This window comes from Mustela erminea, chromosome 2, assembly GCF_009829155.1.
Source record: "Mustela erminea isolate mMusErm1 chromosome 2, mMusErm1.Pri, whole genome shotgun sequence".
Lineage (NCBI taxonomy): Eukaryota > Metazoa > Chordata > Mammalia > Carnivora > Mustelidae > Mustela > Mustela erminea.
This window is the reverse complement of record NC_045615.1, coordinates 32,258,194-32,834,909: the sequence shown is the minus strand read 5'-3', so window position 1 is coordinate 32,834,909 and position 576,716 is coordinate 32,258,194. Positions and strand designations below refer to the sequence as shown.

Here is a 576,716-nt window from a genome sequence, read left to right as displayed (position 1 = left end):
AAATTGATGTTCACAAATCTTTGTTGATGGATGAAAGTGTAACCGTGTCTTTGAGTCACGTATAGTGTAATTACTGACCATTTCCTCTAGCAATTATTATAGTGGGATAAAGAAATAGTTCCTAATCTATTCAGTGATGGAGAAATCCCTGATTTGCTAGGTTTTATAAATATTACCTGAAAACTGGTTTCTGAATAAAGGAACTGGCTGATTGCCATATGTGCCCAAGTCATTTAGTGGAGCAGCCCAGGCAACTGAGACTTTGTAGAATGGTCCAGTTTTAATTGTCACTGGGGAGACTCTCATAGCAGCAACTCATCCTCTCAGATCTGGGCGCCAAACTGGTCCTTAAAGTATTTCCACAGAAAGAAAGGGGAACAGAGACTTATATTAAGTAAACCTAATAATTATAAAATAAACATGTCTCTGGTGTCACATGAATATAGACTGTTTCCTTTTCTGTCTTAAAATGTATTTTATTTTATGAGCATACTTGGCCATTCCTTCATTTTTCTAAATATTCTAAATAAATAAATTTTTTAAATAGACTGTTGCTAGCTTCTCTTCCCTCTGAGAAGGGAACAAAAAAGTACTTTTTTGTACCAAGAGATCTTGTATACAAAAGAAATAAAATAATAAAGTAATAAAAATACAAAAAATACAAAAGTAATAAAATAACACTAGTACTGGCAGCACCTGTACCCCATTTCCCTTTTCTCTCATGTTTACTGATAGTCCCCTAGTTCCAAGATCTCTTGGTACCTGGGAAGTTCACAGGTGTTGCTGGGGTCACCAGGACTTTGAAACATAATTAGCACAGAGATGATTGTTTTCAAATTAGCCTGAACACATTTAATGAGATCTCTTATCTTTTGATCTAAATTGCAACCCTTAAACTTGCTTCCCAAACTTACATAAACATAGTCACATACCAGGAGTTATCCCAAGCCAGAAGATAGACATGACATATATTTTAGAAAATGACTGTCACTTTCAAAACAGTGACTGTCACTCTAAAGAAAATCCCCCAGTCTCCAGGAATGTGAATTACTTTCCTATGCAGCTGGTGACATTTGGGAATAAATCTGGAAAAGTACTTACTGCATTTATGTCAGTTGGGGATACACAGTAGAATAAGCAAATGAAGCAATGTGTGGGACTTGGGAGAAAAATATATATATTTACATATCTGTAAATATAAAGAAAACTAAGCTTTACTCTGCACTACTATGCAATGACTGGCACCAGCATCCTCAGTCTATTACACACATTCTGCAAGTTTCTTTGAGGGAAAAGTTTAATGTACTTAGTGAGGAGGAATGGGCAGTGCCTCCCTCACTCATTTATTTTCAGCATATTTCCCTTGGTTTAGACATACCTGTTCAATGAATTTTAAGATTATTTAATCTAGGCTAGTCAAGTAACCTTCATCATTGGAGAAAGTGGCGTATAGCTGCCTTAAATAAGAAACCAGAAAATTGAACATAACAAAGTAAAACTAGCCAAAAATTATTGCAAAAAGGGACACCAAACTTTTCATCAGTCACATTACAGATACGAAATACTGATGATTTAAGTGGATCCTAAATGGAGTCATGAATAAAAATAAAAGTTTTAAGATTACTATTTGAAAGATGTTTCATGTCCTCTATTATCAGGGGTGTGCTAGCTCTGTGATTTGGACTTTGCAATATTAGGTAAGTATTTATATAATACTTATCTTAATAGATAACACTTAAAAATATAATAAATCTTAAGATACATTTTTTTTCAGTTCTCATTTATTTAAATTTCTGTTTTTATGTGTATTTTATAGTCCTACACAATACAATGATCCAGGATATAGCTTATTGTATATAGCTTATTAATAAACATAGCAAAATAAAGTAAACTGAGGAATGTGCAGTAATATTTTTAAATAATACACTGTTTCCATAAAAAATGTTTTAGAGACTCCTGGTTTAAATTATTGTGGTCTAGTTTGTAAGGAAAATATACATGAAGGAGGCATTACAAAAGATCATCCAAATTCTGTAGTTAAGTAAGTTCAATGTAGTGAACAGAGAAGAGGATGTGGCTCAAGATTCTTTTGTTCATATAAGGAAAAAAATGCAGAAAATGTAAATATAATTGAAGGATAAAAGATCTTTTGTGATTGGAGGGAAACTACATAGGATTTCTCACTTCCAAAGTACAAGGATATCTCAATTTCCATGGTCAGAAATTAGGAAAGATGGGGCTTTGGGCAGGAAAAAAATCTAAAAGATCCTTGATGCTGACAAGTTCAAAGCCCAGAACATTGGATATGTGGTACAAGGAACCCTCCTTTAAGATTATGAGGAATTTTTTGAGAACTAGGATGAAAAAGTCAAGGGTTACCTAAACTTTTACCCTGAATCCTCTTCTCCCTGTGCCCTAAATTCTCATGCTTAGAAGACTTCCATTTTGACATCTTCAAATACTAAACTTTCCAACCCAGAGCTCTCCCTTGAGTTCTGGATCCCTATTTCCAATGGCCACCTGTGCATTTCTGCCTTGCTTCATTGTTTATTCAATATATATTTGTTAAAGATTCTTCTGTAGGTCTGTCTTTAGCAAGACAATATGCCGATTACTTACAGTTTGAGTATTCTGGTCTGCATGAGAGTCATTCCTCACTGCTAATTAATAAATTGTAGTCTACTTTTATATATCTGTTTAATTAGGTTAGAGTCTACTCCTAAAAGTGAATCACATGATGGTGTGCAGGCCAAGTCATTTACTAACTCTTAAGGCCAAAGATCAGACAAAAAATTGGAAAGTTATCAAGACAAAGCCGTCTGAAGTTTTCTTGGTAGACAGCCTAAGATCTTCTTCTTGGAAGTACAACATCCCTTCAATATCCTGGCTATGTTGTATGCAGCAAGCACTATTTTGTTGTTGCTCTTTAATTTTTGTTCCACAGGCCAGGTACTGTGCTAGATGCTGAGGGCACAAAATAGTACAATACAAACCCCAGTGAAACTAGAGGCACATATCTAAGTAAATCAACATATACAATAAATTACATCAATTATTATAGTATGGTATCAAATAAGTGCAATTTAACCTCTGAGTTGATACCTTTTCAATAACAAGTTAATGCTAAATGAGTAATTATGGGATGACATGTGTGAGATAATAGGAAAAAATATGTGTGTGTGTGTGTGTGTGTGTGTGTGTGTGTGTGTCTCCCCAGTTCTTGGCTCAAAGTCCTCAAACCCTTATAAATTCCTAAGTGATAAGAACACTAGGAGTATCTCTTGTTTAAATATTTGCTCTTTGACCCAGTCCCTACATAGGGTTCCTAAAACTCTTATAAATTCCTGACTGATAAAAACACTAGGGGCATTTTTTTTTTTTTTCTAATAAGGCATCTCAGGGTGGGTTCCTAGGTTGCTCCTGGATGATGGTTGGTTATTAGAAAGACCAAGCCATGCTTAGAAGCTTGGAATTTTCAGTCCCACTCCTCATCTTCCAGTGAGAGGAGAGGGCCTGGAAATGGAAAATGATTGATCATGCTTATATGAGAAAGATGGTACAGGTTCAAAGAGTTTCCAAGTTGATGAACACATACACATAATGGGAAGGTGTCAAACCCCAACTCCACAGGGATAGAAACTCCTGTGCATAAAATCCTCCTAGACCTTATCCAGTTCATCTCTTTATCCGGCTGGCTATCCATCTGTATCCCATATCATATCCATTTATAAACTGATAAAGGTAAGGGTTTCCCTGAGTTCTGTGTGCTACTCTAGCAAATTAACTAAACCCAAGGAGAGGGTTCATAAGAATCTCTGAATGATAGCCAAATTGGACAGATGCTACACAGAAAGGGGACTTACTACTTGTGATTGGCATCTGAAGTATGATGGGGGCAGTCCTGTGAGACTGAGTCCTTATCCTGTGGAATTTGACACCATTTTGATGTAAATGGTATTAGAATTGAATTAAATTATAAAATACCCAGCTGGTGTTGCAGAGAATTGCAGGGAAGACCTCTCACATATTGGGTGTCAGAAATGTGATGTCATAGTTGTGTGAGAATAAAAGAAAGACATAGACAGACTGTAGGTTTTTGAAATACAACATGTTAGGGAGAAGGAAAAGAATGCAGGAAACAGAGATCTGGAGTAAAATGCCGATTCTAGGGATACAAGTTGTCATGATAATATACAATACATTAAAATAATGAGTGGGGTGCTTGGGTGGCTCAGTTGGATAAGCATCTCACTCTTGATTTGGGCTCAGGTCATGACCTCAGGGTCCTGAGATTGAACCCTGCATTGGACTTCCTGCTCAGTGTGGAGTCCATTTGGGATTCTCTCTCTCCCACTCCCCTGGCCCCTCCCCGAACTCATACTCTTTCCCTTGCTAAAGTAAATAAATAAAGTCTTTAAAATTAATAATAATAATCATAATGAATAACATTAAAGAATCTTAACCATGTGCCAGACCCTGTTCTAAGTGCTTCATAAACATGAAACTGTTTAATCCTTTAACAAACCTATGAGGGCTCTTTCATGCTTAGTAGCCATAGAAGCCAGACCCCAAGTTGGCACCCAATGCTTTTGCCTCCTTACTGTCACTCTCCTGTCCTTGAGAATGGACTGGATTTAGTGAATACAGCAGAAGTGATGATACGTCACTTCTGAGGTTAAGTATTAACATTGTAAAAGACACTGAAGTTTCCATTTTCGTAGCACTCTCACTCGTTGTCTCCCTCTGTATGTCTGTCTGTCTCTCAGATTATTCACTTTGAGGGAGCCTGGTGTCCTGGAGACACCTATGTGGAGACTGGAGGTGCCCAGGAGGTAATTTGGAGGCCTTCAGGCATTAGCCAACGAGGGACTGAGGACTCCAGCCAATAACCATGTGCTCTGTACAGGGAAAAAATGAATTTCACATCTGCTAAGTGTACTTCTCACTGTTTCTGAAGTTCTTATGACTACTGCAGCTTCTTGAAGAGATAAGAAGGTAGAGTTTTGGAGCCAAAGCAGGTTCTTGACCAGCTATAAATCTCAAATTTTGGTTTTAGACCAAAGCCCTTTTGTGGGCACCTGTATCCAATCTGGCCAGTGGACGTCAAGCAAGGAAGAATAAGGCCCATAGAGGGCTTACCCAGAGCGTCCTGGGACTCCTGCCCATGGACGCTGAAGTCATCTTCACCCCTCTGCTAACAAACAGTGCTATGGTGAGCACCCTTGGATACACATCTTTTCCACAGGTGCAAACAGAGAGGAGGGTAGATCCACAGAGTTGAATGCCAGGTCAAAAAGGCTGCACATTCAAGGTGTAATGGGTGTGGCCAGCAGATTTTCTCTGGTGTGGGATCAGTTCACACTCTCACCAGAAACAAGAAGCCTTAGAATTTGGCCCTTCCCTCTGTATCATGATGCTCTCAAACTGTTTGTTCCCTACCAATCTAATAAATAAGAAATGGCATTCCCTATAGTGTTATTTTCCATTTGTCCTATTATCAGTGAAGTATCATCTTTTCATATGTTTAAGATCCATTTGTTAATAGCCCTCAACTAATTTCCTATTGGTTGTTAGTCTTTTTTAAATGATTTGTAGGCATTCTTAATTTATCTTAGCATTTATTCATTATGCCAATCTTTAAGTCAATTTTAAGCATTTTTTTTTGCTATAAATAATAAGAACTGTGTTCTTAGTTTAAAAAAAATCCTATGAGGGGTGCCTGGGTGGCTCAGTGGGTTAAAGCCTCTGTCTTTGGCTCAGGTCATGGTCCCAGGGTCCTGGGATTGAGCCCCGCATCAGGCTCTCTGCTCCGCAGGGAGCCTGTTTTCTCCTCTCTCTCTCTGCCTGCCTCTCTGCTTACTTGTGATCTCTGTCAAATAAATAAATAAAATCTTTTAAAAAAATCATAAGAATTAGATATTCTTTTCATCTCTTTTTAGGGATGAAGAAACTAAGATACAGAAAGATTAAATACATCGTTCAGATAGCATCTTGGAACCAGGACCTGAAACCAGGTAGTGGGAATCCAGAGGCTTCACCTCTAATAAAGAGGCTATAAAATATAGTAATTTCTTAAGTGTTCTTACTAAATTATAAATGTAATTAGGGAAGGAAGTGTGTCATATTCTCTGATATAGTCTCATCACCACGTAGTACAGTCAAACATTTTCCAACAAATATATGTCACATAGTAGAATAAAAAAGGTATGGATAATAGATAAAAGATTGACCAAAGGGATCCTGATCAAATTTCTCAAAATTTTGTCCCAAGTCGCCCGAGTATCTCCTAAGTGGCTTTGGTGATCACTCAGGTGCAATAAGAATTGTGTTCTGATCCTGATTCCCTTTCTAATATATTTTATAGATGAGAAAACATAACTTCTGAGACAGTGACTCTGACCACTGTATCACTCTCTTATTCTACCTTCTGCATATACCCTTATAACAAATCTTTCTGGTAGGTGATTATTGCCAAACCACTATCTACAGATCAAAAAACCTTTTTTCTCTATAGTAAATACCATACACTATTTTTGTTTTATTTCAAATGTAGGAATGCATGCAGCAATTTCTGATGCTTTTGTGCCAGAATTAATAATTAACAAGAATTTTCTAGGTTTATGCCACAAAATATTCAGAGTATTTTAACCTTTTAAAATGGGCTCTCCCTCCCTGATTTTATTATTTTTGTTTGGTGTTGAGAAGCAATAAAATGCTGAAAATAAAAGTATAGATTTTAGAGCCAGAATGACAAAGAACAAACCCTGACCCTCAATCTCCATTAACTGTGTGACTTTCGGTAAATGATTTGACCTACATATGCCTCAGTTTCCTCGCCTGCAAAATGGAGTGATTCTGATATCTACTTCATTGTGTCATTAAAGGGATTAAATTGGTTAATTTATATAAAGCCCTTACAACTGTGTCTGGCAAATAGCATGATTTAAGCATTAATATAATGTTCATTTTTAAAACCTAATTTATTCCTTTCTTCATTCCACAAATATGTACTGGGGATCTACTATATACTGGACATGCTTCTGGCAACGAGAATGTAGCAGTGAATGAAAAAGGAAGTATTCTTGGCCTTAAGAAGCCTACATTCTACTGGGAAGACCCAGACATTAAACAGTTAAGCAAGTCAATATAAGTATGTCATATAGTAGTAAGTATTGTGGGGGGTCAATCAGTGCCTATAAAATAGGAAAGGCAGCTAGGAAATGGGGGTATTATTTAATATAGGATAGGGAGTAGATATCTGTAGGAAACGAAAAAGGGTGAAATATAGCTTTAAGAGGAAGATTATTTTTCTGCAGCGTGTATATCAGGTTTCACTCAGGAAAACAGAAGGCATTCTTTATATTCTAAGCATGCAGTGTTTCCATACAGGACGTTAGAAACATATGTAAGCTTTGGAAGGGCTGGGGAGGGAAGATAAGGAGTATGTTGCCAGAGATCTCAGCCAGCAATACTGAACATCACCTTACAAGTTTAAGTTCTTAAGAGTTTAAGCCATTGTGAATTTCCAGAACCTCCAGAAGCTCTCTTGGTAGACTCTAATCCAGAGCTATCTAGGGTAAGACTAAATAAAATAAAATAAAATAAAAGTGATGCTGAGGTGTCCAAAGAACAAGACAGTAAAGATGTAGAGATAATAACAAACATCCCTGCACACAGAAGGAACAGCAAATGCAAAAGAGAACATGTCTGATAATGTTCGGGGAAGAGCGAGAAAATGTGGCTGGAGAGGAGGGAGAATCTGAGCATGGAAAGCAATAGGGCTTTAAAGGTAGCGGGGAATGAGCCAAGGAGTATAAATTTAACCTGATTTGAAAAGATTGCTCTAACTGTTGGCTGTGATGAGACTCCAGGCAAGGGCAAATTCATTAAGACCAATGAAGTGACTCTTCCAGTAATTTTGTAGAAAGTTTATGATGGTTAGGGGCAGGGGTGGTAACTATGAAGAAAAGTAGCTAGATTCAGGATTTGTTTTTAATGGCTTGGATGTGGTTTGGGGGAAGGAATAGGAAGAAGGGTGGGAAGTGAATGGAGGATGACCCTGAGGTTTTGGACTAGAACAACTGGGAAAGTAAAGTGGTCACTTAATGAGAGGGGGGCAATATAAAATGTTAGGTTTTGGGGAAGAGGAGATTAGAAACTTGGTTTTATTTAAATTTGCAATGTTTATTAAACATCAAGTACAGTGTCAAGTAGAGAGTTAGCTACTTCTCTCTGGGTATGGACTTCAGAGGAGAGATCTGGGATGCAGGTACAAATTTAGCATGTAGATGTGTTTTAAAGCCAAGAGATGAAGGAAATCATTTAAGGAGTAAGAGAAAATAGAAAAGAGGTTCAAGGATTCAGTCCCAGAGTAGTACAAAATTGATAAAAAAAAAAGGGGGGGGACAGTGCAGAATTAGTAAAGAAATCAGGAAAAAGAAGTGGCTAATAAAGTTAAATAGGAGGAAAACCATGGGAATGTGGGGTGTCCTGGAAGTCAACTGAAGGGAACATTAAAAAAGGAGGAGAAAGTAACCACCTGGGTCAAATGCTCTGTCAAAAGACAACTGACAACTGGCTATTAAATTAGGAAGGAGAAAGGGTGCCAGCCTGGCTCAGTCAGTAAAGCATATGACTCTTACTCTCATGGTTGTGGGTTCAAGCCCCACCTTGGACAAAGAAGTTACTTTAAAAACAAAACAAAAGAAAACAGCAAATCTACAAACTAAAGAAAACAGTTTACCTTTAAAAAATAATCAAGCCCACTTGTTTGAGTGGGCTCAATAGGGAAAGGGAAGGCATTAAGTGAAAATAGAAGGCATGGACAATTTCTTTGAGTATTTTTGCTGTAAATGGAAATAGAAAAATAGAGTATAGCTAAAATTTATGGTTATGAGATTTTCTGTTAAGACGGGTGTAATGATAGCATGCTTGCATGCTGATGGGAATGATGATTTCTGAAAGAATTTCTTCAGTGAGTTTGAGTAAGATGAAGGAAATTGGATCTAACGCACAGCTGCAGCATTGCCTTAGTTAAGAGTGTGACATTTAAACCTCAACAAAAGGAGAGAATTGTCAAGTATATAGGCACAGATCAATACATGGGCAGATGATAGTGGAAAGGCTTGTGGAGGTTGTCTTTTGATTGCTTCTATTCTGGTAAAATATGAAGCAAAGGCATCAGTTGAAAGGAAGAATAGGAGAGGCCTCAGGGTCTCAGGAAAGAGGCTGATCAGGTTAGTGAGAGAGTGAATGAGCTGGATAAATAGGACTTTCTAGGAGCTCTATGGGTCTACTTGTGGTTAAGTGGCCAGGAAGTTAAAGGGAGATGTGGGAGGCTTGCATGTTTTTCTCTAGCTACATTCAGGGCACAAGTAAGTGTCCAGTGCAGGCAAAGGATTAGATTTAAACAACTTGGAGGGCAAGCACAATGAATAGCATAAAGAACGGATTACAATGATGGATTATGGAACCGGAGTTGCGTAGAGAGGCTAATGAGAAGGTCACTGGGTTAAAGACAGTGAAATGTTGTAAGATCAATGGATTCAATCAAGGCCTAGGGGGCAGATACCTAACAATTGTTGGAGACAGGACTCTAAAGAACATGAGCTAGAAGTATAAGCAGAGTGGTGAGAGAGGGGTTACACACCAAAGTGAGATTAAGGATTGGGTAGAGTTATTATTAATGACAAGGTCTAATCTGCACTGTATAAGATGGTAACTATAGCCACATGTGGTTATTTAAATTATTCAAAATTCAATAAAATTAGAATTAACTTTCCTAGTCACACTAATGGCATTTCAGTGCTTAATAGCCACATGTGTCTACTGGCTTCTTGTCTTACTATGTTCAGGCTCCCAGAATAAGAGAATACCATAGACTGGGAGGCTTATAAACAACAGAAATTTATTTCTCACAGTCCTGAAGGCTGTGAAGTCCAAGATCAAGGCACCAACAGGTTCTGTGCAAGCCAGGACTTGCTTTCTGGTTCAGAGATGACCATCTCTTCTCTGTATCCTCACGCAGCAGAGGGCATAAGATAGTTCTCTAAAGTCACATTTATAAGGACACTGATGTCATTCATGAAGGCTCTACCCTCATGGTCTAATCACCTTCCAAAGACCCCACCTCCAAATACCATCACACTGGGGATTAGGTTTCAATATATGAATTCTGGGGGGACACAAACATTCAGTCTATAGCACTATTATACTGGACAGCATTAGTACAGAACATCTTCATCGCTGCAGAAAGTTCTATTAAACAGAACTCATCTAAGGTAGGCCATAGGAAAGGATGTCTTATTTAGGATGTAGAGAAGAATATTGGAGAAGACAAGGACAAAGAAATTATATAAAAGAATTGAAAGGGTCAATTATTACAGAAACAATTTTTAAGAAATATATCAATTTTGAACATAAGTGAGAGCAATCTGAAGATCATTATCTAGGAGCCAACATTTTCAAAGAATAAGGAGGCTTGATCAATGCCCCACAGACTGTAACAAAGAGAGGTATTAAACAGTACAGTCTGATAGAATGAGCTTTGACATTAGTGTTTTCTATAGGAGAAGGAAGTACAGTGAACTGAAAGGAATTAGGGATTATATCACATAAAATAAAGAGGAATGAAGAATGGTTTATCAACAATTCCATTACCTGTGAAACCAACTCCCTGCACTACACTCCCTCCATTTAAGTACTCAGAACTCCATTTAAATACTTACACTTTCCTGATGAGACAGATACACATTTTTATTTCTATATTTATTACTTATTTAATTTTTTTGCTGCACTTGTGGTTGACATGCTGTATGCTATAATAGGTTTTATTTTCAGAATAATTATGTATTTGGGGATTTATAATATTTAAATTCTGGAAACATCATTAACCCCAGATAAGCCAGCTCTCTGTTGTTACTAGCAAAATATCTGCTAGACTTCAAAATTGATTCTTTTTGCTTCCTAGTACAATATCAGTAATAAACTCATCTAATAAATGCATTTATGTTCAGAAAATTGTTTCAGGCAAGGTTGAAATAGATTACTGTTGTTTATACTCATTTTATTTTTCCGATTTCACACTACTTAGTATATTAACCTATATTTCAAACACCAGACACAATCTAAAGCAAGCTCCAAAGCTCAGGGGACACCATCTGAAGAGAGAAAATGTCACCAAATTTTTGTCAGGTCACAGTTTTGAGAGCTCTGTTATTTGTTTAACTAGTAATTATTTCTATGCTTTATCTTGGCAGCATACCAATAGTAATTAAATCTTCACTCTGAGAAGGTAAATGTCTTTCTCATTTCTTACTTAGGTCCTGTGGAGATAAATGACTTTACCCCTCATACGTTAAATAATTTTAATGCCTAAATTTTTAAGAAGAAAATCCAGATGAGAAGGTGTTAACTAAAGAACATGATACCAAGATTCCTATCTTAATTATTTGTATGTTCTATTTAAATTATTTGTACATTGTTCCTGCTTTGTGTTTTGTTTTCTCATTTTTAAAGATGAACATAGATTTCCAGTGGATATAGATTCACAGCATTTATTATCCAAAATACGTTGCACAAAGGAGTACTTTTGCTTACAGAAATTTATGAACTCTCAAAAAAAATTTATGAACTCTCTCAACTCACAAAAATAAAAGAAAAAAGGCTAAAAAAAGCTGTCATTATTGCACATGACAAGCAGGGGCTTTCTAGTGCATCCCTGTCATACACTGCACTGCTCCCTAAGGATCTGGATCTCTCTCCCCCTGACTTGTTCACTACCGTGAATTAGTGGAAAATTGATTCCTTTTATCATCTGAGGGCTAATCCAAACACAGCCAAAGCAGGTTACTGCAGAAAGCACAACAACAAATTGTCCTGCACCTTTGTTTTTCCTCTCCCAATATATATATTACTTGATAATCATCCTCCTAAAGATGATGAATAATATACATGATGGCCTCTTCTTTTATTAGCAAGTAATTTTGGTACCAGATTGTGTCCTGTTTTGTATTTCACAATCATCAAATGATACTATCTGGTATTAACCAGATATTTCTTTTCATATTTTTTTAAAAAGATTTGTTTATTTGAGAGAGAGAAAGAGAGAGAGAGAGAGAGAGAGAGAGAGAGAGAGAGAGAACATGAGGCAGGGGAAGAGGGAGAAGGAGAGAAAGTCTCAAGTAGATTCCACTCACAAAGCACAGAGCCCAATGTGGGACCCAATCTCAGGATCAGAGATTAGGACCTGAGATGAAACCAAGAGTCAGTCACTTAATGGACCACACCACCCAGGTGCCCCTAAATTTTCCCTTTTCAGTGAAGCATATAGTAAAAGCTCTCTACAGATCAAAACCAAAAAACCCTCAGCCCAATAATATTTTAACTATATAATCATGTAGAAAAATAAAAATGCCAAATGGCCATACCTACTCATTTTCACATTTTAAGTTAACAAATAGGGGGAAAAAAGGATGAACACTGTCTTAACGAGTTCTCTCCCAAACTAGAAACCTTTTAAATGAAAAATCTAGAGCAGTGATTTAAAATACATCCTCTTATATCTCATCTCCTTCACTCATTCTCTCATTCATTTGTACCTAAATCGTTAGAGGGACATGTAGTACACAGGACATACATGAGTGGAACTGCTATGTTGAAAATGGGAGCAGACCCTTCCAGCTTGCTCACAATCCAACCAGATGGTCCACTGATGCTCTATATAGCTTGGTTTAAAAAAATACTCTTTAAGAACATGGCCAAGTTTCCTTAGAACAAGACTTATATTTATTACATTTTTAATCTTACTATGCTTTGGGAGAGGGTGATGGGAAGGATGGCAGTTGGCTGCTTTCACTGGAAGAAACTATGGGATAAATGCATGTTGACTTTAACTGCTGAGAATAACAAAATCTAGTTTTATTGCTTTATAGTTATGATTATGTCCATGCAATAAACATGTTTGAACTCTCAAAAAAAATACCCCCTGAGAAATTTGCTGTTTGAGTTATGAAGATACAACCTGCTATAGTTGTCATGTCATTTGTCATGTAGAAAATATGTGTCATAAAGAATACAAGTATAAAGAAAAAAGCATTGTATTAAGTGAGTTTTTTTTTAAAGATTGTATTTATTTGAGAGAGAGAGAGAGAGAGTGAGCATGGGCAGAGGGGAGGGACAAATAGACTCCCCACTGAGCAGGGAGCCCAAGGTGGGGCTCTGTACCAGTCATGAGATCATGACCTGAGCCCAAGGCAGATGCTTAACTGACTGAGTCACCCAGGCACTTGTTAGTAATTAAAACAACAACAACAAAAAAAACTAATTAATTGTTGTATATTTATTTGTTTTGTTCATTTTAAGGAAAGAAAATGATGGTAGAAGAAAAGCAATTTAAGAGAACATTATGTCAGAAATGGTAAAGGGTCTTGAGATTTTACTCTACTTGCAAGATAATTAGTTGGCCACCGGAGTTTCATGGATGTTGGCATAAGACATGAGATTCCAGGGTCAGAGGCAGAGGCTTTTCTTCCTTACAGCAACAGCCATAGCCATAGGATTAAAATTTGTACCAATTCCTTGAAACCAAATTTCCCCAAGTTAATGCAAAGAGGGCCTTGTGATAATCTGCAAGCTCAATGGACTGCATTACAGGAGAGGAAATCTGAGTTTGAGAGCCTAGGTTTTTTATAAAGGATGGTGACCTTGCCTGAACTTTGTGCTAAAGGAGACATTATCTTCATTATACGGGATGGTAAACAACCTGCTTTTGCTCTCAATGGAGACACTATTTCTTCTTCCAAGGCCTTCTGATACACAAACATCTTTAAAAAGATAGTTTGGAACAAAATCAGGCAGTGCCTCTGTTTACAAGATATGCCGAAATACAAGACGCCCATGGAGAACTGTCTTCTAACACGTTAAGAATACAAATGGGAAGGGGAGCTGGGTAAATAATTATTAGAAATTTACATAATATTGTCTCCATCTTTTGAATAGGTAATTACTATTTCTAAAATTTATATGAGAAAACATTAAGGAACTGTAACTGAGCCTTTGACACATAGTTGAAGCTTAAGTATCTTTTGAATAAATGTATGAATTAATAGTAATGATTTTCTTTTAAGTCAAGATGAAGGTACATTTAGTAGCATCCCTAAAACATTCACTGAAGCCTCATTAGGGCATGTAGGAGTGAACCAGAAAGCTACCATATGTCAGGCATCCAGGAACCAACATCGTCAAAGTGCTCCCAGGCAACATGAATAATTCAGCCAGAAAAGGAATCGATTACCTACTCAAATTTTGATCTCTGGTCAGACAGCATAGGAACACTCATGACGTTCCTCAAAAACTTGTGTTAATGCTAACTTTTAAGACTTCAATTAAATTGTTTCATCCATTTCCATTTTTCTTGCATAATCCCAGAAAATAAAGCAGTACAAGATGGTCATCCAGAATTAGAAGGCCACTGAATCTCAGGTACAAAATAACATTATTTCCTCTTAGGGACAGTGGGCTAACATCTGTCATTCTTCAGGACTTGGCTAACTGTACAAAGAAACCTTCTTTCAAGGCTGGATTGGTTTGGCAGTTTTCCTTTATGTTTATTATAGCATCCTGATTGTAGCATTTGGCACTTTATATTACAGCTGTCTATATATTTTGTCTAAATCTCCACATAAATATTTAAGCAAAGCAAGAATTGAACCATAATCTTGGCCTTACACTAAACATGCTCAGTGCAAAGCTATATAGATTTATAGAATCAAAGATTAATTAATGAAGAGATATGTTTCATTTTCAACCTCTGTAAGAATGGAGATAGGCACACTTTGAAGTTACTTTCAAACCATCTTGCCAAAAGATAAGAAGTGCACTCATTCACACATATGCATATGTATATTTTACCTACAAACAACCATGTGGAACTATGCACTTGTAATGACCAGAAAATTTGCAGCACAAGAGTCCAGAGTAGTTGAAGTGATTAAGATGTCTACGTATGCAATTATGGTAACAATTGCTTGGAATCATGTAGCTTCATTATTACCCTTACCACTTTATCTCTTTCAAAATGCCAATTAAACCTTCCTCTAAATAGGAATAAATCATTTCAGGACAAGCTGCTCTCCTGAGATAGCTATACCTCCTGAGTGCTTGATGAACTGGCACAAAAGGCAATGCCTGGCAGATGATAAGTACCATGTTTGCTATGGAAAGGCAACCATCTCAACATAAACATAACAACTGTAATCTGAAACAAAAGTGAAGCTAAATATATTTTTCTGCAGGAAACTGTTCATGTAGTTAGCCACTGTCCTTCCAAAGTCCGAGGTGCACAGTGTAGGTGGGAGGCAGGAAGGGCAGATAACATATCTGAGGGTTTCCATCACTAAGCCTTCTATTCCCCACTGGGAAAGTCTCCTGTTTGATGCTATGAAAAAAAGTTCTTCTACCCTGAAGAAGGTTGCATATGAAGAGTTAGGGTAGTCAATTTTTGCTTTTGATCTTCTGAGTTAGCTGATTTATAAGTAGATGCTTTAACTGCATACATTGCCAGTGGGTATGCTTGGAGAATGACCAAGTTACCACTGAGATGCCCCTTGTTTCCCTTAGGACTGACCCTTGACTTTCTCATTTGCCCTCACTGCTCAGTCATGCAACAGGCATAACCCCCACTACCTAGGAATAAGCACATATGAAATCAGGCAATAAAAGTGCCGAGCAAAAGTGGTCCAACTTTGCTACGAGTAGCCACTGTTGGACACTGAAATTGCTATTTTGTGAAATAAAAATGATTTTCTAAAACCAAAAATATATTTCTATATATTTCTAAAAATATTTCTAAAACCATAAAATATAGTGTGTGAACACTTCCCTCTGATTGCACTTTTATATTTTTCTTTGATTGTGTCTTCTTGCTTTCTGTTAAATTTATGTTAAATATATATTGTGTTGAAAAAGAATCAAGAATAATCTCCTGTTCTATTCAAGTTACTGTTTATTAGCATGCAGGTAATTATAACAACAGTAATAGTGATGATAAAACCAAGAAGAACAGAAACTACAGGATTCAGTTGGGATCTGATTGTTTTGTTTGTTCTATAGCACAGTCTGGTAGTAGGGAAGGCTGAACTCTTCTTCCAGCACAGTAGTAATCAGTCAAGTAATTTGGATTAATCATTTTTCCCCCTGTGCTTCAGTTTTCTGGTCTGTAAATGATAACAAAGCATCCCATACTAACTGCCTTTAGGGATATCTGAGAATCTAAGAATGTTAGTTGCCTTCTTGGAATTCCTTCATCAAGCAATATTTTTCTTGGTTTTTCTCAAACTGTTCTTCTATGGCACTCCTTTCAAATGCTTGTATTCACCTGGATGTGTAAAATAGTCTTAATGTTGATCTCCTTCCTACCTTCTCCTCTGCTGCCATCTGTTTTAGCCACATTTGGCATATCAGTCTTCCTGACTCCTATCCTGGCACAACTCTGATTGAAAACAATGAATTTTTTCAAGTGCCTGAAAAAGATAACTGAACAGAAGGAGAGATTACTATCTTATATGTGCAATGATGACTCTTCTCCCCTTCAGCCCTTTGTACCACACAACTGGGGAGTGGGAGCCATCCATGCTCCTCATAGCTGTTTCAATATAATTATCCTACCCTTCTGCCTAACACTCCTCAGTTTTCAAATGCATGTCACCAAATCACACTATTCACATTAATTCAATTGCAGCCAGTTCACCCTTGGTCCAACCCCACACCCCACACCCCACACTTCATTTCTTGAATATTTGAGCTCTTATCTCATTGTTCACTCTCTCTACTATTCTTTTTTTTAATTTTTTCAATTTATTTATTTCAGAAAAACAGTATTCATTATTTTTTTACCACACCCAGTGCTCCATGCAATCCGTGCCCTCTATAATACCCACCACCTGGTACCCCAACCTCCCACCCCCCCCGCCACTTCAAACCCCTCAGATTGTTTTTCAGAGTCTATAGTCTCTCATGATTCACCTCCCCTTCCAATTTACCCCAACTCCCTTCTCCTCTCTAACACCCCTTGTCCTCCATGATATTTGTTATGCTCCACAAATAAGTGAAACCATATAATAATTGACTCTCTCTGCTTGACTTATTTCACTCAGCATAATCTCTTCCAGTCCCGTCCATGTTGCTACAAAAGTTGGGTATTCAGCCTTTCTGATGGAGGCATAATACTCCATAGTGTATATGGACCACATCTTCCTTATCCATTCGTCCGTTGAAGGGAATCTTGGTTCTTTCCATAGTTTGGCGACTGTGGCCATTGCTGCTATAAACATTGGGGTACAGATGGCCCTTCTTTTCATGACATCTGTATCTTTGGGGTAAATACCCAGTAGTGCAATTGCAGGGTCATAGGGAAGTTCTATTTTTAATTTCTTGAGGAATCTCCACACTGTTCTCCAAAGAGGCTGCACCAACCTGCATTCCCACCAACAGTGTAAGAGGGTTCCCCTTTCTCCACATCCTCTCCAACACATGTTGTTTCCTGTTTTGTTAATTTTGGCCATTCTAACTGGTGTAAGGTGATATCTCAATGTGGTTTTAATTTGAATCTCCCTGAGGGCGACAAAACAGGAAAAAATATACAGTGGAAAAAAGACAGTCTCTTCAATAAATGGTGCTGGGAAAACTGGACAGCTATATGTAGAAGAATGAAACTCGACCATTCTCTTACACCGTACACAAAGATAAACTCAAAATAGATAAAAGACCTCAACGTGAGACAGGAATCCATCAGAATCCTAGAGGAGAACATAGGCAGTAATCTCTTCGATATCAGCCACAGCCACTTCTTTCAAGATATGTCTCCAAAAGCCAAGGAAACAAAAGCGAAAATAAACTTTTGGGACTTCATCAAAATCAAAAGCTTCTGCACAGCAAAGGAAACAGTCAAAAAAACAAAGAGGCAACCCAAAGAATGGGAGAAGATATTTGCAAATGATAGTACAGACAAAAGGTTGATATCCAGGATCTATAATGAACTCCTCAAACTCAACACACATGAAACAGGCAAACATATCAAAAAATGGGCAGAAGATATGAACAGACACTTCTCCAATGAAGACATACAAATAGCTATCAGACACATGAAAAAATGTTCTCTCTAGTATTCTTAAATAAATCTTGCCAATTTAAATATCCACATACATAACCATTCAAACACAATAGCTTTTAAGTCCTTTAATCTCATCCCTTAACCCCATCATGATGAATCTCTGCTCAATACTATATGGTACGTACTATATGTACCTTGTCATTTCCAGAACCTACATTATATCCTTAATCTCAATGTCAGACATCTTACTCTTTAACTTCATATTTTTCTAGCTTGAAATCTCTGACTCCAATAATTTTCTAATCTCATTGAGATATATAATTTACTGAACCTACCCTCTTTTTCTGTCCCTTACCTAACTTATGCTCTTACCTCTATCCTTACAAAACTTCAATTCCAAAGTCCTTTGTTATACTCACTTGCACCCACTCATTCCTACATTTTTTGTATTCTCATGACTTTTCATACCTGGAAAAATTCCAACATTGGTTAATTCTATCTTGATGCCTACTTAGTACCTGACTATCTGAAGATGCTAGTAAAGACAAAACCAAAAGCAACTGTGCTAATTGGTCTCTACTTCAATTAAGACTACTTACTTCAAGTGGACCCCGCAATTACACTGCATCTGTAACAGGTCCTCCTTCCTCACACTTCTAGCACATCCTCCCCATCCTTGTGCTCAGATTATGACTTGTCTTTCTATGGCTCTAAGAAAATACAGAAACTTTGTGATATTCCCATCACCCCATCTATCCAACAAATTGCAGCTGTGCCCATATATCTATCTTCCTGCTTTTCCTATGGGTACATTTTCCCTGATCCTATGTAAGCCCATGCCCTCTGGTGCTCTGCTTAAGCACCACTCATCTGCCCATTTTTCTTAAGATTTTATCTATTTGAGAGAGAGAGAGAGAGAGAGAGAGAGAGCTGTGTGCACACACATGTGAGCCAGTGGAGGAGCAAAAGGAGAGGGAGAGTATCTGAAGCAGACTCCACAGTCAGCACAGAGCCTGATTCAGGGAGCAATCCCATGACCAGATCATGAGCTGAGCCAAAAACAAGTGTCTGACACTTAACTGACTGAGCTACCCAGCTGTCCCTACCCAACTTCTCTTATTCAAACATCATTCCAACAATTTTCTACTTCTTGCTACATCATCACTGTTTTTCTATCTACTTCACTCTTTCCATTAATGTACAAATGGATTTTAATTTCTTCATATTAAATAAACAAACTACTTTATCCTATAGCAGCTGCTCCATTCTTTTGATTCCTACACATCAAAAAGTTGTCCATATTTCCTTATATTACATCCTCTTCTCTGATTTCATTACACAATTGCAACTAGACCTTTACTTCTACCCTTTGGTTACTTCTCCTATCAAGGTCATAATACCTCCACATAGTTAAGTTTAGTGGTTGGTTGTCAGTTTTCACTTTCTAAGCAGCATTTTATATGATTGATTACTCTGTTTTTGAAACACTCTTTACTTGGCTTCAAAAATGTAGTACTCTCCCCATTTTCCTTCTACATCTTTGTCCCCTATGTCCATCCTCTTTGCCAATTCTAATTTATTTCCCTTTCTAAACATATGAATACTCCAAAGCTGTGTTCTCAGATCTCTGTTCTTTATCTGTGCTCAGTTTGGGGCTGATATCAACAGTCTCATTGCTTCAAACACTATTAAAACATGGATGACTCTTAAATGTCCATATCCTGACTCTCTCCTGACCTTCAGATTCATACGTGCCCCCTGAATTCTTGATATCTCAATTGGGATATCTAGTATATAGTGCAAACATAATATATTTGGAAATAAGACTTCCCATCTCACCCGCCACACACACACACACACACACACCTGCTTCTCCAAGTTTTCCCTTACTTACTAAATAGCAACATGGTACATTTTGCTATTCGAGGTATGCTATTTTTCAAAGACACCAGGCATGCTGCAAGTAAGGGCTTTTGCAATGATCTTCCTCAGCCTTGAAGTTGGTTTCTCCAGTATCAACATAGCTTATTCTTTTCATGTTCTTTGTCTTTTCTCAAATGCAACCTTTTCAGTGAGACCTCCATTGATCCCCTTCCCCAGAAATCCTTATCTTTCTGTTCTGATTTGTTTTTATCCAATAGATAAGTCTTTGATACTAATTTTTATTATCTTTTTACCCCACTAGAATATGAACTCCATGGAGTTTTGTTCTCTGCAAAACCTCATGCTCAGAATAATGACTGGTACATAGCAGACTCTGAAAATACATTTGTTGAATGAATGAATCCTGACTGCTACCTAATTAAGTTTAAGAATTTATTAATTTATTGTTTTTTTAACTTTTTATTTTTTATTATGTTATGTTAATCACCATACACTACATTATTAGTTTTTGATGTACTGTTCTATGATTCATTGTTTGCATATGCATGCAGTGCTCCATGCAATACATGCCCTCCTTAATAACCATCCAAAAAAAAAAAAAGATTTATTTAGGGAGAACTGGCAAGCAAACACATCATATTTCTATTACAGGATTTATTTATTTAAAAAAAAAAACTTCTTTTTTAATGTTTCCATATGGAGACCTTTCTGAATGAACAATTGCTCTTGCTTCTGTAACCTGTATCCCAGGATATGCAATGCCCACATACAGGCTCAGGATTAAAAACAACACTTAAGGAACTGCCCTGTAGTTTGCTCCTAGAAATAAGTTTAATAAGGTAAACAACAAAGAGAAGGTAAAAGATCTCTTTAATCTCATCTAATTACTATTGATCTAAAGTATTCCATAAACATCTTTTTGATATAGTGATTGCCATCTATTGTTATAAAAAGGTAACCAAAGAATGCTATGTTATAGAAAATCAACATTGCAGCCGATAGAATGGGTGAAAAGTCTCAGTTAAGATATTCTGTCTTTAGTTCAGTTTGGCTTAACATATGTTAGAATGCTTACTTGTGCTCAGTATTGTAGTAGGCACTAAGGGAATACAGAATTGCTGGTTCTCAGAGAACTTTCAATGGAAAGGTTAGGCATATCATAAACATGTGTATCAAGAGATCAACAATGAATTAAATATCAATGCACTGATTTAATCACTAACACTTATTTTTAAAATAGTTCCAAGATGATAAAAACAAAACTGTTTGAGCAATGCAGATATTTATGCAGGTTGGGGTCTGCCTACAATAATATAAACTAGACAGCATTTTGCTAACTATTCATTCACCGCACAATTTTATGCCAAATTTGTAAGAACCTCCCTATTCATACTTGTTGGTAGTAAGTGATGCACACTGTGGCATCAACATAGAGTAATAAATAGATGCCCTGCATTCAAATTGGCTTTGGCAATGATAAACTAGCTGGGTAAATTTTTTAAGTACATTTGCCACACAAAATCTTACTTTTCATAATCAACTGATCTTTGACACAAAAGCAAAGACAATACAATGGAGCAAAGGTAGTCTTTTCAACAAATGGCACTGGAACAACTGGACATCCACATGCAAAAAAATGAATCTAGACACAAACCTTAAATCCTTTACAAAAATTATCTCAAAATTGGTCACAGGCTTATGTGTAAAATGCAAAACTATAAAACTCCTAGACGATAACATAAGAGAAAGCCCATGAATGACCTTGGATATGGCAATGACATTTTAAATACAACACCAAAGACACTATCTACAAAGGAAAGAATTAATAAGCCAAAGTTCATTAAAATTAAAAACTTCTGTTCTCTGAAAGACAATGTCAAGAGAATGACAAGACAAGACAAAGACTGGGAGGAAATAGTTACAAAAGATATATGTGCTGAATGACTACTACCCAAATATACAAAGAACTCATAAAACTCAACAATATGAAAACAAACAACCTCATTAAAACATGGGTCAAAGACCTTACAGACATTTCACCAAAGAAGATACACATATGGTTTTAAAAAAAAAAAAAGCATACAGAAAAGACTGTTCCACATCATATGTCATCAAGGAAATGCAAATTAAAACAACAAGATATTGCTATATACTTACTAGAATGCCCAAATCTGAAACACTGACAACACCAAATGCTGGCAAGGATGCAGAGCAATAAGAACTCTCATTCATTATTTCTCAAAATGCAAAATGGTACAGCCACTTTGGACGACCAATTGGTGATTTTTTACAATATTAAGCATACTCTTACCATATAAAACAACTATCATGCTTTGTATTTACCCAAAGGAACTTAAAATTAGGTACACACAGGAACCTGCACACAGATGTTTTAAATGCTTTTATTCATAATTACCAAAACTTGAAAGCAACAAGATGTCCTTCAGTAGGTGAATGGATAAACTTTGGTGTATTCAGACAATGGGCTATTATTCAGTGCCAAACAGGAAGGAACTATCAAGTCATGAGATGACAGGGAAGAAACATAAGGGCATATTATTGAGTGCAAGAGGCCAGTTTGGAAAGTCTACATATCTTATGATTACAAGTGTATGACCTTCTAGTAGAGGTAAAACTATGATGACAGTAACAAGATGAACAGTTGGCAGGGACTGGAGATTGGAGGGAGAAATTAAAAGAAGGAGCACAGAGAGTTTTTTAGGGTAGTGAAAATACTCTACATAATACTGTAATGATGGATATATGTCATTACTCACCCCCATAGGATGTACGAAACCAAGAGCAAACCCTAATGTAAACTATGGAATCTAGGTGATAATGTGTTGATACAGGTTCATCAATGGTAACTAAGATGATCTCTCTGATGGGGAATTCTGGTAATGGGGGAGGCTATGCATGTGCTGGGCAGAGGGTATATGGAAAGTCTCTGTACCTTCCCCTCAACTTTGCTGTGAACCTTAAACCACTCTTAAAAAATAAAGTCTTAGCAAAAACAAAACAAAAAAACTTTTCTCTTCTGTAAACCGATGATTATACTATCTTACAAGGTTGTGGTAAAGATTTAACATAAGGGGGGCGCCTGGGTGGTTCAGTGGGTTGAGGCCTCTGCCTTCGGCTCCGGTCATGATCCCGGGGTCCTGGGATCGAGCCCCGCATCAGGCTGTCTGCTCCGCGGAGAGCCTGCTTCCTCCTCTCTCTCTCTCTCTGCCTACTTCTGATCTCTGTCTGTCAAATAAATAAAATCTTTAAAAAAAAAAAAAAAGATTTAACATAAGGTAAATACATTGCCTACAATACAGAGGATTTCAGTGATTGTTATAATTAGTAGAAGTAGAGCTAGTGTATGTCCTGTTCTTGGTGTAGTACAGCACACTAACCTGATGGCAAACTTTCCATTCAGCCTATTTTATGAATGTCGGTGTCTTTATTAATATTTGGTCACCTGTTTTGTACTGAGTCCTTTTTGTTTGCCTCTGGCTCTCATTAGATTTACTGCCCCCAGGGGTAGCACCAGCCTTCTCTCTTTTTTGCAGCTCCACAGAGCACCCAAGGCAGCATACTTACTCCACACAGAGAGTTTTAATAAGTTTTCAACCCTGGAGATATTTTTTCAGAGTTAAAATTGTTATAGAAAGGCACAGACTGACAAATGGTTGCAAAGGCATGGGCAGTAAAGATTTACAGCGGGAATGGTATTTTTCTTCCCTGTAGAGCAACTGCTGTATTCTACTTCAGATATTCAGAGGTTTTGCAAAATTTATGGGACTAACCAAAGCATCTATAATCTCTCCCTTTATCCCATGTACTGAAGGGCTCATTTCAGGAACTCCAGAATAAACAACAGTGTGAGTACAGCTCTGCGTCAAGTGCTTGACTGCTGTTGTCTTTATGTCTAAAAGCTCTAGTTCTTTAAAATTAATATAAAATAAATTCCATTTTTCCATGTGGAAAATGGAATTATATCATATCACTTAAGTGAGAAATTCTGCTGTAAAACTGCTGGATGAGCAGAAAAATACTGCCAGTAGGGAACAAACTCTGCACATTACTATTTTTCATATCCCCAAATACCTCCTCAAAGAAGGGTAATAAAAAGTCTGTGGGAATGGATGAGAACACATGTCAAAAGCACTGTTAGGTATACTGGACAATGCTCTAAAACAAGATCTTACTGATAAAAACATCAAAGCAGACCAACATGGCTAATACCATGCATACCTTTAGACCCCACGGGGATCTCTCAATTAGCTCTAGCAGCTGTAATATGTGAGCATTACCATCAGAGAGGGAGAATTTAAAAAAGAAAATCTACTTAAATATTAAGAAGGCAATACACATCCTTTCAAGTGATTTGATACCATAATTAGAGGCAGTTGATCACACGGATCAAGCGAATGTTATCGCTGGCTCACAGAGTACCTTAAGTGGTGCTGGAATGGTGAATATATCAAACTGCAGACATGAAGTATTTTGTACTTACTGATTGTTGGCCCTTCTCTTAATGAGAAAATCGTAGAGACACAATTTTCATCATAATGTAATTTGCATACATTTGTTGAAACCACCTATTGCATCTTTAATGCCTTTTTCATGACTAAACAATGAGCCTGAGGTAGGAAATTCTCTGTGTATACTGTCCTAGAAAAGCCCAAACTGTCAGATTCCAGATTTCTGGACTGGGAGGGTAACTGTAGTTTTCATTTTTCTATCAAAAGGAAATAATCATAATTGACTCTCTTTGTTTCTAGAATGGGTCCAATTGCCAATCACAATAAGCATATTATTAACCTCTGCAAATAGATGCTCTTTCCAGCCTTTGCACATCATTTGTGCTGATTCCCTGCTGTACGTAACAGTTACATTCTCCAAACTACTGTCAATTCCACCATCACTGCTACTTCAGGGCTCCAGCAAGGGCTATAGCATGGTGTGGGCTGTTGTTCCTCTTCTCCAATACTTGTCCCCTTGCCCTCTTCTAAGAGGTATGTCATCTTCTTAAACCCAATACTTTCAAAATTATACTTCCCAAAGCACCTCTCTCCCTCTCATATCCTACAGACCCTGCAGTTCAATAACCTCCATTTCTAAAATGATTCTTAATAACTAGTAGGTCTTCAAAAGGGAAGAACCAAAGACTCTGATTATTGGCATTCTAATTTCTGGAACTGCAACTGCCATATATTAAATAATAATATCTCAGATGATCTATATTTGTACTTTTTGAATAGAAGAGATTTAAGTGCAATCATTTCAATTACTACACATATTTTATTCAAAGTAATAAGATATATTTATATATCTTATATATAAGACATACAAAGTAAGAAGATATATTTAAAGTTTATATAGAATAAAAACTTTGTTATTCTACTATTTGAATATTCTCTATAAACTTTGTGTTTATTACTACTTGGAGATTTTAGTTTTAAAAATCCAATCCATTAATTTAAAATAATGATAAAACTTTCAACTACAACAGCAAACAAAATAATTGTATGTTTATCTCCTTTTATTTATATAAGTTAGATATGTCTGAAATTATCACCAACTAAATCATCTTTAATTCATATAATAAACAAATATCTTGAGATACGCTGCATCAGAGTTTTCAAAGCTAAACTAAAACTTTGAGAAGCAGGGCCAGAAATAAGTAAACCTCAATGTCTTAAGCTGAAAAGGTCTCAGAACTCATCTACTCACCAAGGCTCCCTTTGCTTTCTTCAATGCTGCTGACACTGAAACCAGAATGACTTGTACTGTCTGCAAAGAACTGACAACAGCTTACTTCATGAAAATCTCTGCTGTTGTGAACTAAACAGTCCTACCCTCCATTTCAGGTAGAGCAACAGTTAATACATATCCTAGATATTTTTAAATTTAAAAAAATGTGTGTGTGTATATGCACTTTTTAACTAATTTTGAATCTCCCAGTGCTGGTTCTTTTGCCATGTAACAAATACATAGTTATGCAGTGGATAAGTACATGATTCCTAAACTGTGTTTTGCATTGCTTAAGGAAAGCAAATAACTAAAACCTGCTTTGCTACAAAAGCAAAAATACCATTACTATTATGCCTCACAATAGTTTTTTTCTAGATTTTAAGAGGTATTATTTAATAAAAAAATTTATGTTTCACGTTTTAGAGCAAATATTTAAAATATGTTGGGATATGATCTCTAAGAGCCTTAGGATGATACTTAACAGAATTACAATCATCCATTAAAGGGGGTAGGTATCTCTAATACTTCAGATGAAGAAACTGGAGCATAAAGATCCATCATATACTATAATTTTGAGCCAAGAAAGTGAAGCAAATTAAAAAATAATTCTAAATGACAAGCCTATTATAATTTTCAATTTCATTCAACAAATATCTATTAAATGACCAATATGGACATTCACTAACATAACTAATGATTTATTTGAACAAACTACTAAATCTAAAACAAAAAATATGCTCTTTTAGTGACTCTTCTCTAAACCTTTTCTCTAAAGCTTAATGACTTAAACTTCTGAAGTAGAACAGGGCTATCCCAATAATGAGCTAACTTCAATCTCAAGTTTATTTTGCATATATTTTTAAGGATATAAATTAGAATTATATCACAGAAAAAAAAAGGAAAGTAACTATTTCAAGAAAAAAATGTCTGCTAAAAGTAGGGATAGAGAGAGTTCTCCTATGTAAATGATGTCCAACCCAAATCCCTGAAGACATTATCACAGATTTAGGCAACCTGATTTCTTTCTGAGCATCTTCTAATGCTAATTGTGATGTGTATAAAGGCTAAGATGATGATCAGACTCAAGATAATCCTTTAGGTCTGAATATCCCCACTTACCAATGTCTCCTCCTCAATCTCATTTCTGGAAATGCAACCTTAAAATAGCATGACTGAATGAATATCCTATAGATAGAATATCCTATTCCAGTCATATAGTCAGTTTAACTAGTTACCACCAGAAAACTCTATTACCGGATCTTCCACCTTATAAGGAAAGTTCAAAAATGTTTTTCACTCTTTCCCTGTTAACATATATAGCTTAATAATTCATATGCCTTTCAGACAGATAAAAATGCATGTTAAGATGCTAAATCTGTAAGTAAAGCTTAAAATTTAAATGATAGATATACAAAGCAATGCCACTATATTTTATTTCTGAACCACTACAACTATGGATAGCTTGTTTAGTCCAAAAGTGTTAATGGTTAAATAGTTACAGCTTCATTCCATCTCCCCAGGGAGGAATTTCTTGTTGACCACTGGCTTTTACTTATCTCTTCCCATCAACTTCTATTCACTGAGAATAGAGCATCTCCCCTGGGTCTTCATGTGCATCTGGGTAGAAAAACAGGGTATTAAGTGAGAATCTGAGAAGGATCCAGGCTCATTAGGATTTACCTGGGAGAGTCAGAACATTGCCCAAGTTGAAGGGAAACAAAAGACTAGAATGAAAATGAATGGATCTAAAAGATAGAATAGAAGTCTTGTTATATATCTGGCTAGAATCCAAATAATATGTTCCTTCCTTTATAAGCAATATAGCAGGTTTGTATCTTGTTTGTACCTGAGACTATGGACAGGAAGTTTAACTTTGAATTAATGACTCAATGTCCTAGTCAATGTCCTAGTCAGAAAAATCAGTATTTGACAAAAACTATTTAAGGAACACATTACCTCTTGTTCTTTAGAGATCAAGTGTCTAAAGCTTGACTCTGATATCAGATACAATGCATACATACCAAATTACCAACATACTCTCTGTCAGCATTAATGTAATTATTTGATTTTGTTTTTCTTTGAAAATTAATAAACAAAATATTTTTATGAAGAATATTCTCTGCACCTTTCACAAATTAATTCTTAAAATATTATCATGCCAGGTGGTGGGTATTATGGAGGGCACGTATTGCATGAAGCTCTGGGTGTGGTGCATAAACAATGAATTCTGTTATGCTGAAAAGAAATAATAAAAAAAAAGAAGATATTATCATGGGGTGCCTGAATGGCTCAGTTGGTTAAGCACCTGCTTTAACCTCAGGTCATGATCCTAGGGTCCTGGGATAAAAATTCAGGTTGGGCTCCCTGCTCAGCATGGAGTCTGCTTATCCTTCTCCCTCTGCCTCTCACCCCTGCTCATGCTCTCTCTCTCTCTCTCACCTGCTTTCTTGCTCCCTCAGATTCATAAATAAATAGTCACTCTTAAAAAAGTTATTACTTATGGTCTTTGACTCTTTTTTTGGATCCAACTGATAAATTTCTTTATAAAGTTTAATGCCAGAAATAGTACTATTCCAATAACTGATATACTGTATGTTATCAGATAATAAGAATTGCATAGCAGTCCTTTTCCATATTTGCCTTGGAAGCACAGAGCTAAATTGTGTGCTTAATCATATACACCATATATTTTACATACTTATATTTCCTATTCTGTATGATTTTTAAATTCTGTATTTGTACTGTAAGATCTTTATACCTTTCTCAAAAGAAAGTGCAAATAAATGTAATTTTTTTATGTGTCAGTAAAAGCTTGTTTTTGGGTGTGTTTTTGCATCATTCTATTTAGTTTCTTTTTAAGAAAAAATAAGGAGTATATAGGAGACAAATGAGTTGTGAGAGTAGTAATGGGTTACAGTATAAAATTTAGTAATGTTTTGAAAGAAAACATATAGGTTAGGAGATGTTGCCTACCTTATTTGTTTGTCAATGTTTCCATCTAAACAAAGTACCTAGATCATAAATAATAAAACATTTCATTCTAAATCAGTCAAATATATATTTGTATAGAGTTTTGAGATCCAAACATTCTGCAATAACCATAACTTCTAGATTGCATTTTCAATCAAATAAGATAATAATGGTATATGAGAGTTAAAATGTTTAGATGAATTGACAGGCTGGAATGAACTGAACTGTAATTTTGTATTTGATCTGGTCAGTCTGCCCTATCCTTTTTGATTCATTTCTCCTATTTAGACACTAAACCATGTCAGTTACTATGAAAGTCTGACTCCTAGGCAATTTCTCCAAGGTTTATTAATTCAGGATAATGCATGTGGAAACTCAAGCAAGAGTTCCTAGCACCGGGCGCCTGGGTGGCTCAGTGGGTTAAGCCGCTGCCTTCGGCTCAGGTCAAGATCTCAGGGTCCTGGGATCGAGGCCCGCATCGGGCTCTCTGCTCAGCAGGGAGCCTGTTTCCTCCTCTCTCTCTCTCTCTGCCTACTTGTGATCTCTCTCTGTCAAGTAAATAAATAAAATCTTAAAAAAAAAAAAAAAAAGAGTTCCTAGCACCTGGCTCACCTATTATATTCCAACACCAACAGCAGTAATAAAACAAGGAACTGGAGATGAGTGTTGCGATATATTTGGTGCATCCATTTAAAGCTTAACTGGCCACACATAACACACTTCATTCTCAAGACATTTATCCAAATGTTCCAACAAGCTGATCCCTATATATGGTAAGCATACAAGAGAACATGCAGTCCTGATGGTTCATCGCACAGGATTAATATAGCAATACAGCTTGGTAATCAAGATTAAGATCAAAATTCAGTCTGCATGCTACCCACACAAAGGATTTTAATCAGAAGCTAATATCAAAACATGTTATCATCTTCTGCATATATCTAAATGAAATTTTACCTTGCCATAGATAAAAGGTGCCAGTCAACAATATTAGTGCTGTATCTTACCATTCAAAATGTTTGTTGCATGCATTACTTGAAGGTACTCTTTGACACTATCAGAGAAAGAGAGAGAGAGAGATAAAAGATAGAAAAGATAGAAGAGAGAAAATATATTTAGATAGAAAATATATTACTAAACATAAATTTACTAAAAATATATTTACTAAAATATATTTCTATCTAAAAGATAGAAAATATATTTACTAATCCATATTTTCAGGCCTAGAAACTTGTAAGTTGGGAGTGACCTGTGTCAACATCGATCATTCTTGACTTCAGTCCCCTTATGAAAAGACCAGCTAGCAACTACAAGGCACGATTGTGAAATCCCCAGTATGCTTGATACTGAAGCATACCTCTGCACCACAGAGACTGAGAAGGACTACATTAGAAAGGTAAGAGAAGTAGTTACATTGAACTGCATAATCTCTTCCTCAGGCTGGCACAGTGCTACACCAAGAGGAAACACCTAGCCCTATGGTATCTTCAATAAGGAAAGAAGAGCCAAAGGCGGACATCTAACTTCCCCAGCATTGCAGATGTTCCCAGGAAGTACACCTGGGTCTTGCCTCATAGGGAACACTGAGGATATCTGGGGGGCTTGACCACTGAGGATCAGTTAGAAACAGAGAAGAGGATACAGGGGTGAGAGCAACCAATGATCAGATATTGATAATCTGCTTACTTCCTCAAAAGCTGCACCTAAGCAGAGATCACCAGCAGTGGTTCAGCCCATCTGCTTAGTGAATCCAATGGCACCATCTGGCCAAGGAGCTCAGTAGGCAGTTCTGTCTGAGTCTTTATTTTATACCTTTCATCTCACAGGATTAAGGGACTATACCGGCCATAGAGACTGCTCTATGGTCCCACCTGGGCAAGGAAGCAACTTCACAGCCCTGTATGCATCGAAACCCCTACACCTAAGCCTACAGTCCTACCTGATGAGGAAGCTTGTATGGAAAAACATGGGCAGCTATGTAGCCCATACCCCAGCCATGCTTGCAGCAACACTTAAGCAGAAATCACAGCAAGCGGCTCTGCCCATCTGGAGAGCTGAGCCAGTGTCCCTGACTAAAGCTTGATAGGCAGTTCTGCCTTATTTAGGTCTCCAATCCATAGGCTTACTGGTTGGCTATGGAGCCTGCTCTAACACTCTGCTGGCTATGGAAGCAAACTCACAGCCCTGTGCAATTACTGCCAGTCCCACGTGACCAGAGATCCAGGCAGCCTCAGAGTCCACCCTGCAGGTGTGCTATGGGCAAAGAATTGAGCCAGGAGCCCTGTCTACTTGTTAAGTATAGATTCTGGTCCCCTAAAAATATCAAATTTAAATAGTGACCTTGTGCACCCTCAATATCCAGTCTACATTACAACTCAGCCATGGAGCCTGGCCTACACCCCTGCCCTGCAGCAGAATCCAGCCAATAGTCTCATCTAATTGCTGAACACAACATGAAACCTTTCCCAGGCAGGTACCCAGCCAGTGACTGCATCCAACTGTGGAGCACAGTATGTGGCCTCAACTGACAAGGAGCTCTATATAGTGACCCTATCCAACTGCAAAGATATACCACAGATTACAATAAAGGAGTGAAAACATATAATAACAAAGAGGAATGAAGTCACAAAGATAGCTAGGGAGGAAGCAAGGAACCAAGAACCTAAAAAACAGAAAAATGAACAATATGACAATTTTAAGTCTCTACCTACAAATGATTACTTTAAATGTAAATGGACTAAGTTTTCTAATCAAAAGACACAGAATGGCTGAACGAGTAAAGAAAAGATCCTGTGATATGCTGCCTATAAGAGACTCACTTTAATTTTAAGAATTGAGGGAAACTGAGAGTAAGTAGATGGAAAAATATATTTCTAGGAAATGGAAACTAAAGAAAGCAGGGGTCAACCATACATATGTCAAAGAAAATAAACTTTAAACTTAAAATGATCCAAAGAGATTAAAAAAAAAAGTCATTATATAGTGATAAAGGGATCCACCAAGAAGATATAACAATTGTAAACATTTACATACCTAACATCAGAGCAACTAAATATATAAAACAAACACTGACAAAACTAAAAGGACAAATAAACAGTAATACAATAATAGTTGAGTACTTTAATATTCCACTTTGAACAAAGACTTGATAAGGAAACAACAGACTTAAACAACACTGGAGACCAAATGGATCTAACAGATAGAGAAAATACCATTCAATAGCAGCTGAATACATATTCCTCTCATGTGTACATAAAACATTTTTGGATATATCATAAGTCAGGCAACAAAACCAGTCTCAACAAATTCAAGTGGATAGAAATTATATCAAGTACCTTTCCTGATCACAATGGAATGAAACTAAAAGTCAGTAGCAGGAATAAGGGTGAAAAATTCACAAATAAATAGAAATTAAACAACACACTCCTGAACAACCACAGAGTCAAAGAAGAAATCAAAAGGGAAATTTAAATAATCTTGAAACAAATGGAAATGGAGATAAAACATACCAAAACTTAGGGGATAGCACGGAAGTATTTAGCATTGTAAGAGGCTACTATGACTGTATGCCAACAAATTAGACAACCTAGAATAGATGGAAAAAATTTCTAGAAGCATACAACCTACCAAGACTGAAACATGAAGAAACAAGAAATCTGAACCAACATATAACAAGCAAGTCAGCAAATTGAATCAGTAATCAAAAGCTTTCAACAAAGAAAATCCCAGGAACAAATTGTTTCACTAGTGAATTATACAAACACTTAAAGAATTAATACCAATCCTTCTCAAATTCTTCCAAAAACTAGAAAGGAGGGATCATTGTCCAACTCATTTTTATGCTAAAATTACCTTGATACAAAAGCTAAATAAGGACACTACAAGAAGAAAATTGTAGTCCAATATTCCTGATGAATAGAAATGCAAATAATCTCAACAAAATACTAGCAAACTGAATTCAACAAAATATTAAAATAATCAAATACAAGTGAAACATACAGTGATGTTTCAACACGTGATCAATAAGTGCAATACATCACAGTAATAGATTAAAAGATAAAATCACACGATCATCTTCAAGGGTGCCTGGATGGCTCAGTCATTTAAGCAGCTGGCCAGTTTTTGATTTTGGCTCAGGTCATGATCTCAGGGTCCTGAGATCAAGCCCCTTGTCGGGCTCTGCAGTGATGGGGGAGCCTGTTTCAGGATTCTCTCTCTTCCTCTGTCCCTATCCCTACTAACACTCTTTCTCTCTAAAATAAATAAATAAATAAATATATTTTTAAAGATCATATAATTATCTTGGAATTTTAAAAAACAAAACAAAGAAAAGATAAACAAACAAAAAATAGACTATTCAATATAGGAAACAAATTGTTGGTTACCAGAGGGGCAATGAGTGGGAGTTGGGTGAAAGAATGCAGGAGATTAAGAGTACATTTGTCATGATGAACATTGCAATGTAGAAAATTATTGAATCATTATGTTGTAAACCAGAAACTAATGGAATCCTGGAATTAAAATAAAATTTTAATAATATCACATGATCACCTCACTAGACGCAGAAAAAGCATTTGACAAAATTCAACATTTTATGTAAAATTCTCAAAAAATTGAGAATAGTAGCAATATACCTCAACATTGTAAAGTCCACATATAACAAACCCACAGCTAACATTGTACACAATGGTAAATGGAAAAAAGGCTTTCCCCTAAGGTCAAGAACAGGACAAGGGTGCCCACTCTCACTACTCCTATTCAACACAGTACTTTAAGTCCTAGATAGAGGAGCAAGGGAAAAGAAATAAATAAAAGGCATCCCAATCAGGAGAAAAGAAAAAAAAAAAGTAAAGTTGTCTCTTTTTGCTGATACCATGATATTACATATAGAGAATCTTAAGAATTCCAAAAAAAAGTTGTTAGAACTAATAAACAACAAAGTTGCATGATATAGAGGTACACAAGTTAGTTGTGATTCTACAGAATTATAAATTATCTGAAAAATAAACAATGAAAAATATCCCATTTATAATAACATCAAAAGTAAGTAAATACTTAGGAATAAATTTAACAAAGGAGGTGGAAGATCTGTACACTGATAACTATAAGGCACTGAAAAAGAAATTGAAGACCCAAAGAAAATGGAAAGATATCCTATGCTCATGGACTGAAGAACTGATATTATTAAAATGCCCATACTTCCCAGAGTAACCTATAGGCTCAATGGCATCCCTAATGAGATTTCAATGGAATGTTTTATAGAAATAGAAATAAAAGACCACCCCAAAATTCATATGGAACCTCAAAGAACCTGTAGTCAAATAATACAAATAATAGTCAAAATAATCCTGAGAGAGAACAGAGCTGGAGGCATAACCATTGCTGACTTCAAATTATATTCCAAAGTTAAAGTAATATAAAAAGTATGGTACTGGCATAAAAACAGAAACATAGGCCAAAATAACCGAATGGAGAGCCCAGAAGAAAACCCTTCCATATACAGTCAATTAATATTTGACAAGGGAGTCAAGAATACTCAGTGGAGAAAAGATGGCCTTCAATAAATGGTACTGGAAAAACCAGATATTTACATATAAAACAATGAAATTAGAACCCTATCTTACACCACTCACAAAAATTAACTCAAAATGGGTTAAAGACCTTAATGTAAGACATGATTCCATAAATCTCTCGCAAGAATCATAGGGGAAATTTCCTTAAAATTCATCTTGGCAATGATTTTATAAATATGACACCAAAAGCACAAGCAAGGAAACAAAAAAAAAATACTATATCAAATTTTAAAGCTTCTGCACAACAAAGGAGACCATCAACAAAATGAAAAGACAACCTACAAAAAGGAAGAACATATTTGCAAACCACATATCTGATAAGGGCTTAAATCCAAAAAATTCATACAACTCAATAACAAAAAACCCCCAAATAGTCTAATTACAAAAGTGGCAAAAGATCTGAATTGACATGTTTCCAAGAAAGACATACAAATGGCCAACAGGTACATTAAAAGAGTTCAAGAACACTAATTGCCAGGGAAATGCAAAAATCAAACCCACAGTGAGATCTCACCTCACACCTTTTAGAATGGCTATTATCAAAACACAAGATAGTAAGTTCTGGCAAAGATGTAGGTAAAAATGATTTCCTTGTGCACTGATGATAGAAATGCAAATTGGTGCAGTGACCATGGAAAACATTACGGAGGTTGCTCAAAATATTAAAAATAGAACTACCTCATGATCCAGCAGTTCTACTTGTAGGTATATATCCTTAGGAAATGAAATCACCATCTCAAAGAATCACGTGCACTCCCATATATATTCTTAGGAAATGAAATCACCATCTCAAAGAATCATGTGCAGCATTATTTACAATAACCAATACATAGAGACAACTTGTGCCTCCTCAAGTGGATGAATAAATACATAATGGAATATTATTCAGGCATAAAAAAGAAGTCAACCTTGCCATTTGTGACACCATGGATGAACCCTGAAGGCATATGGCTATGTGAAATACATCAAAAGGCATTAGGCTAAGTGAAATACATCAAAGACAAATAGTGTATGGAATCACTTATATGTGGAATGTAAAGAAAAACATACCAACAGGAATCGAGACCAAAAATCGAGATCGTTGGTTGTCAGGGTTGGAGGGTGGGAGTAGAGAAATGGATGAAGGTGGCCAAAGGGTACAAACTTCCAGTTATAAGTTTAATAATTTCTGGGGATGTAATGTACAGCATGACTATAGTCAATAATATGATACTGTGTATTTGAAAGTTGCTGAGAGCAGATTTTTGAAGTTCTCAACAACAAATAATGTAATTATGTGATGTGATGGCTGTATTGTCTAACCTTATTGTGCTAATCATTTTGCAATATATACATATATCAAAACATTATGTTGTGGATCATATACAATTGTATATGTCAGTTGTATCTCAAAGCTGAAAAAGAAGAAAAAAAGAAACTTACAAGCTGGTTATGAAGAATGTATTAGACACTAAAATATACTTTCATGGAAAACATACCAATAAAATTCCAAGTTCATTAAATGTCAAGTGGAGTAAAAGGAGCTGTGATAGGTAGAAAATTTTGTGCTGGATTTTGAAGGAGGTTAAACATGTAAATTAGATGATGGGAATTCTGGGAAGATGGTACTTCTAAATCACAAGGGTCAAAATTAAGAAGTGCTATAAAGGAGAAGTCAATGAATTTCATTTAGCCAGAATGGAGATCATAACCAAAAAGGGAGACTTATATGCATCTGATGAATTACAGGATTAATGGTGAGCCATAATGTCTGGGCCAAGGAACAAAAAAAGTGATCAAAGAGTAATCCTGTGTACATTTTACTACAATCACACTAAATACTAGAAATTAAGATTAGACCACTGATGTGAAATGTGTGGATTCCAGCCAAGTATATTTAACACAATGATTGTCTAGTGCAAGTATTCCTAGAATTCATAACTGATCAATACTTTTAAACTTTGAATGTACTTCCCAGTTGTCTTATTCAATAATATAATACATCATTAATGAAGAAAATTAGAAAAAATAAAAGAGAAGAAAAAAATTCAAACCTCACAACCCAGTGATAACTACTAAGCAAGATTCATATGCTTACAAATTTTACATATTATATATTTATATGTATCACATATTTTTATATTTATTTATATATCATATATGTGTTTATATATAATTGCATCTTATACATTTGCACTCACAATTTATGGGCATTTATTGATTTCATTAAAATTCATATTAAACCTCTTTTTAAATGGCTGTGCAATAGTTCATCATAGGACTGGATCACAACTGATGTAATATATTGCCAAAGGTTGACTTTTTTTATCAAAAGTAATCCATGCTGGGCATCTTCCTATCTCATATTTGCATTTACATCCTGTAAGTGGAACTAATGGATTTAAAGGCTATATATATATACATAGAAAAAAGATTTATTAACACAGGCTAAGTAAAGAATTATCAGTCTATAGGGACAATAGAGAACAAAACCGTGGATCAGTAAAGTTTATCTCATTCTGCCAGAATACAACATTAAGAAAAGAAAGTCAATATCATTATTTCTTTTTTAACATTTCTTTTTTTAATATTATAATTTCCCCCCAGTAATATAGTTTCTTGCAGCACTCCTAGACTTAAAAATTACTTTTAGTAAGAGTTAACTAATACACTGTAGTATTTTTCTTTAAAGAGCCCATTTTGGATTAACTTAATTTAAATTGCTAAATAATGTAATTAAACGTGTTCAGGTAGTTACGATGGAAAACTACCAGCAATAACAAGAACAGTAAGCGTTCGAGTTTGAGATAATAATAAACTCTTGCAGCACTTCAGGATTCTGATTTCAGAGGCTTAACATTATCTTTCATCTACACAAACATAAGTATTTCTGTCATTGCAAGCCCATAAGTTGTATCCTACTGTGGTAAATATAAATGACACTTATAATCATGTTTAATCCACACTCATACTATAATTACCATGAAACACTACAAAATATTTTCAAGGGAGAGAGAAAGAGCTTTATATCTGTAATTGAAAATGTTTGGCCTCTATAAGGGAATGAGCTCAACAGCATGGTGGGAGGGGCAAGCTTTATAACAATAATAAATTTCATTTTTCTTTTATTAAGCAACATTTAATCAGAAGCTGTATTCAGATTTGGAGCTAAAAATAAAGGCTTATCTTCCATAATCTAATATGTTATACTACTGATTAAACACTGAATAGATTTTGAAGAATTAAAGATCATTAATTTTATAAAAAAGTAAAATGGGGTAACCTGTATTAAATTACTTCAGAGATTTAAGTTGTTGCTTATCATGTACTGGAAAACAATAAAGTCATTTGGATACATATAGAGAGTTGGCTGGTATTTGAAATTAATAAAACTGAGAAATTTTAATGAATAAGTATCTTTACTTATCCAAACAATGAGAAAAAATTTCACCACTTACCCTGTTAAACTGATTTTAAAAATTATCAACATATTTTTCTCATTAGGGTGTACTGGAATAAAATGATCTGATTGCATCTTTTTAAAAAAAAATTTTTTTATTAACATACAGTGCATTATTTGCCCCAGGAGTACAGGTCTGTGAATCATAAGGCTTACACATTTCACAGCACTCACCATAGCACATACCCTCCCCAATGTCCATAACCAAGTCACTCTATCTCTACCCCCCACCCCCATCCCTCAGCAACCCTCAGTTTGTTTCATAAAATTAAGAGTCCCTTATGGTTTGTCCCCCTCCCAACCCCATCTTGTTTTATTTTTTCCTTCCCTACCCCACACAAGCCCCTGCTCTGCCTCTCAAATTCCTCATATCAGAAAGATCATATGATAATTGTCTTTCTCTGACTGACTTAATTCGCTCAGCACAATATCCTCTAGTTCTATCTACCTCATTGTTAATGGCAAGATTTTGTTTCTTTTGATGGCTGCATAGTATTCCATTGTAGATATATATCACATCTTCTTTACCCACTCATCTGTTAGTGGACATCTAGGTTCTTTCCATAGTTTGGCTGTTGTGGACACTGCTTCTATAAACATTTGGGTGCATGTGTCCCTTTGGATCACTACATTTGTTAACTGATTGTATCTTAACTAGAACATTGGTCCTTAGCATAGATTAAGAGACATTGTCATTTTCTAAGCATAGCAAAACATTTTACATATAAGGATGAAATCCTCAGCCTTAAAAAATGAATTCATTAGTTTATTTCTGAATTAATCCATCAAAATTTTCTATGAATAACTAAATTATATATAGCCAGTTATATAATTTAGCAATTAAAAAAGGCAAACTAATGGCAAAAACAAAAGTATTTCATATGATCCTATTCTAGGACCAGTTCAGTAAATATTTTTACGAAGGATCATATAGTAAATATTTTAGGTTTTGTGGGCATACAATCTCTTTTTAAAATTTTTATTATTTAAAGTCAATTAGCCAACATATGGTATATCATACAATCTCTTTTATAATAAACCAACTTTGTTGTTTTAGCAAAAAGCAGCCATAAATGTTACATAAACAATGGATTCCAATACAACTACTTGCAAAATTAGGCACAGGGCCAGATTTGGCACAAAGGCCACATTTTGCCAAAATCACGTCCATCCCAGCAAATGAACTAAATCCTGAGAGCACATCATTGTCAGTGGCTTCAACATTTTCTCAATGGTATGTTCTTTTCCCTCTGTGTTATGTTTTATTCCCATGATATACATATAATATCTCAAATATTACAAATTTCACAAAATTTCCCAAATAGTAATCTTTAAAATTGCCCCATGAAAAGTCTCCCCTACAAGCAATAGTTTGAGTAATTAACAATAAATATGGTAGGTTTTTATTTCACATGCTCAAGACTTCTGGTTTTGCAATAAGATACCAGTCTTTAATAGAAAATTAAATACAAAATAATATGAAAAAATACTAGTAGTAGCATATATTTAAAAGGTAGTTTATTCAGCATTAATATTGAGAGAAAAGTCATTTCTCCTTGTTTTATGTTTCTATGCAGAGAATTTTTTTTTAAGCAATCTCTACACACAGCATGGGACTCAAATTCATGTCACATGGTCTACTGACTGACCAAGCCAGGCAGCCTAAACAATCTTTTTTTTCTTTTTTTTAAAGTAATCTCCACACCCAAGGTGGGGCTTAAACTCAAGACCACAAGATCAAGAGTTGTTCATGCAAAGAATTTTTAGAGACATGAGATCTGTCCGTCTTCTCACCACTTATCTTTTTTTTTTTTTAAGATTTTATTTATTTATTTGACAGACAGAGATCACAAGTAGGCAGAGAGGCAAGCAGAGAGAGAGAGGAGGAAGCAGGCTCCCTGCCGAGCAGAGAGCCCAATGCGGGGCTCGATCCCAGGACCCTGGGATCATGACCTGAGCCGAAGGCAGAGGCTTTAACCCTCCCAGGTGCCCCTCACCACTTATCTTCAGAGGATGAAAATCAATGAGAATCTGGTGGTTTTGGGAGAAATAAGTGCACACATATGGTTTAGTACCTTCTGGGACTGATCTCTTCTTAGAACACAGAAGTACACTTTCTGATCTCTCTGCTCTGCAATAATAAGCTTAGTAGGACATGCTTCCCCATCAGGGGGAGATATGTGCCTGAGATGGGTGGGAAGTCAGTGTTCCTGAAGATAAAAGGTCCAGGAAGCCTACTTTGTCCACACATCTAAGCCACGTCATCTAATGATTCATCTCCCATCAGTAGTTATAGTGCTTGGACATCCCCTATATTGTATCAGTCATGAATGTGTTTGGCTACAAATAGGGGGAGGGGAAGAGTGTGTTATGGACTGAATTGTATTGTGCCAAAATTCATATATCGAAGTCCTAACGCCTAGTACTTCAGAATGTGACTGTATTAAGAGACAGGGCCTTTAAAAAGGTCACTAAGATGAAGTGAGGTCATGAGGGTGGGCCCTTATCCAATACGACTGACTTCCTTTTAATAGAGGAAATTTGGACACACATAAGCACAGTGGAAAGATGGTGTGAAAACAGACAGAAGATGGCCATCTACAAGCCAAAGGGAGAGTCCTCAGAAGAAATCATCCCTGCAAACACCTTAACATCAGACTTCTAGTCTCCAGAATTGTGAGAAAATAAATATTTGTTGTTAAAACCACTCAGTCTGTGGTACTTTGTGAAGCCAGTTCTAGCAAACTAGTAGAGTAGCCAAAGATAGATATTTTTTCTCTTAGGAAAAAAATTCTTAGTCTAGAGCTGGCAGACCAGCATTGTAAGTCTTCAGGAATGCAGATTCTTTCCATGTTTTAGATCCAGACATGACATCTGCACTCCAGCCAAGAGGAAGAAAAAAAATGGAAGAGAAACTTGGGCTTCCTTATTATGAAAACATTTCTGCTTACAAACCATTGGCAGAACCTAGATAGACTGTCATTCCTAGTTGCTAAGAGGAAAATGCACAAGGTAGTCAATACTCTAGGAAATCATGTGACTAGGTTAAAGACTTCAGGTTCTCTTACTTAAGGAGAAAAGAACAAATACTGACACACAAGGAACTGTCTTTCATTTGGGTCTGAACCAAGGAAAAGAAGAACAAAGTGTTACATCATTACACCCTAAAGAGCCAATAACTTTTTTTTAAAAGATTTTATTTATTTATTTGAGAGAGAAAAAGACACAAAGAGAGAGAGGACATGAGCAGGGTGAGGGGCACAGGAGGAAGCAGACTCCCCACTGAGCAGAGAGTCTGATGTGGGGCTCGATTCCAGGATCATGACTTGAGCTGAAGGCAGATGCATAACCGACTTAGCCACCCAGGTGCCCAAAGAGCCAGCAACTTCTAAATGTAGATTTACCCAGAGTACTATATGGAAGGAAGAGACATTTGGGATTGTCTTCAAAGACAGACATGAATAGAAAAAGACATTCACATATAAGAATTTTTAAAATCCACATAAATTGACTTCTGATTGGATTTAAGCATGGCTAATTTGATTGTTTTGACCATTTTCCCGGTTATTACCATTTTTTTTTAGTTTCAACTCAATTACGTGGTGATCCATATTGACTATTAAGATAGCTACATTTATTCTTTTTGTCTGCTTTAGTGGAATAAACAAAACAGAACAAAACAATCATATGGCCTGTCAGTATAACAATAGCATTTTCAAAATTGTCTAGTGGCCCTAACCCTGGTCTAACTTCATGAAAACCAAAATGTAATACTGCAGGAATAAGAAAAAATTATTTAGGAAGTTCTAAGGATATGTCATATGAAATAAAGCATGTAAAAGTGCTTGACAATTATAAAGAACTATGTAAATTAAAATATACATAATTATAAAACAAGTCACTCATAACTTAAGTCACAGAGATACTTTTTCTAGATAAATGATAATTCATCAAAGTTAAAATGTTCTATAATAATTTGCAATCAGATCTAAGTTTTCTTTGTGGAACACAGTTTGCTGATAACAGTATCTGAATATATTTTTGAGATAGTTAGAGATTAAAGCCTTGGGATTTTTTAAATTTCAAAGTTATAATAAAAGATGGAAGATATTTTATTTTCCTTAACTAGTCAAACATTTACAGTGTGAAAAGTAACTTCATGTTTTCTGTGTTTTGTATGAAAAACACACATGCATAATGATGTTTGATATTAGCTAGAGAGCTTGATGTTAACTTCTCTATTTTTGATGATTATAAGGGTTTTGATTAACTTTTTGTATCCCCAAAGAGGGATGTGTTGCTGCCTTAATTTGGGATAAAAATAAACTACACTAGCCTTTATTCAGAGTATACCTTTTTCTGGGACCCTATTGTATAAATGTTAAGTCTTTTTCAATGCTGTACTGTAATATTTGGAACTTTCTTCCTTTATCAAGGAAACCTCCTATTTTCCTTAAAAATTAGTCTCAAAATCCCACTCTGTCTATGGAATCTTTGTTTCTCATGGATAAGGTGCCCAAAGAGCCAGCAACTTTTAAATGTAGATTTATCCAGAGTACTATATGGACCCTAGTCCACAATATGCACTAAAATCTAGGGTATTTAACCTGTGAAACTTGATAGTCAATGTCTAATATGCTTTTGATAAAGATGAAAGTAATCAAGGAGGAATGAGCATTACTATATAATGGCCACACTTGTGACACATGAAGCTGTCACAACACCAATTCTACTGGTTTCTGGACCGTGGTGCTCCAGTGTCCTTCTTCTTGACATTTCTTACCATCACTTATTGTAACTGTCATCACAGTCTAACTGCACAAACCCAGCATATCCCAGGCATCAATAAATGTTAATTGATTGAACTCTTGCATTTAATTCCCCCAATTATATGTTTCTTTAACATTTGCACAGCTAATGATGGCAGGTTGTTAAAGCAGACAAGATTATTATCTGCAAGTGGCAGCACAGAGATCTCCCTTCTTTGATTTTTTTTCTTTGTGTAGTCATAGATATTAACAATATTTTATAACTATTATTCCAGTTTTACATAATTTACATAGCATGTAGAAGAATTTTCATTCACTTTCTATTTAGGAGAGAAAAAACATTAAAACTTATTAAAAAGCCAATTTAAAAGTGACTTTTGGGGAACTTGGGTTTGCTCAGTCAGTTAAGGCTCAGGTCATAATCTCAGGGTCCTAAGATTGAGTCCCACCTTGGGCTCCCTGCTCAGCATGGAGTCTGCTTGAGATTCTCTTTCTTTCCCTCTCCCCCTCCTGCTCATGCTCTCTATCTAAAATAACAAATAAATAAAAGTGACTTTTTATAGGATCCTTCAGCATCATCTAAAATGTTAACTACAGATTAGTGTTCCTTTGTTTTATAGACATTGTGATCAAATTCTTAGTAAAATATCATTTCATGAAAGTAACAATCTTTTTTTTTTCATTTTTTTGCCTATTATAAGCTAAGAGTTTATAAGCTCTCTGGGAAATAAACTGTTTGAAAAATGTTTTCAGTAAACATGTGAGAAAAAAGAATACCTGTACATAGTCATAAAACTTAAATCCTCTTCCTAAAGACTATTAAATACATACATATATAATAAAACTGTCAGTCATAAGAGAAAACATTTACAAAATTATATTTGTTAGGGTATAGAATATAAAACATGGCTACTTTCCCATTTTTTGGGGGGGGGGAATAACCAGAAAGTGAAAAGAACAGAGTATATGGTTTTAAGATGATTAAAATTAAATTCAGAAAAAAAAAAAGAGCTTTGTACCTAATTAGGAATACATTTCAAACACATGCCAAATATTTATTTTAAAAATCATCCATATATTGTCATTAAGAATGCCTGAAAATATTCCCCAAAAAAGAAATTATACAAATGTAATATCTTTAGCAACATAATAAAAATAGAAACTTCCATGGGGCATCTGGGTGGCTCAGTCAATTAAATGACCAACTCTTTATTTTGGCTCAGGTTATGATCTTGGGGTTGTGAAATCAAGCCCTTTATTGGGCTTCTTGCTCAGCGGGAGTCAGCTTGAGATTCTCTCTCTCTCTTTCCCTCTGTCCCTCTCCCTCACTCTCTCTCTCTCTCTCTCCCCACATCCCTAAAATAAGTAAATAAATCTTAGTGGGGGGGGGAAGAAACTTACAATGCATTTAGAAGATTTTTTTTAAAAAATATGTTTGGTTGAAGAGAAAGCAAAATTTTAAAATGCAGTTGTTGTTTTTTTAATTATGATATCCAAACAAATTAAAAGAAGTAAGGAAAGTGGTCAGATTGTATTTAGAGGCAAATTCATCTTTTTAAAAGTTTTTATTTTTAAACATGCAAGAATGAATATAAACAGTTTCAAAAACCAGGAACCAGTCTAAAGGAGCTATGGGAAAAGAAAGATTAAAGATAGAAAGCAAAATAGTAAGTTATAAAGAGAAATGATGCTTTATTTTTAGAAAAAACAATTAAAACAAATAAAACTGATAAATCAGAAAGCTGGGTTTGTTTTTTGTTTGTTGTTTTGTTTTGAATAAGGGAATTAAATATAAACCATTTGGCAAATACAGTAAAAACACCAAATATTCTTAATTACTTTATAAATACAATCAATCTAAATAGCATTGGTGTTTATTTTGGTGAGAGACTAAGTTTCTAAAGTTTATATGGAAAATCAGCAGGTAAGAATATCTAAGATTTTGGGGTAGAATCAAGAAACAATAAGCAAAGCTCCTAGATAACATAAATCAAACAGGTTGAGACAGGTTGTAGACCTGTCTCAGACTCCAGTTTGCCTTCACTGCTTCTGTCACTTTTGTCTCAAGTAAGCATTTATCATTGCTTAGGGACGAACTGTACACTAGGTATTATTAACAAGTCTTTCAGCCACTACTGCATAATGTCTGTGCTGAAAAGTTAGAGCTGGTGTGTTTTAGGAAGAGCATGGCTGGGGCAAAGTGGGTCAGAAAAGCAGCCAAAATAAGGCTGAAATGATAGGCAGGGGCATTACAAAACAAGATGAGGTCTTTGTCTATTTTATTCTCAGAGTAAAGGAATGTATTAAGGGAAGGAGGACGTTTAAACAGGTTCATGCTTGGTTTTATTTAAAGAACAGAAAGTAGACGCGCTTAGGTGGCTCCATTGGTTAAGTGTCAGAGCATTGATTTTGGCTGAGGTCGTGATCTCAGGGTATGAGACTGAGCCCCGAGGAGAATGTGCATTAGGGTCAGTCTCTGGGCTCAGCATTGTCTCCTTGGGATTCTCTCTCTTCCTCTGCCTCTGCCCCTCCCCCTGCTTGCATGTGATTGTGTGCTCCCTCTCAAAAAATAAATAATAAAATCTTAAAAAAAAAAACAACAACAGAGAGTACATTTTTCTCTTATGTTAAGATTAAAGTAAGAGAGGGCAAGACTGGTAGAGGGATAGAGAGGAAAAAAATGAAATTAAGAAAATTTGTAGTTTTAACAAAAAAAAGGGGGGGGGGAGTAAGAGGAGTAAGAGATGCTTCCTTGATATGATGTGAAGAAAATGGAACTTTATCACTGCATTCCAAAAACCTATACCCTCAATTTAACTATAAGAAAAATATCAGGAAATATTTCAAAAAAGGAGAATTCTACCTCAAAACTGTCAAGGTCATCTAAAACAAGGAAAGCCTGAAAACCGCAACAACTAAGAGAAGCCTAAGGAAATGACAACTAAATGTAATGTGGTAACTTGAATGAGATCCTGGAACAGAAAAAGGATATTAGATTAAAAAGTAACAAATAAACTATGGACTTCAGTTACTAACAAAGTATCAGTAAAGGTTCATTAATTATAATAAGTACACCATGTTAATGTATATGTAATGTAATGTAATGTATATGTATATTTTAATAATATGCATAACAATGTATATAATTTTAATAACGGGAAACTATTGTGGGGGTTATATGTACTATCTTCTCAATTTTTCTATAAATATAAAACTGTTTTAAAAGTTTATTAATAAAAAATGCAGAGGTTATTAAACCATAGTTGTTAAAACTAGGGATTGTTTCTAGAACAGTTATGGGACTGCTAAATAGTTAGCTGGTAGTTAGTGCTGCCTTAGCCCTGAGAGACCTTTACTTAATTTCCTACTGGTCAATGATTTGATCCAAAATCCTGCTTTAAAAACCTGGGCATAAAATATTTCATTCTAGTACCTCACTGGGTGGTTTATGAAGTATGTAAATTAGTTCTTCTACCACTGAATTCTGTAAGTAGCTGATTTGAATCTGTTGTAAATTGCCTCTCAGAAAGGCCATGGAGCTCAGAGCTCAGAGCTCAGCTTCTGACTGAAAGCCAGGGCCAGGCAAGATTATACACATCTCTGGAAAATATATATACAGGTACATGTAGCTATGAGCTAAACCACAGTCTTTCAAAAATGAACCCCCATAAAATTCTCCAGGCCCTACTGCATTTTGTCTCAGAGCCAGTGACCTACTTTACCATGCCAGAGATACCGAGTAAGGAAAACTGTCACCAGAATTGGGAGTTATCCTAATCTAGCACAATAGAAGTCATTTAAGAACCATAACAGGCCAGAATCTAAGATAATACAGGCAGCAGGTGCACAGGTGTGTGAAGTCATGAGAGCAGAGTACAGGTAACAGGAATGAAGAGAAAAGGCAGTTCTGAAGATATGGCTCCAAATGGCCAGAAGTATGCTGTTTCCGTGATAGTCCCACAAGTCACAGAAATTATTTTGTTAGGCCCAGATACTATGAAGTGTGTTAAATTCTCTACGGCACTATCAGACAAGTCATGCTACAGATAATTTCCAGCATTATTCCTTTTCATAGACTGTATTTTACAAAAATATCTTTGGTTCATAATAAAATGGATCAGAAAGTACAGATTCCCCTATCCTCCCTGCCCCCACATGCATACACTCTCTCTGCTACTGTCAAAGTCCCCCACCAGAATGGTACCTTCATTATGTCTGATGAACCTACATTGACACAAGATTGTCACCCAAAGTTCACACTGACATTAGTGCTCACTCTTGGTGTTTTACATTCTATATTTCAACAAATGGATAATGACATGTGCTCACCATTACAATATCATATAAAATAGTTTCACTGCCTTAAAAATTCTCTGTGCTTCACTAATTCCTCCATTCCATCCTTCCCTGATAATCCCTGCAACCAGCAATCCTTTTGTCTCCACAGTTTTGCCTTTTCCAGAATGTCCTTCTGTTGAAATGATACATATGTAGCCTTCTCAGATTGGCTTCTTTCACTTAGTCATATGCATTTGAAGTTTTTCCATGTCTTTTCATGGCTTGATAGTAATTTTTTTTTAATAGTAATTTTTTTTTAAGCACATAATACTATCCCATTGTCTGAATGCACAATAGTCTACTCATCTATTCACCTAGTTAAGGACATCCTGGTTGCTTCCAAGCTTTAGCAATTATGAATAAAGCTGCTATAAATAGACAATTTTGTGTGTACATGTTTTCATCTCCTTGGCATAAAGATCAAGGAGCACAATTGATGGGTCATAGGCTAAGAGTGTGTTTGGTTTTATAAGAAACTGATGAACTGTTTCCCAAAGTAGCTGCACCATTTTGACATAGGGTACCACCCCCACAGTGGTAAATGGGAGTCCCTGATGTTCTACATTCCCCTCAGTATTTGATATTGTCAGTGTTGTTACGGTCAGGATTTTAGCCACTTTTATAGGTGTGCAGTGATAATTCTGTTGTTTTAATTTGCAATTTATGATGTCAAAAATCTTTTCACATAATTACTTGCCCTCTATGTATCTTATTTGGTGAGGTATCTTTTCTTTGGCCCATTTTAAAACCAGGTCATTCATTTTCTTATTGTAGAGTTTTAAAGTTCTTTGTATATTTTAGATACAAGAGTTTTGTCAGGTATTCAGATATTCTAAAACAACACAAGGTTATGTGAAGAGATACATGAAGACTTGTAATGAACTAGAAGAGTGTCAGAAAACAGAGAAGGTGAGACAGTTGTAGAAATCTAGCATGTCTGATTTGGGGGAGGTGGTTTGACAGTAAATATTAAGTGCAGGGAAAACAGTATATCTTCAGAAACAGACAACTTTTCCTCATAATTATGATGATTTTGTCCATTAAAATGTTTATAACATTTCCCTCTTTCTGGCAATAAAAAAAGTTTATACCTAATTTTATTTTCTATTTGTTTGTTTGTTTGTTTATTGTATGTTTATTTTTTGTAATGTGTGGATTGAGAATTGATTATAAATCAGTAGTGAAGAACAAAAGATAAATGCATTGTCTATTCAAGATAAGCTCTGTGAGAAAAATAAAATACTTTCTGTCTCAATCTATATTTTTTTTCCATAAATGTGGAATTTATGTAATTCAGTCTTAATAAATATTATTTTTTCCTGCAGCATGAATCTGTGAGAAATTTTGTTTATGACATGTTTGTCTCTTGTTCTATTTTTCCCTATAGGTAGATACGCTGTTGCAAGTCCATAAGCATTTCTAAAGCAAAAGGCTGTTTCTTTTATATTTAAGAAATTATGTTGACACACGATCCATGAGATCATACTGATTTCTCAAAATCATTAGCAGGAATCTGGAGTGTTACCATTGACTCACACATGCTATTAAAATTTGGATTTCATTTGAACAGTAAATGTCAGAACATTTTTCATTTGCTTAAAATCTTTTGTGGAACTAATACAGGAAGATGTTAGAGCTGGCCAGAATTTGTGAGACAGGAGGAAAAGTCCTTCAAGAAAAGTGAGGGTGGGGCGCCTGGGGGGATCGAACCCCGCATCGGGCTCTCTGCTCAGCAAGGAGCCTGCTTTCTCCTCTCTCTCTGCCTGCCTCTCTGCCTACCTGTGATCTCTGTCAAACAAATAAATAAAATCTAAGAAAAAAAAAAAAAGAAAGGTGAGAGTAACAACACAATAGGAAAGTGGATGTGAAAAAATAATTCATAAACAGGAAGTAAAATATGAAATATCTAAAATATTTTACTAAAAATTACGAATTAACCAAAAGATCAATATTCTACCTACACAACTGGGAAGACTATAAAAATGACAACATCTTGAACTGGAAAGTTTATATGTATGTTTCTTTCACTATATTTTACTTTATCTTACCCACTTTTGTGCAATGAATAGAAATTATTTATAATAGAGATAAACAGGTTGATTTTTTTCAATCTTAAAGAGATACATTTTAAAGGACTTCCTTTTTTTCCAATCATTACCCCCAACTATATAGCTCAGTCTAATGATCTGTATATAATAGGAACATAAATTCTATTATATCAACATATTTATTTTCAAAAGAGCTTACTAAATTGTTTTAATAACTGAAAATATCCAGGGATATTTTAATAAGTCCCTTGAGCTAGAAAACTGATTTTGGCACTATGTCTTAAGGCCTTCTCCATTTTAATGGCATTTAATGGGAAGTATATGATATTAGATCTAGCAATATGCAGAAAAACGTATTTATCACTAAGAAAAAGGGAACAACCTGATTTTAATCCAATTAATTTTAATTTTAATACACTACTCAATAAAGTGTTATCTTGGTAAGTAATTAAATTTTCATAAGTGCATATCTGCCTTCAAAATGAGAATAATGACTAATAATCTCAAGCTTCTTAGATTCTTAGAAGGATTAAATTAAAATGAGATAATCACATATGTAGGATCTAGCACAGAGAAGGAATTCAAAGGTCAGAACTATATTGTTGTTCCCAGATCAGTTAGGAAATGATAGATGTTATAATTAGAAATGGTTTGAGGTCAAGATCTGTTTTCTTGCAACACCATTAACACCCTGGGCCAGCTAAAAACATGGACTTAAGGCTGTTTGTGTCCAAGTATTACCAGGATACATCTTTGTTCACCTTTTTGCAAAAATTATTTGTATCAAAACTGTCTGGGCTGGTCAGGGATGAACTCTCCTGGTTGGTCAAGGATATGCTAGGCTTGATATTGTTGAACATTGACACAGCTTCCTTAATATTCTTCCTATTGGTTTTACCCTTTACTTTCACTTCTAGTGACTCTTATGTCATTAGCCTTTTATAAGCCTACCATACTTTGCCTTACTCACTCTATATTTTGTAGATTCTGTAGGAATGGTAGTGTGGTCCTACAGAGCTTGTCAGTTCTCTGAAGGCCGATGCCAGTTTTGTTTTGTGGCTCCTATGTCCCACATTATGTTCTCAGTATGATCCACGACCTCAACTTCTGAGCTCACCAGCACTGCCTGGGGTCCTGGAGACAAAAGATGGGCTGACTGAGATAAAAGGGTCAGGAGCTTGGACACATTTTGCCATAGCTTCAAATTTGAAATATGTTGAGTGAAAAGAGTTACTGAACCTTCTTGCAAGAATAAATCTTAAGAATATGTATGCCTCTGTGTTTTAGGGTTAAATTTCCAGGACTAAACAGATTCTTAAGGAGTGCCATCTAAACAATGTAATACTTTATAAACAGAAGCTCATAAAAAGTAAAAAGGATTTAACCAAAAGATACCTAACTGGCTATAATTTAGAAAATAATTTAAAAGAGAAAAACTGTAAAGTTTTAATAATTTCCAAATTTTAAAAACATACAATTTGAACATTTATCATGTTCAAATCTTGGATTATATCAAAGCACTCTTCTCCAACAGAACTGATAGTAAATGTCTTTGTTTCTAAGGAAGTCAATATCTAGTTTCAAATAGTGAGTATGAAATACAAATGAGAAAAAAAAAAAACACAGCCTGATAAATATGTTCTTAAATGGCATCTGATACAATGAATTGTCACAGAATCTAGTTACCCTGTAGATGTTTGGAAATTAAGAAGACCTACATTCAGTTAGAGTAGCTTAAGTATAATCTTACCTAAAGAGAAAACTAAAGATCTGCTCAAGGCATCAGACTTAAGACATTTATGAGCCTATTTAGCTTGATTTAAATCATCAACTTAAAAGAAAGTATGTAGATCTGGAAATGTATAATCAGTTTGTATTTTTGTGTGGTGGAATCTAAGAAAAAGAAGAAACCATCATGGATGCTGGCGTTCTTAAATAATTTGACCGTTACTAGAACCATCACATAATGACGCAGAATTGTAAGAGCACAAAGCAAGAGAATGTAACTTCCTTTCATTAGATAAGAAATAGTAAGAACATACTTCAGGGATTCTCCCCAGTGGTTCTGTTTTGTTTGTTTGTTTGTTCGTTTTTAGAATATTATAGCTGTGTTGAATAAAAAAAGATACAAAGGTGATATAATGATAAAGAAAAAAATTTATGATTTATCAGAATTCCTTAATTCTCAGAAAAACTAAGATTAAATTTTTGGAAGAAAAAGTGACTTGTTTCTTTTATTCTTTAAAATACACTTTTTTTTTAAGATTTTATTTACTTATTTGACAGAGTGAGATCACAGTAGGCAGAGAGGTAGGCAGAGAGAGAGAGGGAAGCAGGCTCCCTGCTGAGCAGAACCCGATGCGGGACTCGATCCCAGGATCCCTGAGATCATGACCTGAGCCGAAGGCAGCAGCTTAACCCACTGAGCCACCCAGGTGCCCCTAAAATATACTTTTAATATACTTTTCTGTTGGTTAAAAGTTCTCAGGTATCTTGAGCACTTAGGTACTTTGGTATTTCCCACACCATTAAAATAGAACAAAACAAAAAAAAAAAACACAGGCTTGTTGTTTTGTGTTTTTTTCTTTTTTTTTTTTTTTCATTTTAGACCAACTTTATATATTTGACAAAAAATACATTTCCTTTGGCTATTATATATTGAATCACTGACCTGCTATACTATATCAAATCATCTCTGACAGTCAGGCTTCCCAAAACATGTTACAGAAAGACTATTGAACAAATTCAATTCATCCATCTGTTACTCACATAAAACTATGGCAATTTGCAATTCTGTGAGCAATTCATGACTTGGATGCTGAATTAGTGGTGTTTGATTTCATAACATTTGAATTTCAAATGTGTCTCTTTAACATATTTGCATAACTACATTTGATAGATATTTCAGCTAAATAAAGCAAGGTCACAAAGAGTAATTAACTCCTTCTTTTAATGCCAAAGGACACATGTCAATAGATATTCTTCATTGGGCAGCTCCTTTGTTTCCATTTTATTAGTGTAGAGTTGTTTCTTTTAATAGATGCATAATAAATGTATTTTCTTTCAACAATTTTTTCTGGGGCAGTTATTAAGAAAAAGCACTCACCAATAAAGTTAAGTTCAGCTCAATCAAGTAAATCATAAGAAAATTATATTCTAAGAAGAGCTATAGAAATAGAAGAACCTTTGCCAAAGATCAAAGAATTCCTTAGGTAAACAAAAGCTCTTACAGGGTTTGAAGACCTTCTGAGAAAAGGTGTAAATTATGTATTTGAAGAACACACTAATGGTAACCCAGGGCTGCTTAACTGAACCATTTGCTTTCTTGAACTGATATTTTTTTTTTTTCTCAAATCAACAACATATATATTCTTTATTCCTTTTTAAGTGCACCACTATGGAAACCATTTTTAAAATGAATCATTTAAAAAACATTCAAGATGGGATTGGGAGGGAGACAAACCATAAGTGACTCCTAATCTCACAAAACAAACTGAGGGTTGCTGGGGGGAGGGGGGTTGGGGAAGGGGGGTGGGGTTATGGACATTGGGGAGGATATGTGCTATGGTGAGTGCTGTGAAGTGTGTAAACCTGGTGATTCACAGACCTGTACCCCTGGGGATAAAAATATATTATATGTTTATAAAAAATAAAAAATTAAAAAATATTCTAAAGCTGTATCTCACCAACTTCCTTTTCAGTTCCCTATAGGTATTCTTAATTTCCCTCTACATGCTTTTTGCTTTCTCATGTTTACAGCAAGTTAAAACTACATTTTGCTTTCATAATTAATAATTCTATATGGAAAATACTTGGTAGTTTTTTTTTAAGAATTCAAATTTTTTATTTCTCCAAGCTGAACATTCCAGTTTTTATTACAAATTCATTATTGTACTTAGAATAAGAGAGAAGGACACTATCTTACAGACTGCCTCACCCCTAATGAATCTAGGATCAATATGCTAAAAGCCAGAAGATAAATTTGTTTAACTTAGTGTTAAACTATTCAAATATGATAGTATATGTCTTATATTTCTAACTAACATAATCTTATTTTTATATAGGCATTTACATTGTTGTAATATCAAGCTTTTATAACTATAAAGGTGATGTGTTGAAACTGTAGACATTTCTTCAAAAAATAAAATTTAAATTACCCACATACTATAATACAGCCATAAATACTATCAATATCTTGGAAGTCCCCCTCCAATCTTTTCACAATAGATTAGACAAGTTAAGAGATGGATAAATAGACTAGTTTGGAAGTGAATATATATTTCTTTTATTTTAGAAAATTGGATTCTGCTGCTCTCCTTGGTATTGAAACCGCACTCCTTGGGGTAGAAAATTGGAGTATATTGCTTATAGAGTTTTATATTTTTATATATATTATACTTCATCTTGTCAATAAATATTTTTAGAATATTTAATTTTTAAAAAATATGTTAGTGTCAAAATGTACGATTTTTTAAAATTTAAAGATAATTTTATTAAAATTAAAGAGAAGATAATTTTTTAAAAACATTTGATTTAAATCAAGCTTTTATTAATTCATTCAACAAATGTTTGTTGAACATCTATTATGAGCAAGGAATTGTACTCAATACACAGAGTATAGATTTACACAACATCTCCAGACCAACAGTCCAGGAGATTATGTGCCATATTAAAGAAGCTGCAAGACAGTACTTAAATGTTATAAAGGAACAGCATGTTTCATAATTTCAGAAGAGGAGGAAATTAACATTTTCTTTTAGAGAGTAATGGGAGAAGGTATCAATATATTTGAGTAAAACCTTCAAGGCTGGCTGGACTTTGGACATGTGAAGATGAGAACAAGCATTACAAGTGAAGAGACAGCAAGAGCTATGGAAAAGAAGCAGGATATGCATATAAAACATGAACAAAATAGTTAGAACAAAATACAAAATGTAGTATAATGCACTCATATTTGTGTGCATGTAAGTCTTATAAAACAAGGAACAATAACAGAAAAGAACATATTAACAAAGTTAAAGGCTTTGTCAGTGGTGGGACTATGAGTTATTTTCCCCCTTACTTTCTTTTGAGGTTCTATTATTTTGTTTTATTAAATAAAGCACATAGAGTGCCAAGAAGTTCACTTACAATTTTATAAACATAAATTCATTTGCTCATTTGGACACTGTGGGGTGGGTGTAACTATTTCACATGTAGAAACTGAAGCATAGAGAGGATAAGAAACCTGATCAAGGGGACATGATTGGCAGGTACCAGAGCTAGATGTCAAATTTGAATATTTTCACTCTGAAGTCCAAGCTCTTAAGCACTGTGCTCACGCTGCCTGTCTCCCCCCATTTATAATTAATTCATAATACAATAAACTTGAGGAAGGAATTGTACTCAACAAATGTTAGTACTCAAACAAATTTATTGAGGAAAAATAAATTTAATGGGAATATGATACATATTTACACAAAGTTTATTGCCAGAGATACCTCCTTACCTCCATGAGCCAATTTAGTTTTGGTTCAGCACTAAGAGTACAGGTATAAAATAATATGACAATGACTTGTAGTCATAAGCAAATCTCCATAGACTCCTAGGTCCCAAAGAGTTTTCTAAGGTCTTAAAGGTACAAACTACTAATCCTGTTCTTATTCTCCAATGGGTTTGAATTTGGTCTCCCCAAGCAGGACTGCTATCACTAATAAACTTCTTAAAGACCTCATCATGGGAAGTGACTGCTTTTGACCAATGACTGGCAGCTTTGAAATTTGTTTTTCTATTTACCTGATAATATTTTCTGTCAGACTAACTCCATTCAAAGAAGAGAAGGAAAAGAGTATTTCAAAGACAACATAAGGTTTTGTTCATACATGAAGTCATTCCAACCAAAAGTACAAATATGCAGCATTTGTTGGGGATGAAGGGGCCTATGGAATGACACATTCCTCAAACATCTCAGATAACTCAGTAACAATGTACCAGGTAGCTCCAAGTGGGAATAATTTTTAGTTAACACCTTTATCTTTAATAACTGTGAAGAGATAATTATTTGACATGGAAATAATTCTTCTAAATCAACCCATTACTACATCATTTTTTGTATTCAAAATATGTATTTAAAACAAATATAAGACGGTTAAAACTATAAAACTATAAAAACTATAAGATGCTTAAGAAATACAAGAAGTCAGGTGAGATAGATCCAGAATTTTATTCAAAAGAAGTACTTAACCATGAAAATATGCATCTGTTACCAATTTAAAGAAGCTTAGAGACTGAATTTTTAAAAAAGGAACATTTAATAATTTTCATATGAAAATAGAGGATAAATACTTGGGTAGAATATAAGAAAACAGACAAACTTGAATTTAAGTGTGACCTACATTTACTAAACTGAATCTCTCAGAATAACTACTTACTTTGGGGAATACAGTTTAATTATTCTTTAAAAACAATTTTTTTTTTTTTGCTAATTAACATGGGAACAGAAAATCTGACATTAATAAATGCATCCTAGCAAAGGGGAAAAATAAAATTTCCATCATAAAAAAGAAAGCTAATGATTAAAATTTACAAATACTTTCCCCAAGTTTCCACTACCCCAAGAAGCATTGGTTTTAGGGGCACCTGGTTGGCTCTGTCAGTTAAGCACCTGACTTTGGCTCAGATCATGATCTTGCAGTCCTGGGACTGATCCCTCCATGGGGCTCCACACTCAGTGGGGAATCTGTTTCCCCGCTCTCCCTTTGCACGTCTCTCTGCTCCTGTGTGGTCTCTCTCTCTTAATAAATAAATAAAATCTTTAAAACAAAGAAGTATGTAGTTTTAAAGTATTACATTTTTAAAGCTACTTTCAAGTTCAGTATGTAAATAACCAAGTCATATGTAGTATCATTTAAACTTTTTAATTGAAGTATCACATATATAAAGTAAAAAATTTTTAATTGTACACTTAATAAATTAGCATAACTATGTAATTATCCCTTAGATCAAGACATAGAACATCCAGTTAACATCCCTTATAGCGATGAACATTATTCTGACTTCAAATAACTCTAGGTTAGTTTTATCTGTTTTTGAACTACATATAAATGGAATCAAATCGTACATTATGCATGTTTTAGTGTCTGGCTTCCTTCATTTAATATTTTGGGAGATTCATCCACAATTTTGCAAATAGCTATAGTTTTGTTTTGCTTTGTTTTATTCTCTACATTGTATGAATATAACATATTTATCCATCAATTGTTAATGGATACTTTGGTTACTTCCAGTTAGGGACCTCACAAATAAAGTTGCTTAGAGTATTCCTGTACTTTCCTTCAGCTGACATATGTACACTTCTCTGTTGGGCACGTACATAGAAATGAAATTCCTGGGAAAGAAAGGATGCATATGTTCAGTTTTAGTAATTCTGTCTAACCATTTTTCAAAATGGTTTCATCAATTTATACCCTCAGCACACTGCATGGGAATCTCAGTTGCTCTGCATCCTCACAAATACATAGAATTGTCAGTATTTAACATTTCTTAAAGATTTTATGCAAACTGGCATATGTAGTAGTAGCAGAATCTCACTTGGGATTTATTTTGCATTTTTCTGATACTAAGACATTTATATTTTAAGGAGACTTAAAAGAGGAAAATTTTATTACTTACAAACTAAAATTTGGGAGGTATTGGGATAAAGAACTTTTTTTTTTTTTTTGAAGATTTACTTGTTTACCTATTTGAGAGAGAGTGCACATGCATGAGAGAGACAAAGCGAGACTGAACATGAGCAGGAGACAGGAAGTGGAAGAGAGAGAAGCAGCCTCCCTCCTGATCAGGGAGTCTGATGCAGGGCCTGATCCCAAGATGCCAGGGTCATGACCGGAGCCACCAGGATTACAACCTGAGGGGATAGCAGACCCTTAACTGACTGAGCCACCAAGGCAACCTAGGATAAACTTCTGATAATACATGCAAATATCTCCCAAGGGAGTAGACTAACTTTATTTTATCCAGAATGTTCTAGCAAATTAGAATGGACAAATTTCTAGAATAAAATGTATATTGCAGAGAACAGCTATATATTACTAAAAACAATTGATGAAAAATCCAGTTTGGAGTAATCAAAGGTAATTTTAAGCTATCCAATGTTATACTGTCAATAATCCTCAGGGTTTTCCAATATTATTTCCAATTTCTTTTACTAATATAAACTTAAATGTTGGTCTTTCTCTTCCTTTTTTATGAGACATCACACTTTGAATGTAAAATGAGACAACACAACTTGATGTGATTAGCGTTCCCTTCTTAGACTCTGTCAGTTCTAACTGCCAGTAGGATTTCATGTTTCACATGACTCCAGATAAGACAGGCCTAACAAGATTCATAATTCAGGCCTTGTAGTTAAGAGAAATTTCAGTTTTAAATAAATTGCTAGGACTCTCCTTGTAAAGAACTGGCCAAAGTAGTTACATGCACTGAAACTAAAGTTTAGTGTGGAAATCTGCATATCATATTCAGCAATTCTTTCATGTGAGAAAAATTTTTTTAAAAAGAGGGAAGAGGTTGTTCTATACTAATGAATCCATGCAAATTTTAGGTTGTAGAACTGCCTACTTTTTATCTTCAAAGTGAAATCTAAAAAATTTGTATATATTATTTCATGATTCTAATACTCATTTTAAATAATCCTAACAAGTTCAAACAATAGATTTTCCACTACTAAAACAAAACTGCTTTATTGATTAGTATGCAAAGTAATTTTAGAATAGACTATTTACAAAGATGAAACTAATAATAAACAAGTTATCTTCAAAAAAGAAAGATGGAGGAATTTCCATAGATTCCTGTTCAATTAAAAACGTTCCCTGGAGTTGATATGTATCCATTATATAAGAATTCAAAGACAGAATATTAGATCAAGCTGATTTTTTCAGATTAGCATTCTGTCTGAATATAGACTATGTGCACCCATGCAACCAAGGACTCATGAGCAAAGAGCTTTTGTACTAAGATTTAAAAATGTTTCTGCCAAGTGAAATATGAGGGGAAAAAGTACATTTTTTTCCCTCCCAAGTTCTCCTCCTTTTTAGGATTCTGAATTAAGCATTTGATGTTTGAATGGCATATGTACAGTTTACTCAAGCCCTTGAAAAGTCTCTAATGTGATTCTTTTACGTAATTCTCTACAATAGAGAAAGTTGAAGCAAATTGCCTTTATCCACTTCATCCATTCATTCTTTTTTCATTAATTTACTCTTCCCCTCTGTGAATATTTACTTTTATCTATATGCCAATCATTCTGCAGGGTTCAAAGTATAAAAAAAGACACCAGCACAGTGCCTTCGCCTCAAGCTAATATCCCAATAGCTAGGGCAGAAACAAAAACGTAAAATAAAGCAGCAGGACAAGTGCTGGAAGAGAGGCAGTGTGGAAATGAACAGGGAAGAAGAGCTAGTGGTAAGGTCAGAGGAATATTCTTACCATTTATGTGAACTCTGCAATTTTTATAATTCTAGGGTAGTTGGTATTATAACTCAGCTTTTACAGTGAGGAAAATAAGACAGAAATAATTTAATTGACTTTGGATAATATAAATTACATTATCATAACTCCGGAAAGGTAAGTTGCTATATTCTTTTCGACTGAAGACTCTGGATAGAAATGACATTTTAATTCTGTTTCTAGTAGTCTTTGAACAAACACATTAAATCTTGACTTAAGTTATATATTAATATTATAGAGGGGTTATAAAAAAGTACTATGAAAAGTAACAAAATCAAGAAAAACTGCATATAAGGAGAGTGATAAAATCTACTGTAAGCACCTCAACTTCTCATTTCCTTTCACTGGGCTTCTTCTAATTAATATATTCTATACCTTAAGAGTTGTCCTCTAGATATCAGTGGGGCAAAGTAAAAAAATAAGAGAGACTATGTCTTTATTTAAGTAACTTTGTAAACTTTAAGTAGGGAAATCACAAAATTTATGGTCTAAAATGAAACACTGGGGCGCCTTGGTGGCTCAATGGGTTAAGCCTCTGCCTTCGGCTCAGGTCATGATCTCAGGCTCCTGGGACCGAGGCCCACATTGGGCTCTCTGCTCAGTGGAGAGCCTGCTTCCCCCTCCGTCTCTGCCTGCCTACTGTGATCTCTCACTCTGTCAAATAAATAAATAAAATCTTAAAAAAAAATAAAATAACTAAAATAAAATAAATGAAACACTTCTGAAATTGAGAAAAGGCTCTCATAAACATTTGACCAGCACATCAAACATGAACTGGGATTATTCTGAACATGTTGGGATGTATGGTCAGCAAGTGTTATGAGCTGAATTATCTCTCTCAAAATGCATATATTGAAGTTCTGACCCATCAATAGCTCAGAATTTGATTGTATGTAGATATGGGGTCTTTAAAGGTATAATTAATTTGAAATGTTGAAATGTTATGGGTGGGCTGTAATCCAGTATGACTGTTGTCCATACAAAAAGAAAAATTAGGACACAGACACAAAGGAATGGCGATGTGAAGGTGCAGTGAGGTGGCTGCCTACAAACCAAATAGAGAGCTCTCTGCCTACTGAATCAGAATATCTGAGTTTAGGGTCCAGGAATCCTAGGATTCATTTTAGTCATATTGTCTATGATCACATAGTCCAAAACAAAAAAATCTCTCTGCTCCTTAACAGGAAGGCTGTCATAATTCTGAAAAAGAACAATCCAAATATTTTCTAAGAGTTTTGTAGATTTTCTTGAATCAAATTTGAATTATAAATTGTCTTTTGTATCTAGTTACATTGATCATTTTTCCCGACTTTATTGAGATTAATTGACATATAATACTGTGTATAATATACTGTGTAAAGTGCACAATATATTGATTTGATACACTTATATGGTCCAAAATGATTAGCATCATATCATTAGTTAACATCTCCATCATGTCACATAAACCCATACTCATCTTGACACTTAAAATTATGGCAAATAATTTATGAAGCTAGGATACTGGGTACAATTCTCTGTATCAGCACTTCCTTGCTATATGTATTCACAAAAGTTAGTTAACCCCTCTGAATCTTACAGCTATGAAATGGAGATAATAACAACGCCTATCTCACAATATGATTGTTAAAGTTAAATGAATTATAATATACAAAGTACTTAAAGTAGTGCCTGTACAGAGAAAAAATTCTGTGAATGTTAATCGTAGTTTTTATCTATAGTCACATATACATTTAAATTATCACATACATGTATCTTTCCTATTGCAATAATTTTGGGGTTAAAGTAGTCAAATCAAGTTAATAATTCTTTTTCAAGAAAGCTCTCCCTGTTGATCTTTGGCAACTGTATCTTTTTCTCTCCCTTAGAACCCTTCTCAAAATTCATGTCATTTCTGACACATTCTAAAACTACTCAGATTTACATCACTATTGTGGTGGTAAAACATTTAAGCAGATCTGGGCAAACTGTATGATAGAATCATAGATTATAAAATCAAAGATTTTTGGAGCTGTAATAAATGGTGGAAATAGTCATCTACTCCTCAGGTTAAGTGATTTGCTCATGGTTACATACATTTTTCATGGACCCAAGACTACATCCCAAGTGTTCTGATTCCCAGTACACTATTCTTTATTTTTGCTGTGATCATATAACCTATTGTTCAACTAGAACACTTTTTAGAGTCAAAGGAGGCACTATTAAAACACACTGGGAAAAAAAAAAAACACATAAATTGGGATTGTCCAGGGAAACTAGAATTATTGCAATGGATTGAATGTGCTTGCCTATAGTTTATATGTTGAAATCCTACTCTCCAGTGTGATGGTATTAGGATGTGGGGACTTTGGGAGGTGATTAGGTTGAGAAGATGAACATGAATGAATGGGATTAGTGCCTTTATAAAAAGACATGAGAGATCTCGTTTCCTCTCTCTGCTTTTTGTCATGTGAGGACACAACAATAGACAGTCAGCAGTGACCAAGGAAGAGGACCTCATCAGATCCCAAACCTGCTGGTCTCATTGATCTCAGACTTCCATCCTCCAGAAAGTGAGCAATAGACTCCTGTTGTTTATAAGGCAGTCTACAGTACTTTGTTACAACATCCTGAACTAGGGTAATTATGGTATATCACAAACAGTTTAATAGATAAAATAGAAATGGCAACAGGTATTTTAATATAAAAAATCTGACACAGGGAATTTGTTAAATGGTGTTGGAGAACTGTTAAAGCAAATGAGAACAAAAGCAAAAAGTTAGATAATTACTGAAAAAACCTTAGAAGTTCTGGGAAGTACTGGGATTTAAACCCTTTTGAATAAAGGTACTAGCTACATGATGCTAATGCCTCAAAAGTTCAAAGGAGGTTTGCAGCAGAGTTAGGACTCAGATTGTTGAGAAGGGTATGAGGTCCACATAATGATACTACCTCAGGAGTTTCAAAGAAGGCCCTGTGGCTTGCACCCTTAAGGACAGTGTGATATCTTACATGACAATTTTATATGTGAACTTGACTGGGCTATGGTACCCAGATATTAGGTAAAATATTATTCTGGATGTGTATGGGAAATACTTGTCTATCCTATGCCTGCCTCACCACTATATTTTGAAAGCACATAACTCATCTGGTCACAGGTTCATGGCTGGAGAATAATTTTGCCTCAAGGATGCAGCATGCCTCCAGCCTCATTCACATCTGATTTAGATGACATTTAAATGAGATATTGAGCTTTAGACTTCAGAATTGATACCAGAATGAGTTAAGACTGGGGGTTGATTCACTCAGGGAATTTTCGAGATGATGGTAGAGTAGGAGGACCTTAGGCTTATCTCATCTCACAAAAACAACTCAATAACTATCAGAGAGATCATCCTAAATACCAAGAAATTGACCTGAAGATTGACAGAACAATTTTCACAACTAAAGGGAAAGAAGAGGTCACATATAAGAAGATAGGAAGTGTGGCAACACAGTTTAGGGGAGAAACTAAGTAAAGGTGCTGCAAAGGGGAGGAAGCAATAGTTGCCAAGAAGGATGAGAAAAAGGAGAACACAGGGGAATGCACAAGGAACATGCTTCCTCAAAGCCATTAACGTGGAGAACAAGGGCCGAATTTTGTGAGTTCTTACAATCAGTGGGGCTTAATGCCTAGACTTTTAAAGGTTAACAGATTTGGAAGAGATAGAGTAGGGCAGTGTGCTGCTTCCAGAGAGAAGGCAGGCAAAAAACCTGGAGGCAGATAGCATAGAAATAGTGATCTAAAAAACATCTGGGGCTCAGAGTAGGGAGATTATTTATTCTTGGATTGCATCGCTGAGAGTTACCATTCACAGAGTTGCATCTCCAGAAACAAAGGAGCTGGCTGGTACCATTACACTCACCCCAGCATAAACACAAAGCCACTTGAGGGAAGCAGCACAGCATAGACAGTGGCTGTCTAACCTGCTTACACCAAGCTACCCACCGTGCTCTGGCATGACTGTCCTTTTACTCAAGATTTCCATAATCCCAGCATGGCAAGTCCTCTCCTGGAAGACCTGCACAAACCCCTGCCTACATCACATCTCCTAACCAGACAGTTATGCAGGACCTCAGTTCTGGTGGGGTTGGTGTCAGGTCTCATTTCATAAGCAGATCAGAGCACATCTAGCTAAAACTTACTACATTCAGGCCAGGGATCAAACACTGCCCAGAGCAGGCAAGGAGAGCACTTGCAGACAACTGGCTGAAGGACAAAGTAGCCAAAACACAACAGCGGAGCCCAAGCAGCACACACCAGAGATACTCCCTGGAGCAGCAGGCCCTGGGCATTACATGATTTACTCTTTATAAGGCCATTACTTTCAGGAACAGGACACATAATTGGCTTCTCTAACATACAGAAGAAAGCACAGACTTAGAAAAAATGTCAAAATGGAAGGAATTATTCCTAAATGAGAAAATAAGGCCACAGCCAGAGCTCTAAGCAAAAGAGATATACAAAACATGCCTGATGGAGAAAGCAATAATCAGAAGGATCCTCACTGGGCTTGAGAGAAAAAAGAAGACAGCAGTGATACCCTTACCACAGAGATAAAAAAGAATCAATCAAAGATCAAGAGTGCAATAAATGAGGTTGGAAAAAGGCTTGGTGCAGGCTGGAAGAAGCACAGGAATGAATTTGTGACCTAGAAGATGAAATAATTCAAAATAAGCTGAACAAAAGAGAGAAAAAAGAATTACAGAACATGAGAACAGACTTAGGGAACTCAGTGACTCCATCAAATTCAAATATAATATCATTTGTATTATAGGAGTCCCAGAAGAAGGGAGAGGAAAGGGCGGATAAAATGTATTTAAAGAATTGCTAGTAGAAAACTTCCATAATCTGAGGAAGTAAACAGACATCCAGATCCAGGAGGCACAGAGAATCCCCATCAAAAACAAAAAAATCAAGTCAACACCAGACATTATAATTAAATTTGTGAAATATAGGGATAAAGAGAATATTTTTTTAAAGCAGCAAAACAAAAGGAGGGCTTAACTTATAAGGGAAAACCCACAAGGCTAGCTGGAGATTTTTCGACAGAAATTTGGCAAGCCAGAAGAGAGAGGCATGATACAGTCAGAGGGCTTCATGGGAAAAATATGTAGCAAAGAATACTCTACCCAGAAAGGCTATCAGAATAGAAGGAGAAAGAAAGAGTATCCCACAGAAACAAAAACTAAAGGAGTTCATGACCACTAAACTAGCCCTGCAAGAAATATTAAAGGTGACTCTTTGAGGTCAAAGGAGAGACCAAAAGTAACAAAGACAAGAGAGTATCAGAGAAAATCTCCAGAATCAATGACAAAACAAGTAATAAATGGCAATAAATATATATCTATTAATAATTATTTGAATGTAAATGGATTAAATGTTCAAATCAAAAGACATAGGGTATCAGAATGGATAAAAAAATAAGATCCATCCACATGCTGCCTATAAGAGACTCATTTTAGATTTAAAGACAACTGTAGATTGAAAGTGAGGGAATGAAGAACCATTATCATGGTAATGGACATCAAAAGAAAGCTGGAGTAACCACATCTTACCAGACAAACCAGACTTTAAAACAAAGACTATAAAAGAAAACAAACAAGGACATTATGTAATCACATGTTATATCTTTGTAACCACAAACCAGACTTTAAACAAAGACTATAAAAGAAAACAAACAAGGACATTATGTAATCACATGTTATATCTTTGTAACCACAAAGATATAACAATTGTAAATATGTACCCACAGGGGAACACCCAAACATATAAAACAATTAATAACAAACAAAAAAGAGCCAATTGATAATAACATGATAATAACAGGGGACTTTAACACTCCACTTACATCAATGGATACATTATTTAAACAAAAGATAAACAAGGAAATAATGGCTGTGAATGACACTGGACCAGATGGACTTAAAACATATATTCAGAACATTCCATTCTAAAATAGAGTACATTCTTTTTAAATCCATATGGAACATTCTCCAGGATGGATCACATTTTAGGTCAGAACATAGGCCGCCACAAATACAAAAGGACTGAAATTATACCATGCATCTTTTGTGACCACAATGCTATGAAACTAGAAGCCTACCACAGAAAAAAATGAAAAAGACCCACAAATACATGGAGGTTACAACATGCAATGAATGGGTCAACCAAGAGATCAAAGGAGAAATAAAAAGTTATATGGAAACAAATGAAAATGAAAACACAAAGGTTGAAAACTTGGGGATGAAGCAATAGCAGTCCTAAGAGGGAAGTATGTAGTAATACACACCTACCTCAATAAGCAAGAAAAATATCAAATAAAAACCTAACCTTACACCTAAAGGAACATGAAAAAGAGCAACAAATGAAGGCTAAATCCAACAGGAGAAAGGAAATAATAATGATTAGAGCAGAAATACGTGATATAGAAACAAACAAAAATAAAACAGATCAAAACTAGAACCAGATCAATGAAACCAGGAGTGGTTCTCCATAAAAATTAATAAAATTGATAAACTTCCAGTCAGATTTATCACAAAAAAAGGGAAGGGATCCAAGTAAATAAAATCATAAATGAGAGATAGAAATAACCATAGAATACCATAGAAATACTAGCAAGCATGAAATAATATTATGAAAAATGTATGCCAACAAATTGGACAACCTAGAAGAACTAGAAAAATTTCTTGATACATAAAAACTACCAAAACTGAAACAGGAAGAAACAGAAAATTTGAGCAGATCCAAAACCAGCAAAGAAATTGAATCAGTAATCTAAAAACTCCCAACAAACAAAAGTCCAGTGCCACGTGGCTTCACAAGCCAATTCTACCAAACATTTAAAGAAGAGTTAATACCTATTCTTCTCAAACTATTCCAAAAAGTAGAAAAGGAAACTTCCAAATTCATTTTATGAGGCCAGCATTATACTTATGCCAAGACCAGATAAAGACTCTACTGAAAAAGACAACTACAGGCCAATATCCCTGATGAACATGGATACAAAAATTCTTGACAAGATACTAGCAAACGGAATCTAAGTCAATTATCATATGGTTTCACTTATTTGTGGAGCATAACAAATAGCATGGAGGACATGGGGACTTAGAGTGGAGAAGGGAGTTGGGGGAAATTGGAAGGGGAGGTGAACCATGAGAGACTATGGACTCTGAAAAACAATCTGAGGGTTTTGAAGGGACGGGGGGTGGGAGGTTGGGGTACCAAGTGGTGGGTATTATAGAGGGCACGGATTGCATGGAGCACGGGGTGTGGTGCAAAAATAATGAATACTGTTATGCTGGAAATAAAAAAAAAAATATCACTCGCACAATAAAATGAGATGGATTCCTTGGTTACAAGGGTGGTTTAACATTCTCAAATCAATCGACATGATATAACACATTAACAAAAGGAAAGGTAAGAACCCTATGATCCTTTCAATAATTGCAGGAAAAACATTTGACAATGTACAACATCCATTCATGATAAAAACTCTCAACAAAGTAGGTTTAGAGGGAACATACTTTGACATTATAAAGGCCATACATGAAAACCCACTACTAATAGCTTCTTCAATCAGGAAAAAGACAGAACGTCCACTCTAATCATTGTTATTTAACAAAGTACTAGAAGTCCTAGCCACAACAATCAGACAACAAAAAGAAATAAAAGCCATATGAATCATAAAGAAGTCAAATTTCACTATCTGCAGATGACATGATACTCTATATAGAAAACCAGAAAAACTCCATAAAAAAAAAACTGCTAGAACTAATAAATTCAGTAAAGTTGTAGGATACAAAATCAATGTGTGGATTTTTTTTTTGCATTTCTATACACCAATAATGAAGCACAAGAAATAGAAATTAAGGAATTGACCACTTTTACAATTGCACCAAAACCAATAAGATACCTAAGAATAAACCTAGCGAAAGGGGTGAAAGTCCTATACTCTGAAGAGTATAAAACACTAGTGAAGGAAACTGAAGATGACATAAAGAAATGGAATGATATTCCGTGCTCATGGATTGGAAGAGAAAATATAGTTAAACTGTCTATACTACCCAAAGCAATCCCTATAAAAATACCAACAGCATTTTTCACAGAGCTAGAACAAATAATCCTAAAATTTGAATGAACCACAAAAGACCACAAATAGCCAAAGCAATCTTGACAAAAAAAAAAAAAAAAAAAAAAAATCAAAGCTAGAGGCATCACAATTCTGGACTTAAAGTTATATTACAAAGCTATAGTGATTAAACAGTATGGTACTGGCAAAAAAAAAAAAAAAAATACATATACTGATCCATAGAACAGAACAGAAAACCCAGAAATGAACCTATAACTATATGGTCAATCTTTAACAAAGCAGGAAAGAATATCCAATAAGAAAAAGACAGTCTCTTTAACAAATGGTGTTGGGAACACTGGACAGCAACACGCAAAAGAATGAAGCTGGAGCACTTTTTTATGACAAACACAAAAATAAAGTTAAAACAGATGAAAGATCTACATGTGAGACCTGGAACCATAGAAACTAGTAAAGAGCACAGGTAGTAACCTGTTTGACATAGTCCACAGGAATTTCCTTCTAGATGTGTCTCCCAAGGTAAGGGAAACAAAGCAAAAATTAACTGCTGGGACTTCATCAAAATAAAAAGTTTGTGTACAGTGAAGGAAACAATCAATAAAACTAAAAGGTAACCTAAGGAATGGGAGATAATATTTGTAAATGATATATCTGATAAAGGGTTGGTATCCAAAATATATAAAGAACTTATAAAACTCAACACCCAAAACCCAAATAATCCAATTTAAACAATGGGGAGAAGATATGAATCGACATTTTTCTAAAGAAAACACACAGGTGGCCAATAGGCATATGAGAAGATGCTCAATATCACTGATCATCAGGGAAATCAATATAAATCAAAACTATAAGATGCTATCACCTCACACATTTCAGAATGGCTAAAATCAGCAACATAAGAAACAACAGGTATTGGTAAAGATGTGGAGAAAAAGGAGCCCACCTGCACTGTTGGTGGGAATGAAAACTGGTGCAGCCATTCTGGAAAACAGTATGGAGCTTCCCCAAAACATTAAAAATAGAACTACCCAATGATTCAGGAATTGCATCACTAGGTATTTACCCAAAGAATACAAAAATACTAATTAAAAGGGATACATGCACCCTAATGTTTGTAGAAACATTATCTATAACTGCCAAATTATGGAAACAGCCCAAGTGTCCATAAGTGGACAAAGATAAGGTGGGATATGATATGAGGAAGTTGAGATGCAACGTGGGGGTTTGAGGGTTGGAAAAGAATAAATGAAACAAGATGGGATTGGGAGGGAGAAAAACCATAACAGACTCTTAATCTTACAAAACAAACTGAGGGTTGCGGGGGTAGGGGATTAGGGAGAGGGTGGTGGGGTTATGGACATTGGGGAAGATATGTACTATGGTGAGTGCTGTGAAGTGTATAAACCTGGCGATTCATAGACCTGTACCTCTGGGGCTAATAATACATTCTATGTTAATAAAAAGAAAGAAAGAAGAAAGAAAGAAAGAAAGAAAGAAAGAAAGAAAGAAAGAAAGAAAGAAAGAAAGAAGAGGTTGGATATATATATATATATATATATATATATGTCATATTATATGAATATCAATCATAAAAAGAATGAAATCTTAACATTTGGAATGACATGGATGGAGCTAGACAGTATAATGCTAAGGGAAATAAGTCAATCAGAGAAAGACAAATGCCATATGATTTCACTCATATATGGAATTTAAGAAACAAAACAAATAAGCAAAGGGGGGATAAAGGGAGAGAGGTAAATCAAGAAACACTCTTAACTATTGAGAACAAACTTGTAGTTGCCAGACAGGAAGTGGGCGGGAGAGGGGGATGGGGAAAATAGGTGAAGGGGATTAAGGAATGCACTTGTGATGAGCACTGGGTGTTGTATGGAAGTGTCAAATCACTATATTGCACACCTGAAACTAATATCATAGTGTATGTTAATTAACTGGAATTTAAATAGAAACTTTTCTAAAAATTTAAAAAGACTGGAATTTGTTCATGTGGAATGAATGTATTTTGCATGAAATAAAAGACATGAATTTGGAGGGCACAGAGAATACTATGGACTAAGTTGTGTCCCCCCACCCTGGCAATTAATATGTTGAAGTTCTAACCCCCAATATAACTTTATCTGCAAATAGCATTTAGGAGGTACTTAAGGTTAAATGAGGTCATAAGGTTGGGATTAGTAGTCTTATAGGAAGAGGAACAGGAAGAGATCTTTCTCTGACATGTGAAGACACAGACAGAAGGTGGCTATTTGAAAGCCAGGAAGAGAGCTTTCACCACAAAATGAAACAGCCAAAATTTTGATCTTATACTTCTAGCCTTCTAAAACTGTAAGAAAATAAATTTCTGTTGTTTAAGCCACCAAGTGTAGGATTCTTTTGTCATAGCACCCAAGCTAAGACACTGTTTTTGGATGAGATTAACATTTAAAATGGTAGACTTTGAGTAAAGCAGATTTATAGGATGAACTGGCCTCATTCAATCAACTGAAGGTCTTCACAGAACGAAGACTAACCTCCTCTGAGAAGAAACAATTTGTCCAATGGACTTGCTTTTGGATTCAAACTGCAATTCTTCCTTGAGTCTCCATACTGTCAGCCTACTGTGTCAGGTTTTGAATTTGCCAAGCTTCCATACCTACATAAGCAACTCCTTAAAATAAATCTCTCTCTGAATAGATGCACATCCTATAGTTTCTATTCCTCTGTAGAAGCCTAATTAATACAGCTGCTAATGTTAGGACAGCAAGAACTCAGAGAGTGGTGTTAGGAACTTGGTCTAAATACTGACAGGAATAAGATTTTTCTTCCTATCTTTCCACTTTCCTCCGGTTTTTCTGACTGGATGAACTCACAGGAATTAGCCGACAAAGGAGGAAGGTAGTTTTCAGAATATCAGGCTCAGCATCTCCAGAGTATGTAAGAGTGAGTTTAGAGAACAATCCGTCCCATCAAAACACTACCAATTTTATGTTTCTATGTAACAAGTTGCAAATACATTTCTATAAATGAACGATCACCTTCTCCCTAGAGAGAGACGTACAAAACCCTTATGATAGTATACTATCATATACTCTGACAACACTTTATACCTCTGTAGCGAAGTTCATTACTCCTCCATTTCAGTCACAGTCCCCCTGAATATTCTGTAACCTGGGACTAAATTTTGAAGCAAGCCACTACCACCAAGCCTTAATTAAAATAATCAAGGACATTAGGTAGGAGAAAAAGGTAGAAATCAGTAAAGACATATAAACATGTATATATACTCAACTACACACATATATAATAAAATATGCACACTGATGAAGCTCTCATATTGTAACTGGTCACAAAGCTATAATTGTTGTTTTTCTTAACCTTCCTTATTCACCTATCAACTCCATACACCCTTTGTCTCTGGCAGCATCCGTGATAGCCCAAATTTTTATTTTTAAAAAATCTGAATCCTCAGTGGTCCTACATAAAGGTTGCTATAATTTTTCACTAACTTTTGCCACTGGGCCTAGAGGCATCACAGATAATCTTCTGGGCTCACTGATGTATTCTTCTAGCTTCCATTAGTAGTAGTGACCCAATTACTCCTCTGTATCAAGATTAATCATGCCAGTCAGTGCTATAATGTGCTTATTGGTTCACTAAAAGGAGAAGCACAAAACGGTCAGGTGGCAGTCTCAACTTCTACTTCATTGAAATCATTGTGTCCCTAGTGAAAGCATTTTTCTCTCAGGAAGTAAGAAATTCAAACCAGTAGAGTCCAAGCTATGGTAAGATATATAAAAATTCTCAAAAGGGTTAGTAAGTGAAATAGCGAGTGATGTCACTCCATCTTCCATCCTTGATTTCTGGATGCATATATTCTAACTATAGGGAAAAAATGACATGATATATAGGTCCCAGACTCATAATATATTCCCTACCCTATAAGATAAAATCTCACTTTTTAAAAGTATATAATCTCTAAACTGCACTGTGATTAAGTTTCTGATAGACCATTCTATCATTCTATCAGGCCACTTACTTTACGCTGTTGGAGTGCATAAATAAGACCAGGTAATTCCATGGGCACAAGCCCCTTAGCACACTTCTTTTGGTGTGAAATGAGTACTTTGGTCATAGGCATGTCCTAGGAATAAAACAAAAATAAGTAAGATCATAGATGTTGATACTAGTAAAAGTATTTGGGGCAGAGAAGGCAAATGTACATCCAGAATTTGAGTTCTGTTCCAGTGAGGGCAAGTTACTATCTCTTCCCTCTTGGAGGTGTCCAGTGCAGTCACTAAACAATAAGGAGGCTGGCTGGTTGCCCTTGAGAAAGGTGCCATGTTGGAGCCCTTGTATTACTTTTTGCTGTTAAAAGGGTTAGGTATTCAGCAGAGGCAGTAGTCAGATACAAACTCTTCTAGCTTCAACAGTGAAAAGAAGGACAAACTCAATCTTAGCTATGGTTCTCAAGAATGGCTTTATGAAGGCGCTAGGATTGAAATGGGCACTGATTGCAATTAAGTTAAGGGAAAGAAAGGATGTTTTCAAGAAACCATGATAGTGAAAGCACATGCACAACAACAATTAAACGGGGAGTAAACATGACGGATGCCACACCAAGTAGGAAACACAGCTATCTGTTTAGAATTGCTAAATAGCAGTAAAGAATATATATGATAAATAGCAGTAAAGAATAAATGCTTGGATTTTGGATGGCCCTCTCTGCTTTCAAATTATGGCCTGCTACTTAGTACCTGTGTGACCTTTATGGGTACTTCTCAATCTACACAAACCAACAAAGTATACTATTGCTACAAATTCTGCCCAACCACTGATTTTTGGAGACATTTCTCTGTTTTCTGGTTTGTTCCTAAGGAACGATATATCGATGCACCTCAGTTTTCTTATTTGTGAAAGAAGATATAATTGTATCTATGTCACAAAGCTGTTTCAGTGATTAAAAGGTCTGATGTATGTAAAGCACTTAGAATAGTTCTTGGCATTTGGAAAATGCTACAGAAATGTTTTTAAATTAAATTTATGTTTGGATTTTTAAAAGTGTTAACTTATGGCAGAAATAGTTCATATAAATAAGATAAAGTAAAGCCTGTTTATTTCATTCCATATTATGTTTCTTAAGCCAAAGAACTTTCTTCTGTGTTTACTTCTTGGCCAAAGTCAAATGTGCAACATATGAAATTTAGTGTGAATGGGTAGTTAAATTAGGAACTTTCTCTATAAAATCTCTTGTATTTCTTGTCATGAACAATAAAACAGCATGTTAAAATATTTATTTTCTATTGCTTTCTATTATATCTATCATAAATTTCAGCCTGATTTTTTGAAATATCTGTGAAGCTGCAATGTTCCATATCATCACTGCCCTGGAAAAGTGATCAAATCCACCATGGCCAATTTGGAAGTCATTCTTAAAATGCTGTAGTACAAAATAGTGAAGCAAAGAAATTAGTCATGGGTTTCAACAATCCCCTTCATATCCAGCTCTTCTAGAAACATGCCTTTCTGGATAAGACAGTGTTTCTCTAACCATAAAGACATACATCAAGATGATAAGGTGACTGTCCTATAAACCTCTTGGGGAGCTTCTTGACATTATGCTACCTCTGTTGACAAGCCAGTGTTCCTGAGAACATGAACTGAAAGAATAGGTGAATTATTATCTGAGCAGATAATATTATCGGAGCAGAGCGATTCATAAAGGTTCATTTCCCTCACAAGTAGCTACAATGATAGTGGAATATATTGTGATGGGAAAATTGAAGGGGAATCTATCCTCATCAACAGTCATACAAACAAGACATTTTTCTCCTTTATTTTTTCCTTTCCACAAGGATTAATAAGGATTCATTACCTCCCCAGATCTATTTTGGACAGCTCTTTTGATTGAAAATTCACACTTACAATGAATTAAAATTATTCCCTCAACTTAGCTTTCTCCTTTTTTTCCCTCATTTATATTCCTTTATATTCTACACCATCCACCATTATCATTACCCCTTTCCAATGTGGAACTGAATTTATTATTTCGTGGAGAGCTCTAAAAACAACAACAACAACAACAACAACAAAACCCAAGAGAATTAATGTACTGGTTCCTCCAGCATTCCATGTAGAAAATCAGCTTATAATACATTATAATTATCATAATAATATTAATTACTATTTTCTTAGAGTAGCTTCAGTATAATCGGTAAAGGGTTATTTTGTAAGCAATCCAAAGTAACTCTGGCTAACTCAAGGACAAAAATAAGGAACTTATTGGAATACTACTACATAGGTCACAGAATCAAAGCCAAACTATAATACTTCAGTCTCAAGCAGGGCAAGAGCCAAGGAAGCACTGAGCTTGAGGGCAATTCCTTCAGGCAGTTTCCACTTTTAATCAGCCTCAGCTATTTCTTTTCTATTTTTGTATTCAAAGTCTAGGGAAAATGCACCCAATTGTTTGAGCTGAGTTCACGTGCTTACTTCCAGGCCAAGTGACAGCAGAGGACCTGATCACAAAAGGAGAATAGTAGTTTTCCAAAGCAAAAAGAATGTTCTGTTCTCAAGAAGAAAGAGACTCAGATTCTAGACAAACAAAGTCAGAGGTCCATTAATGGAGGTACTGCCATTTGTGTTCTGCAAGTTAAGCACTTACAGTTACATGTGTTTGGTTTGGTTCTAGAGCCTTCTGAGAATTTGACCTTGGGCCACATATGGGCACAATCATAGCTTTTCACAATGTTAAATCTTGTATCATCTTATGAGTTTTTCTTTTTCTTTCTTTCTTTTTTCAATGCTCCAGAATTCATTGTTTATGCACCACACCCAGTGTTTTATGATTCATCCATTACCATCCACACAAAATGCCTACCCCAATCCTACACTACAATCTGCCACTTACTGGTTTCAGGGTGGTAGAAAAAATATGCTGTTCTTGAAGGAGGATTCACCTAGTTAGGGTGCATAGCATCCGTAGACTGTCTCCAGATGTCACCTCCTTTACAGAAGTTTCTGCTTCAGCTACAGAAAGCTGCCCTGCTGGATACCATGCTTCTTTGGGGCTTGACAGTCTATGTTCAGTGACTAAGTAGACAAGGTAGAGGAATAAAGGCACAAGGATTGTAGCCAGTCAAAGGGCATTCTGATTTGCAGTATTTTCTCCTGAGTTTCAGCCTTGTCAGCCAAAGCTGTGCTGGGTTTGCACTGTAGTTCAAGTTCTTCCTCAACTCAATTGTCCTTCCTCTTTCTTTTTCCTCAGGTGGTCATGTCTAGGAAATATCTCAAACCCCAAATTCATCTTAACACCTGCTCCAGAAAACCTAACTTGCAATACTTGGGAACTGAGGCAATACCCCTAATATAACTTGTTCATAGTCCTATTAACTAGAGGCATAGATATAATGAGGACACATTACCACTTGACTAGAAATGCAATGTTACTCCTAATTTTCCATTCTTCCTTATGTCCCCAGACATCCATGACAATTTGGCTGACTCCAGTCTTATAGGATTAGTGTCAATCTAAAGTGGTTAGATGCAGTTATAAGATGAGAAACATAAAGTTGCTTGCATCAACTATTAATATTCATGGGACTAGAATGCCTGAGTGGTTCAGTCAGTTGAGTGTGTAACTCTTGATTTCGACTCAGGTTGTGGCTCAGGGTTGTGAGATTGAATCTTACCTCTGGTGCGGAGCATGCATAAGATTCTCTTTCCCTCTTGCCCCTCTTGCCCCTCCCCCCTCACTCATGCTCTTTAAATCTCACTCTAAAAAAAAAAAAATCGATAGGACTCCAAACACAGGTTGCTAGCTCACCCTTCTATCTCCATCTCCATGAGCTAATTTATTTATGGTACAGCTCTAAATGAATAGGTAAAATACAAAATGATATTGTCTTACATGCATAAGCAACACTCACCAAAGCAGAGTCTCGGATATATGGCATGCCCCTCTGATGTCTACATTAGCTTTTATTCCTAAAGATCCAAGAAAATAAATATCTCATATGTTATCTCTACCTTTTCAAAAACCTTTGGTTTTCTCCTAATTTTCTCCAAACTCCTGGTTGTAGACCAAACTTTTTTCTTGAATTTTATGTCATGAAAACTTATGAATTATTTTAGATCACTGACTGGGGAGTAGTTGCTGCAAGCAAAAAAATAAGGTAACTAAAATTTTCTGCTATCATATAAAATAAGACATTTTATAATAAGCAAAACATTTATGATTGTCAATCTGTTTGGGTTCATAATGTTTGGTAGGTGCAAGTAGGATAATTTTCAAACAGTATCAAAAATCGCCACAAATATTATTTCTAAATTAGCTTGTCTAATAATTAAGTTACCAAAAAAAAAAAAAAAAATCCCCTACGTCTGGATTATTGAACTAAGTCCTGGCAACACCACAATGGCAGATCTTTACATCAGCTGCAAATTTCATTAGCTCTTTAAAGTAACTTATTATTAGCAACTCAATATTTTGCATATGAACTTAATTGAAAATTGCACTTCCCTGTGAAGAGCTAATTCATTTACTGAGTCATCTTGACATTCCAAAGGATAAAATAGAGAGAAAAAAGACTAAATTCACAGGTATATCATGAAAAATTATTCAAATATTCTGCTTCTTATTTTAAGGAACAGGCTTTTATCTAGAAAAGGTTTCTGTCTGCCTTAGAGAGTCTGGGGATCGTTTGGTCTTTATAAAAGAGTCTGAACAGAGTCATCTTTCTAATGCTGAGTGGACAGTTCAGTGTCTCACAGCTTCTCTACTCTTAGGTCTCTGTTACAGAAAACATGAAACCCAACTCCTTATCTGGTACTCTTAGTACACCTAGGGGAAAAGAAAACAACTAATTTCATATAGCATCAAATTAATGTTATATCCCTTATACTAAAACATTAATTTTAAAGTTTATTTTTTATAAAAATAAAAAATGAAAAATAGAAAATGAATTCAAGTAATTCATTCAATAAAATTCAATAACTGACTACCAGACATTGTTCTGAGTAGCTGGTATATCAGTGAAAAGAAAATAGACAGAGATCTCCCTCATTGCCCCTCAACACCCCAAGGCATATATGGGTGGGGAGACTGTATATAGTCATGGTGTCATTTGTCATGGTACATTGTCATGGCCAATAGTGTCATTTTTGCCTATCCAGTGCACCTGTATGGCTCAATTTAAAATATCCTCTAGAAGTTTCTTGACTCTTCTAACCCAAGACAATTGTGCTCATCTCCCAATTTCTACTTACATTTAGTTTACATGAGTATATGTAGATTGGTATATATTACATAGACTGGTATTAAATAGATTGATGTAACAGATCATGTTTACATTCATTTTGTGTTCCCCAAAAAGCTTTAGATTATGCTAAGCACAAGTGGACAATCAATGTCGATTAATTTATTTTTATGTAATCTTGCTAATGGTACCTGATTGTGGCCAGGTCACAGTAGCATCTTGATAGTTCCTCTCAGTAATTAAAAAATAATTAAATTTTTCATGGTATATTCCACAGGATAGATCTGCATTATTAATAAAAATGTCCACTGAATATCACTACAATGTTTTGTTATGTTACCTCTATATGTCATTAGAAAATCTATCAAATTCTACAAAGATAAAGAAATTCCAGATTTGCATTTAAATATGTGGCACACATTTATAGAATTTTTAAAATGTAGGCATTTGTCTTTTATACAAATTTGTGGGATATGAAGAAAAACAGCATATTCATTGAACAATGAATATTGAACATTTTTGCATCAGCATGTGCACAAAAAATGTGCACAAAAAATTCACAAATGAGGAACAATACATCAGAAAATTTTGCTTCATGAAAATGCTCAACCTAAGTTCACTTGGAGGAAAGTATTTCACTCTATATGGTAAGAACTTACTAACAATATGGTCTAAAATTTCCAGGTTTAAGAATTTTTTTGTGTGTGTCACTCTTTCCCATGTACTTAGAGTAGAAGATGTAGCAGATAATGAGATATGGTCGTAATACCCTCATAATCATGGTAGCCAGAATAATGTCCCCCTACCGATGTCTGAATCCCTGAAATCTATAAATGTGTTAATTTATATGGCAAAGGAAGTTCTGAAAATATGGTTATGTGAAAGATCTTGAGATGGAGGGATTATTTTAGATTATCCAGGAAGACCCAGTATAATCACAGGGCCCTCATAAGGAAGACACAAGAGGGTCAGTGTCAGAGAAGGAGATGGGACAACAGAGGCAAAGTTTAGGGTTATGTGCTTCTAAAAGCAGGTCCTAGAAACCATAAAAGCCAAGGAAATGGGTTCTCTCCTTCAGTCTCCTGAAGGAACACAGCCTTGTATACCAGTTTTAGATTTCTGACATCCAGTACCAGGAAAGTAATAAATAGTGATGTACTGAGCCACTAAATTTGCAACTTCGTATAGTACAAACAGGAAATTAGTAGAGTTGCTTATACTGTCTAGTATACCTGCCTTTTAGGTAACTTAGTTTCCTTTTGTGTATGTTGAATGACCTTTAGTTATAATTACTTATTTTATTTTTCCTATTTCATTTCCAGGGACTAAAAACTGCTTTGTAATTATTATATCTTCTTAGAAGACAGAGAAACATATGATTGACCTCTTTATATTTCTGTCGACTATTATCAAAATTCTAAAGGTATATAGCAATATTCCCCAATGTGGACTTCTCTGCTTTTATCCCCAGCTTCCATTACTCCCTCTTGATTATATACTTTGCCTTATCTTTCTACTTTCATTTCTTTGTCACGTTGTATCTTCCACTACAGCACATTACAAATCTACATAAAAAAACAATACCTAACCATAAAATTAAAGGCATAAAACATACAATAGCTTCCTAAACTAAATATTCAATGTCTTAAAATGGCATTAAATGGTACATCTTATGTTTTAATGGCTCATTAACAATTTTACTGTCAAATCAGACACTATCATTAGCTACATTTTTTTTCATATTAAGTAGCAAATTCTTAGCAGTTAAGCTAATTGTAGCTGTCCTAATATAGTACTAGAAAGTGCATTTATTTTCATTAGAAAGAACAGTCTTCTAAGAACTTAATAATGTCTAGTATTTTAGGAGTTCATAGAGCAAAAATTTAACTCCTTACCTGTAAGAAATTTACAACCAAGTTAGGAAAACAACCCAAGTTAGTGAAACAATCCAAGTAAGTTAAAAGTATATAATTGCCAATTATTTCAGTAAAAAGGATAGGCATAAAAAAATCAAAGACTGATCAAGTTGAACTTGCTCTTAAGAAAGGCTTTATGTAGACAGGACATGAGTTGGACTTAAAATTATGTACAGAGAATGCAGTTAAGGTGTAGAAGGGGAGAGAAGACATAAGAGATAGAATAAACAACAAAAGCAAAGACATAGGAGAAAACCTAAGTGCAGTGCTGTGATGGCTGTATAATATGGAGGAAGAGTGGAAAAAAGGAATAAATAAGAAGGGAAGCCCACATTTAATGGAGCAGTCAGCAGTACCTTGGAAATACCATGGAAACTTGAACAAGGAAGTGAGATTATGAAAGCATTACAAAATGATTAGCATAATGGATGGAGGAGTGTGAGAGTCAAAAATCAGAAGCATCAAGGCTACAGCAGAGTGAATGGGAGCAAGGTTTTAATCCTGGAACCATCTGACCAATTCAAGGGCTTCATATAATGTGATATATGAGGTTCCTATAGTCTATGATCTGATGCTTGACTATTATAAATGACTCCTTAGGATGACAAAAAAAATAATAATTTATAGGACTATTTGTATTATATGAATATGTTTATTAACAGTGCATTTTCAAGGAATTGATCAAAAGAAACCTATTTCTTCTTGATGTTAGAACCTTACCTTGATGTCAGCTCCACAGAACACTGTACAAGGGAGGCAAGGAGCCAAGTGACTTGTAATTAATTTAGAGACTACTACAGTTATTACAAAAGCACAAGATATCAAGTCTTGGACAGACTTAAATTTAAAAAAAAAATGAAAACACATAAAAATATTCACTGACTTTGAGGGAATTCTGAAAAATGAGTTAAACTCAACTGAAACATTTGATGAAATAGGTCAAATTGATCTTAACAGAGGCAAAAAAAAAAAAAGGAGATTAAAAAGATTAAAGGAGATTAACAAAAGATTATTACTGGGGCACCTGGGTGGCTCAGTGGGTTAAGCCTCTGCCTTCAGCTCAGGGCAGGGTCTCAGGGTCCTGGATCGAGCCCCATATCGGGCTCTCTGCTCAGCAGGGAGCCTGCTTCCCCCTCTCCCTCTGCTTGCCTCTCTGTCTACTTGTGATCTTTCTCTCTCTCTCAAATAAATAAATAAAATCTTCAAAAAAAAAAAAAAAAAAGATTATTACTTCTGGAAACAGTCAGTTGTATTTGCCCTTGTCCCTAAACCAGTCTGTAATTTTGTCGTTAAATATACCTATCACCATCCCTACTCTTCCTCTGCTGCCTTTAAATTAACCCTTGGCCTGAACTCTTACCTACAAGCAGACTGCTATCTAGATTCAAAGAACCATGAACACAGGTGTAAGCCCATACTAAGGTAAGGGATAGCAGAATTTGAAAAAAAAAAATGCCTGTTTAAGCAAACAGGATTCTTCCTTGTGGAGAATACATAGGCTGAAACTAAAACCAGAGCTAACACCAAGAAGAAAAGAAAAGTCTTGGCAAATGAGAGAGAAAAACTGTAGGGAATGAAGGTAGTCCTGAAATGAAAGCTTCAGGGAGCAAGGACTGAAATCCAGAAACTAAGGAAGAGAGTGCAAGAGAAAAAGCAGAAAGATAAAGCAGAAAGGGGCAAAGAAAATTGTCAAAAACATGTACTGCAGTTCAGAGCTTGCCTTGTGTGTCCTGCCTGGGCAGGTTATGTGGATAAATCATCAGTTCAAAGATGTAGGAACACCTTAGATCAGCCCAAAGTATCAGGAAAGAAGGGTTAGACTTAAGGCTCTACCTCTCCAAATATATGCTATTTCAACAAGCTATAGCTAAAGGTACCTTACAACAATAATTTCATAAACCGACAATCCCCAACTTACTATTTCAAAATTTGCTACTGTGAATTAAAGTCAACACTTCTATAAAGTATTTCCCACTTCCTCATTCTTCATTCCATCGCATAATTTAACATTTATAACAGAACATTTCCTAAATCTAGGAAAATAGTCATTAGTAGCAACAAAAACTCCATTGATCTCTTATCTCTTTAAGACTCCATGAAAATTGCTTACTTTTCACTAAATAAACATTAGGACATGAGAAGCATACATTTGAGTGTGCTCTTCCACATATAAAGCCATATTTTCCATCTCCAGAAGCATTGAACACCTTTTAATATGATAGATTTCATTTGTGAGAGATTCTTTCACATATTTTTATTCTTTCTTTATCCTATATAATCATGTACATTGCAGAAAATGTCAACCCAAAGACATATGAAATGTGTTACTGTATAACTTTCTCATATAATTTTTGTAACACTTACTCTAGACTCTAGTGTAAATGTTCTGTGCTAACTTTTTCATTGTCTTAACCTTAGCTCTTTTGGCTATGAGGGATTCCGGCACAAAGAAAATTAAAATGCTTAAAAACTAAACACACATTAAATATGAGACTGAGTTACTGAGAGGAAAATGTGAGTTATGTTTCCCAACATGTTCACTATACAACAAAAAGAGAGTCTGTGTAAGGTGCATAGCTGCATTAATAAAATGCACTCTCCGTGTAGTAATTATTATTTATCTCAAATACTATGACCAGTATAATTTACATATCATCTAAATAGCTATGGGCTGTGTCTACTTTGAGAAAGTTCAAAAGACAATGAGTGTGAAAGACACAATCTCTATCAGTTGCCTCCTTGTCTTTCATTATAGCACAATGCCAAGTACAACTGGTGGAAATTAGAAAATCCTTCTGAAATTTTTCTAGGGGACACAGAATTGCCAGAATAGCAGCAAAGTGTTTACCTTTTGAAAATCTGGACCAAGAACAGATAAGTTAGTAAAAAGAAGAATGTAAACCAGTCCATTTTCATCAGGCTATAAAGGCTAGAAATTACAAAGGGGAAGAGGAAGATAAATGAAGAAGAATGACATAAAAGACGTCATGTCCACTGGGAGTTTGAAAGTGGTCTTCCATTTGCCCATTTTTCAGCTTCTATGTTCTCATTATCTTTGCACCCCTACATTTGGACAGTCTTCCTCTTCTGACCATTTGTTGGAACTCCACCTCAAGGTTCTAAACAAACATTTCATTTTCTGACACTCTTCTTTATCTCTCTAAATATATATATATGGATACATATATATATATTTACATTTTTATATATATTTATATTTTAGTATATAGTATGCATTCCCATTGGGTGAGTCCTTGTGGCCAGTGTGGTTATTGTGCAAATATCTCTGGGTTTTGGGTCAGCCTTGGATTAATTCTGCCACTGACTTGTTGTATGGCCTCAAAATATTACTTAAGCCTCAGTTTTTCCTCATGTGTCAAGAGGTAATAATACTATGTATTTTATCAGGGTATGATGAAGCAGTAAGATGAAATATATAAAATGCTGAACACAGTGTTTAGTTCACAGTAAATTCACAATGGTTTTTAGTATTCTGTACTTCTCTATCTTTCAGTTTCTGGTTTTCTTTTCCAAATCAAGAAAAAATCATGGCATTGTTATGGTTTACTATGAGGAAGTCATCAGTTTCCTATTAAACCTATAGCCAACAGTGAGCTACTGTCAATATACATATATATATCCAATGTATATATGTATCAGAAGGCAGCAAACTCAGCCTAGAGATCAAATTCAACCCCCAGTTGTTTGTATACTCCATGAGCTAAAAATGGCTTTAACATTTTTAAGTGGTTTTAAAAAATCAAAAGAAGAATAAAATCATATGAAATTGAAATTTTGGTGTTCATGAATAAAATTTTATCGGAATATGTTCATGCTCACTTGATTATATATTAGTCATGGCTACATTTATGTCACCGTTGCAAAACTGAGTTTCTAAGACTGAGACGGTATGAGCCACAAAACCAAGAAATATTTACTATCTAGCCCTTTACAGGAAAAATTTGCTGACCCTTGTCTTAGATTAATAACAACAGAGAGCAGAATCAGAATTATTCATGAGCAAGCTAGTCCCATATTTTTTTTAAAGATTTTTTTTATTTATTTGAGAGAGAGACAGTGAGAGAGAGCATGAGCGAGGAGAAGATCAGAGGGAGAAGCAGACTCCCCATGGAGCTGGGAGCCCGATGCGGGACTCGATTCTGGGACTCCAGGATCATGACCTGAGCTGAAGGCAGTCATCCAACCAACTGAGCCACCCAGGTGCCCCGCTAGTCCCATATTTTGATGCTAATTTCTTAAAGGCAAAAGTCGATGTAGTTCTACCAATAATTTGTATATAATAAGCCATAAATAGACACTTTAACATATATACAGAAATAACTTAAAGACATAGGTCCTTTGAAAGGTAAATCATTCCTCACTTTCTTTAATTAAAATTTCACTTAAAATACAATAGGGAATTTTAGTTCTTGAGGAAATTGCATAAATTATTAAGATATAATTAAATTCTCAAGAAGTAAAGAATTTGTAAAAGAATTTTTGAAAAATCAAGTTTGAACTTAACACAAACCCAAATATTTAGGTAATAGATTAAAGAATTCAGCATTTACTTCTTCTGGAATCCCAATTATTCTAATGTTGTTTCGTCTTATGGTGTCACTTATCTCTCGAATTCTCCCCTCGTGGTCCAGTAGCTGTTTGTCCTTCTTTTGCATTTAAACTTCCATAACAAAAACTTTCTAGAAAGAGTGATACAATAAATCTCAATTCACTCATTAAAATTATATAACCAGAAGAGTGAAACATAATGAGGTGACATTTAGAGATGCTTAAAAACAATTTGCCCATTTGTCCCTTTCATGCTCTTCAGTAAAAATAAAATGCATATTTAAAAAGAGTGATGATTATGTGTAACATTCTTTCTTTTCAAGAAGAATTAAAGCATGCACATTGTCTTGTCAGGTTTTCTTTTAAAAATAAACTATAGCCAAGATTTTATTTATGACTATTACATACTACTTCATGTAAATTTAAAAATCTAATAAAATGCATATTAAAGTAGTGCTTCTAAAACTTGATTGTGCATGTAAATCACAGAGGAATCCTGTTACAAATGCAAGTATAGATTCAGTAGCTCGAAGGTGATGCTGATTATGCCTCAAAGAGCAAGGTCAAACTAACATTGCTTTCTAACACGCGGACAAAAAAAGAGCATGGTCTTGCTTGAACGTTGATAATTTGGCCCTGTACCTTGTATAAATCCAGAATAAAATTCCTTTCTTTGTTACTTGACTTGCAGATTTCAACAAACTATTAAACTATTTAGGATTTTAAAATGTTAATCCTTTTATTTTTTTCTTTTAAAATTTTATTTAAATTCTAGCTAGTTAACACACAGTGCAATATTAAATGTAAATCCTTTTATAAAAGCAACACCGTTTTCCACATTCAGAAAACCAGTTACAGATTTTAGCAATATTCTTTATGTTCCTCTATCGTCCTTAGTTTTATCCATATCCATTATAATTTTATTGAGATATAATAGACATATAACATTACTTTTAGATATATAAGATAATGATCTAATATTTGTATGTATATTGAAATGATCACCACAATAAATCTTGTCAACATCTATCACCACATATACTTACACATCTTTTCCTAGTGATGAGAATTTTTAAGTTTACTCTCTTAGCAACTTCCAAACACAGTGACTATAGTTAATAATACTGTACTGTGAAACACCGTTATGTTATTTATTTTTCAACTGGAAGTTTGTATCTTTTGTGTTTGTTTGTTTGTTTTAATTATGTTAGTCACCATACAGTACATCATTATTTTTTTTTTAAAGATTTTTTCTTTATTTATCTGACAGAGATCACAAGTAGGCAGAGAGGCAGGCAGAGAGAGAGGAGGAAGCAGGCTACCTGCAGAGCAGAAAGCCCGATGTGGGGCTCGATCCCAGGACCCTGGGATCATGACCTGAGCCGAAGGCAGAGGCTTAACCCACTGAGCCACCCAGGTGCCCCACATCATTAGTTTTTGATGTAGTGTCCCATGTTCATCATCATTAGCCACCAAGGAAATTCAAATCAAAAGCACATTGAGATTAAGAGAATAAGAGTCTTTTATGACTTAATCTCAGGAAACAAACTGAGGGTTGCTGGGCATGGGGAGGGAGGGATAGGGTGGCTGGATTATGGACACTGGGGTGGGTATGTGCTATGGTGAGTGGTGTGAGTTGTATAATACTAATGATTCACAGACCTGTACCCCTGAAGCAAATAACACATTATATGTTTATTAAAAAAAATAAAAATAGAACTGCTACACACACACACACACACACACACACATATATATATATACATTGAGATATCACTTTACACCAGTCAGAATGGCAAAAATTGACAAGGCAAGAAATAACAAGTGTTGGGAAGTTTTTGGAGAAAGGGGAATCCTCTCACACTGTTGTAAGTTTGTTATCTTTTGACCTCTGTTTCACCCACCCTTATCCCTTACCTCTGGCAACCACAAATCTGCTACCTCTGAGTTTCAGGCTTTGGTTGTTTTGGGTTTTTGGTTTGTTTTAGATTCTGCATATAAGTGAGATCAAATGGTATTTGTCTTTCTGTGTCTGACATTTTGCTTAGCATAATGCCTTCAAGATCTTTAAGATGTTGTCTCAAATGGCAGGATTTCCTTCTTTTTTATGGCTGAATAATACTCCTTTGTGTGTGTGTGTGTGTGTGTGTGTGTGTGTGTGTGTGTGTCCACTTTTTTTTTATTCATTTATTCATTGATGGTCACTTCGGTTGCTTCCGTATGTAGGCTATTGTAAATAATGCTGCAATGAATATGGGAATGCATATGTCTTTTTCAAGTTCATGTTTCATTTCCTTTAGATAAATACCCAGGCGTGGGACTGCTGGACTGTATGCTAGTTCTGTTTTTAATTTTTTGAGGAATCTTCACTGTTTTCCATAGTGACTGCACCAATTTACATTCCCACCAACAGTGCACAATTCCTGTTTCTCCACATTCATGCCAACACTTGTTATGATAGTAGCCATTCAAGAAGGGACCAGCTGAGAGTCCATTATAGTTTTTATCTGAATTTCTCTGATGTTTAGTGATAGTATGCACCTCTTCTTATACTTGTTAATCACCCATATGTGTTCTCTGGAAAATAGATCCTCTGCCCATCTTTTAATTGGGTTGTTTTTGGTTTGGTTTTGGTTTTTGCTATTGGATTATATGAGTTTTTGTAAATTTTGAATATTAACCCCCTATCAGATATATGAATTATAAATAATTTTCTCCTATTTGGTAGGATGCTTTTTCATTTTGTTGATAGCTTCCTTTTCCTGTTCTCAAGCTTTTTAATTCGATGGAGTCCCACTTGTTTATTTTTGGCTTTGTTTCCTTTGCTTTTGGTATCTCATTATGTTTCTTATTGGTAGGAAAATGTGGGAATTTAGACAATGAAGGTAAGACATAAGTATCTTTTCATTGTTTATTACTAAAATTTACTAATGGAGAGAGATAACTTCTAAAAATGTTTATGAATGATAGCATGAGTCCTAAAATCTTTCCTAATCCTTATTAAACATTAAGAAAAAAATGAGTCGTTGAGAAAAACACAGTGTTCTGACTAAAAATCTGGTAGATGGGAATAACTTCCCAGAATAATCTAATGATATTATGAGAATGTCTGTCACATAATATAAGGCCATGTTTTAGTAGCTCCTCTTTAAACAAACAAACAAACAGACAAAATCAGTGGCTGTCACTGTCTTTGAAATGCAGCCCCACTTTTCAGCAGAACATATAAGTCCTTCAGGATCTGACTTCCCCTGGCCATCACATTTTTTAATCACTCAATCACTCATTTCACATCCAAGTCTTGTCGGTAACTGTGCTGTCCTTTTCACTTCTGTGCCTTTGCATATGCTGTTCCCTGTCTCAGACACGTCTATTTACCTGTTAAGCCTCATTCTTTTTCAAGACCTAATGTTTCCAGTAGGAGTCAGGTATTTTCCATTGTATCCTCCCTATTTCTCTGTAAGGAATCATGAAACTCACTGCTGAATTAATCAATGAAGGAAGCTAGCACTGTTGTCAGAATGTTGCAGTTTGAATGAACAGATTAGACAGTAGGTCTTTTTAGCTCACTCATAAATTAGCACAAAGAATTTCATGTTAGTTCATTGTTCCTTTAAGAAAAAAATGAAGATGCTAACCAGGAGAACATTTCTATAAAGGCAACAAAACAAAAAAATATTTCAGTAAAATAGATCCTCATTTTAAATAAATAGTATAATTTGTGTGTTGAGATAACCGGTAAGTGATTTAGGTGAAAATGAACAATTAGATCTGGAGTGGCAAAATGACTTTCTATAGTACATATCTAAGTAAGCATTTAAATAATATGCTCATAATTCAATCTGAAATAATACCTATAGAGCTGTGTCTTCATGAAAGGACTTCAAAACTATACAAATGATGATGGTTATATATTTAGCCAAAAGAAGCTAAGTGCTCAGTTAAAAAAAAAAAAAAAGTCCCTGCTACTACCCATCTCATTTAACCTAGAATATTTACCTACATTACACCTATATTACTAGAAAACTCAGAAAATGATTCCTACTTTTCCTCCAAATGTATAAACTTCATGTAGCTTCTATTACTTAAATAACCATTTTCAACTGTTAAAGAATTGTATTAAGGTAAATAATAGAATTTCTGCATATTCTCACACATTTTAAAATTTGAATTTACCAACAGAAACATCAGTTACAGCTGAGAATACTTTTTCTTTGGAAAAAATTACAACTGTGTAATTAAACTATGGTACTAAATTCTGAAATAGTTATTAAACTCTACAATCATCAAGGTAATGTGACCAATTTCTGAAATTCAGTGTACACATGTAGTAACTAATGAGAAATTAGTCTCAGCAGTGGTTTTAGTTCTTATGGTTAAGCTCATGCAACCAAAACAAAACTAGCATAAAATTGAGTAGATGACAGTGTCTTTCCCAGGAAACCACCAATTTCAAACTTATGCTGATGAAAATTCCTAACCAAAATGCTTTATTTTGCTGTCAAGTCAAGAACTAGGCTCTTTTCTACCTTTTTTTGTTGGGATACATTATATTGTGTTATAGGAAAAAAGTTATGAAAGACGAAAAGAAGATACCAAATTGATTGAGAAACTACTTAAATATATGCCTAAAATAGTGCTAGGTACTTCTACATATAAACTAATCTCTTGCTTTCCTTTATACCAAAACTTGCTTTTTTTCAATTGTTCCCAATTAAATAGTTCTTACTTATCATTAAATAGCTCAGGTAACTTAAAAAATTAAGTTATTTTTAATTATTTATATCTTTACTCCCAAATTCCATCCTGTAGGTAGATCCACATTGGAAATGGTGAATCTGACCAGCTATCTGTACATCTGTAAGTGTCACATAGATACTTATCTGTATTATCTCTTTTCCCAGACTCCTGCAGTAGCTTCCTTACAGGTTCTCTGCTCAATTCATGTTTCTTTACAGTTTATTCTCCATGCTGCATTCAGAGAGCTTTTTTTTTTTTTAAGATTTTTATTTTTTTGAGAGAGAGCATGTATGCAAGAGAGATCAGGAGTAGGAAAAGAGGGAGAGGAAGAAGCATACTCCCTGATGAGCAGAGAGCCTGATGGGCGGCTCAATTCCAATAACCTGAGATCATGACCTGAGCTGAAGGCAGATGCTTAATGGACTGAGTCACCCAAGTGTCCCATCTGAGAACCTTTGAAAAAGCTAGATAATTTCTAATCAAATTATATACAAATCAGTCTTAAAATAGCTTGAAAGACTCTGCATGTCTTGACCCTGAATACTTCTTAACTCTATCTTATCCCCCATGTGCTTCAGTTGTGTTTGCTAGAACATTCCATAACATTACTGTCACAGGGCCTTTGCGTAGAAGGCTCTTCCAGATACCTACATGCCTAACTCCCTAATTTCTTTCAGGTGTTCAAATTTGACCTTTCCTGACAGATCTAACCTGAGTACTTTATTTAAAATAGCAACCTTACCTTTCCCAATTGCCTCCCAATCACTTTATTTCCTTTTCTGTTTTTGTTTTTGTTTTTTCAATTGTGCATACCACCTCTCTTACTACATAACTGTATGTCTGGTATTGGTTTCTCCACACCAAAAACTTTAAACTATGATTTTGTTAGGGACTCTTTTAGAGATACTAAAGTAAGGAACTTGTTATTTTACCACTGTATATCCAGTGTCCAGAAGCCTCTCATATAGTAGTCAGTAAGCATATAATAGATACTTGCTAGTTTTATAAATTAATGAATGAATATGTTCTATTTTTATCAAAGTATAATTTTTTTTAAGTTTTTTATTTTATTTTATTTATTTGACAGAGATCACAAGTAGGCAGAGAGGCAGGCAGAGAGAGAGAGAGAGAGAGAGAGAGAGAGAGAAGGAAGCAGGCTCCCTGCTGAGCAGAGAGCCCAATGTGGGGCTCGATGTGGGGCTCGATCCCAGGACCCTGGGATCACGACCTGAGCTGAAGGCAGAGGTTTTAACCCACTAAGACACCCAGGTGCCCCACTGAAGTATAATTAATATATGGTGTTAAATACTAGTTTCTGGTGTACAATATAATGAGTCACCATTTCTATACATTGCTCAGTGCTCATCACAATAAGTGTACTCTTACTCTCCTTCACCTTTTTCACCCATCCCCACCTCCCCTCTAGCAACCATTAGTTTGTTCTCTGTATTTAAAATCTATTTTTTTTAAATTTTTTGTCTCTGTTTTTTTCTTTAATTCCACATATAAGTGAAATCATATGGTATTTGTTTTCCTCTGTCTGAATTTTTCACTCAGAATTATACCCTCTAGATCCATCCACATTGTTGAAAATTGCAAGATCTTATTCTTTTTTGTGGCTGAGTAATATTCCATTTTGTATATGTGTGTATATATATATACATATATAGAGAGAGTGTATATATAAGTATGTATGCACAAATGAATAAAGATGTGACGTATATATAGATGTGATATAAATAGATGTGATATATATGCGTGTGTGTGCGTGCTTGTGTGTGTGTGTGTGTGTGTATACACATATATATCACAACATAAAAAAGATAAAGTTAAACTTTGTTAGGAAAAGAACAATATTTAGTCAATTTTAAGAATAATTTCTTCATTCTGTTTTCTTGCTTTTGTTATTTATATTGCCTTAGTGGACTAAACTGGTCATTTAAAGTCTACCATAATCTACAATCAGCTGAAATTATTATTAAATAATTTATATAATAATTAATAATTATTATTATTAAATGATTATTTTTAAAAAGAGAGCTCATTCTTGATAATGTTCTGTTTCATTTTACCAGGCACAAAATCTCCCAGTAGTGTCAAAGTATTTAGGATGACTTGTTTTAACCAATAGAAAATAGTGAAAGTAACATCCTGGGAGTTCTGTGTGTGAGCTTTAAAAGGATTTACACCTTCTATTTTCACAAAAAGGAACCCATCTGCCATGTAAAGAATTCTAGGCCATCTTATCACTGGAGAATTAGAAACATGTGAAAGAAAGGAGACATGGAAAAAAAAATAAAAAACAAAAACCGTGAGTTCCCTAGCCAATGCACCAAGTCCCCAGACATGTGAGTGAGGTCATCTTGAAATCTCCTCCCCTAGCTGATCTTCCCTACTTAATACCAGAGTGCAGGGAAGAGCTGTCCCTGCCAAACTATACACAAAAACCAGATCCTCAGAACTGTGAGCAAATAACATCATGATTATTTGAAGCCAGAAAAATTTGGAGTAGGTTCATTCAAACAGCTAAATTAGTCTTCTCAGTCTGCCAAATACCAATGACTGGGTGGCTTAAACAAGAGAAATTTATTTTCTTACAGGTCTGGAGGCTAGAAGTCCAAGATTATGGTGCTATTAGTGCTAACTTCTGATGAGACCTTTCTTTCTGGCTTGTGGATAGCTACCTTCTGCTATGTTCTCACAAGGCCCTCACTTTATGTGTGCAGAGAGAACTGTCTGGAGTTTCTTCCTCTTCTCATAAGGACATCAACCCTACTGGATTCAGACTCACCCTTATAACTTTATTTAATTTTAATTATCTCACTACAAGCCCAATCTCCAAATACAGTCACATTGGAGTTTAGGGTTACAACTTATTAATCTGCGGGGACACAATTCAGTCCATAAGCAGGAACAGAAAACTTACACACTAATCTGTAGAATTATTATTAAGTAGTTACCCAATCCTATATTGACTTTCTATATAATAAAGGTACCCTTGCTCTCTACTCAGCATTAACAATCTTAGGGAAGACTAACGTAAGTGATTCTGCTATTTCTTATATTTAAAATGAGCACTACTGTTTTCATTTAAGACATTAAAAGTCAAATGTTTCTACTATTGTTAATATGTGAGACTAGCTGAGTACCATTAATCTTTGAATCTCTCATTCATTTAAATGGATGCAGGAAAATAATAAAGAGGGGCACCTGGCTGGCTTAGTCAGTGAGGCATGAAACTCTTGATTTCAGGCTTGAGTTCAAGCCCCATGCTGGGAGTGGACATTACTTACAAAAAAGGGGAGAAAATTAGAAGAAAATAACTAAAGAAATTTATATGGTATCACTTGCATTCACTTAAAACTTACCATATAAAAAACCTTATCATATAGCCAATAATATTTTAATAGAAATGTATGGTGACAGATGGTTGCTACACTTGACATGAGTATAGCGTAATGTATGTACAGAGAAGTTGAACCACTATGTGTACACCTGAAACGAATGTAACATTGTGTGTCAAAAACACTAAAAAAAAAAAAAAAAAAGTCTTGTCATGTGCTATTTCCCACAATCATTCTCTTATACTTTCACTTTTACCATTAGCTGGAGCACCATCGTATGATCAAAGGGACAGTCAACTGCCATAGTTGAGAGACTTGCTTATTATCCTTTTTTAGGAAATACCTATTCTATTCTCTGATCTAAAAAATTGTGTAACTTTTCTTTAATTCCTTTTTCCTGAAGTTAAAAAATAAGATTAAAAATATTTTCTTTGATATAGCGAGGCTAAAGGTACTGATGCACTGAGAGTAATTGAAATAATTGTCATTAGCAGACTTGGAACTCTGTATGAAACGCTGTAAGTAGCAGAACATATTATCATTTTTAGAAGAGAATACTCATTGTTTCACTCTGCTCTAGTGATTTTCATTTGTTCCATTCATTTTACTGTCATGACCCCATTTTCTCAGGGCAAGGTGGAAAGTTCTAATTTTTCCTTTTTATTTTAAAATTAAGAAATATTTGCCAATTAAATGTTTAAAATGTAACATAGATATATGTGGAATTAGAGCATTTTTAAAATTTAACACTAAATATAACTTGTTAGTATCCATGTTGAGGTTTATTTCTAAAAATGATTCTCTAATATTTTTCTCAGAAAATCCATTGTCTTAGGATTTGGGGGAAAAACCTGTTGTCTTAGGATTTGGGGGATCTTAGAAACTCAAGGTCAGGCGGTGCCTGGGTGGCTGTTGGTTAAGAATCTGATTCTTGCATATTGATAAGAATACTTTTTTTTTTTTTCAGTGTTCCAAGATTCATTGTTTATGCACCACACTGAGTGCTCCAGGCAATACATGCCCTCCTTAATACCCATCACCAGACTCACCCACCCCTCCACCCACCTCCCCTCTGAAACCTTCAGCTTCTTTCTCAGAGTCCACAGTCTAAGAATACGTTAATTGTAGGGGATCTTAACACACCATTCTCAGCAACAGACAGATCATCTGCAGAAAATCAACAAAGAAATAAAAGCTTTGAATGCCGCATTGGATTTGATGGATGTAATAGATACATACAGAACATTCCACCTTAAAACAACAGAATACTCATTCTTCTCAAGTGCATATGGAACTCCCTCCTGAATAGACCATATACTGGGTCACAAATCAGGTCACAAAACCAATACCAAAAGACTGAGATTATTCTCAGACCACAATGCTTTGAAGCTGGAACTCAATCACAAGAATAAGTTTGGAAGGAATTCAAACACTTGGAAGCTAAAGACCATCCTGCTCAAAAATGTTTGGATCAATCAGGAAATCAAAGAAGAACTTAAACAATTCATGGAAACCAATGAGAATGAAGACACATCATCCAAAAACTATGGGATACGGCAAAGGTGATCCTAAGAGGGAAATACATAGCCATCCAAGCCTCACACAAAAAAATTGAAAAATCCCAAATACACAAACTCCCTTTACACCTTAGAGAACTGGAAAATCAACAACAAATTAAGTCAACCCCATGCACAAGAAGGGAAATAATTAAGATTAGAACAGAGATCTGTGAGTTAGAAATCGGAGATACAGTAGAACAAATCAACAAAACTAGAAGCTGGTTCTTAGAAAGAATTAAGAAGATCGATAAACCAAACTAATCCAAAAGAAAAGAGAAAGGACCCAAATTTTAAAAAATGTTATGAATGAAGGGGGGAAAATCACAACTAATAACAAGGAAATAGAAACAATCATCAGAAATTATTATCAATAGCTATATGTCAATAAATTAAGCAACCTAGAAGAAATGGATGTATTCCTGGAAACCTATAAGCTTTCAAGACAAAAACATGAAGAAATTGACAACGTGAATAGACCAATATCTAGAAACGAGATTGAAGAAGTGATCAAAAACCTCCTAAAAAACAGGAATCCAGGACCTAAGAGATTCCCTGAGGAATTTGACCAAACATTCAAAGAAGAAATAATACCTATACTCCTGAAGCTGTTTCAAAAAATAAAAACAGAAGGAAAACTTCCAGACTGTTTCTATGAAACCAGGCAAAGACCCCATAGAAAAGGAGAATTTCAGACCAATATCCTGATGAATATGGATGCCAAGATTGTCAACTAGATCCTAGCTAATAAGATCCAACAGCACATTAAAGAGATTATCTACTATGACCAGGTGGGATTTATACCTGGGATGCAAGGGTGATTCAGCATTCGCAAATCAATCAGTGTGATAGAATAAATCAATAAGAGAAGAGAGAAGAACCTCATGGTCCTTTCAATTGATACAGTAAAACATCTGACAAAATACAGCATCATTTCCTGATTAAACCTCTTCCAAGTATAGGGAGAGAAGGAACATTCCTCAACTTCATAAAATCCATCTATGAAAAACCCAAGCGAATATCATTCTCAATGTGGAAAAGCTGAGAGCCTTTCCACTGAGATCAGGAACATGACAAGGATGCCCACTCTTGCCACTGTTCAACATAGTACTAGAAGTCATACCAACAGCAATCAGACAGTAAAAAGAAATAAAAGGTATTCAAACTGGCAAAGAAGAAGTCAAACTTTCTTCACAGATGACATGATACTTCATGTGGAAAACCCAAAAGATTTCACCCCCAAATAACTAGAACTCATACAGCAATTCATTAATGTGGCAGGACATAAAATCAATGCACAGAAATCAGTTGCTTTCTTATACACAAACAATGAAACTGTAGACTGGGCAAGTAGAGAATTGATTCCATTTACAATAGCACCAAAATCTGTAAGATACCTTGGAAAAAAACTAAACAAAGAGGTAAATGATCTATATTCAAGAAACTACAGAACACTCATGAAAGAAATCAAAGAAGACACAAAAAGATGGAAAAACATTCCATGCTCACGGATTGGAAGAATAACCATTGTTAAAATATCTATGCTGCCCAGAGCAATCTATACTTTTAATGCCATGCCAATCAAAATACCAGCAGCATTTTTCAAAGTGTTGGAACAAACAATCCTAAAATTTGTATTGAACCAGAAAAGACCCCAAATCTCTAAGGAAATGTTAAAAAAGAAAAACAAAGCTGGGGCATCATGTTGCCTGATTTCAAGCTTTACTACAAAGTTGTGATCCCCGACAGCATGGTACTATCATAAAAGCAGACACATAGACCAATGGAACAGAGTAGAGGGCCCAGATATGGACCCTCAACTTATGGTCAAATACCTTCAACAAAGCAGCAAAAAATATCCAGTGGGAAAAAGACAGTCTCTCCAATAAATGGTGCTGGGAAAATTGGACACCTACGTATAGAAGAATGAAACTCGACCATTCTCTTACATCATACACAAAGATAAATTCAAAATCGATGAAAGACCTCAATATGAGACAGGAATCCATCAAAATCCTAAAGGAGAACATAGGCAGTAACCTCTTCTACATTGCCCACAGCAGCTTCTTTCAAGACATGTCTCCAAAAGCAAGGGAAACAAAAGCAAAAATGAACTTTTGGGACTTCATCAAGATAAAAAGCTTCTGCACAGCAAAGGAAACAGTCAGCAAAACAAAGAGGCAACCCACAGAATGGAGAAGATATTTACAAATGACACTGTAGACAAAGAGTTGATAGCCAGGATCTATAAAGAACTTCTCAAACTCAATACCCAAAAAACGGAGAGTCAGGTAAAAAAAAAAAAAAAAAAAACAGACACTTCTTCAATGAAGACATACAAATAGCTAACAGACACATGAAAAAATGTTCATCATCATTAGCCATCAGGGGAATTCAAATTAAAACCAGATTGAGATACCACCTTACTTACACCAGTTAGAATGGCAAAGATTAACAAGGCAAGAAACAACAAATGTTGGAGAGGATGAGGAGAAATGGGAACACTCTTACACTGTTGGTGGGAATGCAAGTTGGTGCAGCCACTTTGGAAAACAGTGTGGAGGTCCCTCAAAAAATTAAAAATAGAGCTTCCCTATAACCTGGCAATTGCCCTAGTGGGTATGTATCCCAAAGATACAGATGTACTGAAAGAAGGGCCATAGGTACCCCAATATTCATAGCAGCAATGTCCACAATAGCCAAACTGTGGAAAAAGCCAAGATGCCCTTCAACAGACAAATGGATAAAGAAGATGTGGACCATATATACAATGGAATATCACTCAACCATCAGAAAGGATGAATACCAAGTTTTGCATCAACGTGGATGAGACTGGAGGAGACTATGCTGAGTGAAATAAGTCAAGCAGAGAAAGTCAATTATCATATGGTTTCGCCTACTTGTGGAACATAAAGAATAACATGGAGGACATTGGGAGAAGGAAAGGAAAAGTGAATGGGGGGAAATTGGAGAGGGAGAGGAACCATGAGAGACTGTGGACTCCAAGAATCAAACTGAGGGTTTTAGAGGGGAGGGGGTAGAAAAATGAGTGAATCTGGTGGTGGATATTAAGGAGGGCACATATTACATGGAACACTGGGTATTGTACAAACAATGAATCTTGGAATACTGCATCAAAAACTAATGTTGTGTTGTGACTCACATAACAAACAAACAAAAATCCTGACTCTTGATTTTGGTTCAGGTCAGAATCTCCAGATCCAATACTGAGCCCCATGTTGGGCTCTGCTCTCAGTGAGGAGTTTGCTTCCCTCTCCCTATCACTTCGGCCCTCCCCCCACTTGTATACACTCTTTCTCTCTCTCTCAAAAAAAAATGCTTTTAAAAAAGAGAGCGAGAAACTCAAGGTGCAAGTTGAAGTAATTTGGGACCAGGAATACTTTCCATTCAGTTAAAGAGACAAAGATTTTCATTCAATTACCAAATAATTATTGCGCATTTTCATTATGCCAGGTCCTTGCTGGGTGCTGGCAAGCCATCAGTCAGGGGCGCCAGGAAGGGAGTTGTGGCTGACAACTTACATAGAGTGGTCTAGGAAAACTTCAAGGTGGAGGTTGCTAGAAGAGAAAGAAAAATGTCTTCTGTGGAAATGTACAAGTCCACATCCCCTAATAAACTGATAAAGAGTATAGTCAAAAACTATGTCATGATTGTGACCTAAGTTTGAATGGCAGGTACTTTTTTGTATACATATTATGTACTGTAAGTGCAGAGAAAAATGATTTGCTTAGGCATTCAAGTTTAAAAAGTGTAAAAGAAGAACTGCCTAAGCATAAAATATAAACAAGTATTTCCATTGTCCTTAACTTTAAAACTTTAGATACTCAGTGATATATTAAAGGAAAGATAATTTGGGCATTTTAGCAAAAAAAGTTTCATAAGGATTTTAGTATAAATTCAAAGCTTCTAAAAATCCTTTATTACTTTTTAGAGAATAAGCAATTTTAAAAGGTAATTTTTAATTCTTTAGAGATCAGAATTTGATTTTGCTTCTATGATAAAACTTCAATGACTTTCATACAAGGATATGACATCTGGTTTGACCTCATGAGATAAGTACTCTGAGCAATAGAGTCTGTATATTCAAAAAAATCTAAGAAATTGCACATTTATTCCCACTCAACAAGATTTCCTAAAGGGAACTACATTTTTCACAGAGTCTTGTATTTCAGATATCTGGGTCAGAATAGAACCATTAGGTTTTTAAGGAATAATAACTTTAATGGGACTAAAGTTCCCCCAAAAAACTATAATGAACTTATAAGGTATTATTAACTTTAAAAAAATTTAAATCCACAAATGCATTGGTTATATATGATCACTTTGAGATTGTGATATGGCCTGGGGTATTTGTGTGCTCTGATTTTGGAGATAAAATTAAAGCAAGGAAGTTTCACCAATATAAGAAATATATTTTTCTAGGAGGTTGCTCGTGTCTTGATAACCTGAAGAAAAATTTGTTTTTTGTCTTTTCTTTTTCAACAGCCTGACAGCCCATACTGGTAACCAATTGAAATCATAAAGCCACAGGGATAGAAAACTGACAATATTTACTCTAGACACATGTTACTTTTCTCCTTGGTTAATTATAATTTATGGAGGGAAGTTTTGTGGATCATAAAAGGTGAAGCTATGTGAAAAAAAATACCTCAGAGATCATCTAGGCCATACTCGCCTGGCATTTTCCAGAGATTGTCAGTGACTTGTGGTAGACTCCAAAACATGGCCCTCCAACAAACCATGCCTCCAAATAGTTATCCCTGTGGGTTTCTTCCCCTTGAATCAGGACTTGATCTGTGATTGCTTTGACCAATAGAACAGGGTAGAACTGATGGTATGACAATTCCAGCTCTTTTAGAGCACTTGGAATTCCACTCGATGTCTCAGAAGCCAGCTGCAAGGTAAGGGGAGCACCTCTCTGTGACCATGATGCTGTGAGAAACCCAGTTCATATGGAGACACCTGGAGACACCAGGGACAGAGAGAAAGCGGCCAAGACTAGTGAAGGAAGTGGTGTTCAGTGACATCCAGCTGAGTTGAACTTCTGGAGAACTCCACCACAGATGCACCAGACTGTAACCGCACAAGAGACCCCAGGTAAGAACCTCCCAGGTGAGGCCAGTAAACCTTCAAAATTCTAAGAGATAATAAATTATTGTTGTAGGCCACCAAGTTCTGGATGGTTGGTTCTCAGCAATAAACAAGCAGACGGCTTGCCTAGAAACCCAGAGCTGGAACAAAACATCCCACATCTCCTAAATTCCATTCCTGACTCCTTTCACAATCACCTGCATCTGTGATTATTGCTACTTTCTCTGAATACCTATAGTATTTATTATTACAAATATTCATTTGACATTAAGCAAATACTGCTTTGGATTTGTTAGCTATCTATTTATGCCTTCTTTATCACTAATGAAAGCAGAAAGTAACTGCCTCTAACTTCAGAACTAACAAACCCATGACTTCTATATGCAGCAATTTTTTAGAGATCATGATGATGTAAGTTTTATAAGTTTTAAGTTAAAAAACATTGAGTGTGAATAATTAGTAACATATGGAGAGGGTTAGGTTGTAACAGAGGTTCCACCAAGACAGCCTGTGAAAACAGATTACTGGACTCCATCCCCCAGACTTTTCTGATTCAGAAGGCCTGAAATATGGTGCAAGAATTTGCATTTCTAACTGGGTACTGTATGTAAGCCATGAACCGCTGAAATTTTACCCCTGAAGCATTTATAAAAGTTGAAGTATTGAGATTATTGATCTGAAAATATTGTTGAAAATAAGTAAACATCTTCAAAATACATTAAAAAAATTCTGCATTTCTAACAAGTTCCCAAATGACACTGATACTGCAGGCCTAGAACACATTTTGAGAACCTCCAAGTTAAGATAATCTCAAAACCCTCTTTTCTAGGACTGTTAGTACAGAAAACCATAAATCAGGTGAAAATAAGTCTATCTGCTATGTTTCTCACCCTTGGCTTCTGTCCTCCTCTCCTGTATAACTCTATGGGCCAAGCCATGAAATTCATCTCTGCCTTCCTAGAGCCACTCAATGTAAAGTCCCTCATAGCTGTGGCTTCCTCCAAACACAAAACATGCCAAAATTTTCCAGTGCCTCCTACTTTGGATTCAGAAGCTTTGCCTTAAATAAACAGCTCTTAGCTGACCCTGGGTTGACAATTATACTGGCATAACTCTTCTATCAGCAGTGCCCAACACACAGTGCTTCACATCTATAGTTAGTACCAAACTGTTTTTAGGTAAAATTAAATAAATATCCAATTTAAAATGTGAATTACTGATAGTTTCTCCATGGTGCTACATGGAAAGGATTCTATAAAAGTTTAAGGTTTGTCTCTGAACTGAAATGAACCACCAAACTGAATGAAACACAAAAGAAATGTTAGATTTTCAAGTGTTTTGAAAAGCACAGGGGATGACAGATATTTAATAAGCACTTCTGCTAACTGGAACTAGGAAAAATGATGACTAGGATGTAGTCAGAGCACCCAGCTACTTAAGAGACTGGTGAAAGGCAAATGGGAAAGATGAGATTTTGTTTTAAACTGTGGAGATTCCGAGCACTCCATTCAAACATGGGAAAGATTGCTCTTGTTAGAGTGAGAAATCTATGCATAGGCTCGCCACCGTGCAAGAACACTATCATATGTACTTTAACTATAACAACCCATTGAATCTTCGTGATTACCCTATGTTGCAGGGGCTATTTTTTAGAATCCACATTTCATAGATCAGGAAACTATGGCCACACTCCTTCTGACTAGGCTGCATGGCTCTTTAAGACAAGGAGATAATGAAATTCTAAAATAGTTCCAAATGTCTGCATTAAGAACCCAGACCCACCTCCTTCTTGGCTCCACTTCTACTGTGACATTTTTATCAGAATCGGTGACATGTCCACCTCTAAAATAGCACTGAATTTATATTATCTGCACTATTAGCCTGAAAAGACCTTAACACTTAAACCAAGTCAACCAATGTCAATTATCCCCAAATGGACAGACTCAGGCACCTGAAAAGCCAAATAATTAGAGCAATAACAATAAGTATGCTTTGTTACTACAGTTGCATAGATAAAACAGATTGTGGCAGCCTTACCTAATAGGTCCTATATTTAATATCTGAGACGGGGTGCAGTATCCCTTTGTGGGAAAGGACATTTTTATTTGTGTTTCTCATAATTTTGAGTGTACTCTCCATTATACTAAAGACTGAAAGATATAAGACATGGTAAACACAAAAATTATAAAATTTAAGCATTTGGCATTTGAGGCTGTGTGTTATTACTAAAAGCTAATGTTATATATGTAGCTCTTGCAAAGTCGTATTGATTTTGTTCCAAAGAGTTGAGATTATTAATATTTCAAAAGTTAAATTTATATATAATTATACTAAAATGCTATATTACACTAAGGCAAAAATATAGAATCATACCATTTATAAATTGATGCTTCCAATATAATTTCACAATGTGTTATATCTTTATAAACATAGTTATTTTGCATACAAGGAAGATATTATTTCATTTTAATTAGGTTATTTAAATTCTCAAACATTAAGGAAAACAACTTTAGGGTATACAGCTTGTTTTTCATAGCCATAAGCTGTTATCTTTTTACCTTAATAAATAGAACAAAAACTGAACATCCAATTTCCCAGTGTTTAAGCTAACGACCAAAGCAATTCTTACATCAATAAACATTTAATGAACATCTATGTGACATGCATTGGACTAGAAGTTCAGCATTTAAAAATGAATATGAGCTGGGCTCCTGGGGGGCTCAGTTAGTTAGGGTGTGCCTTCAGCTTGGGTCATGATCCCAGGGTCTTGGGATGGAGTCCCATGTGTCTGGTTCCCTGCTCAGTGGGGAGTCTATTTCTTTCTCTACCCTTCCCCTGCTCGTGTTCTCTATCTCACTCTCTCTCAAATAAATAAATTTTGAAAAATCTTAAAAAAAGTGAATATGAACTCAAAAACTGCAAGGGTGATAGTGACAAATAATGCCTGGCACATAATAGCTACTCAAACAACATTTCTTGAAGAACCAAGAGATAAATTAATGGAAGATAATATTTTAGAGCTCTTTCTACATTGTCAAGCACTATTCTAAATACTTCCATGTAGTAAAACAATTAATTTTCCTAATAGTTCTACTGTTTTCACAATTTTCCAGATAAGGAAACTGGACCTTAACAAGGAAGCATAGCTGAGTTTCTAAGCCAGGCTTGGTAAAGCCAGGCTCTACTTTAGAGCTTCAGTAAGAGAGTCAGACTTGCATGCTCTAGTCCACCAAAAACTAGTGTAACGAGACCGCTGACATACAAAAAAGTGCTTTAAGCAAAAAGGAGAGGATTTTTCTGATTCTATGGAATGGAAAATATTTTACAACTCAGTTCCCTTTTGACTTTGGTCTAACAATTCAACCACTAAAGAACAGGTAAAAACATCTGGTAGAGGGGGAAAATACTGGTGTAGTTGTATAATCAGGCAGTGATGAGTAAACCGGTAAGTCTACAGCAATAGGAGAGTGGAAAGACACTAACAAGACCTGGAAGGAGAAATGTTTTTTGGAATCAGGTCACTAGGGCACCTGGTGTACCATGTCAAGGAAATTGGACTTACTCATAAGGAAGTGGGGAGTAATCGAAGTCACTTAAGCCAAACAGTGATATTGTCAAATTATCTTTTATTTAGTTAACCTGTTGACAAAGTCAAGCACATTCCTTGATAGAGATCAGGCAAGAGCAATAAGCAGTGAGAGGGAAGGAAAGGGGAAATAAAAGATCAGTGGTCAATACTTGATCTCACTGTGCTACTGCATTCCTCACGATCTATTTATTTTCAACTTCGAAGATATGTTTTAAGAAAGGCACATCACTCTGGCCATCTGCATAACTAGCCCAATCTAAACATTACAAGAGCAGTGTTTCTATCCAAAGGCATCAGTGTCTTTTCTGCTCTATCTGCCTTATCACCCAGTGAGTTTCCCCACGTCCCCACTCCTTCCTTCAGCTAGCACAGCAAAAAACATCTGAAGGCTGATGGCAATTGTATTAGTCAGGGTTCTTCAGAGAAGCAGAACTGAAATAAGGTGTGTGTGTGTGAGAGAGAGAGAGAGAGAGAAAGAGAGAGAAATTCAAAGGCAGACTACTGGAGAATTTTGTCTTGCTCAGAGTCCAATCTTTTTGTTCTATTCAGGCCTTCAAATGATTGGCTAAGGCCTATCCACATTATGAATAGCAATCAGTTCACTGATTTAAATGTTAATCCCATTCAAAAACATCCTCTAATTCTTTGAAGGGGAACATGCACCCCAATGTTTATAGAAGCACTGTCAACAATAGCCAAACTATGGAAAGAACCCAAATGTCCACTGACTGGTGAATAAAGATGTGGCATCTATATATACAATGGGATGTAACTCAGCCATCAAAAAGAATGAAATCGGGATGCCTGGGTGGCTCAGTTGGTTAAGCAGCTGCCTTCAGCTCAGGTCATGATCCCAGCGTCCTGGGATCGAGTCCCATATCGGGCTCCTTGCTCGGCAGGGAGCCTGCTTCTCCCTCTGCTTCTGCCTGCCATTCTGTCTGCCTGTGCTTGCTCTCTCCCCTTCTCTCTCTCTGATAAATAAATAAAATCTTAAAAAAAAAAAAAGAATGAAATCTTGCCATTTGCAATAAGGCAGATGGAACTAGAGTATATTATGTTAAGCTAAATAAATCAGTCAGAGAAAAACAAATGCCATACGATTTCACTCATATGTGGAATTTAAGAAACAATACAGATGAACATAGGGGAAGGGAAGAAAAAAAATAAGATAAAAACAGAAATGGAGGTAAACCGTAAGAGACTCTTAACTACAGAGAACAAACTGAGAGTTGCTGGAGGGGATGTGGTTGGATGATGGGCGCTAAGAAGGGCACTTGTGATGAGCACTGGGTGTTATAGGTGAGTGATGAATCACTAAATTCTCCTGAAACTAATACTACATTATATGTTATTTAATATGAGTTTAAATAAAATCTTGGAATAAAAAAATCTCCAATTTGGCACATAAAAATTAACCATCACAGTGGTCATTCCTAGATAGGTCTTTGAGTAAGTTTCTACTTGATAGGATACCCATTAAACATTCATAAGGGCCTCCCCTGCATGGTTGGAAATGTCTTTCAGCCCTGGGGAAAGTATTTGCTGCTAGAAATATTCATTTGCTGCAAGTATTTCCCTAGTCATAGCAACAAGTTGAAAACTTATTGTATCCATCTCCATGACAATTCTCTATTTGCAAATAGTTTGCTCCTTGAACCCTATTCACTGTATCTTATGTACCTTGTATACTCAGAAAAATGAAAGTCTTATTTTGTTTTTGTTGTGTTTTTTTTGGGGGGGACTTTTAATTCAGCATTTGAAAACACATTTTACTACTTGTTACAAAGACAATGATTACAATTATGTACTATGTTTTAATCTAAAGTACAGAAAAATTTCAATCATTTGCATGTATTGCTGTTATTAAATAATATTTATAGCATTTAACACATACAAAGAACATTAATCAAAAACACCATTACACCTTGCCAGCATTTGCTTTCCTATGGTTTTGGGCTTCTCTCCCAGTTGGGCACACTATACTATTTGCACTTAAGAGAAGCACAGGATTATAGATGCAGACTACCCAAATCCTAATACTTGGCAATCATTTCCTCTCTTACTCAGCACCACTTCTCTTCCATCTGCCCCTCTTCAAACAAACAGCTCTGAATTAAAAGCACCCTTGGAGAATAAAATGCAACAAAAAAAGTCCACTCCCTGGCTCAGAAGCTGTTTACCCAATTCTCTGTGTCTAGCCACAGTGCATCAATTAGAAGGGCTAAGTTTAACTCTTTCCCTGACCTGTGTAAAGCAAGGAGAAAAGTGGTGATGTAGGAGTGTTTGATCTATAGGACTTAGAGGTTCTAGAAACAGCCTGGATTTCAGAGCTCACAGAGGGGAAGCAGCCCTCGTTAGGCACTGCAGCTAGCCACAGACAGATGGTTGAGATTTGTTTTTAGCAGAGACCCAATGGGGCCCTGGGGCCAGTACTCTCTGGATTGGCCATCTACTTCTCTGAGAACTTTGACAAAAAGAGGGTAGGAAGCTATTCCTCGGAGAAGAATATAGCTAATTCACTCCCACAGAAACAGATCACATTTGCTCTCTTCATGTGCACAGCTCTTAAACTATTTGCCTTTTCATATCTTGTGCTAAGCTCAATATTGAAGAGTATCATATCAAGTAAGAAAAATGTAAGAATAGCATCATGAAATTCAGTATGTTTCCTATAGCATTTTCTATGAGTTAAAGTAAATTTTGTGCTGGAGTGAGGATGCTTTAAAATGTGTTCAAAGAGATCTCTGTCAGTATGGCAATAGATTTCAGGGAAGAAATAATACTTCCCAGGGAATTGATTCTTGACAATGAAGTTGGTACATGACAAGGCAATAGGAATATTTATTTTAACAGTCTCCTGCCTTTATAGAAAAATAAATTAGATTTAATGTAAAAGTAAAAATGACTTTCCTCAGATTGTAAGTTTATCCTTTCATTATTTATCTTTAGTGTTCAAAGTGGCATATGCTCTAGTCCATCTGGATGGGCAACAGATCAAAACAAATGACATGAAATAGAAATATATGCTATATGCAACATGTTTCTGTGATCCAATTTTTCTTAAACTTGATAGAGTGTAGCTTATTAATCAATACATTTATCATTCAACAAAAATATGTAGATTAGAGTGCAAATATGGAATGGTAGAGGAAATGATGCTATTCAATACACTGAAATTATTCAGTTCATAACACATGTTTGGGTTTAGAATTAAAGAAAATGGCAACAAACAGTCTCAAAATTATCTGGAATATGCAACCACTATTTAAATAAACAGGACTTATATTCAGAGAAACATATGTTTCATTTATTAAATCCCTTCATCGAAGTGACACTTGGCAAGAAGATAGGATGATAATAATTAGGATGGACAAGAGCTAGGTAGACCTCACACATTTCAAGGGCCTGCAAGAGACAGAGTTCCAATACAGGCACAAGGACTTAATTACTCTGATGGCAAGCTACTTTTCCAGATTCTGTTTGTGACATCTTTTCAGAGTGTTAGGCACATGGTAGGTGTTTTAAAAATACTTGTTTGGGGATAAGCCTTCTAGTTTAAAATTTTATAGTATGCTTGAACCTTTATTTTTACTGTCTTGAAAATAATCAGATTGACAACAGGGACCCAGAAGTTCTCCAGGTCTAAACCATGAAATCTATGTGGAGAACCTCTCATTTGACTGTTTTCTCATGGGTCCAAGGACCACCCGAGTACTACACGGAACCATCCATTACCTCTTTTTTAAAAGATTAAACATGATCTGGCTAAGCTTCAAAACAGAGCAAAATAGACTCTAAAGGAAAAGGAACTTGACTTTCTCTCCATTTGGAAGTTTAATGTTTTCTAAGATTTCCTTCAAATCTTCTCCACATGTTGGAATAGTTCAGAGAACAGGGAGCTCTCCTCCTACTTCAAGAAGACTCCTTTTTATTTTCAGACCGAAAAATCCAATTCTTAATAGTAATACATTCTTATGTACACTGAAAAATCCTACCACCCTACAAGACTAACCTCAGTAATCTGAGCTCACTAATCACAGTTGGTTGAATGCCTCTTCCAACAAATGATGGAAAATAAACTCTGAGAGCACCAGGAATTCATCTCTGTGAATAATACTTTATCCCTAACTGCTGGAATGCTAGCAGATAGTTAATACTCAATAACTTTTAATTGAATAGATGAATGAATGAACAAGTGAATGAATGGAGCCTCAAGCTCTTTTAAGTGTTTGAGAAAACAATGATATTTAAGTGGAAGAGAACTGAATTATAGTGTAAAGAACAATGAACGAGAGTCATGGAAGGCTGGATTCGAGTTTTAGCTCTGCACCTCAAGATCTGTAACACCTTGGGGGCATACACTGATACAAATATTTGAGGGTCTATTTTTCTTTATCTGAAAAAGAGTTTGGTTACTTTTAATTTAAGTTCCTGTCAGACTCACATTCAGTGTCCTTTTCATTCTAGGCTACGCACTCCAGTGTTCCATAGAACATATTTAATCCCTTTCCCCTAGCCCAACTGTTCTAATATTTGCACAAATTGTGATTTTATACTCAATAGTTATTCTATAAGACACACCTCCATATGCTCTGAAGACATATTTTTTAATAGAGAAATTGCTTCAAGCCTCTTCACCTACCTGGGTTCTTCTTGGAATACTTTAGTTTTCAATAGTGCTCTTAAAACACAAAAATTGAAACTAAACACAACACCTCTGGCAAGTTATGAACACTACAGACTAGAGTGAGACTATAATCTCACTAGTTTTAAATATGATTTCTTCATCCTATGTCCCTTGTGAGGTTGCAAGGTGCCAACATGCTCTGGCACTGCGACTATAACCAGTGAGAAAAAAAAAAAAAACACTTCTCGCTTATGTGCCTTATTTTCAAGTAGAAGTAGAGGACTAGGTAATTTCAGACTGTGATCCATATTAATGAAGCAAATAAAACCAAGTAGTGGAATAGAAAGTGGATCAGGCAGCTGTGGTACTAGTTAAATTCAGACATATAGGTAGAGTCAGTCACATAAAGAACTATGGGGAAAGTGATACAGGTAAATGGAAACAGTAAATTCCAATCCTTAAGGCAGAAATGAGCTTGTGTGCCCAAAACAGAAGAAAATCCCATGGTCACTAGCCATAGGAAACTTAAAGAACAGTTAAATTACATATAACTTAATTGTAGTGTTTTACAGATGGTCTAGTCCAAGTTTATCATGTTAGATTTGCCTGTCAGGTTAGCCCTGTTAGTGAAGATCCATAGAAGCAAAGCTAGCAGAGAGAGTCCCTCTCCATAAGATACTATAATGGTAGTGAAACTAAGAACATTTGCAGAGGTCAGAAGAGAGCACGTATTTGAGGCTGGCACACTAGGGAAGCAAGACTAACAGTTCTTAAGTGTGGAGGTTAAACCAGGGTAGAGTTGAGAAACTAAGCCCAAAGAAAAGAAACAAAGCCAGGGAATGATTGAATGAGCCAAGACTTAAAACAGTCTTTGCCCACATATTTTTTTTTTAATATTTTATTTATTTATTTGTCAGAGAGAGAGGGAGAGAGAGCGAGCACAGGCGGACAGAATGGCAGACAGAGGCAGAGGGAGAAGCACGCTCCCTGCCAAGCAAGGAGCCCGATGTGGGACTCGATCCCAGGACGCTGGGATCATGACCTGAGCCGAAGGCAGCCGCTTAACCAACTGAGCCACCCAGGCGTCCCTTGCCCACATATTTTTAAAAAATGTGTTCTCTATTGTAAGATAAATTGGACAGCACCTATATTTAAAGGTCTAGGAGCCAAATGAGAAGACTCAGTCTCTTGAGACATCATCTAATATTGTTGAGCCTATAATATTATATTTCCAATACATTACATATTTAAATATGTATGCCTTTTATTATGTCATTTAAATATTATAAAAAGATTAAAATATGAGTCAAGGGAAAGAGTCTTGTTATAAACGATTTTGCAGTTTGCATTTGAAATTGTTCATTTTTAAAAATTAATGTATGTTCTATTTTAAGTATTAGATTTATTTAGAAGGTTTATTTGTATGAAAAAAGTCTTCAATCTATGTTTTAAGAGCTCCTATTAGGTATAAAAATCTAAATGGAAGAATCAGAATTAGTCACTATCAATGTAATTGTTATGGTTATAAAGTTAATTTAGCAGCTGAAATTAACCAATCTAGCAAAGATGATTTCTATATGTAAATGTGGTATTAAAATAGATTGTCATGTCCTTTAAAAAAAAAGTTTGGCAAGCATAAAAACTGCATTTAACCTCTTCAGAGACTATCAAAACAAGCTATACAAATTTATCAAGTGTAAAGTCAGGCTCTAGAACAAAAAACTTAACATACATTTTAAAGAAATAGGTAAGAGTTTCTGTGGCTGTGTAACAACTACCACAAAATTTAAAAGAACAACCATTTATTTAGCTCATGATTTGGCCATGGGTTAGGAGACTAGTTTTTGTTCTTACATCTCTAGTCAGGTAGGGCTACGATCTTTGACAACCTTACTCACATGTCTATTAACTGGCTATCTATTGCTGAGGGCAACAGAAGTAACTGATGTATGTATCTATAATCATTCAAAAGTGCTCTAGTTTTAACCACTTTGAAAGAAACGCCAGAGGGCAAGTGTTATTACACAAGTATTTTTCCAGGTTCAACTTTGTTTTTCCTACTCCCCTACTAACCAAAGGGAGTCACATAGTCAAGTACAGAAACAGCATAAAGAGGCACTACCAAAAAAAAAAAAAAAAGGCCTTGAATATAGGAAGACAAAAATAGAGGCCATTACTGTAATTAGTCTACCATAGCCACATAGAGTAACCTAGAGTAATAAATATTCACATTAACAAATGACAAGGGTCTAGTGCAAGAAATAACAAATAAGAGCACTGAGAAAGACAATGAGAACTAGATTTTATGCTGCAGTAAGACAGATTATGTCCCTTTTGTTCACTACTGTATCCTTAGCACCCTGGCCAGTGTTTGGCTCTTGTTGGCACTACTATATGTATATAGAATAAAGAACAATTTTAAGTGGCGCCTGGGTGGCTCAGGAGGTTAAAGCCTCTGCCTTCGGCCCAGGTCATGGTCCTGGGGTCCTGGTATCGAGCCCTGCATTGGGCTCTCTACTCAGTGCAGAGCCAGCTTCTCTCTCTCTCTCTCTCTCTGCCTGCCTCTCTCTGCCTGCTTGTGTTCTCTGTCAAATAAATAAATAAAATTAAAAAAAAAAAGAACAATTTTAAGTGGAAGTGAATTTTCCTCTTTAAGGTCTAGCATGCTAAAACACACCTTCTATACTGCACATTGGGAAAAAAACAAGGTAATAGAGTGGCTTTAATTATGGCCTCTGGAGTCACATTGCCTGGACTTACATCCTAGCTTTGTTTCTTATTAAGTGTGTGTTTTTGGAAAAATACTACATCTTTCTGCTCCCAAATTTCCTGAACTATAAAATGAAGATAATGACAGTAACCATTTGTGGTGGTTTATTCATTTTTTTTTTTTTAAGATTTATGTATTTATTGTGTGTGGGGGGCGGTGAGGGCCAGAGGCAGAGAATCTTCAAGTAGACTCCCCACTGAGTGCAGAGTACAGCTTGGGGCTCAAACCCAGGACCCATGAAATCATGACCTGAGCTGAAACCAAGAATCGGTGCCCAACCAGTCACCCCAGTTTGTGGTGGTTTAAAACATGATTCCTAAGTTATTTGACATGGTCACATGGTCTATGACATTCCTCTTGAATAGAACGGGCTTATAACTATTTCAAACCACAGACTCTAGTGAAAATAATGAATGTTGAATGACTTCTAAGACTTGACTATAAAAGGGGATGCACCTTCTGCCTTGACTGTTAGAATACTTGAAATGGAGGCTCTGAACCTCCATTTGAGAAATTTGACTATCTTGACAACACCATGATGTGAAGAAGGTAAGTGACAAAATATGTCCATGTGCAGATGCTCTAGTTGGCACTCTTAATCTTGGAGTCATCTTAATGCATGTATCAGAGATGCAAGTGAACAAACCATTAGATGATTCCAGCTTCCATGTGCTGTTATTCTATCAAACCATTGGATCTTTCCAGCAGAGGTCCCAGGCTCCATGTAGCAGGGAACCATACCATAATGCTATGCTTCATCCCTGCTATTATTGCCTGAATTTCCAACCCACAGAATTCATAAGGATAGCAGTGTTTGTTTTAAGCTACTAAGTTCTGGGGTAATTTGTTACAGAGCAATAGTAACCATAACAGAATCATGGTGCTTGAAAGATAGGTGCTGTCATAAAAACCCTAAATATGTGCCTTGGGTTTGGAAACAGGTATCCAGCAGAAGTTTAGAGGACCCTGAGATGGTTAATTTTATGTGTCAACTTGATTGGCCCATAGGTACACAAACATTTGGCCAAACATTATTCTGGGTCTGTGAAGATGTTTCCAAATGAAATTAATATTTAAATTATTAGATCCAGTAAAGCAGATGACCCTCCCTAAGATGGGCGTCCTTAATCCAATCTATTAGAGACCCAAATAGAACAAAAAGGCTGAGTAAGAACAAACTATTTCTGCCTGACTGGTTGAACTGGGACATACATATTTCCTCCAGACTTGAACAAAAATAACTGTTTTGGTGGGGGCAGGGGGAAGGTTCTCAAGCTTGTTGGCCTTCAGACAGAAATTTCCACCACAGGCTTTGTGGATTTCCACATTGCCAAATTGAGATCTTGGTAATTCATAACCTTTGTAATCATGTGAGTTAGTTCCTTATAATAATTATCTTTATATCTATAAATCTCTATACAACTCTATCTATCTATCTATCTATCTATCTATCTATCTATCTATCATTCATCTATCTATCTAATCTCCCACTGCTTCTGTTTCTCCAAAGAACCCTGATTAATACAGACCTTGAAAAGTTGATTTGTGAGAACTTGGAAAAGCTCAATGAGGCTGTTGATAAAGAATGAGGAATTTGGGAAGAAATTATTATTGGAGGTTGACAGAAAGGGGGACCATTGTTACTGGCATAAAGTTTGGCAACACTCTCCCTCATGATGGGAAAAGTAGCTAAGGAGATTTACAAGCTGCATATGAAAGATACAAGAGTAGGAAAAAAAACTGAAAGAAAACTTCTGATTTTAAGCAAAATTTAGAGGAAATATGAAGGAAATATGAAACTTTCTATTTAAAAATAGAACTATATCCCCATCCCTTCTCCCAGCAGAGGAATCTCAAATTAGAAAAATGCTTCAGGGAAAATACCAAATCCTGATTCCTCTCAAATAAACATCTTAGGGTTAAGATGAAGTCAAGGGAATGACTATAAAAACCATTTGGTAAGAACTTAGAAAGACTGTAAATGGTACCTTATAAGTCCTTTGAAGAGACAAAAGCCATCTAAGGATCTTAAGAGTATCCCTGATAGATTCCCTTTGTTAAATAATAGGTATTCTGAGAATTTTAAGATCTTGTCTCCATCAGCCTCATATGAAGCTAACAGAGTTAAGTTTATCTTAAAAAGAATTGTGGGTATGACTTCTATCTAATTAAATGGATTATAGATCAAAACACAGGAAACCCACAAAATGTTTAAGGAAATTTGTCAGTTTCAACTGAAAGAAACAGAGAGAGTCCAAAAAACAAACAAAAAGAAAAAAAAAAAAAAAAGGTTTCTGGACCTGCACCTTTCATGAGCAGGAAGCAAGCTTGAGAGGGCTTCTCATTTGAAGTACAGATCAAATTTTATGGAAAAAAAGAGAACAAAATAAAAGTAATAACCAAGAGCTACAGAGAACTAAGAGTCTCTAAAAACTGTTTTAAGTAAATGGGAATAAACATTAGTCAAAGAACCCACAACAAATATACTGCTGGATTTCAGAATTGTTATGGACCAGTGATTGCTGTGTGTCTCATATTTCCCTCCTTTTTAAATAGGATTGTCTATGGAGGTTACTCAGCCATTGTATGTTAAATGTGTATAGAGTATATTAAAAATATGTATGCAGATAACTTACCTGTTTAAATTCTTAAGATTGAAAACAACCATACTAGATGAACTGTATCCAAGAAGCCAACTGGAAAGTTTACATAGAAAGATCATTGACTTGCAATTGATAGTCAAACTTCAGAGGGCTTTGGGGAAAAAAAAAAACTATATTTTGCACCTTGCAATGCAGAGAAGGAATATGAGTAATCGTGGCTACAGGTGAACTGTGGTGATTTGAAAACATGAGCCCCAAATTGTCTGACACTACCTCCATCAAAATATGGGTCCTATGCATTATAACACAGAGATTATCTCAAACAAAGTCAAGGATATAACCTTAGCAAGAGAAAATCAACTTGTGACATGTAAGGGAACCCCCACAGGACTATCAGCAGAGTTTTCAGGAGAAATTTTGCAGACCAGAAGTGAGTGGTACAACATGCTGAAAGAAAAAAAAAAAAATTCAACCAAGACTATTCTACCCAGCTCACTTATCATTCTGAATTGAAGAAGCAATAAAGAAATTTCCAGAGAAGCAAGAACTAAAAGAGTTTACCACCACTAATACAGCCTCAAAAGAAATCTTAAAGGGACTTCCTTAAGCAGAAAAAAAGGGCACTAATTAGTAATGAGAAATCCTATGAAAGTATAAATTTCAGTAGTGAAGGCAAATATACAATAGAGGTAGTGGACTAATCACTTTGAAGTTAGTGGAAAGATTATAAAGTTAAAGTAGTAAAAATAACATTAACTACAACAATTAGTTAAGTGATACACAAGATAAAAATATGTAAAATTTGACATCAAAAACAAACTTGGAGCACCTGGGTGGCTCAGTGGATTAAAGCCCCTGCCTTTGGCTCAGGTGATGATCTCAGGGTTCTGGGATCAAGCCCTACATTGGGTTCTCTGCTCAGTGGGGAGCCTGCTTCCTCCTCTCTCTCTGCCTACTTGTTATCTCTGTCAAATAAATAAAATATTAAAAAAAACATAAACTTCAGGGGGGAGGGTTACAATTGTAGGATTTTAGACTGTGTTCAAACTTAAGTTGATATCAACTTAAAACAGGCTGTTATAAATACAAGTTGCTATATGTAAGCCTCATTGAAGCCACAAAGTGAAAACCTATAATAGATACACAAAAGATAATAACAAAGGAATCTAAGTATATGACTATAAATCACAAAGGAAGAGAGCAAGGGAAGAATGAAAATGAAACAGAGGAACTACTGAATAGCCAGAAAACAATTCACAAAATGGCAGTAAGTAAATATTTATCAATAATTACTTTAAATATAAATGGACTAAATTTTATAATAAAGTATATAGAGTGGCTGAATGAATTAAAAATAAGCGACTCACTTCAGACATAAGGCATATACAAACTGAAAGTGAAAGTATGGAAAAAGACATCCTACACAAATGAAAACAAAAGAAATGTGGTGCAGCTATACTTTGGTATCGGACAAAATAGACTTCAAAACAAAGACCAATAAAAGACAAAGAAGGTCATATGTAATGATAAAGGAGTTAATCCAACAAGAAAATGTAACATTTGTAAATATGTATGTGCCTAACCTAGACACACCATAATATAGAGAACAAATATCCAAAGAGGGAAATAGATAGCAATGCATTAAAAGTATGAGACCTTAATACCCTACTTACATCAATGGACAGATTATCCAGACAGAAAATAATCAAGAAAACATCAGCATTAATTAACATATTAGAACAGATGAACTTAACGACACATTCCATCCGAAAGCAACAGAGTACACATTTCACTCAAGTTCATATGGAACATTCAACAGGATAAACCAGATAATAAGCCACAAAACAAGTCCTACCAAATAATGAAAATGAGTATCAAGCATCTTTACCCACCACAGTGGTATAGAACTAGACATCAATTACAGGAGAGAAAACTAGAAATTTAACAAATATGTGGAAATGAAAAATATTTTACCTAACACCAAATGGTCCAAAGAAGAAATAAAAAATGAATTCAAAAAATATCTTGAGACAAGTGGAAATGGAACTACAACACACCAAAACATGGGAGGCAACAAAAGAGTTTTAAGAAAATAGTTCATAGCAAGAAATGCCTACCTCAAGAAACAAGAAAAATCTCAAATATACAACCTAACTTTACACCTTAAGGAATTAGAAAAAGAAGAAAGCTCAAATTTAGAAGAAAGGAAAAAACAAAGATTATAGCAGAAATAAATAGAGACTAAGATGACAATAGAAAAAAATCAGCAAAATCAAGAACTAGAAGAAAACTCACAGGTAAAGCTCCTTGACATGGATTTTTTGGAAATCACACCTTTGGAATGCACAAGCGACAAAATAAAAGATACATGAGTGGGTCTACGTCAAATTAAAAAGTTCTCACACAGGGGCATCCGGGTAGCTTAGTTGGTTAAGCAACTGAATTTGGTTCAGGTTATGAGCTCAGGGTCCTGGGATCCAGCCCCTCCCTGTTCTTCCTGCTCAACAGGAAGTCTTCTCCCTCTGCCTCAGCCCCTCCTCCTTGCTTTTGCTTTCTCTCTCTCTCTCTCTCACTCAAATAAATAAATAAATAAACTCTTTAAAAGAAATAAAAAATAAAAAGTTTCCTCACAGCAGAGGATACATCAACAAAATAAAAAGGCAACCTACCTAATAGAAGAAAATATTCACAATTCAAATACCTGATAAGGGGTTAATATCTAAAATAGATAAAGAATTCATGCAACACAATAGTAAAAATAAATAATAGTAATAATTGAATTTAAAAATGGGCAGAAAAAATAAAGAAAATTAAAAATAAATAAAAACGGGCAGAATATTTGAATAGACATTTTTCCAGAGAACAAATATAGAAGCCTAACAGGTATATGAAAAGATGCTCAACATTACTAATCATCAGGGAAATGCAAATCAAAACTATAATGAAGTATGACCTCACACAAGTCAAAATGGCTACTATCAAAAAAGAAGAAATAAGAAGTGTTCAATAGGCTACAGAGAAAAGGAAGTCACTGTGCTCTGCTGGAGGAAATGTAAACTGGTGCAGCCATAATGGAAAACAGTATGGATGTTTTCCATATCAAATTTTTTTTAAAGATTTTATTTATTTATTTGACAGACAGAGACCACAAGTAGGCAGAGAGGCAGGCAGGGGGTGGGGTGGGGAAGCAGGCTCCCTGTTGAGCAGAGAGCCTGATGTGGGGCTTAAACCCAGAACCCTGAGATCATGACCTAAGCTGAAAGCAGAGACTTTAACCCACTGAGCCACCCAGGCGCCCCATATCAAATTTTTTGATGTCAAAAAATTAGCAACATAACTACCATATGATCTGGGAATACCACTTCTGGGTATTTATCTGAAGAAACAAAAACACTACCTCAAAAAGATATATACACCCCACGTTCATTTCAGCCTTATTTACAATAGATAAGATATGGAAACAACTTAAGTGTCTATCAACAGACAAATGGATTAAAAAAATGCATACACACACACAATGGAATATTATTTAGCCATAGAAAAGAATGAAATCTTGCCATATACAATAAGGTGGCTGGGCTTTGTGGGCATTATATTAAGTGATATAAGTCAAATAGGGAAAGAAAAATATTGTATGGTTCCACTTATATATGATATGTGTGTGTGTGTGTGTGTGTGTGTGTGTGTGTACAAACACATAAAATAAGCACATAGATACAGAGAAGATTGGTGGTTTTTAGAGTCAGGTAGTGGGTATGGACAAATGGGTGAAGGGAGTCAAAAGGCACAAACTTGCAGTAAGTCAATCAATCCATCAATCATGGGGACGCAATGTATGGCATGACAACTATAGTTAATATTACTATATTATATGTTTAAAAGTTGCTAAGGCTTTAGCAGTAGATGTGCAAGCAGCAGCCATAGTGGTGGAGGTGGTCACAGCAGCTGCAGAAGAATTGGTGGATATGGCTATGGAAGCTTCCATCATAGTGATGGATATAGAGGAAATTATAATTCTCAGGGGGTTGACTGGTGGGACAACTGAATCTTCTTTGCAACAAAATCACTCTTTCAAACAAACTAATATGGAAACCACATGTAACTTGTAACCAGACTATATCTTATAGCTTCAAGACCTTGCAGTACATTACCAGCTATGATTCTCCTGGAAATTCAAGGGAGCTTTAAAGTTACAAGAAGAAAGAACAATCAACAGCCTTATTCAGAAATTGCAGTTGAAGACTTAATTGCTGTAGTTTGGATTAACTCCCCTCCTGCTTAGTCTCACCCCAAGCTGCATTTATAATTTTGTGACTAAGGATCATTTGCTTGTTAATGTACTGTGACTTTAGACAACTTATTATTCTGATGTCCTGTTGATTCAGTAACGCTTAAGATATCAACTGTTTTGAAAACCTAAATTTACTGAACTTGCGCTAAAATCAAACATCGGCATGTAGGTGTGATACAACTATAGGAATCATCCATTCATCTGTAGATATTAATTAAAAAAAAAAAACCTAGGCAGTACCTGTGTGAGGGCTTTTGGATACTTACAAACTGGGGAGAAAAACATTTTAAGGCAGAGTTAGAATTAGTTTCTAATACGGTAAACTGGAATAAGTTCAAGTCCTGACTTGCTCAAGGTACTTGGATAGGTACTTGGAATCTTGTGTTTTTTACATATAAGCCATTCCAATCATGATGAGGTGGCATGTGTGAATTCATTCACATATTTTTTCAAAGCATTCTTCAAAGTTAATGTAAATAAATACAGCAACTCCTCTTTTAATGTTTAGCTTATTAATTTTAAGCTAAGCAAATGTGGGCATACTGTTACAGGAAACATTTAAAGTTTTGAAAACAGAAGTGTTTGAAGGAGATATCATCTGATTTGATTCTTCTAATGCCTGCCATAAATAAAATTGAAATGGTAGGACAGCTGACCATGGAAGTGACCAGTTTTTTAGGGGCCTGGCTGGATTTTGGTCTTCAAAGCATGCTAATGTTAATCTTTTTGGTCAAGAGGATATAAGCGGGAAGGATATACAACAGGTTTTTTGTTTTTGTTTTTTTTAAGATTTTATTTATTTATTTGACAGACAGATATGACAAGTAGACAGAGAGGCAGGCAGAGAGAGAGGAGAAAGCAGGTTCCCTGCTGAGCAGAGAGCCCGAGACTCAGACGCGGGGCTCAATCCCAATACCCTGAGATCATGACCTGAGCCGAAGGCAGAGGCTTTAACCCACTGAGCCACCCAGGTGCCCCTATAGCAGGTTTTAATGCAATGCAGATTCACATTACTCTCTTGAAGCTGTGTTGAAATGTTAAAATGGCTTATACCCATAGACTTTGTAGATTTGAATAACAAGCTGAAATCCTTGAGCTCACACAGGTTGGAGATATGTACTAAAGTATATAAGATGATATTTCTAGATAGTGCAGTTTTAGTTTATTGTAGTTGCACAGGTTTCCACTATATTTATAGTCTCTTTAAGGTAAAATAAATTTGGCCAAAGATGACTGTCCACCACTAAAAATGCCTCTGCCATTTGAAACTCTGTGCTGTTTTATTGGCCAAAATGTAGTGATCTTTAAAAGCTAAGCAGACAAAAATTTTCCATAAAGTGCAATACATTTTCAAACATATTATGTGCTGTTCTAAAAACAATTAAGTATGTACACTTGACAGTATGGAGGTCATTTGTTACGGTGTTATTTTAATTCATTCAGAGAATTTCATATATATGGCTTGTGTAGGTGTCCTGAAACTTCCAATCTCTTCCAATCTCTTGGTGATTTTTGAACCAGCTTGTAGAGAACTAGATTCTAAAATCTTAGGACTACAGAATGACAGTTGATAAGAAAACTATTTGCCCACGACAGATTTTAGATACTTTTTACTGCTACTTTGTGTAAGATTTATTGAACATTTTGACAAATATTTATTTTTAGAAGTCTAAAAGTGAATTCTTTAAAAGTTTAAGGAAACTCAATGAAAAGAGAGTACAAAAATACTGGCACTTAAATGTTGAATGCCACCATATGTGAAATCTATTCCGGGGTACAGTGTGCTTTTTATATTAAATTCTATTAAACAATTGAGTCAAATTAGGCAGACCTGGTACTGGTGATGTGGCTAGCCATAATTTTCTGACAAAATTTAAAAGAAAATTAGCAACTTGAAATTATAGCATACCTAGGTTTTGGTACATTTGTCTTAAAATATTAATGAAACACTTCTGAACACTGTTTTGATGTTTCTCACATTCTGTGAGTTTTGTTTAGTTATGTGCTTTGTTTTGTTTGTTTTCAGTCACTATCTGGCCTATTTGTAATCCTCAAATATGTGGTTATCTTTAAGTATTGCCATAATTAGTGACTTTAACATTCAGTTTTATCAGCCAGCAATATTTTCAGTAAATAGAATGGATTTAAACTTGCTTAATGTAGAGACTGATCTTCAAGTCACTGTAAGTTAGTAATTGTTATTGTATTAGTTTTAGATGTTAGCACTGCATGTGCTGTGTTTATTAGGATTTTACGAAAATAAAAAGTTGAATGCACCTCAAAATAAATAAATAAATAGAAGTAAAAGTTCCTAAGAGAGCACATCTTAAAAGTTCCCATCACAATAATAAACAATATTTTGTAACTGTATATGGTGACCAATGGTAACTTATTATGGTGATCATTTCATAATATAAATAACTAGCAAATCATTATGTTGTACACCTGCAACTAACATAATGCTGTATGTCAATGAAACTGCATTTTTTAAGAAAAAGGTGGGATCTATATCCATTGCCCTTGCATCTGGGTAAAAGTGACTAAATGGCTGCCTAAAGTGATGCTGGATTGTTTCTATTGCTGGGTTACAAAAATCAATGCAGCTTCTGATTTGGTTGTTGGAAAAGTCACACTCAGAGCCTGTGTCTCCATGTAAGAAGTCTAACTACCCTGAAGTACTGTGCTGAGAGGATGCAATGACACATGAAGAGGTCATGTATAATTTATTTGGTAGGCAATCCTAGTCTTCTGATCCTCCCAATTCAGGTGCCTAACATCTGAATGAATGAGCTTTCAGAAAATCCCAGTCCCTAGTACTGAAGCCACCTCAGAGTCACACATTTAGAGTCACAGCCACAAACAATAAAGCATCTTACTTCATTCTGTCAGATTGCTGACCCACAGAATCCACAAACATTATAAAATGTTGCTTTAATCCATTAAGTTTGGGGCAGCTCATTATGCAGAATAAAGCAACTAAAATATGACCTCATAGAGAAACTGTGAGTTATCACGAAAAGTACATAAAATAATTCCTACTGAACATGTAGTATATGTTCATTAATTAGTAATAGATTAATGATGATGATTATAAACATATGATTTTGTGTGTGTGTGTGTGTGTGTGTGTGTGTGTGTGTGTATAGCACTGATATCTCCAAAGAGTACCACAAGAGTGGGGGGTACTTTTCACAGAACATTTTATATAAAATTAAACCAGACCAGTACCTTTAAGTTCAACAGCTATAACAAAGAGTCATCGTTGTATAGTTGAAGACCATTTAAAAGCTATTCAGCATGATGTTATTTTGTTAAGTGTTACTATGATTTAGAAAAAAAAAATACTATTTTTTTTTTTTATGTTTTTGAGGGTATTTTTTTTTTTATTTCCAGCATAACAGTATTCATTATTTTTGCACCACACCCCGTGCTCCATGCAATCCGTGCCCTCTATAATACCCACCACCTGGTACCCCAACCTCCCACCCCCCGTCCCTTCAAAACCTTTTTTCCACTGTAAACTTTCAAAAACTTTCCCATTCAGTATCATTGGTTATTTTAGTTCTTCCTAGCATGGCCTGTTCTTTATACCACCTAAAGAAGTGGTAAAACAAAAGGCAATTAAGAACATTACCACAAAAAAATGAAGTACAAAGAACTATCAAAATAACATTTATCTATAGTATTCAGATTTAAAACCCCATGAAATATTGAAAAATATTAGCATAAGTAAAGAACACTTGGCGATATGTATATGGAATAGAATTGAAATTGCTCTACAAATTCTTGACTATAGAGAATTCAGCAGCTATGAGACAGGTTAAGACAGCAACAAAAACCACAGGTTTCACTTATCTAAAGCAGACATGGTCTTGTACAAGCAGAGGTCAGAGTGTTGGCAAATTTCAAATAGCAATGAATTAGCTTTTTATTTTTTTAATCACTATCATTATAAAAGGCTCCTTCTATGATGCTATGTGACCTTAAATATTTCCTCATCACCTCATCATTAATGGAAAGTATTAATTAATGAGTCGTGTTTACTATAAGTAATAAAATATGTTGATGAGAAATATAGTGAACATAGGGAATTGATTTCCTTAGCACTTTTATTTATCAAGCACGTAATGGTGCTTATTTTGTTCAAATGAATCTTTTTTGCATTAGAAACGTTAACTCATTTTAATTCTCATAACTGTATAAGGAAGTCCTCATATTTGTTACTACTTTACACATAAGGAAACTCAAGCACAGATGTTAATTAATCTCACCCAAGACACCACAGCTATGTGGCAAAGCTCAGATTTGAACCCAACATGCTTTTAACCACCACACTCTGTTGCCTCTCAGCATAGGCAGAATCAGGGAACAAGTAAAAGATTCCTTCTAATTCTAAGGCACGAGTTTCCATTATACTCCCATTGGACACCAGACAAAATTCCTGAGTTAGCTGGTAACACCAACAATCAAAGGTGAATTCTTTGCCGTGTTAATTGGCTAACTGGATGCAGAAATCACTTCCTTCAAAACTTGAATGGGCTACAGTAGTAGTTTCATAGCAAATGGTCATATAGGAGTAGTTTCAGATTAAAATAAAACATATTGCTAGAATTTGAATTTCTAAGGCTTTGTAAAATTTCACAGATCTCTATATTTTATAATCTCATAAAAATTATCTTTGAAAAATATGGAAAGTAAAACTGTGTCATAGACCTAAGTATGTAACTTTCATACCCTAAGCATTCACAGCCATTATACTGCTATATGGGAATCTTGCATGATACCACTACACCAGCGGCGCTATACTGCTATATGGAACTTGTTTAGGAGTAAATCTGTTTAGGTTTACAGGTAGGAATAATTGCTATCCATAAAGAATTTGATAATTTGTGAAAACATACACTTCTTCCTCACCTAACAAATATCTTTTTGTTCTGTATCTCACACATGAGCTTCATTTTCTGTGCCCTGCAGCATCGCGTGTCCGATGGTTTACCGGTGCCAGTTATTTTTTTCCCTAAGAAACTCTCTTTCTGATACTGACATCAAAAGAACAAATCCTAAAGAATTCAAAGTGTTCCTTTGTATCAGAGAATGTGTACTGTATTCTTTGGCAGTGGTTGATCCTCTGCAATTGTTTTCTTCACCTTCCTTATCCAGATTTGCAAGGTTTGATGAATAGAATGATCAATGGGAAAAGTGAGAGGCTGAAAGCACAAGTCAGACACCCAGCAGTCAGAACACTGTCCTTTTCTTCAATCTCCTTGTCACTCTTTTAAGAGCAAAGTCTTATCACCAGTTCTATCGTCATGTCACACCTATTTCAATTATTTAACAGAGTTACAGAGACAGGAAAGAGATTGAGTACCGAATAGATGTCATTTCTCATCTTCACCTGGAGGTTATGAAGGCTGCTCCAAGTGGCCCTGGGTGGCATTCCCAGGCATGAGCTGGGGAAAAACAATACTCAGACTACTATCCCCTGACCCCACACCCTCTTCAGCAATACTTCAAATTAAGGGATTCTAAATCCACGCTGGCATTGTCAGTGCTGCAAAAAGTTGAGTTAAAGGTTGGCTAATCAGCACGCTCTAAAAATCCTGCCTAATTAAATACATGTGCCTTTACCTGCTCCTCCATTACCCCAAGACTTCCACATCAAGATTTTTGATCAACAATCTTTGAAACACAATGATCACACTGAGTCTTATTAAATAGCTGTGAATTCATGATACATTTTTTTAAATGTACACCAGGGAGGAGTTTTAAGTCCTTTAAGTCCTTGATTTAAGTTAAATCAAAGAAACAAAGAGCAGAATCAAATCTGTAAATATAGAGAACAAATTGATGGTTGCCAGAGGTGGGGGGATGGGCAATGGGGGGGGAGACATGGATATGCAAAGTGGGTGAAGGGGAGTGGGAGATAAGGGCTTCCAGGATGATGAGCATACCATAATGTATAAAGATGTTGAATCGCTATCATGTACACCTGAAACTACTGTAACATTGTGCATCAACTATACTCAAATTTAAAATTTTTTTAAATAACCAAAACATTTAAAAAATTAAAATACTGTCCAAGGTGTATCCACAATTACTGTTTTAATTGTCAATAAAAATGTGTTATTCAGTCTTACTTATTAATGCAATTACTCACAACACCTGTTTTAAACAAGAAAAACTAATGTGCATTATGGTAATTTCATTGCTGAAAGCAAATAATAATGTGGAAATTTCCTAGCTTCATTATATAAAACTATTTCAATACTATTAGTATACTCAGTGCAATTCACTATAAGCACATGGGACTCTAATATTCAATTGAGACTGAGAAGTTGGAAAGTACTCTTCTGAAGAAAAGAAAAGAGAACTAGACTTTCTACCCCCTGGCATTCTCTGTAAAGTGTTTCACATCTGCTAAATGTGTATTTCATTTGGTTAATACAGAGTATTCTGGATAAATGTGGACAGTTTACTCATAAACTAATGTTTCTGATTACTTTACTTGTATCTCAGCTATTTCCAAGCTCAGAAGTCAGTTGCTACTCAAGTCACAACACAGAAAACTAACTAGCTTCGGCAAAGAATCGTTTAGCATCCTGTTATTATGTTGTGATAAAACACTGAACAACAACAACAAAAATAGTTTAAACAATAAAGGAATTGAATCACTTCTTTGGAAGGTGGTTTGGTTTTAAATAGGGGTTGGTTTCAAGCAAAGACTCAACCAATAGCTCATCCATATATCACTCAGAACCTAGCTTTTCTTTCTTTCTATGCCCTATTTCCAGGTCACCTTCTCATCAGGACTATCTATGGTCAGACTTGAAGCTCCAACCTTTTCCCCTCACAACATCTAAATCTAGAACTCACACTCTCATACAAACCATCAAAAAGAAGAGAATAAGTCTATTCCAGAGGTTTTCAGTAACAATAAAGCTTCCTAAAAGAAGCTCTAAAGAATCTATGTGTGCCACTGATGACATAGTGACTGGTTTAAGGCAATCAAGACCCATCCTGAATCACGTGGCTGAGAAAGGACAGAGTTGGTTCTCTGAGCAGTTACCAGAAGGAATAATGAATGATGCATAGCAAGACAACAGGTACCCACTATGGGTGAGTCCTCACTTACTCAGTCCTATCCAGCCTGAGCCAAATACACCTTTGAATACAATCATGGCCTTTATGTGCCCAGAGGAGAGCATGACTAGATGATTATGTTAAAGGAATAACAGAAGAAAATAAAATAATCTTATTGTTTAAACAGGAACTAGTAAAAGTACTTTTTCTCCAGGGGACAAGCTCAAGAGGTTAAGTGACTCACTCAAATTGAAAAGGTTTTGGTGAAGTTGGACTCTATTTCACGTATGCTAAATCTCAGCCAAATGTCCTCTCTACTAAAGTATTCTTACCATTATTATTTAATTTTACCTTATTTTCTCAATTTTGAGAAAATGAACTCCAGTTTTATTCTATAAATAGGATCCATTTTATATCTCTATTCTGACCTTATGAGTCATGGACAGATAACTATAATAACAAAAAACCAAACTCCCCCATTCAGAGGTCAGCAGCTTTGGGGATTATATTAACTCTTTTAATCATTGGGATTGTAATTTTGTACCTCAGAAAGCAAATAATCAAATGCAGTAATATTAAAAAAGACACTAGACGAGTAGTCAGAAGGCCTGTATTTTTGTCCCAACTTTACCACTAACTAGTCGTCTGACATGGGCAAGCTATTTATTGTCAATGAATTTCCTTTTAGGATTAAGAATTTTTTAAGAAAATTTCTGATCCTAGGATACTTTGGTTCTAAAAATTTTGCTTAAGGAATGTGAAAGGGTATGGCACCTTAATTACAAAGAAACACATAAAGTGTGAATTTAGATTGGAGATATCAAATTAGTCTTTGGCTCTGAGATTAACTATACTATTTAACTTTTACTATTTTCTACTAAAAATAGAATTAACAAATCTATCCACTATGTAAATAATAATTTATCCACTCTGTTCAAAATGAAGAATATATATCAGAAAGCCATATTGTTTTCAATTCATTCAAATTGCCAGGTACCAGCTACTTTAAGTAAGGAAAGGTAGCCCAGTGGGCTGCTGCGGAATAGGCAAATAGGAGATCTTGAAAGTGACATCCTAGGAAAAGGAAAGATAGGTAAATATTCTTTAAGAAAGAAAATCGAAGTAGAACACTATCATAAAATCATGAAAGTAGTAAAGAAAAATGTACATATAATCAAAGGTGTTTTTGTTTTTGTGTTTTTCCTCTCAAACCTCCTAAGGCATGGTTGTCATGCATGGTCAATTTGTGAGTGAGAAAAGGTTAGAAGAAAAGCATGCATAGCCCTCTTTTCTCCTCTTATGAAACTCCTGTCATCTGAGATACAGACTCTGTGCTGATGGAGTGTATGGCAGCAAGTAGTGCAGGTGGTAGGAACACCCTTGGTATGATCTCTGGTTTATTTCTATATTGGAAATACAGTGGACCTTAGAGACATTTTCTTATAAATCCTAGAGAATTATTTTTTTTAAAAATACATGTTACTTGACTAAATATGGGAATTCACATAATCATCACAATTTCCAGTTACAGAGTATGAAATTAAGTTACCTCTAAAGGTCTGAGAATTTGATTACCCTTGTAAGAGACAGATGTCGTATAAGCCCAAATCCCTAAAGTGAATTAATTGCAGCCTAATAACTAGTGTTAATGTATCTAAAAAAGAAGCAAAAAGTGGATTAATAGAAGCAAAGTGGCCCTCTTACAAAAGTAAGCAAATGAGATTTAAAGAAGCTAAATTGGTCAGTCTCTCTACTCAACTAGAGAAGGAGAGAACTGGAGAGATCTGGAGTTATGAATCTCTTGAGAGAGGGACCTTCCTCCATGGCTTTCTCAGTCATGGTTGTGGCTTTCTAAAGATGTAGATGAACTAACCCCACTCCAAACCATTTAATTTCCCTCACTGACTCCATACTATGAAGATAAATCTGTTTGCTAATTTTTTTTCCAGAACTTTCTTGGATCTTGCATATATATATATATATATATATATACACACACACAAACACATACATACACATACACACACACATCATATGTATTTTTATATATGATGTGTGTGTGTGTGTATATATATACATATATATATGCATATATCTCAAATATTTGACCAACTGCATTATACATAAATCTCCTATTACTTTGATTCATCTATCACTTCATAAGAGATTGATCATCTCGGGTTGTGCTAATATTAAAATCTCATCTCCAGAATCCAAGGGAGAGGCATTGCCATTTAAATGTCCAAACAACCTCCAGAGCAGATATCTCTGGAAGATATATAAGTTTACATCCTTACCCTAAACATTAATACTGACTATATCCAAAATGGATGTAATACATTATTATGTATTTATACATAATACTGATTTAATCCCAATTTGTATTTCTAGGGTTATTGACCAAACAGGTAGTTATATTGACCAAACAGATAATTATAATGTTATGCCACATGAAATATGTCAAAATGTATGTTGATTATAAAGCTTAGAGTTAGATTTATTATTTTAAAAATCTTAATCTGTGAATTATTTCTTATAGTTTAAACTTTCTGTACTATAATAATAGCTAAGAAATAGCTTATACATTTTCCTTTTTTTCTTTATATGCCTTAAAACAACAATAACAAAAAAATGAGATGTTCAGTTAATAAATTTGTATATTCAAGGGACTCTAAATTTCTAATAGAACATATTAAATTGGTTCAAATTTGAACTAGCAAATTCTTAATTCTGAAATTAGATCATTTACCCTATATATGTATGTATTATTTTGATAACTTTAAGATAAACAAAATATATTAAGGAAACTTCAAAGGGGGATCTGTCTCATTTGTTGGACAGGAAATGTTCATTTTGTGTGCAGTATGTTTTCCCTTTCTTTAGAGAGAATCAACACTTGAATTGCAGAAAGCATTGTCCTGAATAGATTCTTCTTACTTTCCAACACACAGGGTATATTCTGTGTAATTTATCCACCTTAAATGCAATTTGCAATTTTTGAACTATTTATTTAGTTCATCAAAACAAGCAATGTAATGGCCTATAAGAGTTAACAGCATGTTTCAAAACAGTCATAAAGAGGAGAAACTCTTAATTCTATCCTATAGAAAACCAAGATATATTTGAAACCATAAAAGTGCTTCCCTTTCTGATACTCAGAATTGTCTCTTTTCAAAATAATACATAGGCTTGGAGTTTCCTCTTTTTCTCAGAACTTTATTTCCCTTTAAGAATACCCACTGACTGGGGAACCTGGGTGGCTCAGTGGGTTAAAGACTCTGCCTTTGGATCAGGTCATGAACCCAGGGTCCTGGGATCAAGCCCCGCATTGGGCTCTCAGCTCATCAGGGAGCCTGCTTCCTCCTCTCTCTCTCTCCCTGCATCTCTGCCTACTTGTGATCTCTGTCGGTCAAATAAATAAATAAATAAAATCTTTAAAAAAAAAAAAAGAATACCACTGACTCACACTGTGATTCCAATAAAATATGTTTGCCCCCAAAAGCAATGCAGCTGTTCATAAATGGGTACTTCTTTAAAAGATTTGTCAGGATGTCTGAATTGTGTCTGAACATCAATATCTGGATAGAGATTGCAGGTATTTTTGAGGTTGAAAAATTTCATTATAATTTCTAACATGTTAAAAATCAAATTTGTTTGTTTTGTTTTCTTTTCCATAAGTCATGTAAGTCATCCCACTTTTCTCTGATTTATAGCCAAGCAGACACGAGCAGCAGGAGATTTCTGGTGGTGACAGAATGTGATGGACAGGGCGGGGGGGGGGGGAGGAGTTGGGTCGAGGTGGGGTACGGGAAACATGTGGGATTAAATCAGTGTATTCATTGTCAAATATCATTCAGAGACTGATCATTCCAGATATGAATCAAAATTGCCACCTCAGATTTTCACATAAACTTTCCTTCAAAATTATCTTAAATTCTACCAAGAACCTAGATAATGGGTAATATGTAACTTCTCTTGCTTTTAGCATTTCTATGTCTATTTTCACCATGATCAGAGCCACTTACTCTGCACTCTACACCAATAAATTTAAAAAACAGCTTTCTGAGGTTCTAATAATCCCATAACCAGATCAAAGAAAAGAAACATTTCATAGAGAATATTTCCAATTAATACAAAGCTAATAAGCTTACTCACTTTACAAACATGTTTTCATTCTCAGAAACTCCAGAAATATCCAATGTGCCTATGACAGGAGAATTACTAAAGGAAGAGTACCTCTCATGCTGAATTAGACAAATCTCTTGAAGTGTGGTACAAATTCTAGCCACATCAAGATCTCACTGCTTTTCAGTGACATTTTCAAAATCAGTTCAAACAAAGCAGAAAAAGGGGATAAATGTCTTTTCTCATTGGAAGGAGTATTCGAGTTTATTAGTCTCTTCCTCTAAGGCACTTCTTGATAACTTCACTCCCATCTGCTTTGTTTGTTTTGCTTTGTTTGTTTTGGTTTCCTTCTGTCCCTAGCACCTATTCTTGAGAAAAAGAAAGATTAACATACAGAACTGGAGGTGGGGAAAGACTATTTTCTACAAAATGACTAAGACCGAGTTCTGGACAATAGTCATATTAAAGAAACCAGAGGATTACAGTTTCTGGCATCCTATCTCAAGGTCCCTTTTAGGGGAACACAACAACATTTATAATATTTTCACCCAAATCCTTGAGTCTGCTCAAAGTCTTTCTTAAAAAGCTCTGAAATAAGTTCTCTGCATGAGCTCTTTCAAGCAGTTTGTTAGAACAACAGCAGCTAAATTTCACTGCAAATAAGGCCCAAGTGTGAAAATTGGATAATCTATTTCTCTAGCCCATGTAAGTTTCAAATAATGCTTTTTTGTGAAGAAAAAAATACAAATGAAACAGATATCAAACAAAATAATATACACGTACACATTCAGAATGAATACAGAGAGCAATAGATCCTATGAGACAGAGACATGTCACCCTAATTCATGCTATGTGTTCAGTGACACAGCTGGCATATACATGACTCCTCCAACACTTTGTCAAGAAAGTTATTTTCAAACATTCTAGGTTCATGGTCAGCGAGCAAACTTAGCAAACATCAACAGCCCCAGGGTCTGCAAACGTACTACAGCAATACCCACATTGGGACAGCTAGGTTCTGTCCCGTGAGCCACCAAAGTTCAAAGTGACTCCCTAGATGTTTAGAAAAAGAGTCAGAAGTTTTTATCTGTCAAGCGGCAAGCGTCTGTATGGATCTGGTTCCTTTCTTCACTGAGAAAACAGTGGTTACATTTAATATGTTCCTGTGAGTTAGAAATGATTCTCCTCCAGTCTACTATTAGACATGAGAGCGCAAGCCAGCCTTCGCCACGCCTGTGGCGCCAAGAGCAGCACTGGCTACAGCTGCCTTGGCTGTCCTGTTTTATCAAAGCAAACCTCCTCTTACCTCGACTTCCTTGTTCTTCTCTTTGTTTCTGCCCACTGAACTTCTCCCATTGCTGGCAGTCTCCCGTGCTGGGATTACGGAAATCTGGTGGAGGGGCATACTGGCAGGGTTGCACGGTGCCAGTCCCTGATTGGATGCCTTATCTCTTCACTCGCCCTGAGTAGCCCACCTGCACAATTGTTCATATCCTTGCTTTTCCAAGCTCAGTTCTAAACAAAAAGGGGGAAAAATAGTGTTTGAGACACTGTGCAGCAGAAGCCAGGGTCTCTGGCCAAAATGTCAAACACACTGAAAAGGAGTTTAAAAGAAACGCAGGAGCAAATAATCTGGGGAGTGTTGTGTTCTCAAAAGGACGATTTACTGCAAGTCATAACTGCACTGCTTTGTCACCGAAGCACCCCCCCTCCCCTAAGAGCATTGTGGGAGACAATTCAATTTCTATGGTACCTAATAACTGTCATGGAAACCAAGGAAACCTAGGTCTCACAGGCCCTTATTAGCAACTGCTTCCTTTAATGGCACAGACTCCCACATTTGCAGCGGCTGCCACTTCTGCTTTTGTTTCTCCCCTGATTCCCCAGGAGTCCACTAAGCACCCAGAGACATTGCATCCTGCTGACTAGGTAAATAAGCAGAAGGCTGAAAAGCTTAGTGTCCTATTTGGAGTCAAATCTCTTCCTTGAAAAGCATGGCTAGCTGGCTATGTCCTTCATGCATCCCCCATAATCTACTTAGGTCAAGGGATCTGCCTTGAGGTGAAGAGCATTGAACAAGGTGTTTAAAAATAAGAAGGGAGAGAGAAAGAGAGAGACAGGGACTGGGAACAAGTGTAAATGTCTTTTTGTGCCTCGTTGTAAAAGATAGTTAACTGTTGCCTGCACCTTCCTTAGTAAGACACCAGCAACAGGAGTGAGAAGGCATGACCATTCTGAGGCATACATCATTATACCACCAACTGCAGCTTTACTCCAACTCCTGCGCCCCTGAAAAAGTCCTATATTTATTAGGATCAGTAGTTGCCTCCATTTGCTTCGCCAGGAAGGAAACAGACTCTGCTAAGGCTGTGACTATGCTCTTAACAGCTAATACAATTTAGAGAAAATGGTTGATCAAAATTTCTGCCCTTTCAATAAAAAAGAAAAAAAATTCAATCTTTCAGTAGAGTGAATTCTCAAATACATGAACTTATTAAAAATCACTCTCCTCTGTGATCATTTACTCTTTGTTAAGGTATTCAGTGATCTGTCTTTAAAAGAACAGAATTTTAGATACAGGCACTTCATATTTTCCAGATATGGCAAATAGATCAGATCTCTCTTTTGTGTTTTGTTTCTTTACCCCGATGGAAGCAAAATCCAAAAAAAATCTGTTGTTTTTATACACCCTTACACATCTAATTTGCCCCGAATCACACAGGAGATCTTCAAAGTTGTTTCCAGCTGCAATGCATCTCTAACTTTGTATTCAGAACAATAATGCCATTTCTATTTGATGTTTGTATTTCTTTAAACTCAGAATAAAGATAAAAAGTAAAAAAGGTAGGTACTCTCCTTGGCAAGTTAGCCAACAGTACTCACTATAAAGATTGCTAAAAACAAACAAACAAACAAAAAAACCATTTAATTTAAATATTTGCTGAAATAAATACTTCAATGTACTTCCAAGTTTGGGCTAACTGTGAGTCCCTCTCATGTGCTCTGCAAGTGGTATCCACCTCTACCACCCACCAGGCTCATCTGGGGTGACTTGGTAACACATAGAAACCTAAGACTCACTTTACTACAGATTTGGGTTTGGTAGGGCTATGGCAGAAAGCTGAGGTGGGCATCTCTTAAAAATATCAAAGATGGGGGTGCCTGGGTGGCTCAGTGGGTTAAAGCCTCTGCCTTCGGCTCAGGTCATGATTCCAGGGTTCTGGGATCGGGCCCCGCATCGGGCTCTCTGCTCAGCAGGGAGCCTGCTCCCCCCTCTCTCTGCCTGCCTCCTCTGCCTACTTGTGATCTCTGTTTGTCAAATAAATAAATAAAATCTTTAAAAAATATATATCAAAGATGATCCTGATACAAACTAATTTTAAGATCCACGGCACTATATCGATACAATAGCTTAAGAACAATAAGCTAATCAAAGTTTGCCTTGTGACAAATCTCTGCTTTAAAATAGTAAAAAACAAGAGAGTTAGATAGCCCTAACCTTGACATTTGCTCATCATCACTCTCAGTTTACAGAGCATATTTGTTAAATATCGAAGCTTTAATGAGGGGACTGAAAGCCAAACTCCTCCAAAAATGCCATGTCCAAAGTTAAATTGATAATGCTTGAAGACTGCTATAGCTTAAGGATCACATCTATGACCTATAATTATGAGGTGAGTATTTCCTTACTCTAAAAATAATCATTAATCCCTCTGTCTAGAAGGACTATCTTAATTAAGGGAAGGTTGTAAATAGAAGTCTGTAAATTTAATGGTGTGTGACAAATACTAAAATGTAAATTATGAATCTGTTTAGAAAAGTAATATTGTCAGTGTTTACATCCATGAAAAAGTCCATGAAAAGCTAAGGCATCTTTCCAGACAATTTAGACTCTAGTACTTTTGCTTAAAATATTCATTGAAGTTACAGGAAAGGAGATTTTTAGCTTGAATTAAATAAATGGCTGTCTTAATCCTTTACTTCATTATGCATGTCAGTTATCCTTTGTTTACTCTGAGATTGTTCAAAAATCAGATTTGAATTTCAAGTTAATTTGATTTATGTGGTTGAGTTATTTCAATTAGCTTTATCTTGAAATTTAAAATGTAAATCAAATTTCAGAAAAAGGATATTTACTTCCTAGAGGATTTTATACACTAAACAAGAAGTTTATTATGTTTTTGCAAGCAAGTGCTCCAGAAATAATGGGAAAATTAATAACCAGGATATTTAATAACATTTAGATGGTACTATATTAGGTATTCCCATAAACTGAACTTTCAAAATTTTCAAACCCTATTGGGGAAAAAAGGCTTCTAACACTCTGTGATACTTAGAACACTGGAACATAATATCAGCTAATATTAGTGGCTTGGATTTAGCTAACACCTTTCTTTTTTTTTTAATTTAATTTTATTTTTTCAGTGTTCCAAGAATCATTGTTCAAGTAGCTCGCAAAGTGTTCTGCCAACAGGAAGCATGGAGTTTCTCTGGGATTGACTCATCATGCAACAATCCAAACCTTAAAAAAAAAAAAAAAAGAAATGTTGTGGTATGTATTTCTCCCATGGGAGCACAGCCCATCTTGTGCAGTAATTACACCCTACGGAATATAACAAGAGCCATTTTGCCTTCAACAACTGAGCACTACCAGGTTCTGGCCATGCTACCAGAGAAGAGCTGTGGATTCTGGAATCATTCAGCTAATTTGTATCTGTGTACACAACCTCAATACATAATCCAGATTTCCAAACTTGATTTTTGTGGAAACTATTGACTCTAATTATTGTTGAAGCCATTCTGAAACATTCACTCTCCAACTGGACACTATTTCTTTCATACACATGCCTGAATCACATTTGTTTTGCTTCTACCCTGTGGCTTCCAACCCTCCCTCCGGCTCTGGGAACAGAACCTCAATTACTGCCTCTGGCTACAAAATTTGGCATTTGCAGTTGGTTATTCTAATGTTAGGACTGAAGATTTCCCTAAGAGATTCTAAATTTGGTACTTCTTCTTGTTCTTGATGGCCTAAGTCGTCTCTGGTTTAAAAGGAAAACAAAACAAAATACGCATCTGATTCTCCGCTCTAAGTAAGACCAACTTCAATCTCTGTCAGCTTAAAAAAAAAAAAAAAAAAAAAGGAAAAAAGCAAAGAGTGGGGCTCTCCCAGGGATTTATTTTTATCATAATTAAGCAAGAAAGAAACACAGTATCAGGCAAAGACAAGTAACCAAGTAAATATCCACTGATGTATTCACTGAACAGACTCGTAATTCAATAAGCATTTTTTGAGCATAGTCTGTGTTTTCTGAACCATGCTAGGAATCAAGGGGCAGAAGGTTATATACAAAATTATACAGGAAAATTTTAGTAGTCAAGGAGTTTTCTGTGTCACTAAGGAGATATGACTTACACAGGTTAGTCAGTTTGAAAAATTCATGGCACAATACAATCAATATTTGAAACTTATTATAGAATCTTTTTTTTTTTTTATTTCCAGCATAACAGTATTCATTATTTTTGCACCACACCCCGTGCTCCATGCAATCCGTGCCCTCTATAATACCCACCACCTGGTACCCCAACCTCCCACCCCCCGTCCCTTCAAAACCCTCAGATTGTTTTTCAGAGTCCATAGTCTCTCATGGTTCACCTCCGCTTCCAATTTCCCCCAACTCCCTTCTCCACTCTAAGTCCCCATGTCCTCCATGCTATTTGTTATGCTCCACAAATAAGTGAAACCATATGATAATTGACTCTCTCTGCTTGACTTATTTCACTCAGCATAATCTCTTCCAGTCCCGTCCATGTTGCTACAAAAGTTGGGTATTCATCCTTTCTGATGGAGGCATAATACTCTATCCCCAGGGGTACAGGTCTGTGAATCACCAGGTTTACACACTTCACAGCACTCACCAAAGCACATACCCTCCCCAATGTCCATAATCCCACCCCCTTCTCCCAAACCCCCTCCCCCCAGCAACCCTCAGTTTGTTTTGTGAGATTAAAAGTCACTTATGGTTTGTCTCCCTCCCAATCCCATCTTGTTTCATTTATTCTTCTCCTACCCACTTAAGCCCCCATGTTGCATCACCACTTCCTCATATCAGGGAGATCATATGATTATAGAATCTTAAATGTAATTGTGAAAAAGGTTTGAACACCCAAAAAATCATCACAGGTCTAAATGGATCATCTTAAGGAGGATCTGGGGTCTAAGCTGGGGCTTATTAGAGTTAAGGTATTCAGTCACTTCATCAGAGAGATGAGTGTGAGACTGACATGTGAGAGTTCAGCACATTCATTTAAATAACAGAGAAATTTTGTTTAAAGTTATCAGTTGGTTTAGGCCATGTACGGCCATTAGAATGTGCCACTGATTGAAACCTGGAAAAAGAGAGAGAAGAAACCAGGCCAACAGCTGGAAGAAAGAAGAAGTCTATGCAAAGCAATATTGAAATTATAAATGCATTGATAGGGGTCATATAAATAATAAAGATAAGAACATTAAATGAATTCTAAAAATGGAAAGAAGGCATTCTGAGTCGGGGAAAGGATATTTCATAGCACATCCCTACTGATCAAATGGATTTTCGGCCTGCCATTGCACAGTGCACCTGATGGTCACTGTCAGAGGTTATCGGGAAGAACATATGAGCAAGATATCACAGCATAAAGAGTTTGTAACTCATGGAAGAGAGGGGGAAAACCTTGGGTTAAAAACCCATTTTTACGAGGGAAGTGCTGAAGGATATACTTATGTCGAGTTCTGCAGAGTTAGGGAAAATATTAAACAAGCAAAACAAGATCAATGGGGAAAACGAGAGAAAGAAAATAAAAACAAAAATAATTAAAATGTCTCGTTCTGGGTTTACAAAAAATCTGCAAAGTAATGAAGCATTTCCAAGTGAGTGTGTTTTCCTGGGTTTTGCCTGATTGTTGAAATCCAATTGTGTTTATCTCTGGGATGTACAAGCACCTTTCTGAATAGAAGGATATCCATTTAATGCAGAAATTCTGTCCCTGAAGACCTTTCAGGAGCAATTGGATGAACAACCTTCAATACCAAATGTAGGATGATGGATTAGATGACCCCTCAAGATCTTTGATTTTACTCTCTGAAAAGTATTGGTCCTAATTTTGGACACATCTGTTTTCTGAAGTTGAAGAAGACTATAATGGAGCCAAGTAATTTACTTCAGTCTTTTGGAGAATCGATAGTAATCTTCACAGTTACATAAAATGTGTGATAATTATAAGCAGAAACTGAAATAGTCAGTTGTAACTAGTTTGTATTTTCATATTAAGCTCATGACAAAAGAGTGTCATCAGAAACAGTCCTAACCTCATAGGACTGATCTTTGTTCTATTCCAAAGTGCTGAGTAAAAGAAAAAAAAAAAATCATTTTGTTCAATTCTCTAAAAAAAAAAAAAAATTACATATTATAAGTAATCAAAAGTCTAAGGAAGGTAAGCATACAGTAGTACTTAATCAGCTTTGTGGACATAGTTTAGGATTAGATAAAGTAAAATGTTTATGTTGTATCTTACTTTCTTGATCAGGTAAATGAAATTAAAACTTTGTTTAAAAAGCAAGATTTATTTTGGCAGATACATGGCCTTGTCTCCAAGTATATAAACCTGTAGTTAATCTTGGTTAATGTTCTCTATGACTTTCAAAATATTACTATATATGACTGAACAAAAAGAAAATAAGAACAAACAAAGCTCTTGATGGGAAAACAACTATTTCTTCACACATCTTCAGAAAACACAAAGTAGTAATCCCAGAAGGATGGCATGACATCTGTGGAGAATTCTGAGGCATGAGGAGGGTATTCAAGTCACTTGCTTCAGAAGCTTCCCACCCTTATCTCTGAGGAATGGGGGCAACAGGGTGTTCTCACACAGGGCAGTGGCTCTCCCTCCCCTTCTATATTCTGGAACTTAACTGTCAGTGTTCCCAGGGGTCTCATAAATCACAGCCTTCTCAGAGCCTTGCAACACAGTTCCTCTCAGCCTTTCAATGACCTAAAGAAGAAAACACTGGTTTCTCCTCATTCATGTCAAAATTCTGACAGTGCATCAGAAAATTAAAAAGCAAATTGAATTAAGTGATTCTCATATGGTTTTAAGATATTAAGCCAAGGAGAATTGGTCCCAACAATCCTAATCAAGCAAACTCACACACTACATACACGCATGAATGCATGCACACAAGCACGTATGCAAAAAAAAAAAAAAACACAAAACAAATGATGGTTTTTTGGATTCCTAACTAAAATTCAAGTCCAGATACAAAGCTATATGTATCTGCTCAAATATAACTTATTTGTACTGTCTATACATAAATTTCTCTTTCTAGTCTATTGAGTTTAAGCATAAGACAGAATCATAGATTTTTATATTTAAAAGAAAAAAATCAGAAAGCACCCTACCATTTTACAGATGACCAAATTAAGTCCCGGTAGACAATGTTTTAACATAAGTGAAGACTAGTTGATGGCAGAGTCAATACAGAACAATTTCCTGATTCACAAAGACTCCTTGGCCTTTTGTATGATCAGAACCAACCTGCTAAATATAAAGCTTAGATCTGTTTTGAAGTAAAAACAGGCTATGTAAAAAATACATTTATTTAAGTATATTATGCATTTATTTTCTCACTCTTAGCTATTCTGAAAGAGATACAATTCATAGTATAATTGTGAAGCACATGTTATCTTCTCTTTGGAAATCATATTTTACTAAAGATTTTGTTCTTTTTTTTTAACTCCTGAAAGATCTGACTTTTTATTATTCTGAGAACTATCTAGCTTTCTTTCCCTTTTTTTTTTTCTCTCATGGCCCATTGTTTATGAAAAAAAATGTCAAGTATCATTAAGCCAATGTTATTAATGTTTTCAGAGTAAATTATATTTAGGACAAATGATTCTTTTGACAAAATAGTCGGTACTTCAGAAAGTCATGTAAGAAACAATGGGTCAAATTCTGAAAGTAAATCTATATATTCTTTCATATCTGGCAGTTTTTCATAATAACAAAATTATTACCACAAGATAATATTTTGTATTTTTTGTCATTAAATAAGCTGTATCTCTAAAGTTCCAAAATAATAAGCACACTTGGGCAATTTGATTAATTTTCCAGATAGCCATGTATGGTCACAGCCAAAACATCATTTCTAATATCACTGAGAGAATGAAGGTGTAATGGACTATAAAAATACTTATTTTCTATAAGTTATTTATGAATATACATTCATACATTTTTAGCCAACCTCTCTATAGAGGAAATACAACATTTCCTCTATAGAGAGTATCTTCGGTTCAGAGTCGTCCTATCAGATGCACATATATCTATTTTATTTTATCCAGAATTTTTTCATCCAAATGTAAAAATTATTATGGTATTTTTTAGCTGGACAATAAAACTTGGAAATCACCATCTTTTGACATAACTAATCCATAATATATATTCAACTTTTAAAATGAAAATTTTATTTACTCACTTTACTGAATAGTTTTAATACACTAAATAAAGATTTTATAAGACAGAAAACATGCTACCTTAAATAACAGAAGTCCACTAATTAGCCAGGTTTTGCAGCTTAAGAATTGGGGATTTTTGTCCAAAATAATAGAATCTAAATGTGTGTAACCCAAATTGAGCAATGTATTTTATGAGACCATTGAGTATACAAGCTATCTCTTGATCTTTTTGAGAACAAAATTGCTTATCCCTATTTTTTTTTAAACTAACATGTATATTTCTTGCAGACTTTTAGAAATAGGACATGGAATTCCACCCGGATTTAATACTTCTTTTCAATGAACCATACTACTCCCTATAATGGGTTGAATTATGTCTCCCCCAAATACATACATTACAGTCCTAGCCCTCAGTACCTTATTATATTTGGAGAAAGGTCTTTAAAGATCCCATCAGTTCACTATGAGATCATGAGCATGGGCCCTAATCCAGTACAACTTGTGTCTCCCCCATAAAAGAGGGGGCCGAAGTTTGACACAGAAACAGACATGCATATAGGGAGACTGCCATGTGAAATTTGACGTTATCCTACCATGAGCCAAGGCACTATCAAAAGCTAGGGCCTGCCACAGATGCTTCCTTCATGCCCTCAGAAAGAACAGGGCACTAGTGATACCTTGATCTTGAACTACTAACTTCCAGAACTGTGAGATAATTAATTTCTGTGGTTTAAGCCATCCAGTTTTTGGTACTTTGTTACAACAGCTCTAGGAAACTAATTTATTCCTATAAGCAGGTTCTTCAAACCATTTTTACTATTAACCATTTGCTAAAAGGGTTGCTACTAAGAAATAACAAAATAATTGGCTATAACCTCAACTGAACAATGTACTTTTAAGAGACCATAGAGTATAGAAAACTATCTCTTGATCCTTTTGAGAAGAAAATTGCTTTCTCCTATTCTTTAAACCAGCATTTATATCTGTGGAAGAGTTTTAGAAATCATTAAATGAAATAAGAAATTAGTTACTTATTAACTAATATAACTAATATAATGGTCCAGAGAAAAAAGTGTGTTAAATTCACTAAATATTCCCTTTGCATATATTGTTAATTTTTAAATTAATGTTATTCTCTAATTTATTTTCTGATATGAATGAAAATATACCAACTTCTTAATTTACCATTATAAAATTAATACACTAATGGAAAATAAGGAATAACTCAAACCTCAACTCCTTATTTCACTGTTTATACTTTACATTTTTTTGATACATTAAAGCAGTTGGTTAACCATTAACTACTCCATATTCAGATGGCCAAGACAAGTACAATCTCTTTCTAGTAGAGAGGAAAGTAATGTTCAAAAGGATAGATTTACAATTCTACCTTCCAAATGCTGAGTAAGAGAATTAGAAGAAGCACTCAACTATCCCTGTTTTTAACTCTGTGCAACTATTCCTCATCAAATCTGGTGATGTTTTTCTTCGGGTTAGAAATACTTTCTGGTGAGAAGCAAATGATGGGCATACAAAAGTTAGAAAGCAATTTACTGAAACCTAAGCATCAGGAAAGACATGTTACTCAGGTCGACCCACATGAGAGTCAAAACCAGCAAAACTTATGATATGTAATATGTGAGAGCATATAAAGGACCAGGGACCTGGTAGTATCTATTGGGTTCTAAGATGGCACATCTTTTTAGAAAATAAGAATGCCCATCAACAAGAGCCAGAGCATTAGTTAGTAATAGCAGTGGGCATCAAGTTCAAGGGAAACAGTTAAGTATAGAAAGAGAAGACCAAGGGTGATGTGATGAGAGCCAAGAGAAGAGAAAGCATTTTAGAAAGTAGCCTGAGAAGGAAGAGCATACATCAGAGTCTGCATTCTGTGAGTTCCTTTATGTGTGGTTATAGGGGCTTGAAGGAGCTAGATAAAACGGATGGGAGAAGTGGTAAATGATTGGACCCAAGTTGTAAGACAGGTGTATTTCAAAGTAATGGAACATGAACTCCAGGTCTTAAACAGATTTCAACAATTACAGGTCCATCTGAGTCATTATAAGAAAAAAATTTTGACAATTAGAGCACTGTGAAAATAAAAACCAGCTATTCTTTTAGTTTATACTTTAATGTTCAAATAAGGTATACACAACCACTTATTGGTACAATTAACAAATAAATGTAAAAATCTTTTTAAAGACTGAACTTGTGGTGAATACAGCATAATGTAGAAAGAAGTTGAATCATTACATTGTACACCTGAAACTAATGTAACATTGTGTGTCAAATAAAAAAAAAAAACTGGATTCAATAACTTCTGAGGTATCTTTTAATTTGGAGAATTTGTGACATTAGGTTTTGTGTTTATCTATTATGTAAGATTTCTCCTTTGTAAAGATATTAATATTATGATACCATATACTTTATTAAATAAGATTCAATATGAATAAGCAAAGAGCTGCTGTTGATTACTTACTATAAATGAGAGAAAAAATGAAAGAGAAAAGCACAGGGAATAAGAGGTTAGATCTTACCACAGAAGACTTAAATCATCAGCTTGTAGCAACAAATGTAAAGAATTTACCTGCTTAGACATTTACTATATTGTTTTTCAATTACATGCTCTTTATAATAAAGTAACTAGCTTAAACACGCACACATGAATTCTACATGTAAAAGCTCTAGAAGGAGGAATAAATGATGGGACAGTTTCCTAATATAATTAACTTTGAAGTGCTAAAGATTTTTCAAAGTTATTATTAGAAAAATTCACAGAAGAGACATTTATTTAAAAGATTAAATGGCATAAAATGAGGTATCAAATGCTATAAAATATTTGAAAATGGCTTATTGAATATTTAATAGTATTATTATAACTACTTCCTAAGGAGAATAAACCAAAAGATTTATCAGATGTATATTATATCATTTTTATAGATGCTATCTGTATTTATTATTAGATCTCCAAGATCTAATGAATTAGTACACTATAATAATCATTTGAATATTTTTTTGTTCTTTAAAATATTGTATTTATATATTTTTCAGAGAGAGAGAGAGAGCACATAAGCAGAGGGAGTGGCAGGCAGAGAGAGAAGGAGGTTCCCAGTAAGCAAAGAGTCTGATACAGGGCTCTATCCCAGGACCGTGGCATCATGACCTGAGCTGAAGGCAGATGCTTAACCAACTGAGCCATCCCGGCATCCCATATTTTTCTTTATTTTTAGCAGTATTAATAATTGCCTAGATTTTTCAATTTTCTAAACCAAAAAGATTCTGAGGGCTTTTTTTCCTTTTTCTTTTCTATAAACAGCATTAATTATCAATACAGGAGTACTATGTTAAATTAAATAAATGAGATAATGCCTATAAACTTCTTGGTACATGGGTTGTCATGGACTAAGCACTATGTAAGAGCTAACTGCTCATAACTAAAGTTCAAAATTACATAATAAATGTTTCAGTCATTAAAAAAAACTGTACTTATATTTAAAGAATAGGAAAGATTAAACATTTAAAAAATAATTGGGTAGGGGCGCCTGGGTGGCTCAGTGTGTTGGGCCTCTGCCTTCAGCTCGGGTCAAGATTCCAGGATCCTGGGATCGAGCCCCGCATCGGGCTTTCTGCTCAGCGGGGAGCCTGCTTCCCCCTCTCTCTCTGCCTGTTTCTCTGCCTGCTTGTGGTCTCTGTCTGTCAAATAAATAAATAAAATCTTTAAAAAATAATAATAATAATTGGGTACATTCCTTCATACTCTTAAGAAAGGAGCATCTAAACACATAGTAGAACCCAGCGTCTTATATGTAAATGGAATTATTTCCATTTGTTGAATAAACAGAAATATCCATGCATAATTTTTTTAAAAACTAAGATTTTAAGAAAATAGCATATAACTTACATCTAAACTGTAGTTTTATACAATGTAACTCTTCATGATCAGAGGGTTGCAGTAGCTCAGTATTGTTATAAAGCTGAGTCATTATATTGTAGAAAATAATGACAATGACAATAGTAATTATTATTTGGTGAGCCATTTACTATCTGCCAAATAATGTATCAGGCACTATATATCTGTATTACCCAATTTGGCTCACTTCATAATTTTTCTAGGCAGAATTATTATTTCTATTTAACAGAGAAAGGAACTAAGGCTCTGAGAGGTATGACTGGCTCAAGATTCCACATAGAGTCAATGACTGACTTAATTAAATTTAACTCTGCCTGACACAAGCACCTTTAAAACAACATGTTAATAGAAAGTACTGATTGATAGAATGCAGAAAAACTACAATATTGATTATGTGAAGAGCCGTTCAGATTCATCATGGTATTCTGATTATGCTGTCCTTGCAGTCCATGCCACAAAGTCAAACAGTCAATGATTGCTCTTAAAACTTCAGTAAGACACCCAGATCAATGCACTCTACAATAATGTCTTTGTTTTCATAGCAGTGAGCAAAATGAATATACCTATCACAAGTTCCCATGCTATTTGGACATTTCTCCAAGAATGTGGAGTCAATAGAGTATTAGTAGGTCAAAGTCTAGAAAATAAACTTCATACTGGTTGAAAAAATGATTGAAACACAGAGGTTATAAACTACTTTTATGCAAGATTATAAATCATTGAACTGAAAAGATAAGTGTTTGGCAAAGGATTATTTCCTGAAAATTTCCACAGATGGCAGTCACCATGGATGCCAAATAATCACAAGAAGTACCTAAATTTTAGGAAACAAACTTAATTTATTACCCTAAGAGCTCTTCAGGAATTGGCTAGAAAATTAAATAAACATTCAGTGAACATAAATCTATAAGGAAAAAGAAAGAGACAGGCACACAGAGAGAAACTGAACAACTCTATCTAAAATACATTAAAAGAATAATATTTGGGCTAGAATATTTGCTAATTCAATTTCTTAGTTGGATTGAATTTAATAATCAGTTTTAGTCCCTAAAGAAGTTACACTGAAGAAGAAACATTTGAACAGAATATTAAGAGGTACTTATTACCAGATCACATAATGGACAAATACCAATAGTTCATCTGGAAATAAAATGCAATCTGAACTATGATTTTATTATAAACATTTTACATAATTTTGAATTTGATATCTTTTCCTTCATAGAAGGACATCCACCTAATAAAATGTTTACCATTATACAAAGGATAGCATCAACATAATAAAGGAATAAAAACATAGATCTCTGTTTAAAATTTTAAAATTGATGATTTTTCATCTGTTGCAGAAGAGGAGGCAAATACCCAACATGTTTCTAAAAATAGCTACAATTAACAAATAAGTAAGCCATGAAAGAAAGTGATGACCACATAGGCCATATTAAAATTACCACATAAAATTTCCACTTAAAAAGAGTTTAAAGCTTATACAAATTGTCCAATAATCTATCTTTTCTTTTAAAGAAGAGGCTTATTTTAAAAAGAGGATAATATATATTTTATCCTTTAAGTTGCTTTTAAGTAAAAACAATCATTTACTGGTAGATAAGAGTTCATATGAGAATATAGAAAAACATCTAATAACTTCATTTGAGGTCGATACAAAAAGAATTAAGAACTATGTGGTTAGATTATATAAAATGTATAAAGCACAGAGATCATGAAACATTCTTGGCACTCAAGAAAGTTAAAGTATAAATACATAGAAAGAGAATGAAAAATAGAATCACGTAATAATACAAGAAACAAGGTAGATAGTACTAGGAAGGAAGTGGTATAAATGTTAAAAATTAAGGGAGGGAGATTTCTTCCTCCATTGCTCTGAGGCTTCCCCTCCCACTGTCTCTAAGTATAAACAACTATGAAGAAATAGGAAATTGGGGAAAATATATTACACAAATGTTTCCAGGCATTGGACATCCAGGCAGAACAGACCTATGATTCCTGAAAAAGGGGATCAATGAGAGGATTTCTATAACTTTCTAGTTTTCTGCCTGGAGGCAATTTCTGGACTCTGGTACATAAAAGGACAAATCCAAAACCTGGTTGGAGGAGGTAGAGATTGAAGTGGAGGGAAATAAAGATGGCTTGTATTTGTGAAGCAAAGAATCAAAAAGAACCTGTAGAAAAACAGCTCTAGAAATCTGTATAAAGGTCCCCTTGAGTCTTTAGCCACACAGTAACCTGCATGTTTGTGAGATGTTTGAGACTCCACAGGAAGAAGGAAGGAAAGAACAACTATCTCAGAGCTATAAACCAAACAATTCCCAGAATTTACATAGGGTTCAAGAATCTAGCAAGTGAGAGAGGACAGAACTTATGGAATCATGGTATATTTAACAAAGATCCCCAAACAATTATACCTCAGAGTAAATTCTCGTAAATAGAGCTTACATGTTAACCTCTACAGGAATAAACTAAACCTCAAGTAAATTAACTTTTTGCCAAAATAACTTTTTGCACTTCTTAAAGAAAGACAGCAAAATCCATATTTTCAAGAATGGAATATTCAGAATATCTAGCATTGAATAAAACACAACTAGATATAAAGAAGCAGCAAAATATGATTCATAGTCAGAATTAAAGTCAGCAGTGTTGCAGATCCAGAAATTTCAGAAATGAGGGAATTAACAGACAAGCCTTTATAATAGCCCCTATAAACTGCCTAAAAGGAAAACATAAAGATAGGAGATAAGACATTTGAATACAAAAAATAGAACTCCTAAAAATTAAAAATAAAATATCCGAAATGAAAATTCACTAAATAGATTTAAAATCAAAATAGACATTAAAGAAAAGATATAAGAAAACCTGAAGATAAAACAACAACAAAAAAAAACTACCAAAACTATAACATGGAGGGCAGAAGAGAGAGTGAAAAATAACAGATTAAGAAGTGAAATCTGGAAGAAAATCAAGCAGGTGAAACACTCATGCAATTGGAAGACCAAATGGGAAGGAAAGAAAAGAAGGGGACAGAAATTATATCAGAAAAATTAATGCTCAAAAATTTTACAAAATTTAGGACAATCAAATTGACAAATCCCAGAATCTTATCAAATTCCAAGTAGAAAAAATACAACGAAAATCAGACCCAGGCACACCAAATTCAAATTTCTGAAAACCTTTAATACAAAATCTTGAAGAATGCTGAAGAGAAAAAGACCTGTTTAATATAAGAGAAGAAAAACAAAGAATCATGCCAACTTCTCTTTTGTCCATCTGGGAGAAAAAAAACTGTCAAGTTCAAATTAAATACCAAAGAATTAAAATGAACGTAAGACATTTTTCACACAAATAGTAACTGACAAAGTTTTCTGCATATAAGAAATGTTAAAGGAAGTTCGTTAGGCAGAAGGAAAGTAGTACCACATGGAAAGTTATATCCATACAAAGGCATGATGAATGCCAGAAACAGTAAATATGTAAGTAACTACAAAAAACATATTTTTCTTATTTAAAAATTTTATTAAAAATTAACTATTAAAAATAATGCATTTTAGAGTTTATAGCATACAAATTAAGTCTATGCAAAAATAAGACAAAGAATGGAAGGAAGAATCAGGGAGGGTATCAATATATGGGTCTTATATATGTAAAGTAGTATGATTTAGGGCATATATGTAAGTGGTATGACAATAGATGGTAAGTTATATAAATATTTAAATACTGTAAAATCACTATAAAAATAACAAAGTTATATAGCTAATGAAACAAAGATGGTGATAAAATTAAATTCTTTTAAAAATACTCATTCCAAAATAAGACAAGGGAAAAGAAGAAAAAAGAATAAAAACATGGATAAAAAGATAAAACAAGGGACACCTGCATGATTCAGTGGGTTAAGCCTCTGCTTTCAGCCCAGGTCATGATCTCAGGGTCCTGGGATCTAGCCTGCATCAGGATGTCTGCTCAGCAGGAAGCTTGCTTCCCCCATCTCTTTGCCTGTTGCTCTGCCTACTTATGGTCTCTCTCCCTCTGTCAAATAAATAAGTAAAAATCTTAAAAAAAAAAAGATAAAACAATACAACATAAAGCAGGATAGATTATAATCCCAAAGTATTTTGTTATATTAAATATAATTGTCTAAACATTCCAATTAAAAGGCAGATAATGTAAGATTATGTTAATAAATCAAAAGCAAGTTACATGTAGTCTATAACAGAACACACTTTAAAAGTAAAGACATACATAGGTTAAATGAAAAAAAGTATTTGAAGAGATTTGTTACTCAAACACTATTCACAACAAACTGGAATTCAGGCAAACTAGAGTTCAGCAAAAGGAATATTTCTAGTAATAAAGAGACATATTTGATCACGTTAAAATGATTAATTCTTTAGTAAGATACAACAAAACATAAATGTCTTCACACTGTAACAGATTCTAAATAAATAAAGCAAAAATTGATAGAATTGAAGGAGTAGACAAATCTACTGTAGTCTATGTTATAGCCTGTGATTTTGGTACTCCTTTTTCTGTAATTAATAGTGCAGGTGGAAATAAAAATATTCAAAAATAATACTGTCAACCAACTCCAAAGAAGAACTACAGAACAGAAATTCTTTCCAAGTACAAAGAGAACATTTACAAAGATATTCTCTGGGCAGTGAAAAATACTCAATACATTTAAAAGAGTGAAATAATCAAATATTTGCTTTCTGGTTACAATGGAATAAAATTCAAAATCAATAACAAGGAAATCTAGAAAATCCCCAAATAACTGAAAATTAATCAGTATGTTTTTGAATAGAGCCCATGAGCCAAAAGAGAAATCTCAAGGGCAATTCAAAAACATTAAGAAATGAATGAAAATGAAGATACAGTATACAAAAAATTGTGGGATGCACTTATATCAGTGCATAAGTGGAAATTATTTGTACCTTTAAAGATTTATATTAGACCCTGGCCATTGCTGCTATAAACATTGGGGTACAGATGGCCCTTCTTTTCACGACATCTGTATCTTTCGGGTAAATACCCAGGAGTGTAATGGCAGGGTCATTGGGAAGTTCTATTTTTAATTTTTTGAGGAATCTCCACACTGTTCTCCAAAGAGGCTGCACCAACCTGCATTCCCACCAACAGTGTAGGAGGTTCCCCTTTCTCCACATCCTCTCCAACACATATTGTTTCCTGTTTTGCAGCAATGGCCATGGTCGCCAAACTATGGAAAGAACCAAGATGCCCTTCAATGGACGAATGGATAAGGAAGATGTAGTCCATATACTCTATGGAGTATTATGCCTCCATCAGAAAGGATGAATACCCAACTTTTGTAGCAACATGGACGGGACTGGAAGAGATTATGCTGAGTGAAATAAGTCAAGCAGAGAGAGTCAATTATCATATGGTTTCACTTATTTGTGGAGCATAACAAATATCATGGAGGACAAGGGGTGTTAGAGAGGAGAAGGGAGTTGGGGTAAATTGGAAGGGGAGGTGGATCAGAGACTATGGACTTTGAAAAACAATCTGAGGGGTTTGAAGTGGGGGGGGAGGTCGGGGTACCAGGTGGTGGGTATTATAGAGGGCACAGATTGCATGGAGCAGTGGGTGGGGTGAAAAAATAATGAATACTGTTTTTCTGAAATAAATAAATCAATTTAATTAAAAAAAGATTTATATTAGAGAAGAAAAAATGTTTAAAACACTAATGATTGAACTTTCCACTTTAGGAAATGATAAAACAAGATCACACTAAATAAAAAGTAAATAAAGAGAAATAATAACAAAACAGATTGTATTGGTAAATTAGGAAAAAATGCATAAAATTTAATGAAGCTACAAGTTTATTCTTTTCAAAATAAGTAAATTCTTCAAAGAATAAATAATAAACAGAATTGATATATTTCTAACAAGTCTGATCAAAAGCGGAAAAAAAGTCTACATTACCAGTAACAAGAAGACATCATTAAATAATGAACAGACATTAAAAAGATAATCAAGATTAATATGAACAATTACATGTCATTAAAATTGACAAATTAGATACAATACTTAAATTCCTTGTCATATACAAACTAATAAAACTGACAAGAAAAATACAAATCTTAGTAACCCTATTTATATTACTTTCTTTTAAAAAAATGAACATACTGTTTTCTGCCACTACTCTGATACAATCACTGATATCATGAGCAGTATTTTGTGACAGGTTTGCTCTCATATAATTGAGCAGACTGATAACCTGCTAAGACAATTTTCAATATTTTCACTAGAATGATGTGAAATGAATTAGTGATTGATCACAAATCACTGAGTGATCCACTGTCTTTGGCATTTCGTTTTTATGACAAAAAAAATGGTGATTATAAAATTATGGAATGGGATTACTACTTCTGACTACCTTGGAGAATTTACACAAAGATAAATATATGTCCAAAATAATGAACACTCAACTCATGTCACAGATGGATATGCAGAGTGTTAATAGCAGCCTTAAAAACTCCCTTATTTGTAGTAGCATAGGCCAGACAAGGCTAAGGATCAAACTCAAGTTCTAACTGTAGGAGATACAGAGTTGCACTGTTAGTAAAAGGGACAAATTGGGGAATCGGTCAAGATGGTGGAGAAGTAGCAGGCTGAGACTATTTCAGCTAGCAGGAGATCAGCTAGATAGCTTATCTAAAGATTGCAAACACCTACAAATCCATCGGCAGATCGAAGAGAAGAACAGCAATTCTAGAAACAGAAAAACAACCACTTTCTGAAAGGTAGGACTGGTGAAGAAGTGAATCCAAAGCGATGGGAAGATAGACCCCGGGGGAAGGGGCTGGCTGCCGGCAAGCGGCGGAGCAATGGAGCACAAAATCAGAACTTTTAAAAGACTGTTCCGCTGAGGGACATTGCTCCAGAGGCTAAACCAGAGCAAATCCCATGCGAGGTTAGTGTGGCCTCAAGTCCCACAGGGTCACAGAAGGATCGGGCATGTCTGAGTGTAGCAGAGCTTACAGGTATTAGAACAGGGTAGCTGGCTACAGAGATAGAGCCAACAGTGAGCTCCCAGCTCGGGGTTTCCTTGAACCGGTCGCAGGCTCGGTGAGCTCGGAGTGCAGCCAGAGGTCAGGCAGACGGGAGTTACTGGGCACTGTTCTCTGAGGGCAAACTGAGGAGTGGGGCCCCGGGCTCTCGGCTCCTCCGGGCCAGAGACCAGGAGGCCACCATTTTTATACTGTCCTCCAGAACTCTATGGAAAGGGCTCAGGGAACAAAAGCTCCTGAAAGCAAACCCCAGCGGATTACTCAGCCCTGCCCCTGGTAAGGGCGGTGCAATTCCGCCTGGGGCAAAGACACTTGAGAATCATTACAACGAGCCCCTCCCCCAGAAGATCAACAAGAAATCCAGCCAAGACCAAGTTCACCTACCAAGGAGTGCAGTTTCAATACCAAGGAGAGCAGCAGAATTCCAGAGGAGGAGAAAGCAAAGCACGGAACTTTCCCCCGTGGCTTTCTCCCCATGATTCTTTAGTCTTGCAGTTAACTTAATTTTTTTTTTTCTTTTTGAAATTTTTTTCTCTTCTTCTGCTAAAATTTTTTTTAACTTTTACCCTTTTCTTTTTTAATGTTTTTTTTTAAAGATTTCATTTATTTATTTGACAGAGAGAGAGATCACAAGTAGGCATAGAGGCAGGCAGAGAGAGAGAGGAGGAAGCAGGCTCCCTCCTGAGCAGAGAGTCGGATGCGGGGCTCGTTCCCAGGACCCGGAGATCATGACCTGAGCCGAAGACAGAGGCTTAACCCACTGAGCCACCCAGGCGCCCCTCTTTTTTAATGTTTTTTAACTAGTTTATCTAATATATATATTTTTTTCTTTTTTATACTTTTTCTTTATTCATTTTCTCTTTTTAATTGTTTCTTTTCTTTCTTTCTTTTTTTTTTTCTTTCTAAACCTCTTTTTATCCCCTTTCTCCCCCCTCATGATTTGGGATCTCTTCTGATTTGGTTAAAGCATATTTTCCTGGGGTTATTGCCACCCTTTTAGTATTTTACTTTCTCTTTCATATACTCTTAACTGGACAAAATGACAAGGCTGAAAAATTCACCACAAAAAAAAAGAAGAAGAGGCAGTACCGAAGGCTAGGGACCTAATCAATACAGACATTGGTAATATGTCAGATCTAAAGTTCAGAATGACAATTCTCAAGGTTCTAGTTGGGCTCGAAAAAGGCATGGAAGATAAACCCTCTCAGGAGATATAAAAGCCCTTTCTGGAGAAATAAAAGAACTAAAATCTAACCAAGTTGAAATCAAAAAAGCTATTGATGAGGTGCAATCAAAAATGGAGGCTCTCACTGCTAGGATAAATGAGGCAGAAGAAAGAATTAGCGATATAGAAGACCAAATGACAGAAAATAAAGAAGCTGAGCAAAAGAGGGACAAACTACTGGATAATGAGGGGAGAATTTGAGAGGTAAGTGACACCATAAGACGAAACAACATTAGAATAATTGGGATTCAGAAGAAGAAGAAAGAGAGAGGGGAGCAGAAAGTATACTGGAGAGAATTATTGGAGAGAATTTCCCCAATATAGCAAAGGGAACAAGCATCAAAATTCAGGAGGTGCAGAGAACGCCCTTCAAAATCAATAAGAATAGGCCCACTCCCCGTCACCTAATAGTAAAATTTACAAGTCTTAGTGACAAAGAGAAAATCCTGAAAGCAGCCCGGGAAAAGAAGTCTGTAACATACAATGGTAAAAAGATTAGATTGGCAGCAGACTTATCCACAGAGACCTGGCAGGCCAGAAAGAGCTGGCATGATATATTCAGAGCAATAAACAAGAAAAACATGCAGCCAAGAATACTATATCCAGCTAGGCTATCACTGAAAATAGAAGGAGAGATTAAAAGCTTCCAGGACAAACAAAAATTGAAAGAATTTGTAAACACCAAACCAGCTCTATAGGAAATATTGAAAGGGGTCCTCTAAGCAAAGAGAGAGCCTACAAGTGGTATATCAGAAAGGAACAGAGACAATATACAATAAAAGGCACCTTACAGGCAATACAATGGCACTAAATCCATATCTCTCAATAGTTACCCTGAAAGTTAAAGGGCTAAATGCCCCAATCAAAAGACACAGGGTATCAGAATGGATTAAAAAAAAAAAAAAACTATCTATATGTTGCCTCCAAGAAACTCATTTTAAGCCCGAAGACACCTCCAGATTTAAAGTGAGCGGGTGGAAAAGAATTTACCATGCTAATGGACATCAGAAGAAAGCAGGAGTGGCAATCAAACTATCACTCTTCGCAGATGATATGATACTATATGTGGAGAACCCAAAAGATTCAACTCCAAAACTGCTAGAACTTGTACAGGAATTCAGTAAAGTGTCAGGATATAAAATCAATGCACAGAAATCAGTTGCATTTCTCTCCACCAACAACAAGACAGAAGAAAGAGAAATTAGGGAGTCACTCCCATTTACAATTGCACCCAAAACCATAAGATACCTAGGAATAAACCTAACCAAAGAGGCAAAGAATCTATACTCAGAAAACTATAAAGTACTCAAGAAAGAAATCGAGGAAGACACAAAGAATTGGAAAAATGTTCCATGCTCATGGATTGGAAGAATAAACATTGTGAAAATGTCTATGCTACCTAAAGCAATCTACATATTTAATGCAATTCCTATCAACGTACCATCCATCTTTTTTAAAGAAATGGAACAAACAATTCTAAAATTTATATGGAACCAGAAAAGACCTCGAATAGCCAAAGGAATTTGAAAAAGAAAGCCAAAGTTGGCGGCATTGCAATTCTGGACTTCAAGCTCTATCACAAAGCTGTCATCATCAAGACAGCATGGTACTTCACAAAAACAGACACATAGATCAATGGAACAGAATAGAAAGCCCAGAAATAGACCCTCAACTCTATGCTCAACTAATCTTCAACAATGCAGGAAAGACTGTCCAATGGAAAAAAGACAGCCTCTTCAATAAATGGTGTTGGGAAAATTGGACAGCCACATGCAGAAAAATGAAATTGGAACATTTCTTTATACCACACATGAAAATAGACTCAAAATGGATGAAGGACCTCAATGTGAGAAAGGAATCCATCAAAATCCTTGAGGAAAACACAGGCAGCTACCTCTTTGACCTCAGCCGCAGCAACATCTTCCTAGGAACATCGCCAAAGGCAAGGGAAGCAAGGGCAAAAATGAACTATTGGGATTTTATCAAGATCAAAAGTTTTTGCACAGCAAAGGAAACAGTTAACAAAACCAAAAGACAACTGACAGAATGGGAGAAGATATTTGCAAGTGACATATCAGATAAAGGGTTAGTGTCCAAAATCTATAAAGAACTTAGCAAACTCAACACCCAAAGAACAAATAATCCAACCAAGAAATGGGCAGAGGACATGAACAGACATTTCTGCAAAGAAGACATCCAGATGCCCTACAGACACATGAAAAAGTCCTCCATATCACACGGCATCAGGGAAATACAAATCAAAACCACAATGAGATATCACCTCACACCAGTCAGAATGGCTAAAATCAACAAGTCACGAAATGATAGATGCTGGCGAGGATGCGGAGAAAGGGGAACCCTCCTACACTGTTGGGAATGCAAGCTGGTGCAACCACTCTGGAAAACAGCATGGAAGTACCTCAAAATGTTGAAAATAGAACTGCCCTATGACCCAGCAATTGTACTACTGGGTATTTACCCTAAAGATACAATCGTAGTGATCCGAAGGGGCACATGCACCCAAATGTTTATAGAAGCAATGTCCACAATAGCCAAACTATGGAAAGAACCTAGATGTCCATCAACTGATGAATGGATCAAGAAGATGTGGTATATATACACAGTGGAATACTATGTAGACATCAAAAGAAATGAAATCTTGCCATTTGTGACAATGTGGATGGAACTAGAACGTATCATGCTTAGCGAAATAAGTCAAGCAGAGAAAGTCAACTATCATATGATCTCCCTGATATGAGGAAGTGGTGATGCAACATGGGTGGTTAAGGGGGTAGGAGAAGAATAAATGAAACAAGATGGGATTGGGAGGGAGACAAACCATAAGTGACTCTTAATCTCACAAAACAATCTGTGGGTTGCTGGGGGGAGGGGGTTGGGAGAAGGGGGGTGGGGTTATGGACATTGGGGAGGGTATGTGCTATGGTGAGTGCTGTGAAGTGTGTAAACCTGGCGATTCACAGACCTGTACCCCTGGGGATAAAAATATATTGTATGTTTATAAAAAATTAAAAATTTAAAAAAAAAGGGACAACTTGCCATATCTTTCATGCTAATGGAAGAAAACATGTTGGGAAGGAGTGGCGCCACAATAAGGGTTTAGACACTGGACAAAAACAATCAAAGCTGAAATTTTGAATTTAAAAATCCTCCTGAAATGTTCTTGTCAATGGAAGCAGTTCTCAACTTCAGCTCACAGAACCTGTCTTCTTTTCAAAGAAATGTTTCAGTGACTTCACTTCGGGCTGCTGCCTCAAAACATTAGCTGATTATTCTCAGGCTCCAACATCACCATTACCCTTCATTGCCTCCGGTCTAATAATGAGACTTATACTTCAGTATCAACCAGAAACAAAAGTGTATAGTTCTTCCAGAAAGAGAAACTATATATACTGAAGGAGTTGCAGGATCTTCGATAGCTTCATTTGGCTTGTGCCGAGGGGGTGTTGGGAAATAATCTAAGGAGGGTATAGTAAGAACAAGAAATTATGACATTGGGCCAGGCTAATACTATCAGTGAGGAAGTATTAAGTGAGGATTATGGGTAAAATATGAAATAAAGCTCCTACATGTGGTGGGGATAAATCTGAATCAAGTCACCATTGGGGTTTCACCACCCCTTAATACAACCCTGGACTTAAATCAGCTTATAGACCTACAACATACTAACTTAGAAGGAGGTTTGGTTATTTTGAAAAACTGCGATATGACAATAAGTATACACTGTAGATCTTCACAAGCTTTCTCCAGAGGATGCTCTGGCCATCAATCGAAGTAAAAACAGCTCTGGAAAAAAAAATTTACCTAGACCTTCAGCATAATCTAAGATACAGATAAGATTATGACTGAGTTAACCTTAGTCTGTAAAGAGATGGTGACTACAGATTTTTGAATTTCTTCTACATTGGGAATGAATGTTCTTCCTTCCTCTTCCTCTTTCCCTCCTTCCTTCCTTCCTTCCTTCCTTCTATAGCCTCAGTGGTTTAAGCATTTATTATCTCAGTTTCCATGAGTCACAAGTCTGGGTACAGACTATCTGGGTTCTCTGCTCAGAATCTCACATCAAGTTTTCTGCCTGGAGTGGGCTCTTATTTGTGATACAGTTTCCTACTCTAAGATCACTGGTTGTTGGCAGTATTTTTTCCTTCCTTCCTTCCTTCCTTCCTTCCTTCCTTCCTTCCTTCCTTCCTTCCTAAATGAGATATATATAGAGAGAGACAGACAGACAGACCATGCATGAGCAGGGGAAGGGGCAGAGGGAGATGGAGAGAGAGAATCTCCAGCAGACTCCCTGTAAGTGTGGAGCCTGATTTGGGGCTCCATCTCAGGACCCTGAGATCATGACCTGAGCTGAAAAGAAGAGTCAGATGCTTAACTGACTCAGCCACCCAGGTGCCCCTAGAATGCATTTTTCTGAAGTTAATCAAAGGACAAAAATAGAAACTGGTAAAGAGAATAGTATCAGAGGAGGATTCTCCAATCCACTTGCTCTCCTCTTCCTTGTTGCATGCTGAGAAGATAACCTCTGTGGACTATAACATGCGGTCTCCTCCACACTAGAGTCTAACAGGGAAGTAAAAGGATAGTTGAGAGCAAATGTAAGAGGTAGATCACTTATTTCTTGGGGTACCTCCTGCTTCATTGTAGTTTTGCCAGTGGCTATTTCCCTCATCGAATGCAGCTTCTCTTGAACAGCCCCTCTCCCTGTAGCTCGTCCTGGATAGTACCATGTGATTTGCTTATCTCTGGGCTTTTTATTTCCTTCACCCCTGTACCTACTTTGCTGGATTCTTTCCTAGAGTCTTCTGTTAACCTTTATTTAAATAGCAAAATATTTAATTTTTAAAAAGTCCAGTTTATGTCTTTTTTCTTTTTTGGAGTACATATTTTGTATTATATCCAAGAACTCTGCCTAGCAAAAGGAAAAAAAAATCTGCTATGGTTTCTTATAGAAGTTTTATAGTTCTACATTATATACATAGGGATATGATCCACCTCAAGTTAATTTTATATGAGGTGTGAGGTATATATCAAGGTTAATTTATTGCCTATGGATATCTAATTGTACCAGTACAACTTGTTGAAAACTATCTTTTATACGGGATACTTTTTTTTTTTTGTAGTGTAAGAGACTCACAATGATTTCTAATTATTCATTCCCACCCTTTGAATTTTTGTGTCATGCATTCTACTTTTACGAATACCATAAAAACACAATATTTGTCACTATTTATCTTTACTTAAATCCTGTTGATTGTACAATGTGTTTCCTACCAGGAAACTGATACTGTATCCAAGTTCTCCTTTTCTCTAAGACTGCACTGTCCAATACATTAGCTACTAGCTACATGCAGTTAAACAAACGAAATTAAAATTCACTTTTTCAGTTGTACTAGCCACCTGTCAAGTGCTTAACAGCCACATGTGGCTAATGATCATCTCATCATACGTGGAAGGACAGCACTGCTGTCAAAAAATGTCTGTGGTGGGCATGTATTACTGGGTATATTAAACCTTGTTATATCCCATCTTCTTTATAATGATGTGTAGTGACATTATTAAGTGATAAATTTAGGGTTGCTTGAATATGATACTTGGGGTAATTTTTTTAGTTTACTTTAGGATTTGTAGGTAGCAGCCATTAAAGTCCTATGAGAAATGCATAAGGGATTTCATAGTTTCAAATGCTGTTTTTAAATCCACAGATATTCTTTAAATGCTCTATTTCTCACAGATGTAAAATTTTAAAAAGAAAACTATATCTCTCTTGACGTTGTATTCTTTTGAGAAAACAATTCTTGGGGACACCTGGGTGGATCAGTGGTTAAGCCTCTGCCTTTCGCTCAGGTTGTGATCTTAGGGTCCTGGGATTGAGCCCCGCATGAGACTCTCTGCTCAATGCATGAGTCTTTCTGCTCAATGGGGAGCCTGCTTCCCCCTCTCTCTCTCTGCCTGACTCTGCCTACTTGTGATCTCTGTCAAATAAATAAATAAAATCTTTAAAAAAAAGAGAAAGAAAACAATTTTTGAAACAGTGTCTTCTTTTCCTTTCTTATTTCTACATTTCATAGGGATTTTACAAATGACAACTGAAAACCCTTGGAAAAGCAAAACCAATTAGAGGACAATATGCAATATACAAAATGATATATAATAAGACATATGTTACTGTTTCCTCTATTTTCAAACAATAGTATTTCTGACTATTCTTAATAATCTTTTATTAAAAAAGTCCATTTTAAATTTAGAATTTTATTTTTACTGAAGTATTGTTGACCACGTTACATGAGTTTCAGGTGAAAAACATAATACATATTATGCTGTGCTCACCAGAAGTGTAGCTTCCATCTGCCACCACACAGTGCTATACAGTCCCCAAACAGAATATTATCTCACCGTAATAATAAATTAAAACATCTCTTAGGACACAAGCATTCCCCCCACCAAAGATGGCTTTTGGGGAGAAAAAATGAGAGTCCAGCTTATTGTTTAAGAAATTTAGAATAGAAGCTTATATATTTTTCCTACTGTTCTGTAACCTTCAAATGCAATAAAAGCATTTTTAATATTCTTCCTAAAACTAAAATTTATTCTTTTCATAAACTCTCTGTCAGTGAAGATGAAAAGCTGTTCTTCAATAACTTTGTATAATAATCTGCCATCTATGTTTTCATCCTTCTTCATGATCAAAATACCTGTTTACAGAAACATTTTCTGTGAAAGGTTCATTTTAATACAAAAGATTCACCCCAATCTTAAATGACATGCTTAAATGTGATGACTTTATTACAATTAAACAACTTTGAGGAATGCTTATTGAATGTCCAGAATAATAGTAGGCTCTGGGAAGTCTGCAAGAAAGCATGAGAAAATAGCATTGTGGAGGAGTTAAAGCTTATAAAAGCCTCTATTTAAGGATTAATATAGTATCACACATAATAAATTTGTGTGGGACTGATAATAACTGCAGCATAACTGATAATAACTGCAGCATAACTTGCAGCCTGAACTGGGCATTTCTAACTGACAAAGTGAGATTAGAGTGGTGAATTGAAAATGATCAGAAGATGTAGGTAAGTGGAGAGAAGGTGGTACGAGAAGATCATTTCGAGCCTGTATGCTATATTTTGATCTATTAAAAAAGCGGGGGGGAGGCAAACAACCCTCCATCACAGAAGTCTGTTCAGAATTTTATGGAAAATTGAAAGGAAATAAATGATGGAGGTTAAAGGTGGAGAATATAAAATTCTCATATCTTGTGGCAAAGAGACAAAAGTTAATGTCTGCTGTTTATGGAATAAGATATGGGAGATTCTATATGTATTTAAAGTTATGAAGTTCTTAATAGAATAGTTAATTATAACAATCTCACTTGAAACATTAGAGTATGGGGGGAGTAGCAATGGTTTGGGAAGTGGGTATGTAAATAAGCTAAATTTCATCTCTGTCTATGGGAATCAAAGAATATTTACAAGAATTAGAAGTGTAAGTAATGAAGATTAATGAATGTAGTTATTAAGAAAAGTAAAAGGAAGAATGGTTTCCAGTAACTGCTTCTGGAGCAAGAGCCTAAGGTGGGATACTGATGCTTTAGATAATGTGCACATATTATGTTAATTGAAATTCCATGTGTATCTACTCATTAGAAATGGGTTATTACATCTAAAAGGAAAAAAAAAAACAATGTTCAAATTTAGAGATAGTTTGTTAAAAGTATCTTTCTCAAAAATCTCACTGACTTTTAAAAAACAACTGAAATATGTATAGGAGGCACAGTGATTCCTCTGTGGCAAATATGCTGAGGAGTCAAAAATATGCCTTGTAATTTCACCTTAGTTTCCCACTTTTCCATATGTTCCATTGTTCATTTTTGCATCCAATTTTAACACATTAAAATGTGATTTGATATTCATCAGCTTCATGAAAAATGACTTCAGAATAAATTCAAAATACCAAGTAGAACAGAAAATCTTTTTCAAGTTAAGCACCCAAAACAATTATACAATAATTAAACAAGTCTGCATTGCTCAAATTATGTTTTGCTTTGAAACATGCTAATAATATCATAAAAATAGTTACCAATACCAACAAAGAATAATAATAGTAAACTTATATTGAGATCCTAGTACATACCAAACATCATGCTACGGTCCTGATTTGCAGTATTTAACCTTCACAAAAATTCTGTGCAATAGGCAATGATACTAACTCTATTTTCCAAAGCAATAAAGTTTCAGAGTGATCACATAATTAGCCTATGATTTTACAGCTAGGATGCCTTAAAACAGATATAAACTCTAGTTGTCTAACAGCTATGTGTTTAATTACTTTTTTTGATCCCTGCTCTTACAAACTCCAAATATCACTGATAGAAAAGCTGCCTTTTTATCTCTTTTGAGGCTTCGACTCTCTTTCCCCATTTCTGGTGACCAGACACTAGTTGTCATAACTGCTTTTGCTACTGTATAAATCATAGATAATTTAGCTTGATTTTTTAAGCCCATTTAGTCATGAAATTACATGAAATGAATTGTGAATCATGAAATTACAATAAATTTATTGTAATCATGAAATTATGAAATTACATATAATTTTATATGTGAATCATGAAATTACAACAAATTTATAAGTTTCATAGTCAAAAATTGCAAAGACTTTTATTTAAGTACTAATATCAAGTAGGGGCAAGAATTCAGGGAAGTGGGACCTTGGCTATCAATTCCTAGTAGTAATTAAAGTTGGTAAAACATCTCCAGAGGGAAATTTAATCTGAAATTTTTAAAAATAGTTTTTATCCTTTTATTCTTACAATTCTACATCTGGAAAATTTTCATTACAAGTAAGTTCACTGTGTTTGGGTTAGAATATGAAAACAAAAAACAAGCATACTAAATGTTTACCAACAAGAAGACTGGTTCAAAAACAATGCTATTTCAGTTCAATGATGTAATATGCAGTTATTACAGGTGAAGCTGTATAAGAATATTTTATAGCACAGTTAATGCCAAGATAAAAGTGAATTCCTCCAGGTGGACTATGGGAATGTTTCTTTTTCATTTTTGTGTGTTATAAATTGTAGCCAAATATCTAATTATTTGTTTTTTGAAATCAAAACTAACTATTCAAAAATTTTGTTCTCATGATAAGAACTTTTTTTTAATGAAAGGATCCTCAGCTTTGTTTCCATTAAATCAAATTAGATCAGATGACAAACAACACATCTTCAGATAACTCCCAAAAGTGTGAAAGCGACTGAAATGAATGAAATCTAGATATAGTAGTTCTGAATTTTTTTAAAAAAGTCTTGAAATCTTAGCATATAGTGTAATATCAGTTTCAGGTGTACAATACAGGAATTCAACACTTCCATGCAACATCCGGTGCTCATCCGGACATGGGAGAATCATCCAGGGGCTCTTGCTCAAAATTGGATTCTGATTTGGTGAGACTGGGATGGGCCTGGAGAGTCTACATTTCTTACAAACCCCCAGGGATTGCCGACCACATTCTGAGTATGAGGGCTTAAGACAGTTGTTGGCTAAGATAACCAATGACGACAATTTGTGTTTGTTTTTTTTTTAATTTAAAAGATTTTTATTTATTTATTTCATTTTTTTCACTGTTCCAAAATTCATTGTTTATGCACCACACTCAGTGCTCCATGCAATATGTGCCCTCCATAATACCCACCACCAGGCTAATCCTATCCCCCACGCCCCTCCCCAAAACCCTCAGTTTGTTTCTCAGCGTCCGCAGTTTCTCATGTTTTGTCTCCCCCTCCAATTTCCCCCACCCATGGTACTCCTTATGCTCCACAAGTAAGTGAAACCAATGATAAGTGACTCTCTCTGCTTGACTTATTTCACTTAGCATAATCTTCTAAGATCTCATTAAAAAATTATAACTATGTATGGGGAAGTATGTTAACAAAACTTACTGTGATGGCCATTTTGCAGTATATATACATATGAAATTATGATGTTGTACATCTCAAACTAACACATTATCTTAATTATACCTCAATTTAAAAAAAAAGAAAAATAATAATTACTCAAGCAAGATATACTAATATGGGTTCCATGGATCTGTGGACATCAACAGAGATCCTGGAATATTCTGAAACCTCACAAAAAGTATCCAGTGTCTGGGAATTTGCATATTCTTCTGTAGAGAATAATATCTTATATCAGTAGGGGTGGTGACAGTGGTTATGAAGCATCAGCCACAGGTGCAGCTGCGGCAGATGCAGATGGATCAGCCAAGAAGGCCCTGACCTTTACAGCAAGTGAGAAGATGTAATCAGTCTACATAGACAAAGCCAGGACCCGCCCGTACCCCTGATGTTAAAATGGGGTACTAAAGCAACAGCTGGGTAAGCAATCTACAGAAGATGCTGGCAACACTGTGGACACCTTCCAGGAAGCAAGAATGCAGTTTCCTCTCTGTTGATGTTCCACCATCAAATACCTGCCTGGATGATCAGCCCAAGGGAGAAGGGGCGGGATGCTCAGCAGTGTGGCTTCACTGGCTCCCAGTTTGGCCCTGGTCTTTTTTTTTTTTTTTCTTTGTTGTTGTTTTGTTTATTTATTTGACAGACAGATCACAAGTAGGCAGAGAGGCAGGCAGAGAAAGGAGGAAGCAGGACCCCACTGAGCAGAGAGCCTGATGCAGATCTCGATCCCAGGACCACGGGATCACGACCTGAGCAGAAGGTAGAGGCTTTAACCCACTTAGCCACCCAGGTGCCCCTGGCCCTGTTCTTAATCAGCTGTACATCACTCAGAATTTCAAGGGTGCCCCTAGAGATCCCTAAAGCCTGTATTCCGGGCTGGAACAGTGATTTCACATTGAGCCATGGCACTGGCACAGGTCCCTGTTTAAGCCATATTGGCCAACACCATGTCTCAGATCTCAGTGAGGTCCTTTGGGAACACAAAGCCCACATTCCCCCGAATATGAAGCAACAGTTTCTTCAGAGCTGGGTTGTCTTCCAGATGCTTTCAGATGGCCTTGTGCATCATGACATGTCATATTATTAACAAGATATCAAATAAAAAATGTCACTGATTTCCATTAATTTTATGCATGTTAATAAATGTTTATATTTTAGTTAAAATTCTTGACCAATAGAAGAGTACTTGTATAATTTTTTAAACATAAAGTATTACATGGCCATGTAACATTACTATCTCTGATCAAAGTTAATGATTTTAGTGAAACCAGATGTTTGAAAGGTTCACCAAGGATCTCTAAATGCATGCAAAAACATACACAGGGCATAAATAGCGAGTAGCAGTAGCATTACTCTGTGCTTATGGTAAATAAATGATTCATCAGCAACCTGACAAACATAACTTAAATCCACAGTTTCTCTGTAGATTTATGTTAAATATTCATTCTCTTTAACATAAATAAAATTTGGAGGTTCTCCATAGGTTTAGAAGAATAATGATCCTTACCTAAATCCTAACTATGAAATATAAAAGCAACTTCTTTGGACTATTTTAGGAAATTAACAACTTCATAACTTTTAGAAAGTAAATAAATAAACATACTTTTCTAAATAGAATATATAAAAATTCTTCTTTGTTTGCCTATTGATTAGAAACGTGTGCTTAAATCTCTCAAGGAAACAAAATATCTACATAACCCAGTATTTCTATGTAAATAAACAAGGAAATATTAAAAAAGAAAAAAAATTGACACTGGCCACAACAACAACAACAACAACAACAAAATGTTAAGCATTTTTTAAGGAGAATACTGACACCGCACATACTGGATTCTTTGGTTCTAGGCAAACTTTATGTGGATGAAAACCTTAATGAAATTGGATATAATTAATAGATTTTTATTAACAAAAACGTTTTTAAAAATGGGTTTGTGAAATGCTGTATGTTTTAATTTGAATTAATGGTAATAAGGTTCTGAGACCTTAGTTATTTAGCTCACCTGGAGATATCCCCCCTTAAATTATGGTTTCTAAGCAAATTTTTTTTTTTTTTTTTTTGGTTTCTCAGCAATTTGATAGATACCATTGGCTTGTTGCCACTATTTCTACACTACGGTTTGAGGTGGTGGACCGAAAGACCATAGCAAGCTGCCATGAAGATCTGTGTTTTGTGATTAAAAAGAGGTAAGGAACAGTGAATTTGTGATTGAACAGGGATGCTATAAAATTAACAGTAAAATTACTCTCTAGTGGTTCAACTTCTGCCTAAAAACATGTGAAGTATAAATAAATGGAATATATAAATTAATATTTAACTTAGAATATAAATCCAAAGTCTCCAAGAATGGAAATGAAAACAACTTGTTTTTTGTTATATTTTCAAATATTATTTAAAAAACAACACACACAGAATATTTATTTTTATTTCATTAGTCTCCAAAAGTGATATTATTGTAAGAAATTCATAAAAAGGCTAAACAAATGGCAAATAAAGAGACAAAAAATGCTCAACCTCAATGATTACAGAATATGAATTAAAATCACAAATTACACACCCACAGGGCTAAAATATAATAAGGCTCTAGGGGAAAATAGGAAGTAAGGGAAACACTCATATATTGTTTCCCTCCCTGGAGGAGGGGAGAAATGTAAAACTGGAAAACAGTCTGACATCACCTAATGGTGCATCTCTAGGTAAATGATGATATCTCAGATCAGAGTGACAACAATAGAATTAGTGATAAGTAATATTTAAAGATATATTTAAAGATATATTTAAATTTTAAAGATATATTTAAAGGTACAAACACAAGATTTCACAATTAATTTAATATGGGAAAAGAGAAAAGCACAAAATGCAACCCTAAGGTTTTGGCCTTGAGCAAATGGATAAATGGTGGTATGTTCAGCTGAGGTAGGGAAGGCTATGGGCTGAGAAGATCTGAGAGTGGAAAAGGCATGTTACATGTGAGATGTCTATTAGACATTCAAGCAAACTTATCCAGTAGGCAGTTGGATATGCAAGTTTGAAACTTAGGAAAGAGGACTGGAGTGGAGGCAGAAATTTTGGAGTTGTTGCAATATAGGTGATATGTGTGTGTGTGTGTGTATAATAATATAGGTGATATTTAAAACCATGCCACTGCTCAGCTCATCAAGAAAGAGAATGTACTTAGAGATGAGGAATGATGAAATCCATAGCCTGGTTAAACGTAGGGGATATGTTAGGAAGTACAGATATACTATAGAAATGCAAATATACATGGATAAGCAATAAATCTCAGTCACCTATCAACTACTGTTTAGGAAGCCTTCCCCAACCCCAGTATGTTGGCTTCTCCAGTCTTCCATTTGCTGAGTACCACCGCAATGGCCTTTGGCTATCTAAGTTCCTCCGTCCTTCACTTTTCACTCTTCTTTCATTCCCACCTTACCAGAAATGCTCTATTTTTTTTCTGTACAAATTATTCTCAATTCTCATAAAATCTCTAATTTCAAACAGATATCAATTAGTCTAGGGTATTAAAGTTGGGCCTCATCCATGTGTCTGTGAATGTCCATAAAAAAGAAGTCCTATGTAACTTGTGTGTTTCCATATACAAATAAACTCATACATAAGTCCATAAACATATAATGGAAAATAAATGAATATAAAATGTATGCTAATATTTTGTTACAGGAGGCTGTAGATATAAGGTCTATAGCTTTCATGTTTTAATGTTTAAAAATGATGACATTATTCTATCTAAATGAATACAATCACATAAAATGAGGAAATACAAGTAGAGCCACATTTTAAATGTATACTTGTATTAGTAAAAGAATCAAATATATAAATATTTTGTGTCACAGGGAGGGACTTTTCCATTTCTATCTTCTCTATTTGTTATTGTTCCATAGTACAGGCAGCACAGTTTTTTTCATTCTCTGGTCTAGTTTGAGAAGAAAAAGGCAGTGAGGTGAGTCGGAGCTAAAAGATAGTCTGGGTTTACTAACAAAGCCCGGCATCCAGGTGTGGGATTAGACAAAGGAAACAGATACCCTTTTATTAGTAACAAATGGCACCTTTTTTTCACCAAGCTGGGACTGGCAGGGCCATGCCTAACTAAGAAAAGTGTGTAGCCACAGTTTAAGAGTATCAGCAAGGGAAAAAAAAATGGTGTATTTATAGTTTGATTAAAGATAATTTATTGAAGAGATCATTTAAAGAAGTATGAGAAAAATCTCAGGGATGGAGGAGCACTCAGGGGGTAGATACCATGTAATTTATGACCCTAAGTATAAAGGGACAAGGGGGATGTTATCAGAGATTGGGAAAAGCCAAAGTGGTGACAAAAGTGCTGCCTTTAATATAAATATCCAGACCCATTCTTCTGCTCTCCCCCCCCCTTCTTTAGCAGTTGCTGAGTACAACTGCAATCCAGAAGGAAAGATGGGTGGAGTGATGTAACATATTAAGATCAGTCTCTCAGGACCCAGAGCAAAGGCAGGAGAAGGCAAAGAATGAGTCGGGGGAGCAAACCAGAATAAACAGCACAGGAGATATATCTTTCCAATTCATCGAATTAACCATGTGTCTAGCTTCTGCAAATTTATGCTTTAGCAGCTGCTCTACCTACATCTGCTGGATATGGACAGCCCAATAACGTGCCTCAGACACTTTGCTCTGACTTCTTACCTTCCTCATTTGACTTCTTCCCCCACTCTTCATTTTGGGAAGAGTCCTACTCCTGGGAGCACACTTTTCAAAACAAAACCAACCAGTTTAGAGCTCACAACTACAACCACCTCCTTTATAAGGCTCTTGTACTCTAGGCAAAATCACCTCAAGCCCAGATGCCAGAAAACTAGGGACAGTCCCTCTGCCACAGAGACCGTTGAAGTCATTCAAACTAGCCTATCTAAGCCTACCTACACTGATGCACTGGTTCCTTCCAGTGAACACCACAATGAAAACTTGCCCAATCACTGTGCTTTTCTGTATGGCCCCCCTCATTGTGTGGCATGCTCCTCTCCTCCTAGAAACTGTAATATACTTACTTTTTAATAGTAATTGTCTCATGATCCATTGTCCTTATTGTACCTCAAGTTTTCTATTAATATAGTATATTTCAAATATCTAACTTGATGGACCATTTTAATGAAATTTGTACAGGTGCTATATAGGCTGGAGGTGGCCTGGGTAATCACTTTTTCTGCTGAGATTGCCTTCTGGATTTAATAGTTTACTATATCTCTTCCCTGATATCAACCAGGAGGGGAGACCAACAAAGCAGAAACTGACATTTAGAAAATTACAGGATAGTATGATTATCTTTGGCAAACTCCCATCCCCACCCCCCCACTCTCTTCTTATATCCAGCGGTCTCAACTTCACTCTATCTAGATAACTGTTTGCTAATATATAAATGCTACATTTATACTTGATCTTAGCCAAAAGGCTGAGAAATGATTGGAGCTCATTTATAAATAATATAAATTTATAAATACATTTATAAATAATGTGACATTATTTTGTGTTAAAGATAATTTCTCATAAAATGAGATTATTAAGCCTTACTTACATTACCAAATTTATTATCTCCAGTTTCATGGTTTTAAGTGCTATAATTAATAATTTTTATAATTCAATAAGAATAAACTAATATAAAATAAAGTTAAAAAGAAAGGGTACTACTTAATAATAAAAATACATATGAGAGAATAAATCTCATTGGAAGGGTAAATAAAGTAAAGGGAAAGGTAGTGGGTTAATCCCTTATAAACCCAGTATGAAGATTAAGGGGTACCTGGGTGGCTCAGTTGGTTAAGCATCTGATTCTTGGTTTCTCAGGGTTGTGAGATCAAGCCCTGAGGCAGGCTCTGTGCTCAGTGCAGTGTTTGCTTGTCTCTCTCCCTCCCCCTCTGTTCCTACCCTGGCTTATACATGCATGCTTCCTCTCTTTCTCTCAAATAAATAAATAAAATCCTTAAAAATATATATTAATTTTTTAAAAATTATATGAAGATTAAAAACCAATAGTAAAAATGCTTATGATTATGAAATTGGTTAAAGGATACACAAAGATAAAATTATATAAAATATAACATAAAAAATATACAATGCAGGGACATAAGTAAAAATATTGTGCTTTAGAATGATATCAAACTTAAGTTGTTATCAACTTAAACTGTATAGATACAAACTGTTATATGCAAACTTTATGGTAACTACAAAGTAAAAAACTATAGTAAATATGCAAAGCATAAAAAAGAAAGGAATATAAGCATACTACCAAAGAAAGTAATCAAACCACAAAGGAAGAGAACAGAAAAAAGAAAGAAACAGAGAAGAAATGAAAAAAAAAAAAAAAAAAAAAAAAAAACAGAAAACAATTACCAAAATGATAATAATCACATACCCACCAATAATTAACTTAAATATAAATAGTCTAAATTCTCCTATCAAATACATAGAGTAGCTGAATGGATTAAAACCATAAGTGACTCTTAATCTCACAAAACAAACTGAGGGTTGCTGGGGAGAGGGAGGTTGGGAGAAGGGGGGTGGGGTTATGGACATTGGGGAGGGTATGTGCTATGGTGAGTGCTGTGAAGTGTGTAAACCTGGCGATTCAAAAACCTGTACCCCTGGGGAAAAAATACATTATATGTTTATAAAAAATAAAAAATAAATTTAAAAAACCCAAAAAACAAAAAAATAAAAAATAAATTTAAAAAAAATAAAAAACAAAAACAAAACAAATAAACAAAACAAGACCTACCTGTATGCTATCTACAAGAGACTCACTTCATATGGAAGGACACATAGACTGAAAGTGAAGGAATGGAAAAATATGTCTCAAGAAAATGGAAACCCAAAGAAAGCTGGAATAGCTATACTTATATCAAACAAAATGGAATTTAAACCAAATACTGTAATAAGAGACAAAGAAGGGTGTGGCATAGTAATAAAGGGGTTAATCCAACAAAAGAATATAACACTTGTAAATATTTATGCTCCCAACATTGGAAAACCTATATAACTTAAAACAAATATTAACTGGCCTAAAGAGAGAAATAGACAGCGATAGAATAAGGGTAGGAAATTGAATTAGGAAATTAAATACGCATTTACATTAATGAACAGATCATCCAGGAATTGAAATAATAAGAAAACATCAGCTTTAAGTAAAACATTAAAATGGATAGACTTAGCAGATATTTATAGAATATTCCATCCAAAGGAATAGAAAACACATTTTTTCTCAAGTGCACATGAACATTTTCCAAGATAAATAATATGTTAGGCCACAAGAGAAATCTTAGTAGATTCAAGAGGATTGAAATCCTATCAAGCATCTCTATGACCACAATGGTATGAAACTAGAAATTAGGCACATAAAGAAAAGTGGAAAATTCACAAATATGTGGACATTAAACAACATGCTACTAAACAACTAATGGGCCAAAAAAAAAAGAAATCATAATTATACCTTGATACAAACAAAAATAGAATGTAACATACCAAAGTTTATGAAATGCAACAAAAAGCAGCTTGAAGAGGGAAGGTTTGGTACAGCAAAAAAGACCTACCTCAAGAAACAAAAAAGTCTCAGGAAAAAAAAAAAAACCACAACAGAACAAACAAACAAACAAACAGAATCCTAACTTTATACCTCATGAAGTTAGAAAAAAATGAACAAATAATGTGGAAATTTAATAGAAGGAAATAACAAAGACTAGAGAATGAAATAGAGACTAAAAAAAGAAGGATTGATTAAACTAAGAGATGGCTCTTTTAAAAAAATAAACAAAATAGATAACCTTTTAGCTACACTCACCAAGGAAAAAAGAAGAGAGGACTCAAAGTAAGAAATGAAGAGGAAATACTGTAACTGATACCAAAGAAATAAAAATAATCATAATAATTATACACTAACAGACTGGGCAACCTAGAAGAAATGAATAAATTCTTAGCAATATGCAACCTACAAAGACTGAATCATGATGAAATAAAAAATCTGCACAGGTTATAAGTAAGAAGATTAAATGTGCGATCAACGTCCCCCCAAAAATGTCCCCAATAGCCAAACTGTGGAAGGAGCCGAGATGCCTTTCAACAGATAAATGTATAAAGAAGATGTGGTACATATATACACAAGGAAATATTATTCAGCCATCAGAAATGATGAATACACACCATTTGCATTGACATAGACAGAACTGGAGGGGATTATACTAGTGAAGTAAGTCAAGCAGAGAAAGACAATTATAATATGGTTTCATTCATATGTGGAACATAAATGATAGCACAGAGGACCATAGGGGAAGGAAGGGAAATTTGAAGGGGGAGAAATCAGAGAGGAGGATGAACTATGAAAGACTGTGAACCCCAGGAAGAAAACTGAGGGTCTCAGGGGGGAACGAGGTTGGGAAAGGGGTAGCAGGGTGATGGGTATTAAGGAGGGCACATGATATGATGAGCATTAGGTGTTATATGCAACTGAAAAACTATTGAACACTACATCTGAAACTAATGACATGCTCTACGTTGGTTAATTGGATTTAAATAAAAAAAGATAAATATACACATGTGTGTATTAGATAAGGGAGTTAAATAATCCATTCACCTCTCATCATTAATTTGAAATGGAAAAATTTCTATATATTTACTTTTTAAATTCAACACACTGATAGTTTGTTTGCCAATCCGGCCTTTTGAGATGCTTCAGAAAAAATAATCAGAGCCACAGGCTTGTTATAAAACCTGACTCTCCTTGTGGAATTTTTTGCCTTGGAGTAGCAACATGTATTGATTTTGACATGCAATAAAGTTACATGGAAAGAAATTGGGTTAAAATTACATTTACTGTGTAACAGTAAAAACCTATGCAACAAAATTAGGTGAACAGTGGTGATATTCTTAACAAAGAAGTCCTTTCTAAATGCTATTACCACCAAAGACACAAGGCATATGTAATCACAGTCCAAAAAAAAAAAAAAGGAAAAAAGAAAGAAATCTATCACACTTCGCAATTTCACATGGTGAAGCGCATCTACTCACTGGAAGCTTCATTAACAGAAAGAACTGTGAAGAGAAGGCACCCTGAAGTATGAACTTTCATCTATTATTTACCACCGCTCAAGTTAATTTTCTGTTTAAAACATTGTTTCTTTCCATACCTTCACACCACATAAATAAATAAAAGCAGAGTCATATTACTTTCCTATGTAGTATAGCGTTACTTCACAGTAGAGGTTCAGGGAATATTAAATGAGTATTTCAAGAATTCCTGACATCTGGTTTAAGAAAATGGAAGTGTTCTTCACTGCAAAGTATTTGAATAGGTGGATTTTTTTCCCCACACAAAGTACTGTAAACCTGAGTTCAACTTTATGATAGTTAAGGCTTCTAGAAATGACCAAATGAAAGAGGCTAAAAATATGCATATTCATTTTGGATAACATAAAGCCCATCTCATGAAATTTTCAGAATATATATTAATATATATTTGTATTTATATTTATATAACTAATGCATACAATCATAGATACAAAAATATTTGAAATATATATAGAATTTAAAAATATAAAATTATCTTTGAAATTATTTTTTAAGTAGGCTTCTGAATTGGGATGAGCATGTTGATGATTGATAAGTAGCTTTTTAAAAGATGAAAATGTTAAATATATTTTAAACATCTGCATGGTTTTGGATTTTGCACTAACTATACACAGGATGTTTTCCTTTTTCCTTTTTAATACTCAAAGTAAGAATTTGTTCAACACAAGAAAATGTGTTTGTTTTACTTATGCCTGTCCTGTATTTAAAGGAGCTGCTTTGGGCACCTGGGTGGTTCAGTTGGTTAAGCAACTGCCTTTGGCTCAGGTCATGATCCTGGAGTCCCAGGATCGTGTCCCACATCAGGCTCCCTGCTTAGTAGGGAGTCTGCTTCTCCCACTGACCTCTCTCCTCTCATGCTCTCTCTCTCTCTCATGCCCTCTCTCTCTCAAATAAATAAATAAAACCTTAAAAAAAGTAAAGGAGTTGCTTTATTTTGTGTTTGAAGAGCTTTCAGCATTGAAACCAAATTTAGAAACTAAGAGTGACCATTTTCTAAGTAAAGGATTACAGAATATACCAAAAATTCTGAATTTTTTTTTCTAATATCAGCCTGATGAGTTGGGCTGAAAGACTCTACCCTTCTAAAATTGTGTGCATATTTTTATCAAATATATGTTTGTTACCACCTTTTCTGAATCTCATAATTATTTATATAACAATGTTAATAGAATTGTAATGCAACATAACTATTGCCATTTATTATATTATGAAACCAGCTCCAGCTCTCAGTATGTGAAAAATATACTTGGACATTTGTCAAAGAAGTAAAGCTGTATGGCAACATCTAAATGTGCAAACGAAATATTTTTTATGAGGCAAGAAGAGAATTTAGCCATGGGTAGAGCTGTGAAGCCTTTCCTAGTTACTGGTACCTCCACACTCTCTACAGCCCTCTCAGAAATCTCTCCCTTCTTCACCCTCCACAGCACTATATTAACACTTTTTGTTATGGCACTTAGATTTTCTGTTAGAAATCATTGTCTTCTACATGCCTTATCTCTTCTTTTAACCTGGAAGTCTTTTGTGGATAAGATACATGACTACTTTATCAATTTATCAGCCACACTACTACCATGGTGATTCTCTGGTTTATGTGTCCTTCGCAATTATTTGTTGAGTGGATGAAGACATTAATTACAGAGGCAAATTGTACAAGCCTTACAACAAAGAGCACTATATTTTAGATTAGAATATTTTCTCTTCTATTCTGCCAATAACAGAGAACTATGGTTCTCAAAAGTATGGTCCCAGAAGCAGCCGCATCAGTATCACCTGGGGGTTTATTATAAATTCTAATTCTGATTTTGATACACTGAGTCAGAAACTCTGGAGGGGGAGCAGAGAAATCTATGTTTTTGTAAGTCTTCCTTATGATTCTGATGTAGGCTAAGGGTTGAGAAACACCAACCTAAAGATTCATGGCAGGCTAATAATCCTTCATTTGCTTTTGCATATCAGCTCCCACAGAACACTAAGTGATCTTGTTTCCTAGAATTAAAGTTGGTATTGTATAGGGAAAAAAATGATCCCATAACCAGATTTAAGTGTCCAAGCTGGGCTTAGAAGGAAAGAAACTCCTCCCTACTACAATAATTTATCATGTCATCTATTGCCCATGTCCTCTAGAGACACCAATATGATAGAACCAATAGTTCTCAATTTATTCCTCCTAATATTATTTTCTAAAAGAATGATAATTATTATAGCCTCATATCTTTTGTCCCAGGAAGCTGTTCATCCTGGGCCAGGGTCCAAGAATGAGACTCCTCTGTCCCTGCAGCTTGAGTGTCTCTAGGCCAAATGAGTAAGAATTCATATTCTAATTAAAATAAATCATTCTATGAGAGGTGAAGTTAGACTCAGGGAACAGATGGTGGATGCCTAGAATTAGGCCTCGGATTCTCTCTAATAGTCTTTCCCCTCTGTCTCCTCAAATCACCTTAGGGCATCCGTTTATTATTATTATTAAATAAAATTTTCTCCCTTAATCCTAAAATAACTACCACAAAGTCATCTTGAAGTACAAAGGGGATTGTACTGAGATTCTAATGGTCAGCAAATATAAGGAAAGATAACCTTTACAGTAATGCAGGAAAATGGAAATTTAAATAAGAACCCTCTAGTGGTTCTGAAGATTTTGGAACTGATGTGATTCTGTTTACAAATACCTAAGGTCACAGAAGTGCATACACACACACACACACACACACACACACACACAGATACACAAAGATCCAATATTACTATATGAAATTAAAAATAAAAACCAAAGTATTTCTATAAATCTCAAAAAGAACCCAGCCAACCAACTAAACAAACAACAACAACAACAAAATAAGGACCCTCTAAAAGATTTTAAACTTTCTAAATGAGTGTAATTTTAATTAATTTTAAATTAACATTCTCTTAGCAAAATTTAAAGGTTATGTGATTCAAGTTTAGTCAAGTCTTTTAATGCAGAAATAATGGAGTTACACTGATGAAAATATTGTGGCTTAGTTGTAAAAAACAGCAAGATTGTTCCTATAATAAACTATCTCCTCCTAGTTTTTTTTTCTATGTCATTATTGTCTCAAATATAAGCAGACCAAGATGAATTATTAGCTACATGAGAGAAAAATATAGATTATTCTACTTAATATATGCAGCAAAGTATCTGAAACATAATGTCAAGAACTAGAAAGGGTCTAGGATCTTACTTAATTCACAAGCTAACCAGCTAGACTGCCTCAATTTCACAGATGCTGCAGAAAACACAGAATTCCGGAGTCAGAGAGGAAGGCAGTTAATTACCCATAGCAATAGCACTGGCCAAAATATGATCATTTTCTTGCCCCAGTTCCCTACACCCCAATTATCACAGATTGACACGAGAGAGGGGACACTTGCATATGCAGTGGGCTTCTTTGCAGGAGAGGAAGCTCAGTCTTAACTCCAATGTTTTATAATGAGCCCTTGTCCCAGAACAAACATATTATCTTTCTATGGATAGCCAACAAATCTTCCTTCTTTCCCACAAGAAACAATATTTCTAATTTTCCAAGTCTGTTTGTCTTGGAAATATTCTTGCAAAGATCCTCCAGAACAAAAGCTGTCAGTGACTCCGTTCATAAGATGTGCGCACACACAAAAGACCCATGGAGAATTGTCTCCCAATACATAATAGGTTCTCATTTCCAGTTTTTGATTAATTGATGCAGACAGTGAAAATTTTTCCAATTATAAGCACTACTTCAGAGTATTATCTGACATTAATTATTGGTATATCTTAAATGACCAATATGAATATAATAGTTTTCATCTTCATCATTAAATGCTTAATATGTCTTTGCTTATACTAAAAATTACAGATTAGCAGAAACATCATCCTTATCCTGTAATGAGTTTATAATTCAAATAAGGCCTATTAATAAAAAAAAAAATTTAGATCCTGAAACACATGAGCCAACATGAAGAACATTATTTTCAAGGCACCACTGGAATCTATAAATGCAAAATAAACTGAATGACATAATTAGTATATGGATTAGTAAAAGTAACTATAGAAATACAATCATCTAGAACAGGGAGAAAGAGAGCAGCCAGTTACTCAGATGAGAGCTCACAGGAAAAGTTTACAGGAGAGAACATACTCTCAGATCTGTTTAAGAGAAAGGGATACCTTGATGAAGAATAGGTAAGTGCATATTAAATACAGATTAATATTTTTATAAAAAGGTTGAAAAAGTATGTTATATTAGAGTTTAAACCTCAGGACAAAATCACTGCCACAAACTTAATTATATTAAATAAATGAATATTCCTCAAGGAATGGTAAGTCTTCATAAGTGTTATTAAATATAAATACACATATTTGAAATAAAAGGAAATTTGCTTAAAGGCATAACCAAATGAATTTCCTAAAACAGTTTTTGGTCACTTTGCTCCTGATCCTAATGACATCCATATAAATAAAGCCCTGAGAGAGAATTCTCATAAAAGCTAAGAATGACCTTCAGCTGATGAGCAGCATGGAAACAGAGACCTCAGCCCTACAACCACAAGGAAATGAGATTCTGCCATGAATGACCTGGGAGCAGACTTTTCTCCATATATGAGCGTAGGTTGACCAATACCTTGATTTGAGTCTTGTGGGATGTAGAGCCGGAGTCCACATGGACTTCTGACCTACTGAACTATAAGTTAATAAATGAATGGTTTTAAGCCACTACATTTGTAGTAATTTGCTATAGCAATAGAAAACCAATACAGTGACATATCCCTACTTAATTCTGCAGGTTTTACTATTGTGTTCACTCTCCATTTGACCATATAAATATTGTAATTCTAATCTGTTCTTACTCTTTTTGTTTTATGAACATACATTATTTTCCAGAAAGACATTTGTGAGCTATTTCTGCTAAATAAAATCTTATCCATCTTTCATAGTTTAGCTTAAATCCTAATAAAAATGATTTCATCCTTGACCATCTAGGCCTAAAGAAATTTCTAATTCAATAAATTCCAGTGTTCATATTATAAAAATCCACTGTGGGCAAATGATTAGTGTCTTACTTTTGTAATTATATTTTCTCATTTACTTTATTTCCTAATTTAGATTTGTAACTCCTAAAAGGGAATATTATTTTATCTTTCTCTATGACCATCTTCTTTCCCAAGACAGTGCCTATTATATCCAAAATTCTCTAAAAAAGTTTTAATAGTAAAAAAATTTCTTTCTACTGAGAAAAGTAAAAGAAAAAGCAAAACAAAACAAAATCTCAACAGATATGAAATAGAACACCATGTTAATAAAAGTGAAATTGTTTTTAAAAAAAATGGCCCCTGGTCTTTGTCAGATGTCAAATTCCCAAAACACATGAAAAACATATTACTTCTTAGTTATGAGTTTATTAATAGAAATTTTTAAAACTCAGCTTAAACACATCTACATTTTTATTTCTGATTTACACTTCATTTTTTTTAAGAGAGAGACAGAGACAGAGAGAGAGAGAAGGGGGCAGGGAGGAGGGACAAAGGAAGAGCAAGAATCTTAAGCAGACTCTTGCTCAGCACAGGACTTGATCTCATAACCCTGAGCTCATGACCTGAGCTGAAATCAAGAGTTGGATACTTAACTGACAGAGTCACCCAGGTGCCCCTCTGATTTATGCTTTAAATCTACTAGGCACTTACATCAAATTCAGCTCTTAATCTCATAAGTGTTGATGCCAATTATTGTAAATTTTTCTAAAATAACCCATGAAGCACATCACTGCCCAGTAGCAAATTAAAATTCAAGAATATGAAATATAATTTATTCTACATTGGAGAAAAAGTAATTAGTTCAAATAAGTGGTAATTGATAACTTCAGAGAGAATTTAAACTAACAACAAAAACTTTAACCAAACCATCTAAAATACGCTTTTATATTACCTGCCAGCTCCTTTTTCTGAGCACTTCTAAAAAAAAATACAAGATCTCAAAGGAAAGCCAAAGGTCATGTGACCATCCTTTAGTTGCATAACTTTACTTGCTAAGCAAGTGGACAGATTGTCCTTAGCTTTTGTTACTTTTTAATAGTCTTTCAGAAAACATCATAGTAAACAACTAATTTGCAATTTTAAGAAATTTACTATGGCTCAAGTTTTCTCTTGCTATATATTATCATTTTCTTTATGGTCCATCAAAATTCCATCTCCTTTTTTATTTCAGTTTTGCTCATCTCATGCCTACCCAAGCTTAACATTGAAAGTGTTTGCCTTAAAGTTTTTTTGTTTGTTTGTTTTTGCTTTTGCTTTTTTGTGTGTGCTTTTTGGGTTGTTTGTTTGTTTTGTTTTGTTTTCCTTTGACGTTTTAAAATTTGTAGATCTCAATTTATCTTACTTAGCATGTTGGCCTCATGATGCAAAATCCTTTATAAAAAACTTTCAGTTATTGGGCAAAAATGAACTATTGGGACTTCATCAAGATCAAAAGCTTTTGCACAGCAAAGGAAACAGCCAACAAAACCAAAAGACAACTGACAGAATGGGAAAAGATATTTGCAAATGACATATCAGATAAAGGGCTAATATCCAAAATCTATAAAGAACTTATCAGACTCAACACCCAAAGAACAAATAATCCAATCAAGAAATGGTCAGAGGACATAAACAGACATTTCTGCAAAGAAGACATCCAGATGGCCAACAGACACATGAAAAAGTGTCTCTCCACATCACTCGGCATCAGGGAAATACAAATCAAAACCACAATGAGATATCACCTCACACCAGTCAGAATGGCTAAAATTAAGAAGTCAGGGAATGACAGATGCTGGTAAGGATGCAGAGATAGGGGAATCCTCCTACACTGTTGGTCGAAATGAAAGTTGGTGCAGCCACTCTGGAAAACAGCATGGAGGTTCCTCAAAAAGTTGAAAATAGAGCTACCCTATGACCCAGCAATCGCACTACAGGGTATTTACCCTAAAGATACAAATGTACTGATCCGAAGGAGCACAGGCACCCGAATAGCAATGTCCACAATAGCCAAACTATGGAAACAACCTAGATGTCCATCAACAGATGAATGGGTAAAGAAGATGTGGTATATATACACAATGGAATACTATGCAGCCATCAAAAGAAATGAAATCTTGCCATTTGCGACGACATGGGTGGAACTAGAGGGTATTACTCTTAGCGAAATAAGTCAATCTAAGAAAGACAATTATCATATGATCTGAGGAAGTTGAGAGGCAAAGTGTGGGGTTTGGGGGGGTAGGAAAGAAATAAATGAAACAAGATGGGATCAGGAGGGAGACAAACCATAAGAGACTTTTTTTTTTTTTAAGATTTTTATTTATTTATTTGATAGAGAGAGATCACAAGTAGGCAGAGAGGCAGGCAGAGAGAGAGGGGGAAGCAGGCTCCCCGCTGAGTGGAGAGCCTGATGTGGGGCTCGATCCAGGACCCTGAGATCATGACCTGAGCTGAAAGCAGAGGCTTAAACCACTGAGCCACCCAGGCGCCCCGACCATAAGAGACTCTTAATCTCACAAAACAAACTGAGGGTTGCCGGGGGTAGGAGGGTAGGGAAAGGGTGGTGGGGTTATGGACATTGGGGAGAGTATGTAGCTATGGTGAGTGCTGTGAAGTGTACACCTGGCGATTCACAAGACCTGTACCCCTGGGGCTAATAATACATTATATGTTAATAAAAAAATTAAAAATCAAACAAAAACAAAAAACAAAAACCTTTCAATTCTTTGGAATTTTTGTCTCAGTTATTTTCCCCACTACAATATTCCAATGAATACAAGTGAGCTACTGAAAATTCCTATCTAGAATTAACTGTCAGGGTAAAATTTTTCATCTTTTCCTTAAATAGGCTAAATATTATCTTTTAGCTACCTTTATAAAAGATTGTATATACCTTCACTTATCTCATCTACCCCTACCTACTGAAGAAAAAAAAGCATCAAAAAATAAATTCTATAAAATTCTCTTAATCAAAAATTTCTAGAGAATAAATACTCTAATAAATAGTTATTGCATATTAATTAATAGATGGCAAAAATATAATGTATTAATAGCATTACTAGTTCAAAAAACACTTTCTGATTTGTTCCAACTATCTTGGGTAATATGTATTGTAGTCTATTTTTCACAAATTATGATACTGTGAATCAGAGAAATTAATTAACTGGACTATATATACTGAACTATTAAAGACTAGATTTACTTTACCTTTAAAATACATCAAACATCCACATTTCCATTGTTATGTTCTCATCTAAGCCACCATAATCTCTCAACTGAATTACTGGAATTGTCCTCTAGCTTCTTGTTGTTCAAAACATGGTCCACACACCAGCAGGCAGCATCAGTATCACCTACGACATTGCTAGACATGTAGGGTCACAGGCCCACTATGGACTACTGAATTGGAATCTGCATTTTAATAGTATCCCATGTGATCATAGACACATTAAAGTTTGATATGTATTATTGTATCTTACACCCCTAATTCTTTTCTTGCCTTCCATTTCTACACAGCAATTAGTAATTCTTTAAAAATGACAGATTATATCACTATTTTGTTGAACTCTAGAGACTAGCTTGGTACCATGTTTCAAAAGATTTCAATATGCTCACTCGTTTAGCCTTCCAGTTCTACTCTTGGATTTTACCTTATGTATAATGGTGTTTACCTCAGTGGTATATTTATATAAATTTATATATGGAAACTGACTAAAGATCTGTTGGTTCAATTATAATATATCTACATGATATAATAATGTACAGCCAAAGATAAGCATGTCTTCTATAGACTACTTAGCCAACCTAAGAAATGTACCTGACATACTTACAAGAAGGAGGGGTAGTATAGAGCATAAATATGTATGATATACTCCATATGTGGGGGGGTGTGCATCTCTGTAGCAGATAAATCAGAATGTTAATAGTGTTTTTTCCTGGTGGAGAAAAAACTATGTTCTTATTCATGCTTTTCTATACTTCCTAAATTAGTATTCTTACAAAAGGTAGCATTTTGCATATTAACAATGTGCCAGATGTTTTACTAAGTCTCAACATTTGATGAGATAGGTATTGCTATTTTCTGCCTTACTAGGCATGACTTATAGAGGGCAGGTAACTTTCCCAAGAACACATAACTAGCAAGTAGCAGAGTAGCATATGTATTAGATCTGATTCCATAGCCCAGGCATTTAATGATCATGGTACTCTTAGTACCATAATCTATCATTTGTTGAGGGGAAAACAAAACAAACAATGCATTGGGACCACAAAAGTTTAGAGACAACATAGAACTTATAAACAATTAGACTGATTCCTTCAAAATAAAGAATAAATACTTTATTTTACAGGACACTTCTGCTTTTACCCACATAACCCTTTCATTTAAGAAAATTTTTGTTTGTATCCATGGAAAGTAAATATTGTAACAATATTTCAAATATTGAATACATCAAGATACATACATGAGACTGTGACCTCCAGACAATACCAGAAATTAAGTAAGTCAAATGACAATGCTTGCTTATTTCTACTAAACAAAAAACAAAACAAAACAAACAAAAAAACAAAAACAAAAAACACCACTACTACTAATGTTCTAAGACAATTCCTCTGAGATTTAATTCTATACATCTGTGACAGCTTTTTTGGTCTTGTATTATCTCTTCAAGGATGTCTGCACAGCAGATAGCCTTTGAAGTTAGAGGCTGTGTCTCTTTCAAATCAGGGTAACAAAGATAGTGCTCTCCTCCCGGGTAAAGATTGGATAGGTCTGCCAGCAGTACCTTATGAGATTAAAAGTTTCTGAAGTTCAGGGTTCCTTGGCTGTGAAACAGACCTACTATGTGCACAGCACTCAACTGAGCTGCTCCTCACCACTCCCATGAAACTTGTAAAGAAAGGGTAACTGAAGCATCTGAAGCTTATTCTGCCTGTTGTTCTAGACATGATGAAGTCTTTTTGTCTCTGACCCATCTCTGGGTCTTTGTCTCTGTCAGCATCTGTGCAACAAGCAGGCTAACTTGCTCTCTTTCAAGCAAGGTAAAATCGCAGACCCATGCCAGCTCCTGGCACCAAGATGGGAAATCAGAGTAGTCACTGAGAGGGGGTCAAAACTAAGCAGCAAAATTATAAAGAGGTAATTAAAATGATCCCAGAGTAGAACAACAAAAGGACTCCACTCATTGCAGAAGTCTCTTTCCAACGCCTGTCTTTTTTAACATCTGGAAGGCCTCTTTTCTTTCACCAACTGTCTCATATAGTCTTTTTATCTTTTCCACTTTTAAGGTTCTTCTAAAAGAGAATATAATTAAATCTGAGATGATTAAATCAAAATAAGATTATGAAATTCTTTAAAATATTTAGTAAATTATTGATGGAAAAAGTGTATTGATTTAAAGAAAATTTTGTGATCTATAATACACACAAGATATAGTGAAAAACCTTTTTAATTCTGTCTGAAGAAAGTCTATTGAATACATTAAAAAAGACAAGATGGACTTTGATGTTTCTTTCAGAGTCATCAATGACTATGTCTCATGGCTTTAGATTTGGCTATATGAAATACCTGATATCTGAAAATTTTTTACCTATAATGTCACTTCCTATGGGTCAACCCCATACATGCAATCTGAGAAATAAAAATTAAGAATCTAATGATATTTCTCATTTAATGGTGCTATGTTTGAATACAGTTAAAATCTCTTGCATAGTTTGTGATGTTGGCACATATGATGGTAACAGTGATGCTTGACAGGTCAACATTTGATGTGACATAGAAATGATTCAAACATAATCCATCTCCTGATTTTATAGTGTGCCCAAATTTTTGTTTGAACAGCAATACTTTTAACATAGGTTTTTAGATCCAGGGGCCATTTTCCTCTAAAAGAGATGTTTTCCTAACTGGGCCTATATATCCGGAGGCATTTAAAGTAGTCTTTCTTCCTTCCTTCCTTTTCCTTTCTTCCTTCCTTTCTTTCTTTCTCTCTCTTTTTTCCTAAGTTTATTTTTTAACGTTTTTTTAATTTAAATTCAACTAGCTAACATATCATTAATTTTTTTTTTAAAGATTTTATTTATTTATTTGACAGACAGAGATCACAAGTAGGCAGAGAGGCAGGCAGAAAGAGAGGAGGAAGCAGGCTCCCTGCAGAGCAGAGAGCCTGATGTGGGGCTCGATCCCAGGACCCTGAGATCATGACCTGAGCCGAAGGCAGAGGCTTTAACCCACTGAGCCACCCAGGCGCCCCCACATCATTAATTTTTGATGTAGTGTTCAGTCACTGTGTTTTCTAAATTTTTCTTCCATTAGCCTGATGAAATAGCCCTGTTTCAGACCATAAAGAAACAGTTCAAGTACGTGACCATTTTTCTTTATTTTCATATTTCCCCTTTTACTATTTTATTTAATTAATTAATTTATTTATTTTTTAGTTTTCACTCTCAAGGATTAAAAAGGATCTTTAAAGATATCCTATCCGGGGGTGGTGACTGGGTGGCTCAGGTAAGCAACTGCCTTTGGCCCAGGTCATGACCTCAGGGTCCTGTGATTAACCCTCACATTAGGCATCCTGCCTGCTCAGCAGAGAGTTTGCTTCTTCCTATCCCTCTGCCCCTCGCCCTGCTTGTGCTTTCTGTCTCTCTCTGTGAAATAAATAAAAAATCTTTAAAAAAATTAAAAAGATATCCCATTCAAACTCCTTTTTTAATGCAGGAATCATCTCTTCAACATCTTAAATAAACCAACATTCAGACTGTGTTGTAAAAAGTGCAATAATAACTCACTGTGTCATGAAGAAGCCCATCTTGATTTTAAATATCTCTAATTGTTAAAAAAAAAAATGTTCTTTATAGCATCATGCAATTTGAATGCCGCAAGCTACTTTGGTTATTCTAACTCAATCTTTTATTCAATCTGGTTATGTAAGTGGAAGGAATAAAGAAATAATTAAGTGAACAAATAAAGGCACAGTGAGTTAGTGAAAACTACAATTAAGAAAATAACCCTAGATAATGTGATAAGACATAAGAGATGGGAAAGTCACTTGGACTGGGTGGTCAAGAATATCTTCACTGAGGCCTTCTCTCCCAGAACACAGGCATTAGGCGCTAAATAAGTATTTATTAGATGGATAAATAAGTAAAAAGGATAGTAATAATAAATACATCTAAGTCAAAATTAAACTTTCAATCAACTTAAACATTCTTCTTCTGGGTTTTAATGTATGCTAAGTAAGTAGCATGGATTAGGGAAAAGAATACAGTCCCAGAGTAATGATCCTGTGGGGACCATTGCTTTGAAACTTGATTAAATTTATAGTTACTTATAGAAAAATTCACACATACATATGCATGCAACACTCTCCATCATCTTTATTTTATATCCCCATTATCAACTTTGCCAGATGTGGCTTATAACAAGAAGAACCCAATTTTTTGAAGACCTTTGAATGTTAGATGTGACTGCTAGCTTTTTGTTTAACTAAAAATCTGTCCTTTAGTCCAGTCTGCTTTGCTGATATTACTCATCTTTGTCACCAAGGAAAGGTGCAAACATCTATCTTCCAGAAATAACCTTCAAAGAAGGCAATGTTTCCAACTGCTTATGCCTATCTGTAACAATGGGGAGAAAAAAAAGTCCGGCTGTAGCCTGCCAAAGCAGTCCTTCAGTTTTGAACACTTACTATAGCACATGTTCTTGGTGCTTGGTGCATATCCGCTTGTCTCTTTGACCGTTCTGTAGGGCAACAGTGCTCAGACTCTGCTTGCTTTCTCCCCTACAAGTGGTACCTCCATTTCTTTATCAAAGGGCTCCCCTCAGACGGCCTCATCAACTTGGGCTGCCTACTGCTGGGAGAACAGGTAGTATATGGGAACTTATTCTTGGGGAGTATCCTTTAACTGAAGACTGGCAGGTGTGGAGCTATAAATAATTCAGCTCTCCTGCTATTATTGCAAGACAGCTCAGAGGTATGACATACACTGGCTGAAGAGATATCCTGAGCATTTGAATCTAAGTTTCCATGAGACATTTTAGAATCCCACTTGGGTTGCTTCACTTCCTGTCCCACTTCTCCACTCTCCTACCATGCTTTTCTGTAAAGACTTCCTAATGAATCACTTTCATAGGAACATTTTCATCAAGGTTTGTCCTAGAAAATCCAAACTAAAAATGTTAGTAGTGTTATCTATTTCTAATGTGTTCACTTAGAGTAACAGATTGGGTAGAAGAACTCACAACCAGGGCTGGCTTTACAGAATTATTATCAGTACAATTGCACAAGCACATGGGGGTTAAAACTTTGCGGATGCCATCTTAAAATTCTTAACAGTATTATTTTTAATGTGTGTTTTGTTACCGAGGTCTGATGGGACAGCAGGGCAAGTGGCAGGGGGCTTGGGGCTTCAGCTAACAAATGATCCTGCATTCTGCACTTCCCTATCTCCTTAGGTCAGGCAGATTCTCAACCTCTGTCTCTCACATTGATGAGCACCTGAAGCCACTCTGTCCCCAGCTGGGGCCGACATGTGGATGCTGGGAGGTTACGTGGAGTTACAGAGTGGTGACCCAAGCATTGTGAATTTGGTACTCACCCCAGGAGCACCTCTCTTTCTGAGGGAATATGACATTAAACATCAAATAAAAACACCATGACATTTCAAGAGAGAGACTGGGAAATAAAACAAAAAGCTGTTTCCTTGCTTTTGACCAGAAAGCCTATATTTTCATATTGTAGAGGCCTCCACAAGTTAAATAGCTGGCCCTGCTCATACCTTTGTCATTTTAATAATTACAACAAAAACTGCAGTGCTTTGATTGAAAAGTATTAACTTATTCACACCACTAGAATATACACCAACTAAGTCAAGCTTTAAAGGAACACATCCAACAAAATTATTCTAAGTCAATTGGTAGAAACTGCAATTGCCTATCCCAATTTCCATTTCCATATCTCATCGTCCATAACAGATCACTAGCTATTTCTCTAGTTACATTACCTTATATGATTCAGATTAGATTTTCCATTCTCCCTTATATCTGGATGTGGTCACCTGATTAAATTCTGGGCAGTGACATAAAAACATATGTGTTGTACAGGACTTCCAAAAAGTTGCCTAAAAGTAGCTGAAGAAAAATTTTTTGCCCATTTTTCCTTCATCCTTCTTAGACACTGAAAACTCAGACAGGAAGCAACCGCGCTGACTTATCAAGTAGGGCTAAGGATACAAACAATGGACTAAGGTAGGGAAGCGGAAAGACAAAAGCCTAGATCTGTAAGGGAAGCACCATAACTCTCTGGGCTATCTACATCGGGGCTCTCTTTATGTAAAAGGGGAGTAGAAACTTCTAGCTTTAAGCAACAGTGTATTTCTGCCCTTAAACATAAGCAAACTTCACATTAGCTGGCAAAAAGGGCAATTATTGGAGCGCCTGGGTGGCTCAGTGGATTAAAGCCTCTGCCTTCAGCTCAGGTCATGATCCCAGGGTCCTGGGATCGAGCCCCAGATCGGGCTTTCTGCTCCTCGGGGAGCCTGCTTCCTCCTCTCTTTCTCTGCCTGCCTCTCTGCCTACTTGTGATCTCTCTCTGTCAAATAAATAAATAAAATCTTTTTTTTTAAAAAAAGGCAATTATTTTCGCTCAAAGAAATGTCTAAAATATAATCATTTTTAAATTTCAGTTTAAAGATTTCTATTTATTTATTTGAGAGAGAGAGTGAGCACAGCAGGGGAGGGGCAGAGGGGGAGGGAGAAGCAGGCTCCCCACCAAGCAAGAAGGCTGACTCGGGACTTGATCCCAGAACCCTGAGATCATGACCTGAGCCAAAGACAGGCACCAGACACTTAATTGACTGAGCCACCCATTTATCCTTAAGTTGGAGTTTAAATTTTGTTTTTGAGTATAGTTGACACACAACATTAATTCATTTCAGGTGTACAGCACAGTGATTCTACATCTCTATACTTAATGGATGCTCACCCAAGTCTAATCAATGTTTTTGAGACATAACCACTGAAAGCCAATGTTCACTGAGGTAGTTAAAAGGAACTTCACATTTTATTCCATTTCTTGATTTTAAAATATACCTCTTGAAAAGCTGGTTGTGCAAACCCCTGTCTCTGATGAAACTGACAACAGGGCCATGCAAAAGATATGTTTGGGATGACTGTCAAAATCTCTGATGTAAATATTCACAATATAGAAACTAATGAGTTCCAATGATGTCTACTGAACTTCTTTCTTTCTTAAAGTTAAATTCAGGTGTGTTGCCAAAAACTGCAGGTACTCCATCAATGCAGAGTAACAAGAATTTCTTTCCAGTTGATATCTGGCTTGGCATAGATATTTCAGCATCTGAAGATAACAATGGCCTTCACAGTTTGCAAAAGGAATAGGATAGAATAGGATTCTTTTTTTTTTTTTAAAGATTTTATTGATTTATTTGACAGAGATCACAAGTAGGCAGAGAGCCAGACAGAGAGAGAGAGGAGGAAGCAGGCTCCCCACTGAGCAGAGAGCCAGATGTGGGACTTGATCCCAGGGCGCCAGGATCATGACCTGAGCCAAAGGCAGAGGCTTTAACCCACTGAGCCACCCAGGCGTCCCTAGAATAGGATTCTTTACTAATAGTTGATGCTTGAACATGAGAGCTGGTTGAACTGAAAGAACAACAGCAGCAGTTTCATCTAGTTGAATGTTGAAGGGAAATTAGAGCTGCCAATTCCTCCATCATTTTCTTTAAAATATTAAAAGAATATCAGTGACTCTGATATAAACGATGTCCTGTCACAGAGGCAGTGAGGCAATTTGCTTCCTCATAAACCAACCTGAATTTCCAAGGCCTATGGCTTCACCAAGAGCTTTCCAATGTGTATGGGTTCTCTCTAAGCAATGGGATAAGCAAGTCTGGATGCTTAAGGCTTTTGGGTTGAAACCAAGTCACGTTTTGTTTTAGCTTTTTCAAACTCATAATAAAATTCTACATGACTGATACACTTTTAGGATGGATAATTAAAACATGCTCCTTCAACTTTCTTGGCATTAAATAACTTAGTGGGAAAGAGTCCTGACCATGTGAGAGGCACTGCATCTTTTGTGTAGCATCAAGCTTAGCGATAAAAATAACATTAAACGACATGTAAGCTTTGTTATGCTATTTTTATGTTTTCCAATCAACATTGGCCTGATATAAACAAATACAGATGTCCATAATCATGATGGTTGACACATTTTTGTTAATTCCTATCAATTAAATCTATCCTAAATGCCATACTACATGAAACTTACAAAGTGGTATTATCTGATGATTTTCAATTATATACTTGTTTTAAAGTAACAAAAATTTGATAAAAAATGTGACCCTAGTATTTATCATAAGGATGGACAAAACAAAATAAAATATTTTTGCAACCAGTTTATAGATTAGAGGTATGTAAATAACCCTTTTAATTGATTCTCAGGCCTGCCACTTAGTATTGACGTGAACATTGTCAAGCTGTTTATTCTTTTTGTGTGTTAGTTTTCTTATGTGTAGAATGAAAAATCTGTCTAAATTAAATCAGATAATGTAGTATATAAATCATTTCAAAATGAAATGATTTTAGCGCCATTGCTGGGTCACATTGTATCAATATCATAGTTTTTATATAAACAAAATCAGGGATTTTTAATTCAGGTATGGTCTCTTTTTTCCCCCAAATATCCATATTTTTGATACTAGGTTAGCTAGTATAAGGTAAAATTATAAGAATTTAGCTAAGACTTGCACTTTAATCTTACTACAAATTAGGTAAACATTAGTTTAGAATAAGCATACACTAAAAAATATGTTAGAGAATTTAACAGATAGTGATGGCTCACTTTTTGGTATGCTTAACAGGCAATAAAACGTCCAAAAGGGAGATGACAATCATATGCTATTCTAATTGTATCAGATAATATTTCTTATTTTATTTGTAATCCTGGAATGAGATGTGATAAAGTGTATAAAAATATCCTCTGACCAATGGTAGTAACAAATACTGCATAAAAATGCAGAACCATGTCATTGCACAATTGAAAAAATTCAGGATTTTTACCAAGATAATCATGACAGCTTTCAAATAATTGAATAGCTTCATTTAGAAAAAAAAAAAAAAAAAGGCTCAACTTTCTTTAAAGTCCCCAAAGAATAAAACAACACAAAAACTAAAAGTTACAAGATGATAAATTTCCATTCAACATAAATAATAACTTTCTAATAGTTAAAATTTTCTGAAGATGAATTTTATAAGCACCACTGGTGATATTCTTCCCTGCATTTCTCCTAAACTATATATTTTATCTTTTTCATTTATGCATCACATTCTGACTTGATAAATGTGTTTTAATGATCTCCCCCCCCATATTATCACTAACAAAAATTTTGAAGATACAAGTTACATGCTGCTAAATGATGGTCCTAAAACTTACAACAATTTATGAATCAATACTCTTTGACAATGGTTGTTCGATGACTTACAAATTCAGATAGCTAACCTGTCATTGCACACTCTTTCCTCCATTTGGTCTGGAAAGTCATCATAAGAAATTACTGTGGTCTATGTTTATAACAGTCCAATAAATTACAAGTTGAATAATAACAGCAAAAGACAAAAAGGAACTAATTAATCATAAGACATTCACATCAGCATTTTGTTATTCCCACACACAATGCTCTTATATCTACTTGTTCACAAGCTATTCTTAAAAACAATTTCTTTTAAAAATTATCGTGTTTTTTGAGTACTTTGTTTCTGAATTCCAACCTTCCCCACTTGAGTCATCTTGATCTTTCATCAATTCTTCATCATGTTTCTCCAAATATGAATAGCTGGTTCATTTATTCAATTTATTCCAGTGCCTTAGCTAGAATTATTTATTCCTAGAAACTTCAATTTCTTTGGAATATGTCTATTAAATTATTTCAATGGAAAAAAAACAAAGTAAATTTGTACTCACGTATCTCAATTTTGTCATCTGTGATCATTATATCATCTAGCCCTACCTGGGGCTAGCCTAGCTCCTTTTTATTTCTCTTAATTTCAACAAAAGTTATAGTTTCTTTTTAACTGTGCTCAAAATTTCCTAGATTTTATCTTGAACTCTTATAATACAGATATTATTCTTGAAATTTCAAACTACACTCCATCTCTATAAGCATTACGGCCAGAGAAAGTAAGTTGTTGCAAACATTGCTCTAAACATGTAAAATAGCACTTTTTAAAAAAATCTGTGTCATGACAATGTTAAATACAATACATAAGTGATATATAGAGACCTTCAATAAAATCCAATGTTGGGGCGCCTCGGTGGCTCAGTGGGTTAAAGCCTCTGCCTTTGGCTCAGGTCCTGGGATTGAGCCCTGCACTGGGCTCTCTGCTCCGCAGGGAGCCTGCTTCCTCCTTTTTCTCTGCCTGTCTCTCTGCCTACTTGTGATCTCTGTCTGTCAAATAAATAAATAAAATCTTTAAAAAAATAAAAAAATAAAATCCAATGTTAAGGTACCCTACGAAAAGTATGCAAGGAAAAAAAAAAAAGTATGCCGGGTATTTTCCCCACAGAAATTTGAGATGGTACTCATGAAATTAAAAAGGTCTTGATCAAGGGGCACCTGAATGGCTCAGTGGGTGAGTATCTGACTCCTGATTTTGGCTTAGGTCATGATGTCATGGTTGTGAGATCAAGCTATGCATCAGGCTTAAGATTCTCTTTCCCGTTCTCTGTCTGCCCCTCCCCCCTCTATAAATAATAAAATAAATAAAAAGATATTTCTTCTAGATTACTAGAATGTATATGTGTATATAAAACCAAAAGGGGGGTTCATTTAAAAACCTGGTTAGTTAGGGATGTGGGTAAAGTGTTCAGTGTGCGTTCTTTGTAGTCTGACAATATATTCTGATTTGCCTAAGATAGCCCACGTTTACTCCAGTTGTCCCAACATCATTATTAGTCAGTGCTCTTTTTCCTCTTCAGAGTGTCCTGGTTTAAATAAACAATTACATGTTTATCCAAATTCTATACTATGTAACTCTTCATTTGGAAAGGTTTTTAAGAAGTGCAAAGTAAATTCTATCCCTGTATATTAATAAGTAATTAAATACCTATAATGCAGTCTGTCACAACACTATTTATGCCAGGCCACACATCCCAATCCATTGTTAAAATGTCCAAATATGTAATATAAGTATATTCTTTGACCATAATCTTTGAGTTATAAATTAATAGTCTTTAGAATTTAAAAATTAACCATTAAAAGGCAGCATTTTACCTCCCCATCAGAGTGAGACATCTTAGTTCTTTTGTATGATAATATTAGTTTTAAAAATAATAATTATCAATAAGTATCCCTCAACTTTGAAGTTTTTCAATTTAAAAAAAAATAGAAAAAAAAAGCCTAATTCTTCCCTAGCAATTGAGTTTTTTGGTATGGACTACGGAGTATTTACTAATAAATGCTGTAGGTCAAAAACTTGTATTTTCTCAATGATTCATTTCAAAATAAAAATTGTGATTTAAAATGTTTTAAATATTAAGAAAATAATAAATATTTTAAAAATACAAAATATCTTTGCCCATCAAAGAATAAAGCTGTATTTATTAATCTCACTTGCACTTAATGGAAGGTGGTTATTTTATTTAATATGTTTTTAAAAATTAATTTTAATAAAGCAAACATAGACAATGACATTTCCCCCAAATTAATCCAACCAGTTATAATGAATATTTGAAGTTTTATTTTGTTCCTTTATTTGAGATACTTTGTCGTACTTCTATCTTTCTATAAGAAATCTCCTCAGGTTGTTACTGACAGTCCACAGCTTCCTAGTGATAAATTTTGCTTTTAAAATTTCTCACCCTGCTGTGTGTTTCTGGCTCCTACTGCAAGTATACACTACATGAAATAAAACTTTATACCTTCTTCTTCCCAACTACTCCACTCTTATCTGAAAGAGAAATCTTTCATTTTGTCTTTTATGAATTTTTAGTGCTACAAGAAAGTGGAATTCATATCAAATAGATAATTCCATCGCCAACAATATGACCATCATCTGTAGATTTTCTTCAAAAGATACAGAAACCAGAAAGAGGAATAATAAAAGCATTTTTGCTGTATAGTTTGAGCTAGTCAAAATCTGGAAAGAAAAAGGCATTTTTGACAGACAAAAGGTATGACTTCTTCCTTATTTGGTACATTGTAATAGAGAGGCAGTGAGTAACATAGAAACTGCTTGTATTAGGTCATAATATTTTTCCTATAAGAAATACAAAAACTTTATTTTCCCAGTGTTTATTCCTGTTTTCCTGTCAGCATTATTTTCATTACCTAATGCCTTCTTTAGAAACAGATAAACTTCAAATGTTCTCATTTTAATTTCTCTGAAAGAAAACTTGAAGCATTATCTCCTTTATGAAAATGGGAGCACTAAAACCTTAAATTTAAATAATTTTCTCTGGTAAAGAACTGTATTAGCATTCTAGATCCATGGTTTCATAATAAAACATTAACTGATCAAGAAGTATGTGTTCAGTACCTATTAATAGAAATTATTACATTCAGCAATAAAAAGATATAAAACTATGTGAGAATGTTTGCCTCTGCGTATAAGTGAACTGGTCAGAAAAGGTAGGAATAAATTAGCATATGATATCAAAGTAGTAGTCACAACAGAAGTACAATAAAAAGAGGAGAGTCTGATGGTAACTAATCTTAATATAGAAGGTGGAAAATTAATGAGTTTTGAAGAACTAGAAAATTCAAATAAATATAAAAGTAGAAGGAATTTTGGAAAAGGAAAAAATATAACAGACTCTGAAACAAAGTTTCTGTGTAGACATAAATAAGTTATGGTTTATGAGTTAAGTTTATGAATAGGCACATGAGTCTTGGATATACACATTAGGGACAGAATATGAAAGTCTTGAGCATCTGCTGAAGATTTTCACATATCTTGCCATACTGAATATTGTGTCATCCCAAAACTCTTATTGAAACCTAATCCCCAATGTGATGGTATTGAGGGCTTGGGCCTTGGGGAGGTGATTAGGTCATGAGGCTGGATCCCTCATGAATGAGATTAGTGTTCTTTTTTAAAAAAAACTCCTGAAATATCCCTTGCCCTTTCTGCCATATGAGAACATAGCAAGAAAACTGGCTGTGAATCAGGAGGTGGGCTCTCACCAGAAAGTCAATTTGCAGACAGCTTGATCTTGGATTCCCCAGTCTGCAGAACTCTACAACACAAATGTCTCTTGTTTATAAGCCACCCAGTCTATTGTATTCTGTTAGAACAGCCCAAACTAAGACAATCCCGTAGGAAATTAAATGCCACTGAATTTTCATAGGAGGTAATGTGCTTAATACACTATTTTAGAAAGTTAAGTAAGTAGATAATAATAGCTGGTATTTGCTGAGACCTTGCTATGGATCAATTATTTTGCCAAAACCTTTCCATGAATATTTAATTTAAAAGTGATTTTTTAAATAAATAAAACCACAATGCAAATTAAGCATTTAGTTCATATATGGTTCTTTCAGTATTGAAAGACTAAACATACAAATGAGCAAGACCCAGACCATTTATGACAACAGAGCTCTGATCAATATAAGAAGTCTAGCAGGGACGCCTGGGTGCTCAGTTGGTTAAGCTTCTGCCTTTGGCTCAGGTCATGATCCCAGGGTCCTAGGATCCAGTTCTGCACTGGGTTCCATGCTCAGCAGGGAGCCTGCTTCTCCCTCTACCTGCCCCTTCCTGCTTGCGCTCATGCTATCTCTGAAAAATAAATAAATACAATCTTTAAGAAGTCTAGGAAGCCACACTATAACTTTTGCAAAAACAAAACAAAACAAAACAAAACCCCACACAGGTCAAAATACCAAACGTTTTCATCTACTGGCCCAGAGCAGTCAAGATTTGATCAACAACTCACAAATTGTTGTGAGTTTTTGTTTTGTTTTATTTTGCCCCTGCTTCCAACTCAGGACCAACCAGAGAACACTAAATATGCTCCCCAAACCCATCACATAATATGCACTGCTGCTAGTGAGCCTGTCTCCCAACTTTATCATGCCGATAAATTCCAGTCGGAGTATACCTGTCACCTTCCCTTGATTTCCCTATAAAGCTTTCCCTTTCACCTCAGACTACCTCTGAGTCTCTGCCAAATCCAAGTGATGGTGACTGAGTCCTTTGATACAGCAAGCTCTGAACAAATATTCCCCATTTGATCTCACTGGAGTGGGCTTCACTCATTTCTAGAGTTATGTAACAGGTAAACAACCTTTCTGGAGGCATATATAGAAATATGTATTACAGTCCTGTGGAGGAAAAGGAACCCTCATGTACTTTTGCAAATTCAAACTGGTGCAACCACTAGAAGACAATATGGAGGTTCCCCTCAAAATTAAAAATAGAACTATAATATTATGCAGTAATCGTACTACTGGGAATTTACTCAAAGAATACAGAAACACTAATTCAAAGGGATACATGCACCCCTATGTTTATTGCAGCATTACTTACAGCATTTATGATATGGAAGCAACCAAGTGTCCACTGATAAAGAAGAGATGATATAGAAGATGATACACAGATACACGGAATAAAATATTATTCATCTATAAAACAGAATGAAATCTTGTCATTTGCAACAACATGGATGAATCTAGAGAGTATAAGGCTAAGCAAAAGAAGCTAGTCAAAGATAAATACCATATGATTTCACTCATACATGGAATTTAAGAAACAAAACAAAAGAACTACAAAAAAAAAAAAAAAGAAATGAGAGACTATGGACTCTGAAAAACAATCTGAGGGGTTTGAAGTGGTGGGGGGGTGGGAGGTTGGGGTACCAGGTGGTGGGTATTATAGAGGGCATGGATTGCATGGAGACCTGGGTGTGGTGAAAAAATAATGAATACTGTTATGCTGAAAAGAAATAAATTTAATTAAAAAAAGAGAAATGAACCAAAAAACAGACTTTTTTCTTTTAAAAGGTCTTATTTATTTATTTGACAGAGAGAGAGACGGTGAGAAAGAGAATACAAGCAGGGGAAGCTGGAGAGGGAGAAGCAGGCTTCCTGCCAAGCAGGGAGCCCGATGTGGGGCTCCATCCCAGTACACTGGGACATGACCTAAGCCGAAGGCAGACATTAACTACTGAGCCACCCAGGTGCCCCCCAAAAACAGACTCTTAACTACAGAGAACAAACTGATGGTTACCAGGGGGAAGGAGGATTGGGGATAGGTGAAATAGGTGAAGGCGATTAAGAATACACTCATTATGAGGAGCACTGAGTAATATATAGAATTGCTGAATCACTGTATTGTATTCCTGAAACTAATATCACACTATGTTAACCACACTGGAATTTTTTTGAAGTTAAGTAAAAATAGAGCTTCCCTATGACCCTGCCATTGCACTACTGGGTATTTACTCCAAAGTATTTACTGGGTATTTACATACTACAGATGTAGTGAAAAGAAGGGCCATCTGTACCCCAATGTTCATAGCAGCAATGGCCACGGTCGCCAAACTATGGAAAGAACCAAGATGCCCTTCAATGGAGGAATGGATAAGGAATATGTGGACCATATACACTATGCCTCCATCAGAAAGGAAGAATACCCAACTTTTGTATCAACATGGACAGGACTGGAAGAGGTTATGCTGAGTGAAAAAAAAGTCAAGCAGAGAGAGTCAATTATCATATGGTTTCACTTATTTGTAAAGCATAACAAATAATATGGAGGACATGGGGAGATGAAGAAGAGATGGGAGTTGATGGAAATTGGAAGGGGAAATGAACCATGAAAGACTATGGACTCTGAAAAACAATCTGAGAGTTTTGAAGGGGTGAAGGGTGGGAGGTTGGGTGAGCCTGGTGGTGGGTATTATGGAGGGCACATATGGCATGGAGCACTGGGTGTGGAGCATAAACAATGAATTCTGTTATGCTGAAAAGAAATTAATATAAAAAAGGTGGAGCAAAAAAAAAAAAAAAAAAGAAGAAGTGGACAATTCCCATATTCCTGGAAAGCAGGAATTTAAGGGAATTATCCTTTTGCTTGTTTCTTCCTCGTCTTTGTGAGAATAATGATCGTATCAGTTGAACATTTCCCTAAGCAATAAACTATGTAATTCTCATGCCACAATTCCTTCAACATAAGCGCAGTTTCTACAATAAAATTGTACTTCAATAAAATTATAATAATATAATTATTTTTAATGTGTTAATCATCCCTTAAATAAAGATAGTGCTTTTATGTGGCCTTTAGTTCAGAAATGGGGCAGCTACTATGTATAATTTGGCAATTGGTAAGATGACCTTAATTAGGAAAACCCTCAACAGATTCATTCATTCATTCAACAATTCGTTTCTTCCAACAAAAAGTATTCCTTAATGTTGAAAAAGAAAAATGAAACTGGCAGCATCACGTTGCCTGATTTCAAGCTTTACTACAAAGCTGTGATCACCAAGACAGCATGGTATTGGCATAAAAACAGACACATAGACCAGTGGAACAGAGTAGAGAGCCCAGATATGGACCCTCAACTCTATGGTCAAATAATCTTTGACAAAACAGGAAAAAATATACAGTGGAAAAAAGACAGTTCTTCAATATATGGTGCTGGGAAAATTGGACAACTATGTGTAGAAGAATGAAACTCAGCCATTCTCTTACACCATACACAAAGATAAATTCGAAATTGATAAAAGACCTCAATGTGAGGCAGGAATCCATCAGAATCCTAGAGGAGAACATAGACAGCAACCTCTTTGACATCAGCTACAGCAACTTCTTTCAAGATATCTCTCCAAAGGCAAAGGAAACAAAAGCGAAAATGAATTTTTGGGACTTCATCAAGATCAAAAGCTTCTGCACAGCAAAGGAAACAGTCAGTAAAACAAAGAGGCCACCAACGGAATGGAAGAAGATATTCGCAAATGACAGTACAGACAAAAGGCTATTATCCAGGACCTATAAAGAACTCCTCAAACTCAGCACACACAAAACAGATAATTATGTCAAAAAATGGGCAGAAGACATGAACAGACACTTCTCCAATGAAGACATACAAATGGCTATCAGACACTTGAAAAAATGTTCATCATCACTAGCCATCAGGGAGATTCAAATCAAAACCACGTTGAGATACCATCTTACACCAGACAGTATGGCCAAAATTAACAAGACAGTAAACAACATGTGTTGGAGAGGCTATGGAGAAAGGGGAACCCTATTACATTGTTGGTGGGAATGCAAGTCGGTGCAGCCACTTTGGAAAACTGTGTGGAGATTCCTTAAGAAATAAAAAATAGAGCTTCCCTATGACCCTGCAATTGCACTCCTGGGTATTTACTCCAAAGATACAGATGTAATGAAAAGAAGAACCATCTGTACCCCAATGTTCATAGCAGCAATGGCCACGGTCACCAAACTGTGGAAAGAACCAAGATGCCCTTCAATGGATGAATGGATAAGGAATATGTGGTCCTTATACACAATGGAGTATTATGCCTCCATCAGACAGGATGATACCCAACTTTTGTATCAACATGGACGGGACTGGAAGAGGTTATGCTGAGTGAAATAAGTCAAGCAGAGAGAGTCAATTATCGTATGGTTTCACTTATTTGTGGAGCATAAGAAAGAACACGGAGGACATGGGGAGATGGAGAGAAGAAGGGAGTAGAGGGAAATTAGAGGGGGAGATGAATCATGAGAGACTATGGACTCTGAAAAACAATCTGAGGGTTTTGAAGGGGCAAAGGGTGGGAGGTTGGGTGAGCCTGGTGGTGGGTATTATGGAGGGCACATATGGCATGGAGCACTGGGTGTGGTGCATAAACAATGAATTCTGGTACATACACTGAAAAGAAATTTAAAAATAAAAAATTGTTAAAAAAGTAAAAAAAAGTTAAGTGAATGAGTAAGATAACATCTTGTTTATTCTTTAAAAAAAAAAAAGAAATATATACCACATCCTTGAAAATGGGCATAAACTTTAACCAATTCATTCTAATTCAGGTAACTTATGCTAATGAAACAAATAGAAAGAACATAAAAATCTGTGATTGTTCCTTTGCTGCATCATTTAAAATATTGGAAAAAATACAGACAACCTGTTTAAAATAACAGTTTGGCTGAATAAATTATGGGAAACCATAAAATAAAATAGCATGTAGCCATTAAAAGTATATAGTACAGGAGGATTTATTGACATGGAAATATTTTCCTCAGTACTTTCTGAAGTGAAATAAAATACTATATTTAGTACAAACAACACTAGTTATTTTGAAAAATCTAACTGCAGTGATTTCTTTTAGATACTCTAGGTGAAGTATGGGTCATATTTTCTTTATTTTATCAGTCTATATATTCAATTATTATAAGAAAACTTAATTTTTATCTAATTATGCAAACAAAACAAACACCACCCTAAATTACATTAATGCTTGATCCAACTAATTCACCCATTCATAATGATGACTATAATTATATGTACTTTTTATTTGATGACATCTGCCTCAAAATGTTAAAAGAGATCAATAATTATAGATTTTTTAAAAGATAAATCAATGTAAACAGCCTCTCTTCTCTAAGGCTAATCTATTTCAACCACATAAACCAACAAAAAAAGCAAAAATATTAGGTAGATAAGAACATCACAGAACCAACAAATAATAAGAAATAATAAGAAATCACTAAGATTCAATAAATTGACAAAAAAAAGTCCCCATTTTTCAATTCAACATATCCATACCCTTATTTATGCAGTGACATCCCACTCTGCCCCTGGTTTTACCATGTGACTTGCTTTGAGCTAGAGGAATATTGGTAAGCATGCTGCAAAAGCAGAAGCTTGAAGGATGCTTGAGTGTTTGGGTTTTCTCATTCATATCCTCTGAGATATCCCTAAGAAGAATATGGCCAGGGAGAGGATGAGAACCATCAAAAAGTGGTTCAAATCACCCATCATGCCAGCTGCAGCCATCTTCTGCTAACAAAAGCTAACTGCACAGCTAAACAAGCCCCTCGAATGTTCTCAGAGCTGCCTCACATACATCGGCAATATATCCTTATTTTTGTCTGTCACTGAAGTACAATGGTTATTTATTACATAGCATTATTGTAGTAATAGATAGTGGATATGTAAGTCAAAGTCTGAGAGATCATTGGAATGCAGATGGCAAATTGGAAGCTAGAACTCTGTTTTTTCCTGAGGGCATTTGCCAAATTGAATGATTTGTGCTTTTTAAAACATGTATATTTCACAAAACGATTACCACAAAAAAATGATTACCACAAAAATGATTACCACAAAATGATTAGATAATTACAATTTTCTCCTGTGTATGTGCTGAGAAATTTGAATATCTATTCTCTTAGCAACTTTCAAATATATAGAACAGTGTTATTAACTGTAGTCACCATGGTGTTTATGTCTTTGTTTTGATAATATTTATAGGGGTAGGAGAGAGTATTAAATGCCAGGATGTGGGCGCCTGGGTAGCTCAGTGGGTTGGGCCTCTGGCTTCAGCTCAGGTCATGATCTCAGGGTCCTGGGATCGAGTCCCACATCGGGCGCTCTGCTCAGCAGCGAGCCTGCTTCCTCCCTCTCTCTTTGCCTGCCTCTCTGCCTACTTGTGATCTCTGTGTGTCAAATAAATAAATAAAATCTTTAAAAAAAAAAAAAAAAGTTTAAATGCCAGGATGTGTCCCCACGGTGGAGGTGGGATCAAAGAGCCCATACTTCCATAGTGGTGAGTCAGGGGCTTGACAAAGGAAGAACAAATATCTCTTTGAAGAAAGACCTTTCATTTTAGGAGTCAAAGAATTCCAACAATTAGTTTTATTTTAAAAAATAATAATAAGCAGATCATCAGGAAAAATTACAAGAGTCCAGTGAGTACATTAGGAAATAGGAACTACAAACAAAAACTACAACAAAGCAGAAAAAGACCTGGAAACAGATGATATAGTAGAATTCAAAGAAACAGATTTAAAAACTATGGTTCCCTTGTTCAAAGAAATAAGACAAAATTTAAAATAGCATCAGTTAATAGGGAAACTATGAGAAGTAGTAGCATTTTTGAAAAAGAACTTCATGGAACTTCTAAAAATGAATACTAATGCTGAGGTTAAAAATTCAAGGACTGGCTTAAGAGATTAGACATGACGATTTTATCTTCTTTATTAAGAGATGATGTTGGTATATCATTTGATAAAAATTCTGTGTTGAATTAAATCACATTTACAATCATTCCACCCAAAATATGGGTCTATTTTCTCAAAACTGTTGCAAATTTGATGGATGAGAAATTGTATCCGCTATTACTTTATATTGCATTTCTTTTATTTTTAAGGATGTTGAGCATCTTTTTAGGGCTTTTTTCATTTCTTTCTCTGGAAAACTGTTTATAGATATTTTGTATATATCCCTAGCACATTATATATTTGCTTCCTATTCCACTAGAAAATGCAGTGTATATTATGATATTGATACTCTGTATGTTACATATGGCCAATGTTTTCTCTGTGCGTATTCTTTGTCAAAAAATTGTGGTTTTTATAGGCAACTAACGAATCACTGAACAGTACACCAAAAAATGATTATGTACTACATGTAGACTAATTGAATTCAATAAAATATAAATTAAAGATTTAAAAAAACTGTGGTTTCACAATTTCTGGAAGACAACTATTTTAAGAAAAAAAGGGGGAAAGTCACGAACAAAAGAGGAGTTTGTTTTCATCCAAACTGAAATCAGAAAATGGAAATCAGATGATCACAATGATTATAGTTATTTACCACAAAATAATCAACAGTTATAGTGACTGCCAATGTCATTACCATTGTAGAAACTCTATTATTCACAATGTTAAAAAATAGGTACAAGTTATTTTATTCTAGTTTATTTGTCTAGACAACATGTCTTCTTATTTTTAATAGAATTAATTAAGAGATAGATACTTCAGAAAATATTACCAGGACAGAAGAATAAACTGAAGGCCTAATAAAAAACTTCTATTTTAATAAAATAGTAAAAGTTGCAAACATGGCAGTTCAATGAACCTTTCCATCTAGAAACTTTCCTAATTATTTACACTCATTTATAAAAGGATTTCTGTGTCTTTTCCTTTTGGTTAAATTCATCTTTTTTTTGACTTCTATTTATCTAAACTTCATTAGTCATAATTTGACCATTATCAAAATAAAATAGAATTTCACAACATACATATTGTAAAGAGTGTCCATTTGCACTCTAAGTACCACATCTTTCCATAATATTAATAATACGAATTTACTATAGAAAGAATGAATGGTGTTCTAAATATAATCTATTAATATCAATGCAGTCGTCTATTATATAGCTCAAAATAAGCCATAGCTTAGTATTCATGCCACACTATTATCTAATTCACCTGATTTGGGGCTGTCCTTGTTGCTCACCTTGATTAATAGAATTCAGTTAAATTGACACTGTGTCACTTTGCAACCTAAGCCTTAAGAAGGCTTGGAAGTTTCTCTCCTGTATACTTTGTAAGTGCTTTGGCTATCTGGCTAAAGAGGCCATGTGGATATGTTACATGAAGTCCTGACACTACATAGAATAAGACAGATTCCCAGCCTTTCCAAGATCAAAATACATCTTTACTGTATTTCCATTACCAAAAAGATGAGAGTGGGCAGGATTGAGGAAGAAAATGGAGCACAGATTTTCACTAGAAGAAATTTTTGAGTCATAGATTGAATAAACATTTTCAAAGAATCTCTTCCTTCATTTTCCTTTAGTGAACCAGAAATTTCTACTAAGATTTTTTCTCCATTGTCTTCTATAGATTTCAAAAAATCTTGTTCAATAGTATTTTATTATATACACCTTCTATTTTGTTTTGATAATGAATAAATATATATTCTTGCAATATAAGCTAAAGCATCAAAAGTAAAAAATATAAATATTTTAAAAGCTTGAAAAGCTTAGAAGTTCCTAAATTCTTAGAGAATTTTATATGAAATTTTCAAGGGGAAAAAAAAAAACTTTTAAAACTTCTGGACAAAGACCAAAGCAGTTATTAACTATAAATTTTTCACATCACCATAATTTAAGAATGCCAAAGTAGGTAAATATCTTAAAGCTGAGAAATATTATTTATAGACTAAATTATCAAAATTAGTAATATTTCTGATTCAGAAGAGCATATACATAATTATGTTAGCAGATTTTGTTAACTGACTTTATTTAAATTTATGGGAAATAATACTCTTTTATAATATGTAAGCACTTTTTGGAATAACTTAGCAAAGAACAATTTTTCTAAAATAAGAACTTTTCTGACAAGTCCTTAAATAAAAAATAATACTGTTTTTCTTTGTCTAAAGAAACAAACTGAGTCTTCCAAAGAAGAAAACATTCCCAGAATCCAGGGATCTCCAAGGGAATGAGGGAAGCTAAACGTATTTTTGTGAATGTTCCTTTGCTCATCACTTAACAGTATAGCACAAGGTCCCTTCTTAGTTTTGTGGCAAAAAAAAAAAAAAAAAAAATGTCTTTCATATAGTCCAGATCTCCTAACTTGGTTTATGAGTACTGAAAGCATGCACACATACACATACACACACAGAGAGAATAATGCAGAAACTAGGTCTAGGGTCCTTCTCCATCCTTGTGAGCTATTAAGAAATTTGGTCAGTAGACCATTAGCTATGTATATGTTTAGCCTTTGTTTTTCCCCACTATGGGTACATTTTATCCATGGTTCCACAAGAGCCACACTAGACAAATAGTCATCTTGACTAAGAAGACGAATGAAGACATCATCTAAGAACACTTCTAATAAACTTTTTTTTTTTTTTTTTTTTTTTTTTTTTTTTTTTTTTTTACCATCTGGCTGGCAAATGTACATCGGTCTGCTCACTAAGCTCTGTGCATGTCATCTTGTCTACCTTGCCAACACAGCAAGGTAAGTTATTCATGTATTAGTGTTTTCCAAATTATGAAAACAGCCCCAGGAGGCTACTTTCCCCAAAGGGTTCCCCTCCCCATCCATGCATATGCATATTCTGTGTAAATGTCAAATTCTCCAAAGAACACAGAAGTTTATTTTTCTCCAGTGAAGCCTGTCTTCTTATTTCACCTTCAGCAGTCAAGAGATTTTCCCTTTTTCACAAGGCATGAAATTATGTATTAGTGAAGTAAATTATCCTCCAGAATATTAGCAACAGATGCTCCATTTCTTATTGTCACCCGCTTAAATATATCAATTTATAAACCCCATTGTACACTTTGCAAAAAAAAAAAAAAAAAGCATAATAAGTGAAGCAACATAGGAAAGACTCTTAAAATAATTATCTGCCCTTCTCCTGCCTTTGGTCTTCAATGTGGCTTTGAGTTAGCTTATAATCTAGAGAATGCCAATTTTATAAGAAATTTTAAAAGAAAAAGCAGAAAAGGAGTATAAAATTTTCACATCATTAAAAAAGATGTACACATTTCCTGGAAAGCATACATAACAACATTATTTGTACTTTAACTCGGCAAATTATTATGAGGCCACTCTACAAAAGACGTCAAGTGACTGGGCATTGTATTGCTTTCATTTGTTCAGAGTAATGGCAAAAAAATGCATGTGTTAAAAATAGACCAATTCATAAACTGTATCTCATTTTCAAACCCATGAAGCAAGCAATGTGATCATTCCTGAAATTAGCCAAATTTGGTGCCTTCATCTGACTTGCAATCCTCTTTATGCAGAGGAGAAACAGGATTGTAATGAAGCACATCTTCACAAATCACTGCTACAAATCAGCCCAGCCTTGTGGAATACTTAAATTAGAATTGACATTAAAAACTCGTGTTGCTGTTATTCTGCCCTGAATCTCCTATCTCAAAGCTCTTCACACATATGGAGATATTTTCTCCGGTATTTTACTAGAAAAGATATGCAAATGGTGGTTTTGACAGGGAAGGTCTCCATATTTACTACACCTCCTTCCTTTCCCTCTCTCAAAACACATGACATTTTTATAGCTATACATAAGGGTACAAGAAAAGTCACCAATGGATTGTCTCTACCACATCTTCTAAGAAAACTAAAGGAGGAACTGCGGTGGGTAAGAGATGAAAAAGTTTGCTATCATGTCTATGGGGTGGTAAAATAAAGTCAGATGAGGTTATTATAGAGAAATTTAAAAGTTGTTGCAACTTTCTATTTAAATAATCAGTTGGCTTTCACTTGGACCAAATGTCATACAAAATTAAATTGATATGCTGGTGATCCACCTTGCCATATGTTTTCTAACGGGGTATTTTAGAGGGCGCCTGGGTGGCTCAGTTGTTTAAGCATCTGCCTTAGGCTTAGGTCATGATCTCGGGGTCCTAGGATGGATCCCTGTGTCAGGCTCCTTGCTCAGCAGGGAGTCTGCTTCTCCCTCTTCCTCTGCCCCTCATCCTGCTCATGTTTACTCTCTTTCTCTCAAATAAATAAGTAAAATCTTTAAAAAAACAAATAAAGGGGCATTTTAGGGGTGACTCTTGATGTAGTGACTCTGTCCCTGGCTGATTAAGGGACAATAATGTCATGAGGGAAGAGACAACAGCCAGATGAAGAAAATGCTTTGCTTTTATGAAGAAAACAGCACTGATGCAATCAACAAAAAGATGACCAAAAGAGAATATATTGTTTTGTTTTGTTGAAGTCCAGTGATACATTTCAGAGCACTGCCTCAACTCTAAACTACATCCACTTCCAGCAATTGAAATGCTTTCCAGGTAGTGGATCTATTATTTGAGTCACAACAAAATTTGTATCTCGAGATTCTATTTATATAGGTTTTCATATCAAACTAAAATATGCTTTGACTTCTAATTTATTTTAAATCCGTAGATAAATAAAAATTATTAGTTTTATGAGATTTTTAGAGGCAATAAATTACAAAGATTTAATCCAACATAAATTTTTTCTTATATAAAAAGAGATTGTCAGCCCTTTCAAAACCAGAATCTCTTATTTCCCTCACACATGCAGTGCCATAACTGAGCTAAAGATAAAAAAATAAAATTCTGCATACTCAGATATAAGAGGATTATATTCCCCAACCCAACAGTAAAAAATAGTAATAATAACATGTCATATTATGCTCTCAACAGTAGCACTTTTCCTTTAAGCACTTTTCCTTTTCCTTTTTGTTATTTTATTTTATTTTTTTTTTTTTGCCAAATTCTCATTGACATCAAGGCACAGACTAAAGAAAAAACATTGTGATTTAAGAGGTTTTTTTTTGTATTAAAAATAATCCATAGGGGCACCTGGGTGGCTCAGTGGGTTAAGCCGCTGCCTTCGGCTCAGGTCATGATCCCAGGGTCCTGGGATGGAGTCCCGCATCGGGCTCTCTGCTGAGCAGAGAGCCTGCTTTCCTCTCTCTCTCTCTCTGCCTGCCTCTCTGCCTACTTGTGATCTCTCTCTGTCAAATAAATAAATAAAATCTTTAATAAATAAATAAATAAATAAATAAATAAATAAATAAATAAAAATAATCCATAGTTATCAAGATTAAAACTCTTGAGCACCTAAATAAAATTATGACTATAATAGATTTCTGAAAGACAAATGCCAACTGAGGTTTTTTTCAATATACCTGAAACAATTCCGGTACAAAGTAAACTTATAAAAAATACTCATAATTATGTATTCCTCACCACTTTTCTGGAAAGGAGTGAGATTAAATAGGATATAACTGAAGCCAGGTAAATACTGAATTATGAAAAACAAATTTTGTCAAACGTCTTGGCACTGAATTACATAAAAATTTATAAGGATGAGTAATTTAATTATTATTAGGATTCGATGACTTCTGTTAATAAAAATAACGAAAAAGAAGGAAAAGGCTATTAAAAGGAAATAAAATACAATCTTCCAAAATATTGTTTTGCTGACTCATTTTAAATACTGAGGTAAAGTTTTATCAAAAGCTAAGCCTTATTAGTTCTAAAGGATAAAAAAATATTCTTTCTAAATACGCTTCAATTTTCCAAGTGTTTGTTCAATTTAATACACTAGGGGGCACTTTTATTTACTGTCTCTAAGACAGCTATATGAACTTTAGGAACACTGACTAAAAATATACATTTGCCATGAAGATATACCATGGATCTTCTCAAATTATTAGAAAAACACAATGCACTATGACCTAAACTTTTTTCTGACCTAAACTTTTGCTTCAAAATATGAGGCCATTTCTTTAATGAACATATAAATGGCCAACAGTAATCTGAGACTCTTAATTAGCATATTTTTAATTTTTTGAGGAACTTCCATACTGTTTTCAACAGTGGCTACACAAGCTTGCATTCTCACCAATAGTGCACAAGGGTCCGCTTTTCTCTTTATCCTCATCAACAGTTGTTGTTTCTTATGGTTTTGATTTTAGCCATTCTGACAAGTGTGAGGTGATATCTCATTGGGGTTTTGATTTGTACTTCCCTGAAGATGGGCGATGTTCAGCATCTTTTCATGTATCTGTTGGTCACCTGTATGACTTTTTAGAGAAAATCTGTTCATGTCTTATACCCATTTTTTAATTGGATTATTTGGTTTTGGGGTGCTGAGTTGTGTAATTTCCATATATATTTTGGATTCTAACCCCTTATCATGTATGTCATTTGTAAATATCTTCTCCCATTCTGTCAGTTGCCTTCTAGTTTTGTTGACTGTTCCCCCTTCATTGTACAGAAGTTTTTTATTTTGATGTAGTCCCAATAGTTTATTTTAGCTTTTGTTTCCCTTGCCTTGAGAGACATAGCTAGAAAAATGTTTCTATGACAGATGTCAGAGACATTACTTCCTGTGCACTCTTCAGGGACTATTATGGTTTCAGGTATCACAGTTAGGCCTTTAATCCATTTTGAATTTATTTTTGAGTATGGTGTAGGAAAGTGGCCCAGTATCATTTTTTGCATGTATCTGTCCAGTTCTCCCAATACTATTTGTTAAAGAGACTGCCTTTTTCCCATTGTGTATTCATCCTTCCTTTGTCAAAGATTAACTGACCACATGATTGAGGGCTTACTTCTGGGTTTTCTATTCTAATCCACTTATCTATGTATCTATTTATGTGTCAGTACCATACTGTTTTAATTACTACCATTTTGTAATATAAATTGAAATCTGGAATTGTGATCTCTCCAGCTTATTTTTCTTTTTTCAAAATAACTTTGGATACTCAGGGTCTTTGTGGCTCCACAAAAATTTTAAGATTCTTTTGTTCTAGAATCTTTCTGTGAAAAATGCTATTGATATTTTGATAGGGATTGTATTATATACATAGATTGCTTTGGGTAGTAAAGAAATTTTAACAATAATTGTTCTTCCAACCTATGAGTGTGGAATGCCTTTCCATTTCATTGCATCATCTTGAATTTCTTTCATCAGTGTTTCAGATTTTTCAGTCTTTAACCTCTTTGTTAAGCTTATTCCTAAACATTTTATTGTTTTGAGTGTAAGTGTAATTGGTATTATTTTCTTAATTTCACTTTATGCTGCTTCATTATTAAGTATATAGGAATGCAACACATTTCTGTACACTGCTTTTTGTGACTTTATTAAATTCATTTATTAGTTCTAGTACTTTTTGGTGGAGTCTTTAGGGTTTCCTATATATAGTGTTATGTCATCCCCAAATAGAGTTTTCTTCTTTATTACCAATTTGAGTGCCTTTATTTCTTTATGTTGTCTAAATTCTGTGGCTAGGACTTCCAGTATTATGTTCATTAATGGTGATGGGAATGGATATCCTTGTCTTGTTCCTGACCTTAGGGGAAAAGCTCTCATTTTTTTTTACCATGAAATATAACGTTGGCTGTGGGTTATTCATATAATGCCTTTATTATGTAAAGGTATGTTTCCTTTTGACCAACTTTACAGAAGGTTTTTATCATGAATGGACGCTGGTGCAGCATTATTCAATGCTTTTCCCACATCTATTGAAATGATCATATGGTTTTTATCCTTTCTCTTATTGATGTGATATATTATGTTGTTTTGCAAATATTGAACCACCTTTGCATCCCAGAAATAAATTTCACTTGATTGTGGTGTATGGTTCTTTAATGTATTGTTGGGTTCTGTTGGCTAATATATTCAAAAAAAGAGGCCTGGGGATAAAAATATATTATATGTTTATAAAAAATAAAAAATTTTAAGAAAAATTCCAAAAAAAAAAGAGGGGATGCAAATAAACAAAATCATTAATGAAAGAGGAGAAATAACAGTCAATACCACAGAAATACAAACAACTGTAATAGAATATTATAAAAACCTATATGCCAACAAACTGAACAATTTAGAAGAAATGAATAAATTCTTAGAAACATACAACCTACCAAAACTAAAGTAGGAAGACATAGAAAATTTGAACAGACTGATTACCAACAATGAAACTGAATCAGTTAAAAAAAAAAAAAAAAAAAAAAAAAACACTGCATAAACAGAAGTCCATAACAAGACATCTTCATGGATGAATTCTATCAAATATCTAAAAAGTTAATACCTAGTCTTCTCAAACTATTCTAAAAAAATGGAAGATAAACAAAAACTTCAAAATTCATTATATAAAGCCACTATCATGCTGATACCAAGACCAGAAAAGACAGCACCAAAAAATTTAAAAAGAAGAGAGAGAGAGGGCGCCTGGGTGGCTCAGTGGGTTAAGCCGCTGCCTTCGGCTCAGGTCATGATCTCAGGGTCCTGGGATCGAGTCCCGCATCGGGCTCTCTGCTCAGCAGGGAGTCTGCTTCCTCCTCTCTCTCTCTCTGCCTGCCTCTCTGCCTACTTGTGATCTCTCTCTGTCAAATAAATAAATAAAATCTTAAAAAAAAAAAAAGAAGAGAGAGAGAGAACTAGGGGCCAATCTCTCTCATGAATATAGATGCAAAATTCTTCTGCCTACTTTTTATGAGAGAGAGACAAAGGGTGGTGGGCAGAGGGACAGGGAAAAAGAGAATCCCAAGGGTTGTAAGATCGAGCCCTGAGCTGAAATCAAGAGATGACACCTAACCAACTGAGCCACCCAGATGCACCCTCTTTTGCCTATCTTTGTCAGATTATTTGTTCTGTGGTTATTAAATTGTGCTTGTTGTTTATACATTTTAGATATTACATCCTTATCAGGTATATGCAACATTTAGTTTGCCAAAAGTGGTAGATACCACATGATGGAGTATTTTTCAACCACAAGAAAGGAGGATATCCTGCCATTTGCAACCACATGGATGGACCTTGAGCACGTTATGCTAAATAAGTCAGACAGAGAAAGATAAGTACTGTATGATATTACTTATATGTGGAACCTAAAATGTTAAACCTGGAGTATAAGGATCAGGATGGTGTAGAAAAAAGATCCTGAGCTCACTTCCTCCCATAAGAGCACCAAGACTACATGCATATATAGAACAACTCTCTCAGAGAACAACTTGAAGACTAGCAGAGCAGGTATTCCACAACTGAATATATAAACAAAAACTCACATCCACATAGGTAACACAGGCAGAGAAAATGTCTAATCAGGACCCAAAATCCAGCATGGTGACGCAAAAGTGAAAGGAGTATCACAAATGGGGAGGTCTTCCATAAGGAGTAAGAGGTTCAGACCCCTTATTGGGCACTACCGCCCTGAGGATCTGTACTGGGAATATAAGCCCCCCAATATCTAGATTTGAAGACAAGAAAGCCTCAACTCCAGGAGAGTCAGAGTGTTATAGAAAACAGCAATGCCATTCTTAAAAGGGCTGCAAACAAACTTACTCTAAGATCCAGTGTAGAGTCAGAGTCAGTAGTTTGAAAAGTGCCTGTGCTGTATATGAAGGAGATTTACTGATAATTTTATGGTATATATCAATGGAGCAGGGATCTATAGGAACTTCCTCTGGCAACAGAAGCACTAGCAGGTGCCATTTCTCTCTCTCTCTCTCTCTCTCTGTCTAGTTGGCTACGTGCTAATAGGCAGAATTTCTGACATTGTCTATCTACCTTGCTGGCACGACTATTCCACCTATCATCCCCCTGTATACTTACCCTACCCACCTAGCCAACCCCAGAAGGTGCCCCTCCAAAACAGCACCCACACTAACACACTCAAGAAGACACCTCAGCCAGAATCAAGGCCACCCCAAAGTATTTCCCACCAAATATGACCAATGAATGGACTCAGCCTGGACCAGAGCTCTGCAGAGCAGCACTCCTGGGATGGGAAACTAGCCCCACCCCCAAGCACATCCACAATAGTCATGGCAGGGCTTTACAGACAGTCAGGCCAGGGGTCAGCCCTGCCCTTTGGTATGGCCACAGGCATGGTGGCCCAATTATAATGGAAGGGCACATGTCAGCCCATAGAGCAGATATCTCTGGTGCACCTGGTTCCGATGACCAAGTGGGAATGGACTACCAGGTCCCACAGGATACCTGCTAAATAAAACCACTCTTTCAAGACCAGGATATGTAACATATCTACTAATACCCAGAAAAAAAACACAGGGTCAGGCAAAATAAGGCGACAGAGGAGTATCTTCCAGATGAAAGAATAAGACAAAATCTTAGAAAAAGAACTAAACAAAATAGAGATAAGCAATCTACATGACAAAGAGTTCAAAGTAATGGTAATAAATATGGTCACTGAACTCAGAAGAAAAATGGATGAACACAGGGAGAACTTCAACCAAGGGACAGAAAGTATAAAAGAACCAATCAGAGGTAAAGAATATTATAACTGAAATAAAAAATACACTAGAGTGGTTCAACAGAAGTTAGATGATGCATAAGAATGAATCAGCAATCTAGAAGACAGGGTAGTAGGAATCATCTAAACTGAACAAAAGCAAAAACAACAACAACACAGTTTTAAAAAGATGAAGATAATTGAAGGAATTTCTAGGCCAAATCAGGTATACTAACATTCACATTAAATGATCTCAGAAGGAAAAGAGAGAGAGAAGAAAGGGCAGAAAACTTATTAAAAGAAGTGAAGGATAAAAATTTCCCTAACTCGAAGATGGAAACATCCAGAGCCAGGAAACAAAAAAAACCACAAACAAGATGACCCTAAAAATTTCCACACCAAGGCACATTATAATCAAAATGTCAAAAATCAAACATAAAGAGAGAATTTAAAAAGCAGAGAAAAGCAACTAGTTATTACAAGGGAATCCCCATACTAAAGATGGTTTTTCAACAGAAACTTTGTAAGCCAGAAGGAAGTGACATGGCATATCCAAAGTACTGAAAGGAAAAAACCTGCAACTAAGAATATTCTAACGTGACAAGATTATCATTCAGAATTAAAGGAGAGCTAAAGGAGTCAAGATGGCGGAGCAGTAGAAGGCTGAGACTACATCAGGTAGCAAGAGATCACCTAGATAGCTTATCTAAACATTGCAAACACCTACAAATCCAATGGGAGATGGAAGAGAAGAAGAACAGGAATTCTAGAAACACAAAATCAACCACTTTCTGAAAGGTAGGACTGGCAGAGAAGTGAATCCAAAGTGACGGGAAGATAGACCCTGGGGGGAGGGGCCGGCTCCCGGCTGGTGGCGGAGCAACGGAGCACAAAATCAGGACTTTTGAAAGTCTGTTCCACTGAGGGACATCACTCCAGAGGCTAAACCGGGGTGAAGCCCATGCAGGGTCAGTGTGGCCCCAGGTCCCGCAGGGTCACAGAAGAATGGGGGTGTCTGAGTGTCGCAGAGCTTGCAGGTATTAGAACGGGGAAGCTGGCTATAGAGACAGAGCTGAGGAGTGAGCTCTCAGCTCAGGGTTACCTTGAACCGGTCGCAGCCTGGGTGAGCTCGGAGTGCAGCCGGAGGCCAGGGAGATGGGAGTTTTTGGGCATTATTCTCTGAGGGCACACTGAGGAGTGGGGACCCAAGCTCTCAGCTCCTCTGGGCCGGACTGGGAGGCCGCCATTTTCATTCCCATCCTTCGGAACTCTATGGAAAGCATTCAGGGGACAAAAGCTCCTGAAAGCAAACCCAAGCAGATTACTCAGCCTGGCCCCTGGTAAGGGCGGTGCAATTCCGCCTCCGGCAAAGACACTTGAGAGTCTCTACAACAGGCCCCTCCCACAGAAGATCAACAAGAAGTTCAGCCAGGACCAAGTTCACCTACCAAGGAGTTCAGGTTCAATACCAAGGAGAGCAGCGGAATTCTAGAGGAGGAGAAAGCAAAGCACTGAACTCATGGCTTTCTCCCCATGATTCATTAGTCTTGCAGTTAATTTAATTTTTTTCATTTTTTTTCTTCTTCTGATAATTTTTTTTAACTTTTACCCTTTTCTTTTTTAATGTTTTTTAACTAGTTTATCTGATATATATATTTTTTCTTTTTTATATTTTTGCTTCATTTGTTTTCTTTTTTTAGTTATTTCTTTTTTTTTTTTTTCCTGAGCCTCTTTTTATCCCCTTTCTCCCCTCCACGATTTGGGGTCTCTTATGATTTGGTTAAAGCATATTTTCCTGGGGTCTTTGCCACCCGTTTAGTATTATACTTGCTCCTTCATATACTCTTATCTAGACAAAATGACAAGGCAGAAAAAGTCACCACAAAAAAGAACAAGAAGCAGTATCGAAGGCTAGGGACCTAATCAATACAGACATTGGTAATATGTCAGATCTGGAGTTCAGAATAATAATTCTTAAGATTCTAGCCAGGCTCGAAAAAGGCATGGAAGCCCTCTCAGGAGATATAAAACCCTTTCTGGAGAAATAAAAGAACTAAAATCTAACCAAGTTGAAATCAAAAGAGCTATTAATGAGGTGCAATCAAAACTGGAGGCTCTCACTGCTAGGATAAATGAGGCAGAAGAAAGAATTAGTGATATAGAAGACCAAATGACAGAGAATAAAGCTGCTGAGCAAAAGAGGGACAAACAGCTACTGGACCATGAGGGGAGAATTCGAGAGATAAGTGACACCATAAGACGAAACAACATTAGAATAATTGGGATTCCAGAAGAAGAAGAAAGAGAGAGGGGATCAGAAGTTATATTGGAGAGAATTATTGGAGGAAATTTCCCTAATATGGCAAAGGGAACAAGCATCAAAATCCAGGAGGTGCAGAGAACCCCCCTCAAAATCAACAGTAATAGGTCCACACCCCATCACCTAATAGTAAAACTTACAAGTCTTAGTGACAAAGAGAAAATCCTAAAAGGAGCCCGGGAAAAGAAGTCTGTAACATACAATGGTAAAAATATTAGATTGGCAGCAGCCTTATCCACAGAGACCTGGCAGGCCAGAAAGAACTGGCATGATATATTCAGAGCACTAAATGCGAAAAACATGCAGCCAAGAATACCATATCCAACTAGGCTATCATTGAAAATAGAAGGAGAGATAAAAAGCTTCCACGACAAACAAAAACTGAAAGAATTTGCAAAAACCAAACAAGCTCTACAGGAAATATTGAAAGGAATCCCCTAAACAAAGAGAGACCCTACAAGTAGTAGATCAGAAAGGAACAGACAATATACAGGAACAGTCACCTTACAGGCAATAAAATGGCACTAAATTTGTATCTCTCAATAGTTACCCTGAATGTTAATGGGCTAAATGCCCCAATCAAAAGACACAGGGTATCAGAATGGATAAAAAAAAAAAAATCAATATGCAGCCTATAAGAAACTCATTTTAGACCTGAAGACACCTCCAGATTTAAAGTGAGGGGGTGGAAAACAATATACCATGCTAATGGACAACAGAAGAAAGCAGGGGGTGGCATTCCTTATATCAGATCAATTAGATTTTAAGCCAAAGACTATAATAAGAGATGAGGAAGGACACTATATCATACTCAAAGGGTCTGTCCAACAAGAAGATCTAACAATTTTAAATAACTATGCTCCCAACGTGGGAGCAGCCAACTATATAAATCAGTTAATAACAAAATCAAAGAAACACATCAACAATAATACAATAATAGTAGGGGATTTTAACACTCCCTTCCCTGAAATGGACAGATCATCCAAGCAAAAGATCAACAAGGAAATAAGGGCCTTAAATGACACATTGGACCAGATGGACATCACAGATATATTCAGAACATTTCATCCAAAGCAACAGAATACACATTCTTCTCTAGTGCACATGGAACATTCCCCAGAATAGATCACATCCTCGGTCCTAAATCAGGTATCAACCAATATCAAAAGATTGGGATCATTCCCTGAATATTTTTAGACCACAATGCTCTGAAGTTAGAACTCTATTGCAAGAGGAAATATGGAAGGAGTTTAAATAAATGGAGACTAAAGAGCATCCTTCTAAGGAATGAATGGGTCAACCAGGAAATTAAAGAAGAATTGAAAAAATTCACGGAAATAAATGATAATGAAAACACAATGTTTCAAAATCTGTGGGACACAGCAAAGACAGTCCTGAAAGGAAAATATACAGCGGTACAAGCCTTTCTCAAGAAACAAAAAGGTCTCAAGTATACAACCTAACCCTACACCTAAAGCAGCTGGAAAAGAACAAGAAAGAAACCCTAAACCCAACAGGAGAAGAGAAATAATAAAGATCAAAGCAAAAAAAACCCAAAAAAACAAAAAAAACAAAAAACAAAAAACAAAAAAAAACAAACAATAGGAGCAGAAATCAATGAAATAGAAACCAAAAAAAAAAAAAAAAAAAAACAACAGAAAAAATCAATGAAACTACGAGCTGGTTCCTTGAAAGAATTAATAAGATTGATAAACCCCTGGACAGACATATCAAAAAAAAAAAAAAAAAAGGGAAAGGACCCCAGTAAATAAAATCATAAACAAAAGAGGAGAGATCACAACCAACACCAAAGAAATACAGACAATTATAAGAACATACTATGCGCAAGTCTACACAAACAAATCTGACAATCTGGAAGAAATTGATGCATTCCTAGAGATATATAAACTACCACAACAGAACCAGGAAGAAATAGAAAGCCTGAACAGACCCATAACCAGTAAGGAGATTAAAACAGTCATTAAAAATATCCAAACAAATAAAAGCCCAGGGCCAGACGGCTTCCCAGGGGAATTCTACCAAACATTTAAAGAAGAAATAATTCCTATTCTCCTGAATCTGTTCCAAAAAACAGAAATGGAAGGAAAACTTCCAAACTCCTTTTATGAGGCCAGCATCACCTTGATCCCAAAACTAGACAAGGATCCCATCAAAAAAGAGAACTACAGACCAATATCCCCAATGAACACAGATGCGAAAATTCTCACCAAAATACTAGCCAATAGGATTCAACAGTACATTAAAAGAATCATTCACCACAACCAAGTGGAATTTATTCAAAGGCTACAATGTTGGTTCAACATCTTCAAATCAATCAGTGTGATACAATACATTAATAAAAAAAGAACAAGAGCCAAATGATACTCTCAATAGATGCTGGAAAAGCATTTGACAAAGTAAAGCATCCTTTTCTGATCAAAACTCTTCAAAGTGTAGGGATAGAGGGACAAAGAATCCTAAAATTGATATGGAACCAGAAAAGACCTGGAATAGTCAAAGAAATATTGAAAAAGAAAGCCATAGTTGGTGGCATCACAATTCTGGACTTCAAGCTCTATTACAAAGCTGTCATCATCAACAGCATGGTACTGGCACAAACACAGACAAATAGATCAATGGAACAAAATAGAGAGCCCAGAAATAGACCCTCAACTCTACAGTCAACTAATCTTCCACAAAGCAGGAAAGACTGTCCAGTGGAAAAATGACAGCCTCTTCAATAAATGGTGTTGGGAAAATTGGACGGCCACATGCAGAAAAATGAAATTGGACCATTTCCTTACACCACACACGAAAATAGACTCAAAATGGATGAAGGACCTCAATGTGAGAAAGGAATCCATCAAAATCCTTGAGGAGAACACAGGCAGCAACCTCTTCGACCTCAGCTGCAGCAACATCTTCCTAGGAACAACGCCAAAGGCAAGGGAAGTAAGGACAAAAATGAACTATTAGGATTTCATCAAGATCAAAAGCTTTTGCACAGCAAAAGGAAACAGTTAACAAAATCAAAGACAACTGACAGAATGGGAGAAGATATTTGCAAACGACATATCAGATAAAGGACTAGTGTCCAAAATCTATAAAGAACTTAGCAAACTCAACACCCAAAGAACAAATAATGCAATCAAGAAATGGGCAGAGGACATGAACAGACATTTCTGCAAAGAAGACATCCAGATGGCCAACAGACACATGAAAAAGTGCTCCACATCACTCAGCATCAGGGAAATACAAATCAAAACCACAATGAGATATTACCTCACACCAATCAGAATGGCTAAAATGAACAAGTCAGGAAATGACAGATGCTGGCGAGGATGCGGAGAAAGGGGGACCCTCCTACACTGTTGATGGGAATGCAAGCTGGTGCATCCACTCTGAAAACAGCTTGGAGGTTCCTCAAAATGTTGAAAATAGAACTATCCTATGACCCAGCAATTGCACTACTGGGTATTTACCCTAAAGACAAAAACGTAGTGATCTGAAGGGGCACGTGCACCCAAATGTTTATAGCAGCAAGGTCTACAATAGCCAAGCTATGGAAAGAACCTAGATGTCCATCCAGATGAATGGATAAAGAAGATGTGGTATATATACACAATGGAATACTATACAGCTATCAAAAGAAGTGAAATCTTGCTATTTGCGACGATGTGGATGGAACCACAGGGTATCATGCTTAGCTAAATAAGTCAATCGGAGAAAGACAACTGTCATATGATCTCCCTGATATGAGGAAATGGAGATGCAACATGGGGGGTTAAGGGGGTAGGAGAAGAATGAATGAAACAAGATTGGGAGGGAGACAAACCATAATTGACTCTTAATCTCACAAAACAAACTGAGGGTAGCTGGGGGGAGGGGTTTGGGAGAAGGGGGTGGGGTTATGGACATTGGGGAGGGTATATGCTATGGTGAGTGCTGTGAAGTGTGTAAACCTGACGATTCACAGACCTGTATCCCTGGGGATAAAAAATACATTATATGTTTATAGAAAATTTTTAAAAAATAAATTAATAAAAAAAAGGAGAGCTAAAGAGTCCCAGAAAACAAAATTATAGAGGTAATCACCAGTAACCCAGCCTTATACGATGTGTTAAAGGGCCTTCTTTAAGCAGAAAAGAAAAGGTTCTAACTAGAAGATAATTATTAAAATAAATCTCAATGATAAAAGCAAACCTATAATATGGTGAGTGCTGTGAAATGTGTAAACCTGATGATTCACAGACCTGTGCCCCTGGGGCATATAACATTATATGTTAATAAAAATAATTAATAAAACTTTTTTTAAAAAGCAAATATATAGTAAAAGTAGTATATAAACTACTTATAAAGCTAGAATGAAAGGGGCACCTGGGTGGCTCAATCGTTAAGCATCTGCCTTCAGCTCAGGTCATGATCCCAATGGGATCGAGCCCCGCAACAGGCTCCCTGCTCAGCGGGAAGCCTGCTTCTCCCTCTCCCACTCCCCCTGCTTGTGTTCCCTTTCTCGCTGAGTCTTTCTCTGTCAAATAATAAATAAAATCTTAAAAAAAAAAAAAGCTAGCATGAAAGTTAAAACACAAAGTAGTAAATCAAACATATCTACATTAATTACTGAAGAGATACACAAATAAAAAGGTGAATATATAATGTCAAATATATAACACCTGGGGTGAGAATAGAAATGTAGAGCTTTTTGAATTTGATCTTAAACAACCATCAATAAAAATAGAATACAACATAGATCAACTGTTATATATGAACATCATGGTAACAACAAACAAAAAACTTATAATAGATACACAAAAAATAAAGAGAAATTAACCCAATATTACATTAAAGAAAGTCTTAAAATAAGTGAAGAGAGCAAGAAAAGGAAGAAACAGAGAAAAAAACTACAAAAACATAAAAATACAAAAAAGAACAATAAATATAAACTTATCAATAATTATTTTAAATATAAATGGATGAAATGTTTCAATGAAAAGACAGAATGGCTGAATGGATGTAAAAAAAATACAGGACCCATCTATATGCTGCCTGCAAAAGACTCACTTCAGACCTCAAGACACACACAGTCAAGAGAAGGAAACAGATATTTCACGCAGATGGAAACAAAAAGAACGTGGGGTAACAGTATTTATATCAGACAAAACAGTCTTTCAAACAAAGATGGTAATCAGAGACAAAAAACAGTATTACATAATGATAAAAAATCAATCTAACAAGAAGATGTAACAATTGTAAATACCTATGCACCCAAAAGAGGAGCACCTAAATATATGAAGCAAACATTAACAGGAATAAAGAGAGACAAAGTGACAGTAATACAATAATAGTAGGGGACTTTATCATCCCACATACATCAATGGATAGATCTTACAGATAGAAAATAAATAAGAAAATATCAGACTTAAAAGACACTTTAGACCCAATAGACTTAATATATACCTAACATTCCATCCAAAAGCAGAATACATATTCCTCTCAAGTGCACATGGAATATTCTCCAGAATGAATCATATGTTGGGCCACAAAAAACCGCAAAAAATTTATACGACTGAAATCAAATCAAGCATCTTTTCTAAAAAGATATTGATTGTATAAAAAAAAGGAAAAATCATAAACAAGTGGAGATTAAAAAACATGTTACCGAACAACCAATGAGTTGACAAAGAAATGAAAGAATAAATCAAAAAATACCTGAAGAAAAAATGAAAACTGAAACACAATGCCACCTTAAAACCTATTGTATATAGCAAAAACAGCTGTTAAGAGGCAAGTTTATAGCCAGACAAGCCTACTTCAGAAAATTAAAAAAAAAAAAAATCTAGCATTACACCTAAGGGAAATAGAATAAAAACACATGAAGCCCAAGGTTAGTAGAAGAAAGAAAATAATAAAAATCGGAGCTAAAATAAATAAAATAGAGACTTTAAAAATATGTAAAGCATCAATGACATTAAAACTGGTTCCTTGAAAAGAGAAAAAAAAAAAACAAAACTTTAGACAAACTTATTTTAAAAAGAGAGAGAAAAGGCCAACTATAAAATCATAAATGAAAGAGAAGTTATAATTGACATCACAAAAACACAAAGGATTATAAGAGATTATAGAACAAGTATACACTTACCAATTGCACAACCTAGAAGAAATGGATGAACTCCTAGTAACAGACACTCTGCTAACACTGCATTAGGAAAAAAAATGGAGTATCTGAATAGACCTATTAGTATTAATAAACTTAGGTAAGTAATCAAAATAATCCCAACAAATAACACAGGACCAAAGAGCTTCACAGGTGAATTCTACAAACTTTTAAGGAAGAGTTAATATCTATTTTTCTCAAAATATTACCCAAAATTCAGGAAGAAATGCTTCCAAACTCATGCTTGAGGGCAGCATTACCCTGATACCAAAACCAGACAAAGACACCACATACACACACAAAAATTAGAGATCAATATCCCTGATGAGCATAGATGCAAAAATCCTCAAGAAAATATTAGCAAGCTGAATTCAAAAATACACTAAAAGTGTTATACACCATGATCAAGTGGGATTTATTTAAGGGATGAAAGGATGTTTCAATATCCACAAGCCAGTCAACATGATAACCATATTAAAGTGAGGGATAAGAATCATATAATCATCTCAATAAATTCAGAAAAAACATTTGACAAAATTTAACATCCATTTATGATAAAAACTGTCACCATGATGGGTAGGTATAGAGGGAACCTACCTCAAAATAATAAGTAACATATAAGACAAACCCAAAGCTAACATCATACTCAATGGTGAAAAGCTAAAATCTTTCCCTCTAAGGTCAAGAACAAGACAAGGATGCCTACTCTCACCATTTTTATCAACACAGTATTGGAAATCCAATTCACAGCAACAGATCAGAAAAATAAATGAAGACATCAAAATGATAAGGAAGAAGTAAAATTGTTACAATTTGCAGATGGCATGACAGTAAATACAGAAAACTCTAAAACTTCCACCAAAAAAAATTAATTAGTTTTCATTATTTTGGTTTCTCATTTATAAAACTAATGAATGAATGAATTCAGTAATATTGCAGTGTGCAAAATTAATATACAATAATCTATTGTGTTTCTATTCACTAATAAGAAACCATCAGAAAAATTTAGAAAACAATCTCACTTACAATTGCATGTAAAGAATAAAATACCTAGAAATAAATTCAACCAAATAGGTGAAACACATCTATACTCTGAAAATTATGACAACAATGAAAGAAATTAAAAATAATGTAAATAAATGGAAATATATTCTGTGCTCATATATCAGAAGAATTAGTATTCTTAAAATGTGCATATTATCCAAAGCAATATACAGATTGAATGCAATCTCTATCAAAATATCAAAGGGATTTTTCACAGTACTAGAACAAATAACCCTAAAATTTGTATGGAACCACAAAAACCCTAAATTGCCAAAGCAATCTTCAAAAAGAAGAACAAGTTGGAAGTAACATGTTCCCTGATTTTGAACTATACCATAAAGCTCTAGTGATCAAAACAGCATGATACTGGGGGGTAAAAAAAAAAAAAAAAAAAAAAAAAAAAAGACACAGAGATCAACAGATCAGAACAGAGAGCACAGAAATAACTCTATGATTATAAGGTCAATTAATCTACAAGGAAGGAAATAAGAATACACCATGGGGAAAAGACAGTCTCTTCCATAAATGCTATTGGAAAAACTGGACAACTACATGCCAAATAAAAGAAAAAGAAAGAAAAGAAAAAAGAGTCACTCTCACACCACATACAAAAATAAATTCAAAATGTATTAAAGACCAAAATCTAAGACCTGAATCCATAAAACTACTGAAGGAAAAAAATAGGCAGTAAACCCTTGAACACTGATCTTAGTAATATTCTTTTGATCTGTCTCCTCAGGCAAGAGAAACAAAAGCAAAAATAAACTATGGGGACTACATCAAACTAAAAACCTTTTGCACAGTGAAGGAAACCATCAACAAAACTAAAAGGCAACCTACTGAATAGGAAAAGATATTTTCAAATGATGTATCTGACAAGAGGTTTCTGCCCAAAATCTATAATGAACTCATCTAACTGAATACACACACACACACACACACACACACACACACACACACAAATAATAATCTGATTAAAAACGGTCAGAGGACCTCATAGACATTTTTCCAAAGAATACACACAGTTGGCCAACAGGCATATAAAAACATGCTCAACATCATTACTCATCAGGGAAAATGCAAATCAAAACCACAATGAAACATTACTTCATACTTGCCATAATGGCTAATATCAAAAACACAAGAAATAATAAGTGTTGGCAAGGATGTGGAAAAAAGGGAACCCTCATGCACTGTTGGAGGAAATGTGATTTAATGTAGCCACTATGAAAAACAATATGGAGATTCCTCAAAAAATTAAAAATAAATACCATATAATACAACAATTCCAAATACCATATAACCCAAGAATTCCAAATACTGTATAATCCAATAATCCATTCCATACACACACACACACACACACACACTCACACACACACACACACACACACACACACACTCTCATACACATAATGGAATATTACTCGGCCATTAAAAATATAATGAGGGGTGTCTGGGTGGCTCAGTGGGTTAAAGCCTCTGCCTTTGGCTCAGGTCATGATCCCAGGGTCCTGGGATCGAACCCCACATTGGGCTCTCTGCTCAGTGGGGAGTCTGCTTCCTCCTCTCTCTCTCTGCCTGCCTCTCTGCCTACTTGTAATCTCTGCCTGTCAAATAAATAAATAAAATCTTTAAAAAAATAATGAAATATTGTCATCTGCAACCACTTGGAGAGACAAGAGGGTATTATGCTAGGGGAAATAAGTCTGACAGAAAAAGACAAATACCATATGATCTCACTCTACATGTGAAATATGAAAAAAAACAAATGACCAACACAACAGAAGAGAAACAGACTCATGAATACAGGTAACAAACAGGTGGTTGCCAGAGGGAAAAAAATGTGGGGGAATGGGTGAAATAGAGTAAGGGGATTAAGAGATACAAACATCCAGTTATAAAATAAATTTAGTCATTGTGATGTAAAATAGAGTACAGGGAGTAGAGTTAATAATATTGTAATGACTTTATATGGAAAGAGATGATAACTAGACTTCTTGTGGTGATTTTTCATAATATATATAAATGTCAAATCATTATGATACAGACTTGAAACTGATGTAATATTGCATGTTAACTATACGTCAGTAAAAAAAAAAATAATTAATTAAAAAGTCAAACCTTTTAAAAACAGAGTAAGGTAGTAGTCATGGGGGGCAGGGGTGGTGATAAGATTGATTATATTTAAGGGTATAAACTTAAAATGTAAAACAACAGTAAATAAAATATATTTAATGTTGTATAATTACCAGATACAATAACATTGTATAATAATGATGCAATATGATAAATATTGCTTCAAGGGCAATCATATTACAATATATAAATGCATCAATATAACAGGCTTAATTTAAAAATTAAAATTTAATTTAATTTAATTCAATTTAATACTTTACATAATGTGAAAAAAAAGTTACTTACACAATGTAATGTCAAATTCATCAAAGGAAAAAAAAAAGAAACATAAAACTAAAACTGTGACTCGAGAGTCCTTCTTTTAAGGACTGTATGCAAGAACAAATAAGGTGGAAAACAGATTAACAAAGGGCCAAAGTTAGAGAAAACACAACTTAATAATATTATATGATAGAAATGTGATATTCTATACTCATATTGAATAAGTCCCTTTATATCCACATAGTGATATCCATTTAGTAAGCTGTGCAATCTTAATGCATGCAAAAAAAAATTTTTCCCTATAAGTAAAATACAAATTGAAAGAAATTTATTTGAAAATATTTAGCGACTACCATACTCATAAGCCCAAATGGTGCTATTCTAAACTATGAAGAAATTATTGAAGTCTTCATAGCAAGATGGAAAACCCCAGGAAGCCTACTAACAATTTAGCATGCCAATTCTTGTGGTAATGTTAATTTTACTTCTCACAGAGTCCTACTGAAATGCTTTTCATTATAATTAAGACTTTGTAAGTATAGACATGTAAGAAAAAAAAAAATGAGGCTTATTATACCAGAGACATCATTTAGAGTGTGTTACCTCACAGTAGGGCATTTAGATTTAAGAAATGTTTCTTTAAACGTATTACCTTAGAAAGTAAGTATTGGTAAAGATCTTTCACCGAAGGAGTTTTTGAGTCCATAAGGGTTCTATTATAGGACTTACAGAGCCTATCGATGGGGTCCATGAATAAAATTCAGATGATCGAAGCATGTGGATTAGGAAAAAAGAAGTAGTATATTTTCATTAACCTCTAACTGAAAATTTATCCATTTCTTCAAGTATGACTTTAGCCAACAAATTATAACAGCAATATTTATAAACCTTTCATCATAGAAACTATATTCCTATCTCATTTTGTTACAAATATCATAAAGTATGATTTATACTCACCCAACTTCAAAATTACTATTGTTATTAAACATTAAATATTTGCCTGAATCTTGTTACTTAGTATATTACAAAGCCTATCTATTACTATATCACAAATTTGGTTTCTCATGCTTTGATAACTATTTTAATATAACTGATTCTCTAGGTAATTTCTGTATTTCATTTCATGCATTTAAAATATTAAAAACATTATTCTGAAAGGGGATGTATAAACTTTATCAGTCTTCCAAAGGGGCCCATGGTACCATGATGGCTTTCTAGAGTATCAGCTGAGCTAGGATAAATAATATTTTTCAGAATCCCCTCTCCTGTATGAGTCTGGTTAGTGTGGGCCACAGACAATTTCATGAGACTTGTGGGCACAAGCGAAGCATTTTACTGGGAAGGGCAGGGTGGAGTCATCAGGTGCCTCTGCAGATCATGCCTACTGCAGCTTTTCACCTCAGTTTACTGGTATGGCACATGATCTGAGTCTGCAACCAGCCACGCCACCCCTTGCTGAATCCTCCTTCAGCTTCTCTTGGGCCAGATATGTCTTTAGCTCTGTGATGATGATGGGCACCTGTATCTCCTGTATGACAGTGGTATCATCAAAGTGGAAAGCAGCAAAATGTAAGAAGTGAAATGAGTTCCAATCCATTTTCTTTGGTTTCAGCAAGTGCTTGTGAGTTACAGCTTGCTCCTTTCCACCTAACATCCATCTTCTCTTCCCAACTGCTTGTCCTATTTTTCAGAATTTCATACTCTAGCATCACATGCAAAGATGGTAGCCTTGCAGACATCTTACCAGCTCCCACAAGTATATAAACCCTTATAAAAAGCTCTTATAACAAATTATATCTATATATAATATAGAAATATATAGATAGATAGATATCTTAATTTTTCAGTCTTTGAACACTGAAATGGCACAAAAATTATATTAAGAAACCCTACTGTAAAGCAGATTTTCGTATTATCTATGGACAATGATAATTATAAGGCCAGTAAGTTAGCTAACACTTCTAATTTAAAAATAAGTGCTGGCTGATGTTTTCCTGGTTAAGAGTTATGTAGGTTAAATCCATAATAAAGCAACTTAATCACATATTTTTTAGTTTAGTACATATTTAATTGTTCCTGACCAAGTATATTATGAAGACAACCTGAAATGAGAGCAGAAGAAAACAAAATGCAGAAAAGAATATATTACCAGGAAATGTTTCCTTCATAGCTGGGAGAAGGAATTACTAAAGAGCAGTCTTAAAATGTCATGACTCAATTCAAGGGGATAATTTAATTCTACTTCTAGTTGAGTCCATAACACACTTAGTCTTACCCCATGGTGTAATATTCAGTCTTATGTTTCAGTCTTACTCTAGAACTGGCAATTAAAGAATTTATGTGACTTACTGTGTCATAACATAAGTGACAGAATATCAACACCAATATATGGAGATATAACCCCAGTCATTTTAAGAATGGAGATTTCTCAGCCAGAGAAAAGAGATACACTTCAATTAAGACTTGAATATGTTGTAAAAATTCTTTTGACTACTTTTGTGCAATGGTTAAGGCTGAGTATCTATGTTGCTAACTCTCACCTGACTGCAAACATAATGAAATATGCATATAGATATATGACCATTTTGACTTTAGACTAATAACACCGAGGAACTGCTTTAACCATAGAAAAAGTCCATGTAAATGGCCCTAGTTTTCTCCTCTAATGTTACAAATATTGTAGAATTTTCTGTACCATTGTGAAGCAGAAATTATTCCCTTTTGTAGATTAGGCATTCAAAATATGACCAATGCTGGATTTGTGTGTAGAATCCTCAAAATACAGTCAAATTCCAGCATTTGTCATCAATGAAGACTCGACTCACAGTCTCTTCAAAATATAGTAGAAAGTTTGAAATCAGTATTCTCAATGGCACAAATAAAAGGTCTGACTTATACACACTGTTCATCCACAGAAGACTCAGAGAATGACAAAAGTGAAATAATAGTCTAGAAATCAGAACATCTCAGCAGACTGATATTTATGTATTAGTCTGCTACCACATATATTGCAAGATGCTCATTTCACAGAATGATAGAAATATTAGAAAGTTTATTAATAATACTTAACAATAATAATAAAGTTTATTAATACAACAAAGCTGGAATTTTAGAATGTTTAGTGTTAGGGATATCTGACGCTTCATGCAATGATACTATCTGTCTGGCAGTCTATTAAATACCTTTTTCAATTTCTATAATTTTTAGATTTGTCAAAACATCTTCCGTATTGATAATGGCCTCACTGAATCAAAATCGGTTTTAGATAAACTCTATTTCTTGGAAAAGTCTCTCCTTTTCTCCGATATGTATTATGTAAGTCACTGTAACAGGACCAATTATCTGAGGCACAGTAAGAATCAATGATGCATAAAACTTTTTCAATATCAAGTTCAGAGCAAAGCAAAAGGTGAATTTAATTAATATGAATATTAATACAAAGGAAATAGAAAGTCATAGCTGTTAATTATGCTGAGAAATCAAATCAGTTTGCCACACTTAAGGAAAATATTTTTTAATAAAGAAATAATTCAAAAGGAAATTTCATCTATCTTTTCTGAGATTGTAATACCAAGATTGTATATGTGTGTGTGTGTGTGTGTGTGTGTTGTAAACTCTTCAAAAGTGATAAAAATGGAGAACCAAGGCTCCTAAACTTTGTCATGGTTTGTCTCATGGATGCCCAAGGATGCAATTGTTAGTAATTATGAAGAAAGAAGAAATAAGCATCTCTCTGCTAACAGCAAGGACCACTGCTGCAGCTCATGTGAAAGAATAATGGGTAAAATTTTGTTATTTTTAGAACTGATGCTCACTATATTGATCTCTATTCTATACACAATCCTCTAACTGAAAAGAAACTGTGAATTTTCCTCTTAGCAACTTCTAATTTTTGCACTTACCCATTTGTATTTATGGTACAGAGTAATTTTTTCCCATTTAGAGGTGTTAAGAGCTTTACTCCAAATAACAAAAGTGCCATAACTCCCTAGTATAGAACATAGATGAGGAAAGAAAGAGCAGGGGAAAATGTGCACGTTTTCCATTGCTCAACTTGAAAACTGTGTTTACCTAACACTGTCACAATGAAGTTTTAGTCAGATTAAATTCACCAAGAGTAACTGAAGGTTTTACTGTATTGATGGTAAATAGCACATCTTCAAGATCTTCTTTCACATCTTTAAGACAAAGACATACATACAAAACTTCAAGATATCCTCTTAGCACTCTTTTAAGCATTTAGAATGTTTTCCTGACAAAAATTTTCATCCTGAGCACAAGTACCTCAACTTCTGATGATAAACAGAATGGCCAGCAATATATGCTAAATAAGTATATGTATTGCCTAGATGAATGAATTCATAATCTTGAACTTTCACAACAAAATATCTTTATTTTCAACACAAAAATAAATATTTTCAACATTTCAGAAATTAAAAATTCTTGCCCTTTCGACACTCCCTAAAATCTCATTTTGAGTTATCTGCCATAAAACTCCTACCTTAAACCTATGGAAGATAGTTCATACTCAATTGTCTAAGGAATAAGCTGCCAACTATTTATTCCTTCAAACTTTTTCAAGATTTTTCTGTATTTCCAGGTAATCAGAAAGCTGCCACATTCACTTTGCTTCATCATGTAACTGCATTATGTTTTGTTCAGAGAGTCTACCAAAGGCTGATCATATGTGGGAAGATCCTTCTCATATTTTACAAAGTTTCTACTGAGAATACAGGCACTTAGGCCCTTCAAATGGATACACATCCTCACAGCACATGAGTTCACTTGAAATTTTATCCTTTCTGTCATGACTCTAACAAACTCAAACATATACTAAGATGCTATGGCTTTCCCAAAACACTTGTTTATTCTGTTGTTTGGTTAGTTTTGATGTGCACAATCTCCCATTTAATTTTGTGCCCAGCTTAACTCATGCTCACATATTACTGGTTTTCTAGCTCAAAGACTACATTTTTCTTGCCAATCTCCATAAATTACTTGTAGATTAGATAGTATGTAGCAACAATAAAAAGTATATCATGCTATATGTTAAAAATAAAATGATAAAAGTAGATCTAAAAACAGGATATGAGGGACCCCTGGGTGGCTCAGCTTAAGCCTCTGCCTTCAGTCAGGTCATGATCTCAGGGTCCTGGGATCAAGCCCCGCTTCGGGCTCTCTGCTCAGCAAGGAACCTGCTTCTCCCTCTCTCTCTGCCTGCCTCTCTGCCTACTTGTGATCTCTCTCTCTCTCTCTGTCAATAAATAAATAAAATCTTTAAAAAATAAAATAAAATAAATAAAAACAGGATATGAAATACTAGTTTGCTTTGCTGAAATCATTGTTTTAATTCTAGTCTATCACAAATGATTGCTAGAGACCCAAACAAGTACTTGTGAACAAATCCCTCTGATCTTCATAATCCTCTCTTAAAAGTTACTAATAAACATTTTAATTCTACATTATTCTTCACTGGCACTTAGGGAAATATTAAGATTATTTTTTATTATTTTATGTCAACTTCCTTCAGTAGGTGTCTATGCCATCTGTACTACTCCTATATATCCTATGTATAGTTTTACAAATATTGCTTAAATAGCTCAATAATTTAAATTTCAGGGTAAGCATCATTTTATCTTTCTCAATAATAAGGACTCCTGAGCATATCATAAATAAATGCTTATTGTGTAACAAGCCAACCAACAAATGAAATGTCTGGGCTACAACTTCTAGTTTCCTCTTGCTTACCAAGTGTCTCTCTGTCTTTTAGGAAAGTAAAAAGCATATTTTTAAGTGAAACAAAGAATCAAATCCATTTTGTTCCTACAAAATGTCCATGAGTACAAAATAAACTGATGATTTTAATGTAGCAAATGATTACTACTAAATGTCAACTCTGGACTTTTATGTGTTTAAGAGGAACTACAAAAGAACAAACATTTTTTTCAACATTACAAGAACTCCTAAGTTTTTTCACTTAAAAATTCACTTTTGGATAAACCAGAGGTTCAGTGACAGTATAAAGTAAAAATAAATACAGATGACTAATTTGATTTACTATAAAAAAATACCCATGATTAAAAAAAAGAATGGGAGGATCTTTTATATACATTTGTAATAGATGAAAAATAAACCAGATTGCAAATATTTTTTTTTTTAAAGCTTAAACCATGTACCAAGTCTTTGGTCCAAATTGTGTAGGATAAGTTAAGCTTAAATGGCATTCTATTAACCAGTATGAGTGTATTTCTGTAAGCATAGTTATGTTGAAGTAAAGTTTTAAAAAGCCAAAAAAAATGGGTTTGAAGTAAAAATAAAAGTTAGAGATAAGAAACTTCTGGAAACAGGACAAACAACAACTGAAAGAATTTGCAAACACCAAACCAGCTCTACAGGAAATCTTGAAAGGGGTCCTCTAAGCAAAGAGAGAGCCTACAAGTGGTAGATCAGAAAGGAACAGAGACCATATACAGTAACAGTCACCTTACAGGCAATACAATGGCACTAAATTCATATCTCTCAATAGTTACCCTGAATGTTAATGGGCTAAATGCCCCTGTCAAAAGACACAGGGTATCAGAATGGATAAAAAAACAAAACCCATCTATATGTTGCCTCCAAGAAACTCATTTTAAGCCCGAAGACACCTCCAGATTTAAAGTGAGGGGGTGGAAAAGAATTTACCATGCTAATGGACAACAGAAGAAAGCAGGAGTGGCAATCCTTATATCAGATCAATTAGATTTTAAGCCAAAGACTATAATAAGAGATGAGGAAGGACACTATATCATACTCAAAGGGTCTGTCCAACAAGAAGATTTAACAATTTTAAATATCTATGCCCCCAACGTGGGAGCAGCCAACTATATAAACCAATTAATAACAAAATCAAAGAAACACATCAACAATAATACAATAATAGTAGGGGACTTTAACACTCCCCTCACTGAAATGGACAGATCATCCAAGCAAAAGATCAGCAAGGAATAAAGGCCTTAAACGACACACTGGACCAGATGGACATCACAGATATATTCAGAATATTTCATCCCAAAGCAACAGAATACACATTCTTCTCTAGTGCACATGGAACATTCTCCAGAATAGATCACATCCTCGGTCCTAAATCAGGACTCAACCGGTATCAAAAGATTGGGATCATTCCCTGCATATTTTCAGACCACAATGCTCTAAAGCTAGAACTCAACCACAAAAGGAAGTTTGGAAAGAACCCAAATACATGGAGACTAAACAGCATCCTTCTAAAGAATGAATGGGTCAACGGGAAATTAAAGAAGAATTGAAAAAAATCATGGAAACAAATGATAATGAAAATACAACGGTTCAAAATCTGTGGGACACAACAAAGGCAGTCCTGAGAGGAAAATATATAGCGGTACAAGCCTTTCTCAAGAAACAAGAAAGGTCTCAGGTACACAACCTAACCCTACACCTAAAGGAGCTGGAGAAAGAACAAGAAAGAAACCCTAAGCCCAGCAGGAGAAGAGAAATCATAAAGATCAGAGCAGAAATCAATGAAATAGAAACCAAAAAAAACAATAGAACAAATCAACGAAACTAGGAGCTGGTTCTTTGAAAGAATTAATAAAATTGATAAACCCCTGGCCCGACTTATCAAAAAGAAAAGAGAAAGGACCCAAATAAATAAAATCATGAATGAAAGAGGAGAGATCACAACTAACACCAAAGAAATACAAACTATTATAAGAACATACTATGAGCAACTCTACGCCAATAAATTTGACAATCTGGAAGAAATGGATGCATTCCTAGAAACATATAAACTACCACAACTGAACCAGGAAGAAATAGAAAGCCTGAAGAGACCCATAACCAGTAAGGAGATTGAAACAGTCATTAAAAATCTCCAAACGAACAAAAGCCCAGGGCCAGACGGCTTCCCGGGGGAATTCTACCAAACGTTTAAAGAAGAACTAATTCCTATTCTCCTGAAACTGTTCCAAAAAATAGAAATGGAAGGAAAACTTCCAAACTCATTTTATGAGGCCAGCATCACCTTGATCCTAAAACCAGATAAGGATCCCACCAAAAAAGAGAGCTATAGACCGATATCCTTGATGAACACAGATGCGAAAATACTCAACAAAATACTAGCCAATAGGATTCAACAGTACATTAAAAAGATTATTCACCACGACCAAGTGGGATTTATTCCAGGGCTGCAAGGTTGGTTCAACATCCGCAAATCAGTCAATGTGATACAACACATCAATAAAAGAAAGAACAAGAACCATATGATACTCTCAATAGATGCTGAAAAAGCATTTGACAAAGTACAGCATCCCTTCCTGATCAAAACTCTTCAAAGTGTAGGGATAGAGGGCACATACCTCAATATCATCAAAGCCATCTATGAAAAACCCACCGCAAATATCATTCTCAATGGAGAAAAACTGAAAGCTTTTCCGCTAAGGTCAGGAACACGGCAGGGATGTCCATTATCACCACTGCTATTCAACATAGTACTAGAGGTCCTAGCCTCAGCAATCAGACAACAAAAGGAAATTAAAGGCATCCAAATCGGCAAAGAAGAAGTCAAATTATCACTCTTCGCAGATGATATGATACTATATGTGGAAAACCCAAAAGACTCCACTCCAAAACTGCTAGAACTTATACAGGAATTCAGTAAAGTGTCAGGATATAAAATCAATGCACAAAAATCAGTTGCATTTCTCTACACCAACAGCAAGACAGAAGAAAGAGAAATTAAGGAGTCAATCCCATTTACAATTGCACCCAAAACCATAAGATACCTAGGAATAAACCTAACCAAAGAGACACAGAATCTATACTCAGAAAACTATAAAGTACTCATGAAAGAAATTGAGGAGGACACAAAGAAATGGAAAAATGTTCCATGCTCCTGGATTGGAAGAATAAATATTGTGAAAATGTCTATGCTACCTAAAGCAATCTACACATTTAATGCAATTCCTATCAAAGTACCATCCATCTTTTTCAAAGAAATGGAACAAATAATGCTAAAATTTATATGGAACCAGAGAAGACCTCGAATAGCCAAAGGGATATTGAAAAAGAAAGCCAACGTTGGTGGCATCACAATTCCGGACTTCAAGCTCTATTACAAAGCTGTCGTCATCAAGACAGCATGGTACTGGCACAAAAACAGACACATAGATCAATGGAACAGAATAGAGAGCCCAGAAATGGACCCTCAACTCTATGGTCAACTAATCTTCGACAAAGCAGGAAAGAATGTCCAATGGCAAAAAGACAGCCTCTTCAATAAATGGTGCTGGGAAAATTGGACAGCCACATGCAGAAAAATGAAATTGGACCATTTCCTTACACCACACACAAAAATAGACTCAAAATGGATGAAGGACCTCAATGTGCGAAAGGAATCCATCAAAATCCTTGAGGAGAACACAGGCAGCAACCTCTTTGACCTCTGCCGCAGCAACATCTTCCTAGGAACAACGCAAAAGGCAAGGGAAGCAAGGGCAAAAATGAACTATTGGGATTTCATCAAGATCAAAAGCTTTTGCACAGCAAAGGAAACAGTTAACAAAATCAAAAGACAACTGACAGAATGGGAGAAGATATTTGCAAACGACATATCAGATAAAGGACTAGTGTCCAGAATCTATAAAGAACTTAGCAAACTCAACACCCAAAGAACAAATAATCCAATCAAGAAATGGGCAGAGGACATGAACAGACATTTCTGCAAAGAAGACATCCAGATGGCCAACAGACACATGAAAAAGTGCTCCATATCACTCGGCATCAGGGAAATACAAATCAAAACCACGATGAGATATCACCTCACACCAGTCAGAATGGCTAAAATCAACAAGTCAGGAAGTGACAGATGCTGGCGAGGATGCGGAGAAGGGGGTACCCTCCTGCACTGTTGGTGGGAATGCAAGCTGGTGCAGCCACTCTGGAAAACAGCATGGAGGTTCCTCAAAATGTTGAAAATAGAACTGCCCTATGACCCAGCAATTGCACTATTGGGTATTTACCCTAAGGATACAAACGTAGTGATCCAAAGGGGCACATGCACCCGAATGTTTATAGCAGCAATGTCCACAATAGCCAAACTATGGAAAGAACCTAGATGTCCATCAACAGATGAATGGATCAAGAAGATGTGGTATATATACACAATGGAATACTATGCAGCCATCAAAAGAAATGAAATCTTGCCATTTGCGACAACATGGATGGAACTAGAGCGTATCATGCTTAGCGAAATAAGTCAAGCAGAGAAAGACAACTATCATATGATCTCCCTGATATGAGGAGGTGGTGATGCAACATGGGGGCTTGGGTGGGTAGGAGAAGAATAAATGAAACAAGATGGGATTGGGAGGGAGACAAACCATAAGTGACTTTTAGTCTCACAAAACAAACTGAGGGTTGCTGGGGGGAGGGGGTTTGGGAGAAGGGGGTGGGATTATGGACATTGGGGAGGGTATGTGCTTTGGTGAGTGCTGTGAAGTGTGTAAACCTGGTGATTCACAGACCTGTACCCCTGGGGATAGAGTATTATGCCTCCATCAGAAAGGATGAATACCCAACTTTTGTAGCAACATGGACGGGACTGGAAGAGATTATGCTGAGTGAAATAAGTCAAGCAGAGAGAGTCAATTATCATATGGTTTCACTTATTTGTGGAGCATAACAAATAGCATGGAGGACATGGGGACTTAGAGTGGAGAAGGGAGTTGGGGGAAATTGGAAGGGGAGGTGAACCATAAGAGACTATGGACTCTGAAAAACAATCTGAGGGTTTTGAAGGGACGGTGGGTGGGAGGTTGGGGTACCAGGTGGTGGGTATTATAGAGGGCACGGATTGCATGGAGCACGGGGTGTGGTGCAAAAATAATGTATACTGTTATGCTGGAAATAAAAAAATAAAATAAAATAAAATAAAATACTGGCATTAGAAAAAAAAAAAAAAGAAACTTCTGGAAAATAAGTTCAGAATATTTCAAAAATTGGAAGATCAAACTGCATGTATTATTCATACAAACTGTCCCCTCCACCCTAACTCTTTTAATTTTCATATTACCATTAATTGCACATTCTCCCACTTATTCAAAGTTAAAATTATGGCATCATCTTTGATTTTTTTCACCTCCCCCCACATCAATTGTTAAGAACTGAAAGAAAAGAATTTCACTGAAATGTTTCTCATCACTGTCCCCCAACTTAATAAAGTATGGGCTTCCCACCACAGAATTAAGACCTTTCATGATTTCAATGAATCTTATCTACTTAGCTTTGCTTCCTGCTGTCATGTCATAAAATTTTCTTTCCAATACCCTTAAGTCTGCTAACTATCAATACATCTTAAGTAAATTCTTAAGAATGTTCTTACTCTATACTCTGATCTCAGTTATTTATTATTCATCTAAGGTCTACCAATGTTTTATATCCCAATTTTAATTATACTAGTTCTCTGAATAACTGCAAAACTTCATTCATTCAGTGATTGCTTGTTTTCTACATCTTTTTTGAATAAGTAAGTAATAATACAAAGGATAACCTTAAGATGTTGTGGAAGGTAATAGAGTTATAATATAGTCTATACTTTTTAGTGACTTCAATTCTATATTTAATTTTTATAGAACTCTTCTACCTAATGAGATTACTTTAATTTAGAAGCAGTCTTCACATTTTGCATTTTTATTCCCCACAGCTCTTGGCACAAATACTCATTTTATTATATTCTTGAATTTAAAAAAAAAAACAACTCAAAAAAATATATAATGGTGATGTCATCTCTACTGAGTCTCTGGGTAAACAAAGTCTATAAAATAAGTAGTATTATAAGCCAGAAGATAGTTATTTCTAAGGTGAAATCATTCATTTACTAAAGTACTGGGGTTCTGGGGTAGCCTCTATTGATAGGTATCACCTGTTAAGTATAATCCTCTCTTAAGGGAAAAGCAATAATAGATAGCAGAAAGATAGCTGTAATTTTTTGTAATATCCTCATTAAAATACTTGTTTGGGGACACCTGGGTGGCTCAGCTAGTTAAGCATCTGCCTTTGGCTCAGGTCATGATCTCAGGGTCCTGGGATCAAGTCCCACATTGAGCTCCTTGCTCAGCAGTGAGTCCGGCCCTCTCTCTGCCTGCCCCTCCCCTTTGTGCTTTCTGTCTCTCTCTCTCTCTTTCTGGGAAATAAATAAATAAAATATTAAAAACAACAACAACAACAACAACAAAAACTTTTGTTTAGATGAATTCCAGCTAAATGAAATTACTGTAACTGCAGGAAAGATCTCATGCCAAAGGCAAAGGATCTACTTTGGTCATCTTTTAAACTCTTAGAGAAAACTTGTATTAATTCTCCATTTGGGACTAGAGCCTTATTCAACTGGGATCACTGCTGAGCAGAAGATATTGTATTAAACCAATTAACTTCCTCCTCCGTATGGTCACAGCAAGTCAAAGCCAATGTTGATTGAAGCTAATTACCTATTACAAAAGGTAAAACAGTAAGTAATTTAAGATCATTTAACCCTAGATTTAGAAGATTTTATGTTGAATTAGTTAACACTTTTTCTCTCAGGTATTCCCTGTAAGATGGGCTAGATTTTACTTTAAGAGATCTTTCAAAATATGGTATTTTCAAACATCTATCTGTAGATATTCTAGTGGTCAAAAATTCTCATAGCATGGAAATCTATACTGCTAACAGTCGAGGTTTATTATATATATATATTTTAATCACTACAAAATAATGAACTGTCCACATTTTCTATGAGATCTCTTCATATACATAAAAAATATTTCATTATTTTCTTTTTTTAAAAGAAATTATACTACTTCCTTAAAATTTTTATCATGGATATTATTACTGATAATTTGTGAGCATAATAGTTATTTCTCTCCTCAACTTTCTCCATATATTCCAAATTATTCATTAGATGAATTCACCATAAGCATTCAGAATAATAAAAAAGAGTATGACCAAAGGCAAAAATACATTTACTCCTGGCTCTTAGAAATCTTTTTTGAATATTACAAATCTAAGTTCTAATAATACCTCCATGGTTCCTAACTGGGATTTCTTAGATGTGTCGGAACTGATATAGTAATGGGAGAACAGGAGGCTCTTTTGAAACCCTAATAGAAAAGGTATATTCACCATTGATAAAACTGTACAGGTCATACTCAACACCAAAGTTCTTTGCCATTTTTCATTTATGTTGTAAATATTCAACAAATGCTTCCTATTAATATAAATTATATAGTCATTGAATGCTATTGCTATTCAATGATCAAAACATGGATTTTAAGAGATACACAGATAGACAAAACTTTAATAAAAAAATAGACAATCGGGGTGCCTGGGTGGCTCAGTGGGTTAAAACCTCTGCCTTTGGCTCAGGTCATGATCTCAGGGTCCTGGGATCAAGCCCCGAGTCAGGCTCTCTGCTCACCAGGGAGCCTGCTTTCCTTCCTCTCTCTCTGCCTGCCTCTCTGCCTACTTGTGATCTCTGTCTGTCAAATGAATAAATAAAATCTTTAAAAAAAATCAACAATTTTTATTAAATGCAGTGTTTTAGGGTAAAAGCTTCATAGTTTACATGGAGAAAAATAATAATACAAATAACTGAGCCCACAGAAATACCAAGGATCCATAATAATAATTATATGCCTACAAAATGGACAACCTGGAAGAAATGGAAAAATTTATAGAAACATACAACATGCCAAGACTGAATCAGGAAGAAATAGAAAATCTGAACAGATTAATTACTATTAAATAAATTGAGAGGTGCCTGGGTAGATCAGTGGGTTAAGCGCCTGACTCTTGATTTTGTCTTAGGTCTCAGGGATGTGAGATCAAGTTGTGATGGGTTCTGTGCTGGGTCTGGAGTCTGTTTAAGATCCTCTCTCTCCCAGGGTGCCTGGGTGGCTTAGTGGGTTAAACCTCTGCCTTCTGCTTGGGTCATGATCTCAGGGTCCTGGGATCGAGCCCCACATCGGGCTCTCTGCTCAGCAAGGAGCCTGCTCCCCCTCTCTCTCTGCCTGCCTTTCTGCCTACTTGTGATCTCTCTCTCTCTCTCTCGTCAAATAAATAAATAAAATCTTTAAAAAAAATAAAAGGACCATTCACCATTAACAAGTGGGATTTATCCCTGGTTTGCAAGAATAGTTAAACATATGCAAATTAATGTAATACATCACATTAGTAAAATAAAAAAAAAAGAATTATATAACCATCTCAACAGATACAGAAAAAAATTTGACAAAATTCAACATCCTTTCATTACAAAAACACTTAACAAATTAGACATATAAGAAACATATCTCAACATAATAAAAGCCATGTATAACAAGCCTGGAGCTAACATCATATTCAATAGTGAAAGGATGAAATTTTTTCTTTAATATTAGGAATAAGACAAGGGTGCCCACTATCACCAACTCCTAATTAACATAGTACTGTAAGTCCTAATTAGGGAAATCAGGCAAAAAAAAATAAATAAAAGCCATCAAAACTGGAAAGGAAGGGGGGACAAGATGACAGGGAAGTAGGAGGAGGCGCCTTTTCAACTTGTACCCCAAAATGAGCTGATTACCTACCAAAGAACTCTAATCACCCATGAAATCAGCCTGAGATCAGAATTATACACATCTGGATCTCTACAGGGGGAGAAGATATCTACCAGTGGGCAGGTAAAGCGGAGTGGGAACTGCGAACTGATATCAGAAGATAAACAAAAGGGGGAGGGAGCTACCAGAGGCGACCAGTTGGAAAGTAATACCCCAATACGAGCAAGAGTGCCCTGCGTCTGGGGTCCAGCATTAACTCGGAGACTGGTTGAAAGCACTCCAAAAGAGCAAAGGATCTCGGGGGAAATTGTGGGAATCGGGGCGGCTAGGGACAGGGGCTTAAGTCCCCAGTCCCAGGACAGCCTCCCGTGGCGCTGAGGCGAGAGAGTGCCAGCAGAGAAACCAGCTCTTGGTCCCTAAGCTGCCAGGCCACCCGAGAATGCATGGGGTCCAGTTTCCTGTGAGGGGATGGGAGCCACACCAGGTGGCAGAATGCGAGAGTCCTGCTATAGAGCCTGAGATACTCCCCTGAGAGAGGTATAAAGGCCCAGCCGGTGCCCTTTGATACACGCCCTTGTTTCAGAGCCTGCACCAAACTCTCCCCCCAGAGAGGTGCGCGAAGGCCCAGCCTGGTGCTCTCGGACCTGTGCCCCGTTCTCAGAGCCTGAGACCCGCGCGCGAACCTCTGCCTTCCCTGAAATTGGTGCGTGCAAGCCGGGCGCTCTTAGACCCAGAAAGACCAGGCACTCCCAGCCCGGGCCAGCGGGAAAATCTCAGTGTGCGATTGCTGCTTGGAACCTCTCTAGGGGTCTGGAGGTGCCCAAAGCTGCTGCTGCCATGGTTTTGGGTACATGCAAAAGATCCTCCATCCCCAGGGACAGCGACTTGGAACCTGCTCTGCCAGCGGCCAAGGGGGAACTTATTTGGGCTCTGCAGCCAGACTGAGGTTTCTCTCTGAGAGGGAGATCAGGGTGCGGTTTGTTTTCCTCTAAAACTACAAAACCATCAAAAGCGGTCAAAGTGAGAAAAAAAAAGTGAACAAACAAAAAAACCGCCAGAGAACAAAAGCCTGAAAAAAAAAAAAAAGTTTCCTCAGAGCCCACCCCCTTGAGGGGGGCGGGAGGACTTAAGTCAGGGAAAATCATTGACTGAAAACCCACATGGCAGGCCCCTTCCCCAGAAAACAAACCAAGAAAGAAAAAAAAAAGAGAGAGAGAGAGAAAAAAAGTACTACAAGAGAACTACCACTACTTCATAGGAAAGCTTTTATTTTTCATTCATTCCCACTATTCTGGTTCCTTTTTTTATATATATAGGTAATTTTTTTTACCTAATAACCATCACAGCGAGCTATCCAGTACATCAAATTCCATGATAACCTTCTAACCTGAACTTTTTGATACATACACCTATGTTTTTCTTTTGCATTTCTATTTTTTGAATTCCTTCTTTTTTTAAAATTTTAGTTTAGTTTAGTCTAATTTATTCCTTTTTATTTTTATTTTCTAATATTCATATAGAGTTAAACTTCAAAGTAATCCCCTTTCCCCAACCAATACTACTCCTATAGGTAAACTAATTTTTAATCCCCCTTTATCTTAGGAAAGTTGAGTCCTGTAACAAAGATATCAAGATACATCCAGGAAGAATCAAAACAACCTTTTTCGGGAGGAGTCAGATGGCGGAGAAGTAGCAGACTGAGACTACTTCAGCTAGCAGGAGATCAGCTAGATAGCTTATCTAAAGATTGCAAACACCTGCAAATCCATTGGCAGATCGAAGAGAAGGACAGCAATTCTAGAAACAGAAAATCAACCACTTTCTGAAAGGTAGGACTGGCAGAGAAGTGAATCCAAAGCGACGGGAAGAAAGACCCCAGGGGGAGGGGCCGGCTCCCGGCAAGTGGCGGAGCAACAGAGCACAAAATCGGGACTTTTAAAAGTCTGTTCTGCTGAGAGACATCACTCCAGAGGCTAAACCAGGGCAAAGCCCACGAGGGGTCAGCGTGTCCTCAGGCCCCGCAGGGTCACAGAAGGATCGGGGGTGTCTGAGTGTCACAGAGCTTGTGGGTATTGGAACGGGAAAGCCGGCTACAGAGACAGAGCCGACAGTAAGCTCACAGCTCAGGGTTACCTTGAACCGGTCGCAGGCTCGGTGAGCTCGGAGCGCGGCCAGAGGTCAGGCAGACGGGAGTTACTGGGCACTGTTCTCTGAGGGCGCACTGAGGAATGGGGCCCCGGGCTCTCAGCTCCTCTGGGCTGGAGAACAGGAGGCTGCCATTTGTTTTCCAGTCCTCAGAACTCTACAGAAAGCGCTCAGGGAACAAAAGCTCCTGAAAGCAAACCTGAGCGGATTACTCAGCCTGGCCCTTGGTAAGGGCGGTGCAATTCCGCCTGGGGCAAAAACACTTGAGAACCACTACACCAGGCCCCTCCCCCAGAAGATCAACAAGAAACCCAGCCAAGACCAAGTTCACCTACCAAGGAGTGCAGTTTCAATACCAAGGAGAGCAGCAGAATTCCAGAGGAGGAGAAAGCAAAGCACGGAACTCATGGCTTTCTACCTGTGATTTTTTCGTCTTGCAGTTAAAGTAATTTTTTTCTATTTCATTTTTTTTCTCTTCTTTTGCTAAAATTTTTTTTAACTTTTACCCTTTTCTTTTTTAACGTTTTTTAACTAGTTTATCTAATATATATATTTTTTCTTTGTTTTACTTTTCTTTATTCACTTTCATTTTTTAATTCTTTTCTTTTTTTGTTTTCCCTTTCTTTCTTTTTGAACCTCTTTTTATCCCCTTTCTCCCCCCTCACAATTTGGGATCTCTTGTGATTTAATTAAAGCATATTTTCCTGGGGTTGTTGACACCCTTTTAGTATTTTACTTGCTCCTTCATATACTCTTATCTGGACAAAATGACAAGAAGGAAAAATTCAACACACACACACACACAAAAAAAAGAACAAGAGGCAGTACCAAAGGCTAGGGACCTAATCAATACAGACATTGGTAATATGTCAGAACTAGAGTTCAGAATGACAATTCTCAAGGTTCTAGCCGGGCTCTAAAAAGGCATGGAAGATATTAGAGAAACCCTCTCGGGAGATATAAAAGCCTTTTCTGGAGAAATAAAAGAACTAAAATCTAACCAAGTTGAAATCAAAAAAGCTATTAATGAGGTGCAATAAAAAATGGAGGCTCTCACTGCTAGGATAAATGAGGCAGAAGAAAGGAGTAGCGATATAGAATACCAAATGACAGAGAATAAAGACGCTGAGCAAAAGAGGGACAAACAGCTACTGGACCACGAGGGGAGAATTCGAGAGAAAAGTGACACCATAAGACGAAACAACATTAGAATAATTGGGACTCCAGAAGAAGAAGAAAGAGAGAGGGGAGCAGAAGGTATACTGGAGAGAACTATTGGGGAGAATTTCCCCAATATGGCAAAGGGAATGAGCATCAAAATTCAGGAGGTTCAGAGAACGCCCCTCAAAATCAATAAGAATAGGCCCACACCCCGTCACCTAATAGTAAAATTTACAAGTCTTAGTGACAAAGAGAAAATCCTGAAAGCAGCCCGGGAAAAGAAGTCTGTAACATACAATGGTAAAAATATTAGATTGGCAGCTGACTTATCCACAGAGACCTGGCAGGCCAGAAAGAGCGGGCATGATATTTTCAGAGCACTAAATGAGAAAAACATGCAGCCAGGAATACTATATCCAGCTAGGCTATCATTGAAAATAGAAGGAGAGATTAAAAGCTTCCAGGACAAACAAAAACTGAAAGAATTTGCAAACACCAAACCAGCTCTACAGGAAATACTGAAAGGGGTCCTCCAAGCAAAGAGAGAGCCTACAAGTCGTAGATCAGAAAGGAACAGAGACAATATACAGAAAAAGTCACCTTACAGGCAATACAATGGAACTAAATTCATATCTCTCAATAGTTACCCTGAATGTTAATGGGCTAAATGCCCCAATCAAAAGACACAGGGTATCAGAATGGATAAAAAACCAAAATCCATCTATATGTTGCCTCCAAGAAACTCATTTTAAGCCCGAAGACACCTCCAGATTTAAAGTGAGCGGGTGGAAAAGAATTTACCATGCTAATGGACATCAGAAGAAAGCAGAAGTGGCAATCCTTATATCAGATCAATTAGATTTTAATCCAAATAAGAAATGAGGAAGGACACTATATCATACTCAAAGGGTCTGTCCAACAAGAAGATCTAACAATTTTAAATATCTATGCCCCCAACGTGGGAGCAGCCAACTATATAAACCAATTAATAACAAAATCAAAGAAACACATCAACAATAATACAATAATAGTAGGGGACTTTAACACTCCCCTCACTGAAATGGACAGATCATCCAAGCAAAAGATCAACAAGGAAATAAAGGCCTTAAATGATACACTGGACCAGATGGACATCACAGATATATTCAGAACATTTCATCCCAAAGCAACAGAATATACATTCTTCTCTAGTGCACATGGAACATTCTCCAGAATAGATCACATCCTCTGTCCTAAATCAGGACTCAACTGATATCAAAAGATTGGGATCATTCCCTGCATATTTTCAGACCACAATGCTCTGAAGCTAGAACTCAACCACAAGAGGAAGTTTGGAAAGAACCCAAATACATGGAGACTAAACAACATCCTTCTTAAGAATGAATGGGTCAACCGGGAAATTAAAGAAGAATTGAAAAAAATCATGGAAACAAATGATAATGAAAATACAACGGTTCAAAATCTGTGGGACACAACAAAGGCAGTCCTGAGAGGAAAATATATAGCGGTACAAGCCTTTCTCAAGAAACAAGAAAGGTCTCAGGTACACAACCTAACCTACACCTAAAGGAGCTGGAGAAAGAACAAGAAAGAAACCCTAAGCCCAGCAGGAGAAGAGAAATCATAAAGATCAGAGCAGAAATCAATGAAATAGAAACAACAACAACAAAAAAAAAAAAAGAAAAAATCAATGAAACAAGGAGCAGGTTCTTTGAAAGAATCAATAAAATTGATAAACCCCTGGCCAGACTTATCAAAATGAAAAGAGAAAGGACCCAAATAAATAAAATCATGAATGAAAGAGGAGAGATCACAACTAACACCAAAGAAATACAAACTATTATAAAAACATACAATGAGCAACTCTACACCAACAAATTTGACAATCTGGAAGAAAAGGATGCATTCCTAGAAACATATAAACTACCACAACTGAACCAGGAAGAAATAGAAAGCCCAAACAGACCCATAACCAGTAAGGAGATTGAAACAGTCATTAAAAATATTCAAACAAACAAAAGCCCAGGGCCAGACGGCTACCCGGGAGAATTCTACCAAACATTTAAAGAAGAACTAATTCCTATTCTGCTGAAACTGTTCCAAAAAATAGAAATGGAAGGAAATTTTCCAAACTCATTTTATGAGGCCAACATCACCTTGATCCCCAAACCAGACAAGGATCCCATCAAAAAAGAGAGGTATAGACCAATATCCTTGATGAACACAGATGCGAAAATTCTCACCAAAATACTAGCCAATAGGATTCAACAGTACATTAAAAGGATTATTCACCACGACCAAGTGGAATTTATTCCAGGGCTGCAAGGTTGGTTCAACATACGCAAATCAGCCAATGTGATACAACACATCAATAAAAGAAAGAACAAGAACCATATGATACTCTCAATAGATGCTAAAAAAGCATTTGAAAAAGTACAGCATCCCTTCCTTATCAAAACTCTTCAAAGTGTAGGGATAGAGGGCACATACCTCAATATCATCAAAGCCATCTATGAAAAACCCACCGCAAATATCATTCTCAATGGAGAAAAACTAAAAGCTTTTCCTCTAAGGTCCGGAACACGGCAGGGATGTCCATTATCACCACTGCTATTCAAAATAGTACTAGAAGTCCTAGCCTCAGCAATCATACAACAAAAGGAAATTAAAGGCATCCAAATCGGCAAAGAAGAAGTCAAATTATCGCTATTCGCAGATGATATGATACTATATGTGGAAAACCCAAAAGACTCCACTCCAAAACTGCTAGAACTTGTACAGGAATTCAGTAAAGTGTCAGGATATAAAATCAATGCACAGAAATCAGTTGCATTTCTCTACACCAACAACAAGCCAGAAGAAAGAGAAATTAAGGAGTCAATCCCATTTACAAGTGCACCCAAAACTATAAGATACCTAGGAATAAACCTAACCAAAGAGGCACAGAATCTATACTCAGAAAACTATAAAGTACTCATGAAGGAAACTGAGGAAGACACAAAAAAATGGAAAAATGTTCCATGCTCCTGGATTGGAAGAATAATTATTGTGAAAATGTCTATGCTACCTAAAGCAATCTACACGTTTAATGCAATTCCTAACAAAGTACCATCCATCTTTTTCAAAGAAATGGAACAAATAATTCTAAAATTTATATGGAACCAGAAAAGACCTCGAATAGCCAAAGGGATATTGAAAAAGAAAGCCAAAGTTGGTGGCATCACAATTCCAGACTTCAAGCTCTATTACAAAGCTGTCATCATCAAGACAGCATGGTACTGGCACAAAAACAGACACATAGATCAATGGAACAGAATAGAGAGCCCAGAAATGGACCCTCAACTCTATGGTCAACTAATCTTCGACAAAGCAGGAAAGAATGTCCAATGGAAAAATGACAGCCTCTTCAATAAATGGTGCTGGGAAAATTGGACAGCCACATGCAGAAAAATGAAATTGGACATTTCCTTACACCACACACGAAAATAGACTCAAAATGGATGAAGGACCTCAATGTGCGAAAGGAATCCATCAAAATCCTTGAGGAGAACACAGGCAGCAACCTCTTCGACCTCAGCCGCAGCAACATCTTCCTAGGAACATCGCCAAAGGCAAGGGAAGCAATGGCAAAAATGAACTATTGGGATTTTTATCAAGATCAAAAGCTTTTGCACAGCATAGGAAACAGTTAACAAAATCAAAAGACAACTGACAGAATGGGAGAAGATATTTGCAAACAACATATCAGATAAAGGACTAGTGTCCAAAATCTATAAAGAACTTAGCAAACTCAACACCCAAAGAGCAAATAATCCAATCAAGAAATGGGTAGAGGACATGAACAGACATTTCTGCAAAGAAGACATCCAGATGGCCAACAGACACATGAAAAATTGTTCCACATCACTCGGCATCAGGGAAATACAAATCAAAACCACAATGAGGTATCACCTCACACCAGTCAGAATGGCTAAAATTAACAAGTCAGGAAATGACAGATGCTGGCGAGGATGCGGAGAAAGGGGAACCCTCCTACACTGTTGGTGGGAATGCAAGCTGGTGCAGCCACTCTGGAAAACAGCATGGAGGTTCCTCAAAATGTTGAAAATAGAACTGCCCTATGACCCAGCAATTGCACTACTGGGTATTTACCCTAAAGATACAAAAGTAGTGATCCAGAGGGGCACGTGCACCCGAATGTTTATAGCATCAATGTCCACAATAGCCAAACTATGGAAAGAACCTAGATGTCCATCCACAGATGAATGGATAAAGAAGATGTGGTATATATACACAATGGAATACTATGCAGCCATCAAAAGAAATGAAATCTTGCCATTTGCGACAACATGGATGGAACTAGAGCGTATCATGCTTAGTGAAATAAGTCAAGCAGAGAAAGATAGCTATTATATGATCTCCCTGATATGAGGAAGTGGGGATGTAACATGGGGCTTAAGTGTGTAGGAGAAGAATCAATGAAACAAGATGGGATTGGGAGGGAGACAAACCATAATTGACTCTTAATCTCACAAAACAAACTGAGGGATGCTGGGGGGAGGGGGGTTGGGAAAAGGGGGTGGGTTATGGACATTGGGAAGGGTATGTGCTTTGGTGAGTGCTGTGAAGTGTGTAAACCTGGCGATTCGCAGACCTGTAACCCTGGGGATAAAATATATGTTTATAAAAAATTAAAAAATTTTTTTAAAAATCTAAAAAAAAATAATGAGAAAAGATTTTTTTGGTCAAATAAATAAATAAATAAGTGGTGGGGGGAGGGAATTGTGGAAAAAAAGAAAAACAACAACCTTTTTCGCACACACTGAGAATTTATAACCACTCTCCCATCTTATTCTTCCACAAGTGTTTCTGTGTTTTTGTGTTTGTCCTGATAGTATATAAATCTTACACTTGGGGTTCTTTTTGACGAGGTTCTTCCTTTATTTGCATATATATATTTTTTTCTCTTGTCATATACTTTTATCAGTCTTTTTGTTTGTCGGTTTTTGTTTGTTTACTTCATAAATCTTACCTTGGGACCCATTTGGGCTGAAACTTCTCTTTCATCTTCCTTTTCTTTCCTGTCTCTCTCTATCTCTTTTTTTTTTCTTTTTCTTTTTCATTTCTTTTGTCTCTCGTTTGGGTGGGAAATCCTGATTGCTCAGAAGTGTTCCAGGGTGCACCTTGACTGTACCACGGTTAATACATCCAGCTACATCTGTTCAGTCATCTCCCACCAAAATGACTAGGAGGAGAAATGCCCAAAATAAGAAAAATACAGAGGATGGACTCTCTGCAACAGAGCTAATGGATATCAACATAGACAATATGTCAGAAAGAGAATTCAGGCTAACAATTATCCAGGCAATAGCTAGGCTGGAGAAAGCCATGGATGACCAAAAACAGAATGACTAGGGCCGAGCTGAAAGCGACCAGACAGGATGTGGACAATGTTAGGGTGGAGCTTAAAGCTACCAGGGAGGAGGTTCACAATGCTCTCAATGAGTTCCAACCTAATCTAAACTGTCTCAAAGCTAGGGTAACTGAGACAGAAGATAGAATTAGTGATCTGGAGGGCAAACAGATAGAAAGGATCAGGAGGAAGCCTGGAACAACAGCTTATAAGCCACAAAAACAGAATCAGGGAAATAAATGATGCCATGAAACGTTTCCAACTTCAAAATTATTGGAATCTTGAAGGGAAGGAGAAAGAAGAAGTCTAGAAGATATAGTGGAACAAGTCCTTCATGAAAATTTTCCCAATCTCACGAATGGAACCAATGTTCATGTACTAAAGGCTGAACGGTCTCCACCCAAGATTATACATTCCAAAAAAACATCATGACACCTGATAGTCAAATTGAGGATTTATAATTGTAGGTATAATCTCTTGAAAGCTGCTAGGGCAAAGAGGCCTCTTACTTACAGAGGAAAGCCCGTCAGAATAACATCAGACCTGTCCACAGAGACCTGGCAAGCCAGAAAAGGCTGGCAAAATATATTCAGGGCACTAAAGGAGAAGAACATGCAGCCAAGAATACTTTATCCAGCTAGACTGACATTCAAAATGGATGGAGAAATAAAGAGTTTCCAAGACCGGCAAGGCTTAAAGACTATGCAACCACCAAGCAACACTGCAGGAAATATTAAGGGGGGTTCTATAAAAGAGGAAAATCCTAAGAATAGCACTGAACAGAAATATAGAGACAATCTACAGAAAAGAAAGACTTCAAAGGTAACTTGATGTTCAATAAAAACGTATCCATCAATAATCATTCTCAATGTGAATGGCCTGAATGTGCCCATAAAATGGCACAGGGTTTGCAGATTGGATAAAACGACAGGACCCATCCATATGTTGTCTAACAAGAGACCCATTTTGAACCTAAAGATACACCCAGACTGAAAGTAAAGGGATGGAGAAGCATTTTTCATGCCAATGGGCCTCAAAAGAAGGCTGGGGTAGCGATTCTCATATCAGATAAATTAGATTTTAAACTAAAGACTGTATTCAGAGATACAGAAGGACACTACATAATCCTTAAAGGGACTATCCACCAAGATGATCTAACAATTGTAAATATCTATGCCCCCAATATGGAAGCAGCCAATTACTTAAGAAAACTGCTAATCAAGATAAAGAGTCATATTCATATGAATACACTAATCGCAGGAGATCTTAACACGCCTCTCTCAGAAATAGATCATCAAAGCAGAATATCAATAAAGAAACAAGAGCATTGAATGATACATTGGACCAGATGGACCTCATAGATATATACAGAACATTCCACCCTAAAACAACAGAATACTCATTCTTCTCAAGTGCACATGGAACTTTCTCAAGAATAGACCACATACTGGGTCACAAATCAGGACTCAACCAATACCAAAAGACTGAGATTATTCCCTGTATATTCTCAGATCACAATGCTTTGAAACTGGACTTTAATCACAAGGAAAAGTTCAGAAGGAACTCAAACACCTGGAAGCTAAAGGCCACCTTGCTTAAGAATGCTTGGATAACCCAGGAGATCAAAGAGGAACTGAAACAATTCATGGAAGCCAATGAGAATGAAGACACTTCAGTCCAAAACCAATGGGACACAGCAAAGGCGGTCCTAAGGGGGAAATACATAGCCATCCATGCCTCCCCCCAAAAAACTGAAAAATCCAGGAACACAGCAGTGGTCTCTACACCTTAAAGAACTGGAGAATCAACAATAAATCAAACCAACTCCACACATAAGAAGGGAAATCATCAAGATTAGAGCTGTGACCAATGAGGTAGAAACCAAAGATACAGTAGAACGTATCAATGAAACTAGAAGTTGGACTTTTGAAAGAATCAATAAGATCAATAAACCACTGGCCACACTAATACAAAAGAAAAGAGAGAAAGCCCAAATTCATAAAATTATGAATGAAAAGGGAGAGATCACAACTAACACCAAGGAAGTAGAAACAATCATCAGAAGTTATTATCAACAGTTATATGCCAATAAGCTTAGCAACCTTGATGAAATGGATGCATTCTTGGAAAACTATAAACTCCCAAAATTGAATCAGGAAGAAATGGACAACATGAATGGACCAATATCTAGTAACGAGATTGAAGCGATGATCAAAAACCTCCCAAAAAACAAGAGCCCAGGACCTGACGGATTCCCTGGGGAATTCTACCAAACTTTCAAAGAAGAAATAACACCTATTCTCCTGAAGCTGTTTCAAAAAACTGAAGCAGAAGGAAAACTTCCAGACTCTTTCTATGAAGCCAGCATTACCCTGATCCCCAAACCAGGGAAAGACCCTACCAAAAAGGAGAATTTCAGACCAATATCACTGATGAATATGGATGCTAAGATTCTCAACAAGATCCTAACCAACAGGATCCAACAGCACATTAAAAAGATTATCCACCATGACCAGGTGGGATTCATCCCTGGGCTACAAGGATGGTTCAACATTTGCAAATCAATCAATGTGATACAACAAATTAATATGAGAGGAGAGAAGAACCACGTGGTCCTCTCAATTGATGCAGAAAAAGCATTTGACAAAATCCAGCATCCATTCCTGATTAAAATGTTTCAAAGTACAGGGATAGAGGGAACATTCCTGAACTTCATCAAATCTATCTATGAAAGACCCACAGCAAATATCATCCTCAATGGGAAAAAGCTTGCAGCCTTCCTGTTGAGATCAGGAACAAGACAAGGATGCCCACTTTCACCACTCTTGTTCAACATAGTATTAGAAGGCCTAGCAACAGCAATCAGACAACAAAGAGAAATAAAAGGTATCCAAATTAGCAATGAAGAAGTCAAACTCTCTCTCTTCGCAGATGACATCATTCTTTATATGGAAAACCCAAAAGACTCCACCCCCAAACTACTAGAACTCATACAGCAATTCAGCAACATGGCAGGATACAAAGTACACTGTGCAGAAATCCGTGGCTTTCTTATACACTAACAATGAAATAGAGAAAGGGAAAATTAGAGAATCGATTCCATTTACTATAACAACAAGAACCATAAGATACCTGGTAATAAACCTAACCAAAGAGGTAAAGGAATCTGTACTTGAGGAAGCTACAGAACACTCATGAAGGAAATTGAAGAAGACACAAAAAAGATGGAAGACCATTCCATGCTCTTGGATCAGAAGAATAAACATTGTTAAAATGTCTATACTGCCTAGAGCAATCTATACTTTTAATGCCATTCCGATCAAAATTCCACCAGAATTCTTCAAAGAGCTGGAGCAAATAATCCAGAAATTTGTATGGAATCAGTAGAGACCCCGATTCACTAAGGAAATGTTGAAAAACAAAAATAAAACTGGGGGCAATCACGTTACCTGATTTCAAGCTTTATTACAAAGCTGTGGTCACCAAGACAGCATGGTACTGGCATAAAAACAGACACATAGACCAGTGGAACAGAGTAGAGAGCCCAGATATGGACCCTCAACTCTATGGTCAATTAATCTTCGACAAAACAGGAAAAAATATACAGTGGAAAAAAGACAGTCTCTTCAATAAATGGTGCTGGGAAAACTGGGACAGCTATATGTAGAAGAATGAAACTCGACCATTCTCTTACACCGTACACAAAGATAAACTCAAATGGATAAAAGACCTCAACGTGAGACAGGAATCCATCAGAATCCTAGAGGAGAACATAGGCAGTAATCTCTTCGATATCAGCCACAGCAACTTCTTTCAAGATATGTCTCCAAAGGCAAAGGAAACAAAAGAGAAATAACTTTGGGACTTCATCAAAATCAAAAGCTTCTGCACAGCAAAGGAAACAGTCAAAGAAAACAAAGAGGCACCCACGGAATGGAGAAGATATTTGCAAATGACAGTACAGACAAAAGGTTGATATCCAGGATCTATAATGAACTCCTCAAACTCAACACACACGAAAACAGGCAATCATATCAAAAAATGGGCAGAGATATGAACAGACACTTCTCCAATCAAGACATACAAATGGCTATCAGACACATGAAAAAATGTTCATCATCACTAGCCCTCAGGGAGATTCAAATTAAACCACATTGAGATATCACCTTACACCAGTTAGAATGGCCAAAATTAGCAAGACAGGAAACAACATGTGTTGGAGGGGATGTGGAGAAAGGGGAACCCTCTTACACTGTTGGTGGGAATGCAAGTTGGTGCAGCCTCTTTGGAGAACAGTGTGGAGATTCCTCAAGAAATTAAAAATAGAACTTCCCTATGACCTGACCCTGCAATTGCACTCCTGGGTTTTTACCCCAAAGATACAGATGTAGTGAAAGAAGGGCCATCTGTACCCCAATGTTTACAGCAGCAATCGTCACGGACCCTAAACTGTGGAAAGAACCAGGATGCCGTTCAGTGGACGAATGGATAAGGAAGATGTGGTCCATATACACTATGGAGTATTATGCCTCCTTCAGAAAGACGAATACCCAACTTTTGTAGCAACATGGACTGGGACTGGAAGAGATTATGCTGAGTGAAATAAGTCAAGCAGAGAGAGTCAATTATCATATGATTTCACTTATTTGTGGAGCATAACAAATAGCATGGAGGACATGGGGAGTTGGAGAGAGGGAGTTGGGGGAAATTGGAAAGGGAGGTGAATCAATGAGAGACTATGGACTCTGAAAACTAATCTGAGGGTTTTGAAGTGGCAGGGGGTGGGAGGTTGGGGGGTGTACCGAGGTGGTGGGTAATTATAGAGGGCACGGATTGCATGGAAGCACTGGGTGTGGTGAAAAAAATAATGGTACTGTTATGCTGAAAAATAAATAAATGAAAAAAAATACCCTATAAATTTATATAGAGCCACAAAAGACCATGAATAGCCAACTCAATCTAAGAAAGAAAAGCAAAATAGGATCCTACTTCCCAATTTCAAACTATACTATAAAGCTATAGTGACTAGAACAGTATGATAGTGGCAAAAAAACAAACACATATAGACTAATGGAATAGAATCCAAACCACAGAAATAAAGCAAATTATATATGGCCAACTAATATTTGACAGGGGAGCCAAGAACATTCAATGGAGAAAAGACAATCTCTTCAATAAACAGTCCTGGAATAATTGGATATTCACATTTAAAAAAATGAAACTGGACCCAAACCTTACACCACTCATAAAAATTATCTTGAAATGGATTAAACACTTATATGTAAGACCTGAAATTATGAAACACTCTAGAAGAAAACAGGAATAAAGTTCCTTTACATGGGTCTTGATAATGATTTTCTGGAAATCTCAGCCAAAGCACAAGCAACAAAATAAAAAATTATCAAGGGGGACCACATCAAACTTAAAAGCTTCTGCACAGCCAAAGAAACTATATACAAAGTGAAAAGACAACCTACAGAATGAGGGAAGAATCTGCAAACCATATAACTGATAAAGGGTAAATATCGAAAAAATAAAGAACTCTTACAATTTAATAGCAAAACAACAATAACAACAACAAAACCAAACAAATAATCCAATTTAAAATTTGGCAAAGGACTTGAATAATTTTTCCAAAGAAGATATATGAATGGTCAATGGATACATAAAAAGATGCTCAAAATCACTAGTCATTAGAGAAATGCAAATTAAAACCACAATGAGATATCATCTCATGCCTGTTAGAGTGGCCATCATCAAGAAGACAAAAGATGATAAATGTAGGCATAGATGTGTAGAAACGAAAACACTGTGTTCTGATGGTGGACTATAATATATGTATTTGGTACAGCAACTATGGAAAACAGCTTGAAGTTTCTTCAAAAAGTTAAAAGTAGAACTACCATTTGATCCAGCAATGCTACTTCTGGGAATATATATCCAAAGGAAACAAAAACTCTAACTTGAAAAGTTATCTGCCCCCCATGTTCATAGCTGCACTGTTTGCCATAACCAAGAAGATATGGAAACACCTGAGTGGCTATCAATGGATTAATGGATAAAGAAGTCATAATATATATTATCTATCATCTATCGATCTATCATCATGTATCTATTATACACAGACACACACACACACTAGAATATTATTCAGCCATAAAAAGAAAAACAAGGAAATTCTATAATTTCAGACAGCGTGGATGGAACGTGGAAGCATAAGACTAAGTTAAATTTGTCAGACAGAAGAAGGCAAATACTGTGTGATCTCAATTAAATGTGGAATCCTAAAAAACAAAACAAAACACCAAGTTCATGTAAGAAGACATGTGATTACCTGAGGCAGGGGGTAAGGGAAGATGGAATTAAAAGAAAACAGTCTAAAGGTACAAACTCCCAATTACTGGATAAATAAATAGAGATGTAATGCACAACATGATGCTCATAGTTAACAGTGCTGCATGATATACAGGAAAATTGTTAGTAGAGTAGATCCCAAAAATTTTCATCACAAGAATTATCTTCTTTTCTTTATATGTATATGTGAGATAATGGATGTTAACCTATCCTCTTATGGTAATCATTTCATAATATATGTTAATAAAACCATCATACTGTAGACCTTAAACTTATGCAGTGACCTGTATTAATTCTCTCTCAATAAAATTCAAAAAACTAATAAAAATGGGTAGGGTCTCCACTCCCATTGTTGGCAGTGGGATAGGTGTTGGGGGGATATAACTCCATTCCTAACAATGGGTACCTGTTAATGATTCCTCTTTCCTGTTCTACTCTGTTCAAATACAGTTTCTTTAATTTTTGCACAAAAAAAAATGGGTAGGGTCTGAAAAAAGTTGGAATTGCTATGCTATAATTTAAATTTAAGATGATTTTTGTATTAATCCTCTTCATATGTATTTTTTCTTCATGACATGTTAATATTTGTCTTTACAAATTTCCCTTTATTGTATGTGATTCTCCAACAATTTCTAGATCTTTCTGAGGCAATTTATGCCCTCCAAATTACTATAGAAGCTTCTAAAATCTGCCCTAAAGTGTGGTCTTCATGTTATTATAATCAACACTAATTAAGTTATTCAAAAATACTGGTTAACGAAAATATCCCCAATGAAAAGCACTTAGAATGGCTACTCTGCCACAGATCCCAAATACTTAGGTATATCTTTTCATTTATTTGAACTCTCTTGCATTTATTGTAAAGATATACATAGTAATGTTTTTTATTTTGTTTGGTGGAAATAGTCTTCCTAAAAGAAAAGCAAAAGAAAAGAAAGGAAAAGAAAAGCTTTCAAAAGTTAAAATAAATGACAAATATTATATTCTGTCAGTCTACTGGGTCTTTCATAACAAACTAATTAGATGCAAGGAGACTACCTTATCACAATAGCTGAAAATAACTTATAAAAAAGGAGGGGAAACTATTTGATCTATCCTGTTTAGAAACTGAAATAACAAAATATTTCAACTTTGAATAACCAGATGGGTTGTAAATTTGAAGGTTCAGAAATCACTCAATTTAATGCCATTCATGACTCTTCACACAGAAGCCTTTGCTTGTTTTCTTTAAGCCATGTGAAATTCATGAATATTAGACAGATTCTAGTGCATCGAAGTTACGTAGTACACATCTCATCATGATGAATATTGTAATCCTTGAATGTTAAAGCTATATTAGTAACAAAATAAAGTCAATATTTTCCCCAAAAGTAGTCAGCATTCAGTTATCTTCACGAGGCCACCTAAGGCAGTTATACAGATAAAATTAAATATATTTGTTTGCTGAGATGGAGGACATTATAATTACCAATATATCTGCCCAGGCAAGTCAGTGTTATTGACAGCACTGCTCCTTTCATCTAGCTCTTCAACTGATAAAGTTCTTATCACAAGTCATTAAAATATTGGCTAATAGATACAAGGAAACAGAGTTCACTAAAAAAAAAAAATGCTATTCACTGAAATTGAATAAAATCTAAGTAAAGAAAGTAAAAAAAAAAAATCAATTAAAACCCTTCCATTAAAGAAAATTTGATTCTAATTCCAAACAAAAAATGTGGTTCTCTGAAAAAAAGTCTACTCTATCTAGGATAAAAATAGATGAACTTACAAAATACAGCAGCGTCTCGTTTAATCACAGAAGGACAACTGAGTATATTCTCTCAGAACTCTTCTTGAGTACATTTCCTGAAAAAGAAAATTTAAACAAACTTAAAGGCTAGACTTAAAAAAAAGTAACTATAACAAACTAAGTTTCTGAAATGGAAAGACCACACATATATCGTACAAACTGTAGGCCTATCTAAATAATTCTTAAACTATATAATATAATAAGGAGAGTTCCTAATGCTATCTGTGCCAATACTCAGGTCATGCAAAAGAATTTCTATCATTTTCAATTTCTATACATTATATAGTATATATACATATATATGACATATATAAATGTATATTTTATAAATAATATACATACAGCATATAGAGTTCCAAAATATCAAACTACTTCAGTACATTAAGAATGAGTCAATTGAAAGTTTATATTCTAATAAAAAAGTTCAAAAAATTATTTTTTCTGGTAGAAGACAAAAAAAGTTGTTTATACCATATATATACACTGAGCCGCTAAGACAGAGCTGTGACTCCAAAGTTAGAGGACAAACTCAAAATCAAACTAGAATACCTGGTTCCAGATTATACAGTTGTTTCATGAAGATAGGCTGAAATTGACAGAATGTTTTAAACATAATGAGGATGAATAAAAAGATGAACCACTTGAAAGATATACAAAAGTGTGAAGCTAAGCAACAGGTTTGCTTTTGGATCCTTATACATTCTAAGCAGCGTATCATGAATACAGGCCAGGTGGTCTGTCTTTCACACCCCTAAGTATAAAACAGCACCAGGGTACCTGGGCACTCAGTGGATTAAGCATCCGCCTTAAACTGTCATGATCTCAGGGTCCTGAATCTGGGCCCATGTCAAGCTCCCTGCTCAGCAGGGAGTCTGCCTCTCCCTCTGAACCTCCCTATGCTCCCACTCGTGCTGGCTCTCTCTCTCTCTCTCTCTCTCTCTCTCTTTTTCACACGCACTAATAAATAAAAAATCTCAAAAAAATAAAAAAGCACCAACTATTCCATCCTTTATTCATTTTGGGATTCACTGAGAAGACAAACATGACTACAATATTAAATTGTCTACATCTGGTTGAAAGGAATAAGAATGGCTAATTGTCCATAGAGTATCAATCTCTTAAAATCTCTCCTTACTCTTTTTAATGTGAAGAAGGACCACAAGATGGTATTTTAACAAACTAGTAGAGAATATTATTGATCATTTTTCAAAGAATATACAATGTAACATTGTAGTTATAGGTGAAATATGACATTTTCATTTCAAAAATTATCTACTTATAGAATCAATGTACAGGAAGCTAAAGTGGAGGTTGTAAGTTATTTGAAATAAGCTTGCCTATAGAATTAACAAACTGATTTATGAAAGTCAACTGCTGCCATTAGGAATACACTGTAACCACATATGTAGAAAAATGAAAGTCAAATGTATACAACATATTGAAAATCAGATAAATCTGAGAAATAATAATAACAACAAAAAATGTTTCAATAAGAGAATAATACAGTGTATAGAACTAGAACTATGAGAATTGTATTGTAATTAATTTATAAGTTATTACCAATGCAGTTTTTAAAATTTTTATTTATTTACTTGAGAGAATGAGTAGAGGCAGGGGCAGAGGGAGACAGAGAAACTCCCTGCTGAGCGGGGAGCCTGATATAGGACTCGATCCCAGGAAACCAGGATCATGACCTGAGTCAAAGGCTTAATTGACTGAGCCACCCAGACACCCCACCAATGCAGTTTTAAAAACAAGTAAGTCTTCAAATTTATTTCTATTTTTACTAAATATTTTTTAAATAAGTTGTACATTTTCAAATACCCAAAATAAATAGCAGTTGACAAATCAAATACCCATCAACAATTGCAGGAGGCTTCTTTTACACATTAAAGAAGAGTATCCTTCTTTGGTTCAGAATAGTCCAACTACTGTCATCCCGTTTTAACTATGGCTACCTTGTTTTGCTTAAATTAAACTAGAGAAGTTGGAAATTCTCCATGTTTCAGGACCTCATTTTTACAGACTACAGGATGTGAATGGAATGCAGTTATTAAAGTCTGAGTTCCAAATACAAAGTGCTGTGAAGTATCTATAAATCTATTAGCATAAAGGAAACAAACAGAAAACCTAAAAAATTGTGCAAAAGTTATATTGACATTAATTGCATAAGATCACTATTAAGTACTGTTGCTTCATCATTTTAGGCTCTCCAAGCTGGTCTTCCAAAAGTTTAATAAACCAGATGTTTTTCTTCTTCATGTGTACTTATCCAACATTTACTTCCTTTTGTATAATAAGGCACGAGAGTCAACAAAGAAGGAAGGGAGGGAAGGAGCAGGGGAAGAAGAAAGTTAGGAGAGTGGAAGTAAGGGAAGAAGGGAGAAAGGAAAAAGCAAAGCTTACATAAGGAGACATGTATTTGTTGAAAGGAGGGTGTTTGAGACTAAACTGTGGTGACCAATAGTGTTCTTATATCCTTTGGGCATGTGGTGAGGGTGGGTGTCAAAATCACAAGTTAACTGGGGAGAATTCCTGAGAGAAAATTAAGTGAATAAAAAACTATATGGACAAACTTATCCCACAAATAAATTATTCAAATAGAAGTGGGAGAATATCATAATTTAATCAACAGATGGTACATAACAATTAGATATGCAATTTATCCTTCCAACCACTCTGCCATGATGACTACTGCAGATTCTTTTAGAAAGAGGGGAATGTGAGTTAAAGGTGAAATTGTTTCACTAAAATTGCTGGATAGGTTTGGTTACTCAGACTGAGCATAGCATAACTAATGGTGTCCCACTCTCTTCAAACATTTATGTTTTTATATTTTATTATAAATGTTTAACCCAAAATAGTTTATTTGCATATTTATTATGCCAAATTTCCAGTAAATGGGAAAAACTGTCCTATTGTAATAGAATAGGGTCTATGCACATCATTCCACCTGAGTTTAAAAGGGGAAACAACTTAGAAAAACTAAAATATAATAATCAAAAAATAGTGTTGATATAATATCATCTATGATAATCTGTACTTCTAACCAACTAGCTAGGCTTCAAACTGATATATCCATCAATCTTTATATCTATTTATCTATCTTATCTACTTCAATATGTATGTAATATATATACATATTCATAAAATTAAAAAATATATCATGGCATTAATGCAGTGGCTGTATTTAACACATTTTATAGAAGTTCATATCAACTATATTTTATTTACTGCAACATTGCTATAAATGTACTGCATTGCAGAGTGCCTAGAAGTTGCCTTCATTATGATACAAATCATTATGTAACTGTTATCAATTGATCAGTAGTAATCCAAAAATAAATACTGACATAGGCTTAACTGAAAGATTACTATATAATGATCCACTCATTATGAAAGAATCAAAATATTTAGTGTGGATATTTGGTCACTAGAAAAATTAAATGTTGTATTATAATTTGCTGTCATTGGGCGCCTGGGTGCTCAGTGAGTTGGGTCTCTGCATTCAGCTCAGGTCATGATCTCAGGGTCCTGGGATCGAGCCCTGCATCGGGATCTCTGCTCAGCAGGGAGCCTGCTTCCCCCCTTCTCTCTCTGCCTGCCTCTCTGCCTACTTGTGATCTCTCTCTCTTTCTTGAATAAATAAATTTTTTTTTTTAAAATTTCTGTTTTTTTTTCCAAAGCAAGCTATATATTATACGATGTTATATTATGCTTTATTATTTTCCCTAAGTAGTGGAAACACAATAAAATTTACAATAAAGTTATTATAACACAATTGTTTTAAGTTTATTAAAATAAAAAATATTGATACAGGAAAACAAAAAATTGAAACCCTGTACAAACACACACACACACACACACACACACACACACACACACACAGGAGAAAAAGAAAAAGAAGGGCGCCCCTCTGGGGTCCCCTCTTCTTTGGGAGATTTGTACTCTCAATAGACTTTACTATGATGGTGCCTGGGTGGCTATTTGTTAAGCGTTCTGCCGTTAACTCAGGTCACGATCCTAGAATCCTGGAATGGAACCCCACATCCGCCCCCCCACCTTGGTGGAAAACGTGCTTCTCACTCTCCCACTCATCCTACCTGTGTTCCCTCTCTTGCTGTCTCTCTCTCTGTGTCAAATAAATAAATAAAATCTTTTAAAAAATAAAATGAACTTTCCTTTGCTGCTCTTAAAAAAAAAAGAAAAGAAAAGAAAGAAAGAAAGAAAAAAGAAAAGAAAAATTATTTAGAACACTGAAAAAATTTGGAGAGTGAGGCCTGAATAAAAAAAAAAAAAGGTAGAGGAAAAATACTCAGAACTATTAATTTTAGCAGAACATAGGAAGAATTATCACTAATGGAAGAGGATGTGAAATTATCTTCCACTTCTACGTCTACAATGACTAGTGACTTTATTTTTTTTTAAGGGAGAGAGAATCTTTTTTTTTTTTTAAGATTTTATTTATTTGACACAGAGAGAGAGAGAGATATCACAAGTAGGCAGAGAGACAGGCAGAGAGGGAGGGGAAGCAGGCTCCCCATCAAGCAGAGAGCCCAAGGTAGGGCTCGATCCCAGGACCCTGAGATCTTGACCCAAGCCGAAGACAGAGGCTTAACCACTGAGCCACCCAGGCGCCCGGACTAGTGACTTTCAAGAAAATTTAGCAGAAAAACAAAAATCCTGAAAAATTCATCAAACTAAATATGTTCCCCTAAAATCCCCAAAAGTGGACAGATTTTTTTAATATTCATCAATGAGGTATTCTTGCTAAAAATCATTATCTTATAAAAGAAAGTTGACTTTACGAAAGTCAGCTCAGGTAGGAAGTTTTGGGATGTTTGCCATATTCCAATCTTTCAAATGAGAAAATGACTATATGCTGCTTACTTTATTCAAAGGATCTTGTAGTTAGTCTGAATTTCTGCAAGTATAAAAAATATCTATCATACTTGAGGATGAGCAATGATCAATTACAGGAAGTGAGTATGAATAAAGTAGACTGAAGAGCAATCACAGTGTCAGGTATTTAACTTGAAAAAATCAATACCAATTTTTGCTGAAGAACAGGCACTAAATGAAAATAAGAGATGGCATGTTTTTGAACATATAATATATATAATTTTGGTTTTGGCAAAGCAAATGTGTTCAGAAGATCATCCAAGAAAGTTTGAGAGTGATAATTGAAATTTTCTGCATTTGGCAAAGATCATAGTAAAACTTGATAATATTATGAAAGGATATTTATTCAGACTACAAACATTGGCATTGAGTAATATGACACATATTTAAGAAATGATATATAAAGTTGAATAATTAGACGTATTGCAGAAGTAATAAATCACTCTTTAAAGGAAATACTAAATGTTACTCAAACTATTTTTAGATACAGCTCATGATGTAATAAGCTTTGTATAACAAATTATAATTTCTGAGAATTTGATAATTTTAAATTTTCAACATTTTTATGCAAACATTTTTGAGATTTTATTTTCAGGAGTTACAACAAAACATAATTTTTGCAGATTCCTAAAATTCAGAATCCAAAGGGAAAAACTGATGACTTAAGTGGATGTCATAGCTGCCACAAAATATATTAAAAAATAATAGATTTCAGTAAAATTTTGATTTGAGGAAGTGATGCCCAAAAGAAAATTCTAAGGAATTGTGAATTTATTATTTTTCTGTCTAGTATGTAAGCATGAATACTTAATGATACAGCAAGATTTCTTTAACCAGCACTGATACTGTCTTATGAGGTTGAAGATTTCTACAAATTTCTTGGCTTCAATTAAATTTTGGATGTTATTGAATATTTGTTCACCATAAACATGAAAACATTATGACTATTCAACCTATAAGTTAAATTGATGCTTCATAATGGCAAAACTCAAAACTATCAAGCAATTCTTTTTATAAATCTCTTGATGACAATGCTAGACAAAATATCTGCTTTTAAATTTATTTCTTAGTTCTGCATGCTGCCCTGCGTAAAAGTAACACTTCAGAACAGGAGTCTGTTAACATTTTCTGTGAATGACCAGATTCTAAATATTTTAGACTTTGCAAGCTGAATATAGTCTAGGTTGTACTTCATATTCATGTATGGTGTGTGTGTGTGTGTGTGTGTGTGTGTGTGTGTGTGTTTACAATCCTTTAAAAACATAAAAAAAAAATTCTTAGTTTATGAACCATACAGAAGCAGGCCATAGTTTGCCGTTTCTGTTTTAGTTTCCTCACATAGGAGCTACTAGTGACTTATAAATTTAATTTTAAATAATCAAAATGTTTTAAAAGGTTTTTCAGTTACAGTAGCCACATTCAACTTCTCAAAAGCCATGTGTAAATTTAAATTTAAGCAATTAAAATTAAATAAAGTTAAAAATTATCAAGTTCTCAATAATTCCCAAGACTCAATTGGCACATGTACCTATTGGATACTGTATAGAACATTGTGGACTGTAGATTGGCTACTGTATGGAACACTGTAGACAGAAAGCAATTTTAAAAAGTTCTATTGGATAGTACTGCTTTAGAAAAAGTATATGCAAGAACCCAAAATGTGTGCATCAGTGTGTGTGTGTGTATCTCTTATAAGCACTAGGAAAATTCAAAGCAATAATGGCTGAATCTCTTGACACTGATACTAACCTCTGCCATGTAGAAAAGACTGGAATTAAAAAGATGACTAAATATGACTATGAAATCCATTGATAGTCCATCTTTAATCCAAAATTAAAAGCCATATCAATATGTCAAATCAATGTCGCCTTTAAATAATAGAATCATTTCTATTTAAAAGAACATTTTATAATACTAAAAAAACCCTTTTTCATTATTTTAGATCAATGCTTATCCCATTTTAATAGGCATACATATCGTCTAGGGACCTTTTTAAAATGCATATTCTGATGCAGTAGTTCTGAATTGGGCTATAAATAGTACATTCTTAACAAGTTCCTAAGTGATACTGAAACTGCAGACCCAAGGACATAGTTTCAGGGTAATGTATACAATTTAATGGGTTATGATAAATATAAGTGGAAACTATTTAATACTTTAATATTGACCTAACCTACTAATAATATGTATTCATGAGCAATCATTATATCAGTAACTAAAAACCTTAAGAAATTCTTTATAAAGTCTATCATGACATTCACTGAAGTACTGTAAAATATTTACAGTGGTAATTTACCAAATAGTTTTAAATACTTTTTCTAGAATATCCCATATCCTTTATCAAATGTAAATGTAACTTTTCAAAATTAAAATTATTAGAAAGTATTTTTCCCCAAAAAGACAATCAAACCAAACTTAAAGTAAAAAATTCAATGTTGGAACATATAAATATTGACACTGTCTAAATAATTGAACTATGAATATCTGATTTCCATGATAAAATTTCAGTTGCCTCTATCTGAATCTCTTTATGCCTCCTCCAAAAATTAGAGATGAAAAAAGTTATAAAACAAAATCACCCATATTTTAGAGAATAATTAAGAGACAGTTATAAAACTTTCAATAACAGGTGAATATTTTGGAATCAATATTGACAGTTCACACCCATCCCTAAGCATGGGTAGACTAGAAGTATAGAACTGGGGTGAGAAGAGTCTCAGTGCTGACAGAACACAGATAATATCAATTAGAGTGCATAGTTTAGTACAGAAAAATATGATTTAGGCAAAAAGATAAATAGAAGCAAACAATCCATAACATATATAATTAGGATCACTAAAGAAGAAACATCAAATAATGAGAGAGAAATAATTTTTTAAAATGTAATTCAAGGGGGGACGCCTGGGTGGCTCAGTTGGTTAAGCAGCTGCCTTCGGCTCAGGTCATAATCCCAGCGTCCTGGGATCGAGTCCCACCCACATCGGGCTCCTTGCTTGGCAGGGAGCCTGCTTCTCCCTCTGCCTCTGTCTGCCATTCTGTCTGCCTATGATCGCTCTCTCCCTCTCTCTCTCTCTGATAAATAAATAAAATCTTTAAAAAAATGTAATTCAAGAAAACATTTCAAAAAGAAATGTTACTTTTATGTATTGAAGTGTCAATCTGTACTTGAAAAAAATAGTCAAATACAAGACATATGCTAATAAGTATTCTAACAGCATTATTAAATTATGAGATATAGAAAAAAATCCTCTGGTCATACAGCAAAGAAGAAACGTTTCACAGAGAAACAAAAGAAAATTTGGTTGACCATAGATTTCTTCACAGAAATATTCAAAATAAGGAAACACTGAAGAAACATTATCATTGAAGTAATGAAAGGTGAGAGATGATTTTATATACAGCTACATTATGTATAAGCATCAAGCTTTAGGAAAACAATATTAAGTTTTCAAGTACTCAGGGGATGCTATGCTTGTGAACCCTCCCTTAGACAGAGCTCTAGCTAATCAAGATATGATTAGGGAAATTATGACAAATCAAGTAGTGATGAACACTTGTATGTATTTATTTGTGAACCAAAGAGGAAAAGTAGGTTGGGATGTTTGTGCAAGAATAGTAAGTAAAGGTTATGAACTTAGACAATATGGAAATAATTCAACTATGAAATGAGAAGAAGAGGACTGGAATGACTGGCACATAGAAAGTATGTAAAAAAATGGATATTACTTAACACTAAAGCTAACAAAGCAAATAACAGAAAGATAAGTAAGGGAAGTAGTGAGAGAATTGTAACAAGTATTAAGAAAAATATAATTGTTAGAACAAAGACGCAAATCTTGCTAAATAAAAAAAACAAACAAACCATAAAATAGTATGCAGAAAACCTAATGAGTGAAACAGTAATATAAAATGTAATACACACACAATAACTTGATTTTGTAAGACAGAGCTGAAAACAAATATATTAATGACTTCAGTAAATGTAAACATTCTTAACTCATCTTTAATTTTTAAGAGCAAAATTCATTTCTATCCTGAATATAGGATACACAGATAAACAAAATGTATTCAAAAAAGTAAACTATAAAAAGTATGCAAAGTTATTTTAGCCAATGCAAATAAAATGAAATGCCAGTGAAATGTAGTACTTTTCAATTCTAACATAAGGAAGTAAAATTCTGATCCAAAAATGCTAGAACAAGCAATGAATAGATATTTTTTAGTGCTATTTGTCAAAAATAACAATGAAGATATAAGAGTTATAAATTCATGAATGAACTCACACCACAACCACCTTCAAAATAAACAAATTCAAGTAGAGAGAGGAAGAAATTGGTAGAAAAACACGAATAATAAAAGATCCTCAGACAAAAACACAAGTGGGAAAATAAATACACAAAGATATATATAACCTTAAAAAGCTAATTAATTAAGAGTTTTATACACACCAAAAATAGAAGGCACATTTCTTCATATCAATACAAATTAACCAAATAGGAGGTCCTTAAAAAATCTTAGCAAGTCTCATATTAGAAATAATACAAACAGTATTTCCTAGTCACAATGCAATAAAACTAATACATAGTAACACAAATTGTTAAAATCTGACACTCAAAACTTTTAAAAACTTATTTACTCAATTCCAGACTTGAAGGGATAACTTGTGCCAAAATCGAAATATTTTTAAAAATAATAGTGACAATAGTGATGAGGGGTGCCTGTGTTAAAGCCTCTGCCTTCAGCTCAGGTCATGATCCCGGGGTCCAGGGATCGAGCCCCACATTGGGCTCTCTGCTCAGTGGGGAGCTTGTTTCCTCCTCTCTCTCTGCCTGTCTCTTTGCCTACTTGTGATCTCTGTCTGTCAAATAATAAATAAAATCTTAAAAAAAATAGTGACATCTTAGGATGTCAAATTTATAATAAAAACATTAATCAAAGGAAATTCATATTTTTATTACATAGGCCAGTACAAATAAAAAATGTTTAAATGAGTCAAATATGAAATTCAACAACTTGGAAAAAAGTAAACCGAAAGGAAGGAAAAAAATAAAAACAATGTAAACACCAAGGTTAAATATTTTGTAAAGAAATAATAATAAATTATCCTTTGAGAAAAAATAAATAAAACATCAAAACCATAAACCTAACTTATGACTAGGAGATAGAAATCATTGGAACACCAACTGATAAATAAGAACAATGTAATAACCTTTGAAACTGATCATATTCAAAAATCCTAAGACATTTTGCACCGGTATATGCAAATAGATTGGACAATCTAACTGAAATGTATAATTTCATAAGAAAATATATTTTACAGAAATTGACAGCAGCAGAGAAAAAAGCTTCCACTTCAAAGAAGGAATAAAATTATAAAACAAATACCACAAACAAGAACCAGGCCCAGAGATTTTCACAGATGAAGTCAATCAATTCAAAGTCAAAATAATTCTAATGATATTATACTGTTTCTGAGAATAAACAAGAGAACATTTCCAATTTTTTTTGAAGTTAACATAATACCAATGCTTGATAAAACTGTACTACATAAGAAAATTATAAATCAATCTATAGTAGGTCTATTCATAAAAAATCATAAATAAAATATTAGCAAACAGAATCTAATTACACATTAAAAAGCTAAATGTATTACTACAAAGTGAGATTTATTCCTGAAATGAAAGGATGGTTCGATATTAGGAAATCCACTAAAATAATTCATCATATAAATAAATTTATGGAGAAAATATTATGATCATCTTAAGTGCTGAAAATATTTTTGTCATTCAACATTCATTTTTTTATAGGCTTATTTATCCATTATTTGATAGAGAGAGAAGGAGCTGGCAGCAGAGGGAAAGGGAAAGAAAGTCTCAAGCAGACTTCATGCAGAGCTTGACACGGAGCTTGATCTCCTGTCCCTGAAGTCATGACCCGAGTTGAAACAAAGTCAAATGCTCAAAAGACCGTGCCACCGAGGGGCCCCATTCCTTCTTTTAATTTAAATTCTAGTTAGTTAACATGTATTGTAATATTGGTTTCATGAGAAGAATTTAGTGGTACACCATTTACATATAACACCAAGTGCTCATCATAAAAAGTGACCCCTTAATACTCATCACCCAGTTACCCTATCCCATGCCCACCTCCCCTCCAGCAACCTCAGTTTGTTCTCTATACTTTGGTGTCTCCCCATGTTCATCTGCTTTGCTTCTTAAATTCCACATAGGAGTGAAATCATATTTGTCCTTCCTTGACTAACTTATTTTGCTTAGCATAATACACTCTAGCTCCATCAACATCATCACAGATGACAAGATTTCATCCAGTTTGATGGCTGAGTAATATTTCATTGTGTGTGTGTGTGTGTACAATATCTTCTTTATCCATTCATCAGTTGATGAACATTTGGGCTCTTTTCACAGTTTCTTTATGTTGGTAAATACTGCTGTAAACATCAGGATGCATGTGCCCTTTCAAATCAGTATTTTTGTATCCTTCAAGCAAATACCTAATAGTGCTATTGCTGGGTCATAGAGTAGTGTTATTTTAACATTTTGAATGTTGAAATTTTCTGTTTTCCAGAGCAGCTGCACCTGTTTGCATTCCTACCTACGGTGTGAGAGGGTTCCCCCTTTTTGGCATCCTTGCCAACATCTGTTGTTTCCTGTGTTGTTAATTCCACTTCCAAAGAAGGAATAAAATTATAAAACAAAATCCACACACAGGTGTGAAGTGGTATCTCATCACAATTATGATTTATATTTCTCTGATGATGAGTGATGTTGAGCATCTTTTCATGTGCCTATTGGCCATTTGTACATCTTCTTTGGAGAAATGTCTATTCATGTCTTGGGCCCATTTCTTAACTGGATCATTTGTTCTTTGGGGTATTGAGTTGATAAGTTCTTTACAGATTTTTGATACTAAATCTTTATTAGCTATGTCATTTGCAAGTATCGTCTCCCATTCTGTAGGCTGCTTTTTAGTTTTGCTGATTGTTTTCTTCACTGTGCAGGAGATTTTTATCTTGATGAAGTCCCAATAGTTCATTTTTGCTTTTGTTTCCTTTGCCTCTGGAGACAGGTCTAGTAAGAAGTTGCTGTGCCCAATGTCAAAGAGGTCGCTGCCTATATTCTCCTCTAGAATTTTGTTTCCTGACTCACATTTAAATCTTTCATCCATTTTGAATTTATTTTTGTGTATCGTGTAAGAAAGTGGTCCAGTTTCATTCTTTTGCATGTAGCTGCCCGGTTTCCAACACTGTATGTTGAAGAGACTCTTTCTTCCACTGGATATGCTTTCTCTGCTTTGTTCAAGATTAAGTGGCCATCTAATTCTGGGTCCATTTCTGGGTTTCCTACTCTGTTCCACTGACCTATATGTCTGTTTTTGTGCCAGTATCATACTGTCTTGATGAATACAGCTTTGTAATATAGTTTGAAATCCAGAATTGTAATGTCTCCAGGTTGCTTTTCCTTTTAAAGATTGGAATCAGTTCTTTGGTTTCTCTTTCTACTGCTTCATTATTGGTGTAGAGAAATGTAACAGATTTCTGTGTGTTGATTTTGTAGTCTGCAACTTCGCTGAATTTATGTATCAGTTCTAGTGATATTTTTGATGGAGTCTTTCAGTTTTCTACATAGAGTATCATGTCATCTGCAAAGAGTAAAAGTTTGACTTCTTCCTTGCTGATTCAGATGCCTTTTATTTCTTTTTATTGTCTGATTGCTGAGGCTAGGATTTCCAGTACCATGTTAAATAACAATAGTGAGAGTGGACATTCCTGTCTTGTTCCTGACCTTAAAGGAAAAGTTCTCAACTTTCCCCATTGAGAGTTATATTATCTGTGAGTCTTTCATATATGGCTTGAATGTTCTCACCAAATAAAACAAACAGCAACAACAAAAATCCAAAAAAGGTAAATATATAAGTAATAGATGTATTAATTAACTTCGTGGGAGGAATTTACAATGTATATGTATATCAAATCATCCTATTATACATTTTAAATATCTTACAATTTTATTTGTCTCAATAAAGCTGGAGGACAAAAAGCACAGAATAGACATAGAAAACAGAGCACACATACCAAGAGTCTTATAAATCCTAGGCACAATATCTAATATCAACAATCATTCCTGGAATATACCTGTCTCTGAAAAATGGGGTTATGTAGATATGGATGGGTTAAAGAAGTATAAACCATATCAGCTCAGGGAAGCCAGGGGCTTCAGTTTTTATGCTATAATCTCAATCTCTTATGCTGCTACTCATCATTAATTTATATTTATAGAAAGAAAATCCCAACTATCTGGTATAGAGTTCTCACCTCAAAAAACAATAACCTTAGGGGCGCCTGGGTGGCTCAGTGGGTTAAGCCGCTGCCTTCAGCTCAGGTCATGATCTCAGGGTCCTGGGATCGAGGCCCGCATCGGGCTCTCTGCTCAGCAGGGAACCTGCTTCCTCCTCTCTCTCTGCCTGCCTCTCTGCCTGCTTGTGATCTGTCTTTGTCAAATAAATAGATTAAAAAAAAAAAAAAAAACCAATAACCTTAAAAAAAATTCTCTTTTATGTTGGATCTGGTATAAACCTATATATTTCCTGGGTTTATGAGTTAATATTATAAAAAGTTTGAATAAAGTAATTTCTCAGCCAGTAGGGTCAAATGATGAATTTCAGTTCTGTTCTTTGCTCCTTCATTTGAAGCAGCATTTTAATAAGGGAATTATTAAGCTTTCTCACTAAAATTAAGACACAAGAAAATGGTGCTCAATACCAGCGGAATTTATAACAAAAGCAATCAGATAAGGGAAAACAATTAGAAACATAAGCATTAAAAAGAAAGAGGCTCATCAATATATGTTTGCAGGTGATAAGAATCCAAGGGCTGAAACAATGCTAAACCTAACAATGTAAAAACAACAAATTTACTAGGACAGAAAAACAGAAAAATCAACATTCAAAATTAATAACTTTTCATATATATTTCCAGATATAATGCAAGGAACTATCTCAAATTTAAAAAAAAAAATCAAATGATTTGGAATAAATTTATCAGGAAAAGAATGCAATCTATATGAAAAAAACTTTAAATTACTTATGAAGTTGCAATATAAGCATAAAGCAATAATTTTTATCCAAATTAATATATACATTTTTAAGTATCCCCCCAAAATGCTGAAAACTCTTTTTTCTTTCAAAAGCTGGACAAATCAAAGCGGTGGTTTTTCATTCTAAAATACAAATGAAAAACTAATAAAGAAGATTAGCAAGTAAACTCTACATCCCCCCAAAAAAGAGAGGATCCTGCACTTATCAAATACTAAAACATGTCATAAATGTTTTATAATTGAAACATATTAAACCAGCCCATAAATACACACAGAGTAGACATTCAAGAATTAGACTCATCAATGTAATTCTGGGAGAAAATAAATTTTAAATAATAATGTATAAACAAATGTGTAGCCTCTTGAATAAAATTGGATCTTTATGTAACATCACCTAGTAGATGTGCCTTAACTAGGCAAGACATCTAAATCTTTAAAAAAAAAAAATTTAATAAATGCAAAAAAGGTCAAAAACCAAAAACCCTAAAAACTATAGATTAGTTCCTTACACTATGGAGGCTAAATAATTTAATAATGATGTAAACCTGGGAACAATAAAAGAAAATCCAGATGTATTCACCAATATGTTTAAAATACAAATGTATTCACATATATCTTTTAAAATGACAAAATGTACCATAAGCAAATTCAATAGGCAAATTATAAACTCTTAGACACCAGCCATGAATAGTGACCATACTCATTTAAATTAAAGAGAAACAAATTTAAAACCCTAGAGAAATGGCCAAAAGTAGGAGGATTAGAATCCCAGATTTCAAGATATATTACAAAGCTATAGTGATCAAAACAGTATAGTACAGGCACAAAATAGATACACAGATCCAAAGAACAGAACAGAGTCCAGAAATAAACCCACATTTTTATGGTCAATTAGTCTATGACCAAGGAAGCAAGAATACACAATGGATAAAAGACAGCCTCTTCAAATGGTATTGAGAAAATTGGACAGCTACATGCAAAAAGTGAAATTAGTCCACTCTCTTATACCATAAACAAATATAAACTCAAAATGGATTAAAAATCTAAACATGAGACCTGGAAAACAATAAAATTTCTAGAAGAAAACATAGACAGTAATTTACTTGACAATTACTATGTTTCCTCTGGCAAGAGAAACAAAAGCAAAATTAAACAGCTGAGGCTACACTAAAAAAGTTCTTTTAGTAAAAAGATTTGCACAACAAATTTTTTTGCACTGATAAAACAAAAAGGCAACGTGCTGAAAGGGAGAAGATATCTGAATATGATATATCTTATAAGGAATTGATAGCCAAAATATATATATATAAAAAAACCTTCTACAACTCAATACCAATTTAAAAATAGACAGAAGACAAGAACAGTTATTTTTCCAAAGAAGACTTAGAGATGGCCAATACCGTACATGAAAAGATATTCAAGGTCATTCATTATCAGAGAAATGCAAATCAAAACTACAATGAGATATTACCTCACACCCTGTCAGAATGGCTTAATTGAAAAACACAAGAAACAACAAGAGTTGGTGAGGATATGGGGAAAAAGGAACTCTTCCACTCTTGGTGGGAGTGCAAGATCATGCAACCACTGTGGGAAAAAGTATGGAGATTCCTCAAAAAGTTAAAAATAGAACTGCTTTACAATCCAGTAATCACACTACTGGATATTTACCCAAACAAAATGAAAACACTAATTCAAAAAGATACATGCACCCCTAATGTTTATTACATTATTTATAAGAGTCAAGATATAGAAGCAATCCAAGTGTCCATTAATAGATGAATAGAGAAGTCCCATTTATATATACATAAATGTGTGTGTATACACATATATATGTATCTATATATGTACGTATATATATATACACACACACACACACACATACATATTCATATGATGGAATATTACTCACTCATTAAAAAAAGAATGAAATCTTGCCATTTGCAACAACAGGGATGGACCTGGAGAGTATAATGCTATGTAAAATAAGTCAGTCAGAGAAAGAAAAACACCATATGATTTCATTCATATGTGGAATTTAAGAAACAACACAAATGAACAGAGAAAAAAAGACAAACAAAAAAAACCAGACTCTGAAATGCAAATAGCCAGTGGCTGCCAAGGAGGAAGTGGGTGGGGGGATGTGTGAAAAGTAGATAAAAGAGATTAAGAGTAAACTTATCTTGATGAGCAATGAGAAGTGTGTAGAATTATTGAATCATTATATTGTATACCTGAAAACTAAAATAAAAGTGCATATTAATTATGCTTAAATTTAAAAAAACAATGGCCAAGAAGTCCAAACAGAGAATTCACATGAAAAGATATGGGAATACCTCATTTTATTGTGCTTCACTTTAGTACGCTTTGCAGATACTGAGTTTTTTATAAACTGAAGATTAGTGGTAACCCTTCATTGAGCTATACTATTGGTCCCATTTTGCCAATGGCATTTGTTCACTTCATTGTCTCTTTGTCACATTTTGGTAATTTTTCAATATTTAAACTTTTTCATTATTATTATATTTGTGTGGTGAACTGTGATCCGTGCTCTTTAGTGATACTATTGTGACTGCTCTGGGACCATGAACCATGCACAAGCATGCAAAACAGAGAACTTACTTGATAAATACTGTGTTCTGACTGTTCAGATGATCTGCTGACAAACAATTCCCTAGTCTCTCTTTCCCTTCTCAGGCTTCTCTATTCCCTGAGACACAATATTGAAAGTAGGCCAATTAAGTACCCTATAACAGTCTCTCGGTGTCCAAGTGAAAAAAATATTTCATGCCGCTCACTTTAAAATCAAATGCTAGACATGATTAAGCTTAGTGAGGAAAGCATGTTGAAAGCTAAGATAGGACAAAAGCTAGATCTCCTGTGCCAAACAGTTAGCCAAGTTGTGGATGCAAAGAAAAAGTCCTTGAAGGTCTGGAGAGAAAATCAAGTCAGCCACATTCCCTGAAGCCCAAGCCTAAACCAGAGCAAAGACCCAACTCTCTTCAATTCCATGAAGGCTGAAAAGAGGTAAGGAGTCTGTAAAGAAAAGTCTGAAGCTAGCAGAGACTGGTTCATGAAGTTAAGAAAAGAAGCCATCTCCATAACATAAAATTGAAAGGTGAAGCAGTAACTACTGAGGAACCTGCACCAAGTTATCCACCCAGAAGATGTAGCTCAGATAATTAATGAAGGTGGGCACCTAAACAACAGCTTTTCAATGTAGACAAACAGTTGTATATTGGAAGAACATGCCGTCTAGGACTTTCATAGTTAGAGAGGGGTCAATGCTTGATTTCAAAACTTCAAATGATGGGCTAACTTTCTTGTCAGGGGCTAATGCAGCCAGTGACTTTAAGTTGCAACTAATGCTCATTTACCATTCTGGAAATCCTAGAGCCCTTAAGAATCATGGGAAATCTACTCTGCCTGTGCTCTATAAATGGAACCACAACCACAAAGCCTGAATGACAGCACATCTGTTTACAACAAGGTTTACGGAATGTTTTAATCCCAGTGTTAAAACAGTGCAAAAAAAAATTACTTTAAAATATTACTATTCATTGATAATCTACCAGGTTACCCAAGAGCTCTGATGGGAAGGACATCAAGATTAATGTTGTTTTCATGCCTGCTAACACTGCATCAATTCTTCGGCCCATGGATGAAGGAATAATTTTAACCTTCAAGTCTTCTTATTTAAGATATACATTTTGAAAGTTACAGCTGCCACGAATAACTTATTAGATGGATCTGAGCAAAGTAAATTGAAAGCCTTCTGGGAGTAATTCACCATTCTAGATGCCATTAAAAACATTCATGATTCATAGGAAAAGGCCAAAATACCAACATGAATTTCGTAAGTTGACCCTCATGGATGGTTTTGAGAGGTGGTGGAAATTGTAAGAACATAAGCATCATTTCATTATTAGAAGTGAAGCGTGAAGAGGCACTAAGTTTCTGGAATCTCATGATAAACTGGAAAGAATGAGGATTTGATTCTTATGGCTGAGCAAAGAAAGGAGATTCTTGAGATGGAATCTACTGCTGATGAAGATTCTGTGAAGACTGTGGAAATGACAACAAAGGATTTAGAATATTATAGGAGCTTAGTTGATAAAGAAGTGGTAGGTTTTAAAAGGATTGATTCCTATTCTGAAAGAAGTTCTACTATAAATAAAATGCTATCGAATAGCATCACACACTACAGAGAAATCATTCATGAAAAAAAGAGTCAGTGGATGTGGCAAACTTCACTGTTGTCTTAGTTTTTTTTTAAATTGCCACAGTCACCCCAACCTTCAACAACCACCACGCTAATCATATGGCAGCCATCAACGTCAGGGCAAGACCTTCTACCAGCAAAGAGATTATGACTCACTCAAAGCTCAGATGATAGTGAGCATTTTTTAACAGTAAATTACTTTTTAATTAGGATATGTACATTGGGGTTTTTTTAGACATAATGCTATTGGACGCTTAATAGACTATAGTATAATGTAAACAACTTTTATATGCACCAGGAAACCAAAAAATTCCTTTGGCTCACTTTACTGAGATACTTGTTTTGTGGCAGTGGTCTGGAACCAAACCCTGCAGTTATCTCCAAGGTATGCCTGTATACAAATGACCTTTAAACACATGAAATGATGCTCATGTACTTATAATAAAAAAATACAATTTAAAAATATCCCAATGTACTATTTCTCATCTGTCAGGTTGGAAAACAAAAAAACAAACAAAATAAAACAAATGTGAGAACACACTTTGGCAGAGCTTTTAGGAACCAATGTATGCATGCAATACATTGCTGGCAAGAACTCATAATAGTAAAATTTCTGCAATCCCCCACAAAATTGTGCATGGATTTAGCCCTTGACCCAACACTCCCACTGTACACTAATGAAATTCTTCTGCAAACACTAAATAAGATTCACAATGTCCTGTAATCCACTTCTTCTTGTGCATCTCCACTGGGCTTCAAAACCCAGAATGGGATTACTTTCTTCATTTAGCTGCTCTGTTCACCACAGAGTCCAATATCTTTTATGAGGCCAGCAAACCCATCCCCAACCATGTTCATTCTCTCTTTCCCCTACTTGAACTCCAAAACCCTGCTCTATTGCCTCACAGCTCAACCCCCCCTCTGTATAAATGCCTACCTTGTTTGGTACCACCTGTTAGCTTTAAAATTGAATTGTTTAAAATGTGAAAGAAAGTGAAATAAGGGGAAGATACAGAGTGCAGGGTTTGAGATTTTTTTTTTTTTAAAGATTTTATTTATTCATTTGACACAGAGAGATCACAAGTAGGCAGAGAGGCAGGCAGAGAGAGAGAGAGGAGGAAGCAGGCTCCCCGCAGAGCAGAGAACCCGATGCGGGACTCGATCCCAGGACCCTGAGATCATGACCTGAGCTGAAGGCAGCAGCTTAACCCACTGAGCCACCCAGGCGCCCCAGGGTTTGAGATTTTTAAATACTTCACTTAACTAAAAGGCTCTAAGGCCCCTAGCAGAAAAGGTTGACACAGAGAAGCCTAAAGTGTTATTTTAGCAAAATATTAGCCTGTTCAGAATATACATTTTTGTGTTCTACAACAGAATAGTAGTGATTAAGATGAAGGAAGAGGAGCTCTTGTCACAATAAATATAATTTGTCATTTAAAAATACAAATTCAGGGGATTCTGGGTGATTCCATTGGTTGAACACCTGACTTTTGATCTCAGCTTAGGTCTTGATCTCAGGGTAGTGAATTCAAACTCCAAACTGGGCTCCAAACTAGGCATGGAGCCAAAAAAAATAAATAAGTGAAGTTTAAAATAACTAAATACATGAAAATGTATAAAAATATAAATCTGTAATTATAAATCTAACTCATTTTAAAACTTGATAAATCAGTTTATAATAGTTTGATAACACCTTTAAAAAACATATACTTCAAAATATATTAATAAGAAATTAATTAATGTATTTTAGCAGCATAAATTTATACCTTCCTATTTTCTATAGTTGTAGGTAAGGAAAAATAGAATTCTATTTGAGACTTCTAATTTTGTAGCTGTAATAAATTATCTGACAATAAATTATCCAAAGGGATGGCAAAGTCACAGAGAGGTGGTCACTGAAAGTACAGTGATATGTGTTTCCACTTGCTTATTTTAACTCTTCTTTGAATTAGTTGATTATCTGATTTTATTGTGTAATGATTTTTTTCATTATATCATTTTTATTATACATAAATATTGGCTCAATGTAGACTTTTCCCCATGGTTTCTTCATTATCAGTAAATACAATCAAACGTTAAATGTATTTTTAAAGAAATTCCTGTTCTATATGAATTTCTAGTTTTAACATTTTTCTAAAACCATCACATTTTTTTTAATTTAATTTAATTTTTTTTAATTTTTTATTTTTTTTTATAAACATATATTTTTAACCCCAGGGGTACAGGTCTGTGAATCGCCAGGTTTACACACTTCACAGCACTCACCAAAGCACATACCCTCCCCAATGTCCATAACCCCACCCCCTTTCTCCCAACCCTCCTCCCCCCAGCAACCCTCAGTTTGTTTTGTGAGATTAAGAGTCACTTATGGTTTGTCTCCCTCCCAATCCCATCTTGTTAAAACCATCACATTTATTTTAGAAAGTAAATCCTATGTTACCAAATTTTGACCAAGTGTATTTGTAATGTACAATCAATCCAGAGGGTAAAAGCATTTGTAATGAATTAGAAAAAATATTTTGAATAAGATTCATTAGAATTCAAAAGTCATGCATTACTTTTATAAACACTATCATTTTAAATTTAAGCACCAATGATAACTGGATGAAGAAATAGAAAAAGGTATTTTTGAAATAAATATATTTTTAAGCATATACAAATTTTAGTTTCTTCATAGCAGTTTATCACAATAGAATGTTAAAGCATTTTTCAAATTAATTATGTTTTGAAAACAGTTATTAAAATATGGATGTATATGTAAAGGTACAGAGCAATTTTAAATTCAAATAGTGAATATAATGGAGTGTTTTGACTTCATAAGAAAGATAGATAATGCAGGAAGCAGTTTATTATTCCTGTTCACTCAAGATTTTAAATACTAACAATAATTTCATTTAGAATTTCACTTCATTTTATTGTTTTAAATAAGTGTACTTAAAGCTATAACATCATTGTTTTAACTATGTATAGATAATATTCACAATAATAAAATAAGGTGATATAATAAACCCTGCATAATGCTTTGTCATTAATGAAGAATTCTTGTATGAATCTCTTATTATTTCACAATACCCTGTGAAGTTTAACCCATTCTTGAAATTGGAAAATTGAGTCTTAGAGAGATAAATGACTTCCAAACACTTTGGCTGTAAGTGGCCCCCTGGGAAGAGATCCCAAGTTGGCTGATTTTGGCTTACTGTTCTTGTTCTTTTCAGTATGCCACAATTCTCTCAGCAAAAATTAGCAAGTTAATTAATGCAGTTATGTACTATAAATATGAAATAAATGGACTTGATCTTGTTGTTCCCACTAAAATTCAAAACTTATAAACTTTTATCTCATTAAACTTTCTAGGATAGACATCCTTCACATTGATTAAAAAAAAAAAAAAAGCAATTGTCTGTCATTTCTTTGTCTACAGCCAAATCACTACAGAGAGTAGTTATTCTGTAAAATAATGTGACTCATTCTCTTCTTTGGATTTTAAATATGATTCAAATACCATGTGAAAATCAAGTATCTTCTTATAAGCATAAAGGAATGTATATGCAGTATCTATACTCCATAATGGAAATTGTGGGAGGATTCTCAAAAACCAGTCCCCTTCCAAATTACTGAAAATGCTGTCCTTGAAGTGCTAAGGTGGTTTCCCTGGGAGAGATGAGCTCACTTGGGAGACTAGGAGCTAAAATGCCATTGGGGGTTGCCATGGGATACAGTTTTACAAGAGCATTTGCAGAGCAGATGGAAGGAAGCTAAATAAAGTATATTCAGGTACAAAAAGAGAAATTTTCTATTTATTTTGCCATTAAACAATGGAAGAACTTGAACATTTGTCTATGGTAGAAAATTCTTCCTGTCAGAGCAAATTATATTTGGCATTTGGAAATACAATCACATAATTATAAACCTAATTTGTTTTAAATCTTGAGAGAGCAGTTTTTATAATGGCATCATAATGTTCATCAAGGAAAAAGATAGTTTCTAAGAACTGAGAAAAACAAATTAATATTATATTTTACTAATATAAATTTTTACTTTCTTCTTTTGAATGATTATAGGTAAACAGAAAGTAAACTATTTTTGGCTGTCCTTCTAGTATCTGGACCTGGAAATTCTAAGAATTAATTATCAAAGAAAATAGCAAAGCCTTTAAAATTCTACTGATGATGGCCCTATTTACAAACTAGTTTCCTGTAACTGTTAGTCTGGGTAGCTACGGATGCATCATTTTGCTCTATAAAACAGCACCATTTTAATTAGCATAGTTCTTAAATGGCCTTCAGTGAATTAACTAGCTTTTTATAAAAATGTAATTTCTTAAGTGAAGTGTGTGTATTGAATACATATGATACATACCATGTAAATTTCTATTTAAAAAGCAAATGAATTTATTAGGAATGTGTTAATTGATTTGTCCTCACCAGAAAAATTACAAGAGAACAGTTACTTATAAATCCTATTAATACCAGTATTATTACTAGTATTAATACTAACTTTTGAATTACTATTTGAAATGTACTAGCTTCTAAAAGAAATCCTACACAGAATAGCCAACAACATAAATTAAAACAAAATAAACAAAAACTTGCAGCTGCCTGTGTGCTAGTAGTATACATGATTGAAGAGAGACAAATTATTGTGGGACAGAAATAGAATGATAAAATAACCCTTCCTTCTTTCCCTCCTTCTTTCTACTCTTCCTTTATTCATTAGTTCTCATTCCCTCCTTCTTTCCTTTAACTTCCTTCCTCTTTCTTCCTTTTGCTAGGATTTAGAATGTTCAGGTTAACATTATTAGTTAGAAGGCATTACAGGGTATTTTCTTCATGTTGCATCATATCAGGAAGTAAAAAAAATAATAATAATCACATTGCCCTATTAGTGATAATCAACTATAGATATACTCATTTGGCTAAGATAATGACTGGCAGTTCTGTCCACTGCAAATGTTCATTTTTCTTTTGTAATCTATGCTGTAGTCTTCTGCCAACATTTGAATATCCTATTCCCCAACAATCACTGATATAATGGTTTTAGCATTAATTGATGACCTTTCCCCAACTCAGTTATAAATGTTGAATTTCCAGTTCTACCATTCCACATACATTTATATCTAGAACACCTTTCACAAAAAAAGTTTGTGTTCTTTCTCCCTTTCTCATTTATGTATGCACATACCTGCATATGTATGTATGTATGTATGCATATTTGCATTTATTATCATTAGGGTTCATGAATTTTTATAGCAAATATTATAATCAACTGTAGATACTATCATTTGGGGATATTCATATCATAAATGTATCCAGTAGGAACATTTTCAAACTGGGTTATCATTTCTCTGAATGAGATCCCATTAGTCCTTAAACTTCCTTAATTTTTAGTAGAATACAATATACAAGGCACTACTTGTACTGTAGTTGTATAGATCTGAAATCAACTGCCTAGAAAGTAAGAAAAATAAATTATCTGATGGGGGTATTTAAAAGAAGGAACCAGGAAAATGCAGCTCAGTTCCTTCGGGGTTCACTTTTTAAGTAGGTGTCAGGATGATGTATGCATTCCAGAACGCTCTCATCCACTGCAGTCAAGGGTCTGCTCCTGTAGAGGAAGACTGTAGTTGCTGAACTGAGCCAATGACCTGGTGGAAAAATTTACCTAGTTTAAGGTGGGAGCATACGTCTATTAATCTGTGGATTCAAGCTATTTTGACATAGGTTTTATCAAGAATAAAACTTTGATCTCCAGTCATTTTGTTCCCTATCTCATAATTGGTTGTAAGCTTGGACAAAAAAGATAAATAACCTCTTACTGGATTCAAAATCGTCATAGTCTTTTTTTAAACAAAAATTTCATCACATTAAAATACAAAAGAAATGCACGCACATGCATGCAACAAAGAAATTTTACCTTAAAGAAGGTGATATACTTGTGATATACTCTAAAGTCCAAAGACTACTCAATTATGGATAACTTTATCAAAACTTATTTATGTAGGCTGTTGGAAAGGGTTAGTAGAAGTACAGTCCAAAACAACTAAAATTCTTGAAATTTGGTAAGTACTAAAGGAGCATCTGGCTAATCCAAGCAGTGAACACTACCCAACTATCCGCAGCTAGTGATTCTCTCAATAACCTAAAAGAGCTACTGCACTTTGCAAAAGGGACAAATGATAACTTTATTTTTTTTTAATTTTTTATTATGTTGTGTTAGTCACCATATAGTACATTATTAGTTTTTAATTTAGTGTTCCAAGATTCATTGTTTATCTATAACACCCAGTGCCCCATGCAATATGTACCCTCCCCATCTCCCCATCTCCCTCCCCTGTAAAATCCTCAGCTTGTTTCTCAGAGTCACAGTCTCTCATGGTTCATCTCCCCCTCCAATTTCCCCCCATTCACTTTTCCCTTCCTTCTCCTAATGTCCTCCATGTTATTTCTTATGTTCCACAAGTAAGTGAAACCATATGATAATGAACTTTCTCTGGTTGACTTATTTCACTTAGCATAATCTCCTCCAGTCCCGTCCATGTTGATATAAAAGTTGGGTATTCATCTTTTCTGATGGCTGAGTAATATTCCATTGTATATACGGACCACATCTTCTTTATCCATCTGTCTGTTGAAGGGCATCTTGGCTCATGCTGGGATAATTGGACAGCTATGTACAGATGAATGAAACCTGACCATCTTCTTACACCATACACAAACATAAACTCAAAATGGATGAAACACCTCAATGTGAGACAAGAATCCACCAAAATCCTAGAGGAGAACATAGGCAGTAACCTCTTCGACATTGACCACAGCAACTTCTTTCAAAATATGTCTCCAAAGGCAAGGGAAACAAAAGTGAAAATGAACTTTTGGGACTTCATCAAGATAAAAATCTTCTGTACAGCAAAGGATACAGTCAACAAAACAAAGATGAAACGCACAGAATGGGAGAAGATATTCACAAATGACTCTACAGATAAAGAGCTGATATCCAAGATCTATAAAGAGTAGCTTTAGTCTAAAAAGAATGGGATTCACAGATTCCAGTTAGGATGGCATCACTTTCTAAACAGATATAGACAAAGTTTATTTTTTCACATATGTGTCTTTCCTAACTATAATGAAAATTCCTCCAGTGTTTTATAATCCTAGCATAGTACCTTATAAATAGGTATTCAATTAAAATTTTATTTTCAAAGTCATTCTTATTCAATAATCAGTTATGAACTTTGCCCCATTTAGGCCATTATTATTTTTTATCTTTCTAAAGTCTTTTTAGATATTACAGAGAAATTTCATGAATGGTCAGTGGAAGCAATTTCTCCTTTTACTTCCAAATTACTTTCCAAACATATTACTACAATACAGTATTCACTGATTTTACTCTGCCAGAACAAGTGATTGGGTACCAGTGTTCCTACAGTCCCAAGGGATATCTTAAAACTCTAGTAATTTTCATTATGCTAAAATGCATTCTCATTTAAATTTCTGTTGTCTGAAAGCAGACATTTTTTCCCCTGAGAGAATGCATGCTTACTTGAATAATATATTATATATCTTCTGGTATTTAAGTGATTCTCTGGTGGTAAATATGCTGCTCAGTGACATTAACTCAGGCCACTAAGCCACTCTTTAATGCATGTCTCCTGCTAATTTAAAATCAAGGGAATTTCCTGACCTGCATTTATTTATATCCTTCCTCCCCTCCATTAGACACACACACACACCACAATACTCAACAGACTCTGAAAATATACATATGAAATGCCTAATTGCAGTTAACTCTAAGGAGGATAACTAAAGGTCTGAGTACAGAGACAAAACAGAAAATTACTTTCATCTGTATTTTTTTTAACTCCTTGAATTTATATTAGCATATTGAATGTTTTATCAATTGGAAAAAAAAATAGAGGATTCAAGGCACAAATCCAAACATTATGAAGTCTGCCAAAGTATTGGTCCTGAGAAAAACTCATTTTCCAAGTTTAATTGAGCAATTATTTCCCCCACACAACTATGGTATGAAGTAAGTATCCTGCACCTGGAAAACACTTTGTCAGGCTTAGGCAGGATAATGGGTACTTTTGCTGTTACCTCTCCATTTTTTTTTTTTTTAAGATTTTATTTATTTATTTGTCAGAGAGAGAGCGAGCAAGAGCGAGCACAGGCAGACAGAGTGGAAGGCAGAGTCAGAGGAAGAAGCAGGTTCCCTGCGGAGCAAGGAGCCCGGTGCGGAACTCGATCCAAGGACGCCGGGACCATGACCCGAGCTGAAGGCAGCCGCCCAACCAACTGAGCCACACAGGCTCAGCTTTTATGTCTTTTGAAGGAGTTCCATTCAGAACTTGATTCAATCATTGTCTTTGAGATCTTATTCAAATAAAAGGACAGGGCCTCCTGGTTGATGATTAAGACAGTTCACGTCTTCTTTCTTTCACGCAGAGTCTCCTCAGCTACAAATAAATTAGAAATACTGGAGAGGAACTATCTGTGAGTTACAACTGGAGTTCCATTTGGAAACACAACCCACATCAATGAAGTTAATTATAGAAATATAGAACACTGCAAGTTTTTAAATTTTGTTTCATTTTGTCTTTAATTCTGTCATTCTTCTTAGAGTAAGAACCACTCAACAATTTACTGAAGGATCTGCTAATATTTACTAAAGTCATTAACAGAGATAAGTTATTTAATGCCTAAATTACATTTGATACTGATCTAGGTGATCACTGTCCAGTACAGAATACTCAAAAATGTGGTCCAAGAAATATCTGCCATCAGAATCATGAAAATTATTTATTAAAAATACAGATGCTTCAACCTTTCCTCAATCCCAGCAAATCAGAATGTTTAGGGGCCCACTCTAGGCATCTAGATGTTTTTAAACCCATAGCTAGAATCTTTTTTTTTATAGTTAAGCCCTATAGTTATCTTTTTTTTTATAGTTAAGGTAATGACACTATAATCTAAAAAAGAGAAAGAGAGAGAGACTGCATTTGTTTGCAAGTACATAGAAAGAAGATACAGTTGATATAAACTGATAAGTTTATAATACATTTTTATATGGTGCCAAAATTAAAAGAAATTGAGAAAAAAATGTTCTCTATATGTAAAATGATTGTATTGGTTGCTAATACATTTACAAACATCTACTGAATATGCATATATGACTACAAATTTTATATATATATATATATATATATAAAGTGTTAGTATAACATAAATGTAAACACAGGAAATGTCAGTAATGATAGCCTATATTGTACCTATAGACACAATCACCTACATGTACACATGCATTAGGACACATATATAATTTTATATAAAATAATACAGTACCAAGTGAGTAAAGATTCAGTGGAAACTTAAGAAATAAATCAAGTTAATTTCTAAAGGAGAACCAGAAAAAAGCATTGTAATGTAGGAAATATTAGCTCTTTGGAGGAAGATTCATTTTGGCATTTATTTGCTTCAATAAATACTGGTAGCCACTCAGCTAAGTTTATTTTCAAAAGGTGTGGTGGCAGGTGGCAGTAGTTATAATGAGGGCACAGGGGAAGAAGAAGGCACTAAAAAGATATTTTGAACTAGATAAGACATATAAGAAACATATTTATAACATAGAAACAATGATGAAATATAAGTATGCAACTTTAACCAAATTCTATGGTTTCATTATAAGGTCTTAATGACTTATCATAAATAAATATAAACCTATAGCACTTTTTCAAGTACTATGGAATCAAGGTCATGAAAATATAAAATGGTCTTGTTATATTTGCAGTAAAACAAGGTTATTATCACTCAGCAATCTCTAGAAAACAAAGCAATTCAAGTTGAGTGCAATTTTTCTCAGATCTTTCTTCAAAATGTTGAAGACTAAAAATATAAATATATTAATTATACCTATAATAATTAAATATATTAGAATTGATATATCTGCCTAGGGAAAAAAGTTAGACTATGAGAAACAAAGTACATCATATACATCTTTATGTATATACATATACATAAAACTATTTTATCTCATTATAAATTAAAATATTTTCTACTTTTTCAATGCTTCACTTTAACCCCTTTCTTTTTCCCTTTGCTCTTTTGGTTTTAAATTGTATTTTCTACTAATAAATCCAATTGAAACTGTTTCTGAACACGAAATTGAAGGAAATAAAATCATCCATTTTTCCCTAAAACATTTCTTTTCAATTTTTAAATTAAACTAATAAAATACAGTCACAGATGACTAATGTTTCTTAGGCTGATTCTTTCTCTGGCTTTCACAGTCTCTTGCTTTGTGTATAGAATCCTTAAATTTGTGTTACAGTTTTCTTCAAGTTGTTATCTATTTTTCCTTGCTACCATCAACAGAACACTATTCCCAAGCCTATGAGAGTCTATTATGTCTTTGGAAATTTCTAGAGGTGTTTCTAGCCTCCTTAACAACAGAGTGAATGCCTTAAGGGCCTTACTTTCATTTCAGAAAATTTCTCTTTTGTTGAACTGAATCTCTCAGAGAGTTGTCTAAGAATATTTCTTTTCATTCTCAGTAGAGAAATTATCAACCTGACATTTCCCATCTAGAATCTTTAATTTCAGTGATCAAATTTCCATTTCTTTTTCCTTTGCAGATGAGTATCAGTTTCAGTATATCGTGACTAAGAGTGATGCTCTGTGATGAATAGATACATAATAGATAAATAAAGTTGAAATATATAAGATAACATGAGCTACTGCTGAATAATGGAGGATGAAGAGGAAGAGAAGGGGGAAGGAGAAAAGAAAAAACAAGAAGACCAAGAACAAAAAGAAACAGGAGTTAGTTCAAAATGGCAGTGTAGGAAAATCCTAAACTCACCACCTCCCACAGACACACCACTAAAAAGGAACAAAGGAAAAATTCCCACTGGAAAAGACCTAAAAACTAGCTGAATGGTTCCTCCACAATGAAGGATAAAAGAGCCACATTTAGACCTGGAGGAGAGGCAGAGATGTGGTCCTGCCAAAATCCCCAACCCCAGTACAGTAATCTACAATTAAGAAAGATCTAACTAATACAGACCTTCTGCCTGAGAAGCAAAAGCCTTGTGTCATGTATTAGATACCCCAACCTTTGAAACCTGCATCAGAGAGACAAGCTCCCAAAGCTCTGCCTTTGAAACCCAATAGACCTTATGTTCAGGAGACCCAACACCTGTAGGAAACACAGATTTCATTCTTAAAGGGCTAAAAGACAAACAGTCACCATAGGACCTAGTGAAAAACCAGCAGTTTGGGAAGATGACCCACAGTATATGGGAAGGAAATATGCTAATCTTAAAGCATCTGTCAGAGAGACACAAGACTTTGGGAGCTCTCTCCAGGGGCAGGGGCTCTCTCTACTTTGCTGGCAGCAGTGCTGGTGGACACAATTTTCATACTCTCTACCTTGCCAGGACTAGGAACCCCATGAAGTCATAGCACTCTCCCACTGCCCCACTAAAGTCAATGGGTGTGACCCACCCCTATACTCTCCCAGTGCTTCTTAAAATCAGCAGGCGTGCTCTGGCCCTGTACTGTCCCAGTTCTTTGATAAAGCCAGTGGACATACCCCACTCTATTCTCTCATACTTGCTAAAAAGCTGCAGGGCACTCCTAGATCTTGTGCATTCCTATAGCATCTTCAAAGCTATATGCAGTCCACATACAGAACTCTGATTGCCTGAGTCTAGTGGCCAAGGGGGTTTATATTACAGGGCCCAATGGGACTGAAAATATTGGAGAAAAAGTTCTTGGCAGGCTATCAACCCAGAGTGAAAAACAGCAGACTGGAACATGCCCCAATCTTTCTGTTAAAAAAAAAAAAAAAAAAAAAAAAGCTTAATTCCTTGCTCTAGAACTTCAGGCTGAGGGGCAGACTTCAGGTTTGTTACACATCTAGAAAATGAAGGTCTGTTCTCAGAGAATGCAGACTAGGGAATGCTATCATTGCACTCTCCCTTGAAATCACTGAGCTCATCAGTACCTCCCAGAAAGGACCTTTTACACTCATCTGGAGTCCTAATTTTTATGACTGTCATGTAGGGGACACATCCAGATCACTGGGTCTGGAAACAAATGGCATGTACAGCTGTGGTCCCATAGTACTATAAATATGTGTATTTTAAAAGCTGTGGCCTGAGGGTCTGAGTTCCAATCAGCCTGAAACCAGATGCTGACCAAGTTTGGAACACTGACAAATTTGGGTACACCATCAAAAACTATAACCTATCAAGAATAAGTCAGGCTGCCTAGACAATCACAAAAGTTTGAGAAACAACAAAGCAAGGTTAAACAGTAAGGTTTGTCTCCTACACAAAGCCACTCCTTCAAGGTGGCTGTTGCACCTAGTATATAAAAACACAGAGAGTCAAGCAAAATAAGGAAAATGAAATATGTTCCAAAAAATAAAGAAGATATAGTCTCAAAACCAAAACAAAACAAAATATTAATGAAACATAAATGAGTACTTAACTAGATTGAGTTCAAAATAATGGTCATAAAAGTGCTCACCAAAAGGGAAAAGAATGAATAATCAAAGCAAAAATTTCAACAGAGATATAAAAAATATAAGAAAATACCACACAGAAGTTATAGAGCTGAAGAATACAATAGCTAATCTGGAAAAGAAATTAGATGAAGGGAAAAAAAAAAAAAATCAGTGCCCTGAAAGGCAGGGCACTGGAATTGGAACCCACTAAACAGAGCAGCAAAAAGAAAAAAAATAATAATTAAAAAGTGAAGATAGCTTCAGGAACCTATGAGACAACATCAAGTGGAACAACATTTGTATGATAGGAATCCCAAAAGAAGAAGAAGAGATGGAAAAGAAACAGAAAACTTATTTGAAAAAGTAATGGCTGAAAGATCCCTAATCTGGGAAAGAAAACAGATATCGAGATCCAGGAAGCTAAGGGAGTTCCAAATAAGATGAACCTAGAAAGAAAAACACCAAGACAAATTATAATTAAAATATTATAGTTAAAAAAAAAGTTAAAGAGAGAAAATGTATAAACCAGAAAGAGAAAAACAATTTATTACACACAAGGGACTTCTCCATAAGACTATCAGCAGATGTGGGAAGGAGGAGTCAAGATGGAGGAGAAGTAGCAGGCTGAGATGACATGAGGTAGCAGGAGATCAGCTTGATAGCTTATCTAAACATTGCAAACACCTATAAATCCAATGGGAGATCGAAGAGAAGAAGAGCAGCATTCTAGAAACAGAAAATCAATCACTTTCTGAAAGGTAGGACCTGTGGAGAAGTGAATCCAAAATGACGGGAAGTAGACCGTGTGGGGAGGAGCCGGTTCCCGGCAATCGGCGGAGCAAGGGAACAAAATCAGGACATTTAAAAGTCTGCTCCACGGAGGGACATCACTCCAGAGGCTAAATCACGGGGAAGCCCACGCGGGGTCACCGTAACCACAGGTCCCGCGGGGTCGCAGAAGGACCGGGGATGTCTGAGTGTCGCAGAGCTCACAAGTATTAGAACGGGGAATCTGGCTACAGTGACAAAGCTGAGGAGTGAGCTCTCAGCTCGGGGTTACCTTGAACTGGTCACAGGCTGGGTGAGCTCGGAGCGTGGCCAGAGGTCGCGGATGGAAGGGACCCGTCACTTTTCTCCAAGTGTGAGCAATTGAGCACTTTACCAGAGGCTAGGGAGATGGAGGCAGGTGGGCACTTTTCTCTGAAGGCACACTGAGGAGTGGGACCCTGAGCTCTTGGCTCCTCTGGCCAGAGATTGGGAGGCCGCCATCTTCATTCCTGTCCTCTGGAACTCTACAGAAAGCTCTCAGGGAACAAAAGCTCCCGAAAGCAAACCTGAGCGGATTACTTAGCCCAGCCCCTGGTAAGGCGGTGCAATTCCACCTGTGTCAAAGGCACTTCAGAATCACAACAACAGGCCCCTCCCCAAGAAGATCAACAAGATACCCAGCCAAGACCAACTTAACTCACCAAGGAGAACAGTGGAATTCCAGAGGAGGAGAAAGCAAATCCTATCAGGACAAAATGACAAGGCAGAAAAACTCACCACAAAATAAAGAACAAGAGGCAGTACTGAAGTTTGGAGACCTAATCAATCAAGACATTGGTAATACGACAGATCTAGAGTTCAGATGACGACTCTCAAGGTTCTAGCCAGGCTCGAAAAAGGCATAGAAGATATTAGAGAAACCCTCTTCGGAGAGATAAAACCCCTTTCTGGAGAAATAAAAGAACTAAAATCTAACCAAGTTGAAATCAAAAGAGCTATTAATGAGGTGCAATTAAAAATGGAAGCTCTTACTGCTAGGATAAAGGAGGCAGAAGAAAGAATTAGTGACACAGAAGACCAAATGAAAGAGAATAAAGAAGCTGAGCAAAAGAGGGACAAACAAACACTGGATCAAGAGGAGAGAATTCGAGAGAAAAGTGACACTATTAGACGACACAACATTAGAATAATTGGGATTCCAGAAGAAGAAAGAGAGAGGGGAGCAGAAGGTGTATTGGAGAGAATTATTGGAGAGAATTCCCCTAATATGGTAAAGGGAACAAACATCAAAATCCAGGAGATGCTAAGAACGCACCTCAAAATCAAAAATACGTCCACACCTCACCACGTGATAGTAAAATTTACAAGTCTTAGTGACAAAGAGAAAATCTGGAAAGCAGTCCAGGAAAAGAAGTCTGTAAAATACAAGGGTGAAAACGTTAGATTGGCAGCGACCTACCCACAGAGACCTGGCAGACCAGAAAGAACTGGCATGATACATTCAGAGCACTAAACGAGAAAAACATGCAGCCAAGAACACTATATCCAGCTAGGCTATCATTGAAAATAGAAGGAGAGATTAAAAGATTCCAGGACAAACAAAAACCTAAAGAATTTGCAAACACAAAAACAGCTCTATAGGAAATATTGAGAGGGGTCCTCTAAGCAAAAAGAGACCCTAAAAGTAGTAGATCAGAAAGAAACAGAGATAATATACAGTAACAGTCACCTTACAAGCAATACAATGGCACTAAATTCATATCTCTCAATAGTTACCCTGAATGTTAGTGGGCTAAATGCCCCAATCAAAAGACTCAGGGTATCAGAATGGATAAAAAATGAAACCCATCAATATGCTGCCTACAAGAAACTCATTTTAGACCCAAAGACACCTCCAGATTTAAAGTGAGGAGGTAGAAAACAACGTACCATACTAATGGACATCAGAAGAAAGCTGAGGAGGCAATCCTTATATCAGATCAATTAGATTTTAAGCCAAAGACTATAATAAGAGATGAGGAAGAACACTATATCATACTCACAGGGTCTGGCCAACAAGACCTAACAATTTTAAATATCTGTGCCCCTAACATGGGAGCAGATAACTATATAAACTAATTGATAACAAAATCAAAGAAATACATCGACAATAATACAATAATAGTAGGGGACTTTAACACTCCCCTACTGAAATAGACAAATCATCTAAGCAAAAGATCAACAAGGAAATAAGGGCCTTAAATGACACACTAGACAAGACAGACATCACAGATATATTCAGAACATTCCATTCCAAAGCAAGAGTATACATTCTTCTCTAATGCACATGGAACATTCTCCAGAATAGATCACATCCTCGGTCCTAAATCAGGTCTCAAACGGTATCAAAAGATTGGGATCATTCCCTGCATATTTTCAGACCACAATGCTCTGAAGCTAGAACTCAACCACAAGAGGAAATTTGGAAAGAACCCAAATACATGGAGCCTAAAGAGCATCCTTCTGAAGAATGAATGGGTCAACCAGGAAATTAAAGAAGAATTGAAAAAATTCATGGAAACAAATGATAATGAAATCACAATGGTTCAAAATCTGTAGGACACAACAAAAGCAGTCCTTAGTGGAAAATAAATAGTGGTACAAGCCTTTCTCAAGAAACAAGAAAGGTCTCAAATACACAACCTAACCCTACACCTAAAGGAGCTGGAGAAAGAACAGCAAAGAAAGCCTAAACCCAGCAGAAGAGAAATCATAAAGATCAGAGCAGAAATCAATGAAATAGAAACTATAAAAAACAATAGAACAAATCAACAAAACTAGGAGCTTGTTCTTTGAAAGAATTAATAAGATTGACAAACCCCTGGCCAGACTTATCAAAAAGAAAAGAGAAAAGACCCAAGTAAATAAAATCATGAATGAAAGAGGAAAGATTACAATTAACACCAAAGAAATACAAACAATTATAAGAACATATTATGAGCAACTCTATGCCAACAAATTTGACAATCTGGAAGAAATGGGTACATTTCTAGAGACATACAAACTACCACAACTGAACCAGAAAGAAATAAAAAACCTGAACAGACCCATAACCAGTAAGGAGATTGAAACAAGTCATCAAAAATCTCCAAACAAACAAAAGTCAAGGGCCAGATGTCTTCCCAGGGGAATTCTACCAAACATTTAAAGAAGAACTAATTCATATTCTCCTGAATCTGTTCCAAAAAACAGAAATGGAAGGAAAACTTCCAAACTCTTTTTATGAGGCCAGCATCACCTCGGTCCCCAAATCAGACAAGGATCCCATCAAAAAAGAGAACTACAGACCAATATCCCCAGTGAACACAGATGCGAAAATTCTCACCAAAATACTAGGGACGCCTGGGTGGCTCAGTTGGTTAAGCAGCTGCCTTCGGCTCAGGTCATGATCCCACCGTTCTGGGATCGAGTCCCCATCGGGCTCCTTGCTCGGCAGGGAGCCTGCTTCTCCCTCTGCCTCTAGCCTGCCACTCTGTCTGCCTGTGCTTGCGCTCTGTATCTCTCTCTCTAACAAATAAATAAAATCTTAAAAAAAAAAAAATACTAGCCATACTAGCCAATAGGATTCAACAGTACATTAAAAGGATCATTCACCATGACCAAGTGGGATTTATTCCAGGGCTGCAAGGTTGGTTCAACATCCGCAAATCAGTCAATGTGATACAACACATCAATAAAAGAAAGAACAAGAACCATATGATACTCTCAATAGATGCTAAAAAAGCATTTGAAAAAGTACAGCATCCCTTCCTTATCAAAACTCTTCAAAGTGTAGGGATAGAAGGCACATATCTCAATTTCATCAAAGCCATCTATGAAAAACCCACTGCAAATATCATTCTCAATGGAGAAAAACTAAAAGCTTTTCCGCTAAGGTCAGGAACACGGCAGGGATGTCCATTATCACCACTGCTATTCAACATAGTACTAGAATTCCTAGCCTCAGCAATCAGACAACAAAAGGAAATTAACGGCATCCAAATTGGCAAAGAAGTAGTCAAATTATCACTCTTCGCAGATGATATGATACTATATGTGGAAAACCAAAAGACTCCACTCCAAAACTGCTAGAACTTGTACAGGAATTCAGTAAAGTGTCAGGATATAAAATCAATGCACAGAAATCAGTAGCATTTCTCTCCACCAACAACAAGACAGAAGAAAGAGAAATTAAGGAGTCAATCCCATTTACAATTGCACCCAAAACCATAAGATACCTAGGAATAAACCTAACCAAAGAGGCACAGAATCTATATTCAGAAAACTATAAAGTACTCATGCAAGAAATTGAGGAAGACACAAAAAAATGGAAAAATGTTCCATGCTCCTGGATTGGAAGAATAAATATTGTGAAAATGTCTATGCTACCTAAAGCAATCTACACATTTAATGCAATTTCTATCAAAGTACCATCCATCTTTTTCAAAGAAATGGAACAAACAATCCTAAAATTTATATGGAACCAGAAAAGACCTCGAATAGCCAAAGGGATATTGAAAAAGAAAGCCAAAGTTGGTGGCATCACAATTCCGGACTTCAAGCTCTATTACAAAGCTGTCATCATCAAGACAGCATGGTACTGACACAAAAACAGACACATAGATCAATGGAACAGAATAGAGAGCCCAGAAATAGACCCTCAACTCTATGGTCAACTAATCTTCGACAAAGCAGGAAAGAATGTCCAGTGGAAAAAACAGCCTCTTCAATAAATGGTGTTGGGAAACTTGGATAGCCACATGCAGAAAAATGAAGTTGGACCATTTCCTTACACCACACACAAAAATAGATTCAAAATGGATTAAGGACCTCAATGTGAGAAAGGAATCCATCAAAATACTTGAGGAGAACACAGGCAGCAACCTCTTCGACCTCAGCCACAGCAACATCTTCCTAGGAACATCGCCAAAGGCAAGGGAAACAAGGGCAAAAATGAATATTGGGATTTCATCAAGATCAAAAGCTTTTGCACAGCAAAGGAAACAGTTAACAAAATCAAAAGACAACTGACAGAATGGGAGAAGATATTTGCAAACAACATATCAGATAAAGGACTAGTGTCCAAAATCTATAAAGAACTTAGCAAACTCAACACCCAAAGAACAAATAATCCAATCAAGAAATGGGCAGAGGACATGAACAGACATTTCTGCAAAGAAGACATCCAGATGGCCAACAGACACATGAAAAAGTGCTCCATATCACTCGGCATCAGGGAAATACAAATCAAAACCACAATGAGATATCACTTCACACCAGTCAGAATGGCTAAAATCAACAAGTCAGGAAATGACAGATGCTGGCGAGGATGCGGAGAAAGGGGAACCCTCCTACACTGTTGGTGGGAATGCAAGCTGATGCAGCCACTCTGGAAAACAACATGGAGGTTCCTCAAAATGTTGAAAATAGAACTGCCCTATGACCCAGCAATTGCACTATTGGGTATTTACCCTAAGGATACAAACGTAGTGATCCAAAGGTGCACGTGCACCCGAATGTTTATAGCATCAATGTCCACAATAGCCAAACTATGGAAAGAACCTAGATGTCCATCCACAGATGAATGGATAAAGAAGATGTGGTATATATACACAACGGAATACTATTCACCCATCAAAAGAAATGAAATCTTGCCATTTGCAACAACATGGATGGAACTAGAGCATATCATGCTTAGCGAAATAAGTCAAGCAGAGAAAGACAACTATCATATGATCTCCCTGATATGAGGAAGTGGTGATGCAACATGGGGGCTTAATTGGGTAGGAGAAGAATAAATGAAACAAGATGGGATTGGGAGGGAGACAAACCATAAGTGACTCTTAATCTCACAAAACAAACTGAGGGTTGCTGGGGGGAGGGGGGTTGGAAGAGGGGTGGTGGGGTTATGGACATTGGGGAGGGTATGTGCTTTGGTGAGTGCTGTGAAGTGTGTAAACCTGGCGATTCACAGACCTGTACCCCTGGGGATAAAAATATATGTTTATAAAAAATAAAAAATTAAAAAAAAAGAGTATTTAATACCTACCCTTCTCAAACTCCTCTGAAAAACTAGAAGAAGGAATGCTTTCAAATTCATTTTATGAGTCCATCATTACTCTGATACCAAAACCAGACAAGGACATTGCAAAAAAAGTAAACTATAGCCCAATATCCTTGATGAACATAGATGCAAAAATCCTCAAGAAAATAGCAAAACAAATTGAGCAATACATTAAAATGATCATACATCACAATCAACTGGGATTTATTCCAAGGATGCAAGGATGGTTCAGCATCTGTAAATCAATCAATATGATACACCACAGTAAAAATGAAAGCTAAGGGGCACCTGGGTAACTCAGTGGGTTAAGTCACCGCTTTTGGATTAGGTCATGATCTCAGGGTCCTGGGATTGAGCCCTGCATCAGGCTCTCTGGTCTGCAGGGAGCCTGCTTCCCCCTCTCTCTACCTGTCTCTCTGCCTCCTGTGATTTCTCTCTATCCAATAAATAAATGAAAGCTTTAAAAACAAAGTGAAACAAAACAAAACAAAACAAAACAAAAAACCCACATGGAAAAAATAATGAGAGCTAAAAGTCATATGACACCTCAATAGATGAAAAAAAATGCATCTATCAAAATTCAACCCCAATTTATTGTAAAAACTCTACAAAGTGTGTATATAGGGAACATATCTCAACATAATTAAGAACATATATGACAAACCCACATTTAACATTATTTTCAACAGTAGTAAGTTGAAAGCTTTTCCTCTTAAGATGAGAACTAGAAGGTCCACTCTTACCACTTGTATTCAACACAGGGTTGGAAGTCCTAACCACAACTATTAGGCAGGAAAAATAAATAAAAGGCATACAAAGTGGAAAAACAAAAGAAGTCAAACTGTCATTATTTGTGGACAAGATGAATTTATATATCAAAATCCCTAAGACCACCAAAAAACTGTTAGGATACAGAAATTCAATTAAGTTTCAGTTTACAAAATCAATACAGAAAAATCAGAACATTTCTATACTCTAACAAGGAACTATAAGAAAGAGAAATTAAGAAAACACTATTTACAACTGCACCTGAAAAAAAATAAAATACACAGAAATAAAGGTAACGAAGGAGCTGAAAGACCTGTATGCTGAAATCTGTAAGGCACTGATGAAAAAAACTAAAGAAAGATAAATGAAAGATATCCCATGATCACATACTGGAAGACTTAATATTGTTACAAATTCAATGTGATCTCTAGCAAATTTCCAATGACATTTTTCACAGAAACAAATAAATGTCTGTGGAACCACAAAAGATCCCAAATAGCCAAAGTAATGATAAGAAAGAAGAACGAAGCTGGAAGCACCATGCTGCCTGATTTCAAACTGTATTACAAAGCTATAGTAATCAAAACAGTATGGTATTAGGATAGAAACAAGCTGCTGAATGGAACAGAATAGAGAGACCAAAAATAAAACCCGCTATTTTATGGCCAATTAATTTATAACTAAAAGGACAAAAAATACAATGGGGAAAAGACAATCTCTTCAGTAAATGGTGTTGAAAAAACTGAAAACCACATGCAAAAGAAACTACAGCACACACAAACATTAACTCAAAATAGATCAGAGAGTTGAATATAAGACTTGAAGCCGCAAAACTAGAAGAAAACATAGGTGATAATAAGCTCCTTGACATAGTTCTTGGTGATGATTTTTTTGGATCTGCCTTCAAAAGCAAAGGTAACAAAATAAAAACAAACAAACAAACAAAAACCTTCTACACATCAAAGAAAATCATCAGCAAAATGAAAAGGCAACCTAATAAAGGGAAGAATATATTTGCAAATGTTATATCCACTGAATGGTTAATAACTAATATATGCAAAGAACTTCTGCAACTCAAAGGCAAATAAACAAACTACTCAATTAAAAAATGTGCAGAGGATCTGCAAAGACATTTTTCCAATGGCCAACAGGTTGGAAAGATGCTCAATGTCACTAATTATCAGGGAAATGCATATATAAGTAACTGAACTATCACTTCTCACCTGTTAGAATGGCTATTATTTTGAAAAGACAATACTCCTCAACTATAAAAATGAATGAAATCTTGGCACATAATTTCACTTATATTTGTAATCCATAAATCAAAACAGGGACTGCTGAGTGGCTCAGGTGGTTAAGCAAACTTTTGGTTTCAGCTCAGATCATGATCTCAGAGTCAGGAAATCAAGCTTGAGATTCTCTTTCTTCCTCTCCTTTGCCCCTCCCCTGACTCACACATGCTCTCTCACTCTAAAATAAATTATCTTTAAAAATAAAAATTAAAAAAATCAAAATCAAAACAAACACAACAACAACAGAAATCTCATAGATACAGAGAATGGATTGGTGGTTGCCAGATGGGAGAGGAGGTTGAGGGGTATATAGGATTTTTGAGGGAGGTCAAGAGACATAAATTTCTAGTTATGAAATAAGTCATGGGGATATAATGTACAGCATGGTGACTACAGTCAATGATAATATATAAAAGTTCCTAAAGGAGTACTTCTTAAATGTTTTCATCACAAGAAAAATAAATCTACTTCTGTGTACTGAAAGATGGTAATTAGATTTATTGTGGTGATTATTTTGTAAGTATACAAATATCAAATCATTATGTTTTACACTTGAAACTAATATGTAGACTGTGCCTTAATATTTAAAAGAACAAAAGAAGAAGACAGCAAAATTTTTTTTAAAAAAACCTTTATTTTTATCTTATTACAAGGGTTTACTTGGGGGATAGTGCTCTCTTTATGTCTAATTTATACATATAATAAATTAGTATACTCAACACAATAAATTTAGTATATAACTTTTCATTTTTTTTCAGATGGACTGGGTCAAATTTTATGAAAGGATATTTTTTAGACACTGATCTCTTTTAAAACATCAGAAACCTATAATCAGTATCATACTGGGAAGTAATCAAAGTGACAGATTTCAGGCAAAATATTTTCTGAAATTTTGGCTCCAACTTTAATCCCCTATAAATTCAATGCACAGACTATACTTTCAAATGTATTAATCTTGGAAAATTAATTAAATCTAACTAATAGATCTAACTCATCTAATGATCACCTGATCATTGACAATGACTATACTAGTAATTCCCTGGATAGAATGTATGCAGAATGTCTGTTCTTTCAACTATCAACAAAATTATCGAGTTATCTTTCAAGTTATCAAAACAGTTAAAAAGCAAAAATGTTTGTTTCATTAATTTCACTCAAATTAAGGCCTTATATTCAAGTCTTGTATTATGTGTTGACATGACATCTGATAAAATCAGGGCTTCCTGAAAAGCTTAACTACAAGTTAGTAAAATCCCCTAGACAAATATAGGGATTCAGCATACTCTCTGCTCATCCCTGAGTAGTACGTTTCTGTTCCCTGACAGCACACAGAATTATTCAAACAAGCCAAGCAAACAGATCCTCCAGCAGGAACTAGACATACCCCCCATCTTCTTGATATTATAAAGCCTGCCTCCACAGCCCCTATTTTTTCCAGTCTGTTCCTGAGTGCAATTTCCATGTGACCTTCTATGGAATGCAGTGTCTTCTCCACCTGGGCTGTGAGTATATGTGACAAATAAATTGCTGTCAATCTCGTCTTATTATTTTTTGAATGTTGTGTGTTCAAACATCCTCACAAACATAAGGTAGAAAACCCTCCCTCACCAACAGGATGAAGAGAAATTGGATAAAACATAAATCAAATCCGGGTGCCTGGGTGGTTCATTCAGTTAAGTGTCTGACTCCTGATTTCAGTTCAGCTCATGATATCGAGGTCTGCATCAGGCTCCACACTGGGCATGCAACTTGCTTAAGATTCTCTCTCTCCTGTTCCTTCTGCCCCTCCCCCTCTGCTCATGTACTCACTCTCTCAAAAAAAAAGTCAAATCTAAGTCTCAAAAATTCCAATTTTTATTAATAGAAAATATTAATTTAAATACTTAAATAATATTTTAAATAATATAAAATCTATACTAATATTACTTTTATAGTAATACAAAATAAAGATTTTATATTAATAGAAGAAAGTCATCCTGGATTTCCTTGGAAATCCTTGTAAAGTAGATAAAGATATTCTGGAATTAGATCATGGTGATGGTTGCACAACTTTGTGAATATACTGGAAATACCAGTTAAATGTACGTTTTTAAAAAGGTAAATTTTATGATATGTGAATTACACTTTAATAAAAAATAGCTAATAATATAGTACTTCCCATTGTCAAGTAAAAATGCTGAATTTTCTCATACTAAATGGAGGCATAATATGTGGCACTGGAATATACAGGGAGGGCTATAAAGAATTACATAACACTTACTTGAAGATACTCATAGCAAATGCTGAAATAAAGGTACCATCCAAGCTCTATTCTAAGGAGTATTACTGAACACCTAACAAGTGAGTGTATTTACACTCACAAATTTTAAAGAAAATGAAAGAATTTATAAGGAGAATATAGTGCCTATTTTTTGCTTATAATGATAGATTCATTAGCAGTTTGAATCAAAATAGATTCATTAGCAGTTTGAATCAAAATGAGCCATATGTTGAAATTTGTTTAATATAACCAATAGTTATTAAGCATTTAAGATAAAAAGCAAACTATATATTTAATATAATATTTAAAAACCTACATCCATAGAATATTAAGAGATAGAAAAAATCTACACTTGATCTTAGCCAAAAGGCCGAGAAGCGATCTAAATGCAGCTCTAGCTTCTTTGTTTGAAGCAAATGAAATCCAAAGAAATTATGTGACTGGCCCAAGGTCTTGTATTTAGTCAGCCAGGACCAGACCCAAGCTTTTTTCCACTCCTAGTCTGTGTTTGTTTTCCACTACCCTCTTCTCAATCACTGACATTAAACAATAGGTAGCATTTATCCTGATGTCAGACTTGGATATTTGTAGCCATGTTGACCCTGCATGTTCTGAGTTGTTAGGCATATACTGTCTCTACTAAAGGTTTTTAAAAGGAGCATCTTGTCGATCAAGAGAGATGCACTTGGTAAAGAAAATATAAATAGTCATAATCAGGTAATTCTGAGTTGCTATTTATGTATCAGAACCACTTAGGAAAAACACTATTTGGGCACCATTTTGTAAGAACTATTTTTGTTTTTTTTTTAACAACATCTACTCTTTTGGCTGTGTGTTTTAATCCACTTGAGTCAAGGTTTTGAAGTTCAGCTTTTTCTTTAAAGAGTTCAACACTTTAACACAAAGAGAAGGATTTTTTTGGTCCTGGTTGACCATACATGGTTCATAAAATTCAGTAAACAGTTAATATATACAAATTTATAGTACAGCAGGAAAAAGAAAAGAAAAGAAAGAAAGAAAGAAAGAAAGAAAGAAAGAAAGAAAGAAAGAAAGAAAGAAAGAAACCATCCTTGAGACAGAAAGTGGCTGGAAAAAGCCATTTACCTACTTTTCCCAAATCTGGCTATCATATTACTAATTCTAAGAGTTACATGGAATTTCTCCCATTCAATGTGATCAGTGGCTCATGATAGTGCTCTTAAATGCCTTTATTCTTTGTGGAATAAGCGTTCTTCTTCATAGTAAGTGTTTCAATTCCTCAATCCTTAAAGGTAGAGAGAGTGGAAAACTTGTTTAAAATATTGATCTGGTACAGTATCAAAAAGTATTTTTAGAAAATAACTATAATTTCAAAGTTTTGCTTGGTCTTTGTGTAGCTAAAGATGATGATTTCAAATACATGGTTCTTCGGGAAGGGATTATAATTGGTTTTTTCTTTCAATCATATTGATCCTTAGGCATAGTTTTTAAGGCAAGGCTAATAATAAAAAGTAAAGTTCTCTGCTTAGGAAAGTTATAAGAATTTGATGAGTCTTCTTCAAAACAGGAATAAATGTTTCTGTGAGAGGACTCTTCAAAATTTAAAGCATTTTTTTCTTTTTCTCCATATACTTAGAATTTAGCATCAAATCTAGTTTTCATAATTTCTTTTCCTTAGGTTGAAATTCACTCCACCATCCTGAGCATAAAGTTATCAGCATCCTAGACTGTAGTAGGAGTTCCTTAGGAGGTGAGAGACAGGGGTGGTATTCAATCTGAAATGGCATGGTGATTCAAAAAGAACCTATTAGCCATGGAAGGTCAGAGTATAGGGCAGAGATCAAGTGACCAAGAAGATATAAGTTGCAATAGTTTGCCTTCAAGCAAAAATCAGATAAATCTCTTCTCACTTTCAGAAGTCATTTGTTTGCCATGTATAAATAACATCTAGTGCTTTACCCGCTCCATATAAATACCCCACAGGAAATGTTAATTGAGACTGTTAAAGCTACATATTTCCCTATGTACAATCATTACCAAAGAAGTTAATCTATGTGGGATGGAAGAGGAAAGAGTATGGAAAATATAGTGCTGAAACTTGGGCCAGCTATATCTAAAAACATGTAATTATACAACTTGAGAACAGGAAAGCAGAATTTTGATACATAACTCTCCTGATTACTAAGATCTCTGGAAAAGAGAATTAATGGTAAGACTTATGTTAGAGCCTTGTTGGGCCCCCAAAGGAATAAAAGGAGCTAAATGTCTAAACAACTTGTTCGTATCTTAAAAAAAAAAAAAAATTTAATATTGAGATTGAAAGTATATGACAAATTTTACTTTAGTTAAATATATTGCTACCTTAATGCTATCTTTCCATTCAATTCAAATTTCACAGCCCTCATTATTTATGTAAGTATTATTGTAATTTTTACCACTGGCATTTACTTTATATTATAATTCTGATGCATTTTCTAACTTTAAAGTTGTCAGGACTTCCTTCAAGAATTTTCTTCTTAATAGACAAACTTGTTACTTATTAGACTGAAACTCCAGTATATGTCAAAAAGAGAACTATTCTGAAAAAAATAATTATGTTAATATATTTCTATCATATGACAATAGAACATGACAGACAAAACTTGATGATAAAATACATGGTAATATCTTCCATGCAACATCAACAGAGAGATTATTTTTTAATAACAGCAAGGAAAATCAACATGTTTTCACAATATTAATGGATTTTAAGTTTCAGATTTCCCAGCCAAATGCTATGGATTGGGTTACTGGGCCAATATCTAATAATAATAGCTCTTTTTCCTTTCAGACTATGTCAAAATGTATTCCTGGTAAAATATATTGGAAAATAAAAGAAAATTCAATATCTTCAATTTGAGAACAATGAACAAAGTATATCATTAATGATACAGGGTAAATTCCAGGCTTGTATCTAATCATCTGTACTATTTCCATATCTCTGGGGAAGTATTTCCTCTTGCTATGACTGAACTAAAATCTTTAGGATACAAATTAAAATTTATAAAATTAAGCTATTCTAAAAGCTTTTCATGAAATAATTTCAAAAATCCTCACAATGTGCTACTCAGAAGGTACCATTAGCATGCTCATTTCATAAATGAGAAAACTGTAGTAGATGGGGTGAAGTCACCTGCTTCTCATCTGACTTAACCTCTTACACACATGACAACCTTGCCTCAGTACCTGTATTAGTAAACATGAGCATTAAAGGGAACACCCCCATAGTGTTAGAAGTCTATTACTACTTGCTTTAAATCAGTCATACAAATTAATTTAAATTAGAGTCTATGATGTAAGGCTCTTACTCTTAAGAAAGAGTTACACACAGACATCTATTTACAAAAAATGGAGGTGCACTTAACCAAAAGTAGGATACAGCACTGTGGAGGGAGTCACAGAGATAAAAATTACTTATCTCTGTCTTCACAGAGTTTATAATATAGGAAAAAGTCACCGTACCCAAATGATTAAAAAGCCCATGACAAAGAGAGGGTCAAAGTGCTTATGAAATATCTCAGGAAATGATATTTATAGCTCAAGAGGTCCGGAAGGCCTATCTATTAACAACTAAGTTAATAACAACAAAAACAAACATCAAAGGATGTTTTAATTTTGTTTGTTTGGTGGGTGGGCTGGTTGGTTGTATGCTAACTTTGCAGGGCAAAACCTATAGAGGAGCTATCATTTAAAAATTGCAACTAATTTGGGCTGTTACTTTTCATGGGATCTGCGGCATGAGTCTTGTCTTTAGCTCTGGAAAAATAACTTGAAATGGCTCTTTATAATCTAAATATAGAAAGAGTCATCTTCCATCGTTTCTGGAAAAAGTCCTTAACCTGAATGTTTCTCTGGAAGAAGTCCTTCTTCTATATTAATTTAATATTTGACTACTATTTGTTCAATATGCATGTATATGTCTGTTGAGAAGTTACTCTCTGAATAACTTAAGACCCCTAAGACTTCAGCCTAGATCTTCATGAACACATTTCATGAAAGACATTAATAAGAAAATGGTGGGCTTGGGTGAGTCCAATATGCACTGTAAAATTAATGTCCTATATGGGATGTTATTTAAGACTGGCCAAACTATATTTTGGGAAATGATGTGACTGTCCTGGGAGAGATACAATATAAGAAGACATTCTTTTTTTTTTTTTAATTTTTATTTTTTATAAACATATAATATATTTTTATCCCCAGGGGTACAGGTCTGTGAATTGCCAGGTTTACACACTTCACAGCACTCACCATAGCACATACCCTCCCCAATGTCCATAACCCCACCCACCTTCTCCCAACCCCCTTCCCCCCAGCAACCCTCAGTTTGTTTTGTGAGATTAAGAGTCACTTATGGTTTGTCTCCCTCCCAATCCCATCTTGTTTCATTTATTCTTCTCCTACCCCCTTAACCGCCCATGTTGCATCTCCACTCCCTCATATCAGGGAGATCATATGATAGTTGTCTTTCTCTGATTGACTTATTTCGCTAAGCCTGATACCCTCTAGTTCCATCCATGTCATTGCAAATGGCAAGAGAAGACATTCTTATATATGAGAAAAGGTTTTCAAGTATCAGTGAGCCAAAAAGAGTTAGATACTGTGGCCAAAAGTGGGAGTCAGAGAACTATTGGGTTTAAGGTAGAACATGAAATCAGTCAATATACCTGACTTGCTAAAATAAAACATGGAGGCCACTAGGGGCCATGGAAAGTTTCAGAGAACGGTGTAGGCCCTTGGAATGCTGAGGCCTGCAGGACCACGCTGCCATTGGACTGCCACAGGGAGTTGTCTTCCCCGAAGCTTTCTTAGCCCAAACAGCCACCTGTGATCTAAGAGATGTGTTCATCGTCCCTCAGGCTACATTTGGCAGAACTCATAGAACACAGATTAGCATATCATACCTTTCCCATAAACAGATCCTCCTAGTTCCAGTTAAGATCCCTTGTTACACAGTACAAGCTTGAGAAACAGTGATAAGGATTTGTGATTATCCTGAAAGACCAACAGAAGTGGGAACAAAGAAGGGTAAGGGTCTTCATCTCTGAATATTGACCCCCTTCCCTTCTCCTCTCTTTCACAGCAAAGTCTGGAGTTAATATTTCACCCACAGATACAGTGATTGCTGACCATTCCCGGCAGAGAACAAGGCCTGACCCTGGAGACTGGAATCACTCCTAAAAAGTAGCCCCTGGATTGGAGGGTATAGGCATTCTTAGAGGAGTAGTAGTAGTGGGTTTCGGGCATTTGCATAATGGAGGAAAGCCAGTAGCTGCACAAAAAGAACCTCTGAAACAGACCCTGTAGAAGGAAGATCTATGTTTTCTATGGAAAACAACTCTGTATAGCTACATGTTAGCACTACATTCTACTTCTTATTTTAGTTGTCCGTAAACTTTTATTTTTTTAAAGATTTATTTATTAATTTTAGAGGTGGGGAAGGAGCAGAGGGAGAGAGAGAGAGAGAATCCTCAATCGGACTCCCTCCTGAGCATAGAGCCCAATGTGGGGCTTGATCTCAGGACCTGAGATCACTACTGATCACCCAGGTGTCCCTCCCTAAACTTTTAGAATAGACTTACCAAAAATGTGAAGTTTTATTTTTCTTGTTTTTGGGTAAATTAAGGAAAGTCTATACTTCAGATGAAGTAGCATGAGCAGAACAGAGTGTTGGTGATGGTAAAGAGTAACAGCAAGAGATAGTCATTCATTACTACCCAGCTAGTCTTGGTGATCTCATGAGTGGTAGGGACTGAAAAGGCATTGGTGTCATGCCTTCAGTTGAAGGTTCTTCCTGAGCACATGAGTGACAACTTCCTCCTTGAGAGGCACTCAGGAGTAAATAAGACCATTGGAAGGGAATAAATTCAATGCAAAGACTATCATGGATGGGAAACCTGATTTCTTTTTAAATGTATTCTGAAATCCTAGGTCATTAAGGCATAGACTTAGCCATCACATAAATCAAAACAAAAAAAGTCAGAATTTTATTCTTAGTTATCTCATTGGAACTCCTCACTCACCTTCTCTTGAAATTAAATTATCTGTGAAATGGATATTAAAGCAATGATTTCTCTCTCTGGCCTGGTGAATGAAAATATAAATCTAATAATTCTGCAGAATTATGAAGCTCTATACTAAGATAAACATGGCAGTTTACAAAACTAGGAATCTTAGCTAATTGATAACACATAGAAAGTCTTACAGAATCTGATAATGTGCAACAATAAACACATATGAATGTCATGTGCCACAGGACATGCTATTTTTTGACTTACCTGGAAGAGAACTGAGAAAGTGATCTCAAAAAGTGACATCCAATTTTTCTGTGCCCAAGCTTAAGTAGGAAGCACTGATCTTTAAAAATGTCCCCAAATCTCACATTTGTTAACCCAGTCTTTTTTGTGTAAGTCATGTTCACATTCTGACAGGCAGCGACTTCCCCAATATAAAACCTCAAATACTGGTTAGCTGCAGCTGAGCCATCTCAAGCGAGAAAAATGAAGAGGAATGTATAACATGTCTACCTTCTGTCAGTAAGGGGAAAGGAAAATAAAGTCAAAGTGCTGGAGTTACATGAGCTACATGTAGTATTTATATAAGGAAAAAACAGACCTGAACGGAGGAGCTGTTCATTCTTGCTGCAAGGCTTGCTTCTTCAGAGCAAGAGAAGAGAATTTGAATGTCTTTGTTTGAAATTTCAAAGATGCTTTAAGCAGAATGGAAAACCAACCCTAGAGAATTAAAATTTAAAGAACACTACAGACAAGCGTGTGTATATAATGGCTACTCTAAATGCTAAAATATAATGTATAAAATTTATCATGAATTATATTAACCTTTAGGAATATAAGAAGATACCAAATTAGATTTAGACCCACTCAAATTTCTAGACAAAAGATGACATATCTCACTTCATTTTTATAACAAATGTTGGTAATTACCCTATTTTATCAGGTATAACCTACATCATTAATCCAAAGACAAGTTAACAAATCAAGGTTTCCATTTCTGAATTGAGCCTTTATCTTTTGACTTCTAATAGCACCAACATTTCTCCAACCATATCAACAGAAAATATGCCCCTAAGCATTAAGGGTATAGATACATTTCTTAGTTGAACTCTAGTTAACTTACTCATATTATACCTATATATCCACAAAAGGTATATATCTCTATATCTCTAACTAATCACAACATTCTTATTCAACAAACCTGAACATGACTTCCCAATCTTCATCAAGACAGTGCTCCAAGACCATTCTAACAATTCGTTAGGATTAGCGTAAGGATTAAAACCTATTTGCTACCCTAGTGGCAAGAGGTCCTGTGAGTAACAGGCCCCTATAACCTGACACTATTATTTTCAGTGGAAGCTTCTGGAATTGGCTTGATGTAGTGGTTTGTTTGGTGAACTTAATATTTAAGTAGACAGGGAAGGGCGGTTAGCAGCAAGCAACACTGGCTTCCTGATCCTCCCTTTGGCTAATATACCTCTTTACTAACATTTTCCTAAGATGATGACTTCTAGAATCTATTCCTGTCCAATACTATTTTAAGATCTGTTAAGATCAATTCATTTCTGATACAGCTATTGGCTCCTTCTCTATGTAATCAACTACAGTTAACTTTTATGTGCTTCATCTAGAAAACAACTATAGAAAGTTCCTTTTTTCAGTGATTAGGGGCAACTACTTACAAAAAATAAAGCCCTATGAAGAAACTTATCTAAAGAACCCCTCATCTCCATTAATGTTAGCAACTCTGTAAAATACCAGACCAAATCATACTCCCAGCTGTTCCTTCATGTAGCTTTTGTCCTATCTTCAGGCAGTACACTTCACAGCAATGTTGGCTCTTCAAATTTAAAAAAAGGAAACAAAAATAGCATTCCTACTAGCTGCAACACAGAGATAGGTTATCATTCTAAATGCCAATGTGTGCACTTTAGGTAAATAAAAGGACAACTTGGTAAAAGTACAAATTCTTCACATAATCTCCCAAAGGTATAGAAATAACTGCTTAAAGTGACCTTTAGGAATAACATTGGTAGTGCCATATAATTACTCAAATCAATGCAAACTAAGTTTAAAAAGTCTTTGTGGATCTTACTTAAGTACAAAAAACAAAAACCTATATAATATTCAAATGTGATAAAAATTTAATAAAACAAAATTAATGCAATCATATTTAGTTTTTTTTAATAACAAAATTCAACTGAGATATTAGAAAACTGTCATATTCTGAGAATTAGTACACAGTTTCTTTCACTTCTTATGACCAAAAATGCCTTATGGTTAACAGTTGTAATGATTATCCTGAACCTAAGTTAAACACACACACACACACACACACACACACGAACTTAACCAGGGAAATCTGTTTAACAGAGGACTAAGAGATACTGACAATAAAACTGTGGGTAGGGGACAATGACATGATGTCAATTTGCTAGATTTCTCTCAATTCTTATAGTTCCAAAAAGATCTGTAAAATAAACAGTATTTGACTAGTAAAAGCAGATAATTCAGATTCTTCAGGGAAACTCCATTCTCCATAGATCCAATCCTGCTAAAGTCATCTCATCTATTACTGCTAACTATGGACAACCATTTTCTCCTCAATTAATCACTACCCCAGTATACCACTGCTTTCCCTCTCCTAGCTTCATTGTTCATACTTAGTTTTCCAATAAGTCTGAAAATCAATGGGTGAATAGGAACATTTCAGTATTGATTCTGTGTAAGCCACTCCCTGAAGCTAGGGTTCCCACAGCATTCCATGAAGGTCCTCAAATAGGAGAAAAAATTGCCATTTTAGGGAGGAGTCAAGATGGCGGAGAAGTAGCAGGCTGAGACTACATGAGGTAACAGGAGACCAGCTAGGTAGTTTATCAAACCATTCCAAACACCTACAAATCCAACAGGAGATGAAGAGAAGAAGAGCAGCAATTCTGGAAAGAGAAAATTGACCACTTTCTGAAAGGAAGGACCAGTGGAAAAGTGAATATAAGCAATTGGAAGATAGACCATGGGGAGAGGGGACAGCTCCTGACAAGCAAGGGCACAAAATCAAAACTTTTTAAAAGTCTGCTCCACTGAGGGACATCACTCCAGAGGCTAAACCGGGGTGAAGCCCACGCGGGGACAGCATGATCTCAGGTCCTGCAGGGTCACAGAAGGATCGGGGGTGTCTGAGTGTTGCAGAGCTTGCAGGTATTAGAGCAGGGAAGACCGCTACAGAGACAGAACCAAGGAGTGAGCTCTTAGCTAGGGGTTACCTTAAATTGTGATCCATGGCACAGACCACTGCTCTGTGAGCAGGAATCCCGCAAGACCTGGGGAGACTCCCCTGGAAGAGTGCAGGGATCTGCGGGGCTCAGAGACTCCAGGTGGGGCTGTGTGCCAGAGACAGAATGCTTGGTCACAGGCTGGGTGAGCTCAGAGTGCAGTTAGAGGCCAGGGAGATGGGAGTGATTGAGCGTTTTTCTCCAAGGGAGCACTGAGGAGTGGGGCCCTGAGCTCTCGGCTCCTCTGGGCTGGAGATTGGGAAGCTGCCATTTTCATTCCTGTCCTTGGGAACTGTACAGAAAGCGTTCAGGGAACAAAAGCTCCCAAAAGTGAACCCAAGGGAGTACTTAGCCTGGCCCCTGGTAAGGGAGGTGCAATTCCGCCTCGGGCAAACACACTTGAGAATCACTACAACAGGCCCCTCCCCCAGAAGATAAACAAGAAATCTAGCCATGACCAAGTTCACTTACCAAGAGAACAGCAGAATTCCAGAAGAGGAGAAAGCAAAGCATGGAATTCATGGCTTTCTCCCCATGATTCTTTAGTCTTGCAAAGTTAATTAATTTGTTTTAATTTTATTTTTTTCTTATGATAATTTTTTTAACTTTTACTCTTCCTTTTTTTAATGTTTAACTAGTTTACCTTAACAATATCTTTCATTAAAAAAATCTTTTATGAACCTTCATTTTTATACTCATATTTTATCCTTCATTGTATCTAACTTTATTTTTTGTATACACATAGGGTTTTTTCTTCTAATTAAATTTGGGATACAACTTCTTCTAATAGGTCAAATTATACCCTAAATCTAGCACAGGGCTTTGTTCTGGTCTCCAGCCTGAAAAAAATCTCTCCACTTTCTTTTTCTTTATTCTCCCAACCAACTTATCTTATCAACTCCTTTTTTAGAAATTTAAGAAAAAAAAATTGCATCTTTATCATCATATTCCATCCATTCATCGTGTTTACCTTTATATATGTTTTTCATTCTTTAAAATTTTGGGAGGTAGTTTCTTCTAAGAGACCAAAATATTCCCAAAATTAAGTGGGTGACCCTGTTCTATTCACCAGTCTAATATATATATATTTTTTCTTTTTTATATTTTTTTCCTTTTTTTTCTTTTTTTAATCTTAATTTTTCTGAACTTCTTTTTACCCTTTCATTCCCCCATAATTCGGGGTCTCTTCTGATTTGGTTAAAGCGTATTTTCCTGGGGTCTTTGCCACCCTTTTAGTATTTTATATGCTCCGTCATATATTCTTATCTTGATAAAATGACAAGGCAGAGAAACTCACAACAACAACAAAAAAAGAACAAGAGGCAGTACCAAAGGCCAGGGACCTAATCAGTATGGACAGTGGTAATATGTCAGATCTAGAGTTCAAAATGACGATTCTCAAGGTACTAGCTGGGCTTGAAAAAGGCATGGAAGATATTAGAGAAACCCTGTCTGGAGAAATAAAAGTCCTTTCTGAAGAAATAAAATAACTAAAATATAACCAAGTTGAAATTTTAAAAAAGCTATTAATGAGGTGCAATCAAAAATGGGGACTCTTACTGCTAGGATAAATGAGGTAGAAGAGAGAACGAGATGACAGAGAATAAATGACAGAGAATAAAGAAGCTGAGCAAAAGGGAGACAAACAACTACTGCACCATGAGGGGAGAATTTGAGAGAGAAGTGATACCATAAGACGAAACAACATTAGAGTATTTGGGATTCCAAAAGAAGAAGAAAGAGAGAGGGCAGCAGAAGGTATGTTGGAGAGAATTATTGTAGAGAATTTCCTTAATATGGCAAAGGGAACAAGCATCAAAACCCCTCAAAATCAATAAGAACAGGTCCACACCCCACCATCTAATATTAAATTTACAAGTCTTAGTGACAAAGAGAAAATCCTGAAAGCAGCCTGGGACAAGAAGTCTGTAACATATGATGGTAAAAATATTAGATTGGCAACATACTTATCCAAAGAAACCTGGCAGGCCAGAAAGAACTGGCATGATATATTCAGAGCACTAAACGAGAAAAACATGCATCCAAAGAATCCTATATCCAGCTAGGTTATCATTGAAAATAGGAGAGATAAAAAGCTTCCAGGACAAACAAAAACTGAAAGAATTTGTAAACACCAAACCAGCTCTACAGGAAATATTGAAAGGAGTCCTTTAAGCAAAGAGACAGCCTAAAAGTAGTAGATAAGAAAGGAACAGAGACAATATACAGTAACAGTCACCTTACAGGCAATACAATGGCACTAAATTCACATCTCTCAATAGTTACCCTGTATGTAAATGAGCTAAATGCCCCAATCAAAAGATACAGGGAATCAGAATGGATAAAAAATCAAAAAGAACAACAGCAACAAAAACCAACAATATGCTGTCTACAAGAAACTCATTTTAGACTCAAAGACACCTCCACATTTAAAGTGAGAGGTGGAAAACAATTCACCATGCTAATGGACATCAAAAGAAAGCTGGGGTGGCAATCCTTTTATAAGATCAATTAGATTTTAAGACAAAGACTATAATAAGAAGTGAGGAAGGACATATGTCACACTCAAAGGGTCTGTCCAACAAGAAGATCTAACAATTCTAACTATCTATGCCCCTAACATGGGAGGAGCCAACTACATAAACCAATTAATAACAAAATCAAAGAAACACATCAACAATAATATAATAATAGTAGGGGACTTTTAACACTCCCCTCACTGAAATGGACAGATCACCCAAGCAAAAGATCAATAAGAAAATAAAGGCCTTAAATGACACACTGGACCAGATAGACATCACAGATATATTCAGAACATTTCATCCCAAAGCAACAGAATACATATTCTTCTCTAGTGCACATGGAACATTCTCCAAAATAGCCTACATCCTGCGTCATAAATCAGGTCTCAACCAGTATCAAAAGTTTGGGATCATTCCTTGCATATTTTCAGACCACAATGCTCTGAAGCTAGAACTCAATCACAAGAGGAGATTTGGAAAGAGCCCAAATACATGGAGACTAAAGAGCATCCTTCTAAAGAATGAATGGGTCAACCAGGAAATTAAAGAAGAATTGAAAAAATTCATGGAAACAAATGATAATGAAAACACAACAGATCAAAATCTGAGGGACACAACAAAGGCAGATCTGAGAGGAAAATATATAGCAGTACAAGCCTTTCTCAAGAAACAAGAAGGTCTCAAATACACAACCTAACCCTACACTTAAAGGAGCTAGAGAAAGAACAACAAAGAAAGCCTAAACCCAGCAGGAGAAGAGAAAAAAATAAAGATCAGAGCATAAATCAATGAAATAGAAATAAAAAAAAATAGAACAAATCAACAAAACTAGGAACGGGTTCTTTGAAAGAATTAATTCAATTGACAAACCCCTGGCCAGACTTTTCAAAAAGAAAAGAGAAAGGACCTAAATAAATAAAATCATGAAAGAGGAGAGATCACAACCAACAACAAAGAAATACAAACAATTATAAGAACATATTATGAGCAACTCTATGCCAACAAATTTGACAATCTGGAAGATTGTCAAATGGAAAGATTGTCAAATGGATACATTTCTAGAGACATATAAACTACCACAACTGAACCAGAAAGAAATAGAAAACCTGAACAGACCCATAACCAGTAAGGAGATTAAAGCAGTCATCAAAAATCTCCCAATGAACAAGAGCCCAGAGCCAGATGTCTTCCCAGGGGAATTCTACCAAACATTTAAAGAAGAACTAATTCTTATTCTCCTGAAACTGTTCCAAAAAATAGAAATGGAAGGTAAACTTCCAAACTCATGTTATGAGTCCAGCATTACCATGATCCCAAAACCAGACAAGGATCCCATCAAAAAAGAGAATTATAGACCAATATCCTTGATGAACACAGATGTGAAAATTCTCACCAAAATATTAGCCAATAGGCTCCAACAGTACATTATAAGGATTAAACACCATGACCAAATGGGATTTATTCCAGGGCTGCAAGGTTGGTTCAACATCTGCAAATCAATCACTATGATACAATACATTAATAAAAGAAAGAACAAGAACCGTATGATACTCTCAATAGATGCTAAAAAAGCATTTGACAAAGTACAGAGACCTTTCCTGATCAAACCTCTGCAAAGTGTAGGGATAGAGGGTACATACCTCAATATCATCAAAGCCATCTATGAAAAACCCACCGCAAATATCATTCTCAATGGAGAAATACTGAGAGCTTTTCTGCTAAGGTCAGGAACAGCAGGGGTGTCCATTATCACCACTGCTATTCAACATAGTACTAGAAGTCCAAGCCTCAGCAATCAGACAACAAAAGGAAATTAAAGGCATCCAAATCGGCAAAGAAGAAGTCAAACTCTCACTCTTTGCACATGATATGATACTATATGTGGAAAACCCAAAGACTCCACTCCAAATCTGCTAGAACTTGTACAGGAATTCAGTAAAGTGTCAGGATATAAAATCAATACACAGAAATCAGGTGCACTTCTTTACTCAACAACAAGACAGAAGAAAGAGAAATTAAGGAGTCAATCCCTCTTACAATTGCACCCAAAACCATAAGATACCTAAGAATAAACCTAACCAAAGAGGCAAAGAATCTGTACTCACAAAACTATAAAGTACTCATGAAAGAAATTGAAGAAGACACAAAGAAATAGAAAAACGTTCCATGCTCATGGATTGGAAGAACAAACATTTTGAAAATGTCTATGCTACCTAAAACAATCTACACATTTAATGCAATCCTATCAAAATCCCATCCAGTTTTTTCAAAGAAATGGAACAAATAATTCTAAAACTTATATGGAATCAGAAAAGCCATCGAATAGCCAGAGAAATATTGAAAAAGAAAGCCAAAGTTGGTAGCATCACAATTCCAGACTTCAAGCTCTATTACAAAGCTGTCATCATCAAGACAGTATGGTTCTGGCCCACGAATAGACACATAGATCAATGGAACAGAATAGAAAGCCCAGAAATAGACCCTCACCTATATGGTCAACTCATCTTCGACAAAGCAGGAAAGAATGTCCAGTGAAAAAAAGACAGTCTCTTCAATAAATGGTGTTGGGAAAATTGGACACCACATGCAGAAAAATGAAACTGGACCATTTCCTTATACCACATACGAAATAGACTTAAAATGGGTGAAGGACCTCAATGTCAGAAAGGAATCCATCAAAATACTTGAGAAGAATACAGGCAGCAATCTCTTCAACCTCAGCCGCAACAACTTCTTCTCGATAGGAACATCACCAAAGGCAAGGGAAGCAAGGGCAAAAATGAACTATTGGGATTTCATCAAGATTAAAAGCTTTTGCACAGCAAAGGAAACAGTTAACAAAACCAAAAGACAATGACAGAATGGGAGAAGATATTTGCAAACAACATATCAGATAAAGGGCTAGTATCCAAAATCTGTAAAGAGCTTAGCAAACTCAACACCCACAGAACAAATAATCCAGTCAAGAAATGGGCAGAGGATATGAACAGACATTTTTGCAAGAAGACATCCAGATGGCCAACAGACACATGAAAAAGTGCTCCACATCACTTGGCATCAGGGAAATACAAATCAAAACCACAATGAGATACCACCTCACACCAGTCAGAATGGCTAAAATTAACAATTCAGGAAATGACAGATACTGGTGAGGATGCGGAGAAAGGGGAAACCTCCTACACTGTTGGTGGGAATGCAAGCTGGTGCAGCCATCTGTACAGAGGTTCCTCAAAAAGTTGAAAATAGAGCTACCCTATGACCCAGCAATCGCACTACTGGGTATTTACCCTAAAGATACAAATGTAGTGATCCAAAGGGACATGTGCACCTGAATATTTATAGCAGCAATGTCCACAATAGCCTAGATGTCCATCAACAGATGAATGGATAAAGAAGAGGTGGTATATATATACAATGGAATACTATGCAGCCATCAAAAGAAATGAAATCTTGCCATTTGAGATGACATGGATGGAACTAGAGGGGTATTATATTGAGTGAAATAAGTCAATCAGAGAAAGACAATTATCATATGCTCTCCCTGATATGAGGAAGTGGAGATGCAACATGGGGGGTTTGGGTGTAGGGAAAGAATAAGTGAAACAAGATGGGATCAGGAGGGAGAAAAACCATAATAGACTCTTAATCTCACAAAACAAACTGAGGGTTGCCAGGGGAAGGGGTAGGGAGAGGGTAGTGGGGTATGGACATTGGGGAGGGTATGTGCTATGATGAGTGCCGTGAAGTGTATAAACCTGGTGATTCACAGACCTGTATCCTTGGGGTAATAATACTTTGTGTGTTAATAAAAAAAATTGTCATTTTAACAAAAATGCAATTAATGAAGCTATTGTTAAATATGTCTCAAGTCCTTTAGAAAATTCTGGCTAACTGACCACTGTACCACTGTAAATAATTCTTTAATAAAAAATAAAAGATTGGGCGCCTGGGTGGCTCAGTGGGTTAAGCCTCTGCCTTCAGCTCAGGTCATGGTCTCAGGGTCCTGGGATCGAGGCCCACATCGGGCTCTCTGCTCAGGAGGGAGCTTGCTTCCTCCTCTCTCTCTGCCTGCTTCTCTGCCTACTTGTGATCTCTCTCTCTCTCTCTCTCTCTGTGTCAAATAAATAAATAAAACTTAAAAAAAAAAGTTTAATTCCTATAAGTAATTTTAGGGATTTAAGCAAATGGTGCCTTTTCTTTCTTCTGACCATTCATAATAATCAAAATGGACAAAGACAATAATGAATTGTCACATAAATATAATTGTTATTATATTCATGTTAATATAGATATATATGTGTGTGTATGTGTGTGTATGTGTATATGTATGTATGTGTATATATATATGTATATATATACATATATATATAATGTAATTGTCTCTCTTGCTTACACACACACACACACACACAAACACATTTAATTTCCAGTAGGCAAGGATCACACATGTTTAGTGTACCTATGGATTACAGATCGTTTCTGAGATCCTCACATTTGAAAAAGTGAATTTTTATTAAATCCAACAGGTAACATCTCAGGAAGTATCAGAACATGGAATACATGGTTCAGAAAGTATAATAAGAAGGTATTTTTATGGCATGACAAGTGGGGGATGGAAAAGTTTATCATTCATGTCACCTCTTCTGAGACATGGCTACTTTTAAGAGGTTTTCTCCTTTTTAACCAAGATGTTTTGATAATAGTTTGTCTTTGTCTTCCAAAGTTAGTTCCCTGGCAGTTGCTTCAAGGACTACATCAATAAAAAAAAATAACTAGTTTTAGATTATAATCAGTAATAAAATTCATGCTTTTGGTATGGAATTCCATGAAGTCATATAGTTTGGGACATACTTAAAAGTCAGATAAATCAGAAGCTTCCCAAGTTCAGTGGGTGTTGGATGAGTGATGAAAAGAAATTAGATTGCTCGTTTAAGGTGTGAATTATCTTACGGATTTCTGGATACTTAATAAATTTATGTCAAATTTTCAAACTTCTGACATTCAAACATCATTAATCATGGATTTTGCTATAGTTATAAGTGTCTCACTTGGGCCTGGCCCACATGAAAAATAATCTGATTTCCTAATTTATTGATGGAAATCTCTTTGTTATTCAACAGGATAAATTATCTGCACCCAGAGTTTTTCTATTTAGACACTGTATTATTGCCTCATTAAACAATGTGATAGAACAGTTACAGCTAAAATCAGTAAAAAATAAGCAATTGTTGATTTTTACCTGCACATAATTAGAAAGTGAAATGTCACAGCAAGTTAATTATAGAGATTAATTCTTATTTAGAATCTATCACAGAGGCTAAATATATGAAACTTATTATTAAATTTCACCTGGGCAGATAATAATGATTTAAATGATTTTTTATTAACTTTATTTTCTAAAAACTTTGGGAGTGCTCCCAGTGTTGTGTTCTTTGCAGATGCAAAGCACTGGTATCAAGTCTTTCCCATGGTTCGCGTGTTCCCATTAAATGCAGGGAATGTATGAAAATCACTGCATTTATAAAGTGTTATTTGAGACCCGTGTGTCTGAAAATAAGTAGTTATGTATAACAAGAACGTGATTTTTTTCTTTCACACAGAGAACCGGCATTTCTTCTAAAGAGCGGGTAAGTCTAATTGGAAAAAATAAATTTGACATTTCTGACCTTGCCCTGCTCCATGAGCCTTGAGATTCATCCTCTTTGAGTAATGAACTGACCAGAAATAAACAAGGCTTTAGATTCTTTTCTCTCTTAGACTGAGGCCATTCCAACCAGACAGAAAGTAGAATTTTCCCCTTTCTAGAGATGTTTTCATTTTCGGAAAAGCCCACATCTTCATAAAGAAAATACACAATCTGGCAGGCATAATAATTGTTTCCCAAAGATGTTTATTTCCTGATCCTCAGAATCTACGAATATGCTATGTGACACGGCAAAAGAGACTTAAGGTGGTAGATGGCATTATAGTTGTTAGTCAGCTAAGCTTTCTCTGGATCATCAGAGTGGACCCAATGTATCACAGAAGTCCTTACATGGCAAGAGGGAGGCACAAGTGTCAGTTATCAGAATGATGTGATGTGAGAAATACTTGATCAGCCATTGCTGAAATTGTAGGGGGCCTCAAGGCAAGGAATATAGGTTGCCTATAAAAGCTGGAAAAGGCAAGGAAACAGAGACTCCCTCACAGACCCCAGAAGGAATGAACTGTTGACATCTGATTTTACCCCAGCGAGACCCATTTTGGATCTCTGGCTTTCAAAACTGGTATGAAAAGAAATGAGATGTTTCAAGCCAGTAAGTTTGTCCATAGTTTGTTATAACAGCAGTAGAAAACTAAGAAACAAGAAAACAAGTAGAAAACAAGAAAGTTGGGACAGCTCCCAGGATAAAAATATTACAGAAACTTTTCCAGTTGGATTTTGAAAGACTGGTTTCAAATCCATTTTCCCATAAGTTCAAAATTACAATATAGAAACTACTACTCATGCCATCTGTGGTAGTGACAAAATTGATATCATTTGCTTGGGAAGAGCTTTATTTGTATCTATGAACTTTTGCATATGGACAGACTAAGAATAGAATTACCTTTCTATGTTGCGAGCAGCAGTCCCCTTGACTGAAGTCAGATTTCCCACATGGCACTTGTCTCAGGCAGAAGAAGTTGTGCTCAGAATTTCAGTCAATTGGGAGTCAGAGGTTCCTTATCTCAATTTCTGAATTTTGCTATATTCATGGAATTTAGCTCTGAAAACTCAATTCCATCACCTTCCAAAAGGGTTCATCCAAATAGCAAGGACAGGCCTCCCTCCACTCTTCCTTTGGAAGCTGCTACCAGCAAGCACTGAATGTTGGCCTATTTTTTTCATATTATTTCATTTTATGCTTTTATCTAAAATTTTAAAAAAAAAAGACCAGAAGTACTTTTTTCTAACTCACCCTAAGTTTCATTTACCAAAGTCTTCAATTCCCTAACCATTAAATTTTTACTCCACTTATTTATAAAATTATACCTTTCCTGGACTTACCAAATCTTCAGGTTTTATTGGCTCTTGCCCTTTACAACCATACTGAGAATGCTTAAGGTGGGTGGATGTTAACACATATAATTCTAATCCATCCATTTATTTGTTTAGCACACATTGTCCTGAGTCCTGTGGTTGCAATGATGAATAAGAACAACAACAAAATTCTTGCCCTTATGGATCTTTTATATTCTAGTGGGAATGGAAACAGTGGAAAAGGCAGAAACAAAATATTAAACAGATACATACATGCAGATATACACACCAAACTGTTATTCCAGGTGGTGTGTGTGTGTGTGTGTGTGTATTACATATATGTATGTATATATTATGCTACAAAATTATATGTAGTATAATTCAATTAAAGCAATGGGAACCAGAGTGATTTAGAGGAGATGATTTATCCAATATGGTATCAAAATTACTTCTAAATTTAAAAAAAAAAGTATTTTATTTATGATTTGGAAAAAAAATGTTATCCCCATCTTTCCAGGAAATTTGACAGAGTATATATGAACTAGTATTTTAGGAAAAAATAATGACCAGATCATAAGATTATTAGATTAATAATTATTAGATTATGTGCTGTAAATACACCCACGCACATACAGAAATACACAAAGATGCACTAAAGCTCAACCACCAAAGCAGTAATTCAAATTATCTTAGACTTACAAAATGAAGCCATTAATCTCTAGTACATTTGTTCTCTGCTTATCTATTTGGAAGCTACCTCTATCCTTCGAACCTAAAAGAAAACTTTCTAGATTGTAAAAGGAATAACTACATCAAGTACCTCATAGGGGAAGTGGGGAGGGGAATCAAGAAACACTGAGATAAAATCAAAATATATAATCATGAAATGTATGTTACAAGTTGGGAAATGCTGAAAAGTAAGCAAAGACTATTATTTACACAATATCACCTATATGTAGAAACAAAAGAGATACGATGTTCCTTTAATAAAGAAAGCATACTCACATGTGGAGAAAAAATTCTGTCAACTTTGAGAAAAAGTAGTGTGATTTTACAGATAAGTTTTTTTTAATTTTACTTTTTCAGTGTTCCAAGATTCATTGTTTATGTACCACACTCAGTGCTCCATGAAATACATGCCCTCCTTAATACCCATCACCAGATCATCATTATTGAATAAATACTATTTTTATGTCATAGATTAAGTATGCTGACTTCCAGAATATATGTCATACAAATTACCAAAACATAAAAAAAATCCCTCACAGATTATGTTAAACAACCTCTTCTTTTTATACATTGAAAATAGTTTTATTTTTAATATGAATGTAAACTTTTAAAATATATATGCTATTATAAAAATCACACAAAACATGTGTGACATATACATATTTATAACAGCATATAAAATACATTAACATATTCATGCCTTTTCTTTGAAGTTCGAATTGAACTAAAGTCATTTTCTAACCTTAACTGAGATAAAACTTTCAGAAATTGCAAACTGTAAAAGGCCAGATAAGTGTGAATACTCTATTTACCTGTCTATATTGTATTTTGCACCACTTAGGAGCTAACATAAATGTGAGTTGGATACATTTAATACATGATGGGTTATATGTATTAAGTTCTGTAAGATTAAAAACAGTATAATACTTCACATCCTCTTTTGCATGTTTTATGAAGTAAATATCAGCAATAATCAAGCTCAAAAACAGATGTTTAAATATGAAAATGTCTTGTCAATAGGCCATTTTAAAGAAAAAGAATAAATTTCCATGATTAACTTCATGGCTCCTAACTCCAAGCTTGAGACCTCTCCAAATTCATCATACTCTGTTGTTCCCAACTAAAAATCTCATACCTGTTCATTATAAATAACCAACACAAACTTTTTCTAAAACTAAAAGAACTATGTTTTTATGACTTTTATGAAATTAACATTACTGAAAATTTCAAGAACTCTGATAATTCATTAAGATTCCACTAATCCATCTAAAGATATAGTCCTTATTAGGGGATGGCTAAGTCATTAGAGGATGCAACTCCTGATCTTAGGGTTAGGAATTCAAGCCCCATACTGGGCATAGAGATTCCTTTTTTGATTTTTTAATTTTAAAAAAAGTATAAAAATAATAAAGGCATAGTGGTATTTAACATTTTCAATTTGAAAGAAAGATTTTCATGCAGCAGATTATGTTTTCTAACCGCTGTCCTCTACACACTTACAATTCTTGTTGAGGCTATGGACTTAGGATTTCTACTCAAAAAGTTTCTTCATGTAAAATGAATCTTCTTATCTAAAATCCCTTCTCTTCATCTTAATTTCTCCCCAAAAAAGGGTATTTTTAATCCTCCAATTGTGAGTTAAAGCAACATATGTTAGTGATAATAAACCATATATTTTTTTAAGTCTCCATCTAGGTAATAAAGAACTATGTAAAGAATTAATGGGCTGTTTCAACCAATTTTTGATCATTAAGACCAGATTTTTGTTTTTTCAAAAATGGCTTATAGACAACTTACTCCAGAATTACCTAGGATCCTTGTTACAAAACAGAATCTCAATCTTATTGCAATCCTACTGGACTTAAATTTCTAGATGCAAAGCCCCCATTTTTACATTTTTGACAAGAACTCCAAGTCAGTCTTACTAACACCAAACTAATATCTATCTTTACATCTTCAGTCTTCATTTCAAATTATCTGGTACATATTTTAAAACTACTGCTGAACTTATTAAATAAAATTAGCTCTGGCTTCAATAAGAAAATAGGGGGGAAAGTAGTATTGAGAGAGAAACAGTGAAAAGAAAACTCAAATTGTTGCCATTTTATGAGGTAAGAGTGCTCCATAGTTCCCCTCCTTATTCAGGATCCTCCAGCCTAACAGCCACACACCTGTTCAAAGGCTTATTGTGAGTACTTCCTAGGCACCAAGAACTGTATCAGCTGAAGAGATGTTCTCCCTTATTTGATCTTCAAAGCATCTCAGTATTATACCAATTTTACAGAGGAAATAAATGAAGTTTGTTCAGAGATTAAATGACTCAAGGATGATAAGACTGGAAGTCAATTGTTTTCATTTTTCAGTTAAGGTGTTTTCCTATGACTTTATTACTTCTCTCACTGCTGTAATTTGCTTTTTACTTCCCTGACTTATATGTACATATAAATTTATTCATTTTTCCATCAATGAGAACTCTTCAGAACTAGAATTCTATAAATGAAAATATTAAAATGATATTAGGGTATATGTTTACATATTACATATTTTTATATTTTATTTATATTTTACCCAAATCTTAATTAAAACAACACTAAAATACTAAAAATAGAAATGACTAAAATATGCTTCTGAAGAATCATCAAAAAAAGCAATGGAAAGTAACAGTTCTTTAAACTGATTTAAGGTAGTTGTATTAATATTTTTAAAAGATAACTTCTGGGCATACATTATTCAGGATAACATGAAATATTTTCCTTAAGAATTGAAGAAGGAGACTTCACAATTTAAAAAACAATGCAAACTACTCTGTGTCAAAAACTTCTCTGTACATATGAAATATTCCATTGCCCATTGTGTTAGCTTCTTAAGGCCACAATAAAAAATACCATGAATGGGGTAGCTTAAAAAACCAGAAACTTACTGTCTTACAGCTCTAGAAGCCTGTAATCAAGGGGCCAACCAAGCCATGCCCCCATGAAACCTGTAAAGGAGTCCTTCCTTGCCTCTTCCTAGTGTCTGGTCTGTCAGAAACCTTCAGCATTCCTTGGCTTGCAGTCATATTACACCAATCTCTGCCTTTATCTTCACATGATGACACTTTTCTCCATGTGTATTTGTGTCTTCACATGTCCATCATATAAGGGCAAAAGTCACTTTGGTCCACCCTAGTCCAGTATGACCTCATCTTAATAACTACAATCTGTAATGACCCTATTTCCTAACAATATCACATTCTGAGATATGATGTGTTAGAAATGCAGTGTATGGGGGTGGGGAACACAATTCAATCCATAACAAATATGAAAAAATTCAGTTTCACTGGTAATTATGTAAGGTTTTCCAATCTTTTTTTGATGATTCTTCAGAAGAATGTTTTAGTCATTCTTAGCAGTTGTTTGTATATTCACTTGGCTCAATTCATCAGCAGCATATTGGAAAAGTATCTACATGAAAGTGGTATTATATTCAAAACCCAAAAGAAATGACAAGATCTTAATTTTATAACTTACGTTTAATGAACTTAATCAGGCATGCATAGAAATAAGTCAATGTTTTAACTGTCTAAAAAAGACTATTCCTACTAAATCCCAACACCTAATCAGATGGGTACACTGCCCCAGTGGCAGAGAACAAGTAGAATTTGATGAGGACAAATTTTCTTAAAATTGATAATGACTATACATTTTGTACTTGCCTCTTATTAGGAAATTTAAACCAAGTATAAAAAGTGAATATAAAAAGTGAAGGTCTCCAGGAGCCTGGGTGGCTCAGTGCGTTAAGCCTCTGCCTTCAGCTCAGGTCATGTCATAGTCTCAGGGTCCTGAGATTGAGCCCTGCATTAGGGTCTCTGCTCAGCAGGGAGCCTGCTTTCCCTTCTCTCTCTGCCTGCCTCTCTGCCTACTTGTGATCTCTCTCTCTGTCAAATAAATAAATAATAAAAATCTTAAAAAAAAAAAAAGTGAACGCCTCTAATTCCAAAATTATCTCATCTAACTGTCCCACAAGCAGCCTCTCCTTAGCCAGACAGACCTATTTGTTTCCATATTCACTACTCCCATTCCTAGTCTTGATTTACTCCCAAATGTCCTTCACCAGGAACCATCCTTCAGCCTTCAGCCTTCTTTTCTTTCCTTTCCTTCAAGACCCAGTTTAAATGACATGGTCTCCATGAAATTTCTGCATGTTAAGAATCCCTCCCCCTCCACTGAGGTCCCACATATTTATCTAAGAATCTAAGATGGAACCTTCCTTTTTTTCTTTCTTTCTTTCTTCCCTTTTTTTTTTTTAATTTTCAATTTTCCATCCAGCAGCAGTGTGTAGAGAGAATATTATGCAGATGCCGTTAAATTTTTTTTTTCCCTGTGTTTACATCTTGAGGCAGAATAGTCTGTCTGCAGCTATGTGATGGGCTATGTGAGGGGAAAAAATCTGGGCTATTAGATTTAAAAAGTGTGTTTTATGTAAATTTTGAAAGCAAAATGTGTCAAGAGCATGGTTTTTAAACTTATTTGGGCTTCATTTAAAAAAAAAAATTTTTTTTAACCCAGTTACTTCACCTGATTTTCTATCTTCAGGGAAGAGATCCGAATTTGTGACCAGCGCTGAAGGTTCAGTGTTAGTATGGCTTGTGCTGGCAGCCGTGCCATATTCTTGTTGGAGATGAACCATAGCACAAGAGCCCCTCCTTCCTTGTCAGTCTTGACCCAAAGATGTCTCCATTCCTAGTTGTTTGTCACCACATAATTGGTGTTGATTGGAAGCTTTTCCTGAAATGAGGCAGAACTGCTTGTTGTCTTTTCTATGTAACTTAAGCATAGTAATATAAATAAAATCATAGTTGGATGTTAAAAAAATAAAAATTATCACCTATCTGGCCTCAACATGGTTTGGACACCAACCCACTGGGAATATATACTAGTTATATAGGTACAAAAAGGTAAAGACATACACTGATTTAGGTTAACTCTATTCCTCACAACCAGAAGAGTATTCTACAAAATCAAATACATAGAGAGAGAGAGAGAGAGACAGATAGATAGGTATCATGCACTACATGCTTTTTAATAATACTAATGTTTAGGGGCGCCTGGGCGGCTCAGTGGGTTGAAGCCTCTGCCTTCAGCTCAGGTCATGGTCTCAGGGTCCAGGGATCAAGCCCCACATCGGGCTCTCTGCTCAGCGGGGAACCTGCTTCCTCCTCTCTCTCTGCCTGCCTCTCTGCCTACTTGTAATCTGTATCAAATAAATAAATAAAATATTTTAAAAAATAATAATAATACTAATGTTAAATTTATACACCCTATGAAATTATTTAAATGTGACATGCTTATGTATGGCACAGAATAAAACCAACAAGATCCCTTTTAAACTTACTGCAATGTAAGTTCTATGAGGGCAGTGATTTGCACTGTCTAGTTCACCATGGAATGATTCCCCATATCTTAAGTACATTACCTAGATCAGAGTTGACATTCTGTACACATTTGCTGAGTGAATAAATAATCACTTCTTTTCTATTTTCAGTGCCTAATTTAGGTCTTTGTCATATCTTGCCTGCTTCTGTTCCTGGAGCTTTTTAATGGAATAGAAGACTCTGGCTAAATATTAAAAAAAACTATTTCCCATATTCTTCCAAGCATATAGCTAGATATGCTCTTCCAGATTCTCCTGCAGTTAGATGTGACCTTCTGATAGTTTGGGGCCAACAGAATTTGAGCAGAAGTTATGTATTCCACCTGGTCCGTAATGTATACTGCCTAAATTGTAAAACTTCCTACAGAATTTTCCTCATTCCCTCTCTCCACTTTTGGTCAGATCCTGAAGAATCAGAAGAAAACTTCAAGACCCTAGATGATAAAGCGCTTTTGGATGAAAGGAACTTAAGACCCAAGTGTTTTCATGGATAGACTCTGAACCCCTACGCCCTTGCCAACCTACTATGGACTATTCTGTGAAAACAAAACTTTCAGTGTTAGGGAACTGAAGTATTGGATTGTTAGTTACAGTAGTGGACATATCATAACAAGTGCCAAAACTGGTACCTCAAAGAAGGGTTTGGTTTTAGCAAAAGCAAAACAAAACAAAAAACAAACAAAAAATCCTAACACTAATTTGTCAATTGTCAGAAGATAAATTGTTATCATAAGCTGAAAACATGGTGGCCTATGTTATGTGATAGCAAAATATTTGTTAAAGCAGATCACTCAGAAGACACCTGCTACTGAATCTGGAGCTTCGGGGGCATTGGTTGGTAAGAATTATAGCATCGTGCAAACTGACTTCTTGACTGTCATTGGTAAGATATTAAAAAAAAAAAAAAGTATAAGCTCAACAAAGAACAGGCCAATGTACAGCTTGAAAACAAAACTGTGTACAGGCTGAAAAGAAACCCAGAAATCCAAAGCAATTAAGATTGGAAAATCCATTTGCTTCTGTACCTGCAACTGTCTGAGAGAGAATTTTAAAAGACTGTGAGCAACAAATGCCCAGGAAACTTCTTTTGAACAAGATTCAATCTCTGTCAAATGTCAAGTGTGGCCTTTTCATCTATTGTGACCTCAAAGTATCCTTCTTTAAGTTGAGAGAGATACATGAGGAAAAAGAAATAAAGACATAAATTGGACTTCAGGATTATATCTAGGAAAATATGGGCACATGTAATTGTCTACAACTTACTACCAAGCTTTACAGGAACCATACACCAAAGAAATAGCAAACCCAGAATAAAAGAGCCTTTTGGTTTGAGCTATAAAACACCTTTCAGGACCACAAGGTTGCTCTAGCAAAAGATGGACTGTGAAGACTCAGCAGCCTCTAGGGAGTGCATTCTCTCCGATACCCAGCTCAGAGATGGCCAAAAAAGGATAAGTCACAGGGAATACTTTCCCAGGAAAAGAGACAGAATCCACAGAGAAAAGTGAATAAAGCTGTTTCTTTTAGAAAGAAGAACCAAAATCTAGTTTTCTGTATCTCCAGGGTAGAGAGTCTATCAAATGCTTGCCCAGCAGGATCTCAGCATCCCTGTGATTGCTTTGTATCTCCCATTCTCATATTTTCTGAATGAGACATTTTATTGATATTATTTTTGTATTGCCCCTATCATTGTATACTGGCTGGGGATAAAGAGGAAGAAATGAAAAGCAAATAATTTGTATCTTTATTTTAGTTAATAATCATCCTGAACACCAATAATCACACTTGTAACCAATAAGAAGGACTGCACATCACTTAAAGGGATAAGATTTTGAGCAGTTGTTATAACTGGATGGGATTCTGGTTTATTTTACTCGGTGAGTGGGTAAATATGCTCTAGTTGTGAGAGAAAACAAAACACAAGAGGTATATGACAACCAGGAAAACCAACTGCGGCAGAGACTGGCAGTATTCACCAATTCATCTATCTTTTTCTCCTGCCCACATAGCTAAAACACATTACCTAAACTATTCTTTTAGTTAGGTTGTCCTATGCCCAAGTTCTAGGCAAAAGGACATGGAAGGAAACAATGTGCACTACTTCTGGTTTAATGTGTACTACCTCTGGTGTAAGCTCACAAACTCTTCTGTATCATCGTCTATGCCAGGATTTTATTCTTTGGTATACTGGTTGGCTTCAGAGACTCTGGTAGTTAACTCTAAAGTCTTAGCCTCAGAGTCTCTGTTTGCATGTTTGTGTGTGTGTTTGTCCACATGTGTTTGTACATACATGTTTGTGTGTGTGAATTTAATACCTGAAAGATTTTGGGTCCCTGAGTCAGTGAATGGAAAAGAGACCTCCTGCTGCCCCTCATTGAACTATGACATTAGTGAGAGAGAAAAAAAAAACTAAAAAAGCAAATCAAACAAAACAAAACACTGGTTTTGTTATTTGGTATTTGTTAACAAGGTTGAAATTTGGTATTTGGTATCTGGTACTTTGTGAACTGAAATTTGGTATTTGTTAACAAGGTTGGCCTACCTTGTTAAATATTATCTTGGCAATAACCTACCCTGCCTATTCAATCTATCTCCACAGTTTGACTCGACTTAATATGTATAAAACAATAGTCTGACTCTGTCACTCAGTTGTTTCAAAAACTTCTGCCTCGGTAATATTAATAGGGATAAAGTCCAAAATTCTAGTATAATTTAGTACATTCAATGAAGTACTTACTGAAAAAATGCTATGTTTTAGGCATTGTGTTAGGCCTAAAAATTAATGACTAACAGGAGAAAAAAATAAAACAAAACACAGCCATCACAGAGCTCATAGTTTATGGCAAAAGAAAGGTATTAATAACATTAGTTAAATAATCATACTTTATACATACTAAGTCCATGCTGTTTTCATGCTATGAAAGAAAAGTAGTATGGATGCTATATAAAAAGATTTTAGTCTTAGTCTGAATGGTTATAACTCATAAGATCGCATTCTAACTGAGGTTGTCTACTTGTACTTCTTCCCATCCAGCATGCCACTCAGAGACAGGCATATCCTACAAATCCCATCTTTTATAATCTCTTCACCTGCCTGAGAGCAGAGTCTTGCCTTACTTTTCTAGCCAGGAGAATATGGGAAAAGTGACAGGATGCCATTACCTTCTTTAAATTATATAGCAAAGATGAAGAGATTTTGACAATGTAATTAATATCCCTAATCAATTAATTGAAAGGAAGATTATCTGGGTGATAAACTGATGACTCTCTTAAGACAGTCTAGAAATCATAGACTAGAAGAATCAGAGACCCTATCTCTGTTTCTGGCTTTGCAGAGCAAGCTGCCACCAAAGATAAAGCCTCAAGGAAATAAATTTTGCCCAAAACCTGAGGGAGTTCTGAAGCAGATCTTTCTTTAGTGAAAGACTCTAGACAAGAATGTAGGCTAGCTAACACCTTAATTTAAGCCCTTTGAGACTCTAAAGAAAAAAACCCAGCTAAGCCATGCCTGGCCTTCTGTGCCACAAAAAGTATAAGGCAAAAAAGGAATGCTGTTTCCAGACATTGAGGGAAGATGGTAGAGTAGGACCAGACACTCACTCATCATTACATCATGTGTAATGGTTCCCATGTACACAACGAGATAACACCCACATCTGTGTAAATAACCCAGAAAACAATACAAAGTCTGGCAGAACAGACTCTCCACAGCTAAATGTAGAGAAGAGTCCACATCAAGGAGTGTAGGGAGGGCAGAGACCTAGTCCTGAGCTAAAAGGACAGAGGGCACCACAACAAGAAGAGGCATCACAGGGTAGAGGAGCAAATCCCCATACCAGGCAACCCAGGCAAGGGGGACCACACAGGGAAGGCAAATCCCCATAACATTTGGCTTTGAAAACCAGAGGCTAGATTTTGCAAGTTCTTAAAATCACTGGGCCTTATCATCAACCAATTTTAAAAATCAATGAGCTAGACTCTGGCCAAGATGGTGGAGTTCCTGCCCTTAAAGAGATAGCATTAAAAACAGCCCCACTAAGATAAAGCTTAGAGGCAGCAGCTTGAAAAATATAGGAGGGAGATTTGTTTACTATTTTCAGAGGTGTGCTGAAAGGGCAGAGATCACTGGGAGCTTTCTCCAGAAATAAGAGAGCTAGCAGGTAGCATTTCCCTTTCCTATATGCTCCACCCACACATTCTCTTGGGGACATGCCCCCTCCAGTCAGGCATCCCCTCAAAGAAAACAAGAGGACCTTGTTTGTACCATGTGCCCCTCACCCCATGTACCCTCCTCATCCAGTCCTGTGGCAGGAGTTTTCTAAGGTAACTCCAGATCTTCTCCCACAGCAGAACTGCATAAACCTTGCTAATACCACATACCCCACCACCATGTTCTCCTGTGGACTTGCTCCCCACCCCCAGTATGCTCTTATCCAGAGCCTATTGAAAGCAATGCCACAGCCTGACAGTGGGTAACCAGTCCTGACAGGGGCCATTCTACTCCAAAGTGACTCCTGACCCAGGAGAGGAGAAGAAAACTATACACACCAGTCCAACTTCAACCCCAGCAGTGGAATATAGGCCCACCTACCAACAAAAGCATCTGAATATATGGTGCTATATGATTAAGATCCTATATACAAAGCTAACGGTAATAATGATTCAAAAACCAGTAACACTGATGCCTGGGTGGTTCAGTCAGTTAAGCTTCTGCCTTCAGCTCAGCTCATGATTCCGGGATCCTGGGACTGAGCCCCACATCAGGCTCCTTGCTCAGCAGAAAGCCTGCTTCTCTCTCTCCCTCTGCCTCCCTCTCCCTCTGCCTGCTGATCCCCCTGGTTTGTGTTCTCTCTCTCTCTCTGATAAATAAATTTTTTAAATCTTAAAAAAAAAAAAAAACAGTAACAGAAATTAAAGAGAAATGAATCCCAGTACATCACTACAGAAAGTCAACAAACCATGAGAGAAGGGATCAAGAGAAGAAAGCAACACAGAAGAACTATAAAAACAACCATAAATCTAGTAACAAAATTGCAGTAAGTACATAACTATCAATAATTACTTTAAATGTAAGCGGACTAAATCCACTCAAATTAAAAGATACAGGGTGACAGAATGGATTAAAAAAGCAAGACCCAACTATATGCCACCAACTAAATCCACTCAAATTAAAAGATACAGGGTGACAGAATGGATTAAAAAAGCAAGACCTAACTATATGCCACCTACAGGAGACTCATTTCAGACCTAAAGACACATGCACATGGAAAGTGAATGGATGAAAAATCATTTATCATGCAAATGGAAGTGAAAAGAAAGCCAAGGTAGCAATAATGTATCAGACAAAATGGACTTTAAAACAAAGCTGTAACAAAAGACAAACAGGATAAGCATAAAATGGAACAGTTCAAAAAGAATATGTAACAATTGTAGATATTTATGTACCTAACATGGGAGCACTCAAATACATAAGACAGCTAAACGGAAACATAAAGGAAATCATAGATAATAATGCAATAATAGTAGGAGACTTTAACACTCCACTTATATCATTGCACAGATCATTCAAACAGAAAATCAACAAGGAAACAATCTTTTTGTTTGTTTGTTTGTTTTTGAGAGGGAGGGAGGAGGAATACAGGGAGAGAGAGAGAGATTCTAAAGCAAGCTCCATGCCCAGGGTGGAGCCTAATGTGGGGCTTGATCTCACAAGCCTGAGATCATGACCTGAGCCTAAATCAAGAGTCAGATGTTTAACTAAGCCACTCAGGTGCCCTGATACAATGGCTTTAAATAACAATTGAACAAGATGAATCTAACAGATATATTCAGAAAATTCCACCCTAAAACAGCAGAATACCATTTCTTTCAAATACACGTGGAACATTCTCCAGAACGGATCACATGTTAGGCCACAAAACAACTCTCAACAAATTCAAAAACATCAAAATCATACCACACATCCTTTCTGACCACCATGCTATGAAGCTAGAAATAAACCACAAGAAAGAAAAAAGCAAAACAAAACATGGAAATAACACAAACACATGGAGGTTAAAGACCATGTTACTAAACAATGAATGGGTAATCAAAAATCAAAATGGAAATGCAAAAATACATGGACACATATACAAATGAAAACATATAGTCCAAAATCTTTGGATGCAGCAAAAGCTGTTCTAACAGGGAAGTTTATAGCAATATAGATCTACTTCAAGAAGCAAGATAAATCTCAAATAAACAACCTCACTGTACACAATAGAGAAGCTAGAAAAAGAAGAACAAACAAAATCCAAAACCAGTAGGAGAAAGGAAATAATAAAGATTAAAGAAGAAATAAATGAAATAAAAACTAAAATAACAATAAAACAGATAAATAAAATGAGGAACTGATTCTTTGAAAAGATCAATAAAATTGTAAACCTTTAGCCAGACTGATCGAAGAGGTGAGAGAGAGGATCCAAATAAACAAAATCAGAAATGAAAAAAAGAAAAATAACAACTGACACTACAGAAATGCAAAGGATATAAGAGAATACTAAAAAAAAATTATATGTCAAGAAATTGGACAACCTAGAAGAAATGCATGAATTCCTAGAAGCATATAATCTCCCAAAACTGAATCAGGAAGAAATAGAAAATTTGAACAGACAGATTATGTGTAATGAAATTGATTTAATAATCAAAAAACTCCCAAAGAACAAAAGTCCAGGACCATGTTCACAGATGAATTCTACCAATCATTTAAAGGAGAGTTACTGCCTATTCTGTTCAAACTATTCCAAAAAAATAGAGTAGAAAGGAAAGCTTCCAAATTCATTCTATGAGGTCAGCATTACCCTGATACCAAAACCAGATAAAGATACAATGAAAAAAGAGAGAGAGAGAGACAACTACAGGCCAATGTCTCTTATGAATACAGACGCAAAAATCCTGAAAAAATATATTAGCAAAATGAATCCAACAATACAGTAAAAAAAAATTACTGTAATCAAGTGGGATTTATTCCTGGGATGCAAGGGCAGTTCAATATTCAAAAATCCAACAACATTATACTCCATATTAACAAGAGAAAGGAAAAAACCATAGGATCATTTCAACAGATGCAAAAAAAAAAACCAAACCAACACAAACAAACAAAAAGTCATCTGACAAGTCCAACATCCATTCATGATAATAATAAAACAAAAAAACTTCAACAAAGTAGGCTTAGAAGAAACATACCTCAACATAATGAGGGCCAGATATGACCACAGCTAACACCATACTCAATGGCATAAAACAGCTTTTCACCTACGATCAGGAACAGTATATGATGTCCATTCTTATCACTTTTATTCAACATAGTACTAGAAGTCCTAGCCACAGCAATCAGACACAAAAAAGAAATAAAAGGCATCCAAATAAGTAAGGAAGAAATAAAATTTTCTCTATTTGCAGATGACATGACACTACATATGGAAAACCCTAAAAACTCCACCAAAAAAATACTAGAACTAATAAATTAGTTCAGCAAGGTCATAGAATACAAAATCAATATACAGAAATCCATTGCATTTATATACTCTAATAATGAAGAAGCAAAAAGTTAAGTTAAGAAAGCAATATCATTTACAAAAGCACCAAAATGAATAAGATACCTGGGAATAAGTTTAATCAAGGAGATGAAAGATCTCTACTCTGAAAACTATAAAACATTGATGGGGGAAAAACTGATAAAAGTATTTGAAGACAGAAACAAATGGAAAGATATTCCATGCTCATGGATTGGGAGCACAAATACTGTTAAAATAGCTCTGCTCCCTAAAGCAATTTACAGATTTAAAGCAATCCCTATCAAAATACCCAACAGCAGTTTCCACAGAACTAGAACAAACTATCCTAAAATTTCTATGAAACCACAGAAGACCCCAAGTAGCCAAAGCAATATTGAAAAATAACAAAACTGGAGATATCACAATCCCAGAGTTCAAGATATACTATGAAGCAGTAGTAATCAAAATAGTATGGTACTGGCACAAAAGGAGATATGTAGATCAACAGAACAGAACAGAGAGTCCAGAAATAAACCCATGATAATTTGTCAATCAATCTTTGACAATGAGTCAGGAACATCCACTGGGGAAAAGACAGTCTCTTCCAGAAATGGTGTTGGGAAAACAGAATAGCTACACACAAAAGAATGATACTAGACCACTGTCTTACATAATACATAAAAGTAAACTAAAAAATGGATTAAGGACTTAATTATGATACCTAAAACCATAAAAATTCTAGAAGAGCATATAAGTAGTTATGTCTCCCACATTGGCTCAGCTGTAGCAACATTTTTCTAGATATGTCTCCTGAAGCAATGGAAACAAAAGCAAAAATAAGTTATTGAGATTACATTTTTTAAAAAAGCACATAGTAGAGCAAAGGAAACAAGAAAACTAAAAGACAACCTACTGAATGGGAGAGGATATTTGAAAATAACATATCTGATAAAATATGAGTATTCAAAATCATAAAGAACTTAAATAACTCAACACACACAAACACAAAAAGATCCAATTAAAAAATGGGCAGAAGACATGAACAGGCACATTTCTCCAAAGAAGACAAGCAGATGACCAAAATACACATGAGAAGGTGGTCAACATCACTCATCATGAGGGAAATATAATCAAAACTACAATGAGATATTACCTCATACCTACCAGAATGACTAAAATCAAAAACACAAGAAACAATAAGAGTTGGCAAGGAAAAAAAGGAACGCTCATACACTGTTGGTGGTAATGCAAACTGGTGAAGCCAGTGTGAAAAACAGTATGAAGGTTCCTTAAAACACACACACACACACACACACACAAACCCAAAAAATACCTCCATATGATCTAGTAATTCCAGTACTGGATTATTACCCAAAGAATACAAAAACAATAATTTGGAAAGATATATGCACCCCTATGTTTATTGCTATAATATTTACAATAGCCAAATTATGAAGGCAGCCCAAGGGTCCATCAATAGATGAATGGATAAAGAAGATGTGGTATACATACACAGTGGAATATTACCAGCCATAAAGAAGAATGAAATCCTGCCATTTGCAACAACATGAATGAAACTAGAGGGTATAATGCTAAGTGAAATACATCAGTCAATGAAAGAGAAATACTATATAATCTCACTAATATGTGGAATTTAAGAAATAAAACAAAGGAAAAAAGAGATAAATCAAAAACAGATTCAGTTGATGGTTACCAGAAGGGAGGTGAGTGGGGAGAATGGGTGAAATCAGCGAAGGGGATTAAGGGTACACATCCTGTGATGAGCTCTGAGCAACATACGGAATTGTTAAATAACTGTATTGTACACTTGAAACTAATAAAACGTTCTATGTTAACTACACTAGAATTAGAATTTTAAAAAATTGTTTGAAAAAAAAAAAGAATGTTGTTTTCAACTGCTAAATTTCTGAAAAAAAAAAAGAATGTTGTTTTCAACTGCTAAATTTCTCACACTTTATTACACAGTAATAAAAAACTAATACATACTCTTTCCGATAGTAAGCATTCCTTGTTCATATTATACTACCCCCTGACACATGAAATATTTCCTCTGTGACTTCTTACAGTCAATTTCAATTGCCCTCCCACAACTCAACCTGGTGAAATCTTGTCATCCTTAAAGGATCAGCTTAGATCCCAAATCAGTTCTTCAGCCTGCCCAGACACTTTCCCCATCCCTTGCTCACACTCTTTCCTGCCTCACCCTCTCTCACTACACATGGAAGTAATCACTTCTCTATTACCCAGGAATTGTTTTAGTACTTTGATTGCATTCTATTATTGTTAGCTGTTGATGAGTTTATGCATTAATTTGTGAGTTCCTTCAGAGAAGGAAATATATGACTCTAGGAGACTGTGTCTCTTCTTTAGATCTTATTCTTCCTCTGGTACATGAACACATTGAGTAGATATGTGACGTTCTAGATATGTCTCTGAGTAGATATGTGACATGAGTAGATATGTGACGTTCACTGTTTGGGGCTGTAAAATGCCTTTGGAGCATACAATCATCCCTCATGATAACCTTCCTACTTAGCCAGGACTCCCAGGATTCTTCCTAGTATTATACCCAAGATAGCCAATAACATTATTTTTATTATTATTGTTAAGTAGAATAAAATAATAATTTCATCCTCCATCCTCACTACAAATGAATTCTAAAGACTTTATTAGTTTTCAAATCTCATATTTTATTAGAAGTATATTGATATATATATTCTCAGCACCTAGTACAGGGCCTAACACTAGAAAATATTAAATAGTTGTTCTCTGAGACTTCTAGATTTTCCAATTTGGGTTTGTTTTTTTTTTAACTCAAACTCTAATAAGCTGTTTTCTGATTTTTTTTTCAATCAGTCCAATATTCGTTCCTTTATTTTCTTCTGCTGCTTGCCACATACTACCCCAGTAATATTTCCTTTTCACTATGGATCTTATTTTTAAAGATAATTGTTTTGAAATCATCTAATGATTTGATTCACATATGTTTATTAAGTTAAATTCTGAAAAGATTCATAAACTGAGCAGCCAGTTTATGTAATAATTACAGATATTTCTCATAAACCTGAGTCTCAATAATAATCATAGTACTCAGAAATATGACATCTAGATATCTGAAATATTTATGCATCCGCAGTTCCTAGTTTTAGAATGCTTCGGCTTTCAATACAGGGCTGTGGACAAGAACTCAAGTGGTGCAATCAGATAAATTTAGAATCCATTTTACTACTAATTTTTGTGACTATGGCCTAATTTTTTAATTTAATCTCTCCAAATCTTGATTTGTTCTTATATAAAATGGTGATAATAAAATAATTAACACCACAGAGCTACTATAAGGATTAATACTGCACGTAGAGTTGATGCTAAAAAATATTAACTTAAAACTATCAGGAATTAGGGATTATGTGCAATGGTACAAATATATGCCATATCTCTGCTAAATAAATTGCATAAATGGTCACAGATAGTTTTTACCACAATAAAAAACTCCTATTCACTTGACTTATTTCACTAAGCATGATACGCTCTAGTTCCATCCATGTTGTCGCAAATGGCAAGATTTCATTTCTTTTGATGGCTGCATAGTATTCCATTGTGTATATATACCACATCTTCTTGATCCATTCATCTGTAGTGAAATAAGTCAAGCGGAGAAAGACAACTATCATATGATCTCCCTGATATGAGGAAGTGGTGATGCAACATGGGGGCTTAAGGGGGTAGGAGAAGAATAAATGAAACAAGATGGGATTGGGAGGGAGACAAACCATAAGTGACTCTTAATCTCACAAAACAAACTGAGGGTTGCTGGGGGGAGGGGGGGTTGGGAGAAGGGGGGTGGGGTTATGAACATTGGGAAGAGTATGTCCTTTGGTGAGTGCTGTGAAGTGTGTAAACCTGGCGATTCACAGACCTGTACCCCTGGGGATAAAAATATATGTTTATAAAAAATAAAAAATAAAAAATAAAAAACTCCTATTCAAATATATATAAAATTTTTTGCTTTGACCCCTCTTTCTCAGAGCTTCTCTCTTTCTTAATAGACAATACAGATAAAGACACAAATAAGGAAAAATTGTAAAATACATAAATTAATTAGGACTTTGTCACTGTACTTTGAACAATGGCTTCTTTCTATTTTGGAGAGAGAATCCCAAGCAGACTCCACGCTGAGCCTGACAATGCGCAAGCTCATGCCTCATGACCTGAGCCTGAATCAAGAGTTGGACTCAACCCGCTGAGCCACCAAGTAGCCACTGAACAATGATTTTTTTTTAAACTCTATTGGAAATGATAAGTAAATTAGTTAATAAAGACCTTCCTCACCTCAGGCAATTAAGAGGGCTTTTGTATACTGCAGATCATTACATAATTACATATTAGCTTCTATATTTGTGCACATGATATTTTGTAGGTGTGCAGAAAGTTTTGTAACAGTCGTATAAAAAGCTGTAAATGAAATAATTATGAAACATTCTGAGGAAAATGATTACAGACAGAATAAATACGTAAGCTAACAAGAGATAAAGTAGAAAAAGAATTGAACTTCAAGTCATAGTTAGAGCTAAACCCTATCTCTGCCTCTCAAGAGTTACCTGACTCTAGGAGACTGTGTCTCTTCTCTAGATCTTATTCTTCTTCTGTAACATGAACATATTGAACAGATTCTCTGCGTAGATATGTGACATTTACTGCTTTGGGCTGTAAAATGCCTTTGGAACATTACTATTTACCCCTCATGATAACATTCCTACTTAGCCAGGACTAAGTCCCAGTATTTTTCTTTGTAGTATACCCAAGATAGTCACTGCCATTATTTTTATTATTGTTGTTAAGTGGAATAAAATAATAATTTCATCTGCCATCCTACTACAAATGAATTCTAAAGACTTCATTAGATTTCAAATCTCATATTGTATTAGAAGCACATATTAAAATTTCATTATTATAATATGACTTTAAATTTCTGATGAAAATATTAGAATTAGAAAATGTTTTGTGATTAACCATAAAATATCTATTATCAGAAATCTGCATTTCTTACAAAAATAACTAACATGAAAAAAAGCTTTAGATATAATTTTTATAGGCTACTTTTAAAATGAAAGAAATAGCATGACCCAAAATGAACATATGAATTCAACCAGTGACAGCTCATATTCCTGCCTTCTCTCATTACAGAATCCCAACTGACAGGTATGTCTTCATCAAAATTCAGCTTAAGGGTTATCTTTTCCATAAAACATTTAAAGAATAACCCAACTAAAGAATTTTAAAGATTGGAGAGCATGTAACAAGCTAAAAGACAAACCATGCAATTAAGACATGAAACCTCAGATTTAATAAAAGTAAAATTGACTCTATGCTCTTTAAAAAAAATACATACCTGATACAAAATGACAAAAGGATAAGAATAAGATAATACCTACTGTTTCTAGCAGTTTCCCTAACAAGATGCATTGAATATCTATTCAACTAAAATAAATGTGAATGCTGGATAAGGTTTAGGGAAGCATGTTCTTAAATCTCTCCACAAGACGTTAAAGTAATAATAATAATAATAATAATAAATATTACTAAGGCCAACACCTAAGTGAAGGTAGAAGAGTAAAGTACTGATAACAGCTTTCACTTGAGAATAATGATAAGGCCTGGTAAACTTGATTTGAAGTGAGCCTAACTTAAAGCCTAAGACACAAAGCCTGGTGCCTCTCCCAGGTAGATTATTTAAAAGAAAAAATCCACTCTACAGATCCAGAACATCAAATGATTATAAATAAATTTTTATAAAGATGAATTAGATATACCCACCTTGCTGCTAATAAGTAGTAATAATCATGAATTATCCCTCATATGGCCCAAATTCAATAATGTTTTAATTTATAGTGACTCTTGATACATAGTTCACTGAAGGATGTGGTAGAGAAAAAAATCAATTCATTGTTGGAAGCTATCTTATTCCCAAGACTCAGAAAATTTCCATAAATTAAATTCTAAGGTATATGAACTCACAGTCAAAAAAACAAAAAAGCACTAAAAGAAACAAGGCATAAGCAAGAGATAAGAAACAATTGTCAGCAAATCAGACTCATGAAGACTTCAAATATAAGAGTAATCAGACAGCATGTAAAAGAAATAGGTTTTTTTATGTGCAAAGACATAAAACCAGACTATAATAAATTATGAAACAAACCCACGGATTGGGAGAAGATATTCATAAATGACACTACAGACAAAGGACTGATATCCAAGATCTATAAAGAACTTCTCCAACTCAACACTCAAAAAACTGGTAATCACATCAAAAAATGGGCAGAAAACATGAACGGACACTTCTCCAATGAAGACATACAAATGGCTAAGAGACACATGAAAAAATATTCATCATTATTAGCCGTCAGGGAAATTCAAATCAAAACCACATTGAGATAAGACCTTAAACCTGTGAGAATGGCAAAAATTAACAAGGCAAGAAACAACAAATGTTGGAGAGGATGTGGAGAAATGGGAACCCTCTTACACTGTTGGTGGAAATGCAAGTTGGTGTAGCCACTTTGGAAAACAGTGTGGAAATTCCTAAAAAAAAAAAAAAAAAATTAAAAATAGAACTACCCTATGATCCAACAATTGCACTAGTGGGTATTTACCCCACAGATACAGATGTAGTGAAAAAAAAAGGGCCATATGCACCCCAGTGTTCATAGCAGCAATGTCCATAATAGCCAAACTGTGGAAAGAGCCAAGATACCCTTCAACAGACAAATGGATAAAAAAATGTGGCCCATATATAGAATGGAATATCACTCAACCATCAGAAAGGATGAATACCCAACTTTTGCATCAACATGAATGGGACTGGAGAAGAATATGCTGAGTGAAATAAGTCAAGCAAAGAAAGTCCATTATCATATGGATTCACTTACTTACAGAACGTAAGGAATAACATGGAAGACATTAGGAGAAGGAAAGGAAAAGTGAAGGGGTGGATTGGAGAGGGAGATGAACCATGAGAGACTGTGGACTCTGAGAAACAAACTGAGGGTTTTCGAGGGGAGGGGGTGGGAGGGCTGGGTAAGCCTGCTGGTCAGCACTAAGGAGGGCATATATTGCATGGAGCACTGGGTGTTATGCATAACAATGAATCTTGGAACCATACATCAAAAACTAATGACATACTGCATGGTGACTAACATAACACAATACAAAAATCAGATAAGGAATCAAATAGAACTTTTAGAAATTAAAAGTATAATCATTTAATCTAAAATCACTAGGGGTCAGCTGGGTGGCTCAGTCAGTTAAGCATCCAACTCTTGATTTTGGCTAAGGCCATGATCTTGGGTCATGAGATCCAGCTCTGAGTCATCAGGCTCTATTTTGAGCAGGGAGTCTGCATGAGATTCTTTCCCCCTCCCTCTGCTGCCCAATTCTCTTGAATGCACACATATGTGTGTACACTCTCTCTCTAAAATAAATAAATCTTCTTTTAAAAAAAAATCATCATTAGAACAACTAAATAAAGCTTCACCTGGAAGAAATTACTTTGAATCTAACACAGACACAGAGGTACTAATTACAGAAAGCAGGTTAAGTGCCACAGAGTATACAATGAGGATATGTCAAATACCCATAGAGTCACAGTCTGATTGGGAAACAATATAAACTGGGTTGTCTGAGGAGAGATCAAGAGTAACTATTTACAAATTTTTGGCCAGTTTAATGGAACTTCATGATGTATTTTAGTATCCAAGTGTGGGGCTGTGGGGAGCACAACTACTCTAGGTCTAGAGAAGAAAAAGAATGAAATGATAATGGAACCCAGAGAGGAGCTATGAGGATGGCTGCCTGACAGGAACTTTGATCTTTAATAAATGGCTATACAGCTGGCCAATGATCAAACAATAGCAGTAGGTGGCCAAATTCTCTTTCCTCCCTCCTTCTGATCTGTGATCTCTGATTCACATTATTTGAAACCAGAGGGCAAAGAAGAGCATTAATGTGGTCCATATTAGTCACCTTCTAAGGGAAAGAGAAAAGGAAGTGAGCACAAAAAAAATTCAGAACAATATATAACTGAGGTCCCAGGTGAAAAAAAAAAGAGAGACAATGAGTCAGAAGTAAAATTGAAAGAGACAATGGCTGAGAGCTCCCAAAATGGATGAAAACTAATTAACAAATTCAAGAACCCAGAAAATTCAATGGCCAAAATCATGAGAAGAGAGCAGAATGCACAAATAAAAGACACTAACTTAAAGACAACTGGGCAGAAAAAAATACATCTTAAGAAAGCAACAATTTGGGGCATCTGGGTGGCCCAGTGGGTTAAGCCTCTGCCTTCTGCTCAGGTCATGGTCCTAGGGTCTTGGGATCAAGTCCTGCATCAGGCTCTCTGCTCAGCGGGGAGCCTCCTTCCCCCTCCCTCTCTTTGCCTGCCTCTCTGCCTACTTGTGATCTCTGTCTGTCAAATAAATAAATAAAATCTTTAAAAAAAAAAAAAGAAAGCAACAATTTTATTGACAGCTAACTTCTCAAGAGCAATAACAGAAGCCAGAAAATAGTGGGATACTATTTCCTAAGTGTTGCAATAAATGTCAACCTAAAATTGTATACTCCATGAAAATATCATTCATAAATGAGGATAAATTAAGAAAATCTTGGAAAAATACTGAGATATTGTGCCATCAATGGAATTATTCAAAGAAAACTGTTAGGAATGTTCTTCAAGCAAAAATAAAGTTATCCCACATAGAAGGTCTTAGGTACAGAAAGAAGTGAAAAGGAAGCAAAGTGATAAATATGTGGTAATATTTGCAAAGGGGAAAAAAAAACTTTATAAAATTATCATAATAATATTAAGGGAATTAAAAATGGAGATTAAACTAACATACAAAACCAGAATAACATATAAATGAGGCACAAAATAATTGGAAATAAAGTAATGGAAATTCTCCTGCAATATTTGAAAGGAAGGTTGAGATCTTGATTGATACCTGACTTTAAAATGTGCATGTTAAAAGTATAAATGCTGAAAGAATAATACCAGAGTATACAATTTTCAAACTAGGAGAGGAAAATACTGGAATAAAGGAAAACATTCAGTCAATCCAGAAGAAGTCAAGAAAGGAGAGAAAATAAAAATATAAGAGATAGGGCAACTTAAAACTTTAAAATACAGAAAGCAAAAAAAGTATAAAACTGGAAGAAGAAACAGACAAATCAAAAATTACTCTCTTTGAATAAATAGTAGAAAAAATAATCAGAATATTAGTGAAGCACATGGAATTCTTAACACTGTCAACAAACTTGACCTAGTTGACATTTATAGAAAACTCCAGTAAATAACAGCAAAAGACACACTATTTTCAAGACAACAATGAACATTTACCGACATAGAAATATCCCAAAATAATTTTTTAAGATTTATTTATTTATTTATTTTCAAGATAGCAAGAGAGCACAAGCAAGGGGAGCAGCAGAGGGAGAGACAGAGAGAAGCAGGCTCCCACTGAGCAGGGAGCCCAACATGGTGCTTGATCCCAGGACCCTGGGATCATGATCTAAGCCAAAGGCAGATGCCCTAACTGACTGAGCCACTCAGGTGCCCCACAAAATAAGTTTCAACATAAAATTTCCCTGTAATACAAAGTATGTTCTTAGACTACAGTGAAATTAAATTAGAAGTCAACAGCTGGGAAAGGTACTGGGAAATTCATAAGCACTGGAAATTAAATAACACATTTCTAAATAATCCTTGGGTCAAAAAAACTAAAAAAAAAAAATAAAACTCAAAAATCATCCTTGGGTCAAAGGAAAACAAGGAAGGAAGGAAAGAAGGAATGAAGGGAGGAAGGGAGGGAGGGAAAGGTGGGAAGGGAAGGAGGAATAAAACGAAAACATGGGCTCTGGGTGGTGCAGTCCGTTAAGTGTCTGACTCTCGGTTTTGGCTCAGGTTGTGATCTCAGGGTGGTGGGATCAAGCTCCACATCCGGCTTCATGCTCCGCGCCAGGTCTGCTTCAAACTCTCCCTCCCTCAGCTCCTTCCCCCAGCTTTCTCTCTGCCCCCCTCTCAAATGAATAAATCTTTAAAAGGAAGGAAGAAAGGCTGGGAGGGAGGGAAGGAGAAGGAGAAAGGGAGGGAAGAAAGGAAGAAAGGGAGGGAGGAAAAGAAAACAAAATGTACACTAAATGCCTATAATCAGAAAGGGACAAAGTTTCTCAGTTCAAAGACCTCACTTCTTTAAGAACAGGAAAACCAAAAACAAGTAAATCCAATCCAAAAGAAGAGATAAAATACCTATTAAAGAAGAAATCAATGAAATAGAAAATAGATTTAAAAACAAGAGAAAAATCCATGAACCAAAGAAAGCTGGTACTTTGAAATATTTATAATATACATAAACCTCTACCCAGACTGATTAGGAAAAACAGACGACAAAAATGACCAGTATCAGGAATAACAAGAGTGACATAACTCAGACTCTGCATATATTAAAGATAAGAGCATTTCATGACCAACATTTCTGAAACAACTTAAGACATTCTGAATAAACATTCAGATCTGGCCAGGAAAGAGAATCCCTGATAAATTTCATTCTTATTCATATGTATATAAAAAAGTAATATACAGGAGTGCCTGGCTGGTTCAGTTGGTTAAGCGTCTGCCTTTGGCTCAGATCACCATCCCAAGGTCCTGAGGTTGAGCCCCATATCAGGTTCCCTGCTCAGTGAGAAGCTTGCTTCTCCTTCTTCCTTTCCCTCTGCCTACCACTCCCCTGCTTTTGTGCTCTTTCTGTCAAATAAAGAAGACCTTAAACAACAACAAAAGGTAATATACACAAAAAAAAGGTAATATACTCCTCCAAGCTAGCTTTGTAGATCTCTGTTTCCTGACACATAAGACAAAAATAATCTCACACACACACACACACACACACACACACACACACACACACACATATATATATAGCTCAGTGCAACATCTGGCATGCAGAAGTTCCCAATACTTAACATCCATTTAGTGACTGAAATAGATGAGTTGTATATGTGAAATTATATGCACAACTAATTTGTGGTCCAAGTGTCTACTGCTATGGTATTATAAGAAAATAATGCTTGAATGATTCCTTGATCTGCTATTAAACTAGAGAAACCTGTGTGGATTGTGATACTAACAAAGGCTCTGAATGCATACAAACATGGTGAATCATGAATCCACTAGTTTCTAACTGTATGACCCAGAAGTCATTAATATCATTTATAGATAACTCAATCATATAGTGTTTATGTAAAGACAAAATGAAACAATATCTGCTATAATGGGTAACATTTTCTAAATAAAAATTATTTCTCTTACTTCAATAATAATTTTTTTAAAAAAGCAATGGAGAAAAGAGGATCCTCCCTGCATTCCTCCTTCCCTGACCCACTTAACCATTAGAAGGAAGCATCTAGAATGGTAATGTCAAAATAAGAGAAAGATGTCTGGCTATGGCCAGAACTTAACTCACCAGTGTCAGTGCAATGCAGCAAGGGAGGAAATAAGTAAGAAAAGGGGATCTCAATAACTCTGAACAAGGGAAACTGAATCTTCAAGCTACAGTTCAGGCTATTTTTCTGGTAAAGGCTTTGAGTCAGAGACAGTTACTACTATATATAGCTTGTTATGAACTGAATATTTGTGTCTCACTCCAAAATCCATACATTGGAGGCCCAAACCCCAATCTAACTTGTAGGAAGTGCTTATGGTTAAATGATATCATAAGGGTGGGATCCTGATATGATAGGATTAGTACCATTATGAGACAGGAGAAAGCACTCTCTCTCATCCAGTCCCCGTTCTCTTTCTCTGTACCCCAACCCCGCATCCCCACCCCCACCCTGCCATGTGAGAACACTGGGAGAAGAGAACAGTAGTCTTGTAAGGTAGGAAGGACTCCATCATGCTGGCATCCTGATCTCAAACACCTAGTCCCCAAAACTGTGAGAAAATAAATCTGTTTTTTAAACCACTCAGTCTATGGTGTTTTGTAATGGCAGCCTGAACCAAAACATCTATAGTTTTTATGTCCACTCCATTAAGTAGTTTGTGCCTGGTGAAGGTAGGTTCCACATTAAAGACCTTTTGTAGAACAAAGACACAAAATATGTAGGGGCTGAAAGATCCTGTAGTTTAGATCAGCACTGGGTGGGCGTGAGAGGAGGTCAGATGACTTGAATTCTGTTTTCCCTGATGACCTTAAACTCCACTTCTTCCTTCATTTTTTGAGACTGTCAGCTAAGCCAAGTGCTTTTCCCTTCAATCCCCTTCTTTCTCACGTCTTTCCTATCCCAACACATCAAGTACTGCCCCGTCACCAGAGTGTTTTGAACCCTGGAGAGCCAAACAGGAGAGGAGTGAAATATCATTCCAGTTGCTTTTGATCTCTCATGTCTGCTTGACTCACATATGAAATACACAGGCTGCATATACTCAGCAAATAATGAAGTCACTCATTCGCAAAGAATTTTTAGAAACTAATTCACGCAAGGAACAGAGACTGATAGGCACAGCTCTTAACAAGACACACTCTCACTGGAATTTAGGATAAGAATTTCAAAGAATTTTATGCCTATCAAAAATCAACCTGGGGATAGAATTCCATCAGGCTAATCAGGAGTCTTGCCTTTGAAGTGCTCCTTTTGTTTTTTCATGCCTTTTCCTCTGGCACCCTTATTTCATGCACAAGATGATAAATATATAGGCATGTTTTGGGTGAGCTTGTTCACTTTAATAAAATTCCATCAAAGCCCAAATGAAGTGTGAATCTAGTTTAAGACTTCCCATTATTTCCTCATGTATATAATCAAATTATCCAAAAAATCTCATATTAAAATGCTGACTATTTTAAAAAGACAGACCATAAATGACAAAGAAAATAACAGTGTCTGAACTTGTTCTTAATTTTTAAAATGTATTCTATTGGGATAATGATAATTCATAAACCCCAAAAAGAGAATTGTAACTTGCAAAGGCAACATTAGATGAATGTCACATAAATAGTCTTAAAAGCAAAGAGTTTTCAATATACTTATTTTTTTAAAGATTTGATTTACCTATCTGACAGAAAGAGAGGGATCACAAGTAGGCAGAGAGGTGGGCAGAGAGAAAGGGGAAGCAGTCTCCCTGCTGAGCAGAGAGCCAGATGTGGGGCTGGATTCCAGGAGATCATGACCTAAGCCAAAGGCAGAGGCTTAACCTACTGAGCCACCCAGGCACCCCTTTCAATAGATTTAAAAGAAAGTATTTATTAAAAAGAAAATGTACAAACATGACCACCAAGACTTCTAGACACTGGTTTTTGTATTGCTATGCCATGGGTAATTTGGTTCAGTGGCCCAACCTTCCCCTCTTACCATCTGTACTTATGAGAATGACTCACTCACTTAGTAACTTATACATCACTTTTAGCCAGAGAGCACAGCCAAACAATTTAAAACCACTTGGAGAAATAAAAATCCATCACCTCCACAAATACGCATTTACCCTTCATTTAGCAACATTTCCTGGCCAGTTTTTCTTACTCATACTGCTTCCTGTGTTCTTTGCCTGCTTAATTGGACTCAGGTGTATTTTGAAAGCCAAAAATTCTCAGTTATCTTCCCATAAAGCCAGTTGTCCAGGAAAACCAAATAAAAGGAAAAACGGAAAGGATAGCACTTTAGGTCCTATGAACATGAAAGCTCGTATCATGAAAATTTAAATTTTCATGTTTTGCTGGAAACATTAAACTCATTTTGCAGAAAATTTCAGTGTGTCTTTCTAGAAGCATAATAAATTAAAGCACTTTGCATTGGCCATAAAAAGCCTTAGCATATGTGTAAAGGTATATTTCCTCATGAAGCTTAGCAAGAATTAACTGCCTTTAATAAAAATACCTTTAGAGTCTGTTATAAATGTCAATGTTACCTATTAAATGGGTGATAGACTTTATAACTTTATTAGTTGTTTAGCCTGTATACACCCAGGCTCACCAGGGACATTATTATTGTCATTAATAATATTATCAACTAATGTTTATTGAGCTTGGAGCAGAAACAACAATATCTTCCACAATTACTATGACTATGAAGATTTAAGTGAGATAATGTATATGACCACATCCAGCACTTAATAAGTGTTTGATGAATATTGGCTCATTTAGGGTTCCTGCCCTGGAAAAGTATATCGTATTAGAGTTGCCCAGGCAATCACTAACCATAATGTAATTTTTTTTCTTTTTATGATTGTGATGGGAGAATCATGTGCAGTGGTACTATGGGAGCAGAGTTGGGCAGAGCCACTTAAATCTAAGAATACTAAGATGTCCAGGTGGTTTAGTTGATAGGTGCCTGCCTTTGGCTCAGGTCATGATTTCAGGGTCCTGGGATTGAGCCCTGCATCAGGCTCCCTGCTCAGTGGGCAGTCTGAATATCCTGCTCTCTCTTTCCTTCTCCCCTGCTAGTGCACTCATGCTCCCCTTCTCTCTCTCAAATAAATAAATTTAAAAATCTTAAAAATAAAAAAAAAACACTAAGAATACTAAAAGAGATTACCCTTATAACAAATTCTGAAGGACATGTAAAAGTTAGCTAAATGGTAGGAAGAAATGTATTCAAAACTGATGGAACAAATCCCTATAGAGGTAAGAGGAAGTGTGATCTAGAACGCAGGAGGGAAGCCATTAAAATATGCAGATTAGCACGAAAAATGTATTCCTGTTCACAGGCTACAAACATTCATGGTTAATTGTAGCTCATATGGACTTTAATAAAGATGTCAAAGAAAATCTGATGACATCAATTTAGAATTTAACTAGTTATTGGTGGTTTCTAATATAGATCCCTAATTGGAAAAAAAAAAAAAAGTTTATCTCTTAATGTAACCAGTGTTTTTAAAATGCTTATTCTTTCATTCAATAAATACTGCAATTAATTGAATGGTATATATAATTAGCCTACTAGGGAAAAAAATGCCCTGTTGTCTTATGTATGAATTTGCAATTCACAGTACTTTTGCCCTTTCAGTAAACATTTATCATTTTTCACTTATTTCAATAGTTTCTTTCCAATAAGAATACTGAAAAGCCTGGTGATTCACAGACCTGTACCCCTGGGGATAGAGTATTATGCCTCCATCAGAAAGGATGAATACCCAACTTTTGTAGCAACATGGACGAGACTGGAAGAGATTATGCTGAGTGAAATAAGTCAAGCAGAGAGAGTCAATTATCATATGGTTTCACTTATTTGTGGAGCATAACAAATAGCATGGAGGACATGGGGACTTAGAGTGGAGAAGGGAGTTGGGGGAAATTGGAAGGGGAGGTGAACCATGAGAGACTATGGACTCGGAAAAAACAATCTGAGGGTTTTGAAGGGACGGGGGGTGGGAGGTTGGGGTACCAGGTGGTGGGTATTATAGAGGGCACGGATTGCATGGAGCACGGGGTGTGGTGCAAAAATAATGAATACTGTTATGCTGGAAATAAAAAAAAAAAAAAAAAGAGTCTACTTAAAAAAAAATAAAAATAAATAAAAATAAATTAAAAAAAAAAGAATACTGAAAAGCTTGTAAATTCTACCATAAATAGTACAAAGGGAGAGTGATTAGGAAGTTGAAAGTTTCCATTACTGTAATTTACTCCTGACTTAGAAAAATAACAATATAATGAAGCAACACTGACAATAATCACAATAGAGTAATAAGAATACAATAAATATGTATGTGTCTATTTAGGTCTACCCATTTGCTTTGACTATGTATTGCCAGTGGCCACATATGAGCACAACGCTTATTATGCTGTATCATATTAACTGAATTAAGTAATTAGAATATTCCAGGAATAATTAGCTTTCAAATAATAGTTAAAAAAATAAGAAATATTATCAAAATATACTATCATACCATTAAAAGAAAAAAAATAAGAGTACGTTAGCTTTTCCCAAGCCTTATGAAAACAGGCAAATATTAGACTCCAAAGCCTAACTGGAATGTATGTATATTTTTAAAGAATAGTAAGTTTAAAAATAAAACTCATTATCAAGTTCCTCAGTGTACCAACTTTCCCTATCACTCAGATGTCTCATTATATTGCAAATAAGTGCTAAGAAAATAAAAATGTATTAGGCCCTTTAAACTTTGGTTTTTAGATTTCTTAACCAAACGCAAATATAACAAGAAAACAATGGTGATATAATGAATCCTATACTTCTCAATTTTTTTCTTTCTAGTTTACTTTATTTAAGAATGACATTCTGACTTGACCAGGGAATATTCCATTCTATTCAGTAGAATTTACTGTCAGTTCATCCATCTGGCCTGTTCCACGATTTTTCATCATAGCTAGTCTCTCTAACACACATCAGTACCCATGGGGTAGAATTAAGAGGTCAACTATAAACAGCACGGTCCAATATGGAAACTTTTACTAATCACTTCTATTTCAGTGGCTCCTTTCCTATCATGTTCTTATCATGTTCACCCATCACTCTTCTTTCTCTCTAGTCTCTTGGAACAGGAAATTTTCCTCTGTGTGGCTTCATTCTTTTAACTAGTGCCTTAGAACAGAGAGGATGAGTAAATTAGTCAAACATAATAGAGTAAAAACCTGTTAAAACACACACACACACACACACACACACACACACTTATTTATGAAATATAAACACTTTATGGACAGCCAATACAGTCTATCTCTTCTGGTAACCACTTAAATGTTTGTTGAATCAGGATGCATATTAGAAAGTAACATATTCTGAGCACTAGAGGCCTAAGTTAACTTTTCTCTCAAAAGGAATTAGTGTAAAATTTCAAGCCTAGCCTGTGCTTCTCATTATATTGAACACTCAGTGAGCTAACTAGAAACTTATTCTTCACCAGTGTCTCCCAATATACAAAATAGGCCTTCACAAGTTATTTTGAAAAAATCATGAATCTCCATTTGAGCACACAAAACAATTTCTGAGGTAAAAGTCAATTTACCTCCTCCAAGTCTGTAATTTATATCCACAAGGATATTAGACCAGGGAAGAAACAATTGTGGGGATTACAAATTCCACAGAAAGTTATATTGGAATACCTGGAAGGTTCAGTCTGTTAAATGTCAGACTTTTAGTTTTGGCTCAGGTCATGATCTCATAGTCATGGAATTGAGCCCAGGTTGGGCTCCACACTCAGTGACTGTTCTGCTTCAGATTCTTTCTCTCTCTCTCAAATAAATAAATAAAATCTTAAAAAAAAAAAAAAAGTTATCATATTTTCCCTCCCTCTTCACCATATACACAGGAAACACAATTTCACTATCTCCATCCCCACCTAAGAATTTTTTTAGAGAAAATGAAAGGACAAAAATTAAGGTAAAAGTATCTGTATATGATTTTGTTTAAGTTCCATTATTTCTGTGTGTTTGACAGATTAGTATACAAAAAACAATTTTTTAAAATGTCACTGTAATAGGTATTCACAGAATTCTTAAAATTGAAATCTAATGAAGTAGAAACTGATGAAGTACAATGTTCAAGTTATGAGTAAAAATAAACCAAATATTTCTTTCCAAATATTTAGATTTTGCACTTAAATCTCCACTTAGACTTCTGGGAGCAATTTTAATAAAAGTTCTAGAACAGATTAATTTTTTCACATGAAAAGTAATTTGTTCTTGAAGTCTATATTTAAAAAATTAATGACAATTACAATTGGACTTAAATGAGAACAAATAAAATTAACTTTTGGCTATAATATTGGCTACCCAACTTTACTTGGACCAAAATGCATTTTATTAGGACTGACTTTTCTAGAACTGAATTGGTTGACCTTCTGAAATGAATATCACCGATAAAGATTACTTTTACAATAGCAGATCAGACAAATTATTAGATTAAAATAACATATGGTCTGTGTTTTCTTATCCTTAATACATGTTCCCCAAGTTTATATCATTCTATGACTAGGGAATGTTTCCGGAGAGGTTTTTAAAAAGGTAATTACTCTGCAGAAATTATTTGACTTTACAGTGTCAACCAACTTCCTAAAACTGTTCGTTAGAAAATCCTAGTCAATATTACTTTCTGCATTAAAATAAAAATTCAAAGATAAGCATTTCTCACCATGGCTCAGCACATGCTGAGATCCAAATGTGCAATCTTGGGCCTTAAAATGTGTGACAAACCCACAGCAAGAGATGCAGAATGACAATACAGGAGGAGGGCTGAAACGACTATATAATCACCTGCCTGAATACTAATACATTTTCTATAGGCTTTCAGGTTCTCAGTTTCCAATTACACAAGTAAAAGAGTGATATATAATAAAAAAGGGAATAGACTGAAGTGAATACAGAGCCAAAAAGTGAATGCTTCTAGAGAATACTCTTCCTTCTTAACTTCCTTCCTTCTTTTCTAGATTTATTTAGCACTGTGCACCAGATACTGTGATAGGCATTAGAAATCCAAATGTGATGGTGTTCAAAAATCAGAGAGTGCAGACAGCCAAGAGCATAAGATGAGGAAGGGTAAAGTATTAGAAAGGCCAGCAGGGTGAACTCAACCTTATTACTGGATCTGTTGAGATTGTTTCTCTAGGCATTCAATCCCAAGGTGATATGAAACATCAGTAGCTAAGTGTTTTTATGAAGCTTATAAGTTTAACTTTTTTCCATGAGTTAGAGGTCAAACTACAAGTGATCTTATGTTGTTCTAATATATTTCTTTAAAAACAGATACACTAGTTAACAAGAGTAACTAGTCATATAGAGTAACTAGTCATATAGCTGTACATAATACTCCACAGTCTTCATAGAAAATATTGACTAAAAAACAAATTCTGCCAATTGTTAAGGAGGAAGAAAGAATCACAACTTTTTTTTTTTTTTTTTTTTTTTTTTTTTTTTTTTTTTTTATTTCTTTTTTTTTTTTTTTTTTTTTTTTTTTTTTTTTTTTCATTTTAATTTATTTATTTTTTTTTATTTCCAGCATAACAGTATTCATTATTTTTGCACCACACCCCGTGCTCCATGCAATCCGTGCCCTCTATAATACCCACCACCTGGTACCCCAACCTCCCACCCCCCGTCCCTTCAAAACCCTCAGATTGTTTTTCAGAGTCCATAGTCTCTCATGGTTCACCTCCCCTTCCAATTTCCCCCAACTCCCTTCTCCACTCTAAGTCCCCATGTCCTCCATGCTATTTGTTATGCTCCACAAATAAGTGAAACCATATGATAATTGACTCTCTCTGCTTGACTTATTTCACTCAGCATAATCTCTTCCAGTCCCGTCCATGTTGCTACAAAAGTTGGTTATTCATCCTTTCTGATGGAGGCATAATACTCTATCCCCAGGGGTACAGGTCTGTGAATCACCAGGTTTACACACTTCATAGCACTCACCAAAGCACATACCCTCCCCAATGTCCATAATCCCACCCCCTTCTCCCAAACCCCCTCCCCCCAGCAACCCTCAGTTTGTTTTGTGAGATTAAAAGTCACTTATGGTTTGTCTCCCTCCCAATCCCATCTTGTTTCATTTATTCTTCTCCTACCCACTTAAGCCCCCATGTTGCATCACCACTTCCTCATATCAAGGAGATCATATGATAGTTGTCTTTCTCTGCTTGACTTATTTCGCTAAGCATGATACGCTCTAGTTCCATCCATGTTGTCGCAAATGGCAAGATTTCATTTCTTTTGATGGCTGCATAGTATTCCATTGTGTATATATACCACATCTTCTTGATCCATTCATCTGTTGATGGACATCTAGGTTCTTTCCATAGTTTGGCTATTGTGGACATTGCTGCTATAAACATTCGGGTGCACGTGCCCCTTTGGATCACTACGTTTGTATCCTTAGGGTAAATACCCAATAGTGCAATTGCTGGGTCATAGGGCAGTGCTATTTTCAACATTTTGAGGAACCTCCATGCTGTTTTCCAGAGTGGCTGCACCAGCTTGCATTCCCACCAACAGTGTAGGAGGGTTCCCCTTTCTCCGCATCCTCGCCAGCATCTGTCATTTCCTGACTTGTTTATTTGAATCACAGCTTTTTAAAAAGTATTAGTAGGGCACCTGGGTGGCTCAGTTGGTTAAGCAGCTGCCTTCAACTCAGGTCATGATCCTGGAGTCCAAGGATCAAGTCCCACATCAGGCCCTCTACTCATCAGGAAGCCAGCTTCTCCCTCTGCCCCTCGCCCCTTTTATGCTCACTCTTTCTCTCTCTCTCAAATAAATAAAATCTTTAAAAAAAAGTATTAGTAGCTAGCTAATTGTTTATAATTTGGAGCAAAGGGGTTTTCTCCTTACAAAAATTGGCTGTAGCATACTCTGGGTCCATCTGGATGGTGTATGTAAGGACTAAAAACTGTAGAGCTTTTCATCTAGGACTTGTTTTCAACTGAGATAGGTGCAGAAAACCCTAACACATGTAATAATTAACCTAGCTCTACTTATTCCTGGCTCTGGAAATTAGCACAAGTCTCAACCTAACTGGGCATCAATTGTTGCATCTTTATGGTAGAGATCATATTAATGTCTACTTCAGACTTGTGAAAATGAAATGAGATAATCAATGTGGAATATGTGACTATCAATTAATATTATTCCAATCACTATACTGTTATTATAAAATTCTATGTAATTTATATTTATAAAGGCTAAGAAAATTTATATCAACTATACCTTAATAATAAAAGAAAAAAATTTAAAAATGTAAACCTTCAAGGTATAAATCTAAATATAGTTTCCTACAACCTTGTCCCTATTTTCCCACATGTACCCACATCAGTAGTATTAATGGTAAAATTTAGGTCTTCTCCATAGTATTTATTTACTTCACCTCTTTTTTTCTAAGCAACATAAAGTCTATAATTCATTTTTTCATAAGGCCCCACTGTAATGGTTAATTATATGTGTAAATTTGGCTATGTGATGGTACACAGTTGTTTAGTCAAACAGAAGTCTTGCTGTTGCTGTGAAGCTATTTTTTAGATGTGATTAATGTTTAAATTAGTAGAATGAGTAGAGAGCCCATCCATAAAGTGGGTGGGCTTCACTCAATAAATCGAAGGCTTTAAAGTGAAAAGAATGAGACCCCCAGAAAATGGAGAAACTGTGCCTCCAGACTGCCTTCACACTCAAGACTGCAGCATCAACTCTATGGGTTCTGTTTCTCTGGAGAAGTCTGACCAATATGGCCATATAAACCTTTTCTAAATTATTTTCATGTAGGCTTCAATAACCCAGTAGATATTCCTAAAATTATCCATCAGTTTTTCTCAAGCCAAGCACCAAAAAAAGGAACCTACACTTGCTGGGACATAGGATTAAAAATGATTTAAAATTACCAATCTGTTGATATTTTTTAAAAGAGCTCTTGACCGAACTCCCTCAAGATCATGTTTTAAGACACCTTTGAATACCAAGAGGTATTAGTATGACCTAAGAAGACTTCAGTTTCCTGAAAACACATTCTTGAACCCAATTATGTTCATAATTCAAATACAGAACATGTCTCTAAAATAAGATACTCCACTATAATTATAATGAAGTTGCATCATCTTGCTTGTAATTATTGTGCAGTCTTGTCAGCAAAGGGAAAAAGACTTTATACAAGGTACTTTTGGCTTGGAGATGCCCTAGCCCCCCCACCAATACAGCCAGAGTAAATAGCAAAGCCTCTGGGAAGAAAAGAGGACACTTACACAGAGGCTGAACAGAGGGATACCTAAAGGCAAGGTCAAAGAGAAAAAGGAAAGCTATGGGACCAGGAGAAATCAGTGTTCTCTAAAGGAAGGTAGATAAGCCAGCGTAGCTGCAGAAAGGATTTCAAGATGGACATACAATGTCATTGAGGTTTCCTTATCCCAACTAACTTAATAATTTGAATTAATTAGATAACAGAAAAATAATTATAATTATTTATGTACTTCCCATCAGACCTTAGGAGCTCAAGCAGTAAGTGATGTGTGCTCTGTACCTCCCATTGATTACTGGTGGTATCAATTTGTATATGGAAATTTAAAACTGCTACAATTTCAAATACTATATCATGTTTGCAGAGGTTAGTGTATTCTCTTTTAAAATGAAGATTTATGCCAAATAATAATCAAATTTTGACATTTCAAAAAAAATGTGGGACATTTAATCACAAGAGTTAAAGTTTCAAAGAAAGATGGCTCCAGGTATGAAAAATGTCATGAAACAATAATCATACTACAAGCCTAGGGAAAATGAAAACTACAAAGAAATAAAGAACCATTTCTCTCATGAGTTGAAAAATTTGGCATTGCAGTGGTTTGTTGGCTTTTTTTTTTTTTTCCCCAAGACAAAATGATGTTAATAAGAATAAGAGAGTAAGTTCAGGGCCTGAGTTCACAGAGCAGAAAAGCAGAGAAGACCAACTTTCCCTATACTGTCTAGTGGTGTGTTTCATGAAGAGAAGACATTCTCCCCTGGTACTACCCCTAGGAATCTCTTGGCTGCACAGGTAGATTCAACCACTGGATACCAGGTACCTAGCTCCAGGGAGTGGAAACAGCAGGTGATAGAGTAAGGATAAAGTCACAACCTCTTCCTTCTAGGATTCAACAAAACTAACTTTTTTTGTTTTCTTTTCAGCGTAACAGTATTCATTGTTTTTGCACCACACCCAGTGCTCCATGCAATACATGCCCTCCCTAACCCACCACCTGGTTCCTCCAACCTCCCACCCCCCGGCCCCTCAAAACCCTCAGGTTGTTTTTCAGAGTCCATAGTCTCTCATGTTTCATCTTCCCCTTTCAAAACTAACTTTCAAGAAAATTCATTTAGCACAGGGTGCTATACATAGGAAACTCTTGTTAAACCCAAGCTAAAATGATTAAGAATTAATAAGCAATAATTTTTATTAGCCCTGTACTGTAATTTATTTAAGTATCAACTTCTATAGCCATGTTCACATGGCAAAATATATAATACTTGAACAGATAGAGTCAAAAAGTAGTAAATTTATATGGACTATGAAATTAGTAAACTGTATAATAACACTGAATAGTTTCAGAGATACAAAAGGTCCCCAAAATGGTACAGAAAATATTGAAAAATGCGATTTTCTTAATTACTGTTAGGGGATAATGTAAAAGTCAACTGTAAGAAGGAATCACCTGGAATTAAAACACACACACACACACACGCAAACACACACATATACACATGCTGTAAAGGGCACTTTAATGAGAAAACTTTACACATGTATTCTGAAAGGCTATTATGACAAATGTCCTATTTATAAGATACTCTTAATATGTCTTCTCATTTGTAATTAATTACTCTCCATCCGGTAGAATCTCTAGGAGATTTCTTTCCTCGCAAAAGAAAATTTTGATTTGCATAAAAACAATCAAATGGTCTTTAACTTATAAAAAGACTGAACAGGATGGGAAAAGTACTGAGAAGAAAGTTTTGTTTTGCCTAAGATTTTTCAGTAATTTCCAGGGGAAGGATAATTTGAATCCTGGCTGACTGTTTACAGCAAGGACAGACCAGCCAAACATAATTCCATACTAGACGGTTAAAACTCTTGATGTTGGATGTTTTGCTTCATTCACCACTCAATCTCCAACGATGACTAGTATTTATACATCGTTAAGTGCTGAATAACTGTTTCTTGACTGAAATCAAGACAGACAGTTGATAAAGGTCTCTGTTGATAAAGTAATGTGATACTACAAATAGAATTTCAAGAAGCTGTGACATAGTCCTTAGCTAAAATACATTAATTTGACGCAAGACTTAAAAATAATAGTACTTTGTGAATTGTGTTGCAGCAATGTGTAAAGAAGCTGACAAATCTAAGGGACAATAATCTATTTTATTTATAGAAAATCTTTGAGTTAAGACTATATTGTCATGTTCATAGCAGCACTTAGCACATTTGATGATGCAAAAAATATAATCACCTTCCCAAAGAAGCATCATAATTTAGCACTGTTCGTTATAGGAACTTCATTTAAAAACTACCATGGAAATAAATGAAGTGATTTTATTTGGAGATTCTATTTTGTAAAATCTCAGAATTATCTTATGATGCATCTTCTGTGCCCTTAAAGTGAACTTCTTTCATTTATCTATATGCTCCCTACTATGGAATTAGTTGTAGTTCACACACATAATCAATATATTTTTGGGGCATTAATATGTGCCAAAATTTATGCACAGGGTTAGACATAAAATGATGAGCAAAGAAGAGATACAATCTCTCCCTTCATGGAGCTTCCAGTCTATACAAGGTGGTTTATATTCATCAATTTCACACTAGATATAGATATAGATATACAGATACACCATACATATAAATATTAATTTTGCTAATAGATATATAGCAAAAATTTATTCCATTAATGTTCCCACACAATATTTGCAAAAACAAAGTCACCTTAAGGTATGAGTAATATATTAATCAATTTCAAAAAGCAAAAATTATATATAATATATCTTCTGAGAATGTACAGAAAGGTTAAACAAGCTATATGTATAAGTAAAAAAAGCAATCTGCAAAGAATTGTACAATAAGCTCATTTCTTTTGCAAAGAAAACCTTTGTTTTCCCTCCTTCCCTTTCTTCCCTGCCTCCTCTCCAATCCTCTCCTTTTCTCCCTCCCTCCCTTCTTTCCTACCTTCCTTCCTTCCTTTTTTGTATTTCCACAATGTATAATATGCACATATTTTTAGTACATACATGTAGATTTATAAAAATGTCTGCTACATGAAAAAAGTTACAATATCATAATTACCTTGGCAGAGTAGGACTGAAGAAGTTGGAGTCATTTTTCTAACTTTACATACTCTTATACTACTATGGGTTTATAATAACTGTATACATTATTTATAATAAATTAATTTTAAATTAAACAAAGAGGAAGCTCTCAAAGTCAACTATATGTAATGCCCAATATGTGCAAGTCAAGGCTGTTGTTATCAGATATGGATAATTTGAAATTCTCCCAAATCCAGCATCATATTTTTCCTTTGAAATTTTAAGCCCTCACTGCTTTGTGCTCTTAGAAAATATTAGGATATAACACTTCTAAAGGGCCCTTATAAAAACCCTTCATGACAAATGATAAGGTCTCAGATTTTGAAGTGACCAAAAGATCAAGGTCTAAATCCCTCATTTTTAAGCCAAAGAATTTAAACTTGAAGACTACTGTTCATTTTCTTTAACTTCCCTGTCTGGTATAAACTAAGCTTACTTCCTATACTTTCCTCATATTTAATATTTTTAAATCTTCCAACATTTTCCTTTCTCTAATTGTTTTATTATTGAATTTTAATAATTAATATGACTATATAGTTTAAAAAATAAAACTTAAAAAGCAGTATATATTAAAAAACTCACCCTGTTCCCATCCATCCAGTTTCTCCCCATTCACTTTAGGTAATCACACTTTTTATTTTCTTATATTCTTCAGGCGATGGTATACACAAAATAGTCAAATATGAAAGTATAGAGTTGCCCCTTTTGATACCTAAGATAATATGTACATACAATTTTTTTTCTAACATGTACATTTAATTTAAATTTTTTTTAATTTTTTATTTTTTATAAACATATATTTTTATCCCCAGGGGTACAAGTCTGTGAATCACCAGGTTTACACACTTCACAGCACTCACCAAAGCACATACCCTCCCCAATGTCCATAATCCCACACTTTATTTGAAATAATAAAACTTGGAAATCTGCCCATTCAATTGACCCATTCCCTCATCCATAGTGTTTTATTATAGGGATGTACCATAATTTATTTAACCTGTGACATATTGATGAATGGTTGGTTTATTTCAAATCTTTTGTTATTGAAAACTGTTAAAATAAATAGTTTAGTGCCATATCATTCTTCGACTGTATTATTTATCTCTAAGTTAAATGCTCAAAAGAGGGATTACTGAGTCAATTTACAACCTTAAGAGCTCTTGACAAGTTATCTAATACAGGGAATGTTCAAACATATACTCCATCAGGAAGATAGGAGAATGCCTGTTTTCCCACAACTTTACCAAAAGAGTGTGTTACCAACCTCTGAACACTCCCAATGCTATGTATGAAAAATTCATTGAAGAACTCTTTGTTCAAATGCTTTGTTTTTTGATCCACTGAGATATTGTTCTATTTCTTTATAATCCTTTGTCTGTAATAAGAGTACAAAATATTTTCCCCAATTTGTCATCTGCCTTTTGCTTTGTTTATGGTATTTCTTGCTATGTACAAGTTTCTAATTTTTATATGATCAAAACCATCATGTCTTTTCTCCCAGTCTTCTCCATTTTGAATCAGAGTTAGAAAAGCCTTCCCACTACAAGGTTAAAAAAGAAATATCCTATGTTTTCTTTCAGCTTTTACTTTTACTGTCACATTTTCTACATACACACCCTTAATGGTAGTCCAGGCTGATGTCATAAACCAGACACTGTGCTGAGTAATGAGACACTGACAAGATTACAGGTAACTGTTATCACAGAATATAATAAATAGCAGAGAAGAAAGCCAATCATAACCCCTATTTAAATAAAGTGCAATGAAATGCATGAGAAACAAAATTCATGGTTTTATGAGAGAGAGCATACACCCGGAGGATTTAATCAAGTGTGGAGGAAGGGTAAAAATACTTCCACAAGAAAGTGACATTTAAACAGAGGCAGGAAAGGAAATTACTGCTTATTATCCAACTAACAGAGAAAGTGTGAAGAAAGACTACTGCAAGAAGAAATTCCTTTGTAGAAGTTTCCATCCAGTTGGGGAATTTTGAAAGTCAGTTATGGAGTCTGGACTTTCTTCTGAGAGTAATGGGAAACAATTAGGAATGGGAAAACAGGTTCAGATATAGATATTTTCTCAGGAATAACAAGGGCAGAGACTCACTAAAATATAGAGCTGGTTTATTCAACAATGCAATAGTCTCTCTGGAAATAAATTTCTGTATAGTTTCCAATTTTCTCGTGAACCGCTCTTTAGTTTCCATTTACAGTTTCTTTCTCTTCCTACCACCCACTGATTGTATAAACTTGCAAGATTTGATTTGAAATAAACAGACAAAAATAATATCTCCTGCGAATACTATCTGTATGCTTTTACTACACACTTTACTTAAACCTTTTCCTGTTACCTACTTGCTGATTGGGAATCAACTCTTAGCTTCCACAACAAAGAGAAAGTCACTTGTTGTTCCTACCATGAGTGACATGACCTTAAGTTACATGCACAAAAGGATGCTATCTGCCCTGAAGAAAGCAATGGAAAAAGTTTTACCAATGCTAAACAGCAGCCAGAAGTTTGCCTAGCCTACTGACAGAAAGCAAAACCTTCCACAGAAATGAGTTGGTTTAAAACTCAGTATAGAATCATATCCTTAAGCACAGATGTAATCAAACATTACTCTCTTGGCAGTATGGCTCTGGAAGCAACAGTGGACTTCTGATGTTGAGCTGACCATCTGGCATACATACACAAAAGAGAATTGAGCCTCAACCAAACTGTCCTTTTTGTTTCAGCTAGCCACAATGCCTGGGAGACAGCCTAAGCTTCTTAGTAATTATGAATTAGACACTAACACCCAAACCAGGATAGAGTGTGTTGCATATAAATGCTATCATAACAGGGTGATAAAAGTTCTGTGCATGGATGTGGTGATGGTAGCACAGTGAGAGTACTCAACACCACTGAACTAGATACATAAAAATGGTGAGAGTGGTACATTTTATGTGTATTTTACCACCATTTTCTTTTTTTTTCTTTTCTTTTTTTTTTTTTTTTTTTGAGAGAGAGAGAGAGGTCACAAGTAGGCAGAGAGGCAAGCAGAGAGAGAGGGGGAAGCAGGCTCCCCACCGAGTGGAGAGCCCAATGCGGGGCTTGATCCCAGGACCCTGAGACCATGACCTGAGCTGAAGGCAGAGGCTTAAACCACTGAGCCACCCAGGTGCCGTACCACCATTTTTAAAAAGTACAAAATAAAATTTAAGAATCATTTTGGTTAAAAGAAATCATATTGGTTTTATGGGGCACCTGGGTGGCTGCTTCTCCCTTTCTCTCTGCCTGTCTCTCTGCCTACTTGTGATCTCTGTCTGTCAAATAATAAATAATAAATAAACAAATAATAATCTTTTTTAAAATAATCATAGTGGTTTTAAACAGTGCAAGTCATTCTAAACAACTTTTGTTGCCCTCATAAATTCCTTAAGAACTATATTTAGATAACCAGGATGAGTGTTAAGAATAAGCAAAAAAAAAAAAAAAAAAAAAAGATAAATCCTTACTCTGAAGCTTATTTCTATTTGGATTTGGTTTATGTTACATTAACATACTAAATTAGTTTGATTAAGGCTCTACTGCTGATACTATGTAACAAACATATGGCACACATAAGGCATTTGGGTGAATGCTTAATTTATTGAATTTAGCTTTTATTTAAGTAACAAAAATATTGCAATTACTACATTAAATAACCTTATTAGGAAAATTTCTTTCCAAGGTTAATCAGTCTCTAAGTTCTGCACACTGCAAAAAGCTCTTATCTAATGTTGCCATGTATTAGCACAACAGGTTTTACTATAGAACCATCTACCCTTTGAAACATTACATCCTTCGAGACATACAGATTGTTGAAAAGCAATGTATTTCAACAATTAAATGTCAAGCTTGTTTTCATGTCACCCGAGTCTCAGTTCTTCTAAAGGAAGAGCTATTTACACAAATCTTTTCTACCAACTCTGGGGAGATATAAATATAAAACTTTTCCTCACTGAGGTGAGAATATACCCAGATGACTTGCAAAAATAAGTCACTTATTTTCAGGAGAAAAAAAAAAAACAACACTAGAATTCATTTTATATTTCGGGAGATAGTAGGACTACTTATAAAAAAAAAATATTTAAGGCCATATCTACAGTTCCTTGCAACAGTCTGTTATTTTAGCTAAAGGTTAACATCTGAGAACAAATGTTGATTTCTGATATCGATTATCTTTGAAAACATTGAGTAATCCTGAAGCCCCCCAACCACCAAAGTGAATAATGTGCCTAACTAGTATTCAGGATCTCCTCAAGAATAGAAAAATTGCTGCTATTGATTGCTATATTGGTATATGGCTCTCCCTTCAAAAACCTGACATCCTAAAAAAATTTGGCTCTGTGTGACCCAGTTGAATGAAATTCTGAAAAAAGATACTTGCTCACTCCTGTTTGCTGTCAACTGTTATTCAAGAAGTGATCCACTCTACAGGCCAGTTCCATTTATTGGTACTTGTTTGGAAGGTAGCGTTTTGCCTTCTCTGTCTCTACAGTCACAACCTTCTTAAAACAGGAAACAGTATAATCTGAGAAAAGAAAGAGTCCTCTCACTTCTAATTAAAAACTAAGATTTGCTCAGATGTATGCCTTTATAGACTTTCGTAGTAGATGAGGCCCACATGAGTAAAACCCTCAGGGCAATGCAGAGCTACTGGGAATCTTAGGTTTTAGCTAAATTAAAGAACTCAGAAGAGTTCATTCTTATATCTTACCATTTAATTAGTTAAATATTTTCAGGTTCTTATAATACAAGAGATATTCTCCAGTACCTTACCTTGGACAGAGCCTCACTGGCACATGACTAAATCTCAATGTTAGGAGGGAGAGTATTTCTAAAGGTATGAACAAAGCTCAGGTCAAGGATGACTAAGTGTGTCAGAAGTAGGTTTTTGTCTTTGTAAAGGAATATATTAAAAAGTTTTTATTAAAAATGATTGGAAATGGTTTCAAATTGCCTTAAACTATGACTGAAGCGATCATCATTCTTGGGTAAATCCATTTTATCTTCTAATCTTACTCAAGCTTTCAGCAACTGACCACCATTTATGGATACTGGATGTATTACACAGTGAGAAATACCCCATAGTTCTGGTATTTCCATATGCCTGAGCAAAGTGCTTCAACAGTTTTGTTCCAGGACATCTGCAAACCTGTTGTGGGTCAGTGTACAGATCTGCTTCTATACTAGGGTAATAAAGTTCTCCCTCCTCCCCTGGGGCTATTCCAGTGTAATTAAAAAAAAAAATGTGTCTACACTGGGACAGAGGGTAGACTGGTTTCTGGGGCAGGATATGGATAATGTCCTTCTCAGAAGTGAAGGATGAGCAGGTTTAGTAGCAGTTCTGCAGAACTGAGCAGTTCTGAGCAGAACTCAGGGACTTCCTGAATTTCTTAGCTGTGACACAGAACCACTAGGTGTATAATATCTGCATGGGCCTCCTCCACAGCAGGGATTGCTATGGACAGGAAACCCAGACTGCCTTGTTCTGCAAGGAGTAAACTGTCTAAAACATTTGGGCTTGTTGTCTCCTTACTGGTTAACTGATGGAAACCTGACAGTCCTACCTAGCAGCGGTGATGGCTGTTAAAGTTGGGACCTGCCTGAGTGTTTGACAATGTAGATCTCTCTTACAGGTAAGTCAAAAGAAATTAATACAAAATAACCAATAAAAATAAAGCATAGTCTTTTAAAATCATTAGTCATAATTATGATCAAGAGTTTATACTGCCTCTCAGTTTCCATCTTTTCTGACTCTGATTCTAGAGACAGAAAATATCTAATCTAACATAAATTAGTATAAGTGACAATTTGGGGCACTATAAAGTCCTTCAGAATACTCAGATTAAGTATGGGTTCAAAAAAGTATGAATGTTTTCTTATTAAGGGCGATTTCTAGCACTCTACAAACAAAGTCAGCGAGTAAGCCACAGTCTAAACTAGGAAGCTGAGAGTTCTATTTTAGGGAAAATGGCACTGGATGGAATTCAAATCTGACTTTTGAATGCCTATAGCCCTGAAAATTATTTCTCCCTGCTTTTGCTACATTTTGTTGTGCTTCTTACATATGTCCAAGTATTTATAGAAAATACTTTCTCAAAGGAAAAATTTTTTTTAATTAATTTTTTATTTTTTATAAACATATATTTTTATCCCCAGGGGTACAGGTCTGTGAATCACCAGGTTTACACACTTCACAGCAAAGGAAAAATTTTTAGAGTGAATATCAGAAAAGTGTCAAATTCTTGATTACTGAGCTTCATCTTCATATGAAATCCTGATATATCAAAATAAGAAATCTTTCTCCTTCAGTTTTGAAGTGTAGGTTTAGGCTTTTATGGGTTTCGGGGTACATGAATTACTGAGATGGTTACTTGGGCCTCTCCCTTGAAATCACAGAACTTGTCTTGTGTTTTTAGTATCAAGAAGCAACAGTTTTTTATTGTTCTAATTTTGTTTGTTTTCTTTCCAACACGTGGCAAAATCTCTTTATCCTCAAAGGTCAGCTGACCTCACGGTTGACAAACAAATTTATATAGTTCTCAGCATACTGAAAGGAATTATATTCAGTGGTATTATTAGATCATAGTTGTGATTTTTCACTATCTCCTTCAATATGCAGTATAATCAAGATTCAGATATGGGTTAAAATTCAGTGCAAAATCTTTTCATGTCATAGTAAATATATCCTTTCTAAATGTTCATAAAGATAGAGCTGAATCACCACTGAACACTGCTCCCTGATACAGTTTCATATATGTCAACAGTTTATTCTTAGGGTGCCTGGGTAGCTCATCCAACTCTTTGGCTCTCAGGCTCAGGTTATGATCTCAAGGCCATGAGTTTGAGCCCTGCATTGGGCTCTGCTCTCAGGGTGGAGTCTGCTTGAGATTCTCTCCCTCTCCCTTTGACCCACCCTCTGCTCATTCGTTCTCTCTTTCTCTCTCTCAAATAAATAAATAAAACTTCACAAAAAGATCTGATTCTTCATCTGCACATCAGTTGATTAATCCAGCTATAAAACCAAATGTCTGTCAAATGCATATTAAAAATAATTACTATTTTATGTGGTGTATCATTAATGTAGTGCTGCACTGAGCAGTATTATTTAACAAAGAAACTTCGTCAATAACATGTTCTACTTTCTGAGTATATTTTTGTAATTACTTCCACAACTATTCCTACAAATTCACTGGAAATAGTGTTATTTATTTTATTTTTGCTTTGAGAAACGTGATTTTGAACAATGACCCTAAGGTCTGTCCCTTCTCTATATATAATTATAGAATTAATCAAGTTTATACTAAAAATGGGATTTTTTACTTGTTCTGGAAATCACTATTTGATATAGCTTATAATATGTAATATATTAGAAAGTTGAGGCAAATAAATTCTTCACATTTTTCTCTAAAACCAACTAATGTTTTAAAATATAATAAATTTTAGAATTTAAAAATACAAAACATTTAATAAAGTTGATAAAGGTAGATTCAACTTAGGGCATATTAAGAGTTGCTCCGTACCTCCTAAAAGATTACTCAGAACACTGGCCCACACTAGGCGCATTCAGCTACTATGCCAATGATTTTTATCCTCCACTTGACACTGTCCTTATGAAAAGTTCCTAGACAAAATTTGAGTTGCTGAGAAAGATAAAAGGAAGATTCCTCTTAACATTCTTTTCTTCAGTAGAATGAATGAATTTCACCTTAATTACCAGGATGGTTTCTGTCCATGTTAAGTACTGACAATCTCATGGATGTTCTATGAGGGCAGTTATCAGGTCTCCTCATTATTTCATCTTCAGTGTTAGAATAATAATCGTGACATAGGAAACACTCAATAAATATTTGGTGAAAAATCAAATGCTGTCAAGAATCTTCCAGCACATGTCAACTATAAAGTCTTATAAAGAGACCTGTAACATTCAGGCCAGTAGTCCAGTGCTTGTCAACTGACTCCCCAAACTGAGAGCTTTGTAACAAACAAGCTGCCTTTAAAGAGCAACCAGCTCTTGTTCACATACACTGAGAAATCTCATTGCTGTGATCAGAAGTTCTAAGGAAGTGGTGTTAGTGGTCTAAAAATTTCAGTATGCACTAGACAAAAGCCCATTTTAAAGATCCTAATGATCATGGTCCACGATTTGCAAGAATGAGCTCCTTCAAAATTAGGCAACATCAATCAGAATCATCAACAAAGTTAAAATATCAGGAAACTGAGATTAAGACATAATAAGGAATAGCTAATGCTTCCAGAGCATTAGAGTGAACTATAAACTAAATTGTTTGTCCTCATGACTATAGTACACACAAGTTCCATTTGTGAAAAGAAAAAAGGTTAGGAGGGTAAGAAACATAATTTTAGTTTCAATTTTGTAGTTTTTTTTTTTTTATTTTAGCAGTTTCTGCCTATGGTGCCAACAAAGTATTAAACTTTAATGCCACAGCAGTATTCTAATTTCTAAAATTACTTTCAGAAACAGATTAAGGGCACTGCAGGTGGGAAGTGCATTACAACTTCATTGGGAGCATAATGGGAGAACTACCATGATGGATGAACAAATCTAGCTAATGGAAAACATCCCCTTTCACTTTTCTTAGCATCATAATATGAAATAAAGCATAATTAAATTTTTTTAAAACTATTTTCATTTTAATTTTTAATTACCTGGTGTCTATCAAAATCTTGCAGTTAATTAACTTTTCACACTCACACTCTACATCTCTTAATTATATGCTGTCATTCTACAAGAAAATTTAGCAGGATACTATTAATTAATATCAAAATGTTAAGGCCATGTTCTATGAACATTTAATAGGCCTTCATAAGAAAGGAGAAAAGCATGGTTTTAGCCATCTGATATCAAATAATAAAATTCAAAATTTAGTATTTCAGAAATTCTAAAATGAATTGTTATACTAAACTCTAATGCACCAACATATACATCTGAAAATTCTGATGACTATAGAAAGAAAACATTTTTTCCCTATACCACCCCACTAAGTTCTTTGAGAACACTATTCATGTTTTACTAATCTTTCTACCATCAACCCCCATATCTAGCTAATTGTTTTCCAAGTAACAAGCAGTCATACGTTTCTTGAGTAAAGAGGAAAATGTTTTTCCACATACAATTTTAAATGTAAAATCTCAGGATTCCTATGCTACTATAAAGAAGAATAATAAAAAAGTAAAAAGAAAAATGGACTTTTTCTATTTATGATTCATGGAAATATATATTTAGGATATCAGAAATATTTTAATCACCTTAATAAGGTAAAAATATTGAAACTAAGTAAAGTACAAATCTTAACATCTCCAAAATCTTTTTATTCCAACAATTTCGGTAACAATAAAAACAAACTTTATTATCTTGTTGTATAGTGCAAGGGAACCAGACTACAGTTTGTGGCTTCCTCTGGCTCTTGAAATCTCTGGCCTTTTCCCTGGATCCAGAATTCAAATGCTTGTAGTCTTGTTTTCATCATTTAAGAAAATGAGATAATTTCAGAACTAAAGTGAATCTGACACACTAGACCAGTAATAAAGTTCTATAAATATAAACCAATGACACTTCAAATATGGTCTCTAAGCTTTATGGTCACCCTAGAGTTTCTTCTTACTAGGTTTTAAACTAATAAAAAATTATAAATATTTTCTGAGTTTTTACTTAAGTTCTATATAGACTTTTATTTTTACACACAGTATAGTTTTGATTTATTAGGGACAACTGAAATCTGATATTAGTAACTAAAACTAACTTATGACTAGAATTGGTTGAGATCTCTAATTCTGCATTATACTAACAATAAAAATGTCAATGCTAAAAATTCAACTTCAACATAGGTGTAACCCTGTAATTTTCCATCAGTGGATACACTGGTAAGTACCTTGATTCATAAAGGTATCACTGATGATTCCTGAATTAGATCACAGTGTTTAATTACTGATATTTATTGCTACTGATTATTGTTAGTTATTAATACTCTCTAGGATATCTCTTTTCCATTCCTTTTTGCTAAAGTAGACACATGCATGATGTTCCCAAGAACGCTTCATCAATGACTCTGCATCATTTAAGGAATTTCCAACATACTACTAAAATAATAACTGTATTGAATTTCCTTAGGTTTGGAAATCAAAGTCTTAATTAAAATATAAAATGAAGAGTGCCTAGATGACTCTGAGTTAAACATCTAACTCTTGATTTTGGCTCTCTGATCATGATCTTAGGGTCATGGGATAGAGCCCCACATCAGACTCCATGCTCAGAGGGAAGTCTGCTTGAGATTTTCCATCTCCCTCTGACTCTCCCCACTGCACACACACTTTTCTCTCCCTCTCTCACTCTCTCTAAAATAAATTAATAAAATCTTTAAAAATAACAAAATAAATAAAATATAAAATGAGAAATAAAGCAAAATATCCTTTTCCCAAAGAAATTACATAGAACTCGGTTTAGCAATAAATTCAACGTAATTTATCTTTTGAGCAACAATTTCATTGTAAATTTTTCTTCCACTTTTTCTTTTCATCACAGGCCTTATTTCATTTGAAAACAGGAGCAGGAATTCCTTACTGGGTTGTAGTGTCTTTTCCTCTACAAGGGCTATAATTTTTAAAAAGATAAGAATGAGTGAGAGCGAAAGGATAATTGATAGAGAAATGTTCTAGAAAGCTGTTGTCCTGGTAATATTCACCCATCTCATGTGTTAAAGAATTGTTAAGACCCATAAAGGTTTATGGGTCTAGTAGACAAATTACTCTAGCAACTTTTATCTTCCTTGTAAGAAGTTCTGTGTGACTAAAGACAAAAGAAATCTTATCTAATGCCCACACTGATGATAATTTGTGAAAGCACAAGGAACTCATCTTTATTTTTTTGTCAGAATCACTCTTCACAATCACTCATTTCGTTTTTCAATTTTAGAGACCTGAACAAGATGATTCTTTGAATCTACATACTAGATTAAAAGAAACCTCAGAATATGCATAGCAGACAATAAATAACACAGAGAGGGGCACTGGGTGGCTCAATTGGTTGAATGTCCAACTCTTGGTTTTGGCTCAGGTCAGGATCTCAGGGTTGTGGTGCACTTTACCTCTCTACCCTTTAATGTGTCATGCTCTGAGTTATACTCACATGGTAACTTACCATTTTCTAAATATACCTTGTACCTGTTTCCTGTGTATGTGACTTTTCCCTAACTAGTTCAATTCTATTTATCTTTCAAGGTACAGTTCTATAACATATTTCTTTGTTCCTATATCCTTTTTCTACCAAGTCCTCACAGTCTCTTGTCAGATACACAAATAATTTAACAAATGTTTGCAAATTAAATTGCTCCCATGATTATCACTCTACAAAAATGGTATATATTTCCTCAACAATTTGTTCCACAAAAACCAAATGTCTTCTACAACCTCAGCACTGAGTTTACAACACTAAACAACATAGAAAGAGCCCTGCTTTAATGGATCTTATATATTCCAGTAAGAGTAAAGAAAATACAAATAAGCAACCAAATAGGTAATTTCAAATAGTAATAAGTTCTAGGAAGAGAAGAAAACAGAATATTACAGGGAGAAGCTGGAGATTCATGTAAATGGAAGACTGGTTGAAGATTGTCCTGTGAAGGTTACAACCAAGCTAGGACCTAGGGCAGAAAGCATTCCAAGCAGAGTGACTGGCCAGTGCAAAGGCCCAAGGCAGAAAAGACTGTATTATATGGAAACAAAAATAAAGCCAGCTCAGGTTGGCTAAAAAGTGTGAGACAGAGAAAGAGTCAAGGGAGAAGATAAAGAGTAACTCATTGGCCTTACAGATCAAGAAAAAGCATATGGATTTTATCTTAGAATGATTAGTAGATACTAAAGTCTTCTCAGTTCAAAACCTGATTTATGCTTTAAAAGACCGCTTTGAGAAAATGGATTTTTAATAGGACGAGAGTTGGGAGGTTATTGTAGTTGTGCCATCAAGACCTGTTAGTGGCTTGGAAAAGGGGAATAGGGTACATTAAAAGGCAGAGTGACAAAGAATTGGCAAAAGAAATAAATAACAAAGAACAGCATCTTGAGTCTTGGTTTGAGCAACCAGAGGGATGAAGGTATCATCTCAATGTGGAAGAACAGGGAAATAACAAATTTGCGGGGGGGGAATGAAGAATTTTGTTTGTGGAAAGAATACTTTGAATTTAATATCCAAATTCTTTTTTTTTTTAAGTTTTCATTTATTTATTTGACAGAGAGAGATCACAAGTAGGCAGAGAGGCAGGCAGTGGGGGAGGGGGAAGCAAGCCCCACTCTGAGCAGAGAGCCCTATGTGGGGCTTGATCCCAGGACCCTGAGATCATGACCTGAGCCAAAGGTAGAGGCCTAACCCACTGAACAACCCAGGCGACCCCCAGATTCTTTAGTATAATGTAGAAGGCCTTAATTTTTTTGGTTTAGATGAAGTATATATTATATTTCTCAAAATACTAGAATGAGAAGGGAAAATATAACTAAGGATTAGTTCATCGCCTGAACTAAGTATTTTATGTTTCTACTCAATTAAATACTTATTGAGCTTTCAACATTAGGTCCTAGGGATATCCTGGTGAATAAAACAAAAATATTTTAGTTGTACTGGAGTTTGCAACATGTAGAGAAGAAAAACATGCAACAAATAGTTTCATGTGTTATAAGGGTTACATAAGGATAACTTTCAGTATGGGAGCCTACAGTTTGGGAAGTTGACCTGATTCGGGCAGTTAGAAAGCCTGTCCGAGGGGCGCCTGGGTGGCTCAGTGGTTTGGGCTGCTGCCTTCGGCTCGGGTCATGATCTCAGGGTCCTGGGATCAAGCCCCGCATCGGGCTCCCTGCTCAGCTGGGGGCCTGCTTCCTCCTCTCTCTCTGCCTGCCTCTCTGCCTACTTGTGATCTCTGTCTGTCAAATAAATAAATAAAATTAAAAAAAAAAAAAAAGAAAGCCTGTCCGAGGAAATGGTATTATATTTAGATGATCTGAAAGATGAACAGGAGTTATCTAAACTAAGTAGACAGCTGAATGAGAGTTACAGGCTGAAGATACAATCTACACCGAAATAGAAAGGTGAGAGAGTGCCAAGGGACTTCATGAACTAAGGTAGTTCTGTGTGGCAGAATCACAGAGGGCAAGGGGTAAAAGTAGGATGAAACATCACTGCATAAGCAGGAAGGGGTTACGGGTTACAGTTATAGGATATAAGGTCCCTAACCCTCATTAAGGAAATAAAATACATAAAGCAGAAGGATGGTACAACTTGATATGCATTTTTAAAAGACTAGGATGTGTAAAAATTGATTTTCCAAAAATGTTTATCAGACAGCTATTTATGGTGATCCCTAATGTATGTATGATATATATATATATATATATATATATATATATATATATATATATATATATACAGTATTTTTTCATATATATATCTGGAAAAATCTTGTGTAAAAAAACAAAACAAAACTGTCTAAGCTACATAGCTAGGATTAGAACCAGCATTTAAAAAATCTAATTTTGTGTGATTAAAATCTATACTCTTGGGGACACCTGCCTGGCTCAGTGGGTTAAGCCTCTGCCTTCAGCTCAGGTCATGATCTCAGGGGCCTAGGATTGAGTCCTACATTGGGCTCTCTGCTCATCAGGGAGCCTGCTTCCTCCACTCTCTCTGCCTGTCTTTCTGCCTACTTGTGATCTCTTTGTCAAATAAATACATAAAAATCTTAAAAATAAAATAAAATAAATTAAAATAAAATCTATACTCTTCTCCCATACCTTACTGCTTTATGTCTGTTACCTCTTTCTGCTATATCCATATAATAATAATCATACTCCCCAAATACTTCCAACTGTTTGCTTATGTCATTTGCAAAACACAAAAGTATTCTTAAGAATGCTTGAAACTAAGTTGCAAGTTTCTCCCTTTGAATTTCCTTGGCCAATCAACAGTAATTGTAATGGGACAATATTTTGACATAGTCAATGTAATTTTTATTCTCTTAGTTCCTTTGACCTAATTCCATCCACTATTAAACCAAACTAGCAACATATGCACACACACACACACACACACACAGAGAGAGAGAGAGAGAGAGAGAGAAAGGAGAGGACTGAGTTTCTGACTTTTGTTTTTCTTTGCTTTTCTTTCTTTTTTTTTCCCCCTCTTGATATGGAAAATAATCAAGAAAGCCCTGGATCTCAATGCTTTGAATCAAGTATTAACTGGGGTTTTATGGGATTTTTAGAATTATAAGATCTTTGCCTTAAAATTACATGTTAAGACTTGCAGACTCAAGTAAAAACATTATAATTAACCGTAGACAAGTGAGAGAATAAGATAACAGACCCATTTTTTTTTTCTGGATACTCAGAAAGGAGGAAAGAAAGAGAGAAGGAGAGAGATGTGGAAAAAGGAAGGAAGTGCATTAATGGAAGGGCATTAATGGAATTAATAGGGAGGGGAGGGAGGGAGGGAGGGAGGGAGGAGAAGGAAGGAAAAAGGGAAGGGAAAGGAAAGACGGAGGAAGATTGGGGAGAGGTGGAAGAAGGTGAACATTTCTGAAGGATCTGGAGAAAAAACAGAGACCATTGGAAGATGATAGCTATAGGATGGTCATCTGGGACTGTGTTGTATATATCCTCTCCTCAGGGTCAAGAGGTGAGGGTGATATAAAACCCTATAGAAACTTCAGTTGGTTAGGAAAGTTGTGTTGGTAAAGGTTCTCCAGAGAAACAGAACCAACAAAATATGTATATATATAGAGAGAAATTTAGGTTAAGAAATTGGCTCATGTGATTGTGGAGGCTTAATCAGTACAAAATCTAATGCGATAGACCAATAGGCTGGAGACCCTAACAAAATATGCAATTTGAATCCACAGGCAATCTGCTGGCAAAATTCCTTTGTTCTAAAGGTAGATTAGTCTTAATTCCATTAATGCCCTCAACTGATTGGATGAGGCTCCCCACATTATGGAGAGTAATCTGCTTTACTCGAAGTCTACCAATTTAAATGTTAATCTCAGCCAAAAAATTTCTGCAGGGAAACATCCAGGAAAATATTTGACCAAGCATCTGAACACGAGAGCCCAGGCAAACTGACATAATCTTAACCATTCCTGGAGGATTTTGAAAATCGGAGAGATATGCCTCACTTTTAATTTGGAGCCCTGGCAAAAACACCCTTACTTGAGAACAGGCATGATGGCGGGGGAACACTGCAGAGCAGTGGAACAGACAAGAAAACTGAAAATTAACTATAAATAAAATGTTCTGATTTACATAACTTGTAAAATTCATGCTATTCAACTAACATGTTTACACACAGATCCATAGGTGAGTTAACTTCAATTATAAGAAATAAAATAATTATGTCTTTACAGATATGTTATAATTCCAAAATCATTACTTCATTATAGTGCTTTGAACATGACTGTACTAGCACCTATATTCTCTACTGTAATTTTTAATGTGACTTTTTTCCACTAAATATGAAGAACAGGCTCTATTATTTTTTATGTGCCCACACACAATTGATAGATGCTACATTAAAGCTTGCTGCATGAGGCCTTCCCAAAAGTCAAAAATTCCCAGATTTTATGTCATTCCGTCAAAGCAAAATATGATACACCTTGATCGTTCACCATTTTGAACATGGTTAAGAGAACATACATTAAAAATCAATGTATAATAGCACTCAAACAAAAAAACCTGTCTTTCACTTACAGAAATTGTTTGGGATGAGTAATGTTTTCCTCCTGACTTTAGACAGGTACCTGCATAAAGGAACCTGTTTTTAAGAATCATGATTTTAATTTTCACTCCTCAAGACAGCCTGGCAAAGGGAAAATCATATAAGCCTTTCACGTTGCATGAGTCACAATTCACTGTAAGAACAGATTTTTCCAGTGAAAAATGACATTAAATGTGTCATTCACTTTTCAGTAGCAATGACCCAGTTTTATCTAACCATTCTGTGTTAAAAACTTTGTGCTTAATAAAATATGCAAGTAGCTTGTCTAATTCAGAAAGCCTGGAACCCTAAAAATGCACCCTATGACAGGCATCAGAAACCCAGTAAGAGCGTAGGCTGTGAAAAGAATGTCAAAGGTAATGTTGAAGGTGTCAAAAGACATTCAGAACAGAGTACTAAGGATTTTCTCTGCAGCAACACTTCCAACACTTCCAACTCATTCAGTTTCATCAGAAGGTAATTTCTTCATGGACTTGTAAATTTAAATGGGAGCATTAAATATTTAATTTTACATTTACAACATGAAATTCTCTTCTACCATTCTGGTATTAGATCTCTCTGTAAAATCAAGGAACCTAATGTTTTTTAGTATAAACAAAGTTGAATAAAATAGTATTGAATAATTTTAAAATTAGAATTAACCAAATGTAGTGAACATTTTCTTTGAGGACATGTTTTAATTTTATCTAGTGTTTTACTGTATCCCTTCCTCCAATTTCATGCCTTAAAATTGTGTATTCTTATTTAATCCTGAATGAAAACCTTATTCTTAATCCTGCATAAGAAATGATACCTAAGAATTAACCTCACTGTCACTGACAGAAAGAGAGACAATCTGTATATAAACGCTGGCTACATTTTACCACTTAGTAACAATGAGAGCTTATATTTATCAAGCAGTCAATATGCCCCCAAATTGTACAAAGAACTTTTTTAAAGATTTTTATTTATTTATTTGAGAGAGAGAGTGAGTAAGAGAGACCATGAGAGGGTAAAAGGTCAGAGGGAGAAGCAGAACTTCTTGTGAAGCTGGGAGCCTGATGCAGGACTCGATCCCCGGACTTCGGGATCATGACCTGAGTGAAGGCAGTTGCTCAACCAACTGAGCCACCCTAGCGCCACAGGGAATTTTTATTTTATTTACTATTTATAATAATTCAGTGGTGGGGCACTACTATCATTTGCCTCTGAAAAACAAAAATAAAGTTCATGTGGGATAAATTCTCGAGAGCCACACAGAAGAACCTAGACTTGAACTCTGGTATGCCACAGTACGTAAGTACGGCTCTGAAATCATTTTGCTGTTTCTTCCTATCCGGGAACAAACTGACATGGAACAAACAAGCAATGTTCATTTTTTTTTTTTTTTGGATTAAGATTCATGTAATGAGATTTTCAGTTTCTCCTTAATTTAAAATAACCAAAATTTAGAACCAAAATAATTTGGTTCTAAACAAGCAATCACATAGGTTCCACTCTGACCATGGTGGACTTAATGGTATGAAGGGATCATTTTTGATTGTTTGTTTTCTCTAAAATGTTTGCTAGGAATTTGAAATGTTTCTGTGATCTTTCTGCTCTGGCTATCCAACTGATATGGTGAGACAGAATTTGCTACTTAAAAAAAAATCTTTCTAATTATTCTTGAAAATCTATTAGCCTGTAATACTGAAACTTATCTCTACAACTATACATAGATAGTAGAAATAAACTGTAGGGTAACCAGAGAAAACTAAAGATCCAACCTATATAATTTGGCTGAACTTTTCAGAATGATATATTTAACAATAATTATCTCCTGAGGATATACAACTAAATACACACTTTAGCAATGACCATTCAAAATAGGTTCAGCTTTAATAATGTAAACATAAAGATTAACCTCAGGACTAAAACTTAAATGATTCACTTTATTTTATTCTATATTCTTAGATTTCTGCTTATAAACACTAGAAGTAGCATAACACCCACACCCCCAGCTTACCTCTGGCAACAAGTGAAGATAAGAAACAATAAGTTTTTGTTTCATTGAACATAGACCAGGGTAAACCTTAATACCCTTTGCTCTGTTTCTGTCAAATGTGATCAAAAACTTATTCATTAAAACCAAAACTTAAAGAAACTAAAAAACCTAAAATTTAAAACACAGTGCTTTGCTATACCAGACATCAAACTAAGAATTAGAAAGGTAAACAAAGAGAAACCTCTGACTCATCAACTTACTATAACATCCAACTCTACATTCATCTTCAATTGAAATAAGGAAAGATTATTTAGTTTCCAAGATCTATAAATGAATTTTAAATCTGTGCCTCACTCCCCTTAAAATTAATTATTACTAACAATTAGGCTATATTTTTTGATGTAAGTAAATATAGGATCTTTAAATATTCAGTTGGAATATAACCACTATATGTAACAATCATATATAGTAATTGTTTGAACTAAAAGTTTAAAACAATAACATGGTACAAAAATTACCTTGTAAAACACAGTACAGAAAAAAAAATTTTTTAATTGTAAGTATTTTACCAAATGGAAACTTATAATAACTTCATAAATTGTAGCATATATACTAAGTGAAAATTTTTATAATGATATAATAATAGCTAATATTTACTGAAAGCTTTCTGTATGAAAACATTAAGTATTTATTGCATAAACTCATGTAACAACAAAAAGCACTTCTCCTCCTTGACTTTTTTTGAAAGAAGGGAAAATGAAAGCCATTCTTAACAAAACTGAAGAACAGTAATACATATGCCAAAATGAAGTCATCATTATACCTTCATTTTAGAACGCATAAAAATATTATTTGTTAATACATCTTTATAACATGATCACACCGGTATAGCACTGCCAATTTGGCAATGTTTCATCAACTGTGGGCTAGTAAGTTTAACAGATTTTTCAGTTTTCTGTTTTAATTTTATTCATTTATTAATTTTGACAAATATTTCCTACTACTATGTTATAGGAAATGGGAGCAAATGCATATAGGAATAAAGCAGGTAGCAAATCACAACAAAAGTCAATTTATAAATACAACTGTGATATCATCAATAAAGGAAAATTACACTGTATTTTTTACTTAAACCACACTTTACTAAGAAAATTTATAAAAAAAATTTTGACTGGGATAGAAATAGATACCCTCTTACACTGTTGGTGGGAATGCAAGTTGGTGCAGCCACTTTGGAAAACGGTATGGAGATTCCTCAAGAAATTAAAAATAGAGCTTCCCTATGACCCTGCCATTGCACTACTGGGTATTTACTCCAAAGATACAGATGCAGTGAAAAGAAGGGCCATCTGTACCCCAATGTTTATAGCAACAATGGCCACGGTGGCCAAACTGTGGAAAGAACCAAGATGCCCTTCAATGGAGGAATGGGTAAGGAAGATGTGGTCCATATACACTATGGAGTATTATGCCTCCATCAGAAAGGATGAATACCCAACTTTTGTAGCAACATGGATGGGACTGGAAGAGATTATGCTGAGTGAAATAAGTAAAGCAGAGAGAGTCAATTATCATATGGTTTCACTTATTTGTGGCACATAACAAATAACATGGAGGACAAGGGGAGATGGAGAGGAGAAGGGAGTTGAGGGAAATTGGAAGGGGACATGAACCATGAGAGACTATGGACTCTGAAAAACAATCTGAGGGTTTTGAAGGGGCAGGGGGTGGGAGGTTGGGTGAACCAGGTGGTGGGTATTAGAGAGGGCACGTATTGCATGTAGCACTGGGTGTGTTGCAAAAACAATGAATACTGTTACGCTGAAAAGAAATAAATTAAAAAAAAAAAGGAAGGAAGGAAGAAATAGATAAGACCTCACTAAATAAGTGATATTTAAGCATACCCTTGAAGATAGGAGCTTCTGGACAAAAGTTTCAGGGAGGAGCATTCTAGGCAGGGGGTACTGACTGCCTACTAGAATCCCTGGTTATTAAAGAGCTTTCCAAGGAATGGAATAATCTGTATGGGTGGGACAAATAACAATTGAGAAGAGGCTGAAAAGGCAGGCAGGTGCCAGGGCCAAGTAGATCACATGAGTACTGCGGAATTTGACTCAAGTGCAATGGGAAGGTATATAAAGTGTTCTATGAAGGAAAGTCATTGAATTTAATTTACATCTACAAAAGATGGCTTGCTCTGATACCCCGGGGCTTAGATTCTTTTTATCTCCTTGAGCTTCCATTGCAAACTGGGAATATGAGTTTTACTTAATGCCCAGCCCTAAGTATCCAGAAAGGAGTTTAACCTGAACCTGAATCTCCATGGATCAACTGCAGAGGTTTAAAGTTAGTTAAATCTGAATATTCCCAGATGCGGTCTAAAGATATTTGCCAAGGAGACACGATAATCTCTGCTTCCTCATTTGGATATGCCTATATCACATCAGTCTGGAGATAACTGCCATTCCTCACAAGCTGGACAAATGATCAAGCAAAAGAGAAAAGATAAGATCCATTACAGGTGGTATCAAATAAAAAGAGTGTTATTTCAAAAGAAGGGAATGGGTGAAAGTTCTGGATAATGAAAACTGGGCATTTAAAAGCTTCTTTGTATTCTTTTTTTTTTTTTTTTTTTTTGTATTCTTAACTTTAATTAAAAAAGCAAGAGACTCAGGGGTGCCTGGGTGGCTCAGTGGGTTAAAGCCTCTGCCTTCGGCACAGGTCATGATCTCAGGGTCCTGGGATTGAGTCCCCATCAGGCTCTCTGCTCAGCAGGGAGCCTGCTTCCCCCACTCTCTCTGCCTGTCTCTCTGCCTACTTGTGATCTCTGTCTGTCAAATAAAGAGAAATCTTTAAAAAAAAAAAAAAAGCAAGAGACTCAGGTTGCCATTTTAAGGCATTAACATAAGGTAAGGTTCTTTGATGGATACAGCAACAAAAATCTCAGTGGCTTATATATTAGTTGCTCTGTTCAAGTCAAAGACAAAATGTTCTTGATCAGATGACTCTCCTCTAAATGGTAATTCAGGAATGTTCCCCTCCAAATGTGGTTTCGAAGATCTCCATGCTTACCTATGTAGGTGAGACTCAGAAAGGAGTATAGAATATCATACAAAGGAAGCTTAAAAGCCCAGGGAATCTTCTTACAGTTTACAGTTCATAGTCCACTGGCAGGAGCTCGGTGAGACCTAACTTCATGGAGTCTGGCACAGATAGGCTAGCTGTGTATCCAGGAGGAAGGGGAGGTGAATTGGACTGGGAGCCAGACAGTCTCTGAAATGGCAAGACTGACTTGGGATATATATTTCTGAAAAATGTGTGCTACAAATCAACCAACATTAAGGCAAAGAGATCCAGATGTATGGAGAACAAGGAATGGCCAAGACCAAAATGGAACAAAGGAAGAACTGTTTTGTTCTACTTTGTAGCACTGTTCTTATCCAATAAGACCTATAAGGAGTCCTATCTTTTCTCTCTTGCTTGATGATTTGTCCAACTTGTAAGTAATGGTAACTTTTGCTCAGACTAATGTTATATAGACAAATGCAAGAAAGGAAGTAGATTAGTGTGTCTTCTTCAGAAATATTTTAATCATACCAGTACTTTTAGTTGTCCCCATTGTATAAATACAGCATTACAAAGTGCCTTTTTTCTTTCATGAATCACTGCTTCTTCTCCTAAAATCAATCCTCTTCATTTAACATGTATCTGTAATTGGAATATTTTACTGATATGAAAAATCTCTTAATTAATTTTACTGAGTGGCCTCTAGAAGAAATTTCAGGTTTCATAAAATCGTGTGTAATTTCGAATTAATAAAGAGAAGACTCTCAACCACTACAAGAAAAAAAATATTAAAAAGCTCAGTGAAAAAGAATAAATAATTAGACCTTATTGGCTCTGAAATGAGTTACTTGAATAAACATCTTGATTAAGCAAGTTACATATAATTAAATGTTTTCTACTTTTTCCTTGAAAATTATTCTTCCACTAGTAGTACAAAAGAAAGTTTTGCTATGCTATTTCAGTTTTTGGTATAAATTTAAAAATATGTAATGAAAAACTGATATATCACTCTGATCTCTGATCGCAATAGGGTGTATTGATTAGAGAGAAGCAAAATTAGGAATAGAATGATTGATAAGGAAATAATGATGACATTTGCATAAGTGTGAGAGGTGTTGGATCATTTATCAGGGTCTCTGAGGTGCTGATATAGAGAAGTTGATGGCTTAAAACTACAGAACACATTTGAAGTAGAATTGACAAGAGTTTCATGTCAGGTTACACAGGGAAAATGAGGGAGAGAGAGATCAAGGCTAACCTCAGTTTCTAGCAGGAGCAAGTGGATGAATGTGGATTCCATAAATTAAAAGAAACACAGAGTTATAAGGCAAAGACAGATTTAAATGAATATTTTTTAAAGATGGAGGACACTCCAACATGTTTGAATACATATAGGAAGGAAAAACTAGAAAGGGAGAGATCAAGGAAATAATGTAAAATATCAATGGAACAAAGAAGGAAGATTATTGTAGTGTGGTATTTGACTTTCTTTGAAAGTAACTAATAATTTCCCTAATAGCGATAATCAGGAGAAGAAAAAGAATAGTAAGAGCAACATGTATTGAACATACACTGTGTTTTAAGCACTATGCAAACTTTTAGCACACATTTCTTCCATTTAATCTTCATGAGTCTTGAAAGAAAACATTATTGTCCCATTTTGCAGGTAGAGAAATGAGGAAAACTAAGGTATCTTGTACAAGATCATCTAGCCATTACATGATAAAGTCAAACACCAAAAAGGTCAATGAGTCTTATCTCCAGAGCGTGTGTTCTATTTAAACTGTTTAAAGTTGTTTTCTTCTTTTCCATCTTTCCAGAGATGTTAATGGATTTTTTTTTTAATTTTTGTTCTTTCCTGAGTTTAGGGAAAGACACATATGTGTTTGTTTCACCATCTTATTTCATATAGATAGACAGATCTCCATAATATATATATACATAATACATGTATGTGTTTAATATATGCATATATTATGCATACATATATAAATACACACAGATATATGGGAGAGGGCAAAACAACAAAGGGCAAAAATATAACTGAAGGCAAATAAGAAGTCTGTGTGTGTGTGTGCATACTGTTTATTTTTATGTCACATAAAAATTATTATCTTTTCCTAACTCAGGTAAATTTCCTAACTCACCTAAATCATTTCCTAACTCAGGTAAATTTTCAAAATGCCTTTAATCATGTTTCTCTAAAATTTTATTATTAAAACTTATAAATAACACATAGGCCATAGGAAGCAAAAAAGCATAAAGATAATATAAATATATGCTAATAAAATTGTATTATGTCATTAATATTCTTAGAAATTAAAACTAGAAACTAATTTCAGAAAAATTTAGAGTACATATCAAATATGAGATATCCTTTGGGCTTAATAAATCATATTATCTTAAAATGTTAATCCTCTGCTCTATGTAAGTATAATTAGAAATCTAAATATGTATATGATAAATAACAAAAATCTTATGAATTTAAATGTAATTTGGTTCTGCACAGAAAAGGAAACCATCAATGAAATGAAAAGGAAACCTGTCAAATGGGAAAAAATACTGGCAAATCATATATCTGACTAGAGGTTAATTTCCAAAATATATAAAAAATAAGTATAACTCAAAAGTAAAAAAGGAAGAAGAAGAAGAAGAAGAAGAAGAAGAGGAAAGAAAAAAGTTTAAAAATGGTCAAAGGATCTCAATAAACATATTTCCAAAGAGGACATTCAGGTGGTCAACTGGTATGTGAGAAAGTGCTAAACATCAATAATCATCAGGAAAATGAAAATCACACCAAATTGAGATATCACCTCATACAACAGAATGGTTATTACCAAAGACAAGAAATAACAGTGCCAGCAAGGATGAGGAAAAAATAAACCTTTGTGCACTACTGGTGGGAATATAAATTCATGCAGCTACTATGGAGGCTTCTCACAAAATTAAGAATTGAATTACCATATGACTCAGTAATTCTGCTGCTGTGTATTTATACAAAGAAAATGAAAACAGTAAGTAAGGTTAGGAAGCAACCTAAGTCTCCATCAGCAGACAAATGCATAAGTAAATACATACATATATATATATTTATATATTTTTTTACACACAAACACATGGTGGAATATTATGCAGGCATAAAAAAGAATCTTTTCATAACAACACGATAGGTATTGAGAGCATTATTCTAAGTGAAATCAATCACACAAAAGACAAATCCCATATGATCTTACCTATATGTCAGAATAAAAAACAAAACAAAACAACAAACAAACAAACAAACTGAACTCATAGAAACACAGAACAGACTGGTGGCTGCCAGAGGCAAAAATAGTGAGTGAAGGAAATGTGTGAAAATTATCAAAAGGTAAGCTTCAAGCTATAAAATAAATAAGTTCTAGAGATGTAATATACAACAATTTGACTATAGTTAATAATGCTGTATTGTATATTTGAAAGTTGCTAGAAAAGATCTTAAACCTTTTCATCATAACAAACAAAAATCTGTAATGAGTATATTGATGGATACTAACTAGACTTACTGTGGTGATCATTTTGCAATATATACAGATATCATATTATGTTGTACACCTGAAACTAATGTAATGTTATATGCCAATTATATCACAATTTTAAATAAAATTTTGAAAAATGTAACTTACACCAACTACTCTGCAAAGAACAGCTTTTGAATATTAGGAAAGGGAAATTTTAATAAATACCTAAGTTTTAAAAAAAACGTAGTTAGGTATTTTTGACATTGAACATTCAAAGGAAATATTCTAAGTCCTCATCTTGATAAAAAAAATCATATATGTTAGACCTCCAGGGAAGATAGTAAAGTAAAAGGATCCTTGGTTCACCTCATCCCACTGTTACACCTAGATAATACCCACATTTGTATAAACAACCCAGAAAACAACCCAAGGACTGGCAGAACAGACTCTCTACAGCTAATTGTAGAGAAAAGGCCACATAAAAGAGAACAGGAAGGTCAGAGATGCAGTTGGGAGGCAAACTGACATTTGAGAATGTCTGTCTTAGAAAGGGATGCTTCACCTCAGAGAGGGGAAAAGACCAGAGCCAACACCAGTCATCCCAGACAGAGGGGACCACACTGGGAAGATGAATCCTAATAACATTTGACTTAGAAAATCAGAGGAGCTTAAATTCTCAAGTTCTTACAATTAATCAGTGGAACTTAATACCTAGAGCTTTAGAAATCAGTGAGCTCAGCTCTGAGAAAGTTGGAGGGTGATAGGAAATGGAGTACTCCCCACTGTAAAGGCAGTATAATAAACAACCTAGCTAAGGTACAGCATAGAAACAACAGTTTAAAAAATGCCTGGGTTATACAGGAGGGAGATTGTTTATTAATCTCGGAGCCTGTGTTGGAGAGGCAGGGATATTTGGGAGACTTCTTTGGGAACAAAATAGCTAGCAGGTATCATTTCCTTTCCCCACCCCCTGAAGGAACCAGCACAGTGCCAACAGTCACTACCTACTTTGCTAACAAGGTACTCTGCCCCCCATTTTCTCCTCAGGAATATCCCCTTCAACACACCCTGGGCAGGAATTTTCCCAAGTAGCTATAGGCTCCTCCAAAAACAGACACACACAAATCTTGCTAACACCACACAACTCGCCCTACACTCTCCTGCAAACCTATCCCCACCAACATGACCTCTGTAAGAAACCATCCAAATTGGAGCCACAAGCATAATAATGTGCAAGCATCCCTGAAAGGTGTGAAAGCAACCCAAAGTAACTCTTGCCCTGGGGAGATTGGAAGAAAACCACACAGTTTTGTTATGGCCTCAGCAATGAGCTGGGAAAAGATATCTGATCTGACTACAGGCTCCACCTACCAATAAGATTATCAAGAAATATCACATGGAGAGTGCCCTGTGTTCCATGCTACTGCAACTCTGCAGACGCCTGGCTTGACGCAACTCAAACCTGAAGTAGACCCAGACTGGCCAAAAACAACACAGGGGCCAAACCCTGCCAATAACAGGCAAAAAGAAGCACTGAAAACTACTGGGCTAAAGGTAAAACAGAGCTCAACCACAGCAGTTGGCCACCAGCAACACATGTAGGAGATACCCCTAAAGCTGTTCTCATGAAAGGGAACATTACATTGCAGAGCACCAAAGGACATCTTCTCCATAAGCCCATTTCTTTCAAGACTTTCCTAGTACACAGGTAGACACACAGGGAGTTAGACAAAATGAAGACACAAAGGAATATGGCCCAAATGAAGGAAAAGGACAAAATCAGAGCAGGAGACTTAAATGAAACAGAAATAAGTAACATGCCTGATAGAAAAATTTAAAGTGATAGTCAAAAGATTGTCCACTGGACTTGAGAAAAGAGGAGAGGGCTTAAGTAAGACCCTCAACAAACAGACAGAAAGCAAAAAAAGAACGAATCAGAGAGAAGAACTCAATAACTGAATTTAAAAATACACTAGAGGGAATAAATAATAGACTAAAAAAAGCAGAAAAACTGAGAAGTAACCTGGAGGAGAGAGTAACAGAAAGCAATCAAGTTGAACAGAAGAAAAAAAAAAAAAAGACTAATAACCAAAAATAGCCTTATGGACCTCAGCAACACCATGAAGCATAATAACATTCACATTATAGAAATCCCATAAAGAAGGGAGAAAGAGATAAAAAAGGACAGAAAATGTATTTGGAGAAATAATAGCTGAAAACTTCCTGAATCTGGGGAAAGAAACAGAAACCCAGATCCAGGAGGCAGGAGAGCCCCCTGCAACAAAATCAACCCAAGGAGGTCTACACCAAGACACAGAATAATTAAAGTGGCAAAAAATAGTTATAAAGAGAGAATTTAAGAATCAGCAAGAGAAAAAAGTTACATACAAGAAAAAGCCCATAAGGCTATAAGCTGATTTTTCAGCAGAAACTTTGTAGCCTAGAAGTGGCATGAAATATTCAAAATGCTGAAAGAAAAAAGTCTGCAGCCAAGAATGCTCTACCCAGCAATGTTATCATTTAGAATAGAGAGATAAAGAGTATCCCAGACAAAGAAAAGTTAAGGAATTCACGACCAATAAGCCAGTCCTACAAGTAATGTTAAAAGGGAGTCTTTGAGTGGAAAGGAAAGACCATAAACAATTGAAAGAAAAGTTGGAGGCATAAAAGCAGTAAAATTAAGTATATCTATAAAAATTGGCCAAGGGATTCACAAAATAAAATGATGTAAAGTACGACACCATATACCTAAAACATGGGGTGGGGGTGGGGAACAAAGAGTAAAAATATACTGTTTTTAGAATGGGTACAAAATTAAGCAACCAGCAACTGAAAATGGACTGCTCTTTGCAAAAGATGTTAAATATAAACCTGTTAGTAACCACAAATCAAAAACCAGTAATAGATATGCAAAAAATAAAGAAAAAAGAATTCATGTATAACACTAAAGAAAGCCAGCAAATGCTGAACAGAAAGAAACAGAAAAGAACTACAAAAACAACCATAAAACTAGTAATAGGGGCGTACCCAAATGCATGAGGTAGTTAAACACAAACAGAAAAGGAAGTATCAATAGTAATACAATAAAGGTAGGTGATTTTAACACCTCACTTACATCAATGCCTAGACCACTGAAACAGAAAATCAATAAGGAAACAACATTTAAATGACATAATGGAACAGACAGATCTACCAGATACATTCAGAACATTCCATCCTAAAGAAGTGGGATACGCATTCTTTTCAACTGTATATGAAACATTCTCCAGAATAGAGCACATGTTAGGTCAAAAAACAAGTTTCAACAGATCAGTACCTTCAAAAAGACGAAAATCATCTTTTCTAACCACAACACTATGAAACTAGAAATCAATCATAAGAAAAAAAATCTGGAAAGAACATAAACATATTAAAGTTAAATAACATGCTACCAAGCAATGAATGGGAAACCAAGAAATCAAAGAGAAAAACCCAAAATATATGGAGATATAGAAAAATGAAAATAGAACTGCCCAAATCTTTGGGATGTAGTAAAACTATTTGAAGAAGGAAGTCTATGCAATATAGGCCTACCTCAAGAAGAAAAATCTCAAATAAGCAAACTAAGCTTACATCTACTAAGAGCTAGAAAGTAGAACAGACAAAACCCCAAACAAGTAGAATAAAGTAAATAAAAAAAAAAAAATAGAAATTAACAAAACAAACAACAACAAAAAATAATAGAACAAATCAATGAAACCAGAAACTAGTTCTTTAAAAAGATGAACAAAATTGATAAACTTTTAGCCGGGCACATCAGAAGAAGAAAGAAAGAGGGAAGACTCAAACAAAATCAGAAATGAAAGAAGAGAAATAACAACCAATATCACAAAAATACAAAGGATTATAAAAGAATATTATGAAAAATCATATACCAACAAATTGGACAACCGAGAATAATGGATAAATTCCTAGACACATACAGCCTTTCAAAGTGAATCAGGAAGAAATTAAAAAATTTGAATAGTGAGATTGCCAGCAATGATTTAGAATCAGTAATCACAGATCTCCCAACAAACAAAACTCCAGGCCCAAATAGCTTCATGGGTGAATTCTACCAAACATTTAATGATGAGTTAATACCAATTCTGCTCAAATTAAATAAAAAGGAAGAAAAGATTACCAATTCATTCTGAGGCCAGCATTATTCTGATATCAAAACCAGATAAAGATAATACAAAAAGAAAGAAAACTACAGCCCAACAGTTCTGATGAACATCAATGCAAAATCTTCAACAAAATAGTAGAAAATCAAATCCAACAACACATTAAAAAAGAAAAATCATTCACCATGATCAAGTGGGATTTACTTTCAGGATACAAAGATGGTTCAATATTCACAATATAACATGGTACAGCATATCAACAAGAGAAAGAATAAAAACCATATAATCATTTCAATAGATGCACAAAAAATATCTGCAAAACACATCTATTCCTGATAAAAACCCTCAACCAAATATTTAGAGGGAACATACCTCAACATAACAAAGGCCATTTATGAAAAACAGCCAACATCATACTCAATGGTGAAATCCTGAGAGTTTTTCCTCTAAGTTCAGGAACAAGACAAGAATATCCAGTCTCATCACTTTTATTCAATGCAATACTAGAAGTTTTAGCCATAACAATCAGACAGACACACACACACACACACACATACAGCATCCAAATTGGTCAAGAAGAAATAAAACTCTCCCTATTTGCAGAGGACATGATACTATGTATAGAAAACTGTAAAGAGAGTATCTGGATGGCTCAGTTGGTTAAACAACTGCCTTCGGCTCAGGTCATGATCCTGGGTCCTGGGATCAAGTCCTGCATCAGTCTCCCTGCTTTGCAGGAAACCTGCTTCTCTCTATGTCTGCTGCTCACCCCTGCTTGTGCTTGCTCTCTCCCTCTCTCTCTCTCTTTGTGTCAAACAAATAAGTAAATAATCTTTTAAAAAATAAATAAATAAAAAGAAAGAAAACCGTAAAGACTCCACCAAAAAAACTACTTGAGGGCACCTGGGTAGCTCAGTGGGTTGAGCCTCTGCCTTCGGCTTGGGTCATGATCTCAGGGTCCTGGGATCAAGCCAAGCATCGGGCTCCCTGCTCAGAGGGGAGCCTACTTCTCCCTCTCCCACTCCAAAAAAAAAAGAAAAAGCTTAAAAAAAAAACTACTTGAGCTGATAAATGAATTCAGGAAAGTCACAGGATACAAAATCAATATACAGAAATCCACTGCATTTCTACTAACTAGTAATGAAGTACCAAAAAGAGAAATTAAGAGAACAATCCCATTTACAATTGCACCAAAAAGAATAAAATATCTAGGCATAAACTTAACCAAGGAGGAAAAACACCTCTGCTCTGAAAACTATAAAATCTTTTTAAAATATTTTATTTATTTATTTGAGAGAGAAAGGGAGAGTGAACAAGCAGGGGAAGGTCAGAAAGAGGGAGAAATAGACTCCCTTCTGAGCAGGGAGCCCAACATGGGGCTCAACCCTAGGACCCTGAAATCATGACCTGGTCTAAAGACAAATGCTTAACCAACCAAACCACCCAGGCGCCACAGAAAACTACAAAATCCTGATGAAGGAAATTGAAGATGCAAGCAAATGGAAAGATATTCCATGTCCATGGATTGTGAGAATAAATATCATTAAAATGTTCTTACTACCCAAAGCAATCTACAGATTTAATGCAATACCTATCAAAATACCAACACCATTTTTCAGAGAAATAAAACAAATAATTCTAAAATTTGTATGAAACCACAAAAGACCCCAAATAGCCAAATAAATCTTGAAAAAGAATAACAAAACTGGAAGTATCACAGTCCCAGATTCCAAGATATACTACAAAGCTCTAATAATCATAACAGCATGGTTCTGGCAGAAAAGGAGACACATAGATCAATAAAACAGGCTAGAGAGTTCAGAAATAAACCCTGTTTATATGGTCAATTAGAATTTAATAAAAGAGGCAAGAATATGCACTGGGGCACACCTAAGTGGCTCAGTTGGTTAAGCATCCGTCTTCAGCTCAGGTTATAATCCCAGGGTCCTAGAATGGAGTCCTGCATTGATTGGGCTCCTTGCTCAGTGGGGAGTCTGCTTCTCCCTCTGCCTGCTGATCCCCCTGCTTGGGCACTCTGTCTCTCTGACAAATAAATAAATGAAATCTTTTTAAAAAGATTTTTTAAAAAGAGAAAAAAAAGAATATGTATTGGGAAAAAGAGTCTCTTCAACAAATGGTGTTGGAAAAACTGAATAGCTACATGCAGAAGAATGAACGTGGACCACTTTCTTACACCATATACAAAAAGAAACTCAAAATAGATTAAAGACCTAAACATGAGACCTAAAACCATAAAAATCCTAGAAAAGAGCACAGACAATAATGTCTCTGACATTGGTTATAATAACATTTTTCTAGATGTCTCCTGAGGCAAAGGTGGGAAATAAAAGCAAAAATAAACTATTGGGACTACACCAAAATAAAAAGTTTCTGCACAGCAATGGAGACAATCAACAAACTGAAAGACAACCAGTTAAATAGGAGAAGACATTTGCAAATGACGTACTGGATGAGGGGTTAGTATCTAAAATATATAAAGAACTTATACAACTCAACACCAAAAACACCCACAAATAATTCAATTAAAAATGGACAGAAGACATGAACAGACATTTCTCCAAATAAGCAGACAAATGTAAATCAAAACCATGATGAGATATTACTTTACTCCTGTCAGAATGGCTAAAATCAAAACCACAAGAAACAAGTGTTGATAAAGATGTGGAGAAAAAAAAGAACCCCAGTATACTGTTGGTGGGAAAACAAACTGCTGCAACCATTGTGGAAAATAGTATGAAGGTTCCTCAAAAAATTAAAAATAGAAAGAAATATTAAAAACAGAACTACCCTGGGGTGCCTGGGTGGCTCAGTGGTTTAGGCCTCTGCCTTCGGCTCAGGTCATGATCTCAGGGTCCTGGGATCGAGCCCCGCATCGGGCTCTCTGCTCAGTGGGGAGCCTGCTTCCCCCTGCCTCTCTGCCTACTTGTGATCTCTCTCTGTCTATCAAATAAATAAATAAAAATCTAAAAAAAAAAAAAAAAACAGAACTACCCTAGGATATAGTAATTCCACTATTGGTTATTTCCTGAAAGAACAGAAAAACACTAATTTGAAAAGATACATACACTCCTACATTTATTGCAGCATTATTTACAATGGCCAAATTATAGGAATAGCCTATATGTCTATCAATAAATGAATGGATCAAGATATGGGGTGTGTGTTTGTGTGTGTGTGTTTGTGTGTGTATACATATATACAAACACACACAGTGGAATATAAATATATGTTTATACATATATACATGTATATATGTATATATATACACACAATGGAATGTATGTATATACATACATGTATATATGTGTATATATAATACACACACAATGGAATATATATGTGTATATATGTGTGTGTATATAAATATAAATACACAGTGGAATATTACTCTGCCCCCAAAAAAGGAATGAGATATTCACATTTGCAACAACATGGATGAACCTAGATGGATTAAATCTAAGTGAAATGAGTCCAAGAAACACAAATACCATGTGACTTCACTCTTATGAAGAATTTAAGAAACAAAAGAGTAAAGAGAAAAAGAGAGAGAAAGAGGCAAACCAAGAAAGAGACTCAACTATAGAGAACAGACTAATGGTTACCAGAGGGAAGGTAGATGACGGATTGGTGGAATAGGTGAAAGGGATTAAGAGTGCACTAGTGACAAGCACTGAATAATGTACAAAATTATTAAATCACTATATTGCACACCTGAAACATATGATACTGCACTGTTAATTATACTGAAATTAAAAATTTAAAGAAACAAATTATATATTTTACATTGTCAGTACTAATAAATATATTCTAATCAGAATATTCTTATGAAAATAAATATATGAGTAAGCCAGAAAATGATATTCATTAGTTATCATAATTTTATGGTATTTTAATTTTAAAAATGTGTGAATTAAAACTAAATTAAAAATGGAACATGAAAATAAAGAAGCAGTGACATATATAATGAGAAAAATGTTATATGTATATTAAAAATAGAGGAACAGAAATATTGAGACATAAGAGGGCTTTAAGCAATCCAGAGTGACTCTGCATGTCAGATTTAGTACTTTCTTGTTCACGTCTCTGAGTATCTTTTGAGACAGAATTAGCTGTAGGTAACAGCCAGCTTACTGGAGAGTTGGAATTGTTGGGGAGAAATGTTACCATTTTGGCACAAACAATGGATAAATTAAAAGATCTAACATAACTTTCTGGATATTTTTCTGTGAATTAGAAATTGATAAAAATTAAAATGAGCATTTTGTTTCACTTACTGGAACACCTTATTTTTCTTATTCAATTGAGTATATTGTGCCACTATAAAGGATCAACTAGACCTCAAGCAGAGCTCTTTTGAAATAAATTTACAAGAATAAGGTTATTCAAAACTTTCAAAGGCAAAAAATGGAATATTTCAAATATCAGGCTGAATGAACAGGGAAAAGAAAAGAATGTCTTTGTAATAAATGATGTCATAACAAAAGAAATATGTTTATGGAAAAAAATTAATCTTGACCCCTATGTCTAGACTCAAAATTTAATGTGAGGTGGCTTGTAGACCTATGTGTAAAAGCTAAAGCTCTACTGCTTCCTGACAAAGTGTAAGAGAATACTTTTATAACTGGACATTTTTATATTCAAAATTTCAATAGGAGGACTGGATTTTAAGAAAATCAACTAATCCTAAGAATTTGCTGTTCTCCTCTCCCAAATTAAAAACACGAAGATCTACTATAACATGGGACTAGGATGGACATCACAGATAAAATGAGAAATTATACCTGGACTGTATTATGAAGCAGGAAAAATCCAGCAACTACAGATATGGTTGAAATTCAACACAGGCAAAGAAATGGACCCTTCAAAAAGACATGGACAGGGCATTTGGATGGCTCAGTTGGTTAAGTATCCAACTCTTGATTTCAGCTCAGGTCATGATCTTGGGGTCCTGGGACAGAGTTCCACATTTGGCTCCACACTGAGTGTGGAACCTGCTTAGGATTCTCTTTCTCCCTCTCCCTCTGCCCTTCCCCTGCTCACACACTGTCTCTCTCTCTCTCTCTTTAAAAAATAAAAATAAAACAAATAAAATAAATACATGGACATCTCCTTCCATTAAAACCTCCAAAACAGAGGAATAGAACCCAGGATTGATTGAGAAGAGTGGAAGATGCATATGAAAGAGAAAAAATAACTTCAGAAACTATAACAATTTCCCATAGCATTTGTCCACAGTATGCCAGTCATTTACAATTCCACTACCTTTCTATTCTGCTTTCTATCTCGAGGTACCAGGAAACCCACAAATTACACTTTCTAGACTCTCCTTCATGCTGTATTAGTTGCTACATAGAATGTTATATAGAATATATAGCTATACAGGATATATAGAAATTATATTCTAATTTCAGTAGAAAACACCAGAAGAAAGGAGTATGTGCAGAAACTCCTCTTCTTTCTTCTTCCAGTTGTGTCTGCAGCCATGCTGTCAACAGCATGTGGCCTGAGATTTGAGCAGCCTTTGAAGTGTCCACAATGTCAGTAGTTTAGACAATGGTGAACTCCCATCACAGAAGTGCTCATGGACTCTGGTTTCCCCACTCCCTTCTTTTTTATCCAAACAAGAGAAAAGAAAGCTTTTAAGAATTATTAGTATCAGGGATACATCAACTTCTCTCTTCCTCCAACCATACCAAAATTTTTAACAAATTCCCTATAATTGTTTGCAATATTTACAACAGTTTTTGTTTTCTGGCATGAATGATGAGTGATACACTAGGGGTCTTTTATTAAAGGTTACTTTTGCACATTTGGGAGAAGAAAGGATAGCACTATTTCAGCTAACTATTAAAGAGACACCATTAATACACTAGAGTGGGGAGCGGGAATAACAGCACACCACTGACAGCTCTACTTTTATCTTCATCCCAAAAAACTCTTTATTTACTTTCCACCTTTAGGTGAGGTGGGAAAAGGATCACAGTGGAAGAAATGCTCAATTGCTGATGGAAAAAATTCCAATAACCATTGCTGTTCAGTTTCCTTACCTTTAAAATAAGTATAACACTAAAAACTTCATGGAGTTCTTATGAAATTTAAATAAGCAAATATAAATAAGGTACTTAGTTCAGGTACTAAAATATAGAAAGAAATGGTATTATTAGAACAGAAGTCAAAGCAGTAGTTTTGGGTGATAGCCAGATTTCTGACCTAGTAACTATAAGATAATAAATGGATGTGGTTTTAAGCTACTACATTTACAATTTCTTACACAAATCACTAAGAACTTCCTATCTGGTTAACAGGAAATCATACTGTACTTGCAAGTTTACAATCCATTTTTTAGAATAAACAAAGTTTCCTTTGAAAACACACCTTTATTTTTTTTTTATTTTGTTCAGTTAGCCACTGTATAGTACAAAAATTAGTTTTTGATGTAGTGTTCAATGATTCATTAGTTAAGTATAACACCCAATGTTTATATCATTTCACTTCACTGAATCTTCATTATGCTTAAATGTCTCTAGTTCTTAAATGCTTAATATGATATGATAATACAATATCAAGCTCAGATCAAAGATTCTGTAAATGACTGCTCCATATCCCATTCGTAGCTCTATGACAGGTGCTTCAAATTCTGATCTTTAGATTCTTTCTTAGTTTAGAAGACACATCACAAATTGGTAGCTTGTTTGGCAACTCCTAACCAAGGATCTGTTTTTTTCTGTTAAGCAGAAAGTTTTAGAATATTTTAAAAACTTTAATGCCTTTGCAATGGCCACAGTCACCAAACTGTGGAAAGAACCAAGATGTCTTTCAACAGATGAATGGACAAAGAAGATATGGTCCATATATACATATAGAATATGATGCCTCTATGAGAGAGGATGAATACCCAACTTCTGTATCAACATGGATGGGACTGGAGAAGATTATGCTGAGTGAAATAAGTCAAGCAGAGAAACTCAATTATCATATGGTTTCACTTACTTGTGGAGCATAAGGAATAACATGGAAGACATTGGGAGATGGAGAGTTGAGGGAAATTGGTGAAGATGGAGGGATGGGAGAAGTGAGTTGGGGGAAATCAGAGAGGGAGACAAACCATGAGAGACCGTGGACTCAGAAACAAACTGAGGGTTTTGGAGGGGGTAAGAGAGTGAGCCTGGTGGTGGGTATTTTGGAGGGCATGTATTGCATGGAGCACTGGATGTGGTGCTTAAACAATGAATTTTGGAACACTAAAAAAAATTTTAAAAATAAAATTAAAAAAAAATTAAATTTACAAAATGAATAGTAAATCCAATATAGTAAGGGCTTTTGGGGAGAAGATGCCTTGCCTTTACAATACCTTTTTTTTTTTTAAACTGTAGAACAATCAGATATATTACTAATAAAAGTTATTAAAATTTTAAAAAAGAAAACTTTAATGCCTTTTAGGGACACCTGGGTGGCTCAATTCATTAAGGTCCTTGACTCTTGATTTTGGCTCAGGTCATGACCTTGAGGTTGTGAGAGTGAACCGCACATGGGGCTCTATGCTCAGCACAGAATCTGTTATCCCTCTCCCTCTGCTCCTCTCTCTATCTCTCAAATAAATAAATAAAATCTTTAAAAAAAAATAAAAACTTTACCGCCCTTTGGATAGGGCACACACACACACTATTCACCCTAGTCCCCATCAATCTCTCTTGTATAAATCCCTTCTCATATTTTTTCCTTACTATCTGACTCTTGAAATAGTTAGATTGTGCTACACCTAGTCAAAAACTTCAAACAACAAATTGAAGTGAAGTTGAGAAAGAATCTAAAATTCCAAGGATTTGAGTAAAAAGAGGTAAGGATAAACAGAAATAGCCAGAATATTAAAACAAAAAAAAATCAAGAGAAATGATTATTGTCCTAAAGAATTATACAGCATTGCCTTTGGACACATATCTTGAAAGAAGTTGCTGTGGCTGATATCGAAAAGGTTACTGCCTATGTTCTCTATGATTCTGATGGATTTCTGTCTCATGTTGAGGTCTTTTATCCATTTTGAGTTTATCTTTGTGTATGGTGTAAGAGATGGTCGAGTTTCATTCTTCTACATATAGCTGTCCAATTTTCCCAGCACCATTTATTGAAGAGACTGTCTTTTTTCCACTGTTTATTTTTTGCTGCTTTGTCGAAGATTATTTGACCATAGAGTTGAGGGTCCATATCTGGGAACTTTTGGGACTTCATCAAGATCAAAAGCTTCTGCACAGCAAAGGAAAGCATCAATAAAACAAAGAGGTAACCCATGGAATGGGAGAAGATATTTGCAAATGACAGTACAGACAAAAGGCTGATATCCACAATCTATAAAGAACTTCTCAAACTCAACACACACAAAACAGATAATCATGTCAAAAAATGGGCAGAAGACATGAACAGACACTTCTCCAATGAAGACATACAAATGGCTATCAGACACATGAAGAAATGTTCATCATTACTAGCCATCCAGGAGATTCAAATCAAAACCACATTGAGATATCACCTGACACCAGTTAGAATGGCCAAAATTAGCAAGACAGGAAACAATGTGTGTTGGAGAGGATGTGGAGAAAGGGGAACCCTCTTACACTGTTGGTGGGAATGCAAGTTGGTGCAGCCACTTTGGAAAACAGTGTGGAGATTCCTTAAGAAATTAAAAATAGAGCTTCCCTATCACCCTGAAATTGCACTACTGAGTATTTACTCCAAAGATACAGATGTAGTGAAAAGAAGGGCCATCTGTACCCCAATGTTTATAGCAGCAATGGCCATGGACGCCAAACTGTGGAAAGAACCAGAATGCCCTTCAATGGACGAATCGATAAGGAAGATATGGTCCATATATACTATGGAGTATTATGCCTCCATCAGAAAGGATGAATACCCAACTTTTGAAGCAACATGGATGGGACTGGAAGAGATGATGCTGAGTGAAGTAAGTCAAACAGAGAGAGTCAATTATCATATGGTTTCACTTATTTGTGGAGCATAACAAATAACATGGAGGACATAGGGAGATGGAGAGGAGAAGGGAGTTGAGGGAAATTGGAAGGGGAGATGAACCATGAAAGACTATGGACTCTGAAAAACAATCTGAGGATTTTGAAGGGGCGGGGGGTGAGAGGTTGAGGGAGCCAGGTGGTAGGTATTATGGAGGGCACATATGGCATGGAGCACTGGGTGTGGTGCATAAACAATGAATTCTGTTACGCTGAAAAGAAATTAATGAAAAAAAAAAAGAAAGAAAAGGGAAAAAAAGAATTCTACGGCATCACCAATGATGAATGGTAAAGCTGAAGTTGAAATATACTGTTCTAAAGTAACAACAGTAAAAACAATTTTCCATCTACCATGCTAGAGAAAATTCTGAACTTTCTATTCTATAAAAAAAAAACTATAAAATTGCTGTAATACAATTAGAAGTGATCAAAGAAACAATATAAACTAACTTGGTTCTTATCTAAGGCCTATATAGTTAATGAAGATACTTAGGGCTCAATTTTGCATGGGGTCAGCAACACAGGAAGTGTTTCCCAAGGATAAAACAAACGTAGACCGCATTTAAAGTCTTAATGAAAAAACTATTTTTGTGATTATGCTAACATTTGAATACATGAAAGTATTTCCCTTTATGGCTTAGCCATTTTCTCCCTTGACCTTTATGAAAGAAAACACCGTAAGTATTAACACTAGCAATTGATTCAGCTGTTTAGAAATGAAAATACGTCTTTTAGGAGAAACTGTCAGGTAGCCAAAGGAAAAAAATGATGTGCAATTACAGTTCTTTATTCTAAATGCCTTGGAAAATAACATTGTTTAATATTCTTTTGAATCTGAAAGTCTCATTAGTATTTCATTAAATCTCCCAATTTAAGGTGAAAGGGTATGTGATGCTAATAAGGAAAAAGAAGAAAAAAATATGCTTTACAAGGCATGGCAGCAGATTGAAAAAATAATTATGTGAAAATTTAATTAGCTGGAACCCAATTGCTAACAAAGGAATGATCAAGTTTAGTTAATTTTTCTATTAATAAAGTGAAGTCATTTCTTGGATTAGATTAATTACTGATGAAGAAAAATATTTAAATTTTAATTATTCTGAGCTTCATGATAAAATACAGAGCTCATACTCTTAAGTTTTTACAGGTTTGAAAAATAAAAGGATTATCTGTGTCCTACAGATATCTCATTCCATGAGAAAACCATGTGAAAGCAGGGTTCTTTAAATTGACTCTCTCTGTTTGACTTATTTCACTCTGCTGCCACAGGGAAAATTCCCGACTTTAAATAAAGATGATTATATTTTGTTTTAATAATAATACTTTCACTTTCTTTGTGATCTACAAGTGTTAGTAAATACTGGAATCCAAGAATATTAATTTTTGTTAATTCTTAAAAATATTTTATTTATTTATTTATTTGATAGGGAGAGAACAAAAGCAGGGGGAGCAAGTGGCAGGCAGAGTTAGAGGGAGAAGCAGGCTCCTCAGAGAGCCAGGAGCCCAATGCTGGGTTGCTTCCCAGGACCCTGGGATCATGACCTGAGCTGAAGGCAGACGCTTAACCAACTGAGCCACCCAGGTGTCTCAGTTTTTGTTAATTTTTAAAGACATATATAATTACAAGTTACTAAATTTATTTTCATAAATATCCTGGAAATACCCAGCATGTTTATACCTTAATCAATAGCATGAACATAAATACAGCTTGGATACAAATGCAGAATTAGATCTACTAGAAATAAATGGAAACCTTTAAAGCAAGCACATTTTCACTCTCATTTATTAGAGATTACAATCTGTCAATGTTTCAGCAGCTTGCCAATGGTTCTTTTCTGCTGTTGAATAGAATTCCATTATCCCAGACTAAATATTAGTACTAAATTACAACTCACTTGTAATTAGTCTGGTTTTTCTTTTTCTTTCTTTTTTTTTTTTTTAAGATTTTATTTATTTGACAGAGAGAAATCACAAGTAGGCAGAGAGGGAGGCAGAGAAAGAGAGGCGAGGAAACAGGCTCCCTGTGGAGCAGAGAGCCGGACTCGGGGCTCAGTCCCAGGACCTGTGATCATGAGCCAAAGGCAGAGGCTTTACCCCAGTGAAGCCACCCAGGCGCCCTTAGTCTGGTTTTTCTTGATATCCTCATTCAATCAGAACAGATAACTTCCCCAAACAATTCTGGGACAAGTACCACTTGCCTATATTTTACTAGCTGGGATTTCACTAGCTGATGTAGGCTTTAATTGACTTAGCTTGGAAGAAAATAAGGCTAAAGGCAAAAGTTTTGAGACATTTGTTAAAACAAAACAAGATACTGTATATTCATTTACGATTCATTCATCTATTTATCAGAGACTAAATGTTCTATGTAAGTTTTGGAAAAAGTACCAACTAATATTATTAAGGATAGAAGATAGCTTATGACAAGGGGAAAATATATTTATAAAAAAATCATTTTTAAATAATCACAATCAAGTAAGTAAGAACAGTACTTGCCAGGAATGGCTAATGACTCCTTTCGTGATAAAGACTCTGTAACAGAGGTCAGTACTGATGGCCCACTTCTGTCTCAAGAGCACATCCTGCCCAGACCATGAATAAGGGTTATTAAAATGGTTACAACACAAAGGGGAAGAGCAGACTCATCAACTCTAGAACATGTGCGTCCCCAGGAAGCCAAGTTGCAACCTGAAAGGTGCTCCTCACACATCAGTATTCCTATCTTTCTACATAGACGATGAAAATACTCACACAGAGCAGGCTATGGAAACGCCCTCACCCCAGTGACTCACCCAGAGTGAAGGGATTATCTGTGGTACACAGGTATCTTATTCCATGAGAAAACTATGTGAAATCAAGGAAGGTTTTGAGTGGAGATATAATTTAATAACTGGAAGAGGGAAATAAACTTGACTATTTTCAAAAAAGGATAGTCTAGTTTTTGCTACCTAAGGGAGGGAAAGTATTTTCATCAGAGGAGTCATGAGTTTTCTCCTCAAAAATACATTTTAAGAAGTTTTTTGATTGCAAAAGTCAAGGTTCAATGCACAATCACAATGCACAATTTATGAAAAACATTGATAATGTGCTTAAATTTCCCCCTATAATGAGGCAAACAAAACTATAAAAAGAGAAATAAGTACATGGCATTCAAATGAGGGTACAACAATAGTGAAATATCTAGAAACAAGGAAGGGACCATTAAGAAATTACTCTTGTGGGGCACCTAGTTGGCTCAATCAGTTAAGCATCAGGATCATGGTTTGGGCTCAGGTCATGATCTCGGGGTTATGGATAGAGACCCACGCCAGGCTCTGCACTCAGTGTAGAGTCTGTTTCAAATTCTCCTTCCCTCTCCTTCCTGCTCATTCTCTCTCTCTCTCTTTCTCTCTCAAATGAATAAATAAAATCTTACAAAAAAAGAAAGTATTTTTCTGTAATGAGGAAGGACCAAAAGAGTCTGAGAACCATAGTGTTAAGTATTCAAATTTAGGTGGTATTTTTGTTTGTTTCTATGCTGTCGTCTCACTCCCAAACCTTGGGGTGGAGGGAGAGTCTTTTACATTGACAGGTTGCATGGAGAATAAAGGGAAAGGCATGAAAAGCAGGACCCAGAGGCTGTACAACCGTGAGCTAGAAACAGGATTAGGAAAAGGAGATGGCCAAAGATGACCAGCCTGTAGAGAATCCTCGTTAGAAAATTGGGAATGAGCCATATTTGTGGCTATTAAAGTAAAAGGTAGCCCCAAAGGACTAGAAATCTTAGGATAGCCAGACATTAGTCTTTGGGTTACAATAGACGTTACTTTATTCCCTAATGTTCTACTATTACTTTTCTTCTTGAGAAGTACAAGTTTTGTTTCACATGAGATTTGCATTTTTGTAAAAAAACACTTACAAGAGTGTTATTAGGATGTCTTAGCTGGGACTTCAATGAGGAAGATTATAAAGATGTGAAGTATATTTTTATTACTAATCATACAGAAGAATGATATTAAAATTGAATATTTAGTCCTATATTATCTCAATTAGTAGCTAAAGAATAATAAGATGGCTCAAAAACAAAAGATCTATTAATAAACATTAGATCAATTAGATCTAATCAATTAGATTAATAAACAAAAGATCTATTAATAAAAATGATATCTGTCTTCCCATATCAGTTGCTCTTATCCCATTTTGAAATCAGTTTTGAAGTTCAGGATTTTTTTTTTTCATCTCTAGTCTAAAATGAATGATCTTCAAATAAATTTTCTTCAAAGCAATATGGTATGTAATATAAGAACAGGTATAAACTTTATCTTAATAACGAAGAATCGATTATAATATAAACCTTTACATTCCACTGTATTTTACATTTATGTTGATCCAGTCTTTCATTTTATGAATTTCAGAGAAACAGATCATGTAACATTTCAATTTAGCCTCACTGATAAAATGTTAATACAAGGTAGGACATAGTGTCTGGCTATGCCTTCATAACATTAAAATGATTTAGGAACCAAGTATTATCAAATCTCAAAGGGAGCTACTTAACAATTCAGGACCTCTGTACATTTTTTAAAATTATCAACTGTATGATATCTCTTATTAACTTCTTAAAATGTAATTTAAACTTAGAAAAAAGACCAAAAAAAGTGGGCAATGTCCTCTCTTAATGTTATACCAGTACAAAGTTTAGCAAACCACTCAAGGATTACTTATATCTCCAAGAGAATATACCTGTTTGATTTTGCCATGTCTATTTAATTATAGTTAATTAAAGATGTCGTGAAATTACATGTTAACTCATAGGTTTTTGTCCAGTATAAAAGATGGTTTTATTGCCTTGGAAGTCATGATGACCACCTTTGTGTGTATCTAAACTAGCAACCTATTCCAACACTTTTTAATGCTTTTGCAAATGGACTATGTAATCGCAGTTTCCCAGCTGTTCCTGGTTTACCATTTTATCTGCCATTATCTAACTAATGATTTGAATAAAATAATTATCAATTTGTACTTGTATGAGGGTTACATTTTTAACTTTTTGGAAGTTATACTTTGTCAATCCCTACAGATCATAGTCAAAGTTATTAGAAATGAAATCCACTACTGTAAGAAAAATAAAGCACCAGGGACATTGTGTAATATATTTTTAGGGACATTTTAGGCAACTTCCTTTTGCTCCTTCAAAGTGTTTTTGTTTGTTCTATTCCTCCTCCTAGTGGAGTTTGTAAGATTTAAAAAAAAAAAAAAAAAAAGGAGGAGGGGGCACCTGGGTGGCTCAGTGGGTTAAATCCTCTGCCTTCAGCTCAGGTCATGATCCCAGGGTCCTGGGATCAAGCCCCGCATCTGGCTCTCTACTTCTCCCCTCTGTCTCTGCCTGCCTCTCTGCCTACTTGTGATCTCTATCTGTCAAATTAAAAAAAAAAAAAATCTTTTAAAAAAAGGAGGATTTCAAAATTGTTTTTATCCTTCAAAAAATGTATTCCATAATTTTAAACATACATTAATGGACATTATTAAATTTGTGCACTACATTTAGAGTACATATATAATTAGAATAGTGTATGAATCTGCTGATGAATTGTTGACAATAAGAACATCATTTCATTCTGAAACTTTTTTTTTATTAATGTATAATGTATTATTAGCCCCAGGGGTACAGGTCTATGAATCACCAGGTTAACACACTTAACAGCACTCACCGTAGCACATACCTTCCCCAATGTCCATAACCCCACCACCCTCTCCCTACCCACCTCCGCCTGGCAACCCTCAGTTTGTTTTGTAAGATTAAGAGTCTCTTATGGTTTGTCTCCCTCCTGATTCCATCTTGTTTCATTTATTCTTTTCTTACTTCCCAAACCCCCCATGTTGCTTCTCAACTTCCTCGTATCAGGGAGTCACATGATACATACTAAAACAATTCTTGAAGACACATAAGCACATCCGTGGATTACTATGTTAAATGTAAAAGTTAGATTAAACACTGTACGGTATCTTGTGTTCCAATGTTCAAAACATCTGGGGAAGGAGACATCTAATGGATAAAGCAGATATTATATAAGAAATTAGACAAATTAAATTATAACTGAGGAGAAATGCATGAAACCATGATAGTGATTATGGGAGAACTAAATATCAGAGAGAACAATTGATATGTGAGGGAAGAGTAAAAAATAAAATTCATGAAAACCCAGGATTTACTTAGTTTTCAAAAAGTACCTTAATTCATGTTAACCATAATTAAGTAAAAACAAATATGTGGCATCAAATTTTCATCCAATAGAAATATTTTTAGTTGAAAATAAAACCAACCTGCCTACAATGAATTAAATAAATAATGGTTTATTTTTCTCATACAAAGAGACACTCAGAGACAGAAACACTCAGAGACAGAAACCCAGGGATGATTACAGATGCTCAGTGATGCTTCCAGAAACACAGGACTGTTTTTTTCTCTCTTCTCTCCTCCATCAATACTTTAGTGACTTTATACTTTTGCATATTAGCTCATGGTCACAAAACATTTGGTGCTCTACTTCTGAACATCAGTGTTCCAAAAAGAAAGGGAAAAGGGTAAATGGCTATGCTGTCCAGCAGACTGTTTACATCCTATTGGTCAAAACTGGGTACTATATCTATTCCCAGACCAATCATGGGCTAAGGAAACTGAGTTTATCAGAACTGGTTTGGATGAATTCTGATAATTCTCTGAATCACATTGTCTGAGCTCAAGGGACATATGCCAGTACCTGAGAAATCAAGATTCAGGCAACAATGTAAGGTAAGTATGAGCTGTTTGTCATTTTAGTAAAAAAACAAAACAAAACAAAACATGTATTTGAATACCACCTGTCAACACTTTCCTTTAGAATAACACTTGATACTTTTAGCATTTCAGATTTTGAATCAACATGTGTCTTTTTATTTTCTTCTGCCTTCCTGTTCATTTAGATTAGTTCTATATGTTTTATGCATATGAGGAAGTTAATTTATGGGAAATTTTTCAGAAAGACGTCATAAAAGGGGCATCTGGGTGGTGCAGTCGGTAAAGCGGCTGATTCTTGGTTTCAGCTCAGGTCATGACCTTGGAGTCCTGGGATTGAGCCCTGTATTGGACTCTGGACTCAGAGAAGATTCTGCTTAGGACTCTTTCCCCCTCTCGCTCTGACCCTCTCTCAGCACCCTCTCCCTCTCTCAAATAAATAAATAAAATCTTTTAAAAAAATCATAAGAAATGTGGGTCTTTGGGTATGTTAAAGACATATATGATTTATGTGTATTAGGAAGGCAGACAGACTAAATTGCAAGTAAAATAATTCTTAAAAAAATAAAAGGACTTGAAGAGATAACAGAAATGATAAGCCCTGTTAGCATCTGCAGACAAGGTAATCCATCACCCAGATTTTCTAGGTACCATTTATACCACCTGCCATATAGAAACAATGGAGAGAGAGAGGGAGGGAAGGAGGAAAAGAGGTAGAGGAAGAAAGGAGAGAGGAAAAAGTCATCTATAACAAATGTCTGACCAATCAAAAATAGTAAGGATAGATTATAGATCTTGAGGACATTTCAGAAATGATGACTGCTCAGTGTTTCAGATAGGGGTTACACTACCTTGCAGGCAGTATTTGATAGAGGGCATAAACTACTTATCAGTTAACAGGAGGAATAAGAAAGGATGTGGAGAAATTTGAGGAAAGACCTCAAGGGAATGTTGTAGAATTGAACCAATAATGAAGTATTAGAAATGCAAAATAAAAACAGCAAATATACAGGGAGGAAGTATGATTTTATTGTTTCATTCTGAATTAACCAGAAGAGTGAAGGGAGAAGTTGGTAGCTATTACACAAATACATAGATATGGTAACAACTGTGGCTATTCAGAGCAGAATTTGAGGACTTAAGCCTTTCTTCAAAAGGTCAAAAGATTGCATAATGAGTACAATAACATAAACTTCTTGGAAAAGCAGATGAAAAATATTGATTGCATTCATTCTTCAACCAACAGATGGTTATGTGAGCTCAGTCTAATGTTTTGAGAAGATTCAAACCAAAAAAAATTTCACTATTTATTGTAAATGTGAGCGAAGACGCTCTCCTTAGTGATTTTTGTGCCCATCAAACTGAGTTCAAATTCCTTAGCAGTCAAATCCCTTCTGCCATAGCCTACCAGTGTGTTTCATGAAATACTGATCATACTCTTTAATGAAAGTGTTGCTTGATAAAATACATAAGGGAAACATTTATTAGCATATAAACTATAACATACATACTATATTCTCCTCTTAAAGAATAGTGACTCACATTAAAAAATTAAAAGCTCTGGGGTGCCTAGGTGGTTCAGTTGGTTAAGTGTCTGCTTTTGGCATAGGTCATGATCTCAGAGTCCTGGGGTCGAGTCCCCCATCTGGCTCTCTGCTCAGTGGGAGCCTGCTTCTCCCTCTGCCCGCCGCTCCCCAGCACCCCCACCCTGCTTCCCCTGCTTGTGCTCATGCTCTCTCTCTCTCAAATAAATAAATAAAATTAAAAAAAAAAAACTAAACTAAAATTCCTGCCCCCCCAAAAAACCCTTTTAATTTGATTAACTTGTTCATTTGCTAAATTTCTAGGTCAATTACTTGCACCCAGAGCACTCTCTAATGTTACTCACTAGCATCCAAAGAAATTAATATGCAAGTTTAGGAAAGTTTAGTCTTGCCTCAGGACATTTCTAGCATTCTCTTAGAGCATCTTTCCATATACACTAATCTTCAGTCAAGGTGGTTATAGTGCATGACATATATTTAAGCATCACTATCATTTTCTGTTTTCAATCTTTTCTTATCCTGAGTAAATCTCAATGTCTTCCACCTTGCAGGGAGGTTACTGATGGCAATAGCATTACAGTATCAAGAAACGGTGAGAACACAAGGAGTTTTACACTATCAACTATCACATAATGCATTTTACACAACCATTTTATTACCTGCCATCTTTTGTCTTGTTCCTTTTTCTACATTCTCATTATTTTTCTCTTTATTTTGCCCTCTTCTTCCACATAAGCCAATGATTCTCAGTTCAAGGTGTCCATCAGAATCACAGGTAGACATTTTTTTTAAAGAAATACCTGAGCTCCACCATGATTCTTTTGAACCCAAAACTATAATATATAGACTTTTTGCCTCTATGTTTCAGGAACCACCAGGGCACCTGGGTGTCTCAGTCAGTTAAGCATCTGCCTTCAGCTCAGATCATGATCCCTGGGTCCTGGGATGGAGCCCGGTGTCAGGTTCCCTGCTCAGCGGGGAATCTGCTTCTCCCTCTTCCTTTCCTTCTATCCCTCCACCCACCATTCATTCTCTCTTTCTTTCTCTCTCTCTCTCTAATAAATAAACTATATTTTAAAAAAAGAAAGAAAGAAACTATCTATGATGCTGATGCACACAACTCCTTGAGGATACTGACTTAGAATTTGCTTAAGGAACCAAAGTTGAACCACTAGTATGACTCCAGGCTGTAGATGTTGACTCCTAGACTGCAGAAACTACAAATCTGCTGTAAGTGTAACAAGTACATGCTTTACAATGGCTCTAAGTAAACCTAACATTAGCTTGGGAAAGTGAAATACTACTATGGTACTTGAAAGCTGAATTAACAGTAGAGTACTCTTAATTTGCTACCATTTACCAGCTCCTCATCAGCATATTCATCTGATCCATGGTGCCCATTCCTATTTTCCATTTTAATCAGCTTTTTATCTTCATTTGGAATACTACCTGAAATATAGCAGATACTCAATAATTATTTTGTCTATGTCTGTACTGATTCTATACTTATTTAGTTTTAACTAATTGGATACAGTCCATACTTCTTTTCAAACCTCCCCTAAGGAGGGATTCCACTCTCACCATTGTTGTTTAGCATAGTACTGGAAGTCCTCGCCACAGCAATCAGACAAAAAAAAAAAAAAAAAAAAAAAAAAAAAGAAATAAAAGTCATCTGAATCAGCAAGGAAGAAGTCAAACTTTCACTACTGGTAGGTGATATGATACTCTATATAGAAAACCCAAAAGATTCCACCAAAAAAAAAAAAAAAACCAGTAGAACTAATAAATAAATTCAGTTAAGTTGCAGAATACAAAATCAATGTACAGAAATCTGTTGTCAAGCAGAGAGAATCAATTATCATATGGGTTCACTTACTTGTGGAGCATAAGGAATAACACGGAGGACATTGGGAGATGGAGAGAAGTGAGTAGGGAGAAATTGGAGGGGGAGACAAATCATGAAAGACTGTGGACTCTGAGAAACAAACTGAAGGATTTGGAGGGAAGGGGTTCAGGGAGGTGGGTGAGCCTGGTGGTGGGTATGATGGAAGGCACATATTGCATGGAGCACTGGGTGTGGTGCATAAATAATGAATTCTGGAACACTGCAAAGAAATAAATAAGTAAAGAGGAAAAAAATATTTTGCATTCTTATACACAAGTTATAAAGCAGCAGAAGGAGAAATTACCAATCCAATTTATAATTGTATCAAAGCTGCCTTCGGCTCAGGTCATGATCTCAGGGTCCTGGGATCGAGTCCCGCATCGGGTTCTCTGCTCAGCAGGGAGCCTGCTTCCCTCTCTCTCTCTCTCTCTCTCTCTGCCTGCCTCTCTGCCTCCTTGTGATCTCTGCCTGTCAAATAAATAAATAAATAAAATCTTTTAAAAAAAAAAAATTCAGTACCTAAGAATATACCTAACCAAAGATATGAAACACTCTGAAAACTATAAACCACTGATGAAATAAATCGGAGATGACACAAAGAAATGGAAAAAAATCCAAGCTCATAGATTGGAAGAACAAATATTATTGCCCAAACAAATATTATTGCCACCCAAAGCAATCTACATATTTAATGGAATCCCTAGCAAAATACCACCAGCATTTTTCACAAAGCTAGAACTATCCTAAAATTTGTATAGAATCACAAAAAACCCCAAATAACCAAAGAAACCTTGAAAAAGAAAAGCAAAACTGGATGCATCATGATTCAGGACTTATATGACAAAGCTGTAGTAATCAAAACGGCATGGTACTGGCATAAAAACAGACACATAGATCAATGGAACAGAACAGAAAACCAAGAAATGAACCCACAAATATATAATAAATTAATCTTAACAAGGCAGGAAGGAATATTCAACAGGAAAAGGATTGTCTCTTTAACAATTGGTGTTGGCAAGACAGCCACATGCAAAAGAATGAAACTGGATCATTTTCCTACACCATACACAAAAATAAACTCAAAATGAATTAAGGTCCTAAATGTGAGATCTGAAATCATAAAAATGCTAGAGAACACAAGCAGTAACCTCTTTGACATGGGCTGTAGCAACTTCTTTCTAGGTAAATCTCCTGAGGCAAGGGAAACAAAAGCAAGAATAAACTATAGGGGTTACATCAAAATAAAAAAGCTTCTGCACAGCTAAGGAAGCAACTGATAAAACTAAAAGGCAACCTACAGAATGGGAGAAGATATAAGCAAGTGACATATCTGATAAAGGGGCTGTATTCAAAAATATATAAAGAACTTACAAAACTCAACACCCCAAAAAAATGAATAATCCAGTTGAAAAATGGGCAGAAGATATAAACAGATATTTTCCAAAGAAGACATCCAGATGGCCAACAGACACATGAGAAGAAGCCCTATATCACTCATCAACAAGGAAATGCAAATTAAACATGCAAAAATAAACAATATACAAAATATAGAATATACAAAATAGTATCACTCAGCCACAAAAAAAGAATGAAATCTTGACACTTGCAACAACATGGATGGAGCTAGATAGTATTATGCTAAATGAAATAAGATAAAGACAAATACCATATGATTTCACTCACATGTGGAATTTAAGAAATAAAACAAACAAACAAAGAGAAAGAAAAAAAAGGAAGACAAACCAAGAAACAGACAATAACAAAGATAGTTATGGGAACAAATAAGAAGCAGTTAGAATTGGTAGGGGAAAAAATGTTTGTCAAAATAAAATTAGGGGCACCTGAGTGGCTCAGTGGGTTAAGCCTCTGCCTTCAGCTCAGGTCGTGATCTCAGGGTCCTGGGATCGAGCCCCACATCAGGCTCTCTGCTCAGCAGGGAGCCTGCTTCCTCCTCTTTCTCTCTCTCTGCCTGCCTCTGCCTACTTGTGATCTCTATCTATCAAATAAATAAATAAAATCTTTTGAAAAATAATAAAATTTAAAAAAATAAAGTTAAGTGGGAAACAAGTAAATGAACCAACAAAATATACTGAGGAGTAGACTAAACAAGTGAATCAACTACTGAGATGAAGACTGACCCAAAACATTCTCCCAAAATTCAGAGCTAAAGCACAGATAAAAAAAAGCAGGAGAAAAGAGACAATAAAAAGGACAGAACAGGACATTGCAAAACATGTTGAGTAAAACATATGTATGCATTACATATATATTTATACACACACACACACACACATATATATACACATATACATCTGGAGATAAAGGCAGCAGTTACATGTGTATCTATATACACAAAGATGTATAGATCCATATGCGTGTATACATAACATATACATACCTATGTGTATATATGTGATGCACATATATGTTTCAGTAGACATATTTTACCATATAATAGAAGCTTGTATAATAGAACATAACACATTGAAACTTATAGTTAACGTACAGAGAATGAAAATACATTTCAAACAGCTAGGGTCCATATCAAACGATTATGCATTTTTATGTTGTCCTTCCTAGTCCTCAACCCCCATCTCTCTGATATTAATTTGCTTTCTGGTGAGAAGTTTTGATACATAATAGCTGACAGGAAGTGTACCAAAAAGCCAAAGTCTATTAATTAAAATACTAAAATGCAGGTCTTATTACACCACCATTTTCCCCAAGGAATTAGTTTAGAAATAGAAAGGATCAGTAAACAGATTGGGAGAAGTCCCTTCCATACCATTTTTATAGACTTCTTAAAAACTGTAGCAAACAAGGAGCACTGCATAACAACTTTGTTAACAGTGACCCAAAAACTATAGTCAAGGCTGTCATGACATCAAAGGATTTGAAGAGAATAGTGTTTTCTGATATCCGATGACAGAAATACTTCTTCATACAGATTATGCTCAAGGCTGGGGGTAGGGACAAAGGCAGTAATATTGATAAATATGTTAAAACAAGCCAAAGCCACTATATTACCTCAGTGTGATTTTCTTTCTTTCTTTCTTTCTTTTTTTTTTTTTTAGAGATTTTATTTATTTATTTGACAGACAGATCACAAATAGGCAGAGAAGCAGGCAGAGAGAGAGGGGAAGGGAAGAAGACTCCCCGCCGAGCAGAGAGCCCGAGGAGGGCTCGATCCCAGGACCCTGAGATCATGACCTGAGCCGAAGGCAGAAGCTTTAACCCACTGAGCCAACCAGGTGCCCCCTCACTGTGATTTTCTTAAAATTTCTATTTTTAAAGATTTTATTTATTTGTCAGAGAGGGAGGAAAGGAGAGAGCAAGAAAGCACAAGGTGGGGAAAACAGCAGAGGGAGAGGGAGAAGCAGGCTCCCCACTGAGTAAGGATCCCGTTGTGGGACTTGATCCCAGGACCCTGTGATCATGACCTGAACCAAAAGCAGATGCTTAACTGACTGAGCCGCCCAGGTGTCCCTTAAAATTTCTTTCAAAAATAGTGTGGAAGAGGAGAACAAAAGTAGTGTTCTTGTAGTCGTGGATATATCCCACCACATCCTGTTGTGCCTACCCAAGCTTGCCAGTTAAAAACAGTAGCTACGGGGCGCCTGGGTGGCTCAGTGGGTTAAAGCCTCTGCCTTCGGCTCAGGTCATGATCCCAGGGTACTGGGATGGAGCCCCGCATCGGGCTCTCTGCTTAGCAAGGAGCCTGCTTCCTCCTCTTTCTCTGCCTGCCTCTCTGCCTACTTGTGATCTCTGTCTGTCAAATAAATTTTAAAAAACAAACAAACAAAACAAAAACAAAAACAAAACAAAACAAAAAACCCAGTAGCTGTAGGGCACCTGGGTGGCTCAGGGGGTTAAAGCCTCTGCCTCTGGCTCAGGTCATGGTCCCAGGGTCCTGGGATTGAGCCCCATGTCGGGCTCTCTACTCAGCTGGGAGCCTGCTTCCTCCTTTCTCTCTCTGCCTGTCTCTCTGCCTGCTTGTGATCTCTGTCAAATAAATAAAATCTTAAGAAAAAAAAACAAACAGTAGCTGTATCTTCTCAGCTCATTACAGAACCCCTGTGCCAAGGGTCTGAGAATAACAGGAATATCTTATTACACTGTGATGGAAGGTAGAGAGAGTACAACTGGCAAAGGCAAAGTCACACAGGGTGGAAGAGCTGCAATACAGACATAGGATGACATAGCGTGATTTAACTCCTCCTCTACTGTTTGGGTTTGAGTCCCCCTTTACTACAACCTAGAAATGTCACCTTGGACAAGCCACTTAAATTCACTATGCCTCAGTGTCCTCATTTATAAAGTGTGTGTATTAAGGGGCCTTATTTATAGACATGCCTTTACAGTTAAAGTACAGCATTTTTGTAAAATATTACTAACATAAGTTCTCTGTGAATGTTAACTGTTGATGATGATGGTGATGATGATGATGACGAGAATAACATAACTGCACAGAGTAAGCATCCCACTCAGCTTACCGAACCAGGCCATCTTGATACTGCAGTGATTCCAGCTAGGTTTAGAGGCACACACACTCTAATGATAGAGGGTTGAATTTTCTTTGCTATCACTACATTTTATTTATTTGGCCCTATTAGCTTAAAAATCCCTAAATCTATTAGAGAACAACTATAGATTGCATTAAACACATGAATTTCCCTAATTAGGCTAAATGGAATGTTACAATAAGTAGCCTAATTCTTAGCTAATTATCATGATTAACAACCTAACTTTGAAAAGTTCTCCTGAGCAGTTAATCTGCTTGTGGAACTATTTTTATACCACGGAGGTTACTCTAAAAGAAGCACTACACCGAATGATGCTTAAAGCTCTAAGATTTAACCTGATGCACCCACCAGGAATGACTTCAGAACATATATCTGACATTTTTCTTTTTTTTTTAATTACTAAAGCAAGAACATCTGAGGAAATTCATGGCCCTCCACGTTACCTTGCCTTCAGATAAATTAGAGAGGATACAGTTTTATTTGCTAGCTCCTTTGCTAAGTATTACTTGAGAAACTTCAGCTCATGTGAACAATTGGGGGTAAATCTATTAGCCTTCTTCATCAGGGAAAACAAGCAGATGTTTCTGGAATCAATAAACCAAATCCCAGTCTCAATAGAGAGAGGAGAGGAGGACAAAGTAATACTTGAAAAAAAAAAAAAGACCCATAATAAAACAATAAACAAAGAAAACTTGGTATTTAAACGAGACAGGGAAAGGAGGAAATGAGAAGAGGGATATCACAGCTTCAAAGATGGTAAGGTGGGTGCTTGCTTCGGCAGCACATGTACTAAAATTGGAACGATACAGAGTAGATTAGCATGGCCCCTGCACAAGGATGACAAAGATGCTAAGGTGGTGGCATCTGTGTGCATCAGGCAAAGTTGAGGTAGGAAGGAAGGTTATGGAGAACCAACTTTGTGCTTATAAAGAACAGTGTCCCGTTTATTTAAAAAAAAAAAAAAAACTCTCACTAAATGGCAACTATCACTAATTGTAGTGCTACGTAGTAGTTTTTTTCAACCTTCAAAAATTCTTTGATATTTCTCCCTTTCAAAAGGTACAGCCTGCTTACCCTCCCTTCAAGTGTGGGTTAGACTTAGTCCATTTCTCCTAACGATAAATAGGATAAGCTGGATGTGTGAACTGCCGAGACTAGGTCATGACAGCCATCTTTATGACTTCATGGCTTCCTTGGTGCTTTCTTTGGAACTCTCACTCTGGGCAAAGTAAACTACCATGTTGTGAGTAGCACTGTGGAATGGCCCATATAACCAGGAAGTAAGGCCGGCTGCCAATAGCCAATGAGGAATTGAGATTTAGCTCTACAGTCACGTGAGTGGTTCTTCTTGAAAGTGAAACAACAAAGAACTATTAATTCAAACAAACATAGTACTGAAATTTTAGAATCCCTGGAATATCAGAATAACCCTATCCCTGAAAGCATTGCTGCCTAGAAATCTGAGAACAATACATATATAAAAATAGAACATAAATGCTTAAGGAATGCTACTTTTCCTTACAAGTAGAATCTCAGCTTAGTGAACAAGATGTGGATAGACAGAAGGGTCCTGGGACTTAAGGTGAGGAGCAAAAAGAAATGATGCATTTTTCTTCACTTTGTCCAAATTCTCGCTCTACATTGCTTGATAAAGAAAATCCACATTGCTTTGATAAAGAAAGAAAAAGCATAAGAGATTTTTTAAAAAATAGTAATAATGCTGAAGTTTTGAGGTAAGATAAAAATACAGATCACCCAATCACATCTTTGCAGAAATTTTCTTCTCAGTATTCCTGACATATTACAAATATTTATTCCATAATTCACTGATGGAGAATTCATTGACTTATTTTTTTAAAGCCTGTTAAAATTTAGAAACTCCAATTACTAGATTCTTGGTCGTTTAGAATCTCCTTTTCCCCTTGAACACACTCCGGCAATATGGTTCAAAATAGAATAAATCTAGCATGTAAATCCTTCAAATTTTGAGCAGTTAATATGTCACCTTTTAAGTCTAGAGAGACATGTGAACAGGAAACCCTGAAATGCTTGACGCACACAATCCTAAGTGGGAGAACAGAATGAAAGAGTTATAAACGTGTAGGCATTCTGATGTGCAGTAGAGGACTAAATGTTAAGATAAAAATTCATGACATTAGACCAAATTTCCTGTCTTTTGCTCCTAGCTCTCAGCCCAAATTATACATAAATACCCAACATTAAACTATTGAAGGAATGAATGCATTCTCTTCTGTACTCTTTTCCCTGAACCTGTAATGATACAGGTCAAGACTTATAAAGATAAGTGAGAGTAATATATTTTGACAAGAGAATAAGTTCTTAACTTTATAACCAACTCTACTTTCAGGTTCTTCTGACTGATTATGGACAACCTTATATATGCTTTAATGCTATAATTATAATAAAAATGATTAAATGACCCCTGGTCATATCATCAGTAAGTGTCTTGAATTAACTCATAAAATGATATCCTAAAATGTATAATAGGATGACTGACCAGTGAGAAATTTTTGGAATTCAATCACCATATTATTTCATTTGCATAGAATCTGTTCTTTAAAAAAAAAAAAAAAAAGAGGCACCAACTTACATGACAAGCTTGATTAGTTCACAAAGAACAAAGTCAGTACTAATTTTAGTAAAACCTAATTTTAATCAAGCCGTATCATTTTCATTCATCATCTTTTGGCTGTAATCACTGTCTTCACTTGACTGCTGAACAAAAATGACTGCTAGTTTTTGAAGGTTAATATATAGAGTTATTATACTACATTTATAACCTTTGCTGCAAAACACCACAAATTCCTCACAATGCTTAAATATTATTCCTGGAACTACAGGTGAATCCACCTGTGTCTTTGTATTTATAAAGATTTATCATATACACACACACATGCACACACGTTGACAAAGGAGTATATGAAGTCACAGGTGCATATAATGCCTTATGATGACAGGGGATTATATGATGACAAGAGTTCAAGCACAGAAATATTCATTTCAGTGAATGACAACCAATAATCAAAAAACACAAATTCCTGTCTCTGATATCCTGAAGATTAGAAATATTATTCCTATATGACAAACTCACCCATGGCCTATATGCAGCTAACAGCTATTTTATAGATTCTTTGATAAAAATGTATTTAATATGTAGTTGCTCCTTTCACCCACCAACAATATCTTAATATACTGAATAAAACAATACAGACCTTGAATGATAACATAATAAAAATATTTTCTAATGTCTTAGATTCAATTGTGTTAACAAAATAATTTGTCCTTTGCTTGGCTGATCAAGGAGTATTATAGTTTAAAAACCCTTATATACATACAACTCTAGCTGCATCTTTAATTTCAGTGCAAAATGCAACAGCTAATAAGCATACATGCTTATGCACAGAAACATATCCACTCATACTGTATTATGGCCCAGTTTATATAACATTTTGCATAGTTAACACAAGACTCAGCACTGTAACTACCTTTGTCATGCCCTTCTCATCTCCTACCTCTGCAAAATTATTCATAGGTTCAGCTCTCCTTGAGAAATAATGCTGGCATTATACAGGGAGTTTCTAAGCACCTTTAACATAGCATTCTTGGGATTCAGAATCATTACTGGACTCAGAATCATTAACATAGTATTTTGTACTTAATACCGCCCTTGTGATTGTAACAGAGGATATCAGCAAGTCTCCTCTCTAGCTCTGAGTTCAGGGTATAGCTGTCACAACTGCTCATTTCTGCTTACTTCGAAAGCAACATACCTACTGTACAGAGGTTACTGATAACCAGATCCCAGTCTTACTCATTTATTCCTGAACTGCTGTCTTATTAATGTGCCCAAAGACCTAATCTCTCAGGGTCTGAGATTTTCTCAATATCCCACACAAATCCCCAGAGCTTTCCTTAGTTACAACTTAGGGTCTAGAATCTTGCCACACACCAAAATCTGTCTGCATGGCTGCCTGCCTGATTCTTCTATTCATATCCATCTTGCATTCAGCAGGGCCTGGCTCTGTTTACCTCTGATAACACACCATTATCCTGGACTGAACTACTCAGGGCCAAAAATGAACAGGACAAATATCTATGGATGATGTCCATGCCTTTAAAAACCAAGTCTTCATCAGGGAAACTCAAATCAAAACCACACTGAGATACCACCTTATACCAGTTAGAATGGTAAAGATTAACAAGACAGGAAACAACAAATGTTGGAGAGGATGTGGAGAAAGGGGAACCCTCCAACACTGTTGGTGGGAATGCAAGTTGGTACATTCCCTTTGGAATGCATTCCACTTTGGAAAATAGTGTGGAGATCCCTCATAAAATTAAAAATAGAACTGCTCTATGACCCTGCAATTGCTACTGGGTATTTACCCCAAAGATACAGATGTAGTGAAAAGAAGGGCCATATGCACCTCAATGGTCATAGCAGCAATGTCCACAACAGCCAAACTGTGGAAAGAGCCAAGATGCCCTTCAATAGATGAATGGATAAAGAGGATATGGTCCATATATACAATGGAATATTACTCAGCCACCCGAAAGGGTGAATACCCAACTTTTGCATCAACATAGATGGGACTGGAGGAGATTATACTGAGTAAATAAGTCAAGCAGAGAAAGTCCGTTATTATATGGTTCACTTACTTTTGGAGCATAAAAAATAACATGGAGGACATTAGGAGAAGAAAAGGGAAGATGAGTTGGGGGAAATTGGAGGGGGAGACAAACCATAAGAGACTGTAGACTCTGAGAAACAAACCGAGGGTTTTGAAGGAGGTGGGGTGGGGAGTTAGGTGAGCCTGGTGGTGGGTATTAAGGAGGGCACATAGTTCATGGAGCACTGGGTGTGGTGCATAAACAATGAATATTGGAATGTTGCAAATAATAATAATAATAATGGTAATAATTTAAAAAATTAAAAAAATAATAATAATAAAAACCAGGCCTTGAGCAGACTGTCTCCATACTATGCTTCAAACTTTGCATCCTATCACTCCTAGCTGTCCCTTTTTCTCTACAACTCCATCAGCCAAGTAAAGTAGATCCTGAGATACTACTGTCCTGAACAATTCAATCATTATAAAAATGCCTCCTTTATTTTATGTATTTGGAAATTGAATCAAGTAAAAAATTTGTTGAAACCTAAGGAAGGATTTTCCAATACTACCATCACTACCAAAAAAAGAAAACAGAATCATAAAATGTAGATATTATCTCTATAAAGCATATTATAAATATCTTACTTTATAAGAAAGCCATGTTTTTCCTATAATTTGGTTACCACATAGATACTATGAACTGAAATTCACATCAGATGGCAAATTATTTCTGAAATATTTTTTAAATGAAAATTTATCCTTTACCCACCTTAAATGTTTACTTCTGGAATGTCTCTATCTATTGAGTTCTATTAAAATGAAGCAGAGCATCTCTGAGAAACTCACACTGGACTTGTCTCCTAACTGAAATTAACATAAAAGACAAAAATTAACTTCTGGTTGCTACCGAATGGTTTGAAAAGCTAGAGTTATTACTATCTGGATAAACAACAGAAAACATATTTAATCTGATATGCTTCTAACACCTTTTCTAAAGTCTTATAATGTATGCAAAAGCTGAATAAACTATACAAGAACTATTTATGGCACATGCCTACAAAAACATAATACAACTCACATGTATCTTTTCTATAATTAATTTTGCCAGAAATTTTAACTGAAATGTACAAGAGGTGACCATAAAAACAATGAAAATTTTTAATCCATTACCTTGCTTTAGTCAGTAAAATTAATTTATTGACACATTATGATAGTCATAATAAATGACCAACACAGGGTTTCAGCCTATTTTTCCTTTTTCCCTTGATGAAATGTATTACTTTAATACACTTCAAAGGGGAACAGTCAAAGATAAAGATGATGAAATTTTACAATGGATTTATTTGGAATAAGCTTTTTCAAGATATGCCCTCGTATTAGAACTAATTCTCCTTAATCTCTTAAATCCACAGAAATATACAATGAAAATGATGTGATTTTTAGGCCCCATAAGATGTTAAATCAAAGACGGACACAGAATTTTTAAAGAGATTTTTAACATTGGATAAAATGGGAAAGGTTTTCACATAAACTATCCTTACCAGAATCCTTCTTCACCCCAGCAACAAATTTCAGCTCAGCAGTGTTTCTGAGTTACACAGAGTCTAACAGTCTTTGCTGGGACCTAATCAAGAGAAAAATGTGGTTTTATACTAACATAAGTTTTATTACAGCTTAAATAAAGTTGAGTTATCCATGCCTTTACAGCACCCTATTCTGTTTTTCCTGCTGCAATTTGCTCTAATTTCCCTTCCTTCACAGTGCTTTCTCCACAGATGCCTTCAATAAGACTTTCCTTAAAACTCCTCTTCTATACCTCTTTCTTTCTCACAGTTCACTCTCTCCTCATGTGTCTAATTTCCAAGAATGTATTCTTGGTTATATCCAGCTTAGTTCCTATCTTCTTCACATATGAAGACTGTGGAAAGAATCCCTATTTCCCCATATCTCAAATTCCAAACCTTATATGGTGTTACAGAACAAAAATATACAAGACCATCAACTCACTTTTCAGAACACTGCATTTTATTAGTTCATATTCACATTAGTTCATGCTAGTTCTAATGTATTAGGCACATAACAAGCATACCTATACTTCAGGAAAATTCTTGAGCCCAACCTAAACTTAGTCCTAGTATTTTTTTTCTCCTTCCATGATAAATGCTGAAATCTAGAAGCTCCTGAGATAAAATCTAAGTTGTAGTTTACTTCTCAAGTTCTAGTTTAACTTTTTTGCTGTTCTGCTTTATCAGCCAAAGCTACAGGAAATTCAGAAAGAAACTACAAGAAACCCAATTATATGCAGTATCCAGTATTAAAAAATGAATTCATTCTTGGGGCTCCTGGGTGGCTCAGTTGGTTCAACATCCAACTTTCAATCTCAGCTCAGCTTTTGATCTCAAGGTTGTGAGTTCAAGCCCTGTGTTGGGCTCCATGCCAGGTGTAGAGCTTACTTAAATACACACACACACACACACACACACACACACACACACACATATATTTTTGCCTCCTTCCACTTCTCACATCCTGCTCTTTCACATTAAAGAAGCTCATAGTTTACATTCTGTTTTCTGTGTCCTATTTTACGTATTTATGTATTTACATCTTTTACACATTTACATAGAGGAAAGCAGCATTGCTTGTATTCTATCTTTTCTATGCTATTGTTGCATACTATATTTTTTTGTATTTATTGTGCCCTGATATGTAGAATACATAATTTCTAGAATACATAATGTAGAAAGTAATCTTCTTTAGGATTAGGATCTTCCTGATATTCTGAGAATTCTGGAATTTCAGTACAGTGCTTTTTTTTTTCCTATTTTTTAAATTTAAATTCTAGTTCATTAGCATACAGTGCAATATTTGTTTGGAGTAGAGTCCAGTGATTCATCACTTATATACAACACCCAGTGCCCATCATAACAAGTGCCCTCCCATCAGCCATCTAGCCTATTCCCCAACCCATACAAAGTTACTTTCTTCTATTTTAAAGATTTATTTATTTTAGAGAGCAAGAAAGAGTATGTTCTCCTGCAGGGGGAGCAGCAGAGGCAGATGGAGAGGGAAACTTAAGGAGACTTCACACTGAGCATGGAACCCAGTGCAGGGCTCAATCTCACAACACTGAGATCACAATGTGAGGCAAAACCAAGAGTCAGACACTTAACTGACTGTGTCACCCAGGCACCCCCAAAGCTACTTTCAATTACTCCTTCTCACAAACCTCATTGAGCAATACAAGCAAAAATACATTAAAATTCCTGATCCAAAGTAATAATAAAAAATTTATCAGTTGCATACCAAATTATTCCCAATTTTATTGGCTTCAAATAACATGCAATTATTATCTCACACACTTTCTGACTGTCAGGAACTTGGAAGCAGCTTAGTTGAGTAGTTATGGCTCAGAGTCTCTCATAAGTTTGTAGTCTCCAACTGATTTCTTTTTCTTTCTTCAATCATCTTTACCTTTTTATCACAGAAATATTTTATATAACCTTATCTGGTTTATTAAATGCTTATTAAACTGATGAATAACATGTGCCTATCAGTTAAATTCTCAGAAGGATGTATATTAAATTTTTAAAATATTGTCATATGCTGAGTCCCATGATTCAAACAAGGATAACTCTCATTAATTCATTATGTGATCTCTCTTCAGAGGACAGCAAAGGCATAAATATGAGAAAGTTGTTCTCCAAACAGTATCAAAATGTCTATACTTCCCAAAGCAATGTACACATTTAATGCAATCCCTATCAAAATACTGCCAACATTTTTCACAGAGCTAGAACAAACAATCCTAAAATTTGTATGGAACCACAGAGGACCCTGAAGAGCCAAAGCAATCCTGAAAAAGAAAAACAAAACTGGAGGCATCACAATTCTGGATTTTAAGCTATATTACAAAGCTATAGTCATCAAAGCAGTATGGTACTGGCATAAAAACAGACACACAGGTCAATGGGACAGAATAAAGAACCCAGAATTGGACCCAAAACTATAATCTCAACTAATCTTTAACAAAGCAGGAAAGAATATCCAATGGAAAAAAGACAGTCTCTTCAACAAATGGTGTTGGGAAAACTGGACGGCCAGAGGCAGAGAATGAAACTCAATCACTTTCTTACACCATCCACAAAAATAAATTCAAAGTGAATGAAAACCTAAATGTGAGACAGGAAACCATCAAATCCTAGAGAAGAATACAGGCAGTAATTTCTTTGACCTTGGCCATAGCACCTTCTTTCTAGATATGTCTCTGAAGGCAAGGGAAACAAAGAGCAAAAATGAACTACTGGGACTTCATCAAGATAAAAAGCTTCTGCACAGGGAAGGACACAATCAACAAAACTGTAAGGTAGCCTACAGAATGGAGAAAATATTTGCAAATGACATAGCTGATAAAAGTTCAGCATCCAAAATCTATAAAGATCTTATCAAACTCAACACCGCCCCCAAAAAATAATAATAATCCACTTTAAAAAAATGGGCAGAAAACATGAATAGACACTTTTCCAAAGACATCCAAATATATTATAGAGACATGAAAAGATGCTCTGCATGACATCATCAGGGAAATACAAATCAAAACCACAATGAGATACCACCTTTACATAGCAGATGGCTAAAATTAACAATAAAAGAAACAGGTGTTGGAAAGAATGCAGAGAAAGGGGAACCCTCTTGCACTGTTGATGGGAATGCAAACTGGTGCAGCCACTCTGGAGAATAGTATGGAGGTTCATCAAAAAGTTAAATATCAAACTACCCTATGAACCAACAATTGTACTACTAGATATTTACCCAAAGGATACAAAAATACAGATTTGAAGGGGTATATGCACCCTGATCTTTATAGCAGCATTATCAACAATAGCCAAACTATGGGAGAGAGACCAAATGTCCATCAACTAATGAATGGATAAAGAAGAGTTGGTATATAGATACAATGGAGTACTACTCAGCCATCAAAAAAGAATGAAATCTTGCCATTTGCAGGACATGGATAGAGCTACAGTCTATCATGCTAAGCGAAATAAGTCAGTCAAAGAAAAAAAATACCATATGATCTCACTCACATATAAAATTTAAGAAGGAAAACATAATTTTAAAAAAGGAAAACAGATGAACATATGGGAAGATTAAAAAAGGAGAGACAGAAACAAACCATGGGAGTCTCTGAATGATAAAAAACACACTGAGGGTTAATGGAGGGAGGAGGTGGGGGATGGGCTGGATGAATAATGGGTATTAAAGAGGGCACTTGTGATGAGCACTGGGTGTTGTATATAAGTGACAAATCCTGAATTCGCTCTTTTTTTTTTTAAGATTTTATTTATTTATTTGACAGACAGAGATCACAAGTAGGCAGAGAGGCAGGCAGAGAGAGAGAGAGGAGGAAGCAGGCTCCCCGCTGAGCAGAGAGCCCGATGTGGGGCTCGATCCCAGGACCCTGGGATCATGACCTGAGTCGAAGGCAGAGGCTTTAACCCACTGAGCCACCCAGGTGCCCCTCTTTTTTTTTTTTTTTTTTTTTTTAAGATTTATTTATTTGACGGTGGGGGAGAAAGAGAGAGAGAGGGGGAATATAAGCAGAGGGAGTGACAGAGGGAGAAGCAGGCTCCCGCTGAGCAGGAAGCCTGATGTGGGGCTTGAGCCCAGGACCCTGGGATCATGACCTGAGTCGAAGATAGATGCTTAAGGACTGAGCCACCCAAATACTGAATTCTACCCAAAAAACAATATTTCACTGTATGTTAACTAAACAAAATTTAAATAATTTTTTTAAAAAGGTTGTTCAACCTTTTTATTCCATGCTTCCTACAAAAAACATTTAAAGCTCATTGTCCTAAAATATTTTCATTTCTTTAGCAGGTTTCCTACCTGATAATATAAACAGAAACATTATTGTAAAAATGCTTACAGGAAAAATAGACAGCTGAACCAATGGAACAGAAGGCTTAGGAAGCATTAAGGAATTGTTCATACAATTGACCAAACTTTATAAATTAATTTATGTTAAAGATTCAAACTCATATGGAGAAAACACACATACTAATATACCATATGAATGCATACCAAAGCTATTATTTATGGCATATAAGATGATAATAATACTTAGAACAATTTTTTAAGTATTTCTTTAAAAATCATTTTAACACTCAAATCATTTTTTTAAAGATTTATTTTCTTTAGAGAGAGTGAGCAAGTGAAAGCAGGAGGAGGGGCAGAGGGAGAGGGAGAAAAGCAGACGCCCCCACGGAGCACAGAGGCAAAGCCAGTCAGTCTCATTCCAGAACCTGAGACCATAACCTGAGCCTAAATCAAGAGTCAAATGCTTAACCTACTGAGCCACCCAGGTGCCCAATACACAAATCATTTTTAATACTCATCATTTGAAATATTCATATAATTGAATAAATTATGAAATTTCTTCCAAATAATTAGTTTGGATTTTTGTGAAAAGATAAAAAAATACATTTTCTTTGCTTCAATATAGAAACTTTGAAAAATGTTTTATCAAATACCATGCACCCTGGTCTAAAAAATATATTATGGCACAATAAAACAGAACTGAAAAATATTTTAAAGGATTATTAATATTCCAGTTGAAAAATCTATTTAAATATAGACTATTTAAAAATACAATCAATTCTTGTCATTCACGGTATTTATATTCTAAATAGTCACTGTGAACATTGAATTAGCAAATATTAAACCACTGTTTCTAGGGGATATACTGTATTAGGTCCTGGTGAGTATCTAGTCATATTTCCATCAACTGATCAAAAAATACTTTCTTTCATGTCTGTCTCTGTTGAAATACCCCTTATTAAATTTATATTATTGCTTCATTAACATTGAACTCACTATAACTCATGCCTGAATGATGCCTATGTCTAACATATTCTTACTCTAGCATTCTTTATAAGGCATATCACAGTCTTCTTGTACATGAGAATACTAGACAGAAATTTAGCACTATGCTTGGGGCCATTTTAAACAGTGAAATGACCAATTAATTGCATTAAAAAAAAGTAGAAAACATAGCACAAAGTTGACTGCTAAAAGAAGACTTGTTCACAATGTTAAGACTCAAACAAGAAGGCAGTGTCTCCTTGTTCTATCTCAGCTGGGAACATATGGATCAGGCAACTCAAATATTTTGCTCTGTGTGCATCTAAGCAACAGTGAAAGTGCCGAAAGTATTGCTTTGGGGGTTAGGAATAAATTTTAGTGAGCAGGTGAATTTCCAAATACAGAATCCATGAATTATGAAAACTGAACTAAAACACATTTCAAATGATGACTTTGAAATTCAAAAGATCGGTTTTTCTGACTCCTACAAACTGGGTTAATTTGATACATTCCTGAGGATGCATCCTCCAATTTGAGCCTATCTCCAGCTTCACTGGTCATTGTCTATTTCTGCAAACTGCATGGCATGAAGGGTTCAAAATGTCCTTTCCCAAAATTTTCCATCTTGGCATACAAATTATTTTGAGCTGAAGACAATCAAGGCCTCAGAAAGAGCTTTTCTTTCCCCCTCAAAGGACTCTAAGAATTTAGATAGAGGGCCCAGGAAGAGAGCTATGAGCAGATACAACTACAAAGGGCATGGGCTAGGTATGGTAAGTTGAGGGGAGCAAGGCAGGGTCTGCAAGTAGTTCAAATTCCTCCCTGTGTCCCACAGTCTCTGCATAACACGGCAAACATTTGTTTACCAAATACGTGCTCTCCCCATCTTCCTATGAATTGTCTCCCTTGCTTTTGAACCCCAGACTCCTACTCCCTTAACCTTAGTATGGGATGATATATAAACCTCACTGCCTAACTCTCTTTAAGCCTCTCATGTCTTCATGGGAATCCCATTCAAATAAAATTAAACTTACTTTTCTCCTCTTATTATGTTTTATGTCAATTTAAATATAGGCCAGCAAAAATAACTCAGAAGAATAGAGAAAAACGTTTCCTCCCCTGTACTAGTAATTCTGTCTTGACTTTCTGCATTATATAACTACTCCACCTTCATATCTCTCTTTGGTTCTTTATTTCCAAAACGAAACACCTCTTTCAAATAGATTCAACTTCTTACTGTCTTAATCAACTTTTTCCTAGGCCATGTCTTATTCTTTAAGTATCCTTCACTTTCTTTGTTTTATTTTCAAATATTAGTATAAATCACTTATATCTGATGACATGAGTTCATCTCCTTATTAGATCTTAATTCTTTAAAAAAATTCTGACCATTGCATCTAACACTCAATTAAAATTACATTTTTCATTGGCACCAGAAACCTCTTTACTGCCAAACTGGATAGATGGATTTGGCCTATACCTCATTTAAACATGAAGCACTTACTCCACACTTTGATACTTTTGATCATTCTACGCATCATGCCTTTCTTGCTTAGCGTTTGACATTGGTGTGTGTTGTTGTGCTTCCTTATCTCTGTATCTCTCTCTTCTTTTTCTTCTTTCCCCCAGCTGCAGGCATTTCTAAGAGTAAGGACCTTCATATATTTTGGCTACACTGAAATAAATTTCTAGGCCCAAGATAGTTGCTCTTGCCTGGCATGCCACATCAGCCTGCCAAACTTACATTTTCCTATAAATGCTCTACTTGACCAGAAACACAGTATATCCAGGTAGCCAAGCCCCAAATGCCAGCCTAACTCTGAGCTCTATACAGACTTTCTTGCTCTCTGATCTTTTCAAGTAGCAGTAGGTATACAACCCCAGGCAGTTATGCCCTCTTTCTACATTGTCTATAATACACTATAAAACTAGTTTTTGCCCAAAATCCCTTAGGAAGAGTGCTGCACTGCTTGTGAGACATTGTACGCCCTCAACCCACAATCATTCTCCCTTAAATAACTGACATCAAACTTGTTTCTAAATTGTTTTAGTTTTGTCATTTGACTACAACCCAGAATATCAAATACATTTTGTATTATGACATAGTACATATGTATATACATACACACAGAGAGAAAAATGAAAACATCTAAAATAAAAGTTCACAAAATAATCCTTCCCCTTATTAATTGTGAAGTACTTTGTTGCATTTCTACTCTAATAACATTTTTTCTCCTTTTTAAAAAATAATGCCACTCAAAAAATGCTTCTTTTTGACCTTAAACTATCCCTCCAAAATGCAGCTCAGTGCTTTGTGTTTAACCCAGGGTTAGGCCTAATAGTTACCAAATTAAAACATGAAAATATGTATAAAGTTTTTACTAAAATTATGCAATCATGTGACACATTTTAAGGGATATTCCAGAAATGTTTAAGTTGTTGATTTATCTACAGATTGGAACCCATTGTTCCCACTTTAAAATGAAAAACAACTGAACAAAAATAATAGTATTCTTAAGTACCACTATATGGTCCCTACTAGAAGCTCTAAGTAGAAACTCATATGGAATCAATATATTTAAAAACATGTAAGCACTGATAGTTTCCCAACTTTTAGACTAGAGAGATTCCTTAACTTAATCTTTTCTTGAAAATTATTTCTATTGAGTGAAAATTCAAACATATTCAGAAAACTCTGGCACTTGGAAACCCATTCCTCTCTCCGTGTGGTGACTGAATATTGAAACAGAAACCGCCAACAGAGAAAAACTGATAAAACCATTAGCTAACAATTAGTTAGCTTCATTCATATTGATATTTTATAGATTTTATATATGAAAAGACTTAAGTTTACAAATGCAAATCACCTTAACCCTACCACTGAAGCACAGTTTGTATCCCTTTATAAATCAAGGAGTAGAAATTTTTTTTCTTTTCCTTTCTAGGTTCTTTGGCTGGTCTAATAATTCAACTGCTCTAAGATCAATTATCAGGAGAAAAACAGACTGAATTCTATATATACAGGAGCCCGATAAATATGAGACCCAGAGGCAGTCATGCAACTGAAGCTTATAGGCTATCCTGAGTGTGGAATGGTAAAGGGGCCTGGGCCTTCAAAGAGGAGAAGGGCAATTCACAGGAAGATAAGACGAGATGTTTGGAAATCATATTTCCCCTGCCATGTTGCTAAGTCTTTCAGATAAAAAAGTTATCCCCTGGCAGTTGCTCTCTTTCTGGGCCAGGTTCCTTATTTAAATTCTTTTAGACAGTCCAGGGGGAGGTAAAAGTTCTTCCTGAATCTACTAGGTCTTTACCACCTTCAGCTCAAAATAACCCACAAGCCTAAATGCATATTTTGGGGTGGCATATATTCTATTCTTCACAAGGAAATAACTGAGTCCTCCATAAGGCATTCTTTGTAGGGTTTAAAATTTGATCACAAATGAAGTAAATTTATATTTATTTATGCTCTTAATTCTTCCTCAGAAGATAGATATGAAGTTAAATATCATCTGAAAAGTAAGAGATTGAAAAAGTTCCATTTGGGGATGCCTGGGTGGCTCAGTCGGTTAAGCCACTGCCTTCAGCCTAGGTCATGATCTCAGCCAGGGTCCTGGGATTGAGTCCCACATCTGGCTCCTTCCTCAGTAGGGAGCCTGCTTCTCTCTTTGCCTCTGCCTGCCACTCCGCCTGCTTGTGCACTCACTTTTTCTCTCTGACAAATAAATAAATAAAATCTTAAAAAAAAAAGTTCCATTTGTCACATTTTATGGTTTTAACAAAATATGGTTAAAAAAGAATTTTTAAGATTTTATTAATTAATTAATTAATTTATTTATTTGAGAGAGAGAGAGGGACAGAGATAGCAAGAGAGACCACCAGTGGGGAGGAGAGGGAAGAGCAGGCTCCTGCCCAGCAGAGAGCTTCATTTGGGCTCAATCCCAGGAACCCAAGAAACATGACCTGAGCCAAAGGCAGACGCTTAACCAACTGAACCACCCAGACACACCAAAAAAGATATTTCTAAAGTAGCAATATCATAATTGAATCTAAAATATAGAGTTACTAAATGAGTTTCTACATAAAGAAACCATGTCTCTAATAAAACAATGTATATTTATAAACATAAAACCTTAGCTAAATTCTGGACAAATTGGCTACTTATTTTTCTGGTTAAATGAGGGATTTTGTATTTCAAACTTTTTATTTCTTAAAGCTTTTCTATCATCCTTCTTAACTTGCAGTCTAAAAAAATTTTTTTGGAGGTGTAGGCCTTTAATCATTCATTTTTAAAATTTGAATTAAATTAATTAACATAATTATTATTAGTTTCAGAGGTAGAGTTCAGTAATTCATTAATCTTACCTAATACCTAGTGCTCATTACATCACATGCCCTCCTAAATGTCCATCACGCAGTTACCTCCTCTCCCCATGTTTCTCCCCTCCAGCAACCCTCAGTTTGTTTCCTGCTTAAGAGTCTCATGGCTTGTCTCCCTCTCTGATTTTGTCTTGTTTAATTTTTTCCCCCTCTTACCCTATGATCCTCTGTTGTGTTTCATAAATTCACACTCACATGTGAGTGAGCTCATCTGATAACTATCTTTATATGATGGACTTATTTCACTTAGCATGATACCCTCAAGTTCCATCTGTCATTGCAAATGCCAAGACTTCATTTTTGATGGTTGAGTAGTATTCCACTGTGTATATAGATGACATCTTCTTTATCCATTCATCTGTCAATGGACATCTGGGCTCTTTCTGTACTATGGCTCTTGTGGACATTGCTGCTATAAATATTGGAGTGCAGGTGCACATTCAGATCACTACATTTGCATCTTGGGGTAAATAACCTAGTAGTGCAACTGCTAGGTTATAGAGTAGCTCTATATTCAAATTTTGAGGAACCTCCATACTGCTTTTCAGAGTGCTCCACCAGCTTGCATTCCCACCAACAGTGTAGGAGGGTTCCCCTTTCTCCACACCCTTGCCAATACCTGTCATTTCCTTACTTGTTAATTTTAGCCATTCTGACTGGTGTGAGTTGGTATCTCATTGTGGTTTTGATTTGTATTTCCCTGATACCTAATGATATGGAGCACTTTTTCATGTGTCTGTTGGCCATTTGAATGTTTTCTTTGCAGAAATGTCTGTTAATGTCCTCTGCCCATTTCTTGGTTGGGTTATTTGTTCTTTGGGTGGTGAGTTTGGTAAGTTCTTTAGAGATTCTGGATACTAGCCCTTTATCTGATATGTCATTTATGAATATCTTCTCCCATTCTGTCAGTTGTCTTTTGGTTTTGTTGACTGTTTCCTTTGCTGTGCAAAAAGCTTTTTATGTTGATGAAGTCCCAGTAGTTCGCCTTTGTTTCCTTTGCCTTTGGAGACCTTCTGGCAAAAAGTTGCTGCAGCAGAGGTAACAGAGGTTGTTGTTTGTGTTCTCCTCTAGGATTTGGATGGATTCCTGTCTCATAGTTAGGTCTTTTAACCATTTTGATTCTGTTTTTGTAGATGCTGTAAGGAAATGGCCCAGTCTCATTCTTTTGCATGTGGCATAGCCTACAATTCTACTTAAATTGTTTATCAGCGAAAACAAGGGGCAGAGTGGCTCTGTTTTGATCTTCTTTATAGCAAGAACTTTGGAACACCTGTTTTGTGTGGATAAAGGCATAATTTTACTTATTTACTAATCCCTGCCTATATGTCAGATACTTGAAGTATACTGTAGTTTAAAAAAAAAATTTCAAAATTTGTCAATAGTTCAATTTTTATATTGCTCATAATAAAAGTTTACTTTCAGTACTTGAGAACTTTTTATAAACTTTAGAAGTTTATTTTTTTAAAGATCTTATTTATTTATTTGACAGAGAGAGATTACAAGTAGGCAGAGAGGCAGACAGAGAGAGAGAGAGAGGAGGAAGCAGGCTCCCTGCTGAGTAGAGAGCCCTATATGGGGCTTGACCCCAGGACTCTGGGATCATGACCCAAGCCAAAGGCAGAGGCTTTAACCCACTGAGCCACCCAAGCACCCCTAAACTTTAGAAGTTTATTTAAAAAAAAAAAAAAAGGTACACCCTAGAGATCTTCCTAATCATGTGGTTTGACAGGAATATAGTTAGGCCATCCTTGACATCTCATCTTTGATTTTCCTGTAGGATTACACAGTATTCAGATTGCTTTGTCAGGGAGCAGTACACTACCATTAATTCAAACATGCTTTGAGGGATGCCTGTATGGCTCAGTTGGTTAAGTAACTGATTCTTGATTTTAGTTCAGATCATGATCTCAGGGCTGTGAAACTGAGCCCCAAGTCAGGCTCTGTACTAAGCATGGAGCCTTCTTAAGATTATCTCTTTCTCACCTTCCTCAGCTGTTCTTCCCCTTTCCAAAAAAAAAAAAAAAAAAAAAAAAAAAAAAAAAAAATTCTCTGAGAACAAGTTTTTTGTTGTTGTTGTTTTGTTTTAAGGTTTTATTTATTTATTTATTTGACAGAGAGAGCACGCACAAGCAGGGGAGCAGCAGAGGGAGAGGGAGAAACAGCACCCGCCCACTGGCTGAGCAGGGAGCCCCGTGCGGGGCTTAATTGCAGGACCCCAGGGCCGTGACTTGAGTTGAAGGCTGATGCCCAGCTGACTGAGCCACCCGGGAACCCCCCCAAGAAAATGTTTCGACAGAATGAGCTCAACAACATATCCATTAATAAACTTGTGACAGAAAATGTTTTGACAGAATGAGCTCAACAACATATCCATTAATAAACTTGTGACATCATAGAGCATTGTTGTTAAAACAGAACATTTCTTGAAAACTTGAAACCTCACAGAACTTTTCTTAGAAGTGTTTGTGTATGTCGGGTTATTTCTTCCATTTCTTTGACCTCCTTAACAATTTTCAGAACCTAACATTGACTTCACATTGATGAAAGTCTTTCTAAACTCACTGTATTCTTAATTGGATACTTTTCTTATCTTACAGAAAGCATTTCTTTCATATCTTGCATTGGTAAGTACAAGTTTAAATGCAGCAAGAGAATATCTTTGCTTTAGCCATTTACGGTGTGGTTACAGCTATTCGTTAAATCAGTAAATGCTCACTGAGTACTTTCTAGGTGCTAAGCCTTGAGACAGACACTAAACTTACAGCACAAGACAGACTCAGACATTTGAAATACTGTTTGACCTGAAGGGACACACAAAATAAGAACCAAGAGACTTGGATTCCTGCTCCAGCTCTGCTACGTATCAGCCATCTGCTTTATCTCCACTCTTTCAAAGAGGTTCCTCATGCTCACTTTTAGCTCACAAATTAGACAATTTTTCTATAAATAGAAAACAATTCATTAAAATTGACCACTAAGTAACACCATGTGGAGTGGCTTGAATATGTTTTATTATATTTGGTTTTCTTTGAAAGGACTTTAGCCATCGCTTTTAGAGATGGCTTCCCACAATAATTATTGGTGTCTAGACAAGTTTCCAGGACCAGTTCCAACAGAGACTTCATTCTTCATCTTGCTTTACATGACCACATCATCTGAATCCTACATCCAGATTATAACTCTCACTGCTCATTTTTAGTAAGAGCTACTTCTTCTTATGCCTCTCTCTTAATTCCTTAGGAAATACATGGATCTTGACCACTAGGATTTTAGGTCCCACCAATCACTCTACCAAGAAATGGTTTCTACTATAATGGAAATTTAATTTTTATTTTTGTATTTTTGTGTTTATACAAAAATTTTCATTTGCTATTTTGACCCAGTGCTCTCACAACACACAATGATACCCTGAGTCCAATCCTTATATTGATTAATATCTGGCCACAATCTTAATTCTTCTTGAGAATAGTTTGCCAAGGCAGTTATGTGTTTGAGGTTTGGGCAAGAGGCCTAAAATTGAAAAAGTCCCCTTTCAATGCATCTTATGCGAGGTTTAGCAGAAAGCAGAGTGTGAATCATGGACTCAGATACTATGGTTTTATAAAGAAGTATAATCCCAGGCAACAGGAGCACCAGACAAAGGGAGTGAAATAGAACAGATGGAAGAGATAATGTCAGGTTGCTTCATCGTATCGACCATGGCTAAATGTGGCTGCAACCTTACAGGACTGTCTTCTGGGCTGCCACATACAGTTCACCTTAGGACATTACATGGTAGGAGAGGGGAACTTTACTGTCTCCCTTTTGCACTGATCAAAAGTTTCTGTGATGGACTGTTAAATCCCTCACACTTTTGTTTGCATGAATGCTTAGCAACTCACACTATGGAATCAACAAAGAAGCCCTTTGGCAGGAGAAGAGTGTTATGTACCTGGAGGATAAGATGAGGGGTGTCAGGCTGCACCTGAGGAAAGTCTGCTGGCACCTAGGTAGAGCTGGTTGATTCAGTAACAGCTGAAACAAAAGAGATTGAGCTCATCTGCAATAAGAAGTAAGGGGTATCTAATAAAATATGAAACATACATGCCTTTTGGGAGACCAAGTTTTTAACCACACATATCTATGAGAGCTGTAATGAGATGTTGTAACAACTTCGTTCTGCTATATTCAGAGCAAGAGGGAGAAAGAGGGGAGGGGGAGGAGAGAGAAAAGGGCAGAGAGATAAAGACAGAGACAAAGTTAACTCTTATTTTCTAACCTATCCTTTCTGCTCTTCTAACTCTATCCCACTGTCAATGATGTGGCATAATCCTTTCAAGGTTGGTTTTTCCTCTTTCACAGAAAGATCTCATACATATGTGCTCACACAAACACACACATATTTTTTTACAGAAATGGAATTATGGTATATATGTTGGTAAGTATCTTGCTGTTTTCTCTTCAGAAGTTTACTGTAACCCTTTCAGTATTGTTTGAATGAACCCTAGGAGGAGGGATAGTGAAAGAAACAACAAGATATAGACAGCTCCCTGAGGGATTTTCTAGGTAAGGGTCAGGGACTTCCCTTTCTTCTTCCAGGTCATTGCTTACCAAGATGTTTTGCCTGTGTCAGAATGAACTCCATCCTCTGAAGTTTCTACAAGGATGTTACATGATCAGGGGCATGTCCCAAATTCAAAAACTATTGTCCATCCATAGCTGTAGGTACTTCACAGACCAGTACAAGAGTCCCAGTTTTGTTGGTTTGAGTGAGCAGAAATTTGTGGAGGAGACCACAATGTCATTGGAAAGGATGTGTGGCCCAACTGACAATATGGGATAAGAGGCCTTACTGAGGCATAAGACTCTCAATAGGCATGATGGCAGTGATACAGTATCTACACACTTGCATTATCAGAGGTTCTCTGTCTGCTCCAGCAGAGATATCAAGAGACAAATAGTATAGCAATTTTTATGTTGTCCAAAGAATTTATTTTTGCCATCTGTTCAAAGTATCTACTGCTGCCGTAAACTTAGTAGCATAAACAACAACCATTTTATTTTGCTTACATATTTTGTAGGTCACGAATTTGAACAGCGTGCAGTGCAGATGGCTTGCATCCAGTCCGAGGATTCCAACTTGGAGGTGGGGTATAGCTCTAGTATCTGAAATATTCCTGTAGCTCTACTCCAAATTTAGAGCATAAAAGGGCACTCAATAAATACTTATTGAATATATGAATGTATGAATTAATAACTCACATGAACACTGAGACTAAAATTCAGTGTGATTAGCTTTCAGGACTTTCCTATGTCCTTAGCCTTTATAAGCATAAAAAGTTTACTATGTAAACTTTCATCATGATAGAAAAAGCTGTACTAGTATTAATAATATAACAAAACCAAGTAGTAACTAAATTAAGACAATCAATAATTATTCAAAGTAAATTAAAAAGAGACTATCAGGGGGGCGCCTGGGTGGCTCAGTGGGTTAAGCCGCTGCCTTCAGCTCAGGTCATGATCTCAGAGTCCTGGAATCGAGCCCCACGTCGGGCTCTCTGCTCAGTGGGGAGCCTGCTTCCCTCTCTCTCTATCTCTGTCTGCCTCTCTGCCTACTTGTGATCTCTACCTGTCAAATAAATAAAATCTTAAAAAAAAAAAAGAGACTATCAGTTACTTTTAAGAATTACACACATACACACACAAAGAATTATACACACACACAAATGGTTGTCTTGGGAACTAAAAAAACTGAGAATGTGCAATATTTATGTTGTGCCAGAATCCTGATGCAAAATTTGTGTGGTAAAGCTTCTAATTAGAAGCTTAAATTATAGAATATGTTTGGAGGATTGACAGAGATGTTCCTTTTTAAAGGGCAGAATATGTTTTGACTAAATGAATCACTGAAACCATATTTTAAAAAACATTTTCAGGGCGCCTGAGTGGATGGGTGGGTCAGTCAGTTAAGCATCTGCCTTTATCTCAGGTCATGATCCTTACGATCCCAGAGTCCTGGGATTGAGCCCCACATTAGGTTCCCTGCTCAGTGAGGAGTCTGTCTCTTCCTCTCCTCATGCTCATGGTCTCCCCCTGCTCATGCTCTCTTTCTCTCAAATATATAAAAATCTTTAAAAAAATAAAATAAAAAACAGTCTAAAAATTCATAGGTTCCTCTATTAGACAACAAATGCTAAGTATACTGGCTATTATAACGTTTTCAGTATCACATTAAAATATCTTGAGTTCATTCTAAATAGTTTGTTGTCTCTTTAAAAATCATATAACCTACTTTAATTGAAAATATAAAGAATCTTTCAGTAAAGTGGTTAAGAATTTGAATCACTATTAAAATATCATCATATACAATATTGCACTAAGGTCAGGTAAATCCCTGTTCTACAAGATATTTATTCAGAAATAAATATTGTCCATGAATTTAAAATTATCATCAATTAAAGTATTTCTTCTCCTGTGATGTGCTTTACTGAATGAGAAACACCACTGTACTTAGGTTGTTTAATAAGATCTAATTTTTTATAATATTCTGCAAAAGAAACAAAGGAATGTTTCTAACATCTTTGGCTTGAACTAAAGTTATAAAGATGCCACTGTTTCAATACTTCTGCACATAAATTTAAAACAACTATAAAAATGAATTCATTCAGTATCTCAAAGTGTTTTATAAGCATTGACTGGCAAATGTTGAGACTACTCTCATATTACAGAACATCTACTATAGCAAGGATTTTACATATTTTTCTTAGTATATTCATTAATTCTATCCTCTTTAAATCTTTCTGGGAATCACATGAGCAAGAACTCAATCAATACAAATCCATTTATTTATTCAACAATAATGAAGTACTATAGGAAAAGTTTCATTTACAACCCTTGAGTAGATACCAAGACGAAGAAGATATGGATTCCACCATCAAGAAACTTATGGACAAATGGGGAAAGAGACATGTAACTAATATAAAGCAGCAAGTAGTGAAACACAGAGATGACGTGGGAATTTTTATTAAGAAATGCTTGAATTGCTTGAAATCACTGGAAAGAGGGAAAGTTCTGAATTGCACTTCTAAAACATGGGTTTGATTTTGGTAGTGATGAAGTTCTAGAACCTAGGTGAGGTTCGGTGGGTTGAGGTCCGGAGCCGATGACCAAGAAAGAATTCTTGAGACATCTTTGGTGCAAAATGGTGGTTTATTAAAGCACGGGGACAGGACCCGTGGGCAGGAAGAGCTGCGGCTGCCCCGGGTTGTGAGGGTAGACATGTTATATACCTTGCGGTTGGGGGAAGGTGAGGGGAAGGGATGGGAGGTTTCAACAGAGTTTTCACATGTTAAGGAGGGCCTACAAGGTGCTGGGGGGAGGCCTTGCCCTTATGGCCTGATCAATGTCGTCTTTAGGTCAGGCATTAACATCAAGATAGTTGGGAGATTCTTGGTCGGGTGTTATGATCCTGCTATCATTTACATTCCCTTCTACCTCAGCCTCCTCCAGTTTATGGTGGGGAGGGAGACATTAGGGCTTCAGGAACTGAGAGTTATTTGCCTCTGGAAATTTGTGCTATTGATAAGGTAACCTCCCTGTTTAGATCTCTAGGACATCTGTAGAGCAAGGGAGATTCCTGTTCTGCAGGATTGTGATCCCTGCAAGTTAACTATTTATCATTTTATGGCGGTCAGGGGTGCCTGAGGAATGCTACACATATGGAGGGGAGCAGGTGGAGACGGGGTGCAAGGCGCCAGCTTTTGCTTTGTCCTCAACCAGCCTCCTGCTCCCTCATCAGTAGGACAGGTATGAGGAGAAAGATACTCAGAGGCACTGCTGCTGGGTGGAATGTAAAGACTCTGAGAAAGGAAAACACAGTATGTATATGTAAAATCAAAGCAATTTAGCGTGAAGAGAGGGAAGGTTCACAAATAGTAAAAATAGAGAGGGGAATGTCCAGACACCCCATTATTGAGGGCCCTGAGTCAAAAACAATTTAAGTTTGGCTTTATTTTGTAGGTAATGGAAAATTCCTTGAAAATTTACTAGTAGGGAAATGATGCACAGAACAATATTTCAGAAAATTTTCATAACAATGCCTAAGAACTAAATAAGGAAGAGAGTCCGGCATCAGGACAAACAGTAAAAGCTTTGAAATGATCAAAGTAAAAAGCTTTGAAATGATCCAGGCAACTAGATCCTGACCTAGCGTATAATCACTTGGAATCAAATGCAAAACAAGTGATGGGAGTTCACAGATTTGATGTGGGAAGCAAGGAAAAGGCAAACTGCAAGATGACGATTTGGTGACTGCATGGAGGTCCCAGGGACAGAAATGGAAGATTCAAGAGAGAGACGATCAGGGAGGAAACAATTACTGAGCACCTCCAGACACGATTCCAAGCACATTTCTTGTGTTACCTCATTTAACCTCGTAATAGTTGGTGAAACTGAGGCAGGGAAGTCGACCTGCCCCAGGTGAGAATTCCAAGAAAGATGATCAGTCGTTTGTGTACTGCTGAGTTAGAGAAAGAGATGTAATATTCAGTTTAGGGGAACTGAATCACAAATTTGGAGCTCCCAAAAGAGGGAAGATCCAAGACTGATATGGGGTGAGTCATACGCATAATAAAAGCCATTTAAGTTACAGAATGGTAATGGAGAGAACAGAGCATTAAAACAAGGAAGAGAGAGAGCTGCTTAGAGAAAGCAGAAGGCAGATATTCTTAAGATTAAACATTCAAAGGAACAATTACATACTATAGCTCTTCATTTGTTATCAGATTTTAGAATGTTTCTCTCACAAATCCAAGACAGAAGATGCTCTGAATGCAGGAAACGTGGGAGATAAATGTTGAAAGTGCACAGCCCAAATAGTTTCAGTATAATTCCAATCTCACTGTGTAAACTAGGAAATAAATCTAGAGGAAAATGATAACTCAATTTTCCACCCCAAGATTTCTCAATTAGTAAACCAAATATCACATGCATTATATTAATAAATGATATTTATTTATATTTTGAGAAATTGTTTCCCATTCCAGTGTCACCGCAGGTTGATTAAATAAATAATACAGTAATTAATCATAAATCATGATCAATTCGAATTTGTTTTTTTAATTATCTGTTACAACTAAAACAGTTTAAATTTTAAAAATTACTAGAATCTAGAGAAATAGGATAATAAGTTATTCTAACAATACCCACCACAACAAGGAAAAGGAGGAAATATAATGTAAAGGAAAGAAGAGGAAGAATAACTCAAGGCCTTCAAATCTATCAACCAGGAATATCTGAACATGTGCTAATTGAGCTAACTCATTTTTCCCTATTTTATTTTGTTTTGTTTTTAATTTGGGAGAAGAGCACTGAAAAGACTTGAAAGATGTCATTGCTTCTTACATTTAATAGATCCTCAACAGAGATCAAGAAATATATTACAATGAACAATTATGAGCATCATTATTCAATACAAATAATGGTCAACACAGTGATAATCATTACATAAAACTAAATATTTTGTATAAACCTTGTGTTCTTCTTTTCTCTGAGTTATTCATTTATGAACTGTATTTCCCTAGCAAAAACTATTTGAATTTGCTCTTTGCTTAACATTGCATTGAATGCCATTTCTTTCTATAGTTGTAAGGTATAATACCATTTCAAACACAGAACATATAATTATATTTACCCAATTCAAACTCACAATGTTTTGCTTCCATTTTATGAGACAATCAATAGAAAAATGATAAAGTATAAGCCATGAGACAGAACATTTGAGGATGTTTATGTGTAATGAAATATACTGTTTGCCCTGGCAGCTTTTCTTTCTTGGCCCTTCTCCTAGTCAAATCCTGCACAAGTCCACAAGTGCCAAATTTTAGCTTCAGGCCAAAGAGAAATCCACATAGAAACAATGACCACTTTTGATCTTTAAGTTGTTGTTTTACACAGTATATAAATGGATGTGGTTTTGCACTCTATGTATAAAGACAATGGTAAAGGCGAATTACTTCATGTAGTATTGATAAAACAAAATTTTTATTGCTGCCTCCTTTATAATTCACAGTGATTTTGAAAAATTCAGGACTTGGCTTCAATGAAAATACTTCTGCATTGCTTTACTCACCCTTCCAGCAGAATTCTTCACACAGACAACAATGCAATACACCAAAGCTGACTGGTAGAAAATAAAATCTTAATGGGACAGAAATAAATCTAGAAACAAAAGGATACATTTGAAAACTGACAAAATAATGAATCAATAACTTTAGGAAGAGTAAAGAAGACATGTGCAAAATAATTAAACAATTTTATTCCAAAAAAGCCAAAAGCACCAATGGATATTTTTAAATGATTTTGAGTGTTCAAAAAAAATTTTTTTAAATCAATAGTTTTCATCTTAGATAAGCCATCACAAAATAAACAGCTTGGGGAAAGAAATACTCAAATTATTCTAGAGATAATATGATTACTAAACCTCAAATGGATTCACACTTTTTTAACCTGCCTAAATATGGATGCAAAAAAAAAAATTGGGAAAAGATGATTAGCCCTTATAACTTAAGCAGAACAATGAAAATGAGAGTTCACTGTATACTAAGTATAATTTAAGTCAGTGTTACTATGAGTATATGGGCTTACAAATTTCCAATTCTTACTGTCTCAAATGTTTAAAAAAGATAGAATAGATTTGTTTAAAATTAATAACTATATACATCCTTTAAAAAAAAAAGAAAAAAATGGAAAAATCACTAGTGGTAATCCCTGGGAAAGGGAAGAGACACATCCAGCAATCAACTTAACCCAAGAAGCACTGAGAAGTTCCCTCCAAGTACAGCCTCATCCTGAAGGCACCTTGCTCCTCATAGCCACATGTATATGCTCAGCACCAGCATCACTATTGAAAAAGCAGTCTCAGCTCATATGGCTATGCCTCAAAGTGCAATTTGGGAGGCCAAACACCTGAGAAAGGCAAATACTATCAAAAAGAATCAACAAATTTTACACATTAAGACAACATAGATATAATAAGATGAATTAATAAATTAATTGATATTAACTTATTAAAATAAGTAAGCTAAACTCAGAGAAAGGAGGGAAATGTTATTTAAATGAAATAAGCATAGAAGATAATGCCACAAAATTTAAGAGTAATAATAATAACTAAAAATGAAAAGTATGATTGTTGTAATACTAATTCAACAAATGACTAAAGAGGGAAATGAGGAATTCAGAAATTTCCAAAATCAACCTCACAGTAGTTTCAGAAAGGAAAAAAGAGCTAATGTAAGTGAGAATGTAAGTTAATCTGTATTTGAAGGAATAATGCCTGAGAATTTCCCAGAGATGGGAGAAGGGGAAAAATGAAGGGATAGTCCTCAAAATGAAAGACCCACCATATAATGAAAAGGATTAAAATATTAGGGTGCAATAATGTAGTTCAAATGACACTTAAAAACAAGGATAAAAAATATCTAAAAGCATTCAAATAAAAAAATGATAGATTATTACAAATTGAAGAAAGTATACTACTTTTATTTTATAATTTTCAAAATTAAATATAGAAATGAATGAAATAATGCCTTCAAAATGCTATGGCAAAGAACTGAAATCTAGGAGTCTTATATAGAAAGTAAACCACACACAAACCTTTTCTTAGTAAAGCTATATGTTACCAAGAAGGAAAAAATTGTAGAAGGAAAGAAGATGCAAAAAAGAAAGAAAGAAAAATTAAAGCAACTGAATTAATAAAATCTATTGTAATATTTAAATAGGTACCAATTACAGAAAATGTTTTATATCGAACAGGTTGATTTTTTTTAGTTAAATAAGATGATTTTTTTATTTTTTATTTTCAAAAAATGTTTTTAATAAGATATTAGAACTAAAATTCTGGACAATAGGCAAACACGGTGGATTACAACAAAAATACAGCCTGTTTAGTATATTTGGTATATTGATTTGGGGAGAATTTTGAATACTGATTAAAACCTAGACTTTGGGGGCACCTGGGTGGCTCAGTGGGTTAAGCCGCTGCCTTCAGCTCAGGTCATGATCTCAGGGTCCTGGGATCGAGTCCCGCATCGGGCTCTCTGCTTGGCAGGGAGCCTGCTTCCCTCTCTCTGCCTGCCTCTCCGTCTACTTGTGATCTCTCTCTGTCAAATAAATAAATAAAATCTTAAAAAAAAAAAAACCTAGACTTTGTTTAAAAAGATACAAGATTAATTTTGCATATGCCTTGGCATTTATTCTAAAGAAATGAAAACATTATGTTCACACAAACATCTGTCCACAAATATTTATAACAGCTTTTTTTTTTTTGTACTAGACCAAAACTCAAAATAACTCAACATCTTTCAAGGGGTGAATAGATAAACAAAATCTGGGACATCCATAAACTAGACTACTACTCAGCATTAACAAGAAACAAACTATACAATCACAGAAAATCTGGATGCAGAATGAAAAAAAAAAAACTCAAAATTTACAGACTGTATGATTTCATTTATATAACATTCTTGTAATAATATAACTTTAGAGATGAAGATTAGTGTAGCCAGGGTTGGTCTTGAAGGTAATACTATCATTAAGAGGTAGTATGAATCAGTTCCTTTGCAGACAGAGCAGTTCTGTACTTTTACTCGTGTTGATTATACAAACTTATGCAGTGGGTTATATCACAGAAATACATACACACATATAAAAAATGAATTATACAAAACTGGTGAAATGTACAGACTACTAGATATATATAGATCAATGCCAGCTTGGGGTTTCTGATAATATGCTGCAGTTACTTAAAATTTATTACCATTAGAGAAAACTGGGTGATAGGTACATAGATATGTTTACCCAATTTTTGCAACTCCATGAGTCTATAATTATTTCAAAATATAAAGCTGAAAAAAAAACGAGAAATAGAAACAAAAACTTAAGTATAGTCTCTAAAAGAACATAATTTATAGATGCCAAAACAGTGAAGGGCAAAATGCAATGACCTAACAAATAGCAAGGAAGATGGAAAAAAAAAAAAAATCGAAGAGCAAACAAAAAACAAAAAAAGTACAAAATACAAAACAGTATGGCAGGAATTAGTCTAAACTCTTCAATAATACTATGCATGAAAAAAAGTTACTTTCAACTATTAAAGTAATAGAGAATGTCATAAGGAACAAGATCCAACTTATGTTACTTGTAACAGGCCCACCTAAAATCAAATGGCACAGGATTGTTGAAAAAAAGAGGATGCCACAAGAAATCAGACAAAATAAAATAGTTATTGAATTATTAAAACCAAAGAGGAAGGGGCACCTGGGTGGTTCAGTGGGTTAAGTCACTGCTTTCAGCTCAGGTCATGATCTCAGGGTCCTGAAATCTAGTCCCGGATCGGGATCTCTGCTTGGCAGGGAGCCTGCTTCCCCCTCTCTACCTGCTCACTGCCTACGAGTGTGATCTCTCTCTCTGTATCAAATAAATAAATAAAAATCTTAAAAAAAAGTCAAAGATGAAAAGTTTGTCCAAATGTATATGTGCTTCTGAAGTGAGGATGAAGAGTATGTCCAAATGGACAAAATACCAAATGATATGATTCCCAAATATTTATGCATCTTACATCCTTAAAACATATACAATAAAACTGATATGATTTCAGAAAAGTCAACAAATTATAAAGCATACTTGATAACTTCATATAACTCTTTAGAAACTCTTTAGACCAAATACTTAAGAAATGCATTGAGTTATAAATGACATAATTAACAAATGACCTGATTGATTTATGCTTTCAATAAATAGAATAAAACTTCTAACCATATACTATAGGAATATTTATAAAATTTGACTTTCTAGTTGACCATGATGGCATTCTCAAGAACTACGAGAATATACAAATTCAGTAAAGCTGCAAGATACAAAATTAATATTCAGAAATCAGTAGTTTTTATACACTAATAACAAAGTTGCAGAAAGAGACATTTAAAAACAGTATCATTTACAACTGTACCAAAAATAACAGAATACCTAGCAATAAACTCAAACAAAGAGGTAGAAGACTTATACTGTGAAAACCATAAAAGCCTAATGAAGGAAATTAAAGATGGCACTAACAAATCAGAAGATATTCATTGCCCAAGAAAATTTTTTAAATTATATCATAAAAGTCATTACCCAATCCCTGATCACATGCAATACTTGGAAAACAGTAAGAATCAAAATAAGAATTCAAGTATCTGAAAATTTTATAATTCAAATATTAAATAAAGAGAATTACAAACTTAAAATTGAATGAAAATAGTGTCACTGTTTTCCAAAACCTTAGGTTATATTCAAGGTGGTACTCAAAATTTACAACCCTAACTGAATTTAGGAGAAAACAAAAAAGACTAAAAATGTGTACTTACCTATAACACAAGTCAGAAAAAAAAAAAGTAAAGAAAAAGACTATCATAAAGATAAAAACAACAAGCTAACAAAATTTTTAAAAACTGATATTTTCAAAGAAATTTCTAAACAGACAAGAACAGACAAGAATAATCAGAAAAGAAAGGAAAGAAAACACAGGCCTCTATCAGGAATGAGAAAAAGGGGAACTGACTACAGATTGAAAAAGCCTTTTAGTAGTATAAAAGAAATCATGAAAAATGTTATTAAATATTAAAATAATTTTAAAGTACTGTAAAATTAGTTAAAAGAAGACTCCAACAGCTATGTCCAAGGCATACCTAAAGCCAGGAATATAAAAAAGCCAGTCAGTTTGGTGTGCATTTTGATCATATTTATTTTTTTAAATGCTCATACCGTATTACCCATTAATTCTATTTCTAAGTGTTTTTTTATTTTATTTATTTTTATTATTTATTTGACAGAGAGAGATCACAGTAGACAGAGAGAGAGGGAAGCAGGCTCCCTGCCGAGCAGGGAGCCGATGCGGGACTCGATCCCAGGACCCTGAGATCATGACTCGAGCCGAAGGCAGCGGCTTAACCCACTGAGCCACCCAGGCGCCCCTAAGTGTTTTTTTATTTTAAAAAAATATATAAAACACTCTCAGATGAGAAGGCTGTGGGAAAGCCGATGTATTCATAAGTTGATTACACTAATGTATTTGTCACAACTCTTATGGAAAATAACCTAATATTACATTTTAAGGCTCAAACATTTCCATATTCATGGGAATTTATCCTTATAAAGTAGACAAAAAAAGATCTATACATAAACTGTCCATCACATAATACTTACAAATACTGGAAATGTCACAAACATCAATCTGTAGGCAAATTCTGACTTTATTCCAACAGTCACTCAGTGAAATTCTAAAATGTGATGCAGAAATGAAAGGTTGCCTATTCTGAATATAAACACAAGTCTATCTACCCCCAGGCTGATCCACGTATCTGTTTATACCTTCAATTTTTTTCTTAGTACTGTATGCTATGATAAATTGTACATTTCTTTTTTCTTTCTAACATATCTATTTTATATTTTATTAGGCTAAATTTTATAGTGACCCAATAACGACTTGTAGGATAACTTAAATATTTTTGGAAAAACAGGGGCTAGCAATAAATAGAATGTGTATGTGAAAAACAAAATATATAAATATATCATGTATAAAATATTTTTAAATGTGTAATGAAATGCAGAAAGGAAAATTATAAAATATTATGTGTCTGAATATGTTCTTAAGGGAAATACAGGAAAATAGAATTCTTAACTTTTTAAGATAGAAAATATTTTTTAGACTTCCACTATTTATATCTTCAATAATATAAGTAAAAGCTAGCATCAAAGCAAGAAATAGAGCCACTGAGTAAGTAAGAGAGAAAAAACCTTTTTAAGGAAAGTAAGTTGGACTTATAGAAGGTAACACCATCTTGCTAAAAGCTGGGAGATCTGAGTTCTGGTTTCTGTTCCATGGTTAGAGGTGTGATACTCTTCTTAATTCAGAGCTTTAATTATCTTCTATCCTAGGGATTATAGTTAATCTTGCTTTTGAGTCTTAGAGTTCTTTGCCACTGAATGCAGTTGTTAAAATGAGTTTCTGCAATGTGAAAAGAATTACTATATCAAGGAAATGTATTTGGGGGCTCACATTTTGATCATTAATGCAGACATTTTATAACGCATTTCTACTTTTGGCTTCAAAATATAGTGTAGCCCTTTGATTATAAATATGTATTCAAAGAACATCTGAATTTATTTTTTAATTTATTTTTCATCATTCTTCTTGCTCACTTTAATAGTTTTGGTTTAATTATTTGGGGAAATTGTTATCTTTAAAGCCTAAGGCTTTTATTAGTGGTGAAAAATAATGACATGTCAGGATTATAGAAGCAAATACTAACCTTTGGGATCCAAAAATATGTTAGTATTTATGAACCAGCATAAGTGAAATTATAAAATCAAATATATAGTCATTGAAAATCTATCCATCCTTACGTCAAATCGTTAGCTCAGAAGGCGGAGAAAAAACTACTGAACACTCCCTATATAACAAATACCATGTTTTTAATACTAATGGGAGAAACCTAGGGAATTTTCCAGAAAAATATATATATATATAGCAATAAACAGTAAATCCAAATTAAATTAAATACACTGAGTCTAATCTTTCATGGTGAGGAAACTAATCACATTCCTCCTAACTTCATGCCAGCCTGTGCATCACCTACCCATCAACACTGGTTGTTCTATAATGATTAATTAGGATGCACAGCGGCAATAAATAGTAGACAGATAATAGTTCAGCAAGTTTGCACTATTAACCTTTCTGCTTTCTACAGGAACAGTGAATGGACGTGACTCTTGAACTGGATACGTAAATTCTATGTGATCCTTGAAATGGTGTAGGGACAGAACTTCCAGAATTTGCATAGATTTAGTCACTCTAAAGTAAGCATTAGGACGGATCGGCTAAACCATTTTCAGTTACCATTCTGTAATTTACATACCCTACAGCTACCGTTATCTGAAGTGGCCACCAGGAAAACATCTGGTCCAACAGTGGTTCTGAACCCTGGCTGCAAGTGGGCAGTGCCCAGCAACGTTTCAGTTAATTTGGGGTAGGCCCAAGCATAGGTTTTTTAGATACCTCCAGGTAACTCCAATATATAACCAGGAGTAGGAACGAGTGACTAAGTTGTGAAAAGATAATATCCAAGAAATGCGGAAGTAAGTTCTTTTCTTCTTGACTTTAAAAAAATGCAATATAAACTTTTCTCTTTTCTTCTAACTCAGGGTCATCAGCCGTCAAGCTTCAGTCTCCGTGTTCATAGGTACTGTCAACACGCTCATCATTAATAATAGCCCGCTTCGTATTACTACTGCTCACAGAACTCCAGGTATTTTTAACCTTATAAACCTCCAGAATCGTGAGACTGTTGAGTTCAATAAATTGCTTTGTTTTGAAGCAGGGTTACACAAAGTAAGAGATTATAAGGTAAATCTGTCAGTGAAATGTCCTTTAAGACTACTTAAATTTTGTGGAAATTGTGGATCATTCTTCACTTGAACAAATGCTAAACAAACTCTCTATTCCTTTTCTCTCTCTCCCTACTTGGAGTACTTTCTCCAGTAACTGTTCCACCTGCTATGCCTACTTACCCAGCATGCTCCAGGGGCCTCACTTAAGATATTTCTCTTGACCAACCAAACATGACACACAGCTGAAGTCAGCAAAATCTGGTGGGTAATTTCACTCACACTGTTTTCCCTCACTCCAGAGATTTACTAAACACTGACGACTTTGTGTTCAGCCATAGACACAGAAACAACAACTTTAGTAGACATACAAAATCTGATTGTGTAACAGTATGTATAGGACTAAAGAGCATTTATCAAATATTTAGTACCTGGAGTATGCAAAAGCCCTGTGCTGTCAATGGTCAAAGAGTGGCAAACACAAAGAAGATTAACTCTACCCTTAACAAGCCTACATATACATCAATAATACAAAGGTGTAAATACATAATGAAGAGATAATATAGTGGGGTTTTTTTTCTATTTTGAAGCTATTTTGTTAAATTCTTCACATATATAATTTCATTCAATCTTCATGTTAAGGATTGAATTGTGTCCCCCCAAAATTCCTATGTTAAAGTCCTAATACCCTAGTACTTCAAAATTTAACCTTATTTGCAAATTGAAGATGGAATGGTGTAAAATGAACAGAGTTGGAGGCATCCTAATCCAATATGATTGTGTCCTTACTGGGGGGGGGGGGGGAACAGCACAGTCCCTCCCCTAGCATTTTCACAAAGAGCATGGTCCTGCTAACATCTTGATCTTGAACTTCTCACCTCCCGAACCATGAGATAATAAATTTCTGCTGTTTAAGCCACTCAGTTTGAGGTACATTTTTACAGTAACCCCAGAAAACAAATACACTTCATAATATGATAAGATAAATCATTATCTGCACTTTGCATCTGAGGAAACTTTGACAATTGTATACCCAGCAGAAATGAGATCGCTATTATGAATGGGGAGTCAATCTCCTTCCATTCTGCAGACCACACCTGGGTGGACACCTCGTAAATCACCACGGCATTTTGTCAAACTTTGGGCAGGTAAGATGCCAGCACTTGTTTGGGATATGAAACAGGAACTTACAATGTTCAGCTACACTGATGCTCAAGTGTTTGTCACAATGACAGGTATGAACCCTCAATTACAAAAGAAGAAGGAATAAGTGGGTAATCGTTGAGTGGGATGAATTTTAGAATGAATCAAAAAGTATTATATCTGGCCCCTCATCCATGGGAACCAGAGAAATCTAGTAATGGTAAAGATAATGGGAAAAAATTTGAGTATTTACTTCCCTAACCTAGTATAATAGCATAAGTTAAAAATGGTAGCAAGAGGAGGAGAGCAGAAGAAGGGTGGGTGAGAAGGGTAAGAGTTTACAAGGACTGGTTTTATTATTAAAGTCTTTCGAGAAGCTTTAAGAAAAAGAGAATTATTATTCAAGTTGTATGTTTGTGTGTATATGTGGGTTAGCAAGTGAGAACAGACAGAGGGAGGCCTAGGAAGACTATAGGAATGAGAATTAGAGAAAAGCTAACGCAGAAGAGACACATACACACTTACAGAGACAGCAATGGCATGAGAAGGAAATAAATAAGTTCGAATATGTGTTGTGAGTGTAAACCACAAAAATACATTTGATATGTGCAAATATGTATATGTGCCTAAAAATTTAATTTGCATTTGATCATTTTTTATGCCTTTTAAAATGAAAAACTGGGGACGCCTGGGTGGCTCAGTTGGTTAAGCAGCTGCCTTCGGCTCAGGTCATGATCCCAGGGTCCTGGGATCGAGTCCCACATTGGGCTCCTTGCTCGGCAGGGAGCCTGCTTCTCCCTCTGCCTCTGCCTGCCTCTCTGTCTGCCTGTGCTCGCTCGCGCTCTCTCCCTCTGTCTCTGAAAAATAAATAAAATCTTTAAAAAAAAAAATTAAAAAAAAAAATTTAAAATGAAAAACTGTGCCAAGGTTAGAATGAGGCAGCTCAACTTAATACATTGACAGAGAAGTAAAACCTCCTTCCCATCTGCAGGGTAATACAAAAACACTGCTTATAATCATTCCTTTCTACTAATGAGGGAACTAAGGCATGGAAAGTTAGTACGTGTCAAAATTGAGATTTAAGATTTTTATAAGATATAAGAAATTTTACCAGTAACTGATTAGAAATTTTTGAAAATAGAACAGAAGACCATTATCAATACTTATTTCAGAGGCCATTATGATTCTGTAAAGTCTATTCTGTATAATTCTATAAAGATTTTTATATAGATAAAAATCATTGCAAGAAGTTTATAAAATATCCAGATGACAGTTTTGGACACTGTCTTTGGATTCTTCACTGAAGAAATTCTGCCAGTTTAGAATACATGTTTCATTCAAGTTGCTAAGGACTGTGCCTGGCTAGTACTAGGCCCTCAACATTTCATGAAGATCAACATTGCACACATTTAAATTGCATTTTTTTAAAAAACACTATTTAAAGATATACATTTGATAGAATCACACTTTTACTCCCAACTTACACCTCTTTCTTTGCATTTATATTAGCATCCCTGATCCTTAGCATGGGCTACAGGGCCATGGGTGACATAGCACCTGCTGGTCTCCTCACTCAATCTGATCCAGGCATTCAGACAAATTTTAATTAATTCCCAACACAAGCTCTTCCCACATGCAGGCCTTTGTATCTTTTCTTCCTTGCCTAGACTATTTTTTCCTGACAAATTACTAATCATCAATCATAACTCAGCTTAAATGGACTGACTCAAGGAGGCCTTCCTTAACTGTTCCCCCTCTCCTACTAAATTAGAAACCACTTTGTGGATGTTTGGTACCTTACCACATTTATAATTTTAAAATAACTGAGAGATTTCATTGTTCAGCATCTGAGTCTGTCAAGAGACTCTAATTCCATGAAGACAGGAACAATGCTTGTTTTGTTTACTCCTATATACAGTGAACATAGTGCCTGTGATATGCAGTAAATGTGAGCTGACACCAAACAAATGAATAAGCAAATGAGTGAATGGCTTATTTTTAGAACAGAATCTAAAGGAATCATAAAAGTTATACTCAAGCAGGTCAAAAATCTGGTCCAGTCTATTTTTCCTTGGCTACATGGCCTTATTAAGTCTCTTAATCTAGCTTTATATTGCATGACAGAATATTATTCAGCCTTTTAAAAAAAAGAAAGAAAATCCCGCACTTTGTGGCACAGTAAATAAAATTTGAGAACATTACACTAAGTGAAATAAACCAGTAAATGAAGGCCAAATACTGCATGATTCCATGAGGAATCTATATAGTCAAACTCAGAAGTACAGTTGAATGGCAGTTCCAGGAGCTAGAGGAAGAAGTAAAAGAGAAACTACTAACCAATGTGTGTAAGATCTCAGTTAAGCAACGTGAATAAGCCAAGATAACTATGATCTGCTGCACAGTATCAGGCCTATATACAGCCATACTGCACTATATACTTAAAAATCTGTAAAGAGAATAGAATCTCATATTAAGTGTTCTTACCACAATGAAACTAAAAATAAAGACAAAAAAAAACCATGAACAATAACATTTGCTATCTTGCTCAACTCAAAATATTACTAAGGATCAAAAGATATATCAAATACAAATGGGATGACATTAAAAAGCCATAAAACACTATTAAAATAATGCTAGCAGAAATGGTTATTATTAATATTATCATTAGAAACCAATCACGTTTCCAATTTAAGAATATTAATAGTTATTATAGCCTTAAATGAACTCATTATTTTGGTCCATTCTCAAAACAAATAAATGTCTACATACTGCCTCTGAGATTCTATCCACAGAATTTTTGGGACCCACATTTATTAGCACTGTGCTTTCATAGTACCAGTGGTCTCATAACCCACCTAACCCTTTGACTTTTATTTCTCTAAATTTGAAAATTAAATATTTATTTTTATAGTTCACAAAAGAAAAGATTAATGAATTCCCTCCAGGGGTTGCCTATTTAAAGAGGATCTATGCATATAAAAACAGGGGTTAGATAAACAAATTGAGGGTTATCATACGAACAAAATTTTGAGAATTTATTTTAGCCTTAAACATTTGCATTCTAGTCTAACAAAATACAATGGACGAAAGCAACTTTTAATAAAACCAGTCACTAAAAGAACATGACAAATTCTTCTTCTACTTATGTGAAAAACAACAGAGGTAAGTTCATAATTCAATTCAGCAATTTAAGAAATATTCATTAACAGCCAAGTATGTAGTCAATATTGAGTAAGCTGCTAAGATTTGGTGGGACAAAATGACATGAATATCACAGTTCAGTAGTCATGGAATTTAGATGCCTATGAAAAAATCAAGATAGACACAAATATCTAAAAGAGAAATCTTTATGTAATAAGAGAGTCAAAGAAAATTTGAAAGATAGAAGTAAATAGAAGGAAGGTGATTTCTGTTAGAGTGCCAGAGAAGAGATCATATTTTGAAACTCTGAATATGGCGTCTTCTGGATAAGATATTGTGGTTATTTCTAAAATGGCTTCCAATGTGATCTCTGCCTCCCAGCAATTAGGCTCTTTCTGTAATCCTTTCCCCTTGAGTGTGGGCTAGACCTAGTAAATAACTTCCACTGAAGAAAATATAACAAAAGTAATAAGATGCCACTTTTGAATTTAGGTTCAAAATATTCCCTCCCTTCTTCCTTTCCCCCTCTCTTTATTTCTCTCGGTGTTCAAAATTGGTTTTGAGATCCTCATAAGTACTATACATGCAGTGAAAGTTAACTAGAAATAAGAAAATAAATAAATAAACCCTGCAAGACAGCCAGTTAAGTTGTCTTAGCTGTGAATGCAGGGAGAAAATGTCTCCTGTGGAGTCTATAACTAGAATTCAGTTCTCAAACAGGTTTCAGCCTGAATTCACTATCTGCTTGTTTCCCCCACCTGCAAGCTGAGAATTTAATTCAAAATGGTGTCAGGTTGGTAACAGTCTGAAGTTCCGAAGAGAAATAAAATAAAGGCTCTCTGAAAGAACACTCCCATCAAACCAGGCTTCCAAAAACCCATATATCGCATTTCAAAGACCACGAGACTCGAAGACAAAATCACAAAATATATGATAAAGCAAGGCAACGGAGAGTGAGCAGAAACTTGGGTAGCAGACTCAAACCTGAAAAAGACTTCAAAGGTTTGTATTACTATATACAGATTATAAAATAATATGCTAGTGAAGTTAAAAATTTAAAAAAGAAATCAAAATTATGAGTGAAGACCAACAACAACAAAAAAAAACAATCTGAGGGTTTTGAAGGGACGGGGGGTGGGAGGTTGGGGTACCAGGTGGTGGGTATTATAGAGGGCACGGATTGCATGGAGCACGGGGTGTGGTGCAAAAATAATGAATACTGTTATGCTGGAAATAAATTTAAAAAAATAAATAAATAAATAAATAAATAAGAAATTAAAAAAAAAAAAAAAACTTGTGTTGGATGGTCAACTGGCTCTCCTCTTTAAGTCGGGAACTGTGTTGACCAAAGTCTCTCTCCAGGTACATTGTCACAGGTCGGAGACTGCTAATGAAAGAAACTGATGAAAGATGAAAGGGGACGTGAAGAGGACTCTTTATATTCAGGAGGTTTGGGGTTTAGACATGACAGGTTTAGCAGATGGGACAGCTTGCAGACCACTTCATGAGCTCCCCACTGTCAATCCCGGTGGGATTTATAGACTCTTCAGAAATCCCCAAAAGCTCTGGTTTACCCGCTCACTCTTTCAGGCTGAGATCTCTGAAATAAAGCAGAGGTCCTCTAATCTCCAGCTGCTTTCCTGATGTCTGTCTCCCTAGCTTTCCCAATGCTAGTATAAGCCCCTAATTATTAATAAACCATTATTACTGGAATAGGTAGTGTGGTTTCTCCTCTGAGGAATATTAGAATATAAAAAATCATCCAGAAAATTGGGAAAAAGAGCCACACATTGAAATTCTTGAAATGAAAATACAGTAACTGTTTGGACTAAAACGATTACTGTGGAGGTTCAGTTCTGAACATTATCTGAGGAAACAGGCAATAAGAAACCTCAGCTACCTGATGGCAAGTGTTGCCACTCACTAGAAGAAAAGATTGGTGATAGTGTAGCAAAGGTCAGAACTTCTGTTAAATTTGAGATGTCTAATGTACAATTTTTCATTCATGACCATTTTCTAATGATTTGGGAATTTATATTCTCAAAAGGGACCTATCTTTAATTTCTTTTTTTTGTACCACTTATAGTTCACTTTAATGGGTAGATTACTCCCCTATCATAAAATTAATTGAGGGGTGTGCCCCATTTTCCTCTCTTAAAGAGTTTCTGTAAAATGAATTGCTCTTCACATGCTTGCTAGATCTCCCCTGTAAAACTTTTAGAGCTGGGTTTTGTTTTTAGTTTTCTTTGTTTGGCTGGAAAGGAGGTTTAACCTACTGATTCAAGATGAGAAGGTAAGATTCAGATTTTCTATTTCTCCTTCAGTCAGGGTTTTGTTTTTAGTTTTCTTTTTTTGGTTGGAAAGGAGGTTTAACCTACTGATTCAAGATGAGAAGGTAAGATTCAGATTTTTTATTTCTCCTTTCAGTCATTTTCTATTTCTCCTTCAGCGAGATAAGAGGTTCTGGCTGCTGAGAAGGCAACTCGCATCTGCTGAGGCAGGGGATAGACGTGTACTGGCAGTATGGTGGCTGCTGGATTTGTCACAGGCACATTCACAGGGGTCATGCTACAGGAGTCTCCTTGTCCAGAGTCACCACTGTTAAAGGATTTGTTGTCTCTTTCTGGGCTGCTCACCTGAGAAGAATCATTCTACCCTGCTCTTGAATTTGTCCAAGGAATTTGTCTATTTTTTGTTTATTATTATTTATAATTTGTCTATTATTTTGTCTATTTTTCTTTTCTTTTTTCTTTCTTCTTTTTTTTATTGATTTGTTCGTTTCGTGAAACTTTTTTGCAGTAGCTTCCTAAATAGACCCTCTGCTTCTCCTCTGGACTCCTACAATTCATTCTCAAATACAGAGCTAGGATGTTCATTTAAAACATATAAAAGTTTATGCTATTGCTCTTGCCCAGAATCTCTCATGCTTTCTCACAGTATTTACAGTAAAACAGAAACCTTGCAATGTCCTGAGAAATGTCTCCTCTCTGGCATCCACATAGTGTCTGGCCTAAATTTCTAATCTCTCCTGTGGCTGATTCTGCTGCAGTCATAACTGGCCTCCTTCACGTTGCATAAAGCTCCAGAGTATTCCTGCTTGAGGGTGTTTGCCCTTCTGGATGCTTCTGCCTGGGAGATTTTTCTTCCAGATAAACAAGAATTACCCTCTCATGTCCTTCAAGTCTATTCTTAAACTTTCATTCTCTGGGAAGCCTTCCTGACCATCCTGTTTAAAATTTCAGTCTTACACTCTCAATCTCTCTACTTCAATATTCTCCATTTTACTTATCATCCTTGACAGATTTTGAAACTCATTTTAATTTTTTATTTTTTATAAACATATATTTTTATCCCCAGAGGTACAGGTCTGTGAATCACCAGGTTTACACACTTCACAGCACTCACCAAAGCACATACCCTCCCCAATGTCCATAATCCCACCCCCTTCTCTCAAACCCCCTCCCCCCAGCAACCCTCAGTTTGCTTTGTGAGATTAAGTCACTTATGGTTTGTCTCCCTCCCAATCCCATCTTGTTTCATTTATTCTTCTCCTACCCACTTAAACCCCCATGTTGCATCACCACTTCCTCATATCAGGGAGATCATATGATAGTTGTCTTTCTCCAATTGACTTATTTCGCTAAGCATGATACCCTCTAGTTCCATCCACGTCGTCGCAAATGGCAAGATTTCATTTCTTTTGATGGCTGCATAGTATTCCATTGTGTATATATACCACATCTTCTTGATCCATTCATCTGTTGATGAACCCTCCTACACTGTTGGTGGGAATGCAAGTTGAAACTCATTTTAAAGCTGCAGTAATAAATCCATGTACCATGATGTATCAATAGAAAGAGAGACCAATGGAATAAGAGCAATGCTTATATGAATTTTGATAATTCATAGGGATGTCACTGCAAGTCACTAAGTAAATGCTGGACAATTTAATCAATGATATTAGGGTAAGTAAAGTAGCAGGCAGAATAACGGCCTTCAAATATGTTCATACCCTAAACTTGGAACCTGTGAATACGTGTTACCTTAGTAAAAAGGGCTTTCCTGGTACATTAAGGATACACACTATGAGACATTTCCTACATTATCCAGATGGATATAATCTAATCACATGAGTTCTTCAAAGTGATAGAGATCAGAAAGAGAAGTTATGACAATGGAACGGAAGTCAGAGAAATATGAGCCTGCCAACTCTTGAAGAGAGAAGAAGGAGACCATGAGGCAAGGAATGCTCCAAAAGCTGGAACTGGCAAGGTAATGACTTCTACCCTAGAGCTACCAGAGAGTAACACTGTCCTGTTGACAACTTGATTTTTTACCAGTGAAACTCACATCTGACCTCTTATCTACAGAACTGTAAAATGATGAACATGTGTAAACTTTGTTATAATAACATATCTATATGGAAAACAATTAAAGAGGATAACTATCTCATACCATAAACAGAAATCAATACAAGATGGACTCCAGAAAAATGCTGAAAACTCTTATAAGAAATAAATAAGAATTTTTATGACCTTCAATATGTCACACAAACAAGAAACACAAATGCCAAAGGAGAAAAATGCATATATGATTACATTAAAATAGTTTTAATTTAATTTATTTAATTTATTTAATTTAATTAAAATAGTTTCCATAGTTTGAAGATACCACAAGGTGACAAGACAAATTATAAACTTTAAATGCTTGCAACATATATAATATATATATTTAGAATATGTGTAAGTTCTCAAAAATCAACAACAAAAAATGTAAAATGAAAAGAGGAGCAAAATACATGCACAAAGAAGGGGGGAAAATGGCTAATAAACCTGAAAAGAAACTCAGTTTCATAAATGAACAGGAGATGCAAACTAAAACCACCTCAAGATTATTTTTTTACATCCACCAGCCTGGTACAAGTTAAATGGTCTAAAATTAATTATTATTATATGTGATGTAAAGATATAAAGTAGTGAAGTAACAGGAAATCTTATCCATTGCTGATAAAATGTAAACTAATACAGCCACTTTATGAAATACTGCATTATACAATAAAGTTGTAAATATGTAATGTGATGATCCAGCAGTTTTGCTGCTAGTATTTACCCAAGAGAACCTTGCACATATGCACTAGGAGACATATACAAAATGCTTACAACATTGCTTGTGACAGCAAAAAAATGAAAATCACCCAAATATCCAGTAATACAAGTAAAACCTTGAATCTATTCAAGCAAAAAAAAAATGAAATGAAACCATTAAAATAAATCAGCTATAACTACACACATAATATGATGCATCTCCCAAGCTTGTTGTTTAGTGGGGAAAAAAAAAAAAAGCAGGGAAGAATGTGTAAAATATTATTAGATTCTTATAAAGTTTAAGACATGAAAAATAAATGTACTTTTTAGCAGCAGATTCAGGTGTGACAAAATTATAAGAAAATCAAAGAAAGGACAATGGGAAGCAATGATTTTGCACAGCTGAATGCATTTCAGTTGGAAAGAGATTAGCATCATTCTATTTTTTGTAAGTGGGGGGGGACCCTAGTATTTGTTTTAGCAACATTCTTTACACTTACACTTTACACTTACATCTATACCATGTATTTTGTAGCATTAAAAGTCACATCATAAAATTAAGAAATTACAGTGGTGGAAAATCCCAAATAACCAACAATAAAGAAATAGAGAATTCAGTTATATCCAGTTGAGTAACAGTATATCACGTAGCCATGTTCTTAAGTGTAGATTTATAATGCACAGTTGTATATACATGTCCATAATTAGATATAAATGCAATGTAAAAATATTTTAATATAAAATATTAAATAAAAAACCCACAAAATATTAGCTCCTACTTTAGTGGGACAAAGTGTTTTAATTATTTGTAATTCAAGTTTTATATATTAGGCATGTGTTGAATTTTAAACTCAGAGAAAAATACAAGCTCAAGTTTTTATAGAATTCTTACTGAAAAACAGCTGGACAGTGGTATACCATCTATGCTAAGACATAAAACTCATTTGTTTAGTTTAGAGGAATGAATATGGCCTACTAAGAAAGAAAATTAACTTCCTAAATGCACAAAAATCTTAGAAAAGATTCAAGCGATTGATCTTAAACAGAGGCTATTATTATAACTCTTAACTATAGTAGAATATCCTCAGTAAGACAGATGTATATGTTTCACTAGTCATAGTAATTAAAATTTAATGAAACTCCATTAGTGGTATTTTTAATCAGACAATTTCTGAAAATGTGCCAACTTATTCACAGGAGCTAGTCAGATCCCTAAATCTATAATAAGAAGAAAGCAAGCAAGCGAAAGCTACTCCAAAGGGTTTTTTTTTTTTCTTTTTTAAAGATTTTATTCCTTTACCCAACAGAGACAGAGAGATCACAAGTAGTCAGAAAGGAAGGCAGAGAGAGAGGAAGAAGCAGGCTCCCCGCTAAGCAGAGAGCCCGATGCGGGGCTCGAACCCAGGACCCCGAGATCATGACCTGAGCCGAAGGCAGAGGCTTTAACCCACTGAGCCACCCAGGTGCCCAAAGGGTTTTTTTTTTTTTTAAGGAATAAACAAATACAAATGTTCTTCTTAAAAGAAGAAAAGAGAAATCAATATTCAGCTCAAACTGCTAGAACCGCAGGTAATTTATCAAAGGTCCCCGACCCTCCAAAATCACTTCTTTTGACATGAGGCTTTACAATAAAGAAAAAAAATGTCTTGGGCAATAAATCACAAAGCTAAATTTACCTAGTCTAAAAGTAACCAGACGATGATGGTAAATTATTTTCTACTGAAAGAAACAAGTATCTTGTTTATTCAGGTTTTACTCTATCTGGAGCTTTTTGTTATTGGTGAGCAAGTGGGTGGCAAATCATAATTCTTGGACACATGCAACTTAACCATCCCTTCAACTCATAAAGATGACTTATAGGGTCTTATCTATATTTTAGAGCTTGCTTAGAGTTAGTAGTAAGTTCAATTTCTACATCTTAAATTGCTTAAGCCTGCAACATTTCCCTGAATGATTAGCAAGGAGTTATTTGGTTCTTCAGTAGATCCTGGATAGTTCGTTTTTCTTAGTAAGAGGGATTCATACGGATCAGCCAGGATACAAATTATTAAAAGAAAAATCAATCTGAAAGTTATATTAGATGTGAGAAAACCACTCCCAAATCTCCTGTGATTCACTGTTGTTTGTGCAAGTAAAGAACGCAGGTGTTGATACGGTTTGAAATATCCCCATTTGGCCAGGATTTACTAACCCTACATGACACACAGCGTGTGCTTTGGAGTCCACATTTAAGAGTAAATAGTATTCTGAAAATTGTAAAAAATGTATGAGATAAGGCAATTTTGCCCTTGATCCAAATACAGTAACTGCATATCAACAAGGAGTTCCACAAAAAGAAATGGAGAATAAACAAAAATGGGTCATTCATCATGTCAAAAATTTTAAACTATTACAGAGAAACTGGGAAGGATTTTCCTAGAAGCTGTTTTGTGTTTCTGTTGTTATTCTGCTGCTGCTACGCAGACCCCCACCCCAGCCCTTCATCCCCTTGCTTCTAGTAGAGAGCTAATTGACTTATAATAAATGTTAAGCCTGGAAGACTTAAGATATTTTTTATTCTAGTCTGACATTAGAATAATCCTTGGGGGAGAAAAAGGTTAAAAGCCTCTCTCAGTAAGTGTTAACTAATTAATGATGATTGGACTAAACAATGTTTGGATAATTTTTCCTTGTCCCTTGACATAAAGTTGATAAATAACCCAGAATTGAGAAAGAGATTAATGACTGGTTAAATTCCACTCAGGTACTTAATATTAGCTCCTAAAATTGGGCTATTTATAAACCATGGCAAAGGTATGTGTATGTACGTATATGTAGATTTCATTTATCTTTGATGAAGAGAGACTGAGGCAGTGAATGACTTAAGTCAAATAGCCAACTAAGAAAAGATAATGCCATTTTCCCTTTTCCTCAAAAAACAACATCATTAGTTAAAGAGAGATTAGTTGATACTGGAAAACTACATTTTAAAAAGTGATACTAAGAAACAAAATGATTGCTCTGATTACTGAAGAAACATTGCTTCTCATTAGTTAAAGAGAGATTAGTTGATACTGGAAAACTACATTTTAAAAAGTGATACTAAGAAACAAAATGATTGCTCTGATTACTGAAGAAACATTGCTTCTCTATAACTATGCCTCCACAAAAATTCACAGTATTTGCTAAGTTAAACTTACCAATTCACCCATTATTAATCCTTCCTTCTTTCATCTGTATATTCAACACCCCCATCCCAGTTTGCTCTCATCAGCTTCTAAACATGCCATGGTCTCTCCCATGGAGGGAAAAACAAAACAAAACAAACAAACAAACAAACAAAAAAACCCCTCCAATTCAACAATCTCATTCAAATACTAAAACTTATGCTTTTTGTATTTTTGAAAAGCTTTCAAAGATCTACCTATTCTCACGTTCTCCATTTCTTACCTGTTCCATTCTAATGGACTTGGCTTCCATCACTCCATCAGGAAAGATCCCATAACACTGAAGTCACTAAATTCAAAACATGTTGAAGTTCTTACCCTTACCTGTCTGCAGCCTTTAATAATGCAACCTCTTGCTTCTATTCTCCTCGAATTCCGTCCCCCAGTGTACCTGTGGGTTCTTTTCTCCCAACTTCAGAGCTACTTCCTCTTTCTCCATCCAGTACAACCTTGCCTTAGTCTCTGTTCTCTTTCTGCATCGCCTCCGTGGCTTCCTTTATCCCTGCCCATTGCTTAAGTTACGGTACAATATATGCATGCAGAGTGTGTGTGTGTGTGTGTGTGTGTGTGTGTGAGTGCACGTGTGTGTGTGTGCACATGTCGTGCTCACACCTGTGCGTGCGTATATGTACATATATAAAACGCAAGCATATGATGAGAAAACTCATCAGTCTCCTCTGAGCTGGCATATCCATTCTGGACAACTACAGTCATTTCATCGGATCTACTTGCATTCATGGGACTTTTGGGTCATTCGTTCCCTCCCTGAATCTCCTCACTTTCTGAAGATTCTTTCTTATATGTCACTTCCCCTATGAGGTCATCTCTGTCTTACTAAACATTGCATCACATTACGAGCTGCAAGAAGACAGTTTGTTGCCTGTTTTGGCCCCTGCTGTATCTCCAATGCCTAGAGCAATACCTGACAGTAGTCACTTGGTGAATATTTGCTAAATGGAATAATAAATTTAAATCAGATTCTATCACCACTTTAAAGCACTTCTTGGGCCTCACGTTGCACTTAGAATGGAGAACAAATTTTATAAAAGGCCTGGAAGAATGCAGACACCATCTCTCTCTCCTGCCTCTGTTCAACTGCTCTCTACTGGCTTTTAATATCCAAGCCACATTAGACTTTTCCTCAGTTCTTTATATATATCTTGTTTCATCTCATCTCCCAGCACATGCTATGATCCTCTCTCTGCCTAGAAGGATCTTCTCTCAACTTTTCCTAGGAAATCTCTGTTCAACTTTCTTTCTTTTTTTTTTTTTAATGATTTTTATGTATTCATCTGAGAGAAAGCATGAGCAGGGAGAGAAGCACATGGAGAAGCAGCCTCTGCATTGAGCAGGGAGCCGGACGTGGGGCTTGACCCCAGAGCTCTGGGATCATGACCCAAGCCAAAGGCAGAAGCTCAACCAACTGAGCCACCCAGACACCTCACCCTGTTCAACCTTCAGTCTCAGCAGAAGATCCATTCTGTCTGCAATCCTTCCCTGTCCTCCCAGGGAATGCTGGCGTATCAACACTTACTCCCTGTGGCATGTATCACAAGTGCACATTTTAACAACTTCTCTTTCTCATATACTGGACTGTAGATCTGAAAGCAGCAACCCCATTTTTACCCACCACTGATTTGTCTAGTATCTAGTCAGTACCCCACATATACGTGGAGTCGGTAAGGGTTCATGGAATGAAGGCAAAAAAGAAAAAAATTGATATACCTTTAAATCTGGATAGCAGGGATTATTACAGAAAACTGGCTAAATTGTAGTCCATTCACATTAGTTCCTAATTAAAGGGAACCATCATTAAAAGAAAGGCTCTTTTTACCTTTAAAAAAAAAGAGAGAGAGAGAGAGAGAGAGAGAAAGTCAGGGGGAAAATTTAAAGCTTTCTCTCAAGCCACTAAGTCAACCTAATTAAGTTACAATTTGATTTAGCATTCACAAAATTATATTACATACCAAACATATGCCCATTAATCAAAGACTAAAATAATTCCTGGGCTAAATAGTATAATGTTAGCTTATGCCAGAATTGACCTTCAGAAATCTTTCAAATATGGCTAAGTGTGATTGGAAGTTACATGTGAATATGTTTTCCTAAGGACATATCAGCAATTCCTCAGTGTATGTTTCTGAAATAAAATGTATCTGAATAGAAGCAGATAAAGCTACTCTTTGATCTCTCTTTTGTCAAAAGATTTTGAAACCCTAATATATATGACAAAATTCAATATGGATTTATTCCTTTGGGAGTCAGTCTGTTATACAAAAGAAATGTGTGGGGATGGGGTGCAGTTAAAACCAAATTATTGCTTTTCTCTACACAGAGTAATTTCTCTTTCATACCATCTGATTACTGTATTTTCCACCCCCACAGGATTTAGACTAAGCAATGAGTTAAGAAGGGTAAAAGTAAACCCACAAACAAACTATACATAGATTTACAAAACTCTACACATAATTTTTGTCACCACAGATCAGTTTTCTAATTTACCTGAATACAAATAAACATTTATAAATAGGTACCCAAAATACGTACACAATTTAAAATGTGATCTATATAGCTCTTAGGTCAGGGAGGAAAAGCCAAGAGTTTGAATGTACAAAAACAAAGGGATGCAGTCAAACTTCTAAACTGATGAAAATTTATACAAGATTTATAATATTTTTTTTATTTCAATTCAATTAGCCAATATATAGTACATCATTAACAGAAAAAATATCAATTCAGTTTATCATTGATGAAAGAAAACAAAGTAAGAGAGTAAAAGGAGTTTTACAAAAGATAAGTGCATAAAATAATCTACTAGAAAAAATAGGAAAATAGTAGTAATAGTTCTTTTGAAAGAATAAAATACACCTCTGCCAAAATGAATAAGCAAGAAATATAAAGGTTTTACATACATAAATAACCATTTTTCAAATAAGAGGTTCAATTTAAAATTCTGTAATAATAAAGTCTAATATATCAAACTTAATTGGAAAGAAATAAAAACTGAAATAGTTAAAACTAAAAGTTAAAATAAAAACTAAAAGTTACAATTTTTAAAAACTGCCACAAAAAGTATTCTTTGGCACAGAGAAGTGTTTTGTCTTACAAAACTTGCAGTGAAGATGTAACTTCTGTATTGTTTATTCCAGAAGTAGAAGAATACAGAACGCCCCCAATCACTGTGTATGACTGAAATTACCTTGATATTCAATATAACAAAAGAAACAAAATCAAAATTCCACAGACAAATCTTAGTTTTGAGTACAAATTAAAAATCCTAATTAAAATATTATCAAATTAAAACCAGCTTTATGTAGCGTGAACCAAACACCCAATTAAGTATGCATTATTCTGGAAACTTAAAAATAATACATTTTTTGAGAACTGATTAAAATAATTTATCACATGAGTAATTTAAAGGAGAAAAATATATATTCTTCTCAACAGATGTCCAAAGCACATTTGGGTAAATTTTTACATTTTTACCCTGTACTAGAAGTTAGAAACAAGTTAAAAAAAAAGGTAACCACCTTATTCCTTCATTAAAAAACCTTGCCAAAAAAAAATTTTTCTATAGTTCTAATCAAATTACAAAAATGAAAGCTTTAAGTTATAAAATGGAAGAAAGAAAATTATCTGTGCACAAGATAATCTACCTGATAATCCAATCACATAATGCTTCTTAGAACTAAGAAAATTCAGAAAGGTGGCAAATTACATAGCGCATATTCAAAAGCAACAGCTTATTAATATACCAGAAAAAATCAATTAAAAATAAGATTTTAAGAAACCAATCCCATTTTCAAGGACAACCAACATTATTCTATAACTACAAATACATATTGAGAAATGTAAAAGCTCTTCTAAATTTACTGAGAGATATAAAATTAAATACACAATTTGCACACAATTGGGTTCGCCCAATTTATCTATAGGTTTAATAAAACTTTAAGTTCCAGCAAAAACTTTTTGAAAGCTTTACACAATGATTCTTAAGTTCCTGTGTTAGTACGGAAATAAAGCAATAGGAAAAATTAAACTTTAAGACATAAGTTAATTGAAGAAGCATGGTCTAATCTCATATGAAAACAGATTATGAGACTTAACAGTTCATTGAATATTTATTGTGTGGTATACATTATACCAAGTACATGGATTATCCCAATTAATCCTCTCAATAATCCTATGAGAAAAATTATCATTATACCCGTTTTATCATTATCTCAATTTTTTTAGCATTGAGTAAACTGAGGTTTAGATAGTTTATTTCTTTAAAGTCATAAATCTAGTATGAAGAACCAACGTTTGAACCTAGGCCCTTATGACTTCAAAGATTCTTCACTGTCCACAGTGATTGATGCAAAGATAGGGATATAGTACAAGTAAAGTCAAGTCATTTCTAAGTGATTGCTAGAGATCTCTTGTCTGCTAAGGCCCTTGATTTTAAAAATTATTTAAGTCTCGTGCTATTGGGGAGTCATTCTCACTGTCTAGGAATAATACTGTTACAGAGAAAAACAGAACAAAGAAATGGAAACATAGAAGTCGGTTGATCCTTCTTGAACCTCTGGATCCAGCTGTTCTGAATTCTCCAAATTCCAATTTGTAAGACACAAAAAAGTCCCCTTTTTGTTCAAATGAGTTAAGCAACAAAAAACATTCTCACCAAAGACCAGCTAAATATTTCTGAGGGAAAGAGGAGCATGAAAGTTGAGGGTGTTTGCAAGTGTTTATAATAAGGAATTATGTGAGAAAGGAAGCAAGATGGTGATGCTGAAGGGTGAGAAAGTAGAATGGGTAATGTGTTGGAAGGGCTGGTGAGGTTGAAACATGGCTCCTGGATAAGTGGAGTTGGTAGGTGGTATTCAGAGAGCAAACTTGTTGGAACTGAGATATTGGAGACTGTACATTTGTGGGTGATAAGGCTGATGGTGTAATCACACCAGTGGGTGGCTGACACAGAGAAAGGTGAGCAGTTCCCTGAACTAGAAGGCCAGGATGTAGGATGACAGAACTGAAAAAGATTTATGCAAAGAGTCACAATTATAGGTGAATTAGAGAGCTGGAGGGTATTAGTGAGGACACTGGCATACCAGATGGTTTGAGTGTTCAAGGTGACAGGGATGGTGGGAGGGAAGAGTCATAATGATTTGAAGGTGGGAGTTATGAGCAAGGAGTATCCTTCCCTGAGATATGTGATATGAGGGAGAAGAAATAAACTCCATAAATGGAATTCATTTAATGTGAGAAGGCAGAAGTGACATTCGGAGAAAAGACTGACTTATGGAAGAGTTTGTAAATTAGAAGTTAGATGGCCCATAGCACAGAGGGAATGGTGGAGGAAGGAAGCACATTCAGGACAGTGGGCCAGATGACACATGTGTGACTGGTGTGGGGATGAGAATATCCCAGTGGGTTTTCAATTACAGATACCTCAAACTCAGAGTTCTGGTCTTACAGGTCTGACTAAGGGTTGCCAAAGTGTGAGGCATTTTGCAATCTATTTAAATCATCTCTTAGAAAAACTTGGGACAAACCAATGCCCCCCACAGGCTACCATGAGGTGTGTGTGAGGCACAGCCCAGATGGAGGACGCTGGTGCTGCACAGAAGTTCTCATCCCCCTACACAGTGGGTCTCCAACTGCAGTGTGAGACCTACAGCAACAACATCCCCTGGAACCTGGTAGCAGTGTAGATTCTCAGGCTGTGCTTTGGACCTGCTGAATCACAGCTTCTGGGGTGAGGCCACCAGGCTGTGTTTAACAAACCCCCAGGAGAATTCTGATGCCCACACTGGTCTGAGAACTACTGCTACTGCATCATGGAATTAAGGCTGCCATAACCCAGGTCCACAAAATAAAACATTTTTCACAGCTTTAACTGTAATCCTGGCATTAAGCACAATTTAATGACACTGTAAACTTGAAAACTTCTTAAAAATGCTGGTGGGAAAAGAAAAAAAAGACCTCAACTAGCCATCCCTACAAGTGGTATTTCTGTACCCTAAAGTCTGTCAGTAATGTTCCCTGTGTCTGCTCTTAAAGCCATTTTACAACTGAATAAAAATACTGTTCAGTATTAGAAGAAAATAGAAAGAAAAACATAGGAAATGGCTCTACAATGGTCTATCTAAAGTCAAATTTATAAATATATATATAAGCTATACATAACTATATACATACAATTATAAATTCAACTTTATAACTCTATAATAAAGTTATGAATTTATCCTGATATAGAGTTTCTTTATGATCCAGAGCCTTTAGCCCCTCTCTTTCCACTTCTTAGCATTGTATATTATAGTCCAGCCCCACTAATACAACTCTTAGGTCCCTAAATATGCCATATTGTCTCTTGCCTCATGTCTGTCTACATGTTCTTCTTCTGCCTGAAAATACATTTCCCTTCCACTCTACCCACATCTGCTTTTGGCTGACATTCACTGTCATTATTCATGATTTAACTTTGGCATTACTTCCTCAGGGAAGCATTCTTTTATTCACCAGTACTGGATTAGTGCCCTCAAATCTTTTATTCCTAGTATAGTGCTTAGCAAACTCCACCATCTTTGACTTTTAAGGTAAGCTCTATGATGTAAAGTATTATGTTATATGCTCAGCTTTCAAGGAGAAGGGCTTTGTGGTAGTTATTCAATAGTCATTTGTGGTATGAATGAATTGAACAAATTAAAAGCAGTCACGACACAATGAGACTTCTGCCTGAATATTTCAGGTGCTCAGTCCCGCTACTCTATGTCATCCATGCATTTTTGCTGTACAACAAATAATGCCTATGTTCCTAAAGATTATGTAAAAGAATTATATAAGAATATAACTAAAACACTGAGAAACCTCTGATTCAAGACTTCTAAGTATTCAGGTTGATCATATGAATGTATTTTTCCCACATTGTTCTAAGACAAACACCTTGAGAACACATCCCATTCATTCCCCAGAGGACTGCATAACTACTCATTAATTCTTTTAGTAACCACTAGTTTTTGTCCTAATAGAATCAGGAAATTTTTCAAATTTACATAATTACAGCCAGTGTTTTCATATTTAGGAAGAGTGAGTTGAAGAATAGGAAAATTAAAATATCGATACTTGTTTTACCCAGTGGCTTCCCCACTATCTACTTACTAAGTATAATGGGTCAAATAATATTACAAAGTAAATATTAAGAATTTTGAAATGTAAAAAAGAAGTCTGAATTTATACCTTCAAGGGCTTCATATCTGTTCCTGAAATGTACCTAAATTTGTGAAAACCATAGAGCTTTCTTTTTTCTGGGCTAAGTTGACATGTGTAATAAATTTGTTTTCAATATTTGAAAATAAATCTATAATCCATCTGGAGTTTATTTTAGTTCATGTCACAAGGGATAAACCAACATTATTCTTTTCCTTTCCAAAAGTTGCCTGTTGTTCCAACATCTTTTCTTGAATAATTCATTTCTTTCCACTAATTTGAAATGCCACCTTTATGATATAGTAAAGTAGTTTGTTTAATTAGGTCTATTAGTACTCTTTCTATGCCATTGCCTTGATTTTTCTGTTCTTCTGTTGAAAAAATTCAAGCAGATATTTAACATTGCTCCCAAAACCTATTTGTTTTACTTCATAATTTCATTTTCCACACTTTGGATTCAGAATGTCATGCTTTTCCTCTCTCCTCAAACCAAGCACACTCTCCCTACCACATTCACAACATATAAAAGCCACTTTAGAGGGACTGCCTCACACTTCTTTCACAAAGTCTATCTGTTTCTACACTTGTCCTCAAGGAAGATGCTTCAGACATAAGGGGAAATGGTGCAATTCACTAAGAGAGAGAACACAAAGGCAGAGGAGGAGGTTTGTGATACATAAGCGTCTTGATTAATATTCTTTGAGACATTCTGAGTAGCCAAGTGAGGATTTCTAGAAGTGCTAGCAGCTCAGGAAAATCTTGGGAACTCATCAGTATATGTGTACTCACTGAAGGCTTTAAAGGCAATACACAATAAGAAAAAATCAGCATGAACCAGAAGCACCAACAGAGGCATTTTAAAAATTTGCCAAAAAGAGCAAACAGTGGAAGGAAAATAGAAGGACATTCAGGAAAGAGTGTTTATGGAGGACAGTAGAGGTAGCAAACATTACAGAAACAAAGGAAACAGGGATTTTCAAAAATCGTTTGTTATTTTGAACTCTGTTTGGGTTTATTTTATTATATTTTTAACAAGGGACCATTTTGTTATAACAATAGAATCAGTAATTATTTCTGGCTCAGACAGAATTATTAAATGTCAAATCCTACTAGTGGTTAAGCTAGAGAATGACTTACTAAAAAAGACCATTGGATGTAACATTAAGATTAATTTGATATGTGTCTGAAATCAGTTCCACTGGAGGGCATTAAGCAATGAATTGGAGATAATAGATACTGCAATTAAGCTTAGGTCCTGAGATAATAACATTTTGATGTTTTAATGTGGATTATAGGTTTAACTTAAAGTTTTTGATAATTTACTCACTTATATTTAAATATTCTGATGCATATGCAAGAGGAGACCAAATGGAAAGACATTTAGTTTCAACCAGTCTCTTTGATAGTCCTTAAGCTAAAGAAGACAAAAAAGACAAAAATAAAGATAGTTGGCATGTCTCACTTCACCAAAGTAGAAAAAAACCTACAGGAAATAGGATGACCTATAGGCTTCTGTGCACATACAACTTCAAAATTTAACATAACAACTACATAATTAAATATTTGAGTATTCAGGTCAAAACTACATATTTTGAAAGAAGCAACTCAATTTGCAAAAGCTGCAATACCATTTGTATTTTTAAAAAGTGTAAATAGTTTTAAATAGCTTTGTCTTAAGAAAACCAAGAACAGTCTCTCTTGACTTCCAGGATATGCTCTACTACCTTCAGAGATGCTTGGCCAACAATAATGACCTTCTATGTTAAGAACAACTGGTCCAACAGCACAAAGATATTCAACCATCACAACTATTTTTCTGCCTTGATAGACACTGAGAAGTAAAAAATAGTTCAGTGACACATAATTGGTAGATCTTTACCAAAGACAACATGGGAAAATTAGATGCAAAGTAATTCAAAAATGGGGGTTTTTAAGTAACACAGAATTAAGTTTCTCTCAGAATCTTAATTAAAAAACATATGCATTTATAGTGGCTAATTTTATTTCTCCTTTATGTATGGATCACATAATAATACATAAAATGATAATCCCTTCAACAAGGGTTTATTTTACAAAAGTGGTTTTACTACTGCAGGCGCGAGTATAAAATAGTTTTTACAATAAAAAAAAATGACCTGACATACTACACAATAACATGATTATAGATAATAAGGCTTGTAAGAGCTTCACAACAAAGACAATTATAAGATATGTCACTAGAAACTAATATTTCATTATAACAAAAAAGGCCTAAAAATTGAACTATTTACTAATAAGAACTTTTTATTTTATTATTTAAATATTGCATATCCTAGTAATTTTTCTGTCTTCAATACACTTCTTTTTAAAGAAGCTAAATTGAAGCCACAAATTATCTAAAATAAAAATTAATGTTACATCAGGTCATATACTTTCACAGCCTAACTCCTGAAAAAAAGTAGCAACCTAGACTACTTTGGTCTCATCTGACCCCACCAGCACTCTGGGTGAGGAGTAAACATGCAAATAAAATCATAAAGCATCAATATAAAAATCTAAATGTAAGTAATTGGAAGGACAAGGAAAATCTCCATAAACCAAAATGACTACCTCTTCCCAAAAAAAAAAAAAAAATGGCTGTAGAAGCTGTTTTTTACCCCAATATTTAGAGAGATAGACTATTTGGGTTCAATTCCCAAAAAATAAAGTGAAATCTCAGTCATAACTTTTGGCTGTCTCATTTTTATGAAGCTTGTGTCAGAGAGTTTGTCACATGAACAATAAAAAACAACTAAAAGAATATCTAAGCTCTTAGTATATGCCAATCATTTACTCTGAGCATTTTATATATATTGTCTCAGTTGCTGGATTTCAGTTTAGATATATTCTTGGAAACAAAAATAAGATACCATTGTTTGTTTGAGTTTAGTCAAAATAAAACACTACTTTTCACATATCTTGTTATTCCTAAAGTCTTCCTTATAGCAAGCTAATATCCCATCAGGATTTTTTTTTAAAATACCAGAACAAAACATTTTACCTAACTTAATTTAACAAGCTAATAGACACACTAATAATCCAACAGAACTTATTATCGAGCCATTACATGTCTTCTGTTTTTCCCTTGGAGAATGATAGTGTTAAGGAAAGCTGGCACAGATGGAGACATGGACTCTCAATATGTGTCACAAAGTCTCTTGGATGACAGCTCATTTTTATTTCAAACACAGTTGACCTTTGGTACTATCTTTCTTTCTGTAACTGACATAATCTTACATTTTTCCCTCTTCTCTTTGAAAAAGCACTTTGACTCTTTTCCTTGATTCTCCTAGAGAAATAATTTATCACCCAAGCCACATTCACTTCTAAAGAAAGCTAATTTTGAGACAAGCTCTCTATATATCCTGAAACCACTGAGATTAAAAATAAATATTCTAGGAGCTGGATTCAAGATGGCAGTATGGCAAGATGGTGAACTCATCCACCCTCCAAGGACACAACAAATCTACAACTACATATAGAATAATTCCCTCTGAAAAAAACCTGAAAATGTAAAGAACAGAGCCTCCGCCACAAAGGATAAAGGAACAGCATCAAAAAAGGAAAAGAAAGACAGACACCAGAAAATAAAACCAAACCACAGCTGGGGCAAGTCACAATTGGGAGGGGTAGCAAAGGAATGTAACTCTTCCCTGAGAAGCAAGCCATTGAGCTCCACATCAAGCACCACAAACCTTAGATTCTACATAGGAGAGATGAATCCCCAAAACACTGGGCTTTGAAAATAAAAGGAAACTATAAAACTGTAGAGAACCCAAAACCTGCTCTTACAGGGCTAATCCACAGACTCACTCAATTCAGAACACAGCACAAAAACAGCAATTTGTGAAGCACACAGACCATAGGAAAAGGAGGCCTATTTACTAAACTTAAAGCCTCTGCTGGAGAGGCAGGAAAGATCAGGGACTCTCTCTGGGGACTGAGCCACTATGGAGGCCCCTTTTATGATCTATTTTACTAATACTGGCACTAGCAAGAAGCCATTTTGGATTTCCCCCTCTAACTTACTAATACCAGTGGGCATCCTCCCCTGAGAACTCCACTCCAACTGAAGCAGTACCAGATGCCCACCACAGCAAGACTAGAGACCATCCCCACCTACAAAGGCACTGCAGTAGTCACAGTTGCCTCCCATAGTCAAACCAACTGCCAGAGCCACCCATTTATGCACCAAAGCTATGACCACACCACTACAGGAAGGTACACAAAGATCACCTTTGAGCACCTGGTTATGGTGACCAAGGGATATTGTGCTTCTGAGCTGCACAAAACATTTCCTACATAAGATTACACCTTCAAAATTAAGAGAAGTAGATAACTTACCTAATATATAGAAACAACAGAGGCAAAAGAAGTAGACAGGAATATGTCCCAAACAAAAGAACAAGGCAAAACCTCAGAATAATAACTAATCAAAGCTGAGATAAGCAGGCTACCTGAGAAAAATGTCAAAGTAATGGTCATAAAAGTGTTCACTGAACTCAGGAGAAGAGTGGATGAACACAGTAAGAACTTCAACAAAAAAATAAAAAATACAAAAAAGTATGAATAGAAATTATAACTGAATTGAAAAATACATGAGGGGTTCAGTTGCAGACTGAATGAATTGAAGAATGAATCAATGAGTAGGAAGACAAAGATGTGGGACTTATACAGACAGAACAGCAAAATGAAAAAAAAAAATTTAAGAAAAGTGAAGCTTCCTTAAGGGACCTTTAAAACAACATTAAAGAGAATAAAATTTGCATTTTAGGAATCCCAGAAGAAGAAAAGGGATAAAAGGGGCCAGAAAAATTATTTGAAGAAATAATGGCTGAAAATTCCCTTATCTGGAGAAGAAATCATATATCCAGATCTAGGAAGCCCAAAGAGTTTCAAATAAGATGAACTGAAAGAAATCTACACCAAGACAGACTATAATTAAAATGGTAAAAGTATAAAGAGAGACTCCTATAGCAGCAAGAGAAAAAACAACTTGCTACATAAGGGAAATCCTTTAAGACTATAAGCAGATATTTCAGCAGAAACTTTATAGGCCAGAAGGAGTGCCATGAAATAGTCAAAGAAAAAACCAACCAACTATGCCCTACTCAGTAACAATATCAAAGGATAGATTAAGAGCTTTCCTAATAAGCAAAAGTTTAAAAAGTTTATCATCATAATCAGCCCCACAAGAAATGTTAAATGAACTTCTTTCTTTAAGTAAAAAAGAAATAACATTAACAAATATAAGAAAACATATGAAAGTAAAAATATCACTGAAAAAAGTAAATATGTAATAAAGGTAGAGGATCAATTACTTATAAAGCAAGCATGAAGGTAAAAAGATAAAATTAGTAAAATTAGCTAAAATTATAACAATTAGTTAAGGGAAGCATAAAATAAAAAGGTGTAAAATGTGTCATCAAAAATGTAAAATGTGGCAAAAAATAAAAAGGTAAATCTTTTAAATGTTTCAAATTAAGTTTCCATTAATCTAAAACAGACTGCTATTTTTTTTAATTTTTAAATATTTTTATTAACATATAATGTATCATTAGCCCCAGGGGTACAGGTCTGGGAATCGCCCAGGGCCAGACGGCTTCCCGGGGGAATTCTACCAAACATTTAAAGAAGAACTAATTCCTATTCTCCTATTTTTTTTTAAAGATTCCATCTATTTACTTGACAGACAGAGATCACAAGTAGGCAGAGAGGCAGTCAGAGGAGGTGGGGGAAGCAGGATTCCCGCTGAGCAAAGAGCCCAATGTGGGGCTTGATCCCAGGACCCTGAGATCATGACCCGAGCTGAAGGCAAAGGCTCAATCCACTGAGCCACCCAGCCTCACAGACTGCTATTTACATATGATATTTTATGTGAACCTCATGGTAACTACAGGGAATAACTTACAGTAAATACATGAAAGTAAATGGGAAAGGAATCTAACATAACACTAAAGAAAGCCATCAAACCACAAAGGAAGAGAGAAAAAAAAAGAAGAAGAAGGAACAGAGACTACAAAAACAGCCAGAAAAAAAATGCCAATATGTACATGCTTATCTAATTACTTTAAATTTAAAGGACTAATTTTGTCAAAGACAAAAAGTGGCTGAACACATTAAAAAACAAAACCAACCTGTATATTGTGTAAACAGACTCACTTCAAAACTAAAGAAACAGACTGGAAGTGAAGAGATGGAAGAAGATATACATTGTAAATGCAAATGAAAAGAAACCTTGAATAGCTATACCCAAGTCAGAGAAAAAGAGACTTTTTAAAAAAGACTCTAGGGGTACCTGGGTTGCTCAGTCAGTTAAGTGCCTGCCTTTGGCTCAAGTCATGACCCCAGGGTTGCAGGATCAAGCCCCACATCAGGCTCCCTGCTCAGCAGAGAGTCTGTTTCTCCCTCTCCCTCTGCCTGCCTGCTGCTCTGCCTACCTGTACTCTCTATCTCTATGTCAAATAATTAAAAAATAAAATAAAAACAAAATAAAAAGACCTTTAAAAAAAATGAAATGAAATAAAATAAAGACTTGAGGGGCACCTGGATGGCTCAGTTGGTTAAGTGTCTGCCTTTGGCTCAGGTCATGATCCCAGGGGTGCTGAGACAGAGCCCCAAGTTGGACTCTCTGCTTAATGGGGAGTCTGGTTCTCCTTCTCCCCAGCTCTGTGCTCTCTCTATCTCCCTTTCTCAAATAAATAAAATATTTAAGAAAAAACAAAACAAAACAAAGACTATAATAACAGACAAATTAAGAGCACCAAAATATACAAAGCAAAGATTAACAGACTTAGGGAAACTGAAGGAAATATAATAACACAGGATGAAGCAAGATGGCAGAGGAATAGGAGATTGAAATAGCATTAGGTCCCAAGAGTTCAGCTAGATAGTTATCAAACCATTCTGAACACCTACAATCTCAACAGGAGAGAGAAGAAGAGAAGCAATTCTAGGAACAGAAAATCGGACACTTTCTGAAAGGTAGGACATGAGGAGAAGTGAACCCAAAATGACAGGAAGTTAGACAGCAAGGGGAAGGGACAATCCCGGCAAGTGGTGGAGCAGCAGAGCACAAAATCAGAACTTGTAGAAGTCTGCTCCACTGAGGGACATTGCTCCAGAGGCTAAGCAAGAGTGGAGCCCTCATGGGGACAGTACGGTCTCAGGACCCGTGGGGTCACAAAAAGACCGGGGTTGTCTGAGTGTGACAGAGCTGCCAGGTATCAGAGTGGGGAAGCCAGCTACAAAGATGGAGCCAAGCAGTGGGCTTTTAGATTGGGATTACTTTAAATCATGATCTAAGGCACAGTCAGACCACTGCTCTTCGAGCAGGGACCCCACAAGTGGCAGATCCAGAGAGACCCCCTCCTTCCTCCTCTAGGAGAGGCAGGACAGGAGTGTGTGGCAGGAATCTGCTGGGTTTGGAGCCTCCAAATGGGGCCATGTGCCAGAAACAGAAATACTCGATCACAGGCTGGGTGAGCACAGACTGTGGCTGGAGACCTGGGAGACTGGAGTGATTGACTACTTTTCTCTGAGGATGCACTGAGGAATGGGGCCCTGAGCTCTTGGCTCCTATGAGGCTGAAGATTGGGAGGCTGCCATCATCATTCCCAGTCTCCAAAGAACCACATAAAGCTTTCAGGGAAAAAAAGCTATTGAGAGCAAACCCAAGCTGATTAAATATCCTGGCCCTGGGCAAGGGTGGTGCAATTCTGCCTCCAGGAAAGATATTTGAGTATTACTGCAACAGGCCCTTCCCCCAGAAGATCAGCAAGAACATCCAGCCAAAACCAAGTTCACTGATCAAAGAGAACTCTGGAACTTCAGAGCTAGGGGAAAACAACACATAGAATTCATGACTTTTTCCCCATGATCCTTTAGTCCTGCAAAGTCATTTTTTTTTAATTTTACTTTTTTCTTATTCTATGTTTTTTAACTTTACCTCCTTCCTCTTTTAATGTCCTTTAACTATTTTATCTTATCAATACATTTAAAAAAATTTTTTTTTAAATTTTCATTGTTATAATCATATTTTATAACTTCATTGTATTTAACCTTATTCTTTGTATACATATAGGGTTTTTTTCTTTAAAATCTTGGTATACAATTTCTTCTAATACATCAAAATATATCTTAAATCTAGCTCTAGCCTGATCCCATACTCTCCGCCATTTTTTCTTTATCCAACGAACTTCTTATCAATTCCTTTTTTAGAAACAGTTTTTAATTTTCATCTTTACAGTCATACTCCATCCCTTCATCGTGTTTACCAATATTTTTGTGTATATATATAAGTTTTTCCTTTTTTAAATTTTTGGGAGGTAATTTCTTCTAAGAGACCAGAATACACCCCAAATTAAGTAAGTGGCTGTTCTATTCACCAGACTAGTGGATGTGTTATATATTTTTTTCCTTTTTTTCCCCTCTTTACTATTCCTGCAGTTTTGGGTCTCTTCTCATTTGGTCAGGATATATTTTTCTGAGGTCTTTGCCACCCTTTTAGTACTTTACTCTCTCATTCATATATTCTTATATGGATAAAATGACATTGCAGAAAAACTCAGCACACACACACACAGAAAGAACAAACAGGCAGTACCGTCAGCTAGGGACCTAATCAATACGGACAACAGTAATGTGTCATAAGTAAAATTCAGAATGACAATTATTAGGGTGCTAACTGGCTTGAAAAAGGCATGGAAGATATTAAAGAATTCCTTTCTGGAGAAATAAAATCCCTTTCTAGATAAATAAAAGAATAAAATCTAACCAATTTGAAATAAAAAAAGCTATTAATGAAGTTCAATTTAAAATGGAAGATCTTACTGCTAGGTTAAATGAGGAAGAAGAGAGAATTAGTGATATAAAAGACCAAATAACAGAGAATAGGAAGCTGAGCAAAAGAGAGACAAACAACTACTGGACCATGAGGGCAGAATTCAAGAGATAAGTGATACCATAAGATGAAACACTACTAGAATAATTGTAATCTCAGAAGAAAAGGAAGAGAGAGGTGGGCAGAAGGTATATTGGAGCAAATTATAATAGAGTATTCCCCCAATACAGAAAAGCATCAAAATCCAGGAGGCACAGAGAAGCCCCTCAAAAATCAATAAAAATTGGTTCATACCCCATCATATAATAGTAAAACGTGTAAGTCTCAGTGACAAAGAGAAAATTTTGAAAGCGACCCGGGAAAAGAGGTCTATAACATACAATGGTAGAAATATTAGATTGGCAGCAGACCTATCCACAGAGACCTGGCAGGCCAGAAAGGACTGCCATGATATATTCAGAGCACTAAACGAGAAAAACATGCAGCCAAGAATACTATATCCAGCTAGGATATCACTGAAAATAGAAGTAAAGAAAAAAAATTTCCAGGACAAGCTAAAGTTAAAAGAATTTGCAAACACCAAACCAGCCCAACAGGAAATATTGAAAATGGTCCTCTAAGCAAGGAGAAAGCCTAAAAGTAATGACCACAAAGGAACAGAGACAATATACACTAACAGTCACCCTACAGGCAATACAATGGCACTAAATTCATATCGTTCAATAGTTACCCCAAATGTAAAGGTGCTAAATGCCCCAATCAAAAGACACAGGGTATCAGAATGGATAAAAAAATTTAAAAAAAACAAAAACAAAAACCATCAAGGTGCTGTCTGCAAGAAACTCATTTTAGACCCAAAGACACCTCCAGTTTTAAAGTGAGGGAATGGAAAACAATTCACCAAGCTAATGGACATCAAAAGAAAGCTGGAGTGTCAATCCTTATATCAGATAAATTAGATCTTAAGCCAAAGACTATAATAAGAGATGAGGAAGGACACTATATCATACTCAAAGGGTCTGTCCAACAAGAAGATTTAACAATTTTAAATATCTATGCCCCCAACGTGGGAGCAGCCAACTATATAAACCAATTAATAACAAAATCAAAGAAACACATCAACAATAATACAATAATAGTAGGGGACTTTAACACTCCCCTCACTGAAATGGACAGATCATCTAAGCAAAAGATTAACAAGGAAATATAGGCTTTAAATGACACACTGGACAAGATGGACATCACAGATATATTTAGAACATTCCATCCCAAAGCAACAGAATACACATTCTTCTCTAGTGCACATGGAACATTCTCCAGAAGAGATTACATCCTGGGTCACAAATCAGGTCTCAACCAGTACCAAAAGAATGGCATCATTCCCTGCATATTTTCTGACCACAATGCTCTGAGGCTAGAACTCAATCACAAGAGGAAATTTGGAAAGAACCCAAATACATGGAGGCTAAAGAGCACCCTACCAAAGAATGAATGGGTCAACCAGGAAATTAAAAAAGAATTGAAAAAATTCATGGAAACAAACGAAGATGAAAACATAACTATTCAAAATTGTTGGAATACAGCAAAGGCAGTCCAGAGAGGAAAGTACATAACCATACAAGCCTTTCTCAAGAAACAAGAAAGGTCTCAAGTACACAAACTAACCTATACCTAAAGGAGCTGGAGAAAGAACAGCAAAGAAAGCCTAAACCCAGCAGGAAAAGAGAAATCATAAAGATCAGAGCAGAAATCAATGAAATAGAAACCAAAAGATCAGCAGAACAAATCAATGAAACTAGGAGCTGGTTCTTTGAAAGAATTAATAAGATTGATAACCCCTGGCCATACTTATTAAAAAGAAAAGAGAAAGAACCCAAATTAATAAAATCATGAATGAAAGGGGAGAGATCACAACCAACACCAAAGAAATACAAACAATTATAAGAATGTATTTTTTTTCCTTTTTCTTTAAGATTTATTTATTTACTTGACAGAGAGATCACAAGTAGGCAGAGAGACAGGCAGAGAGACAGGTGAATCAGGCTTCCTGCTGAGCAGAGAGCCCAGTGAAGGGCTCTATCCCAGGACCCTGAAATCATGACCTGAGCCAAAGGCAGAAGCTTAACCCACCTAGCCACCCAGGCTACACTATAAGAACATATTATGAGCAACCATGCACCAGCAAATTTGACAATCTGAAAAAAATGGATATATTCCTAGAGACATATAAACTACCACAACTGAACCAGGAAGAAATTAAAAAATCAAAAACAAAAACAAAAACAAAACAAAACAAAAAACTGAACAGACTTATAATCAGTAAGGAGACTGAAGCAGTCATCAAAAATCTCCCAACAAACAAGAGCCCAGGACCAAACAGCTTCCCAGGGGAATTCTACCAAATATTAAAGAAGATATAATACCTATTCTCCTGAAACTGTTCCAAAAAATAGGAATGAAGGGAAACTTTCAAATTCATTTTTTGAGGCCAGCATTACCTTGATCCCAAAACCAGACAAAGACTCCACCAAAAAGGAGAATTACAGACTCATATCCTTGATGAACACAGATGCAAAAATTCTCACCAAAATACTAGCCAATAGGATCCAACAGTACATGGAAAGGATTATTCACCACGACCAAGTGGGATTTATTCCAGGGCTGCAAGTTTGGTTCAACATCTGCAAATCAATCAATGTGATACAACACATTAATAAAAGAAAGAACAAGAACCACATGATACTCTCAATAGATGCTGAAAAAGCATTTGACAAAACAAAGTACAGCATCCTTTCTTGATCAAAACTCTTCAAAGTGTAGGGATAGAGGGTACATACCTCAATGTCATCAAAGCCATCCATGAAAAACCCACTGCAAAGATCATTCTCAACGGAGAAAAACTGAGAGCTTTTCTGCAAAGGTCAGGAATAGGGCAGGGATGTCCACTATCACCACTGCTATTAATATGGTACTAGAAGTCCTAGCCTCAGCAATCAGACAACATAAAGAAATAAAATGTATTTGCAAATAGTATATCAGATAAAGGGCTGGTATCCAAAATCTATAAAGAACTTATCAAACTCAACATCCAAAGAACAAATAATCTAATCAAGAAATAGGCAGAAGACATGAACAGACATTTCTACAAAGAAGACATCCAAATGGCCAACAGACACATGAAAAGTACTCCACATCACTTGGCATCAGGGAAGTACAAATCAAAACCACAATGGGATACTACCTCACACCAGTCAGAATGGCTAAAATTAACATGTCAAGAAATGAAAGATGTGGCAAGGATGCGGAGAAAGGGGAACCCTCCTACACTGTTGGTGGGAATGCAAGCTGGTGCAGCCACTCTGGAAAACAGTATGGAGGTTCCTCAAAAAGTTGAAAATAGGCAATCATACTACAGGGTAGTTACCCCAAAGATAAAATGTAGTGACATGAAGGGGCACGTGCACCCAAATGTTATAGTAGCAACGTCCACAATAGCCAAACTATGGAAAGTACCTAGATGTCCATCAACAGATGAATGGATGAAGAAGATGTGGTATATATACACAATGGAATACTATGCAGCCATCAAAAGAAATGAAATCTTGCCATTTGCAATGATGTGGATGGAACTAAAGGGTATTACGCTGAGTGAAATAACTCAATCAGAGAAAGATAATTATCATATGATGTCTCTGATATGAGGAATTTGAGAGGCAGGTTGGGGGTGGTGGGGAATAGGGAAAATAAAAAAATGAAACAAGATGGAATTAGGGGGGAGACAAACCATAAGAGACTCTTAATCTCACAAAACAAACTGAGGGTTGCTGGGGGGGTCAGTCGGGGTAGGGATAGGGTGGTTGGGTTATGGACATTGGGGAGGGTATGTGCTGTGGTGAGTGCGGTGAAATGTGTAAGCCTAATGATTAAAAAACCTGTACCCCTGGGGGCAATAATACATTATATGTCAATAAAATAATTTTTTTTATAAATATATATTTTTATCCCCAGGGGTACAGGTCTGTGAATCGCTAGGTTTACACACTTCACAGCACTCACCATAGCACATACCCTCCCCAATGTCCATAATCCCACCCCCTTCTCCCAATCTCCCTCCTCCCAGCAACCCTCAGTTTGTTTTGTGAGATTGAGTCACTATGTCAATAAAATAATTTTTTAAAAAAGAGAAATACAATAACAGCAGATTTTAATATTCCCATTCTCACCAATGGATAGATCACCAGGACAAAATTTCAATCAGGAAACATCAACTTAAACAATACATTAGATCAGATAGAGTTAATAGATATATACAGAACATTCCATCTAAAAACAACAGAACACACATTCTATATACAAGTGCACATGGAACATTCTCTAGGACAGATCACATATGGGCCACAAAACAAGTCTCAATAAATTTTAGAAGACTGAAATCATATCAAGCATCATCCAACCACAATGGTATGAAACTAGAAATTAATTATAAGGGGGGAGGAAAGGAATGAACAACAAAAATGTGGGGAATAAACAACATTTTACTGAACAAGTAATGGATCATTAAAGAAATCAAAGGAGAAATTTTAAAAATGCCTAGAAACAAATGAAAACAGAAATACAACTCACCAAAATCTACACAATGCATCAAACATAGTTCTAAGAGGGAAATAAATAAGAATACAGGCTTACCTCAAGAAATAAGATCTGAAATAAAAAAAAAATCTAACTTTACACCTAGATAAGCTAGAAAAAATAAGCAAAGCCCAAAATTAGTAAAAGGAAGGAAATAATAAAGATAAGAGCAGAAATAAATGAAAAAGATACTATAAAGATGGTAGAAAATATCAATGAATATAAGATCTTGCTATCTGAGAAGAAAACAAAATCAACAAACCCTTACTAAACTAACTAAGAAAGAGAGAGAATACTCAAAGTCACAAATGACTAGTATTGACATAATATTACAGGTATTACCACAGAAATACTAAAGATCATAAGAGATAACTACAGTTATATGTCAACAAGCCAGAAAACCTAAAATAAATGGATAAATTCTTGCAAACACGTGATCTTCCAAGACTGAATCATGAAGAACTGGAAAATCTAAATAGATTAATTACTAGTAAGGAGATTGAAACAATCATCAAAAGCCTTCCAACAAAGAAAAGTCTAGGCCAGACTGCTTCACTGCACATTCTACCAAACAAACTCTTCCCAAAATTGAAAAGAAGGGAAAGCTTCTAAACATATTTTATAAGGCTAGCATTACCCTGATTCCAAAACCAGACACCATTAAAAAGTAAAATCAATCAAGTGGAGTTTATTCTAGGGATGGAAGGATGATAGTCCAACAATAACAAAAACAGTATGATACTTACCATTAAAAAAATGAAAGACAGTGACATTTGGCTGGCTCCGTAGGTAGAGCAGGTGACTCTTGAACTCAATAAGTTCAAGCCCCACATTGGGTATAGAGATTACATTAAAAATTTTTTTAAATCTTAAAAAAAAAGAAAAACAAAAATCATATGATTATTTTGGAGCACCTGGGTAGTGCAGTTGTTTAAACACCTGACTCTTGGTTTTGGCTCGGATCATGATCTCAGGTTTGTGAGATCAAACCCCATGTCACGCTCCATGCTCAGTGCAGGGTCTGCTGAAGGTTTTCACCCTCTCCCCTGTGTCCCTTCCCCCCAGTGGCTCTTTTGTGCACTTTCTCTCTAAAATAAGTAAATAAATATTTTTAAAAATCATATGATCACTTCATGGCTGCAGAAAAAGCATTTGACAAAATTTAGTATCTATTTATTCTAAAAAACTCTCAACAAGGTTGGTATAGAAGGAATGTACCTCAACATAATAAAGGCCGTATATGACAATCCTACTTCTAACACCATCTTCAAAGGTGAAAAGTTAAAAACTTTCTCCTCTAAGAATATGAACAAGGCAAGAATGTCCACTGTCTCCACTTTTATTTTACATAGTATTAGAAGTCCCAGACACAGTAATTAGACAAGGAAAAGAAATGGCAGCTATCCATCCAAGTCAGAAAGGAAGAAATGAAACTGTCACTATTTGTACATGACATGATACTATATACAAAAACCTTAAAGAATCCACCAAAACGCTGTTAGAACTAATCAATGAACTAATTAAAGTTTCAGGATACAAGATTAATTATATAAAAATTCACGGCATTTCTACATACTAATAAAATGAGAGAAGAGAAAAAAAATGAGAGAAGAGAAATTAAAGGAACCAATTCCATTTACAGGTGCAACAAAAAGAATAAAGTACCTAAGGGTAAATTTAACCAAGGTGAAAAACCAATGCAATGAAAAACAAACTGAGAAAGTTACAAATAAGTGGAAAGATATTCTATGTTTATGGATTGGAATAATTAATATTGTTAAAATATCAATACTACCCACAACAATGTATAGAGTCAATGCAATCCCTGTGAAAATTCCAATGGCATACCTCATAGAACTAGAATAAATAGTTCTAAACTTTGTATGGAACCGCAAAACAATCCCAAATAGCCAATGCAATCTTGAGAAAGAACAAAGCTGAAGACATCATATTTCCTGAATCCAAACTATACAACAAAGCTATCGTAATCAAAACAATATGGTATTGGTACAAAAACAGACACACAAGTCAATGCAACAGAACTGAGAGCCCAGAAATAAACCCACACATTCATGGACAACTAATCTATGAAAAAGGAGCCAAGAAGGAGCCAGAAAGTGGCCAAGCACATACAATGAAGAAAGACAGTCTTCAATAAATGGTATTGGGAAAACTGGACAGTCACATGCAAAAGAATAAATTGAGACTACTATCTTATACAATACACAAAAATTATCTCAAAGTGGTTTACAGACTTGTAACAGACTTTGTAAGACCCAAATCCATAAAATTCCTAGAAGGAAACATGGGCAATAAAAAAGATACAAATGGCCAACACACAAATGGAATGATGTTCAGCATCACTAATTATTAAGGAAATGCAATCAAAGCCACAATGAGATATCACCCAACACCTGTTATAATGGCTAGAATCAAAAAGAAATAACAAGTGTTAGAAAGGATCTGGAGAAAAAAGGAACCCTCATACACTTTTGGTTGGATTGTTAATTGGTGCACACACTATGGAAAACAGTATGGACCTTCCTCAGAAAACTAAGGATAAAACTACCATAGAATCCAGCTATCCCACCTCTAGGAATTTATCTGAAAACTATAAAAATAGTAATTCAAAAAGATATATGCACCCTCATGTTCATGACAGCATTATCTGCAGTAGCCAAGATATGGAAAAACCTAAATGTCTATCAATAAATGAATGGATAAAAAAGACATGCTATACCTACACAATGGAATACTACTCAACCATAGAAATGAATGAAACCTTGCCATTTGTGACAATGTGCATAGGTCTTAAGAGTACTGTGCTAAACAAAATAAGTCAGAGAAGACAAATACCGTATCATTTCACTCACATGTGGGCTCTAAAAGAACAAAACCCAGACTTAGTGGTTGCCAGAGGGAAAGGAGGTTGAAGGTGAGCAAAAATATGTGAAAAAAGTCAACTCTATAGTGATAGATGAAGAGTTATGGTGATGATCCAGTTGTATATATACAGATGTGAAATTATCAAGCTGTATTTCTGAAACCTATATACATAAAGAAACAATAGATAAATAAATTAAATTCATCCCATAGGATGCACATACAAGCTTTATAAATTCACATGTGAACTTAGTCACCCTGCTGATTTAATTCACATGCTAGGAAAGAGCTATCATAATAAAACTAAACCACTGAATACCTGGAATATACCGAGTATGCAAGCTTTTTACAGTTTATGTGAATGATATATAAAATGATTATAAAAGTATAAAATGATTATTTTTATTCTTCCCTCACCTTCCAAATGTGGAATTTCATCATAATCTTTGTAGCATTATTCTCCTAGGTAGCAATAAGCAACATAGTCATAAAGTAGAGTTCAGTGGGTTGTGGTTCAACTCTGGATTCAGACACCCAGTCATATGTGAATTTCAGATTAATACTGAATGGTTATTTTTAGTTAAATATGTCTCAAATACTGCACACTTATACTAAAAATATATTCCTTGTTTATCTGAAATTTGAATTAATTGAATATCGTGTATTTTATCTTGCAATCCCACACAAGAAATCAATATGACATCACATTAAAAAATGAAGTAAAATGTTTCCTTTCTGTATCACCATTGCTGTATTAAAAAACTGAATTCAACCATCAATAAACTTTATTATTTTTTGTAGTATCAATCATTCAACATCTTTGAAACAAGTTGCCATCTATATATCTATTCACAATAGATTTATAATTGTATTATAATTTATAATTGTAAGTTAATTGCTACCGCTAATTAATTTACAAGTGCTTGGGTGGCTCAGTCAGTTAAGTGTCCAACTCTTGATTTCAGCTCAGGTCATGATCTTGGGGTCATGAGAATGAGACACATATCAGGTTCCATATTCAGCCCAGAGCCTGCTGGTCACTTACTCTCTGCTCATCCCCTGTTTCCTCACTCATGCTCTTTCTCTCCCTCTCTCTCTCAAATAAATAAATAAAATCCTCATCCGAACTATTTTATATATATATATATATATATATATATATATCATATATATATATGATATATATTTCTTTAGAAAATGTAAAGTTATAGGGGCACACAGAAAATTTATGGAGTTCACTGATACCACGAATGATAATCCTTCCTTAAAGAGCATAGAAATATATGCAGGTGACTTCATGAACTGCCATTTATGTGTGCTTATATTATACATGTGTATGCATATGCTCATGATGTGTGTGTATACATAATGTAAAATGAGTGAATCTACATTAAAGGTCATTTTTTCCTCATTCAATTGTTCTTCAAAATTCACGTCAATAATCAAGTATATGGCAGGGATTTCATGGGAGTGGAAACAAGAGAAAGCCACCCATCCTCATAGAAAATGAACTCATTTTAAGGGCAAATAGTCAAGGACTACCTGTCATCATTTTTACTAGGAAGTTTCTTGCCTGTCACACTGAAGGACAGCCTCCTAGATAAACCAAATGACAGTACAGTTTAAGACCAAGTTGTCATATTGTAACAGAGATCTCAATATCAAAGCAGCAAATATGTCACTGGATATCCTGATTAAGAGAATATCTTCCAAGGCATTCCTCAGAGTCAGTCAGTCAAATTTTTAAATCATTGAAACTATATCACTCTTCCTGATTATCTTGTATACAACTTTTCTAGGATTTAAATAAGAAGTAATCCTTTAGTCAAACTTTGAGATCTTCAAAGTTATTTCTTCAGAATGTGCAAAAGAAAAATATCTTTTCTTTCATCATTTTGGTGGAAGCAGTGACTGGCATGACATGAAAACTAAACTAACATCTTCATGTTCAGGAAAGATTCCAGAAGTTCACTTGACAGTTCATTGTTCAGGTTTTGCACGTGGAAATAAAATTTCTTAGAAATTTGTTTACTAAACCATTAGATTACAGTGATGTATTTTTGAGAGAAGGGAAAAATCAGAGCACACTGAAATGAATTCTACAACTATTAATATAAACTGGCCCAGAAGCACAAAGATACAATTTTAACTAAGGCAGCTATGGGAAGCTTATGAGTATCTAAAAAAGAAATGTTGTGTGGGTGTAGGAAGGAAACAGAAATGTCACAGGCAAAGATTAAATCCATGATCCTTATGGTTGAAAATCCTAGGTTGCAAATTTTCAAGGTAAGAGACTCAACGGTGAGGTCTGAGTTTTCAAGGACTTCAGAAGCAGCCAGTGTTACTGTGCAAAGGACAAAGAAAGGCAGATACAAAAAATCTTACCACAAGAGCCACAATTGCATAGCCCCCTTTAAAATACATTAAAATGCAAGTTTGTGATTTTTTTTTAAATGAGGATTTTTAGTAGGGGTTAGAAAAAAGAATCCATTGGAATTCCAAGAAATGAAATGGCCAAAAAAAGAATGGTGCCAAAGGCTTTTAGTGATAGCCACGTGGATCACAAAGGACATGTTTCTTAATGATGGAGATTAGACTGTGTTATTCCACATTAGAAAAGGAATAGCTGTATGAACAAGAAATTAAAAAAAGAAATAACCAGAATGAGAATTCTTAGGTGTGAAAGCAGAATTAATGAAATTGTGAGAAAAGATTTAAAAAAAAGATAAAGTCATCAAGCCAGCTGAAATGTCACAATAAAAGATAATAAAAAAGAGATTTCCCTCCTGTCCAACAATTATAATGATCCTCTCCTGCTGGTTATATTATATAAGTACCAGCCAAATTTTCATCTTTCACCACATTTCTAGAGACCTGTTCTATTCCTGCATGAAAGCCTTTGGAAATCTTTAGGAAAGACTCAAGACACATGTAAGAATTTTCCACCTTTCTTTTCTCAGAAATCACCTTATTAGGTGTTAATGTTTATTACTGTCAGTAAAATATATACCAGTTTAGTTCTCAATAAAGAAACCTTATAAACAAATCTTATTACTACAAATTCTTTTTGATTCCTTTCCTATTCAAATTTTCTCATTATAATTTGTTAGAACTAAATCGGTAAAAAGTACTTAAGTCTTAAATGCTTGAGATTTGGAATGTTCCAGATAAAATATTTTCTGAGTTGGTGAGTTTTTTATTGCTGTTGTTGTTTTGGTGTTTACTATATTTCCTTTTTTTTTTTCTTTTTAAAAATTCTGTAGGTTTCAACTTAATCCTAATTAAATTGATATCCTCATTTGTTTACCATAAATATCTTCTGGCTGGATGAATATTCATGCTCATTATAAAAAAATACTAGTAACTGGGGCTTTGCATATTAGAGTCTAATGATGAATGAACAATAAGTGACATCCACTCTTCTTTTCTTCTAAAAGTTTTAAAGTTTTGCTTTTCACAGCTTTTTCCAGGTTTATTGAGAAATAATTTACAGACATCATGGTGTAAGTTTAAGGTACACAGCATGATGGTTTGATTTATGTATATTGTGAAATGATCACCACAATAGGTTAGACTAACAACCACATTCTCATATAGATATAATAAAAGGAAAAGAAAGAAAAAAAGAAAAAGGGAAAAAAATTCTGCTTATGATAAGAACTCATCGAATTTACTCTTAACAAGCTTCCTATATAACACACATCAGTGTTACTATAGTCATCATATTGTACATTGCATTCTTCATACTTATTTCTCTTAAACTGGAAGTACATACCTTTTGGCTACCTTCCTCCAATTTCCCCTTCCTTCACCCTCCACCACTGGTAACTGCAAGTATGATCTCTTTTTTTATGAGTTTGGTTTGTTTTGTTGTTGTTGTTGTTGTTGTTTACATTCCACATGTAAGTAAGATCATACAGAGTTTACCTAACTCGGTCAGACTTCTTTCACTTAGTATAATGCCAACCATGTTGTTGTGAATGGTAGGATTTCCTCATTCTTTACGGCTGAATAATATCCCATTTTATATAGATGCCACAACTTCTTTATCCATTCATCAATCAAGGGACAAAATCCATGACTGGTTCCATGTCTTGGCTATTATAAATAATGCTGCTGTGGACATAGGGGTGCAGATATATTTTCAAGTTACTATTTCCATTTCCTTTGGATATAGTCTCAGAAGTAGCATGCTGGATCATATGATAGGTTTATTTTTAATTTTTTTAGGAACCTCCACAATGTTTCCTATAGCAGCTGCACCAATTTACAATCCCACCAACATGCCATAAAAGTTGTTTTTCCACACATCTGTGCCAGCATTCGTTATCTCTTTTCTTTTTGATAACAAAAGCATACAATGAGGAATACCTTGCCCCTCAACAAGTATGAGGTGATAGCTCATCATGGTTTTAATATGCAATTCACATATTAAATGCAATTTGCATTTCCCTAGTACTTAGTGACACCCAGCATCTTTTCCTGTACCTGCTGGACATTCATATATCTTCACTGGAAAAATGTCTATTCAGGTTCTTTGCTGATTTTTTAATTGGGCTATGTAGGGGGAGGGGCTCTTATTGAATTGAATGAGTTCTTTTTATATTTTGGATATGAATACCTTATCAGATATATGGTTTGCAGATACATTTCTCATTCTGTACGTTGTCTTTACCTTTATTGTGGAGAAGCTTTTTTAGGGTTAGGGTTAGGGCTATGGTTAGAGACAGATTAATTCATAGTCCCATCTGCTACTATATATAGCACCCAGCTCCAGCCATCTAACGCCTGGTCAGAGAATCTAGGCAACCACAGAAACCATCCTACAATCTTGTTTATGTAAAAAACCAACCCAGCAGTCCTACCCTACTATTTTCATCCATGTGGTATACCCTGTTCTGAAACTACCACCACCATTCCTGACCTCAAAGCTTGATTAGTTGCCTCCCTGGCCTGCTGCCAAAACGGGCCCATATTAGCAGCCCTCATCTGTCCAAGGTCATTACCAGTAGATTCATCCAGAAACCCAAGCTGAGCTGACTGATGAAGAATTGTCTTGCCAAAGCAAATGTCTAGAAGAGAACCCTAATTACTTAAATGTGCAGATACCAATGTAAGGAGTCAAAGATCATGAAAAATCAGGTAAATATTACTCCACCAAAGGAAACTAATAAAGCTCTAATAAATGACACTAAAGAAATGGAGATCTATAAATTGTCAGACAAAGAATTCAGAATAATCTTCTTGGGGCACCTTGGTCACTCAGTCAATTAAGTGTCCAACTCTTGATTTCAGTCCAGGTCATGATCTCAGGGTCATGGGTTTGAGCCACACAGCAGGCTCCATGCTCAGCATGGAGTCTGCTTGTCTCTTTCCTTCCACTCCTCCCCCTATTCTCTCTCTCTCTCAATCTCTCTCTTTTACTAAAATAAATAAATAAAATCTTTAAAAAAATAATTCAAAATAATCCTTTTAAGGAACTTTAGAGAACTACAAGAACACAAAGACAAACAAAACTGGAAAACAATGCATTAATGTCGCAGAAAGCAGGAGGTTAGTGGGCTGCTAGAAGTGCTTAAAGAAGACCATCTTGTTCAAACCATCATTTCCCTGACTAAAGCAATAAAAGGATTATTGCTTTATAGTCATCAGTCTGTCTACCTACCTTTGATCAGTATAACATAGGTTATAAGTCTTTGTGCCTCTAATCGCTCTCTACCACTTTATCTCCAATCCTGCTTTTATAAAGACCTTCAAAAATCTGATCATATCATACTATATGTATTATATATTTTAGTGGTTTATCATCACTATAAATATAAGGATTAAAATATTCAGCTCCTTGTGCTCTAATCCCAGGCTTTCTCGCCTCACCTCCTACCACTGGGGTCTATCCTTCAGCCATAACAAATGACCTGCTGTTTCTTAATAATTATGCCTTTGTAGAATTCCTTTATGTCTTTTCTTATTTCACTTCTCCTTCTGAAACTGTTTTTAAATCCTTCACCACACATATGTTTCCCTATCTTGAAGTACCTCATATATGACTCTATAATAGCATTCACACATTATTTGCCTTTTTTCCCCACCAACAAATGTACTCTTTCAAGTCAGAAGCTTTATCTTACTCATTTGCATTCTCCACACCTTGATTTATCCTTGAGGCTTGCCAGTCACTCAGTAGGAGTTTGCTGAATGGATGAATAGTTGATGTCTCTATAATTACATTAAAAAATCAGGAAGACCTACTTTAATACATTATTTCTTATGTTATTTGAAATTTCACCAACTGAAACAAATATATATATATATATGGCATTACAAGAATGTTGTATATAATCTTGAGGTTTACTAACTAACTGCTTTGCAACAGTCATTTATACTCATAATCACTCTTAAAATTTAAAACCTGATCCTCCCCATTTTAAATTCTTATGATGTCATTAAATTAGAACCATGATTGGGGAAAAGAAAAAGACTGCTTTGGAAGAAGTTAAGAAGTGAAGAACTGCTCATTCCTTGTCCCATTAAAAAAAAAAAAAGAAAGCAAGCATTTTTTTTAACTAACTTACCTAATTTTTCCAATAATATATTGAGCCTTTCAATTATGTGATTTAAGAAAAAATGCATAAATGAATATTTAATCATGTAATTTAAAGAGGGAAATAACACCAAATAATGAAAATGATTTAAAAAGTATTCATATTTCATTTATATGGCAGCTAATAATTGATTTTATGCTACCTCAAATTATCATATAGTAGTTCATGAAAGATCATGAAAAATTATCCTCCATATTTATTTCTATTTAACTTCTAAAAAATAGATACATTTTTCAAACAAGGAGAAAAGAATAGATCCAAAGGACTTCAGTTACAAATATTTCACTAGTATCTAATTTAATAAAATATATTTGCATGTATTAATCTTCCTGAATTTATGCATTTTAAATAGACATTTTAAAAAATATAATTATCTGCAGTATTATAATTATTTATTTATCTTAATTTTTTAAACTGAAATTTTTAAAAATCCTCAATAGCCCAGAAAACACAGTTAAATATTCAGAGAACTCAAATTCTGCTAATGATAAAGCATGTCTTCAGATTACAACTTTAAAATGTGTAAGAATTAATTTGTGAATGATTTGTGTAGTTTTTCCAGTCAATTTTATAATTCAAAACTATAAAACAAAGTTCTCAATCACTCAAGTAAATCTGGACTGAAGTAATAGACAAGAAAGTCTGTTTTGGAAAAGATCTAATTAATAGATTTTCACTCACATATAATTAAAATCATTTATTACATATAATTTTGAGTGCTTTGAATGTAAATGTAATACATTTTCTTTAAACTACTTGTTCACAGAATCACTGTTCTAGTAACAAAATGATCTGATTTATAGAGAATGATATCTGGATTAACATCTTAAATACAGTAAAATATAATTATCACTTATACAAATGCTTTAGATGAATTATATTCTCTAAGGTATTTTAATATTATTGATACTATCATTCATTCTTTCATTCATTTAACAAACATTATTAAAACTGTCTTACAGATTTTGCTAAAGTATCAATTAACAGTGAATTCTGGTTTATATATTGCCCACCATATTTTATTAAGATGCCATCAACTATAAGTATTTTTTCTTAACTAAGAAGGAAAAAAAAATCTGCTATTTAAATCTTTGACCGTTTAATTTCTTTTTTTTTTTGTAATTTTATTTTATTTTATTTTATTTTATTTTATTTTATTTTTATTTCCAGCATAACAGTATTCATTATTTTTGCACCACACCCCGTGCTCCATGCAATCCGTGCCCTCTATAATACCCACCACCTGGTACCCCAACCTCCCACCCCCCGTCCCTTCAAAACCCTCAGATTGTTTTTCAGAGTCCATAGTCTCTCATGGTTCACCTCCCCTTCCAATTTCCCCCAACTCCCTTCTGACCGCTTAATTTCTTATCACTTATAATATTTATCTTAATACTTGTTGAAAGAGTTCTTTGGACTTATTTGTTCATAGATTTCTTTCTACAAACTTCTGTTGAAAATACAGGCAAAATAATTGCTTAAGAGTAATTTCTAAAACTTTTTCATATTGAGTCAAACGTCTGTGAAACATTTTACAATTCAAACTAATCAGTGTTTATTTCTTTTTTTTAAACATAGAATTATCCTCTATGCCACCAAATAAATTGGTAAAGCAGTATTTTTTTAAGATTTTATTTATTAAAAAAAAAAGATTTTATTTATTCATTTGAGAGAGAGAGAGTGAGAGAGAGCATGGGAAGGGAGAGGGTCAGAGGGAGAAGCAGACTCCCCATTGGAGCTGGGAGCCAAATGCAGGACTCGATCCCAGGACTCCAGGATCATGACCTGAGCCAAAGGCAGTTGCTTAACCAACTGAGCCACCCAGGGGCCCTGGTGAAGCAGTATTTTTTAAAAGAGAGATCTAGTATTGTCTCTAAGCTTTTAACACCCACACTGCAGGTACTGGTGCTGAAGTTTCTCGATCTTCCCAGAAGATGTCAATGAACAGTTTTTTGGATAACACAGAGGAATCATATTCCCCACTGAATAATTTTCACATGGCTTGTTTATGAACCACTGAGATGTTGTAGCTATATTCTCATGCCACCAGGAATGACACAAACCACAACTAAATCTATTCATGGAAAAGCCATTAAAAGTACATCTCAATCACCAGTGAACAACAGCAACAGCAAGCTGCATATTAATTTCAAAAATATTAAAGATGTGTAAAATATGTGCATCTTAGAATCATTGAGAAAGTACCCATGAATTTGCCTTAGTACTAGCAACTGCTTTTTTCAATTAATATTATTATGACAATAAAGTCATACAAACTATCCAGATTATAGTGAAAAAGAGCATTTACCTACTACCTACATAATAGCTGTCTGAACGAACATCCTAAAAGCCATACAGTGGAAGATAAATGGTACACATTAGGAGCATGTGTATTTTGTAATGATTTAAATCTCCCTGGGAAAACTGTCTTTCCTGCATGTTGATATATCAATGTCTTCTTCTAGTAGTATTGTACAACTCAGGATGCCATATAACCAATTCTTTCTCCTAACCCGATTATTTGACTTTCCTGTAACTGCTCTTTAACAACACCCATTAAAGTCAAATCTGGTCCCCTGCCTTCTCTTTTCCAATGATTTCCATTGCCTCTGAGTATAAGAAACCATTTGAACATGAAAAAAATAATGTGTTCCTATATGACAGTAATGATATTTTAGTATTCACTAATGGAGAAAACTCATGATGACAAGAAGCTACTCTACGTTAATAAAGTATTTAGATAACTTTTTATTAAGAATCACAATAACTGGCATATACTCTTTAAAATTACTAGTACATATAATCAAATGAACTTTTTTAAACTGAAAACCAAGTTTGTTATGTTTGTAGACATGAAGGGACCTTGCAATACCTCTTCTGCTCCCCAGGAATCTAAGGCCACTGGTTGGAAATCACTGCAGAGGATCAGCAGTTCTCTCCCTGAGCATCACAACACTCTGGTGTTACCACCAATCATGAGAATCTAGGGGAAAGGAAAGTGAATAGCCTGAAAACTATCTTATTTGTACTTCAATCCAAACAATATTCTCATAAATACATAATGTTCAATGCCCAAAAAAAAAGCCAAGAACCACTGTTTCAGATGTAACTCAACAAACCCAAGGCTTGGTGCTCCACAATCCTTTCTCCTCTGCCCCCAGAAGCATTACAAATCAATTTTATCTCTTCCCTCTTTTTTTTAAGCTTTTATTTTTAAGTAATCTCAACACCCAGTGTGGGGCTCAAACTCACAATCTCCAGATCGAGTCACATGCTTTACGGACTGAGTCAGCCAGGCACCCCTCTCTATACTTCTGAATTCTGCTAGAAACTAACTATTCTCCTCCTACATGACTCTGGTCACAACCAACTGACTGGAGTCCACATTACAAGTAAACCCTATTTGTTGTCCTGACTCTAGATAATCCATTTTTTAAAGATTTGTGTATTTATTTGAGAAAGAGAACACATGGGGTAGGGGCAGAGAGAAAGGAAGAGAGAATCCTCAAGCAGACTCCCCGCTGAACACAGAACCCCATGCAGGACTCAATCCCAGGATGCCGAGATCATGAGCTGAGTTGAAATCAACAGCTGGATGCTTTACTGACTGTACCACCCCAATGCCCCTAGATGATATTTTTTTAACATGCCACATAAACCGCCTGGTTCCTAAGATTTTCTAAATATCTTTCTTCCTTTCCTTTACAATTCCTTTTTTCTTCTGTCTTCTCTATGAAGTCTTCTCAAATCAAGAACATATTTAGCAGATTCACACACTCAATTAAGACATATCTATTACACGTATTGTAAGTTTCAATTCAATTTAATATTTATTGAACTTCTACCTGACATAAATCTCACTGCCATAGAAATTGAAAATGCAAATAAAATATCTTACGATTTCTGACCTCAAGACATTTACAGCTTAGCAGGGAAGAATGCATTCTTACAAATAATTATGATAGAGTATAAAGGTACGATAGCTTAGATACCCATCATGATCATAGAGGACACTAAAAAACATTTCCCATAAGAAAACAGTATGGAAAAAGTCATGAAAGAATAAAAGAGTAACATTTTATTTGAACTACACTAGACTCACTGTCATGGGAGTATAAGTTTCGATAAGAGCAACAGATACACTGAGGTACAACTGGACAAGGCTTCAAGTCTTATGACTGTATCTTGGAATATCAATTTTGCATATGTGGGAGGCACTGGAATGTTTAAGAAGATATGTCATATAATCAAGGTATAAGACACAAGAAAAGAATAAGAGCATGAGTAGGAAGACCAACTGGTGAGCTACAGCATTCTGTAAAGAAGTACAAAGAGATTCAGCAGGGATGGAGGATGGAGGGAATATTTGGGAGTTGGTTATAATCAACAGCACTTGGTACCTGATTAAATAGAATTTTTATGTGGAATAAAGAGGAATTAAGGATGAATCTGAAAGCAAAACAACCATAACACACACACACACACACACACCATCAATTAAAAGAGAAAATCTGTCTGGCATTTCAAAACAAAGTAGGAATCGCTTAAACAGAAATCCCCAGGTTTGTTTCTGTATAATTAGACTACCTATAATCATCTCAAGAAGCATTTAGAAATTCTCAAATAAAACATAATTTCAGTTAAGAAGTAATTAGTGAATAACACTAGTTTCTTTTATGACTCAAGACCAGTGCCATAAAATCAGTAATACTTAAGTTTCCCCAACAGCAGGGATTTTTTTTGACACACAGCACAAATATCCCATTGATGGTCAAAGAACTTTTAAGTCCTAGAAGAGTTTCCACATCTTTAATTTAGTGTCCTTGCACATATTAACTCAGATCCCACTCTACCTCATATAATGATTGCATAGCACTTGTCATGAAAACATGTTATCTAGAAAAGGTGAGCTTTCAAGTTATACATACATTTTAATATAAAAATACTTGCCCAAACACACATTTCATTATGTTAATTAGCAAATACATTTTTAAATCATTGTATTCTTTCCCAGGGTCTCCTTTTATGTTTTATTTTTATTTTTTTTAATCCCAGTATAGTTAACATATAGTGCTTTATTGGTTTCAGGTGTGCAATATGACTCAACAATTCTATACATTATTCAGTGTTCATCGTAAGTGTACTTTTAACCCTCTTCAATTTTTTCACCCATCCCCCACTCCCCTCCCCTCTGGTAACCACTAGTTTCTCTCCAAACATGTATTGTCACTTTTTATTTAAATAGAATGAAAAAGCCAAAACAAAGAGTATGCGAAAATTTTTATGTCTAAATTTGTCAAGGTGTGGGATGTCTGTCAGGGAGGTACTAAAGCTCCATGGTTATAAGCAAGTGCTGCAGCACCCAACAAACCTTGGTTCATGCCCTTGCTCTCTGTGACCTTGTCAGACTGCTTAATCTCTGACTTTTGTTTCCACATCTGTAAAATGAAATAATAACCTCTATCTTACAGATCTGTAGTACTAAGAGAAACAATTGATATACCAGGTTTAATACAGTGGATTGAGTATGAAAAGCATAGACGAAATGGTAGGAATTATTAATGTTCTTTTCAATTAAAATATTTCCACAATATGGAAATTTCCTCCATATATTTCCTAAGTCATTAAAAAATGGGGTGGGCAAAGAACAAATAATCCAATCAAGAAATGGGCAGAGGACATGAACAGACATTTCTGCAAAGACATCCAGATGGCCAACAGACACATGAAAAAGTGCTCCACATCACTTGGCGTCAGGGAAATACAAATCAAAACCACAATGAGATACCACCTCACACCAGTCAGAATGGCTAAAATTAACATGTCAGGAAACAACAGATGTTGATGAGGATGCGAAGAAAGGGGAACCCTTCTACACTGTTGCTGGGAATGCAAGCTGGTGCAACCACTCTGGAAAACAGTACAGAGGTTTCTCAAAAAGTTGAAAATAGAGCTACCCTATGACCCAGCAATTGCACTACTGGGTATTTACCCTAAAGATAAATGTAGTATCCAAAGGGGCACGTGAACCCAAATGTTTATAGCATTGTCCACAATAGCCAGACTATGGAAAGAACCTAGATGTTTATCAACAGATGAATGGATAAAGAAGAGGTGATATATATAGATATATAGATCTATATATAGATACTATATATAGCTCTAGATATCTATCTAGAGCTATATTTATATATAGATATAGATATATAGATATATATAGATATAGATATCTAGAGCTATATATAGTATCTATATATAATCATAGATATCTATATATAGATCTATATATCTCAATGGAATACTATGCAGCCACCAAAAGAAATGAAATCTTGCCATTTGCGATGATGACGTGGATGAACTAGAGGGTATTATGCTTAGTGAAATAAGTCAATAGGAGAAAGAAAACTATTGTATGATATCCCTGATATGAGGAAGTAGAGATGCAATGTGGGGGGTTTGGGAGGTAGGAAAAGAATAAATGAAACAAGATTGGATCAGGAGGGAGACAAACCATGAGAGACTCTTTATCTCACAAAACAAACTGAGGGTTACCAAGGGGGGGGGGTAGGAAGAGGGTGGTGGGGTATGGACACTGGGGAGGGTATGTGCTATAGTGAATGCTGTGAAGTGTTTAAACCTGGCGATTCACAGACCTGGACCCCTGGGGCTAATAATACATTATATGTTTATTAAAATTTTTTTTAAATATTAAAAAAATAATTTTAAAAAATGGGATGAGAACCCTGAGTGTCAGCTGGATTTAACTTCCTTCCAAAGAAGAGTATGAGAAGGGCAGGGAAAGGCAACTTTAGGGTGCAGAAGCCTGGGGAACACTCCTCTTCCCAGGTGATCAAGATTAACGTGACCAGTGATTAAATCATCTTGATAGCATGTATCCCTGATGTGACGTGATGTGATGAGAAGGGCACTTCATCTCTGTAGAATTCTTCCCAGTCTTTCATGAGAAAAACCAAACTGAGAGGCATTCTACAAAATAGCTGAGTAGTTCTTCCCAAAACTGTTAAGCTTATACAAAAAAGAAAAGATTGAGGAACTGTCACAAACCCCAGGAAACTAAGAAGACACAATGACTAAATACAACACAGTATCCTAGATGGGATCATGGAATAGAAAGGGAACATTAGTGGAAAAAACAGTGAAGTCTGGGGCATGTGGGTGGCTCAGTGGGTTAAGGGCCCGTGTTTGGCTCAGGTCATAATCCCAGGGTCCTGGGATAAAGCCCCACATCTGGCTCCCTGTTCAGCGGGGAGCCTGTTTCTCCCTTTCCCTCTGCCTTTCCCCCTGCTCATGTTCCCTCTCTCCATCTCTGACAAAACAAACAAACAAACAAAAACAGTGAAATCTATACAAAGTCTAGAGTTTAATTAATAACAATGCAGTAAGAAGGTTTTTTTTCTTCATTTTGATAAATGTTCCATGATCATAGAAGATGTTAAAAACTGGAACAATTGATAAATGGATAGGAATTGCCTATACTATCTTTGCATTGTAAATTGAAACTTAAAATTATTTCAAAATAAAAAGTGTATTAAAAAGACAGTAGTGGGGAAGCCCTAAAATACAGAAACCATTTGACTCAATTTACTTAAAACATGATTACTTAGATATTAAATAGATAGATACCAAGAATCTTCTGAGTTTGAGGCTTTACAATTTTTGAATTCCAATAATTGCACAAAATAGATCTTAATTCACACCAATATAATCTAGTAAAATATCCCAAATGGTATGGGTAAAAATACAAGATCCAAATAGAGCTGTTCTTTTTTTTTTTAAAGCCTCCAAATGTATTAACAATTTTTACTCTTATAAGTGAAAGCACTTTGATATGTCAGCACTAATGCAGTTTTTTTCTTTATGAACCACCCACTACCAAGTAGTATTTTTACAGCAAATTCAAATATGGAACAGTACAAAAAAGTAACTTAAAATGCTAAATAAAAACTAAAGGCTCCTCCAAAGTTGGTTTATACTGCAAAGACAAGACAAGTTAATGAGCCTGAAGCAGAACTTCCTTTCTGAGCACAGGTTAAAATAAAAACAAAAACTCTATGACTCTGAAATCTTCCCATAACAGATCATTTCTTCAATGTCTGAGCAGTGAACACCCACTGAAAGTAACCCATTACCACCTGATTCATAGCAAAGAATATGGACAATTCCCTTTGTATATTTTTTTGAGTTCATATTTTGCTTCAAATTATAAGATGTGGCACAATACCTACACACAGATCTACAGTCACTCCTCAGACTTTACAATTCAGTCTCTCCAAAGGCCTTTCAAATTGGTTTTCTACTGTGTTAGACTAAACACCCACCAGAGCTTAAAATGGGCATTTCTTTTAGGATGCTTACACAGATATGAAGTCTCTGAAGTTATGAGCAATATATTATTGCTTCTGTGGACAAATGACACTCTGGTTACTGGAAAGACCTGCTTTTCTCAGAGTATCTCTAGAAAAAGCTTATTCTTTAATATTCTTCAAGTTAAAGTAACACAAAAATTGAAGCAAAGTTGGGTACTCTTCTATGGCTAGAGGGAGTTAAAGTGATAAGGAAGATAATTCACTTTCAGAAGATAATTCGCTCTATAGATTAAAATGACAGATTATTTTTCAGAATAAAAAAAGGTCTAAGTAAAATAAGGCACAGGAAAACAAAGGTTCCAAGTTTCTTTAAAAATTTTGACATTTTAAACAAAATATATCTGAAAACATGCACTCATACTTTCACACAATGTATTTCTCCTGACATATATGTCCTAATCAAAAGCCTGCTCAAAATTACCACTTTTTAAATATTTTATTTATTTTAGAGAGAGAGAGAGAGGGCACACAGGCAGAGTGTTAGAAGGAAAGAGAGAGAGAGAGAGAGACAAGCAGACTCCGTGCTGAGTAGGGAACCCGACAGGGGCTCAACCCACAACCCTGAGATCATGACATGAGCCAAAACCAAGAGTCAAATGCTTAACTGACTGAGCCACCCAGGCAACCCTCAAAATTATCACTTAAAAAATTTTAAGAAAAATCTGCAGAATTTTTTATAAAATATGTAGGAAGCATGCATTCATCCAACAGATACTGAGGTCCACTTTGTGCTAGGCTTTGTGCAAGGAGGTAGCATTATTTTCATTTCTTTCCATTAAGAGAGCCTGTGAGGATAAATCCCTTAACTGTCCACAATAATTCTAAAATCTACATTTTAATGGAGGAGAAAAAAGCCTAGCACCAAAAGTCCTGACAACTTTGACATGTTAATGGAAATCTTAGAAATACTGTAATGGAAAGAAATTATTCCATCAGAAACCAGCAGGCCTGAAATAATAAGAGGGAAATTTAGAAATTGCCGTTATTACTGAAATGCAGTATTAGCTTAAGGAAAAGGAATCAAGTAATCAAAAGTACATAAGGCACAATTTGCTGGAGCTTAAGGATATTGGATTTTTTGCCTTCTGAATTAAATTTGACAAGCTCAGTCAAAGCATTCCAACTGAGGCTATACAGGCCCTAGACGTACAGAGGAGAGTTTTTCTACTTGGTACCACAAATATTGTTCTAGTCTATCTTTCATGACGTTCTAATAATCAAGCTGTTTGGCTACTGGGCTATGACTCTATGTGATGCATTTGCAACTGTTACAAAGGAAAAGAATTTAGAGAAGGACACTGATACAAGGACAGATGATCTTGCCTTTTGAAACATTCTCTTTTCTGAAACAAAGATAAATACGATTATGGAGTCCTTCAAATGAATCACATCTTAAAAATAAATCCCAAGGTATATTTATTCAAAGTAAAATATTTTAATTTTCAATAGCACTAATTATATAAGCAAATGTGTTTAATGGGGGGAAGATAAATAAAACCCATTTGTAGTCATGGAACCCATAATTAACAAATAAAAATCAAAATTTAAGATCTCTATACCTAATCTTCTAGGACCAGAACACTTCCAAAAGATAGGCGTTAAATTCCATCATAAGTGGTTCTTTCTCTTCTTTCTTCTCCCTACCCCTTCCATATAATATCACTATCATTAATGTCATTTTCATTATAGTTAAGAGGTTTGCACTAATGGCCACTCTAAAATTTCCTTCACAATCCTCTGGCTGAAACAGTGTTTCACACAATGAATCACACACCTGGCTGGCTGAAGACAACTGCTCCATATTTATGGGAGTTGACTGCTGGCCATAATGAGCTTCTGATATACCTATAAATCCTAAAACCTCTGACTAGCCCTCTCATCTACCCATGGGAGTCTCAATATAACCTGAAATTCCAAAAGTGATATTACACACCAATGACCCAAATCTCCTCTCTAGAGATTTCCCAGGCTCCTGACCAATTCCCACTCCTTGAGCAATATTTTACAATATTGGTGGAGAAAGACATTCATGAAATTAAGAGTGATACTAATTTGAAGGTAGTAGGTGCCTCTGTGCAACAGATACAACCAAAATGATAAAAGAGATTTACTCATCTGTCAGTCAGATTCAGGGTGGTGACAAAAAGGAGGTGGCACTTAAACTGAGCATTAAAGAATAAGGAAGACATAACAGATTGGGAAAGAGAAGATGGGGGGGAAAGAATCTAAAGCAAAGACCAAATACCTAGCATATTTAATTTGTCCAGAAAAGGTCTCTGGAGCAACACCATGAAAAAAAAGAAGACACTATAAATTAAGATAAGTCCAGATCTTAAAATGCCCAAACACATAATTAATCCTTTAATATGTTGAAAGTGGGAAATATTTAAGTTTTATATAGAGGAGCAATAACTCCCATGACTATGTGTGAAAATGCTAAGGGAGAAAAGGCATTAGAGGCTGAAGAACCAGAGATGTTAACCCATCTCAGCAGTAGTAGAAATGAAAAGAATTGGAAAAGAGAAGTATTCTGAAGATTTAATTGCCAGGATTTGAAGTGAGGAAAATTGGAGCCTTACTTATTTAGGTTTATGTGACAGAATAATTGTAAGGCTGTCTTAAAAAGATAGGTTTGGCTCTAACTATACTGAGTTCTACAGAATAAAGAGGTGGGAAAGTCCATCCAACAGAAAAAGAGTTCCCTTCAGAGCTGAGGAAAATGGATACGGCTGGAGAGTGACAAGCACAAAACTTCTTGCTAAGCCTTGGGCCTGTGTAGAACCACCCAAGGACAGAATGCTGAGCCAATAAGAAAAGCCAATGCCAGAAATTTAATGAACTCATATATCTACTGAGTGAATAAACAAAGAGTCAAAGCAGAAAACCAGCAGGGGAAAAGATCAATAAAATACAGGAGGAATGCCAAAGATTCCATCTCATAGAAGGCAAAAGGAATGAAAGTGTCCCAAAATGGATGGGAAAATAATCTGGAAAGATTGAAAGCTGGTAGAGCTCATGAATTTAGTTGACTTTGACCAAGGAGTCAAAATGAAGTGCGAAAGAAAAACTGAATTTCAAAAGGAATGGCACAAAGGAGGGGAGAAGACAGAGAATGTTCTAAGATGAAAGACCAATGATGGGCTAGGACTGTATAGGAGGCAAGAGAAAAGGGGGCAGGGGGCAGGTTAGTCCCAGAGAGAAGTACAGATTTCTTTTTCTCTGGGGGGTAAGTGGGGGAGGGGGGCACTGGAGATACCTCTGACATATACAGTAGCACGTCGCATTCAACTGATGGAGCACTCAGAATTTCTACAGCTCTATTGAAAAGTGGTGATGGCAAACACAGCCATAAGTCAACTTATATAACCGTCACTGTTGATGCACAGACTGAGCACCGTCTAATAGGGAAAAGCCTCTTCCCACGTCCGAAGGCACTTATAAAAGACCCTCTGGGAGCTCCACTAAATTGGGCGTCTTACAGGCTATTGTCTTTTGTATCTGATTCATTAAATACTTCCTACACAAACACATTGTTCCATTGTTCCAATATAACACAATTGAAAATTTTAAATGGCATACCTGAACTTTAACATGTCTTGAATTAAAATCACTTCACAGTTTTGTAGAGAAAAACCTTAAAATCAACCTAAATGTCCCATATCTTTTTTTTTTTTTTTTGAGAAATGGCAAAGCTTTATTAACCCTGGTGTCACAAGTCCTAAAAGGTAGAGAATTTCAGTTACAGAAGATAAGGATGGGGAAAGCCTAAAAACACTTTATGAGTTCTAGTATAACAAATATTTCTAATGAGCACTCTGTTAAGGCTTAAAGAAAGAAAGGAATCTACCAGCAGAACGAGAAGTTCAGTTAGGCATAATTGCAAGAATACTGTCATGTTTACAAATATAAGGCTTCCAAAAGAGATCTTTAAAATCACTAGCAAATGTTTATCTTTCTGGAGAGGGAGTAACTGGACATTATGAAGTCCACAGACCCACAACAGCATCGGTAATTTTATCTCTGCCACTTGAGTTGACCCATTTTTTCTCCCTAGTTTGGAATAAAGCATCTCAATGTGTGAACACACACACTTTTTATTACCCAGCTCACTTCTATCCCCATTCTTTCAATAAGGGGCCCCTAAAACCTGGTAGGCCCCCTCTCTGCTTTTGTGTCCAAACTTTATGATTTGTTTCTGTGTAATGACCTTATGAAACTCAATCTTTTAAAGATGAATATACATTTCTCCTCTAAGAAAGGAAGAATGCATCTGTAGTGAGGAGAATACTTCGCCAAAGCATCAAAGCAAAAGGCAGATAAAACACTGGACCAGCTTGGACCAATGAACCCACAGGATTAAGAAAAATAAACAAGATTGTGCGTAGACTATCATTGTGTCTATGACAGTATAGGTGATCAAGAAATTACATCCTTCGTTCTTCATGGAATTGTAGTCATGCCCTTCTCAGTGTTATTGTACCACCTTGGAACAAATACTATTCATAAACATAAAACTCTTGAGGTTTGATGTCATTTTAACACACCCTCACCTACCCACGCTCCATTCTGCTTTCCTCCAATCTCTCCCAACACACACACATACACACAAATTTCAGAGCTGGGATCTGAAATGAAATCCATGAGAGACAAAGAAAAAGGAATTTTATTTTCTTAGCCGCTGTTAGGAAAGAGAAAAGTTATATCTCTTATGGGCTTTACTGTGATAATCAACACCCGGAGTGACTGATAAATCTGAGGAAACGCTTCCCCCACCCCTACCCACTGCTGGCATTTAAGATATCAAGCTGACATACTATTCGATTCTTCACCAAATAGACTACTGCAAGCTATTTCATTCTAAATCACATTCTTGAAAACAATCAAATTATGAATTAATCCCTAAAGACTAGAAGATTACAAGCCACAAAATAGTACAGAAGCCTGCAATTAGGATCATAAACAAGAGACTGGAGAAGAGATATCAGAAACAATGTTACATGATTAGCTATAACCAAAGGGAGGAAAAAAAAACCAAAAACTGAGTGTAGATAGATGTCTCTGAAGATAATCCATGAACTCAGAGCAAGTTATAAGGGGTGGAAAATGCAAACTGTGAGGCCCCTAGCAACAGTCTATTAAATTCTAAAGAAGCAAACCAAGCCAGGAGTTAGAAGTATGTATTACTAAGTAGGAAACTAAGAGCTTTTGCAGATACAGCAAATGCATTTTGACATAAATGAGAAGTTGTGTGCAGCCCCTTTGCGTATCCCCAGTCCATTTCGCCATGTTTTTACTCATTTTCAAACTATTCAGAGTCAGTCAGCAGCAGTCAGATCAGGCTCGAGTTCTTTAATAATAATTTCCAAGAATGTATATAAATTCTCAAATAGCTAGTTTGGATTTGAAGTTACGTTTACTCCAAAGGAAATACTTTGTATTGAAATGGTCTGTGTCAAGGCACATGGCAAGATAACTTACTTCCCCAAAGTACAATGAAAACACCTGTGATCCTAGAACCCATTAATACTTCCCAATAACTTAAATATTCACAAAAAATTTTATATTCTGTTATGTTCACATGCTACATTTTTATAAACATCCTTAAATGGCAGGATTTTGTCTGTGGTTTCTGGGTCCACAGGAGGGTTTTTGCTTGTTTGTTTTGTTTTGTTCGTGGGAAAAAGAAAGTCAAATGTACTAAACAAGCCATTTGCTTTTTAATTAGTTGGGGCTTTTTTTGGGAAGTTCCTTTTAGATTTTCAAATGCTTGATAAATCTGAATGTTTTCATCAAATAGATTTGTAAAGATAGACATAGTCTAACTTTCCAACATCACTTTGTAAAACTCCAAAACACATGGCTGTGGTTATAGTGAACCCCTTCATTCATCAATTCATCAAACTGAAGATTTTTTGTGCACTATGTGCCAGACACTGTTCTAGGCACCAGGAAACAACTGTAGTCCCAAAAGGGCCAGAGCCTTACCCTCGAAAAGACTGCAGTCTGGTTAGGAAAACAGATACTGATCAAATAAATATAACACACATACATATAAAATATGTATATCTATAAGATTATAAATTATGATTAAGTACTATTCAGGAAAGGACAGAATATTCTAGAAAGACTAACAGTGTTCAGTGGTGGGTTCAGGATGAAGTCCATTAAGCTCAAATCTGACAAAGTAGGAAGTATTGCCCAAAAGAGGGGGGAGAATATTTTAGACAGAAAAATATCAGATATTGAAAAGAACTAAAGGAAGGGTTGCATGAATTATGTGAACAGAACAGCACTGCATTTGAGATTAGAACACCTGGGTCCTATTCCAGTGGCATCAATAATTAATAGCATGAGCAAATGAGGAAGCTGAGAATAAAGTATATTCTAACTTGAAAATCCCATGCTTTTATAAGTAATCTTCACCTCAAAAATTGAGAAATGGTATTTTATAGAGAAAAAAGTATTTTTTTAAGTATTTGTTTTATTCAAACTACATTTAATATTTTATTAACCAAGAACTAATAATGAAACTTGCACATATTTTCCATCTGTAAGTAGAATTCTGAAATAACACAAAAAATAATACTGTAGCATGTTACAATAAAGTCACTAAAAATATTTAATAATGCCTTGAACTTTTAAAATGTTATTACTAATTGTTACTAATGCATATATGTTTCATTCATAAGGTTATATTAAAGTGAAATCATGTTATTGTCACTATTTATGGAATATAAATGTGACTCAAAGAGAAAATAAACATAGCCAGGAATTTTAATTCCCCAGAATTTATAACTGTCAAAAAAATTCATTCTCAAGGGTGGTAGTCTCCAGATTTATTCATATTTCCATAACATGTCAGGTACCTTCCTGACCATTAAAGAAAACATTTTAGGTAAATTAATCTCATCAAGATTGTGGCATTTTTTTCTTCAGCTAGAACTCTATACCTCTTACTAAAATTATAGAATTCTATGAAGTCTTGAGGAGTTATCTACTAAAACCAACCAACCTCATTTTTTAGAGAAGTAATTGAATTTTAGAGAAGTAATTGAATTCCAGAATGAAGAGTCCAAGGTCGTACTCCAGATCAGAATAGAGTCAAGGCTGATTTGATGATGTTGCTAAACCTACTTCCCCATTACTTTGCCACCTCATACTCATCTCCCTCCTACACACTAGTTGGCTTTAAGTAAGTCTTCTCACTGCAATAAGATTATTCTGTTTCAGGAAACCATTAATAGTCACTTGATTTCAGATTATCTCCCAGATCTTTCTCTGATAGTCCTTGAATTCAGGTTATAACCTGTTCTTGCTGTGACAAAGGATAAAATATTCCTTCTAAAACAGATGGACAATTGAGGTTAAAAGATAAATGAATGTCTCAATGTAATTCAGTGCACACCCAGAAAGTTTATAAAAATAAAATAAAAAGAGAAAAATATTCATTTAGCCTCTTCTACAAAAAGTGTAAATGCTGTAAATTAATCAGTATCAATAACAACATTTGCTCATGGAGTAATTTTGAATTTGGGAAGGGGGTAACATGTGAAGATGTAACACACATTTTACATATTCTCTTACACTATGCCCCTCTAATCTTTAATTATTTCCTTCTGACTTTTTAATTTTAAATACTTTGGCCTGAAAGAAGAGGAAAACTGCTTACTTGAACAAAAGATCTAAAAGATTTGGATGAACACAAAAGGGATAAGAACTAGACTTCCCCCACAACCCACAACTCATCTTCTGGCCTGCAAGGTAGAGGTTTTCTAGATTTTTCTGAACTAGGGACAGACCCCTCAGATAACTTTATAAATCTAGAGAAAAGGAAAAACTGAACTCTGCTTCTCGGAGATTTAGAAAAACCCAAGCAAGCCTCAGAATTCTGTTCAGCCCAGCATCGCAAGGGGAGTAACCAATTAACCTGGATTCATCTAGAATTGGTGGACCTGATGGGGTTTTGTGCACAGGAATAGAAGGGGAAAATGGCAGCAATTCTGTTTGCTCCTTGAAGCCTGAGATGAAACGATAGACATGCCAACAGTTGATAGCTGGGTGTGTGGCCAGGGTAGATCAGAACCCCTCTCCTCCCAATCCTGTGGAATCTCTGTACTGCCTCACTGTCTCCATCTCCCACGCCAATCCCTTGGGCAAAAGGAAGGGAAAGCCCGAATCCAATGCAATTCCATTTCTCACACTGAGGTATAGAGATCTAAGTTAGAGATGAATTCAACAACAGAAATATTCCATTTGTGGATTAAGATGGTCATCATCTTTTGCATAAAGGACACTGCTAAATGTTAAAGGTACAGATTAATTTATGAAAGAGTTTATGCCCTCAAATTGGGGCTCCAATTAGGAGACAAAGTACAGGCATCACAAAAAGAAAAATATAAGGAAACTCGTACAACATAACAAGACTAAGAAACTGTAACATGCTTGCAACTCCCAAATGTACCTCCTTTCAGGAAGAATATATGAGCTTAATGCTCAGGTCTTCAAAACTATCGTGCTGTAAATGCTTTCAAATCATGTGTCTTCGTTCACATTATTGGCCCCTTGAGCCTACTAAACATGTCAAATCTTCAAGTTGTCTTATAGCTACACTGACTCTTTTATATCTGCCAGATGGAGTAACTATACACTAATGAATACAGAGCAATGTATGAGAGAAGCTGGAGTGACAGGACTGGCAAATGTGCCTCTCTACCTAGAGTAGTTAGATCAAGCATCCTTTCAGAAACCACCAACCTAAATATGACATACTTAATTCTAAGTAGAAAAAAACATCATAATGATGCTTATGACTTGACATAATTCACAGAGGGGTCTTGAAATTTCATCAAAGCCTAGCACAGAATGTGAGATACAGCAGCAAACATCAACGGAGAAATTATACTTAGATTGAACTAAACAAGCAGCTGTGGGGAATACATTATCTGCTATTAACTTTTCTGGATTCCAGGACAAAGAAATCAGCAAAGAATTATAGTGATATCACTGGTAGAATCTATTGATTTCACAAATCACACTCACTCACCCTGCTGTTGTGTGAGCATGATCATTTTCTTAGAAAATCAGCTCACTCTACACTCCTTGTAGTCCCTGCTTACCCAAGGTCCAGAAGAGCTCAACTGGTAGTGCAACATGATTACAAATGCTATTATTTAAGAACAAAGTATAAAAAATACTGTTAAGCATATTATTTCATAAAATGGCCATACAGATAAGAAACAGAGAAGAAGGAGGATGTACTTCAAGGGCATACAAAATCTCATCAGTAAAAACAGATAGATGATAGATAAAAAATCTATACTGTGCAAAGACAGCATCAACTTGAGCATAAAAGAAAATTGAGCAGCAAGAATAAACAAACATGAAAAAGGATAGAAATTTACTTAGAGAATCACTTGCCCTAGATATTTTTTCTTTAGTTCCAATATAGTGATCATGTGGTGTCATATTAGTTTCAGGTGTACAATGTATTTTCTTAGATATTTTAAAGAAGGTTGATTTCACCACTGGTGTATGTGGCAGAAAAATTTGTAATCCTTTCCAGCTCTATAATTCTGGGAAACTAGTGTTGGTTAATTCATAACCAGCATTTAGTGTGTGTGTGTGTGTGTGTGTGTGTGTGTACACACCTAGTATACATACTATAGCCACAGATATGTATACCACACATATGAAAATACACATCGCACCCTTCTGTGTGAATGTGTGTTTTTATTGCAACTCTCTGCTTTTCATTTCTGCATGTCTGCCCTGTTCTTCCCTCCACATTTCAGTAAGAGTAAATACTGATACCCCTTTGGTAGAACCCCTCCAGAGTAGCTAGCAAGTCTACTGATAGAATACTGTGGGTCCAGTGCTCACCTCTGGATCAAGAACATCTAGCACGACACTCCCAAGCAGGGAGCTGGGTGCAACGCACTATAATTTAGAAGAAGAGGCTGTGGTGGAAGGCAGATCAATAAAATTGACTGGGACAAATCAATATATGACTTACACTTTCAACACGACTGCCTGGCAGAAAGGAGGAATTCTTGTCTTTCTGTTCTGTTCTATTTCTGTATTCTAGGCTTAGGACAGTTCAAGAACATAGTAACCAACCAATAACTAGTTGTGGAATTGAACCAAGTTCAACAGAATAAAATGTACTTTACAGTATTTCTAAAGATATTAAAGGGGAAAAAAAAAGAAAGAAACGAAACCAGACAACTGGGTATGTATGAGGAACTGCTGGGGAAGCCAGGTGGTAGCAACCTTGTGCTTTGTTTAATAACTTAATGGTAAATCAGAAATAGCAATTACATTTCTTGTTCTTTTTCTGATGCCTGATTGCTCCCTTGTCAAGAACAACATGTAAAGCCAAATAATGCAATGCAGGAACTCTCTTTCATAACTAATCATTTTTTGTTGTTGTTATTTAAAGACACAAACCCATAAAATGATGATTCTTTTAAATTGTTTTCCAAATCATTAGGAAAAAAGGAATTTGAGTTTTATTGGGCTGCTAGGAAAAGAAAGCATTTTTACTTTAAAAGAAAAAAAAAGAAACATGATTTGAGACTATTAAAACCATTCTGCTCATGAAAATGTGTTTTTATCTTTATCAGAAAATTGGAATTTATTTACAACAGTAGATAATATGGTTATTGTTTCATGGTATTTAATTCTTTACCATGCATAACAATTTGCTCTAAGAGAAGTTATGTAGTTGCTTAAAGCTACTACTCATAACTTCTTAATTTTAAATTACTAAATAAAATAGTAAAAATACAGTTTCACAAGAAAACTTAGAGAACGAATCAAATGAGATAACTGTAAAAACAAAAAAATATAACATATCACACAGAGTTTAGAAATGTTTGTAATAATGGCAGTGGAGGATAAATATCAATTCTTTTCTTCTCCATCTAGCAATCTGTAGGTCTACAGTAAAACCTGAAATAGATTCAATTTTGAAACCTACTTTTAAGATTGTGCACTCAAACTTTCCACTAAGAACACGTTCTTCCTCACGATGCCTAGCCTTACAATTCATTTTTTTAAAAATTCTAGTGAAAAGAAAAAGTAGAACTACTCCAAAAGCATTGTAAATGCTGCTTATACCTCCAGAGACAAAGTTGCTCTCTATCATTTATTTAGTATGCTAACAGGAAAGTGTTCTCAAAACAGTTAATCTTTTTAGTTGACTGTGCTCTATACTGAACTACAGACAGACATGTACTGAGCTATTATTATGAGGATTACTACTCAAAACACCCCAGATTCTCTTCAATAAACTCTCTGTCATTCTCCAAGTAAGCCTAGGGCAGAGAATAATAAAATAAAATAAACAGCTATGACTCTCAGTTATAGAGACATCTTCTTTAGCTTTATGACTTAATATGAGAGAAAAGTTAAACATTTTGGAACATTTTGGAATGGGATACATACAATTAACTGATGCCTCTGCTATGCAAATTTTAAGAAAAAATAGAACTTTCTTAAAGATTACAATTCATTGGACCATTCTACAAGAAACCTTTCCACTGACCATCTGTCCAAACTGTGTGTTTAAGTTCTGAGACATTTAAAAAGAGAATTATGTAGTTAGTCCCAGTTGCTAGGAAAAAAGAAAAAAGAAAAAGAAAAACTGTGGTTCCAAATATCATCTTGAGTCATGTTAATCTTGATGATTATCTTTTGTGTGAACGTTTTTCATAATCTGATTAGATAAAATTTGTGAAAAATTTGAAATCCCTTTTGGATGACATCTATTCCCAAAGAATTTTTGGTGGCAGGTGTGTTTCACATAATAAGTACATATTTGCACGGTGACTAGAAATTAGATTGTAATGTTTATTCATAAAATAATAAAGAGACTAAGCAATATAATTAGATATAGGTCATGAAATTCTTCCTGGGATGTCCTTCTCATGAATGTTTCTAACAATGATTCTCTTATCTTTTATTTTGAACTGATTTCTTTCCATTTTCCTTCCCTTTGATCTCCAGGCCTCAAACATGACACCTAATGATGATATGTCATTCAGTTTCCTCAATGCAAGTCAAAAATTTCATTTTTACCCACAGCACTACCAACGATAGAACCAATGATGGCATTAATTGTCATTACCACAGACACAGGTGAATTGGCTCTCATATCTTCCAAGAATTCTGATGAGTTCCCAATTGAACCTTAGGAAAGGTAAATTCAATGTAAGGATATAGAGATCCTGGAAGATTCAAGGCGGTATAATGATTACATTTGGGATATTCTGCCCGAACAGTACAAAAAGCACACTCCTCAAGAAGTTGTACTTTGGGGCGCCTGGGTGGCTCAGTGGGTTAAGCCTCTGCCTTCGGCTCAGGTCATGATCTCAGGGTCCTGGGATCGAGCCCCACATGGGGCTCTCTGCTCAGCGGGGAGCCTGCTTCCCCCCTATCTCTGCCTGGCTCTCTGCCTACTTGTGATCTCTCTCTCTCTGTATCAAATAAATAAACAAAATATTAAAAAAAAAAAAAGAAGTTGTACTTTGTTTTTTTTTTTTTTAAGATGTCTTTATTTTGAGAAAGAGAGAGAGAGAGTGGGGGAAGGGGCAGAAGGAGAGGAGAGAGAAAATCTCAAGCAGACTCCCCACAGAGTACAGGGCCTGATGAGGGGCTTGATCTCACAACCCATGTGATCATGACCGGCTGAAATCAAGAGTCGGATGCTAACTGGCTGGGCCACCTAGTGCCCCTAAATACTAAAAGCGAATGAAGCACCTATAAATTATGGTCCTCACACTGACCATAGCTATCTAAGGTTGGGAAAGAAAACATGTGCTATTTGCATAAAAAGTTCTTATTCTAATACTATTCATAGTATTTTCCTCCTTCTCTACCTTAAACTTAAGGTAGGCTTGTGCTGAAGAGGTAGATATTTCATGCTGTGTTGACATACAGGGTCAGCCCTGAATGAGTTCTGAGGCCTCTACAAGTCCACAAACTCCACAACTCTACCTTAGAACAATGAGCAGCTGGGGGACAACTCGGGATTTCACTGAAGATACATTTTTACCCTCCAACACAAAGAATGTTGGCACTAAGTATGCCTTGTCTCCATCGGGGAAACTCAAGCAAATTAATAAATTATAAATTTCTAAATACCCCTGTGTAGATCTGCAGTGACTCTCATTCAACCCCCTGACTTACTAAGCAACCAGGACCTGTCCTCAGCAGCCTCCCCAGTATCTCAGTTCAGAATAGGATGGGCCAGATGTCTAGATCCTCAGCAAGGTAAACACATGCTTTCCAGATATGTTCCAGAACTATGAGAACAAAGGTCAGGACAAGTCAGGAAGAACAGTGAAGTGGTTTTGGCCTCTATGAAGCCTCCATCCAACTTCCTCTTTCTCTTCTCCTTTCTTTCTCTCTAAGTAACAATATCACCAGCTTTAAATAGCTACTAAGCTTAATGAGTTTCCTCTCCAAAATCATATGTATTTTTAAAGAAACAAAATCCATGAATAACGGAATGCATCCCTTGATTGCCTAACTCAGTACATAAAAAATAATCTACCCAGTCCCTCATTCTAGCAAACTGAGTCAGAGGAGTCCTCTTCCTCTCCCACATTCCATCAATTAACAAGCTCTGACATGTTTTTTCTCATAAATGATTCTCAAATTCATCACTTCTTCTATACACCTACTAAGTTGCCCTAGTTCTGATCTTCATTATCTTTTGCCTAAAAGAAAATTTCCCCAGCTTCAAATGCATATATTTTAATCCATTCTCTATTCAGATGCCAAAGGAAGGGCTTCAACAGATCAGATCTCAGCACTCCCTTGTTGAGAATCCATCATTGAATCGAAAATTAAGTTAAAATCTTTTAACTTCTACAGAGAATCTTTCATTTACACTCATTCACCGTGTTATGTTGCCTATCTTCTCTACCCAAATTGTTCCATGGTGTTCTCCAGTCTGTATCAGAACAGGTCATTTTTTTCATCATGACTTCTGGAAAGACAGAGAAAAATGTACTTTCTCTCAGATTCAGACATTAAGATGCGGTGCTCATCACAACTCGTCTCTAAGGTTAATTATCTTTTATCGTATTTGCTAGCACAACAGATCCATACAACGCTGGAACCAATTGGATTTATCTCATGCATCATGCTTCTCTAGGGAAAGTCACCTAGGAATAACTGCTCTCTCTTCACACCGCTCACAGGCTACAGTGAAAGATTTCACTGTGTATTTTACCTAAGAAGTTTTCTGAACTGGATGTAACTCATTGACTCTAGATAATTTCTTTGTGCTGTTGTTGTACTTACAAACATACCATTACTATAGCCAATAGGTGTTGGCTATCTAACAGATCTATACTTAACACCTGTACCAATTGGGATGAGCCAGATTTTAACCCTGGAGAAATGCAACCAAACTAAGATACATTAATAATAATGCACATTAGAAAATGTATCATATTCTACAGACTACCTGGCTATTATGCAATATTTAAGCCATGCAAAATTCTAAGTAAATATTTGTTAGTCTTTTGTCAGTAACATGGTAATGTGGCCATTACATCTTTTCTTTACCATCTCCTATTACTTCTTACTCATGCAATTAACATATATTAAAACCTTACTGTAGGACAATGCTATGTTCACTACTTTTATAGTGCAATGGCTTTGATTTTCCTAAGCTAAGTAAAATGAGATCTCTTAGGTCCTTTTCTCTGCTCAACCAAGAAAATGTTGGAAAATTTATATTTTTTGATTACTACACTAAAAATTCTTATCTGCAATAGTGACAATTCAACTTTCAAAAATTATTTTAAAAGTCACTTGTCAAGTAAATATCAAGCGCAGTACATGAATAAAACACAGAAAAGCTATTCCACAGTTTACTCAAGTATGGCAGAATGCCGAGGGGATTGACCAAGCTGCATTTTATGCACTAAGCACTGAGATTGTCTACACGCCATAAAACATTTCAGATCTCATTAAAACCAAATGAACAATGCCAATAAGAGCATCTAAGGCCAACTTCAGCTTTCTTCTATATTGGGTTAATTTAACCTAAAAAAAAAAAAAATCGTAGATCTTTAAAGTTCAATTACAATGCCATCTTGTGGAAAACACTGAAGTAATGCAAAAGACTCATTAACATCTTGATACAGTAGTTAGCAAACCACTGTGAAAACAGTAGATATCTGAGAACTTTGTACACCCAATGGGCAATATTGAGATCAAAGTTTTTAATTCTACAAGGTAAAAATTACTCTGAGATGCAAAACTATGCTCCATACCATTAGGATCCAATCAACTACATTGTCATAAAGGAGGGAGGTAGACGTACAAATATATTATTGTCAGATTGCAGCAAGGAAAAAAACATATGGAGGCAAATTTGTCTAGTGTCTGAATTAATAAAAATTAGTATTTTGCAGATGATTTAGAACTTGTTCTAGCTGTTCCAGGCCAGCTACTGATCAGTATCAAAGCGCTGAAGACTTTCAGTGGCCTCAGGAAATTTATTTGTCACAGGTATTCGGTTATTGCATTGGAAGTTATTGGGAGACTCATGTATGTGATCTCTATGAATCATAACGAGGTTGTACCCAATAGTAATTTAGTTATACTCTGTTAATAACAGACTCTTTAAAATACGAGCTATCAAAAGGATTGGCTGAGAAGCAGAAATGAGTAATGGTTTTAGATTAGTAATATAAGCTGAGATACATAGTACAAGTTATGAATGCAGGATCGGTAGCCAGAATGGCTGAATTTAAGTCTAGTCCTTTACTTTGCTAACTGTAAAATCTTGACCAAACTAATCCCTGTCTCAATTTTCTAATCTACAAACTAGAAGTGATAATAATACTCATCTCAATGGGTTGCAATTGGACTAAATGAACTAAAACATGCAAAGTGATCAGACAAGTGCCTACAAGTTAATCAGACAAGTGATTAAACCTTAAAAATTATTATGACTTAAGTTTATTCAGTTCATCAGTGGTAGGGTCAGAACTGGAAGTCAGTTCTGCTGACTGCTAGGCGAACCTCCCTCCTAGCATGTCATACCAAAGGTAATTATAGCTTCAGTGCTTTGGGGGGAAGGGGAGTGTTGATAAAAAATAAGAAGGAATAAGTCACACTAGCAGCTCCTTTTTAGAGCAATATACAACTTAGTATTTAGATCTTATTTTAGATCTTATTGGGTTCATTTTTGGGAAGCAACAAATTCAATAATGTGTTTAGGAGCCAGAGATAGAAAAGGAGAGAAAATAAAAAAAGTTTCATTTAAATACCAGTACCAGTATTTTGTTTTTAAAAATAAAAGATTAAAAATGAAAAACAGAAACAATAAAACCTATCTAAAATAGTTTTAAAACACAAGTTCTATACTTCTTGTCTATCTTTCAATGCAGCAATAACAAAAAAGTTGCCAAGAAAAGTGAAAGACACTTATCTGTATGAGAATCAAAGAGTATCCTTTTTTCTTTTTTTTTAAGAGAGGGAGGGCACAGAGGAGCAGAGGGAGAGGGGTTAAGAGAATCATAAGCAGGCTCCATGTCCAGTGCAGACCCCAACATGGGGCTCAATCTCACAACCCTGAAATCATGACCTGAGTCAAAATCAAGAGGCAGATGCTTAACTAAGACAACCAGAAGCCCCAAGGAATATTCTTTTGTTGAAAAAATACATCTTTTAATGCTAAGAGTAATTCTAATATTACCTTGATTGCTATAATTTTTTTCTAGGAGATAATTTCCAGAAGACACTTTTCTAATAAACACTATTTTCTGTGAAAAGCAGTGTAAGTAAAATAAATAAAATTCTATTCCAAGATAAATAATTACAGCTACGGTAAACCACATCATGGGAAAATTATTATTAACCTGTTTATCTGGTTTTCTATTGTCCTTTTGTTCTATTGTTCAAAACTGGTAGCACTCTATGTAGGGAATGTGCCAGTAAAGTTCGGCTGTAGGATACAGTGAAACCCCAAATAACAGTTGCTTACACAAGACAGAAGTTTATTTCTCTTGTGTTTAAAAGAAGTCAGAACATGTGGTGCCCATGGCTGGTAGAGTAATTCCTTAAAGCTGCAGTGAGACCCAGGGTCCTTCTAGCTCACCTTCCACCATTCGTGAAGGACGACCCTTCGCTTCCTGGTCCACAGTGGCTGCTAGTCCTATAATCATGATATCCACTAACTAGGCCAGAGACTGAAGAAGGAGCCTAGCCTCCTTAAATACCCTATACATATCTTCCCTCCTCTCACTGACAGGAACCAAGTCACTTGTCACCCTGTGAATAAATAGAACTGGAAACTAGTCTTGTCAGAGTTGCACTTTTACTCACAAAGACAGAGTGAATTTTGGGAAACAACCAGGAGACTCTGCCTCAGGAAGGAAATCAAATAACACAGAAAAGAAGAGGCTTCTATAGATGGGCAGGATTTCAGGTGTATTGATTGTGACCAGGAAAAAGTGTGGCCAAGGGATGAGTGGCTCTGTACAGGCTGTGAGCAGGTGGGAGATGCGGATTAGGTGAGCTGTGTTTTGATCTCTGTTCATTTGTACCTTCCTGGTAAGGCACTTAAAGTCTGGCTAAAAAAATAACTTTCAGGATCTAGTAATCAGCCGTAACACCCAGGTAATAACCCATCTGGACGCAGCTGTGCAATTTGGAATTGTTTCCACTTAGAATCAAAAACTACAGCCTGATTCTATTTCTTAGTTAAATATACAGTTAAAATTGACAAGTCAGAAATTGTACTTAACGTTAATGCCAGAAAGAGTGAAAATGCAAGGTCTTGAGAGGCAGCATATTGCAACAGTTACAAGTGTGAACTTGGGAGCCTGACTGCTTGAATTCCAATCCTGGTTCCTCTATTTAGTGTGAGTTGGACACGTTATTTAACTTATCTCTATGCCAGATTCCTCATCAACAAAAATGGGGATAATAGCAAAATCCTGATAGAGTTGGTGTAAGGATTAAATGAGCCTACAAATGTAAAGCATAAAAAGCGGGGGGGGTGTGGAGGTTAGCTCTTAATGACCGACAGACTTGTATTCTGGAAGAGGGCAGCGCACGATAACCTGCAACCATCGGTGATGGTTACAAAGTAAAAACCGTACCCTGAGGAACTGTTTGATGTTAATGCAGGGAGGGGCCATTTGGTCTTGTCATGCTCAGTCTGGAACAGTAAGAGACCATAACATCTTCCTACTGCTACAACATAATTCAGAAACAGTTAAGTGAAAATGACTGGCTATTATATAGAAGGACAAAGAGATCAGTGTCAAAGAGTAATAGAACAGTACAAAGGGAGAAAATGAAAATGTTATAGGACAAAAGAAGTAGCAGGCTTTTTAAGAATGTGGCAAATACAGAAGGAATTACCTCAAGTTTCATACCCTGAGGAACAAGCACATTGGTCTGGAGAAGCGCTTCTGAAAGGGGACTGTCTAAAGAATAGCCCTTGAAAGCATTCGTTGAGTGTGGATTCTACCCAGCTGTAATTGAATGCCCCGAAGCAGGATCCTTGTAACGTGACAGAGACCGAGACCAGCTTCGCAGACCCTGCAGAACCTGGATTACAAAGGACTTCCCTTACATTTGAGTTAGCCGTGAAGATACTTTTTATAGAAGAAATTAAACTTTAACATCAGAACACTAATCTATAGCCTTTGCGATAATATTTACCCTTGAAAACTTATATGATTTTCTGCTTACATTGATTATATAATTTTCAGTACATCCCATCCTGGGATGTGATAATACTCATCTTATTGGGTTGTCGTTATAAAGTACAGAGTTAGAGAATCTCTTTCATTTTCTTTCTGGACACCTGCACTGGGTAAACCACCAAAGACAATTATACTTTCCTGATGCCCATGGTCAGCAAAGAAGACAAATAGCATCCCAAACAGAAGGTGCCGTAATCTGGCCAATTCACACCCTGATTGTGCTCCATGCACTATTTTTTCCATGGAAAAGAGAGGGGAAAAAAATTTTCTTAATAAAAGAAGTTCTATTTTAATAAACCCGTGTATGATAGAAATGTCCTTCAGATCATCATCGATAAAACTATTTAGTATAAGGATACATTAACATGATAAAAATGTCATATTCTTAAAGTTTTACTTAATATTTTAAAGAATTACTTTTCCTCTTTAGCTCAGATAATCTATTTGAAGAGGAAAACAAAGACACGGGTGAGATAATAGGTTTTGTGAATGACTTATATGTAGCTTGGGGTCATGCCTGAGTCATATTTAATCCTAGGATGAGACTAGCCAAACAACATACAAAAATGTGTGCATATTTTTTAAAACAATCACACAGGCCAAGACAATCCCTATCATATGTTTTATACACATGCATGTGTCTGATTGTGAATTACTGATACCAATTTTCTGTTCAATAAATATTCATTAGCACCTCCTTTATACTCGGCACTATTTTAGATGATGGAGAAATAATGGAAACCAAAACAATGTTCCTATCTTCGTGGAGTTTGCATTCTACTTAATTTGTCTAGAAATCATGAAAATTTTCTAATGAGCTAGTATTTACTCATTAGGGAATTAATTCTCTGCCAGAATTCTATGCCAGTTATTTCCAAAAATATCTAATGAAAGGAAAGGCCTCACAGAACGCTAGAAGCAAGAGAACTAAGACATTACTGCTGCTCAAATGATGAGAATAGTGGGTAAGATGAATTCCTTCTCATACGAATGAAGACAAAGAAATTAGACAGCTCTAAAAGGAAAGGAACCAGGCTGTCTACACAGCCTGGTCTCTACCACAAGCTGACAGCCACCAATGAGCAAATACAGGCTTCTTATTCAATATGGGTTTCTTTCATGAAACTATAACACCTACAACCTTTACTCACCCAGATATACATCAACGTTCCATGCATGAGCAAACATAGAGAGAAGATGACTGAAAATTGAAAATGTATTGATTAACTATAACATGGAAAGATCCAGGAATCCAGGTCTATAAAAGAAACCTTGAAACTGGTAATCCCACCATAACAAATCTTCTGCTAGGTTAAACTATAGTCATGTCTTTAAAATACAGTTAGGAACTTAAAAATTCAGAAAAACCCAGTTGGTTACTCATAGTTCTGGGGAGATGGCCACCGGACATAGCTTCCCACCCTTCCATTATCAGCTCCCCTCTTACTGCCTTTCCTGAGCCAAAGGTCAGACAGGTGTAAGTAAGGAATTGGTTAGTGTTCAAGATAAGAAAACTAGTATGGGTTTTCTGTTAACAGACTGAAGGAGGGCCTGGAGACCAGCATTAGAGAAGGCTGGGATGAGGACCCAGAAAATACCAGGGCAAGGACTGATGTGAGAAAACCGCCGCTTAGGCTACTCTACGAGATGATTTTAAAGTACTCTCGCTATAGTTTAAATGGACCCAATAACAAATGATTGATTAAAATCAAGTAATTTTACAACATGTTGGTGACAACATGAACCACTGGAGATAGCTGATGACCAACAAAAACTATAATCAGAATACCTGAGGAAATACAAGTAAAATACTAAGAAAAAAATTGCTGAAAAAAACAATAGTAAAAAAATAATTTGTAAAATTAAGGTTTCCAGTGTAAAGCATTCAGTAGCTGAATTTAACGAGTATGTGGATCTTTTTTTTTTTTTTAAAGATTTTATTTATTCATTTGACACAGAGAGATCACAAGTAGGCAGAGAGGCAGGCAGAGAGAGAGAGAGGAGGAATCAGGCTCCCCGCAGAGCAGAGAACCCGATGCGGGACTCGATCCCAGGACCCTGAGATCATGACCTGAGCCGAAGGCAGCGGCTTAACCCACTGAGCCACCCAGGCGCCCATGAGTATGTGGATCTTGGTGAAACCTGTTTGGGTAGCCTAAAAACTCAGGTAAAGGAAATATTTTAATAATGGAGAAAAGACACAAGGAGATAAAAATCATGATACATCCTGGTAAAAATGCCTGAAAACCAAGGACAGAAAGAAAAAATATTACACTATTCCATCAACAAAAAAAAAAAGTTATCTGCAAAGGAAAAAGTGGTCAGATTTGCATATGATTTCTCACCTGCAACAGCAGAAGCAAGAAGATGTTGGAAAACATCTAGAGACTGAAATTCAAGGACTGCACCCCAAATATCCCAGACTAAGCCAAGGAGTTATTCATCTGGTATGCAGAGTCAGAGTGTGTTAACCTAACTCCCAACTGAAATAAGAACTGAAAAGAAAGCAGAGACCTAAAGATCAGAAGATACGGAGAAGACTCAATAATGGTGACCAGTGACTCTTGTTACATATTTACCAACAGATAAATCCACAGGGAAAATAGTGTAATTAATGGTAATAATTACAGCAAACAATACTTAATGATTGTTTACATACCAAAAACTATGTTTAGGGCACCTGGGTGGCTCAGTTGGTTAAGCATTTGTCTTTAGCTCCAGTAGTGATCCCAGGGTCATGGGATAAAGCCCTGTATCAGGCTTCCTGCTCCAGAAGTCTGCTTTAGGTATTTAGCTACTATATTTTTGTATCTGCAGGTTCATGGACCCTGTCTCTCTCTCTCTCTGTCTCTCATGAATCAATAAATGAAATCTTTAAAAAAGAAAAAAAAGTTATGTTTTAAGTACTTTTCATTTAATTCTGACAACCATAATTTTTATTTTTTATTATTTTTTATTGGAGTATAATTAACATATAGTATTATATGAGCTTCAGCTGTATGATAAAATGATTCAACTATTCTCATTTTTTTTAAGGTTTTATTTATTTACTTGACAGAGAGAGAAAGAGAGAGGGAGCAGCAGAGGGAGAGGGAGAGACAGATTCCCTCATGAGCAGGGAGCCTGATGCGGGACTTGATCCCAGGACCCTGGTATCATGACCTGAGCTGAAGGCAGACGCTTAACCAACTGAGCCACTCAGGTGCCCCTGATACAACTATAACGTACATAATAAATGTACTCTTGATCCCCTTCACCTATTTCACCCATCCCCCACCCACCTCCCTTCTGGCATCCACCAGTTTGTCTTCTGTATTTAAGAGTCTGGTTTTTTGTTTCTTTTTTCTTTGTTTGTTTTGTTTCTTAAATTCTACATATGAGTGAAATCATATGTATTATAGTGACTTCAAAACTAAGACTTGTGGGTGGAGGGCAACAGAGTAAAATGGCTCAGCCTAGAGGGAGTAGAAAGAGAAGAAACAAAAATATTCTTAATCTGTGTCTAGTGGGTGTGTGGTGGTGGGTGGGGAAGATAGATAAGGAAGGGAATTTCTCCTAAGGGAAAATGGTTATTATCCACAAAAAATAAAGTTATGTATATCAGTCATGTAACAAATTCTCCCAATAAAAAACAGAAAGTGTCTGAATTAAAAAGCAAAGTTCAGCTATAAGTTATTAATAAAAGACTCACCGAAATCAAAGTGATAAAGAAAAACTTAGCATAAAAAAACTGGTAGAGCAAAACCAATGGAAATGGAAACAAAATTAAATAAATGAATGAATGGCAATAATACTATCAGATTAGGTGGAACCACTATAAATAACTACACAGGTCAAGTGGCATGCTATATAATTATAAAAGACATAACTTATGAAGAGACAGGATATCCATAAACTTGCAGATACAAAAAATATAGTAGCTAAATGCCTAAAGCAAGAAACATCTTTTCATGTGCCCATTGGCCAACTCTGTGAATATCCTAAAAACACTGATTATATACTTTAAATTTGTGAATTATATTTTAATGAAGCTGTTATCAAAAAATATTTAAAAATGAAAGGAAGAACAGATATTAAAAAATTTATAGGAAAAATTTATAAATGGAAATCGTAAATAGAAAGAAGAATTTAACTTTCAAAATCAAGGAACTTAACAGCTCTATATAGAATCTTACGTTCCTCAAAATACTGAATACTTTTTTGCATGTGTCTGGGGTATTAATAAAAACAAATCATATAGTTGACCACGAGGAAACCTTGCGCTTTTTTTTTTCTTACAAAGGTCTTATGAATTAGATATGCTGACCATATTCCACTAAATTTAGAGATGTTAAATAATCTTAACCTATTTCAAAGTAATAAATATACTAAGATAACCCCTGGATCGAAAAGGAAAGCAAAACTGAAATACAAATTACATGAAAAGTAAATAAATAAGTAAAAACTATATCTGAGATTACATGGGCCATAGCAAAAACTGTTTAGGAAAACATACAGTTTTTAGTGCCTTTATTATTAAAGATGAAAACATATTAACAAACATTGTATTTACAATAAACAGAGATAGATTTAACAAAAAATTTATTTAAACATTGAAAAAATAAATTAATATAAATCAAAATAGAAATTAATTAAAACCAGAGAGAATTAATAAATTCAAAACTTCTTTGAAGACACCAATGAAGCAGATAGACTGCTGCTTAAAGAGGGACTGGACACAGAAAATATGTAGAATTCAGATTGAGAAAAGAGATATAATCAGCCATGGCAGGCATTAAATGAATGAAAACATTATAACTGGAACTATGGCAATAAATTTTTAAATGAACGGAAAATAAAATATTTCATAGCAATATCCAAGCTGGGCCTAAGAAGGAGTAGAAATCTTGAAATATATCAATTACCTATGAAAAGACTGGAAAAAAGGAAAAAAAGATCCTGAATTAGATGGACTCATGGAAAATCAATCTAACCTCTAACTTTTAAACAAATATTTTTTTTTCTTTTATTTTCTTTTTTTTTTTTTTTATTTCCAGCATAACAGTATTCATTATTTTTGCACCACACCCCGTGCTCCATGCAATCCGTGCCCTCTATAATACCCACCACCTGGTACCCCAACCTCCCACCCCCCGTCCCTTCAAAACCCTCAGATTGTTTTTCAGAGTCCATAGTCTCTCATGGTTCACCTCCCCTTCCAATTTCCCCCAACTCCCTTCTCCACTCTAAGTCCCCATGTCCTCCATGCTATTTGTTATGCTCCACATACCCCTGGGGATAGAGTATTATGCCTCCATCAGAAAGGATGAATACCCAACTTTTGTAGCAACATGGACGGGACTAAACAAATATTTTTAAAGTTTTAAAATACTCACTAATGGGACACCTGAGTGGCTCAGTCGGTTTGGCAGCTGCCTTTGGCTCAGGTCGTGATCCCAGTGTCCTGGGATCAAGTCCCATATCAGGCTCCCTGCTCAGCGGGAAGCCTGCTTCTCCCTCTGCATTCACCTGCCACTCTGCCTGCCTGTGTGCTCTCTCTCTGACAAATAAATAAAAATTAAAAAAAAAAATACTCAATAATGTGAAAGCTCATGCAAAATTCTTCAATTGATTTTAAAAGCATAATATAACTTTAATGACAAATCCTAATAAAGATCAAACAAAAAAAGAAAACAATTTTAATTTTAATTATTTCAATGCAAAATTTTAAATAAAACAAAGTCCTGTGTAAAAAGACTAATACTCCATGCCCCATGTGGGGTTTATGCAAAGAATAAGAATTAGTATAAGATTTCCCAAAATTAAATCACATATGCATATTTCTTAATATGCATATGAGCGATTCAATTATAAGAAATCTGATAACATCAATTTTACCAATAAGCAAAGGGAGAAAATCTTATAATCATATCATTAGAGATATCAAAGGTATTTGATATATTTCACATATTTCTAAAAGGAATTCTAAGTAAAATAGAGAGAATGCTAATGACTTATAATGGCAATTACCTAACAAAAATCAACAGCTAATATGATCCCACGTATTGAAACACTAAAACAATTCCAATTATAATTGGGGATTGCATAGGGAATCACAGTATCATTTAATACTAACTTGGAGGTTCTCATAAATATAATTAGACAAGAAAATGAAATTATCTGTATAGATAATGGAAACGAATATATGAAACTTTGTGTGATGAATCAATGATACAATTTTATACTTTGAAAACTCAAGAAACTCTAGGTTTAAAATTATCCATAAGATAATTTAATAAATTTCTGCATATAAGAATAGTTTGAAAAAAATCAATATTCTCAATTTTGGCAATAAGTAATTTGAAAGGAAATGAGAAAAAATATTTTCAAGAGCAACAAAAGTATAAAATTTTTAGAAATAAATTTAACAAAAAAGTTCTAAGATCTAAATGAAGAAAATAATAAAATGATCTTGAAAAACTCAAAAAACAAGGTGTAATGAAATGGAGATAACTGCATTTTCTTGGATAAAATAATACTGAAGCTCATATGGAAAAATAAATTATCAATAATATCTAAGAACAGTAACAACAACAACAACAAAAGATTATTGGAAAGGAAAGAGATTTGTCTTATAAGGTATTACAAGATAATGATTATATTGATATGTTACTAGCATGGGAACAAAAATATATAAGTAATCAGTGGAAAGATATAAATCCATATTATATCCTTGTGTATATATGTTTATACACATATACATATATACTTCTGCACAAACATTTATGACAGAAACTGTAGTTCAAACTGGCTTCCTAAAATAAAGTAAATTTTTAAAAAAATAAACAAAATAAAATAAAATGTAAAATATGCCTACCTTATAATGCAGGAAAAATTTTAAAAAATAAATAAAAGAACAACAAAAAATGATGGAGTATGTATAAATTATTGATATAACTGGCTATACATTTTAAAAGGTTAAGTCAGACCTCTATCTTACTTTTGTCATATATAAACATGAATTTCAGATGACTTGAAACTTTAATTTAAAACTTTTTAATTTAACTTTTATTTTTAAAAGATCTTGTTAAGGAAAACTAATTTACAAAACCAGTATAGGAAGGATCATACCAAAAAGCTAAGAAATTACACAAACAAGACATTTATGACTAGAATAGGAACCCTAGAATGCATAAAAATGTCATAGAAACATTCCACTTTACAAAAATGTATAATATAATATGGCAAATAAACAATACACAAAATAATGGATATCTATTAGCAAGGAGAAAAAATAAAAGCAAACATAAAGAAAAAATAAAAACATTTTCCATTAAGATTGAAAAACATACTTTTATGGAACAGTGACTGTGACAAGTACTAAAGTCACAGTTCATTATTTTACATTTCTATGTCTATTCTAAAATTTTCAGTTATAAGTGCTTGAAAACTTTTCTTAATGGTAAAAGTATCCATACTGGTTTTCATTTCAAACTCCAGAACCAGTATATTGTGTCCTCATAAAGCTTGCTATTATCTTAATTGTCCAACTTTGTTTTTTACTTCTCACATCTCTCTTGCCTTCACTAGGATTGTAGCTCTCATTTGCCCATCGAGTTCCTAACCAGGGCTAAATACAATGTAAAAGCGGAATGGGTGTTGCCATAGTTACAGGACTTGAAGCAAAATGGCTGGATCTTCTAAGGAATATAGTCAATGGTACTTCATAGCATTGTAAAACAAGATGGGATCAAGAGGGAGACAAACCATAAGAAACTCTTACTCTCACAAAACAAAATAAAGGTTGCCAGGGGGGAGGGAGGTAGGCAAAGGTTGGTTGCATTATGAACATTGGGTAAGGTATGTGCTATGGTGAGTGCTGTGAAGTGTGTAAACCTGACGATTCACAGACCTGTACCCCTGAGGCTAATAAAACATTATATGCTAATTTTTAAAAAATTATAAAAAAAAGAAGTTTACAACAATGTCCATAATAGCCAAACTGTGGAAGGAGCTGAGATGTCCTTCAACAGATGAATGGATAAAGATATGGTTCATACATACAACGGAATGTTACTCAACCATTAGAAAGGTTGACTATCCACCATTTGTACCAACATGGAAGGAACTGGAGGGGATTGTGCTAAGTGAAATAAGTGAAGCAGAGAGAGACAATTATCAAATGGTTTCACTCATATGTGGAACACAAGGCATGGCACAGAGAACCACAGGGGCAGGGAGGGAAAACTGAATGGAAAGAAATCAGAGAGGGAGACAAATCATGAGAAACTCTGGTCTCCAGGAAACAAAATGAGGGTTACAGAAGGATTGGGGGGTAGGGGGAATGGGGTAACCTTGATGGGTATTAAGGAGAGCATATATTGTGATGAGCACTGGGTGTTACTAATGAGTAACACCCAGTTACTAATGGGTTACTAATGGGTAACAACTAATGAGTTGTTGAACACTACATCAAAAACTAATGATGTACTATATGTTGGCCAATTGAACATAATAATAAAAAATAAATTTTAAAAATTAGCATTGTAAAAGAGTAGATGCAGCCACACCCATGGTGAGTACAGCCTTAATGTCTAAACTTGAATCACTATGTTGTACAATTGAAACTAATGTAACATCATGTGATAACCACAACCAAATAATTTTTATTAAGAAAATAGCTGGATCTTTTTATCCAAATCATCTTCTGATCTTATCTAGACACCTAGCAGGTCTCCATTACATTCAAGAGAAAGTTAAATTTGAATGAAAGGAAAGCTGTTACATGAAAGATATTGTTTTTGAAAGATATTATTTTTAAAAAATAAGGATTAGTTGGATGACTATAGAGATAAAGATAATAAAAAAATAATAAAAGAGATGACCCCAGGTATTTGATAGGAAAACTGTACCCCATGGAGAGGAAACTTTACCTTACCAGAGAAATGGGAAAAGCCCATGAATCGGTAGGTGGCAGAGGAATTGGCTGTAAAGCAAAGCAACTACAGGAAACTAATATTTAATAATATAGAGAGCACATCAATATCTGCCTGATAAGTTCAAAGTGCTGTTTGTAAACTTTTATTAATATAAACTAGATTTCACAACAAGACAACTATAATGTATTGAGATTTGAGTTTTCCATCAAACCACAAAGTTTACCTATTCATACACAGAAGTTAAGAACACAGATTCTGGGGGCGCCTGGGTGGCTCAGTCAGTTAAGCCTCTGCCTTCAACTCAGGTCATGATCCCAGAGTCCTGGGATCGAGCCCCACATTGGGTTCCCTGCTCAGCAGCGAGTCTGCTTCTTCCTCTGTGCTCTCTCAAGTAAATTAAAAAAAAAAAAAAAAAAGAACACAGATTCTGGAGCTTCATCTGAGATTCCTTGTTTCCTGGCTGTTACCCTGGGTTTTCCACTTCAGATCATTGTGTCTCAGTTTCCACATCAGGTAAGCAGGGTGAATCACATTACCTGCTTCATAAGCTGGTGGTAAGGATTGAGTGTGAAAATATGTATAGGACTTAGAACAACTCCTAGCACCTATAGACACTAATAAGTCTTAGCTATGGTTATTATCTTGCATTCAGTCAACCAAATTATATTTGAGGATCTACTACATGTCAGATGCCATATTAGCACTGGAAACACGAAAGTAATAAATAGAGTCTTCATCTCAAGGAGACTAATGAGAAGATGGACAAGTAACCAGTAACTGTTAGGTCACGCCGGCACAGCAGTGCGAGGTACCTGCAGAGTCCTTTGAGAAACAGAGGAAGTAACGTGGTTCAATACAAACCCCCTTCCAGAGGGGACCACTAAGCTGAGTCTTGAAGAATGGAGAAAAAGTGAAGCTTACAGCTTGTTACATAATAAAAGAATGAAGCATCACGGTGTTAAAGAGAGAAGCTCGAGTCCTTTTGTAACAGGTGGAGTTCAGTTGGGGGCGGGGCGGTGAGAAATGCTGGGAGATGGTGGGACTAACGTCAGTGAAATGAGCAGGGCCAAGATAGGACGGATATCGTATGTCTGGGAATTTGAACATGATTTTGTGAAAGGCTCTGAAGTCAGAAGAGTGACAAGCTCAGATGGCTCTGAATTCTGGGTCCAGGACAGACTGAAGAGGGTGACACCGGAAGCAGAGGCTGCGTCAAATGCCATGTAAGTCATCTGGGGAGACCTGATGATAGCCTGCTCTAAAGCAATGTCGATTGGAGAAGGCATGTGCTGTGGTGAGTGCTGTGAAGTGTGTAAACCTGGACCCCTGGGGCTAATACATTATATGTTAATTTAAAATTAAAAATAAATAAAAAATAAAGCAATGTCAGTAGAAAAAACACGTTTCCATTTAAAATAAAGAAGTTACAGGATGAAAAGCACAGCATAGGGAATACAGTCAATAATATTGTAGTAACTTTGGTGACAGAGGGTGACTACACTTACAGCGAGTATTGTGTAACATATGGGATTGCTGAATTATTATGTTGTACACCTTAAATTTATATTATAATATATGTCAGCCACACCTCAATTAAATTCCTTTTAACTAAAAAAATAAATAAAACCTGTGTGCCCTCAGTATGTAGGATATAGATTATCCTGTACCCTCAAGCAGAGTGTAAAGAATCAAAATAACCGAAGGTTAACTGCAGACCATAAATTTTTAAGGGGCTTTAAAAATATCTATGGAGAAAATTCTAAAATTAGATGTACACCAATTTTTTTTTTTAGATTTTATTTATTTATTTGACAGAGAGAGAGATCACAAGTGGACAGAGACGTAGGCAGAGGGAGAGGGGGAAGCAGGCTCCCTGCCAAGCAGAGAGCCCAATGCAGGGCTTGATCACAGGACCCTGAGATCATGACCTGAGCCGAAGGCAGAGGCTTAGCCCACTAAGCCACCAAACGCCCCCGATGTATACCAATATTTTAATATAGGACATATTTTCTCTTATCTGAACAAGTAAAGGGAAAATGAGCCCAACAAATTAAGGTGTGTTCTGAAGGATAATGAAAGGTTAACAAAAACTGAAAATATTTGTTTTTTATTCAGAAAACTGCAAGAAGCACTATTTAGACTTATGGGTTCCACAACAGTGTGTCAAATGCAAAAAAATACTTTCAGACCACACTACAATTAAAGTAAGAATGTACTCACCAAGTGAGGTATGAAAAATTTATCAAAGTGTCAACCTTTATCTATTTCCTAGAGCAGCCAAACACTAAATGATAATGTGACAGTTGGAGAACGAAGACCAACCATATAGCCAAATCAGTGCATCAACACCTGGGCAATATATTTAAACAGACAAAATAAGCATTTTTTAAATTAAATGCTAATTTACATAATTCACATGGTAACATTCAACTGGAACACAGTAAACCACAAAAGATCCCGAGCTTAAGCATTTTTGCCACAGGATAAACCTCCAATTAAGAATTTTCCTGGCAGGATCACTAACGTATTTCAAACACCTTACCAACATAAGTGTATGTAATGCTTTGATTGCTTAGAACTTTAACATCCCTTAATGATTCCCTCAACATTCTACATCTTTACCTCATTAGGGAAAGAAGGGGACTTTCCACCCAAAACCAAGTTCTGTCATTTGACTCCTGGAAGAAGATTAAAAACAGCCAGAAACAAACAAAACCCTCATTATCGGTAGACATTTAAAGATGCACTTTGGCAAAATAAACTGTCCTTGACCTCCGTGACAATCTTTTATTTATGGGATTTGTGACATTTGTTTCTTTTTAAATTTACAACCCTTTCCTGCCCAAAGTGTTAAAATAGTATATATTTCAATTAAAATAAAAGAGAAGTAGTCCATGCGTTCCAGACATCACCAGCTTGTGATGAAAGAAAAAGTGGGGCGGGTGGGGGGGGGGGGACAAAGGAAGGGAGAGAGGGAGAGAAGGTGAGAGGGAGGAAGGGAGGAGCGGAGAGGGAATGGAGGGAAGTAAAAGAAAGGACAAAAAAGAAAAGGTACGCTTCTATCGGTGCCTGAACTACAATGGCTCTGAGCCCCCATCTATTCATATAACATTGTCCCCGTCTCTTCAGAGGGTCCCTCCATGCTTCCTGGAGTTCTAATAGATTAACAGTTACCACACAGCATCTGCTCAGTTTTCCTCTTTCCCTCCAGCACTTCTACCAGAGTGACCACAGAGAAAGCCTCTGTGAAAATGCCAAGTCCGTGCCAAGGGCGCTCTTGCCTTCTGTTTCTAAAGCCAACTGACTGGCTTTCAGACTCTGCAAGAGGTGCGAAGAAACGGTCTTTTCACCCACAAACCTTATTTCATCACCTGAACAACACAGCGGTATAGTGTCTGCTCGGAGCCCACAAAGTCTTCCCAGAATAACAGCTTACTGGGTTGCTATCTTCATCTCCTACCACAGGGGACAAACCCTGCTTACAGAACAAGGTTAGGAATACATTCTTCATTCCCTCCATCACTCAATCTGTCTCTCAGAGCCAAATTGCTCCATGCATGCACACAGACGGGGAGGCCAAAACTCCACCCGCAGTCACAAAACAAAAGCTATGTTTCCAACTGTGCAAGTTGTAAGATTCAGGATTATCAAATTTGTCACTTAAAACATGAAGCCAATATTCTAGTTATGGAATGAAGAAGTCACAGGAATAAAAGGTACAGCGTAGGGAATATAGTCAACGGTATTGTAATCGCATTGTATGGTGACACCTGGTAGCCACACTTGAGAAGTTGAATGTATTGAGGGTTGTACACCTGAAATGAATGCAACATTGTATGTCAAATATACTCCAAAAAAACTTGAAAAAAACTGATATAGTTTCCATTACAAATATATATGGAACAGACAATATTCAAATATGAAGAGATAATAAAAGTACTTCAAGAACATGGTGAAGGGCGCCTGGGTGGCTCAGTTGGTTAAGTAACTGCCTTCAGCTCAGGTCATGATCCCACTGTCCTGGGATGGAGCCCCACATCAGGCTTCCTGCTCAGTGGGGAGCCTGCTTCTGCTTCTCTCTCTGCTGCTCTGCCTGCTTGTGCTCTCTCGCTCTCTCTGTCAAAGAAAGAAAAGACAAAAGGAAGAGGGGCGCCTGGGTGGCTCAGTGGGTTAAAGCCTCTGCCTTTGGCTCAGGTCATGTTTCCAGGGTCCTGGGATTGATCCCCGCATAGGGCTCTCTGCTCAGCAGGGAGCCTGCTTCCCTTCCTCTCTCTCTGCCTGTTTCTCTGCCTACTTGTGATCTCTGTCAAATAAATAAAATCTTTAAAAAAAGAAAGAAAGGAAGAAAAAGAAAGACAGACCATGGTGAAGAACATACATACAAATTGGTCTTTTGCATGGAGATATTAAGGGGGTCTCTAAAAATACAGTGTTAATGGACACAAGATTGGATTACAGGATGCAAAATACTACCATCCTACTTGGCAACAGAGCTCTTGTCTGAAGGGTTGTACAATAGCACTTAGGTTTTTTCCCACATCTTAAACAATGAAGCTGTTACCAAGCATTCAAACTCTACCTATGTTTGTCGAAAACTACAAATCATGGTTCTGCCAGGCAAAGCTTTAGATATGATGATGATCCAGTTCTATAAAAGCAATTTGGAATGTTACCTACAGACACATGAAAGTACATCCACTTCTAAATTAAAGTTTTATGTTTTTTTGTGTTTGTAGATAATTAAGCTGCTTGAAAGCCTGAGATATTTAACCATCAGTACCCTTCTGGCGAAAACATTTTTCAAATAATTTTTTTTGAGGGGGGTGCCTGGGTGGCTCAGTCATTGGCCATCTGTCTTCTGTTCAGGTCATGATCCCCAGGTCAGGGTCCCAGGATCAAGTCCCTCATTGGGCTCCCTGCTCAGCAGGAGCCTGCCTCTCCCTCTCCCACTCCCCTTGCTTGGATTCCCTCTCTCACTGTCTTTCTCTCTGTCAAATAAATAAATAAAATCTTTAAAAAATAATAATAATTTTTAGGCCTTTTTCTATCACTAGCTAATATTTGTTATCCCCTTCTATTCAAAACAAAAGTCATATTTCCACTCCTAAGTGAATTACCTCACCTTTTCTTGTAGTCTTACAGATTTTACTGGTGACAAAGACAGGGGAAAGTAGAGCGGGCCATTCAGAATAAGTAATATTAAAAAATAGTATAACTGCAAGATTCAATTACAGTGGAGAATAAGGTTTTATGAAAGCAAGAAAGAAAAGGAAAATAGGGTGAGTTAAAGCATTCTTTGAAATGCTTCACAAAGCAACCTGTTAAAACACAAGATTTTGAAGAGAAAAAAAAAAAAAAAAAGTACACTCCTCTGATTTGGGACTCCGCACTTGTACAATTGGATTTTAGTACTCTAGGTTTTTTGTTTTTGTTCAATCTTTTATGTTTTACTTGCATATCTGCATGTTTTTTAATTGTTAATACCAGGCTATCAAAATGCCACAGGAGAGCACTTCCAGTCTTTCTTTTTAAAATCACATGCCTTAACTAGTCACCTTATAAAACATTTGAAAGACTGCCTTAACCCACCGCATTTTCCCTTTTTGTTACACTTATATATGGTGTTATGACTGCATATATGATATATGTGTGGTATTATATCTCCTATCTATTATATATATGTATATATACATGCACATACACACACACACACACGCAGAATTTATAATTCCCAGGGTAAATTTTTTGTACACTAGTACTCAGATACTTCTTTGAATATTCTCAACCTAATTATAATCTTTTTTATACTACTGTATCTATACTCCACCTTATCTACATCTTTGTAAAGTAAAATTTCAAGCATATATGATGGCAGAGAAAGCAATAAACCCCCATGTTTCCACCACTAAAAATCATTTTAATGAAGACATGGCTATTCCCCTATATTCTTCCTATTCCCAGTATTTCTGTTCTTTAGAAATATGCCAGGATCCCACAGAGTTCAATGTCCCCCAGAGCATTCAACCCCCTCTTAGATTTTGCCTTCACTGTCTCTTTCTTTTCTATCTTCTTTTCTTCCCTTTCCAACTTATTCTTTCTCTTATTCTGTCTGTTCCTTTGGAGGTTATGACCAACAAAAATGAGACATAAGCAAAAATTATAATAATAAATACACAAATCATGTTTAAAAATGAGAGGCATGCAAACAGAAGGAGAACGAGACAGAAAAATGGGCTAAAATGTAACTCAAGTCACATCTTCTTTATCCTCTCCTTCAAGATGCCCAGGGCTTATATGTTACCCAGACACACAAATGGCTGATGAACCAGTTTCCATCTCCCATGATAGTCCTGTTTTACCTACCAAAGACTATTACAAAAATAATACTGAAAAGGCTGCTTTTAGAAAACGATTATTTTTAATTTATGCATCTGGATGTATGTCCGTACCGGTTGCCTTCCTATTAAAATTGACTCTAAGAGAACAGGGCATTGCACTGGGGTGGGAGCAAGGAACAAAGCTGAGTGGTATGTTTGGGGACAGCACTGTGAAGGGTAGGAAGAGGCTGGATTCCACACACTACTGTTGAGTCCTGAAGGCAATATGCAGGCGAGACATGGGTGTCAGGGTGCAAAAAAGATCAGCTTTACTGCGTTCTGAAATTTACTTCAGAGCTGCCCTTGAGCACAGGAAAGAAAAGCCCTGATTTCAGCACCTAGAACTCAGTGCAATTAGTGCCACATTTTAACATTTTGATTAACTGGGCATCTGTGATACGGTCGGGACGCTGAGTCAGCATCATCAGATTACAGTTTTGAGTGAAAGGTTCTGAAAGCTGACTTAGAAAGGGAACACTGTAATATAATTAGTTAGTTAGGAGCTGGCTATTAACTATACTTCCAATGTTGCTAATTTTTAGGTAGATTTGTGATATTGTGGGTATAGTTTTTTTAATAGCCCTTAAATACATATACTGAAATACACAAATGAAATGTCTGGGATCGGCTTTGGCATTATCTGGGGGAAGAGGAGGAATGTGAAAGAAAGACAAAACAAAACTGGCCATGAGTTGATCATTATTGAAGCCAGGCAACAGAAACACAGGGGTTCATTTCATTGTCTTCTCTGTCACTATCTATGTTTCAGATTTTACATAATGGAGATAAGATGTAATGTAAATATTATGTATGTATGTGTGTTCTCTCTCCCAATCACCAATCAGGCAACTTAAAATACTATATGGTATTTTCAAAGAAACCTTTTTTCTTTTTCTACTTAAAACAAATAGTTTTGGAAAGAACAGTTACTTGTTCAAAGGAAGTTAATGAACTTGCATTCGCTGTACTGAGAGACAACATTAGTATCAACCTCATGAATATAAACTGCTGAGGCAGAAGGTTCACAGCTGTGAAAGGGAAGATGTTCTAACCAGACAACTAAAGGGAAAGAAAGTGCTATCTTCTTGATAGATAAGAGACTAAACAACCAAATTGACTGTTTTGAAAATTGCCAATAAGCCTGAAGGAAAGCCCCTGTCAGGTAAAAATGTTAAGTAAACAGCAGGAAGTGGTATTGTAACAGCCAGGTAATATTGGTATTTGGTTGAGTCAAAAAGAATGGAAATATTAACCAGAGAGGATTTTATCTTTCAGGTTAAGTACAGAATATACAATATCCATTTTGAAATAAACTACCAGCCTCAAAGGATCCGGAGGTCTCTACCATCACTTTTTTCATGCAAATCAGTGTTCTTATCCCATTTATTTTATAATATATAGCATGAGTTACAGGAAAAGGTTTTTTTAATTATTTTTTCTTTCACTTTAAAGCAAATATCCATATTTTAAGATAATGCATCTTGGAAGCAGTAACCAATCTATGGAAAAAACACTTTCTTTCAGAGTAGGAGTTGCTTATACTTGTATTAAGGATGCACTTGCTTTAATGATAAAACTTGTGAATGTCATCAGTATGATAATCACTTTCCTCAGTTTCTGTAGGTGTGGCAGGCAACCTTTCCAAGACTACCACAAGGTTACAAACACTTGTCCCTCGGCTTTGTTGACATGACAAGCCAAAGTTGTTTCCCTCACAGGGCAGGGGTAAAATAAAACTGGCTTTATACAAAAGCCTTTCTCTCCTACAAGTCAGTGATAATTATATTAACTGGCTTTTTAATGGCTCAGGAGAATTCTGTCCATCAATCTTTCACACCATAGTGAGAATCAAATAATCTTCTAAGAGAGAGAAAGAGAAAAAGCAGGAAAGCTAGCCACGCACCAAGCCTGGAAAGGGTAATTTTTGGAGCTCTTGGTTCTGAGCACAAACAACAGTTTTCTGTTGACTGTGTGTGTGTGTGTGTGTGTGTGTGTGTGCTGTTTTTGTTTGAATATAACAATAAAGGGTTCATCTTCACTAACAAAAATTTGGTTATCTGTATATTTCACTTTCTATGCAGTGCCCAAGACAAGGAGATCTCTGCACTTGCCTGCAGGACTCGTACAAGTTTAGATAGAGGCTTTAACAGGATTGAGTCACATATGCAGTCCAGATAGTCAGACAACACATTACTCTCTCAGGGCTGCATCCTTGAGACAACACTCTTGACTGTGGGATTGGTGGGTGGCTTTCCACTGACTGGGTCCAGCTGCAGGGCAATCTCCAACAAAGGAAACTACCTATCCTGAACTGACCTCCTCATGCAGGTTAAGAAATTGAGAAAATTAAGAAAACTGAAGATTCAGCTAAAGTCTTCAGCTCCCTACATTTGAAAAGTTTGGTTCTTCATAACCAAACTTAATTCACAAACCCATTAGTTAATTTTTCCCTTTGACAAACAGTAACTGAACAGCTTCCATGGGTCAAGTGTTATGCTAGGTAACATATCTGTAATAACAAGTCACAACTTTAAATTGTTTCTGTAATTTGCACATCATGAAGATGTGACCTTGCTGTCAACTGTTGTCATCTGCAAATATTACTATTAGGAGTCAGCTTCCCTACTAAACACTGTTGTGTGATTTTTATCATGGGCATCCATGTTTTCCCAAGTTGTTCATTTTCCTTATCTTTGCCAACACATTTTTGTAATCTTGAGTTCCAGAACCTGTTAACATATTGCAATTACAGGAAACTCTATAATAAGAATATGCTAAAACCTATTTTAATGATTCTCACAATTTTAAAAAATCATTCATAAAGCACTAATTGGTACTTAAATAAACAAAATCAGGTATTTATATAAAGAGAACCTTTAACAATAAGATGAATTTTATCACACCAGTGGTTTGACTGCTGCTGAGATAAAATCACCAATACAGTTAAGAGTCCAGATAGTAAATGCGTGGTCAGTTCCCTTGGGTATCAGAGCTGGGACTTTCTTCTCATTAGTTCTGACCAAATGAGCTAAGCAGACCTAAACAGATAATGCCCTAGATATATCAGGATATAGAAAATGAGTCTCTTAGGAGTTGAGCTTAAGTAATAAAGAGACAAAAAGGAATACTGTAATAACTGAAATTTTATATTCCATAAATGTCCAGAATCAAACCTTCTTGAATAGGTAGAGTTATTGCCATGGAGAATAAAATTCCCCATACCTTTAAAAAGTGAATATACTTTATGATTCTCTACAATCCATTATTTTATGAAGGGAAGATATCCCTAAATTGTACTGTTCACACACATTCAGTCTTTAAAGAATACATCTAATGACTAGACCAAAAGGCCCTGGAGACCGGATTCTCATCCTCTGCCACTTGGTATCTCTAGTAACAAGTACAGTAAATGAATGGCCCTGAAAAATGTAGATCTCCTCCAACCTGTATGTGTATATATGTATGCTTAAATACAAACAGAAAAACGTGTGAACCACTTAGTCTTTTCATTCAGAGACGCTGTTGAATCATTTTAGATGCTAGGTTCCCTGTGCAGCACCTAGCACCAGAACCTGACAGGAACTAGGGTTAATAACTTGTTGCACAAATGAAGAGTGAATGCAGATTCACAAAAAGCCAGATACACGATAGTGATTTTTATATTGCTTACATGAGTCAGGACTATGCCTCTTTACATGTCCTTAACAATAAACAAACAAACAAACAAATAAATAAATAAATAAATGTAAGTGAAAAATAATGTAATTCTTCAATTTTAAAAAAAATCCTTTTTTTTTTTAAAAGACCCATATACCAGCATTCACATTTTTAGATTTTTTTAAGTTCATCCTGGCCTGGCATTCATAATTAGGATTAACCTCCAGGAGCATGTATATTAGAGAGGAGTTGACTTTTGTTTATTTACCGATGTTTCCTAAGCTCCTTGAACTGAGTCTGGCACACACTAATTGCTCACCACTTGTGGAATGAATCCATGAAGAACACATAAAAATACAGTGGGAGAGTCAGCCTGATGTTGGACTAAGCATAATAAAGTGACATGTCATCTAGAAACCCTCCTTCAGATCTCTTTCATTGTCAGATATTCCAGATATTATTTCTATATGTCTTTGCAAATGCTGCTGACTGAGAACTGCCACTGGTAACTTACACAGCTGAGAAGTGGCCTGCAGGTCTGGCACAATGAAGAATCCGTAAGTTCTTTTCTTAACCAGAAACAAACATCTCTTTTAGGCAAAGGGGCCAGAGGTAGTCCTCTGTCATTCCGCTCTTTCAAGGGGCCTTCTATACCTTTGACATAGTAAAAAAAAACGTTCTATGTATTTCTTTTGCCTGTTCTTAGCTGTTTTTACTTTCTTTTACTTTATCATCCTAATAGAAGGCAGCTAATTCCATTTCCCAAAGGTGGTTAATTATATTTAGTTCTTGTATCTCCACTGTGCTGCCTTTTTTTTCTTAGAAGACTCAGACGTTCCTAATCTTAGCCCTCAGAATGAAACATATGATGAAACTCCTACTAGCTGTTTAATGGAAAACAGTATTGAAGGAAAATTGCTCCTTACACATTCTGGAGTCACTGTGGAAGTTCTGTACTTCGTGGACATTAATTTAGAGATAATGAGATAAACCAGAAGCAAGAACCAAATTGTTCAAGGGAGAAAATTTTAAAAAGAAATGTACTTTAAAGTTAATTAAAGCAAATGGAAAAATATTTGTGTTCCTGATATTTAATGTAATTTATTCTGTGTATTCATTTTGTCAATATATGGCATTTAAGAAGTCAACCTTATCCCTAAATCCTATGAGACTTTTAAATTTTTGTTTGGAAAAGAGAGGGCAGGTAGAATTAAATAATAAACTAAATTAAAGAGAACTGAACACTTGCCTGGAGGAAGAGGGTCACAGGGAGTGGTAATCTGGTATTTCTGCAATTTTCTAGGATCAGATAGAGGAGGGAGAGATAAAAATCTCAACATTTTCCTCAGTAATTGGCTTCAAGAGAATGTGCCTGACTTTGTATAAGATGAGTCTCACTTAGAAGTATAGATCTTGCTCAGCAGCCCAGATTACACTTGGGCAGCACTGATTTTCACACCACCTTAATTTGAGGGAAGGGGGAAACAATTGGGAGTCTATACTGATTTGTTGTGGCAAGAAATGAGGAATAGAGGGATGGTCTCTTTTTTTTTTTTTTCTTTTAAAGATTTTATTTATTTATTTGACAGAGAGAAAGATCACAAGCAAGCAGAGAGGTAGGCAGAGAGAGAGAGAGGGGGGAGCAGGCTCCCTGCTCAGCAGAGAGCCCAACGTGGGACTTGATCCCAGGACACTGAGATCATGACCTGAGCCAAACGCAGCGGCTTAACTCACTGAACCACCCAGGAACCCAGAAGGATGATCCTTATTTAATCAATATATTCACTAATAAGAACAAGACTCTTCCACTTCCTACATTAAAGTTGGGATTTGTCTAATGCCAGCTTCTTCTGAGTTTCACAGTGTGTTCTCATGATCTAGAGAAGCTAATGACACAGATATAGGATACCTTGTTTATAAGGAGACATCACTCTCCTTGGGTCCTCACAAAGGATCCAAGTAAAAGGGAACATGGTGTTGCCCTTCTGAGAAGGCTTAGAGCCTGATCTGAGAGCCATGAGGCTCTAAACTCCATGGGGGATTAGTAACAATATCATTTCTACAGAGAAATAAACCTATGGTCAGAGAATAAATTAATAACAATAACAAGCAAGTATTATGAGACAAAGAAAAGGAAACAGGGAACATGATTCTTACATAAACAAATATATGATCTCCTGGTCTTTAGATTTATGAGACCATAGCAGGGAATGTTGGCCAATTCATTCATACATTCAAAGAGTATTCATTGAGGCGTTACTATATTTCATTCATTTTTCCAGGTACTGAAGAAACCAGAAAGAATAAGCCAGACAAGCTCCCTGTCTTTAGGAATCTTATCTAGCGAGGACAGTTTATGATTCACAAAATTTAATTTAAAGTCCGAATAGTAAGCAAAGCTTTTGTAACACTTGAAGATCTCCTTCTATCTGGAAAAGTTTTACTCTTTCCAACATCCAAGGATCGTAGCAATGTGTACACAACAGACTGAAAAAATGGCACTAGAGAAAAAGAAATCCCTCTCCTTGCCACAGCTCTTGAATCAATTCTGGCAATTAATCCACTGTCAGTTACCAAAATAGATCTGCCCACAAGTTCACGTTCAACTTCATGGTATTTGATACATGTCCTGTAAAAACTATACTAGTAACTTCAAAAAGTTCATTGTTCTTTTCAAAATGCTTAAACTATGAAATATAAAAACATTTTCTGGCCCAACTCCTAAACAGAAGTCAAATTTGGAGAAAGTTACAATGCTTCAGCAATTCCATCCTCATCTCCAGAAATATTATTAAAAGAAAGCACAATGTTAATATTATCAAACCATTAGCCCCTCAACATCTCCCAGATTTGAAATATCCTTTTTCCACTAACAATCTCATTCAGAACAAATCTTTTACATAAGAAACACTAGTGGTATTTTTTCTAGTATATCCTTTTTAAGGTACAGTACTTATTTTTTCCAGTGTTTGTCCAATATTATAGTTTTTATGTCCTTTTGCAGGAATGCTTCTGGAATTAATGTAATTTTAAAGAGTAAGCGTTTTCATAAGACTTCGAATACTCTATAATTTATAGAACTTGAATATCATAATCAGAATCATAATACTTATAGTGATGTTTTGTCAGTACATAGCAGTTTCCTTTAAAACTACATAATGTGAAAGGAAACACAAAAAGGAGGAAGGGAAAAAGACTTCCCTGGCATTTGAGGTAAAACAAGAAAGTCACATGTAATGAAGATATTTCCAACTTATCATCATATATTGCTCAAAGGGTTTTAAAAAATTTCTAACATACAGAAGATAAGACAACATAGTGGTTAAACAACTATTTGGCTTTTGGAGTCAGAAACACCAAAGATGGAATTAAAATCCTATCACTTAGTGATTAAATGATTTAGGTCAACTAAACCTCAGTTTCTTCTGACACACACACAAACACACACACACACACACACAAACACACACATATATATGGATCTGTACATACAAAATACGTGTGTGTGTGTGTGTGTGTGTGTGTGTGTGTGTGTGTATACGTATTTTTTTTTTAAGTAGTCTCCACGCCCAGCATGGAGTCCAACATAGGGCTTGAACTCATGACCCTGAGATCAAGACCTGAGCTGAGATCAAGGGTTGGAGCCACCCAGGCACTGCAGGATGATAGCACATGTTCCATGGAGCTGTGGGGGTTAAACTGTAATCTTTGTAATAAATGTAAAGCATATTCATTTCATAATGAACACATACATATTTAATCAAACTCACATACACACATTTTCAATAATCCTAGAAAAGAAAAAGGTGTTATTACTTTCATTATCATCATACTGCCTCACTATGCTAAGAGTTGATGTTCAAAACTCGTATGTACCGATCTAATTTTATACCATATTGAAATATTGTAAAATATTATCTGCCATCATTAGAGCAACACAACTCTAATGTTCTCCTTTGTATTTATGCCAAGTATATTAATTTCCTATTGTCGCTATAATATTTACCACAAGTTTAGTAACTCAAAACAACACAACTTTATTATCTTCCAGTTCTGGGGGTCAGAAATCCAAAATCAGTTTCACTGAGCTAAAGTGAGGGAGCTATCAGGGCTGATTTGTTCTGGAGCTCTGCGGACTGAATCTGTTTCCTTGCCTTTCTCAGCTTCGGGTGTCTACCTATATTCCTTGGCTTGCAGACTTTTCCGACTTCAAAGAACATCACTTCACTTTCTGCTTCTGTCATCGCATCTCGTTCTCCAACTATGACACCTCCCATCTCCCTCATTAAGGACTGTTGCGATACATTTGGCCAAACCAGATAATCCAGGATGATTCTCCCCTTCTCAAGATCTCTAACATAACCACATTGGCAAAATCCATTTTCTCTGTGTCTACGTATATACGTGTATACACACACACACACACACACGTAGGTATATATACGTACAGTATATGCAGATACACATGTATATGTATTTATATATAGTAACACTCGCAGGTTCTGAGCATCAGGAAATGGAGATGGGGCAGTATTTAGCCTACCACACCCACTGAAGGGGAGCAGAATATGCTACCCCAGAATGTGCCATTTCGGCCTAAGAGTTATTTTGAGCGGAAGTCAATCAAGGCCTCAGAAAGAGTTTTTTGTCTCTCCCTTAAACATGTCTAAGAATTTAGATAAGGGGCTCAGAAAGAGAACTATCAGGAGAGAGAACTACAGAGTTTGGACCAAGTGTAGTAAGCTGGGACTGTTCATATTCTTCTCTATGTCCCATTGTCTCTGCAATAAAAACATGTGTTTAACAATATTCGCTCTTTGCATGTTCTTGTGAATTGTGTTCCTTCCCTATGAAGCCCCAAACCCTTATTCCCTTCTCCTTAGTTTAAAATGGCAATAAGCCTCAACTGCCCTATTTCCCCTCAAGTCTCATACCTTTGGGGCCTCTACACTCACACAATTATTATTTTTTTTTCTCCTGCTAATCTGTCTTATGTCAATTTAATTAGTAGACCAGCCAAAAGAACCTAGAAAGGTAGAATTAATCTTTTTCTTCCCCAAAACACATAAGACATAAGAAATACCAATTTAAAAAAAAAAAGGTAATAAAATACACTTAAGAGAATAATTCCAATTATAGTTCAATCGATTTTCAATACAGAAGAAATTCAGAGTCCTACAGTGACAGAAGCATTGTAAAAATGAACATAAATTATTATTTTAGCTTAAGTACTGTCAACCTCAGAAGAAAAAAGAAACATCTATTTTCTGGAAGGCATCATGGCATCAGGAAGAGTTTCAGATTCTCCCACAGATTCTGTAAATTCCCAGTGCTCAGGTGACAGGTGGCAAAGTGAGAATCATAAGAAAGAAAGAGAAAAGACTGAGAAAACGATACACTGTGGGCCATTTTTTTCCTAATAAATATGAATCACTCCCTCAGGAAAGCATGAAAATCTCCCCCACAATGACTGAACTTATGATCATCAGTCCATAGTATACAACTACAGCCTAAGGTGTGGGTTGGAACAGACCTGTGGAGCCCTGTCACCTAGGGAACATCTGTTCCCTGGACTGTGAGCCCGGGAGGGTAATGAAGACTGAGAAGCATACCAGAGGCCCCCAGAATCTCCTGGGATAGCTAGAAATGGACAGAGTTCTTAAGTGGAGAGCCTGGAGATAGCCAATGTGACTGAGGGGCATAAATGCTAAAAAATAAAACAAAGTTTTTGGCAAGTAACATTGAATATGAGGCATTGGAGAAGTTTCCTCTGCACCAGAGAAAGAATTAGAAGATAAAAGAAGCCTTGGCTTGGTTTAAGAAAAAAACAGATAAGAAACATAACAGCAATCGGGACGCCTGGATGGCTCAGTTGGTTGGACGACTGCCTTCAGCTCAGGTCATGATCCCGGAGTCCCGGGATCGAGTCCCACATCAGGCTCCCAGCTCCATGGGGAGTCTGCTTCACTCTCTGACCTTCTCCTCGCTCATGCTCTCTCTCACTGTCTCTCTCTCAAATAAATAAAATCTTTAAAAAAAAAAAAAAGAAAGAAACATAACAGCAAGAATTTCAAAATGACACTGAACAGGATGTTTATAAAAATAAATGACGTTTTCAACATGATTTTTGCTTGGGGGAGTCATAGAAAGGGCGAAAAAGTGTAAGTTGATAGTACTCTGAATAAATGGGAGTTGGCAGACCTGGGTTAATTTAAGTAGTTTATCGTTTAAGCAGGTATCATCAAGGAAGGAATGAGATCATGAGGTTGTAAAACAAGTTGTAATTAGATTAATATTATTCATATCATCCCCAAAAAATGAAACCTGTTTTCTGGCTCTTCAGCCGTATTCAGCTTACTTTATAAAATAGGAAATGTTATTGAGTAATACTTGTTCTTTTCAGAACTGGCTTTCTCTAAGTATTGATAATATTAGATATTTAGCAACTGGATATTACAAAAAATTAAAACACAAGAATGTAAAAGGAAGCACCAGAGGTCAATTAATTTTTTCTATGGATTTTTTATAGCAATGGCATTTTTCTTTAAAATATTTGGAAGAGGACGCCTGGGTGGCTCAGTTGGTTAAGTGTCTGCGCTTGGCCTAGGTCATGATCCCAGGGTCCTGGGATCAAGTCCCACACAGTCCAACACAGGACTCCTTGCTCTGCTTCTCCAACTACCTGCCACTCCTCCTGCTTGTGCTCTCTTTCTCTGACAAATAAATACATAAAATCTTAAAAAACAAAAACAAACAAACAAACAGAAAAAAAAAAACTGTAGATGTGTGCACATCTGAAATAGATGTCTTTATTTCCAGAAATTCATACTGGACATTAGAATATAGAATATTCTTTAAAATAAACAACTAAACAAACAAAATAACTAAAATGTTTGGAGGAAGACATGCTAATGTATTCTGTTATCTTGATCCATTTAAGAAAAGACTTTTCCTAATAACTCGAGAGTTTAACCTCACATTACAAAAACAAAGGTTCTGATTTTCTTTGGGGGATTCAGAGTAAACATCGCTAGCTCCATAGGTGTATGTATAAGGAAAGCAATTCTTTTCCTTTGCACCCAGCTGTTACAGAATGTTTGGGAGATGCGGACATTCATATCGTGCCTTTAAGCGCTCTATTAACTCCAGTGATGTGTGTCATTGAGTGTGCGGTGGTTCTGAGAGATAGTGCTCCGGGCCCGAAGTGATGTTGCTGGAGAAATGCTTCCTCTTCTCTCATTTGCCACTGTTTTTAGTAGTGTTGCCTGATGCATTTAAGAGCTCTACACAAATTTCAGCAGGTCTGTCTGAAGTGAAACCTTTCAGTGGTGCTACCGCTTCTGCTGCAAACCAAGATAGATCCCTCCGCAGGGTCCTATGTTGAAGAGAAACATTTCCTCGAGTGTTCGATGCCCAGTTAAGTTCATCTGAAGTCCGTCCTCCTGATAGGCTATAAGTCAGTCAGAGAAGTCCACAGACCATACTCTATACATAAGGCAAAAATACAGTTTAACCAATTGCATATGCATCGCAATGTTCAAATTATTTTGGTGCTGCAATTTCGACGTGCTAGCTAGGGTATGAAATAAATAAGGCGGCCTCTAGAGCTCAATTTGTTCATTCTTCGCTGTAACAATAGTGCTCTAACGTTTGTGCCTACATTTTAGCGACCACCTGTACGTCCCCAGTGTACAGGCCACTGGGGAAATGACAGACTGTTGCTCTCATTCAAATCGTCAGAATCTCTGGGAGTAGGGCCCAGAAATCTGGATTTTGAGCCGCTCTCCAGGTGACTGTGATTCACACCAAAATCTGCAAGCCACTGATACCGATTTTTTAAATTAAAGATGGCATTATATCCGAGAGTGTCATATTTGAGCAGCCAACATGAGCCCAACCCCCAGGACCATTCCATGCCATCACCATGCCAGGCAGGTAGTAGGAGCCTATGCAGCAAACTCACCCCAGCTCATCTCATTAACAGTCTTCCTGTAATCATTAGCAAGAGCATCATAATGATGACTCTGTGACCCAACCAGAGCCCTCCTCTTTCCTCCCACCAGCTTTATCTACAAGATAAAACCTTCCAGCTTTATCTGTTGCAAAAAAAGAAAAGAAAAAAAGTGGTCCCCCCCCCCCCAGGTTTTGCAATATGTTTAACACAGCAGGTGGCTACTTTGACACTTCCAGGGGCTGAATGGCTTCTGAGGCATCTGGCCCCCTGCTGACTGAAGGGGAGGGGGAATTCTTAGTCTCTAAAGAATCCATAACAAACAGTCCTGGTTTTTGTAGACCTTTATGACTCTATTATTTTTTCACTTTAAAATGGTTTGAGGGAAAAGTGCTTGAAAGAAAAATGAGACTCCAAAAAAAAAAAAAAAAGCCTGTTGTATGGCTGTGGGTATGTGTTCATACTCAAACAGAAACGGGCTTTGTTCGAAGAGCATTCTAACCAAGTGGGGGTTCCTTGCATATGTGGGTCACCCAGCGAGTTAGTTAAATCTAGATTTCTCAGCTCTACCCAGAATGCTGGTCAGGGGTGGAGCTCTGCATTTAAATAACCCTTCTAAGAGATTCCTATTCAGGTAATTCATGGGTGAACTTGAAGAAACACAGCAGTGAATGGCCCTCAGCGCTGTCTTCCCCACTATGGGAACCAACATGCCAATTGCAGTGCCTGTTTTTTCACATGCTTATTTATAGTAATAGCTGAAAGGATTTTCCAACTCTGAATTTTATAGAAATAGAAATATTTAGTGGAGAATACAAGCCATGACTGGAAGTAAACCAAATGTATATGGTTTATTGAAAAATAAGCTAAATAAAGACATATAAAATGAACCTAATGATGTGCATGGCTTCTGTCTTCATGATCACCCGTCCGCACAAAGGACTGGTGAAACACAGACTGAATATGGCCATGGTCCTCACTGTAACCTCTTTCCATGTTCTAACAACTAATTCTCTTCTCTTTCCTACAATGTTCTATGTTCCACACTGGCTTTTCCAGCAGGTACTTTCTTCCATCAAAACTCTGATATTAATTACAAGAATTCTTAGTCTTTTCATCAATAGTTACTCGAAGTTCAAATTAAATTAGATCTGTCATCAACCACTGACCTCTTTTAACTCCAGCTATTTTCTGTCACACGTCCCAACTTGCTGACATACAGCTGGGTACAGCATAAATCTATAATGGAATCTGGGCCCCTCCACTATGGATACTACAAAACATGTGCAGTATTTACCGCAATTGCTACTTATCTGGGAACACAGCATGTTTCTCTCTCTCCTTCTCCCTATCACACTCCCTCCCTTTCTTTTACTTGAACTCTGCCTCCTTGATAGTTCTCTCATTTTTGTAGACATCTGTGCAACTGTGAGCTTTGCTTGCATTTCCCTGCATCCTCAGGAAGCTGTTGTAGGACGCAGGAGTTGAATACAGCCGAAAGAATCCTCCACCAGGCGAATTCACTGTCACCTAATAAAACATGAATGCCTGTCATGCCTTTTGGAGGTTTCCCTTTTCAATGGGTACAATTTTAAAAGAAAACTTACTACAGCAGAACTCTTTAACATATACAAACTTTTGGAATGGATTTTGAAATTATATACATAACCCTGTACTGTAATGATCGTAAAAGATGTCATTTCATTTACAGAATGAATGCTAACAAATGTAATCATGTATCCCTACCTAGTTGGCCCAAAAGTATTAATATAAATCTAGAGTGTCTGAGGCATACTAAAACTCGTGGGTACATTAAGTATTTGTAGAATTCTAAGACTGACTTTCATTTTGTCCCTTCAGTGAATACCAAATGTCTTTATCATCAAATAGGTAGTTTAAATTTAAGTATGCCTGGAATATAGAAGTAAAAGATACAGTAAGTAAACAAATAAAGACACTGGCTTATCTAGAAAATCTTTTCCAAGGAACAATGAATATTACCTAAAACCTATGGAGAATTATACATGTGATTATCTCTAAGACAGAGATACACATACTTTAGAACATATAATCCATAGAACATATAATCCAAACCCACATGAACAATTCTATTTTGTTTTAAAATTGTCAACTGTTGGGTTGGCTGGGTGGCTCAGTCAGTTAAGCATCTGCCTTCAGCTTGGGTCATGATCCCAGCATCCTGGGGATGGAGCCCCGCATCAGGTTCCCTGCTCAGCAGGGAGCCTGCTTCTCCCTCTGTTGCTCTCCCAACTTGTACTTTCTCTCTGTCAAATAAATAAAATCTTTAAAATAAATATAAAATCATCTACCATCATCTGAACTATTGGAAGAAAATAGTGCTGTATTCTACACCAGGAAAATCTAAATGAACAGCAATTGTTTTTGTTAATGCTAATGTCTGAGAAACATGAGTACCAGGGACATCGGATTTATATGGATGAAGGTCAAGGCCATACAAGAGCTATACGAAGTTTGTGGCCTTTCACTGAAGTTTCCTGATGCAGACGCCTAAGACTAATTGGATTGGAAACCAGTCACATTTTACCACCCAGAGGTCAGGAATTTCCTTTTATAACACAAAGTAGTAACCAGTATAACTGAGGTTAAATGGTGCATTTCTGTTACTACTAGCTAAAATTTAAACAGTAATTTGTAATTTATCAAAGCCTAATAGTTAAGAGAGGGAAGAAAATGGAGATATAAAATGACAGGGAATTTATGTAACAATATTTTACACAGTTTAGTGAACAATAGAGACATAAACTTTTGCTGTGGCGAGAAACTCATCTCTAAATAGTATCTATTAATAAGTGTTCCTCTGTTCCAATCTCTCATTTTGAAATTTTATTTTCATTTCATTGTGATCCTACCAGACTGCCTCATTTCCATTCTGGTTGCTTTTCTGGAAATGTTTTTTCTGTAAAATAAAATTGGTAGCACTGTTTCTTACAACACCTAAAAAAGTCCTAATTAGGATACATAGACTCTTGTTGCATACACAATTGCTAACCTCCCTACCAATCCAAACTCCAGGAGGAAAAAGGTTTATTAGCAGTAAATCCCACAAGAATACAATTTAGTATACATAAAATATGCATGTGTTCCATTCTGTTTCAAACTCATATGTGGAAAACTCTTACAGAATCAATAAATGATGCCCAAAAAAGACATTCCCTGATGATATTCAATAGAAAAATTTACTAAATATAGACTGGACCTGAGAAGAAATGAAAGTAGAAATCAAGTATATTACAACAAGTTAATTTTCTTTCTCAAGAAGTAAGAAAATCTAAATATTTGAGTTTCTGACAAGCAGTTTAAACTAATCTAAACTAATTCTTATCTTTGAGAGAGGATTCCAGCCTCCCAAAACTATGACCGGCAAGGTTTCTCCTCAGAAACTAGAAATATAAGATAAGATCAAAGATATGAAAATAATGTCGTGGTTGAAAGGAATTCTCAGGATCCCATCAGTAGAGAAGCCACCAAAGTTCACCCCAAGAGTTCTGGGGCAGGAAACTTGGAAGGAACAAAGAAGAGTAGGAGAGTCAGGACTACTCAAGAAGTAAAAGGGTTTAAAGGCATCATGTGCTCACTTCTGACCCGACTACTCAGCTGTAAACAAAACTGGTATTCTGTGTAATATTATTCAATAAGTCTATTATTATCAAGAGGCATATATGCATATTTTTCTTTATACACTCTGGGTCAATACGACTTACCAATTCATTGATTCTCCTGTTGAGTAGAGAATATGGGGACCTTCTAATATTATAGTGTTACACAACCAAGGAAGCACAATATAGCGTCCCTAATTAAAAAAAAAAAAAAAAAATGCTCTCTGCCAACCCTTATGAGGCCAAGATCATGAAGCTTTCAAAACAAATTTCTCATTCATAAAAATATGAAGAATATTTTCCTCCATAGTTTGTAGGGCTTATCTGCTCCAACCTACAGTCCAGTGGTTTTGTATCTGATAAATAACTGTGGCCAGTCTATGTGGTAGGCTCCATGGACACAATCCTGGAGAAGGGCCAACAGGTAAAAGACTATAGTGATAACTACATTGAAAAATGTATGTGAATATAATCACGTGTTTACACATTCACAGGAGGCAGAGCGTGTCTTAGATGGCACTAGGTCCTGACCCTTCTCCACAGCCAAGTAACAGATACTAAGAATTTTTTGGAAATGTTTTATGAAAAAGATGATTTAACAATATTAAATATATTTTTTCAAAAGGAAATAAAGCAACTTAAATCTTTTCACTGTAACAAAGCATTTACATTTTTGCCTAATACTTTCCAGTTATCTATATAATCTCATTTATAGCATTTACATTTTAGTATACTAAATTTTTATGTGTTTTTTCTTTTTTTTAACATTCTATTTATTTATTTGACAGAGAGACAGAGAGCATAAGCAGGGGGAGTGGAAGGCAGAGGGAGAATCAGCGCCACCCCCTGACCCTCAGTAGAGCAGGGAGCCTGCAATGGGCTGGATCCTAGGACCCCAGGATCACGACTTGAGCCAAATGCAGATACTTAACCAACTGAGTCACCTAGGAGCCCCTGTTTTATCTTTTATATTATAAACATTTTATTATTTATTTAAATTTACATGTTATTTATATTTGTAATAAAACATAGAATGATTTTTATTTCTAAGATTTTTTTTATTTATTTATTTGACAGACAGAGATCACAAGTAGGCAGAGAGGCAGGCAGAGAGAGAGAAAGAGGAGGAAGCAGGCTCCCTGCTGAGCAGAGAGCTCGATACAGGGCTCAATCCCAGGACCCTGGGATCATGACCTGAGCCGAAGGCAGGGGCTTTAATCCACTGAGCCACCAGGCACCCCTGATTTTTATTTCCATGTGTTCTAGACAGTTTAATTCAAAATCCTTCATTATTTATCATTACTAACTGCCAGCCACGTAGCATTTATACCGAACTCAAAACCGCTGCATTATAGCAAAACTGCATTATTTATAATATAAGACCTACATTTCTCCTGTTCTATTAGGTACAGTCTAGTTACGAAAGGAAGATAATCTTGTTACAGAGTGACATCTGTTCAGATGGCCCAAGCACCACAGGGAAGGAGATTTTTCACAGGAACCACTACCATACAATGGTATAGTCATATTTCAAACAATAATAAACTTCTTTCCCAATTTCTGCTTAATACATTTTCTTACCTTTCACCACCACTTCCAGAAAAATACAAAACAATAATGGTGATAGAAGAGATTCTTATATTATTCCGAATCTTTCACAGAAAGATTTTGAATTTTCAAAATTATAATAGGTTAGATTTGTATTCATCCATGCTAATGAATTTTCCTTCTACTGTTTTATTAATGGCTTTTAGTAAGAAATATATTTGTATATTATCAAAAATCATTTGAGTGTCCATTGAAAATCCCTGATAATTTTTGTCCTTAAAATGTTAACTGGATGAAGTAGATTAATAGATGTTCAAAATGAAACTTTCCGTATACTCCTAGAAATAACCCCATTTCTTCATACTGTTATTGTTTTAGTATATCTGCATTTTTCCTGATATAGTTTTCTGAATTTTAGTACTAATATTCATTTGGTAGAAATGTATAATTTATTATCATGTAATTGTTCATAATAGTCTTTTATGTTCCTTGTGTTTCTATAGTGTCATATGTAATGTTGCTTCTCCATTTCTGATTTTATTTGAGCCCTCTCTCTTTTTTCTTGATTAGGGAAATTGATTCCCTATCTTACATCACTCACAAAAATTGATTTGCAATGAATTAAAGATTGAAATGGCAGATCTGAAACCATCTTAGAAGAAGATACCAGGAGAAAGCTCCTTGACATTGGCCTTGGCAACAAAAATTTTTTAAAAAGACAACAATAACACAAAGCAACAAAAGCAAAAATCAACCAGTGGGACAACAGTAAACTAAAAATCATCTGCACTCCAAAAGAAACAATCAATAAAATAAAAAAAGCAACCCATGGAATGGGAGAAAATATTAGCAAACCATCTAACTGATAAGGAGTTAATATCCAAAATAATAAGAACTCACACAACTCAATAAATGAAAGACCAATAATCCAATTTAAATAGGGGCAGAGAACCTGAATAGAGACTTTTCCAAAAAACACATACAAATGGCCAAAAGGTACATGAAAAGGAGCTCAACGTCACTAATCATCAGGGGAATGCATATCAAAATCACGATAAGATATCACCTCACACCTGTTAGGTTGGTTGCTCTCAAAAGGACAAGAGATGATAGCAAGTGCTGGTGAGGATACAGAGAAAGAGAACCAATATGCACTGTTGGTGGGAATGTAAACTAGTACATATGTAAAACAGTAAAACAGTGTGCAATTTTTCAAAACATTAAAAACAGAACTACCATATGATCCAGCAATCCCATCTCTGTGTATATGACTGAAATAACAGAAAACCCTACCTACACCCCTACATTCATAGTAGCATTATTCACAATAGCCAACACACAGAAAGAACTTCAGTGTTCATCAATAGATGAACAGATCAAGAAAATGTATATAGAATGAAACCTTTTTCAGTCATAAAAGAAGGAAATCCTGCCACTTGTAACAACATGGGTATTAAGGGCATTATGCTAAGTGAAATAAGTGAAAGACAGATACTGAACAGTCTCACTTATATGTGGAATCTAAACATCCCAAGGTCATAGAAACAGAAGAAGAATGACGGCTGCCAGGGGTGGGAGAGAACAAGTAAAGGTGGTACAGGGTACAAACTTCCAGTTACAAGACAAGTAGATTCTGGGGATGTAATGTACATCAACGGCAACTACAGTACAGCCTTATACCCATGAAACTGGTTCAGAGAGTAAATCTTAACATTTCTCACCACACGCAAAAAAGGAACTCTATGAGATGAAACATGTGCTAACTAAACTTATTGTAATAATCATCTCATAATATGTATGTGTGTCAGATCCTCACATCATATGCCTTCAACTTCTGCAATGAATTGTATTGATTATATTTCAATAAAGCTAGGGAAACAATGAAAAAAATGTTTTTAAAAATAAAATTTGAAAGTATACATACACAATATAATAGTCTCTATATCATAGAACTGAGATAAAGATTACATAAGTGATTCACTGAAAGTGTTTTTCAAGGGTGCCTGGGTGGCTCAGTGGGTTGAAGCCTCTGTTTTCGGCTCAGGTCATGTCTCAGGGTCCTGGGATTGAGCCCCACATTGGACTCTCTGCTCAGAAGGGAGCTTGCTTCCCCCCACCCCTCTCTGCCTGCCTCTCTGCCTGCTTGTGATCTCTGTCAAATAAATATATAAAATCTTTAAAAATAAATAGTCTTTCAAAAAAGTCAGTTCTCAGTAAGTTTTAGAAATGAATGTCATTATTATTTTCATGATATAGAGACAACATGATTATCCACTTAGCCTATAAAAAAGAACCTCAAAAAATCTACCAGAAGGAGTAAAATACTATGTTTGTTGGATAGAAAATCAACATGTAAAAATCCATATTCAGCACCAACAAAATTTTAGAGGGTGTATCTTTTTAATTATTCACACTTACCAAAAACAGAAACAAAAACAAAAACAAAACAGTCATCCTGGAAATAAGTCTCAAAAAGGTTGAGGGAGATCTTTAGAGAAAAAAAAGTTTATAATATCATCAAAGCACACAGAAGCTGAACCAGATAAATAGAGATGTATAACATATATACGGACAGAAAGGTTTTACCACAAAAATGACAGTCCTCTCAATTAAACTATAATATCAGTGCACTTCCAACCCCAACCGGGGGTATGTCAGAAGCTTAAAGAAGAGATGTATCACATCCAAAGGACTCAGTACACAGATGTGATGATGTTTAAAAGAAGGTTGTTCTCTCTCCCTTCGTTTCCACAACCACCACCACCTCCCAGACCTGATAGAAGGGAAGGAATGGAGTCAGAGAAATCCAGATGGGACTGGAGCCTTGTACTACAGGAGTTGTGCACATAGAAGTATGCTTCTACCTCCGCATCTGCTACAGGCCAGTGAGTTAGGCAGAGGAACAAATTCCCTTAGCTCTCTCTCTCTTCCCAGTCTCCTGCTGCTGTCTCCCATTGGTTAAATCCATTCAGAAGTCAAAGAAGCCAAAGAAATACAAAGGATATAGATCCATGGAGAACTGGTCTAAAGAAACAAGTGAAGAATATCCATCACATAGAACGTTTTATGGAATTTAACAGGCAGACTCTAAAATAATATGGAAAAGTTTATGAAAACAGCCGAGACAATTTAGAGAAATAAGGAGTAGAATTCTTCCTGACAAAATAAAGACAGCTTATAATGTTAAAAGGATTAAAGAATTAAGGATTGAATTGGCACAGAATTAGATGAACCAGTAGAACAGAATACTGAATCCAGAACAGATTTAAATATATAATACTTACATATGCCAGACTTAGTCTTACAAATGAATGGAAAAATTAAAGTAGGAGAATGGGCTAGGCACAGGATGGAGGTCAGGGTTGGGGTCATCTGTACTTCAGAACAACTACAAAAAATACCAACTATGCCAGAGACCTTTGAAACATTAATGCTTGCACAGGAAATTGGATGATATCTTTAAAATCTCTAAGAAAAAACTCCTCAAATAAGTAAAACCAAATTCATAAAGGAAATAACTGATGAAACTGAGAGTAATAAAATTTCAAAATCTCTATATAATATATGATATAATAAAATTTTTAAAGAGGACAGTTAGCAAGAAAATACCTTCATTGAACATAAATGATAAAAAGTACTTAAAATGTACAAACAATTCTTAAAATTGTACTTTAGAAACCCAACAGGGGAAGAAAGAACAAAGTATTTAAAAGGCAATTTGCAAAAGAAAAGATTTAAATGTTCCTCATAAAATATTAAAAATGCTCTGGTGTTCCTAGGTGACTCAGTTGGTTACACTCTTAGTTTTGGCTCAGGTCATGATCTCAGGATCATGATATTAAGCCCTTTGTCGAGCTCTGCAATCAGCACAGGAATCTGCTTGAGATTCTCTCTCCCTTTCTGCCTCTGCCCCTGCTCGCACATACGGACGTGCTCTCTCTCTCTCTCAAATAAATAAATAAAATCTTTAAAATATATATATAAAAATGCTCAATAGCACTAACTCGGTAAAAGAAAACAAAACACCAGTGAAGTATTTAAACTTAGATATGCAAAAAATAAGAAGTCTGATAAGACTTCATATATTGCTGAAGGACAGGTAAACTGGTAGAGAATGCAGAGAAAATGCAGAGAATCTCACAAACTGTAAGGATAGACAGGTCTATAAAGATCTGCTGAAAACAGAAATACTGTACCCTCTGCACACCATCACCACATTTTCACAATTTTACTACATAGTTAAGAATCTACAACTAAGATAAAAAATTACGTTTATGTTCATGAAGGTTGTGAAAGTGATGTAACGTTATAATTATCATCTGAAGCTTTCTTCTTCACCCAAATTTTAAAGATTGATCTACGTTGACACTTGGAAATTTTAGTTCATTTTAACATCTATATAGTATTCAATTGCTTCAAGATACCATAATTAATAATTTTTAGAATTTTTACATTAATACAAATGACATTCTTATAAATTCATGTCTCTTTATGCTCACACACAAGTTTTTCTAGAAGTAAAATTACAGAATAACCTCAGAAATGTAATACCGTACAGTTGGTACATACACTGACATGAAAAAAGATATCTAAGAGACATATAAGAAGACAAGGCACAACACAATGCATATTTATTAAAATGTATGTGTTCTTATCTATCTGAGCATAAATATATGATATATATGAGAATGAAATGTCTATATTTTAAATACATCTCTTTTTGAGTTGAGAGGGAATTGAAGGAGGACTTTTATTTTCCACTTTTAATACTTCTATTTTGTTTAAATTTTTTACAACAGATATGCTTTATATGTAGTTTTACAGCTACAAAAATATTGAAAAATCAACACTTATTTTTTTTATTTTGCATTGTGTTTATTGTCCTACTATGGTCTAATAAAAATACCTTGTGATATCAGATGGAATGTTTATAGTGTATATGCTTCACAAACTAAAAATTAAGCAATTAACTTATCCTTCAAATAAAGTTTCCTTCCTATTACTACTATCAAAGTGAAATGCTCTCATTATTGAAAACTCTAAAAAGAAAGAAAGAAAGAATGCTTAGCAAAATAAGTCAATCGGAGAAACACAACTATCATATAATCTCCCTGATTTGAGGACATGGAGATGCAATGTGGGGGGTTTAGAGGGTAGGAAAAGAATAAGTGAAACAAGATGGTGTCGGGAGGGAGACAAACCATAAGAGATTCTTAATCTCACAAAACAAACTGAGGGTTGCTGGGGAGAGCGGGGAGAAGTTATGGACATTGGGGAAGGTATGTGCTATGGTGAGTGCTATGAAGTGTGTAAACCTGGTGATCCACAGACTTGTACCCCTGGGGCTAATAACAGATTATATGTTAATTTAAAAAAAAAAAGAAAAGAAAGAAAGAAAGAAAGAGGAGAAAAATAGAAGCACTTGCTGAATAATGATGTCAATTACTAATACTATTCACTATTCCTTTGTTTATCTCTGTGGTTGCTGTTGCCAAATTTATTTTTCTCACACAACTAAATCTTCAAATTCTACCCATGCCTAAAAAGTACCAAGACAACTCAAAACTTTAAAGGTATTTAAAATATATCTTATTTTTTTTTAAAAGTCTATATATACCTGGTAGTTTAAAGGACCTATGTTAACTTTAATAACGGTATGAACCACTTACATTAAATGCTTACTTATTTATTTCCTGTTTATTAGGAAATTTGCTTACTACCTTTAATCCTCATGACAACCTTAGTAGGAAGGTACTATCATACATGTATTGCAGAAAGGAAACCAACATTCAAACACATTAAGCAATTTGAACAGTATCACCTCACAAGTAAACAGAAATTATTTCAAAACAGCTCTTTGTGGCTTAGAGTCAGCTTTTTCCGATGACCATTGTCTCCCACTTCTCTAATAGGGAAACTAAGCTTTTCTGTTTAAAATAAGTTTTCAGGGGCACCTGGGTGGCTCAGTGGATTGAGCCGCTGCCTTCGGCTCAAGTCATGATCTCAGTGTCCTGAGATGGAGCCCCGCATCGGGCTCTCTGCTCAGCAGGGAACCTGCTTCCCCCTCTGTCTCTGCCTGCCTCTCTGCCTACTTGTGATCTCTCTCTCTGTCAAATAAAATAAATAAAATTTAAAAAAAAATAAGTTTTCAAATTTTCTTTATATAACAGATATTTCCCTAAGTAAAATATAATAATTTTTCTCTTGTTAAGGAAGAATATAAAAACATTTACTTTCTAAAAGCAGAGACAACCCTCCCCCCCAGAAGCCACATGATGAAATGCACATGACCAGATTCATACCACATCTGCTAAGTGAGTAGAGCCCATGATGGACTAAAGGGCTTGTGAGTTCAGAGTCTGTAATCGACAAAACTGTTACCAACATTTAAAAAAGAGAAAGAGAGGCAAGAATACAGGTTACTCTTTGCTCTTCATGAAAACACATAAAAGTAAAACTTTGTAATTTTAAATTGTTCTTTTAGTTATTTATTAGAACAAGTTAGTGATAATACCTTATTTAAAACAATCTATTTAAAACAAAAATTAATTCCAACTTAAAAATGGACAGAGGACCTGAATAGACATTTTTCCAAAGAACACATACAGTTATCCAACAGGTATAAGAAAACATGCTCAACATCATTAATTATCAGGAAAATGCAAATTATACCCACAACGATATATTACCTTTTGCCTGTCAGAATGGCTAGACTCGGAAAGATAAGAAAAAATGGGGATGTAGATAGAAAGGAAACCTCATGCACTGTTAGTGGGAATGTATATAAGTGAAGCTACTGAGGAAAATAGTACGAATGTTCCTCAAGAAATTAAAAATAGAATTACCATATGATCCACTATTTGGTACTTACCTAAAGAAACAAAGACACTAATTCAAAGATATATGCATCCCTTTGTTTATTGCAATTATTTATAATACTCAAGATACGGAGGCAACCCAAGTGTCCACAGACAGGTGAATGGATAAAGAAAACGTGGTAAACACACACACACACACACACACACACAGAAATATTACTCAACCATAAAAAAGAATGAGATCTTGCCATTTGCAAAAATATGCATGAACCTAGAAAGTATTATGCCAAGTGAAATAAGTCAGATAAAGAAAGACAAATACCATATGATTTTACTTATATGTGGAATCTAAAACAAAACAAACAAATAAAAAAATGGAAACAGACCCATAAATACAAAGAACAAATAAATATAGAAGGGAAGGGGTTGGGGAATGGGCAAAATGAGTGAAGGGGAAGGGGAGATATAGGCCTCCAGTCACAGAATGAACAAGTCACAGGAATAAAAGGCACAGCATAAAGAGTATGGTCAATGGTACTGAAATAACACTGTATGGTGACAGATGGTAGCTACACTTGGGGTGAGCCCAGCATAATGAATACATAGTTGTCCAATCACTGTGTTGTCATTTAAAACTAATATAACACCGTGTGTCAACTACACTTCAATGAAAAAAAGAAATCCTAGATCCCAGTAAGACTTGTATCTCATACCATTGAGTGGTGAATTATTCAAAGAAATTCTCCAACTAGGTATGTCTCCATTGAGTATAACTTAGCATGAAATAGAACATTTCTTTCACATCATTTTTCCCTGTATGTAATTCTATCATGAAAGATATATAGATACATGCAGAAATGTATTTAAAAAATAACCAACATCCACAAGAGAACTATTCAGATTTAACAGAAGGTATCACTTTGAAGTTTTGCTTCAGATATTCACTTTTTTCATTCAAGAAGTATTTATTTAGTTTTTTGTAAAAACATAATACTTATTAGAAATTATCTGGAAAATAAGGAAAAGTTGGATAAAAAACTAACTGTAGTCCTATGACCACCATCAACATTTTGAAATATTTCCTTTGATTGTTTAAAGAAAAACAGATTGAGTTACTGGGTACGGGGTGGTGGCAAAATTTTTACACCTTTTGCATCATTTTTAACAATTTCTACAAGGTGATAATTATGGTCCATCCTCATAACAGAAGTCCACAGAAATAGTGTCTATTACCATTGCTTTTAAGATGGGTTTCTTGAGTCTACAAAACCTAAGGGAGCAGATATTTCTCTGATTTTTTTCTTTTTTCCAGAGTCCAAGGGTGGTTATCCTCAACCAGGAATGTAAGGCACAAATCAAGAAGTCCCAGACTTTACCTTTTATACTTGTTATTCAATATCTCAATAATCTGCTCAATTAATTGCCCCCACTTCTGTCTAATTCCCTCTTATTGTACATAGTACAAATCTTACTTTCATGTAGTCATTACTGAGTACTTGTTTCTCCATTTACTTATTAAATATTTTTAAAATAATAGATACAGGATTAAGAGATTTCCTAAAAGATTAAGTTTAAAAGTGACCAATAAAAATAAACCAAGGTATTTCATTAAAAAGGGAGGATTGCTGGCAAGAGCTATTAAATATATTATGCTAAATCTTAAAGGGCCATTTCACACTGTGCCTGGAATATAACTTTGGGTTCCATTAAGGCAAAATTGCTAAGAAATATCAAAGGAAATATAGCTCTAAGTGGAACATAATTTGTCTCTAGGTTTTTGAATTTCAAATTTGGGAGAAATTAGCAGAACCAGAATACAAACTTGTGTGGTACTTAGGCAATTTAACTTTATTAAAATTTAAGTACAAGAACTCATCTGGGACTGAGTAATTAAATGTGTCTCTGCACCATGTTTCGGTGGCATCCATGGAGACTCTTTTCTGCATTAAACTATTAAAATCAACCCTGCCTCAAATTTTAGTTGAAATACTTTTAAAAGAGAAAAGTCTACCTACAATTCTACCTACCTAAAAATTAACAGATAACTAATAAAAATATATACATTTTGCAACAATGTAAAACTACTTAGATATAAAGAGTTTTAAAAGCTTTTTATGCAGTTCTTAAGGTATCATCAAGAGGTAGGACAAATAAATTGAGTAATAAATGAATAAATACCTCACCCCTTTTCTTTCAATGCTGTTTATTTATAAATGCACTAATTTAAAATTATCCATCCCATAATTCTCACTTTTTAATTTTTTTTAATTTGTCCCAGAGAGAGATAGTGAAAGAGAGAACACAAGCAGAGGGAGCAGGAGAGGGAGAGGCAGACTCCCCACAGAGCAGGGAGCCCTATGCAGGGCTCCATCCCAGAATCCTGGGATCATGACCGGAACCAAAAGGCAGATGCTTAACGACTGAGCCACCCAGCTGCCCCATTCTCACTTTAATTTTTTTTTTTTTAAGATGTATTTATTTGTCAGAAAGAGAGGAAGAGAGCACAAGCAGGGAGAGTGGCCGATAAGGGGAGAACCCCGCTCTGCACTGAGCAAGGAGTCTGAGGCAGTACTCAATCCCAGGACCCTGGGATCATGACCTGAACCAAAGGTAGTTGTAATTTTATTATTCTCCCCAGAGCCTTCATGTATTGGCTTTTTGCTCAAGCATCATCCGGTTTATTCACGAAGCCCCTCCTTACTCTCGTCATCAACAAGCACACACACACACAATCACAATCACACATGCATACACACTTCATTCTTCAATACTCAAAACGTTTTGTGACAGTCCCTCCTACTTGGCACATCTCCTTCCTTTGGGCTGTCTGTAACTCCTCAAAACGGCCAAGCTTCCCAACAATAGGGCTTGAGCACACTTCATTTGTGCCTCTGTTAGAAAACTCTTCCCTTCTCTCTCCATCTAATTAACTCGTTTTCATCCTTTCGATCGATGTCAGCTCAAGTGTCACCTTCTCAAGGAGGCTTGCCCAGATCTCCCTAGCTCAGTCAAACTCTTGTAACAGGCTTTCTCGAAGCTGTGTTCTTGTCCTTCAAGGCATTCACTGTGGCATGTGTGCATTTATTTGTGTGGTTACTTAATTAATTACACAGAAATAAAAATTTCCAAAAAGGCAGTAATCATGACACATTGCGTTACTCACTATACCACCAGAACCTAGTCAGGGAATACAGATTAACGGGAAGTAAAAAGGCAGCAAAGGAGGGAAATTGATTAGGTCAACAGATGACCTCATAGTTAGCAAAAGAATTCTTTAACTGGCCTCGTTTGGTGACCTGAAAGATGATGAATTTGTAAATAAAATACCTTTGAGAAATACACTGTTTTAGCTTTTTCCTTACCATTTCTCTCACTGTAAATGGATGTGGCTCATGATTCTGTTTCTTTCTTGTTTTGTTTTGTGGGGTTTTTTTTTTCATTTTCCTCTATAGAAAAAAAAATAATAATTTACCATATATCTTAGCCCAAGTTCCCTTGAACAGCAGAATGTGAAATAAAAAGTCATGTGCAAATAGCAGATGGTGATCCCAGAACAAAAGAATGAAGCACCAGGCAAAGTGAAATAGAGAATAAAAGCCAATACACATGTATGGAGTTGGGTCATCACCATGGCCAAGCAAGGTTTCACTCAACCCTGACCCTGAGAGGAATCACAGATAGCCTCTCTCCCTCAGAACTGCCTGCCCAGTGCCACTGATTGAGGGGCTTTCTAAGTGGTACTAGCTCCTCCCCACTTCTAGGCTGCACTTTTAGGGACAGAGGGAGAAATAGGACGTACCGGTAAAATCACAGAGCAGAAGTTAAAAGACACTCAGCATTAGTTCAAAGTGGGAAGAAGTCAAAACAACAGGGAGGCACAGCCTATCTACAATGTTTGCCATGGTCACAGACAGTGTTGGAAGTGAGTCTGAAAGGATATACGGCAGGGCCCAAGAGGCGTATGATATGCCTTATAAGAATCAAAGCATTGCTCAGCAGAGTATTGGTATCAGATAATGAGCAAGCAACACCATAGTACCTAATTTTTCACTCCCATTGAGCTTCAGTGAATTCCCTAATATACCTTAGGACACTGAAGGGAAGGAAGGTATGCAAAGAATTTGTTCCAAAGGATGCCTGGGTGGCTCAGTTGGTTAAGCAGCTGCCTTCAGCTAAGGTCATGATCCCAGGTTCATGGGATCGAGTCTCAGATAGGTCTCCTTGCTCACCAGGAGCCTACTTCTCCCTCTGCCTCTGCCTGCCACTCCGCCTGCTTCTGTTTTCTCTATCTCTGACAAAAAAAACCAAAAAACAAAAAACAAAACAAAACAAAACAAAAACACCATTCCAGGCATTCTCAACAACTTGGTTGTATGTCAAAAACTCAGTGGTTTCTAATATGTCACCTGGAATATATAATTACTTAAAAATAACATTATATATTTTAGTTCACTTTGAATATCTATTCATCACTAGACAGATGTGACAAAAAATTCTAGGTCAATCCACAGAAGTGTAGTTAATAGGTCATACTTGAAATATATTGTTAAGGACATTATTTCTAAAACCACTAACCACGATTTGAGACATTTCTTCTGGAAGAAACATATTCTTGGTATTGGGATATTCATCCATATAGAATATCCATACATCATTAAGAAAAGATGGTGATACACTATAATTTGTTGACTCTATTATATGCAAATGGCAAGATATCAGTCTGTGTCAGTTGCTAATCTGAGTAACAATTTGAAAAAAAAAGCTGTTTCTCAGAAGAGGGAAGCCCCAGACTTCCACATTATCCACTGTCTATATGTGGAATTTATTTGTAAGTTAGGGTGATTCATAGATCAGAGGTACCTATTTTCAGAAAAAAAAAGTGGGTTTTTATATACACATCGGTGCGGGTGTGTATTTTTTTTGTGTGTAGCACTCTTAAGAGAAAGAAAAGTTTTGCCAATGTGTTATATTGTTACCATGAATTTGAATTTACTAGTTTTAAGATGTTAGATGGAAGAAGCATCCAAGAGGTGAGCTGAATTTTGATGGTGTCTTTTCCCCTAGGACAAGGAGTAGGGACATTTGTCAATCTAGACACACACCAAGAGGCTGAAAATATGGGCTTTGCCTGGGCAGGGACTGTGGATATAGGATAGGGAATCCAGCAAAAATTCTGGCAGTCTTGTGGGACTGGAGATTTAAAAAAAAAAAAAAGAAAAGAACAGGAGGGATTGAGATCTGAGGGAGAAGTAACTGATGAAGCACCAAGCAGACACAGGCATGGTTTTACCCTCAAGACCTTTGCTGACATATGAAGCTGCACGTAGGATGCTAGGAAGAAAGCTTCTGAAAAGAAGAGAGGGAATCTCAGAGGTGTCGCCCTGCATTGTGTTTAGTACCTGTGAATGCACCAGTGGGTGGCCTAAATATCTATGCTTGGCAGCTGGGTTCCCTGGCAAGGGATGCAGATTATTAGTACTTGAGTCAGTTCAGTCACTGATTGGATTACAAGGATTGGCCACCTCTCCGTTTCCTTTGCCTTGCAGAAGGAAAGCTGACAATTCTTTGGGCTTGGATAAATCATCTATAGCGTCTAGAATTTTTATACACCATTACTAAAACCACGACTAAAGAGAGACACTGAAAAAAAAGCTCACAGTAATCCAGTTATTGGCATTTATAAAACTTTAAAATAATTTAATTGTTTATTAAATTAGTAAGTAACCACACAATTATTTATTAAATTAATTAATAAAATAATTTTAATTAGTATGTCCAAAGTAATAGAGGAAATGGTGGAGAAATACACCAATTGGTATCTATAGAAAAGAATGAAATATACATTTGAAAACCAAAAAAATACAAAAACAAGAATAATAATCCATAGAAGAGCTCAACAGCATAACTATAGTGACAAAGAGAAGGCTAGTAAATTGGAAGAAAAGGTCAAAGGAAAATATCCAAACAAGCATAGAAAGAAAGAAAGGGTAGAAAATAGTGAAACAAGTATAAGAACAAGTTGGGCACAGTGAAACCACATATTAAACTTATAATTGAGATCTCAGAAAAAAAGAAAAGAAACAGAGTGGAGTAGAGCTCTAGGTCAAGAATTCACCAACGAATTTCATCTGATGAAACACATCAATCCACAAATGCAGGAAGTGCTGCGAACTCTAAGGAGGATAAATAAAAAGAAAACCATATCTAGGAACATCATACTAAAACTGAGGGAAACAAAGGCAAATGAAAAATATTAAAATCAGCCAGAGACAAAAACACATGATCTTCAAAACAAGAAGACTGACAGGTTGGATGGAAGCCCCAGTCAAGAATAGCTAGTTCAAGTGGTGAAAAAAAAGAATGGCCACACAAAAAATTTATACCTAGTTTCCATAGTCTTGAAAAATAAAGGCTGTACAAAAATATATTCAGGCACAAAAAATTAGAGAATTTGTTGCCAGCAAACTTGCAAATTAAAAAGACATACAGCAGCCTATTTAACAATTTTTATGACAAATTGTAATAAATGAATTGTCAAGAATGCCACTAATTAAAAATACTAGATGTTTAAAATAGAAATCAGCTCATTTACTGAGTGTACCATACCCTGTGAGAAATGGAAGGCAGATATTATCATCCTTATTTTATGGAGAAGGAAACTAATGTTCAAAACACTCAGAAGCCTTCCTCAGTTACAAGACAAAGTCAAAACTAGAACTTATATTTCTGACCCAGTGTTCACCATTCTGACATGGGGAAGTAGAAAATACATGATGGGGTGCCTGACTGGCTCAGTCAATAAAGCATGTGACTCTTGATCTCAGAGTTGTAAGTTCAAGCCCCACCTTGGACGTTGAGGCTACTTAAAAATAAAATCTATTAAAAAAGGTAATAATCATATCATAGAGGTCCATTAAGTTGTGTTTTCAATATATAATAAAGGGATAATTTTGACTTCTGGAGATTTTGTCTCAAATTTTCTTTGTTTTTACAAACTCCATTAATGATGCTATTTTAACCCAAAGAGTAAGATATTATCACACTCCTGATTATTTTCTACTGTTTCATAGCTGTTGACTTTCACTCTTAAATGGCAGAAGAAGCTGAGACACCAAAACGTTTCCATCAAAAAGAATTTACTGACCAATTTCCATACTGAAGGCTTCCACAAAAGTTAACACCACAATGTTTTGTGATCCATAAAACACCCTAGAACTTGAACTTGAAGTTGAAAACTAGAACTTGAAAAACAGCATGGAAAAGCCCATAAAACAATCTCTGGCTGAGTTCAAGATATAATTTTGCCTCAAGGAAAGCAGAGAGATTCACTGTAGTACAGATATCCCATAGTATCTGTTCAAATCAAACAACTGGAACAGCGAAAACAAGAGGCCATCTAATATACACTAGTCCTCCTACATACTATTTTCTTAGAAATCCCCCAGTATTCTGACACCATGCTCTTTTCTATGACCTTGAAACATCATTATTGCCTACTCTGGGCAATATACTATAGTTTCGCTTGTGTCTTACAATGCAACTTCTTCTCATCTTTCCCAATTAAGCAACTTTGTATAACAAAATAGCCAAAATATTTGTGTATACCTTAAAGAACATCATGATAATATTCTCTAATACAAGGATATTATATTGTTTCATGTTTTTAAAAATAATACTATACATATATATTTATAAGATGCTTACATTTTTCTGAACACCTTCCTCACATATTCTAGTGTATGTGTAGTGAAGTCCGAGATCATTTTTACCTTCTTGGATAAATATTTTTGAAACAAAATCTCTCAAACATAACACATAACCTGTTATCTTTAATGTAGATTTTTTACTTACCACATAAAGGGAGTAAAACACTCTATTGTTAAGGGAAATATCATTTGCCAAAAACCATTAACCAAATACCATATGTCTTATGCTTATGATTGCTCACTGACTGTCTGATTGGATTATATGTATTCTATACAAATGTATATTTTTATGTTAGGTACACACCCCCCCCCCACCTAAGCATATCAGCAGCCTGTATGTTCACTGGGCTAGTTTCAAAGAGAGATTTTTGTCACTATGATATCTAAGAAAAGCAGACAACATGAGCAACAGGTTTAAGAACCTTCATGTAAAGCTCCTTAACTTTTACTATAAAGACATGAGTACAGCAAAGTTAAACAATAAAACTTTTGAATAAAAGTGCAGGTAAAGCACTTTGTGATAAAAAGTCAGGAAACAAATAATGAAATAAAAATTATTTCTGAACCATGGAGAAAATGTTGCTGCTAACCCCAAAAGTGCTGGATGGAAGTAAGCTCCTATCACTGGTCTCTCAACAAAAAGTAACACAATCAAAAATGTAATTAAGCACTTCCCAGGAGAGACAAGTGCACAAAGCCCACACAGTGAGCTTTCCCAAAGGCAAAACTGATATGACATCCTCTTAGTCCCAGCATTTATATTTAGTAAAATCTCCCTCCATCATTTCACCCAGGTAGTTAGTTCCTTTTTCACTTTCACCACATTTTTAAATTCCAATAATTTCCTATCATGTCTGATCTAAAAAGACTTCAACCTTTATCAGAAGATCAATCACTGGTCAAGAAAATTTACTTTTATACTTCAACATTTAAAAAGATCACCTGGCTTTAAATAAAAAGAAGCAGTCTAAAGGAAAAGCAGTAAGCCTTTTTTAAGAAAAAGAAAATAAAATTACTATTTGAATTATAACTGAGGTTGTTACTTTCTTCCATCCTAGCATTATGTTAGCTGCTGGAACATCAAACTTGTATACAAGAATCTCCTTTGTATTCAGGGATAATTTATTATACACTAAATCCATGAATATAAAACAGCTCTTAAATTTTTAAATATCTTAGATTGCAGTGAATGAAATTTCAGAAGTAACTGAACCCCAAAGCAACAAACTTTCATTCCTCTACCTTTTTAACAAAATGTTTCTTTTGGAAATAAATTGACATTAAAATCAAATATTCCAATAGGTATAACCACTTTGTGATCTGAAAATTGGACTGTTCCCCAAACAGGAGATATTCATTGATAAAACGTGTGTCAAACCCTCAGGTAGGGAGGAGGCGTGGGTATTGCTATGTTGGCTTTCCAGCCCTTAAACCCAGCACAACTCAAAACTGAGACAGACACCTGACCAGGTTCCCAATCGTTTCTCTTTAATCCCTCAAAGCTCTGTAATAGAGCTCAAACGCATTTACCAAGAAAACATGTTCAGAAACTACTGAATAACAAAAGGGATTGCCAGGAAGACGTGGATCTCCCTAACTATACTGAACCTGCCTCTAACTCCATCCACCTGCCACAAATAATCCTCAAGCGCTTCAGAAACCGGGAAAAAAAGAAAGCCAGCGTGGCTCTCCCTAAGTTTGCTCTTTGACTTACACCACTTGGGGACAGAACTTGGGCGTCTTTCAGCCTCAAATGGTCACTACACTTCCAGGAGCTTAAAGAAGCTCGCCCTGCACCTGGATAACTGCGACACTCACCGTGGGCGCAGGACACTTCTGGTGTCTTAAGTCCCAGCTCTCAGTCCCGCCTGCAGCTGGAACACAATGGCATCCCTCGCCCTGGCGGACGGATGCCGGCGACCCGAATCCGACTCGACAGTTGCGGAGAGCCTGAGGCAGTTTTGAGCGCATTAGCGCTACACCCAAGACAAAGGCTGCCCTCGGTGGTCCTTGGCGCCCGCCCTCCTCAAGCCCACACGGGCGACTCGGGAGCCTGTCAAGTGGCGGTCCTTGATTCCGCGCTTTCCGAGGGGTGCGGTTCGCTGACTAGTAAGAAGCTGGTGTAAACAGCGCGCCGCGCACTGGGGAGCCCCCAGAAAAGGCTAGCGCGCGGGGCGGGCGAGGGCGGGCCAGCGGAGGTAACTACCCCCAAGCAGCCGGCTGGAACAGCCTCCGCTCACCCGAGCGGCGCCCGCCGGCGAGCTCGCCGCCGGGGGGTTGGGTCCCAGCACCCGCCGAGAACCCCAGCCGGGATCCTCGGCTCCTCCGGGGACCCACCGGGCAAAGGCACCTGCTGCCCGTGCTCCGAGAATGGTACTGTGCCAAGCCCCGCTCGGAGTCAGGGACACAGACGCCCGGGACGGCGAGCCGAGGAGGGTGCGGGCTCGCAGCGAGGCTGATTGAATGATCTTTGCAATCACTCACCGGCGGAGGGCGAAGTCGCTCAGGCGGCGGCCCGGCGGAGCGCAACGAGCATCCCGCGGCGCAGGCATCCTCCCATCCTTTGTCAGTAGCGGGCGGAGCGCTCCTCCCCAGCTTGCGGACGTACACCCGGCTCGAGCTCGGCTTCCCAGCCCTCTCCCCTCCTCTCCTCCCCCTCCCCTTCTCCGTCCCCCTCTCGGAGCCCGCACTCACTCGGCTCCCATGATGTCATCCGGTGGAAATCTGCCATGCTCAAAGACTAGAATAATCCAGCGCTCACGCGGGGAACGCGGCGCGGGCGGAGGCGGCAGCAGAGCCTCTCCGTGTACCCACAACCCGCCTGCCCAGTATAGCTGGAGTCCAGGCCAGGACCAGGAGGGGTCTGCAGAAAGGTGGCTCCGAGCGGGGTGGGCGTGGTGGGGATAAAGCCCCAGGACGAAAAGTGCAGTCTCCGCTGCAAAGATTCCTAACTCAGTGTTCAGACTGACAGCAAATGCCAAGGGTAAAGAGAAAGTTTTTTGTTTTTTTTGTTTGTTTGGGTGTTTTGTTTTGTTTTGTTTTTGGCTTCTCAGCCGCTTTTGCGCCCAACAAGGTGCTGGACCCCTATGCTGCAGAATGACTAGAACCCCTGGGACTCCAGAGCTACAGCCTCAGTGAGAAAGTTTAGGAGGTCTGACCGGTGGCAGTCTCAGTAACGAGCAGCTGAAAGGGTGAAGACTCAAGGTTTATGGGCAAAAGAATCTGAAATAAAACATTGGGGTTCACAACGACACTGACACGAAACTGACCGCGAAAAGACCACAGCTCCCAGGAGAGAAACCAATAGCAGAAAATCACCCGTGGCCTTAGTTTTTCCTCATTTCCTCTTCACCAAATGCTATTGGACACTCTAGCGGTGACTTCCTCCTGGCCTCACCCAAAGGACTGCCATCCATGATGAAATCATGTAAATCACAAGAGGTTCATTAAAAGCCATTAAAGATGTGATGTCAACTTTATTTTTGCTTGATATTCTTTGAAATATCAATAGGTAATTTGTTGGAGGAATAGACAACCCCTTCGGTACAATCAATGGCACCGCACCCCCGAACTAGCCCTCCACCAATACAGCGTGGCTTCCTGTTAAGCACTTGATGTTCAAAGAACAGATCCCAACAACTCTCAGTTCGCACTCATCAATCAGTGCTTCAAGGAGTCTCTCAAATTTTCAAGAATTACCTACCTCTATCACCCCTGGAAGAAACTAAGGTTGTTTAGGGGAGCACCAACAGTTAATGCTGATAAGACGAGATTAACTGAGAATGCCTACTAAGGAACATGCAGACTCCATCAGTGGCTTCACCCCCCACTGTCATCCTTTAGAGGTGTAGAGACTAGGAATAGCATTTATTGCAAATATAAGTAAGATTAGGAACTCCTTAATCTTTGTAAATACGAAGAGAAAGATTAGATATAAAAACAAGGACTTGAAGGGTGTATTAAATAGGCTTGTTAATCCATTGGAGGATTGTGAAATCCACAAGGCCTTTTCTTAGGAAAAGGTAACATATTGTGAAAAAGCAGGATCAGAAATTATTTTTAAAAATAAAATTTTAGGGATGCCTGGGGTGGCTCAGTGGGTTAAGCCTTTGCCTTTGGCTCAGGTCATGATCTCAGGGTCCTGGGATGGAGCCTGCATCAGGCTCTCTGCTCAGTAGGGATCCTGCCCACCCCCCGCCCCCCGCCTACTTGTGATCTCTCTCTCTCTCTGTGTCAAATAAATAAAATCTTTTAAAAATAAAATAAAATAAAATTTTAAAAAGGTGTGCCTGGGTGGCTTAGTCGGTTAAGCGACTGCCTTCAGCTCAGGTCATAATCTCACGGTCCTGGGATCCAGTCCTGCATTAGGCTCCCTGCTCAGCGGGAAGCAGGGAGTCTGTTTCTCCCTCTTTGGAGCCATTCACTCCTCCCCCAACATGTGCTCTCTATCTTTTTCTCTCTGTCTGTATCAAGGTAATAAATGAAATCTTTGAAAAAATAAAATAAAATATCAAAAAGGCCATGATACACATAGTTTGAAAATAGTGTAGGAAATCTAGAAGTGTTAACATCTGTTTTCAAATTGCAATATTTTAAGAAATTAGTATTTTTAAGTATCAAAATAATGACTATTTTTTAAATTCAAGACAAGTAGGAAAGAAACTAAATGGGAAAAAAATGAGAGATAAGAATTTGGTAATGTAAGCAATGACGTTTGTTGAGAATAGATGATCAAACTGCATGAAAAAAAAGTAAATAGAACTGCTGTTCTAGAATTCTAGAATGCTGTTCTAAGTACATCAGAAGATCAAGTTGTAAACCTTCCTTCCTAGATTGCTTCTCTGATGCCCCAACTATTGTCATTGCCTCTGTTTATCTTGCTGTTCTTCAGCATTCTCTGAACTAACACACAAGTGTTGAGATAAGAAGGTTATAGGGAGTTAGGAGATCTAGGAAACTTAGAAGCGTAACCAAAAAGATTAAAAAAAAAAAACTCACTTTTTTTTTTTTTTTAAAATCACTGCTCTAAAGGGCTAAAAGCAAAACCTCTGTCTCTTCCTTTGAGAAAAATGAAAAGCATTCATATGTGATAATGTATTTGGTCCGTGAAAGGTGAAATGTAATGGGTCACTTATGTCAAGGGGTTTTAAAATGGAATCAACGGGCCATTAAGGAGATGGGCCTTATGCACATTCTTACGGGTTGAAGCATAAACTTTTGAACTGGGTCAAACCACAAATAATCCAAGGACTGTGCCCAAACTCCTGCAACTTACTACTGTAAGAGACTCCTTAGTAACCAATTATTTTCAGTCAAGATTTTTTTTCTCTGCCACTAACACCAATCAAAAACTCTTTATAAACAACATAAACAAGCAATCCTTTTTTGCTTTAGAAATTCCTGACTTTTGCTCCCTAGTGGAACACCATTTGGGTTGCTACACAAATCTGCACACCACGAATTGCAGTTCTTTGACCCCAGATAACTGTTCTTGCTTAATTATTGCCCCCTCATTATTTAGATTGACAGGTCCTATGGAAAAGTAATAAGTTTTATTATTCTGGCTGTTTTTGAAGATTAAAAATACTGTGCTGGAACCTTTACTGTGGCCCTCAATTTTAGCAAAGTGAATTTACTACCTAACTACAAGAACTTCTTTCCCATAGTGTATTAACCTACTGAGATCTCTGCCTGTGTCACTGACATTTCCCACTTCCAATGCATTCTTTTTTCCTTATTTGTAATTTTTAAATCATGCTGTTTGAATATTTTGAGACATTTTTATCCAAATGGATATCTATAAATAAAACAAAACATTAAACTGTTACATTAACAAAGGATCAAAATTCTTAGAAAAAAATTACATCTGAACTCATAGTTTACAAAACTAACTTATGTTTAATCTTATTTAAATGGTGAATGTATTAAACCATAGAATTGAAGAATCAGAGTGGAAATATTAACTCTGCTTCAATTATTGATGTTCTGCTACCCTGTTTCCATATTGACACGTGATTCTCTTGACTGAAGCAATGAATGTTTTGGGTAGGAAAGTAGACACATTTTAATATTTTCCTTTGTGGATTTCATGAAATATAAAACTTTTATACTCTGGTTTTATCTGAATTAATAAATTCATTAATAGCTAATTGCTTTTTAGAAACAGTTCTCCTGGGTATGAATTTTTAACCATTTTAAACATTGATAAATAACAAGTAATAAACAAACCTAATATTAGTAAGCCTTTATTATGTGCCAAATACAGTGCTAAGTGCTTACATGCAATAGTCCATTTGATCTTTAAAATTGCCCCCATGACATGAATGTGTTATTCACCTCTCTTGAAGATGAAAAAACAGATACCTAGAGAGATTTAAAAAATTGTCCAGGCAAATAAACTAGTAACAAGTCAAATTCAAGATTTTATTCTGTCAGCCTGAATACATACAGCCTCCAAATAGCATGTCAGCAACTTTTAGATAATTTTTCCTTTGAGAAAATGGAAGCATGATGATTTCATTTAAATATATGTATATATATATGAATTTCAGTCATAAAATTCAATAGGAATTTTATTTCCATTATCCCTGTTAATACATGCTTCTGCAGTTATTTACCAGGAAGAAGAATCTCAGGATAACAAATACATTTTAGATTCAATCTATCTTTTAATAGTTTTAGACATAAAGCAAGGTGCAGTGATTTTTGTACTCAGAGACAGGTCACTATAAAATGAAATTTTGAAAATAACCATAAGCCACTAATTTAAGTAAAAACAAAGACTACTTGAGCAACTGTCTTCTCTATACCGTTAATCCATTTGCATGTCCAGGAAGGTAAACTAAATCACCTATCCAAGTGAAGGTTTTCTTCCCTACCCTGAATATTAACAAGGAAACTAGATCATTTTACATATTATATCTCAAATGCCCCATATGTTTTTTTATCATAGAAAGTAATATTCTCCAGACACAAAGGTATAACTGAGCTTCTTTAAATAAAAAGTTTCAACATAGATTTCTTCAAAATCCTTTTTTTAGCTTACCTTTTTGATAATTGACTTGTTCAGCAACTCTGCTAACAAGGGTTATTTGAATGGATTTGTGGAAAGGTTAGAAGGTACATATAACAGATTATCATTCTGTTGAGACATGTTGCAAACAGCTTTTTGTATTCATCTCCCATAAACTACATAATGTACACAATAATAGTAATTCTTACATTCATGAGATATTTAGCAGACAAAAATTAATTTATTGCATAGTTGTGATCTAAACATTAATGTAATTCTGACTTTGGCTTCAGTACTGTCTTCTGTCATTAAACAGCCTCATTTTATAGGACAGTTGGCCTATCCCACAATCTTATGCTCATTTTCCAATTGCTCTGTCTGTACTGCTGGTCACTGGCACAAACATGACTTTGACGTTTTTTTTTAGAGAAGGAGCTTTTGTTTAAAGGTGGAGGAGGGAATGAGGAAAAGTTATTTTGAAATTACTAGCTGCTGGGGCACCTGGGCAGCTCAGTCAATTAAGCTTCTGACTCTTAATTTTGGCTCAGGTCATGAACTCAGGGTTGTGAAATGGAGCCCTGGGTCAGATTCCAGGTTCAGCCAGGAAGTCTCCTTCTTTCCTTCATTCTCTCCCTCTGCCTTTCCCGCCACTTACATTCTCTCTTCAAAATAAATAAATGAATCTTAAATGAAGGAAGGAAGGAAGGAAGGAAGGAAGGTAGGAAGGAAGGAAGGAAGGAAGGGGAGAGAAAGAAAAAAAAGAAAAGAAATTGGCACACTGCTTTATTTAACCTAGCCATCTTATTTTTCTCATTTGGAAAAGGAAATTAATGATATCTGTCTTATATACTTCTCACTTGAGAGGATTTTATAAGAGAAGAAAGTAGAGTAGGAGTTTGATACAAAGGTAGGGGAATATTTGTAACAGATCTAAACAAGGCCTCCTGAGCTATGTCCCAAACAGATAGAGCAAACATTCAATTACGTGTAATTGATTTCACTCAGGAGGACAACTAAGGGGAGAAGGAAGAGGAGAAGTGGGGAAAGGAAAATCTATTCTGTTAGGGATCTTTCAAACAGACATAAAAATGGAACAGTGGAGAGAGGATGGCCTTCCAAGTGTGTTAATTCCACTTTAACTTTTACTATACCTTGATTTCAATATATCTCCATCTCTCTGAACATCACTTTCTCCTGTAAAACAAAATTCAGATGAATTTTCCTCGATTTATTTTAATATTCTTAAATCAAAATTCATGTGCAAATCTAGTGTACTTTTAATACAGTGCTAATTCTCACTCCTCCCAAAAGATTATTTTATTAATTATGACAAGAGGGGTGACATGGTCTCAAGGAAATAAGATGTCATCTCAAAGCAAGAAGGAGAAATTAATCTGTTTTATGAATGATACATCCCAAACACCCCGAAGAGAACCTAGAAACTACTGGTTCAATGAATAAATGTATGACTGGATCATTATAATGAGCAAATAAAATAACAGAACACAGATAATACTTAAAATGGTACCAGGCATTTAGCAGCTTATCAATAACTAATAGAGTCCCAAATCCAGGTTCAGGGACTAATTGCACTCTAAAACTTTTTATCTTATTCCTTTAGAAAAAATGCATAGAGTACGTCATGTATTTTGTACACTATACCCACAGAGGCCTAGGTCAGCACCCTGAAATCAAACACAGCATTCCATCTGCAGTGAAATAGATGAGGGTTCTTACCAAGCATGATAAAATAAGTTATACAGCAGTTCAGTCACATGCCAAACAAGTTGTAAAAATGTTTTCTATAATCCTAGATTTCTAAATTTTAGAACTTGGACAAATGGTTGTGAATAATGTTAACATTTATTGGGTGTTGGACACCTGGGTGGTTCAGTCAGTTAAGCATCTGCCTTCAGCTCAGGTCAAGATCCCAGGGTCCTGGGAGCTAGTGCCAGGTCTGGCTCCCTGATCAGCGGGAGTCTGCTGCTCCCTCTGCCCCTCTCCCAACTCGTGCGTGTGTGCACACGTGCTCTCTCCCTCTCTCAAAAATAAATAAACAAAATCTTAAAGAAAAAAGCCTGTATTGAATGTCTACTACATATCAGGGTCTGCTTTAAACATGTCACATTAACTAATTTAATTAAACCTCACCACAACCTTTTAAGGTAGGTATAATCATTATTCCATTTTATATAATAAGAATCTGATGCACAAGACAAATTACTTGTTTTATTTGATTTATGGGCCAAAGTAAGTCTAGACAAATTTGTGTTAAACATTTAAAATAAATAATTTAATTAAGAAGAATATATACACTTATCTCAATAGAAAAGGAATTTCTAAAATAGAAACAATGAAAGAAATAAAAAATAAAAACAGTAATATATTTTATTAAACAACAAAATTTCTTTTTTTTTAAAGATTTTATTTATTTATTTGACAGAGAGAAATCACCAGTAGACGGAGAGGCAGGCAGAGAGAGAGAGGGAAGCAGGCTCCCTGCTGAGCAGAGAGCCCGATGCAGGACTCGATCCCAGGACCCTGAGATCATGACCTGAGCGGAAGGCAACGGCTTAACCCACTGAGCCACCCAGGCACCCCAGACAACAAAATTTCTTAAATATCAAAAATACCATATTAAAATTTAAAGCTTAATAACATGGATTAAATGTTGTCAGCAGACATTGTTGGCATATTCAATATATAAAGAGTTCATGTAAATCAATAAAAAGCACCTAAACCTCAGTAGATAAGAAGAAAAGTGACATAAAGAAATCACAAAAAGAATTTTGACATTGGCTAAAAAAAAAATGTTTGAAAATTCAACTAAAATTCAAACTAAAAAATTGAGATATAATTTTTTTAATATCAAGTAAATATTTTTATAGCTTACAATACATGCCAAATGCTTTAGGAATTCTTGCAGCATTTGAAGTATTTTTTTTTAATGTACCATAGAGAATTAACCGGAAATTCAGGGAAAAAATATTTATCTACAAAGATGTTCATTAAAGAGTAATTTATAGTATCAAAAAAAAAAAAAAAGAAAGAAAAGAAACCAATGCTTTTAAGACCCAGGATCATGGGGGTTAATAAAACTTCAAAAAAATAAAGTTGAAAAAATTGTTTGGGCCTCCCAATGTCTCATTTTTCAAAAGACTGCTGAGTCCAACAGAGCTGTCTGTTATAAAATCATAGTTTAGTTTCCTGATATCACATTAATAAGCTCTCTGGAGTTGTTGCCAGGGAGCCTGAGACCCTGAAGCCATTTATCTAGACAGGAGAGTTTTCTGTACAGTTGTCCTGAACAAGTGGGAGGGTAATTTTCACTGCAGAAATATTTTTTCCACAGTAAATGATGACTAGCTGTGAAATTGTTATGTTCCACTATAGACCTGTATGCTGTACCCTTCTCCAAATAAGTTGTGAAGACTGCATCTTTAGAGTTGTATTAATTTTGAAGTCTTTGGGAACTTGATTAACCAACTAGACTCTAATAAATGAGTGATTTCAACCATAAAAAATGAACCTCATGTATGAGACTATTTACTCCATTCTATTTTCTAATTGATTGTAAATAATGATTAGGAAAGCTCTTGATCATTATATGTTGGTACTGTAACCAGCCACTTTATTATACTTTTATTCTAGTAGTTTTAAATTTGATTTTCTTGAATTTCTTAGGCAGATATATTACTTATTAATGGTAAAAAATTTCCTTACTGCCATTGTCTATAGTTTTTTTTTTTTCTTTTGGAGGAAAGACTTTTTTTTTTTAATTTTTTATTTTTTATAAACATATATTTTTATCCCCAGGGGTACAGGTCTTTGAATCACCAGGTTTACACACTTCACAGCACTCACCAAAGCACATACCCTCCCCAATGTCCATAATCCCACCCCCTTCTCCCAAACCCCCTCCCCCCAGCAACCCTCAGTTTGTTTTGTGAGATTAAGAGTCACTTATGGTTTGTCTCCCTCCCAATCCCACCTTGTTTCATTTATTCTTCTCCTACCCACTTAAGCCCCCATGTTGCATCACCACTTCCTCATATCAGGGAGATCATATGATAGTTGTCTTTCTCTGCTTGACTTATTTCGCTAAGCATGATACGCTCTAGTTCCATCCATGGATCAAGAAGATGTGGTATATATACACAATGGAATACTATGCAGCCATCAAAAGAAATGAAATCTTGTCTATAGTTTTTATTTAATTATTCTTATCTTACTACATTGGCTATAAGCTCCAACATATCACTAAACAACACTGATAAAAAACAAAATTAGGGGCATCTTCGTGGTTAAGTTGGCTGTAGCCTCCAACTGTAGATTTCAGCTCAGGTCATGATCTCAGAGTTGTGAGATGAGCGCTGTGTTGTGTGGGCTCTGTGCTAGGTGTGGAACATTCTTAAGATTTTCTCCTTCTTGCCTGACCCTCCCCATTTTCTCTCTCTCTCTTAAAAATTAAATTAACTTAAATTTAAAGAATGAACCTCATGGAATTTATTGACTTCCTTTTCTGAACTTCAACTGAAGTCCCTCTTTCTCCTTATTCTCTCTTCCATAATCCTTTTCTTGGTAAATAATTCCACTATTCATCCAAGATTTCAAGTAAGAAATCTAAACATCACTGCAAGATCTTTCCTTTCAATTGTACCTACTCTACTGGAATAATCGATATTTCATTTTTTTAAACAAATTATTTTTTTAACAAAACTACTTTTTAAACAAATTATTCTACTTTGATTAATTAAATGCCAGTTCTTTTAAAACATGACTGACATCATACCATTCTGTCATTATATGTTTTCCAATCAAATATCTATTAATCAATCTCTCTCTATATCAAATATCATGTGTATTTGTAGAGCCCTATGGGATATGATATAGTCATCAAGTCCTATGGATTCTACTTTATACAAATTTCTTGTAGTTATTCCCCTTCTCCATGCTCATTACCATTTTTCTTTTACAGACCCTTTCATCTTGTGCTTGTTAGTCTCTGCCTGTCCCCTAGATCTGTTCATCTTTGTTTTTCTCAGCTCTCCAGAGAGTTGACCTCCTTGGAGTTTTCTCTGCTCCCTAGCTTCTGGTGGGGACTAGTTTGGAGGTACCAGCAGGATTTGGAGAGTGGGAAGAGAAAGAGTTGAGTTTATATTTCACCCCATTCCCTCTCGGCTTCATTGTGGTTCTGATGGACACCACACTTCTTGATCACAGTTTCTCCCATGATTCCAGTCCTCAACTAGAATCTCATGGTATCTTAAGAGTAGTAAACCTAGTAAGACTTAAGGGTAATAAAGGCTTCCAACCCTTACTAGTCCTAACCTATTGGTTATGTTAAGTCTGCTCACATATCAGTAATTATTTCGTTTACTAAAATTTCGTTTTCTTTTAATAATCCCAAGAGAGTGTGCCCTTTGTTTCCTATTGAGACACAGACATGTCTTGATACATAATTCTTCTCTAAACCATTGAAGTGGACTCTAATTGATTTTATGCCTACAGCCTCATCCTTTCTGCTACCTTTTTACAACACATCCCTCAGCCATGAACAGAGTACCCTTTATTCGAATGCAAACCTGATGATGTCATTCCCTAGGCAAAATCTTCAGTGTTCTTCATCATAATTGGTAGTAGCTTCCAACCACACTTACTGTAAATGGTCTACAAATCCTTATGTATTCAAGAATTTTCCGTGGAATGATAAGCTTTGTTTATACACACACTACTTTAAAAAAATATATATGATACCATGGGTAATTAATATTATCTCATGTAAAACATAATTGACTTCATATTGACTTTGTCACTATGTATTTCCTCAGGAATCATATACTCCATAATGTACATCAAAAGGATATTCACATTCAAAATAAAATCTAGACTCTTTCTAATTTCTAGTATATTTTTCTACTGCTCACGCACATGCACTTACATTTTACTTCAGTGACATACTCTCCCTGCATCTTTGCTTTAGGTAATCTTCCTATTTGTGAAAGATAGTCAAACACACTTAGTAATGCTTTCATGGCAAATTCTTTGTCATTTTTCATAATAAAAACATTATATTGAAAACCGATAAGCTACAGTTTGAGTTAATTGCTTTACACATATTATCTCATTTAATAACTAATAACAATAGATGAAATGAAACTTAAGGGGTTTTGCACTAGTTCAAACAACCATAAAGTGTAAAATTAAGACTTAAAATCTAACTTCAAACCAACACCTTAAAAACCAAGCTGTTCTTTCTTATAGGGTACTAGTCCAGAAGGTCAAAAACTTATACTCTTTGAATTCATATGACTCTTTTCATTTTTATTTCCATGCTCCTCAATATATATACCTCTTAATACTGTACTGTCATTATTTGCTTACTTGTTTACCTTTCCCACAGTCCCACTCTTACATTTTGTTTTTTAGTTTGTTTGTATACCAAAAGTTCAAAATTTATCTAGGTATTAAACACAGAATAATTTTTAATTATATTAATGCTTTGTAAATGATGTCACTTCTTTCAATATTAAAATGAAACCATCTCTACTAGAAATTGTTGCACTGCAATAATTCCAAAATTGCTTATTTCCAAAAATGCTTATTTTGCATTTTTGCAAACAAAATTGCAACATTTCCAAAAATGCTTATTTTGTTTATATTCCTGATTCAATCCTGGCAAGAAATTTATATAGTGTGTCTCATTTGACCATCTCATTGTGGCAACTGTCTACTTTTTTCTTAGTTGCCTAATAATAATTAACTAACCACATGTGCCAAGAAACATCAATCTTCAGTTAACTGACTTTGTTCATATATGAACAGTTTTTTTCTTTTTTTCCTTTCTATTATGTTATGTTAGTCACCATACAGTACTTCATTAGTTTTTTTTAATTTTTTATTTCTTTTCAGCATAACAGTGTTCATTGTTTTTGCACCACACCCAGTGCTCCATGCAATCCGTGCCCTCCCTAATACCCACCACCTGGTTCCCCCAACCTCCCACCCCCCTGCCCCTTCAAAACCCTCAGATTGTTTTTCAGGGTCCATAGTCTCTCATGGTTCATCTCCCCTTCCAATTTCCCTCAACTCCCTTCTCCTCTCCATCTCCCCTGTCCTCTATGCTATTTGTTATGCCCCACAAATAAGTGAAACCATATGATAATTGACGCTCTCTGCTTGACTTATTTCACTCAGCATAATTTCTTCCAGTCCCGTCCATATTGCTACAAAAGTTGGGTATTCATCCTTTTTGATGGAGGCATAAATACTCCATAGTGTATATGGACCACATCTTCCTTATCCACTCATCCATTGAAGGGCATCTTGGTTCTTTCAACAGTTTGGTGACCGTGACCATTGCTGCTATGAACATTGGAGTACAGATGGCCCTTCTTTCCACTACATCTGTATCTTTGGGGTAAATAACCAGTAGTGCAATTGCAGGGTCATAGGGAAGCTCTATTTTTAATTTCTTGAGGAATCTCCACACTGTTCTCATATATGAACACTGTTAATGGTTACCTTCATGTTATCAATATCATATATTGCAAATTAGCTGTGCAATGAACAACACTGCTTATCTGCATGTCTTCATTTGTAATTTACATAGTTTCTTATTTACTGAGCTACGCATTCCAAATTTAGAAGATGTATATGGGGAGGGAAACATTATCAAACTTCTGTATTTAAACCATAAAATCAAAGCATAAGAAATAAAATTAAATAACTAAGCCATGCCCTTTGACTACAAATTTCTTATGAACATAATAAAACTTATCAAAAATTGGATTAGAGTTCAGTTAATTCCATGAAAACATGCAGTAATGATAGCTAATATTTATTGAGGTCTATTATATGTCAGGTTTTTTTCTGAATACATGCATTAAGTCATTTAGTCCTCACAACTTTATATAACAAGCATTATTATTTTACCCATTTTATAGATGGGCAAACTGAGATACAGAAATGGAAAGCACTTGCAAAGGCCATGCGAAATTGATGTTCCAAGTAGTATTAAAAGCCCAAGTAATCTATCCTCTTAGCCTCCTTAATCACTGTGCAATACTGCCCCTATTTAAATAAATACCAAATAGAATTGATAATTATTAATGAGCACACACAGAACAGCATTAGTAATAAGGGAATGCTTTGGCCCATGTTCTTGATTTGTTTCCTGGGACAGTATTCTGGTTCTACCATTTTCTAGCTGTGTATTTCAAGTTCCTCATCTACAAAATGAGAGTAATAACAGTATTGATTTTATAAAGTTGTTGTGATGATTGTATATATATGAAGAGCTTCAAGCAGTGCCTGGAACAGACTAAATATTAGTTATTAGAAACTTCCAACTAAAAGCAGATTACTTATCCTCTTGGTAAACATTCACTTAGATACAGTTTATATAAAAATTAATAAACTATGATTCCAATTTATAGATCAGTCTATTGTGTACTTATTAGAATGAGTTCTCTTTCAAAAGTTCTGAAGTATATGCGAGGCTGAGGCGTGGTATTAGACTTGGACTGTTTTTTTTTTTTTTTAAAGATTTATTTATTTATTTATTCGACAGAGAGAGATCACAAGTAGGCAGAGAGGCAGGCAGGGAGAGAGAGAGAGGAGGGAGTAGGCTCCCTGCTGAGCACAGAGCCCGATGCAGGACTCGATCCCACGACCCTGAGATCATGACCTGAGCAGAAGGCAGCGGCTTAACCCACTGAGCCACCCAGGCGCCCCTTGGACTGACTTTTAATTTTGTTTTAATTTGTGAGCCATCCATACAAAAATGGATGGCAGTTTCTTAAGTGTGCAATTAAGATTCCTGTAGTCACATAAGTGTACAGCCGTCAAGAGTGGTTTACTGGATTCGTGGTTAGGCTGTGGACTTGAGTCAGAAAGGCTGCCTTCAGCACCCTGGACAGTACCTGACCAAGCTGGCACTCCTTCATTACTGGGACTTCTTGGATAAAGAGTCATGATCAGAAAAGACTCGGTATTTTCTAACAAAGAATATATACATGTGCATATACATTCATTTATATCTTGTATATATAGCAGTATTTATTACTCTGCTCACAAGAAATCAAGATTACTACAGCAGCTAAATGTGTCAAGCAAAAACTAAACAAGGAAAAAGTGAAAAGAATAGCTAAAATTTCGGAAGCACTATGTCGTTCCCATATTTTTAGTTACCAAAAGAATGCATATTCGTAATTTTCTAAATTTTTTAAAATCACTGATTTATATGTTTTTAGTGCAGTGGATCATATTTAAAGTGGGAAGATTCACGAGATTGGTAAGAGTTGGCAATAATATTTTATGTCTTATTTTACTTAATGGCGACTTATGTGCTGTATAAAGTTTATATTTAAAGGATACTTTAAGAATAACTTCATAATCTTATCCTCTGGAAGATAATTCCATGGTCAATATACGCTTTCTGACCCAAGATGTTTGCACTTAAGGTTTTCAATATTTTACCATAGAATTATAAACTTCCAGTGTGCTTTTACTGTAGTAGAATTACTAAATTTGCTTCTGCTTCCTTGTATTAAAAATAAGACAGATTAACTTCTGAATTGACCTTACCACTTTGTAAATTCTCTCTAAGATAATGGTATTGTGTAAGTTCCCATAGCAAGTAGTCAGCTTTCTTTGGCAAATATTTATCTCTACATACTATTTCCATTCCTAAATTCATAAAACCTTTCTTGATTTGCTTTTTATAAATGACATCTCTCCTTTTTCTGGATCCTTCCTCTAGATTTCTGTTGTACTCTATCACTGCATGTTTTTATATTTTAAATTTTTAATTCTATTTTGCAATGAACGTTCCTTGCCCTGTTAGACATCAGCTCCTTAAAAACACAGATTATATCCCCTCCACATTTGCAATTTCCACATTATCTAATATAATGCATTATGACTGGAAGGCCCTTAAACAAAGTTTATGAAAGAGCCATAAAATATTTTGGATATCAACTTGTTTGAAGTAGTGTGAACTGGAGGATGGTTTGTGGTATTCAATACATTCTTCATTGGGTAACTTTTCAGAAAAGTAAGATAAGTATGCATTTCTACAAATGTATTTTAATGATTATGTAGCAGAATTAATAATCATCAAATATAGCAATCAAACTAGTATTGTAGTAATGTCTACTAGTTCTGCCTTAGAATAAAATATTTCCTGTTATGAAGGAACCCGTCATGATGCAAAGTATTTTGATGCAGAGGATTCCTCCAAATAGACCGGCAGGAAAGATTTCAAAGGCCACAGAAAAGAAAGGCACACAGAATAAATTAAAATACTCAAATAATTTATTTAATCAGTAAAGAAACATCATGAGATGCAAAGGAAAAGATGGCATAGGTGAATGTACTTGAAATAGGACCTAAGCAGAGTGGAAAATGACACTACCAAACTTCTGGGTTATGCAATTCTCCCTCTCTGCCTCTTTATCTCTGTGTCTCTCTCTGTCTCTCAGTGTGTGTATATACATATATGTGTATATACCTACACTGATACACACACACACACACACACACACAGAGAGAGAGAAGGATATCACCTCTCTTTCATTCTTCTAATCTGCACTGTCCACTAATGGTATAGTTACAAGAGACAGAATTGAAGTTTGATTAGTTTCCACAAACAGAAGCAGCCTAGGACCAGCACACATACTTTCTCTACCAGAGGGATGCAGGGCAAGTATGCCCGAGCAGTATGGGACCGACACTTGAAAATCTCACTGGACTCAGCCTATGAAAACCTATGGACATTATTTGCGTTTCTTTGGTAGAAGACACATGAGGCTTGAATGGGCATTACCAGTGAGAGACCAAATCAAAACTTGGAGAATACTCAAGGGCTTACATATATTTAGTGCCTCATGAATACTATGTGTCTCCCATATATTTACACTGCCACAAATATTAGGTGTCTTTCGATCTATCTTTTTATATCTATGTTCATCCCGCGCATGTCCTTCTTACTCCTTACTTATCTTACTTGTCTCATCTTATGGATTCTGCCTACATCTCACTAGCTACTTCCTTACACATTATATATATACAACCCTACACATCTTATGAATCTTGCCTATGTGTTCCTACTCTTATTCCTCTTCTATGGGATATTCAAATATTTTCAAATAATTTGTTAAAAAAACACTCTATAGCAATATTAAAAACTGAGCCATTAGACTAAAAATGTATTGTCTATTCAAAATATTCAGAAAAAAAGTTAATAGTAAGTTTAACAAACACAAACCTTCCATAATAAAAATTATTTCTATAGAATGTAATAGCATTAGAAGGCCTCAAGGATATAAAGACAGAAAAGAAGTAAAAGGACTCAAGAATTTAAGAGATCCTGCTAAGAGGGGTGCCTAGGTGGCTCAGTCCATTAAGTGTTTGCCTTTGGCTCAGATCATGATCCCAGGGTCCTGGGATAGAGCCCCAGGTCAAGCTCTCTGCTCAGTGGGAGCCTGTTTCTCCCTCTCCTTGCTGTTCCCCCTGCTTGTAATCTCTCTCTCTCTCTCTCTCTCTCTCTCTCTGTGTGTGTGTGTGTGTGTGTGTGTGTGTATGTGTCAAATAAGATACTGTAATGGTTAGGATAAGTTGCTGTAATGGTTAGGATAAACTAGGATATGTTGTGCTCATAAATACCCCAAAATCTCATTCTTAAAATTCTCACTCACACTTCAGGTCCAACACAGATCCTGTTGGGAACAGAATTCTACTATATTTTTTTAAGAATTTTATTTATTTATTTGAGAGAGAGAGAGAGAATTCGAGTGGGGAGGGGCAAAGGGAGAAGCAGACTCCCCACTAAGCAAGAAGCCCGATGAGGGGCTCAATCCCAGAACCCAAGGATCACGACTGAGCCAAAGACAGACCCTTAATGACAGAGCCTCCAAGGCACCCCTGGAAGTCTGCCATCTTATAATGTCACCATTTCAATACAAGGCTTTATGTTTTAACATGGCAGGAAGTAAGTGAAGGAAGCAGCTGTAGTGACTTTTTAGTGCTTCTCTGAGAAGTAACACACATCACTTTCATTCACATTTTCTCGCCCATAAAAGTCACTTTGCCACACCTAGTTTCAAGGAAGTATGTGGCAAGAAAGAAAGGAAAACTGGAAGTTTTGGAAAACACTGGCAAAGTCTTTCATGGTGATTATTAACATGAAAACAATAATCAGAGATTTATCAAATTGAAAGGCAACATGAAATAGTGAAAATTAAATACCAATATCTATCTGTATACACATCACATATCTATATATTCATATACATATACACACATAATATATATGCATATAGTTGTATGTTTACACCTATATTTATAGACATGCACACATCACTGGGATGTACTGCATACAAGGCCACCCCTAGTCAGCAGAAAATTTGAAATCAAAATAATCTACATTAGGGTAACTCCTCCCACTCCAGATGGTTCAGTATTAGTCATGGCTAATGAGTTGGTCCTTGTAGTATAAAAAGCATACCCTACAATTTGTCAGTTATTTCTTAGAACAATGAGGTCGGGATTATTCATTCAAATGTGATATAGGACAGCCGAAGTCACAATATTAGTGTAAATAAGCTTTCCTCATATGATACTACCATGGCAGCCTTTTAAAGAAAATCAACATCCTCCTTCTGAAAAGTCATAGTTTCACGTAACTTGTGAGAAACGTAGCATCAACATTCGCTGGAATGTGTGGGGAAGACTGAACTCAAACGAGAATGCCCACTGACTTTGGAGAACAGAGCCTACCCTGCTGCCTGCACTATCAGGAACGAATGAGCAGAATCAGTTCCGATTAGCCTGGAGGCTACAGCTGAAATTCCTGAACCAACAAGACCTCAGAAGAATGCCTTTCTTCGGGGAAGAAGAGCCCTGGGAAGAGATGAAAAGGTGAGGATGAGGTAAGACTCCTGACATGAGATTTAGAGAGGCCTCTTAGGAGGATGAGCAGAGAGAAGTAAGGACCCATGGCCGAGAGGGAGGGTCCACAAGTCCAGCTGTAGTGACTTTTTAGTGCTTCTCTGAGAAATAACACTTGGGTTAGTTTTATATGTTTGCATTTTATGTTTTTGTGTAATATAAATCAGATCCTCTAAGAAAAGAACTGTGTGATTGACTCTAGGTCAAAGTAGATGGTGTCCGATTTTGTGTTTTTTTGCAGTTTCCCAAGCAAGAAGAGACTGAGAGACCTCTAAACCCTACACCCGCATCTTTGAGGATGAGGGAATGAAGCTACTCTCATTTCTCAGCAACTGCCGGGACAACTACTGACCTACACATGGCTGCCCTAACTTTCATGACCCTAAGACTGAATTTCCTGTTCCCGAACCTTGCCCCAGCATAGCACACAGTGCCCAAGAACACCCTGCAGGGACCGGCAGGAGGGGAGCTAGTATCCGTGCATTGCTCATAAGACCTTGGAAAATGCACTTCACTTCACCTCTCTCACTCTTTTTCCTCATCTGTAAAATAGAAATGGTAATATCTGTGCTGTTTCTCTCACTAACACATCATAAGGATCAGAGGAGTAAATGCAGAAGAAAATCTTCTGAAACTGTTAAGAGCTGGTTTTGTTATTAATGATCTGTTTGTTTTTAGCATTGAAATTAGGTAGTCTTTATATTTACACAGTTCTTTTTTTAAAAAGTTATTTTCTGAGGGAAAAACTATCTAATCTGGTATGTGCATTATGTATTTTATCCTTAAAGTAAACATATCTTGTGTCACCCTACTTTTTTCAGATTCCCCTGTGTAGCAAGCTATTCCACCTGTGGTTTTAAGAAGATGATAATGTTTATTTAAATACCAAATCCTCTTAAGTGGAAAATATAACACTAACTTTTTGGTGGTCAGCACACCACCAAAGACTCTTCTACTGATAAATGTGTATACTTTATTATTACAGCTATTCATAATACAACTGACATAACACTGTAATTACATTGTTATCTATTTTTCATAAAAATCTTGACACAGCTTGATGATTTCGTAGAATTTTAGAATATTAAGCTGAAATGGATCTCAGAAATCATTTAAACCATGTCTAGATAAAGTAACTAAGATGAAGAAAGGTTAAGTGGCTTTTATAAGATTCCACAGTTAACCCTTGGCAGAGTTATGACTCTGACTTAGAGTCACTTTACAAAATAGTGATTTTTAAAAATCTTTATGAATAAGTCTTCTCAATTTTATGGAGTAGAGAGAATTTATACTTCGGTGATATGTGAGTAGAAGAAAAAATATTTTAAGACTAAGTAATACATTAAACTGAAATATATATACCCATAATTAGCCAAGCAGTGTTGCATTAAGCTTTAAATATTCATTAATTTCACAGTGTGTAAAAAACACACTATTTCCTAAAATAAAACCTGAAGACTATGTAATGTATCAAATCTTACCTGAAGCAGTTAATATGCTGCATAAAGTATTTCTCTTCTAAATCAAATATTCATTCTTAAAAACAGTTAATAAAAATTGACCACTAACACATTTCTATGAGTCCAAAAGTATCAACAACATAAAAATTCGTGCATATGCACACACATATTCTGTAAAATAGCTGAGTCAACTTAAGTCTAAGGTTTCTTTTAAAAGAGAACTACAGTAAAATGTCATCAAGAGCTTTTAAACATGATTATTTACAATTTAAAATGTAACTATCTTTTTTTTTGGCTATTATATTTTTATGGCCAAATTCTTTGGTTCCTAACTTGTCTCATGGCTATCTCTTTTTTTTTTTTAAAGATTTTATTTATTTATTTGACAGAGAGAGAAATCACAAGTAGGCGGAGAGTCAGGCAGAGAGAGAGAGAGAAGCAGGCTCCCGCTGAGCAAAGAGCCCGATGCGGGGCTCGATCCCAGGACACTGAGATCATGACCTGAGCCGAAGGCAGCGGCTTAATCCACTGAGCCACCCAGGCGCCCCATGGCTATCTCTTTTAATAAACAAAATAATTATTTTTCTTCTTTTTGGAAGTAGCAGCATCCATCTGACTCTAAATCATGTTGGTGGGGAAAAAAAGGTTAGTAAGATATTTAATAAAAGCATAGTTTCGCAAGATTTGAGTTCAATGGCATCAACATAGGAATTAAGCATTCTATTTAGCAAATTATACAGGATAAGGCCTTTATAATAAATAAACAAAAAGAGACAAAAGGAAGAAGAAATATTTTTATCCAATCTTTATTCTTTGACATAGAAAACATAGGAAAACCCTTCTTAACAGAAATTTACAATGTGTGAATCAATTTCATGATGGTGATCTAAGAAGCCATGAAATACTGAGTTGAAATTTATCATCAATTCTACTATGTAAAGAGCCCATCATTCAGCAAGACATTTATTGACAAAGAAACAGAAAATTATGAGAGTTGCCATCTCCTTTGAGGGACTGGTGTGAGCATCATCAATGAGGTCTTGACCTCCAAGACTAAGTGGAGGTCTACTGTAGAGCTGCGGCAATCCCTAACACCTTGCATGGCTTGGCAGCGTGACATCATGTCTGTATCATATCTGTCTTTCCTCCTGTAGAGCATTTAAAGCACCAGGATTTGCTGTAATCAACAGTGTAAAATATCTGTACTCTTAGAAACTCTCATAGGATTTGAACACAAGTTGAATGAGCTCCAACATCTGTACAAAACTCATTTGTAGTACTTGATATTTGAAAGGTGTTTCATAATGAGTGTGTTAATTACCCACTTAATAGAGAGGGGTCATGTTCTGACATTGCTATGAGCTTGACCATTTGGAAAAAGTTGGTACACAACTTCATCTTCACTCCTCATAGTTTTGCCTTTTCTAGTTACAATTCAATGTCAAGCCCTCTATTTTTATGGAGGATTTATTAAAAAAAAAAAACAAAAAACAAAACAGATCATACAGCCTTTTCTTACTGATTGTAACACTGTGCTTGAAGATACTGTACCCTCTGTCATTCAATATCCTCTATCCAAGGACACACATGATCAGTTTGTACTTTAGTTTAGTTCAACAACAAAAAAATCATCTTTATAGATGGATGCCCATGCTTTCCATTGTCACAAGATGAAGGCTGGTTTCTTTCTTTTTTAAATCTTGCTGAGTGAAAACAGTATCAAATATACTCACCAAACACTATAATTCAATTCTGATGCTGAAAACATTTCACTTTTTCTAGTAACTTTAGAGACACCATTCAGTTTTATACCTCCAATAGATAACTTAGAACTCTTATTAAATCTATGAACTTCCTCAAAACTCTCTTTTCAATCCTGCCTTTCTGTTTGCCTACCACAGTCTTAGTTCTTCCTTGGAGGCCCAATCTGACATGGACATGGAGCCTAACCTGAGCAGTAAAATATATTAGGTGGCCCTACCTAGTCAGATTTGGTGTCTGAGATAAAATATAATGTATTAGATTCAGGATCCAGTGAGCTGGGTAAATCACGGATACCTGGAGCCCCACTTAGCAACACATTTCTCTCACCTTCATTCCTTTTCATTGTAAAGATTACGTTTCTGCCTCAGTTTCTGGAATTAACACTCTATGTTTCTTGTTTGGAGCAGAATCCTACCCTAAACACTAATTGGCTTTGTTACAATACTGATAACTAGGTAATATCCAATCATCTCTTTCATACAAGAAAGATACTGTGAGTATCCCTATGTAAGTGCTGGTGTCCTCCAAACCCCAAATTACTCAGAAAACTAATATAGTCATTTACTCTAACTTAAATATAATCACTACTTAGAAACCACAGCTGTTGGACTCTTCACCTGCTATATTGGATTTGCTTATACATTGTTGTTTTCCTAAATCAAGCTCAAGTTTATCATTTATACTTTTGTTCCAGACCATTCGAAACTCAGTGAACTTTCATCACTACAGTCCTACTGCCTTAGTCCAATCATCCTGACTTTCTCAGGCAATTATTCCCTACCTGCTATTTTCCCTAAACCCCTCAATAATCTGCCCCCTTCTCGCATGCAGATGAAGACTTTCTCATTAGATAGCTTCTTCATCCTCACATACTAAACCATCTGTACAACAAACTAAATACACCTTCTTCTACTAAAATATCAACTCTACTTATTCCCTAGATCCAATTTCCTCTCATCTGCTCAAGATATTCTCTTCAAGTACTCTGATTCTATCTTGCATTATTAATTTTTCTCTTTCTACTGGACCTTATGGTCAGCATACAATTGTACTGTTATTTCGTCCATCTTAAAAAAAAATTTAAAAATCAAACTTCAAGGAAAATTTTCAGTTGTCCACACTTTCTGACTCTATTTTCATGCTCACAGGTTCTGTTTAGAAGTCACTCCAGTCAGGGTTTCATTCCATCTATGTTATCAAAGCAGCTTTCGTCAAGTTAATCAGTGACCTCCACAATACTTCATCCAATGTTTTATTATCAGTCTTCACCTTATTTGACTTCTTGGGAACATTTGAATCATTCTTGCGAATGTTTATGTATTGTCCTTCACTCTCATAATGTGTCCCCTTCTTGAAATGCTTTAGATGGTCACTTAGTTTCTGGAGCACCATACTCCCTAGTATTTCTCATACCTGACCATTCTCTATATCTCCTGTGATGGATTGTTTTCCTTCTCCAACATGTAAATTCTGGAATGCTCCAGGAATTTATTCATCCTATCTTGTCCCTATCTACATTAATTCTCTGGGTGATGTCATCAGTTTTCATTGGCTTTAAATGTGATCTTTATGCTGTGGACTTTAAAAGTCTCAATTCAGACTCAACTCCTTTGATGAACTTCAGATTAATATATGCAAAAGTCCACATGAATAAGTTTCTCAAGACAAACTCTTAGTAATAACACTTCTCCCTCAGGCATCTTCCTTTCAGTAAATAGCACTGTCATTTATGTGCCGTCATTTCATATCATTGGTGTCTCATTTCATATCAATTCCCACATCAGAATCACCAACAAATTTTATATAGCATAATGTAAATCTTACCACTTTGTGTCTCCTCCACTGCTAACACCCCATTTCAAGCCATCATCATCCTCACCTAGAACATGGTCAAATCATCCTATCTGATTCTCTGTTTCTATTCTGTCTTTTCTCCACAGAGTATTTCATAGTATGTCCTTTAATATATTAAGGCTGATAAATTCCTTGTTTATTACCCTTCTGTAGCTTCTCATGATACTTAGAAAAAATTTAGTCTTTACCTAAATTTACAAAATTTAACAGTTATATGACCTGGCGCTAGCTAACTGCCCATTAGCATCTCTTACCACCCTCACTCTGATTCACTAATTGCAACCACACTGGTTTCTGGCTCTTTCTCCAACCAGATGGACACACTCCTATCTCAAAGGCTTTACTTTCAATATTATCCCTTTTTTTTAATGTTCTTTTTGCAGGTGTCTTCTTCTTGACTTCATTAAGGCCTCAGTTCAAATGTTACTTCCTCCAAGAAGTCTTTGCTGATAAAGCCATTGTAAATATCACAATGTATTTCCTTCAATTCTTTGTTGATTTTATGTCAATTATGATTACCTGTCACAGAAACAACCAGTGAATTCAGTCCATTTTGCTTAAAAAATATCCAATTTCATAAGTTAAGCCTTTCATTCCTGGCTTCATAAAAACAAATAACAAGCTAATGAATTGATTTTAAGTTTATTTGGGCATTGAAAAGACCCCGATTGTGATCAACATTACCTCCAAACTCTCTCTTCTAAACAATATTATGTGAAAATATTAAAAAGTATATTATGTGATATTGACAGTGATATTATCTAGAAAACTCCAGGAGGTAATAGAGAGAATACTGGTGCATTTCGTACATATTCTGACACAGAACTAACATTATTTTACAAATGTTAAATGTGCTTATACTACATGCTAAAAAGCTCATTTCTGACATAAACATCCTGCTCATACCACTGAAAAACAATTAGTTGAAAAATCCGGTACTTTATGGTTGAAGTAATAACAATTTGAACAGTATTAAAATATTCATATCCTTTTGATTTGATAGGAGTACTAGAGAAATATGTGAAGACCAGAAACCAGAGCTTGAGTCTTATTTCCACCATTTACTATGTCTGTGGTCTTGAGTGAGCTATTCAATGCCTTATTTTTGTGTTCTTATTGTTACCAAAAGAAAAAATAGAAGTTTTTTTTTTATTTTGTTATGTAAGTCACCATACAGTATACCATTAGTTTTTGATGTAGTGTTCCATGATTCATTGTTTACCTATAACACCGAGTATTCATTGCAATACGTGTCCTCCTTAATACACATCGCTGGGCTCACCCATCCCCCACCACCTCCCATCTGAAACCCTCAGTTTGTTTCCCAGAGTCCCTGGTCTCTTATGGTTCATCTATCCCTCTGACTTTCCCCCCTTCATCTTTTCCTTCCTTCTCCTAATGTCCTCCATGCTCTTCCTTATGTTCCACATATAAGTGAAACCATAGGATAATCGTCTTTATCTGCTTGATTTATTTCACTTAGCATATCCCCTCCAGTTCCATCCATGTCGAAGCAAGTGCTGGGTATTCATCATTTTCGAAATACTTAA

At 35.5% G+C, this 576,716-nt stretch overlaps 1 long non-coding RNA gene and 1 other non-coding gene across 2 annotated transcripts; one reads left to right on the top strand and one right to left on the bottom strand.

Moving 5' to 3' along the window:
- Positions 1-127,354: 127,354 nt before the first annotated feature.
- LOC116584377 lies at positions 127,355-552,772 on the bottom strand. Its single transcript, XR_004283178.1, has 3 exons — positions 551,944-552,772; positions 248,879-248,955; positions 127,355-127,557 (listed from the first exon to the last, which is right to left on the bottom strand). It is a non-coding gene; the product is annotated as an uncharacterized LOC116584377 (long non-coding RNA).
- Positions 401,131-401,237, top strand: LOC116585392. Its single transcript, XR_004283592.1, has one exon. It is a non-coding gene; the product is annotated as a U6 spliceosomal RNA (small nuclear RNA).
- Positions 552,773-576,716: the final 23,944 nt, after the last annotated feature.